The following is a 561917-nucleotide window of genomic DNA, read 5'->3' on the forward strand; positions in this document are numbered from 1 at the left end:
AGAACTGGTTGAGAATTTGAAAGTAGAAGGCAATTTATGTGAAAGTGATCATGAAATGGTAGAGTTTATGACTCTAAGGAATGGTTGATGGGAGAACAGAAAAATAAAGAAAATGGATGTCAAGAAGGCAGACTTCAGCAAACGGAGAGAGTTAATAAATAAGATACCATGGGAAGCAAGGCTAAAGGTACATCTTCACTCGACACTCTGGAGGTTGACATTCTGTGTTCAATTTAGCGGATCTAGTATAGACCCTTAAATCAAACACTGAGGACAGCTCCAGTCGGTGCCTGTACTCCTCACAATTGCAAGGAGTAAGGGAGTGTTTGCTTTTATTGGCCTCCCGCAGGGGAGATTACACCAAGCCTGGCTTAAGATAAGTAGCTGGAGGAGCGTACATTAAGCCCATCTTCCAGGTCTAGTGTAAACCTGGCTTAAGAGGAACAAAAAATTGAAGACTTTTGGCAGTTTTTCGAAGAGACGTTATTAAGGGCACAAGAGCAAACTATCTCACTGTGTATAAAAGATAAGAAGTATAGCAAAATGCCACCCTGGCTAAACCAGGAGATCTTCAATGATCTAAACATCACAAGAGTCCTACAAAAACGGGAAATTAGGTCAAATTACAAAGGATGAATATAAACTAAGTATGTAGGAACAAAATTTGAAGCGCGAAAGCACAAAAGCAGATCAAGCTAGCTAAAGACATGAAGGGTAATAAGAGAACATTTTACTAATGCATTAGAAACAAGAGGAACACCAAGAACAGGGTAGGATCATTAATCAATTGTGTGGGGAGGAGGGAGAAACAGAAAATATGGCACTGATGCTTAGTGCCTTTATTTCACTTTTCACAAAGACGGTTGGTGGCAATTGGTTGTTTAATGTAGTGAACACCCGTGAAAATGAGTTAGGATCAGAGGCTAAAATCAGAAAAGATCAAATTTAAGATTATTTGGACAAATTAGATGTCAAGTCACTGGGGCCTGATGAAATGCTCTACTCCACACTGATTAGGCCCCGGCTGCAGTACACAGTCCAGTTCTGGGCTCCACGTTTCAGGAAAGATATGGACAAATTGGAAAAAGTCCAGAGAAGAGCAGCAACAAAGATTGAAGGTCTTGGAAACATGACTTAGGAGAGAAGAGTGAAACAATGGATTTGTTTAGTCTGGAAAAGAGAAGAGTGATAGGAACAGCATAACCATATTAAAGTATCTAAAAGTTTGTTACAAGGAGGAGGGAGAAAAATGTTCTTCTTTAACCTCTAAGGATATGACAAGGTGCAATGGGCTTTAATTGCAGCATGGGAAGTTTAGGTTGGACATTAGGAAAAACTTCCTAAGGGCTTGTCTAAACTATGGAGAAGGTTGATCTTCCAGAGGTCGATCTTCTAGTGTTTGATCTAGTGGATCTAGTGAAGACTCACTAATTCAAATGGAGAGGGCACCCCCATTAACGCCCGTAGTCCTACTCCTCATGAGGAGTAAGAGAAGCCAATGGGAACGTTTGCTCCCATCAACCTCCCACTATGTGGACGGCATGAAAACACAATTTAAGATACATCAACTCCAGCCACATAATTAAGTCAACTTTCCCTTTTAGTGTAAACCTAGCCTTACTGTCAGGGTGGTTAAACTGGAATAAATTGCCTAGGGAGGTTTGTGGAATCGCCATCACTGGAGATTTTTAAGAGCAGGTTGGACAAACTCCGGTCACGAGTGGGCTATAATACTTAGTCCTGCGTGACTGCAGATAGCTGGACTAGATGTCCTCTTGAGTGCTCTTCCAACCCTGTGATCAGAACTGTGCTGCTGGACTGTTGCAGAATGAAGGTCTGACTCCTCAAAGTTGCTATCATCAGCATAAAGCTGATTTTACCAGATAAAACCCCTATTTTCATTGCTGAGTCTGCTTTTATGCAGATATCACAGAATTTGCTGGATTTTCAGCCAGACGTACATAAAGGAAAATGCACAGTTATATATATTTCTGCTCTACTCCTAGCCAACACCTCTCTGAACAGTTTGTCACCCATTTCATTCAAATTCTCCCCCATGTGTCAACATAAGACACAGTGTGTACGCACTTACATAAGTCACTGGGGATTGTAAATTGTTTGAAAACCCTCAATGCCACAGTTAATCTGAGCAGGAATCAATGGAATTTAGCAGATGTGTAATTAACATTTAGAAAGTTTTTGCATTTATCATCAGCATATTTTTTCCTGTGGTATTACTGCTTCAGTAAAGAATAGAAAACTTCAGGACAGCTACAGAACAGGCACACACAGAAGCTAGTCATAAAGACACTCTGTAAAAGCTTCTTCCGCATAAAAAGATACAATTTCAAAAATTGAACTAAAGGACATTACAAAGGCTTAAGCTTCAAATATAGAGCTTAACCTCAGAGCCACTAAATTATTCTATTTTCAAAATTAGACTTTCTGACAACTTTAAGCCTTGTTCGGGGAAGATTGAATACCTGACAGTGTTGGCAATGCAATATGGTGCCTTTCATTAAAGTCCCAGGTTCAGTATTGATGGTAAATTAAAAATGCATTACTAACATTTATGACCTATGAGCTGCAGTCTCAGCTCAGTTTCTGATGAACAGGTTTTTTGGGTTTTTTTAAGAGCAGTCCTGTAGCACCTTAGAGCATGTCTGCACAGCAGGGGTAAAGCCAAAATAGGCAGTGCAAATTCAGCTACATCAATTGCGTAGCTTAAGTCAAAATAGCTTATTTTGGCTTTTGGTACTGTCTACACAGCAGGAAGACTGCGGAAAAGCACTCTTCCTCCAACTTCCCTGACTTCTTGTAAAATGAGGGTTACAGGAGTCGGAGTAAGAAGTCCTCCAGCTTGATTTAATTTCAACATTATGTCAAATAACTGCTTGTAGTGTAGATGCAGACCATGTTATTTTGGAATAATGTTAATTATTCCAAAATAACACTGCTCTGTAGACATACCTTTAGGATGCATCTACACACCGGGGCTTAACTTGGAATAAGCTATGCAAATTGAGCTATGTCAATTAGCTTATTTCAAAATTGGGAGTGTTTGCACAGCACTCTTCCTCCAACTTCCCTTATTCCTTGTACAATGAGGGTTACAGGACTTGAAGTAAGAAGTCCTCTAGCTTGCTAGTATTTTGACATTATTTCAAAATAATGCTAGTTATTTCAAAATAATGTTGCTGTGTAGATGTACCCTTAGGGTAAGTCTACACTACAAGCCTCTTTCAAAAGAGGATTTTTCAAAAGAATCTTTCGAAAAAGCCTCTTTCGAAAGAACGAGTCTTGACAGCAACCAGTATTTTCAAAAAAGAGAGCCGCTTTTTCGAAAGAGAGCACCCAGGCAATCTGGATGCTCTCTTTCGAAAAAGCACTGTTTGCATTCAATAAAACCCTTTTTCGAAAAAGCACTTTTGAAAAAAGGCATTATTCCTCATAAAATGAGGATTTCCGTGGTCGAAAAAATTTCCTCATTCTTTCGATTTAATTTCTAAAGAAAGCGTCAGCAATGTAGACACAGGTGAATTTTTTTCAAAAAAAGGCCACTTTTTTTAAAAAAAACCTGTGGTCTACACACACCTTTGGAGACTAACATATATATCATGAGATTTTGTGGTGTTTACATTCAAAGTCACTGTGTTAGCATTCTGGAGAACTACAAAGCACTCTTATTTTAAAAAGATGAATATCATCGTTAGGTTTTGAATATGTAACCTGGTTAACAACATTTTTTAGGGGCACTACAGTCTATTGAAGTAAAATATGTTTCGGGAGCTGTGCTCCTTTGACTTCTGGGAGGGTAGTCTTCACATACTTACTTAGGTAGATCTAAGCACAGAATCTAGCCTAAAATGAAGAAGTGAGAGCATAGGTCTGCTCATTTTGTGTCCACTGAAACCAATGAGCCAGATTCTAAGCTGCTGCAAGTAAACATAGTTCCATGAATGCCAATTAACTGATTTACACAAGCTGAGTAATTTTGCCTATCAGCACAACACCTGTTAACTTCAGGGAACACAGGGCCAAGCCTAGACAGAACACACTGCAGTGAGAGGAGGTGAAGCTGTATAGCTTCAAAGAGAGCTGTACCAAGCCACTCCATTGTGTGTATTTTTTTAAAAAAAAGAAGTCTAGAGATGAGTTATTTGCTTCTGCATTCCCTTACACAGAGACTATGAAAAAAAACCCTCCAACTCCATTAAAATTTTAAATTGGAAGAAGCTTTTTATGATGGTGGTGCTAGCTGCACATCTAGAACTGGTAAGTGGGGGGGGGGGTCTGTTTTGTAGATGTTTTCCTGTGTCTTTCTAAGTGTGCTCTCTAACTACAATGCTTACTTCAGCTTTAAATCTCCCACAGTACTGGGATGCCACTGTAACAACCCTGCGCTTATTTGTATAGTGTCTTACAAAACGTAAAGGATCTTTTTGGAGACAACTTTCTTGGATGAAAACTGGTGGGTGGAAACTAATTTATAGCTAAATCTGTGTTTTCCTTTGACTCACACTTATTCATTCAAATAGTCCCATTAATGCCCAGGCTGCTGAAAGTTGCCCCAAATCTGGTATTGTTGGTAAAACATAAGAAGGTGGGGTAGGCCATAGTAATTGTATTATGATCTGGAGAAAATACATCGGCCTGCATTAGCCAGGTTCATACTCAGATGGAGCAAGTGTTGTCCAGTACTGAGAGAGAGAGGCTCAAAAATCCAGATAGCTGGAGACACTTCTCAGCTTCATTCCTGTTTCAGTGGCTTAAAGTGTAGTGAACTGCGTTAGAACTGGGAGAGAGCTCTCCCACCAGTGCATGGAAACCATCTTTGCTAGGGGAGTAACTAACAGAACTGCATGCACAGCTCCCAGCACTGTAGCCTGGTTTATGTGAGTGCTATACAGAGCTGCAGTTGGTGTGCTAGGGGTGTGTGTATGTGTGTTTTCACATCCCTGAGCCAGAAGGGACAGCATTGTAAAGTGCCAGTGTAGAATTGGCCTCTGTGTGCCCTTGTGTAAATCCACTGGGGGCAATTCACTAAAGTGGGGGAATGCTTTGAAATCCTGTCCTACACACTTTCAGTGCAAATCAAACTCCGATCCAAAATTGTGGTATTAACTTCTTAATATTTAATTACACATCTGTATTAAAATTGCAGGGGGGTTTGGAGGGGAAGGAGAATGAAAGCAATGGACTTGGAAAGCAATGTGTATGACTATAAAAATGGTGTTCAGAGATATTTGCAGTCTGCTATTTATGATGAATTTGAAGGCTTGTTTCCTAGAGACATGGTGTATTGCTATCAAATTATTTGATTATTTTAATCCACTCTTTCAACAGGCATTAATATTCTCTATTGTGAAGTGTATATATTGCAAACTGTCTAGATAGAGATTGTGTTGTAGTATCTGTTTTGTAGAACTCCAGGTAAATTGTGTTGGCACTTACTAAGGTTTATAATAATCGCAGAAATCTTTTTATTTGTTGCTATAAACAAAACATTGGTACCTTAATATATTTTCTAGCTGCCAGTGGATGTGATGCTAGTTTATCACAGTGCATTTTTCATTATGTAGTTGCATTTTGTTCTTCATTATTCAGAACTGAAATGGTAACTTCTTGGACACTTAGTAAAATTCTGGCTGAAATTTCAGGTGATTCTGAAATTAGCACTCCAGATTTTGTAGACATCAGCTAATAAAGCTCTCACGTATTATCATTTGGTGGATATCAAAACTTAGGATCAATTCTTCTTGTGCTCCTGAGCTGTATCTATTTTAGTCTAAAAAGGTAACTTATTTCATCAAGGTGTGAACTTGTAACATAGGTGTTTCAGAGAAACTTTTCTGGAAGCAACATGTAGCATCTGTTGTTCAGCAAAGACTTCAATTTAGCTTCAGATGTTTCCAAGAGTGAGGAAGTTGGGATGGTGGGGGGGAGGGAAGGTTATCAGAACTGATGGTGTGTTTTCAACGAAAATGTATTTCAAGGCATGGTCTGCTCTTGGAGTTCCCTGCCAATAACTCTTCCTAATAACACCATTAAAACTGAGTTTGAAACAGGCAGTTTGATTAGACAGCTATGTAAAGAGGCTGGTTTTGTGTCTACATCATTGCTTGCTATCAATTTTGGCCATTTAAAAAAAATCCACAACTGATTTTTATGGCTCTGTATTTGGATATGCAAGTCAATAGTCTGGATGTGCATCCTGCAGCTGTGATACTTATACTCATATTTCTTTGCATATATTAAGCACCCCTCTGTTAAATGGAAGTGAGAGACAAGTCTTACATGTCTGTCATAGTCCTCTACAGGCTAAAGCTATTACTGAAATGTCAAATTGGAATTGGTCCCCTAGGAGCTAGACAATGATCACTGAATGTTCTACTTTTATAACAAGCTTATAAAAATAGAGTAATCTATTTTTTTTATTAAGGTTGTTTTGGGTCAAAAACACATGGAAAACTTGTTTGAGTAAAATGATTTTTTTAACCATAAACCTTACAGTCAAACATCTTAATTTTGAAAGAAAAGAAATGAGTTTCCCTGGTCTCTTTTACTATCTCTCCCTTGCTTTTCCATTAGAAAAGTTTGGAGGTGGGGGCAAGGGTATAGGGTGGCAGAAATAATGATATTGAATTCAAAACATTTTGAAATGGTTTTTATTTTGAAATGTTCTTCTGGGGGAAAGAGGAATCCTGTAATGCTCTTTAATTTCAGTTTTAATCAATTCTAACTAGCTCTCAAACACACAGTTGTCTTAGCTCAAATGTAAGGGATCTTTCTTCTTGAAATGCCAAAATGTATTCTATTTCTCATTATGTATAAGGGTTCATTTGTGAATTACCACTGTTTCCATAAAGTCTGGTTTATCCATGTCTATTCTGTGCCACTGAAAGTGCTTATAGAATTACATTTTAGTTCTTTTCTGTCTTACAAAGGAACACTATGGCAAATTGAAATTTGCATAGCTTTTTCTGCTTTTTTTCGAAAGAGGCTCTTCCGACATTTGGCCTGTCTACACTGGGCCAAATGTCAGAAGAAAAAACCCTTTTTTTGAAACATACCTTCTTCCTCGTAAAATGAGATTTACAGGGATGCCGAAAAAATGCATCTGCTCTTTCAAAAAAAAAAAGTTGGAAGAGCAGACACATTCCCTGAATCCTGGAAAAACCATGTACTGTAGACATAGCCTGAGTCGCTGATGCCCTAAAGGCTCACCATGAACTCAAGTAGTAGGGAATGCCACAAAAAAATTTCATTCTAGACTCCGTGTAAACTATATCTACATTACTTAGAGTGTGTGTACACAGCACCCTAAACTAAAAAAAAGATGTGCAATTTGAGCTACACAAATTTCTTATCTTTTTTCAATTCTATTTTGAAATAGGTTATTTTTCATTTGGCACATCTACAGAGCACAAATTTCAAAATAACGCACTATTTTGAAACATCCCTTAACACTCGGGGAATGAAGGTTACAGGGAGGCCGAAACAGCGTGTACATTATTTCAAAAAATATTTCGAAATAAAGGACAGATTAAGATGCAGGGTAGCTATTTCGGGATACCTCTGATATCCCAAAATAGCCGTGCTATGTAGACGTTCCCTAAGTGACTACAGAATCACCGTGGAAATAGGTGATCTGCATACAAATCCCACTATTTCAACTCTTATTATATACATTTTTCTCAAATAGGTGAAGGCAACATTTTCTTTATGTACACTTTAGAAATGCATAGACAATGTAGTTATGGGATCATTACTGATTTATTCAATGGTGCAAACAAGAAGTTTCAGTTTCCAAGTGACCATGTTGTAATTGAGCATTATATTTTGTGAAGGAGAAAGCAAAGCAAGTGCCTGCCACTTCTTCCCTGGTCTGCTGCTCCAGAGAAATGCATCTATATCTTCAAGATCATTTATCGGATGTAGGAAAAAATCTGTCATGAAATGGAAGGTAAAGCTATTCCAAGTCCATGGACTCATAGATTTTAAAACCAGAGGGGAACATTGTGATCATGTAGTCTGAACTATCGTATAACACATGACATTGGACTTGAATGAATTGCTGTTTGAATTAGATCATATCTTAAACAATCCAGTCTTGAGTTAAAAACTGCTTCTGAGGTTGCTTAATACTCCCTATGTTAAGAACTTTCAGTAACACTGACACCTTTTATTAAATAGAACAATTAGTTGAATGGCAGCTTTCTTTTTCCCTCTTCTCCTACTAGGCTATTATCAATGCTGAGCATAGCTTTCTACAATTATTATGTGACTCCAAAGGGGAAGAAGCATGTTTATACCATTGTAGAACATTAGCAAGAAAACAGAATTAGCATCTATTAAACAAGAAAAAGCACCTTATTGTACATGGTACTGTGTCCCCAGTGTTCATGTTAGCTGTGTGTTGGCCAGGGCAGGAAAACGGTTTCAAGTTCTGGCGGAGTTTTGTTATGCTTTGAAAGAAAGCTGTCACTTTGCTATGCTTCTTCGAAACCTACTGGAGCGTGGGAAATTGGTGTGATGCAAAAGAAAAGGAAATGTGGTCTGAGACCAGATTAGGGCATTGTGTAGCCATCCCAGCTGGACAAAACGAAGGGTGTAAGTTAAAGCTTCTTATCTAGTTTGTGTGACTGTCTGCTATCTTGTGTGTGCAGCATGTTTATTTTGGTCTCTTGTTTGTTTCTACTCCCACATGTCAACTAGTCTGCTACTGGGACACTATTGGAAAGTCATTTCTCCCATTTCACCTTAGTATTTGTTACAGGAACCTATAAATATTTAAAGAACTTTGAGTGGAACAGCTGTTCACTGTTCAGTGGAGGTATTAAGCTTAAAGGAGCTTGCCTACCTAAAACTAACTAGCTAGGTATAGAAGCTTCAGGGGTAGCTGAGAGTCTGACACACACACACACACACACGGTGTGGTAGCACATGATACTATCCACATGTTTTCTTAGTCTTTAAAGTGCTACCAGACCATTTGTTGTTTTTTAGCTAGGTATAATAAAACTCCACCTCCAAAACATCAGGACACATAAGAAAAGCTTCTATAAAAAGAGAGAGCTCTCTCGTTTAGTCAAAAATGCTGCAAATGTCTCTAATAAAATAAGATGATTAAACTATTTTAGAGAAAAAAAAAACTATTTTCCTAGGAGGGTGGTGAAGCACTGGGATGGGTTACCTAGGGAGGTGGTGGAATCTCCAGCCCTAGAGGTTTTTAAGTTGCAGCTTGACAAAGTTCTGTCTGGGTTCATTTAGTTGGGGTTGGTCCTGCTTTGGGCAGGGGGTTGGACTCGATGGCCTCCTGAGGTCTCTTCCGCCCCTGGGATTCTATGAAATCTACTGATAAGGCCTGAGGAAGAAAATACGTCCTGCTGAATCTTCCAGTTAACCAGACAATCAGTAACTGTGTTTTGCAGTATGAAATGGAGGCTTTTCCTCCACTCTGAAAAAAGATGGGTACAGTTGCTGTTTTGCTAGTTGTTACTTACATTAAAGAACCTGAATTACCAATTTGGCAGCTGACTGAGAGAGACATTTTTTTCTTTTGTCAACAAACTGTCACTCTGTCTTGTTATTTCAATGGAATGGACCAATAGTTCTGAGACGATGATCTTGCAACACATGTTTAAATACCCTCTCGAAAAAGAGAAGTGCATTTCCATGCATCAAGACAAATGGATGTCTGCAACAAATGTAGACAGCTGTTAAATGTGAAGAATCCTTCACTGTCAGGTAACAAAATGAGGGCCATTCAATACGGAATGGAATTCAGTTAATTTAACTACCTTTGCAAGTGTTGCGTTTAAGAGTCCAAGTAGAGTACGAACAGATGGTAACCTGGGCATCAAGCATCATTATCTAATTGTGGCAAAGGTATTTGTGACCTTCTCTTATCAGGTACCATCTGGAGAATGTTACCGTTCCAATAAAATGCTGGGTGTGTTTTTTTTTTTTTTTTTTTTTTGCTTTTTGTTTTTTTTGTTTTGCATCCATCTGAAGTCTATAAAAAAGCAACCAAAGTTGTCAGGTCCTACTGAAGATTTATAAAGCACTGTAAGTGGGAGTGATGTTTTACCAATAGATAAGGTGGCTAAATCCCTAGCTGCTTTCAATAAAAGACTTCCAATTGATGCGGGGAGAGGCTGCAACATGGGACTTCTGCCATATGTTTATAGCTTTGGTATTAAGGACATACTCTGCTTCCTATTGAAGCCAACAGGAGTGTTGCTGTTGATGACAATCAAAGTTGGATCAAGCTCAAAGTTAGGCTAGTTTTCATGATATGTAAACTCCATTTTCTTTCTTTGCTTGTTGGATGTATTCTCCAAAACTTAGGGAGCCTGTAGAGTGATTTCTTTTCAAAGGATAAGTATGAGACTGTTACTTTTTGTTTGGTTGGTTTTTTTAAAGCTGTCACTACAGTTGAACAAAACATAGACATTGTTATCTACTAGAGTCATAGCTGGGCCTGAAATTAGACTGGTGTGAAAAGGGAGTATGGGTGGCATAAGGAGAGAAACCAATGACAGATCATTGCTATAGTCTCAGAAAGACGCCTCACTTTTGTTGACACTTATTTCTATTCCATGCCTATAAATGCTTGTCCTTCCTCTTGAATTAGTAAGTGACAAACTTCGCTGCTTGGTAGCCAACTAATCCAACATTTTTGACATTCAGAATTGCAATGAAGCTTTTCATTCCAATTTCTGGGGTGAAGTGACAATGTTCATGAAAACGTTAAGCCCCTTTTTTTTGAAAGCTGCTGTAGTTCAAATACTCTGTTTTGAATGAGCGGCGAGGAGTCCTGTGGCACCTTTATAGACTAACTGAAGTGTTGGCGCATAAGCTTTCGTGGGCAAAGACCCACTTCATCAGATGCAGAATATACCTCATTCCCCTACCGGTGCTGGACATAGAATAGACCAGGTCATGTATCTGAGTACCTCACACTGTATTTATCATCCCAGGGAAAGATGGCTTTGTGCCCTATTTTATAAATGGGGAAACTGAGGCACAGAGAAACCAGGACAAATGTTGAAAAGTATTAGATGGGAGGCAGATACCTGTAAGCCCTAAGTTTCTGTTACTCATTCATAAAATAGGGAGCCAAGCAATTCCCTCCTGTCATTTTGGTATTGTGGGAAGATAAATATATTAGTGAAAAGTGTTTAAGTACCACAGGGGTGGGAACTATATAAATGCTTAAAATAGTGTAATCTAAAGGTCAGGTTTTCACTTATATAAGCACCTAATTCACAATGAATACCTTAAAATCTGAGTGACTCCCCCAAGACCCAATAGGAAATTAACGGTACAGCAGGTCTCCCAATCTGGAGGCTAGTGCTGAACTTAGAAATACCTTTTACGTCGTCATAATTTCTTCAAGGCAGGACTTTCCTTCTATATCTGAGTACTAGTGCTGTATAGGCATTGGATAATAAAGCAACAATAGTATATTCTACACTATAACACAGTATATTGCTTCATTTTGTTTTCTTTTCAGTTTTGCCTCTGAGGTTACACAGAAGCTGCAAAAAACAAATGCATTTGTCCCTTTATTTTAGTTCAAAATCCATTTTTATGCATGTTCTTAAGTTTACTTGGCATCTCTTAAAGAGAAGTAGATTAGGTACTGATGGTGATGGATGAAAGAGAAATAATTTTGCAGGTGTTTGAAAAGTACATCACTGTTTGTACTGTTCTCACAGTTTGTACTGTTCTCATAGTCACCAGATTGTATTGCCGTGCCCGAATACAATTAACAAAAACCCCAAAAGCTGTACTCCTACTACAGGAAAGAGAAATTGAAAGAAAGAGATCCTGGGAACAAACCATACATCAAAGTAGAAACTAATGAAAATAAAGTTTTATAGTCCCAGAGTGTTAATAGGCATACAATCATTGTACTTATTAGATTGCACTGTAAGAAAATTCCAAAGTTTTAATTAGCAATTCAGTGATTGACCAACCCTAAATAGAGTGTTAGTATGCAAAAGTGTGTGTTTTCTCCCATTTTAATGATATGGAATATCTAAATGGGATTTTTTTGTGTTTTTAATAGCATTTTATATGCTATATTTTATAGTGGCTAAAATGACTATTTTCTGCTGGTTTTTGGTGGTTTTTTAAAAATATTGCTGCATATGTAATAGACTTTGAGGGCTTGTGATGTTTGTACAGCTGTTTCACAGTTGATGAGGCAATTTTTCTCCATGCTCGTAACCACTCAAGATGAATTCGTCAGATCACACAGAACTGAATGTACAATACTGTAGAGCCAGCTTGGTTCAGTAGGAACAAAACTGGATATTTTTCCTCACTAAAATGTTTTGTTGTTGTTTTGGTTTTTTTACTGTAATGTAGAATATTGTATCTATGTTATCTACTGCTCATCAACTTTCATTGAATCTTTAATTACTGCTCTTGGCATTACATTTCCATGTAAAAGGGTGAGCTGAATTCTAGGCTCCATGTAGCATGGGGGAGAGCCCTGGCCCCAAAGAGCTTGTTATAAATGGACAAGTCAGGCAAAAGGTGGGATATGTAGAGAAGCTACTTGGCTCAAGGTCCTGTAGCAGGTTAGTTGCAGAGTCAGGACCATAACCCTGTCACTTAAACTAAAAATTATATTTATAGACACACTTCATTTACTGAAAGATAATTTTGTGGATACACCTTTTAGGTGTAGAACATAACTCTTTTCCAAGTCATAATGCAAAATGCTGTAAGTTTGTAGAAAAATGTGTCTTCGTGAAATGACTCATCTAATATTCACCTCAGATTGAACCTCTCCAGTTTGGCACTTTCTGGTCCAGCATGATTTTACTTAGCCGGATGTCCACTTATCATGTGTAGCCAAGTTTTTGCCCAGTCCCATAACGTGTGTTTATAGCCACCAGTCCTGGGTCTCCACATTCTGTGTTGTTGTTATTTAGCTCTACTGTCTTCCTACATGTCTTCTAAGAGCAGAGTAAGCAGTGGAAGTGTGGGTATTGTGGCTAGACAATACTGCCCCCTTGTAGTTTGGCAAATTCTCTGGTTTGGCTCCAGTCAGGTCCAAAGGGTGTAGAACTAGAGAGGTGCAATCTGTACTGCACATTCCATTTAACGTGAGTTGTGAACTCACAGGGTCAATTGTCATCCTGGGTCTATGATGCATTGTTTCACTGACCTCAGCTGCTTTAAGATCAAACCTGAAGTTGTGGCCTTCAGCTATAAAATAAAGACCTTAATGAAAACTTGCATTCAGCACCTGTAACTCCTGAATTAAATGGTGGTAATAGCGAGCTCTTCATTGGCATTTTCTGGTGGTAGATCTCAAAACATGTTATCAAGAAGGCCAATATCATAATCCTCACTTCATGGAACAGGATTCTGTGGCCGGAGAGGTGAAGCTGTCTCCTGCATCCGTGTCCACCAAACAACATGGTCTTGCCTATACAGGAACTCCTGTGAGATCCACGCCTGGCCCTGTACTTGCATATGAATTATGCTTGTGAAAGGGACAGCTCTAGAAAAAAGACTTTACTGTATCCATCAGAGAAATAGTCAGTGGCATAGCAATACATCAACACAAGCATACTTCCGACAGACCTACGCCGACATCCAGTAGTAATCGCTACAATTGGACCAATGCTGGGGGCTCATTTTGATGAACTGTCTGCACATTTTACAGGGCATTTCAGTGCAGCCATTTTCACTCTACTTCTCTTTTTACTCTGAATGTTGATGAGTGTGAATATTTGTGGAAAATTAGTTTTGGGACTTGGAATGAAGTGTCTACCACACACAAAGCCTGAAGGGTTTAGCAACACTGGGTGACTTTTGAAATTAATTTCATTTTGATTTTAAGTGCTACAACACAAGTGTTGTTTTTGAAACAAAATCACTAAGGATGTGTCTAGACTACATGGCTCTGTCAACGGAGCCATGTAGATGAGTTTACTAGACATAGCAAAATGAAACGGCTATTTAAATAATTGTGCTTCATTTACATAAAAATGGCCGCTGCGCCGTGCTGACAATCAGCTGATCCGGTATAGCGGGGCAGTCTAGACGCACTGCAGTTGACAAGGGCAGCCTTTGTCGACCGCTCTGGTATGCCTCAAGCGGTCGACAAAGGCTTCCCTTGTCGACCGCGGCACATTTAGACTGCCTCTCTGTGCCGGATCAGCTGATCGTCGGCACAGCGCGGTGGCCATTTTGATCTAAATGAAGTGCGATTATTTAAATAGCCGCTTCATTTTGCTATGTCTAGTAAACTCATCTACATGGCTCCGTCGACGGAGCCATGTAGTGTAGACACACCCTCTATGTTCTTCAGAATGGAATGTTTTGACCTCATCAAAACACTTTCTAAATAAAAATGTTGTTGAAATCCACACATTTCTGCTTTTGACAAATTGGCATTTTCCCACAGAAAAGTGTTCTGCTAGAAAATTCCCAACCAACTCTACCAATTATCTTGTTAGCTTTGGCCATGGTATAATTCCTACCTCTGATTTTCATGAATCTAATGTTGTCACTCAGCAAGAATTGACGTGCATGGAGTCTCAGAAGGAGCTGAAGTTGTGCTGTAGTGCAGACACTAGGTTCAGAAGCAGCGAGGAGTCCTGTGGCACCTTATAGACTAACAGAAGTGTTGGAGCATAAGCTTTCGTGGGCAAAGACCCACTTTGTCAGATGCATGTAGTGGAAATTTCCAGAGGCAGGTATAAATATGCAGGCCAGAATCAGGCTGGAGATAACGAGGTGAATCCAATCAGGGAGGATGAGGCCCACTTCTAGTAGCTGATCTGGAGGTGGGAATACCAAGAGAGGAGAAGCTGCTTTCGTAGTTAGCAAGCCATTCACAGTCTTTGTTTAATCCTGAGTTGATGGTGTCAAACTTGAAGATGAACTGTAGCTCAGCGGTTTCTCTTTGAAGTCTGGTCCTGAAGTTTTTTTGCTGCAGGATGGCTACCTTTAGATCTGCAATTGTGTGCCCAGGGAGATTGAAGTGTTCTCCTGCAGGTTTTTGTATATTGCCATTCCTAATATCTGGTTTGTCCATTTATTCTTTTACATAGAGACTGCCCAGTTTGGCTGATGTATATAGCAGAGGGGCATTGTTGGCACATGATGGCATATATTACGTTAGTAGATGTGCAGGAGAATGAACCAGTGACGGTGTGGCTGATCTGGTTAGGCCCTGTGATGGTGTTGCTGATGTGTATATATGTGGGCAGAGTTGGCACCGAGGTTTGTTGCAAGGATTGGTTCCTGAGTTAGTTATTATGGTGTGGTGTCTAGTTGCTGGTGAGAATATGCTTCAGGTTGGTGGGTTGTCTGTGGGCGAGAATTGGCCTGCCTCCTAAACATACCTGCCCCTGGAAATTTCCACTACATGCATCTGACAAAGTGGGTCTTTGCCCACGAAAGCTTATGCTCCAACACTTCTGTTAGTCTATAAGGTGCCACAGGAATCCTCACCACTTTTGCAAATTCAGACTAACATGCTACCCCTCTGATAGGTTCAAAAAGAAACTGAGGAGCTGAATATAAATGAATTACTGAATAACATATGCACATAGCCGAAATGTTTCAAAGAAGATTGTGAATTTCAACAAAATTTTGAATTAAAATTATTTTGACAAGGTTGAAAGCTTCTATTTTGATGGTTTTTGGAACAAGTTTCATTTCAAAATAACTCTTTTTTTAAATGAATTTTGTTTTGGTTAAGTGCTACAAACAAACAAATCAGACCCCGTAAGCATGAGATGTCCCGTTTACTTCTGTGGGTACTTGCTTAAAGATAGGCTCATGTTCAGGTGCTTTGACAGATCAAGGCCACTTTATCTTTTCATTTCCATCAGTGGCAACCTTGGGTTTTTTTTTTTTTTTTTTTTAAGCAAAGCCTTTTATGTGGGACTAAATAGAAACTTTAAAAGAAGACCCCTCTCTCTTATACACAATCAAGATGGATTCTATATGCATGAATATATGTTAGACTTTACAGACACCTCTAACTTGATACATTAAGCTCATTTAAAATCTAATGGACAAAAGCCCTATCCATAGATGAGAAAAGCATAAGACTTTTGAGCTCAGTCTCTTGCAGCCCTCACCTCAAGCCCAATTTAACTCTAACGTATAAAGCTGTGGGGGAAGCAAAATTTCCATTTCATGGGAACTTCTGCAACTCCAATATTTGCTGCACTCCAAATCAAAATGAAAACATCATTTTTACAAATTTCTCACAACAATTTAATAACAATCCATGAGCTTGGGTACATCAAAACATTTTAATTTTCAAACTTAACTTATTAATGAAATATTTTGAAATGAAAACTCTTTCATTGTGACAAATTTTTTAAAAAAGACTGCTTTGTCCTTACTAAATGGCTTTTCATTTCTCCTTCTGCATTTTTCTCAAAATCAGCAAATTTCAACCAGGAGCTGTGATTTTGGCAAAAGAGCATTTTCTGTCAGAAAATGCTTATTTGGCTGGCCAAATTTAGAGCTGTTTTCTCAGCATCGGAGCAGTGACTGTTTTGCTTTTGTTGGATAGAGAAGCAAATCCTTTTCTATTTTTTTAATTACCAAGAGTATTTAGATGATAAACTATCCAAAAGGAGGGGTAAACTTAGGAGGAAAAAAATAGCATAGCTGTTCCAGATTTGGAGTGCTGTGTTTTCACAATAATAGATTTAATTCATTTACCTGTCAGGAAACAGCTGGAGCTCAGCTATGAAAGGCAAGTGTACACAGTCATCATTCTAGGGAGACTTGTTAAATGTTGAACCAAATACGAACTCTATGGGATTCACATGGAGAGATGAATCTGAAATATGTTTTAGTACAGATTTGCCAAGATGGGTGGGGGAATATTGTTGTTGCAGTGGTTTTAACCAGGATAGCCAGGCTCCCTGGATGCCCAAAGAACAGATTCAGGGGTGGTCCTAGCATGGTTGCATTGGACTCCTTGGGGCTCACATCAGAAAGCCAAAGCTCCACCACATGGGGCTGAAGTGTGGGGTCTTGAAACATGCCCCGTGGGGCAGAAACCAAAGACAGGCCATGGGGCCCTAGGAAATTGCTGTGTTTGCTTCCCCTTTATATTTAGCCCTGGCTTTTATATGCAGAGAACCAACTGTTGTAGCTCAAGTGAGCCATTGATTTCATAGCCTAGCAGGGAAGGGCTCCAAAGAATAAGATGAGAACCCCTGTTTTATTGACCACCTGTTGGTGAGTGAGACGAGCCTTCAGGCTCCACAGAACTCTTCTTCAGGACCAGCAGAAGTTAGTCCAATAAAAGGTAATACCTTGCTCCTCTTGTTTCTCCAGTATCCTCAGACCAACACTGCATGAAATGCTGTATAGATTTCGCCATAATAAGAAAGAGCCGGTTCTCTTTCTGACAAACTCAATTGAAGTGCTTGTAAGGAAACAGTCTCCATTTTGAGGCGTGGGTTTCCTTCCCTAAAACACATGTCTTCTATCAAAACCTAAACATGAATTCTAATAGCTCCTGTTACTTTTCTGAGGCTCACATCTTGCCTTTTTTCATACCACCATGGGCTTGGCTTTTTTGCGTGGATCTACTTTGACCACTGGCGCTGAGCTTGTAACGCCACAGAAAACGACACTTTGCTATCAGGCCGGCAAGGCAGCCACACGGAGCCAGTGCTTTCACAAGGGCCCATGTGGCCCCTGTGCGTAAACTTGAGGGGCCAAGTCAGTCACGCTCTCAACAGGCCTGTGCTTTGACGTAATGACATGCGAAAGCTGCTGTGCTACTGAGCCTTCATACTAGACCCGTATGCCACCACTGGTGAACCTGTTCATCCTTACAGCCTGTGTAGCTTGGCAGTCACTCCAGTTCAGGGACAAGAAAGGGCTTCAGTAATGCAAAGGGCCCGTTACCTTTCCCTCTCCCCCCAACCTTGTCCCACAGAATGGTCTCTGTACCTTTTAAAGGAAACTCATGGACTCTATTTTTGATCTAAATGATGCCTGGTATTCTTGGGTCTGAATGATTACCTAAAGGGGAACTGGGTCTGGGGCAACTCCCTCAGTCCTTAGACATGGGGCCCAAGATACCACCCCATAACAGGCCCTTGCCCCACCTTGCCTCTGCTCCACCCCACCGCTTCCTCCAATCCCTCCCCTGTTCTGCCCCCACCTCCTTTCTCCGCCCCCTTCTCCACTCCCCCGAGAATCGTGAGCTTGGGAATTACGGGGACCTGGTGCGAGGTGTCAACAGGGATCAGAGACCCTTCCTGCACTCACCAGGATGCCAGGATTTGGAGCAGCCCAGCAGCCTGGCTCCACCGCCCCACCCTCTCCTAGCCCACTGGACCCCACTTCTCCACGGCAGCAGGAAGTGCAGTGCTTCAAGGCTTGGCGCACTGCTTCCCGTTGCCATGGTTAAAATGGGTGCAGCAGTTCAGGAGAGGGAGGAGTGGTGAACCAAGCTGCTGGGCCGCTCTGGGTCCCACAGCCGCAGGGCTGGGGGGCAGTGGGACGGAGGCACCCGTAATCTTCCTGATTCCCTCCCATCCATAGGATGGTTGAGGTGGCTACTGTGGGGCCCCCAAAAAGCACAGGATCTAGGGCAGCTACCCCAAACCATCCTTTGAATGGGATGGTTCTGGTAAGGATCCATTACTTACTGCAAGGGGCTGTTTACAAAGCTAGTTGACTACAGTGTGCAAATGTTTTTGTGTATTTTGTAGGCACCATAGGCTTGTTTAAAAGCAGGTACGAGGATAGGGATCACCGGGAAAACTCAGAGCACCACTTAAAATGATATGTCCAGTATATTTCCCTGAGGAAGTTTAATGATACCCCAAGATGAAGAATTGCTCTGTTTGGAGGCTGCATATTGTTAGGATTCTTTCTGGGGGTAACAACAGTCAAACAAACTAATTCACTTACTCTGGCTCTGAGCCAAGCAGTTTCCAGATGAGGAAAAGTCAGTATTTAACAGGCAAAGATGTTGCTAAGAATGGTCGATGGTGAATTGATTTGGGGAGGGGAGAAAGCAGGGAAGGAGCCTTGATACTTAAAAATCCATTTGTCATGTTGAGTCTCTTTCTAAGATGACATTGCTTGGAAATAAATTTTGATTCCTCTGTTAAGCCTGCGTGTGTGTGTGTGTGTGTGTGTGTGTGTGCTTGGAAATAAATTTTGATTCCTCTGTTAAGCCTGTGTGTGTGTGTGTGTGTGTGTGTGTGTGTGTGTGTGTGTGTGTGTGTGTGTGTGTGCTTGGAAATAAATTTTGATTCCTCTGTTAAGCCTGTGTGTGTGTGTGTGTGTGTGTGTGTGTGTGTGTGCTTGGAAATAAATTTTGATTCCTCTGTTAAGCCTGTGTGTGTGTGTGTGTGTGTGTGTGTGTGTGTGTTGGGGGCGAGGGGAGGCAGGATAGTTCGGAATATTTGTTGGTTGCAATCTCTTGGGATATGTCTACGCTACAGCACTAATTTGAGCTAACTTAATTGGAATTAGTTAATTCAAACTAAGCTAATTCGAATTAGTTTTTAGGTCTAGATGCACTAATTCGAATTAGCGTTTTGTTCATTCGAAATAGCATGTCCACATTGAGTGGACCCTGAACCGAAGTTAAGGCTGGCCGGAACCAGTGCCAGCAGGGCATCAGGTTAGGACTCAATGTGGAGCTGCTGTCTCAGGCTAGCCGAGGACTGTGCTTAAAGGGACCCGACCCCCACCCCAGACAGACAGTTCTCAGGGTTCCTTGCTTGTCTACCACTCCAAAGCAGTCCTGACTTGGAGTGCCCTGAGTGCCCTCACTCGGTACATCACAGCACTCGGCCATCGTCCCGGCTGCACTTGCCGCAGACTGCCATCTGGGGGGGGTGTGTCAATCGGGGGGCTGTCAGAATCCAGGAGGCCCTGCAGGAGAGCTTCCACACCGAGGAGCCCACAGAGCCATCCCAGTCCTCCCCATCGGGGGCTCGTGCCCCATTCCTCCCTCATCTCCTTCCACTTACCCCTCCCAAGCCACCCCTTCATGATGTAAAAAATAAAGGACACGTGTTAAATAGTTTCTATTTTTGAACAAAACTGGGGGGGGGGGGGGATTAACCTCTGGGGAGACTGGGAAAAGGAGGTGAGAGAGGGTGGGAGAGAGGAGGGGGAAACCTGGGAGGAGGGAGCTGGAAGGGGGAAGCCAGGGGAAGGATGAGGAGGGGAAGTATAAAACTATGATACGCCATATCTTCAGTACAGTGTACAGATGTGGTAGTCTCACCTCAAAAAAGATGTTTTGGCCTTGGAAAAGGTTCAGAAAAGGGCAACTAAAATGATTAGGGGTTTGGAACAGGTCCCATATGAAGAGAGGCTAAAGAGACTGGGACTTTTCAGCTTAGAAAAGAGGAGACTGAGGGGGGATATGATAGAGGTCTCTAAAAGCATGAGTGGTGTGGAGAGGGTGCATAAAGAAAAGTTCTTCATTAGTTCCCATAATAGAAGGACTAGGGGACGCCAAATGAAATGAATGGGTAGTAGGCTTCAAACTAATAAAAGAAAGTTCTTCTTCACAAAGCAAATAGTCAAGCTATGGAACTCCTTGCCGCAGGAGGCTGTGAAGGCTAGAACTAGAACAGAGTTTAAAGAGAAGTTAAAGTCATGGAGGTTGGGTCCATGGAGTTCTATTAGCCAGGGGGTAAAAATGCTGTCCCTGGCCTCTGTTTGTGGAAGGCTGGAGATGGATGGCACGAGACAAATGGCTTGTTCATTGTCTTCGGTCCATCCCCTCTGGGGTAGCTGGTGTTGGCTGCTGTCGGCAGACAGGCTACTGGACTAGATGGACCTTTGGTCTGACCCAGTATGGCCATTCTTATGTTCTAAGCTCGGGGTCGGGGGTCTCACTGGAACAACTTGATTTTCATGCAAACCTGTTCCTGGGTTCGCATGTGGTCTTTGGTGGCCAAGCTGGCATCTATCCTGCCATAGACGGCCACTTTCCTGTGCCTAGTGCGGAGATTGTGGACATTGGAGGCCTCCCCCCCCCCCCCCCAAACCTCGATGAAGTCCACAATCTCCGCACTAGACCAGGTGGGCGCCCGCCTCTTGCAGCCCTGGGCAGACTCCTGGGAGCAGTCAGCCTGGTCCTGGGACGAGGTGGAGGGCTGGGGGGGCAGCAGGTGGCTGGCTCGTGCCGTGCCAGGTGCAGGGTCTGCTGGCTGGGTGCTGGCAGGCTTGCACCTGGCACGGGCACCGTAGCCAGACAGTCGCCCTTTAAGGGCTCCGGGGCCGGGAGGGGGGCAGAAGAGTTTCCCTGGCTTGGCCCAGAGTGGCCACCAGGGCAACCTGGGAAGGTCTAGCCTCCATCTAGTTCGAATTAAGTGGCTACACAGCCCTTAATTCGAACTAGGCGTTAGTCCTCGTAGAATGAGGTTTACCTAGTTCGAATTAAGCGCTCTGCTAGTTCGAATTAAGTTCGAACTAGCGGTTTGCATGTGTAGCGCCTATGAAAGTTAATTTGAACTAACAGCTGTTAGTTCAAATTAACTTTGTAGTGTAGACATACCCTTGGTTTCTATGCCTGCACAACAGAGTGGTTAGTTTTGCACCTCAAAATTCAAAAGTGTGTAATCTGAGTTTCTCGGTCACAGAAAGAGACTTGACCTTACACACACACAGGAATTTTACATCACTTAAGTCACTTCTGAAATGTCTGTTTTCAAGTACTCCCTGTTCCGAATGGAGTGATATCTGGTCTTACATAGCCCTTTTCTTCAATGGAGCACAAAGCACTTTTTCAGAGAAAGTTCATAAGAATGTCTTCCTACCTTGTCCCCAACAGTTAACATTTGGATCATGCCCTGAAATATTAGCTTAATATGTAAGTCACCCAAAAATACTCCCGTGCAAAACTCTTTCTTAATAACAATGTGTTACATTTATTTTTTTTAATAAGTTTGCTGGGCAAATTTCCTTTCACTTCCTGTGGGTCTTCTCATTCAATCGATCTATTCCTATGTTTCTAAAATTAAAATGTCAACACTTTTGCTTGTGTGTGGCGTAATTAACAATAAAGACCCTGCACATCATTGTTCTTTTGGCTCTCTTGGGGTGTTTGGTATTTCTAAGGGTATGCCTACACACTGCCAAGTTTTGTCAAGGAAACTAATGTTGACATGCAGAAATTGACAATTGCAGAGTTGCCAGTGCGTGTTCACCCTTGTCTTCTCTCATAGATCATGTTCGTATTGGGAGATCCCTAGTTGATAGCCGGAGCAAAGGACTGTGGGTATCTATGCCACAAAAAAGGAGGCAATTCCTCCCCTCCCTCACTAAAAGCAGGCCCAACCCCAATTTAATCATCACAGTCAAGGCTTTGTTAAGCTGGAACTTAAAAACCTCTAGAGATGCAGATTCCACTGCCTCCCTACACAGCCCATTCCAGTGCTTCACTACCCTCCTCGTAAAATAATGTTTCCTAATATCCAACCTAGTTCTCTCGCACTGCAACTTGAGACCATTGTCCCTCGTTCTGTCATCTGTCACCGCTGAGAACAGCCTCTCTCCATCCTCTTTGGAACCCCTATTCCGGTAGATAAGGCTGCTCTCAAATCCCCTCTCACTCTTCTCTTTTGTAGACTAAATAAGCCCAAATCCCTCAGTCTTTCCTCAGAGGTCTCGTGCTACAGCCCCCTAATCATTTTCTTGCCCTCTGCTTGTCTTTCTCCAATATGTCCACAGCCTTTCTGTAATGGGAGGGATAGAGGGGGCAGAATTGGATGCAGTACTCCAGAGGTGGCCAGTACCAAATAAAGTGGATTAATTCCTTCCCTAGATCTTCCCACAGTACTACCAATGCGCCCCAGTATGTTGTTCGCCTTGTTGGCTACAAGGGCACACTGTTGATTCATATCCAGCTTCTCATCCCCTGTCATCCCCTCGTCCTTTTCTACTGAATTGCTGCTTAGCCAGTTGGGCTCCAGCCTGTAACAGTGTTTGGGATTCTTCCATCCCAAATGCAGGACTCTGCCCTTGTCCTTGTTGAACCTTGTGCGATTTCTTTTGGTCCAAACCTTCAAGTTGGGTAGGTCACTCTGGACCCTATCGCTGCCCTCTAACATATCTACCTCTCCCCCTAGCTTAGTGTCATTCACAGACTGGCTAAGTGCGATCCGTCCCCTCATCCAGCTCATTAATAAAGATGTTGAATAAAACCGGCCCCAGAACCAATCTTTGAGCCCGACAATCTAGCCAGTTTTCTATCCACCTTACAGTCCATTTACCCAATCCATACTACTTATACTTGCTGGCCTAAGATCATCACAAAAGTCTTCACAGGATAGTTTTGTGCTGGTGGAGGAGCTGCAGAGAGACTCCTTTCTTGGACTCCCTTGAAAGGGAAGTGGAGAAAACTGTCAGCAAAGCCAGCTGGGTGGGAGAGAGCACTGAAGAACTCTGTGGTGAGCCTGGGGAAGCCCAGAGGTTATATGTTGGGAGCCGGGGAAGAGGCTGAGAGAGAGCCTGAGGCAGAGCAAGTGGATCAGGAAGGCAGCCGGGAGTCTGCAAAATCAGATTTCATTATAAAAGGGTCCATGAATTGGAACCCAATGCATAGGGTTTAGGTTCCCCTACCAGCCCATATAGTCCCCAATACCATGGGTATGAACTGGTGAGTCTGGACTTGGACTGAGCATCCAAGATGAAGCTGGAGAACTGTCAGGCATTGGAGGGGAATGGGAAGGGACGGGAATGTATGTAACTGGGCCGAAAGGTCGTGTTACAAGGAGCAGACCCACGCAAGTTTGGAGTTGCTGTTGGGGGGGGGGGGGATACTAAGATGGCGGTGCCTCCTATGCCTTGCCCAGCCCTTAAAGTGGTGTCATCTACGTAGAGAGCTCTTCTCCTATGGAGCTCTGGGTTATAAAACTGATGCTTTGAAGTGCCAGCAGTTCCATTTTGTCAGAGAAACTTCACTTCTCTCTTCCTTGCTGAATTCATTAGGTCTCTCAATAAATCTCAGATGCTTTAATGTAACGGTGATCCTTGCTGACCAGACTAGCTGCCTATTGACATTTTTACAAGAAAAACGTGTGATTACATAACCTGGCTAACCGTAAAGTGACTCCAAATTACTGTCTCTGAAAGCTGGCAGTCTCATAAGGGAAGCTGGGTTTCTTGTGCTGACATGTACGTGTGTGTTTAGGGAGAGAGAGTTGTTTGGTTTAACTAAGTTCTCAGTGTGCAGAAAAGTACATCTAATAAAAGCAGTTCTCTATGATGACTGAGTCAGTTCACATCTAAAAAGTCCAGTTTACAGGATAATATTGGTATTAAAAAAGGCAAGGTTCCTGCGCTATATGAAATAATTAAAACCAATTGTATAAAGTGGATAATTTTCTTTAAGGTCTAGAGCAGGCTTTAAAAGGAAAACCCAATCATCTTCAAAAGTAATATTTCAAGGTGTGCATGTCAACAAGATGGTGCTCGGTCCTGCTGTGAAGGCAGGGGACTGGATTTGATGAACTCATGAGATTATAAGAACGGCCATACTTTTCCTTATTCACTTTTTCCACACCAGTCATGATTTTATAGGCCTCTATCATATCATAAGTTATGTCTAGACTGTATTGCTATGTCGGGATACCAGAAGTCTGCTATTTCGGAAAAAAAATTCTAAATAGCGGACGCGCTTTCGCCATCCCTGTAAACCTCATTCTATGAGGAAAAGGGGATGGCTTGAAAGAACACTTTATTTTGAAATTTGACGCTATGTAGACATGAAATAGACTCTTTCAAAATTAAATCAAAAAAAGATATCCAATTTGCATACCACCAATTGCATATATATTTTTTTTAATTTTACAATGTAGTCTAGACATAGCCTTAGTCTTCTCTTTTGAAGATGAAAAGTCTTTTTCATCTCTCTTTATATGTGGCCCATTTCAAAACCCTAATAATTTTTGTTGCCTTTTCCTGAACTTTTTCCAGTGCCAATATCTTTTTTTAAAGATGAGACGACCACATCCCTATGTAGTGTCCAAGATGTGGGAGTATCATGGTTTTATGTAGAGGCAAGAAAGTATTTTCTGTCTTATTCTCTATCCATTTTTTAATTATTCCTTACATTCTATTTGTAGGATAGATGTTTTCAGAGAAGTATCCACAATGACTCCAAGATCTCTCTCTTCAGTGGTTGTAGCTAAATTAGTCCCCATCATATTGTATGTGTAGTTGGGATTATTTTTTCCAGTGTGCATTACTTTACATTTAACAACATTAAATTTCATTTGCCATTTTGTTTCCCAATCACTTAGTTTGGTGATAACTTTTTGAAGCTCTTCATAGTCCGCTTTGGTCCCTTCCAGTTGTAGTGTTCTATGAAAACGAGCCCAACTAACCCCCCACGAAGCTGATGAAAGGTTTCCTGTTATGGACTTAGAATCATAGAGCTGGAAGAGACCTCAGAAGGTCAAGTCCAGCCCCCTGCTCTAGGCAGGACCAATCCCAACTAAATCAACCCGGCCAGGGCTTTGTCAAGCCGAGACTTAAACACCTCTAGGGATGGAGAGTCCACTACTTCCCTAGGGAACCCATCCCAGTGCTTCACCACCCTCCTAGAGAAATAGTTTTTCCTAATATCCAACCTGGACCTCTCCCACCACAACTTGAGACCATTGCTCCTTGTTCTGCCATCTGTCACTACTGAGAACAGCCTCTGTCCATCCTCTTTGGAACCTCCCTTCAGGAAGTTGAAGGCTGCTATCAAATCCCCCCTCACTATTCGCTTCTGCAGACTAAACAGACCCAGTGGGCTTTGGATTCCTTCCTAGAAATATTTTATTTCTGCTACCTGTCAAAATGCAAGGGAAATTGAAAAACCGAAAACAGCAGGATTGTGTTCAAAGTTAATCTTATAGGCTTATCAGCTAAGTGCAGATACTGTAACGTGATCTACTGAGGCATGTTGGCAGTTGCCTACAATATTTCATGGCCTTAAAAATATTAAATTAACCCTTATACCTGAAGGCTCTTTGCTAATTCATAGTGCCCAATAGGCAGAATATTTTCTTTTGCAGTGGAGCATTCCAGCACGGTTCCCCTGTGGGCTTAAGGGACAGAGTACACGGTTTTAATATATTGAAGCTGTGTCTTGTATTATAAATGACACTTTTAAACTTTTTGGACTGTCCTATACTTTCCCAAATGTCATCTCTCTATTTGTGAATTTCTTAGTACACTTATACACGTGGTTCTCAAACTGTGATACTGGTGACTTTCACACAGCAAGCCTCTGTGTGCACCCATCCCCCCATTTATAAATTAAAACCACACTTTAGAAAATATTTAGCCCTCCTATAAATGCTGGAGGCAAAGTGGGGCTTGGGGTGGAGAATGAGGTATGGAGGTATGTCTCCTTCCTCATACAGAAGTTCTGGAGCCATTGCTGGTTATCCCACCGCTACATCATGAGCCAGTCCCACCAGTCGGAACTGATGTCCAGCTGGGGTCATGAACTAGCCTCATGTCTTTCTGAGGGGTCACGACCCCGAGCTGGAAAACTTCTGGTGTCCATTGTGGGCGCCTTTTGGCAATGCGCAAAAAAGTGTATACACCACCAGCAGGATTGTAAAAAGTGTAGATAGTGAGGAACTGCTGAGGCAAGTAAAGACCTACCTGAACCTCTATGGATTGTACTCTTATCTGGCCCTCTGTGTGCCCAAACAGTGCCTCTCCCATCTACTCTGCTGTTTCCAACTGTCAGTCCCATGCCAGAACTTTTCAGTGGTCTGCATAACCACACACCATAGTGTGGATGTAGTTTGTTTTTTTCATTGAGACACATACCTATACCTACCCTGAATGTCTCCACCTTGAGAGGTGTGCATTACAGGCATAGGCTTACAGTGGCATTATTTTCTCATTTTTCTTTTCCCCTTTGACATCAAGCTACATCATTGCAAATAATTTGAAGAGCGATTCCATCATCTGTGTGCGCATGGAGTAGCATAGACCCAAATTCAGGAAAGCACCTCCGCACATGTTTAACTTAATCACATGTGGGGGCCCTTTGACATCACTGGAACCAAAGCATGTGTTCAACATGTTGAAGCCATTGAGATTTGACTCCATATTTTAAAATATGAAGCGAAATGTTTGAGAGTTTGCTGAAGAAGAGGGAACTACTGCTACTATGCAGTGATCAAATTCAGCTCCACCTGAGTAGGGAAGGTAGAACTTCAGATGTCACGTTTGAATGAAAATAAATAGGTTTTAGGGGGAGGGAGTCAAGATTTCTCAGCGCATGTTGCAAAAATAGTCACTTTAAAATCTTTCAATTACTATCTCATGGTTCCTCTTAAACAGAAAACATACATACACTTTTGTCTGTGAAAGTTATACTAGCTGTGGGGATGGGAGGCAATGACACTAGGATCAAATGTATTTCTAAAGGTACAACAATCAAGTTGGCAACATCTCTGCTAATGTACAAGTAAGTCAGAAGGGCTATAGTCAACACATACGCTGTGATTTGTTATCTCTAGCGACCTGTTCAAGTGGTGGGAGAGTATTACAATTTTCTTGATGGCACCTATTATGTTTTATGTTGGTGTCTGGGGATAAAGGAAATCTTGCACTGGCAAGAAATAAAAGAACTCTTATGGGCTAGGTGGATGATCCTTCTGTTTGTGACAGTATTAGTTCTCTTATTGGCAATGTCTCTCTTCTGTTGCAGTGATGAGCTTTCTAGTCCCAGAGACTTGCACATTTTTACACTTCTTTAAAGTGTTTGATACACGATGTAAAGGAGATACATTGTACAGTGTTATTTGCTGTAAGAACTTTGCCCAGCCTATGTAAATCATAGACTCATAGAACAGTATTACTGGAAAAGACCTTGAGAGTTTGAGTCCAGTTCCCTGCCCTCACGGCAGGACCAAGCACTGTCTAGATCATCCCTGACAGGTGTCTGTCTAACCTGCTCTTAAATATCTCCAGAGATGGAGATTCCACAACCCCCCTAGGCAATTTATTCCAGTGTTTAACCACCCTGACAGTGAGGCAGTTTTTCCTAATGTCCAACCAAAACTTCCCATTGTTTCTTGTCCTGTCCTCAGAGACCAAGACGAACATTTTGTCTCCCTCCTTCTTATAACACTCCTTTAGATACTTGAAAACCACTATCATGTGCCCTCTCATTTGTCTGTTTTCTAAACTAAACAAGCTCAGTTCCCTTAGATAAAGGATTAAAATCACAACAGCTTGTGTAAAATGGTTAGTCATTCCACCTGCATATATATTACACTGCAAGATTGGGCCTCTAGGTCGGGATTGATTGGTATTCATTTAATTATCATTCTGCCAATTTTTTTTTTAATAACACAAAATGCAGTTTTCCTCTTCATACAGGCATAACCTTGGCAATGCTCAGTAATAGGAACAGCAAATTCTTTGGCTGACACTGTGTTTCCCTCCCCGTGATAGCTGCTGTAAATGACTGCAGGTTTTGACAAAATATATTTTACCACACTTTTTGTGGCAGGGAGCTTTTAAAGTCTCACAGCTCGGATGATGCTGTGGTAATTACTGTCAATTAGCAAGGCGAGGCACTTAAAAAGGCATTATCCTGAACTTGGGCTTAGAAATTTGGCTTTATGCCTTAGAATGCAACATGTGGGATAAAGTTATCCATCAAAGCTGCTCTGTTAGTTATCGGAGGTGGTATTTGCCAAGCCAATTTGCTGAAGCCTCATCTTAAGGTGCAGAACTCTAAGATCACCATCAAATCTGGTCAGAGCATGGTTGACAGTAAGGTGAAATGCCATCTTTTTGGCCAGGACCACTGTGGGATCCTCTGGTTGGCCCTTGCTGTGACGGTTGATTGCATAATGACCAGGCCTACACTAGGGGATAAATTCAATTTAAGACATGCAACTTCAGTTCCGTTGATTGCGTTGCTTAAATCAAAATACCTTAACTTGAATTTTGGTGCTGTTCACACTGTGGGAAGCTGAAGGGAGAACACTCTCTCCCTTTGAGTTCCCTTAGTCCTTATAGAAGCAGGACTACTGGCATTGATAAGAGCACCCTCTCCATTTGAATTAGCATATCGTCACTAGGCCTGCTAATTTGAACCCTGGAAGATCGACTGCAGATGCTTCAATTTTCTCAGTAGTATAGACAAGGCCTATGAGACTGGTTTTTGACATCAGCTGCAGACCATTCTTCAATGCCTCATTGACATTGCAGGTAAAATGGGCCTACAGTGAGTGCCTTGAAGAGAAGCACACATTTGGGAGGTCAAAAGAGTTTGAGTTCAGTGGAAGACTTGGGTTTACCCTGATCTTCCCAACCATTCTATCTGTGGCTTCTTCACGATGGATGTGTAGTGGAATTATGTTGCTTGATACTGGGAACCACATTATTGAGGTGGGCCAGATTGTACTAGTTATGATGTGGTTGGTTGAATATAGTTTGTGTATCAACTAATTTGTCATAAGATGAATGGCGCAAACTGGTACACAGCATTTCTCTATAGACGGAGACACACAAACCAGACGATCGGAGAATGGATCAACGGAATGTAATGGCCAGTTGGCTTAGAAGGTTGTTACACAATCTCACTTTAGATGCAGTTTTCCTCTGGTGGTTAAGATTGGCTATCTAGGGTTCTGCAACAGAGGCCGGCTGTGATTTACGTTTCAAGTGACATTAAATGAAAAATCAATTCAGTTATTGGCCTGCATCTCTCTCACCCCTGCCCTCTCCCACACTCTGAATACTCTCATTTCTGGCCCCACCCCAAAATCCACACCTCTAGTCTAGAACCCATATCCCCCATCCTATACTCCAAATGCCTTGGCTCTGCTACCTCAGTTTATTGGGCACACAGTCAGGGCAGGCTGTGTGGTGGCTGCCTGGCTGCTCCTGGAGCAGGCGGGTGGGGTGGGACTGCAGCCCCAGAGCAAGCCACCCCTCCGCCCCTGCCCTTCCCTTACCAGATCTATCCCTGTGGAAGCTGGTGACCCATCTCCAACCCTGGGGAAGCTGCACCCCTCCTGCTCCCAAACTCCCTAACCCCCTTCCCAGTCTGGTGAAAGTGAATGAGGGTGAGAGACAGCAAGTGACAGCAGGGGATGGAGTAAGTGGGGGTGTGGCTCCTCAAAGAAGGGGTAGAGGGCTTCAGCCTCTTTCGTAGAATCATAGAACCCTAGAGCTGGAAAAGACCTCGGAAGGTCATCAAGTCCAGCCCCCTGCTCTAGGCAGGACCAATCCCAATTAAATCAACCCGGCCAGGGCTTTGTCAAGCCGAGACTTAAACACCTCTAGGGATGGAGACTCCACTACCTCCCTAGGGAACCCATCCCAGTGCTTCCCCACCCTCCTAGGGAAATAGTTTTTCCTAATATCCAACCTGGACCTTTCCCACCACAACTTGAGAACAGCCTTTCTCTATCCTCTTTGGAACCTCCCTTCAGGAAGTTGAAGGCTGCTATCAAATCCCCCCTCACTCTTCTCGTCTGCAGACTAAACAGACCCAACTCCCTCTGCCTCTCCTTCCCCTTCCCTCGCTTTGCAATGGGGCTGTAGACTCTGGAGGAGAGGGGTGGAGGCAGGCAGAGGTGTCTCCCTGCAGCAGATGTAGACATATCTCTATTAATCATTCTCTCATTGAAGTTTTTAGCTTTGTAGTGAGTCCTTTTACATGGAAACTTTGTATAACGTCTTGGTAAAATAGTCCCTAGGACAAGTGAGGCAGAGACTGTCCCTGCAGGGTGAATGAGGTGGGAATGGATAAGGTGGTAGGTAAGCACCTCTGGGCGGTTGGAGAAGGGATGGAAGCCAGATCCAAGATCAATTAGCCCTGGGAAGTGGGCCTATTGAAAGGAGACTGGCCCTGTGGATGCCGTGGGGGTCAGCAGCAAGGGTCTGCTTTGGGAAGTCCCCTCTTTGGAGGTGAATGTGGCAGCATTCAGACACCCTCCCCCTCCCCCCCCCCCCCCCAAAGCAGGCACCACAGACACTAACTGCAGATTCATGGGACAGGTCTCATAGATCTTGCACATGCATAAGATGATAAATCTGTGGGGTCGGGGGGGGGCCAGTGGCATAGCAAGGGGGCTGAAGGGGTCAGTTGCCCCTGGGCACCATGGTAGGGAGGTGCCAATTTAATCCCATTCTGTTTCTTCCCCCCCCCCCCCCCCCCCGTTATCCCTTCATCTCACATGCTCCTACTCCGCCTGCCACCGGCAGCTGGAGCATCCTCCCTGGCTCTTTGCTCCAAGCCCGACCCTGCTCCAAGCCTGACCCTCCTCCATCGGGTTAGTGCATGTGGGAGCCCAGCCCCAAACTGTAGGAGGTGGGGGAAGATGTGGTACAAGTTCCCCTCAGCTGTGCACCAGGTTCAGGCTGTGCCACATGGCGGCGGCGGGATAGGGGTCAAATTTTTCCTTTGTCCCTGGGCTCATAACACCCTCGCTACGCCTCTGTAGAGCAAGCATGTTCAGTTTTGTACAATTAGAAAATTGGCATCCCTCATGTTAAGCGTGGCAATAACAGGGCTTGTTATTTACCAATGAGGATTGACATCTATCTTGGTAATTGTTTGGCACCCTTTGAGTGCCTCACCTCATCCTGTCAGGCTCGTCACTTCTTATCCCCACTTCACAGATGTGGAACGAAGACACAGAGTCTGAGTGATCTCAGCCAAGTCTGCAGCAGAGCAGGGACCTGAATCCAGGTTCTCGTAGACAAATGCGCTAACTACTGGGCTAGCTTTCATCACCAAGAACTCTACCAACTATGGGCCCCGTTGCTCAGTTACATTTACTGCTTGTGCCATGTACGTAAGGCTGTGTTAATGTGTGTAGGGGTGTATAGTGAAACACAACTGAACTGCTTCAACAGAAACCTTTGGCTAAAAACACCTGCAAAACCCTTTTTTATGAAAATTACTGTAAAATCTTTATAGTCCACTTTGGTGCAGAGACTGCTCCATCTTTTTACATGTGCTTATCAAAGGTGCCGTATTACATGTAAATGTGTTACTGCTTTGTTAGTCTGTTTCATATTTTCTAGACACAAACGAAGAAAGGGTGCTGAACTAGCTCTTTAAACACACTGAACAGATTTTAAATTAATTAATGCAGTATGATATTAATCAAGTCGTCTTGATATGTTTTAGTGTAACAAGAAATGCCTAATAGATTTTGTTGTGGTTTTTAAATTAAGGCCATTTATATTGGCTGTCTGAAATAGACCAGAATCCTGCACACAATAAAATTGGCTGTTGAATCATCTTTTCCTCTAGAGACTTGCTTCATGCCACCATATATGAATGTGAAACAAAGGGATGTGTATATCTTACTGGTACCCACTTCCCCTAACACTAGACATCATTCCAAATAGTTAGTAAGTAAGTAAATAAATAAATAACGGAGTATCGTGTGACAGATTTTAACATTGAAAACTGATATTTATTAGGGGTATGAATGTCAATTTGAGATTTAAAAAAATGGACTAAAATTCGCCTCCTAAATCCTTGTTCTGTAAAATTAGTGAACAGACTTCAAAAAACGCAGGGCAACTAGCAATTGCCAATCTTGGGGCTGATGGGTGCCCAAAAACATTGGAAAATCAGGTTATTTTGAGGAACATATGCATGGATATAGGGGACTATTTAAATTTTTAGAACATCCAGAAACAAACTAGAATGAAGAATGCTTTTTTTTTTTTTTTTTTTTTTTTTCTTTTAAAGCTTGCCATCAGGTTACAGTAATAAAATATTGGGCATTGCCTTGGGAATAATTTATCCTGTGTGGTTTGATTTTATATTTGGACTGTGCACTAGCTTTCTGGTTTTTGAGATGTATGGCTGTAAATTTGTGCTGTAGCTCCTAGGCGGCTGGTTAACTATAAAAGCAGGGGTGGGGCCATGGGAAATGCAGAATTTGGATCCTTTATTGCACGGTGTCAGAGACCTGTTGGTTCTGCTGCATTTGCAAGAACATGCTACATCAGATAGGAGGACCGTCTACAGGCTGAAATAATTACACCACTAATTATAGGCCTCTCAACTTGATATTTGCGGTGACGTTGTAATCACTATCTTCTGGAGCCATGCTTTTCTGTGTATGTCAAGGGAAGAAAACATGACACATGGCTTTGTGGGACTGTAAATTATCATCTTTCAAGAGCTGAAGAGAAGCAGGGAGGCAGCAGTCATGAATATTAAAAATGGTGTGCTGGAGTCTACCGTAAATAGCAGCATCGCCCGACAACATTCTGATCCGGAGTCTCTTACAGCTGGTGATTTGCTATGTGCTTGACTTTTATTGTTGTCGCTTCTCTTCTACCAGACACTTGAACTCATGCTGCAGACCTTCTGTTTTCCTTCTATCTTGCATGTACAATTTTAATTCTGAAGTCAGACACATAGAAAACAGAGGGTGTCACTGGATTAGATCATGCGGCCCATAAAGGTTCCATGTGTGGCCCACAAGACATTTTTGTATGCTGTTTTCCATGCACGGGATAGACAGATTCTGCTGGCTTCCATTCACGTAGTGTTTTTTTTCCTCTCCTGGTATTTCTGAAGTGACACACATGTAAAGCAAGTGCACATGAAATGAGGTACATGCTGATTTCACACGACGTTGCTTTTGAGAGCCATGCACTGCCTCTGCAGCCAATCAAAGAGCTGCTATGGTTCCATTGGCACAACCCACAAATTCGAGCTAGGCAAGCGCAGTTAGCAAATCTACCCCATCCTTAGGGTTGCCAGGTGTCCAGTGTTGAACCGGACAGTCCAGTATGTGAGCTTTGTGTTTGGGAAACAAATTGAGAAAATAGAAATGTCGGGTATTTTCTAAATAAGATGGAATGTCGATTGTGATGTAATGTCAAGTGGGTCCGGTATTTTTGTTGAAATCATCTGGTAACCCTATCCATCCTGAAAGACCACCTGGATTATGAAAGTCTTGTGGCCCACTGAGATGCAGGAGGCCACTCATGCAGCACACTCACTAGCCTAGGTTGCTCGTCACCGGACTAGATGTATTGCCTTATCCTTCTAGCCTGTTAGTGTAGTGGTTTCCTATAGATGGTAATCCTGAGAAACTGGACAGAAAAGCATTAGCAGCTTAAATCAAGACTAGGTATTAACATATGAGAACAGGATTCAGGTGAAGTTACACAAAAAAAAATGTTATCTTTTGTCATCATGATTGACATTGTAGGTCAAATTGAATGGAAACCAGTTTTATCTGTTCGGGTATCTTAGCTCTCATCTCTATCCAATCTACTTTTATTGATACCCACTTCCTCCAGCACACAGACGATATCATTCCACATAGTACAATTATTAGTGCTTTGTCCACTTCTACCTTTTTTAAAATACATGCACAGTAGCTGTTTCCCATGGTGCCTTCTGCAATGGCAATCCCCAAAGACTTTTTAGTGGTTTGTCAAGTTGGGAATATTTGCTGCAATTATTTTGTTCATAAACCACATGAAAGTTTGCTAAAAGCACTAAATCCATTTTGTAATGAAGCAGAATAAAGCAATTTTGGATCTAATGATTGTCTTTAAATGCTTTCAGCCCGAGGAAAATGTAATTTCAGTCTTCATTGCAAAATATAGAAATAAGTACTTTTAAAATAGTATTTAAAATTATCACAGGCAAGGGAGGCAAGTGATGTAATCAATCACGGTGAAGTATCCATAATAAAATCATGTTTGAAAATCGTAAGTATTCCTGCTGCTCTGTCATTAGAATAGGGTAAATGCTTGTTAACTGCCTTACGTTGTTATTGATAGCTGTAGTTAATGAAATGAATACCCACCAAAAATGTTAGCCTTTTCCTAGAATGCCTGTGAAAACCAAAGGATCAGAGCAGACCACAAACTGGTTTAACGCCAAACAATCTATGATCGTGAAACATCTGGTCCATAATGTTTAAAATAACTATAGATTCATTGATGAGAGAATTTCTTATTTAGTATGACATGAACTTGAGATTAAAGACCCTAGCTCGGGGGGAAAAAAAACCCAAAAAAGTTACACAAAAGCACTGTAGCACCCAAAGACTGGCAGAGTTTCCTTAGTTGAGAGAGGCTTTCTTTAATTTATAAGCTTTTCTAGAGATCTATATATTTAATAGAACAGTCACGGACTTGTGTGTGTGTGTGTGTGTGTGTGTGTGTGTGTGCGTGTGTGTGTGTGTGTCTCTCTCTCTCTCTCTCTCCCCCAAATCCTTTTGAGTAAGCCACTAAATTCAGCTCTCAGAGAAGTGTTAGATTCTAGAGATGCAAATTCTTACATGCTGAACTTCAGACTTGGCATTTTGAAAGTATGACTTTGTCTTGCAGAACACTGTACAAGTGCATCTACCATAGGTGACACATGCTGGTTTTTATTAGGTCTTTGTCTAAAACTTTATTCATATCCTTTTGGAAGAGGTACAAAAGTTTGTGAAGATTCCTCCTGATGGGCAAGATGCTCAATTTCAATCCATAATTAATATTTATGTAGAAAGAATTGAGGTGATCTGGTTGTAAATTATACTCGAAAAGTCTGAGGGGTAGTCATGTTAATCTGTAACTTTAAAAAACAATGAGTAGTCCTGTAGCACCTTAGAAACTAACAAATAAATAGCATCATGAGCTTTTGTGGGCAAAACCCATTTCTTCAGATAAGCAGAGTCCAACTAAACATTTCATTTTGATTGAGGGTGTTTATTTTTTATTTTATAATCAAATGTAGAATTTTCTGAAATGAGAAGTCAACTTCAAAGCATTTTGTTTTGAAAATATCAAAATTGAACATGTATACATTTTTTGTTGTAGTATGTCCGTTCCAGGACATTGGAGAGAGAAGGCAGTTTTTTTACTGGACCAGTTGTGGTTGGTGGAGAGAAGTTTTCGAGCTCACAGATAAATGCAGAAAAATGTGTCTGATCAAAGGTCCATGTAGCGCACTATTCTGTTGCCAGTCCCAGTGGTTTCAGAGGAAATGAACAAAACACAGAGCTTTTGTTTCTTTCTTTCCCAGGCCTGATGAAGAGCTCTGTGTAAGCTCGAAAGCTTGCCTCTTCGCCAACGGAAGATGGTCTAATAAAAGTTACTAACTTGCCCATCTTTTCTCTGAAAATGACCATTTAATTTTTTGTGGTTTAATTTTTAATTTGTCCAAATCTGAGAAAATTGAAGAGCAAACTGTTTTATCCAAACATTTTTATCCAGATTCACTAGTAAGATCTTTGGCAGTTGGAACAGAATTCTCCTTTCTGCCCTAAGGAAGACTGGGAATGGGTATAGTTGCTGTAATTCCAAGCTTTATAAGGAACTATATACCTCCATCAGAATCTGAGTTATTCTCTATATTGTTCTCTGGGCCTTCTCACATGTACCATAGGCACCTTGAAACCCCATGTTGCAAAGTTAGGAAGGGTTAGGTTTTAGCCCTAGTTATCTCAGCACAAGTGCAGAAAGAAGAGGTTCATGTCTCAGGGCTGTGTATAAATTGAAAATTTGAGTGAAAACACTCTAGCTGTTGAGCCTGACAGGAAAGGAGGATTATAGATATAATAAATGACACTAGAATACTATGACAACATGCTTTGAAAAATCATACGCCCTGAATCAATAAGTTACGACTGCCATGGAAGGTAAAGAAGTGCACATTTATCAGGGAAGAAATGTCACCCTTTTAAAGGCTACATGCAGTGTACAAGGCTCATCAGTTTAAAACCTTGGTATTTCACATGTCTTTGTAATGCCGACAAGCAGAACCAAACCTGAGACCTTGGGAACTTAGTGCATGAGCCTCTAGCACTTGAGCTAAAAATCAGCTGGCTCTCAGTTAAAGCTGTAGAGGCGACTCATTCTCTGTAAGCAGTCTAAGTGCTTCTATCTGGGACAGTGAACCACCCCCAGAAGGTGCGTGGGTTACATTTACACTTTGTTTTTCAATAAGATGTGTGTCATGTTAAAATAACGTGTTAAATACAAAATGCTTTTCAAGAAGTTTTGTGTGTTGTAGATCACGGAAGGATTGAGTTTTTAGACACAATGTTTAGGTCCCACTGTACCATAGGCATCAATACATTCCATCGTGAGCAATTGGAGTGGCACCTAACTAATGAGACTTAACATGTTTTCCTATTACAAAGAGTCACACAGGATTAAAACCTGCAAAATACAATCATGGAAAAACCTCATACACAACACTTGCCATGCCAGCGATCAACATTCTGGTGTTTGATTTAGCAGGTCTAGCATAGACCCATAAATCAAATGCTGAGAGCAGCTCTCGATGGCACCTGTACTCGCAGTCAAGGCACTTACTGTGTCTTGGACAAGTTTTTTACTCTTTCTGACTGTGCATGAGTTTCCCCACTGTAAATTGGGGTGGGGGACATAAGGAATATCATCTCCACCCTTTTCCTTGGGAGGCAGAGGTCTTATTATAGTCTGCCTATATTACAGTGGCATGCCTGCACCATTGCTACTGTGGAGCCATAGTGCAGACATTTCCTATATTGACAAAAACATTTTTTCCGTTGCTATATATAATCTGCCTCCCAAGAGGGGACAGGAAGGTCAGCAGAAGAATTCTTCTTCCATTGACCTGGTTATGTGCATATTGGAGGTATGTCTACATTTGTGAGAAGATCAACACTCTGGAGGTTGATCTTCCAGCATTCGTTTAGCAGGTCTAGTGTAGACCCGTAAATCGAACACTAAGGGCAGCTCTTGCCAGCGTCCTGTGTTCCTCCTCCTGCAAGGAGTAAAGGAATCTGAGGGAAGCATGTGCTTCCATTGGCCTTCCAACTGTGTGGATACCACCACAGCTCAACCTACAGTCAGCCAACTTAAATCTGGAGGTTAGATCAATTTGTCCATGGTGCTTGGCATGAAACTTTTCACAGCCCTACGCACTGTAGTTAAGTCAGTCTAACTTAAGACCTATGTGTATATACCTAGCAGAATGGGAGACTGCTTTCAGCTCTGGTCTTTAGAGGTTAGACTCCTAAAAATACTGAGAAATAGTATGTCATTTCATTGTTCAGAAGAAGAAGGCAGAATGTGGTAATATTAATTTCTTTATACAACCATATCTAGCAAAACTCAGATTGCTTTTCCTCTATAAACTCAAAAGTGACTTACGACAATGGGTTAATATCTAATGATAAATTCTGCATTTCCATTGGCTTTTGTTACATCGTGTTTTTCATAAACTCCCATGATAGAAGTTGACATCCTTGTTGTATCTCAAACATTGAATGAGCTTCTTTATTTTGCAAAAAAGGAGTAATTCAAACTATTTCCAATATAGCAGTCCATGCATTCAATTCATTGAATCCCTTATTTATAAAACTCATTCTAAAAGCCAGGAGAAGTCAAATTCACCAAAACAATTTCAGATGGAATCTTAATGATGGTCTGTTAGTGTCTGATTTTACTTGGTACCCCCTCCCTCTTTCTTGTGCATGCATTTAAATGCAGAGCAAAATCCTCAGCTAGGATAAAGAAGAATACGTGCACTGAAGCCTCCTACTTGTATGTCTTCACCATTTATCCTTTGATTGTGTTGTGATTGCCACCCGCCGTGCTAGCATATGAACAATGATGTTTTCACTCTAGAAAAGGTCACAGATCTCTGCATTAAGCAGTGTACGGCTACATTTTTTTCCAACCATCCAGCGTGATTCATCTTGCTTTACAGTTATCAATTGAATGCAAGCGTATGAGAGATGTTGGTATTAAATTGTATAGATGAAATGTTTGTATTGTTTAAGAAAAGTTTTATGTATCCTATTTTAAAAATAAAGCCCCTCTCTCTTCATCTGCTACTTCCCACACAGTTGACATTTTAGAAAGAGATTTTTGCAGTCACCTTAGGTGAAAAATACCTTCTGTATGCGATGGACACACACACTCTCTCTCTCTCTCTCTCTCTCTCTCTCTCTCTCTCTCTCTCTCTCTCTCTCTCTCTCTCTCTCTCTAGCTGGAGTTAGCCGGCGTTGCTCGGGAAACTGAAGGAACAAAATGTAGGAAAAAAGTAGTCCATTATCTTTTTTCGAATGGTAGAAAAGTTGCACTGATTTCTATAGGAATTAAAATATAGGTCCGCGTCATCCCCGAAGAAGGGGAGGGTGCGACCTTGAGTGGAGGGGAGGAGCATCCCAGCTCATGGTGCAGGTGCACCGGGGCAACAGGTGCCGCAGGGGGCAGAGCGGGTGCCCGAGCCATTGTGCGCGTAAGGGTCGGGGCACTGCATGCAGGTGCATGGGGACGGGGACGGGCAGGGTAGAGAGTCACTTATGTAACCTCACAGGCGGGAGGGGGTGAGTACCGGACAGCGGTGGGGGCACAGGCGGCGGAGCATGCACAGATCACCCGAACCCGGCTCTTCTGGGATGTAATCTACTCACCACAGGCGAGATTACATAGATTGTCGAGCCCTGTGTGTGTGTGTGTGTGTGTGTGTGTGTGTGTATGTATATAGATATAGATATATATATTAAAAAAAAAAAAACAAGATTACCAATTATCATGGGGTATGTGAAAGTCAGGTTGTCCAAATGTGCCAAATGTTTAGTAAAAAATCCAGGTACATATATGACATGTCTACTTTATAAAATCTGATTAATCTTATTGTTTAAAGTTAAGATCCAGGTTCAGGAAAGTGTTTTAGCACATCCTTAACATGAAGGAAGGAGATTATCTATGAGTCTGTATGTGCAGTTGTGGGGGTAAGGCAGAGTGAAAAGGGAATTTATTATATAAACTTTTGCAGACCCCAAAGTTTGGAATTCAGATGCAGATATTAGAGACAGAGCTAGTGTGTTCTCTCAGCTTTTTCCATACATGTACAGATTTTTCCTGCAGAATAATTTTTTGTGGTGCACATTCACACATGCCTCTGTGTCCATCAGTAGAAACAAATATCCCTAGCTGTGGGTGCTCTGTTAATTAGCTGGGCAATATTTGAATCTCTCCTGAGTGGTCCACACAAGTGTACAGCTTACAGGGAACACTGGACAGTACTGATATTTTAGTTTCAATCAAAGCACCTTTTCTATCCCCTATGAAAAAGGGCGGGGGAGCCAAAGTTAGCGATTTTCCCTTTATTTGTTGTTCAGCAGTTTCAAAAAAAATCTTTCACTTGAGTTTCATGATGTCTTATGAATTTCATATATTAAATACCATGAAGTTTGCACAGTAACATAGCTGATACTGGACTGATTCCAGTCCAGCAAGACAGATGCTGTAATGACCTACACATGTTGCAATATGGGAGTGAAGGTGCATTGCAGAAAAGAAACTGAAATAATACTTGCTTGATTTCACTCTTCATCAGATTGCTTTATTTTCCCGCCCTTAATTGGCTTGGATCACATTTCGCGCAGGCAACATGGCATTAACTTGGAGTTGGATGGTGAGTGAATAAAAGAGAAACTCCAATACCATTGGAAAATCAACTTAGAGAAAAATCACATTCTTTGCATGGGACGAAGCTGCTTATGCCGGATTTAAACAAAATCTGCACAAAAAAGCTATTAGCAGAGATGTATAGCAAGCTGTTAGCAAGGGTATAATTGGGTGTGCTTTTAAAGTGAGGGGCAGGCTTAGGAAAGGAATTTTTTTTATTTGCAAGCTGTTTTCAACTGCTATGCAAAAATAAAAATATGGCTATATAATACACTACATTTTCTTTTGTTCTTTTTGCATGTAATGACCAGGTGTCATTCTGGGGGAGGAGGGGTCCCCCGAACTAATCAAGGGTTCTGTCATTACCTGCCCAGTAGAGTCCTGACTCCAGCAACATCACCCTGAGCTTCCACTAATCTAGTTACTCCTTGACTTTGATATCCCTTCCAGGGTATCCTTTTTACCAGATGCTCATAGAAGTAACGCCAAGCTCCCTGTGTCCAAAGAGCTGAGAATAAGTTTAGGTGACTAAAAGCAAGAGTTAAAAATACCAAAGGCTTGCAAACAAAAACAGACTTTTTTGCACCTAGAACAAGTGCGAACAAGCAGCCATCTCTCCCACTAGTTTACCTTATATGTAAATGTATTCTTCATTGTCCTCTGATCAAGCTGGTGAGAGAATAAAATTCACGTTCCTTTGTCTATGAGAACTGTTGTCCCTCCCTTGCCTGCAGACTCCAAAACATAGTGTAGTCCCCTTACTAACGGGGCCTCTGACTGTTTCTGGGAGGATCCTTTGTGCTACAATCTAGCCCTAGAGACTATAACTCCCATGAGCCCTGGAGGAAAACAGGAAGGGGGCTTGTTTAGGTATGTTGAGAGAGGGGGCTTTTGATTTTTGGGGACAGAGAAGCCAGGCTGCTGTGGAGGTGCCTCATCCAGTCCAGGAACTGTTGTGTTGCAGCTACAGCCTAGGACTGAGAGCCTGCTGGGGCTTGGATCTGGCAGGCTGCTTCAGAGGCTGCTGATTGCCCTAGAAGGGAGAGACTCTGGCTGTGCCTGTGGCTGAGAAGAACTACAATAGTATCAGAGGGTATCTATAATTTTACACACAGTGTTTACATACATTTGATAGTGATATTGATGACCAGCCTGTTGATGCATGATTGTCTAAATATCACGGCCGCGGTGTAATAAACTAATCAGGCCAACTGTGAGATTCCGTTCCATACGGAGAAGCCTTTTGCTCTCAGAGCTCCAAGTCACTAATTTGTTTAATGCAGACTCCAAATTGGCTGATAATTCAGACATACAATGTGGTTGTACAATAAACCCTGTGGGAAAAATAATTATTTATAGGTAGGGCCCTACCAAATTCACAGCCATGCAAAATGCACCCTGAACTGAAAATTTGGGGTCCTCCAGAGAAATCAGTCCCTTTGTGTGCTTACAGCCTATGTAATACAGACTTCACAGGGGGAGACCAGTGTTTCTCGGATCGGGGGTCCTGACCCAAAGGAAGGTTGTCTGGGGACCACAAGGCTATTTTAGGAGGATCACAGTATCATCATTCTTACTTCTGTGCTACCTTCAGAACTGGACAACTGGAGAGCGGTGGTTGGAATGGTGGCCGGGTGCCCAGCTCTGAAAGCAGCACCCCGCCAGCAGCAGTGCAGAAGTAAGGGTGATAATACTGTACCAGGCCATCACTAGCACAGCTGCTAGTGATGGCTCTTCCTTCAGAGCTGGGCTCTTACCCAACAGCTGCTGCTCTCCAGCTCTGAAGGCAATGAGGATGCCAGCAGCAGCACAGAAATAAAGGTAGCAGTACTGTGACACCCCTGCGACACACACACCTTGCAACCTCCCTCCCCCAGACAACTCCTTTTGGGGGCAGGACCATTACAACACGGTGAAATTTCAGATTTAAATCTCTGAAATCATTGACTTTACTGTAAATCGACCAATACAGACCCTGAATTTGGTAGGGTGATATATATAGGTGTGTGTGCACAGTTGCACTGCCGTGCCAGCTGCACAGGGCAGGAGTTTTGTCTAAGGCATGGGCTTCCAGTAGCCTAGGCGGGGCAAGGAACTGCCTTCCCAAAATGCCAGGTGTGGCCCTGCCCACACTCCGTCCCCAGAACGCCTACTACAAAGCATGTTGCTGCCCCCAGCGCCTGCCATCTCTCCCCCCTATGTTCTGGGGGACTGGGGAGGCTGGAGCTGCCTGAGTGCCCCCTCCCATCTCTTCCTCTCCCCATGGAGGAGAGAGCGTACACTCCTGTGCCCTTCCATGCCTGTGGTAGCAAAGTGATAGAAATGTAGCCTTGTTAGTCTGGTCTAGCTGAAACAAAAAACAGGACTATGTAGCACTTTAAAGACTAACAGGATGGTTTATTAGGTGATGAGCTTTCGTGGGCCAGACACACTTCCTCAGATCAAATAGTGGAAGAAAATTGGCACAACCATATATACCAAAGGATACCATCAAAAAAATGAACGCATATGGAAAGGACAAATCAAATTTCAAAACAGAAGGGGGATGAGGGGGGGAGGTAAATGTCTGTGAGTTAATGATATTAGAGGTGATAATTGGGGAAGCTATCTTTGTAATGGGTGTCTTTGTTAAGACCTAGGTGTAAAGTGTCAAATTTAAGCATGGTAGCAAAGGCATTTGCTGTCAGGAATATGCATGGAAACAATTAGCCGGTAGTAAATACTGTTAGCAAATAGAGCTGGGAGAGCCATTTTGGAGCTCCTAAAACATGAAGAATGAGTCTATCCACCAAAGGAACAGAAACAACTTTTGACTGGTCTGTCCCATCAAAATCAACGAATACTTGTGAATTGTGTAAGGTGACGAATCCAATACTGGCTCACCCACAGACCTAGAATGATTTGTTGACTTTATTCAGGGAATCAAAATGACCAGCAAGTAAATGTAAGAACTGTTAATTGCTCATGAATAATTCATTGGGGAGAAGCCAACCTTCTCTCCCCCCCCCCCCCCAGTGTGTTGTTCTCTACAGATTATTTGTTCAGCTGTTGTGAGTGAGTGAGACACAAAGGACTCCATAATCCCTGTATGAATCCCTTGAGTCATGCAATCCTTAAAGCTTTTTTTTTTTTTAAGTTAGGAAAACTAACAAAAAAGCACAGAAATCAATAGAGCTGAGCAAGTGTCAAAGGAGAACATGAAAGCTATGTCTCTCCAAGGTTGATTTAAAACGGTCTTCAATTATACAGAATATTATCAGTGTCATCAGACCTCATCTCATGTGTCTCTCGCAGTTTCATGAAGTTTCAGGCATGTGTACAGCAAAGCTACCATACAGGAACATCTGGGCAGGAGACTCAAACTTGCCCAGAGGAATAGATTAGACCTCGTTAGTGATAACAAGTAGCATTATAAGGACTATTTATAATTAACTGAAGGCATCATGTGGCTTTGGAGCGTGGAAGGTGGTAAATGACTTTTGAAATCTGATTTTAGAAGGCAACACAATGCGGTCCAGTAATCACGCAGGGCCTGAGACGCCTGCAGGAGCTTTGTTGCAACTGGCTGTGCCTAACAAGACTCAGTTTCACAGCACTCAACTCTTCACCTTCCAAGCTGCTGGGGAGCTCCAACCCTAAATGTGCAGTCCTAATACCCCACACAGTGCTTGTTTAAATTGTATTGCAAAAGGTGACCGGAGTGTGAGACATCGGTACAAAAATCTCATGCTTGGGGGACAGAACATTGAACGAGAGCCCAGAGACCATGAGCTTGCGTGTTGCTGCTTGCGCACGAGGGCCTCAAAATCTTCACTAGAAGGCAGGAAAACTGTCCATGTCCGAAAAGAATTAGACTAGTGAATCAAGGCAGTGCTCCCTGTAAGCTTTGTGCTTGTGCAGCCACTCATGAGAGATTGCTCTGTCACTCAGCTGATTAGCAGAGTGCCCACAGCTCGGTTTTGTGTTTCTACAAGTGGTGCACATTCACAAATGCCTCGGTGCACATAAAATTATTCTGCACACAGATGGAAAAAATCCACACACGTCCGGAAAAGATTAGAGAAAATATTGTTGTTGACTGTGCAAATGCAGCAGATATAAACATCACACTTGCTTGGAAAAGAGGAGCCCTGACTCAAAACCACAGTTCAGTTTATTTTTTTTATTTTCTTAGCTATTTTGCCATAACCACATGTTTAGGGCATGCCTATACCAGAAGTACTTCACCAGTATAGGTGTAGCAATAATAAAGCTGTCAGGCCAGGTCAAATCGAAGCCATAGACCAATTTACTTGCATGTCAATATGCAAGGAAACATAGAATCATAGGATTGGAAGAGATCTCAGGAGGTCATAAAGTCCAACCCGCTGCCCAAAGCAGGACCAATCCCAACTAAATCATCCCAGGCAGAGCTTTGTCAAGCTGGGACCTAAAAACCTCTAGGGATGGAGATTCCACCACCTCTCTAGGTAACCCATTCTAGTTCTTCACCACCCTTCTAGTGGAATAGTTTTTCCAAATATCCAACCTAGACCTCCCACATTGTAACTTGAGACCATTGCTCCTCATTCTGTCATCACTGAGAACAGCCTCTCTCCAGCCTCTTTGGAACCTCCCTTCAGGAAGTTGAAGGCTGCTATCAAATCCCCCCTCACTCTTCGCTTCTGCAGACTAAATGAACCCAAATCCCTCAGCCTCTCCTCATAGGTCATATAATTCAGCCCCCAAATCATTTTGGTTGCCCTCCGCTGGACCCTTTCCAATGTGTCCACATCCTTTCTATAGTGCAGGGCCCAGAACTAGACACAATACTCCAGATGTGGCCTCACTAGTGCTGAATAAAGGGGAATAATCATTTCTCTAGGTCTGCTGGCAATGCTCCTCCTAATACAACCTAATATTCCATTTGCCTTCTTGGCTACAAGGGCACATTGTTGACTCATATCCAGCTTCTCATTCACTGTAATCCCCAGGTTCTTTTCTGCAGAACTATTGCTTTAGCCTGTAACAGTGCTTGGGATTCTTCCATCCTAAGTGCAGGACTCTGCACTTCTCTTTATTAAACCTCATCAGATTTCGTTTGGCCCAGTCTTGCAGTTTGACTAGGTAATATTAATGTTGTTGTCCTCTCTTGCCTATTACTTGCTTATTGACATTCTGATGCATATAGAATAGGAGTCACGTGCCTTTCCTTAGAGGCAAAATACTTCATTCTTTGCAAGAAATTTGAAATGTTCAGTTTCAGCTGGAAAAAAAATCTATTGGAAAATGTCCTTCCATCAGGTCCTATATTAAAAGGGTTTCTGCTGGACTTAAACCTCATATGCGTTAAGAGGTGAAGAAGCATGAATCAACGTAAGGGTATAGTTACACTCCACACTATAGTGGCACAACTGAGGCTATGCCACTGTAGAAGAGAGACTTGTTACGGGGCTGAACAGCTTCATTCCTTTGCTGTAGTAAATCCACCCCATAAGAAATAGGAACGTTGAGGAAGAATTTTTCTATCTTCAGTGGGGTCGACCTGACGCCCAGTGGAATGTTGTTAAAGTTCTTCAAAGCCCTTTGTGATGCTGCTAGTTTGACTTAAGGACACTGAGTTCTTTGTTCCAGACCTGAGGAAGAGCTCTCGTAGCATATAGACTAACATAATATGAAAGGGAGTGTATCGATGATAGAGATCTGCAAACATCCCTCTTAGGACATCCTTAGGACTACCAATCCTACAGCTGCAGGGTTTTTCCTTCACCTACATTTACAGTAGTAGCAAGATTAATGGAAGAATTCTTCTTTTGACCTAGCCATATCTGCACCAGGGTTAGGTGACAATAGCTTTAGCCTTCATGGGCGTGGCTTTTCTACATCCTGGTCTACACTCTATAGCGCCAGCATTCCACTGCTCAAGGGAATGGAAAACTCAGTCTTTTGAACATTTGCACAAAGTCAACATGAAGGGGGCATGTGACCGTAAGTCCAAGTTACTGCATATTTATGGCATTGTTTAGAGACTTACCCCAACTGCACCTTTTAAGGCTATGCTTAAAACCACCCCTATTCAGCAAAGCAGTTACTCAAAGTTAGGCAGGCAGGGGATGTCAACAAGATTGAAGCACTTGTTTAAAAGTAAGCCTGGCATGAGGTATTTTGCCGAATTTGGGATCGTCTTTAGCTCATGCTGAAAATTAAGCATGTGGTAAGTGTTCTAAGCCGGGGCCTCAAATAGTAAGGTGAATTCCATGAGCATAGCAGAGATGTTAAAATGAGGTTAGTTTATTAATCGAGTCGTTGATAGAATTTTTATCAACGACTCGATTAGTCAATAGGGGAAGGCAGCTTGGCTAGTGTCGGTCTGGGACCAGACCCTGCTGCGGCGCTGCAATTTAAAAGGCACTAGAAGCTGGGCTACCCAACGGAGCTGGGATGCCTGCTCAAATGGCTGTAGCCTCTGTCCGTGGGGGGGGAGGTAGTGGGGAGTAGGGACCCCTCACAGATAGGGGCTGCTTCGTGGCAGCGTCCCTGATTCCCCTTCTCCCTAATGCTGCTGCCTCTGATAGAAACAGCAGGGTGGGAGGAGGAGCAGGCAGCACCGCAGAGATGGTGCTGGGAGGAACCAGCTTTTAAACCAGTGGTCTCCTACCTTTTTACACTCAAGATCACTCTTTAAGTCTCAGAACAGGCGAAGATCTATAGCCCCGCCCTTCCTTGGAGCCCCGCCCCTTCCTTGAAGCCCCACCCTCTCTATTCTCCTGTCCTTCACTTGCTATCCCCAGACCTTATACACTCTGTTAAACAGTTTATTTTTAAATTATGCAATATATAAAATTAAAATCACGTTTATAGTTATGAAATAAATGGTCTGTTTTTAATTCGTGCTATTTAAATGTCAAATGAAGCATTTACAATTATACATTTTGTTCTCTATTTTGTAAATCTAAAATCAAGTATTGATAATTCTATATTTTTTCTTCCAATAACCAAGTCTGTGTGACACCTGTGACTGAACAGTATCTGCCAGTGTCTTGAAGTCTGGGCTGTAGTCTGAGATTGCTAGTCATATACCGTCCATCAGATGGGCATCTGTGATCCTGCGCTCAGCCTGGGAAGCTTGCTCCAGCACAGCTGGAGCTAGACGCAGCCTCCCTGGGCTAAGCGCAGGGCAGCCGTGCTGGAGGAAAGAGAAGCAGCTGCCCGGCCAGCTGGCCATGGCGCTCAGCCAGGGTGCACCAAGCTCCACGTGGGCAGGCGCAGAGGAGAAGCTGCTGATCAGCTGGAGCGTGGGGCAGCCTCTTTCAGCTGAAAGCCACAATCAGCTGGCTGGGGTGTTTCAGCCCTCCCGACCTTCCAGCTCCCACCATTCCTCGCAGCAACTCACCTGTGTTGTTGCTCAGTGAGTAGCTGCTCCTCAAATGAGGAAATCTAATGTAAATATACTGCGCAGGCACGCAGTTCAGAGAGGGCTCAAGAGCTACTCTTAGAGCCCCTGAGATCTACCGGTAGATCGCGATCTACTGGTTGGTGACCACGGTTTTAAACTGACTCCCCCAGCACCGGCTCCTACTCCCCCCTTGCTGTCTCTGTTATAGAGGCAGCAAGGGGGGAATATGAGAAGTTGACTTCTCGCTTACATCCCTAGAGCACAGTACATTAAAGGAGAAGAATGTAATTTGCATACTGTGAGGATGGGCAGGATTACAGCTGATAAAACAATCTGCAGAAAACGCAGTAAGTGAACTGTTTATATATGTACTTTCTCACACTCATTTGGCTGTCACTTGCCATCCTTTTTATTATCTCCACATTTAGCTAGCTGGCTCATAATTCCTGAAGTCTGAGGAAATTGTGGTCTTCGACAAGTGTCATTGGTTTGTCCATTGAGACTCTGGATAACCCCAGAATAAACCTCTCTATTGCAAAGTGTAGAGTCTCTCAGTAATAAAAATGGATCAATTTTTTCCTCGGTCTGTACAACTATGTGGCTGTGAATAGACAAAGCACCTACTGTCATTCTAAATAATGCAGGTAGTATAAAGTGTGTGGGGAGGGGTGGCGGCGGTAGCAGCAGCAGCAGAGGATAAGTATTCAGACTATTTTGCTAATACCTTAGGGTACGTTATCTTCCCAAATATTGACAATAGAATGTTCTTCGCTGCTGTCTGTGAAATTAGGAACATTTACACACGGAGCAGTGTTTTGTGCACTCCCTAAAGCGTTAGCGCAGAGGCAGGTTGATGATAAATGGTGTGAGCGTAACTAGTTTTTCTACTTCAGCAACTTCAGACATGATGGATTTCCCAACCTTTCTGTTATCAAAATATAGCACATATTACAAAGTTATTAATTTACTGTCACTTTACTTACTGTGCTTTGTGACAGCTTTTATCAGCAAAGTTCTTTTTGGTAGTGTTTTTTTATTTATTTATTTTTTTGTTACAGCTTATTATGACTTATGATATTCTAGGTCTCGCTTCAACTTATGTGATAGAAGCGCTGTCTCTCTCAAGGGGCAACCCAATGGCTGTAGTCATGCAAACATCCATTCATTCTGCACATGTTGTAGCCAGCAGATGTCTGAAGCTTTAAAGAGAGAGATTGAAAAAGCTTTGAGAGATTTAAAGGTTTCCCTTACCACGTAAAGGTACAAAACCAAGAGTGAAAACAATGTGATATAGGAAAGAGCAAACAGGCATGTTTGCTGATATCGAGGGGCAGATTCAAATACACATGGTTCTAGTTTTGTAGCCCTTTATAATGAGTGGTTCTTCTCAGAATGGGTTGTTCTACATAAGAACTGGGTCAGACCAAAGGTCCATCTAGCCCTGTAGCTTGTCTGCCAACAGTGGCCAGCACCAAGTGCCCCAGAGAGGGTGGACTGAAGACAATGATCAAGCAATTTGTCTCCTGCCATCCCTCTCCAGCCTCTGACAAACAGAGGCCAGGGACACCAATTCTATCCCCTGGCTAATAGCCTTTTATGGACCAAACCTCCATGAAATTATCTAGCTTCTCTTTAAACTCTGTTATAGTCCTAGCCTTCACAGCCTCCTCTGGCAAGGAGTTCCACAGGTTGACTACACACTGTGTGAAGAAGAACTGTCTTTTATTAGTTTTAAACCTGCTGCCCATTAATTTCATTTGGTGTCCTCTAGTTCTTCTATTATGGGAACTAATAAATAACTTTTCTTTATCCGCCCTCTCCACACCACTCATGATTTTATAGACCTCTATCATATCCCCTCTGTTTCCACTTCTCTAAACTGAAAAGTCCCAGTCGCTTTAACCTCTCTTCATATGGGACCCATTCCAAACCCCTAATCATTTTAGTTGCCCTTTTCTGAACCCTTTCCAAGGCCAAAATATCTTTTTTGAGGTGAGGAGACCACATCTGTACACAGTATTACATGAGTAACTGGTTCCCAGTGTGGCTTTTAGTGTTTAGAGGACTACCCAGGGCAATAAATGATTTTGAATATGGCTGGAGAGTATTGCAGAGTCAAAGTATGTAACTGTCACAGGCTGATTATTACCTAACTACTCCAACCCTGTAAACAGGACCGTCCCTACCCATATGTGGAATACACCGCGGTGTAGGGCAGATGAAATTTTGGGGCACCAGGAGCCTTTTCCTCTCCCTGTTCTGTGTCTTTCTTTCCTCCAGAGAGGATCTGTTTAACATATAAGTGAAAAAACCTGCCAGACCTATGAGCAGAACATTGAACCCATGAAAGAGCCATTCAAGTGGTAATGAAGGCATTTAACAAGCATTTACCTACCCTTGGTATATAGCTATGAGTTTCTGAATTTACTGTGTCAGTCAACCAGAGCTTAGTTTAAAATTCCTTCATGTGCTGCTGAAGATGATAAAATCATGTCGCTAAACAAAATACCTCCACCTCAGCTGTGGTAGGACATAAGGGCACCAGTTTAGTAGTAATCCTAAAGTTGGCCCTGGCCATAAGCATCACTTCTCTTATACAAGAGACAGTAAATTTAAAAGGGGAAAAATACAATTTTCCCACCTGATCTGCTGAGTTCTTTGGCTTTCCAGTATTATCCCAGTGTGTGGCTTTTGGGGTGAAACTCACCCCAATGGCAAGATTCACACAAGGCCTATGTATGACCGAAACCCTGGGGGAGGGGAAGGTTGAAATGACTGTTGTGATGGGTTGAATCACAGAAGTCCCCTTGGAGTTGTCCCTGGTGGTGTTCATGCATGCCACTGATGCTCACCTTCCTTCTTTCTAGGGCTCCCCCCCAGCCTGTCCTGTTGGGCCAGATCTTCTAGTCTCCCCCAGCCAAACCACAGAGTTGGGGTTACCACCACTCCACAGCAACACAGTTGCTGAGCCAAGCCAGCGCCAGTAGGGCTCAGCTATATAACTCAGCACCCAGAAGCCAAACCCCCAAAGGAACCAAACCCCCAAATAAGTCCCTCTTGGCCTGGGTAAAAGTTTTACCCTGAGAAAGCTCATAAGGTCGGTCCTCTTTGTCAGTGAAAGAGAGAGATACGCAGTGGTTGCTTCCATCACCACCCCTATCCCAACCCAAACAGTTATTTACACCAGACTTGATAAACAAGTGGTTTTTCTCATTACAAAAAGTAGAATTTCAGTGGTCACAAGTGAAAACAGTCAGATCAAATCAACTTACTAAGTGGAAATGAACAAAAAAGCCAGCAAGTTCTAATCCACTAAAACTTTTTACATGCAAATTCTTATCCCACACAAATGTTCTCATCTCAGATAAAAAGCTAGAAGTCAGACTTGATCTTTATTCTGGCTCAGGGCTATAGCTTCTTCCAAGTTCTTTGTATCCTCTTAAGGTGGGCCAGGCAGTTTCAGGGACCAGCTGAAGAAAAAAGACTGATTGCTTCCCATTGCTTAATTAGGCTTTACCCCAAGGCGGCTCTTTGTTCAGCACTCCCACTGCCCTGGAAAAATAGCAGGTTCAAGGTGGATTCCAGTACCAAGTAGAATGGTCCCATGTCTCTCTAGGATGAACCACAGTTTGGGTTTATAAGACAAACATGACTCTTCACAGGTCATTGGTGTGAGTACCGAGTGATTATGCTTCTGGAGCATTAGCATATTTGAAATTATAAACAGATTCACACTTCATATTTCTAGCTTCACATAAGAATGATACATGCACAAAAATAGGATATACAGATACAGCAGATTGTAACTGTAAAATTGATATTACATGACCTCTTTTGCATAAAGCATCTTCAAGTTCTACATATTCATATCCATAAGCCTATTTTCCTAAAGCATGAGGAGGGGGCATGACAACCGTATTCTGGCCCTTTTCTACGGAGGGGTGAATTTCAATCTTCACAACTGATAAGTGTTGAACTTTATGAGGTGTTTGGAGCAAAAAATGAATTGAAGGAGTGGCGTGAGAGGAAACGGTTTTATAAAAAGTGAATACGGCTTTGGAAAGGAGAGACCGTCAGTTTTCCTGCAAAGAAATGAAGTGCTTAAATTGCAAGCTCTTTGAGACAGGGACATCTGTGTTTGTTTGAGGAGAGCCTAGCAAAGAGGAGTCCTGGTCTTTGACGAAGGCTCTTACGTGCTATCACAGGTGTGGGGATCCTTTTTTGGGTTGAGGGCCGCTGACCCACAGAAAAGTCAGTCAGGGGCCGCGGCCTGGTGGAAGGTGGCGGGGGCACTGGAGTGCTGGCGTGGGCTCCTCAATGCTGCAGTAGGCCCTAAACCTTGGGAGCCACATCCAGGCAACCCAGGGGCCATATCCAGCCCCTGGGCCTTAGGTTCCCCACCCCGTTCTATAATGAAACAAATAAATGGAAACGTTTCTTTTATCATACCATGAGCCTTAATAAACTAAATACTGATACACAGCTCCCCACAGGTCAGCAGAGAATGCACTTGCTTTCCAGACTGATTTTGGCTCAGTGCATCCAGCTTTATCTAGTTTGTTCCCCCTTGACCTAGTCAAATAGGGTATGTCTACACAGCAAAGTTATTTCGAAATAACTTTACTAGCGTCTACACAGCTAAACCGCTGTTTTGAAATAAATTCAAAATAGCGGAGCACTTATTTTGAATTTGGTAAACCTCATTCTATGAGGAATAACACCAAATTCGAAATAGCTATTTCAAAATAAGTGCTGTGTAGACACTTATTTCGAAATAGAGGGCCTCCAGCCCTTCCCAAGCTGCCCTGGTGGCTACTCTAGCCTCAACCAAGAACACTCCTCTCCCTCCCTGGAACCATTAAAGGGGTAGACCCTGGCCACAGTGCCTGGGTCAGCTCCAAGCCTGCCAGCCCAGAGCCAGCAGCGGCCATCAGGGCCCCTGACCCAGTGGCCCCAAAACATGAGCCAGCAAGCCACTGGCAGCCCGCCCTCCACCGCTCCCCAGGAGCAGTCTGCCAGCTCCCAGGAGCCTGCCAGGGGCTGGAGAAGGAGGGCAACTTCCTGGTCCAGGGTGGAGATCATGGACCTTATTTAGGTTTGGGGGGGGGGGATGCCCCCAAGGTCCATGATCTCCACACTAGACAGAGGAACATGGCTGTCTATGGCAGGATAGCTGCCATCATGGCCACCAAAGGCCACGTGCGAACCCAGGCGCAGGTTCACATGACAATCAAGTTGGTCCAGCGAGACCCCCAACCCTGAGCCCTGAGTTTCCCTTCCCCCTTCTTCCCCTTGCTTCCCCCATCCAGCTCCCTCCTCCCAGGTTTACCCTTCCCCTCTTCCACCCTTTCTCCTCCCCTCTCCTGCCTCCTTTCCCCAGTCTCACCAGAGTTTCATCCTCCACCCCCAGTTTTGTTAAATAAAGACAGTTTGTGTTTATGAAAAAACGTGTATTATATTTTACATCAGAAAGAGGAGCTGGAGGTGGGGGTTAAGTGAAAAGATGTGAGGGAGGAATGAGGCACAAGCCCTCATTGGGGCACACCAGGGAGTCTGTTAGTGCTCCTCAGGGTGGAAGCTCTCCCGCAGGGCCTCCTGGATACTGACAGCCCCCCAATGGACCTCCCGGATGGCAGCCTGCAGGAAGTGCAGCCAGGCCTGCAGCAACATGTCCAAGAGAAGCACCAGAGTGCCCAGGGGCAGCTCCAGCTCCATCTCCATGTTGCAGAGTGCTATGATGTCCTCCTGAGTGAGGGCAACCAGAGTATGCAGAGACAAAATGCTTTGCTGTCTCTCATCGAGGTAGGCAAGCAAGCAGGAAAAGCTGAGAACCAGCTGCCCAGGGCGGGGGGGGGGTCCCTTTAAGCACAGGCCTCAGCCTCAGGCATCAGCCACACAGAGTAACTCCTGACCTGATGCCCTGCCAGACCTGGTTCTGGCCAGCCTTAAATGCGATTCAGCGTCCACTCAGTGTGGATGCGCTATTTCGAAATGCATTTTGTGTGTAGACGTGTTATTTCGAAATAAGCTATTTCGAATTAACTATTTCGAAATAACGCTGTAGTGTAGACATACCCATAAAAAACATATAGTCACTTTCACAGGAGAATCCTCACTCCTCTGTGGGCTTGTTTAGACTCCAAAAACATGATTGCTGACATCTTAAGTAATCATCCCTGTAATGCCTGCAGTGAAGATGAATCCTAGGGTTAAGCACCAGCTTAAAAAGTGTTTGTTTGTTTTTTGTTTATACTAGGTGGTAAGTAATGCTGCTCCATGTTTAAGTACCATATTTTCAATAGCTTCTCTTAGCAAAATATATGACAGCTCAGTATGAACTTTGAAATATCAGACTAAAATGTTCTAAGTACAAGCATTTTGAAAAATTGAATTTGTGTTATGAAATCTTGAAACTTCCTGAAATTGGTTTCATCCTGCATTGGGATGAAAAATCAAATCTCAAATTTTCTGCAAAACAAAATATTCAACAAATATTTTACTTTGACTTTGAAATGTTCTGTTTTAATAACAATAAAATGTTAACTTCAGCCTCCTACTCTAGAATTTTATAACATAGATCGTTTGAAATGAAGTTGTAATGCAACATTTAGACCTTACTGAAATTAAACAAATTGTTTTCCACAAAAATGTCAGCAAGTTCCTATGAAAATTTACATTTTGACAGATCTTGCAGAAAACTGTTCTACTGGAATTTTTTTTTTTTTGTACAACTTTGTTTATGGTCATATGTTATTAAAAAGAAATAGAATCTGTTTTCTCTTCAGAGCTGTTCTTAAACACAGTTTGCAGGTATGCTCCTGTCATGTCTTGTTGTGCAAATTCATGCTTTTCCTTTTTGTTAATAGGTAAGTTTTATTAACTGAGGGGTAAGGGATCTATCCATTATTATGAGAATTACAAGCACCAGACCAAAAAAGAGAGTAGTTTTAGCTTTTTAAATGGAATGTTTCTAATAAAGACATGACTGAGACAGCAAACTGAAATCTGGTTTGACATCTAGAAGCACAAAGTCATCTATGGATGGATGGTTGAATAGGCATCTTCTATCCAGCTACTGGAAAAAAAATGTAGCCCTTTCAGTCACTTCCAAATGGAGGAATCTAACTGACAAATACAGCTTGCCAGAATAGCTCCAAGATTGAGATTTTGAAGAGAAATATTGACTACTGCATTTCAAGGAAGTCTCATTTTTTTAAAGGCAAGGGGATTTTTACTATTTGTCTTTCTGATACTTTTAAAGAAAAAAAAAAAACAAGGACTTGCAAAAATCCATATAAAGTGTTGTGAAATTTAGTTCTGGTTTACACTAGAAAATTAGATCAATTTAACTACTGTGGTCACATTTCAGAGCGGTGTAGTTGAACTGACCATAGTTCCTGTGCAGACAGCACTATATTAAAAGAAGAATCCTTTAGTAACATAAAATGAAGCAATTTTTCCTTTGGCTTGAAGGCAATATTTTTTATTTGTTTATAGTGGGGGAACAGTGGGCAAAATTGTGACTAGGAATTTTTAAAATGAGTACTGCTGGACAATGGAGGAGGTGGAATATTTCTTAACTTTTATTTTGAAAACATTCCCCATTTTTGGAAAGTAAAATATTTTGAACACATTTTCGATTACTTGAAATATTTTTTCAGCTCTATGTAGCTGACCCAAAACATGCCAAAAATGATACAATATGGATAACATTTTAGTTCTTATTTTACTAAAGGAATTGATGGGAGTCACAGGTGTCTGTGCTGGGTGTAGTACTCGTTAATATTTTCATTAATGACTGGGATAATGGAGTGGAGGCTTAAACTTTGTGGATGACACTGTGACATTGTCCAGGGTACTTTCTAAAATGTTGAACAGCTGTTTCCACTCAGTTCTCTGAGCTGCCTTTTATAGTACTTTGCTGGTAGAGCTACAATTCCTGGTCTGCTCTAAGACAGGCTCTCACATGTAAATTACTCCTAGGGATATTGTATGAGTGCTGTGGCCAGCCACTCTTGAATTATACTGAAGAGTAACACCAGCTAATATTGAGTCCCAGACTTCCCTCCAGAAACCAAATCTTATACTGCCCAGCCTTCACCTGGACAATACAAGCTCTCCCAAAGTCTGTCATTTTGTTAATGGAAAGTCCTGTTGTCTCCAATGCAGTTTCCCAAGCAATTCAGGCCAAGCATGCTGGTTTTCATCTAAAAAGTTTATTAACTACAGAAAGATCAATTTAAAGTGACTACAGTTAATGAAGCATAAGTCAGAATTGGTTACAAGAAAATAAAAGGTAAAACACAACTAATATCTAACTTTACAAGCTCAATGAATTCACAGCAAAGGTCTTTCAAACCACATGCTTCAGCTGGATTCCTTTTGCCCTTTCTCCCAGTTCAGAGCTTCACGGGGTAGCCGAGTTAGTCTGTTACTGAAAAAAACAACAAATGGTCTGGTAGTACTTTACAGACTAACACAACATGTAGATGGTATCATGAGCTTTCGTGGGCACAGCCCACTTCTTCAGATGACCAGAATTATGAGTAGGGGATATGAACACTGGAAATAAATAGTAGAGGGAAAGAGAGAGGAAAAAGAAAGGGGAGGGGGGGGGAACACAAGACATCATTAAGTATCTGGAGAATGGGTACTTAAACCTAAGCAGATAAAGATCAAAGTCAATAGCTAGATTGCTGAGACAGGAAGGATACCACTCAGAAAGCTGTTAGCACCTTCAGTGGTAGAGTCCCCACCAATCCATATGAGTTACTTGTCCACTTGGAGGGTGTTGATGCTGCAGGTACAGAGAAAGGAATGAGTATTTGGAGGCATTTGTTCTCTTTCTTATAGTTCTTTTTCTTTAAGGCTGTGTCTACACTGGCATGAATTTCCGGAACTGCTTAGAACGGAATACTATTCCGTTTTCAGTTTTTCCAGAAAAGGAGCGTCTACATTGGCAGGCTGCTTTTCCGGAAAAGCCCTTTTTCCGGAAAAGTGTCTGTGGCCAATGTAGACGCACTTTTCCGGAAAAGAGCCCCGATCGCCATTTTCGCGATCGGGGCATTTTTCCAGAAAAGACTACTGGGCTGTCTACACTGGCCCTTTTCCAGAACAGTGTTCCAGAATAAGGACTTATGCCCGAGCGGGAGCAGAATAGTTTTTCTGGAATAGCGGCTGATTTTGTACAGTAGAGCATCGTTGCTTTTCCGGAAATTCAAGGGCCAGTGTAGACAGCTCGCAGCTTATTCCGGAAAAGCGGCTGATTTTCCGGAATAAGTGGCCCAGTGTAGACACAGCCTAAAAGTCCTCTCCAACTGAGGTTCAGGAGACAGGCTGTGGAGATGGGAACGGACACCTGCTTCTTTGCCAAGATGTACATTTTTCCTTCACACACCTTTTTTCCTACTGATGACCAGTGGATAGTCCATTTGTTCTTGCTCTCACACAGCCAAGGCATCAATCAGTTTGTCTTTTGTTTCTGAAGAACTCGTGTGGGATTGTTTTTGCAGACTTCCGACTAGATCTCAGTAATATCATACAGTAGAATCTTATAACATTACCTGCAGCATTGTCACACACGTTAACAGGTTAATAATGATCAGCAAACTGAGTGTTCAAATGGTAATCCACAAGGCATACTCTGTAACTTTTTTTTAAATCATAGTTTCCTGAAAGGGGTGAATCATAAGGGTACAAACTATGACAGACACCAAATTTGGAGGGGTTGCAAGCACTTTGGAGAACAGGTTTAGAATTTAAAATTATCTGGAAAAATTAGACAATTGGTCTGAAATTAACTAGATTAAATTAATTGAAGAGACACACAAAATATTACACTTTAGGAAGGGGAAAAAAACAAATGTGCTAACAGAAAATGGGAGATAACAGCTAAGCAATAGTATTGCAGAACAAGATCTGGCCTGTAGAGGAAAAGTTAAAGGAGGGAAACCCCTTAGTGTTGAGAAAAGGAGATTGAGAGGGACCCAGTAAGATTTTAAGTATGTTAAGAGCTGTTAGAAAGAGGAAGGTGATTTAATTGTTCATTAGGTCCAGTATTGTTCTGGATAAGAAGTAATCTGCAGTAAAGAGAAATTTAGGGTATGTCTAGATTACATAGCTCTGTCGATGGAGCCATGTAGATGAGTTTACTAGACATAGGAAAATGAAGCGGCGATTTAAATAATCGCCACTTCATTTACATCAAAATGGCTGCCGCGCTGTGCCGATCAGCTGTTTGGTGGCACAGCAAGGCAGTCTGGACGTGCCACAGTCGACAAGGAAAGCCTTTGTTGACTGCTCCGGTAAACCTCATTTCACGAGGCATACCGGAGCGGTTGACAAAGGCTTCCCTTGTCAATTATGGAGCATCCAGACTGCCGCCAAACAGCTGACCAGCACAGTGCGGCAGCCATTTTGATGTAAATGAAGCAGCGATTTTTTTTTTTAAATCACCGCGTCATTTTCCTATGTCTAGTAAACTCATCTACATGGCTCTGTCGACGGAGCGGTGTAGTCTAGACATGCCCTTAGTGTCAATATTAGGAAATATTAGGATAATTAAGAACTGAAATAGGCTCCAAGGAGCATTGTGGAATCTCTCTCATTGGAGGATTTTAAGAACAGATGAGAGAAACACCTATCCAGGATGATGTAGTCCTGCTTCAGTATGAAGGACTGAACTAGATGACTTCTTGGCATCTTTCCAACTCCGCAGTCTTAGAAATGTCTGATTCTGTATTAGCATAGTCACAGCTATAACTCTGCCTTGTTTACTAGATCTCTGCCCTGCTAACAAGTGGGTGATGCAAAACCTAATTTCTGTTGTGATGCTCCTGGTGCATCAAATTGAGTTCTATTTAAATGTCGTCTTATTACTCTGCCATTAACTTTAGTTTGCTTGTCTACGTGTCGTTAAACCGTGAGGTCCTGCTCCCAACAGGAAGTGTTAGGAAAACAGCTAGTGTCTAGTAAGTGATACCAGAAAAGACAATAAGTCATTACCGGATCAGTACTCCACCAGTTGATTTAGGGAATTGATCCAAACCCCTTTGAAATAAACAGAAATACTTATCTTGACTTCAGTGGATGTTAGATCAGGCCTCAAATACTGAAAGCAAGATTGGGCTACTAGTTCAAGAAAAAGCCACAAAGAATAGTAAATGGCTGACATAATTCACTTAGCAAAGATAAGTCCAGGAAATTGCATGCCACTAAGGGTTATCTTTCATCTCTGTTAAGGAAACTCAGACTGGTTATAAGCTGGGCTTGAAGACACTGATGTTTCAAATGGGCATGCTATGTTTCTGCTGCCTTGTTAAACATTACGGGGAGAAAGAACAAAATAGAACAGGGAAAGGAAGTCCACGATGAAAAGACCTGGAGCTGGAAAGAAAACCACATTTGGGTCCTATAACACAGAGAAAGGAGATGAAGGTCGATGGTAATGAGAAGAATTACAGGGTGGATTTTCAGAATAAGGTCATTCATTTAATTTTGTTCTATTTTTTCCCCCTTTTTTTGCAAAAGGAGTACAGGCAGTCCCCGGGTTACATACAAGATAGGGACTGTAGGTTTGTTCTTAAGTTGAATTTGTATGTAAGTCGGAACTGGTACATATTGTAGGGGAAACTCTAGCCAAACATTTCTCCAGAGCTCAGTTTTATTCTCCCACACCTCATTTCCCTCAGTTCTTTATTCTCAAGCTGAGGTGTCTGCTGAGAAAAGCCGCTCCGCGTCTCCCTGGTCTGCTGGGGGGAAGCAGTTAGTGCGGGGTTGCCTCACCTCGTTTGTAAGTAGGGATCCGATGTAAGTCGGATCCATGTAACCCGGGGACTGCCTGTAGTTTGTCTTTGCTATTATAGAATGTTAATTCAGAGTTCATTCTTAAGAACTAATTTACAGGAGTTTATGCACCATGGGTGAAATTCACCCGGGAGCTGAAATCTATTTAAAGTCCTATTTTGAGCTTAAGCGGTGCTGGTCCTCTGCACCAGGGTGAATTTCACTAAACTGAGGAGAAGTGACCTGAAGTAACTTCTGGAATGATTTATAAGGTCTTCACGTGGCCCCACCAGTGAGCTTCCCCCATAACCTGGGAGAAAACACTTTTTGTGGAATAACATGGTCCATTCTCCATGTCTGTGCAATCCTGGGCCTCTTGAGAATGCCTAATCAAAGGTGTAATTATGTGAGCCGTGGTTATTGGTTGGGAGACCTAAAAAGCCATTACATAGACTCTTTCGTGGCAAATTGCTATCCTGTGGAGGAAGCTGTCACAGTTACCTAGGTAACTGCACTTCTGAGTCCCCTACTCTTCCAAGGGCATCATCCAGGTCTTAGGCCACCACCCCTCACCATTCTCTCAGGACAGAATCGTGGCATTCTCTGACTCCCAGGCTAGACCTGGAGCTACATACATCTGGGCATTGGATCTGATTATCTCAGCAAGTCTGACTTACATCCAGCACCTGCAAATCTGTGGTAATCAGTGACAAAGAAAGCCCTCAGAGCAAAGAATTTCAGAGAAAAACAGACCGTATATGCTTACCACATATCTACCCATGTTCCACACAGGGTTCCTGGTAGGTCTAACCTGCTATAGAACACAGGCACTTCTTCCCGTTCCCCGAGATTCTGTTGACATAGTCCATTCCCTTAGCTCACCAACCATTTCTCTTGGTGCCTCAGTGGTAGAATCCATTTCCGAGACACTTGCTCCTCTTGATCATCCATGCGACCAGTCCCTCAGTAACTCTATATAGACCTGTGACCTTTTAGGTCCCAGCACTGCCTAAATGAAGCTTGCATTTTGTTAAACACAGGATGGAAGCACCACACACCTGACAGAACACTTTCGGAGTCTGTATGCTCAGGTGTCTTCCCTTTGTTTTTCCCACAATCCCCTCTTAAGCTACATCAGTGAATTTGCACAGGGAAGTCTTACAACTTAATATATAATAATGACTCCTCACTGACATGTTCACAAAATGGTCACATTTATGTCCTTAGATTGCTACAGTGCATCTTCACTTTCCTCACATTGGTACTTTGCACTTACCAAAAAAGTGTGTAGATGTTTGAGAAGCGGTGATAGTGATAGTTGTGTCTTTCGTGTGGGGAGGAATAAGAGGTGGGGAAGATGGCCAAATACTCAATTTGAGATACCAATAAACACCATATGGAGAACATTGGTTCCTTTTCCATGTTCTCTCTAGTGTATCAGTATGTTGAGTGGCTCTTGACGTTATTGCCAGGTGTGTATTTTTATTTAGTGTAGATTGTTGACAATTGGAAAATGCAGAAAGTCTTGATGAAAATGGAAAAAAAATGTTTGTTTGTTTTTTATCTACACGTTAACATGGAAAAACTGTGGCAAAAAATTATGGAAGGACAGATATAGTGGTAGGGCCCACCAGGAGCTAACCCTGGTAGATCAGATCTGGCCCATGGACAGGTATTTAGAACAGTGGTGAGCAAAAAGCTTTAATAAATTACAATTTTTAATTCTGATGGCTATATATCAGGATTGGGCGCTCTGCTTTTCTGCTTTAACTCTCCTCCAAAGTCTTGCTTTTCAGTAAGGTTTTTCTCATTGTATGAGTCTCCAACTTCATCTGCAATACCATGGCTCTGACTGTAACCTATCTGTAGATGAATTAATTAAACAGGAGGATGGCAGGTGGGTGGGTGAATCAAGACCCAAAAATATCCTGGGAAGGTTTTAGAGGCTGCATGTTTTAATCTCCATTTTCCTAGCTCAGCATTCTTTACAGAAATAAAATACATAATTAATTGGAACACACCTTCAAACACCGCAGGAAAGGCTTTTAAGTCACCCCTGGCGCCTTCAGTCTTTTTATGGAAGTTGCATTTATAGCAGAATTCCATTAAAAAAGAAAAACCCCAAAGCTTTTACTGTCCAGTGATTAAAAGGGAACATAAAGGCCCAGATCCTGCAAAGATTGACTGACGTGCCTAACTTCATTCAGGTTGAAGTACTACTGATTTCTCAGGGACTACTCTCATGAGTAAAGCTGGGGAACATGCTCAGAAGATGGCAACTTTTGGAATTGATTGTATAAGACTCCTAGGCTATGTCTACATTCGCGGCTTCTTGCGCAAGTATGGCCGTTCTTGCGCAAGAATCTGCAGAGCATCCACACTGTCCGCCCGCTCTTGCACAAGGAAATTTACAGTACGGTGTGGTAAGAGAGGGCTCCTTGCGCAAGAGCTACGCTCTTTTTTAACAGGTGTAAGCTCTCTTGAGCAGGAGTTCTTGCGCAAGAGGGCAGTGTGGACGCTTGGCAGGGATTTCTTGCGCAAGAAAGCCCTATGGCTGAAATGGCCATCAGAGCTTTCTTGCGCAAGAGAGCATCCACACTGCCATGCGCACTCTTGTGCAAAAGCACAGCTCGCACATGGCAGTGTGGATGTCTTCTTGCGCAAGACTTCTTGCGCAAGAAGCCGCCAGTGTAGACATAGCCCTAGTGATCTTTTAACAGAAGAATTACATTTCTAGTCCTATGGCTGCAGGGGGGAAAAAACCCTAAAAACATGAACCCTGAAGCTCAAAAGCTAGAAGACAAATGGGGAAAAAATATAACCCAAAGAGTGTTTTATAATTTTGGTGCCTTGGCTCCAAGTGTGGTTTTTTTTTTTTTTTATAATACGGAGATTGGCAATGCTACAACTCCATTGAATTTCAGTGGTATTTGTCTGTAACTTTTTTTTGGCTGTTTTAAGAAATCTTAGCCTGAGATAATAAAAATATTAATAAGCTTTATAAAAAGAGTTTTTTGCACCCACTTAATCTATGCCATCTCTTTTGGAATATGAGTGGGGAGAAAAAAATCTTGAGTAGTTCGGTTGACATTGTTCCAAGATTTGAAACATTTTGTTTGTTATTAAAATTTTCCATTTAGAAGTCAGACCAACACAAACAAAAACGTGTTTGTATTTGCCCCAGCCTTTGTCTGCAATTGAAATGAACCCAAGCTGCAATTATGGCCCAGATCTTCAGCTGGTTGGATTGGCATAGCTTCACAGGCTCGAGTGGAACTGTTGTTATGACAGTACTGTTATACACAATGAGTTTTGTCTTGTCTTTTTTTCTGATATCAGAGCCACTGGGTAGGACGTCTTAACAAGCAGTTACTGTACTGCTCATTGTTTTTAAAGTTACAGACTAACACGGCTACTCCTCTGTGACTGTAGGATGCTTTGTGTTTGCGGTAGCTTCTACACTGCTCCCATTGGGGCTTAAGATCTGATCCATTTACCTAGTTCCCCCTTCTAAAAATCTGGGGGTTAAGATAAATAGGAAGTGAACCCCCTGCTGATGAAATTTCACAGCAACAAAATGTAAAACATCTCCACTTTGCCCTCCTCTGATGAAGATACATAAATTAAAAACTTCTTACCTACCTATTTGTTTTTCCAGTTTAGTTAAAAATATTTCTTTTACAGAAATTCTGAAATTCTTTTTTATAAGTTGCTTTCAATCAATGCTGGTGATTTAATTATAAAAGTTACATTTTTACAATAATTAGATGCTAAGAATTGAACATGTGCTCTCATTTATTTTACATCAACACCTGAAAATGCTGACATGAGTGTTGATTTCAATGCTGTGATGCTTGGAATTAATATCACATTGGATCCAGCTGTACACACTTAAAGGGCTTTTTATATTCGCAAGAATAATCCATATTGTGAGATACACAAGGGATTTATTCTGCCTTGGTTTTTTTTTTTAAGCACAAAACTATTGTGAAATATGGTGGAAGGAAAAAAAGTACAAGAAACTTTGTGAAAACTTTTGTCATCCACTGTAAATAAAGCTGGGCAGAACATTAGAATTATTTGATCTTGGACAGTGCACTAATTGCTCCTGCTTTCTGCATGTTATAGCACCAAGTAGTTGTAACTCATATCAGCACCCTAGTGTACTAGGAGCTTTACAGACAACATAGTATATCCTCTCTCTAAATACCTTAGGATGGATCTAGACTACGCAGGACAGTTGAAAGAGGATATGCAAATTCCACAGCAATTTGCATATCCTCTTTCGACCGTTCCGCGTAGTCTAGATGAGCCCTCACAGTCTAAATAGGCAAGGTAGAGCAAGAGGGGAAATATAGAGATGAAGTGATTTCCACTACTGTTCATTGCCCAAGTTGGAAAAAGAGCCTGTGTTCCTGTCCAGTTTTCTAATCAATTTAACTTGCTGCCCCATAGTCACAGTGGTAGATAATAAATATGAGTCGAATGACAGGATGGCCCTATATCAACACATCAGTGCTTTTTTCCCCACACGAGGCCCTGCTTCTTCCCTACTGGCCTACAAATTAAACTGGTCAGATTTTAAAGATGAATCGTACTTTCCCCAAGAAAGACTAAAAGAGAGCTTGTTTGCATTTAACTATTTTTTATATAAATGTTTAGGTTGTTGACAGAATTAGGATATAGCAACTTGTGATGCAACTATTCTCTTTCGCCCATTATCCATGCTGCCGTGGCTTCGTTCGCTCCCACGCTAGTCCTGCAGGTTTAATACAGCTGGGAATGGTTTGGTATGATGTGGTCATACAGAGAGGAGGAATTTACTGGTGGGATCGTTAGATCAAGACTATGAGCATGCTGAACCTTTGTGTGTTGTAACGGTGTTTCTATAATAGTGAGTTTTGATTTTTTTTTCTGATGTCTTACCCAGTGGCTCTGATGTCTTAACTAGCAGTTACGGTATAAAATGTTGTGTGTTTGCAGGAACTTCTACACTGCTCCCACTGGGGTTTTCCCCAACATTGCATCTATGTATCTGATCACGCTATTCTGTACCAGAGCTTAACCCATTAACCTGCTACTGAAGTTAAGCTTACCTGGATTGCTTCTGGAACCTGTTTAAAAACTGGTGTCAGTTAGCTACTTTCCAGTTATGTGGTACAGAGGTTGATTTTAAGCAATGGATTCATACAATTGTTAGTTATTCTACAATTTCATATTTCAGAACTCCTGGATGAATCCCATCTGGTCCCAGAGATGCTTTAGTTTTACCAACGTGTTCCAAAGACAATGACTATTAACACCTTAATCTGGGACAGTTCCTCAGATTTGTCATCTAAACGAAATGTCTCAGGTGTGGGGATCTCCCTTGTTCTCTGCAGCGATGGTGAATGTGAAGAAGTCACTTACATTTTTTTCCACGGTGACCTTCTCTTTCTTGTATTGTCCTTCTAGCACCTCAGTCATCCAGTGGCCCCACAAGGCCGACCTACGGGGTAGGGAGAGGCGGAGGAGAGGAGAGGGAAGCAAAGGGTGCAGATGTCCCAGGGTGATTCAAAGTACATTAGCGGTGTCTGAAGCCTTGATCCTTATAGTGTCACTGGAGTGTGTATCATCTGCTCCGTGCAGCTCTGAGGGCCGGGGGAGGTGAGTCCTGCACTCTGAGTGGTGCAGAGGGTTGGCTTCTCCTGGCCCTGCCCCTACCAGCTGAGGCCATACCCCTTTTAGGAGCAACCCACTCCCCCCCCACTATGCAGACTGTCATATTTCCTGTTTCTGATTTAATTGTTTTTGTTCTCTTATGTATAGCTAGTGACTCTTCAGGTTCTTTTTTAGCCTAATTATAATTTGACTTGTCAGAGTTTTTTCTTTCAATTTTGGAAATGTCCCTTCTTGCCTCTGTTACTCTGCTGGTTAGCCATGGTGGCCTATTTTTGGTCATCTTCCTTTGTTTGTATTATATATTTAGACTGAGCTTCTATTACAGTGTTTTAAGCAGTTAAATGCTGCTGTTTTGCAGGCTTCATTGACATTTTTCCTCCAAGGGGGGAGTTAAATTTAATTACAATATGGTTAATATTACTGAGTGACTCTGCAATATTCATCTTGTGTACCAGATGTTAAGTTCTGAAGAACTTTTAAGATTAAGGAAAGAATTTCCTTTTCCCTTTTGGATTCCAGGACAAGCTAGCATCTAGAAATGTTACTTCTCAATCTCTTTCTCAGGTGGCATGGTTCCAGTCATATGAAGATAGTAGAAATCCCTCATTATTACTGCATTTTTTTTGCCTTTGTAGTTTTTTCTATTCTCACTGAACATTTCAGTTGCTATCCCCGTTAAGTGGTTGGTAGTGTGTGTATATATACACAGTTATATTCTTATTATTTTAGCATGGATTTTCTATCCATAGATATTCTATGGTACAGTTTGATTTACTGAAGAATTCCATTTTGACATTTTACTTTATATGGTGCCACTCCTCCACCAGCTCAACCTAATCTGTCATTACTATTTATTTTGTGCCTTGGTATTACTGCTTCCTGTTTATTCTCATTTCACCACATGTCTGTGGTATCTGTTCTATCCGTATCCTCACTTATGCCAGACACTTGAGTTTACTAATTTTAGTGTATATACCGCTGGTGTTTGTATGAGCATTTGTTAACTTTATCCATATTCATTGCTTGCCTTTATGAGTTATATTTTATTTAAATGGAACTCTTACTTGTTAGTTCCTACCACTTTAGCAACTTTCTTTCCTATCTGCTTTATTAGGATATAGACGTTCCCCTTTTAAGATATTCAGCCACAATAAGAACATAAGAACAGCCATAGTGGGTCAGATCAAAGGTCCATCTAGCCCACAATGCTGTCAGCCAATACTAGTTGCCCCAGAGGAAGGGAACACATCAGGTAATCCTCACATGATCCCTCTCCTGTCAGCCATTTCCAGACAGAGGCTAGGGATGCCATTTATGAACCTAACCTCCATTAATCCATCTAGCTCTTTTTTGAACCGTGTTAAAGTCCTAGCCTTTACCACATCCTCTGGCAAGGAGTTCCACAGGTTGACCATGTACCGAGTGAAGGAAAAAAAAGGTGTTTTCTCCTGGAATGTGTGCTCCTCTGTACCTGACTGCTTTCCCATAGCTCTTAATTTAAAAAAAAATCCTTTACAACTATTTTAAATTTTACATACCAGTAGTTGAATTCCATTTTGGATTGGGTGGAGCCCATCCTTCCTGTATAGACTCTTCATTCCTAAAAGGTTCTCCTGTTAAATCTAAAAATCTCACCCCAATATTATCATCTCGTTAGCACATTGAGACTCTGCAGTGCTACTTATCTTCCTGTCTTTGTGTGTGGAACGGGAAGCATTTCAGAGAATATGACCATGGAGGTTTAGAAGTTGGGCTAAATGTGGTCTCCAGGACATCTCTCCTACCTCTCCATATGTCATGAGCACCTACATGTACCACAGCTACTGGCTCTTCCTCAGAAATCCACATACATTTGTCTAGCTGTCCTATGATGCCCACAACTTTGGCATCAAGCTGTTAATTTACCACATTGTTCTCCTGATCTTTAAAACCCCCAGATGTTTGTATTTTTAATGTTTAATACACAGGCTGAGGTTGCAGCATCAAATGCATTGAGATCCATATTGCATATTCCTCAATCAAGAAACGTTATTTAAATTCATGGTTGTAATGATGGCACCTTCATGATCTTTGAGATTTTAGCCAATAAATATAATAGGCTGATCTTCCACATCCACAACAGCAAACTACTTTGCCTAAAACCCTACCAAGCTGAAGAGAGGACTGCCAGTGAGGCAGATGTGACTTTAATAGTTTTTAAATGATTGGTCTATAATTCCATTGGTGGATGAAACTAGTACAATTTATAGCCGTGTATGTCAGACTATTGGTTTTCTCCTGGTACCTTGAGTTCCACTTACTGTTCCAATATATGTTACAAAGATTAGGTCCGGAGTATGTAGTTAATTTTCCCAGCAATTTACTCATGTTTCCCTGGCTAAATCAACAAAATAGTCATCCTTTCAAAATATGAATCTTTTATTACAGCTTAAAACATGTAATGTAAAAGACCTTGTCAGATGAAAGCCCATATTTCAGCTCTTAAAATTGCTATAGAAGCTTACTTTTATCAGCCAGGAATGTGTTTTGATAAAAAGGGACAGCTGGGTATTAAAGAATGAGTGTTTTGTGCTTGTTGTTAAATATTGGCTATAAAGGCGCCAGTTACTCAAAACAATTAATCTCAATCTTATTCTAGGTCAAAGTGATCTATTCACACATGTTTAAAGGTGTTTGCAACGGGTTCGGTCACAGATTCACTTGGTGTACTGAAATACTACTGAGCCCAAATACCTGCTCCCTGGGACGTGTCACCACTGTCAACCGTCTCCTCTAGCACTGGCACAGGGTTGGGGTTACAGCCAAAAGCACATCAACAGAAACACTGAAATCAGCTCAGCTCTGGGAAGAATTGGTCTGAACATGTTTAACTCGGGGAAGGATTGACACCGTCCCCACCCTCTGTACCTCAGTGCACATCCCTAATGGGTCCAGTATCCCAGATAAATTTGTCCTATTCTGTATAAAGTTTATATGGGGTAAGTTCATAAAATGTTTGCCCCTTCTATCAATGAAAGAGAGAAATGCACTACTGATCCCCACCTCCCAGGTCATAATTATTTACACTGGGTTTATTAATAAACAAGAGGGATTTTATTAAGTATAAAAAGTAGGTTTTAAGTGGTCATGAGAGGTAGCAGACAGAACAATGTAGGTTAATAAACAAAATAAAATGAAATACACAAACTAAGCTTCGTACACTGAGGGCATGTCTACACTAGGAAATAATTTCAAAATAACTTATTTTAAAATACTAACTCCCCAAATTACTATTTTGAAATCGCATGCTCATACTATGGTGAAGCCTTGAAATTAGTCCAAGGCAGACTCCCTTAATGTGGACACTCTACCTCAATTTAGAGCCCCAGGAAGCACTGGTGAGTAATTACTTTGACTCTGGGGAGTAGTTATTTTGAAATAGCAGCAGTGCAGTGTCCATACTACCACTATTTCAAAATAAGCCTTATTCCTTATGGAAAGCAGGAATTATTTAGAAATAACCAGCCCCTTGTTTTGAAGTAACAGGCTTGGTAGTGTGGCCGCTCTGCTTATTATTTCCAAATAAGGGGAGTTATTTTGAAATAACTCCCTAGTGTAGACCAGGGCTAAGAGAAATGATTGCAAATCATACTTTTACACTCCAATTCTTATTTCAGTTTAAGTCCTTCTTGAGCCTTCTGAACCACACTGTAACATGCAGAGATAAGGTTGCCCAATCAGGGTGAAAGGCAGAGATCAGTCTACCGCCCGCTCTCTTCCCCCCCCCCCCCCCCCCCGCAATGAAATATTAATCTGAAGGAGAAAAGAGATTCAGCAGTACATCTTACCAGGGTGTGATCTACTGGCCTGAGCCCTCAAATGCTCCTAAATGCTCTAAGGGAATATGTCCTTTTGACCAGCTGTAGAACTTGGTCTGAACATGATTACCTTTTCTACTTTTGTGAAAAGTGGTTATTGGTCTTTAATCACCTCAGAGTTTTGTCGTGTCTGAAAGATAAATTCCCACCCCCAAAAAAGCTGTGGCATTGGTTTATCCTAAATGAGGGAAGATGTTTATAATGAATCTCTAGCATTATTCCCTACAGCAGCATTTCTCAAAGTGTTTTGCGGGCTTGCTTTCGGAAAGCTTCTAGTAGGCCGCTTTGTTTACCGAAAGGGTCCATAGCCACGGAGCCTCATGACTCTCGTTGGCTTCAGTTCAGTGGAGAGGGAATAGCAATGACTCGCTAGCATTTGCAGTGCCTTCAGCTAACTGGCAGTTGTCCACCCCCTGGAGTCTACAGCCACTCTCACATTAAACTGCCATTAGGCAATTTGCCGGTTCTTCCATTTTTCTGCTCTTTGCTTGCATAGTAAATGAGCCCAGAGAGAGAAGCCAGAGGAGCAGAGAGAAAGTAGCCGAAAGGAGAAGTAGAGGATACAAGGCTTTATGCAAGAAATGGATGCCTCTTCCTGTAGCTAGATGGCTGGGACTTATGGAAATAAATATACTTACTGCAGTGCTAGGCCTGTTCTACTCTAGGAAATTGGGTTGGTATAATGACATCGCTTTGGTGGGAACAGCTACAGCTACTGCCTCTGTGGGAGGTGGACTATGCTTATGGGAAGACTTCTTCACTGATGTGCCACAGCCATGCCACTGCAGTGTTTTACGTAAAGCCATGCCCCTGGAATGATAAATAGCAATTAAATAAATTTTTTTTGCAGTCCTAGCACTTTAAAAATATTAATCCTCCCAAAGCCTACATATGGTAGCAGGAGTTGAACATTCAAGACCTATTCGGTCAGGAGGTATTAACCAGTGACTGGAAGGGTATGGCCCCCACACTTGAGGGAACCGGACATCTGTATAAAGGAGAGCTGGATTATGGAATGCTGCCCCGAGTGTGCAAGGAAAGCAATGGTAGCTTAAGCACATTGCAAAAGCAAGCACAAATATCGTCAAGAGGGAATAATTTAAAGCCAGGTTCTGACAACGTTAGTCAAATTGCATAGTTCCTTATTCCTCAAGTAGTCCCACTGAATTAAGTGGGAGGACTCTCAAAGCAAGGTGTCTTGAGATTGAGTTTCATAAGGTGGCCCGTAGATGGGTAGAGCCCGTAGAGGGATGGGAATGACTCTAGCTGGGTTTTGTAGTAGGACATTATTTTTCTTGATTTACACAAAGCTGCTATTTCTCCGCCTCAAATTAGGCAGTCTATTTAGACCTACATGGTGGAACTGTTTGTTTGCATCTCAGTCTACAAAGGTGACTTGGGCCTCATCTTCACACTGCAGAAGATCGACCACTTCTGCCCTCTTGATCGGTCTTCTGGCATTTGATTTAGCGAGTCTAGTTAAGACTTGCTAAATTGAACTCAGAAGGCACCCCCACCGGTGTTCAATACTCCTCTTATGAGGAGTAAGGGAAGCCAACAGGAGCAAACTCTCCCATCAGCCTCTGCTGTGGGAATACCACCATGCTTGGCTTAAGGTAAGCCAACTCTAGCTATATATTCTACATAGCTGCAGTACCTTAACCCAAGCTGCTGGGTCTAGCGTAGATCTGGCTTCCGAGAATAAATTCAGGCTCTGCCTTGCTGTTCAGATTGTATCTCAAGCTTTATCGCTAGGCACCCTAACTAATGCTTAAACCCCATATCCATGGGGGTTGGGAGCATGAGGAGCCCACCTTCCCTTCCCCGCCTGCATTCACTCACCAGCTAGATTAGCTGACCAGGAACACAGAAGGAAGTGAGCTTCTCCATAAAAAGGGTGGAAATGCCTTATTCCTTGGCCAGAGCAAGAGGGCAGAAGAGAAGAAATAGTACAGGCAGCTCTGCTCTGTAGACCACGCATCTACAAGTCAGCCTGATGTGATGTGCTAGGAAGATGTGATGCTGGTTGTTGCTGTTACATTGTTGAACTGCCTCGAACTACACACACATGAAGTGCCTGGTTCTCCTGTCGCTTCTGCTGGGATAAATCAGGAACAACCCCTTTGAAGTCAGTGAGCAATGATGGTTTAAAATAGGTGTCTCGTGGAGGAGAACCAGGTCAAGGAAGAGTGACCTCAGCGTTGGGCTAAGGAAATGGCACCCCTGAGCTTCCATGTTCTTTCTGGTAATGATAATGGAGCTGTGAAGACCTGTAAGGGGACAAAAGACCTCAGCCCAGGCTTTACCTTTTCTTATCTTGTCCATGAGGGCAATTGTCCTTCCTATGCCTAGAAAGAAGGCTATTTTCTAAGAGGTATTGGGGGAAACCTTAGCGGGTGGGTATTCGTGAGACTTTGCTTCCATTTTAAAAGAACTTCATCCAAAGAGAGTTTAGGCACACTTTTTTCTTAAAAAATAGAGGGATAGAAAACAAGCCCTGGTGATGCAGACATGGGATGATACTGCTATTGCCAAAAAAACTGGAAATTGTTCAAGTATGGGGCTCAATTCTTGTTAGCACTAATCCCCATTACAGAGCTCTGGCAGCAGAAAGGGATGTTAAAATGGGTATAAACTATAACACTGACATAAAAGAGTTTTGATGTAAACTAAAAGGAAGCCCTTTATGGTCAAGCGACTTACCATCTGTTTAAAAAAAAAAAACACACACATTTGCTTATGATAGAAATGTAGCCGTGTTAGTCTGGGGTAGCTGAAGCAAAAGACAGGACTATGTAGCACTTTAAAGACTAACAAGAAGGTTTATTAGATGATGAGCTTTCGTAGTCCAGACCCAATTCCTCAGATCAAATAGTGGAAGAAAATAGTCACAACCATATACACCAAAGGATACAATTTAAAAAAACATGAACACATATGAAAAAGACAAATCAAATTTCAGAATCAAAGGGGCATGCGGGGGGGGGGGGTAGATGTCTGTGAGCTAATGATATTAGAGGTGATAATTGGGGAAGCTATCTTTGTAATGGGTAAGATAACTAGATTGTTTGTTGAGACCGAGGCGTAAAGTGTCCAATTTTAGCATGAATGACAGTTCAGAGGATTCCCTTTCAAGTGCAGATTTGAAAGGTCTTTGAAGCAGGATGCAGGTGAGTAAGTCCTTGAGACAATGTCCTTTCTGGTTGAAATGGCAAGAAACTGTTTTTTCTTTGTGATCCTGTCTAATATCTGTTGGGCCATATCTATTTATGGGCCATAAAACAGATATTAGTCCACAGAGTTCACTATTAATTTATTCATCTTTTGCTCATGTTCTAAGACCATTCTCTTTAGACTGAGAAGTATTTTTCTTGAGCACAGTGGATTTTGATTTCTTTTTAAATAACAGATTTGTTTAAATAGATTTTTTTTTAAAAAAAACTGCATGCACAGTGTGTATGCTTTGTACAAACAGGCAGGTGTCAGTACAGTTGCATGGGAATTAATCCACAAACACTGCACTACAGTTTAAAGCAGTAATTAAACAAAATTCCTGCTGCGGTATTCTGCTGGGAAATTTCATCTCAGAGAGGTGTCTTTTTTTTTTTTAAGCCCTTTGCTATCCTTATCTGTGCAGTCATCTGGATCATTTTAACTGCTCATTCAGTGAACTTAAAATAATCTCTGACTATACCCTCTTTCAGTTCGATAGTTGATTACACTGATATGGGCTTTCAGACCATAGTATGCTCCAAGAGTTAGGATCATTTCACACCAAAGTGATTTCACAGAAATTAGAAGGCTGAATCCCTGGTTAGTGTAAATCAATGTGGCCCCAGTTATAGATCCTACAAACATCCATAGTGCATGTTACATTATTGGGTAATTTGTCTACTTTTGATTGCATAGAATTTTAAGCTATCATTTGTTTTCAAACAACATATGATGAAACTGTGCTTCCTTCCTTTGGATTCATGATTTTTGTCCATTATTGTTGTTTGTTTATGCCCCAAACCCTTAGCTGTTGCAATTTCATTCTTTAGTTTCAGAATTATAACCTCACGATTACTAATCCTTTGTGCGATGCTATGCATCCGAAATGTACTCCCTGCAAAGAAATAGAACAATAGCTGTGCGTCTGCAAAGTCAATATAAATCCTCCATAAAAATTAGTTACAAGTGGGGACTTCTGCAGTTTACAGGCCTTCTGCAGAGGGTGAGTTCCACCTTTGCTGAATAAGTAGCCAGGATTATTCACCCGTTGCAATTGTTTACACATTGTGAGTGCACCCACCTATAGTAGGGGACTTTTTTAAAGCACAAACAAGCCTTGTTATAAAAAACATATCATTTGTATTTTTGTTCCCCCCCCCCACCACCACGCGCGCACACACACACACACACACCCGGCCAAAAGGCCTCCCTGTAGGAAACAATTCCTCTTGCAGGTGACTTATCATTTGCCATTCCTGCACAACAAAAAGAGAAACTCTGCCCACCCAAATGACCTTCTCCCAGAAGATTACTTAGGCCCACAAGCTATACATTGACAATGCCATCATCATAATTAAAAGGCTTGTTTGAGGCCCCCTTAGCTATTGCCTGCGATATTTAAAGTGGAGTCTGTTGTTCATCTTAATGACAATGACTCAGTGTCAAATATAAAGGACTTTATTCCTGCCTGCTAGTCTTGGGTTTGTGTGTATAAAGAGTCTGAAAATGCAACTATCTTCCTTTTGGCTGAATCCTTTCCCTGTCTAGGTGGCATGAGGAAACAATGGGAAGAGCAATCCAAGCATGCTGCTGAGTTCCTCCGTTCGGGGTCAGTTCACTCGGGCATGGTTAAACACCGGAACACTTGTTTTCTTTTTTGCTCAAGGGGAATATCCACAGCTGTTCTTTCCCTCTTTTCTTGGTTGGCAGATGACTCCTAGTGAGGTGCCAGGTGTTGGCAGAAACACTTATGCATCAAATCCTTGCCCTCGTCTTGACCTCAGAATTGCTTCTCTGTGTGTGTGTTTGTGTGTCTATCAAAATGACGGAAAGAGGAGCATTTTTTGCCTACCATACTATCTATGGATAATGAAAGACTGTGACCATTCCAGTAGAAAGACCTCTCCAAAAGTCTTGTGTGGGAAAAGTAAATTCTTGGCAAGAATCTCTGAACAAAATGGAAGCTACTCCTTGGGTGAAGCACATTGGTCCTCTTCACATGCTGAGCCTGCTCTGGGAACATATATGAAGGGTGTGTGATCTACCTTCCTCCTCATGATGTTTTCAAGTATCTGTAAGGGTGTTACAAGGAAGAGAGAAAAATTGTTCTCCTTGAGCTCTGAGGCTAGAACAAGAAGCAATGGGCTTAAATTGCAGCAAGGGAGGTTTAGGTTGGACATTAAGAAAAACTTCCTATTTATCAGGGTGGTTAAACACTGGAATAATTTGCCTGGGGAGGTTATGGCATCTCCATCACTAGAGATAGTTAAAAGCAGGTTGTATAGACACCTGTCAGGGATGATCTAGATGGTGCTTGGTCCTGCTTTGGGGGCAAGGGACTGGACTTGGTAACTTCTCAAGGTCCCCTCCAGTTTTAATATTCTATGATTTTTCACTGATACTGAAGTAGGGAGCAGGAGCAATACAGAAGAACTTCAGAGTCTCAAGGCATACCCATCACCATATCACCTGCGTGTGTTTGTGTTTGGATTTTTTTTCACTGTAGGATGCAGTTATGCAGCCACCCAACAGTGCCCCCAAAAAACTCTTCTTTGTGTGACTCACATTGTTCCCCACTCTATTGTCTTTTGCAATGACGGCAAATCACTGAACTCAACAGCTGTTCACACACATCCAATTACTATGCCAGAATATCACACCACACTCTGACCATTTGCATCATCAGCTATGATGATGTTAATGATCCCTAAATAAAACTCTGGCTTCATTGAACGCAGAGAGGCAGCAAAATACATTTCTATAGTGAATTATGTGACACCAAGAAATGTTAATTGCTAATTTGTATGATTATCCAATTAAAGTTGCCCATAGAAGAAAAGTCAAGTGAGGTCACATTTATTAGACAGAAACTAAAGATTGTAGTGTGAGGTGCAAAAGTGCATGACCGCTGATCGGTGCCATGTAAGTGGATTGAATATCCTTAGACCGAGGGTATTAATCCTGAGCTATGTGAGATAATGCATGTCCCTTTGCTCCTGCAGTTAACAAATGACAGCAGAGTGGTGTGTGTATAGTTAAAGAGACATGCATGAAGTGCTTTTTGGTGGCTTCTTGTCAGCTGCTACCGTGGTGGTAAATGTAGAACTCCACTAACCTAATACTATCAGGATGACCTGAATTGGACCGATGATCCCTTCTGCCCATAGCTGGTGGAAACCAGGAAGTTGCAGCACGTGGCTGTGAAGTGGAGCTTTGAATCCATCCTCCTTTAAGCAAAATTGATAGGACCTCAGCACATGGTTAAGTGTTTTGCTACATGGGGAAGGACTGCTGAATTGGAGCCTAGCAAAGTCTGGTGTCCAAGTGCATGGTGATTTCACCCATGCATTGTGTAACCTAGTGTATGTTGTATAATTGTTGGGTGTTCCTGTCTCATGGGTGTAAAATATCCAACCCCCGTTGTGTGTGTGTGTGTGTGTGTCTTGGTTTTGTTTTTTTTTGTTCAGCAGCCATTTTATGCTATAGGGCCAAATTCTCTGCTCATGTAACTCCGCTGACTGCCTCAGTGTCATTCTTGCAGGACGTAGAATCCTACATCAATAACAGTGCCCCTGCTACAGTTTTCAAAATAATAGAATAATGTGCATCGTATACTGTGTAATGACTTTGGAGAAGTCTTTACTTTTCCTTTTGTGTTATTGTACATCCTCTTTCATGTTCTGAAATACTTTTGTTATAATTTCAAAGATTTATGAAGTTATCCTTAAGTTCTAATGACTGCCGGAGAGGGAGGGGCAGAGTAAGGTCCAGCAAATACCTTAGCTTGGTCCTTCCATGCATCAAAACTGATTAAAAAAGAAAGCAGGTGTATGCAAAACAACATGTTTTAAAGAGTTCAAACTGTACTACAGAAATGCACTGCAGTCACAGGTGGAAACATGATTAACAATTTTCAGGTGCATAATGGACAAATCTAAACTGAGATGAATTAAATCCCCCAAAACTCTAAGACTAAAATTACACTGCTTCTACCATGTTTCACTGAGTGTCAAATAAATCTTTCCTAGGTTTTATGCGAAGTCTTGAAGGCAATATTTGGAAGACAAGGCGACTCTCTCATGATGCATTCACCACATGGATACCTGCTCCAATCCAGTCAAGGTCAGTAGTGATCAGAATTCACCTTTACAAATCTGAAAAGAGATTGAATCAGGCAGTCAAGTCTGGAAGCTGTGAGTGAATGCTGCTAAGTTGTTTTTCTGCCTGTCAAAATCCTCTTCTGAGCAGAAAAGATATCTGACAAACTTGGGTTCTAGATGTTAAAATCTGCATGTGGAAGGGGAGGGAAAGATGCAAGAAGAAGAAAAGTTGGAAATCCGTGTTTGCAGCCAGCCTTTCAGATTTTTCTCTTCATATAAAAATGGCCCGGCTTTGTTTACTTTCTTTGCAAGTCACTGCCAATGCAGATAAACTGACTTCGGAGGAAGAAATGGTATCTCTCATGTCTAGACTGTCTACACTAGTTATTGTAGAGGGGAGGAAAGGCCCATGTTAATTTGAGAATGGAAATAGGATATGATTTTATTTTCTTGCCAAGACTTTGTCTCCAATTCTTCATTACAGTTTCCAGTAGTACCAGTCTTTTTTCATTTTATGCATTTAGGATGAAATTTATTTCTGTAAAGAGAGACATCACAAGATCAACACACAGCTTTAATGCTACCTACACCCAAAAACCTTTTCTTATGGTTCACATTTTCCTACGTGAATATATTATTTTGAATTGTAGCAACAAAGTTGAATACTTTTGCATTTTGTCAGGTTGCTAAATGCACATCAAGCATTTTTTTTGTAAAGAAAAGATTTAATCAAAATTGACACATTGCCATAAAATGCTTTTGGCATTATCTGATGGGGAAAACATCCCAATCAGCTCTAGTAATTATTACTTTGCAATCGAAGTTTCTCATCTTTATGCCAAGTTTTTACTGGCAATCTTTCAGGTACTTTTGAAACTGAGGTGTATGCCAGTCTAGTTATTCTCTACAATAAGAATTTTTTTTAACTTGGGGCTTAGTGAGTCATTCATTGATGATTGATCAACGCATGATTAGCCAGGGGTAATGAGACTCACAGTGTTATGACAATCCCTGGTGGAAATAAGATGAGATAGTTTGCCACCAGTTGTAGGTAGAGCATGTTGTGTGTGAAGCTGTCACTATTTACATTTGATTGAAAAATAACATCAACTGAGAAATCAGTATTCTCGGTAAGGTGACGAATTTGTCCACAGCTATAAGGACAATGGGTAAAATTCTCACAAAGCACTTTGGTTCCATTAAATGTCAGTGATTTAGAAGCATGGGTGTGTGTTGAATATTTTCTTCTATTTTGACTTGGAAAAGACATTTTGAAAAGTCATGTTTACAAAAATTCAAAGTGGTATCCAATTTCTACAGTTAGACACTAGGGACTAAATACAGCTTGATTAAGACCACATTTAAACCAATATGCATCAGAAACGAAGGAAAGAGAGGCATCCATCCTGCAAAGCACGTGACCATGCGTATTGGCCAAACTGGACAGTCTCTGCGACAACAGATTAATGGACACAAGTCAGATATCAGAAATAGCAACACACAGAAACCTGTAGGGGAACATTTTAACCTCCCTGGGCACTCGTTAATGGATTTAAAAGTAGCCCTTTTTCTTCAAAGGAATTTCAAAAGCCAACTTCAGAGAGAGAGTGCAAAGTTTTCCTTCAAAATTGACACAATCTCTCGTGTCTTGAACAAAGACCTGAAGGGACGGCTCATTATAAAAACCTGCTTTCTTTACATCCAACACCCAGTTGTCCCGTACTTAGCTTTTGATGTCACTTCCAGCACATTCAGTTAGGCTCATTAGCAGCTATACTACAATTGAAAGGTATTTCCCTCCTTCTTTTTCTGTTATAAATTGTGATGGTTCCCCCTGTTTTCTGCACTCTGTTCATCTGAGAGAGCTCATGATACTATATATATATATATATGTTCGTTAATCTCATAGGATACGTCTACACTGCATGCTATTTCGGGATACCGGAGGTACCCGAAATAGCTATCCCACGTCTACACAAGCCGTCCGTTATTTTGAAATATTTTTTTAAATAACAGGCATGCTATCTTGTTGCACGAGGGATAAGGGATGGCTCAAAATAGCACGTTTTATTGAAATTTGGCACTGTGTAGTTGCGCTAAATTTCAAAATAAGCTCTTTAAAAATAGCTTATTGAGTAGCGCAAATTGCGCATCTTATTTCGAGTGTAGGGTGCTGTGTAGACACACCCTATGGTGCTACAGGATTACTCATTGTTTATAAGCATGTTTAACTTTAAAAGCATGTGTTTAATCACACTGAAGTCAGGGCATGTGCTTAAGTGCTTTGCTGGATCTGAACCAGATCTCAAAACACCTGTCAGGATTGAGCATATGTTTGTAAATACACTACAGGTTAAACCTCTCAGACCATGGATGTTGCTTGTCAAGAGAAGCCCTGGACCAGAGAGCCCTAGGCAACCAGCAGCCAGAATGGAATCAGGATATCCTGAGTTTGTAATAGTCCTGTATTTTGTTTCTATGTAGCACTTTAAAGACTAACAAGATGGTTTATTAGGTGATGAGCTTTCGTGGGCCAGACCCACTTCCTCAGATCAAATAGTGGAAGAAAATAGTCACAACCATATATACCAAAGGATACAATTTAAAAAAATGAACACATATGAAAAGGACAAATCAAATTTCAGAACAGAAGGGGGATGTGGGGGGGGGGGAGGTAAATGTCTATGAGGTAATGGTATTAGAGGTAATAATTGGGGAAGCTATCTTTGTAATGGGTAAGATAGCTAGAGTCTTTGTTGAGCCCCCTGCGTAGAGTGTCGAATTTTAGCATGAATGACAGTTCAGAGGATTCCCTTTCAAGTGCGGATTTAAAAGGCTTCTGAAGCAGGATGCAGGTAATTAAGTCGTTGAGACAGTGTCCTTTCTGGTTGAAATGGCAAGAAACTGTTTTTTCTTTGTGATCCTGTCTAATATCTGTTTTGTGGGCATTGATCCTTTGGCGAAGTGTCTGAGACGTTTGTCCAATGTACAAAGCAGACGGACACTTTCGGCACATGATAGCATAAATTATATTTCTGGATGCGCAGGAATCTGTGTTCTTGATCTTATAACTCACTTGGTTAGGTCCAATAATGGTATCAGCAGAGTGAATATGTGGACAAAGCTGGCAACGGGGTTTGTTGCAAGGGAAGGTACCAGGGTTGGTATTCATGTGGTATGTCCTGTGGTGGTTGTTAAGAATCATCTTGAGGTTAGGTGGTTGTCTATAGGAGACTATGGGTCTGTCTCCCAGAGCCTCTTGGAGTTTAGTATCCTGTTCCAGTATAGGCTGTAGTTTATTGATAATGTGTTGGACAGGTTTAAGTTGGGGGCTGTAGGTGATGACAAGTGGTGTTCTGTTGTTGGTTTTCTTGGGTCTGTCTTGAAGTAGATGGTTTCCAGGTATTCGTTTGGCTCTTTCTATTTGCTTTTTTATTTCTCCGGGTGGGTAGTTGAGGTTTATAAATGCTTGGTAGAGATCCTGAAGTTTCTGGTCTCTGTCAGTGGGATTAGAGCAGATGCGGTTGTATCGAAGGGCTTGGCTATAGATGATGGATCGTATGGTGTGTGCTGGATGGGATCTGGAAGCATGTAGGTAACTGTATGAGTCAGTGGGTTTTCTGTAGAGGGTGGTGTCTAATTTACCATTGTTGATTTGTACTGTGGTGTCCAGGAAATGGATCTCTCATGTAGAATGGTCCAGGCTGAGGTTGAGGTTGATGGTGGGGTGTAGGTTGTTGAAATCTCTGTGGAATGTCTCCAGTGTTTCTTGGCCATGCGTCCAGATCATAAAGATGTCATCATGTAGCGTAAGTAGAGAAGGGGTAAAAGGGGATGGGAGTTGAGGAAACATTGTTCTAGGTCAGCCATAAAGATATTAGCATACTGTGGGGCCATGCGTGTACCCATGGCTGTGCCGCTGATCTGGAGGTATAAGTTGTTCTCAAACTGGAAAGAATTGTGGATGAGAACAAAGTTACATAGGTCTGCTATCAGGTTGGCAGTGGTGTCCTCTGGGATAGTGTTTCTAATTGCTTGTAATCCGTCCTCATGTGGGATGTTGGTGTATAGAGCTTCTACATCCATGGTGGCAAGGATGGTATTATCGGGGAGGTTATCGATGTTTTGTAGTTTCCTTAGGAAGTCAGTAGGGTCTCAGAGATAGCTGCGGGTGTTGGTTGCGTAGGGTTTGAGGAGAGAGTCTACATAGCTGGATAGACCAAGTAGTGAACCGTGCCGATACCAGAGATGATGGGACGTCTGGGGTGTCCAGGTTTATGGATCTTGGGAAGCAGATAGAACAATCCTGGTCGGGGGTCAGAAGGTGTTTCTGTGTGGATTTGTTCCCGAGTAGCTGTAGGGAGTCTTTTAAGGAGACAGTGTAGTTTCTTTTGGTATTCCGAGGTGGGATCAGAGGAGAGAGGTTTGTAAAATGTGGTGGTGGAGAGTTGTCTGGTTTGTAATAGTTCTTCTGTTTTGTGTTCTGAAGCTCTTATAGATAAGAACCAGTTTCTCGCCACCCTGAGAAGAAAAAATCTGAACTAGCCTAAAATCTGATTGTATCAATTCATTTTAAAATGGAGTCAGATCTAATATTCATTTGGGTCCTATCCAACTCCTATTACCATTGATGGAAAGGGCCCCATTGGTTGCAGTGGTAGTTGGACTGATCTTTAATTTGGTTTTTGTACCACTAGCTGTTGCTTTCACTCCTGCAGACCCCCCAATCCTTTGACTATGGGAAAAAAAAAGGTCATGACTGTTTCTGGTATTTTCTGGACACCATTAGCTAATAGTCTATGTGTCTTCCTGCTGCTTAAGTGTGAGAGGTAATTCGGACATATTGCGTGACTTGGAATTGGGACTTGCCATTGCAGCTACATGTTGGACCGCCCTGGTCCAGCTCCCTTGGGACCTGTCTGGTGCCAGACAAGGGAGTTTGTTGGACCAGGAGGGTGACTGGAATGGGGAGGGGGCACCAGTCTCTCTATTTGGCTCCTGCCCTCAGCTACCTGGCTATGGCAGCCCTGCTGACTCTGTGGCCCCATGAGCTCCAGAGGTCCTGCTAGCCCTCAGGGCTCCAATGATAAGCCTGTCAGCTGTGGGCTCTGCAGCCCCTCATCCTTCCTAGCCCTGCCAGCTGTGGGTTCTGCTGCCCTCTCCTCATGGGCTCTCGCTCCGCTGGCTTCCACAGATGTTGCTGGACCAGACCACAGAGGTTTAACCTTTCGCAATGATACTTTTTTCAATCTGACTTTCTCACACAGCCACGAGACAGAAGAGACTTGATATTACAAAACAGAATGCTTATTGATCATCTGAAGGACTGCAATCTATGTTGCTTCAGGCCTTTCAGCTGAATAATAACAACTAATAAAAAGATCCCATCTCTCTCTCTCTGCTGTTAATTACTCTGTCCACATCCACAGCAAGAATCTATTGAATAGTTATTGACAGTGGTCGACAGCTTCATTACTGGGATGTGCCACGCTGGAGAAGCCATATTATCAAGTACATTTTAATAAAATATGAATGCATGAGCTACTCCTGCTTGCGTGTGCTCTTTGATCCTGTGAGATACTCAATGCACACAACTACCACTGTAGAAGTTCACAGGAGCCAGTGTGTGCTACCATGCTTAGAAGCAACCTGGCTGCATTCAGAGTAGCTAAATTAATCACTTTATCATTGTTCCCTTGTTGTCTTTATGTTTACAGCATGACTCTAGCCTAAAAGACTTGTGAGCTGAATTAATATGTTTCGCTAGGCACCCAAACCATCCTCTGGGTACCTGTCTCTTTAGAATGTCATTTTAGCTGGAGTGGTGATAGCTACAGCGACGGTTGACTATATCTTTGCACTCTATTTTCAGTGACCAACTGCACTGAAATTCTTCAAGCCTGGTGACCTGAGAATCATTTTGTGGGCTGTGCCCACAAAAGCTCATGGTACCATCTACGTGTTTTGTTAATCTATAAAGTGCTACCAGACTATTTTGTTGTTTTTTCAGTTTTTATTATTAGCGTTTCTTGCCTGCTTGATTCTGGATGGGTGGGGAGAAAAGGGGAAGAATGGTGGTAACATGAAAACATAAGTCCTGAATTTGTATACAACAACGTAGATATGGTAGAATATAAGTTATAGATTCACTGAACTGGTAGAAGAATATAGGGATAATTTACTATGGCTGTTTTATGCTGGTCCAGGGATGCAAAGCAACCATAAACCCAGCTTAACTGGGATTTCCTAGGCCTGTTCCCTTCTGTATAGGCTGACCATTGCAGACAGATGCTAGTGGCAGTGTAAATTGTCTCTCCCAATAGTAGGTGTAAGGGTCTTTCCTCCTCATGTTTCCAACAGTTGTTTGCTGTATCTGGCATTTTACTCCTTCTTACCCTTCTTGTCACAATATGGCTACAAAACTCCCCACAACATCCCCATATAGCATTAAGTGGAGCAGCAAAACAATGGATTTTATCAAATGAGTCTAAACATTATCTCAATCAATTTCTCCATGCTGTTGTGGCATGGTACGGTGAGATGGATAATGATGAGCCATGGAAAGAAGTGATATTGGTTAGACACTATCGAGCAATGGTCAGCAACTTAGGCTAATGATTGGGCCACACGAATGGCTCTCCTTCAGCTCAGTGGGCCACAAGATAGTCGTAACCAAGAATGTCTCCCGGGATAGGGTGGTTTTGTTAAACGGGCTTGCACACCTACAATTTGTGGGGTAGGACTGAGTGAGCCGTAGCAGCGCTTTGATGGGCGGCAGAAGGAGCGCACAGCTCTCACAGTCACTGTTGTGTGCAATCGGCATGCACCTCACTTTGTGTGCCCTTGCTTTGCATGCGTGTCACTTTAATAATAGTGGTAGTAAAAAAAAAAAAAAAAAAAAAAAAAACAGTGGATGGAAACCACTGGCAACCCTGCATGTGGGAAGCAGTAAACAAAATGTCTCGTTGGCCACATTTAGGACCCTAATGTGCCACAGTCAGTATGGGGGCTGCAGGCTGCTCAGCAATGCTATCGAGAATATGAAACAAACATTGGTCACCTATATGAATGGCTCTTTATTGCTCTGCGGAGGGTACGGTGAGCAACTACCAAGCTTCCCAGCTTGATTCTCATTTACACTGAGGCCCCTTTATACCACTCTGGCATGGTAAAGAGGGCTTATTTTAAAATAAAATCAGGCTTTTGCATTTTAAGAGTACTGGCTGAGAGAATCTCAATTGGTATGAACTTGGCATACCATCATTAACTTTGGTGGGAATACATCAGTATATCCCAGACGAGAAACTGGACCGAATGGTGGCTCATGGGGATTGCGTTTCGAATTGCCATCTGTAATCCTAACTCCATTTTCTGTCTCCCTGTTATCACTCACGGAGCACCACTGATTTCACCAGCAGATTGGTTATTGATTTATCTTAATTGTAATTATTGTGTCACTGTGGCATTTAGCTGGAGGACTTGGAAACCTGACCTTGGCAATTCCATTTCTGCGGTGGGTTAGGTATAAAATTTGGAGTTAGCCAGATGGAAATGCTATTCAATTCTGGCTCTCAAAACTATGCTGATCCCAAGAATTGTGAGATTGCTGCTCAGCCAAGCAGTGCAGAAGGTATTGATTAAATTCATCCAGTGAATACATGCATATTACAATTGTACTGCTGTCCCTGTCTTGAACACATAGTGCTGTTTGATCCGAGTGCCTCTTATCCTCTGTGAAGAGGAGCAGCACAAAGTTCTCTGCAGGACTTCATAGCCTTGTTGTACATATGCAAGGGAACTCTGGTGTCGCAATCCTGCAGAGGTACCTGTACAGCCTGGTGTGCCATAAATGTTTCCCCACGATATGTACATGCCGCCCTCACCATCATGGCTGCAAGGACAATGGGACCTATGTTTATGTAGGACAACCCCCATGTCTCTGGAGGTAGGTCTACATTGACTATACTAATGGGGGAGGAAGGATTACATAATGGCCCTGATCACTGGCCATGAACTGAAGGATGGACTTCACTTCTCTAGCCCCTTTGCATTCATACTGCATTTAAATGCATTTCTTGAGCTTTATGTGGATGGATTGAATTTTATTCTTACTGACATTTTTCTGCTCTGGCTTGCTTGCTGATCACAAATGGATGCTTGATTTCTCCAGATATGAGTGGCTTGCTCATCGTGTCGGATATTTTAGGGTTTTTTATTCCATTTCTGTTTAGGAATTGCCCTTTAAGCATTTACCTGGTTTGAATACACCAGATGTGTTCATTGACTAGTATAAGGTGTTGTCGTTCTCAGAAATAAGAACCTGTGTTGAAGTGTTTTCTCTGGAAAGAACATCAGAATACAGAACACAATTATCCCCAAGGGATATTTAGAGATGAATTACTGTCTCCTAAAACAAATTAGAGAAATCTCACCAAGATATTCAAAAGCTTCATTTTTAGGCCCCAATTCTTCATTCAGCTGACCTCCTCAAAAGAGATTGAGTACCCACTTCTTGCATGATTTCAGTGGGAACAGAGGGCACTCCATATCTCTCAGGGTATGTCTACACTTGCATCCTAGTTCGCACTAGGGATGCAAAAGCAGGCATTCGAAATAGTCAATGAAGCAGGGATTTAAATATCCCGTGTTTCATTAGCATGATCTCGCCGGCGCGTTACGCTGAATTTCAGCTCTGAATGTCCGCTGAATGTCGAACCCCTTGGTTTGAACTAACGTCACTCCTCATTTTTTGAGGATGAAAATGCAGGCTACTCATTTTTTGAGGAGTAATATTAGTTCAGTAACTGAGCCTCACGATCTAAAGTTTCTGCAAAGCATCGAAAAGATGTTTAATATTCCACAATTTCATATTATTAAGTACATTGCTGGATTTGGGCCTCTGGCTGGAGGACTTCTGTCCATCACGTTTCCCAAATGCTACAAAATAACTCCCCCTTCCTCCTTCTCTTCCCCCCCCCCTCCCCCGTTCCTATTTATATTCTATGAAGAGCAGCAATTTCATGTAGGGTTTCATGTTGGTTAAGGGTCTCCAAGACCCCTGATCTGTGGCATTCACAATGGTGGTCACTGTGGGCCATTGTGAGACAACTGCTGGAGAACAGGGTTGACGTAACTAGCACATTGTCTATTCATAGGTCAATGCAGTATGAGTGTATTAACCATTGCTCTACACCACTTCGGAAAGCCTTGTTACTGAGGGTACGTCTAGACTACCGCGTTTTGTCGACGGAAGTTTTGTCGACAGATACTGTCGACAAAACTTCCGTCGACAATTTGCGTCCAGACATATGGAGTTCTGTCGACAAAGCAAGCCGCTTTGTCGACAGAACTCCGTAGTCTGGACGCAGTGTTACAGGCAATAACACCTTCTGTCGACAGAGTTCTGTCGACAGAAAGTGTTATGCCTCGTAAAATGAGGTATACCATCGTCGACAAAACCGCGGAGTTCTGTCGACGTTATGTCGACAGAACTCCGCGGTAGTGTAGACGCTGGTATTGTTTTGTCGACAAAAGTCCACTTTTGTCGATAAAACTAGGTAGTCTAGACACACCCTAAGTTGTCATAATGAGGCACTTATGGCAGTGGGAGACACATGTAAATGTAGACACACACACAGCTAAGCCTCTTTGCATGGACTTAAGGCCTGATCTATGCTATAAAGTTAAATGCTTGCTAGAGATTTAATGGAAAATTAATTCTTGAAGTCTCTACTTGCCAGCGAACTCATGGAAAAATTTACTACTCTCGTTAAACAAAGCTTCATTTTTTGATATTCTATAAATATACCATTAAGTGGTGTATGGGGGGGGAGAGAGGGTTTATTGCTATATTGCAAACAAAATCTCCTTGTATTTGCGATCCTCTTACTTGTATAAAACATTGCTACAGAAATGTCAGGTGTATCATATAACCTACAGCAGCAGCAACTGTATAATAAAAATGTTTAATTTTCTTTGAAATGCTGTGAGTTCCATATTCAAGAGCTATCCACAAAATTAAAAAAATAGGCAGTGTAAAAGAGGATTCAGTAATTATCCAGGATTAAACCACAATAGGATATGCATTGGTAAGGTTATTGGTGCATCATGAGGAACAAAGCCAAATGCTTTCATTGCCTGAAAAATGGGCTAGTAACACTACTAAAATAAATTATGGTATGGTAGAATGCTATTAGAATACAGCTTTTTTTATTTAAATTATAATTTCTAAACAGGGCCTTTCATTCTCCAAGGACGGCTGCTATGCAACACAGGCAACGGAGCTGATAAATAAATTAAAAATCTGAACTGGAAGAGGTTTGAGTTTCCAGTTAAGCTTAGTAATAAAGAACAAAAATAGACCCATTTATCCCTAGTAGATGGTAACACCCTAAACTCTGGGCAAGTTGTAGTCTAGAACTGAACGTTGCAGCTTGACTCTAAGGCCAGGTCTACTCTAAAGGGGAAAGTCTAATCAAGATACACAGCTTCAGCTATGTTAATTACATAGCTGGAGTTCATGTAACTTGTTTTGAGTTCCCCAAATGCTCCCATTGGCTTTTCTTACTCCTTGCAGAAGCATGAATACCAGCTGCCAATGTGGGCACACTCTGAGTTCCATTTAGCGTGTCTTAACTAGACCCACTAAATTGAACTCCAGCAAATTGATCATGGAAGGTTAACCTAAGGATCTGAGGCCACGTCTACATTGTTCAGGAGCATTTCTTAAGTTTATGTAAGGATAATGTAAACCACTATGAGATAAGGCTATAAAAAATGTAGAAGAAATCATCAAAAACACAGGACTTGGTGGTGATGGGGAGGCTTCCCCTACACAGACATCTATTGGGAAAACAACACAACACAGCACAGATTACCTAACAAGTTTTTAGAATAGATTTGAGACGTTGTTATTTCAGAAGGTGGAGAAAGCTACTGGGGGAAAGCTATTCTAGATTTGATTTTTCACTGAATAGGGAGGAAGTGGCTGAGAATTTGAAAATGGAAGGCAGCTTGGGTGAAAGTGATCATAAAATGGTACAGCTCATGATTCTAAGGATTGGTAGGAGGGAGAACAGCAAAATAAAGACAGTGGATTTCAAGAAGGCAGACTTTATCAAATTCAGGGAGCCGACAGATCCAATAGGAAGCAAGTGTAAGTGGGAAAACAATTGAGGGCAGTTGGCAGTTTTTCAGAGACATTACAAAGGGCACAAGAACAAACTTTTTCACTGAATAGGAAAGAGGCAGTTTGGCAAGAGAGAACTTTGGCTTAACCAGGAGTTTGTGAATGATATAATTAAAAAAAAAAGTTCTAGAAATGTAGAAAGCAGGTCAATTACACAGGACAAATATAAACATAAGAATGTACAGGCAAAATTAGAAAGGCCAAGGCACAAAAAGAGCTCAGACTAGTTAGTGACATACAGGGTAACAAGAAAATATTCCACCAGTACATTACAAGCAAGACGAAGACTGAGGACAGGGTCACTCAATGAAGAGAGAGAAACAATAACTGGAAATGGCAGAGGTGCTAAATGACTTCTGTTTTGCTTTTCATCAAGAAGGTTAATACTGATTGGCTGCCTAACAAAATGAATACCAGTGAAAATAGGGTAGGTGCCAAAGGTAAAGAACAAGTTAAAAATTACTCTGACAAATTAGAGATCTTTGAGTCACCAGGGGCTGCTTAAATACAACCCAGAATACTTAGCTAAGGAGATAATCGCTAATAGCTCAGATATCTTTGAAAAGTCATGGAAAACAGGAGAGAGTCCAGAAGATTAGAAAAGGGAGAAAATAGTGCTTATCTATTAAAAAAGGGAAATAAGGACAAACCCAGAGAATTGCAGACCAATCAGCTTAATTTCTGTAACAGGAAAGGTAATGGAGCAAATAATGAAGGTATCCCTGGCAAACGTCTAGACAATAAGGTGATAAGTAGTAGTCAGCATGGATTTGTCAAGAACAGTTTATAATTCATCAGAAAGTTGCTTTGAATACAGAGCCATCCCTTCCCCAGGATGACTCGGGACAGCCACCCTAGACCCTGTGGTTTGGGGGCCCCGTGGCAGCCATATAACCATCCTATGGATAAAAGGGATCCAAGGGATTACAGGAGCCTCGTATGGGGTGGCACTAGGGATCCCCTCTCCTGCTCTCCCAGGCTCACTGCGGCATCAGGATTGGGAGTAGCCAGTCAGCTTGCTCTGCTCCACCTCTGCCGGCTGGTTGCTCCCCACTTCACCACAGCAGCAGGAAGCAGAGCGCCGTGGCCTCAAGGCATTCTGCTTCCCGCCACCGAGGAGAAGCGGGGCGCAGTGGCCCATGAAAGAGTGGCAGGACGGGGGCGGGGGGACTGTGGCAGAGTGAGGCTGCCCAGCTGCTTCGTCGTGTGTGTGTGTGTGTGTGTGTGTAAAAGTAAGGATAGCTCTGCTGGTCCCTGCGCCAGGCTCCATAATCTCCCTGCTTGGGGGAGAGGTCTTGGGGAAGGGGTTGGAGCAGATGCAGGATACAGCAGATACAGGGGGGACACCTGGCCACTAGTGGAGGGGGGATTTTCCACAGGCTCTGTGTCCTTCTCTCTTTATCTCACATACACAGGGAGCATTCCTCAGAGAGAGGGGGAGGGTATCAAATACGAGAAGGTGATCTACATGTTGTAGCGCCTTCCTTATGGCAGCAAGATTGTTTGAAAGATAAAGAACCACCATGAACTGGGGCAGTGGACCTAAATAGCCGGCTTTCCAGTTTGGGGTGAAAAATTCTTTTGTCTTGCTGAAGTTTTAGGGACCAAAGGAGTCTGACTCCTTCACCAATTACAATCACTTAAAATGTGTCTTTCTTTAGTTAGAGGACAGGGTTTAGTTCTTTTATGTAAAGGGGTTGGTTTGGATTGAAGTGTTTGGGGAATCTCTACTCCGCTGAGCAAAGGCTGGGGCATAGACTTAAGTTTTTTTTCAATGATATGAAGAAAACAAATATCTGAATGTTCTTGCCAAGAACTAATTCAGATTTTTAGCAATTCTCACTTTAGTCCTGCATGTCTCAAAGTGCCACAATGTACCTTTATTTTCTATCAGCCCCTTTTCCCATTCTCTATAGGCTCTCTGCTTACTCCTAATAATGCTTTTGAGATAATTATTAATCCATCCCGCCTGAAGCTTTTTCTTACAATTCCCCCCCCCCCCCCCCACTTGCAATGCAAATTGCAGATAGCTTTGGTACGGCTGATTTGATGAAATTGCAGATACTTCCCACGTTGAAGTAGCTGAGGTCTTCATTCCAGTTGATTTATTGAACTTTTCCATTCATTTCCTAAAGCCTACCCTTTTGAAATTAAAAAAAATAATCATAATTCACAACTTATTTTTTATTGTCTTTCCATTTTCATTTGTACTGAATCGGTTTGTGATGACTTGATCCAAGGTTATTTTCTATGGCCAGTGGTTCTCTGATGTAATTTTATACCTGGGCATGGTAAGGAGTGAAGACATCAGCTCTTGTTAGTGCAGTGACTATTGAATGAAGACTGTCACATGGGCCCTGCCTATATCAGTAGCATTTATTCTCTAATCTCTATCCTGGGAGAGGAGAAGGGGGCACACTCTTAAAAAGGGGGGGAAAGGAGGTTTGACACCTTCACAAATGTCCATAACATGCTAGATGGAGTCAGAATCAGAAGATAAGAAGCATCCCAGATCAGGTCAAATGAGTTCCTTGTGAGAAGACTCCAGCAGGAACCATTCCTCCGTTGAGGAGTCATTGGTTAAGGGTGTGACTAAGACTATGTTTGTAAGTTGTTGTCAAGGCTGTTCCACTCTCTGGTACGATTAATGCAGAATTGGAGGCCTACAAAAGCACCCCAAAACCTGATCTCTACAGGCTTTGGTACAAAAACTTCCCCCCAAAATCCTAATACCAGATTTTGGAGAATAAAAACCAAGGAAGAGATCACTTGTGAAACTTCCTCCCTAAAACCTATGGGGTACCTCAAGCTCTTTTCCCCAAAGAGCTTGAAAAAGAAAAGAGAAAATTCAAAGTGCAGTCTGTGGTAGCTGCTCCCTAGTCAGAGGCATTCAGATACCCACACAGATTTTCCAGGACACAGAAATGAACCAATACCAGGTTAATTAGAAAAAGAAAACAAACTTTTATTATCAAAACAAAACCATAGTTGCAAGCATAATAACGTGGCTAGATGAAAAGAGCCACCAATTAATCTAGATACTCTGGGGAATCCCCTGTGCTCAGGACTTCGTTACAAAAGATAGGAAAACACTTTTAACAGCACAGACCTCATTTCCACATTCCCAGACCAGGAAAACAATAAAGCCTGACAGATTAACTAACTTTACTCTACTTACACATTGTGAAAAGACTTGTCTTGGAGAGAGAGAGATGGCCTTTCATCTCCCTGTTACCTGGAAGAAAAACGCTCTGACTCAGACAAAGGAGGGAAAAATTAAAAATTCCTTTGTCCCAGTTTGAAATCCCTACCTGCACTACTGTTGGCTGTCCAGATACCTGGCTAGGTACAAGGGACATAGTTAACCCCTTAGTCCCTAGGTGCTGGCCAGCCCTCATGGTTATGACAGTTGTGCATAGTTTTTTTTAGGATTGCTGTATGCTTGGGTAATCATAATCTTAACTGTAACTTTAATAAAACTTGTAAAACAGACCTTGTGCTTTGTAAATATATGGGTGGCCACTATCCCTGGTTGCAGCGGCGGATTTAGGGCAGGGTGAGCGGGGCGGCTGCCCTGGGCCCCACGCTTCCCGAGGCCCCGCGCATGCGCCACGGCGCATGCGCCATGTCAAAGGAGGGGCCCCGCAAAATTTTGCTGCCCTGGACCCCATGGCACTCTCATCCGCCCCTGCCTGGTTGTCTTGTGTTGCTAGAGACCCTAAATCTGGAGCAAGTAGCAGAGGTGACTTTTATGCTGAGCTTGAAACTGTAGCAACCAGGGCCAAACCCAAACATCAAAAGTCAAAAGTATAGACTGCAATGCCCAGCTGAAGTTCATCTCCCAGGATGCACCATACCCAGTGAATGAAATGATACATCACCTCCCCTTTCTAAGGCTATGTCTAGACTGCAGGCTTCTTTCGAAATTAGCTCTTTCGAAAGATCGCGTCTAGACTGCAGGCGGATCTTTCGAAAGAGCAATCCGCTTTTTCGAAAGAGAGCACCCAGCGAGTCTGGATGCTCTCTTTCGAGGAAGCCCTATTTACATTGAAGAACGCCTTCTTTCGAAAGAGGAACTTTCGAAGGAAGGCGTTCTTCCTCGTGAAACGAGGTTTACCGCCATCGAAAGAAAAGCCGCGTTCTTTCGAAATTATTTCGAAAGAACGCGGCTTGAGTCTGGACGCAGGGGAAGTTTTTTCGGGAAAAGGCTACTTTTCCCGAAAAAACCCCTGAGTCTGGACACAGCCTAAGTGAGGGAACTAGTGAATTAAAGGCAGAGCTGGCCCAAGGTACAGGCCAGCTGGGCTACTGCCCAGGGCGCCCCATTGTAGGGGGCACCATGCCGGGCGGCTGGGCCAGGCAGGGGCGGTACCATGCATGCACTGGGCTCCCGGAGTAGGGCTGTGAATTCACCAGGTGCCCCGGGGGCAGGGCCGCGCAGGCGTTGCACTCCTGGTGGTGGCTCCGCGCTCCCGGGGCACGTGAATGGCTCAGGCCGGCCCTGATTAAAGGGGATGTAACTGCAGTCTGGGCTCTGGTGTACAGAGGATAAGAGCAGCTTGGGGCACCCAAATGAGAACTCCCATATGACACACTGATAGTATTTCCATATAAAAAATAGGTTTTCAGTTACAATATTTCAGGATTTGAAATTCTTCTAATAGAAGTATTCCATGGAAATGTTAGCTATAAACATCTGCCCATGCCCTTGGATTCATCAAAACTGTGTGTGAGGAAACAATTTTGAGAGGACAATTTTTCCCATTTCCTCTATAAGCATGCATTTACACTGCACCCTTAGCTCCAAATAAGCTATGCAATTTGAGCTACGCAAATCGTGTTGCTTATTTTGAGTGGATTTTGAATAGCTAATTTGGTGCTGTCTACGCAGTGCCAAATTTCAAAATAAACTGCTATTCCGAAATGTCCCTTAATCCTCATGGGATGAGGTTTACAGGGATGTCGGAATAGCATGCCTGTTGTTTCGAAAGACATTTCAAAATAATGGTTGCACTGTCAAGACATGCAATAGCTATTTTGGGAACCAGAAGTATCCCAAAATAGCGCTGCAGCATAGATATACCCTAAGTGACAACCATCTTCACGCTTCTGGACATTGGCCAGTTACTGGTGAGGAAGAAATTACTTCTGGAGCATGTCAGTACATAATTGCCCATTGTGAGGTTTCTATCAATTCCGCCTATAGCACTTGGCACTGGCCACTTCTGGAGATAGGTTACGGGACTACATAATTCATTGATTTGATTCTGTATGGCCATTCTTTTGTCCATCTGTCACTTCTGCATTTCTTGCGTCTCTGTTTTTTGTGGTCTAGGAGATGGGTAGTTAGTCAACACTGTTCAATTTACAAACTATATGTGCTGATTCATCCTGGAAATGAAATGAAAGCTCTGTAAGGCAGCTTCTCTTTGAGTCTGATTTTTCTCCTCAAATACAAGCTGGTGTGAAAGAAAAACAGTAATAGAAGTTGATAGAGGAGACTTATTACTACTCCCGCACTTATTAACAAGGTGATGGGGTAAAAAAAAAAAGTGCAGAGAAAAACAGCATGCCAGACATAAGAGTAACCATAAAGGGGCTAATTAGCACATTAAAATTAAACAGTACATGTTAATTTCTCAGCAACATGCTCTCCAAGATCAAAACCACTGCAACTCTTTTATTGGTATAATGTAAAAACTTAAAAAACAACAAATAGTCTAGTAGCGCCTTAAAGACTAATAAAACGTAGGCAGTATCATGAGCTTTTGTGGACAAAACCCACTTCTTCAGATGTCAATCTTAAGTTCAGGGCTGATCTTTTCATGGAGTACTGGTACTCAAGAGGAGCCAATAGCTACACACCTCACTTTCAACTTCCTAGCTACCAAAAAGAAGCCATTTTTTTCAGCTCAGAAAGGGCCGAGGAACATACTCTTGCAGCAGATGATGCACTGCTAGAGTCGATTTCATTGTAGGAACATCGAGTTCTTTTGTGTCCAACACACAGTACATTAACTAGGGAGTGTATAATTGGTGGTATTTGATCACTGTGGCTCAACTGGTTCTGGCCCCACTCCTTCATCATGTACAGTGCTCCCCAGATCCTCTTCTGGAGAGCTGTTCATAATGTATAGGGTAAGAACCCATGTGATGACCCAACATATCCTGTTTCTTCCTCTACATGATAAAACTGCATGGGTTCTGCTGCAGTCAGGGCCTCTCTGCCCATGGTGTAGGAGTAGGGAATGCAATAGGATTTGCCCCAGTGGGAACAAACTTAGCTGAAATAGGAAAGCTATTGCAACACAATAGGATCAGATTCCCTGTATCTGAGAAGTGCCTTACTCCACGTAAAGTCTCAGTGAAGAAAACAGGATTATTTTTGGAGTTAAGGAAACCCTGATACCTTATGTCGAATGCGTTGTTACATTTTAATTAATTACAGGAGCCCTCCGGGGCTATAAAATATTTATCCACGTCCACACAAATGATCTGTGGATATCCACAGATGTGGATATAAAACGGATATCTGTAAATTTTCAAGGATCTAGATACAAAATGTATCCACATATGCAAAAATGAACCACAGATCTCCACATTCATGTCTGAGGATACAGATGCCCATAGATTAAATCAGATATCTGTGGATTTGTAGGATTCTATTGATTACAATGATACTTCATAGCGAAAGTTAATGATTTGTCTTTGCTTTACGGAACAGCCCTGTTTCTTCCACATATGTTCCAGGATCATCTCAAAGTGAATGTTAACATTTGTTTAGTGTTTGATTGCAGTCTGAAAACTACATTACTGGCAGAATTCCTCCGCTTCAAGAAACCTGTCACTTTTGAATCTCTAGTGGGCACCAGAATATTTCGTTTGTTTATTTGGGGGGATGGGGAATTCTCATATCAGTATTCAAAAGTTGTCATTTGGGCTGAATGTTGCTGAAGGTGTTGATCAGTATAACTTGGGGCATATTAGTCTACACAATGATGCCTACTGCTGCTTGACATTCAAAATACAGGGTTTCCAGAAGCCTGACAGAAGAAAGACTTGTCACCTGAAAATATTAGATGTGGAAATAATTGAAAAGCAGAAAACCCTTTGCAATGCTATTTTCTGAGTGATGATTTGGAGCAGAGCAGCATTTATACAGATGATCAATGAGTCTCAGGTGATTGTAAAAGATTCTACTACTGATTTGGTGGCATTTTACATCCACCTTGCACAGAAGTACATGTACGCACAAGATACAAAGGTAATTGAGAATGAGGCCTTTTAAGTCTTAATATAAGGACTCAGTACACAATACTGCTGTTGAATCTTGCGAGAGGCATAAGGAGAAACTGCTGCTTCTGTGAACAAATTGTGGGTCACATGGACTAATAAAGTGAATATTGATAATATTATGCCATATTTCTTTTGCAACTATTTTGGGGGAAGGTTTATGAGCTATGAGCATTTGCAGTTCTATTGTGTTCCATGGCAGAAAACGAAGTTTAAGGCCCTGCAGGTGTTTGGGGAGCTCATGAAATAAATAGCATTCTGTACTCGTATTCAAAAGATAATGGATTGAGCTCTGCTCACATATATTGTAAGTCATCCTAATGTCCTCCCTGAGATTCCCCAAGGACAGAACGAAGTGATTACAGATCTACTGGAAGCCATCTGTTCATTTCATAAGCGTAACACTTTATAATTGTTCTAACCCGGCTCTCGGAGAGGACTGATTAATGTTTCTTTGATCAAAGAACATATGAGTGATGCACATTATGTGCGAGCAGATCTTGCCAATGGGAAGTGAGCAAAGTAACTGAACTACTCAGGCGGTCATCTGGTGCTCTCTGGCAAGTCTGGATGCATAAAAAAATACAAAGAGTGGGTAGCAGAACTAGACAGCCAGAGGAAATCTTTATAGTGAATCTTGACGGATAGCAGAACGAGGAGCAGTGGTCTCAAGGATGGATATTAGGAAAAATCTATTTCCCTAGGAGGGTGCTGAAGCACTGGGAGGTGGTGGAATCTCCATCCCTAGAGGTGTTTAAGTCTCAGCTTGACAAAGGCCTGGCTGGGATGAGTTAGTTGTGATTGGCCCTGCTTTGTCAGAGGGCGGGATTCAGTGACTTACTGAGGTCTCTTCCAGCCCTAGGATTCTATGATTGCTGATGCACATCTACAGGCAGGATTGTCTTTTACTTTTAGGGGATCAAAAATGTTATTGGGTGGTGTGAGCCATATCCCTCCCCTTCTGATGGTAAGGTGGTAATTGGACTAGGTGTTCACTAGGTGGTCCTGCAGCTAGGGAAGGTGTTTGTTGTGTGTTCTGCTTGCTTCTCAATCCTCTAGTTTCACCGTTGGCAGAGGGGGCACTATATACACACTCAATGGATTTTTCTGCTCCTTGAACAAGAGAGGAGGAAAAAAATGCCCCTCTGGAACCTTGCATTATACAGCAATCAACAAGGAGTCCTGTGGCACCTTAAAGACAGGATTTTTGCCCATGAAAGCTTATGCCCAAATAAATTGGTTAGTATTTTAGGTGCCATAAGACTCCTCAGTATTTTGTGGATACAGACTACCAGGGCTACTCCTCTTCGCATGTCTGCACTAGGAAATTATTTCAAAATAACTAAATTTGAAATAACTTCCGAAATCACAAAATCAAAAAGAGCATGTCACTACAACTGGGGAGCCTTAAAATTGGTCCGAGGCAGGCTCCTTTATCGTGGATGTGCCACCTTGACTTAGAGCCCCAGGAAGCACTGGGGAGTAAGTACTTCAAATTATTCTGGGGAGTCATTATTTTGAAACAGCAACAGCAGCGCGTCGACCCTACTGCTATTTTGAAATAACTATTTCTAAATAAATGTTATTCCCCGAGGAAAGCAGGAGTCCGGATTTCAAAATAACAAGCCCGTTATTTCAAAATAATGGGCATGGTAGTGTGGCCCTGCCACTTATTATTTCAAAAAAAGAGGGTTATTTTGTAATAACTCCCTAGTTTAGACCAAGGCTCTGAAACTAATTTATATTTAATACAAGGAGTAGGTGGAAGACATTCTTGTGATTAAGGCACACTGGGCTGGAATTTAGACTAATTCTTTGACCTTAGGCAAGTTACGTGATATCACAGTCCCCTGAATGTAAAACAGGGATAATACTACTCAGTTTCCACCACTTATCTCTTGTCTTTGTATCTCTTCAGGGCAAGGGTCATGAATTATTTGTATGTACAGTGGTTAGAACAACTAGTCCCCAGTCTCAGGGCACGTCTAGACTGCCCATGGCTTTCGAAAGAAGATATGCAAATTTGGTGCAAATCTGCAGATCATCTTCTGATCCTGTTTTCGAAAGAGTTTTTTTTTTTTTTTTTAAAAAGCAGTCTAGACGTGGTTCTTTCGAGAAAAAAATACCTTTTTTTGAAAGAAGCCTGTACACCTCATTTTTTAGGGTTTTTTTGAAAAAGGGTCTCGACTGCTTTTTTTTTTTTTTTTCGAAAAAAATTCTTCCGAAAATGGGATCGGAAGAAGATATGCAGATCCGTGCTGAATTTGCATATCTTCTTTCGAAAGCCACAGGCAGTCTAGACGTGGCTCAGTAATAGATATTAAGCGATGTAGGAAGTAGACAAAATATTTCAGGAAAATTCCATATGTTTATACGTATTAGTTGTTACAAGTTCTTGAACTGTGTGTGCGCTTGTGCAATTTTTCCCATTTATAATAAACTTAAGAAGTCATATGACAGACAGTGCTGGAAATCATGGTATTATATGATGGATAGTTTTAATTGAACATCTAGTCCCAGGAGGAAAGGAAAACAGAGTTATTCTCACATTTTAATAGCATTGATTCAATTTGATGGAATTTTGTAGATACCATCCATGAGTAATTAGCAGATGACCTGCTGTGGTGAAGATACAGAGAAGAAATAAACAATAATTCACAATGATGTTTTTTTAAATCCGTGTTTAAAAAAAACACACTATGGAAGACGGGAAAAGACATGTGGTAGAGACTGTCGGGTAAACCTAAAATGATGAAATAATGTTGAATATTTGTTTGACTTAGAGTTTATATTGATGTCAAATGTAACAATGGTTAGTAGCAATGCTGATGTTAGTAGGTCTGAAGTTTCCTGGATAAGTAATAGAGGTGCCAGCCCTCCAACATTATCCTGGAATCTCCAAGAATTAAGGCTTAATCTTTAATTAAAGATGATGAATACAACCAACCAAAATTGGCAACCCTTATTAGTGTAATGGATTTATTTTTCATTTTTTGTGGGAAAATCTAGGTTAAGCAGTTGGGGGGGGGGGGGAGGGGTCAACCTAAGACACTGTAAATGCTCAACATTTTCTGAAAATCATGTTTCTGAAGTTCTCAAAATGTGATCACTTTGGTTGGCTGCGATGGATGTTTCAAACAATCAAGTTTTACGTGGATTAAAATAAGTGCAGTTAAAATAAGACACTGAAGTTTCCAGTTTTGAACAAGCTTTTTGTTCTCTCCTTTTAAAATAATGCAAACTTCAGCACCTAGGTAAATTAACCGGCAAACAAACAAGTTTAAAAATAGCATTTCAGGAGGAATCAAGAGGACCTTGAAAATGCCCTGTGGCATGAAAAACAAAATAACAGGTTAGTGTATTTTCAGGGGGAAGGGAATCACAAAGAACTAAGTCCTGTTTTTGTGAGAGTCTACCACACTCAGGATTTCTGAATGTATGGGGTTGGGCATACTGAGTCAAACCCCACCTCCTCCCCCCCAAAATCAAGGGGTTAGGTTAATAGGAAATAAAAATGGATTTGGGATTTTTCTCATTTCTCTTTTTGAGTCTGAGCCTTTACGGTTCTCATTTTTTAGATTTTCTTCACAACCTTGGGACCAAGATACAAACTCTTTAAAAATGAAAGCCGATATTTTCACTTAACAGGGTCTTTGAGAAAAACACCACAAACCTTGAGAGTTGGCAACATAGGTCATCTTATCAAAATCAATGGCAGAGTCATCTGAAGTAGCAGCCTGTGCCCACGAAAGCTCATGATCCCATCTACATGTTTTGTTAGTCTATAAAGTGCTACCAGACCATTTGTTGTTTTTTCTTATACAGACTAACTCGGCTACCCCCTGAAGCTTCTAATCCTAGCCATTAAGAAGTGGCTTAATCTGGCCTGCAATCATCTCATGAAAATGTACTCCCTATGTGTAAGGCAGGTGTGTCCTCAGGAAGGACTCGGTGCAGAAATAAAATCAGAATTACTAATACCAATACTACCAAACCATATAAACAGTTCACAACAAGCTGAGGTGCAGATCTGCCCAGCATTAGCCCACTCTGTAGTGCGCTTTGCTCTGCCCTGTTTTGACACAGGCATAAATTAAAATACACAAAGGAACTTTCCATGCTCAGTTGTAAGACCCAGAGACACTTGTGCATCAGGCCCATGTGGGTAGAATTACACCCCAGCTGCCGGACTACAGAGGTTCAACCTGTAACTGGTGGCCTCAGATGAAATTAGGGCCCTCTTGCACTACACACACACACACACACACACACACACACACACACACACACACACACACACACACACACACACACACACACACACACACACACACACACACACACACGAAATAGACATGGCAGCATGTTATTCCCATTTCACTAAGAGACAGTGGTTACTCAAGGTTGTGGCAGCAATCTGTGGTGCAGATCTCTTGAGTCCTATTTCCAGTTCCTAACCATAACCCTGGTGTTCTTCCCCAGGCTTCCTATTGATTTCACAGAGCTCCCATAGATCAGCCAGCAAAGAGTTTTCAGGACCTCAGGGCCATGATTCTATTCTACAGGAAGTGATTGAGAATCTAACCGCCCGGGCCCGGGGGGTAACCCATCAGCGTGCGACTTGTTGATGTGATTGTGTGTGGCAGAGTGAGAGCAGAGCCCACATCCTGATGGATTGGCCTTCCTGTACTTGAGCAGATTTTGTTCCTTATGCATATGGAGGAGGCAGAGGGCTGGTGTTTGTCTTGCCGGGACAGTGATGGAGTAATAGCCCCAAAGCCTTTGTAGATACAAGACTTTTCTGCTGACTTGGACAGAATTTGATTTTAATATCTTGAGCCTACAACAGCAACACGGCCATGGCGCTCACACTGTAAATATTTATAGCATGCAATGTTTGTGTTATATTCTTTTGAGTTCACTTTAATGTAGCCTTCCAGGGGTGAAAATAACTTACATTTCTTACAGGTGCTATTGAATTGAGCAGGGGGTTTCGATATCACCGTGCCTTTAAGAAATGTAAGTATGGGGTGGAGGGCAGGAGGCTGAGGTAAGGGTGTGGGGGGTGCAGGACTCAGGGTTGTGGATATGAGGTGGGGCTCAGGGCATGGTGTTGGGGTGTAGGGAGGAGTATGGAAGGGGGGAGCAAAAATGCCCTTTAAGGAGGGCTGGGAGTTGAACCCTTCCCTCCCCAAATCTTACCAGCTGCTTGTTGCTTGCTGTTCCCCTTCTGGAACGGTCTGGGAGTGAACAAGACGACTCAGCATGGATCACTCATGCCTCTGAGCCCTGTTCACACCAACCAGAGGGAGAGGAATGCAGAGACGCAACAAGCAGCATCCATAATAATAGCTTTAGCCCCTCTCCCCCCTTAATAAAAGGTACCTGGTGTGGGGGAAGGCTGAGGGCTGGGGTAGTCCTGGACCAGTGTGAGGGATTTGCCCCCAGCCAGCCCCCACCTGCTTGCTGCTTAACATGGCTGCCTGCAGGAGAGTCCAGGGTGCAGCGGCTTACTTTTACCTCTGCAAATGCAAAATGTTAACAGGAAAATACAATGCACCTATTTTGAGACTTTTTTTATTTTTAGTGCGGGAAACACCCACACGAGCCCCAACCAAGGACTGGGTCACTTTTTACAACCTGTGGCTTTGCCTTTTATCTGGTTCCAGTCTGTAGGGCGAGAGGGGGGCAGTGCCAGAGGGCTGCAAGATGGCAGTATAAGGAAACAATATCCTTCTTGGCTCTGTTTTATTGATTCTATATAGGGAATGTTGTGCAGTGCTAACAGCTAGGCTGAATCCCCTGCTGGATTGAGTCAGCACAGATAGTCAAAATCAGCATGCCTTTAGAAAAAGAGCCAGGATGGGTGTTAATTTGTGTGAGGGAGGTAGATTCGCTTCCTCCACATGCTGGGTTTGCGCCACAGGTCGTATTAGCAGCCTGTTTGGTCTCTGGAACACTTTTGTTTCCAAAGGATTATCAGATTAAAGTTTCTCCTACTTTAGTCACACCAATTCCTCCTGGTTACAGCAAAAGAGAGACTTTGTAATCCTCATTGCTGTTATCCATGTAGGATGCCAGAATTTACTCAGATAACACTTTCTCTTTGCTGATTCAAAATGCCAGACCCAGCTTTCTTCGTATTTTAAGTATGTTACACCCACCAAAGGATGTTTCTGACACTATGTAATAAGTGTTTCTGTTCAAATTGGCTCAGTCCACTTTCAAAGGCCAGTTCTACACTAAAGGGGGAAATTGACTTAAGATACACAGCTCCAGCTATGTTAATTACGCAGCAAGACTTGAAGTGTCTTATAGCATGTTGGCGCCATCCACGCAGCGGAAGGTTGATGGGTGCACAGGCTGCCATACATGCTCTTAATGAGGAATAATTCCGCCTTAATGAGGAATAATTCCGCATGTAGGGTATGTCTACACTGCAGAGGTTTTTTTGAAAAAACAGTAGTTTTTCCAAAAAAACTTCACTTGTGCCCACACTGCCATTGCATTTTTTCGAAAAAAAATCAAAGAACAGAGGGATTTTTCCAACATTGGTAATCCTCTTTCTACGAGGAAGAAGCCATTTTCTCAAAGAGCTTTTTAGGAAAAAGACGTGCATGGACAGGGAAGAGAGAGTTCCTTTGAAAGAAGAGGAAAGAGGGAAAAGCACATGTGCCCTAGTGGCCACTCCATCCATAGTAATCACAGCTAAAATGCGAGAGAGCATCCATTCGGTGTGGATGCTATCTTTCAAAAAAAAAAAAACAGATCGCTTTTTCAATGTGCTTTGGCAGTGTGGATGCTCTCTTTTGGAAGAAGTTTTTTTTAGAAGATCTCTTCTGGAAAAGCTTCTTCCGAAAGAAGCCGGCAGTCTAGACATAGCCGTAGACATGCAATAAGGGAAGCAACCACTTGAAAAAGTAGGGAAGATTTGCTCTCTATGTAAGAAATCCTTTCCTCTTGTCCCTTTTATGGGTTTATTTGCCTACTGTTATTCAAAATGCAAAATCAAAATGTATAGTTCCCTACTTCTACTGAGAATATTTTCTCAGTTTATATCTCCCATTTTCCTTCTAATTTTACTTGACTGTTCCCATCTCAGCTTTCAGTCAAGATGCAAAGCAGAAGGAGACCTCGCTGAATTGTAAGCACTTTGAAATCTTCTTCACAAACATATGGTCTTTCTCAAAGAATTCCGTATTAATGCCAATTAAACATTTTAACAGCCTTCTTGTTCAGTAAAGGTTACAGAGAGATGACAAGTATTGCAAGGACTTTTTTATTTTTTAAGCTCATGCCCACAGGGAAAATAACAGAATACTTTTAGAGTGATTAAAATCTTCTTGAAGCAAATCCCGCTACGGACTCCCTGGTGATCTGTTCAGAGAGTTGAATCAGTATGAGAAATTGTAATAAGCAGGAGTGTCTATAGAATGCCTCTCTGGGGAGCTAAACAAAAGAAGTGGGGATAGAATCTTTTATTATAGGTTGAACCTCTGTAAACTGGGCCTCTCTGGACCGGCAACACCTGATGGACCACGGATGTTCCAGGACCAGAGAGTCCCAGTGGAGGGCAGTAGAGTATTGGTCTGCAGGGCCGGGAGCATGGCTCTCCTCAGCTGGGATACCTGGCGTGCCCCAGTGGGGCTTCTTGGTAGGGCCAGGAGCTCTGCATGCTGAGAGCTTGGCATGCTAGGATCTGGGCTGGAACCGGACTGCCCTGTGTGGCAGGCAAAGAAGGGGGAGAGGACCGGTAGGGCAGTGGGGTTGGGAGAAGGGTGGGGGGAGTCGGCCAGAGTCCAGGCCACAGAAGGGAGGCATATATGGCCCACCAAAATACCTCATCTGGAACCAGTCAGGTTCCAAGGTGCCAGACCAGGGAGGTCCAACCTGTATAATCTCAAATTTAGAGCAGGTCTATCTTCCTGAATACATGGCCCCAAAACTCTAGTATCTGAGCACCTGTCTATTTTAATGCTGTTCTCCTCATAGTGCTCCTGGGGAGCTGAGGCACTGAGCAAACAGCCCTCTTGCCCAAAGTGAATATAGCAAGTGTGGAGCAGAGCAAGGAATTAAGCCTCGGTCTTGAGAGAGAGCATTCTCACCACCGTCCCATTTTCCCTCTTGGGTCCTTGGCTGTGCCGAGCTGTTCTTGACACAGCTGAGTGTGTTGGGCTGCAAGGGAGGATTTAAACCAGTGCTTCTGAGGCCTTTTAGCCACTGCCTGGTCCCCAAAACAGAGTAGAGCTTCTCGAGGATGTACAGGGCACTATTGCAATGCCTCCTTTCTCCAGCTGGTGGCCTAGAATGATGCTGTGTAAGATCCATTACCATGCCAACGGAGGACTCCGAGCAGGAGGAATTTTTCGTTGCCTCTGTGAGCTGACGGATTTGTGTCAGCTTTCTGAGAATTGGGGCCAATTGAATCTGATCTTCATCAGGTATTATGTCCAGCACAGCTCTGTGAAAGCGAATGGCATTTTGTAATGTACCGCACCGGAGTTTAACTCTAATGATGTTTAGGCCTGATCCTGCCATCTTAAGTCCTGTTGGACAAGCCTGGCAGAATCGAGATGACTAGTGAAGTCCGTGCTCTGCAGGCAAAGGTGTGACAGCGTCAGGTCCTTCATTAGCAAATTAACCTCCAATGTCAGATGAAACTAGAAAAGGGGAGGAAAGTGCTTAGCTGGATACATAGTCTGTATGTTGAATTAAATAAAACTGACACCAGGGTAGACGGCGGTCAAAACAATGGTGGGACTCCCAAGAATGTATCCATTTCTACTAACATTAATTAGCTTGAAAGCAAAAGAGGGGTAAAAATACCAGTATTTGGCATGTAGCCCTTTTCAAGGCACTAACCTGTAGGCTAATTTATGTAAGTGTTATTGAGTAACTCATTTACAGGGAACAATACAAATATAGAGATGTTTTCTTATTGGTAAGTACAGTGTGTTTTCCCTTGGTGAGACATATGATAGACTGTCCCTTCATTAACTGGGTATTTAAGAACAATTAGTACCGTCTCTATCAGCTTCCTGTAGCATGGACACTCTAATTGAGTATTTCCTTTCCCTTTTTTTTTCTTTCTTTTTCCTTCTTTTTCCTTCTCCATCCCCTATTTATTTAGAAACTGGACCTTTAATAACTCCATTTATCTGAAGAAGTGGGATGTGCCCACAAGAGTTCATGATACCACACATATTTTGTTAGACTGTAACTGGAAAAACATAAACAACAAATAGTCTCAAAGGTGCTGCAAGACTAACTTGGCTACCCTTCTGAAGCTTTTGTCTTGTTCTACATCTTGTAGTCTTGTAGGTTTGAAAATAACCATGTTTCCTATGAGAACAGTGATTAGGGAAATATATGTGAGATACCAAAGTTCTTCATCAGGAACACAAACTTTGTAACACCAAAGGTTGCACTGGTGACTTGACCAAAGGTTGCGTTGTGTTTGCACAATTCTTTTATCAGAGGTAGCCACGTTATTGTCTGACTATACGTGAAGAAGGAAAGGAGACCTTTCCTATGAGTTTAGTCAGTCTGCAACTTTATCATCAGCTGGGTAGTCCCAGACATCTAACCATAATGTACAGTGCAGGTAACCTCATGTATATTCCATAATTACTGGGGGGAGCTCTTTTTCCCTCCAGGTTCCTCCAGCAAACCCATGGCTTTGACCTTACTATCCTCCCTGCCTCCATTGTAGGAGGCGTAAGTTAGGCTATAAGAATGGGGCATTGGCTCCATGCTGTGCCACTTATAGGAGTCCCCAACACTCTCCTCTCCCCAATTGATTCCTTTAATGAACACCTCCTTTTTAAGTCCTTTTTCAAGCCATTAATCTGGTCACTATATTCTTTTCCCATGGAGTATCTGAGCTGGACATCCACCCAAGGAGGTACCAGCAACTAGCTTGGGGCTGCCACCTTTCCATACTCAGTACGGTTCCCACCCATTTCCTACTGCTGTGTCTTTTAGTTAAATCTATCCCAGGAGTGAGATGGAGGGAGTACTTTCTCCCATTTCCTCTTCCGGCTCATCACTCTGCTTCCACATGGAGCAGAGTAGAACTGATTGCTGGAGTCCTCCTGCTTAAGCCTTGGACCATGTAAAAAGGAGGGCTCACGGCACAGAGCTGCCTCCTTTTAAACTCCAAATTCCCAGAGGATAAGTCAACAATGAAGCTGCCCCTTTTATTTCAGTAGTTTTGATTCCCTCAAGCCATAGACTGTTCATTGGGCCAGCCGCAAACCCTCACCGCCCACCACCACCACGCTTAAAGGTGTGGGGCATTCATTCTCCTGCACGTTTTATCTTTCTTAATAGAAATTGAAATTGGGTATGGAAAAGGGCACCTTATTTCAGCTGTTCCCAACTGTGTATCTCTAATGATAGATGGACTTTGGTAACCCTTGGTAACCGTGGACTGATGGAATATTTTCAGCTTTGACAAACACTGTTGCTCTCTGTTTTGATGGGAAGAGGTTATCTTTTAAAGGGTTCCCTTAACCGAACTGATTTTTGATCATTCAAAAATCTCTAGCTAACATCATCTCAGGGAACAGACAGCCTCCATAGGCCCCTGGGCAAGGTGGGTGGGGCCTTTGTGCTTCCAGAAGGGGGCGGGGCTTTGGGCAGAATGGGCGGAGACTCAAGCAGAAAGGGCAGGTCTGGGAGAACCAGCCCACCACACCACCTGGAGCTCTGGACTCTGGCTGCTGCAGTGTCCCAGTGCCACAGCAGTGGCAGTCAGGAGCTCCAGGCCTCTTTGAATTCCCAGACCCTGGGGAAACTGCCCCTTTGGCCCTCTCCGTTGGTGGGCCTGCCTTGTAACACGCAAGGAGGTGATGAAATCCAGGCTCCTTTGAAGCTAATGGCAAAGCTCACCTTGATGTGAATGTTTCGAACTTGTTCACATTTTGTTGCTCAGATATATTGTTAGAGCCAGTTAAAAATTTTCTGACAGAACATTTCTCTCGGAATCCCGTAGAAAACTTTTTGATGAATGACAATATGTTGATTTTTGATCAAATATTATTTAGGAAAAAAATTGAACCATTGGTGAGGTTTTTTAAATGTTACTTTTCCCCATTTGGGGAATGAATCACTTCATCTTTTTACCTCAAAATAGCTCGTTTAGAAATGTTTTATATTGTGAAAATGTTGTCGTCACAGTCACAAAAAACTTTTTGATTTTTACCTAATGAAACATTTGATGGATCCAAAAGAAAACTTTTTTGAAAATAAAAGGAAAGTTTTGTGGGAAACTTCCAAATTTCATTCAGATTGGGAATAAAAACAAATTTCAAAATTGCAGATTAACCGTTACAACGCTATGTGTTAGGGTGATGCTCAGCTTGGAAATTGCAAGTGGTGAGAAATGTGAAAATTATAAATAGAAAATTCAGCATGAGATTCCAACAATAAACTCTAGGGGAGCTAAGTTCTAGGTACAAATCTTGCTTCTCAGACTCACTGCTAAATACAATAGATCACAAGAAGATATGTACAACAAATATAGTACTATAGTAATACTGCATGGAGACACAGAGTGCTGTCTATGGGTAAGACAATGAAATTGGAAGTGAAGGGGACTCAATTCTATTCCGAGAGCTACCAGCTTAGGTTTGAGAGGGATACAATACTTTGGTTATCTGATTTGGTTTTTCTGTCTGCATAATCATTATGACAATACTTCTCTAGCTCACAAGTTTGTGGGGAGATGTAATACATTTCAAATAGATGTCAGTCTGCATTGACAGGGTCACCACTAAAAAACCTTTAGTAAAACCTTTACTAAACTACAGACTTTGCCTTTACCATCAATTTCTTATACTTAATTTATTATAATATGTATTGAGAATTATCATGATAGCATAAGGTGTGCAGCCAAAGTTAAATCTGTTTTCCTAGCAGCATGTATATTTGTCCAGTGCTGATGGCAATATTTTGGAATTCATTCCCAGCCCATATGCTCAAAAAACATTTTTAAAAAGTCACAGTTTGTTTCCACTAGATCAGCAATCCCTATCATTTTCCTTTCTATTCAATCTCCTGTAACTCAATAATAAATAATAATTTCAGAACAGAACGTTTTCTACAATGACCAGACATTACCTACAAGAGAGAACAGTAACGTTTTGTGCTTTCAAGGACATGGGAGAAGGAGAAAAAGATATACACAACATGAATTAAATTTGGAAGTTTCCCACAAAGCTTTCCTTTTATTTTCAAGGGAGGAGGAATTCTACAAAGAAGAATACTAAGGCCAGGCCTGCCGGAAGGGGAGGGGTGGAGGCCAAAGTGGTCAGTTGCCTCAGGGCCCAGCAATTCAAAGAAGCTTGGGACTCCTGGCCACCCCACTGCTACTGCATCACTACAGGTTGAACCTGTCTAGTCCAACACACTCTGGTCCAGCAATGTCTATGGACCAGCATGATTTTTAGTTCTCCAGGCGTCCACTTATCATGGGTGTGGCCAAGTTTCCTGGGGTTCTATAAAGTTTGTTTACAGCCACCAGTCCTGGCTCTCAGTGTTCTGTGCTGTTATTTAGCTCTAAGTTACCCCTATATGTCTACTAAGAGCCCAGTGAGCCATGGAAGTGCCGGTAATGCTGCTAGATACTATTGATCTCCCGTGGTCCAACAAATTCTGGACAGGTCTCAAAGGTGCCAGACTGGAGAAGTTCAGCCTGTACCCAAGCACCATGTCACATGCTCCATGCAGCTCTGAGGAATGGAGGAGGTGCACCATGCTCCAGTTAGCTTTGAGGGCTGGATCAGATAACGTGTCATGTTCTGGGTGGCCCATTGGGCTGTCTGCTCCAGTGCCAACCCTTCCACCCAAGGTCCCACTCCCTTGGGGAGAACACTGAGCCGGTTTCACCACATGCTCCTTGCCCAAGGGTCTGGGGAGGCTGTCAGCTCCCCCAACTAAGGCTAAAAATGCTTGAAGCCAGAGTGTGAAACTGTTGGCCGACATGTTGATTAGGGCAGTATATTTACTGTCAGATTTTCATGGCGGCACACTGATTTCATACTTGCTATGATCTCTCTCTGATGCTGGTAGTTTTAGAAGAGCTGACAGTACAGAAAAATCACACACCATAACTAAAACTGCTTCAGAGGGGGATTTTTCCCCCTGAGGCTCTCAGTTCATCTTTGAATTCTTCTTCCAGTCTGAGTCAAAATAATGAAATTCTGCCTCAATTGTATGATAAGCTGTTCAGAATAAGGATCGTATAGAAGACTGAATCATGTGAATATGAAACTTGTTTTAATACGAATTGGGCTTGGCTTGCGTCAAGAGGCAGCTAGCTTTTAAGATATCAAAGAACACTAATAAATGAAAATATTGTAACATCAGCATTTAGGGTATCAGAAAATGAGAAATTGTTAGTAGAGATGGGCTGAAGTGAGGCAGTAGCAAATGTGAACGGCTTGCTAGCACTTCCTAAATGCTTACTGCTCTAGATAATTACCTTGGGATTAGTTTCATTTACCTTGGCCAGATCAGTTTAGTAGAACGATAACTTGGAGCTACTGCTTGCTTATGTGGAAGTGAGTGAATAAACTTATCCTGGGGTGAATAAACCCTGAGAGTGAAAGCCTCTCTGTTTATTGGCTCAGAAGATAGTTATTAGCATATTAACGGAAAGCACCCTCCAGCCGTTGTACTGAAATGTTTAATTAACTATTCTTATTTTGAATTCAAGATGAGAAACTACCACCGAAAGGCCATGGAACTGTTGAAAAGTGAATTGTTTTCTACATTTTCTGTTTATTATCTTTCTGGCCCATCCCTCTGCCATCCCCAGGCCCCCATCTCCTATCAGTTTTTAGAGGGTATTAAAATCAATGGAAGTTATTAAATGCTCCATATTTGGGGAGAATGGAAGAGTGACACCCTTTCATCTGTGAAATAATATATTTTAGTTCACTGTTTCTCAATGGCCAGGCTCCACTCCCTGAGATCTCCCTGAAGTGGTTTAGGATGGCACCAGGCCAATTTCTGGGGTGTGTGTGTTTGTGTGTGTATGTGTGTGTGTGTGTGTGTATGTATGTGTATATATATATATATATATATATATATATATATATATATATATATTTAAAGATTGAGAAACACTGCTCTAGCTATTCTAAAGTCCATAATTTTAGCACTATTAATCTATCATTTATTTCCCCCCTTACACTCCTCTGGGGAAGAGGAACAAGAAGAGAGCTCGTTTTCTTGATCCTCTTAATGTGGAAAGGAGCTTGCTTCAACGGGATCAAGCCTGGAGGGAAATTAATAAACATATTCTGTGAGAGGGGGCATGATTTGATGAATATGGCTCTAGACCCAAAGCTAGGAGACCTGGCTTCTGTGGCTCAGACAGACTTGCTATGTGACCATGGGAATGTCACTTTGCTTCCCTTGTCCTCATTGTTTAGATCCGCGTTTCTCAAACTGCAGGTCCCGACCTTTCCGGGGGGTCACGAGCAACTTAGAGGGGGGTCACAGCTAGATTCGGTTTTTCTCTTGCAAAAATGTCTCTCTCTCTGGCATCTCAACTGGCAATCCATTGAGACTGATCATGTGATTACCAATAATCGGGCTCAGCTTCTCTCGCAAATGTTCACGTGTCTCCGATGTCTCCACTGACAATCTAAACGCCGATCCCGTTATCTCAGACGGGGGTTCGGCTTCTTTCATAAATATTCATGTGTCTTCAGTGTCTCTGCTGACGTGGCATGGTGTTTACTAGTACAATGTCTTTAGTAATCTTTGGAGTGTGTGTGAAGTCCCATTCTTTTATCAATTATTATAAATTTAAAAAACGTTTATCTGTTGTTTTACATTTTCAGCATTACAACATGGAAATGTTTTTGTTGGTTGGTAAGCGAAAAGCTGATGACAAATCTACCAATATTGCTGATAAAAATAGGCCTAAATCAAGAAACTATGATAAAAGTTACGTATCTTTTGGTTTCACGAGTGTTTTTGTTACTGGAAGAGAACAGCTTCAATGTGTAAATTTAGTTATCAAAAGTTATTGGCATATTTATTTCTTGTCCAATACTAATCCCAATACAATGATTAGCTTTACTTGTGGAGCAGCGAGGGTGGGGGTCACACGAATTCATTTAGCATGTTAGGTTGTCGTGGTTTCACAAAGTTTGAGAACCCCTGCTTTAGATTGTCAACTACCTGTGTTTGTATGTGGCCTAGCACAATGCATCACTAATCTTAGCTGGGACCTCTAAGTACTACACACACACAAAGCCATCTGAAACTTTTAAAAAGAACTCCCCTAAAGCAGTTTCATATTTTCCATTTTTTCTGCCTCTTTGTTACCCCTACCACCTCTTTTCACTGAATTAGTGCAGAGTTCTGTTTCACTACCTTGTATCCTTACTCCCTGCTGCTGGATTTGTTAAAAGGCTTCACAATAGAGTAAAAAGGCTTGCATAGTCTCAGCATGATCATTGAGAAATAACCATGCAGTTGTTATGCCAATTCCTGCACTATGATTAGCCTTCTAATTGGTAACTCGACTTTAAAACAGACCAGCAGGTATACTGAGCTATTGATGAGGGTTGCATGGGAAATACTTTTCCTCTCCGGAGAAATTTAAGACTGAAAATGTTTAATTCCAAATTCATACCAGCTGAAACTTTGTTTTGCGGTCAGTCCAAATAGCAAATTTAGGTTAAGCCAGATAAAACAAGAAAAAAGGGTGAAACCAAAATGATCTCACCTTTTTGTTTGTTTTTAACTGGCTTACCCTACATTTAGTAAACTTTTGAAATAAAAAGTTGTTTTGACTTGGAAAAACTTGAAACCCAATTTTCCAGAAATGTTGAGAGTAGAGAGATTTGTTGAAAATGAATCAGTTTCATGACTAATTAGGTTTTGACGAGTCCATTTATTTCAGTGATAAAACAGTTTATTGAAAAATTCATGACCAGCTCTGCTACTGATTACTGGGGGTGATGTGTCTTTCAGTGGGTATCTAGAAAGAACTTTTAACAAATTCTACTGGCATTTCCAATAGAAAATGGTATTTCTTATGATCAAAATTAGCAGTCAGGTCTCCCAAATATAACTTGTTTTCTTCTATAAGCAAGCAGCAGGTTGATTCTGCAGGGAGGAAATGGTTACATCTTTGAAGTATTTCTACAGCAAAGGCAGAAGAGGGGAATTGTCAGAAACCGCCCCACAAAATCTAATAGCCCTGAGAACACTTAATCAGGTGCTGCATTTGTGTGCATACATTTCATGAAGATGTCAGTTCACCTGTATTAAGAGATGCAATTGGAACGGGTAGAGTATATTAGCTAATTACTATATGTATGAGGGAGCAAAGTAACACTTACAACCTTGAAGACAAAACACCTTGGTGCATACCACAGATGCAACGCAGTTACCACCAGGCTAATTGCTACAAGTTTACCATCCCAGGGCGCAATAAAGATAGATGGAGCCCTGTCTCTTTTGCAGTTCTTGAAACATCTCTGCTAACCGATGTAACCACTATGAAAATCCAGTTTTCTCAAATTCTCATTTTGGCTTAGGAACCTGGTAGGAAGCCCTCCTATCTGTCCAAGCAATCACCTACCTCTGTTGCCAGGACCTATTGCAATAGCTATGTAGAGAGAGGCTATGTTACCTCTGATGGTGCTGTTCACTGGAACAAAGAGACAGTTAGCAAGAGATTAATAGATGTTCAGACCAGAAAGGTGATCACATTAGATTAACTCAACAGCTCTGAGTTTCACTGGCCATGGTTCTACTAAATGGTTCCTGTGTCGAGCCAATGAGCAATTGAGGAAGAGTTGAGAGGTGGGAGACAGAACCCTCACAGGGAGTGAAGCAAGACCAATGTGTGTCTACATTTCAGGGTTTACCTAAAAAATAAGCTACACAAATTGAGCTACATCAATTGTGTATCTTATTTCGAAATAGCTTATGTTGAAATAGGGAGCATCTGCACAGCACTTATTTCAAAACAGAGCACTCTTCCTCCGACTTCTCTGACTCCTCGTACAATGAGGGTTACAGGAGTTGGAGTAAGAAGTCTTCCAGCTTGATAGTATTTTGACACTATTTCAAAATAACTGCCTGCTGTGTGGACGTGAACTAAGTTATTTCGGAATAGTGCTAGTTGTTTTGAAATAGTGTTCCAGTGAAGACATACCCTATAAAATTCACTGACAGAAGCAAAAAAGGATGACTACTAGCCTTAAGTTCAGTGCAATATAGTCTCCTGCATATTCCAGTACTAATACTTTTATAAGGAGTAATAATAATAATAAACCTCAAATCTAGACCACATCTTACAGCCTGGAAGCTACTTATGCTTGGGAGATGTTCATGGTGGAGGAAAGCTGGTATAAACAAGCCAGGTAACCAAATCATATAACGAGGTCTGCTTTGGTATGTGAGGCCATCATCATTGTATTTATTTGTACAGCTTTAGCTAGGTCCTTATTGTTAGGAGCTATCCTAACAAAGAACAAAAGCATGGCCCCCATCCTGAAAAGCTTACAGTCTGAATTTAAGACAGGAGACAACAGAGGGATGACTAACAAGATAATAGTGAAACAAAATACAGGACTATGTAGCACTTTAAAGACTAACAAGATGGTTTATTAGATGATGAGCTTTCGTGGGCCAGACCCACTTCCTCAGATCAAATAGTGGAAGAAAATAGTCACAACCATATATACCAAAGGATACAATTTAAAAAAATGAACACATATGAAAAGGACAAATCACATTTCAGAACAGAAGGAGGATGCGGGGGGGGGGGGGGGGGGGGGAGGAAGGTAAATGTCTGTAAGTTAATGATATTAGAGGTGGGGAAGGGTAGATGTCTGTGAGTTAATGGTATTAGAGGTGATAATTGGGGAAGCTATCTTTGTAATGGGTAAGGTAGTTGGGGTCTTTGTTCAGCCCCCCGCGGAGAGTGTCGAATTTTAGTATGAATGCTAGTTCAGAGGATTCCCTTTCAAGTGCAGATTTGAAAGTCTTCTGAAGTAGGATGCATGTGATTAGGTCATTGAGACAGTGTTCTTTCTGGTTGAAATGGCAAGAAACTGTTTGTTTTTTCTTTGTGATCCTGTCTGTCTGTTTTGTGGGCATTGATTCTTTGGCGAAGTGTCTGAGACGTTTGTCCAATGTACATAGCAGATGGACACTTTCGGCACATGATAGCATAGATTATATTTCTGGATGCGCAGGAATATGTATTCTTGATTTTAAATAGTTTCTATACAGACTTTCATGGACTACTTCTGCCCTTCTTTTTGCCTCTTGAATCTCATTCTCTTTCTCTTTCTCAGATACACACACACACACACACACACACACTCATTCTCACACAACATCATGGCCAAGACCTTCATTTTAAAGAGTGTTGTAATCTGTAGTTGAGGGAAGCCTGTGTCAGATTTAGATTTAGATTAGACTGTTGTTAAAAAGAGTTTCTAAGTGAAACCATTCTGTGAAGTACATAGCACAACAATTTTTAAAGTTCTAGTCTAAATTCTCACCAGAGATATGCAGATCCTCACCAGCTAAGGACAGACCCCAAATGTCATCCTATTCAGCCCCCTTGGTGGCTTCTGAGATGCTGAATTTTAGTCCTTTTGATTTGAGATGATTTCTCCCAGTACTTGTAGGTGCCATAATGCCTGTCCAGGGGCATGCATTGATATTAAGTTATGAGACAGACTGTTGTTCTGACGTGGCACTGTAGGAAGGGGTGTTATGCTGATGAGACACAGGAAGAGAGGGTGTTGTGTTAATGTAACGCCTTCACTGAAATTGCATGGAGTTAAAAATAGAGCTATGTTTCAGAATATTGGTTAGAATAAGAGATTAGAAATGTATGCACATCTCGGGGGGGGGGGGAGATTGATAGTGTTGTGTTTATGTTTTAATATGAAAAGTACAAAGCACAGGGCATGGAGAATTTTTTGTGTGGGTAAGATGATATTATATTTTATGCATTTGCTACAGTGTGTGTGTCACCTCAGCAAGTATATATAGCGCACAATAGGCCAGATACTTATGTGCCTAAATTTAGGCTCCTAAATTCATATTTAGGCAGCTGGCTGGTTTTCAAAAGTGCTCCGCTCCCATTGGCCCCAAAAACCTTCAAAGGAACTCCTTAGTGAGTATGGATTTAGGAGCCTAATTTTAGACAGCTGGGTCTGAAAATCTTGGTTGATTTTTCTCTCCTCTCTCATCCATCTTTTTCACTGGTATTTTTTAGTCTACCTCCAAATTCACATTTGGCCTTTATCATAGTCCAGAGAAATGCTAATTCATAGTTCTCCATTATGGAGGGTTGACTCCCCTTCCTCCATGTTATTAGGCATGATAACATTTAAATCTCTGTCCTTTCACAACCCTGGCAAACCAAATGCAAGAAGGGACCAACGAAATGAAGGGTGCCAGAGGGGAGGGAGCCTAAAAGGAAGAAAAAGAGGCAAGTGAAGGACAAGATTAGAGAAAGGAGGAATTGGGAAAGCACTATTCTTGTCCTTTCTGTAACACATCAAAAGAAAAAAATAAATGGGTTGGGTAATGGGTAGTACCCCTCAATAAAAGCTCAATCTAGTAGAGACATTTGTCTGTGGCACATTTTAGTTCACTCATGAATGTGGACTTATCAAAAGGACAAAGCAGAGTTTTGCAAATGTGTTTGCTAGTGTGTCGGGGGCTGTGACGTAGAAGATGATAAAGGCATCAGAGGAACAGGGCAGCATACACTGGATGCTTTTGCTTGGATCGTAAAAAATTCTTATATCAGAGCCAGTTAAGAGAAGAGAGGTTCTGATCCAAAGTCCATTGAATTCAATTAGATACTTTCCATTGTCTTCAGTGGGCTTTGGGTCAGACCCAGAGAAAGGAAGGAATTTCACAAGACTGTGAATGGGCTACCCAGAGGAGTTTGATAAGTTTCAAAATATCTTTGGATGTTCAGAGATTTACATGCAAGGAGAAAAAGTTTTGACAAACAATGGAGTAACCGGACCTTTCAAGGAGAAATATCATCAGTGCACGTAAACATTCAAGAACTTTTGGGGGGGAAAAAGATCTCCCATTGTTCCGTTAATCTTAATGTCTAGTTGTATCAGCATTAGAAACAAAATTTTGTTACTGGATAATACTCCAGCTGACAGTTCAAGTGTTTTATTGTACAATAAAGTACATTTGTCTGAAGCATGCCCTTGGGTTTCTTAATTGTATTTTTCTTCCCAATCAGCAGCAGAATTTGATCATCTACTGTAAGTCTGTCTATCAGAATGTGGGTTAAAGAGTCTGTAGTATTCTTAACTGTCAGTTTACCTTAATGGTAGTGTTGCTGTGTATTAAGATTTTTTTTCACTTTCTTTTGAAGAGCCATAGGCAACTTTTTCCCACTACTTGAGCATTATTTAGTGAAGCTCTACTAATTGATTTTCATTTAAATTTTTCTATGAAACATTCATCCTGTCTAAACATTGGTGTTTTTTTTCACAAAACGTCCCAAAAATGTTTTCTTGTAACTTTTCCCACCTCTGTTTGTTTGCTATGAAATACTAGAGATGTCTCAAGTTTGCAAAGACAGGCTTTACAATGATCTTCAAATCTGAGTTTTCCCAATATTCAGGGTTACGTTCCAATTCAAAGGTTCATCTAGGCCCATTTCACAGGTTAATCTTGATGAATTAAATTGCAGCTGGCCAAGAATAACTGTCCTATGCAAGAGTAACTGTCCTTAGAGATGTCAGGGTAGTAATATTTACCCACAAGAGGGCAACATGCTTACATGCCCCCACATGGCAGCAAGATGGTTATTTTCATGCATAACTACTCTGTAAAAATGTTGCAGGCAGAGTTTATGCCTGCGTTGTTCCTGCCCACAACTAATTATGAGAACTTACTAAATGGCTAACTCACTTGTACACTTGCAAACCAGAGAGTTCGCTATCCCCATCATGATCACAATCAGTTTGGAGTCCAGACAAAGTTTTGCAGGACTTAATGTTACCTGCAAAAAGAGTAGCCGAAATCTTGGCTCTATTACCACAAGAAGACTTTAATGTAATATATTTTTTTTAAATCTTGCATTTTTCATGACTGTGGGTTGCATGCTACCTTACTATAAAGGTATATGCCACAGACCTAGTCCTGTCATAAACTTCTCCTCTACTAGCTATTTTATTCATTACAGTTGGATGAGTGCATAATAGACATTAAAGGAGTTGTAAATCCTAATGCAGGAGAACAGCCATCCTTCAGCCAAAAGAATATGTTAGTATTTTAGCCTCGATCTAGTAAATTTAAGAAATGCTTTCCATTAGGATGCTACAACAATCTGATCTTAAATAGAATTTGTGTTTGTGAATAAATATTTCAGGCTATCAGCTTGGAGTTGGTATGCAATAGCATGTACTTACTCACCTGAATATATTGCATTCTGTCATACAAGTTAAAGACTAATGTATTCACGGCTTCATAGTTCTTTACTATCAATAAATGTGTTGCCAGTTTATTAGATGGTGGAGACATAATAAGAGTTTATGCCCTCTTGGTTGGTATTCTTTTTTTTTTTTTTTTGTTCTTTATCTGCTCCTCCATGGACTGAATACTCTTTTTGATGTATATGAATGGATAAGTTTCAAGCTTTGTGAAGATCTGTATCTATTGAAAGAGGACTTACTAAGGGTGTGTGTTTGTCACCACTTTTGCTTCACTGCTGAATCAAGATATGAACTATTCCTTTTAGATCCTTCTCTTTCTATCTAGGACAATTCCTCTGTTGTCTCCCACTTCGCTTTCTTCAGCTCAAGATTAGTGAAACTTTCTCCCATTTGTTTCATGTTGACAAGCTGCTCCTGATACTTTTTAGATTTTCTGTATTCACCATCCATTACCGACTTAGCTGAGGTTTATTCCTTCTGTCAGTAACTGGCAAACAACCACAAACCTAAAAATGGGCTAAGGTAGCATCCTTGCCAAAAGATGGGAAGTAAAATAAAGCTAAATCATTCATAGAATCCTAGGGCGGGAAGAGACCTCAAGAGGTCATCGAGTCCAACCTCCTACCCAAAGCAGGATCAATCCCAACTCAATCAACCCGGCCAGGGATTCGTCAAGCCGAGACTTAAACACCTCTAGGGATGGAGATTCCACCACCTCCCTGTGTAACCTATTCCAGTGCTTCTCTACCCTCCTAATAAAATAGTTTTTCCTAATATCCAACCTACACCCCCACATACACTGCAACTTGAGACCATTGTTCCTCTTTCTGTCATCTGTCACCACTGAGAACAGCCTGGCTTCATCCCCTTTGAAGCCCCTCACTGTCTTCAGATAATTAAAGGCTACTATCAGATCTTCCCTCACTCCTCTGTTCTGTAGTCTAAATAAGCCAAAATCCCTCAGCCTCTCTTCATAAGTCATGTGCTCAAGTCCCCTAGTAATTTTTCTTGCCCTCCCCTGGACCCTCTCCAATGCATCCACATCCTTTCTATATTTCGTGGAGCGGGGGGGGGGGGGGGGGAGAGACAGAATTTGACACACTACTCCTGATGTGGCCTCACCAGTGCCAAATAAGAACATAACATAAGAATGGCTGTACTGGGTCAGACCAAAGGTCCATCTAGCCCAGTATCCTGTCTGCCAACAGTGGCCAGCACCAGGTGCCCCAGAGAGGGTGGACCGAAGACAGTGATCAAGCAATTTGTCTCCTGCCATCCCTCTCCAGCCTCTGACAAACAGAGGCCAAGGACACCATTTTATCCCCTCGCTAATAGCCTTTTATAGACCTAACCTCCATGAAATTATCTAGCTTCTCTTTAAACTCTATTCTAGTCCTAGCCTTCACAGCCTCCTCTGGCAAGGAGTTCCACAGGTTGACTACACGCTGTGTGAAGAAGAACTTTCTTTTATTAGTTTTAAACCTGCTACCCATTAATTTCATTTGTTGTCCTCTAGTTCTTCTATTATGGGAACTAATAACTTTTATCAGCCCTTTCCACATCACTCATGATTTTATAGACCTCTATCATATGCCCCCTTGGTCTCCTCTTTTCTAAACTGAAAAGTCCCAGTCGCTTTAACCTCTCCTCATATGGGACCCGTTCCAAACCCCTAATCATTTTAGTTGCCCTTTTCTGAATCTTTTCCAAGGCCAAAATATCTTTTTTGAGGTGAGGAGACCACATCTGCACACAGTATTCAAGATGTGGGCGTACCATAGTTTTATAGAGGGGCAGTAAGATATTCTGGGTCTTATTTTCTATCCCTTTCTTAATCATTCCTAGCACCCTGTTTGCCTTTTTGACCGCCGCTGCACAGTGTGTGGAAGTTTTCAGAGAACTGTCCATGATAACTCCAAGATCTCTCTCCTGATTTGTCGTAGCCAAATTAGCCCCCATCATACTGTACGTATAGTTGGGGTTATTTTTCCCGATGTGCATTACTTTACACTTATCCACATTAAATTTCATTTGCCATTTTGTTGCCCAGTCACTCAGTTTGGTGAGATCTTCTTGGAGTTCCTCACAGTCTGCTTCTGTCTTGACTATCCTAAACAGTTTGGTATCATCTGCAAACTTTACCACCTCACTGCTTACCCCTTTCTCCAGATCATTTATGAATAAGTTGAAAAGGATTGGTCCCAGGACTGACCCTTGGGGGACACCACTAGTTACCCCTCTCCATTCTGAAAATTTACCATTTATTCCTACCCTTTGTTTCCTGTCTTTTAACCAGTTCTCAATCCAAGAAAGGGCCTTCCCTCTTATCCCATGGCCATATAATTTACACAAGAGCCTTTGGTGAGGGACCTTGTCAAAGGCTTTCTGAAAATCTAAGTATACTATATCTACTGGCTCCCCCTTGTCCGCATGTTTGTTAACCCCTTCAAAGAACTCTAATAGATTAGTAATACAGGATTTCCCTTTACAGAAACCATGTTGACTTTTGTCCAACAATTTATGTTCTTCTACATGCTTCACAATTTTATTGTTTCGACTAATTTGCCCGGTACTGAAGTTAGACTTACCGGTCTGTAATTGCCAGGATTGCCTCTAGAGCCCTTTTAAAATATTGGTGTCATGTTGGCTACCTTCCAGTCATTAGGTATGGAAGCCGATTTAAGGGATAGGTTACAAACCACAGATAATAGCTCAGCAATTTCCCATTTGAGTTCTTTTAGAACCCTTGGATGAATGCCATCCGGTCCCGGAGATTTGTTAACATTAAGTTTTTCTATTTGTTCCAAAACCTTCTCTAATGACATTTCAATCCGGGACAGTTCCTCAGATTCATCACCCACAAAGGACGGTACAGATTTGGGAATCTCCCCAATGTCCTTAGCCATGAAGACTGAAGCAAAGAAATCATTTAATTTCTCCGCAATGGCTTTATCGTCCTTGATTGCTCCTTTTATAACTCGATCATCGAGGGAACCCACAGGTTTTTTAGCAGGCTTCCTGCTTCTAATGTACTTAAAAAACATTTTGTTATTTCTTTTTGAGTTTTTGGCTAGCTGTTCCTCAAAATCTTTTTTTGCTTTTCTTATTACATTTTTACACTTGATTTGACAGTGTTTATGATCCTTTCTATTTATCTCACTAGGATTGGACTTCCACTTCTTAAAAGATACCTTTTTGTCCCTCACTGCTTCTTTTACATGGTGGTTAAGCCACGGTGACTCTTTTTTAGGTCTCTTGCTATGTTTTTTAATTTGGGGTATATATTTAAGTTGGGCCTCTATTATGGTGTCTTTAAAAAGTTTCCATGCAGCTTTCAGGGATTTGGCTCTAGTCACTGTGCCTTTTAATTTCTGTTTAACTAACCTCCTCATTTTTGCGTAATTCCCCTTTTTGAAATTAAATGTCAGGGTGCTGGACTGGTGAGGTGTTCTTCCCACTACAGGAATGTTGAATGTTGTTGTATTATGGTGGTAAATAAAGGGGTAACAATCACTTCTCTGGGTCACCCTCCACTGGACCCTCTCCAATGCATCCACATTCTTTAGATGGTGGGGGGCCCAGAACTGGACACAATACTCCATCTATGGGATAGGATCTAAATGCATGCTTTTAAGTATCCTGGCTTGTTGGAAAGCTAGCCTACCACAGTAGCCAGATGTCTGGCTTATGTTCTGTTACCTCTCCCATTCTTCTAAACATTGTAAAAAAAAATTTAAAAAATCCAGATTAAGGAACAGATGTTGCTATTCAATGATTTTCATGTTCTTTCCTAAGACTTTTATCTTGGATGGTCATTTTCTTGAGTGGGGAAGGCCCAGATTTTGGAGTCCAAAGATTTGGGCCAAGATTTAAAACATGCATGTCCAACATGAGGCACCTAAATTCTTCCTGATGCACCAATTATCAAATGCCTAGCAACTTCCTTTGAAATAAGTGGGCATTGCTGGGTGCTCAACACTTCTGAAAATCAGGATGTGTATTTAAGCTTCTAATTGACTTTGTCTATTGGGGAGAGTGATACTCGTGTAAACTAAGCAATAGATTTAAATAGACATTGTTACACCAATATAACCCTCTATACTAGCTCTCTTTTTCTGGTATAAATGACTTTTTTTTTTGTTTAGCTTATGTCTCTTGGGAAAGGGTTAAAGCAGAACTGAAAAAGGTCAATTTCTGCCCTGTACTGCATCTGTGCAACCACGTTACCTTCAGACTAGGACCTTAGATACACATTGGATTTAATAGGATAGCACAGGTATAACCAAAAGCAGATATTATGCCTCTGCGAAAATATTGACAATGTACAGTAGACCCCAGCATAATTTGCCATAGCCAACCCTTGAAGAAGTAGGGAGGGAAGAATGTAAGCCAATAAAGCAAACAGAGAAGAGTGAAAACTGAACAGAGAATGGTTTTCCCGGCCTGTACACATTTTTGGGATGTTAATATTTTTTCCATCCTGGATTAGGTTAAAACTTTAAGATCTCGAACACTTTTGACTGAAAATCCAGAACCTTCCCCCCCCCCCCCCCCAAATGACTTGGTTCTGGTCAATTTGAAATGGGCTAATAGTTTTAAACATTTTAAAATGTTTACTAGAATAATTAGCTTAAATAGTGAAAGAAAAATAATTGCAAACTAGAAAACTAGCATTTTTCATGTTTATGATTTCAATATGAAATGCTGTAGTAATTTCAAAACTTTTTTTTTTTTTTTTTAAGAGCGTGATAAAGCTCATCCAAACTGACCTATTCCCATGTAAAGTTTTGGTTTCAACACATTAGCATTTTCCGAAGGGGGAGATTTTAAAATTCCTGACTAGCTGCACTGTGAATATAGAGAGAAGTGGTCTGATGAGTAAATAGATCTCACTTTTCAATATTCCTTCTAAAGGGCAGGATGGTGCTTTAAGTGAATTCAGCAGCCCTTCGAATGTATGAGCATTCTCTCCACAACTGGTCATACAAAGGCTAGACTGTTCACACTCAAACTTATGAGTAATTATTGACATGAGAAATTCTAGTGACTTCAGTGGGCCTACACTACAGTGTCAGAGAGCTTATATGCATGGCGAGGTATCACGTTGTGTATGATGAATTGGTTGGTGTAGACCTTTCCAGTGTGCACTGAAATTTCCCTAGTGCTTTCAAACCATGCTATATTAAAGCACACCAGCAGGATGTATCTAGATCAATGAATGCATTTGGGATAATGAACTTTAGAAATCATACCTTATAAGAGCACGTTACCCCACTGTGGGGGGCAAGCCCTAAGGCTTGGTCAAACTAAGGAAGGGATGCATGATCCCATCGTGAATGCATTGAGGAGAGTGCACCAGATTGGTTTCCCAATAACTTTTAAAAGTTGATGTGTGATTGATGCCTGATTTTCAATGACAGGAAGGCTTTTTTATGCTAGTAGAGTGGTGTAAAGAGGCCTTAATATGAGCGAGGCCACTCCCTTCATATCAGGCCTCCAAAGGTTAAAAAGAACTGGAAACTTTGTGACCCGGTTAGCTCTAGGTGCCTGGAATAATTTTCCAACTACGTTTCATTGCTAAGGAGGGATATGATAGAGGTATGTAAAATCATGAGTGGTGTGGAGAGGGCCGATAAAGAAAAGTTATTTATTAGTTCCCTAAATAGAAGAACTAGAGGACACCAAATTAAATTTAATGGGTAGCAGGTTTAAAACTAATAAAAGAAAGTTCTTCACACAGCGTGTAGTCAACCTGTGGAACTCCTTGCCAGAGGAGGCTGTGAAGGCTAGGACTAGAATAGAGTTTAAAGAGAAGCTAGATAATTTCATGGAGGTTAGGTCCATAAAAGGCTATTAGCCAGGGGATAAAATGGTGTCCTTGGCCTCTGTTTGTCAGAGGCTGGAGAGGGATGGCAGGAGACAAATTGCTTGATCATTGTCTTCGGTCCACCCTCTCTGGGGCACCTGGTGCTGGCCACTGTCGGCAGACAGGCTACTGGGCTAGATGGACCTTTGGTCTGACCCAGGACGGCCATTCTTATGTTCTTATGTTCTAAAGTGAAGGGTGTTTAATAAGTTTTAACTACAGGTATAACTGGCTTAAATATTTTTATTCCTTTCTTTCAACCTATACCTGTAGATGAGTACTAGCATATTATCAGCCCATGAGAGAATGCATCTCCTGAGGTTTTCATAGTGACTATTTTACTAAATTTACTAGAAGATTTACTTAGCATAGCTCGGACCCTTACCTCAGTTTTTGTTTTTCTGGGAAAACGAACTGAAAATGTATGTGCTTCATTTAAATCATTGCTCTAGGATGGGATTGGGGAGAACAGGTGCAATGTGCAGGCTTCTCTGAGGAGAGAGGACTACTCCAGCCCTCTCTCACTGCAGCAGCTTGGGGCCAGGTGAGAAGTGCCTCTCCATGGCTGCTGTAGCTCCAGTGGGCACAGCTGAGGGAGGAGTGTCTTCCCCCTGTGCTCTCAAGCCAGAGTGAGGAATGCAGCAACCTGTGCACTTTCCCCTTGCTCCCTGACAAAGGAGAACAACCAGCAACATCCCCATGAAAATTAGTGACGCTTCAGCCCCCTGCCCTCCCCAAAGGGCACTTGGGGGAGGGTGGATCAGCTTAAGGATGGGGCAGTCCCTAAGGTAGGGAGGTGCACCTCCCCAGCCAGCCCCTTTCACCGGCCTGGTGATTCTGTCTCTTTTTTCTGTATGGTTTTATGAGAAACAATCCTATTCCAAGTACATCCCATTCTCCTGGCACAGCCAAACCCTGCCCTTGCTGTAAGTTATGATAAGAGGAAGCTGTCTTCTAAATTTCGTGGTCCTAGCTCTTACTGTTTAGGAGGAGATCTTGAACACACCTGCTCAGGTCCTGAACTCAAATGGCTTTTCTTCATTTAAATCACTGCTCAGTGGTGAGGCTGGGGAGGAGGGGTTCAGTGTGCAGGCTGCCCCAGGGAGAGAGGACAACTCCAGCCCTACTGATCACAGCAGCTTGGGACCAGGTGAGAAGCGTCTCTCCATGGCTGCCGAGGCTGCAGCGGGGACTGCCTGGGAAAGGATGCACTACCCCCCCTGTTGGGGGACAGACAGACAAACTCTCAAATATACAGCAGACAGCTGTTGTGCAAAGCACCGTTATTACTAGGACTGACTAGGGAGACGATTCCTTTTTGTTGCCACTTAGACGTTTGTTTTGCTCACCATTGGAACAAAACCAAAATGTTTTCCATGGAAGTACATTTCTGTCGATGTCACGCACTATGACCATGTCTGTGATTTTCAGCTTACATTGATGTAGTCATGCTACTCCGTGCACTACAAATAGCAGCGTACCTGGCCTAGGACCATGGCAGCTTGGGCGGTTCTCTTGAGTAAATCCACGCAGATCCTATGCAGACATAGTGAGGTAACTCATCCAAGTTGCTCACCATGCTACTCCAGCCACACTGCTATTTGGAGTGGGCTAGCTCAAGTAGACAGCACAGGTGTGTCCATGGGAGCTGGGAATAGCATCTCCCAGTTCAAATGTAGACGTACCTATACTACAACCTTAACCCTTTGACTTAGCAACCCTGAGGTGAAAACAAGTGGAACTCCAGGGGGTAGAAATCTCAGCTAGCTAGTTCGAGAGGGAAACTTCCATATCTCGCCTCTGCTAGGATTTTACATTGTTAGCAGTCTGAAGTTAGCTATATTGATATTAACATATACTGCTTTTGTTGCTGCAATGATAACAGAGCCTAAAAGAGTATGTCTGCACAACATTTTGAAGCCCAGGGGAGCAACCCTCACAGCCCAGACTGACACATTATGGTCAGAAGGATATCTAAAAGTAGCTGTGTTGACAGAGCTTTGAAATTGCGGCTCATTAGCATGCTTCCCACTCAATTAAATCTGTCAAATCATGCTGGAACGCTTGCTCCTTCTCGTTCCAAAATATTGGGTAGAGAGAACCACGGAAGCAGGTATTTCTTATATCAGGGATGAGCTAGATGGTGGTTGGTCCTGCCATGAGGGCAGGGGTCTGGACTTGATGACCTCTCAAAGTCCCGTCCGGTTCTAGTGCTCTATGATTCTCTGAATCTATAGGGTTTGGGTGATTTGTTTTTTCTAAGAATTTTATGTAATTCCCTTGTTAGAAATGCAACTTGGATTAAGAGAATAATTCCAGAGCAGTCTGACAAGTCTTTTAGATCTTGTGCAACTTTCTTTGGCTTTGCTGGAGGGCATTTGGGCTATTCTGGACTGATTTCACAGGTCAAAATAGCCGAATTGGGAAGCAGGGAAGAAAGAACTCTGACACATAATAGGCAACATCTATAAAAATATGTCTACGGAGAAAAGTCAGCCATTTGAATGTGTCATTGTCATTCATTAATGCATGTGGCATTTTACAGCTGTTAAATTAGCCACAGGAGGTAGTTTGGATTCTTCTGTGCTTGTAGTAAAGAGCTGTAAAGCCAAAAGCCCTGACTTTGTTCAATCACCTCCCTTAAGGAAGAAGGAAAGATGAGCCTTATTACCAATGAGAAAAGCTGCTCTATATAAGCAAAGGGCATATTAATCAAGTGGGAAAGCAATGGATTTTTACTTTAAAGTGCATGACAGTTTAATAGGGTTTGGGTGAAATCTGATATTGCTTGAGACTTATCCACTGGAAATGTACTTTACTCACTGTCAGCATCCCTTGGAGACTATTAAGGGCATTAGAAATGCGCTGGGCCAAGCTCTGCTGTGTGTGAACCGTTCCTCGGAGAGGAGGTGGCAGACTCAGTGAGTATGAGGGGGAAAACCTCAGAACGCCAATCAGTGGAACTGCCAGAGTAGTAGAGTCTACATGTCTTCACGTCCTTGTTGAGCGTTCCTTTCTCGTTGCAGGGTGGGGTCTCTAGAGGCAACGTCTGTCGTAGAACTATTCCTCACAGTGATCTGACTCAGAGCAACAGTGCTGGGAATTTATCCTATTGCAATTCAACTTCTGTCCTGGGCAAGCAGACGGGCCATTAAATACCGGTTTGGGTGGGAGGAAAACATTTTAGGACCCAATCTGGAAGGTTGGTGGAGGGCCAATGTGCAAGCTAAAATCTCACATCGGGGGAAGCTCTAGTCCACACCCACCTTCAGCATATCTGTGTAATGGCTGGCTGTGTGCTCTCTGGCTGAAGCACCTGCTGGTGGGGGAGACTGGAGATTTACCCCTCTGGTGTTGGGGGCTTGGCTTCCATGAGGGCAGGGCCTCAGGCAGAGAGGGCAGGGCTGTTCACCCACCGCCCATGCCCATCTATCTTTGTGCCCTCCAGTGAACTCTGTCCAGGTATCTGCTACTGTTCAAACACATCCAAGAGAGTAGTAATGCAAGGTCGATGGGTAAAATGGATGTAGGAATGGCTTGTGTATTACCTCTGCCTGAGGCTCATTTTTCAACCCCTGCACTAACCACTCAAGTTTTGACAAAGTGAATCCAGCTCTGCTTTCTGCAAACCTCCACTACAGAACAGGCCCGTTCCCCACCCCTGCAGAGTCACACACATCTGGGCCAGAGGGCATCCTGACGATCATCAATGCACATCCAGCCACTCCTGTAATAGCCCCCTAATCTCTGCCTGAGTTACTGAAATCCTCAAATCCCACTTTATAGCCTTCAAGGTGCAGAATCAGCCATGAAAAACTCCTTGGTCCCTGCTCACCTGACCTGGGGGAAATTCTTTTTCAACCCCAAACAAGGCCATCAGTAGGTCCCTGAGCATGTCAACCAAACCCACCAGCCGGGCACCTGGGAAAGAATTTTCTGAAAGTCTCAGAGCCCTCCCCATGTTGTACCTCATCTCTGGCCATTGGGAATACTGGCTACTAGAAGTCACAGATGAGCCACCTGCCACTGTCTCCAATGTCATGAGACTGGCCATCATTCACACTCCTCAGCAACATCGTTAGTCCATCGTGAGTCTGGTTAGTAGATCTGCCCTAGATTTCAGCTCGTTTCTGTCACTCTAGTTTTCAAGGTCCTCCATATCTTCCTGCATGAAGTCCTCTTCCATATTGGCAATACCGTCCACCTTTGGGTCATATGCACATTTTATTAGCGCACTGCGACTTTAGGGGGGAAACGGTAACTATAACCGGTCCCAAAACTGATCCCTGAAGAACGCCACTAGTGACCTCCCTCCATTCTCACTGTTCATCTTGCCGTAGCGTCTCCTTTCCCCAGTTCCTTATCCGCTTTCCATTTTCCCAAGTTGTCTCCAATTTAACGATTCCCCATGTGGAACGGTGTCAAATACCTGACCGAACCATACATCGATTAGCTTTACAGAGCTTGATTGGTCCCTGTCTGGGTAGCTCTAATAGTCCTCGGGCTCAGAGCTGCCATATCTGAGCTATGTGTATCTCAGTGCAGAGACAGCATATTCTTCTTTGCGGCAGTGCTTGTCACTATCCCATGCTGAGCCCCCCAGCAGTAGAACACCTAACAGGACCACACATCTAAAAGTTGCAGTTAAAATGCGCAGCGCTGCCATGCTGCAGCTGTTATTCTGTATGTCTAGTTTATTTTAAACTAGATAATTTACCCAGCGATGTTCGGGTCCTTAACACAATCTTTTTTTGTTTTTTTATTTAAATCATTGTTCTGGGAGAGAGTGGGGGAGGAGGGGTTCAGTAGGCCAGTTGCCCAGGGGACAGAGGGTTACCCCAGCCCTCTTTCTCCACAGCAGCTTGGGGCCACGTGAAGAGCACCTCTAGCGGGCACAGCTGGGGGAGGGGTGCATGGCCCTCGGCTGGGGCAGGTCCAGGTTCACCTGTGCCCTGTGCTCCCCAGCCCAAATGAAACACACAGCAATCTGTCAGGGAGCGAGGGGAAAGTGTACAAAGGGGAAGAGCAATGTTCCCGTATGAATCCAGTGGGGTGGGGAGTTCAACCCCCCACATGCACACACCGTCTCCCTGAAGGGTGCCTGGGAGGTTGGAGGCTTGGGGCAGGGACAGTCCCAGATGGGACCTTAAGTTTTGTTCAGTGACTTTGCTTTAAGTTATGATAAGTGGAAGTTGTGCACTTAATTCCCACAGGCCAGATCTAGCCCGCCAAGCCATTTCTTCTGACCCGCAGCAGCCCTGCTGAGCACCCGCCCCCCAAGCCAATCGGGGTTTGGAGCGGGGGGAGCACCAAGTCTCCTCCCATGCCAGGGGTGTGCAGCATCAGAGGGAAGCGCCAGCTGTTCAAAATGGCTGGCGGTTCCCTCTAAGCACTGCTCACCCCTGCAGGTGTGAGAGGGGGTGGGGCAGGTGTGAGAGACCTCGTGTGCTCCCCCACCCCGCAGGGGAGGGCCAAAGACTCCTCCCCCCCAGCAGGGGCACATGGTGCCTAGAAGGAACCTCCTCTTCCTTCCAAGCCCCCGCCCCCTCTACTTAAGGCCCTGCCCCTTACAGGGTGGGCCCACCACCACTACCAAAATTGGTGAAGTGCCCCCCCCCCAAAAATTATTTATTGCCCACCCTTGTCCTACATCTTAATGTTTACGAGGAGTTCACAGACATTCAAGCGCTCTCAGATATAGTAGGTTGACAACGGCATAGATTCTGACATCCATACATGTTCTGGGGAATATTTTACTCCATGGGGCTGCGCATGGAGTAAGGGAACGTTCATTATATTTAAGTGTGTCAAAATCTATTCTTAAAAACATTTTAAAAAACAACAAATGGTCTTGCTGCACCTGAGAGACTAACAAAAAATGTAGCTTGTATCATGAGCTTTCCTGGGCACAACCCACTTCTTCAGATGAATGGAGCAACGGGTCCAGAGGTAAAATAAATATTAGAAAAAGAGACGGGGAAAAAAACCCCCATGTCAATTAGAGTGTACTTGCTAAATGAGGCTATTTTAATCAAGGTCTGAACAAAGATGTGAACTGAAGGGGCTTCTATATTCAATACCCTCATGACATCAAAAGCTAAGTACCATGAACTTTTAGCCCATTGCTGATAGATACCAAAGCTTGTATAGGAACCTATAAAGAACAGAATAGATTTTTAATAGTCTCAGAGGGGTAGTTGTGTTAGTCTGCGAAATGAGGTTAATAGAGTGGGCTGTGTAACATGATGAACATCTTTCGTGGGTGATTTGTCCTTTTTTCTCAACTGCACAGGGTGAATTGTGAAGACAACGTAATGATGTTTGGGTAGGTTTGTATTGGAGAAAGCAAGTTTTGTAAGCGGATATAGGACTTGATCTCATAAAGCTTGGATTTGTGGCATCTTGGGGGTTGGGGATGTATTCTGCACAGCATTTCTGTGTACATAGACGCATATGTCTACACTACAAGGCTGTGTCTAGACTGGCAAGTGTTTCCGCAAAAGCGGCTGCTTTTGTGGAAAAACTTGCCAGCTATCTACACTGGCAGCTTGATTTTATGCAAAAGCACTGACGTTCTACTGTTCGAAATCAGTGCTTCTTGCGCAAATGCTTTGACATTCCCGTTGGAGGAAAAGCCCTTTTCCAGAAGTGCTTTTGCACAAAAGGGCCGGTGTAGACAGCTGAAAACTGTTTTGTGCAAAAAAGCCCCGATGGTGAAAATGGTGATCGGGGATTTCTTGCGCAAAACCGCATCTAGATTGGCACGGACGCTTTTCCGCAAAAAGTGCATTTGCGGAAAAGCGCCCATGCCAATCTAGACATTCTTTTATGCAAATATTTTTAACAGAAAAACTTTTCCGTTAAAAGCATTTGCAGAAAATCATGCCAGTCTAGACGTAGTCCAAATATATCAGCATGGCTGTGTCTACTGAAGTCCCTCTAAGCCAATAGGAGGTAACTCTCTGATCAGCTTAGTTACCTCCTCTCCCAGAGATGGCATTATGTCAGCAGGAGAAGTGTTGTCCTTGGGTAGAGGGGAGGGACTAATTATGCTTTTCAAACAGCAAAAGCAGATAAAAACATAAGAAATAAAATGGACTAGAATGCTTTTCAAAGGCGCTAAGAATGGTTCAGCATTACATACTTTGGTATAAAAGAATTCTGTGCCATTGTTTTCTGTTTTGATATACTTTTTTTTGCTGTTGAGAGAGCACAATTAAAGAAGAACCCTTACTTCAAGGAAAACCTTGACAAATATTTTCTTTAGAAACAGTCATGCCTCATGTAGTTTTTTGCATTTAATCATACAAAGAACTTTTGATAATGTGAAGGTTGGGGGGGGAGGGGACAACTGATTCTCTGTTAATCATGCAATGTCAGATGAGTGAATGCTTAGTAAAAAGGCAACCAATCATTCTGTATTTTGCATCCACTTTCCATTTACTTTGTCCCTGTAAGGAAAGTATTTTGCATCCACTTTCCATTAACTTTGTCCCTGTAAGGAAAGACTGAGGGGGGAGGTCTGATTATAGAATTTGATTAAAGAATTTTCCAGTACATGAAATCTCCTGGTGTGTTTCTGGAATATGGAAGACATTCCCTGTGTGACATGCAAAAGTTCAGAAATTCAGTTTTATAATGTCTCGTTCAAAAAAACATGCCTCATTCTTCAATGCGTTATGGAACACCATACCATCCCACCCAAACAATTATTGGAGAAGACAATGGCAAAATTCCCATTGACACCAATAGAAGCACAACTAGCCTTACAGTACCGTAAGAGAAGCAAGTGTAACTGAGCTTGAAAGAAAACTTCAGATCTCAGTGACTGAAGAAAGTATGAGTTTAAAGAGGATTTGTAATGTTATTTCTTAGCTCAAAAGAGGCAGTGCAGTAGAAAACCTGTTTTGAACTCCTCTCTAAGCCACAGAAAAGATCTATAAATATTGAATGCAATCATCTTTGTAATCAGAACCTCATAAGAAAGCAATTTCATTTTTCACTCTGGAAAATATTCAGGATTTCTTTGTGTATCTAAGACAACTAAGATGGTCTAAAACACAATGCGACTGCATGATGCTGTGTTTTGCCAAGCCAGACAAGTACATGCAAAACCTAAATTATTCCTGAAAATGACAATCCTTAGATACAACACGGTAGTTGTTTCTGCATGGAGGAGACGTGTGTATCTCTAATTAAAAAAAAAGGTGTAAGAGAGGGCATAAATGCTTAAATGTCAAGGATATAAAAGGTTGTTTGAGCCAAATATGTATCCTTTTGATAAATGGAAATACAGCATTACTGAGGCCAATGAAAAGGAGCATAAACATTAGCAGGAGATGGAAGAATGGGACATTGGATATCTAAGAGGTGTTTTGAATAGCAGCTTGCCAAAGATTAGAGTTGACTGAAACTTTTCAATTGAAATATTTTCATGACTAAAAATAGCTGTTGAGTGAAATGGAAATGTTGGCGAAAATCCTACTTTCACTGAAAATCTTTTGGTTTTTCATCAAAAGCTCCTATTTGAAGTAAGTTTCCATTTTCATCTTTCTTTTTTTTAATTTTTGCTGGAATTTCCTTCAGGAAAAAAGGATCCTTTACTGATCAGTCATGCTAAAGGCCTAATCTTCCCTTGCTGATTGTTTTCACCTGTGTTTGAAAAAAAGCTTATTTAAGCTGTGAAGAAATGGATATTGCCAATTTATAACGGATGAGTGGGAGTCCTTTTGACTAACTCCCTGTCCTTCATTTCAAATCTTCTTTCATCACCTAATGCATTTCGGCCCTGCCACCAATGCTTCTGACATTCTTCAAAGTTCTATTAGCCTCAGTCCTCCCAAAAAGCATTTCTGGTACTTGCAAAATGTAGCTTACTGTCTTCAGCTATCAAAATCTTCATGGGTAGTGACAAATAATAGATTCAATAGGGGTTGCCGTGTGGATTTCAGTCATGAAAACTTTTGAATATGGCCTCAGTCAAATGGTGTATTGCTTCCTCCCTCCCCACCACCAAATAAATGGAGTAATTCTGAGTCAACAGCAGCCTTGCTTTCTTTTTCCAACATCTTTAAAGAGATTCTTTCTGCATACCAGCTATTTCCAGAGAAAGATTTACGGTGTTCTTTATTACAACAGCCTTCAGAAAAACCTAAAACACTCTGTGTGGGCAGGTTATGACTACAAATCCTTGTGCATTAAAACCAGTCATCTGCTGCTAAGTTCAGTTTTATTATGCAGCACCAGGTAGGATGCAGGCTCCTTTTTCGTCTATGTTGATGGCATTTTAATCACTTTTAAAATTTTGGGGATGGAGTTCTGTATCTACTCAGAGCCCCATTGAATTGCATGGAGCTGTGTAGATTCTGTTGCAGGATCAGAGTCAGGATTGCTTATGACCTATCTTTTAAGAGTCAATGATATTATTCATGAATGTGGTACCTCCCTCTCTCTCTGCCAATAGCTTCTCAGTAAAACATAGTAAAAGGAAGCACCTATTGCTAACTTGATATGTTGGGCTTGAGTCAAGTTTGCTCCTTTGCTGGCTGTTTTGTACGCTCTGCTGTTTAACTTGTGGCCTACCGTATCCTGAAGAAGCACATGAAATGGTGAGATCCCACAGAGCCGCTCAGACTTTAAGGAGATGTCGTGTCACAGTGTGGGGGTAACCAGAGAGTATTGAAAACAACCACCACCACTGGGCTATGTTTAGGCTTTGTGGGGCCCTACACAGTACTCGTTAACTGGTGTCCCTCTTGCCCACTAGTCATTCTTCTGACAGACCCTTCAGAAGGAATGAACCAGAACAGGGATTTATCAAGTCTCACGCCCCTTGCCATCCAGTCCCAGCTACTGGAAGCCAGCTTAGGGACCCCCAAAGCATGGGGGTGCATCCCTGACTAGCTTGGCTAATAGATAGCCATTGATGGAACTATCCGCTGTAGTCTGTCTTGTTTTGAACCCAGGTGCAGTTTCCATCTTTTACCACATCCCTTGATGTGATCCTGCCTTGGTACTATATGAGGAAATACTCCCCTTTATTTGTTTTAAACATGCTGCCCATTAATTTAATTGGGTGATCCATGGGTCTTGTGTTGTGTGAAGAGATAGTTAACTGGCAGTTTTTAAAGAATGCCTTTGTTGCCTCTAATTACTGCTTTTACTCTGTTGTTGAGTTGTTAGGTGTTGTTTGTTCGCTTACCGTTCATTTTTTATTTGGAGCACACATTTGAGTTACACTTCATTTATGGGTGTGGTTGGTTGGTTTCCATGCAGCTTGCATGCATTTCACTCTTGGCATCGTTTCTTTTCATTTTCCATTGCCTCACTTCCTCATTTTTTGTGGAATTCTCCTTTCTGAAATAGAAAAGTCCACCACAGTTGTATTTAAATATCCCACACTCAAGGATACAAAAAATAATGATATTATGGCTATTATTAGTGAGCAGTTCAACTATATACACCTCTTGGACCAGATGTTGTGCTCCACTTAAAAATAGTTCAAGATTTGCTTCTTCCCTCATGGGTTTCAGCCTACCTGCTCCAAGAAGCAGTCATTAATGGTGTCTGAAAACTTTATTTCTGCATCTGCAATCCATCTTTGCCGTAATTTAAAAGACTCCACCGATAAATCACTGCATCAGGGGAACAATTTCTCCCTGTGTCTGAAACATGAGAGAAACACAGAGCAGATGCTTGCGGAGGTGAGTTAAGACCTGGGTATACAGAAGCTAAGAACTGAATAATTTCTATCTTAGTTTGTATGACACATTTGAGAGTTACATGCTCATACATTTGTAATTAGAAGGCAGAACAGATGGGGAAGGCTTAGTTAAAAAAGAAAATATTTATTTTCAAAAGTAGTGCTGCCAAGAGATTATTTACTATATCAGATGATTATCCCCCCCTTCCAAATGTAGTAGAGGTTTTTCTTTGTTGAAATAACAAAAGTCAAGCTTCATTCTAAATCAATGATTGCAAAAAGTGTTTCCATTGGAACTCAGTACAACTGGAATGTAAGGATTTGCCTGCACTTAAATTGCTATGGTGCACTACACTGGTGCAGTTCCAGCGGTGTGGTTGCCCATCAGTGTAGACGCTTACTACAGAAAGGGTTCTCCTGTCTGAGATGAATTTAAAAGGCAACGGCATGGCAGTTGGACCAGCTCCCTGCTCTCCGCCCCTCCAGGACTGGCTCCTGCTCCCCACACCTTGCTGCCTCTGGTACAGAGGCAGCAAGGGGGGGAATGACTAATTGAGTAGTGACTCAACTAACCGATAAACCTATGCTTACCAGGTAGTCTACTAGTCACCTACATCCCTAATCTGGTACCTGATTTGTTGAGAGCAAGTCAATGGAGCTATATCCATTTACACCCCCTGGGGAGCTGTCCTCTTCTCTCTGTTTGTTGTATCTGCTTACCTGGGTATCACCATTGCTGTTGTGTATCAGTGCTGACAGAAAAATGTGAGGGTAGTCAGCCCTCTCTGCTGAGGTTCCGACAAGCCAACACGTCATGGCGATGGCTTGCCAACTACAAAGCGGACTGAAAAGAAGAAAGCAGCTGACGAAATGAATTGGTATAACTCTATTGACTTAAGGCAGGCCAAACGTCTCTGGGATGGAATTACGTGTAGCCCTATGCAGTAGTAATCCAAATTGACTTCATATTGCAGTGCATTGATATAGAATCTCTTGGCTCCATAGAGCTATGGATCTGATAAACTCCAGCCATACTTAGGGATGAGTGGAACTGACATAATTTTAATCTAATCCAGCTAAACCGCTACCCCTGTTTCAATCAGAGAGGCTCAAGTGAACATGGAAAATATCCCTTCCTCCTCAATAGCTAAGAATGGGGGGGGGGACCACTCATGGATAGAACTCCCATGTTTCTGGGTGTGGAGGAGAGAAGTGACAGAGAGAGGGAGAGAGCACACAGTGGTCCAGATCCCCAGTGGTTGTAAATGAGCATCTCTCTGCTTGGATCCACTCTGTTTATTGAAAAGCTTCACTTTGGAACTAGCGTATGGTTTGGAACAGTCTGTGTTTCCTTCTGTCACACATAGAAGTGCACGTCTGCTGAGACTCAAAAGTTGGGCAGACAAATAAAGCTACTCTAACATTTGTTCTCCTTCTATTTCAAAACAGAGCATTTTATAGACAGAGCCAGTTCCTCGCTAGATTAAGGTTGTTTAGCGCCCATTCAACATGACACAAAGCGCCCTTAAATTCCTTTGAAGAGATTGCCTAGAGACTCTGCTGGCCTCATGTAGGGTATACCTTAGAAGATGGTGTAGGTTGTAGACACATCACAGACATCTTGTCCCAGTTCACTGCACCCTGCTGGTGGCAGTAGCTGTCATGGTGTAGATTTGCTCCAGCAATCCTCAGCAGCTAGAATGGCTTCTCAAGGAGCCATTGTTTTTGGCATAACTTAAAGTCCAATGTTTGATTTGTTATTCCCCAGGTCCAGCCCAGTTCCCAGTGATATAAAGTCCAGGAAGCCACTAAGTCCAATGTTTGATTTGTTATTCCCCAGGTCCAGCCCAGTTCCCAGTGATATAAAGTCCAGGAAGCCACTAAGTCCAATGTTTGATTTGTTATTCCCCAGGTCCAGCCCAGTTCCCAGTGATATAAAGTCCAGGAAGCCACTAAGATGCTACCCGCCCCCTGCAGCATGCTGGGCCTCTCTGATCCTGGAATATCCATGGTCCTGCAAGACCACAGATATTGCCAGACCACAGAGTCCCAGTTTATAGAGGTGCAACCTTTGCTGGCTCTTGGCAGCAGTTGGAGAAATCCACCCTGTACACTCAGCATATTTGTTCAAGGAGACCCTAAGCAACAATAAACCTGAAAGTCCACACGGTATGTTTTGCAAGTCCTTTAACGCTACATGGTGGATTTTATTTTTCAAGTGGTTCCCTACTGGTATCCCCAGCATTAATTTTTGAAGACAGGCTATCTGAGTAAATATGGCATCTTGACCTCTGCCATGTTAAGAATCCGACTTAAGCATTCATCAGCTTTTTTTAATGTGGTTAGAGAGGCGATGCTTGTTATTCAGCAACAATGATCTTTTACCTTTTTATTACTGTGTGTTGCTTTGATGAAAATGGTTCCTTTTGGCTTTTCAATTTTTAGATTATTTCCCCATGAGTTTAAACTCTGTTACGAGAGAAAATAATCTTCCACATCATTTCTACAACAGATTTATTGTATCCAACTTCTGAATTTCACTCAGTTACTGTAAATTTTTTTATTGATTTAATCCATAACACTAAACCCACTTAAAGTTTGAAAGTTAGGGTGGTGGTAGCGCAAAAAAGCTGAGCATTATGCGCTTGAGCTTGCATTCCTTATGTACCTTGACTGTGCAAGAAATTAAGAATTGGCACATAAATATGTAGATTTTGAGTTCTAATTTAACGTCTGCTTATGCTGCCCCTTCGTTCTCACCCTCCCACTACAAAAAAAAATAAATCTGTGTTTTTAAACACCCTGACCGTCTTCATTGTTAGATCAAAAAAGCTGTATCCATAATATGATATATTTGGTGAATTATATACCTACTGCATGCTTGATAGAGTCTGTCAGTTCTAGCTCTTACTATTTAAGAGGAGTGCTTGAACAATCAATTTCAGTATGCAGGTTCCTTAAAGCAAACTGAGGGTTGAGTTGTGCCAGGAAAATGGGATGTGTCTGGAATGGGACTGTTTCTCAGAAAACCATACAGAAAAGAGACAGGCTCACTAGGCTGGTAAAATGGGCTGGCTGGGGCACACCTGCCCCCCACCTCAGGGACTGCCCCAACTCTAAACCTCTCACCCCCAAGGCACTGGGGGGGACGGGGAGGGGGACTGAAGCTAACCCTCTCCCCCGAATTCATATAGGGCCCATTGCTGGCTGTTCCACTTTGTCAGGGAGCTAGGGGAAAGTACATAGTTTGCTGCATTCCTCATTCTGGCTGGGGAGTGCAGGGTGCAGATGAACCTCTATCTGCCCCAGCTAGGGGACAAGCACCCCAGGCCAGGCTGTGCCCACTGGAGCTGCAGCAGCCATGGAAAGATGCTTCTCACCTGGCCCCAAGCTGCTACTGTGGGATTGAGGTTGTTCGCTATCCCTGGGGCAGCCTGCATCCTGAACCCCTCCTCTCCTGCCCCATCCCGGAGCAATGATTTAAATAAAATAGGGACAGTTTATTTTCAAAACCCCCAACATGAATCTATTTAATGATCCAAGCAATTCCGGGTAAATCTGTTTCTGTGCCTTCATGAAGAGGAAGGATGGTCTTGCATTGAAAGAACTGAAACCCAAGTTCTGTTCTTGCCTCTGCTGTAGACTCTTCTATGACCTTGGGCAAATGACTTTATCGTCCTTGCCTCAGTTTTCTGTCTGTAAAAGGGGAATAACAGTACTTCAGTCCTTTCATGTCTTGCCTATTATACAGAAATAAGTGCATTTCAGGTATTATCATACTACAAATAACATAATAGTTATTTCTCATGAATATTTCATGAGATGAGGAGCAGCAGGTTAATGGAAGAAAGCTATTTCCTGAATTGCTCATGGGACTGGTCGTATTTGGGAGACATGCACGAGAAAGATAAAAGGAAGTAAGCATTTCTCATTTGAAAATAAATGCATAAAAGCAGACCCGGTCCCCTAATGAAATGCTTTCCTGGCAGAAGTCCTCTGTCTGCCACTGATCAGTAGTTTAATTTTCAACTGAGCGTTTATTTTTTTATTTTCACGGCAGGGATTATTGGTTTTGGTCATTCCCTTGGTAACACATCTATATATAATCTATATCTTTTATCATGAGGACCACAATACAAGGGAGTAGAACTCTCTGTATTTTTCAGTAAAAATAAGTATGCTACAACTACATAGATTCCCTCTTGTGATTACTCTTCCAAGGCTCAAAGTTGTTATTTCAAATGAGTGAACCCATCAAAGATGAGCAACAAAAATACTAGCAACCCTCCAAAAGCCAAAGGTATCCAGAGTTCACAGAATTATATTGGTTCATTTCTATGACATTCTTGTTTTGCTCTATTTTTTTTTCAGGATTTATTTTTAATAAACCAAGACCCATTTTGAATGTGCAGAAAGATGCTTAGTTTAAGAATAATTCCCGTACACAATCTGGAAAAAAAGATTTAAACCACAGCCTTGAGAGCTACATTGTGACTAGCTCCCATACTGGCCCGCAAGAGAGTAAAGGCTGGATCCTGCAATATTCAGGTCAGTGGGAGTTTTTCCATTGATTTGACCAAACTTTGTGTTCCTCTTCCACAATCTGACCTTAAGGCCATGACTTCACTCAATGGAAGATTGATGGTGCTGCAATAGATCTTCCGGAGTTTGATTTAGTGGATCTTAGTGACTCACTATATCAAACTGAGGGCGCCCCTGCTGGTGGCCGATACGTTTGATTCCGTGAGGAGTAAGGGAAGCCAGCTGGCGCATCTCATCACATTGGCCTACCAATGTGGGGCTGGTGGAGAAACTTGAATCAAGGTTCATCAACACCAGCTATGTAATTAACGTAACTGTAGTTGCATATCTTGATTTGATACTCCCATTGAGTGTAGTAGTCCTGGGGGATTACCACATCTGCACTCCAGCTGTTTCTTCCAAGGAGTAAATTAGTGCAGATAGGTGCGAAGTGACTGGACTCATCTCTCTTCATCCTGTGCCTGGCAGCAGAGCTGGCTTAGTGAAATAGCGAAGTAGGAAGAAACCTTTAAAGAACTTTACTACGTTGCTTCCCACCCCTCCAGAAAAAAAGGTAGAGTAGTAATGGGGAAATGTCTGTTGCCATAGCCACAATTTGCCTGAGAATGCACAGCTGTTCTATTCATATTTAAACGGTGCTGATCAGCACAGTATGGGTACGTCAACACTGCATTGAAAAAGTCAAATTAAGATAAATAACTTCAGGTGCGCAATTGACGTAGCTTAAGTCAAAATCACTTAATTTGGATTTTGGTGCGGTGTATGTAGCAGGAAGTTGAAAGGAAGAACACTCTTCCTTTGACTCCTATAACCCTCCTTACTCTGACGTCCCCTCTTCCTCGTGAATAAGTCCTCCATCGTGAAATTATTTCAAAATAATGGCTTGCTGTGTAGACGCTCACTGTTATTTCAAAATAACGTCAGTTGTTCCAAAATAATGCTGCAAGTGTAGATGTGCCCTGTGGGAACACCTGTGTATCACAGCTTCCAAGGGTAAAGAAAAAAAAGCATAGTCTACCCCAAACAAAAATATCTCTGCAAACTGAACATGGGATTTTCCAGACTTCAGTGATCCTTTCCAATGTATCTGCCAATCTATTGATTATGGACCTTTCCCTAGGAAGCAGCGATATACTTACAATAAGTACAGAACAACAGTAGCAAACTAGTATAGGAATTTTGAATGATATAAGTAAATCCTGAAGCATGCCTGTTACTGTGCACCAAGCATCTGGGGTTTTATGTCCCAATATTTCAATGGTATTGTGAGATTTAATCAGAGTTCAGGATTGCCCCATGAATTCAGTGAGACATTCCAAAATTGCTATTTATATAGCCAGTAACCATTGTCCCTTGATTTAACAATAGCCACTCACCTTGGAGATGTATTAGTTACAACTCACCTGTCTAAGTAAATTTTCCATTTGCTCCTATAATAAGGGTATGTCTACAGAGCAAAATGTATTTTCCTCATCACTTATTCTCAATTAAATTGGGAGATTTGATTTTTTCCACATATGGAGAGAATGGGACAGATGGAAAATATTTTTTTTTTAATCGACAAAATGCAATTGCTGTAACTTCCTTAGGAAATTATTAGCATTTAATGGAATTTTGACAGCCTTGTAGGACTCAGAAAAAACCTGCAAGTTGTTGCTTTAGGCCACTGCATTATGTTCTGTGGCAGTGTGGGGAAGTCTGTATAGCTTATGAATTCTTTTGAAATAATGAATGCTCGCTAGGCCTCTTTATGAGCCTCCAGATTCCATTTTGGATGTTTTTGTTTTTTTTCCTGTTTCATGCTGGGCTGAAATTCCAAGTGAGTCGTGACACAGGGCTACCACAGATGATCTTTAAATCCTGATGGTGTTCTAGACAAATAGAAACATCCCAAGCAATAGGCTGGAGACCTGTTTTATTTGGGGAGAGGTCACCCACCGGTAAATTCACATGGTCGCAGGTATATTGATGCTGATCAAGAGGTCTCCTGCCAAAGGGGGCTACAGGTTATAAAAGAGGGTCTCTAGGCAGCGAGAAGTGAGTAATTCCAGTGATTCCATGTTCTGGCTGAGACATCCATGTGCAGGAAGGCAGGAGAAATATTATGATGTCATGTAAGATTCTGGCCTCAGAGCTTTCCAGTGTGGTAAGGAGACAGAGGCAGGATAAGTATGTGGTATTATGGTGTCTAGATGTGTTTCTCTCTCTCTCTCTCTCTTGTGAAGGAATAAGTTGTGTTTAGAGTTCTATGCAAAGTCTGTATGTCTGTTTACTCTCTGTGTACATCACTTAATCTGTCAGATGGTTCATCCCTTCAGTGGCGTGCTGGGACATGCACAAAAACAGCTGGGGAGGTTTGGGAAAACCAGCAGTAGATTGAGAGTCAAAGCATTCAGCTGGTAGGGTCCCCACTGCCAAGAAGAGTGTCAGACAGGGGACTGTATGGGGATTGTGTGCCAGAGAAAGTTCCTAAACTCTACACAGACTTTGCTTTGAGGCATTCAAAAGACTGAATCCCCCATACCCTTCACTTGGTGTCTGGTAACAATCCAGCAGAGGGAAGTGTACAACTCCGAGATTAAACTGTTGGACCAGATCTGTGGCACAGAGAAATCCAGAACCATGCTGATGGAAAAAAGAATGTCAAGAAATTGTTTGCCGTTTCTAAAGGCGTGCAAAGTGTTCTCAAAGAACTGCAAACCTACCTTCATTTCATATGTTGTGACCATCTCACAAAGGGTTTACTTTTGTGACAAAACTCTACCAAAACACTTCCATGTTCAAAACAAAAAGCCCATTTTTAAGGAACAAATTTCACCCACTGTTTTGAGCAAACATAACTTACGATGAAAAATATTCAGACTAGGGAAGAGTTGCATGATGTCCAGACAATACGGGGAGGGCTGAACACCCCAAGGCCTGAAAAACCAGGCCTGCTGATCTATTGAGTGCCCACCTTTAAAATAACTGAACCTCCCAAAATCCCAATCATTTCTGTAAATGTAGACCAATGTTTATAAAGAATCACTGATGGGAGCAGCTCACAGCTTTTCAGGAGATGGGAGACACCAAGGCAGAAGACAGGCTGTTCAGTAGCATTGTTAAAATGAAAGATTCCTTAACTAGAAACATGACCACTTAAACGAGACCACACTGAGGTGGGGGAGTTACAGCATAGCTTGGTAGTAGCATCTACAGTTCCCACCCTTGTAGTACTAATGACAGGACTGTGCTGTCTTACTCTTTGGCTGCGTCTAGACTGGCAAGTTTTTCCGCAAAAATGGACGCTTGCCAGCTGTCTACTCTGGCCGCTTGAATTTGCACAAGAACACTGACGATCTAATGTAAGATTGTCAGTGTTCTTGCGCAAATACTATGATGCTCCCGCTCAGGGATAAGCCCTCTTGAGCAAATGTATTTGCTCAAGAGCACCAGTGTAGACAGGAGAGGACTGTTTTGTGCAAAAAAGCCCGGATGGCAAAAATGGCGATCGGGGCTTTCTTGTGCAAAACCACGTCTAGATTGGTACGGATGCTTTTCCGCAAAAAGTGCTTTTGCACAAAAGCATCCGGGCCAATCTAGACGCTCTTTTCTGCAAATGCTTTTAACAGAAAAATGTTTTCGTTAAAAGCATTTGCAGAAAATCCTGCCGATCTAGACGCAATCTTTGTGTTTTGAGGCTATGTGGCTGTGAAGCTTACCATCAACTCATCTCTAGCATCTGCCTTCCGCAACAGCTAGTCCCTGTTACAGGAGTTGTTTCTGTTGCTTTTGTATTGATTTCTGAAATAACACACTCCCGTTTAATACTCTAGCACTGTACCTGGGAGTGAGACTCCGGAAACCCATCCTAACCCTCCTCCCCGACATCTGGTGCTTTTGATTATATTGTATTTACCTGCATAACTACAAATGTTGGATCAACATTTCAAAGCCTTACCCCCTCCCTTTTTTTTGCCTGAGCATGAATCAGTTAAAAACTCAGACACACCATTTTCAGTTCACAAGCGCACACACACACACCTTTTCTTATGCACAAGGGGAGGGTTTACATGACAGCAGCTGAAGTGCTAAGCCCTTGTCTACACCAGTTTCAAACTGAAGTCATTCCGCTACATTGAAATTCTCTTTGGCACTCTATGGAAAACTATCAAAACTCATTCTAAACTTTGTTCCTGCATTGTACGGATTAGCACTTAGGGACCCTGTAGCGACTGGGATCCTCTGTCCTGGAGTAGACCCCCTCACTGTGTAGTTTTTGTTCTGTGATTTGTGATTGTGCTAGGAATGACACAAACAATCCCTAATTGCTTATAGGTGCTTCGTGTTCCTAACTTTTCTCAGCTAAGAATTCAAAAGTGATCCGTGATTTTTGAGGGGCCATAGTTTTTCGGCGTAACCCTTGAGACACCTGCCAGCGGCCAGACTTTCGGAAGCTAGAAGAGAAGCAAAGCAAGGTAGAAAAGAAGAGATCAAACCCAGGTAGGTCCCATTTTTTAATCCCACCTTCACTCTTTTCTTCTATTAGGCTGTAGGGAAAAAAACAAAGTTTAAACACTGAACTACTTCAACTCCCAGGGATAAAGATGTAATTCTTTCTCCTTAATGCTTCTTATCTTTCGGTCCAAGAACCCTTGTTCGCCTTCCTGTTCTGCTGCTAAATGAGAAAGCTGTAGATGACCTGAGGGAACCAATCGAATTCTGCCTCATTCAGGGGAGTATTCTACTGCTAAGACAGCATGTCTTCACCACCGTTTTTAGTATTGGTAACACAATTGTTTCATGGATAGTAGCAACAGTGGGAAAGTCTAGCAAATTCAGAGAAGTCTTCTGAAATGCACCCTGAGGGTGAAATTCACAACTCTTTAAATGGTGTAAGGCTTGGGAAAAAAATAAATGTTGGAGGTAAGTGGACTGTGCTAACACAGGGTATAACTAGAACTGCCTAGTCCATATTAGCATTTTATCATGTACTAGGACTTTTTTTTATAGCCCAACTGAGGTACATGCAGCAGGAACAGAAAAAAAAATTAGATCTACACCATTGGTGTAAATCACAGTGTTGTGGGCTTCAGCAGAATAACTCTTTAACAAGTTACACCCCCATATAACTCTTCAGAGTCTTCTAGTTATTACTAGGACCTGCGGGGGGGGGGGGGGGAGAGGAAGAGTTTAAACAAAAGAAAAATATAAGCAATTTAGAAATAATTCTGCTCACACACTTCTGTTTCAGTTTTTTTCCATGAGGCATCTTGAATAAATATTCTAGCCTCTCTCAGCCATGGATTTCTCTATGCAAAGCCTCTGATCACTGTTTTATTGGCTAATTTCTTAACCCCCTAACGTGTGCACTCAATGAAATGCCGCAAAAGACAGATTTGTCAGCTTGCAGAAATCCATCACCAGCTTGTAAAACATGTCCATTTTGCTGGAGATTGATGGACTACGACTTGTTGTTTACAGAAAAGCAAAGCAGGCAGTCATGTCAGGGCAAAAGGGACCAAGTCACAAAGGTATAAATCAAAGTTAAAGCCTCATCGCTGCTGAAAGCTGTACTCCAGTTCTCCACTGCTGCTATTCCTTTATGGTTACTCATATATTATTTTATGACCTACTTTAATGCACATATATCCTTGTTCCATATTTTGGAATATGTAAATTGAAAAGGAAACAACAAAGGAATTTTAAAAGCCTTTCCTTTCTCCTCTCGCTCTGTAATTTGCTAATGCTCTTCTCATAAATCTCAGCTATTTTCCAGTTGTTACATTTCTGTTGCTGCTATTGAATAATATGATTAACCTTTCAAATTGAGATGTGCTACAGGTTGAACCTCTCTAGTCCAACACTCTTGGGACCTGCCCAGTGCCAAACCAGAGACTGCCGAATCGCGGGAGGTCAATATTGTCTAGCCACATTTCCAACACTCCCACTGCTTACTTGGCTCTTAGAGGACATGTAGGGGGTAAATCAGAGCTCAATAACAGCACAGAACACCGAGAGCCAGGACTTGTGGCTGTAAACAAATGTTATGGGACCATGGAAAACTTGCTCTGACATGATTTTAGTTATCCGTGATAAGTGACCATCTGGCTGTTGCTGGACCAGAGAGTGCCAGTCTAGAGAGGTCTAACCTATAGTATAGAAAAATTATTACAGATCCCTAAAAATGTAACAGGCCCTGTGTAAAATATCTTCCCACTGCAATTTCCTCCTTTCATATCTGTTCATTCTCGACGCTTCCCTTCCCAGCAAAATGGATGCTTCCACTCCTACCCCATCTACGTCCCTCTCAACCCACTGCAAATACTCCCACAATGTAAATGTTATGACACTTAATCTGCACAAGACTTCTTTAGCCTCTAAATAATAATTATAAACAATGTATTCAAATCATTTCACTATTTTCCTGGTTGCAGGGTGCTCTTTAGCTTCAGTAGGACCATGTGTGCAGTGAGGTAATCTTTAGCATGAGTAGCAGTAGCAGAGATGGGCCCTGTAAAGCTTCTGAAATAGCACTTGGAGGGTGCAGAGATAGTGGGCTACTATTTTAGTTAGCTGGCTAGATGATTTCTCTTACTAAAAAAGATCACGAATTTGGAATCGAATGGTTGAGTATTATGCTTGAAATGTGTCTCATCACTGGTTAGTTATACAATTTGACATTCATCTTGCACAAATCTGTATTCACTGTAGTAAATTTTGCATACATGACAAGGAAAAAGGTGTGAACACAGTCTCTAAAGTACTACAAGACTGTTCATTGTTGATTAAATGAACACATTTATTCAGTCATGGCTAAAACCCACTTCCCATGAAAGCTCATGATCTAATATATTTGTTAGTCTCTAAGGTACCCTAGGACTGTTCACAGTTTAATCAAATTCAGTTAAAACAAATCATCACTATGCTATGGCATAGTATGCTAGTATTCAGCTAACTAGAATCCGAGCCGAAACACTTGCCTATTAACTATGTGAGCAGTTCCATTGACTTCAGGCACCATCAAAGTGCTTAGCAACTCTACCGAATCAGCACCTTTGTTAGGACCAAGTAAACATAGGGGCCAAAGTGAATTTCATTTATTGCATAGGTGGCATATGCTTTAATAACAGATTCACATTTAATTTTGTTACCTAACACTGAGACTTAGAAGTGCTGGCAAGCTGAAAACCCACGGTTTTTCCTTTCCCTGTCAAGCTCTTGGGGCCGTCATGTTCTTTCTTTTTAATGCAATAAGTTCAATACAGCCAAGCAAGAGGAAATTGCTTCCCATGCACTTAATGTCTGATCAGGAAAGAGTGATCAACAGCAACTGCCTGCATTCTCAAGCAGTTAAAAATTTAATTTTAAATGTATTTTCCCTAGAGCAGTAGCTTCTTTTAAACGTAAGAAATGTTCTAAAATACTGTCCGGCATTTCCCCATTTTGTAGAAGCCCTTTCAAAGGACTTCTACAAAATACCTAGGGGCAAATGACTTGCTATAAATCAAAATTCAGTCTGGACCAGTGGCATTGGAATCATTGTTATAGTGTGTGTGTGCTGAAAGGCTTTGAACAAAATGGTAAATTATGTATATGTAGGGAAACCATGTCTAACACCCCACAGTTCCTAATTCCAGCCTTCCGGCCAGGATGGAAAGAGGTTTTTGAAGCAATGGAAACCAAATTGGTTTTATTTTTCCTCAGTCTGTGTTTAAGTAGATTTTGTTTATATTGAGCCATACAAATGATTTCTTTGGTCAGATACCACCAGGACTGGCTTAAGAGAAAATGGCACCCTGGGGAAACTTGCATTTTGGTGCCCTGGCCCCCTACAGTCTTAGTGCTCCCCACTCTCTCTTGGCTCCAAAAGTCTGTTCCCCCTCCCTAAGTGGTGGTCTTAGTATAGAAAAGGAAGACTGATTCATGGCACAGGAGCAGACTAAGTGGAGAAAAATCCCATACCTCAACAATCCAAACCACCCCCCCCCCCAAAACCCACAAACAAAGCAGTGATACTATAAGCAATTCACCAGTGTGTATATCAAGCAATCACCATTGAAACAGATTTTGACAAAGACTTAATTGTCACTGTGACTACATTGCTGGTGATGGTATAAGAGCGAGAACAATCCCCTCCCACTTTGATCTCTCTTTGGCTCAGATAGGCAGCGGTAAACAAGGGCTGGAGGCCTTATATCCTTCCACCTCCTTACATCTGTTGAGAGTAGGAATGGGTGGAGCCAAGGGGCTTCCAATATGGCAACCCATTCAGAAGAGCAAGCTATGAAGGTAGCAATTTGTTCATGGGATGGACCAGTGACATCAGCAAGGAATTAGACTTCACTGCAGTCTGATTCCTCCCCTGTCCCATTCATTATGTGGTGCACCTATGCACTGCCCCAACTGTGTAAGAAAGGAGGCACTGGAAAACTGTTATCAGTGACTTTATTTCACCTCTTTCATACAGGATGCTGTCAGTGCCTCTGTCTGCTGCCGGCAATGTTATTTTCATTGCCACAATCCAACTATGTCAAAGTTGATGGACCGAGCCCAGAGGTGGTTACTCTGTTAGTAAGGATTTAATAATGATGGTTATAATGATGGTTATAGAAGAGCTAAGTATCCTGTAATCGCTATGGCCTTGCATAAGGAGCATCTGAAAGCATTGTCTTTTGTTCCCTCATTCTTGCGTTCTCTTTCTTCTGTTCACTCGTCTTCTCATTTGGTCGTTCTATTGTCTCCTCTTTTGTTCTCATTCTCATGCTCTCTCTAGTACTCAGATGTTGTCTCATTCTTTCTCTCATCCACTTTTGTTCTCTCCTTGTCCTTTCATTCTCACACTCCCTCATTTCTTTGGTTCTCTTTCTTTTGCTGTCGTTTCCTCGTTCTCTAGTTCTCACTGTCAATTTCATTCTCTTTCCTCCTGTTCTTTCAAGATCACATTCTATCAGCTGTTTCATTCTCTTTTGTTTTCTTGTTCTCCCTCTTTGATTCTTTCTCTCAGGTGCTCATTCTCTTGTTCTTTTATTGTCATTATTTTTTTCTCTTTATTTGTTCTGCCATTGTCTTGTGTTTTTCTTGTTCTATCTTTCTACCTCTTTTATTCTTGTTCTCTAGTTCTTTTTTTCATTTCACATTGTCTCATTCTCATGTATTTTCATTCCTCCTTTATCACATTTTCTCATCTCTTCTTTGTTTCTCTTGTTCACCCCTTTCACGTGTTCTCATTCTTTTGTTCTATCTTTGTCTCGTTCTGTCCGTCTTTCATTTTCTTTTCTTGTTCTCTCTTTTGTTCACTTGTTCTATCTTTTCTCTCACTCTTGGAAAATAAATTCTGAAATAGTGTATGTCTACACTGCACGCTTAAATTTATTAGGTCATGAGCTTTCATGGGTAAAACTCACTTCATCAGATTAATTGGAGTGGAAATTACAGAATCTAGGAGAGTTTTTATGTATAGTTTCTTCCTTTCTTTTACCTTCTGTCGCTCTCTCATTGTCTTTCTCTAATTTTCACTTTTGATCTTTCAAGATACAAGGAAAAGAGAGCTAAAGAGACAATTACAAAAGAAAATGAGAGCAAGAAATAAATGGTGACAGAGGAAAAAAAGAAAGAACTAAAGAGACAATTAGAGAATGCAAGGGAAAGAGTGAGGAAGAAAACAAGAGAATGAACAACTACGAGAGAGAATGTTACAGAAAGAAAGAAATAAAACAAGACAATGAGCAAGAAAGTGAGCAAACACCACCAAGTGTCATGAGAGACAGAAAAGACAAGAAAAAGTGAAAGAGAATAGGAGAGAAAGAATCAGAGAATGAACAAGAAATAGTCAGAGAGAACTAAAAAGAAAATATATATACAAATTCTCCTAGATTCTGTAATTTCCACTCCAATTCATCTGATGAAGTGGATCTTGCCTATAAAAGCTCGTGACCTAATACATTTTTTAGTGTCTAAGGGCACATCTGCACTGCAAGTTTATTTCAAAATAGAGGGTCTACACATAAAAAGCGCATTGAAATAGGATGCTGAATTTTGAAATAGAGCATCCACACCGATAGCGCTTACCTATCACATTTAAAAAGCACCCAGAACCACTAAGGCAAAACTATGGAGCTTTGGCAAAAATTGAAAACGGTGTCATATTTAATGTAAGCTTTCTTGACCCTCCCAAGAATTTTGCATGGAGAAATCACCTGGTCATCAAATAGGGTTGAAACTATGAAGCAACCACATCTGTTTACTCCCACTCACCTCTTAATGCAATAGGCCTTCCCTCAGTAGTCCTCTGCTCTGTGGGGGGAATACTGGGCTATAAACAGATTCCTCTGAATAATTTACTGACCTACTGGGCAGCCAGCACCTCAGAGATGAAGGATGGTTGAGCTGCTTGGGAGCAAGCCTTGGATTTTGGTATCGATGGTTCAAGTCGCTGCACCATCATGTTTCCTGTGCAATTTTAAGCATACCACCTAGAGTACAAGTTTCCAAAAATTTCAATGGGAGGTTAAGCTGTGGACTATGCCTCAGACACTTCCACATCTTAAAATCAGATAATTAAAAGCCTAAGTCCCATTTTCAAGAGTGATAGGAGTCTGTCAGAATTTTTACCCATAGGCTGTATCTACATTGGCACAATCTTACGCAAAAGCGGCCACTTTTGCGCAAAAACTTGCTGCCCGTCTACACAGGCCCCGAGTTCTTACACAAGAACACTGATGTTCTAATGTATGAAATCAGTGCTTCTTGCGTGAGAACTATAATGCTCCCTGTCCGGAATAAGCCCTCTTGCGCAAGAGGCCAGTGTAGACAGGCAACATGAATTTCTTGCACAAGAAAGCTCTATGGTTAAAATGGCCATCAGAGCTTTCTTGCGCAAGAGAGCATCTACACTGGCACAGATGATCTTGCGCAAAAGCACATCTCTTGCACAAATACTTTAACGCAAGAACTCTTGCATTAAAGAGTTTTTGCGCAAGATCATGCCAATGTAGATGTAGCCATAGTATCTCTATGCCTATCTGTAGGTGGGAGACACCTCATAGGAGTAAGCCACATATTAAACAATTATCAGGCGCTCAACTACCATGATAACGGGATGTTGTATACATACCTGAGATCGGTAGCTGACACCATAGAGGTTTGATGTCTGGGTGACAATGCCACTAAGTCCATTTATGTGGGATGGAACTGCCAGACCCGCAAACACAGCATAAGAAAGCCAGCCCTCGTCCCGGTTATATCATTTTCTTGGTGCTCTGCTTGAAGTAAAACACCAACTCTTTCTTTAGTCAGCAAATGACTGTCAGTTTTTTATTACAACATTCCCACATCTCAATCCTTGTAGTAAGAATTATTGATTGTGTGGCATCATAATATTTCAACACCTTCAGGAACTATGGAGTATCTTTTACACAAAACACTGAATTCCAGCTACAATTAAAAAACCAGAGAGCTCCCTGCAAAGTATGTGGATACCTCTGTTGTCATTTCAAATCAACTGCTTTGGTTACTAAGATGCAATGTGTTACGCACAGCTCAACTTTTTCTAATTTATAAGCTTCTGCAGGGGAGTACATCATTCGTGTGAACGGCTCGTAGAAATATTACAGATCCTAGAAATATTACAGATCCCATTGATTAACTAGGTCCTAAAGCACAAGGAACACATTTAAAATGAAGAGCAAAGCCAAGCCCCACCATGGCTTCTTTTTCAGGTAGAACCTTACAGCATGTGCAGTGTTACTTGAATGTCAGCAAATAAAGGGTCTTGCCCATTGAGGGGTTGCTAACGGGAGAGATGGTGCAGTCTATTAAATGCTTGGACAGAAATCAGATGCTTGAGTGTGGCTGATGAATACCTTCTGTGCTGCTAACGACTCCCACCCTGGAAGTTTGTTTATAAACAGACAGGCCTGCTTACTGGGGTAGGGCTTTGGTAGGGAGGGGAAGGAAGAGAAAGGGGACAAATACTTTGGGACCTACTGATTCAAAAGGGCCAAGGGCTCCACCAGTTCTAGGAGCCTGGAGCTGCCCCACCCTCCTTGCCCAGGGGCCAGGCCATTCTATTGCCTCCTCTGTAAACAGAGCCAGGGTTATCTACCTAAAAGGTTGGTCAACAAAAAAGTGGGTTTTGCCCACAAAAGCTACATGTTTTGTTAGCATCATCTACTGGTCCTTAATCTGTTAAAACTTAAAAAACAACAAATAGTCTAGTAGCACCTTAAAGATTGAGAGACTCCCCGAGCACGCCAGCTCAAGTAGCACCTTAAAGATTGAGAGACTCCCCGAGCACGCCAGCTCAAAGATAAGGAAATAAAGGGCAGGAATAAATAGTGGTAGCCCCAGAGGTTTGTACTAGCCTGGGATGAGTGCTGTTCAATATATTCCTTCTTCAGCTAAAAAAAGAGAGGGGATGGTAAACAGTGAGATGGCCACGTTTGTTTTGGATTTAACTACCTGGAGTGATTTTGTATCCTCATCAGAGTTCAGAGAGTTACAAAGGGCTCTCTCAAAACTTGGTGGGCTAGGTAACAAAATGGCAAATGAAATTCAATGTTAAATGCACAGCAATGCATGTAGGGTGCATTTAGACTGGCAAGATTTTGCACAAAAGCAAGCGCTTTTGTGCAAAAACTTGCCAGCTGTCTACACTGGCCGCTTGAATTTGCGCAAGAGCACTGACTTTGTAATGTACAAAATCAGTGCTTCTTGTGCAAATACTTTCACGCTCCCGCTTGGGGGAAAGTCCTCTTGCGCAAGAATACTTGCGCAAGAGGGCCAGTGTAGACAGGGAAGAACTGTTTTGCACAAAAAAGCCCCGATGGCTAAAATGGCGATCGGGGCTTTCTTGTGCAAAATCGCGTCTAGACTAGCCATGGATGCTTTTGCCCAAACGCACTTTTTGCGCAAAAACATCCGTGCCAATCTAGACACGCTTTTGCGGAAATTCTTATAACAGAAAAGTATTTCCGCAAAATCATGTCAGTCTTAGACGCAGGCATGGAGAAATATAATCCCAACCATGAATACAAAATGATGGTGCCTAAATCATCTGTTAGCCACCAAGCAAACAATGCTGGAGCCAATTGCATAAGCATTCTTCTCACTGTGCCTGTATCCCCCTGCGCTTGCTTTCTCCAGTGTCAGAAGACTTACAAATTATTTCCAGTCATGAATGGAGGGCACATGGGTCAGGGGCCTCGTCTCTCTTTAGCTGGTGCCCTGCTTTGTGTTCCTTCCCATAGTTGCCCCTGAACCCCACTGACGACACTTACTAATGATTATACAGGAGTCATGAACAGCACATCCGGGAAATTTGCAGCTGATTAAAAAAATAAATAGCACACCACCAACCTCTCTACACAGCTCTAATGCATCATGAATGTTTTCTCTGTTGCCCCGTGTATAGTAGATCTGCAGTGATGCCAATTTACCTACCACTATTGGAAATACAGAAGCTAGACTCCCCTCCCCCAAAAAATGGTTGTGTTTGAATTATGTCTATGATGAGAATTCACGTCATTTTCAGTTGTAATATCCTAAATAAAATCATAGGGAACAAAAGACTTCTCGAATGAAGCATGTCACTACAGCTGGGCAAAATATTTTCGGTGACTAAAAAAAAAATCACCTCAAACTGCCTTTTGGGGGTATCAGAGCTTTGCAAATTTGAGTCAAATTCAACAAATATTTTCAGTTGGAAAACAAGTGGGAAAAAAATTCAGAATGCTCAAAAAGTTTCATCTAGGAAAATAAGAAGTGAGTGGTTCTGAACTGATATTGTAAAAAAATAAATTGAGTCCACGTTTGAAAGGTTTTTTTGGACCCGAACAATATCTTTCAATTTTTTTGGCAAGCAAATAATAATTCCCATTGGCACCCCCCGCCCCCCAAAATACATTGAAAAACAAAAACAAATTACTGTAGTTCCTCTTCATCAAGATGCAGCAGTGGTGTAAGGCTGTAACATACTGCTTGTTTGTTATTACACCTGTAATATCTATAGCTTTTTCCAAGAACTGTGTTCTTAAAGTACACACTTCGCACGACAAACAATAATGAAATCCCTGCATTTCTACAAGTCAACATCTAGATCCCATAATCAAACATGAGGGGGAACTGATAAATGGTTAGAACACGCTGGTGCCTTTTCAATGCCTAATATATAAGTGTCACAAAAGAGTTATAAACGTTCTTTGGGGGAGAGACTGCTAATTTATTCACATAATTTTTTATGACCTGCATGAGAATGTTGGATACCTTCAAAAATGGCAATGTTTAACGGTGCTTTAGACTGAATCAGATAAAGCACTCACAAAGTATGTTAATGGTACCTGTCATGGATTTCATCTGAACCATCTGGATTTGTCAGGTTTTGGGGGATTTGGTGTACTGATTTATGCACTGTGACCAATCAATCTGTATTATCTCTTTGGAACTGAGTGGAAGTTCTTGTTATTTCCTCCTATGCTTTTTATATTAACCTAGCATGACTGGATATGGACCAAATTCAGCTATGCCCCCTTTCTTTCAAGCACAGCATAATCCTCTTTGATTTATTTACACCAGTGTTTTCATCACCCGCCCTCCCCAGACAGAGAGTATAGAAGAACACAAGGATAAAGACAATAGAGGAAAACAATACAAAGTACATATTTTCTTCTTCTTTAAATAACTGAAATGGTACAAATTCATAATAATATAGGCAGGGCTCAACAAATAATACAATCTACTTGTAATAATAATCTACTTGTAATAATACAATCGTGGTGAGTAGATTTCAGCCGTGCGCCCCATGCACAATGCGGCTTTTGCGCAGTACGGGGCTGGCGAGTGATTTTCGCCGCCATTCGTCAAGGCCTGAATATAAGAATGGCCATACTGGATCAGACCAGTGGTCCATTTAGTCCACGTCTTCTGTCCAGCTCCAAATGGAATGAAGAGAACAGGGAATCATCAAGTGATCCATCACCTGTCGCCCATCCTGGTTAATAGCCAGGGGCAGATGACCATTTTGCAGGGCCCTCTTTTGCCACGGCACATGCGCGGTGGCACCATGGCGCATGTGCGGAGCTTCTTGAAGCGCAGGGCCCAGGGCGGCCACCCTGCTCACCGTGACCTATATCCGCCCCTGTTAATAGCCATTGGTGGACCTACCCTCCATGAATTTATGCAATTCTATTTTGAACCCTGCTGTAGTCTTGGATTCACAGCATCCATAGGTTGCCTATGCATTGTTTGAAGGAATACATCCTTTTGTTTGTTTTAAACCAGCTACCTATTAATTTCATTTGGTGACCCTAAGTCTTTGTGTTATGAGGAGTAACCTTTATCTACTTCCTCTACACTAGTCATGATTTTATAGACCTCTGTCCTATCCTCCCTTCATCATCCATTTTCAAAGCAGAAAAGTCCCAGTCTTGTTAATACTCCTCATCATACGAAAACCGTTGCATACTTCTAGCCATTTTTGTTGCCATTTACTGAACATTTTCCAAATCCAACATATCTTTTCTGAGATATGTTCACCCTCTCTGCACGCAGTATTCAAGACGTGGGTGTACCAAGGATTTATATAGAGGCAATATGATATCTTTGGTCTTATTCTCTATCCCTTTCTTAATGATTCCTAATATTTTGTTTGCTTTTTTGACTGCTGCAGTACATTGAGTGGCTGTTTTCAGAGAACTATCCACGACACCAAGATCTTTCTCTTGAGTGTTAATAGCTCATGTAGTCCCCCATCAGTCTGTACATATTCAAATTGGGATGATGTTTGACAATGTGCATTTCTTTTCATTTATCAGCATTCAAATTCACCTGCCATGTTGCTGCCCACTCACCCACTCCTGAGAGATCCTTTTGAAGCTCTTCACAGTCTGCTGTGGACTTAACTTTCTCGAGCAGTTTTGTACCATTTGCAAATGCTGCCTCCCCACTTTTCACCTTCTTTGCCAGATCGTTTATGAATATATTGAAAAGGATGGGTCCCAGCACGGCTCTCCAGGGGACATCGCTAATTACCCCTCTCCATTCTGAAAGCTGAGCATCTATTCCTACCCTTTGTTTCCTGCACGGGTGGTGGGTGAAGGTAGAGCTGGGGGGAGGCAAGCCCCCCAATGTCACCCTCATCCCCACCCCTTCTTCCCAGGCCCCGCTCGCCAAATTCACAGGGTGGTGAACAGCCTCCCAGGCCCCGGAGCACATGAAAGGTGCACGGTCCCTGCGTCCCCACCCCCAAACATCACACAGAGGGTGGAGGTCATGAAGCCCCAGCCTCCACAACCCCGAAGCACAAGGAAGGCAGGCATTCGGGGGCAGTAACACTCTGCCCTCAGTACACCTACAGCAGGCATCCAGGGGTGGAATATGGGTAGGGTCAGGCTGGTGGTTTGGGAAGGCAATGCCTTCCTCCACCTAGCATACCCGCCGCCCAGGGTTTTCTCTCTTTTAACCAGTTATCAATCCATGAGAGGACCTTCCCCCTTATCCCATGACAGTTTACTTTGCTTTGAAGCCTTTGCTGAAGTACCCTATCAAAAGCTTTCTGAGGGACCTTGTCAAAGGCTCTCTGAAAATGTACGCACACTATCACCACAAGATCCCCCGTCCACATGGTTGTTGGCCCCCTCAAATAATTCTAGTAGAATGGTGAAGTGTGATTTCCCTTTAGAGAAACTATGCATCCACACTGTGGATGAGGGACAGTGGGGAAAATGCCTCGCCACCAGAGTGGGAGAGGTCCTAATGTCCAACCTAAACTGTCCTCACTGCAATTTAAAACCATTGTTTCTTGTCCTATCAAGAGGTGAAGAAAAATATTTTTCCCCTCCTAACAACTTTTTAGGTGCTTGAAAGCTGTTATTTCCCCTCTCAATCCTTTTTTCCAGACTAAACAAACCCAGTTCTTTCAATCATCCCTCAGAGGTCCTGTTTTCTAGAACTTTAAGCATGTTTGTTCCTCTTCTCCGGACCTTCTCCAATTTTTCCACATATTTCCTGAAATGTGGTGCCCAGAACTGGACACAATACTCCAGCTGAGGCCTAATCAGTGCTGAGTAAAGCAGAAGAATTACTTCTCGTGTCTTGCTCACAACACTCCCGTTAATACATCCCAGAATAATTTTTTTTAAATGAAAGTGTCACAGTGTTGACTCATTTTGCTAGTGGTCCACCATGTGTACATTCTGCAGTATGCCTTCCTAAAAAGTCATTTCCCATTTTCCCAGGAAAACTGTTTGTTCCTTCTTACGTGTAGTATTTTGCATTTGTCCTTATTGATCTTATTCCTGTTTACCTCGGACCATTTCTCCAGTTTGTCCAGATCAGTTTGAATTATAACCTTACCCTCCAAAACCCTTGCAAACCCTACCAGCTTGGTATCATCCACAAATTCTGTAAGCATAATCTCTATGTCATTATCTAAATTGTCGATGAAGATATTGAAAAGACCCAGTCCCAAAACTGATCCCTGGGGAACCCGGCTTGTTATTCCCTTCCAGCAGGACTGTAAACCATTAATAACCACTCTCTGGGAATGGTTATACAACCAATTATGTATTCATCTTAGTAATCCTGACTAGGTTGTATTTTCTCTAGTTTCTTTATAAGAAGATCACGCAAGAATGTAACAAATGCTTTACTGAAATCTAGGTATTCCATATCTAGCACTTCCCCATTATCCACAAGGTTTGTTATCCTATCAAAGAAAGCTATCACATTGCTTTGACATGATTTGTTATTGACAAATCCATGCTGACTGTTACTTATCACCTTATTGTCTCCCAGGTGTTAAAATGGATTCCTTAATTATTTGCTCCATTACCTTTGTTGGCACAGAGGGTAAGGTGACTGATCTGACACTTCCTGAGCGGTCCTCATTTCCCTTTTTATAGGTAGGCACAAAAGTTGCCCTTTTCCAGTCTTCCGGAATCTCTCCCTACTTCAGTGACTTTTCAAAGAGTTTAGCTAATGGCTCTGATACCTCCTCTGTCAGCTCCTTGGAAGCTCCTACGCTGATGAAAAGCTGTAGAAAATAAGTAACTTGGGCAAATACCGAGCCATGCAGGGTATGTGTTCAGGCACATACCTGCACCCTGGACTTGCCTAAGCTATGTCTCTGCAGTCTACAACTGCCGTTTACATCCATGCTAGAGAGCTATACACTCTACACACAACTGAAAGAAGCGTGTAGCAGGGCCAACTAGTTGGAGGCTCAGAAAGGGGGCACCACCTGGGAGGAAGTAATCTCCCAACCCCCACACATGATCCTTCTCACTTGACTTGTTCTTGCCCCCATCCCAGGAGTACCTGTGCTCTCCCACCTCCTATGGCATGTTACCTGGCAAGATGCTCTATCCTCTGCCAGGCAGCCAGTCTAGGCTGCTTGACTGGGAACTGCTGGGGAGAGAGCAGCTAATGCTCCATACCGGGAAGTGTCCCAGGCAGGCAATGTGGCTGAAACCAGCAGAGGAAAGGCTCTGGCCCCACCTCCTCTCTTCTTGGTCCACCACTGGGTCCTTGTCGCCCTTGGTGTGTTAGGGAGGGGCATGCGACTGTCAATGCCCTGCCCACATGTTGCCCCTAAGGTTCAGTCTAGACCAGTGTTTCTTAAACTATGTTCTGTGGAACACTGGTGTTCCATGAACAACTTGCAGGTGTGCCACGACCTCCTCTTTGTTTTTGTTACTTCTTTGTTTTTGTCTTTTTTTGGTCTGATGACAATTTTTTTTAAGAACATTTTCATAGGTGTTCCACATAAAAAATTATTATTGTTTGGTGTTACTTAGTCTCAAAAAGTTTAAGTAACACTGGTCTAGACCTTCCCCTACTGCCTACTACAGATGCTCTTTTAAGTGATAAGACCCCTTTCTAGCCTGTACTTTGCAAGTGGATGAGCATGAATACTATGCAGGGTTGGATTAAATCTTGCATGCAGTGTCCTATGTCAATTACACAAAAGATTTCATTTTTAACTGTAAATACACAGCCCTTTCAATGCTTTGCGAGTCGGGAAGAGAGTCAGAGCCCTGAAAGCGGCTTATCTGTGACAAGATAAGGCTGGATGGGTGAATGTAATTTTAGTTCTTTCAAAGAGAAGAAATTCATACCTTTTAAAATTTTCCTTCCGCCAAGGTTCTTACGGCCAAAGGAGGTCTCAACAGCCTTGCAGGTCAACAGAGAGCTCAGAGATATGTCAAACGTGCAGCAAAGTCTCGGATTCACCAGAGGGAGTTGTCAGGAGAGGCTAAGTGGCTTAGCAAATATTAATATATGAAAATGAATCTTTTTGGGCCTTTGTTATTTTGGGTAGGCAGGTGGCAGAGACCTGCCTGCCAAACTCTATAATGACATGGAGATTGTCTCCCTTCACTTTTGCCAAGTTAAAACTAGACATGCTATGCATATTGAGTCTGTTAGTTTCATATGATATTTTCTGCTTTTCTGTAGTGATCTTAGGATAGAGAAGTTAGTGCAGAAGAATAGGTGGAAAATGTATTATATTATATGCAGCTTTGCTGGCCAAATACTGCACGATTGGATGAGTAGGTACTGACAAGGAATATTAAACTATTTTTATAATTTGTTCATGAGACCACTGTAAAAACGGTTGCAAGATTTATTGGTTTTTTCCCCCCAATCTAAAAGTAGTAGTTTTGCATTTTTTTTTTGCTGCAATCCTTCTTTCTTGCAAGGTTTCCCTGACAGCAGGGGATGCATTGCAAACTCAGACTTTTCCCATTTAACACATCTTGCCCTTGCATGTATGTCTGCCTTCACTACTGGGAAATGTTGATGAGCCTGGCATCAAGGTTTTGATTGAGGATGTGAGTTAGAAGACTTTTCTGCTTGTATTTGGTTTGGAAATCTGTTCATGCCTTTAGGCCATGTGTACTTTAGGAAGAAAAAAAATGTGTGTGTTTAACGTTTGTTAAAGTGCTAGGGAAGTCAAAACCCAAACTGGCCTTAACACCCATTGCCAAAGGTTGAATTAAACCATAGTACAGGTTTTGCCCTGTTGGTTAACATGTGTCACTGCTCTCCCCCATGCTTTATGAAAATCGGCTTATGAATATGCGTAACTGGAAAATGCTTCATGCAAAACAGTTCATGTAACATGTCATTTTTAAAGTTACAGTCTACTGAATCTGTATATCATATATTTGTGCATGTATCATTCTTGTATGTGAAGTTAGGGTTAGGAAGTATAAATCTGGATTGAATTCTAAATGTGTTAATGAGGGCCATTAATGATATTTAAGGAACTTAATGGCTCAGTAGTCAAATCAATGATAAATGAATGGTTTATTTTTTTCCTGTCAGCCCAAACTGTGGTTAATCTTACAAAGACAAGTGACTACACCACGCGATACTGGAATCCATCTTGACTCTGGTATTTTTCTATGGGGATTAAGAGACTGAACAAAGGGTTCTCACCCTGTGGGAAATTCTATTTTAAGAATGGAAAGCAATCAGCGCTTTGTCTTCAGCTGGCTTTTGAAATGGCCTCCCCATCCTAAGAGGATACATATGAAGAGACTTGGAAACAAAGAACTGTAGGGAAAGAGTGAAGGCAGAACTGCTGGCCCCAGGTCAGAAAAAGATCAACTCTGAACTGAGAGAAGAACAACTCTGTTTAGGGCAGGGGTTCCCAACCTGGGGTACGCGTACCCCCAGGGGGTACGAGAAGCTTGTCAAGGGGGTACGGGGGATATTTGGTAAATAACTAGATTATCCTAATTGAAATATTCCAAAAGTAGTAGTGTTAGTGAAAAAAGTTGTGGATTCTAAAATCTAGAATTTATTTCCTTTCATATTGAATACGGGTTACGGGAAGGTTTACTAATAGCTAAGGGGTTATGGGGACCAAAAAAGGTTGGGAAGCCCTGGTTTAGGGTAAAAATATGCAAGTAAGTTTTTTTTAAGTTATTAGAATTAGTTGGCATATGTGTTTATTTTTGCTTAGTTACTTACTTTGATCCATCTGTTTTCACTTGCAATCACTTACCTCTTACTTTTTATACTTAATAAAAACACTTCTGTTCATTATCAAGTCCAGAGCAAATAATTGTTACCTGGGGAGCAACCACTGTGCATCTCTCTCTTTCATTGATAAATGGAGGTAAACATTTTTATGAGCTTTCTCCGTGCAAAACTTTTACACAGAGTAAGACTGATTTACTTGGGATTTTGGTCCTCTGTGGGGTATGTGTTCTGGGGTGTTGCCAAAGGTCTTATAGCGGAGTCCTCCCAGTTCAGTGTCTGTGTTGCTCTGCTGGAGGGCGATTACCCCAACTCTGTGCCTAGTCTGGGGAAGACCAGAGCTTCTGGTCCAGCAGGACAGGTTGGTGGAGAAACCCAGAGAGCAGTGGCTTGATTAGTACACCAGAGGGGACAATCCTAATGGGATTTCTGTGATCCAACCCATCACAATATGTATTAAACTTACAATGTGCCATGTCTTCACTAAGGCCATGTGGCTGGAATATGGCCGTTACAGTGACACACACATGTAGTACATGCTGCTAAGATCTTATAAAATCTAGAAACAGATTCAAATCACACCCCGATATCCCAACATCCCCAAATGTGGAAGAGGGTGTGAGGATGGGGAAGAGTTCAGAATCTGAACTCAGATTGCATTTTTCTCTCTTTATAACGGGCAGTGTCAACACTCCAGTCTGAAATCATTAGCTTCCCATGAGAATTTTCTGTAAAAATGATGATATTGCAATGGAAAATGCAGGAAAATTTCAATTTTGCAGATTTAAAAAAAAATCTGTCTCAAAAATCAAGCTACTATGTTTTGGGTCAATTTGATCCAATTCTAAATATTTCTATTTGTTAAACTGGCTTGAAATATTTCATTCCAATAAGCTCAGTATTAAACTTCATCTGTGTAAATTGTGTGGGACCCTTGCTGGTACTAATCTTCTACTATATATTGGAAAGTGTCTGTCTGTCCGTCCATCCATCTGTCTATCCAAGAACTCCTCCTAAAATGCAAGTGCTAGGACCACCAGATTCAGAACACAGCTTCGTCTTATAACTTAAAGCAAGGTAAGGATTTGGTTAATGGGATTGCTTCTCAAAAACCATACAGAAAAGAGGCAGAATCACCAGGCAGTGGAAGTGGGGAGAGGGGCACCCCCAGGCAGCACATAAGGGACTGCCTGCCCTTCCCCCTGCCCTACAAACCCACCAAGAAACCTGATAACTACAGTGAGGCACTCAGATAAAACAGAATATGCTCTGAGGAGAAAGCCCAGAGCCTGCACCATAACACAGTTAAAACAATCTTTACCAGACAAGTGGATTGCAGCACTGAACAAGAAACCCAAATATCTGCAAAGAACTTATTTCATCTTGCCACCCTACATTGGAAACCATAGAAATGGTATCAACAAACAGCCCACAAGCCACAACCAATGCATAGCATGCAGGCATATCTCCACTGCTACCCCAATAATAGACCTTTCAATATACATGGGTCCTGCTAGGGTTTGCAACCTTCCAGGTTTTGCCAAAAGTCCCCCAGAGGCTGCTGAGGTGAAATCAAGAGAATTTAAGAGCCAAAAGTATTGGGATAAGAAAGAATTAATAGGAGTCCGGTATGGCTATACCTTAGCGGTAAGGGGTCCGGCCAGCACAGGCAGGGGCGGATATAGGGCAGGGCGAACGGGGCGGCTGCCCCGGGCCCCGCACTTCAGAAAGCCCCGCGCATGCGCCGTGGCAAAAGGGGGGGCCCCGCGGAATTATGCTGCCCGGAGCCCCACAAAATGGTCATCTGCCCCTGAGCACAGGCATTGTCCTTTGAGCATGTTTTCCCTTTTTGTTCTTGCAGTCTGGAAAGATAAAGGGCATCTATATCTGCCAAAGCAGGTAGTATCCTTCCAGATGTATAAACATGCACTGTCCCTTCATCCTTGCAGCTTAGAACGATAGTTGCACTGAACAGTGTCATCTTCATTTTGTCTTTCACTTGCTCTGTAAAAATACTGTCTGGGTCACACCCTTTGTAATCTCTGGAACCTGCGGACTCTGGAAGTTTGTAGTGTAGAAAAAAAGTGTTGTTTTAATTAGAAATTCTGTAAACAGTAATTAAGGGCAGGTATAACAATATGCATGCCCTACCTGTTAATATTCATTGTATAAGATTTGGCATTATTAAATAAGGATTATAAGGATGGACGTGTGAATTGTGTTGGGGGTCCGAGGTGGAATGCGTATCTGTAATAAAGAGGTCTGCTTACCCCATCTGCTCCTGGGTCACCTGTTTTATCTCTCACAGAAAGTCTAGTGGTGCAGAGGGCTAGGGCAGACTCCCTGACTGCCCTGCCACAGCACACCCAGAAGCAGCTGACACATCCCTGTAGATCCTGCGGGGTGGGGAGGGGAAGTGGCTCCATGCTCTGCCCCTACCCCCAGTGCTGACTCTGCAGCTCCCATTGGCTGCAACCACTTGCCCCCACCATATGCTTCTGCAGAGAAGTGACAACTGCTTCCAAGGGCAGTGTGGGGCCAGGGAGCCCCCCTCTATCACCCCAAACCAATACCCCAGCCTGCAACCTCCTCCTGCATCCAAATTCCCTCTCATATCCTTCATCCCACACCCCAACCGCTTTCCCTGGCCTCAAGCCCCCTCCTGCATCATTAAAAGAATCATGGAAGACAAAGCTTATTTTAAGGATGTAAGAATCTGCCAGCAGTTTAGGTATAACTAAGGATGCTGCAATCTCTGGAAAGCATGTTATAGGGTTTGAAAGCAAAGAAAATGCTGAGATTTTTTTTTTTAGAGCATTTGTTCCTAGTCTTACTTTGCCTCTATTAAAAATACAACTGATGAATTTGAAGTACAGGCAGTCCCCGGGTTACGTACAAGATAGGGACTGTAGGTTTATTCTTAAGTTGAATTTGTATGTAAGTCGGAACTGGTACATATTGTAGGGGAAACTCTAGCCAAGCATTTCTCCAGAGCTCAGTTTTATTCTCCCACACCTCACTTCCCTCAGTCCTTTATTCTCAAGCTGAGGTGTCTGCTGAGAAAAGCCGCTCCACGTCTCCCTGGTCTGCTGGGAGGAGTGCTAGCTTTGCGTCTCCCTAGTCTGCTGGGGGGAAGCAGCTAGTGCGGGGTTGCCTCACCCCGTTTGTAAGTAGGGATCTGATGTAAGTCGGATCCATGTAACCCGGGGACTGCCTGTAGTTCATACTGTTATGTATTGTAGCCGGGTCTCCCTGGCAGCAGGGTGGCCTAATGGTTAGGTCCCAGAATTAGCAGGCAGAAAAGGAGCGCAGAACCCTGCCACTGGTGCCCCGGCCTAGAAACTCCAGATCACTATATGAGGATAGTCCTTAAGTTGGGGGCATGGCCCCAGGAGTCCAGATTTTCCCCTTTGCTAGGTTTCTAGCAGGTTTCCCCCTTTTGTCCCAGAAGGTGGGGCTAGAGGCTTACATGATCCCATGGTTGGCCAAGTGAACGGACTTTGGTTCCTAGCCAGCAGAGATCAGAACCACACTCCTGTCTCCTCGCTGGTCAGCCCCTAACTGAGCTAGGCTCCTTCCTTTTACCTCTCTCCAGACCTGGCTACAGGTAAAGCGGGGTGGAGCTAGCTGGGCCAAAATGCTTTGTTTAACTCCTGTGATGCCTCTCTTCACTCCCTTATGCTGCATTATTTCTTATTTGTACTCCTTGTTCTTATTTGTACTGGGGTAGCAGGCAAGAGCTACCTAAATCAGGACTCCCTTGTGTTTGCTGTTATACAAACAAGAACAAAAAGATGGAGGCAGTGATCTCTTTTGTGCCTAACTCCGCGTTTCTCAAACTGTGGGTCCCGACCACCCGGGGGGTTGCAAGCAACTTAAAGGGGGGGTCGCGGTATCACAAAGTTTGAGAACCCCTGGCCTAACCTCATCTAGATTGTGTAAGCAGTAGCTGTTCTGATGGGGCTGTGATTAAAAGCAGCAGGCAATTCACCTGTGCGTGAACCTCAGCGCAAAGTCAGGACACACAATAATGTTCAAACCAGCCCACTTGTAATTCTATTGTTAAGTTTGGCTGTATCTTGATGTTTGTTTGCTAGTATACGTGCCCCATGGTAAATGGCCCTAGACCAGAAGGAAATACTAAGATTATTGTATTCGCTTGTGTGGGAACCTGTCCATGGTTAACGTTGTATCCACTTATGAGAACAGAACAACGGGGAATGTTACCACACTGCCTTCACGTGACACACGCCCGGATCATTTAAATGTATAGTAAGTTTTCCTCTGATTGCTGCTTTTGTACTTACTAACCCTAGAATACCAATGGCAGCAAAGTGAATTGATTTGATGTGTAAAACTATGAAGGCTAATGTTTTAGGCGATCTTAGCCTTGCCCTTTAGCTACACACGTTTGTCTAAGTTGCTCAGCAGAGGAGGGACATGGGTTTCAAAGCATGGGTCAGTGTGTGCTGAACAGTGGAAATCTACAGACACATGCTGGGCTAGGATACTTGCTGGACTGTGTTTGGGTACATGGTGGCATGCTGGGTATGCTCCTTTCATCTCCGATTCATCTAAATGCTGTCGGGGGAGTGTCGGCCACCAGAACAGAGGGCTTCAAAAGCCATTTTTTGGGAAACCCTGAGGAATTTATGAAGGGACTCTAAGGCAGAATGGTCATATACTGGCCAGCAGAGATCAGAACCACAGTGTTTTAGGTAAGATCCCAAGCATCTGGTGACCTGGAGTGTGTGACCAATCCTTTGGAGTTGGAAGAAGCTAATATATGTAATTTTTGGTTTTGATAATCTTCTGCAAGAATATTCAATTTGTCTGGATGCTACAGAGAAGCTAGAGTCTGTGACTTCATGGTAGAACTAATTTAATCTAGTGACCCAAGAGAACACTTTTGTTACTGGTTTGGGGAAATTTAATGAGAGAAACCAGGGCAAACACCCCAGACTGGTAATATAGTCTGTCAATCTGACCTGAGTTTGGCACTCTTCACTGTAAATAAGGTGGAACAATAGAACTTTACCTACTGGCTCTGATGTGAAAATGTATTTTTAATAGAACTAAAGAACAAATCTGTCACTGAGTTCCTAGCAACTCTGAACCGATACCTCTGAAAACGATATGGTATACACTGGCCTGTTATTACTTTCCTATCCCTACCTCTCTTGGCCTCCAGGCGTCCACAAATTACTGCATTCTGGCACCAATTTCTAGTAGTGTGTGCTCCAAGATTTTCACGGAGTGATCGGCAAAGGGTCCTTTCCTCCACAACCTGAGAGTCTGAGCTTTGCACTTAGTTTTCTCTCTTTAGAATGGCTCACCATTAGGCCATGAACCAAAATTATCTTAATTATTAGTACATAGAATAGTGGGCAGAGACTCAGGAGGCCTGGTATTATATCTGGCTCTGCCAGATATGATCTTGGGCAAGTCACTTTGACTCTCTTCTCTCCCCGTCCTGTTTATTTAATCTTAGCTGATGCCATCACAATACTATATTTGAACAGAATGAATCTCACTGAGACTAGGAGTGACAAAAAGTCTAGCTTGCTAGGATTATATCTAGGGCTTAGCAAACATATCCAGAAAAGTCAATTTGCACAGCTCTTTATGGAGCTCTCTAAAAGAGACCCATTCCAAAGTCCACTACCCAAAATTGCCCACCGTGTTCAAGTTCTTGCAGGGCTATGCATTATACTCCTGTTCACCATTGTTTGTACAGGGATGGCTGTCACAAAACAATTGCCTGCAATGCACAGGGAGTTTCTGCAATGCACTGAATTCCTCTGCTCAATCTTCCCATGCATTCCCAGAAAGGATCTGGTTCTACCGCCTTTCTGGGGCAGTTTGAGCACTGCAAGAGTTGGCCCATTCACGCCGCCCATTAGAAACACAAACCTTTGCACAGAAAAATGATTATAAAAATGATGGACCACCTAGCTCTGTCTCTCATGGTCTCATCTATCAAAAACCACACACTCTGTATGAATATAGGAGCAGAATAATTATAAGCCTCTCTGAGAACTGCATTTCAGATGCCTTGGGAATCTGTCTGGGTTCATTGATTTTAATTTAATATCTGTAACCTTTCAGGTCACTCTGGAGATAAAAGAGGTGCACGCTCCATTTCTAACAGTGAGGAACAAGGATCATTATCGATTTTGCCCAAATGGCTTAGCTCTGAATCAGTGTCCTACATAAAAATTATTTTTGAATATCTTATGTGGGGGGGGGGGGGGGGGGGAAGGGAAATCTTTGACTCTAGTTTTACTTCCTTTCTCCAGATTTTTAATAAAGGACAGGGTAATCATGGTGGAAATAACTGAGCCATTAACTAATGTTATAGGTTAATAATAGCCTCGAAGCCTAATAATAACAATTTTCAGTGTTTTTTCACCAGTACATCTCAAAGCACTTTACAAAGAGGTCATCATCATTCACAGGTAGGGAAACTGAGGGATGAAGAAACAAGGTGACAGGCCCAAGGCCACACAGCAGGAGACCCAGGATTTGAACCCAGTGTCTTTTAAGTCCCAAGCCAGTACGTCCTCCACTAGGAAACTGCCATCCTAATATAGCAGGCTCCTTTCAGATCATCTTTGAATGGAGGATCAATGCTAAGGCTAGACACATTAGTTCCCTTTAAAATAAGACCCAGTTTGCAGCATGGCGGTCTCCAGAAATTTTTAAAGCTATTAAACATACAAACAAGGTCCCTTCTTGGGGCCAAAGTCTGATTCCTTCCCCATTCAAACTTCCTCACAGCCGTCAGGTGGGACTAGCTGAAGTTAATCCGGGTCCCTATGCACAACCTCATAGGCAATAGCGGCCCGAGGCAGGCTGCGGCTGCTGGCGACCCAGGCGGAACACGCGATCAGCACCCCCGCCTCCACGGCCGTCAATGGTGTGACATCATCGGGCGCCCCGTGACATCATCATCAGGCGCCATTGAAGGCGGCACCCGAGTCGACCTATAGTCGCAGGCCGCCCCTGCTCACAGGAGGCCCCTTCATCCTCACTCTACAGAGCACTCGTCTCGTTGCATCCCTACCCCTGTTGCCTCCCCATATTTAGTGCGGTGGTGCCCAGCCTCTCTTTGCATAAGGGGGCCTCCCAGAGCCTTTTATGTAGGGGATGGTGGTGATGGCCTCCTGGAGATTGGGATGGGGCTGAACCCAAATCCCTCAGTCACAAAGATTTCTGTTTAGGTGAGGTCACTTCCTGCTTAGTCCTTTGCTCAGGTGGCAGATGATATGCTTGCTAGGGGTCTGGTTTTCAACTGGAAAGTCTGGTCGCAAAGGGGATCTGTCACTGTCCAGTCAGAGCAACTGAGCAGACATCCAACGTCTGGGTGCTGTGGGCAGGGGAGCCACCAGGTCATCACCTGTGCCAAACCTGCATAAGCCTAGACCACCTCCCGGCTGCATCAGGGGGCTACAACTCCCAGATCCACAGGTGAGTCTACAGGGAGTGGGAGCGGAGTGGACCAGGAGGGCAAGATGCAGGACAAATGCAGGGCCTCGGAAGAGGTTCCGGCACTCCTGCTGTAGTGTTTGGGTTTTTTAAATATTAAAGTTGGCAACAGGCCCAGCGTCCTTCTATCTACTGAGGTGCAGGTTGGAAGGGCCCATGTAGGTCTCCCTTGTTTCCCCTAGCACAGTGGTTCCCAACCTTTTTGATCTATTAAAATTGTACGGACCCCCCCCCCCCCCCAACGATATAGCTGTTTTCAAACAAGAGAGCGGCCCTGCCTTTCTCCGTTCTGGGTCAAGGGGAGCAGTGGGAAGCGGCTGACAGCATGTCCTTTGGCCTGTGCTGTTTCCTCAGCTCCCACCCTCTCTGTCCTCTGCCCATCCATGGAGGATAGAGTGAGGAGGCTCTCGCAGCCAAAGGCAGCTCCTGCCCCGGCACTTCACCCTTGGCCAGGCATGGAGCCCTGGGGAGGAAAAAAAAAAGCAAAGGAAAAGAAAAGTAAGGCTTGAGCCCACTACAGGACTGGGAGTGGGCTGGAGCATAAGCGACAATGCAGTTGGCAGCAGGAGGACAGATGGTCACAAACAGCGAGCCCTGGCCAAGAATTGCCTGGCAGAAAGTCCCAGTCCCACAGCGGGCCCAATCCTTACTTCTAAACTTTCTGCGGACCCCTATGGTACCATCACAGACTACCAGGGATCCGCGGACCACAGTTTGGGAATGAGGGTTTCCAGATACTTTCACAAAAAACACAGAACATTGTGGGAAAAACCATGGTTGAGCAAAAAGACCAAAGTTGTTGAGCAAAAAAATTAACCAAACTGCACTTTTAAATCTCCCGACTTCCCCCACCCCCTCCAGACCTGACAGGGAAACAATGTCCCAAGCAGCCTTCCATCCAAGAGGCCGGACTTGACCGGACAGAGGCCACAAATACCCAACTGTCCTAGCCAATACTGGACACCTGGCAACCCTGTTGGGAACCACTGCTCTAGTGTAACTCAAGGAGAAAGGCCAGAAGAAGCCTCTGAGTTAGTGGTGGAGTAGGAAAACTTTCACGCCAGTACTCTGTTTCTTACAGCATGAGGAGGCCACAAAGATGTCGTCATATTCACATATGAGTCCTCAAATCAGGCATGAGCCTGTTTACTGAAGACTTGCAGGGAAAAAGGGTTCACTGGCTAACAAGGACAGATTAGAGGACAACACACCACCACCTTCCAGTCCCTGCCCTTGCTTGCTGTCTTTCATCCTCCATCCTTATACTCCTACTTAAATGCATGCAGGCTTGCTATCTCTCTCACATCATCACAGAAGCCCAGGCAGAGGTGGAAGGGGAATTCTCCAGGCAGAAAAAGTCTCCTTTTACCTCAACATTGATTCATCACCGTTGGCGTAAGAGAGATGTTGGCAGAAGAGAGCTAACAATTTTCAGAACCCCGAGAAATCAATTTACTCAATAGATTCATAATTTTTGTGATCGAGAATATCAATAGGTGTAGGTGTGTCTGTAGCTCCAGCTATATATAACAAAACCAAATCCCTAGCAGGCTTGCTTGATTTTTTTGGCAGCACAGGGATTCCTGGTTATTTCCTTCATTGCAAAGAATAACTTGGAGAAATGTGAAAGTGAGGAGGCAGCCGGTGTGATTTTTATCTCTCTCTCGGTTTCATAAAGCTGACACTATAAAAATGTTAATCATAATGTTCTCCAGTCATGGATACTGTGATTGTTTTGCCCCATCAGCCCAGCATACCTATAAAAAATTAAGTAATCATTCCACACACACAGGAGCCAATACTCCTATACAAGAAAAAATAAGCCTACTAGTGGTTGGGTTTTGTGAGGAGGCTGGGTTTTGTGTTCTCTCAGGTAGTTAGAAATACTGATAGTTTATGGATAGCAAAATGGCTGTAGAATCATAGAGCTGGAAGAGACCACAGAAGGTCATCAAGTCCAGCCTCCCGCTCTAGGCAGGACCGATCCCAACTAAATCAACCCGGCCAGGGCTTTGTCAAGCTGAGACTTAAACACCGCTAGGGATGGAGACTCCACTACTTCCCTAGGTAACCCATTCCAGAGCTTCACCACCCTCCTAGTGAAATAGTTTTTCCTAATATCCAACCTGGACCTCTCCCACCACAACTTGAGACCATTGCTCCTTGTTCTGCCATCTATCACTACTGAGTGGCTGTGCTGAAAAACAAACCACCAAACGTTGTTCATCAAAACTATGTACTTTTGATAGGCATTTTTAGCAGCCAAAATAAAGGAGGTTAGAAAAGCCTAATACGTTTCAGGTATAAAAATACTCAGACGTTGATCTTCCAACTGTCATAGAAATAGGCTCACTTCAGAAAGCAGATTCTGTCTTCCCTCATCCATCCCATATCATCTGCCCATTACTGCTCAGCTCTCTTGATCTGAAAACTAAGATCCTCTAGACTAATGGTGGTCCAAAGCCACAGTTTAAGAGCCAGTGACCTACAGTACGCTGCATTTTTAGTAACTGCCCCATTATGCTAGGGGCTGTACAAAACAAATCATCCTTATTACTGGGTGCAAGGCATGGGTAGCTGGGTGACAGTCTCTCATCTGTGCTATGTAGGCTGTTAGATTAGATGAGCTAATGGTACTTTCTGGGTTTGTTGGGTTGTTTGTTTTGTTTTTTTAACAACTATGTATGTTGAGAGACAGCCCCTACCATAAGACTGCAGACTGAAGCAGACAATTGTACAACTATAGAACAAATGTTGATCCTACTCGTTACAAAATCAAAAGTCAGCCTTTTCCTCCAAAAAAACCTATGCATTTTTTTTAAAAAAGCTGATGGAGTCTTTGCAGTTGCCTTGTGGGTTTTGAGCCTTCCACATGCACTTATTGTCCACAGTTTTTCAAGCTTTTCTCTTCAACCATGAGTGCTAGAAACCTTTTTTCTAAATTAAATTTGAGATTGAGTATTATTTGTCTCCAGGAGTTAGGGGTTTATATAAAAGGCCAAATATTGCAAGGGTCAGTAAAAATACAAGAGATTTGCCAACCTTAGACAACACAATCCAAGAGACAGACACTACCTCAGATGTCCTGAGTCCTAGCTCAGTGCTTTAATCATATTCCCAGACCCTTTTGCCTCTTGTATACAACAAACATTATTGCTGCCTTCCAATGAAAATGGCAGTAGAGTAAAAGATTCATAGTTCTGGATATGGCTACTTCAGATCTCCCCCTATCCTGTCCTGCAGCACAGAAGTCATTCTAAAGAGGTGTTGGTCCTGACAGATTCAAGGCCCTTGGAGGACTGAAGAACAGAATTCTAAGCTGGACCCATGTTGCAAGTTATGTTTACTGAATGCAGCTGGAAGCAGCGGAAAGTTGTTTGGTCAGAAGTGGAGCGTCTGAATGAGGAAAGAATGTTCATGCTCATGCTCTTTTACCCCCCCACTCGGCTTCTTGCAAATTGCTAGGAACATTTGTCTACTTTCAATTGGGTAATAGTTCCAGACAGCCAGATTATGGGCCCAAGGAAAACTAGTGGAAGAAATACACAAAGGTAGTCCTGACTTCTACCAAGATCCTTATTTTCATGCAATACCAATCTTATTCTCTATAAGAAATAAAATTCAAGTCTCAGAAGAGTCAGCCAAATCCTTCACTCAAGCCACTTATTGTTCATTCCCCGTGACAGATGTATTTTTCATTTCTCTCCCTCACACACAGACAGTATTGTAATGTAAATCCATAAGCACAAATTCTTCACTGGATTAAACGCTGTCCAATTTCACTGTGGGCAATGGGATTGCATAAGGTGTAAACAACAGTACATCTTGGCAAAGCATGTTTTGAAAGCCCTCTCCTTGCAGTTGTTAGAACAGTAAGTGCCTGCTGGATGACACGATCCTGAATTCCTAATGAGAAGTTTTATGTGTCTGGAATAAAAGGATACGAAATAAAGCAAAATTAAAAAAATAAACATGGGGGGGGGGGGGGACTTGAGAGTCTCTATTAGTGATATAACTAAAAAGGACCCCCCAAAAATCCAATATGCTATTGGTAATTATATATCTAAATCTGTAAGAATTTGCCAAAAGATAAAATAAATCCTCTTTTGTGTACAGTGACATAGTCAAGAAAGAATCTTTGTTTCTCATATGTCAGCAAATTCCATAAAACTCAGCAGAAATTCATCCCCTCAGTGGCTGTAAACTGGCATGAACTAGAGTATACTAGCTGAGAAACTGGCCAAGGTAATTTAAAGAGATCTGCCTTTACTAGATATTTCATTCTGCCCTATGTTTCCTGGGACTAATCACCAAGCATATTCTTTGTTTAAAATACACAGTACTATATACATTTGAGTCTTCCATAATCTAAATTTCCTTAACAGTTGGGTGTGAGGCTGATCCAAAATCAATGGCAGGTCCTTTCATTCACTTCCGTAGGCCTTGGATGAGGCCTTATCTACCATATATTTGAGAGTGTTTGTGTGTCCGTCTGTCCATGTGTGCGTCTGTTTATTCAACTCCTTCTAAATGCTAAGAGCTAGGAACACCATATGCAGCTTCCTCATATGCCGGAACAATGGGATGAGCCTGGAATATGATTGTTTCTCATAACGAGAACAGGGAGGGGTCTGCTAGTAGGTGCAACTATACTGTAGAATGACCACAGGGAGGTGGGTGGTAAGAGACTGGTAAGCTGGAGTTGGTAAGAGACTGGTAAGCTGAGGACAGGGCTCTGGAGGGTGCCAGCCATCATACATGAGTAAGTCGCTGGCTGAGCAGCGGCATCCTCCTTGCCCTAGCCAGCCCCCAGGGTGCTGGCAGCTGGACAGCACGACGCCAGCTGCGCCAACTAGCTCCAGGGAGCCTGAGGCCAGACATTGCAGCCCTGGTCAGCTGGTGGCCAGGCAACATGGACCCCACCACTCCAACCAGCCCGGTGAGTCAGCCAACCTTTTGCAATCCCCATCCTGTGCCTTGAGCCCAAACACACCCTCCAACTATCTTCTCTGACTCCTACACTCCTCACCACCTGCCCTGACTCCTGCACCCCAAACTCTGCCCTGAGCTTCCAACCTCTGACGCCTGCACCTCCCACATCCCCAACCTGCTGTGTTGAGCCCTTCCTCATCCTCAGTCATGAGTCCTTCACTCCCAAACTCTCCAGGCACCTGCCCTGAGCCGCCCACATCTACAAGTTCCTGCCCTGACTCCTGCCCGCCTACCTGCCCTGAGCCCAGCACCCTCCACCCTCACTCCTGCATCTCCACCCCTGCCCTGAGCCTCCAATCTCTGACTCCTGCACCTCCCACCCCAGCCCCCTGCCCTGAGCCTCTCCTCAGCCCCTAACCCTGGCTCCTGAATCTCCCACATCCCCAGCTCCCTGTGCTAAGTCCCTCCTCATCCCCAATCCTGAGTCCTTCATCCTCCAATCGCCCCCATGTCCTGCCCTGAGCCCCTCACATTCCCAGGTCCCTGCCCTGACTCCTACATCCCCCAAACCCTCTGCCCTGAGCCCCTCCTTGATTACTTGAGCAATGCCAGGTAAATGTGCTAGTGAATTTATACTGATCTGAAAGCAGCTGAAAAGTTCATGAGGCCTTTGTGCTATGGCATGAGAACAGTCGTCACTTTAGCCAGGAGCACTCCCTACCTCCTCTTTTTATTGAAAACAAAGCAGTCACTAAGCAAGCAAATCAGCAGCACCACAGAGCCCTGATCCCATTGTCGCACATTGCTACTTTTAATGTTCCGAAGGAGCGATGCCGGCCTTGGTTCTCAGAACTTAATCCAATTTCTCTCTGGTACACATAACTCGATTTAAAACCCTTTTTACAGTGTGTTCTAGCTGCAGTAGCCCAAGACCATAAATAAAGCTGCAAGTAGAACATACATCCTTAGCAAGAATGGCAATAAAAAGGTATTGTAGCCAGACTATGGCCCCACACAGAATGTGTAACAGGAATAGCGGGGCTATTAATTTCATTCAGCTGAGAAAATGGAGAGACCTGTTTCATCGGTCATCCCAATTCCTTTGCCAGTGAAAACGTAATCTCCAGTCTGAGCAGAATTAAGCAAATAATTGGCAACAAATAATGTAGGGAACAAATTTAGCTTCATTTCTGGCCACAAAGTGTCCAATAGCAGAGGACAGGCATTCAAAGTTATAAAGACTTGGAATTATACTCTTGGTCTCATAGCTTTCTCTTTTTCCTTTGCTATGTGAGGCTTTCCTAACCTGGGAGCCTGACTCTTCATTGTGGTATATTTTGTGTAGCCATTTATTGCAGTGCCAAGTGAGTTGAGAAAATGCCTGAAAAAAACATGACCATTGTGTTGTGACAAGATTGCATTGTTGTAAATGGTGCATGATTAGGGTCTTGGTGTTTAGAGTAAAAAAGACCTGGAGGTACTGTCAACTGCCTCAGGAACATAAGAAGAGCCATACTGGGTCAGACCAAAGGTCCATCTAGCCCAGTATCCTGTCTGCCGACAGTGGCCAATGCCAGATGCCCCAGGGGAAGTGAACAAAACAGGAAATCATCAAATAATCCCTCTTCTATCACCCATTCCCAGCCTCTGACAAACAGAGGCTAGGGATACCATCCCTACCCATCCCATTGATGGGCCTATCCTCCATGAATTTATCTAGTTCTTTTTTTGACCCTGGTCAAATCCTGTTCTTCACCACCTCCTCTGGCAAGGAGTTCCACAGATTGACTGTGTGCGCTTCATGAAAAAAAACTTCCTTTTGTTTTATTATCTAGCCATAAAAGCGCACACTGGGACATTTCAGTGCAATTTGGAGTTATATGATGCAAACAATGCTTGGTCTTTCTTTTCATCCAAACAGATTTCTGCAACTATTCAATGTGTTCATTAGTTTGAAAAGTACATTTTAGGTCAGATTCCCCAGACAGTGTAATGGAGCACCACTCTATGGAAGTTGGTGGAATTATGCTGACTTAGACCAGCTAGGGTCTGCCCTGGGCAAGTCACCCATTATTGTTTCTTTGACCAAATCAGATGAATACACTGTAGAATCAGAATTCTGCTGGCAAGACCTATGCATAAAAGTTCAAAATTCATTTTCTGCAAATAGTCTCCCAGCCAATTAAAACACACACACACACACACACACACACACACACACACACACACACATGTTGTGAACATTTACTAGAACAGTCTTGAAAAAGGGAACACAAAAGGGTTTCAAAGATGTGTGAAGCGTTCATCCAGTTAAATATTTGCAGTTTGTTGTTATTGTGCATTAATTTTGGTATCATTATTTTCCCCATGTCTGATTCTCAATTAAAATGTGAGATTTTGATTTTTCCAAATATAGTATGAATGGCAATCTTCTGACAGATGAAAGACATGGAGAAAAAAATATCAGCAAAGATTCAGTTGCCATAATTTCTCACTCTCCAAAGTTAGTTAAAAAAACCCCTAATCAATTAAAAAAATTCCATTGGTGCTACAATGGTAATTTTTAACTGACACTTTTGCAATTAGTGACAGTATAAAAGACAATGCCTGTCATATTTTAAATGTGCCAGGATTAAGGAGCCCATGGGTATTCAGAAAAATATACAACCCTTAGTATTAATCCACTTTTACTAATTAGTACTTGAAACACTATGTTAATTGAACTCACCAGCAGAAAATCAGAGTCATTGCTTGGAGGGGAGGCTTAGTCAAGGAAGAGATAATTAGGGGTAGATTTTCAAAATGAAATAAATTATTTGGTAATTTCTTTTAAACTAGATTTTCCTGACATGGCTTTGAAATCCCTGCTAGTAATGAACCATTTTTGGATGGCGCATTTATTAATTAGTCAGATCTAGGCATAGACAATTAGTAATGATATTGTTAAAATTACCATTTCACTTGTGGTTCCTATTCTTCACTGTTCATGTTTTTGCAGGATCAGAGGAACTATTAATCCATCTATCCCAGTGATCAATGACATATGTTCCTCTGGGCACACAAAAGAGATGGCTTTCCATATTCTTCCCTCACAGGCACATATCAAGTTCACTGTTTTGATTCCCTTCTCCCCCCCTCCCCCCCCCAAAAAAATCACCTTTTAAAATTGTATCTATTTCAATGTCAATAAGAGTAATAAGCAACATCTCTTCAAAGCTAATACAATTAGTATTACAAGAGATCCCCAGTAGCGTTAAAAAGATAATTCTACTGGGATTTTAAATTGGAAGCTCTCTGAAGTTAGTTATCTTGATGTTCAAAAACCCGCACAAAAACAACTTTTCCTTGTTTGTTGCAGTGAAGACAAAGTGACCCACTCAACTTTTGGCCAAAAGTTTTCACTATTTTCCATTATTATAAACCTTTCTCCAAAAACATAAAAATCTCCCCACTCTGCTTTATATTTCATAATATAGCTCTGGAGTGGAATCATAGGTCATGCTCATTTACTTTTAAAGCAATACCAAACTTGGGTTGAAAATTAAACATCATTCTATACGTATACAAATTTAATCTGCTCATATATCAAACTCCAATCTTCCCCTTTGTAATCTGCATTTAATTCTGCTTTCCACCTTGCCACTGACCTCCTAAAACTTCCCTCATGACTACCAGCCAAACACAATGTAAATTAAAATGTCTTTTAGATACAACTGGAGTGGTAACCATTGCAGTTGTTTCCAAAACATGCTAATGGATGCTCATCTCCCATAATGACATTCAAATAACAAGACAACAAAATGACTCTCTCAGGCATTATACAATTTTATCATTCAACTATAGTAATAGTCACCTATCAAGGACATCCATCATCATAATTATGGCCATGAATCAGCAAAGAATACTTGACTATGTGCTTGACTATCAACATGCTATTATAGTCAATAGCATTACTTACGTGCTTAATGGTAGGCATATGCTTTGGTGCTTTGCCACTGGAGCGGGGTGGTCACCCTGTTCCAGGCATTAAAAAAAAAAGTTAAAACAGCCCCGGGAGAGGGCTGTAGCTAGGGACCAATCACAAGAGGCCTTGTGGCAGCCAATCAGAGCTCAGGAAGGCTGTATAAAAGATGATTGGCCAGGCTAAGTAAAGTTTCACTCCAGCCCTGGGGGGAGAAGAGCTTAGCTGCCTGCTAGCCAGGGTACCAAGGACAGAGCAGTGCTGGGGAAAGGCAGGGTGAGCCAGGGGCGCTCCAGCCTGAAGCCCCGTGACAGTAGGGATACCAGAGCTGCAGGGAGGCAGCCAGGGCAGGAGAAGGCAGCAGGTTCACACCCCCTTGCCTATGATAAGTGGCCATGTGATGTAAGGGGCTAGATGATGTAAGGGGTCACTGAGGCAAGGGGGGGCATAGGGAGTTGGGGGGAATCCCTGAGGGGGAGGATCCCAGAGTGTGGGGACACTGCGGCAGGGTAGTACCCAGAGGGGAGGGCACTACAGTTTGGGGGGATGTGGATCCTAACGCGTGGCGGCAGAGCCAATTCACAGGGAACAGCAGGTGTGACACTGGCTGGAAGGAGGCACTCCAGAGCTGAATTGAGCTAATTCCCAAGTGATCAGCATGAGGTGCCGTTCCAGTGAGTCACACCCTGCTACCGCCACCTTCCCTAACAATGTAAATATAATCCAAGGCTACGTCTAGACTGGCATGATTTTCCACGAATGCTTTTAACGGAAAAGTTTTCCGTTAAAAGCATTTGCGGAAAAGAGCGTCTAGATTGGCACGGACGCTTTTCCGCAAAAGCACTTTTTGCGGAAAAGTGTCCGTGCCAATCTAGACGTGCTTTTGCAAAACAAATCTGAGCTGTCTACACTGGCCCTTTTGCGCAAAAGCTTTGCGCAAAAGGACTTTTGCCCGAACGGGAGCAGCATAGTATTTCCGCAAGAAGCACTGATTTCAGACAGTAGGAAGTCAGTTTGTTCTTGCGGAAATTCAAGCAGCCAGTCTAGATGCAGCCCAAGTGTTTGATAGTGGCCCTGGGGAAATAGATTTTGTTTTAATGCTCCTGATCAAAATTCTGGGTAAACACTTTTCCCCAGCTCTAGCCCTTATGCTTGTCTCTCTTCAGGGTGAGACATGTGCTACAGATCCAGGGGTGAGAGAGCAAAGGATGCAGCTGAGCAGATAATTAGAATTGCTTTATCAGATGTTGCTTTCCATTTGCTGGAGACTTGGATGAAATCAATATTGCCAGAGCAGGAGCTAAGAGATTTTGTTTAACTAGAACTTCAGTACTTTGGCTCATTCACTGAGGTTTTGTTAGTGCTAGTGTTGACTTTGCAGGTTTCACTGGGGAGTGGGAGGATTGTGTGTCCCAATTAAAGGGCTGAGTGTGCTGTTGTGTAGTGTAGAGCCTTCATAAAGCATCAGTTTTCGACATTTACAGCTGTATGCCCCAGTTAGTTATAAACTTACTGCCACTATCCTTTTTCCCTGCAGACTCGTGGGACTCATGCCAATGTGATGGTTTGTCCCAGATGCCAACTATGAGAATGAAATAAACATTAAAAAGTAACCACTTCCCTGTTCAGACAGGTAGACCTGAACTTTATGGGTTTTCCAAGGCGACCACTGAAACACACCAGCTAGCTTCCTGGCAACATGGAGTTGACTGTTCCAGACAATTCATTTCATAACATGTATTTAGAAGATAGGATACACAAAGAACAAGTTAAAAATCACTTAGGAAAGTTAGATGTCAGCAAGTCACCAGGTCCTGATGAAATGCATCCCAGGATACTCAAGGAGCTGATAGAGGAGGTATCTGAGCCTTTAGCTATGATCTTTGAAAAATCATGGCAGACAGGGGAGATTCCAGAAGACTGGAAAAGGGCAAATATTGTGCCCATCTATAAAAAGGGGAATAAGAACAACCCAGGAAACTATAGACCGGTCAGTTTAACGTCTGTCCCAGGGAAGATAATGGAGCAGGTAATTAAGGAAATCATAGGCAAACACTTGGAAGGTAACAAAGTGATAGGGAATAGCCAGCATGGGTTTGTGAAGAACAAGTCATGCCAAACTAATCTGATAGCTTTCTTTGATAAGATAACGAGCCTTGTGGATAAGGGAGAAGCGGTGGATGTCATATACCTAGACTTTAGTAAGGCATTTGATACGGTCTCGCATGATATTCTTATTGATAAACTAGGCAAATATAACTTAGATAGGGCCACGATAAGGTGGGTGCATAATTGGCTGGATAACCGTAGTCAGAGAGTGGTTGTTAACGGTTCTAAATCCTGCTGGAAAGGGATAACAAGTGGAGTTCCTCAAGGGTCTGTTTTGGGACCCGTACTGTTCAATATCTTCATCAATGATGTAGATATTGGGATAGAGAGTACGCTTATTAAGTTTGCAGATGATACCAAACTGGGTGGGGTTGCGACTTCTTTGGAGGATAGGGACATAATTCAGAATGACCTTAGCAAGTTAGAGAAATGGTCGGAGGTAAACAGGATGAGGTTTAATAAAGAGAAATGCAAAGTGCTCCACTTAGGAAGGAACAATCAGTTCCATACATACAAGATGGGAAGCGACTGTCTAGGAAGGAGCATGGCGGAAAGGGATCTAGGGGTCATAGTGGACCACAAGTTGAATATGAGTCAACAGTGTGATGCTGTTGCAAAAAAAGCAAATATGATTCTAGGTTGTATCAACAGGTGTGTTGTAAGCAAAACTAGTGAAGTCATTCTACCGCTCTACTCTGCACTAGTTAGGCCTCAGCTGGAGTACTGTGTCCAGTTCTGGGCGCCACATTTCAAGAAAGATGTGGAGAAATTGGAAAGGGTACAGAGAAGAGCGACAAGAATGATTAAAGGTTTAGAGAACATGACCTATGAAGCCAGGCTTCATGAACTGGGCTTGTTTAGTTTGGAAAAAAGAAGATTAAGGGGGGACATGATAGCGGCTTTCAAATATCTAAAAGGGTGTCACAAGGAGGAAGGAGAAAATTTGTTCCTCTTGGTTTCTGAGGACAGGACAAGGAGTAATGGGCTTAAAGTGCAGCAGGGGAGGTTTAGATTGGACATTAGGAAAAAATTCCTAACTGTCAGGGTGGTCAAATATTGGAATAAATTGCCAAGGGAGGTGGTGGAATCTCCCTCTCTGGAGATATTTAAGAACAGGTTAGATAGACATCTGTCAGGGATGGTGTAGACGGAGCTTGATCCTGCCTTGAGGGCGGGGGGCTGGACTCGATGACCTCTCGAGGTCCCTTCCAGTCCTATGATTCTATGATTCTATGATTTGTCAACAGATCGGATCAGAATGATCAGCGGCACAGAAAAAGCATTTTTTGCCCTGCTGTCTGTATGCCCCGATTACAGGACTAAATGAAGAGACCTATGAATAGTCTCAATAACACATTGCCCTTCTGTTATGTATAAATTTCTATCCAGAATTGGTAGTTTATAAGTCTGGTTTTCTTCTTTGCTTAATCTGTTTCAAGACTCTTTCATTAGTTCTCTCAATTAACTCACAAATCTCCTTGAGGGGTTAATAGATATTTGAATTTATTACTATTCTTTCACCTACGTTTTGCTTTCTGCAAGAAACTGACATTTTATTAAGCCCTATATATTCAGTGATGAAAAGAAATCAATGCTTCTAGCATGTGGTTTGCAAAAGAATTTAAAACTCTTTAAGCCTGTTTGTCCATGTGTTTTTCTTCCTTTTATGAAAAATGGTACTCTTGGTTCCACCAAACTCATGATAATTTAACATGTTTTAAACTTCAAAAACATAAGAATATTTTAATGATCTAAAATGTGTTCAACAACTGTTAGTATGATTATATTCAAATTAATCCAAGTCGATATAATGTTATTTTCCAGAACCGTAAAGGAAGTTTCCTACATTATCTATCTGAAGTTTGGAAATCATGGACAGTGATAAACAACAAGGCGACTGGTATAGAGCTATGGGAATCATTTGATACGCTACCAATATATGATTCAATACTGCCGAATGTAAAGTCATACACCTCTAAGAACAAAGAAGGTAGGCCATGCTTAGAGGATGGGGATCTCTATCCTGGGAAGCAGTGACTCTGAAAAGGACTTAGAGGTCATGGTGGATAATCAGCAGATACCCTAGCCACAAACAGCAAATACAATCTTCAGATGTAAAAAGGGAAATGTAAGTTGGTAGGTTATTTTACCTCTGCCCTTGGCACTGGTGTAACTATTGCTGGAATACTGCACCCTGTCCCAGTGTCCACTATTAGAAAGGATATTAATAAATTGGAGGGGTTTCAGAGAAGAGCCACAAGAATCAAGGCTTGGGAGACAGGATTTCTAGTGGGAAAACTCAAGGAGCTAAGTCGGTTTCGCTTCACAAAGAGCAAGACAAGGAGTGACTTGATCATAGCCTAGTTACACCTACACGGGCAACAGAAATTCAGGAACAGAGGGCTGTTCAATCTAGCAGACCAGACAAAAGCCTATTAAGATCCAATGAGTGGAAGTTGAAGCTGAAACTCAGACTGGACTCATTTTTAAAAGAGAGGATAATTCATCATAGGGACAACTTATAAAAGGTGTGGTGGCGGATTTGCCACCACTGATCATTTTAAAATCAAGAGTGGAGGTTTTTTCCAAAAGATACTTTCAATTTCAAATACAAATTGAGACAAGGAAGCCCTATGGTCTGAGGGTGGGTTTTTTTTTTTGGGGGGGGGGGAGGGAGAGGAGGAATCAGAACGAATGATCATAATCCCATCTGGTCTTATCCCTGAATCTAGCTCAGAGAGCAGTGTCAGCCAGCCTGTGGGAGGTGGAATAGAGATGCTGTCCCAAACGCAGCGCTTTTGCAAGCTTCTTTACCTACAACCCAACCAAATCCAAGATACTAGAATTTTACTTCATGACAGGGGATGGATCACTAGGTTCTGACGCACCTGGCATTGGCCACTGTCAGACAGGCTACTGGGCTAGATGGACCACTGATCAGATCTAGTATGGATGAAAGCCTTTTGATTGGGGGGGGGGGAGGGAGAAGCAAAGGGGCATCTAAGTGCCCCAGGCCCGGTGATTCTAAAGGAGCTGAGGCTTCTGGCTAGAGTTACCAGATGATTTAAAAAGAAAAAAAAAAAAAAACCAGACACACTTGATCTCAGATGGGGGATGGTGGGAGCGGGGCTGCCCAGGGGAAGGAACCGGCCGGCGGGAAGCAGGGCTGGCCAGGAGAGGGTTGGGGAGGGGGGGGGAGAGCGGAGCTGGCTGGGAGGAGTCAGGGGAAGCAGGGCTGGCCCAGGCACATGCAGATCCCAGGGTGCTGCCCATCCCACACATGGTCCCAGCAGGGTGCACGGGCGAGTCGGGCCCCAGGGACTCCATCTCGCCCCGAACTCCCCCGCCCCCCACTGTGTAGTTGCATACTGCCTGGCTGGTAGACATGTTCATGCAGTGTAAGCATGTCTACCAGCCAGGCAGTACACAACTACGTACTGATATTCATGATAATAAAACACACTTAATTTTCTTAATTTGTTTCCTGGACAGAAAACTCAAATACCGGACTGGTCGAGTTCAAAACCAGACACCTGGCAACCCTACTTCTGGCTGCCACCACTACTGAGGCAACAGTGGTGTCCAGAGTCATAGAATCTTAGAATCACAGAGCTGGAAGAGACCTCAGAAGGTCATCAAGTCCAGCCCCCTGCTCTAGGCAGGACCAATCCCAACCTTTAAATTGCTGCCGCAGCACACTGGATAGCCCCAAGCACTGGGGGAGAGGGTCAGCATGGTGTGCTCCGGGAGGTGCTGAGGGATTGCAGCCCTAGCCTCACCCCTTCTGGGAGCATAGAGACCCCTTTCCAGCCTTGCCCAGAGGCCCAGCCTGGCTTTCAGCTCCCTGGTATGGATGTTCATGTCATGTCCTTGGGATACATTTAATGGCCATCTTTTGCTTTTAATAAATCTGACTTGGATTCAGCTACTCCATCCCTATTCAGCATAGCATTAAAACGCCAGCTTTGCTCAACTGGGGCCTAGGAGAGTCCTTCTACAACTGCATTTAATGAGTCACTATCATTTTCAAAGCTTCCCCTCTCTTCCCTGCTCCAATATAAAGTTCAGGATTAATTAATAACAAAAAAAGATTAGGTGCAAGGGACCTAAACAAGGACACTGTGTCAGAAAAAAGAGAGCATAATGAAGACTGAAAAATGCCCTAATGAAAGCAGCTGTTCATTAGAAAAGCAAAAGGAAGCTGTTGATAAGGAAGACAACTTGCTGCTCTAATCTTTCTAAAATGACACCCTTTAGCAAGAGAAAAAGAGAAGGCAAAAAAGGGTAATTTTTGTGTGTGAAGTCAAGGAAATTAAAAGCAGTTATCAAATAAAACAGAATTTTCCCCCATAGTACTGCTCCTACATCTGTGTATTAATTCCACTTACTTTGCTGGCTGCTTTACCTCATCCTGACAGGGTAAGATGGATTCAGAGCAGCTGACAAAAAAATGCCTTCCTCCCACCTCATGTCAACTTATCATAGAGTGTCAGCCTCCACTGACCGTAAGTGTCAGGACAAAGGGACACACACATTCTGGAAACTTTTGTTTAATATCATTGGAATGAGTAAACTCCAGTCGTACCATGTTAAAATCCAATATTAGTGAGCAGGTATTCCATGTAGATTTGCTCTGCACCCCTTGCAGATTGAGGCACAAGTCTTTCAACATCCTTGGCTTCCCCCCTCCCCTTTTGTTAAGTCATCTGTACATTCAGAAAGATTGCTGACTTCTCCTCTCTCCCCCTGCCCCCCATGGTTTTTTTTTTTGCAATTTTAAGAACTAGGTTGGAATCAGAGCATAGGTTATGTTTCTGAAAAACTATATAATTAAAGAAAGGCTATTTCTCAGAAAGCTGCATCATAGCTATATGGTTTGCAGTGTTAGAGATGTGTTGGTCCCAGAATATTGGAAGGAAAGCAGATAAGCTATACTTTTTATTGGACTAACATCCATTGCTGAAAGAGATAAGCTCTCAAACATACTTCATTTTCAGAATCCGAGCCACCTGCTATTCAATGAGAATAATAAATAGCCAATATGAACCAATCACTAATCATTAGTCACATGGTATTTTTCTTTTTTCATTGGGTGAAATAATGTAAGAATGTAGTTAAACTATATATGCAAGACAACATGTTCACCACCAGCCAATAATAAACCCAGTAATTGATTTTAAATTGATTGCTGCATCTATAACACACAGTCTTTTACCAACATGTATAGTGATGATTAGATTAATAAAGAATACCACCAGTTGCATTAATTGTATATCCTTTTAGAATATCAATTTTGCATTTTAATTCTTAAAAAGTTTTACTGATCTTACGGTTTTAATAAACATGATAGTGTAACCATATGGGTATAGTGTATTGTCCCATCTAGTAGCACTGAGACCACATACAGAGAGAATAATGAATCTGCTCTATGCCCTTAGCTACAAGCTTGCTGGCTTTTAGCTCATGCATAAAGGCTCATGCACTAAGCTTCAGAGGTTCCAGATTTTACCTTGGATTGACATTGCCCCCTAGTGTAGACCTGGCCTGGATTTCAAACAATTTCTGCTTTGAGTGTGCAAATCCCTCTGAAAACCAATGGGAGCTGTGCTCTTAATATTCTTGGGAGTTTGTGGATATCCCGCCCACATAATCACTGAAGAGTTAAAAAAAAAAGACCACTACATTTCTCTCATGTAAAATGCTTTGAGAGCTGTGAATGAAGAGCCCTATATAACAGCTAAGTAACTTCATTACAGTTGTTGTTTATTGTTATGCTTTCTGCTGTATCTGCTGAAATTTGGCTCCTGTAATGAGATGCCCATATGGTAAAACAGATGTGCTGAGTCTATGGACACCAAGCGCTCAGGAATAAAAAAGTCCCCCTGGAAAGATTATTCCCAGAGTAAGAACAAGGAGCACCATGCTTCTGCTTCCCATATGAGGTTATTAATCCATAGACGGATGACAGCAGAGTGTTAAAACTGAACCTGACATTTGATGGAGCCCTAACTAATGGTTGGAGATGTACATCTTTAAATAAATTCAGGGTAGTCCTATTTTTTAATCCGTAATCCTGTGTTCTCCCATTGACAAGGCGTAGGATATAAAGAATCTCACCTTGGTCCAACAACCAGGAATAGCCATAGCTAGAACATACCGGAGCTGTAAAACAGCCAATCACAGCTCACTATAGGAGAAAATTGTCTAGCCATGTTAGCAAACCTGCTCCAATGTATGTTAAACTGTTACAAAGCAAATACCCAGAAGTGTTGACTTAGTCTCCTCTGCTCTATCTTTTCTTCTTGAACCAGTGTAATGCCAACAGGTCCCATAGGTTTTCAGAGGGATTTGTGCTCCTCAACTAAGTAGAAACTCTTTGAAATTCAAGCCAAGACTAACACTGGGGGGCAGTGTTGAAATAAGGCATGCAACTCCAGCTACATGAATAGCGTAGTTGGAGTCAAGGTATCTTAATTCGACTTACTATGGTGCCCCCTACCGTGTGTGTGGGGGGGGGGGTTGATGGGAGAGTCTTTCATCAACTCTTACTCTTCTCACTACAGTGGAGAATGGGAGTCGATGGGAGTTTGGTCAGGAGTTGATTTAGAGGGCCTTTACTAGACCCACTAAATTGACCCTTGGGAAATCGATTCCTGCAGCAAGAAGCGTAAAGAAGGCTTTAGTTGATCCTGATTTGCACTGTCAATCGGTGAGACATCTGTAGGCCGTTTACAGTGGGAGAGGTTGTCTACAAATGAGACCAACACAAAAATCTCAAGTACATTTTTTAATTAAAAAAATTCTACCTCCATCTGATTGGTCCAAGGGTTTTATTTGGCTAATGATAAAGAGACAGACACACACTGTGGAATTCAAATCTAGACCCAGCATCAGATTAGTCACCCCCATAAACTATTGTGTGCTCTCCAACTGCAGCACTGAATAGGGTTTTATATTATGGTCCATTCTGTTGGAGAAATCCTGTCCCAGTGAAGCTGATGGACATTCTGAATTTGGCTTGAAGAATGGAGGTAATCTTGCATTTTAGATATTTGACACACGACCAGGAAATACAGAAAGTTATTGTTGGATTGGTATTAAAGTGTCATAGAATTTCCCTTCCTTTTCTGTAGAACGCAGAAAGGAGGCTGAGTGATCGAACTTTGCTTGACATCCCTAGTTAAAACATTAATGGCAAGCAATTTAAAAATTTAATCATGATTAATCGCGTAATTAATCACGTGTGCCTCCCCTTTGAAACGCTGTGGTGGCATTTCAATGGGGCAGCACTGCATGGAGCCCAGGATCAGCTGGAGTCCCTGACTGACCCCGAACTCCATGCATCATTGGCACTTGGAAGTGCTTGTCTGGCATTTCCAAGGGGCAGCACAAGTGGAGCCAGGGATCTGCTGTTGCAAAGCCCCTTTGAAGTGCCACTCAGGCGCTTCAAAGGGGCTTTGCAACAGCAGATCCGGGGATCAGCTGGAGTCCCCAGCTGATCCCAAGCTCTGCTTGTGCTGCCCCTTTGAAGCGCCAGAGCAGCACTTCAAAGGGGCAGCACAGCATTAAGGCCTGCGATTAACACATGAAAAAAAATTAATGCATTAATCCTGTCCTGCGTTAATTGCGGGCATTATCGCAGGTCAATTGAAAGATGTGGGTTAAAACTAGAGCTGCCAACCCTCAAAAATAAAAGTTTGGATAAAAATTTTAAATCAGATTCTTCAGGAAATATTTCTGAACACTGACCCACAGAGCTATGGCATTTTTGTGTTTTATAACAGAGATGAGTAAATCAGACAAGATCAGTACAGAGGTCAAACCATCTCATTTTCAAAGTAACCATGCCTGCGTTCCTCCCTCTTGTGTCTCTCAATGGTACCCTCTAGGTTTCAGGCTGCCAGCTGCCACCTCTCTTAGGAGGAGATCTGCATCTTTCCCTCCTGACTAGGAGTTTTAAAGTTGCATAAACTCCTTAAAGCTGATCTACCAAAAGGCCATCCCTCACATGGGCTTTGCTTTCTCCCTAAGGGCTATGAATCTAAATATGCAGACCATGAAAATGCTTCGACAAAATACCTCATGTAGCCTATCAATTTTAATGTTACAATCTGCTGGGTCTATTTTGGCACATGCATATAGTTAGAAATATGAAGTAGGAGACTGTTTAAAAGTTAAGTTGATTAACAAGTCATTAATGCTTCCAAGGGAAAGGGCGCCACTAATGGCTCTCATTAGCACACTTAAAATTATAAACATCCTTGTGTGTCCTGTAAGTCCAAACATGATTGGACTAGTAAGACATGTAACCATGCCACCTGGTACTGGGATTCCATTTTGACCCTGGTATATTTTTCAGGAAAAGGAGGAAATGTAATATAAAAGATTTTCATCCTGGGGGAGAGTGTATTTAAGCAATGGGGCTTTATCAGCCTTTTGGCTGCAGCTGGCCTGCGGAACAGCGTGGCACAGGAGAATGCAAAGAGATCTGGAGACACAAGTCAGAGTAAATGAGTTTCTCTGATGTGAAGATGAGGCTTGAACTAAGAAGAACTCTTTAGGGTAAGAATGTGTGTGCAAGAAATTTTTAGTGAATTAGAACTAGCTGTGCATTTTCTCCTCCTTGTAATTTGGTAATTTCCTTTTCATCTGTTTTCACTTGCAATCACTTAAATCCTACTGTGTGTGTACTTACTAAAAACACTCTTCTTTACTAACAGGCCCAGTGTAAATGTTACCTGAGTTTACACAGAAAAAGACAGATTTATTTGGGGCTTTGATCCCTTGAAGGGGCTGGTGTTTTGGGTGCTGTGCCCAGGAACTGCATCCTCCCAGAGCTAAAGTAGTTCAATGTCTGCATTGCTCTTCCACTCTGTGCCTTGTCTGGGGGAGGATCTGGCCCAACAGGACTGCATGATGGTGGAGCCCCCGAGAAGGTATGGACATCAGTGGAATGATCTGAACACCAGGGAACAATCCCAAAGGGACTTCTGTGACCACATTCCGACACACACAGAAACTGGACAGGGTTGCACTATTTTTGGCAGCTTATTTACAGACCAGAATCTTAACTGGTAAAAATTGCCATAGCCTTTGATTTCAATGGAAATACATTAGTTTATATGAGATAAGGAGCTGAGCCACAGGCTTCAATGCAAAACTAAACAAAGTCTGGTTTCAATCATGTTATATACACCTAATAGTCATACCGGGTCAGAACAATTATACACCTAGCCCTGTGTCCTGCCTTCTGCCACGGGCCAATGCCTGATGCTTTGGAGGGAATGAATGGAACAGAGACATTATCTAGTGATCTATACATTGTAGTTCAGTGCCAGCCTTTGGCAGTAAGAGGATTAGGGACACCCAGAGCATGGGGTTGCATCCCTGATCATCTTGTCTGATAGCTTTGATGGACCTACCCTTCCTGTGAGCTTGCCTAATTCTCTTTTTGAACCCACCTATACTTTTGTCCTTAATAGTATCCCCTGGCAATGAGTTCCACAAGTTAACTATGCAATGTGTAAAGATGGGCTAAATTCTCATGGCTCTTTGAGGGGTTAGTGTTCACAATACTCTGCCCCAAAACTAATACAAACACAGGAGAATCAGCAAGAATCTAGCCAAAGTTCAATCCGGAGAAGTAGATTTTCTGCTGGTGGATGCGTCCACAGACATTGAATAAGCTCAAGGAAAATTTGCCTCATAGGCAATCCAGGATAATGGCCACACTCAGCTATGTGCTTACTAGAGTTAGAAAACAGACGAGAGTACTAGAGATCCATACGGATCAAAGGGTCTCCAACTCTCACTGATCCCTTCTGCTTTCATGCAGTGTTTCAGGTATCCTGTTCCCTTTCTGTCTGCCCATCCATACACAGAGACAGATTTCACCCCATCGTGGCTTCTTTTTCATATTGATTTTCACCTCAAAATTATACACAAATAGACCAACACTGAAGTTTTGTGAAATCTCACGCACTCTCAACCAACCTCCCCGTATAATCCTGAGGCAAGTAAGGGTTATTCTCCACTGTCTTCCCCGTGATGGAGTCATTTTCATTTGTGCAAATGTGTCCCTCATTTGGATTGAGTAGCATTTCATGCCCACTTTTCACAGGCGAAAATGAGTAGAGGAGCACAGTAGTGGTGAAACAGATACTCTAGATGAAATCCTGGAATCAATGGCAAAACGTCCATTGACCTCCACAGAGTCAGGAGTTCACCCTATATGATTTAATCAGGACTGTCTGCTGCCTTCCTTGCTGCACAGCTCCTCCAAGGTCACGTTTGTTGAGCTATGTGAGCTAAAGGCAATGTTTCCTCATTCCAAATGCACCAGGGACAGCAAGTTTTCCCTCAGACAGCCTGTTGCTTTGCTAGAATACACTACTGGAGAAAAACTAACAAAATTCTACAGTTCAGTCACTTAAATGAAACCTCTCTGCAGAAACTACAGCCAAGGCAGAAACCTCCTAGAAGAGGATGAAGCATTCCTACCTCACTGGAAATAGCTTCTCCCGGGATCATCTAGGAAACATGTCAATTTGCCGATGTGCTTCCTATTTAATAATTCATTGTTTTCCCCAAAGGCACTATTTTTCACACCTCTGGAATCTTTTAAAACATTATTCTCCCTGATTTTAACGTCTGCTTGGGAGACTGAACAAAGCTCGTTATCTATAATGAGAAACACTGCCTTGCTTACGGCTAAGAGGCTCATTTTGCGGAAATGGAGAGATGACAAATGGCAAAACCTTTGCTAAATGGATAAATGCGCTGGCCCCTAAAGTCTTCTCTAAACATACATCATATAAAGTGTTGCCTATAAAAATGAGATCCAGCACTCTGCAATCTACCCTGATAAGATATACACTCTTTATCTGCGAGACTTGCCATAATGTCCCCTCAGAATTGTGCAGATGGTTTGCTTTCCAGATTTCTCTCTCTCAAAGGAATTTTCATTTGCTTTCCTACACTTTCTCTCCCCACCCCCCAACACACACACACTGGGATCCAATGAGAGTTTCATCTAGAGCATATGTATAATGATGAAATGTTGGAAATCAAAAGTATTCAAATACATAAGGCTGTTAAGCTATTTTCCCCTCGTGCTGCTGGTTTCATTTCCAGATATCTGCCTTTACTTCTCTAGCACTGCCTTTGGCAGATGCAGTGGAATGATAAGCAAAAGGGATCTTATCTTGGCAGTCCGGAGATGTAGTCCCAGCCTCTGTTTTACCTCACAGATGACCTTCTCCAGCCTGACACAGTGATTTGACTCTAAATGTCTCTTTCAGAAAAAGCAAAAATTCACACCAAACAAACATGGTTCAGTTTTCTGAATTTGAAGGTCGACCCCATTTTCCTCCTTTTGTACATAGGAAACGACACGCCCAGCTAGGGTTGCCAGGTCTCTGCTTTTGAACCAGACAGTCCGGTATTTGAGCTTTCTGTCCAGGAAACAAATTGAGAAAATACCGGACATATAAATGTCTGGTATTTTCTAATTAAGTAAGTTTTATTGTTATCATGAGTATCAGTATGTAGTTGCGTACTGCCTGGCTGGTAGACTCACTTACACTGTATGAGCATGTCTATCAGCCAGGCAGTACGCAACTATGCAGTAGAGGGGGCACGGGGCTGGGGAGGGATGGAATCCGGGAGGGATGGACTCACCCTTGCGCTCCACTGGGACCATGCGAGGGATGGGCAGCGCCCTGGGATCTGAGTGCTCCCGGGCCAGCCCCACTTCCTGCCGGCCAGTTCCCCCAAGGCCAGCCCTGCTCCTTCTGCCCCTCCCGCCCAGCCTTGCTTCCCACCGGCCAGTTCCCCGCCCCCAATCTCCCCTTGCCAGCCCCACTCCCCTCGACCTCCTCCCAGCCAGCCCTACTTCCTGCCAGCCGGTTCCTTCCCCCGCTCCTCCTAACCTCCTCCCGGCCATCCCTGCTCCCCTCAATCCCCTCCTGGTCAAGCCTGCTTCCCGCTGGCCGGTTCCTTCTCCGCCCCCCCGACCTCCTCCTGTCAAGCCCCACCCCCCTCCCAGCCAGTCCCCAACCCCATCTGAGATTTAGTATGTCCGGTACTTTTTTGAAGTCATCTGATAACCTTACGCCCAGCCTCCGTAAGGATATGTCTTCACTGCAAGTTAAAATCCCAGCAAGCCACATGTAAGTTACACTCCCTTTACCAATTCCTTGAATCATTCCTTGAATCATCCCTTTCCCTTCTACCAATTATACTGTCTGCAGAAATGGTTATAAATAAAGTGAGTGTGAGTGAGAGAGAGAGAGAGAGAGAGAGAGAGAGAGAGAGAGAGAGAGAGTCTTTCCCCTGCAGGTTATACACGTGTGTGAAAGAGAAAAACAAACATAAATGAGAACACAAAAGAATTTAAGGGGATTTCTAATCAGCTGACGTATTTTTTCTTCCTCTTTGTAAAACTGTTCAGAAAGGTTGCTTGCAGGATAGTTTGTTTTCTTTTTCCTCCCAGAAGAAGTTTTACCCCCCACCCCACACACACACAAACCCATGTTTTAAATGAGAACATTCCACAAAAGAGAATTAATTCAGCAGGAGATTCTGTCTTTAATGGTCTGAATGTCTTTAAAATAATACACTATTTTAGAATTGCATGAAGAATAGTGTTTATGTAAAACCATTTCATATTTATTTACAGGCTTAAAATGCAATTTTGCTTCTACCAAGTACTTAAACTTGATAGGACCACAACCATTTCAAAATAAGCAAGAAATGACAAAGATCCGAGTCAGATCAAAGGTGTGAAATTACTTATTTTTAATCTTATCCTGATTTGCTGACTCTCTTGCAAGCAGGCTAGAAAATTAATATTTATCATTTCTACTGTATTGCTAATTTGGAGATATATTTCAGAACTAAGTTGACCCTTAAAAGCTAACAACAAACATCAGCAAGGGGTACCGCTCTCAGAGGCTACAAGTTTCACAAGTGTTTAAATGACGTTGGCATGCAAGGCCCAAATTCATGATTTCAATGGGAGTTAGGTGACTAGATATCTTTTGACACCTAAGTGATTTAGGCCCAGAGCATCAACCTCCCACTCCATTATATCACTATTGAAAGAGTAGAATATATTAAAAGCCATCAGGCCTCCAAATATTTGTTTTAATATCATTTACGATCAGAACTGTCATCCTGGGCCTGATGTACTTAATGATTTTCTGACATCCTGTCCAGAGGATTGTAGGAAACAATGCCATTTCCACTGAGGAGTTGGCAAACACTTATGCACATGCTTAACTTTACTCAGGTGAGAAATTATATTGATGTCAAATTTGCCACGCTTTTCTGTTGGGAAGACAGAACCTTCCAAACAGCTACTGAAGATTTCATCACTTGTTCACCTAGCTGCTGTAATTATGTCTGCTCTTGTATTGATCTAAATGACTAAACCTTTTGTGAATATTCATAGAATCCTGGGCCTGGAAGAGACCTCAGGAGGTCAGAGTCCAACCTCTTGCCCAAAGCAGGACTAATCCCAACTAAATCATCCCAGCCAACTCTTTGACAAGCCGGGACTCAAAAACCTCTAGGGATGGAGATTCCAGCACCTCCCTAGGGAACCCATCCCAGTGCTTCCCCACCCTCCTAAGGAAACAGTTTTCCCTAATATCCAATCTAGACCTCCCCCTCTGCAACTTGAGACCGTTGCTCCTCGTTCTGCCATCCATCACTACTGAGAACAGCCTCTCTTTGGAACCTCCCTTCAGGTAGTTGAAGGCTGCTATCAAATCCCCCCTCGCTTCTCTTTTGTAGACTAAATAAGACCAAATCCATCAGCCTCTCCTCCTAAAGCACGTGTTCCAGCTCCAAAATATTCCACAGGTTGTTTATGTGCTATTTAAAAATGGCTACTTTGTCATTTCTATCCCTTTTAAATAGGACTACTAACACCTAGTAAGTATCAGTAAAAGGAAAACAGTCAGAAATTGTTACAGATACTTAGCAGAACTGCCTATGGTGAGCCAGGAAGCAACTTTAGGGATAAAGCCATTTAGCTATGCTAGTAACATTCTTTGTTCAAAACTTTAAAAACAGATAGTCCTGCAGCACCTTTGAGAACAACAAAAAACGTAGATGGGGTCTTGAGCTTTCGTGGGCACAACCTACTTCTTCAGATGAATGGACTTTAAGAGGTCCAGTTTTTAAATAAATAACAGAGAAAGAATAGAGGAAGGGGAGGGAGAATAGGAGGAAAAAAGAGAAAAAAGGGGAAAAATTATCAGAGTGTCCATACTAAATGAAGCGGATATGATTACATAGTAGCCTTTGTTTGTTTTTTCATGTCATTAGCGGGCCATCCAGCCAACGTCTGTGTTTAGACTTCTGTTGGACAAATCAAACTTGTAAATAAAATTAAGTTCTGTAGCTTCCCTGTTGAGCTGGCTTTTGAAATTCATTTGAAATAATGCAGTGACTTTGAGATTCACCCTCTCTGTGCTATTTATTTGAAAACTGGACCCATTAAACTCCATTCAGCCGAAGAAATAGGTTGTACCCATCATAGCATCATCTACGTTTTTTGTTAGTTTCTAAGATGCAGCAAGACTCTTTGCTGGATTTTTTAACGTTTTTCCAGTTATAGACTAACATGGCTACCCCTCTGAAACGTGTTAATTCTTTGTTCACTATGACACGCGAACTCCTCGTGCTGTGCTTCTGTACCCCCATCACGTGGTATTTTCCAATGACAAGCTTTATGTTTCTTAAATAATTGGTGCAATCTGGTGTATTTCGAAGATTAAAATAAAAACAAAACAAGTGAATTAAACAAAATAAAAATAGAATTAAAATTAAAAAATGGCTGTCCAGAAGTCACAAGTGCAAGTCATCTCTTTGATAGAAGTGATTTAACTGCATCTAAACAGCGGAGTAGTAACTTCATCAGAACCAAGGACATTACTCCAACCCTCCCTTTAGAATTCTAACAAGGGTCTTTTGAGAGGCGCTTTTATTTTATCACGTTGTTACATTTTTACTACATGGTAGCTGATAAGTACAATTGCTTATCACAATTTTCATATTCCTTTTTCTTGTCAGTTAAAAATGTTTTATTTTCTGTCTCTTCTAACACTGGGCACCTTCTTCTTATTAGAACACTGATGAAAAAGAAAAATCAGTCCACAAAAGTAGTTCTTTAATGAGCAATGGGAGGCTGGCTTCAAAGTGATAAACCTCAGGGATGGAAATAATTCCTTAATCTTTCAAAAAGACTTATAAATGTGGGTCATACCCTTGAATAAACTTTTTGGAACCAAACCTTTAGAGAAAATCAGAATTTAATCTCCAAGTTACAGGGCTTTACATAAGTGATTCACATTTCAAAGGAATCCACATACATACCAATTTAGGCAACTCACTTTTTTTTTTTTAAAAGCAAACTTACTCCACATTACTAACTTGACACATGCTTTGTTAATTGTTTACCAGTGTGCTGATTGCAAGGAGAGGCCATCTTAAGTTGAAAGTCGACAGTCATTTTAGGAAGTGAAAAAAAAAAAAGTTATGTTCTGGTTTTGGATATATTTGTAAAAAAAAAAAAAATCATCTCACATGGGAAATACAAATTGTCTATGCCATGGCAACTCCTGTAAGTTTATGTATGCTAATATCATAGCCCCAGACAGATATCACAAATTGCAGTATTTATTCAGTTTCAAATATCCATTACATAAAAGAGTATCCATCCCAAACTCTCGGAGCCTTGACAAACTTTAAAATGGCTAAGGCCGTCAGCCAGATTCCCAGGGCTTGTTTGCATTTTGCAGTGGATTGATGCTGCAGCAATCGCTCCACTGGTAGTCTATTTATCATGTCTGCTTAGACACGATAAATCTATCTCCAAGCACTGTCCCGTCAACTCTGGTACTCCACCAGGATGAGAAGAGAAGCCAGAGTTGATGGGAGAGCAGCTCCTGCTGACCTTTATAAGAATGGCTATACTGGGTCAGACCAAAGGTCCCTCTAGCCCAGTATCCTGTCTGCCAATAGTCGCCAATACCAGATGCCCCAAAGGGAAGGATAACAAGAGATAATCCTCACTCAATCCCTCTCCTGTCACCCACCTCCAGAGAAACAGAGGCTAGGGACACCATTCCTACCCATCCTGGCTAATAGACATTGATGGACTTTTTTTTTTTTAATCATCTCTGTGGGTATGTCTACACTACAGTGCTATTTTGAATTAAATTAATTCGAAATAGTTAATTCGAATTAAGCGAATTCGAAATAATGTATCTATACACAAAAACTATTTTGAAATAGCATTTTGCTGTTTCGAAATAGCGTGTCCACACTGAGTAGACCCTGAACCGAAGTTAAGGTTGGCCAGAAGCAGTGCCGGCAGGGCATCAGGTTAGGACTTAGTGTGTGGCGCTGCTGCCTGAGGCTAATTGAGCTCTGTGCTTAAAGGGACCCTTCCCCCACCCCGGACAGTTCTCAGGGTTCCCCACTTGCTTGTCTACCTCGATGAGGGACAGCAAAGCAGTCCTGTCTTGGAGTGCCCTGAGTGCACAGCACTCTGCCACATGGAGCCAGAGCTGCCCCTGGACACGCCAGTGTGTCTCGTGGGGTCGTTGCCATCAGGCCAGCTGTACTTGCTGCAGGCTGCCATCCGGGGGGAGGGGGATTCATCGGGGGGGGTTGTCAGGATCCAGGAGGCCCTGCAGGAGAGCATCCACCCCGAGGAGCCCTCAGAGCCTCCCCGGTCCTCCCCACCGGGTGCTCATGCCCCACTCCTCCCTCATGTCCTTCCACTTACCCCTCCCAAGCCCCCCTTCCTGATGTCACATAAAAGACATGTATGTTAAAAAATAGAAACTGGGTTTATTGAACAAAACGGGGGAGGATGAACCTTGGGGAGACTGGGAAGAGAGAAGGTGGAAGAGGGGAGGGAGAAACCTGGGAGGAGAGAGAGCTGGTAGCAGGTAGCAAGGGGAAGAAGGGGGAGGGGAAGCTCAGGGCTCAAGGTCTCGCCGGACCAAATTGATTTTCATGCTATCCTGCTCCTGGGTTCTCATGTGGCCTTTGGTGGCCAGGCTGGCAGCTATCCTGCCCTAGACGGCCGCATTCCTCCGTCTAGTGTGGAGATAATGGACGTTGGGGACATCCCCCAAACCTGAGTAAGATCCATGATCTCCACCCTGGACCAGGAAGGTGCCCGCCTTCTCCAGCCCCTGTCAGGCTCCTGGGAGCTGGCAGACTGCTCCTGGGGAGTGGTGGAGGGCTGGCTGCCAGTGGCTTGCTGACTCATGTGTTGGGGCCACTGGGTCATGGGCCCCGATGGCCACTGCTGGCTCTGGGTTGGCAGGCTTAGAGCTGACGCAGGCACTGTGTGAGAGTAAGTTTTCCTGGTTTCCAGAGTAGCCACCAGGGCTCCCTGGGAAGGGCTGGAGGCCTCCTATTTTGAATTACATGTCAATACAATACTTAATTCGAAATAGCTATTTCGAATTTGGTGTTACTCCTCATAGAATGAGGTTTACCAAATTCAAATTAAGGGCTCCGCTATTTCAAATTAAATTTGAAATAGCGGTTTGCATGTATAGACGCTATTAAAGCTAATTCAAAATAACAGCTGTTATTTCAAATTAACTGTGAAGTGTAGACATACCGTTACAGTTCTAGCCTTCACTGCATCCTCTGGCAAGAAGTTCCACAGGTTGACTGTGCACTGAGTGAAGAATAACTTCCTTTGTTTGTTTTAAACCTACTGCCTATTAATTTCATTTGGTGACCCCTAGTTCTTACATTGTGGGAATACATAAATAATTTTTCCTTATTCACTTTTTCCATACTAGTTATGATTTTATAGCTCTCTATCATATCCCCCCTTAGTCTCCTCTTTTCTAAGCTGAGAAGTCCAAGTCTTTTTAATCTCTCTTCATATGGGACCTGTTCCAAACCCCTAATATCATTTGTGTTACCATTTTCTGAACCTTTTCCAATGCCAATATATCTTTTTTGGGATGAGGCGACCACATCTGTAAGTAGTATTCAAGATGTGGGCATACCATGGTTTTAGAGAGAGGCAATAAGATATTTTCTGTCTTATTCTCTCTTTTTTAATGACTCCTAACATTCTATTTGCTTTTTTGACTGCTAATGCGCACTGAGTGGATGTTTCAGAGAACTATCCACAATGACTCCAAGATCTTTCTCGAGTAGTTGTAACCAAATTAGTCCCCAACATATTGTGCATATAGTTGGGATGATTCCCTCTCCCCCCCCCCCCACCCAATATGCATTACTTTATATTTATCAAGACTATATTTCATTTGTTGCCCAATTGCTTAGTTTGATGAGGTCTTTTTGAAACTCTTCAGTCTGCTTTAGTCTTAACTATCTTGAGCAGTTTGGTATCATCTGCAAATTTGGCCACCTCACTGTTTACCCCTTTCTCTAGATCATTTATAAATAAGTTGAATAGGATGGGTCCCAGGACAGAGGCTTGGGGGCCCCCAATAGTTAAATTTCTCCACTCAGAAAACTTTCCATTTATTCCTACCCTTTGTTTCCTGTCTTTTAAGCAGTTATCAGTCCATGAAAGGATCTTCCCTCTTATCCCATGACAACTTAGATTTCCAGAAAGCCTTTGACAAAGTCCCGCACTAAAGGCTCTCAAGTAAAGTAAGTATACTACATCCACTGGATTCTCCCTTGTCCACATGTTTGTTGACTCCCCCTCAAAGAACTCCTAGCAGAGTAGTAAGACATGATTTCCCTTTACAGAAACTAGGTTGACTTTCCCCCAACAAATTATATTCATCCATGTGTCTGACAATTTTATTCTTTACTATAGTTTAAACTAATTTGCCTGGTACTGACGTTAGACTTACCGATCTGTAATTGCCAGGATCACCTCTAAAGCCCCTTTTAAATATTGGTGTCATGTGAGCTTTCTTCCCATCATTAGGCATGGAAGCCGATTTAAAGGATAGGTTACAAACCACAGTTAATAGTTCTGCCATTTCCCATTTGAGTTCTTTCAGAATTCTTGGGTCAATGCCATCTGGCCCCGGTGACGTGTTACTGTTAAGTTTATCAATTTGTTCCAAAACCTCCTCTAATGACCCCTCACAATCTGGGACAATTCCTCAGGTTTGTCACCTAAAAGGAATGACTCAGGTTTGGGAATCTCCCCAATATCCTCAGCTGTGAAGACTGACGCAAAGAATTCATTTAGCTTCTCCGCTATGACTTTATCATCTTTGAGAGTTCCTTTAGCATCTCGATCGTCCAAGGGCCCCATTGGTTGTTTAACAGGCTTCCTGCTTCTGATGTACTTATGCAAGACAAACACCATATGCAAGAAGAACAAAAATGAAAGTATATTTGGTTGAATAGACTCTTTCACGTTTGTTTTTAAGTGAGTTCTGATCACCCCCAGCATCAGCAGTATCTTCCTCATACTCTTAAACAGATTACAGATCTTGAGTGAGTGAACTCATTGAGAGAAATGGGGGGAAAAAAATCTTCATTAATAGTCTTGCATGCATTTTAAAGAGCTGGTGGTTCATATTTTCTAATGAGACAGAAGAATGGGGAGGTAGCTTGATTCTGATGCCGCTGCAGTCCAAACATATTAATTATCTCAGACAGCAAAGAATGAGAACTACACCAAATGAGAAATTTGGAGCCACGTCCTGCAGTCCTTAAATAATACTATAGTGACGAAGCACTTGTGCACCAGGTAAGACATTGCACATTCAAAGGTCCCATTGACTTCAACAGGAATTGTTTGCCTCTCTGAATTTAGCTTCAGAAAGAACTGTGTGAAATTAAAGTCCAGCTGTAAATTCTCTCCATGTATCAATTCTTCACCCCACTGGATCTCATCTTCCTTTTTTTCTAGTGAGGATCTTATTCATCAAGGTACTTAAGCATACACCTCACAGCAAGCATGTGAGTTTGTCCCACTGAAGTCAAGCAGCTACTGTAAGTATTCTTGCTGAACTTCAGCACTAGGAGTTCATCCAAAGCCCACACACTCAATGAAAGATTCTCATTGATCGCAGTAGGCTTTGGATGAGGACCATAACATACCCAGTATTGTTTATTAAACTCTTGATTGTTGTATTTTTTTCTATACCATAGAATTTGAATTAGTTATAGCTTGTTTCCAATGAGTCCTCCAATTAGTCACTGGCTATATGGTAGAACCCTAAACTTGTACTATAATGTCACAGTCTATGGACTGTGCTAAGAACTTTGCCGTGATAATGTTATAAGGAGGCAAGTTGCTATCATTATTGCAAATCTGTTCTTTTGTTGATTCACAGAAAACATTAATGCTGCGCTCCCTACCTATTTTTTCCCCAAAAAACACATTTAAAAGGAGAAACAAAGCAAAGTCATGAACCTTGAATTCATGAGCAATTTTATGCCGGCCAATTAACAAGCAAAAACAAACAAAAATAAGAATAAAAATAAATTTTAACCTTCTGTAAGAGGATTATTGGGGTCTTTATTCAAGTTGAGTTATGGCCATGGTGCCAGACAGCATTACAAAGAACACTCCAGATTTTTAAAGTTAGCTACTCTCTGTTATGTGCAATAATTCTCCGTGTTCTGCCAAATTCTTGACACACAAACAATGTATTTGTGAGTGTAATACAGGCCATCCAAAGCCCACACACTCCCATCTGCGGGTGGAACCCAACCTGGGACCTCTAGAACTTAATGCCCGAGCCTTTACCACATGAACTGAAAACCAACTGATCATCAGGTAAGGTAGTAGAGCAGATGCCTTATACTCTCTTTAAGTGATCCCAGTGCCACTAGATGGGATAGTACACCACCACAATCAGAGAGGTGTGGGTTATACGAGCCTATTCCCCAACCTGCATGCATGAACACTTCATCTCTGTGTACAATGCAGGGGTAAGAGAGTCATAGAGCTGGGAGAGACCTCAGGAGGTCATCAAGCCCAGCCCCCTACCCAAGGCAGGATCAATCCCAACTAAATCAAACCAACCAGAGCTTTGCCAAGCCAAGACTTAAACACCTCTAGGGATGAAGATTCCACCACCTCCCTAGGTAAACCATTCCAGAGCTTCACCACCCTCCTAGTGAAATGGATATTAGGAAAAACTAACCTAGACCTCCCCCACTGTAACTTGAGACCACTGCTCCTTGTTCTGCCACCACTCACTACTGAGAACAGCCTCTCTCCATCCTCTTTGGAACCTCCTTTCAGAAAGTGAAAGGCTACTATCAAATCCTCCCCTCATTCTTCTCTTCTGCAGACTAAAAAAACCCAAATCCCTCAGTCCCTCCTCATAGGTCATGTGCTCCAGCCCCCTAATCATTTTCGTCACCCTCTGCTGGACCCTCTCCAACGCATCCACATCCTTTCTATGGTGGGAGGCACAGAACTGGACAATATTCCAGATATGGTCTCACCAGAACTGAATAAAGGGGGAATAATCACATCTCTGGATCTGCTGGCAATGCTCCTCCTAATGCACTCTAATATGCCATTAGCCTTCTTGGCTACAAGGGCACACTGTTGACTCATATCCAACTTCTCATCCACTGTAATCCCCAGGTCCTTTTCTGCAGAAATACTACTTAGCAATTTGGTCCCCAGCCTGTAACAATGCTTGGGATTCTTCCATCCCAAGTGCAGGACTCTACACTTGCCCTTGTTGAACCTCATCAGATTTCTTTTGGCCCAATCCTCTAATCTGTCCAGGTCACTCTGGACCTTATCCCTGTCCTCCAGCAGACCTACCTCTCCCTCTAGCTTAGTGTCATCTGCGAACTTGCTGAGGGCGCAATCCATCCCCTCATCCAGGTCATTAATAAAGATGTTGAACAAAACCGGTCCTAGAACTGATCCTTGGGGCACCCTGCTAGAAACCTAATGCCAACCTGACATCCAGCCATTGATCACTACCCACTGGGCCCAACAGTATAGCCAGCTTGCTATCCATTTTATAGTCCATTTATCCAATCTATACTCCCTTAACTTGCTGGCAAGAATATTGTGGGAGACTATCAAAAGCTTTGCTAAAGTCAAGGTATATCACATCCACTGACTTCCCCATATCCACAGAGCCAGTTACCTCATCATAGAAGCTAATCAGATTGGTCAGGCATGACTTGCCCTTCGTGAATCCATGTTGACTATTCCTGATCACTTTCCCCTCTTCCAAGTACTTCAAAATGGATTTCTTGAGGATCCCCTCCATGATGTTTTCAGGGACTGAGGTAAGACTGACTGGTCTGTAGTTCCCTGGATCATCTTTCTTCCCTTTTTTAAAGATGGGCACTACATTTGCCTTCTTCCAGTCAACCTGGATCTTTCCCGATCTCCATGACTTTTCAAAGATAATGGCCAAAGGCTCCGCAATGACATTTGCCAATTCCCTCAGTACTCTTGGAAGCATTAAATCCGGCCCCATGGATTTATGTATGTTTAGCTTTTCTAAATAGTTACTAACGTCTTCTTTCCCCACCAAGAGCTGTCCACCTTCTTCCCATACTGTGTTGCCCACTGCATGTGTCTGGGAGCTGACCTTGTCCGTGAAGACAGAGGCAAAGAAAGCATTGAGTACTTCAGCTTTTCCCACATCATCTGTCACTAAGTTACCTCACTAATCCAGTAAGGGCCCCACACCCACTCATTGCTAACATGCCTATAGAAACCTTTCTTGTTATCCTTCACATCCCTTGCTAGCGTCAATTACAATTGCACTTTCGCTTTCCTGATAACTCCCCTTCATTCTTGAGCAATATATTTATACTCCTCCCTGGTCATCAGCCCAAGTTTCCACTTCTTGTAAGCTTCCTTTTGTGTTTAAGCTCAACAACCACGTCCCCAGTAAGCCAATCTGGTCGCCTACCATATTTGTTTTTCTTGCTGCGCATCGGGATGGTTTCTTCCTGTGCCTTCAATAAGGCTTCTTTAGAATACTGCCAGCTCTCCTGGACTCCTTTCCCCTTCATGTAAGCATCCCAAGGAATCCTGCCCATCAGTTCTCTGAGGGAGTCAAAGTCTACTCTTCTGAAGTCAAGGGTGTATATTTTGCTACTTTCCTTTCTTCAGGATCCTGCAATCGACCATCATGATCACTACTTCCCAGGTTGTCACCCACCTCTACTTCCCCTACTAGTTCCTCCCTGTTTGAATGCAATCACATGTACTTAATTTTTCAATTTGGACTTCAATTTACTCTACAAAAGCCACTGAGTAAGTCCAGCCTGGATAAGCCATGAAAACTTGTCTATGTTGCTACATAAATTCTCTAACTGGTCTGTACCAGACAAGATGTAAACCAGCTGGGGTAAATCAGCACAATGCTAATGACTTCTACAGGCTTAAATGGATTTACATCAGCTGAGATTTTGCTTTTGTTAATTTCAAAAGCGACACACCAAGGACTGAATGGGCAATTAGAGGATAGTGAAGAGCCTTTTGAATTTTCTGATTATGGCAGAGGTGCAGTGAGGGTGTTATGCGCCAGTGGGAAAAGGCAAAATTGTGCCTCCCCCCACTGCTACCATGCGGTGGGGCCCTGAACCTGGTGCATGGCTGAGCCTGACCCTGGGAGGAGAGGGAGGAGCTTGTAACCACATCTTCCCCTGCTCCCCTCGGTTTAGGGCTGGGGCTGGCCCCCCCCCCCACACACACACTAACCCACCGGTGAAGGAGGAGGAGGGTCGGGGTGGGGACGGGGGGGAGGAGGCTCCAGTCAGCGGCAGTGGGCAGAGGAGCAGGTGAGCCGAGGGATGACAGGGGGAGCAAAGGGGATTAAATTGGTGCCTCCCAGTGTGGTGCCCAGGGGCACCACCTCATTACTCCACTATGGTGATGTGAACATGATCCATTACTACATTCACTAAGATCCGTCAACCATTTCATACAGGTTACTGGGCAATAACTGTGGCTGCACTCAACACCAACCTCAACCAGACTCCGAAAACAGCAGTCAAGGTTTCTGCCTTGCATCATCATTCCTTTGAGCGATCCCATTCCTTGCCTCCTCGAGGAGGAAAAAATGAACCAAACCTTTCCTCACTCCCCCTTTTAATATAGGCTGTAAGTAAAAGGAACAGATATTTCCATCCAGATGTGGCTTCATATTTACAGTTTTCAGCAGCAGGAGGTAGCAAAATAAATAAGTGCATACTAGATCCGTCAGCTACCAAACCTGTTAATCTATACTGTGCTTAGTTCAGTTCTTGCACAAGAACTGTTTTGCAGAAGAGTCTTCCACGTGAGCGTGTCTATGCTGCCATGTGCTTTTGCACAAGAGCATCCATGGGAGTGTGGACACTCTCTTGCGCAAGAAAGCTCTGATGGCCATTTTAACCATCTTCTTGTGGAAGAAATTCATGTTGCCTGTCTACACTGCCCTTTTGTGGAAGAGCTCTTGCGCAAGAGGGCTTATTCCTCGTGGGGAGAGGAATAACTCTTCCGGAAGAAGCTCTGTTTAAAATGCTAGACTGTAAATGTATTGCACAAGAACGTGCATGCAGTGTAGACAGCAGGCAAGTTTTTGCGCAAGAAGGGCTGTTCTTGCGCAAGCTGCCGCCAGTGTTGACATAGCCTAAGAGGAAATGGTCTGAAAGAAATCCCTACAAAGCAAGGCCTCTGAGCAACTGAATTTTCACATGTTTCACTCACATGCAAGTGAAGTCCAGTTGTCCCACAATAAAAAGCCTGACTACAGAACTAAGTTAGACTGCACGTATTTAGATAACATGGGTTCACATGGGCATTTGAAGATTATACTGCTTGAAATATTTCATTACATAGACTGGAGGAAATTAATTAGATTTTTTCCCATGCAGTTTCAGTCCTTAACATTTAGACTCTAATATATACATTTTTCATGCTGGCTTCTGGAATGAGCAGTCACTTGCCATCTTGCGAATCTTAACGGCATTCGAAGCATCTGCACTAGCAGTTCTTTTAAAAAGGTCATGAGCTCACACAGGAATTTGGACTCCATGAGGACCAATGGACTGAACTGGCATACAGCATGTGTCAAAGAAAAGCATAGTAATCATATTTTCAATTTCTCAATACAGAGTGATTAGAAAAATGTCCAAAGGTGCCGATGCCCCACTAGAGCCCCAATGGATCCGTGAGTCATAGGTTGAATTGTGAAAAACAGCTTGTATAATATTTTCCATTAACGTGTGGGAATCTGAATGCTACGTACAGTTTTTTGGTCATCCAACATATTGTTATGAGCTGGGTAAAACCTTGCAATGTTTGGAGTTCAATAAAGATGTCACCTCACTCTTCTAGTAACATTAAGTATAAGCTCCCCAGTCAAAAAATAGGTCTGCACCCCACCTATTGTTTTGAATAGATTTATGTCGGAAGAGAGGTCACACAGAAACAGAGATGGAAGGACAAAAAACCCCACATATATTTTGATATTCATACCAGTTTTTGGGAAAAGCTAGACAGAGAGCTTTTGGGTCCGGTTTGGCTAAAGAGGGTTGGGTGGGGATGGGGGATGGGCGGGGAAAGGAGGGGCTGAAAGCCTTTTATTTTTTGTACCTTCAGACACACAGGATTTGTACATTCCTGGCATTTATCTTTGTGGTCAGCTTGTTTATTTATAAGCCACCACCAGTTTCGACTTCCAACTGGAACATGCCCAGTGTCCTGAGCTCTGACTAGCTGGACAGGTCAAAGAAGGACAACAGCATTTTAGACACAAGCGCACACAATCTGGTTCTCTACGGTGGGGGTGGGAGATGTCAGACTACAGGGGCACTCAGAAGAGGGCACAAATGCTCTTCACACACTATTTCTCTGGGATAAGATGCTTTAACCTGCATTTAAGGCTTCCAAGTCTTCTACCCCTCCTTCCCCCCGCCATGCGATTCTTGGGACGTATACACCTAAAAGATTCATCTCCTACATGCCCCAACAACACCCACTGCTAAAGGCAGAGTGGAGGCCATTTTGCATCAACATTATGAACTTTTCTTCCTCTTCAAGCCATCTCTAGTATTTATACTGAAACTATCCACCAGGCAAACATTTTAAAATACAGTCACTGGAGTCGTCACAAACCAGCTCAACAACAAACATTTGCTTTTCTTTCTGCGCTTTCTTCTGGCTACAAATGACTTTTGCGACAGGGTGCGGTCTCAGAAGCACAGAAGCCACTCGCCTTTTTCCTCTCTGGGGCTTCTCGCTGCCCAGTCCTGCTAGGCCAGCTTCCTGGTCTCCCCTAGAGAAGGCCCCGAGCTAACATCACTGCTCCTCTCCACACCCCCACAAAAACACTGAACCGCTACAGGTCCAAGGAGAGTGCAGATTTGGTCCCAGCTTCCCAGGATACTATTCCCATATGGGATCAAACCCTCCAATGAATTACTTGGGTAACCACCCTTGTAGCTTATACAAGGAGGAATGTACCCACTGGCTGCCCCTCCTCGTAACAATTATTTACACTGGGCCTGATAATAAAACACCTTTTTTTATGTTCTGAGTACAAGCAGTAGGATTTAAGTGGGTATCTGTGAGAACAGGCAGAGCAAAGTAGATTACAAACCAAAAGTAACAAACACGCTCGCTAATTCTAACACTGAAATCCTCAGTACATACTCACTACCAACTCACCCTAAAATGGCTTTTTGTTCCAGCTGCACCTCCAAAACCAGGGACATTTCCATTTCCCCTGGGGTCTCTGGTTCACCCCACTCGGGTGTGTCCAGCCAGCCCAAAGACTCCAACCTTCCTATTCTTTTTAGAGACTTCCCTTATTGCATGGGGAGTCACCTGCCTGCTCCCTGCCAACCACTGCTAAGTTGTAAGGATAAAAGGCTATTTGCATAGGACTGCCCAGACTCTGAGGCCTCCCTTCATGACTTTCATTCACACACTTAAGCTCATGAAGTATTCCCTACCCCTATGTCTAATTTTACACACAAGAATGGCACATACACCAAAACAGGTTAAGACGTGAAGATAGGTGGTTACATGAAGCAATATGCTCAAAGCACCTTTAAGTTCTATATACTGTGACAAAGTCCCTTGGTAGCTCCCTAGGGGTTCTGCACTTTTTGCCAGTTACTTGAGTGCCTCAGAGACTCATGGAGCCCCCCTTTGTTGCCCTGGGATTTCCCCAGAGGCAAGGGTCCCTGCTTACCAAGTCTCTCTCATCACAGGCCAGCCCTTGGCATTCAGCCTCTGCTCTGCTTTGCTCCCAAAATGTTTGGCTTCTATAGGGCCAGGCTGGATTGGATGAAAGGATGAAAACCACTTTTTTAGCTCTGTGCATAAGGCAAATATAGTCATTGATTTGAATGGAGTTAGAGAGATTTACTCTGGCATAAATGTTTCAAATTACTTAAGGAAACTTAATTCTTCATCGCCCAGACAGAGAATATTGATCTGGCCTGGTGTTTTATTTTGCATCTTGCCCCTCCTCCCAGAAAGGGGGGTAAAAGTTACAGAGTACCCCCTTATCAGAAAACAGCGTCCTCCAACCAAAAGCAGACTTACATTTCAGATAGAACAAATATATTCCAAATCTTTAGCAGATTCCCCCTGGCCCACACTCCTCTCATGCACTGGAGTCTCGCACGTCCTATTCCTCCTCCCTCCCAGAAGTTTTGGAGCACCATACGAACATAAGAATGGTCGTACTGGGTCAAACCAAAGTACCATCTAGCCCAGTATCCTATCTTCTGACAGTGGCCAGCACCAGGTGCCCCAGAGAGGGTGGACTGAAGACAATGATCAAGCAATTTGTCTCCTGCCATCCCTCTCCAGCCTCTGACAAACAGAGGCCAGGGACACCAATTCTATCCCCTGGCTAATAGTCTTTTATGGACCGAACCTCCATGAAATTATCTAGCTTCTCTTTAAACTCTGTTATAGTTCTAGCCTTCACAGCCTCCTCTGGCAAGGAGTTCCACAGGTTGACTACACGCTGTGTGAAGAAGCACCATGAATCTGCTGATTTGTGCCCTGCCTCCATTCCTCCTCCGCCTCCCTCCCTGAGTTGGAACACTAGGAGTCAGCTGTTTGCAGCTGTTCAAGCTCTTGGAGTGATGGGCAGGAGTGCAAATCAGGCATTTTGTGATGCTCCAAAAGTGCTGGGTGGAGGAATCGCGGGGTCCTAGTGCATGAAAGGCTCAGGTGGAGGTAGGGTGTCTGTGGGCTGCAGGGGGGGCCCCACTGGGCCTCATGTTGCTGTGTCCCACTGAAATGAAGGAGTACCACTCATGCGGTCCACTCATCACTGGGCTATTCACACTATCACTGCCCATCCTGGCAAATAGCCCTTGGTGGACCGATCTTCCATGAATTTATCTAGCTCTTTTCTGAACCCTGTTATAGCAATACAAACACATGGGAACACACAACCTATTCTCCAATTAAATATGTTCTGGCATAATTTCCCATTTTAACAATACTTTTGGACATCTATAATTGTAACCCTGAGTCTTGTATTAAGCACTGAAATAATACAATAATGGACACACTAGAAATGCATGGATACAGAGAGATCTGAAACTTGCGAAATGGTCAGACACCATCCATTTCTAAGGGAGCCTAAAAAAACGTACATACCAACAAACTGGGAATAACTTGCATCTTCTTATAATCCTACCTGATCTGAACATCAATTTAAAATACCTAGGACAGCATTTGCTCTCAATTATACAGCATATATCTGCATTGTTTCCACCATGGTCAGTATAGTTACTCTGGATTCATAGCAGCGTAGACTAGACTAGCAAAGAGCAGAATTTGGCCTCTTTACATTAATTAAGCCTGAGGGCTGGTTTACACATGAAGCTCTGACCTTAAGCTGCATTTAAAATGGATTCCATTAAGCAGGCGAAAAAGGTGACACAGACCCTCTAAACACAATATCAATCTCATTTAGGCAGTGTTTGTTGTGAACATTTAGAGCCACTGTTTGTGATGAAGAGCAGAAAGTAAGGAGGTAAGAGTTTCTAGAAAGGGGCTATAAAGATCCTGTGACATTTATCCCGACCGCAGCATTCTGAGTTTCTAATCTCTAGTGTTTGTACCATTTTAGCTTAAATTGATTAGGACAGTGTTTGAATTGAACTAAGTCACTCTTGAGCTGACATACTATTACTAATAATTAATAAAAACAAAGGTACAGGGTTTATACCTTCTTAACTAAATCAATTCAAATAATTAACTAAAACCAGTGCAACTTGTGAGGGTGCAGCCTTACTTATGAAGGGCACAGTCTTCACTCAAGTAAATATAACCCAGTTGCTGCAGTACCCAAATGCAAAGCAATTCGAGTGCACCCAGTAGTTCAGGACACAAGCTTCTGAGAGGTCATTTGCTCAGCAGCTTTAGCATGTCAAGGCCCATGACTCTAGAACTTGTTGGGCTGATGTGATACCAAAAATCTCTGTCGGTTAAACTACACAGCCAGTGCAACCTTGAGTCTCAGGGTACGTCCACACAGCAACATTTTTTCAAAATAATGCTAGTTATTTTGAAATAACTTAGTCCACATCTACACAGCAGGTAGTTATTTCAAAATAATGTCGAAATACTGTCAAGCTGGAGGACTTCTTACTGAAACTCCTGTAACCCTCATTGTATGAGGAGTAAGGGAAGTCGGAGGAAGAGTGCTCTATTTCGAAATAAGTGCTGTGTAGATGCTCCAAATTTTGAAATAAGCTATTTTAAAATAAGCTACACAATTGATGTAGCTCAATTTGCATTGCTTATTTCGAGTTAAGCCCTGCTGTGTAGATGCATCCTCAGAGCCCCGGAGGCAGACTCGGGCTAGTGGTGGAATGCTAAAAATAGCTGTGTAGCCATTGAGGGTTTGAAGCCTAGAGATGGGATCAGCTTGCAAGCCTAACCCAGAATGTCTGAATTTAGTGCTGTAGTGTGAGCTGGAGTCTCAGGCTCCGAGGCCGAGTCTATACTACCATGGAGTGTCAATCTAAGTTATGCAACTTTAGTGATGTGACTAATGTAGCTGAAGTTGACGTCCCTAGATCTACTTACCGCAGTGTTTTCACTGTGGTGAGTGGTGGCGGACACTTTTCCATCGCCTATGTTTCTCATTCTGTTGGAGCACTGGAGTCGATGGGAAAGCGCTTGATGGTTGATTGATCACGTCTATACTAGATATGATAAATTGACCACCTGGATTGATTGCTGCCCATTGATCCGGTGGCTAATGTGGATATGCTCTCTGTCTCGCTGCTTGCTATGTAGATGAACCCTGTCTGGTTACTGGCTCCACCCTTTTCTCCATAAACAAACATAGCAGGGCAAGATCCACAGCTCTTATCAATGGACACAGCTCCATCAAAGTTACAGAGCTGATGAGTTACATCCAGTGAAGCCAGGTGATCAGGTCCTTATCATGGAACTTGAAACAAAATGTATTGTGGAAAAGTGTGCACAACCAAAAATCTCCTATCCCCTTAGCCCTACAAAATGAGAAATAAGTACAACACTTTGCTTGGAAAGGAAAACACCACTGGGCCCAAAGTGTGTGCACTGTATTTTGATTGTATTCAATGCATCCTTTCAGCTTGCTCTTGCTTTAATTATATTCTACAATTATCCACACTAACGCACACACACTCATTCCCCCCCAGCCTTTCCAAACTTTGATACAGAAGATGATAGTGCACATACACATTCTGACTGGAATTTTCCAATAGGCCTCAAAGAATTTGATGCCAAATTCCCAGTAAGCACAGTAACCTAACCCTTAGGCCTAATTGAACATCCCAATTTCTATTGTTTATAATGTCGGGAGTCATTTTAATCAACTAAGCACTGTTTGATTGTGTTCTATAGATGGGGTTCTCATCATTCTGAAACACTAGTTTATTATGTATTTATTTTAAGGAAAGCCTCTATCCTTTACACATTTTTTATGACTCTTAGGCTATAGCCAATGGACAACAGCTGTGCTGTCATTTCAAAAAACTATTTACAGATTTGACATAGAAGTTGGATAACAGTTAAACACCATTTTGCATTAACTGTATCTGCTGTGCTCATAAATCTACTATCAGCATCCTACTATGCTACTCATTTCAATGGAACCTTCTACAGGACTCTTCCCCTTCCAACGTCCATTGCTAGACCATAGGTGGGGAATCTTTTTTGGGGGGGGGGGTCAGGGGCTACTGACCCACAGAAAAAAAAATGAGATGGGGGCAGGGGCCACAAACAAGCGAGAAGCAAAAAAAAAAAAAAGAACAAAACCTCACTGATGTGACCCCTGATTGAGAAAGAGAAAGACACTCCTTACATTCCCCTCACACACCAGAGCTGGGGGGGGGGGGGGGGGGCAAGCAGTAGATTTTTTTGTGCTCCAACCCCATGGGAGGGGAGGGGCGCAGAGTAGTATTTGGAGCACCAGCGCTGGGCTACCCAATGCTTCAGGGGAGCTCTGAGCCAAAAGTGCCAGATCTGGGTAAGCTGGGGACCACAACCTGCCCCCAGGCCTTAGGCTCCCCACCCCTGGACTAGGCTGAGGACTTGTCTACCCTTAAACCACTGCAGCTGCGCCACTGTGGTATCTGTGAAGATGTTGCCTAAGCCAAACTAATTTCCTAATGTGCCTTTGGAGCTGTCCTGAGGACACACCTAGGAAGCAACTCAGAATCTCAGCTTCTTCCTTCTCCCTGACCCCCCGCTTAAGGGAAGTAAGTAGCTTATTTCTCCTCTCATGAACGGACAGTTATACCTGTTGGCATATGGGGCGAGTGCAGAGCCACATCACCTTCTCACTCCTGACTCCTCTGTCCATTTGCTCACACTAAAGAGAGCCAACAACCTGCACAGGCCCCTGGGCAAGGTGTGGGGGGCAACTCTGCACTCCTGGAAGGGGCGGGGCCTCAGAAAGAGGGCGGGGCTGCAGGCAGCCAATCCTCCGAGCCACCTAGAGTGCTGTGTGCTCTCCCCAACCCTCAGAGCTGTGCAGAGTAAACAGGGTGGTGCTCTGGTTGTGATTTCAAGGGCCTGGAGCTCTGGCCACCACTGCTGCCTCTACTGTGGCTGGGAGTCCCGGGCTCCTTTGAATCACTGGACCCCAGAGCAACTGGTCCCTTGGATGTCTTATTGGCGGGCCTGTTCACACTTCAGCAGTACCTGAATATCAGAGGTGCCACACCAGACCTAGATCCCAGATCTAGATAGGCTGAGTAAGGGATGTTGGTGGAGGGTCTCATACCCTATGCTCCCCTGCTCAGCCAAGACGGAAAAACAACACAGTCTAACTTATAAATGATGCCGCTGAAATACACCACAATGAGGAGAGTCATCCAGGGCTAGACAGGCTGGAATACCGCAGCTTGAGCACTTTTCATTGGCAATGAAGCCCTTACTAGGCCCGTGAGGGGGAAGCAATGGTGATGTACAGTTAAACACTCTTTTATAGTTATTTCACTTTTTTCTATTTAGAGTTAATTTGCTTAACCTTTCACAAGGGACACTACAGAAGGGTTGATGCAGCCAGATAACCAGCCACGTGACACCACAGTAGACAGTTCCTTTTTTCTTTTTCCCCTCCAAACTGGATTTTAATGGGGTGTACCGACACACAGCAAATTGAATAGTTTCTCCCCTGGAAGTTCCATGCTGAGGCAGGCACATGCCCTGTGGATTTTCGCCACTATTACAACCCCTGGTAGGAGAACAATCAAATGTCTTTCCTCTTACCTTGTGGGACGGATGGGATGGACAGTTCTGTAAACACTGAAATCCCCAGTCTGTGCAGGGCTGCAGATGGAAATCAGAAAGAAAAGGAAGCATTAAAACTCATTAACATTGAGTGTTCTACAGAAGAAGAGGCGAGAGAAATGCCCTATCTTGAGAGTCATACAACAGCAAGAAGAAAATTACAGAATAGGGTATATTGCACCAGATCTGCCTGCTGACTGGTAGCAGGCAATTAAAAAAAACTGAGTACAGCACAGCAGTGGCACATTGGTTTATAATTATCTTATGGTGATGGGTAAAGATCATGCTGATATTGCGATCTCAGAAGTTGGAGAAATATTGAGGGAGGCATAGTAGGGCAGAGGGCAGCCCCCAAACGGGGTGAGGAAAAAGTGACACCGAGCCACGTTCTGCTCCAGTCTCACCCCCAGTCCTAAAAGAATTATTTTGTCCACTTTTTTTACATTGCCAGTGAGTCAAACAATCCATTCTTTGCACAGATCTATTTCGGTCTTTGCTATTAGTCAGCACCTCTTCTGTCCTGCTCTGTGGGGAAACTCCCTCAGGAACCACAATACACTTTTTTCATCTGTTCACTTCACAGAGTAGCTTCAATAAGCTACTTAGGTGCCATGGAGCGAGGATTAGGAAGACTAGGACTTGAGCGGCAATTTGGCAACAACTATGCTGACAATTTTTCAGGCCACCTTCATTGGCTCTCCGGTGCAGTGAAAAACACAGCAAAAAGAGATGAAAATAAAAACACCCAAGTAGTCGGTAGGAAAGGGCCATGCTCAGGTCAGAATTCCACTTTACACAAGGCTTGTAAAAAGGAATTTTGGCTGCTAGACTAAAATCAGCTTTCTAATATGCTTCTAATAACAGGCCAAACAATACATCCTACCAGGCAGGGCTGGGTTAAAACTTGCCGAGGGACTAAACTATATTAAGTCTAAGAGGCCCCATAGCATTACCAAAAATGTGTATCATTCTTACAGACAGGACAATGAAAATAGAAATACTTAAGTTTCATATTTGCATACGTACCAGTATATGGGGGAAGATACAAAAAAATGCCAGTTTTTAAGTTGTATTTAGAGGTCCCTCATAACCAGAAGTCCTAAGATGTAGATTACTTAGCTTGTGCATAAATCCGGCACCATCAGCAAAACATTTAATGAACAATCTACTTCCATGTGAAAGAGAGGAAGATTAGGAGGAAATTCAGTGAACGGAAAGTTTTCTATGCCTGAAGTCTGGCTTTAAGGAAGGCTCTTTGGAATTGGGTACCTTTGAAAAACCCAGATGAAAAAGGAACATTGGGCAAAATGGATTCAAGGCTTTAGAAGGAGAGGCAGTACATAATATATTATACATTCTATCATTTTTTTCTGACAACATCATATCTAGGAGCCAGATCCTCAGCTAATATGAACTGACATAGCTATGGTCACGCCCCACCCCCTTCCCATGCTTTTTGAAAATTGGCTTACGAATATGCATAACTTGAAGACACTTCCTGCAAAATGCGTCATGTAGCATATCCGTTTTAAAGTTACTACCTGCCGACTCTGTATATTTTGTGTGCATGTTCCCTTCTTATATATAAAGTTAGAAACATGAAACGTGGATCTGAATTTAATTATAAATCTGTTAATGAGGACCACCACTGATACTTTACAAACGTAATGGCTCAACAGTCAGTCCAATGACCCATGAATGGATTTATTTTTGCTGAGAGCCCAAACTTTGGTTGGTCCTAGAACGACATGTCACCATGCCACCTAGTACTGGAGTCCATCTTGAATCTAGTACTTTTCTATAGGGATGGAGAGACGGAACAAATGGTTCGCACCCTGGGGGAAAGTCTATTTAAGGAATGGAATGCAATCAGGTTTTTGCCCTCAGCTAGACTTTGAAACTGCCTCATTCATCCTACGAGGACACACACTGGTGCCAGATATCAGGTTGGTAGTACCTGTCAAAACTAACACCATCTCTTTGATGGTAAAAATCCCATGGAGTCTGAGAAGCTGCAAATATGGTAACAGACCACCCAAGAAAGGGGTGGAGAATGCCTCAACACAAGAAGGCAATCCATTTCCACTGGAAACCCTTTAACTTCACCGGACAAAACACTAGGAAATATATCCGATGGGGCAATCCTTCCTAGAACTAGCCCACCTAATGTCAACGTTTTGTTAGCTCAACAAGACAATGCATGTCACTTAGGTTTCACTTTATTAATGAAAGAAGCCCATCAAATTGATGACCTAATAGAGATTATTTTTAACGGAAGGTCAAACAGCAGTTTACTACTAACCTCATCCATATTTTAAAGAGGTCACTTAAGGCTATTGGTAATGAACCTAAGTGCAGATTGAACTGTTTTTGAAAAGTGCTTTCATTTCCTGTATGAAAAAACCCCTATAATTTCCTGGAGAAAAAGCCCAATAGAAGTGCAAATGATTATATAGTTTCCTTAATATGCTTAACTCTATCATGACTCCTTACTCCTCTCCTCCTCCCTCTCCTTCTGAAATGATTCTCACTGTGGATCAGTATGATAAAAATGGGCCACTTGGATTTTTGGAAGATCAAATAACATATTTAAACACAACACACACATACAGCAAAAAGGCATTTTACAGCTGAATTTAAATGAGTTGATTGATGGACCGGTAACATTCAATGTGTCCTGTGACTTAGTTTGCTCCCCTTCACTGAAATTAAAAGTGGCAGGATCTATTTCAATTGCTTTGCGTACTCATAAATAATTTGTTTTCTTGATTCATTTTGCAAAAGGCTGCAGATACATTCTATAGTGAGAAACAAACAGCTGTTTTCAGGTACTTGTGATTTGTGAGCTGAGTTCACTGGTCACGTTGAATGCTACTCAGATTAATCTTATTTTGTAGACCTCTCAAAATATTTCCAATTGTTATGCTCCAGTGGAAGGGAAAATACAGGCAAAATTTCATATAAATTATGCTACAGAATTGTCGTTCAAAGTCTCTCCATGGGCTAGGACCATGGATGAAGATTTATATAAGGATTAAACCATTTACAAACCTCCTTGCAAAAAATCTGTAACATTGGCTCGGCCATCCAATTACTAGAGAGTGTATTCTCCCATTGTACATATTCCTAGTCATGAATATAAGCCCATGGATCAGAGTAAGAATTACTCCTGATATATCTAAAAGAGCTATATGATATTACAATAGAACAGGTCTAATCCTGTGTCTGGAATTGTTACTAATGACCAGTCTGAAAGAATTGCTATCGAAGGAGTTGACAGTGTTGTTTACAGGTAGCCCACTAGTTCACTTCAGGAAAGTCATTATTTTTCTAATAGAAGGGATAAAAACCCCAATATTCACCCCTGTTCTGTTAAGTTATCAACCCTGTTAGAACAGTCTATGAATTACACAGGTTAAATTCTCAAGTCCAGATGGGTAGAATATTAGATGGATTGAAATAGTAGAAAATGGGATGGTTTTCTCAACTGTTGATTTATTTCATTTTCTTTGGCTTCTGAATTTTTCACTAACTCACATTCTATCAGATCGGGAAGGGTGATCTTTCAATAGCAAGGCAATCTCATTTGTTTCTCCTGTTAACTTAGAAGTAGTTGATTACTGAAAGAACAAGCCTTGATGTGTTGATCACATTTATCTTTCTCCTTTCCCTTTTCACAGCTAGTTGCAATTGGGTTACTTGATCAGCTTTTTTCATGCTGGTCCCCATCCATTCCATCTGTTCCCTGGTCAAACAAATGTTTATGCCAAACTAGCCACTCTTTCAAACTGGTTACTACTCCTACCCTTTTAAGGGCAACCTGCAAAAAAAAAAAAATCATCCAGCTTGTCATCTAGCACTGCGATCTAAGTCTCCAGAAGGCAAGACCCAAGACCTGAAAACCACTTTCCCCTTTGTCCTTCTTCATCAATTTCATTCTCAGGAGCATGTACCAGGTTTCTGGTGTCTCTCCCGAGCTCAGCAAGAATACTTCTGTTGCCCGTTCCAGTTTAATTCAGAGCTTTCTTTCTCCTAGATGAGTTTCCTGCCCGGAGGGCACCGGGTTGGGGACACCAGTTTTCATTGGGAACACTTCCACCATAAGGCGTCAAACAGTAGGAGTTTGGTTTTCAGAGGCTGTGCGGATGCTTTACACTGGCCATTTTGAGTATTTTTATAGTGACTGACCACCTAAGCTCAGACCTATGCCAGACTAAGTAAACAGCCCTTTAGAACAGTGTTTCTTAAATTGTGTTCTATGGCACACCTGTGTGCCACAAGGCAGTCAGAGGTGTGCCGTGGAGAACAGAGTTCAAAATGGCCACCCTTAAAGGGGCAGGTGACCTTTTGTTTGTATGTTTCCCAGCGGCACATAATCAAATAACATAATCAAGCTTTAGTACCAGGCAAGCTGGTGTGATGTAGATGCAACTTTGCCTCACACTAAGTCTATGTGTAGAGGTACCCTAAGTTTGTCTGAGATTCTTCCATAAACAATAGCTGTAGTAAGATGAAGGCTTAAAACATAAGCCCATGTAGCAGAGGGCTGGTCTGAGGCTTAGCTAACAACAGACAAAACGAGGCTAATATAAAGCAAAGCCAAGCTGTGAGCAAGAGGCAGGCCCCTGCTAACAGAACTTGGCATGAACAGGGTTGAGAGAGCAACACACTAATTGGTAATAGGCCCAGGTGTAGAATAATTGATACTGGTCATAAATTGAAAGCACACAGTACCACCAGACCATTAAATAAGACCTTGGTACATATTCCCCACAGATACTGACCCAGGTTCAGGAAAGGGTCTAAAATGACAGCATTATGTATACATGACCTAATCAAATCATGCAAAAGCAGCGAGGAGTCCTGTGGCACCTTATAGACTAACCGAAGTGTTGGAGCATAAACTTTCGTGGGCAAAGACCCACTTCATCAGATGCATGTCTTTGCCCATGAAGTGAATCTTTGCCCACGAAAGCTTATGTTCCAACACTTCGGTTAGTCTATAAGGTGCCACAGGACTCCTCGCCACTTTTGCAGATTCAGACTAACACGGCTACCCCTCTGATACTAATCAAATCATGAGATACAGGGTGATGGGGATATCTAAACAATGTCAGAGGATGGTAACCTGACAATATCAGAGGGTGGCAACATGACACAGCAGCTGTGATGTGTAACTTGTTTGTATCTGTATATTAAGTGGTATCTGGGGGGGGGGGCAGTCTTTCTATGGCCTAGGGGGCAGTGGAAATTTCCCATTGATTGAGTCATTCCATGGTTATGAAGTACGTACGTGTAGTGTTGAGTAGAGTCTACTGACAATTATTACTGTACTTTGCTTAACAATAAACCTGGCCAGGCACCTTCGATCCTTATCTGATGTGTGGTCTTTGGGGGCTCTCTTGGGGTCTGTGGTGGAGACTAAGTGCTCAAGTCAACATAGGCCACATTCACTGAGCACACATACAAGCAGCATTCTGGTTATCATCAACCGAGCCAGAGACACCTATGAGGACACCTCAGTAGTAAATCCGGACCCCTCCTGACTAACTACAATAACCAAAGCCACATGAAGACTTTGAATTAAAGTTGCAGCCAAAAGACCTCGGGGGAGAGGCATGCATCAAAGACTATCTAAGCAAAATGTATTTTCATCCAAAACATATTTTCTGTGTGAAACATAACACGTTTCCTTAGCAACACGCATTTTCATGTCAAAGACGTGTTCTCTCAGCACTTATCCACTATGGATTATTTATCCCATTATCTCTAAGTGTCACAGGCTAACTGAAGGCATTTGTTATTACTTTGGTTCCTATATTTGCATACATTTTTTACTCTTGATTATGCTATCAATGAGGACTATAACAGAGAGGCATCCTGTGGCATCTTAAAGACTCACAGGTTTATTTAGGCATAAGATTTTGTGGGTAATGACCACACCAGCAAGTTGCATCTGACTAAGGTTATTCCTCAGTATTTTTTACGGATACATGCCAACACAGCTAGCCCTCCAAAACTATAAGAGTCTCATGTTTTTAGTTACTGGAGTTAAGCTAATACATCTACATATAAATGAAAATGGGTTAGAAAGCCCTGTAAAGTATGATGAATCTTTTTATAACTTTAGCAAAAGGTACAGATTCAGTTGGTGACCTCATATGAGCTGTGCATCCTATTATTATTTAAAAATGCTTGACAACCAGGTAAAGCAGTACATGTTATTTACAACATGAAATATTCATTTCACATTCAAGCAAATATTTATTTTACATTAGAGCAATATGTTTTGCAGTATATCTGTCCAAGTGATTGCAAATATGTGCACAGCTAGTGGAAAGGTGCTTAGATAAATTTTCGACTGGGTCACATTTCTAATATACCCCACATACTATATTAGCTTGTGATCTCTCCTACTAAAAAAGTGCTTAATCTGTAATGGTGCCAGGCTCAGAAAATTATTTTACATTCATAATTGATGCAACAGGCCTGGAAGTGCCAGGGCTGTGAATTACCAAGCCTAAAGGTTGTAAGGCTCAGTCCTGACATAGATTAAGTACTGCTCACCAACTTCCAATTCTTGCTGGGTGGGAAACGGTTTTCCTACTCTGCAGATGCTTTTGAGATTTTGAACAATTTAATTATCTCAAATTGAGACAAAACATTCAAACCTCAAAAATCTGGAAAAAAAAAATCAAACCACTCCTTCAGATGCCAACCATTTCTAGTGAAGATTTTTATGCTAATTAACTCTCATTTCAACATTTAAAAAGTCATTTTAACCAGAAAAAGAGAGAACGAATATCATTTAAAAGATATTAAAATGGAACATTAAAACTTTTTCAACACAATTTTAAGTTAAGAAATGTGTCAAAACCAGTTGTTCCCCCCTTATAATCAGATTCTTTTTACTGCCTGTGAAAAACACTCCAACCACCATTTCCACATTGGTCATTAAAGGAAATCAATTTAAACATTAGTCCTCTCTTCTGTCACCCCAGTGTGATTACACATACCAGAGATTATCATAACTGAGGACACAACAGGTCAGATTCAGCAGTATATTCCAACTGCTTTGGCAATACAAAGCACTGTAAACCCGGCAATAACATGCTCTTAAGATGGGCTTTCAGCTGCTTTGTGTTTCCAGAGTGGGGTAGAGCAGCTGGAGTGGTCTCCCTTGGGCAGCATTTTTTACAGTCAGTTTCTTTTCCCTATCCCAGTCCTTTAGCCCCAGTTCTGCAAAGTACTTTAGCACGGGCTTAATCGTACCTCTGTGCTATTGAGCAAAGCACATTCCTTTAACTGACGCACATACATAAATCTCATTGAAGTCAAGGGGATGTACTTTAAGTTAAGCATATGAATAACTAATGTGCTAAGTTGGGTTGTTAATCAGTTTTCACCACTGTCAGCATGTGGTATTTTTCCCCACATGTACACCCTAACAAATAGGTAAAATACAGAGCACATTTGCTCTAAAAGGCTCTCTCCATTAAGAATTCTTACACATTGGCCTCAACCTACTTCGCTAGAGCTTGCTAGAAAAATGCCCCCCCCCCCCCCCCCCGCCAGTAGAAAATTTCACATTTTCAGGGGAAAAAAAGTCAAAAAATGAAATTTGTGTCAAATAAAAATGTTTTAACTTGGAAATTCTTAGTATCTGTGGCATCAATGCCTCCTCCTTTTCTGTGAGCCAGACTCCTTAATCAGACTTCATCACCCAGGATACGCCATGGTATCCCTTACTGGGGAGAGGAAGCAATGCATCATGGAATTCACAGAGCTGTAGTGTGTCCTAAGAGGCTGAGTCCAGCTAGGGAATCTGGCTGTTAGAGAAAAATGATGGCATACCACATCAGCTCTTCAACTCCCATGAGGCATGAAGGCAATAGATCCAAAGAGAAAGATTTCAGCTCTGAGGCTTGTGTTATATATGAAAAATCAACTTTTCAGAAAAAGTATTTACTTTGTCAAAAATTGAACACAGTTCCAAGAGATTCTACCTGCACTAGGTTTCACCCTTCTCTTTTAGTTCCTTTAGTTGATTTTTCTGAATTCATATATGTGAATCTTTAGGCTCAGACTTTGCCAATTACCTTACACTAAAACACAACCGCTGCTACCCAAAGTGACACATCAACTGTGGGTGAATGAGTAAGCTCTGCTCCTTCCGTAGCAACTGACATGAAAATTAAATTGAGGACAAATTTGGATGTTTGTTTAATCTGCTTTTGAAGTCAATTTAACACTCAAATGCTGCCTTGAATGAGAGCACGGCAAAGCGAAAAGCTTTAGAATCCACTCAACAAGAGCAACAGAGGCAGTACAAGCTGCTTCACACTTCTCCATTCTCAAACTCAACGCCTTTATAGCATTCTATACTCTTGTCCTTGGCCTCTTACAGGTTGGAAAAAACCCTCCAAGGTCATACAATGAAATGTCTTTATTTTGCAAAGCTAGAGCCACCACGTCAGACAAGCACAGACTCCCCCCATTCTGCATTTAATCCTTTTGCCTGATACATATTGATGCAGCACCATCCTAGCTGCTTGTGTATAATTTAGCAATTGGGCTAGAGTACAGATCTCTTATATACATCTGCCACTGAGAAAGCATAGCATGTTCAAAATAGTATAGTATTTAGAGTATTTTACAGTATCTATCCTTAAAAACTTGTCAAGTCTTCCTTAATGAGCTGATATTGCCTTGATATCTGTTGCATTACCCTTGAACTTTCCTATATAAAAATACCATAAACACTATAAATACTGTCAAAGTTATGTAGTGACTGTGGTGTCCAACAAGTTCTGAAGCAGAAGCCACACACGACTGGCCAACTAGCCACATTGTTAAATCCAGTTCACCACATTCCATCAGCAAAATAGCCCTATGTGGCTAGGGTCCAGCATGTTGGACACTCTAAAGATAGTTGATAGGTTTTTATGGGTGGCTGCTGTACTATCCCTTGCTCCAATCCAGCATGCCTATGGGACAAATATGAAAGACTTGGCAGTGTTCTAGAAATGCACCACGTTACATTCTCTTTCCTGATGGCATACAATGAGCCACATCCTAAAGTGATGCAAATTGACCAAGTGTTATCCAAGTCAGGTGGAGGTACTCTAACTTACACTAGCTAAGGGTTTGACCTCAGTATCTCAACACTGCATTTTACAATCTGTGTCAGTCAGTCTCAGAGTCCAGGTTTACCAACTCATACTTGTGCTAAAATACCTGTGAGATCTCTGGGTTTGGGCTCTGAGGTCCAGAGAGAAGGTGGCATCAGGTTGGGCCACAAGGGTCCCCACCTCACCTACAGGCCCAGGTTACAGCTCTAGAGTTGGGCAAACTGGAGGTGGTGGCTGCCCCCTGAAGAGGGGAGGGGAGATTTGAACCCCCAAAAAAACAAGGCTCCAGAGGCTGATGCCTTTTCCATTAGGCCAGCACCCCCCAGTAGGCTCAAGCATGTGGCTTGGGGAAAGTGGTCCTGTGGCCCTCAGCCTCACCTCTTCTCCATATGTGGAGGAGATCTGTGAGGGATAAAAGAGGATAGTCCCTAACAAGCTTTATAATTACTTGTATTAGGGCTGTCTACTGACATGCGTTAACGCCTGCAACTAACGCAGTCCAAGATTAATGCGTTCAATTATTAACGTGTTAATCACAGACGTTAATGCTGCGCTGCCCCTTTGAAGTGCTGCTCCAGAGCTTCAAAGGGGTAGTATAACATGGAGCCTGAGTTCAGCTGAGGAGTCCCCCCAGCTGACCCCAGGCTCCACTGCCCCTTTGAAACGTCGCCTCTGCTGAGTAGTGGACCAGCGGTGTGGCGGTTGCCCCTTAGAAACACCACCTCCACATGTTTCAAAGGGGCAGTGGAGCCTGGAGTCAGCTGGGCACTCCCCAGCTGATCCTGGGCTCCAGGACTGCCCCTTTGAAACATGCATGGAGGCAGTGTTTTAAAGGGGCAGCGGTAGCTCTGATAGAGGCAGCAAAAAAGGGGGGGGGGGGAAATCAACTATTCCACTAGCATTTGCTTATCGGATAGTTGACTAGTCTTTAACTTCCCTACCAGGGATCAGCTGGAATGCCCAGCTGATCCCCGGCTCCGTGTTGCACTGCCCCTTTGACGTGCCGCTCCAACTGGACTCCAGCTGACCCTGTGCTTTGCCTTGCGCTACCCTTGGAAATGCTGCCCCAGAGCCTCAAAGGAACAACACTGCATGGAGCCTGGTGTCAGCTGGAGACTCTAGCTGATCCCAGGCTCAAGGCAGCGCTGCCCCGTTGAAACGCAGCAGCGACATTTCAAAGTGGAGGCACACGCGATTAAATTTAATTGCTTGTTGTCAGCTCTAATTTGTATATTCAATTATTTGATGTATTTCTTTTTGCTAGCTGCCATTTTGTGGTAATCCTTGGCATTAGGCCTTAATAAAGGTCCATCAGGCAGAGTGCATGTGTCTCTATCTGATGTAAAAGCAGAAAGATCAGAAGGATCCTTGTGATTCACCATGGTCACTGTGTTGCTCTTAGGAGTAATTAGAATACAGGTTTCATTAAAAAGAAAATATGAATGACTAACAGTTGATTTACAAAAGCTTTCAGTTGGAAGTAGATTGATAGCTTCCTAAGGCCATTGTATACCTTTCCGCAATGTAAACAGTTGTGTAGTTCCTGGGGAGAGGGAATGAATGTGTCTGGAATGTGAATGTGTGGAGAAAGAACAACTTGTAAGCTCAGCAGTTACAGAGTCCAGATGGCAAGAGAAGCTAGAATCCTCGGGTGTCAAGGTACCATCCATTGGGCCCAATGTAAGGCAGACCTAGGCCGGGCAGATAGACAGCTTTGGAGTTACGAGGTAGCACCCCTTTACAGATCAACTCTTGAAAGGAGGCACTAATATATCATGCCGGATGTCATGGAAAAACTTGCTGATCACCAGATGTTAATCAGATCTAATAATGGTGATTGATTAAGAGCTGAAAAAGCAAGATATATAGACCTGAATGGGAGAAAAGTCCTATAAAAAAAGTGGGGCATCTTGCATGACTCTCTGGGTCTCATCTTGTCAAGATTGGAGTGCCAGTCCCGACCGAGAGAAGCTCCCGCTCCTGCTCCTCGCATTTAACTGGCCTGGCCTGTGAGTTAATGTGAGCAACCAACTGGTAACTTGAAGCAACGAGAAGACGGCATGCCCGCGTGCATAAGCATAGAACAGAATACAGTTATATTATCAGTAAATGTGGCATTTTGCCTTATTCCCCTGAAAAAAGACTCTGTGAAATTCTTCCAAGTAGAACATCCTTCCCCAGAGGAGCTTGCAATCCAAGACCCTCATCTTGCAACGAACTGCATGTGGGCAAATCTCTGCAAGAAAGTCACTTGTTACATCAGGCTATGTCTAGACTACTAACAGATTTTTCGAAAAAGCAAGCCGCTTTTTCCAAAAAAAGAGTCTAGATGCTCTTTCAAAAAAGCATAGTTTGCATTCAATAATGACTTTCTGAAAGTACTTCTGAAAAAAGGAGTTATTCTTCATAAAATGAGGTTTACTGCAATCGAAAAAAACTGCCACGTTCGTTCGATTTACTTTGCAGTCTAGACGCAGGTGAAGTTTTTTCGAAAAAAGGCTCCTTTTTTCGAAAAAACCCTGTAGTCTAGACATACCCTCAGGGTCTAAGCAGAGGTAAGGAACTTAGGAAGTTAGAAGAGATCAAATGCATACACTTTTCAGCTAGACAGAAGTTAGAGCTGTACAGATGTCTATCGATAATGACAGCCAGCCAGTTGGTCAGGGTACCCACGGATATCCATGGAACAGAGCATCAATCTCCTAGGTGAACTGACAACCTCAGCCTAAAGATTCAATTGCTCATTGATGCAGGAGACATCAGCTTCTCCCTGGGTTGTGGGCTTGGGTCCCTCTAGAAGAGATGCAGGTGATGTTTCTCTGCTGGCTGTGAACTGCACTCTGCTAGTGCGCTGGGTTGCATTGCAGGCTCCAGCAGTCCTATCTATCCTGGCAGCATGAATCCGAGTATATGGTATCTGAAGCCAAGCTGCTGCATCTTGAATCGACCTGGCCTAAACACAAAGATCTCCAGGATATGCCTACCACATGTTCCAGTCTGCAGGGCTTGGCTCTGAGACTTGCTGTGGCAGACTGCTGCTTGCTGTGTGCATACATGTTAAAGAGGTGTTATTCATGGAAAAAAATACTTCTTCCCAGCCTCTCCCCTGCATCCAGCAGCTGACAAATGGCGTACTCTGGAAAAAGACCTGGACACTCATTTGTACTTCTTATACACAGTTCAGCAGGTTGGAAAGCAATATACTCAGAGGCAGGATTTTTTTTTTCCTGTGCTGGCGAGAGGGAAAACATGCTGATGTTTGTGTGGGAGGGTCTGAAGCAGGAGACATAGCTATAAGGCACTAGCTATAAGGCAACATTTCCCTTCACTTTAAGTCTTTCCTGCTAACAGATGGGGAGAGATATAATTAGTCTGGCAGGCTAGGTACAAGCACCTGCTGCTGGTTCCTTAGTGCACCTCAGCTCAAACTTGGCTGCTGCTCTCTGCCTTTTAAACAAGCCATTTGCTCAAGGAGAAGCACAGATTTGTGCATGGGGTATAGTCTTATGTAGTGGCTGCCTCTTCCAGGTGGGTAGCCAAAAGTCACATACTGCTGTTCCTCTGAAGGTAGTGTTTTGATGAACAGTGCTCTAAGGGCACTAGACCGAGAAGAAGGATGACTAGCTGGGAGCACATTCCTCTGACTCAGATTTGGTTGATGAAAGATAGCAATTTGAGGAATAGAAATCTGTATTTGTAGGAATAGAAATCCATATGAAGAGCTGTGGCCCACACAGACTTACATGCTTTTCACTTTTTCTCATTCTGTTGGCGGTTTCGGAGGATGCAAGCAGGTGGAACTTATCCAAGATAAGGACATAAACCAAAATGTGCAAAAGCTACAATCATTATATTAGCAGCTCTTTGTTCAGGTAGCTGTAGCACCTTCATATTTTTCAGCACCGTAGTTATTTTACTGGAGAGAGATGAAATGAAATTGGTTCCAATTTGCTAAGACACTCAAGATTACTTAACATACAAAACACACCCAAATACTACTCCTTTGCTCATCTAACGTGTGAGGAAACTCACCACCAGTGTATTAGAAATAAAAAGAGTTGATAAAACCACTCATAGCAGCTGGTGGTCAACCTGCCAACCAACAATATAATTTGAAGAACTGGGGAACCGCATTCTCAATCGTTCCCAGGGATAAGAATTAGACTAGAGTTTAGGAGATCTGGGCTCTGTTCTCTGCCCCTAGCATGCTGTTTGACCTTGGACAAACCACTTTGTCACAATCTTCTCCTGCTGCTAAGATCTAAGGTACAGAGGATTTTAGAACCCGGCTTAATAGGAGTCTCTCCGGGGACTCTGAACTCCAAAAAACTTGTCCAAGATCATGCAGGCTGTCTGATGCATGAGTGATAACACTGTTGCTTAGATAGAGGTCTACATATCAGAGTATTTAAACTAGGCTCATCACCATGGAATCCGAGCTCTGCAAAAATCAAGCACCACAGTATTTTCCTCCCCAAAGGTTTCAATTGTCTGTCCTTTTTGGACTACCTAGAGGATTTGTGAAGAATTCTAGCTCTAGAATTCTAGTTCCACTATTCTAGCTCTAGAATTCTAGTTCCACTATTCTAGCTCTAGAATTCTAGTTCCACTATTCTAGCTCTAGAATTCTAGTTCCAGCTGTGATCACCAGGCAATAAACCGGCCTTCTGTGACTTTTCTTCACTTTGTTTCCTATTCCCGTATCCTTTGAGTCTCTTGATATACAAACATTTGTGATAACTTTTGTATAAGGGCCCATCTTGGGGCTCCAGTTGCAAGTGAGAATTAGCAGGTGGCTAGATATACCAATCTGGGAGAACCCTTTGCATCAGCACAATGGTACAAGGTGGCCACATCAGGTCCACGCATATAAATGCTGCAGAAAAAGAAATGCCATTCATGCTTTGGCTTGTGGTCTCTTTGTCAGGTTTACAAGCATCAGTTATATCTGAGGTTCCCACTGTTCCCCCTGCACAAGGCTGAAGGATGAACATGCATATGTACAATCAGCTCCCCTAACTCAGACTTTGTTGCTGGACTGCAACACAAAAACTGTTGCATCCACTCAGATTAGCCTCTTTAAAGTTTAGCTTAGTGTTTATTATTGCGTTCCCTCATCTCATACCAAGACTCCCACCAGACATCACAAACTATCCATGCTCTGGCCATGCCAGTACCAGGGGTGGGTTCAGTTGGTGGCAAGACTATAAGTCACCTTTCCCTCTGAATTATGGCTCCAGCATGCATCCAGCTGTGTGGTGGACATGCTTAGCGTTAAACCAAGAGCTAGTCCTGACCATGCCTGTTCATTGTAAAATGATCACAAGCAAGAACAATACCAGATTGAAGCATTTTCTCCTCCTGTTTCAGGACATTTGGTTCGAATTCCTGATCTGTGAACTTTCTAGCTCACACATCTGTCATGATTTGAGCCACACGACTAAGTTCAAACACCCTCCAACTGTAGAGATACTTGGATTTCAGCTTCTGGACTTGACCTGAAGTTCAGATTCATCTTTAATTATAAAAAAGGGTGAAACCAGAGAGAGCCCTACTTTTCAAACAAGTCTTTTACCCTGATAAATGTAGGTCTATTCTGTAGAATCTTCACATTCAGGGAAGACACAAATTAGAATGAAACAGAATATTGGACATCCTATTTCAGCTGCAGAGTAGCCGCAAGAGTAGAGTTAATGAGCTAAGGTCAACTATTTACCTTACCAAAAAGCACAGTAAAAAAAAAATGTATTGTTCATCAACACACTTGTCTGTTTCAGTGCTTTATAACATATTTATAAGAATTTTTCTTGCAGTATTATAATTGCTATCTTTTGGCCAGATCTGTGTACCTATACTTCATGGTACAGCAGAACATCCCTAAATTGTGCTGTGTAGTACAAATAGATTTCCAGGTGAGTAGTTCAGTAAGGAACGGAGCTATGAAGGCTCACATGTTGTCATCCCAATTGAAGGGGTGGGCCAGCTAATGAGGGAGTCAGGAAGTCTGGGGTTCCGTCCTCCCATATTCGCTGGAATCACCTGGGTCAGACAGAGTGGGGCTGAGCTAAGGAAGAGTGCAGGGTTCCAGCTTTGCTGGGGAACAGAGTGGTGCCAGCCAGAGAAGCAACCCACAGAACACTGCAGCAACCAGAGAACTGGAACCAGCAACGGGGTCATTGCAGGCCAGACTTGGAGGGGAATCATAACCCCCCAGAGGCAGCTGATGCTGGGGAGAAGGATCCTCCATGAAGGTGTGCCTGTTACCTATTTGCATAAATGCAAAGTAAAAAGCAGCTGTACTTCAAGGACTGTGTTTAATGAGTACAGCTTTACTAGCAAAGAGTACTTAGAAAAAGGAAAAATAGAAAAAGGAAAAAAAAAAAAAAAAGCTTAGATCCCCGCAGGAAAAAAGTCTGCTGAGAAAAGGGCTTTACTGAAAAATAAAAAAGTTAGTCCCAGAATTTATTATCTAGTGAGGTCATAGTCCCAGAATGTACTAGCCAGTAAGATCTTGGGAAGTATCTTATTAAACAATAAAACAAAGAAAAACATAAGTAATTTAAGAGAAGATATGTGCACAAATAATACTGCTGAACTCGGAGGTGCCTAGAGTGTCAGAAGTAGTACAAGTAATACAGTGTTACAAAGTTGAAGAAAATGGTTTTTTAGAAAAAGATGACTTCTCTTAAGGATGTAACCCAGTTGCAGCAGTATAATGAAGGGCAATCGTGCTTGGTAAAATTCTTAGCGATCAAACAAATCATGCCAAGAGGAAGTCAGATGGTGACAACTCACCATAATTTTTTTCCCCCACTGAAAAAGCCTTCATTGCCATTTTGAACAAAAGGGGCCCTTCCTGTCTTGGAAGCCACCCCAAAACCATGAACAGGTTTCATAATATTTCATTAACACTTGTAACGAAATGACATGCTTATGTCCTGTATTCTGTTTCTTTTCCATAGGCTTGTGGTACACTTCTTTAGCTGTCTTCACTGCAAACCATTACGGGTGTAGTCTTTACATGCTTTCCCAAAAATGGATTTTAAAATTCAATGAGCTTGCATGCAAAGTACTTGTAATTAGATGCACTGGTTAGCTGCACCTCCAGCCGCTATTTCTACCTGAAATTCAATTACAGTTCCTGAGCCTGTGGCAATTTGTACAAACGTTCTCACAGTGCATTATTAATTGGGAGGCGACCCATGGCAGTCGTTTGTCATGACCAAAATGCTAATATATTTTACATCGAACACCGGGTACGTCTCTTTCTGAAACACAGCTGTGGGTTGCTAATAAGCACTCAACATGGGCAAACAATTCTGAGAGTGTTGGGTTTGTTCAAATAGATCAGCTATAGAGGATTTCACAGAGCAATATCTTATAGGTCAGTGTAGTTTGGTCTATGGCATTGTGAGACTACTTATGGGAAAACAACAGTGGGTTGGGTTTTTTTGCATCTAAATGAACTAAGCTAGTTGTTTGAACCTGTCTAAATTACTTTGCTTCACAGAAGCAAATATCATGATGAGAACTTTATCTGCAATGCAGCATTTCTTTGTAGAATACAAAGAAGGAGTTAGTAATTGGTTGATTTTCTCCAGGAATATGCATTGATGAGATATCAAAGCTACTGTATAATGATAATAGAGAGTCCCTGGAATGAGACGGATTTGCTTTATGAATCAGCTAGCTGAAGATTTAGATCACATGACCAGACATTGACCTTGCTCAATACAAATCCATATTACAGTTATTTCGCTCATTACCTTTTATGATTTTTCCCCCCCTTGGGAGTAAAAATATGGACATGCAGATATGGAGGCTGAATTTTCTCCAGCCTTGCATCTTATGTAGTCAATTACATCTGTGCTGTCTGAGCCAGCATCATTTTACACCCAGGCCTGCACAGGGGTAAGTTACTAAACAAAGTAACTAAACAAAGAATAGGGCAATCAGAACTAATTCTTTGTTGACACAGGACCTGCAAGGGACTGAGTCAATTCAACTTGCTTTGAAATCAATGGGAATTGAGGTTGCAAACCAAATCATAGGAGGAACCTGGCAGAAACAGGCCTTTTGATATCAACTTCTGTTCACAGTGATCTTGTGCCACTTTTACTACTGTAGTATCCTGTCAGTAATATGTTAATCACCATAATTTATACCCGTCCCATGAGGTGTGTCCTTTCTCTAATCCTTTCCAGAGGGGAGAGCTGGGTGTGCTGTGGTGTGTGGAGTTCTTTTGTCAGTGGTTTGCTTTCTATTATGTAAACACGGCACAGTGTTCACACTGGGGAAGGCAGGTCGAAGAAGTGTGCCTTGCACTTGGACTAGACTGTCCCAAGGTTTGTAATGGTCTTTGTTCCTGTGAAAATTGTGTCCAACACCTCAGAGAAAGCTCTGTCTCCCACACAGATGAGCTATATCCTTATTATGCAGCGTCTCATTGACAACTGCACACCGCAGGCACAATCAGGGTCTTCATCCTGGAGCTTTAAAGATACACATTTTAGATATGCTGGGACCAAACCATTGAAATCACTGAAGGAAAGGACCAAGACCTTGAACTTGTCTGTTCAAGGGAACCAGTGAAGTGAGGGAAGATAGATTGGATGTGCTTGCAATAGCTCATGTTTCTGAGGAGACATGCTGTGTGCTAACTGAAGTTTCCTAGGGACTGATGGCTTCACAGCCAGGTGTGCAGCAGTGCTGTAATCCAAACATGACCCAACGCATATATAGCTGAACCCAGGTCATCATCCACCAATGCAGGACAGTCTCTTTGCCAACTAGAGATGGCACAAAGTGCGATGCTTAGAGGCCATCACGTGAAAGCTTTGCTTACACAAAGAGTCCAGGAGCACCGAATTGACCATTTCTGGGTGTGTACTTTCCAAGAAAGCTCTATTTTGGCTGCAGACACTTCAAAGTGTTTTCCTGTTCCCACCCGTACAGCCTCGGTCTTGCTCAGGCTCATTTCTTCCCTTTCCAATGACAGCTACTTATCCTACAAATGCCTGTGGCACACTGTGCCTTGGGGGAGCATGCCGAAATCCCCATAATCCTCATTTGTATATAATTGTGATATAAATACCATGGGAGGTGGCAGGGGACAGGCCATGAACCACTGAAACCCACCATTCTATGTAGATACATGTAGCTTTAGCACACATGAAGTTATGAGATTATGTTGAATGGCAAAACATACTGTAAGGTGGGGAATCAGCCAGATATTGGCTCTCCAGAGACAACAGCAAGGAAAGTAACCAACGCCCAGGCAGGGGTCAACCATCAACAGCCACTGACCCCTATGCCAGGGACCAGAAGGAACTGAGAAGAATCACTGGCATTTCTGACCTCATGTAAACAGGACAAGGAGTAAAGAAATGACGTAACATAATCCATAGTTACACAGTTAAGCAACTCTTATCCCTTGCACTGTAGCATCAACCCTAATTTGAGTGCTACTCTGGGATTGCACTTTTGCTGAATAGGCCTGCCTAATGTCACAACGTACATTTAAAAAAAATGGCTCCTTTATGCATTATTGTCAGACTTCCATAGGCCCAAACATCAACAATAAACCTAATTATCCGCATGTTTTCAGGTATATTCCAGGTGTAAGTCAGGCAAGTGCTTCAAATCTCTGAACAGACACTTAGCAGATGTTGGTATCAGTGTTGTGCAGACATTTGTGTCTTAATCTGAACCAGATACAGTGCCAGAGATCCTCAGGAAACCCCACTGCCAGGAGAATACAAGACTGGAGAGATTTCAGCACCTCTTTGTAATTGGAGAGCGCATCTCCTTAACCTCTCATTGTGTTGACACATGCCTTTTCTTCCAGGGAAAGGAAATCCGACACACCGTGTTAGCTCACTTAGGGTATGTCTAGACTACATGGCTCCATTGACGGAGCCATGTAAACTAGTTTACCCGGCATAGGCAAAGAAGCAGGGATTTAAATAATCCCCACTTCATTAAAATAAACATGGCCTCCGTGCTGTGCTGATGATCAGCTGATCTGGCATAGTGCAGCAGTCTAGACGCGGATCTGTTGGCTGGGGAAGCCTAGACTACAGGGTTTTGTCGACAAAAGTGGACTTTTGTCAACAAAACTATACTTGCATCTACACTACCGCCGAGTTCTGTCACCATAATGTTGACAGAACTTGGCAGTTTTGTTAACAGCGGTTAACCTCATTCTACGAGGAATAACGCCTTTTGTTGACAGAGTTCTGTCGACAGAAGGCATTATTGCATCTACACTGTCCTTTGCATCTACACTCTCATGTCAAAGTGGCTTGCTTTGTCAACAGAACTGGATGTAGTCTAGATGCTCTTTGTTAACAGAAGCCTGTAGTCTAGACGTACCCTTAGGTGTCAACTAAGTAGTCATGGACTTATGTATCATAGAATCCTAGGGCTGGAAGACACCTCAGGAGGTAATTGAGTCCAACCCCCCACCAAACACAGGACCAATTCCAACTAAATCATCCCAGCCAGGGCTTTGTCAAGCTAAGACTTAAAAACCTCTAGGGATGGAGATTCCACCACCTCCCTAGGGAACCCTTGTGGGACAAGGATAATGTAGATGGGTCACTTATACCCATAAAAGAGAACAATGTCTTCCTTTTGAATAGTCCAGCGTTGTATATGGAAATACAAATTATAAAAATGCATAACAGTAGCCAGCTGTTGATCTGTCATTTGACTGTCATTCTTCTTAGATTTTCTGCCAAAATATCAGCAGGTATGGCTTCCCCAGTATTGCTTTTTACTCTAGAGAGACCATTTGTTTGATGCTTATAAATGGGTTAATGAACGATTTGAACTTAATGTAATTAAGTATTGATCTTTTCAATGAAATGTTGTCAATGGAATGAAAACAATAGGACAGTCTCAGAAAATAATTCAATGGGCTTCGAATACATTTTGGTAAGTAAGTCCTCAGTGAATACTTATGGTAAACACAGATATTGATGTAGATAATTCCCTCCTGGGGGTAGGAATTACAACCTAACTTGAGCTGGAAGTGTTCCACACAAGCGCAACATGGAAAGACCCTAAGAACTTATGAGTTCTGGGATATAGCTTGCGGAAACAAGGGAAGGGCACAGAAGTAGGCTTCCAACCGCAAGCATGTCCCAAGGTTTGCAGCGAGATCTTGTGGATGTTGAGATGTAGTGCAGAGTCCTTATCAGGATGAGAAACAGGTATATTATTTGCAGCATATACAAAGCGGAAAATAGTCACAGGAGAGAGTAAGAATGTGAGTGTGAGAGAAAGAGAATTGAGCCACACTAATCAACACATCAGGAATTTGGTCAACTCCCTTAATCCCAAAATCCCATCTTGGCACAGACCTCACCTACCTAAACCCCTCACCACAGGGAGAGTTATTCTCTGGGGGTAGTCAAGGGACATCCAGGAGTGGATCTCCTCTGTCACTGTGCTCCATCCCAGAATTGCTCCACCAGGGTCCCACTCCCATGTGCAACTTTCAGTGATTTCAACTCTGCTTCCAAAAACCAGCAGATTCAGGGCACTGTGAGTTCAGCTCTGAATTACCAGTAGTCAAGCAGCCCCCTCTGCAGAGTCAGCTCTACTGACAGTCGTCACCCACCCAGCCTCATTGTGCATTGAGCTTTGCCCTCGACTAGTCCACATTACACACTCTTCAGATAGGGAATCCAACGCAAAAGTGGCATCATGGATAGAACTCCTGCTCCTTGGAAAACCACTCAGTTCCAGGACATAACTCACTCTCTTTTGCTGAGCCCAGGATTCGTTACCCAATGTCCATTTCTCCGAATCTCAAGGAAACCTACAGAAAAGAAGTCTATATTCTGGGCTTTGATAACTTAAGTATATCAGATGGGCAAAATCCTCTCAAAAATCAGAATTTTGCCAGACCTTGGTGAACAGCAAAGCTGCTGACTTGTATGATGTGCTGTAGTATTATAAAGTCAGACTGTCTCAAAATTTTTCACAGGGAAAATGGGTGGGCGAAGGTGTGAGGATATGTGCCATGTCTTTTAAAAAAATACATCAAGAAACCAACTAGAAGGGTAACTAGGAAAGGTTTATCTAGAAGCTCTACAGCAAAGTAGAGACAGTGTAGCTTTAAAGATCATACTGTTTTCCTTACTGTAATAGTCTAATACTTGAATAGTCTTAAAGTCTTTGTTTGGTGTTGGAATAAAACACTTTTCCACATGACAATTACCGGTTGAAATTTATTATGCTATTACTCCTATATACAGACTTTAGTTAGTCATATTCTAACTAAATTATATTGCAGAATCATTTGAAAATGTGTTGCATAAACTTTTATGACAACAAACCAGTACAGCAAAAATTTTAAAAAGTTTGAAATTATTTACTTCAAGGTAGCTGTGCCAATTTATATGCATTAAGGATCTGGCCTATATCCTTTAAAGAAGTAAAGGAATATTTATTTTGTATTATTTTACAATAATCTCATTTTTATATAGCATTTAATCTAATGTTACAAAAAACTCCATGCTATCATGTAACTTCTCTTGCCCACTAAAAGTTTGATTTAATTAAAGATACCCCCAAACTTTAGGTGGACTAGAGCTATTGCTGTCATACCACTTACAAAATCTGGATTACTTTGTTGTCCTGGGTTTTATGAATTTATGCAAAGGACTTTCTCTTCTAAAAACATTTTAATTTTTGAGACAAATGCTTACACACTTTTTTTCTTGGGTGTCAGATTTTATAATTGACTAGAACATGTTTGCAGTTACAAAGTCTGCATATTTCAATTTAAAGCAGTTCTCTTGAGGATTGTGCAAAAAAAGTTAGGATCAGATTTGCCAAGCATCTCACAGCTGCTAAGAAGCTATTGCTATGCTATGAAGAAGGTACTAATACAACTACTGTAAAACCATGATGTGATGTTATAAATCTTAGAAGAAGCAAAGATTTCCTCTAAACAACATTCACACATTTTTCTTATGTGCACAAGCACTACTTTAACAAGTCCCCCATACATCCATAAACAGAAGCCAAGGAGGTAGTAAAAGAACACACAGTTTCCCAGACCCCGCACCACCTCCTTTAATATCATGGAAGAGTGCAGCCATTTACCAAATTCCTGGAGCAGCCCCATGTCAAAAATTGCCTGCCCATGGCTTAGGGCCTCGGCAGATATTAACCCGGCCCTGACCCCATTGTAACAGGCACTATACAGGCACAAAACTAAAACCTGGTTCTTGACCCAAAGGACTTAGAATCTGTCAAGAGATAACAGACGGGTACAGAGAAACTAGCTCCTGTCTATGACAACCCATTTGTCATTACCAGCATTAGTATCTAAGGGTACATCTAGATTGCAGCACTATTTTGGGGTATGTCCAGTATGCCAAAATAGTGTTTTCTGCATCTTTACAGCACGCCCGTTATTTCAAAATGCAGTCAAAATAACAGGCGTGCTCTTCTGATGTTCCGGTAAACCTTGTTTCACAAGGATTAAGGGACTTTTCGGAATAGCAGTCTATTTTGAAATTTGGCACTGCGTGGACAGCACCAAATTTCAAAATAGACCATCTTGAAATAAGCTTGAAATAAGCTACACAATTTGTACTGTTCAAATTGTATAGCTTATTTCAAGCTAGTGCTGCAGTGTAGAGTCACCCTTAGTGAGCAATTCAGCTTCCTCTGTGGTAAGTGGTCACAGTTAGGCACAGCTGGAAACCTGTTTACCTTGAAATGTTCTAACAGTTAATTCTAAAGCCCTTGCAACTGAAGTTCCTTCTCTTTACTGAGTTTTAAAATGCTCACAGCTCAGTGTCACTTGGTAAGTGACTTTATTTCTCTCAGGTGCTTCTAGAGTGTGTTGTAAGAAAAGTCCCATCCCCCCAGCCTTACTCCCAGGAAGCATAGCTTCTAATTTTTATTACTCTCTTTTGATGTCTACACGTCTCCGTCTAAAAATTAAATGCTGTTTTGTGTGCCACTTCCCTGGCCGCCTCCCACGGGGCTCCCAATCAATCACAAACTCTTTGTTTACTCTCTTCTACAAAGAGCAGAGGGAAAGTTCATCATAGCAATTTTCTCTGGGCAAACAAGCGTCATTTTCATTCCACTTCGATTTTTTTACTTGGTCATTGTTTGAGAGATTCCCCATGGGGTTGTGTTGCACATCACTGATTTCTCTCTCGTTCCCTGTTGAGATTCCAGAGTAAATGAGCAGACGTTGTTACTATGTCCCTCTGTGTCCCCTTCATTGTGTTTCTCCCCCTTTCACACTGGCTGCTACTTTTAAGTGTTCACCCTGCTGCCACAAGAACCATCTGAAGCCTGGGAAATACTCTTTTCACTTCCATTAGGAAGGAATGCCTAAAAAAACAAAAGTCACTGCTATTGCTACATAAGAATGGTCATTAAGGCAGTTTCAAGAAAATTGCTATTTTCTTGCCCATTTATACTTCACATTTAGGAGAGAAAGGTGCTTCAATAATTCATTTATTTATTTGCTTTTGCGCTCCCTAGCTTCAAAGGCCCAGCTTGGATTCTCTCTCCCACTCTCCAATAATAATTTCAAATGTTGCTGATGCTACACACTTCTGCAAGATTAACCCAAAGAGTTAGTATTATTATGTGAATACATCATGTTGGGCACATGAAATAGGAGTTAGCTTACAACTTTCCTCCTTCCCATGCAATAAGTTGAGATTCTCTGCTGTGACAAGAGAGGATGCTACAAAGGAGCTAGTTATGGCTTCCCAAGTCTCAGAGTTGATTTGCACCACTCCAAGTCCCAATCAAGGTGGCCAGCTAGCAAGTACGAATAATCTGGATGGAGGATGGGGGGGGGGGGGCGCAATAGGTGCTGTGACACTGCCCCATATTTTTTATGGAAATATGTTTTTTAATCTGAATGTGTATAGCTTGAATGTGCTTTATGTAGAACTGGGCAAGTAACCTATCATTCTAGAGCCTGTAACTGCCTAGATGTGTGTATTCTATTTGTGTGAAGTTAGAAATACCAAGTGTAAACCTGTTTATTAAACTAGGCCTCCCATTAATGGCCCCGTGCTCAATACGCGGATCTGTGAATGGTCTTTTTTCAAGCCTAAATGGTGGTTGGTCCTGCAAAGTCATGTGCTCTTGCCACCTGCTGCTGGAATCCATCTTGTAGTTTTTTTCCCCCCACAAAATGCAGGGACTGAGACAAAGACTTCCTGTCCTGGGGAAATTCTAGATTATAGATTAATTTATTTGGGGTTTTGTTGCCACTGGGGCTGTGCTCCTGGGTGCTGTCAGTCCCTGTAACTAAGACTTCCCAGAGCTGTGAGGTTACCAATGTCCGTGTTACCCTGCTGGGGGGCTGTTACCCCAAATCTGTGTCTTTGCTAGGGGAGACCAGAGTTTCCAGGACAGTGTGGTGGGGCACCCTAAAGGGTTAGTAGGCAGGATCATTGGCAAGAACAGTCCAACAGGTCAGTCTCACAGGGATATCTGTGACCCAACCAATCACAGGCCTTTCCCTATAGCATCAGGACATCTGGTCAGTCCAGCCCCTGCAGAAGCTATAGCAACTGGAAGGCTTGTAAAAAAGAATTAAGCCAAATAGCTGGAAGCAGTAGCAGGCAGAGAATATCTTAAAGTTGACAAGCCACTGGTGGGAGGCATTAAAGACACTCCTGTGGCTGGTTGGTTACACTTGTTCATATTATGCAGTGGTCCCTGAACACCTTCAGCTAGTCTTAATTATAATCCCCTTCCACCCATGGCCAGCATGAGCCCAGGTGCTGTGTCTCCACAACATGGTTATAAATGTGGTTTTAAGTTCCTTATAACTTATTAATCCCAGATTTTACCTTGGCAATCACTGTACACCCAAGGGGCTACTGCTTCCAACAACATAAAATGTGTCGTTATGTTGACATTTAAAAGTGCCTAAGTGATAATCTATAGAAATGATGTGCTAGCTAGACAGCTCCCGAGTCAGGGGAGAAGTTATACAAGGCAAACCTATTCTACCGCACGTTCTAAGGTTTGACATTAGCGTAAGTGGAGTTACTGCAGGTTTTCATCTTTGTCCGTGAAACCAGAACTTGAGGTTTAGACTCCAAGCAAAGCTTACTGAAAGGAATTTGTGAGCAGGCCACCTTGGGTTTTGAAAGGTCCTGAAATCTAACGTCCACAGTTTAGCAGAGACCATCGTAAGGGACTTGTTGTAGGAGGCCTCACTTCTGAAGCACTCCTTGGCAGCCTACTGCACTATTGCCATTGCATAGCTGTCTCAGTTTCCCCAAGTGGGCTCCAATAAGTCCTCTGGGGCTCGTGCATATTTAATACCTCTTCAAGGCTGTAGTTTATTTAACTCACAAGTACAATATTGTGCAAATAGGTCTCCCATGTAAGTTAAGGTGGATAGACTTAACCTATATCCATCAACACTGTTTATTTGCAGCTCCCTCACCAGCAGGACCCTCTGCACCCTGAACCCTCTTGGGAGCCAGGACCGCTTGTCCTTACCTGGGGAAAGGGTCTCCCATCATGTGTCAGGGTCCCCACAGCTACCCTTCCTCAGGACAGCATGTAATTCTTGTGCTGCTGCCTGGTAAAGACCTTCCTTGGGGCTAAGTCTTCCCTTTCAGAGCCTCTCCCCAAGAGTATTCTGCCTTGATTTCCTCTCCTGGCGAGACCCCTCACCAGGCTCCTCCTGGGCAGCTTTCCTTTTCTGCATCCTGGGAGGGACTGTTCCTCTCCCCCAGAGCCTCTTCTATAGCCACCCTCCCAACTGGTTTATAGCTTCCCTTTTATTTAGCACCTAGTTACTTCACTGTCTAACTAGCGGTCTCCTCCGAATGAACTAGACCCAAGTGAACCCAAGTTGCCTCATGCCCCCTCATGGAACCTCATGTCAGAGGTAGGCTGCGTCCTCGATCCCTTCAGCAGGACAGCAACCCTCTAACAAGACTTCTCATTCATTATCTGAGGCAGGGTGCCTTTTCCAATGCACCACTACCCAGAATAGGTTGATCCTCTCTAGTCCAGGACTCTCATGGTTAGGCATGATTTTAGTTAGCCAGGTGTCCACTTTTCATGGGTGTGGCCAAGTTTCCTGTAGTCCCATAACATTTTTACAGCCACTAGTCCTAGTTCTCTGTTTTGTACTGTTATTTAGCTCTGATTTACCCCTAAATGTCTTCTAAGAGCCCAGTAAACAGTAGAACTGTGGGTCATGCTGCTAGACAATATGAATCTCCCATGGTTCTGCAAATTCTCTGTTTCAACGCTAGTCAGGTCCCCAGGGTGCAGGATTAGAGAGATTCAACCTGTACAAAAATGTACAGCCAGTATTAATCTTGAGCCCAAATAAATCCTGGGATTTGAACCCATGAATTTCTGGCCCAGAAACAAGATTAGCATCTAATCCGGCAATAATAATTCCATAATATGAAATACAATTATTAATGGTAGCAAAAAATTCTGTCCTGTCTATATTTCTTAATACTCCCGTTTGCTTTTTGATATTTTTCTGTGTTGGTTCAAGAACAATTTAAAGCAAAGAGACATGTACAAATAGCAAAGTCACGTGTGTTTTTAAGAGAATGGTTCATCACTGTGTAGGAGTTAGATTTACTAGTATTCAGGTATTAGGAATACCTCTCTATGTATCTTTATTTATTTGATAGTATATTTATTGAAGAAAATCCGTTCCCTAGATTTCATTAAATTAAAATTCATCAATAAGCAAAAATATTTTTCCTAGATGCATTTAGTGTCAGATAAATCACTTCTTAGGAGACAAACTAATATTTATTACTGTTTCAGTCTCTTCTCTTGGAGATATATTTAGAGAACTAGTGTCAGTACATCTTAATAAACCTTATATAAGCACACCAACTGGAACTTTCAAATGTAAAATTACTCCGATGTGGAGAGTAGGATATCTTCCCCTTCCTACTCCCTTCTTTAAACAGTGAATTTGATGCTTGAAAGATATCCTAAAGCAATAGACTGGTGTTCCCAATATTTCTTCAATGGACGTATAGCATAGGCTGTCAAAAACAAGCTTCCCCCACATAACTTCACTGAAGTAACTTAACCGTGGCCTGGAGGGGCATGTCTCTGCATGCACCAATCGATCCAGCAGGGAGAAGGTCCATTTATCACATCTAGTATAGATGTGATAAATCAACCGCCAAATTCTCTCTCATCAACTCTGGTGCTCTACCATAACAAGATAGGTAAGCAGAGTCAACAGGAGAGTGTTGACTGAAGGCACTGCATTAAACAGATTTAAGTATGTCGACTTCAGCTATGTTATTCGTGTATCCAAAGTTGCATAACTTAGGTCAATGGTTGCCAGGTGTCCAGTATTCACCCGGACAGTCTGGTATTCATGTCCCCAGTCCAGTAAAAAAAATACAGAAAATACCGGACATGTAAAATGTCCGGTATTTCCTGTTTCCATCAGAAGGAATCCCAGTAGGGACAATTTTCCCCTGCCATGTCTGGTGTGGGCAAGGGAGTGAGGAGCTCAGGGCCATTTAAAGGCTCAGTGCATTTTTTTTTTTTTTTAAACAGGGAAGTGTTCGGTACTTTTGGTTATACCATCTGGCAACCCTAATTGACTCAGTGCCACTACTCCACTAAACCACAACCAGCATGGATCTGGTGCTCAGTCATTTGCATCTCTGCTGAGTCTGTCATCAAGAGTATCAAATGGGGTCAACGGTGGGGATGAAGCTATTTAATTTCTGACAGAAGGACAGACACGTCTCATTTCCACCCTGATCCACTGACATTCTGAGCCCTCTTAACCAAATTAGACCCACTTATAATAAACATTAAGATTACGTTCTCTGTTCTAATAAGGGAATCCTTCCAGTGTTAGTACAACAAAAGACGCTTTGTCATTACTTGAACCATGATTTTCTCATTGGTTCTCTGAGAAATGCACAGGGAGATAGGCCATTAAGCCTTGAACAATGGACCTGCAGTTGTCAAACATATAGGCTGTTTGCATTGTGCTGTTGGGCTCCACTCATAGCCTTCCTTACCCCTCTAACATTTCTACCTTTCTTTTAAGGCCTGTTCCAGAGCCCTCTGAAACTAATGGGAGTAATTATTATGAATGCAATTTAATTTTGAAGCCGTCTCTTAGGGCCTGAGTTTTAGAGGGATTTAGGCACCTAATGGGATTTTCAGAAGTGCCCAGGCACTTCACTTCCATGGGACCTAGAGACCTAGAAATCCCACAAGAAGTTACATTCGCAATAAGGATTTAGGAGCTTAACTACCACGTTGGCAGCTAAATCCCAGAATTAGGTCCCATTAGGATTCACAAAGGCCCCCGCTCACCTGCTGTCGAACACTGCAAGCAACTCCGCTTACTCAGCAGCCAAGCTTTAACAGTAAAAGTTTCCTAAGTGCCTACGTTTCTGCCTGTGTTCAAGGGGACTACAGCTCCACTCTAGATATCTGAACTCAGATCCCTAGTGGGATGCATGAACTAGGGAAAGTCAGTGGAAGGATCACCTGTCTCGCCTGCTGGCCATATGGAGGAAGCAGGCTCAGACCACACCTATTGGATCAGGTCCATAAAGGCAAAATGGTTGGGATCGGGCGTGGGAAGAAAAAGACTCTCCCATTACCCTAAATCTTGGACTAAACGTTCTCAGCTGGGAGACCCAGTCTCCTGGCTGCCATGACTTTTTTAAAGTTATTTATTCACATTGGAACAGCTTCAAAAATAGGAATGATTGAGTGATTCCCACATCAGACGATCCCACAGCTCAGTGGTTAGGGTACTCTCTTGAGAGGGGCAGATCCCTGTATAACCCCCCACTCCCAGCCCAGCACTGGGGTGGCATGAACCAGGCATTGCTCCCCACCCAGCCCAGGTGAACACCCTAACAACTTGTCTACAAGTTACAGGAGAGGTCAACTTCCCACCACACCCTTTCAGGTTTTTGGACAAACCACCACAGGCTTTGTAGTCCAAAGAGAGGGTGTGCAGCTGAAAATCCCCAGGAGATGGCAGTCTTCCTACAGCCTGAGTCAAGAGGGGACAGGGCTTGGCACATCCTCCTCACTTTGGCCTGGCAGCTGGCTTTGGTGAATCCCATTCTGAGACCTCTCTCCCCCTGCCCATTCATTGTCAAAGAAGCCTACACTGTGATTGCCTAGGCATCCCAAGGTTAACATAATGCTGCTCAGTAATTCTCAAAAATTCGTGCAGCAAGTGTCAGCAGTAGAGCTGCCACCTCGCCTTTTCTTGGGACTATGGGATCCAGCGTGGTCCCTTTGTCCTGATTCTGAGAGATGCCCTGGCCAGACATTACCACCTCCATTGGCTCCTGGTAACTCCTGAACACCACCTGGGATGAAAGACTATAACCCTCCCCTCCCTTTCATGTACCCTTTTTATTCCCATCTCATTTCTTCACTGTCTAACATGCGCTTTAGCCTTCTAAGAGTCTGGCTCAACCATCTAAGACTGTATATGTCACCGTAAGCCAGGGATCAAAAACAGAGTTAAAAATAATGTCCTGGACAATGAAACAATGATGCTACAAATTTGCCAGGTCCTGGTGAGGCTTATAAGACTTTGTGCTGTGCAGGCATTTTCCCAGGAATTAAGACTCAGCCCCAGAGACACAGACTGAATATTCTATTGTTGTGGACACCTGGAAACCATAGACTCAATGGCCTGTGTGTGTGTGTGTGTGTGTGCGTGCGTGCATCCCAAAAGAGGACAGTTATTACCATCAAAAACTGTCAAAAGGGCTTTAAAAACATTTTGGTTTAAAGAGAAAGGGCAGTGTGTGTGTATGTGTGTGTGTACAGAATCATGAGCTTTCATGGGCAAAACCCACTTCAGATGAGATGATCTTGAAGAAAAAAAGGGGACCCTCAGAATAAGAAAAGAGAGGGGGGGGGGAAGTTACCTGTCAACTGTAGCCCTGGTGCTAATTAGGCTAGTTGAGTGGGCTGAAAGTGTCCCATACTTGGCTTTTGATGTCTATGGGGTATTGAATGTAAGGAAAACTGGTGTTATATTTTTTTGTATTGGACAAGGGGCTCACTCATTTAACACTGTTGGCACTTAGGGCTCATATTCTATTATCATTACCACCAAAACAGAGCAGAAATGTGGCTTGGAACCTCATTTTCCTCTGCAGCACCAGTACATTGAGCCTTACATCCGAAATAACAGCCCAGTTTGGTTCTACAATGATCAGGATTTAATTCTTCTAATTTGCATTTAATCCCTGTACCTGTTGGGCACATCTGGGGTATTGAGGGGCACGTGCACATGCCCCTCAAACTGCATAGCTGCTCAAACTCACTTTTCAGTGTTCTCCGGCATCTCTTGATGTATAATCAACCAGAGTTTGTCTACTTTTCTTGTTGTATGAGTCATATCTAATTATGTGATGTCAGACTGTTGGAGTATTTTCTAGAGTCTGTAGATCTGCAGTTTTTTCCCTCCATTCTGATTGTTAAGTCTTGTATGTTTAATGAGGCCAAGGTCATTCATAAGAACAGCCATACTGGGTCAGACCAAAGTTCCATTGAGCCCACTATCCCGTCTGCTGACAATGGCCAATACCAGATGCCCCAGAGGGAGGGAACACAACAGGTTATCCTTATGTGATCCAACCTCTGTCACCCATTTACAGACAGAGGCTAGGGACACCATTCCTACCCATCCTGGCTAATAGATTCATTGATGGACCTAACCTCCATGACTATCTAGATCTTTTTTGAACCCTGCTGACGTCCTAGTCTCCACCACATCCTCTGGCACGGAGTTCCACAGGTTGACTTTCCACTGAGTGAAGAAAAATTTCCTTTTTGTTTATTTTAAACTGGCTTCCTATTAATTTCATAAGAACTAGTGGTCAGCAAATATTGTGGGAATAATTTAAAAACTTTTCCTTATTCACTTTTTCCGCACCAAGTCATAATTTTATAGTCTTCTATCATATCCCCCCTTAGTCTCCTCTTTTCTAAGCTGAAAGTATTCAAAAGTATTGTGTTATTCCACTCTCTAACACAAACATTATTTTTAGATGTCAAAAATGCATGGGAACTAATTGAAAGCTTCCAGACTAGGGAAAAATTGGCATTCCCTAATTAAAAATATTGATTGTGTGGTGTGAAAGACTCACATTTCCTAAGACTATAAGCTCAAATGCTGCTTATACCAGCTTGTGTCTTCCTCTAGAGGCTGGTCTATTCTCTTAATTAGAGGAGATCTCCCATGAGTTAGAAAGCCATCCTGTTGTTGCTGTGGATTGATGCTCGATTTGAGGCTGCTAACAAGTGGGGTATGGTGTATAGAAATACATACAATATGTTTATTATACAGTCATAGGACTTCTCTGAATATTTTGTTTTCCAAAATCCTAAAGGTGGAAACCTAACACAGTCAATTCACTATCTGATCATATGCCTTACATAATTTTACATCCATATAATACTAGTGTCCAAAGTTTCTAAACAGCCCTGTGGCCACATTGTTCTGAGCATTGTAAAAGATATTCCTGAAGACATGATCTCTGTCTTAAAAAGCTTCAACTACACACACACACACACACACACACACACACACACACCCCCTCTAAAGGGTCCAGATTCATCCCTGCAGCTTTGATGGTAATACTGAGCTCTTTTCATCCATTAATCTCAAAGACTTAACCTCCTATTTTACAAATGGGGACACTGAGGCATGGTGGCAAAGTGATTTGCCCAGGGTCATCCATCAAACTTCTGGTGGAGGTTGGACTGGGAGTCAACAGACCTGGTTCCAATCTATAGGTTTAAATGCCAGACCATCCTGCCTTGCTTTAAAACATGGCTAAAGTCTTATGGGAACTCTATTGACATAATTAGATGTCCAGCTGACTGAGTGATGCAAATTAATTCACTACTAGCTGGCCTATCCTGGGTCACCCATGTTGGAGCCTCACCATTTCCTGGCAAACTGGATTGGATCATCATCAGTCACAGCAATACAGGGAGTTAATCTACGCCCAAGCAATCTATGCTACCACTAACTAGGTTGTTTTCATAGAGGCATCCCTTATCGACTAAGCCGCCGCCATCTGCTCCAGCCTGCAAACAAACACACATAATTCACATAACCTACTTCTTTATAATGTAATTGCAATCAGTGATTTAAAAGCATCTATATGTTCTTTATTCAGCACATCTGCTGTGCTTCCATTTGCAAGTGCTTCCAACACAAATCAGAAGCAGCATTTCCTTCCTCAGCCAATCTATATTTATATTAAATCACTATAGCAAACAATAATATTGAAATATTGAGGGTTTTTTTAAAACCATAATAAAAGTTTTAAGGCTTTGTTCATGAAAGATCCTTACCCTCATGACCTGCCTAGCATGTGCTGCAGTTTGAGAAAAATAATTTAGTATATTTCTTTTTAGCTACAGACAAATTGTTCAGTGATGCAGTTTAGTGCCCCTCAAACTGGATGGTAAGCCATAGTAAAAATCAGTACAAGTTGAACCTCTCTAGTCCAGCGCCTTCTGGACCTGACCATTGCCCAAGCAGAGGAGATCAATTCTGTTTAGCAGCATCACCAACATTCCCACTGCTTACGGGAGTCTTAGAAGACATTCAGGGCTAAATAACAGCACAGAACACTAAGAGCCAGGACTGGTGGCTGTAAACAAACTTTATGGGACCACAGGTAACTTGGCCATGATGAGTGGGCATACCACTAATGAAAGTCATTCCAGACCATGGATGTTGCCAGACCAGGGAATGCCACATTAGAGAGGTTCAACCTGCATTAAAACACAAAACTCTTTTGCTGGGGGTGCCAACTAAAATGAACAATGCTTAAAGCAGCTGATGGGCTGAAACTGCTGCTTAACATCCTGACCTATATGGTCTCCTTGTCCTCCCCTGCGGTCCCTTTTTGTAAACAGACTTCAAAATGCTTTGGGGGCAAAAACTGCTTTTTTGGCACAATGGGGTCCTAGTTCCTCTGATTTGTGGGTGATCATGGAATACTAGTGGACTAACTGGGGGTACATCTAGACTGCAGGCTTCTTTCAAAAGAAGCTTTTTCAGAAGAGATCTTCTGAAAAAACTTCTTCCGGAAAAGAGCGTCCCCGTTGCCAAAGCACATCGAAAAAGCAATCTGTTTGTTCGAAAGATAGCGACCACACTGAAGGGATACTATATCGCATTTTAGCTGTGATTATTATGGATGGAATGGCCACCAGGGCACCTGTGCTTTTTCCTGGAAGCCTCTTCTTTTGAAAAAAATCTCCCTCTTCCACATCCACACACACCTTTTTCCAAAAGAGCTCTTTCAGAAATGGCGTTCTTCTCATAGAATGAGGTTTACCAATGTCGGAAAAAACCCTGTGTTTTTTCAATTTTCTTTCAAAAGGACACAATAATAGCAGTGTGGACGTGTAAGTGAAGTTTTTTTTTCAGAAAAACGGCCGTTTTTCTGAAAAAAACCTGCAGTGTAGACACACCCTGGTTGACAGACTCTCAGCGTCTCTCAGGTGGTAGAAAGGAGCAGCTATCCAGACACAGAAGCTCAGCAGAGAACTCCCCTTCTATAAGGGAACTCCCCACGGGAGCAACAGAACAGCAATAGGGCTCTAATTCTCTATTCCACATACATTCCAAAAGAGGAGGCAAGTCAAGGAACACAGAAATAGCAGGGGGACTAGCAGAGTAGATGAATCTGATTCCTTCAATACAGGGGTGAAAGTAGGTACTGGGACTCACCAGTATACAATGTGGGGCAGCCAAGGTCCTTGGCAATGTTGGGCTCTGGTCTCCAGCCCCACCCCTTGCAGGGGATCAGACTCCCCCCCAGCCATCCCTTCAAGGCCACCACTGACATGGCGGTCAGGAGCCTGGGGCTGTGTCAGTTGGGAGCCCCAGGGCACTGGACTGATTTAAAGGCGGTACCAACAGTCTAGGTTAGCTGCTTCTTTTGCTCCCCTGCTCAATTTTTGAGGAGTAACGTTAGTTCGAACCAAGGGGTTTGGTTCAAACTAACACCTCCTAGCGCGCACTTTCACTTTCGAAACAGCTGGCATTCAGAGTAACGCGCCGGCGAGATCATGCTCACGAAGTGCGGGATATTAAAATCCCCACTTCATTGACTATTTTGAATGCCTGCATTTGCATCCCTAGTTCAAACTTCAACATTTGGCTCAAATCCCAGTCCCAGCGAAGGTTTGCCACGAAGCACAGGAGTGACTCATGGAATGACTCATGCTTCAAAGGAACGCATGCTTGAGTGCTTAGCAGGATAGGAGCCCTAGGGGTTTAAAAGGGTAAGTGAAGTTGAAGACTATAGCAACCTTCCAAATACTAGTGGAAGGCAATTTGCAATCAGAGGTAAATTATTAATTCCTCTGGGGCTTAATACAGTGCCTCCGACTTTAACGTCCATCTCCTTAGCACATTAACATTTCATATAGCTCATGGATAGTGAACATTTTCAGATGCCCTTATGAGAGCAGATAAAAGGTAAGAATTAAGAAGTATGAATAATGGTGACCAGAAGCGCAGCATACCAAATTTATGGTAGGTGAAATGCTTACACTGCTTGTCCTGGCAAATGTACGTTTGCCATTTATATTAATAACAATGATTTAACAGAGCTCTCGGGATATCAGGATTCCAGTCCAATCCAAAGCTGCCGGATATAGTCAGAACACTAGACAAGAGCCTGCAAGGTAAAGGGAGCCATCCTGGGGAAGCAGAGTCACTTGTAACCAAGGGAACCGACACAGCTCTCTCAGAGCAGAATATAGCTATGAGTGAATAGTTGTGAAGATCTTGCAGAAAAAGACCAGGCCCCAAATAAATTGTGGACAAAAGTGGAGAGAAAAGTAGTATTATTTTACAGATAGAGAACAGAGGCGCAGAAAGAGAAGGGGCTAGATTCTCATACACCCCCAAATAGGCTTCTAACTGCCTCTTTACAAGCTTAAATCCCCAAATCAGGATGCACAAAACCTCAGCTTGGCTGCCCCCAAATTCTGGAGGGTGTCAAACTGCACTTTTGCAGTAAAAGCATGTGCACAGTAGCCCTGACATCTGCACATTGAGGCTACAGAATGATGTGCAAACTGGGCCAAGAAAGACATTCCTTCATCTAACTCACCTTCAGGGCCTGACCCAATAACTGTGCTCAGACCTTGCCTATTGGATCAGCCATCTGCAGGTGACAAGTTCTGCTACCGTGAAAGCGTACTTCCTTTCAGCATAAACATTGAAGACCGTGTAATTTCTTGAGGTAATTTCTTGGAAGATCGACCAAATGCTTATGGTATGCCCATGTTAAACTTCATATGAAGGTAGCAGTTTATCAGGCTACCAGAGTCACGAACCATACATCACCTCCACATTCAAAAACTTGAACAGGTCCACATACATTACCTCAGGAAGGTTGCCCATGTGAATTTGTGGAATATAATTCCAAATTGGGAGGTTCTTAGGCTCTGTGGTGTGAGGAGGAGGGAAGCAATGCTTATGGACAAAGAGTTACACTGGATTGGTCATGTTATGAGGCATGATGACGCTCAGATACCAGAAAAGATTGTCTTCTACAGATAGCTTGTTTGTGGAAAATGCTCTATTGGTGGTTAGTAAAAGTGTTGTAAAGATATCTTAAAGGCCAACATGAAGTCATGCGGCACAGCTCCCGGTGAGATTGTTCTGTTGGCGCTCTACTGATCAGGTTCTCAAACTCTTTAAGAGTCAACATGTCCAGATATTGGAAGAAAAGTGTAGGATTCAAAAAGAGTGCACAACCCCTGCAGATGGTGGAATTTTATGTGAAATCTGCAGTCAGATTTGCCAGTTGAGGATTGATTTATTTGCTCGCCAATAGCATCATAAAAGATGAGATCTGTCAATTGATGGTTCAGCACAGTCCACAAGGTAAGTCAGATCCTGTGTACCAAACTAAGGCAGTGGAAAACCAGGCCCAGAAGGAAATTATATTTACAGTAAAGTGATGAAGAATTTAGTGTTCCGTGAAGATTAGAGTATTATCTGCCCTGGAATTAGAGCGATATTGTGAGAGAACAGAATTTGGCACACTAAACCTAGGGGTAATCCCTCATTTTCAGTGTTAATGTAAACTACATTTAAAGTTATTGAACATGTTCATTTGAAGATCTACATGTCATAGCAAGTGATGGGTTCCAGCACACAGTACTTCTAGCTTGTCTAAATTCAGGTATGAACAAATTACTGTTCATCCACAGTTTGACATCTGAGAAACAAGAAAACTGTTCACTTAGATAACCAAGATACAGACTCAACTGCCAAGTAAAACAGAGTCATCTGTGTGGAAGTGGAAATGCATATTCTATCAATGAACTATGTAACTGAAGGAAAGCCAACACATGCTCAACAAAATAGGGTGTTGATTAAAATCTTGAGGGACACAGAGGCCATCTCAGCAAGGAAAGTAAAGGAGGTGCCTTTTTTAAAAATGAATGACACTACTTAGAATCCTAGGGTTGAAAGATCTCAGGAGGTCATCCTGTCCAGCTCCCTGCTAATAGCAGGATCAATCCCAACTAAATCACCCCAGCCAGGGCTTTGTCCAATGGACTTAAAAACCTCTACGAATGGAGATTCCACCACCTCCCAGTACTTCACCACCCTCCTAGCAAAATAGTTTCTTAATATCCAACCTAGACCTCCCCTACTGCAACTTGAGACCATTGCTCCCCATTCTGACACCTGTCAACAGCTTCTCTCCATCCTCTTTGGAACCCTTTTCAGTTAGTTGAAGGTTCCTGTCAAATCCCCCCTCTCTTCTCTTCTGTAGACTAAATAAGCCCAAATTCCTCAGCATCTCCTCAATCCTAAACCCCCTAATTATTTGTGTTGCCTTCTGTTGGACTTTCACCAGTACATCCACATCCTTTCTGTAACAGAGGGCCCAGAATTGGACACAGTATTCCAGATGTGACCTCACCAGTGGCCCTACTAATTCACCCCAGAATTCTGTTAGCTTTCTTGGCTACAAGGGCACATACTTCAGAATGGTACCAACAGATGATAGAACTGAATAACATTCATTCCCTCCAAAGCACCTGGCATTGGTCACCATTGAAAAACAAGATACTGGGCTAGCTGGTCAATTGGTCTGACCCAGTATGGCTATTCTCATAGGGTCTCTCTATATTTGCACCCTCGTTCAAATAGTCAATGAAGCGAGGATTTAAATATCCTGCGCTTCATTAGCATGATCTCACCAGCGCGTTACTCTGTTCAATAGCTGTTTCGAAAGTGAAAATGTGCGCCAGGATGCGTTAGTTTGAACCAAACCCCTTGGTTCGAACTAATGTTACTCCTCAAAAAAGTGAAGAGGTTTGGTTCGAACTAACGCGCCCCGGCGCGCACTTTCACTTTCGAAACAGCTGTTGATCAGAGTAACGTACCGGTGAGAGCATGCTAATGAAGCACGGGATATTTAATTCCCTGCTTCATTGACTATTTCGAATGCCTACATTTGCATCCCTAGTTCGAACTAGGGTGCAAGTGTAGACATACCTATATAATGTTCTATATTAGAAAGGCACAAACTGGTATAGAGGCTATGATGCAGGGTTTGAATAGTGTGCAGTAAATAAGGCCAGGAGCCACACACTAAACAACGAGGAGAAAAAAATATTGACTAGCTGCTCATTAGGTAAGCACTGTTTTTCTTGTATAGTGAATAAAACAAGGGTTCAGTTTAAAAAAAATGTGATAATGTAATTAAGAGCATCATAAGACACACACACACAAGGGAGCCAAATTAAGGTTCTATATTTTTGCCATTTCCCAGCTTAGCACTCCTTGACTTTGCAACCTTAGTAATTTATTTTGAATTAATCAATCACTCTCACTCTCTCTTTCTCTCCCCTCTCCCCCGCCAATCAAATTACATACAACAATAACTCGCTTCAATTACAAAATCAAATCTTGAGTAGAAGCTACAATAAGTTTTTTCCTCCAAGGTTTAAAAAAGGTTCTGTCAACTGTTTTCCCTGACAAGAGCTATAATTTGCAATACAGTTAAAAAGGAGATCTTGTGACCTATTTGAATAGAAGACTATCTAGCATTGTAATTCTGACCAACAATATCAGAAGCCCTATAGTTCTAGAGAACAAGGAACATTAATTAAAAAAGACACACACTAAAACTATCTTACCACACACATTTGTCATCTTGTAACAATGAGGACAATAATCCACAACACCACTTTCTGTATTTAGAGATAACAGAGGAGTAGGACACAGAACTTCTGTTTCCCAAATGGAAGGCAAGTTTCCATGTCAATAATTTTTCTTTAATAATTTAAATAGTGGAAAGAGCCAGAACATATTTTCTTCTATAGCTATTGTTGTATTGTCTGTTTGAATCACTTATTTCTTATTTGGCAAATAACTGGAAAGTTACCATTCCAGAGATGCTATTTTTGGGTTGGAACAGAAATGAAAATTGTGTTTCAGTCAACAGACCCATCAGCTTGTGCCACACTTAAAATAAACAATAAACACGCACATATGAATAACAAAGAAATTATATGGTAGTATGGGAAAACATATGCAAATAACTACTAATTTCAAGGGATATTTAAGAACTAATCCAGGATAACAATATCACAGATTCTGGCCAAATTTCTCTGCTAGGATAATTATATGAACTTTACCCAAAGTATTTGTCATAAATGAATTAAAAAAAGATGCAAAGGAAAAATGGCACAAAACTGGGGTATTTAATAAGTATAATTTGTAAGACAACTCATTGCTTTTACACAATTGCAAGAAAATTATCAAGAAAAAGCAGGTTTTCTTGTACTGTTGATGATCAATTTCTGGCAAAAAAAAAAAAAAAAAAAAAAAAAAAAAAAAAAAAAACACACACACACAAATATTTTTCTCCATGACAGCAAGTGGATATTGACAAAAACAAACCAGCAAATCTCTCAAAAGGAATAGCAGAATAAAATGCTCTTTACTATAAGGAGACATTAGGGGGTTTTGAGCAAAAAGGAAACGTCCACACTTCTTGTTTTTGTGCAAAAACCTCTTGCATAAAAATGGATCAGAAGAGAATATACAAATGACACGTGAAAATGCTAATTCGTGCTTCATCTGCATTGCCTCTTCCAGCAAAAGTCGTAGTGTATATGTAGCCAGAGAGATAGCCATGTTAGTTGGCAACTTTAAAAACAAGTAGCTCTGTGGCATCTTAGGGTACGTCTAAACTACATGCTTCCGTCGACGGAGGCATGTAGATTTGTTTATTGGGCAAAGGGAAATGAAGCCGCGATTAAAATAATCGCGGCCTCATTTAAATTTACATGGCTGCCGCGCTGAGCCGACAAACAGCTGATCAGCTGTTTGTTGGCTCAGCGCACTAGTCTGGACGCTCCCCTGCCGACATCAAAGCCCTTTGTCGGCAGTCCCGGTAAACCTCATCCCACGAGGAATAACGGGGCTGCCGACAAAGGGCTTTCATGTCGGCAGGGGAGCGTCCAGACTAGCGCGCTGAGCCAACAAACAGCTGATCAGCTGTTTGTCAGCTCAGCGCGGCAGCCATGTAAATTTAAATGAAGCGGCGATTATTTAAATCGCCGCTTCATTTCCCTTTGCCTATCTGTCTAATCTACATGCCTCCATCAACGGAGGCACGTAGTCTAGACACAGCCTTAGAGACTAACAAAAATACATATAGTATCATGAGCTTTCATGGGCAAAACCCACTTCTTCAGATGTATGAAGGCATAAGCTTTTGTGTCGAGGGAGAGGGGGAAGGGAAGCACTTCTCACATGAATTGTAGCGCTCCTTAAAAATAATTAAATTCATGAAAGGTTAGAATCCTTAATATATTTAGCAATTTGGCCATTTTTTCCCATCTTCTCTCCCCTATAAATCACAGCAATTTGGCTAATTTGGCTTCTGTTTGCATTAACTCCACCTTTCACCCATTAGAATTGCTCCTAACATCCATGTAAACAAGACCCTTCAGACTTGATTTTCAAATGTTGTTTGCAGGGTGGTTGTAGCCCTGTCGGTTCCAGGATGTGAGTGAGACAAGCTGTGTGAGGTCACATCTTTGAAGAGCTTAGTGAAGCTTGAAAGCGTGTCCCTTCTGCCAACAGAAGTCGGCCCAATTGAAGATATTCCCATCTCTATCTGGTTCCTCAGTTTCCAGGTCATGCACAGTTGTGTTCACAGGAAAGTAGGTGCCATTTGCATATTCAGGAGTACACACAGAGGGGATATTTCTATGGTGCTCACTTATCATCCGGTACTTAAAGCAGAACTCCTACAAACACCTTATTTTATGGCCAGTTCCAATTGGCTGTGCTTCACAATGGCTCACCAGCACTCTGTCCAGCTGTCTTCAAAGCTTAGCCCTGAAAGACAGTCCCCAATAGCCCAGTGCAAGTGGCTTCCAAGACCAATAGCCATCCTTTGGCACATTACTGCACCTGAACTGTGTTTTCAATCCCAGCAATTCATGTGCACATTAATCACGTCGGAGTTTGGGGGCTCGGTTTTCAAAAGTGTTCGGCACCCAGCAGCTCCGGCTGGGAACAGTCGCTACTGCTGAGTAGCCACTTTTGAAAACTTGGGCGCTTATGGTTTCAGACGGAATGGTTGTGCTGGCCCACCCCAGACAGCCCTGAGCGCCACCTGGGGCGTGGCGCTCTGGTGGCGATTTGAGTGGCCTAGAGTTCCAGCCTGTGCCCCATCTGCAGTAATGGCAACGGTGGACAGGAACCCGGGCCCTTCTGAATCGCTGGGCCTCATGGCAACTGCCCCTTTTGTCCCGTCAGCTGGCTTGGTTTCAGTAAAATCTTTGTTGTAAAATGTCCGTTAGTGGGGAAAAAACAGATCGAAGTCTCGCCAGTGGGGGAGGGGAGAAAAATCTGGGCGAGCTTCCTCCTGTGGGTTTCTCAAAGATGTGTCTTATCTAGGTTGGTGGTGTAACAGACTTGCTCACAGGAGTGGTCCCAGGAATGCCAAGTACAGATAATCTGGGTAGGCCAGGGACTTCGCTTCTAAGCTCTCTGGGCAAGGAGAGGGCTGTTGTGACGTTTGTATGGTCGAGGACTGAGTACATTGTCAGAACTTAATAGGCAAGATCTGTTAGGCATCCTTCTGCCCCTTTGCCACCCCTGTAGTAACTGAACGGTGGCAAGGAAGACAACATCCAATGGCTAACTGTGATGCCCCAAGCATGGAATTTGAACTCATCTTCTCAATGCCAGACCATTAATTTGGTCAACTTTGGGGCTGGGAAGAAAAAAAAAACCTACCGACTCTACCTACTCTGTGAAGTTCAACAGCTTGTCTGTGTCATAGATGGAAGTTGGTCCAATAGAAGTTGTTACCACCTCACCCACCTTGTCTCTCCCTCAGCCCTTTGCATTAATTCCAGAACATCATTAATCCTCCTGTCACAGTGATTGGTCTCCAAAGCCTCTAGGTGCTTCCTGCTTTGGGGAATGGTAGGAAATAGAAATACTGCCTGGGGAGGTTGCACCACACTCTCATCCTGAGAAATCTTGGGGCAACGGCTACAAATCTATCGTGGCAACTGTTGCTAGGCAGTGGCAGCAAATAGGATGCAACTTTCTGCTGTATCTGCTGCAGCTGACAGCATTTCCGTGAAACTGAGTTTTGGCCAATACGCACCTCAGTCTTCGTATTACATGTATGCTATTAGAAACGGTATTAGGTCCTAAGGCTAGGCCCCAGTGGATGGCATTTGTGTTTTCTGCTGCAAACCATTTTAGTAAATGCATAGAAGTCTTGAACCCTGAAGGGGAGATGCTGAAGTGACTCTACTACTTTTCTTGCCGTGGTTCCGTCTCTAGCTTCTCGGACAGCTATTTGCTTTTAAGCTAGAGGGGTAGCGTGCCATCTGAATCATTAGTTCTCTCCTGTTCCCAAAAGTCCTCTATCACCCTCCCCTCCTTGCACTCTTCTCTTTGCCCTTTTCTTCAGCTATTTATTCAATAACTAGGTAACTTTTTAAAGAGAACCAAATGAAAGTCATATCCACTGACCTCAATTCATCCCTCTGTTACAAACATTGAATAACCTTTACCATACTCCCTGTGAGGCGAATTGCAAACCTCTGGCTGATTTGCAGAAGCATTCAATATTGCCTTGTATCCCTTGTACATGAATTTACATGTATTTACATTCATTTACAAGTTTGACATGCTCAACTTGGGCTTCAATAAAGATATTAACTGGATAACATACTGCAAAGGCTATTTCCCATATCTTTAATATTTGCATTTACACATCAAAAGCTATGAATGGGACACATCCAGTCTGACTCAATTAGTGTCATAAATATTAGTCCTACACTTGATAAAATGCTTTTGCTCTTATAAATACTCTGGATTCTGTAATTTCTGCTCCAACTCATCTGATTAAGATGGTTTTACCCATAAAAGCTCATATCATATATTTTGGTCTGTAAGGTGCCACAAAACTACTTGTTTATAAAGTTACAGACAAACACGGCTACCCTTCTGGGAGTTAATAATCCAGTTATTAGGCATTCATATTGCAGTTATCACTAATATTTAGGCACAAGAACATTATTTAATGTGATGCATAGTAACCTGAGATAGCAGGGGTATGCAAGGACCCAGGAGTAGGTTTCAAATGTTGACAAGACCAATGGATAAAGGTATCAAAAGCTAGTGGAGCATCTGAAGTCAATTTGCCACTTCATTAGCTGTTAACGTAAAGAATGCATGGCAGGCATAAAACAGTCACATCAGCTCACACCACTGAGCAATCAAGCTAGAACAGCAGCACAGGTAAAAAGGCCAATGTGCACAAATGTGTATCACATGGTCTCTGAAAGATCCAGATATCTATTCATTCACTAGGGAATAAGTCATCCCTCCCATGGGCAAAGGACATAAAAACCCTACAGATTTCACAATGGCAAGCATGGAGCACCTAAATGCACTTATGGAGCACCATTATCTCCTTCCCACTGGTGTCTCTTAAGCTGTCCACCTATTGAGAAGGATGGCCTTTGGCAAGGACATGGGAAAGATACACAATTCCTTTGTAACAAGGGTCAGCACTTACCTCCCACAAGCACTGCTGTTTGGCCAAGTGTGAGTTCCTGCACTGCCTCAAGCTTAAAGCCTTGTGGCTACTTAGCCCTCCGAGTCACACTGGTTTATGTGCAGTCACAACCCCTTCTGGGGCATGCCTCTAACAGGGGCCCATTTTGGTGCCCTCTGCAGCATGTCCAGTCCAGTCTCTCAATCCATTTCCCCACTCAATAGGAGAGTGGTGCCTCTAGGGCTTCTCCAAGCTCCCCAGTTTGAACTGTCCTTGGTTCTTCCAGCCGTTACTGACCTTCTTCCTTCCAGGTCTGGGATCCAAGTGAGCTGCTGCTAGTCCTGCAGCCTCTTATATAGTCCCTCCTGGTATCTGATTGGCTGATTCATCTATGCCACTCTAGCTGTCTGGATGACTTCTCTATGGCCCTTCTCTGGCCTTAAGGCCTTGCTCTGTTATACCTCCACCCCCAAAACCTGCACAAACACATGCACAGTTCACCCCAAAATGGAATCCAGACAGAAGTTAATACTGACCAGGTTAGTCTGTTCAATTTTGCACTGAGTTCTCTCATTGCATCTCTTTCCCCAGGCCAAGCCCTTGGGCAGCCCAGCAGAGCTAAATGAAGATAATCAAGTGTGAAGGGTGTGGAAGGGCACAAGCACTCTGCCTGGATAGCCCTGGTCTCCCACACATGCCCATACTTTCATTTTGCACAAGCCAAGTTCCTTCAGGCAAAGCTCACTGGAGATAGATTTAGGACTGCGTCCGTTTAGCTTTGTGAGTTTACCATATCACGTGGCTCAGGTTTGTGATCCTGTTTCAAAATTAAATTGGATCACCTCATGCATACTAACCTGTTCAAAACATCTAGATATGTATGAAAAATCACTGTAAGGCCCAGATCGTCAAAACCCTTATGTGCCTAACTTTAATGACTTATCACTCCTATGGAGAAAATAAGATTACTCGTGTAAGTCAACTCATTCATGTACATAAATGTTTGTGGGTAGATTTACCAGGTGGCTTAAAAAAATACCGGACACACTTGATCTCAGATGGTGGTGGTGGGGGGGGGGGGGAGACGACACCGGCCATGAGGGGAACGGGGTTGGCTGGAAGGATGTGTGTGTGGGGAAACTAACTGGTGGGGGGGTGGAGGAGACGGAGGCAGCGGGGCTGGGGGAGATCGGGGATGGACCGGCCAGCAGGGAGCAGGTCTGGCTGGGAGGGAGTCAGGGGGAGTGGAGCTGGCCAGGGAAGATTGGGAGGGAGAACCATCTGGCGGGAAGCAAGGCTGGTTGGAGGGCCGGGGCAGATCGGGTGTTGGGGGGGGACCAGCTGATGGGAAGCGGGCTGGCTGGGAGGGGATCGGGGGGAGTAGAGCTGGCTGGGGAGGGAGGGGAAGAAAGAATCAGCCAGTGAGGAGTGGGACTGACCCAGGTGCATGCAGATCCCGGGGCACTGCCCATCCCACGCACAGTCCCAGCGAAGCACGAGCAAGTCTGGCCCTGGGGATTCCCTCCCGCCCCAGCCTGCCCCTCCCCCCCCACATAGTTGCGTACTGCCTGGCTGGTAGACACAATCATGCAGTGTGAGCATATCTACCAGCCAGGCAGTTTGTAACTATGTACTGATACTCCTAATAATAATAATAATAAAACTTAATTAGAAAATACCGGACATTTTATATGCCCAGTATTTTCTTAATTTTTTTTCCCCCCAGACAGAATCCTCAAATACCGGACTGTTCAGTTCAAAACTGGACACCTAGCAACCCTACTTGTAGGATTTAGGTATTATAAATTCACATTTTAAAAGTAGCAAATGGAAGGTTCAAGCGCTTAAAATTTTGCATGTGTAATTCTGAGATACTGAAAAATATAAGTACTTAAAAAAAAACCATGCAACAGTAATATATAGATAACAAAACCCCACATTTTGATATTGGTTAGGTAAAGCTGCTTTAACACACACACACACACACACACACACACACACACACACTTCTGGGCATTTTCACTCAAGATATTTTTCTGTTAAGTTTTAGTCTGCTGTAAGCTCCCTCTGTTATGCATTTTGAGCACTCTTTTGTGAGAAATTTCAAAATAAGTAAAGATGTTTCCTGATCTTTGGCATTCTCTTCTGAGACAGGAGTTTTGTTTTTGCTAAACTTAGAGCAGGTTTTGCTGACCAAACTGGTTTTAGTTGATAGTGAAAATGAGGGTAGCTGCTGGGGGAAAAAAAGCAGTTTTTCAACCTTTGTTTTGCCAAAGAAAGTAGAAATTTGTCTTTTCTTAGATACTGTGAAAAGTTGTATTGTTGATTTGCCACTTCTGTTGAGCAGAAACTGAATATACTTATGCTTTTTACAACCTAAAGAGGTAAAAATTACTGTACTTGTCTTTTTGTCAATATGACTTTATTAAAGCTAAATATTCATTAGATGTGTAATGTTTAAGAATAAATAGGAGAATACAGAAAAAAACGTTACCTAACACACACATTTTACATTAGCTATATGTATACACATGGCTGTCTTCCTAGTCATAAGCAAAATATGCTTGAGTCTTCTCATAAAAAAGAAAAGCAATAATATAAGGAACTAAGGGAGAAAGCAAGAATACGTAGCATCTGAAGTAATCAGTTAATGAAAAACACTGAATAAATGGGAAATTGATCACTAAGTCAATCTTCTATTATTACAACCTTTGCGATCTATAGCAATAACTTCCAGATAAGTATAGTGGGACTAATATATTTTTGAGTTGGCGATATATGATTCTTTCCCTGCTGAGGCCTCCAACGAGTAATAACATTTGTACTACATTTTCTACTGATTTCAGTTCTGGAGAGAAATGCAGCTGCATTATGAACAGGCTGAGCTAATATATAAATGACATTTCTTATGTTTATATTACAGGCACAATTAAATGAAAACCTTGTCAGTGTGTTTGGTGGCCACATTTCAAAATCTGAAGCCCTGGGTATAAATCTGCCCCTTCGAATTTGCAGTGAATTCAAAATGGGAAAGGCTATTTTTTTTCCTATTTTGGCTTAGTCATGAGCACAATCTCAGGAGAAAAGTCATCTTGACCCTACATGGTAGAATTTGTCATGGTAGCAGATCTTGTAATGGTTTCAAGACTTTCAGGCTGAAACTTAAAAGAGCTCCTAAATTTTAGGTACTATCAGATCCAAACATAATGCAACAAAATTGAATCTGAACTTTTTCCTAAAATATGTATGGATCCTTTGGCTTTACCTCTACTTTTTCTACCACTGAAATATTGAACAGTTTTAAAGCACGATTTTCCAAGTGAAATTCCCTAACTCTGTTACTATTGATGTAAATAAGAGAGGCAGGCCAGCAGTGAGCATTGCTGAAAATTGACCATTATGGTACATATACAAATACTATACATCTGATCTTCCCTCCAGTGGAGGGAAAGAGTATAGACTCCCTGTTGTCCATCACAAACATTGCCCAGTGTGTAAAGCATGACAAAGGAGTAGAATTATCACAAGAAAAGTAGAAGCAGCAGAGATCTTCCATCTCCTAAGGAAGAGGCACAAAATCGTAACACTACTTGGTCCATTTCCGGTGTGGCAAAGCTCTGGCTGTGCCCATGGTCCTGCACTTCTGGTGGATAGTGTTCAACCTCAGAGGCTCACTGTGTCCCACCTCACGGCCTCTTTCTCTTTACTACACTCAGGGTTCACAGCCTACTGAGCCATACTCATTCCGGAGTAGCCTGTGATATGGAGGTGAAATGCCTTGATAGTCCTGGTCTCCCTATGCAGGGACAGATGCTGTAGTGGGGTGAGGAGGGTTGGGGGGAACCTGGGCCCACCCACTACTCTGGGTTCCAGCCCAGAGACCGTAAGACAGCAGCAACAGATGGTATTTGTTCCACTCCCCATCTGGCAATTACTTCCCTGGGCCACTTCCCCAAATGATCCCTCTCAGAACCTTTCCCCGGTACCTGATCCTCCAATGCTCTCTTCCTTCCTTGCAGCTCCCAGCTCTCACCCAAACTCCTCTCACTCACAGCACTTTCGAGCCTTCCTTCCACCCTGCGTGCCTCTCAACTACCAGAAGAGGAGGCCTTTTAAACTAGTCTTAACTGGTTCTTGATTGGCCCCAGGTGTTCTGATTAGCTTGATTCCCTTTGCTCTGGAAGGCTCTGAATCAGCTCCAAATCTTCTAACTGGCCTGATTGTCCAGACTGCTTCTGGAAAATTCCTGCCAGTTCTAGGGCAGCCCCTGTCAGTTTACCCAGGGAACAGAGACCTACTTAATCTAGGACTTACACACTATCCTTCTAGGACTTTCTTATAGCCATGTGACCTCACCCGGTCACACTGAATGCATAAACTTGAATAGCCATGGCATCATATTAATTCATCGTGTTTCATTTCACAAAGTGAGGAGAGTTAGGCCAGGTCCACATTACAGGGGAAGGTCAGCTTAATTCCAGCTACGTAACAAACATAGCTGGAGTCGATGTACCTTAAGCTGAGCTCCAGTGCCATCCTCACAGTGGCAGCTGGACAGGATAAATGCTCCCATTGACTTATTTTACTCTTTGGGAGGAGTAGTAGTACTAGCACTGATGGGGGGGGGGGAGAGGGTCTTTAATATACCTGCTAACTCCAATGCCAGAAGATCGATCTCTTCAGCATCGATTCCTGCAAGTGGAGACATAGCCTTAGGCTGGACTAATACTTTGGTCTGGTATAGCCCTGTCACCGGATATCCGCCTATTACTCTTCTTAGGTCTCCAGTGTAAAAACCTTGCAGTCAACTCAGAGGAACCACACTTAACCAACTGTGTCTCTTTAGTAAGCTGCACTGCCTTAACAGTATGAAGAAACCACAGCCAGTGATGAATCAAGTTAGCCCATTGAATGGAGTCTTATGTATTAGCTTTACTGAATGTCACTGCATTCTTCAGTTCACTCACTCACTGCAGTTGCCACAAGATCCTAAAAGAGTGAAGTAATCATGTACATCCACCCAGTTGTTACAACTGTCCCTGTCACACATCTCAGATCCCATTTGGCAAATTCCATTTTCAGCATCCCATTTGGCAAATTCCGTTTAGAGAGATGAACCCATACATCTTTATGCTTCCCCAGCATGAGGGATATAAAGGATCGCAGGGGTTCATGTGTCTTTAAAAGATTGAAAGCCCTTTTTATGTTTCAATGCTAATAAGCTCAAGGGGACAAATTCATTCCTGTTTTGATGCCATTGAGTGTGGGTTGGCTGTCTGTGGTGGGGGACTTGAGCCTAGACCGCTGTCTCTGGGTACCTTGCCCACTGTGTCACTGGAGTGGCCCCCTGGTGTCCCTACATTCTGGGCCCCCCCTTATCTGTCCTATGTCCCAAGGGTGCCAGCTCTGTCAGTTGGAAATGTGAGCTGGCTATCCCCAGGGGGTGAGGGGCTTGAGCCCTTGACCTCTGACTCTGGAGGTGGGTACCTGACCCACTGGAGGAGCCCCCCCCCTACATTCTGGGCCCCCCTTAATCATCCTTGTTCCAACTGGTAATAACTGATTTTTCAGTTGGCCCCGCACTTCCCAGTAAATGCATAAATACAATTTTGGCTCGGGTCAAAATTGAGTGGGGAAAGAACAGAAATTGGGAAAAATTCATTTTGGATTGAACAAAAATGTTTTAGTTTCAGGCATTTTAAACTAAACTAAAAAAAAAAGAAAAGAAAGACTAGATACACAAAATCAAAGAGGATGTGGTGTCTCGGCTCCATATTTACTATTACTGTGGTCAGGACACTTAGTGGATGTGCCGGCACCCAGATTTGAATCCTGCCTCTGGAGCTAGACCCTGAATACCATAACAACCAGGCTACTAGTTATGTTGGCAAGGGATTCTTCCCAAACTCTCCTACTTTGTGTAAATAATTCGACTACCACTGAAACGGGCAGATAGGCACCTATTTGTCCCTGGTACATAATGCATTTATATATGCACACTTCTGTATAGATGATATAACTGCATCTCATTTCACTGATGGTTTTGCAAGTAACGAAATAGCCCCAAACAACAATACGCTGATTTCAGAACAGTGTTCCGCACTTGTTTGGCTGAAAGATTCTAAGCTCCTTCCTTTTGCAAAGACATTTTAATAGCTCTGTCTATTGGAAGATAATGGAAAAAAATCAAACTGTTTGTCTAACAAAAGCTCAATTAAAACCCGAATCCTATAGGGACATAATAACCTCACATTCTGGGAGCCATGAAATTAAAATTTGCTTTACCTGTAATTACATTTTCCATCATTTGTGGAGTTCTTCTGAAAAGAATTTTTACACAATCCCCCTCCTAATAGCTGCCACAGAATCAATTTAAGCATTCATACCGAGAAATTAGTTTAAATTCCTGCTATTTTTAAAGTTTTCATTCTGATTTCAACTCCAGAGATTCTTGAAGTAAAATTCTCTTTTCTTTGCTTCTTATCAGTAACCATTAGCAGTAGGATAACAGCAATTACAGGCCACAGCTAAGACCAGGAGCTCATCGTTTTAAGCCCTTTTCAGAACTCATTGAAGATACTCGGCTTGCTCCCATCCCCTTGGTACAGCTGAGCCTCTCACAATCTTGAATTTATTTAGTCTCACAACTCTCTTGGAGGTAGGGCAATGCTATTATCACCCTTTTCAGACTGGGAAACTAAAGCACCAAGACTCTTGTACGTTTAGCTCCAACCTAGATTCCACAGCACAACTAGCTTATAATGCAACCTCCCACAAGCCTACAACTGCCAGGTCAATTGTAAAGGATGGCTCATTTACTGCTATTGAATCTTTGTCACTGGAATACACCACACTGCAATCTAACTCTTGGTCACAAATAATACTGTGCATCTTTCTGCTGAGTGAAATCCTTTCCAGGAGCCTTTTTTCCCCCTGGTTTATTGTAGCATCTCAGTCTATGAGCACATCATAATGCATCAAAATAATCAAGATTAGTAGGACAAGCCTTGGAATTCCTGCAGAAATGTAACAATAAATTTAAAGAGGCCTAGCTAGAAGTCACTAAATAAAAAGAGAAAAGTTATTCTCACTCCTTTACTACATAGGGTACATTGTACTCCATCCTTCCACAAATATGAGTGAAAGAAATGGTCCCGCTTATTATAACAAGCAAATAAGTATGCCAGTTTCCCCAAAATTCAGAAGAATTCTCCAGCAGTAGCTTGTGTGTTGTGTGACCCTGCAAACATTCCCTCATGGCACACCCCTATGTAGCAGAAAAGACACGGTAACTGCACAAGAGTGTGGGCTAGATAGGGACCAGGTGTGTAACCCCACAGCACAGTTCCACTCTGAGCAAGGACGAATAGCAGAATGGGGCTGGAGATTTGCTGCTACATGCATCATCCCCTCCCTTCAACCGGCATGAGGGTGCCCCAGAAGTGCGCGGTGAATATTACTTTAGCCACTATGTGGGGCCAGCTCTGGCCTCTGGAGGCCAACCCCCAACTCCACTAACTGCAACCCTGATACCAGATGCTCCCTATTTATAATAGCACACATTCTGTGGTCAGTTACATCAAAACAATGTCACAGATTTTAGCCTAGCTGCATAGGTGTAACCGAAGGTCATTTTTTTTTTAACCTCTGAGCTGTTTTCTTACAAGATTCCACCAATTGAAAGAGTCTTAAGGAGGGTCAATATCTAACCTTGACATGAGGGAGCCCAAAACCATAAAGAATTGCAGAGGAAAAAAAAACAGATGGAGAAGCCTCAATAGCTGACTTTTTGGACAGCCGCTGGCTGCAAACTGCACTGGATTCTTAGACTGCAGTTTGAGAAGTTCTAATACTCCAATGTCCTCTGGCACTCAGAATCTCAAACTCACTGGTTCTAGGAGCATAATCAAAGCTTAAACCTCTTCTGCAATATCAAAAGCAAATTCTTACCACTATAATGTGCCACATGCACCTCTCTTCCCCCTCAAGGTTGTGCACACACACATAGTTCTCAAATGGAAACCCATTAATTCAGTGTATGAAGACGTCCTGTCCTGGAATCTCAGAGACTTCAAATTAGAAGCAGGAGTGGTCATAGCAACAGTGACTAGCTGGTTGTAGTAGTTGGCGTTTTTTTGAACAATAGGCTTATTTACTTAGTGGTATCCCAATTCTCCCAGCCTTTCCCAACAGACACATTGGACTGAAGCCAGAAACATGGAAGTAGTGGAAGAAAACTGAAACTCAATATGGAACAAATCAAATAAACATCTGCACTGGGCCACCCCATGAGAATTTGCCGTACAGGCATCATTAGCTTCATAGGCCTTTCCCATGGAGCCTTGTCCTGTCCTTGGTTTTCTTCTCTAGACTAGGGATGTTAAATATGGGTTAATTGAATAGTCAATTAACCTCGTGAATTCTTATCAGTTAGTCGATTACTCTATCTTTTTTTTTCCCCTCTGCAATTCTTTATGGTTATGTGGGCTCCCTCATAGTTCCCAGGAGTGGGGCTGGCAGCCAGTGCACTCTGGCTCCACTCTTGGGGTACGTCTACACTACATGCCTCTGTCGGCAGAAGCATGTAGATTTGTTTATTCAGCAAAGGTAAATGAAGCTGCGATTTAAATGATCGTGGCTTCATTTACATTTACATGGCTGCCGCGCTGAGCCGACAAACAGCTGATCAGCTGTTTGTCGGCTCGCCGCTAATCTGGACGTTCCCCCTGTCGACATCAAAGCCCTTTGTCGGCAGCCCCGTTATTCCTCAGCTGTTTGTCGGCTCAGCGCGGCAGCCATGTAAATGTAAATGAAGCCGCGATCATTTAAATCGCGGCTTCATTTACCTTTGCCTACAACCCTAATCTACATGCCTCTGCCGACAGAGGCATGTAGTGTAGACACAGCCCTGGGGAGTTTTCTGGCACCCTATGCTGCTGCCTCTTTGTCCCCCTTGCCTGCCATCCCATGCTGCTGCCACTGGTACAGAAGGTTTGAGTCTCCCCGGATCCAGTGCAAGCCAGAATTGAGCCAAGCCGCCTACCTGCTTGGCTCCTAATACACTTTAAATGCAGAGCCACAGTGGGAGTAGGTCCTAGACATGGAGTAAGCTAGGACTTGCTGGGCTGCTAGACAGTTTGCTAAAAAATTTACTAGTGGAAGTGGGGGAGAAATGCATGTAGTCTATAGCATTAACCTATAAGCTTTTGCTAATCTGTTAATTGACTACACTATTACATCCCTACTCTAGAAGCAGATACTCCCATTGTGAATGTGATATATACCCAGGAGCCTAGTTAGCTTTTCTGTGGTTTTTACAAATCTAAAAATGGGGCACAGAGTGATACATATGGCTTTTTTGAGAATAGTAATACCTCAATTAGGCAAAATAACTTTAATCAGCAAAGAAAACGTGTGTATTATAGACCATGTAAACAATACTTATAAAAGATTAAAATAGCAGCACTGTGTACAAAACTATTTTCTCACAAGTCAAAAAACTTCTGCCACTAGGTATCTGCCCACTGACATATTGACTACAAATACAAGTCACCTTTAAAATAGGTCTTAGATATAAGTCACAGAATTGATGCCTTTGGACCATTTATCAGATAAACAGAAGTGAGACTTGTTTCCTGTGTCTTTAGGAGGGAAGGCAGTGTTGAAAAAAAAAAAAAAGACAATTCACAAAAGGGCACCTGGGCTATATTTTTATAACCACTGAAGGCCTCAAAGACAGACTGCATGTTTAAAATAGTCCAGTCACTTTAATGAAATGCCCCATGGCATCATATTCATAGTTGCCAGACAGTCTTTTTATATCTATCTATATGCAGTAAGAGCTGATTTTAAAAAGAACTGTAGCATTCAGATAAGGGATGGATTTTGCTCTCAACTCTCATGATGATACTTATGGCTGAGCTCTTTTCCAAAAATCTCATTGGGTGTTTTCAGAATTCTGGCCAGTTTCCCAAAGAAAGTGCAGGGAAATGCGCACACAGAACTCTGCCAATTGTTCCTCCAATTGATCCTCGATATTCTCTAGTATCTCATCCCTTCCAGTGAGAAATCCCTTCTCTCTCATGTTCTCCTGGCAAGAATTTCTGTTCTAGCAGGATCAGGCAACACAAGATAGTGATAGAAATGTAGCCGTGTTAGTCTGGGGTAGTTGAAGCAAAATGCAGGACAATGTAGCACTTTAAAGACTAACAAGATGGTTTATTAGATGATGAGCTTTCGTGGGCCAGACCCACTTCCTCAGATCAAATAGTGGAAGAAAGTAGTCACAACCATATATACCAAAGGATACAATTTAAAAAAAATGAACAAATATGAAAAGGACAAATCACATTGCAGAACAGAAGGGGGATGCGGGGGGGGGGTGGGTGGGAAGGGGGAGGAAGGAAGGTAAGTGTCTGTGAATTGCTGATATTAAAGGTAGGGAGAGTGGGATGTTTGTGAGTTAATGGTATTACAGGTGATAATTGGGGAAACTGTCTTGGTAATGGGTGAGAAAGTTCAAAGACTTGTTAAGTCCTTGTTGGTAAGTGTCGAATTTTAATATGAATGACAGTTCAGAGGATTCCCTTTCAAGTGCAGATGCAACACAAGATAAATGACTTACTAAGATGTCAAGGCATTAAAAAAAAAAAAAAAAAAAAAAAAAAGCTTTCTAGCCCCCAATATGCAGTTAAGGTAGGAAACCTACAGAAATGAATCCAGCAGCATCTACATGAAAGCATAGCTGCTCAAGGATAGGCTCATGAAAGAATTTGATTCTCCACCAGACTAAACATACTAAAACGCAGACAGGCAAACCTGAGTTTTATCCATTTGAGCCCTCAAACTGGATCAGCTGGAAACTCATACTACCTGTAGGCTTCTGTCACACCTGACTCCCCTCGGGACTTGGGCCCAATGCTCATGCTAGCATGGTAGAGTTCAGAGCCTAAGACGCACTTCCCCATGGAATATCACTATTCCAGCCCATAAGCCCCGCTGCTTTGGATAATTGAGGCAACACCTTCATGACGTCCGAGAGGGAATGAACAAGGCTCAATGAATACACTGCAGCTCGGAATACTTATACAATCACTAAGGCCCATGCATGTTCCCATTAGCCTCCTCTGGGTGCAGACAGCCTGGCCCACAGCAGCCCATGCAGTTGCACACAGAGAAAAGCAGCGAACATGAGAGATATATCGGTCTATCTTCTGATGCACCTATTGCTCTCAGTCTTGTTCTTCTAAATGCCTCTGCCCTGTACCAATAGATATTGCTGCACATGTCTCAGCAACGGGGCATGAGCCATCTGAGTATCACCACATGATCATCTATTTTAACGCCCCCAAAGATCCCAAAAGCTACTTTGTATTCTGAAACCTTCACAGTGAATTTGACACATTGAAGTCCATGGGGACTAAGGGATGCTCAGATCTTTAAAAAAAAAAATCTGGACAATTTTCAGGTGCCTAGAGATGAATATAGGAACACAACTTTAGGCTTCAAGGTGTTTTGTTTTTTGGAGTTTTTTTTGTTTGTTTTTAAAGACTGACTTACATCACCCAAGCTCTTTGGAAATTGTGACTGTATTATGTCCAATGCCTTTTTATTGCAGATTAAAAAGGGTTGACTTTTAATCTTACGTCTCCATTACTAGTCATGTCATGTCTCAGATATTGCTATGAGGGTATGGTATGCAATGGGCTATATTCTCAGCTCGTATGGGACAGGGCCACCGATAGTGATATCAAAAGGGGCAGCTCTCCTAGGGTTCAGTGATTTATAAGGCCAGGGATACTGCTGCCACAGCTGCAGCCAACGCTCCAGGTCCTTCTAAAATAGTTGCATGAACCCCTAGCTGTGCCACCAGAAGAATTACAGGGGGAGGTTAGCTCCCAGCCTGCTCCTTCTGCCTGAGGTCCTGCCCCTTCCAGGAGGGTCCAGAGCCAGGCCCCCAAGACCCCCCAGATCTCTCCCAAGAAGCTGGTATTTCTGTCCTCGGTGCTGGATGTGCCAGTTTACACCAACTGAGTACATGGCTCTGCATGTTATTTGTGATATATCACCATGATATTATAGCTGGGTCGCATGCAGTAGTGAGGGCATTGTTCTGTGTTTTCTGTGAAGTCTTCAGTGTGACTATGGAAGTAATATAGTTTTGGTATATGTCATATACACTAGAAGTGTGGCGATGTATTTCTATTATATTGTATGTGACTTGTGAACTGTTCTGTGGTAGGAATAAAGTCTAACCAGTTACTATGGTAGCAAGGACATAATCTGGATGTTCAGATGCCATGATAATGGGAAGCACGTAAGAAACACGATACGCAAGCATTGCATACTGTGTTTTGGCTTCTGTGCTGCTATCAGTAAATCGTTTATTTGCCTTATGCCTCTTGTTTCTATTAATGTGCTTTTCCCTTCGGTCTTGTGTGAAGCAATTTGTGGGTGGTCTGGAGGATTCACGAATCAGGCAAGTGAACAGATGTTAAAATTCCATGTGGTACAGTTGCCGCATCATATTCTTATATTAGCCATCTCGATTTAATTGTGAAATTTGGAAAGGAGAACTCAGTGGAAAGATACTACAAGGGTAGAGACATATATTAAGAAATACAGAGATGCCAAATGTGGGCAACGAGAAATCCAATTCATCTTGTTTAGTGACACCTGAAAATTATTTTGATCGTGAGTATGAAGAAATTTGAACTCCTCCCCTGGCCTCTGTGCTCCAAGAAGCAATCTGAACTGTCCGAAGCAAGCAGCAGTAACTGTAACAAAGGTGAATTGCTACTAAAAGCTCACCTTTGTTATTTAGCCGGAGAGCCGTTTCAGCACCATCCTCGCTGCACAAGAAAGAAGAGATGCTGATCTATCAAGGAGGATATTTTTTGTATGAATTTTATTCTTCCTAAAAGCCCAAACTGTGGCTGGTCTTAGAAAGCCATGTGGCTTCCTAATGGTATGTCTACACAGCACAGCACAAATTGTGAAGCTTATTTTGAGGTCATTTCAAAATAGCTTATTTCAAAATTTAGCACTGTCTATACAGCACCAAATTTTGAAATAAAATGCTATTCCAACAAGTCCTTTAACCCTCGTGGAATGAGGGCAACAGGGGAACTGGAACACTGCCTGTTTTTTCAAAATATATTTTGAAATAACAGGTGTGTTTAAAGATGCGGAATTGCTATTTCAGGATACTTCCGGTATTCCGAAATAGCCCCACTGTCTAGACACAGCTTAAGATGCCTGCTGGAAACATGTAAAACTGAACAGAAGGAAAAATTGGGCCCAAGCTTGGAGGCTGATTAGATTGTGAAACAAATTTTTAGAACAACTGTTTAGGGTAAGAATTTGCATGTAACAAGTTTCTTAGTGGATTAGGATTAGCTGGCGCACGCTTTGTTTATTTGGTTTGATCTGACTGTTTTCACTCACAATCACTTAAATCCTACATTTCATACTTAATAAAACACTTCTGTTTATTATCAAGACCAGTATAAATAACTGTTGCCTGGGGTGGAAGCAACCTCTGTGCGTCTCTCTCGGTGAAAAAAGGAGTTGAGCTTATGAACTTTCTCTATGTAAATTAGAGATGAATTTATTTGGAGTTTTGGTCCCTTTTGGGGGCTGGTTTCCTGAGTGCTGAGCCCTTATAGCTGAGCCAGTTCAGTCTTTGCATTGTTCTACAGGGGGTAGTTACCACAACTTTGTGCTTCGGCTGCGGGAGACTGGAGTTTCTGGCCCAGCAGGGCAAGGGTGGTCAGGAGCCCCAGAGGGCAGGAAGGTGGACATCAGTGGCATGGTCAGCATCCCAGGGGGCAACCTAAAAGGGACTTCTGTGATCCAGCCCATCACAGCATTAACAGAGACATAGCGCAAAAGTCATGAGAGGAGACTGTACCGCTCCACTTGGTGCTAGTTAGCCTTCAGCTGGAGAATAGTGGCCAAAATTGGCCACCAATGTATAAAAAAAGATGTAGAGAAACTGGAAAGGATGCAGAGGTGAGTAACAAAGAGCAATGGGATGCAAGCATGTGAGCAAAGGCTGAAAGAATGGAATACATTTAGTCTGGAAAACAGGAGATTAAGGCGAGGGGATATCTGATAGTTTCAGGATACTGGAAAGGCTGCCTTAAACATAAAAATCAAGAGAAGTTGTCCCATTGTCACTGAGGTGAGGACAAAAGGCAATGAGTTTAAAGTCTCTCCTAGCGAACGTAGATTAAATCACAGGGAACAAAGCCTAAGGGTAAGAACAGTCGGCCAATGGAACACACACAGCCTCGGGGGACTGTGGAAGCTCCTTCACTGGAGATTAGCAAAAGGCAGCTGGACAGCCGTCTGTCTGGGAAGCCTTAGAATCCTGCGTCCTGGCGGGGGATTAGACTAGAGCAGGGGTTTTCAAACTAGGGGCCGTGACCCAGTGCTACAGGGTAACGGGGGTTCCTAAGGCAGCTCCATGCCTGTCCTGGCACTGCAGATTACACTGCGCCCCAGAAGCAGTCAGCAGCAGGTTCAGCAACTAGGTGAGGGCAGGATCGTACAAGGCTCCATGCATTGTTCCTGCCTGGAGCACTAGCTCCCACTCCCATTGGCTGGGAATTTGCTGCTGGCTGCTTCATGAGCACAGCATGGTCTGCAGTGCCAGGAGAGACAGGAAGCTAGCTTAGTGCCCAACACTGCACCACTGACCGGGAGCAGCTCGAGCTAAGTCCCTCCTGCCCCAGCCCTGACCACCACAAAGCCAGAGCCGCCTTCCCATGCCCCAAAGCTCTCCTCCTCAGCCCCATCCTGGAGCCTATACTCTAGTCAAATTCTGTTGGTTCACAGGCCTCAACAATTTTCTTCAGCTGGGTCATGAGAAAAAAAAAAGTTTGAAAATTGCTGAATTAGAGGACTCTGGCAGTATCTTCTAACTCTGTGCTTCTAAGGCTCAAAATTGAAGTGACTTGTGCTACAGACCTTGGACATCTAGGACCCAACCCAGTGTCTCCTGAGTTCCCGTCTATTGATATACAGACACAAGATTTTACCTTTGGCACCTCTGCTAAGGATTCCAGATATGGTGGTTGTGATGGTGGGTTTGTGGCTGTGAATACTTATGCATGCGGTAGTTGATGGAAAGCACAAATTATTTTACATTGGCCAGCCCACAGATTTTCAAAAGCGTTTATACAGCTTGAGGGACATAGGTCAAACAGTGACAAAACGAAGTGGAGTGTCATTAAATGTAATTGAGCAGAAGTCTATCAGAAGGCAAAATATGTATCGAGTTGCTACTTTTGCAAACAAGTGCAGACGGCAAAAAGGTTAAGTGGCCCGAGTGTAAGTTATTGACACCTGGAAAGTAGGAGCTTAATGTACAAAGGGCAACAAAGTGAAATGAATAATAGTTCCTCTTTCCAGATGTTGATATTAAATTTGGGACAATGTACTATATAACAGCTGAAACAAAGAAGTGGGGCGGTCACATAAGACCCCTTGCAGGGCTTTCCTTGGGCACTGACAAGGCCACTCACACTCACCTTCCTGCTCTCTGGGGCTTCTCACTGCTCTGTGCTGCTGGGCCAGTTCCCTTGTCTCCCCCAGTCAAGGCACCCAGCTGAGATCACTCTGCCCTCCCCCTTCAGATCCAAGGAAAATGCAGTTTGGGGCCCAGCTTCCTGGGATACCACTCTCCAAATGGGATCAGAACCCCAAGTAGATTATTAGGCAAGCCTCCTTTATCAATAAAGGGGGAAAATATACACACTGATCCCCCCCCCCCCACCACCACCAAGGTAACAATTATTTTCTATCAAGCCAAGTGTAAATAAAAGTGATTTTATTAAGTACAAGCAGTGGGATTTAAGTGGTTATAAGTGAGAACAGGCAGAGCTACATAGATTATAAACTTAAAGTAACAGAAAAGGCTTAGCTAATTCTAACACTGACACCTCAGTACAAACTTATTACAAACTCATTACAAAACTTGCCCTACAAACTGTTCCTTTCCCAGCTAAGCCTTCAAAACCAGGGAAATCACTTCTTCCCTGGGGTCTTCGGTTCATTCCCTTGGGTATGCCCCGCCAACCAGCCAAAGACCAAACCTGCTAGCTTCTTATTGTTTTAAAGATTCCCTTTGGGTGAGAATTCTGTTTCTACATTCCACCTTTCCTATCGGGGTGCACGTGTGACATCCTCAGCCCAACCACTGCTAAGACTTAAGAACAAAAGTCTATGGCCATGTCTACACTGGTGGCTCCTTACGCAAGAACTTCTTGTGCAAGGAGTCCTGCGCAAGAACACGTCCACACTGAGATGTGCTTTTGCACAAGAGCACCCATGGCAGTGTGGATGCGTGGCAGGGATTCTTGTGCAATAAAACTCTACAGCTAAAATAGCTTTCTTATGCAAGAGTGTCCACACTTGTGCTTCTTGCACAAGAGCTATGCTCTTTTCTTATAAGTGGAAGCTGTCTTGGCAGGAGTTCTTGTACAAGAGAGCTTACACTTGTAAGAAAAGAGCGTAGCTCTTGCGCAAGAAGCCGTCTTTTTTCATGCCGTACTGTAAATCTTCTTGTGCAGGAGCAGGTGGGCAGTGTGGATGCACTGCGGATTATTGTGCCAGAACAGCCATTCTTGCGCAAGAAGCTGCAAGTGTAGACATAGCCCAGACCTTGGAAACACCCTTGATGGCTTTCCATTTACACATTTAAAAACATAAAGCATTTCATACTCCACGTGTCTTATACACAAGAATGATACATGTACTAAAGTAAGATATACAGATCCAGCAGATTAGGACATGAAGATTGATAGGTTACATGAGATCATTTGTCCAAAGCATCTTTGAGTTATGCATATTAGTGTCCCCAAAACCATTTCATAAAGCATGGGGGGGAGGGGATCCGTCACAGTCATCTTTTTGTTTGCACCTCTCACTCCATAAAATGTCCATGCAATTATAGTAGGAGCATAAGTTTAGCCTGACCAAACCTAAGGACATGGCCAAACACCGTATGTAAAGAGGACAGTGAGAAACTAAATCCAGGCCAGGGAAGGTAAAAATGTTGCTTAAAAATCTATGGCTACTGCTCTATTACATATGTGAATGCATTACAAAGGGGTGAAGTAAGTGTCTGAATGAGGTACACACAGTCCTATGAAGGGAATAGATCAAGATAATAAATGATTGAAGGGTAAGAGGGTATAAGACCAAGCTAAAGTTAACAGATTCAGCTCACACTGGTGTTAACGTCAAGTAGCGTACACTGGGAACTGCACGTTTTAAACCGTGCAAAAAACAGCTACTGCTCCTCGTGTGAGAGAGGGGGGCCATTAAAGAGACACTGATGCTCAAAATGGGGCTGGGAAGACAGAACGGCTCGAGGAAGTTCAATTCTAGGGACAGTACATTCCATCCGATGACAGAGTTAATGCCTTTCCCCTGGTCAAATCTTTGGGGGAAGAGTTACTAGCCCTCTACTTCTCCACAGCATTAAATCTGATAACAGGAGTGCAGGGGAAGAGAGGTATAATGGACAACTCATTGCACTCGCTTTACTAGATTTAGCCCTTTACTAGTTTAAAAGAAGATGCAGCCTCTGTCTGAAGATTAGTTTCAGAGGGGTATCCACAGTAGTCTGTTTTAGAGGAAAAAAAAACAAACAAACGGGTTCCTGTATAACCTTAGACACTAACAAATTTACTTGGGCATAAGCTTCCATGGGCAGAAGCTCACTTCATCAAATGCCTAAAAAAACCTTGTTAATCTTAAAGGTGCGTCAGGGCTGTTAGTTATTTTTTTTGACTGAAGTTTGTTCCCTCTCTGGCACGGAGATGGATTATGCGATTCCATAGGTCATGTCCTATCTTTAACTTCCATAATTTACAATGGATTGAGCCCTCGAGATTTTTACCCAAAATTCATCAGAGCAGACCGCAATCAATGTACCCAACAAAAAGCAGTGGAAAGACTCAAACTGAAAGCATCAAGCACTCTCATAAAAAGCAATGACGGTATAATTGTGTTACAAATGCAGTAGACTCAGATGGCGCTCAGACAGAAAATGGACAGTTTAGGGTAATTTCAAATAGTCAAAAGGTTCAAATAAGTGTAAGATGATTATAATGAATCACGTCAGCGATGCTGTGAGTATACAAGGTTCTACCGGCCAATTGGAACCAACAAATTGACAATGACTCAGCCTCCTTAAAATAAAAAATGATTGCAGCTAGATTTTACTCCAAAACCCAGAATTTTTCTTGGGAGTCCATCATCAGAAATAAATGCTGCACACCCCACTGTACTGCCAGCCCCCACTACCACCAGGACTGCGCTCCACACCTCCAGCCAAGCCTCTGAACCTGGCCAGCCAGGGCTCTCCAGGCCAGAAATATCTGTAGTCCTGTCAGGCCAGAGAGTCCTGGATTTTAGAGGTTTAACCTATATTCATAAATGAGCGTATAAGTTAAATGCACCCCTTAAAACACACACACACACACACACACACACACACACGTGTATACACACTAGAACAAGGATCTGGTCCCTGTTTCTCCTGCTGTTTCAGGATTCTTCTCCATTGAACATTCTAGTGTGTTTGTCCAGGCCAAACTCTCAAACAACAGGGCTTTTACTACTTTCCTTCAGAAGACTAGTATAGATGAAAAAAATCAACAAAGTTTGCAGGATGAATAGATGGGGTAATGTGTGACTGAATTCGGCATTTTCCATTTCCATGCTTACTGCAATATGTACTGTAGAAGTCTGCCCTGCATGTACAAGTACACTCTGAAAGGTTGACAGAAGTACCATCTGGCCCTAATTAAACCAGAAGACCGAAAAATGCAAGGTTCATTCATAACATGAAAGTTTCTAGGCCCTCTGTTCCTCATGACAGAAACAGTCTCATTTCACAGCAGGAAGGGGGATTTCTCCCTCTCTCAGTGGAAAATGCTAGCACAGCTACTTTGCAACCAACCATGGGCATTCTAGAACTCCCCAAATGAAAACAAAAGAGTCCGTTTCCCGCCGTACAAGCCAGAGCAGTTATAATCCAAAAACAAAAACCTCTAGATGAATTCTGAGCACATATGCAATCAGTGCTACATTTAGCAACTGACAACACTTAGAATATCTCAACACAGATTCCCATTTAGGAAGGATAATTAAATGCCCAGCTCTCCTTTCCCGTTTTAAAAGCTGCCTATTGGATTTTTCAGAAAGAATACACAACTCAACAGTGGAACAAGCAAGGCTAAAGAGTTTTAATACAGGATTGCATTTCCAGCCGAAGTTGATTAACTGTATTTACAATATCCATAGGGGTTTTTCTGAATGTCAGACACTCAGTAATAGTAAGCTGAGATCTTTAGTACTTGTACATGTATTTATAACAATTCAGGTTCTGAACTGTAATGAAGTACAGCTCACTCACTCCCAAGGATGTGGGAACATTTTTTGGCCCAGTCCTCTGTTTGTAATGTAATGGGTAAGGAATGCAATGATGTATTCTTATTCATTTCTGCTTGTGTTACCCACATACCTTCTACGAGGGGTACACTGTTCCAGATGGTGGCACTAAAATCACTTAAGAACATAAGAACGGCCATAGTAGGTCAGACCAAAAGTCCAATTTAGTCCAGTATCCTGTCTGCCGACAGTGGCCAGTGCCAAGTGCCCCAGAGGGGGTGGACCAAAGACAATGATCAAGCGATTTGTCTCTTGCCATCCTACTCCAGCCTTCCACAAACAGAGGCAGGGGCACCATTCCTTACCCCCTGGCTAATAGCCTTTTATGGACCTAACCACCATGAATTTATCTAGCTCTTTTTTAAACTCTGTTATAGTCCTAGCCTTCATAGCCTCCTCTGGAAAGGAGTTCCACAGGTTGACTGTGAGCTGTGAGAAGAAGAACTTTCTTTTATTAGTTTTAAACTTGCTACTCATTAATTTCATTTGGTGTCCTCTAGTTCTTATATTATGGAAACAAGTAAATATTTTTTCTTTATTCACCCTCTCCAGAACACTCATGATTTTATATACCTCTATCATATCCCCCCTTAGTCTCCTCTTTTCTAAACTGAAAAGTCCCAGTCTCTTTAGCCTCTTCTCATATGGGACTCATTCCAAACCCCTAATCATTTTAGTTGCCCTTTTCTGAACCTTTTTAAATGCCAAAATATCTTTTTTGAGGTGAGGAAACCACATCTGTACGCAGCATTCAAGATTTGGGAGTACTATAGTTTTATATAGGGGCAGTAAGATATTCTCCGTCTTATTTTCTATCACTTTTTAAATAATTCCTAGCATCCTATTTGCTTTTTTGACTGCTGCTGCACACTGCGTGGACATTTTCAGAGAACTATCCACAATAACTCCAAGATCTTTCCCGATTAGTTGTAGCTAAATTTTCCCCCATCATATTGTACATATAGTTGGGGTTATTTTTTTCTAATGTGCATTACTTTACACTTATCCATATTCAACTTCATTTGCCATTTTGTTGCCCAATCACTCAGTTTGGTGAGATCTTTTTGGCGTCCCTCATAGTTTGCTTCTGTCTTGACTATCTTGAACAGTTTATTATCATCCACAATCTTTGCCACTTCACTGCTCATCCCTTTCTCTAGATCGTTTATGAATAAGTTGAATAGGATTGGTCCTAGGATAGGTCCTTGGGGAACACCACTAGTTACACCTCTCCATTCTGAAAATTTACCATTTATTCCTACCCTTTGTTTCCTGTCTTTTAACCAGTTCTTAGTCCATGAAAGGATCTTCCCTCTTGTCCCATAACAACCAAATTTACACAAGGGCCTTTGTTGAGGGACCTTGTCAGAGACTTTCTGGAAATCTAAGTATACTATAACTACTGGACTCCACGTAGTTAACCCCTTCAAAGAACTCTAATAGATTAGTAAGACATGGTTTCCCTTTACAGAAACCATGTTGACTTTTGGCCAACAAATTATGTTCTTCTACATGTCTGACAATTTTATTTTTTACTATTGTTTCAACTAATTTGCCCGGTACTGACATTAGACTTACTAGCCTGTAATTGCCAGGGTCACCTCTAGAGCCCTTTTTAAATATTGGCGTTGTTTTAGTTGTCTTCCAGTTCTCGGGTACAGAAGCTGATTTAAAGGATAGGTTACAAACCAGAGTTAATAGTTCCACAATTTCACATTTGAATTCTTTCAGAACCCTTGGGTGAATGCCATCCAGTCCCGGTGATTTATTACTGTTAAGTTCTTCTATTTGTTCCAAAACCTCCTCTAACGACACTTCAACCGGGACAATTCCTCAGATTCATCACCCACAAAGGACGCTGCAGGTTTGGGAATCTCCCTAACATCCTCAGCTGCGAAGACTGAAGCAAAGATATCATTTAGTTTCTTCGCAATGGCTTGATTGTCCTTGATAGCTCCTTTTGTATCTTGATCATACAGGGGCCCCGCCTTTTTTTTTTTAGCACGCTTCCTGCTTCTAGTGTACTTAAAAAAAAATTGCTATTATATTTTGAGTTTTTGGCTAGCTGTTCCTCAAAAATCTTTTTTGGCTATTCTTATTACACTAGCCAATTAGCCCGTCATAAGACGGGATTTTCAGGTCTCTCCTCCACATCGGTCTTCTCTCCTGAGCCTCCGGTCTCTCGCTCTGTGTCTCTCTCTCTCTCTCTCTCTCTCTCTCCCCTCCTCCTCCTCCTGCCTCCCCCTCGCTCTCTCTCAACTCTCCTCCCCCTCCTGCCTCTCATGTGGGGGACCGCGGAGCCCAAATGGCCATTTCGGCTCTGCACTCCCCATGCTGCATGGGGAGCGTGGAGCCCAAATAGTCACTTGCGCCACTTGCTCCCACGCGGCAGCCTGGCTGAGTGGCACAGAAGTCAGCCGAGCGCCACGGCGTGAGGTGAAGTGGAGGCGGGCTGGTGATGTTCATGGCCAGGGGGCAGGGCCTGGAGTTGCTGTCACACCACACGTCACCACCCCGTCCCCGTTCACCTCCCATCGTAGCGCTCGGCAGACTTCTGCACTGCTCAGCCAGGCTGCCGCGGGGAAACAAGCGGCCGTTTGGGCTCCCCCGTGGTGGCCCAGCGGGCGGCACAGAAGTCAGCCGAGCGCCATGGCAGGAGGCGAAGGGGAATGTGAAGGGGGGAAAGGCGGTGACATACACGGCCAGGCCCTGCCCCCTTTCCCTCCCACCATGGCTCTTGGCTGACTTCTGCCCCACTCAGCCGGGCCCGCGTGGAGGAGCAAGCAGCACAAGCGGCCATTTGGGCCCCGCACTCCCCATGCAACACCCTGTGCTGCGTGGGGACCGCTGAGCCCAAACAGCCACTTGCGCTGCTTGCTCCCCCGTGGCGGCCTGGCTAAGCGGCGCAGAAGTCAGCCCAGCGCCAAGGTGGGAGGCGAAAAACGTGACTCAGGCAACAGCGCCGCCCAGAGGGAACAGCCAGCATTTCAGGCAACAGCACCACCCAAAGGGAACAGCCAGCATTTCAGGCAACAGCACCACCCAAAGGGAACAGCCAGCATTTCAGGCAACAGCACCACCCAAAGGGAACAGCCAGCATTTCGGCGTTACAGACTCTCAGACACTGGGCTACTATATATATATATATATATGATTTTTACACTTAATTTGGAGGTGTTTATGTCCTTTTCTATTTACCTCACTAGGATTGGACTTCCGCTTCTTGAAAGATGCTTTTTCATCTCTCACTGCTTCTTTTACATGGTTGTTATGCCATGTCCAGTATCTAAGGGAACTTCCATTCGTATCTCGCTCTCCCAGCCCCTAGACCTTGTGTATTGTTAAGAGTGTGACTGTGTTGTCATGTTAATGTCTATGACTGGGGTCCTAGGCAAGCCAACTTAGGTTATTCAATTAGGGATGACATGCAAAGAATGGGGTAAACAACCTCTTAAGCTAGTGGTTATGCCAATAAGTAGATTTAGCGAGCAAGCACAAAATAGTTTCTATAATACCTTATGGCAGTGTTTCCAAAATGGTGTTCCACGGCATCCCAGAGTTCCACGAAGTGAAAATAAGGGTTCCATGACAAAATTCCACTACAATAACATTTTAGGATTTAAAAAAATAATAATTAATATTTAAGCATTTATGAATTTTATTGAAAACAATTTTCATTTGTGTTTGCCACGATAAGTGTCCCTGTGTAATGCCAGCTTAGCCAGAGAGTGGGGACGATGATATCACTACTTAGGGCTGCGCGCGCAAGCAGTCAGTGATGCCATCGCCTATTATATGCCACCATAAATCCCCGTACTCACTCTCAGGGAGTGTGGATCACGTGGTTGACTGAATATGAATAGACTAGCACCACGGCAAACGAAGTTGCAGCTTCAGCTGTCAAACCAGTTGTTTGTATGGGAGTGAGCAGGAAGTGCTCTCGTGAATAATTTACTTCAGTATACTCACGTGATTTCTTGTATTTAAAAATTTAACCATGACAAATATAAATTGACTAGGCTAGATTAATCTACATATCTACAATACATAAGATATGTGGTCTACTTTCTTAGCTCCATATATAAGACTTATTAGGGGTTCTGCAAAATAATTTCGAGTTTAAAAGTGTTCCATGGCCAAATAAAACTGGGAAACACTGCCTTACGGGATTGCCTGGACCACAATTCCCTTAAAGCAACCCAAACTGAGGCCTCTACCCAGACACCCAAGTCAAATCTAATGAGGATGACTGAAGGTCTTATTCATCCTATAAAAAGTTCTATTAATCCCAAAGGAAGGACACAATCTCCCAGGTTAATGAATATTTCCGATTTTACCCCAAATATATGCTTAGAGCTAATTCTTATTAACTAAAATGTGTTTTGAAAAAAGGAAAGAGTATTGTTTAAAAGACCAGTATACATACAAACATGAGTACAGTTCTGAGATCAGATTCATCAGAGTGATGGGGAGCTTTTGTAGTTGCAAGGAGTTTTTATAATTCAGGCCACAGACTATAATCCAACATCACTTTCAGGGTGATCCATCTTAGGAACCATCAATCCTTATGGTTTAGGCTTTCCCTGCATGAAACTTGAAGCATAATTGAGATTTAAAAAGGTTTTGAACCCAAGAATCTTTTATGCATTGTTTTAGCGTCCACTTGACCATGCATACCAAAAGGGATACAATCAAAAAAAGTGAACACATATAAAATTGACAAATCAGATTTTAGAACACAGGGGTGCTGAGGAGGAGAGGTTAGTGTCTGTGAGATAATGATATTAGAGGTGATAATTCGGGAAGCTATTTTTGTAATGGGAAAGATAATTAGCATCTTTGTTAAGGCCCATTTGTAAAGTGTCAAATTTAAGCATGAACGACAGTTCTGAGGAAGTGGGTCTGGCCCACGAAAGCTCATCACCTAATAAACCATCTTATTAGTCTTTAAAGTGCTGCATAGTCCTGTCTTTTGTTTCAGGAAGTCCAGACTAACACGGCTACATCTGTATTACTATTGACCATGCAGTCTTGGGTAAACAATAGGCTTTTGATGTAACCTTCTGTTTTCCAAACACCACTTGTAAATATAATGCGGGGCAATTTATCCAGGAGGCAGACTATCACAAACTTCAAAGATAAATAGACAATGACTTGATTTCACTCAAGGTTCATTTAAATGTTAACATTTCCTTTAGTTCTCTGGATGAATAGCTGCAGTGACAGGCAGGAACTGTCTGTTTACATTGTTAAAACAATAAGGAGCCACAATTAGCGTTTCCAAATAAACACACATAAATAGTATTAATTCTAACAACCAAGTTCTAGTCTATCATGTATGTTGTTTTCTAACATACCCCTTCAGGTTGATTCTGGGTCACTTAGCCTGCAAGATGCTTAACCCTTTCTGGCCATGTGCCATACTTGGTATAAGATTTGTTGCAATTATATAACCAACATTGTTTATGGTCTTATTTTAATCAAATATCACCACAATACTGTTGGCCCATTTGTTCCATTAATACAACACACCTTTCAAAAAAAACTAGGCTCCAATTCTTGGTGTTGTGCACTTGAAAATCCAGCCTTGAGGTTTTTTGAAAACATGCTTCTTATCCCTGGCTGTATAAGAACTTGAATTAATGAAGACTTCAACAGTTTCTAAAGAAGGCCTTGTGTGCGCGCCAGAAGTGAGAGCCTCATTTTCATATACACTACAGAGTTTTACATCATATCACAATAGTGGAAATAAAACTCAGACTATTTGCATCTCAAGAGACAACCTAGATTTATAAAATTTTCTTACAGAAAAAACATTAACATCATAGATACAGCCTTTCATTCCAAAAAGATTCCAAAGCACTTTACACACTGTTCAACAAACTGTACTTCTCTCTTCCCTGAAATGCTGCCTCTCTGCAGGCTGGGCTAGGTCAGGTAGTTAACTCTGCACAGCAACTTCCCAGAGCCGCTTTAGAAAATAAATGAAGGAAAACAGCATATCCATTTGGAGCTACAAGGGGAATTGAGGGATGCGGAACAGAGACAGCAAGACAATATCTAATATAAGGCCAGATTCTTAGCTGACGTACATCAGCATCAATAGAGCTGGTCAGGAAAAAAAACTCAAACTCATAGCAGGCAAGGGAAGGATTCTGAAGCACACACGTGCAAAATGAACATATAAAAATATTATCTTTGTAAGGACAGCCCTGGAAATACAAACCCATTGCGTTATCTAACAAGACACACCACACCGAATGTGGAGGAAGACCACACCAAACATATCCTCAATGACAATCCACATGGCTGTTGAAGCTCACTATAATTGTGGAATTGAAAGAGCCATCGCTGAACTAACACATCCAGGAATTACACATGAAAAATGCTGATCAACAACGGGGTACAAAGGTAGAAATAATTTAACAGTTCAATGCATAGCTACAAATTTACTCTCTCGGTGTTTTCCTGTCATGATTTATTGTGGTAGTCTCTGATGCAGTAGAACAAGTCCTGAAGCCCCCTCCTGGAGGCTTATGGCCCTGTCACACCTCACCCCAGAAAAGAACCATAAAGTCATCCTTGAGGTAGGCTAAAGTGTTTGTGGAGAAACCAGCCAATCAGGTGCCAGGAAGGCCTACAAAAGGAGCTGCAAAGTACAGCAGTAGGCAGTTGCAGGGCAGATCTCAAGGAGGGGAGACCAGGGCAACTGGCTAGCTGAGGGAGGCGGAGTAGGAGGGAGAGTTCTGAGTCGTTTATAGCTCTCCACAGTTTTGAGATTGGTGAACTGAGATAAAGCCTTAAGACATGAGCGATGTAACGGTCTCCAGGAGGGGAAGCCCTGGAGTCACCATTCTCATCCAGAGCGTGTAGACAGATTCAGAGGCCAAATCCAGAGGGCACCAAGATGGGCCCTATTGAAGGTGTATCCCAGAAGGGGGTTTGAGTGTATAGTGGGTTCAACTCACTTTCAGCACGGCTTCTTCCCTCGGGGTGGCTTTTGGGGAAGTAGCTGGCTGCTCCGACACGCCCCCCCCCTTGGGTGTGGTGTTGTCTTCGTGGCACTGTCCTCCGGCAGTGACCACTCCAATCTTGGTCTGTGCCCCATTCCGGGGGTGGGGGAAGGGAGGGAGTCATTGTTCTTCCTTCAGTCCAGGGTCCTCCCTACTCCCTAAGACTCCCAGTTCTTCATCCCAGGAATACCCAGCTCCCTCCAGGAACACCCAGTTCCCCAGCACCCTCCAGGCCTCAGTGGCCCACTGCCTGTCCCTCTCTAGCCCTGTCTCAGGGCAGACTGCAGTCTCTCCCAGCCATTCCTCCCTGGCCAAAGGCATGTCTCTGTATGCCCGGTTGCCTCCTGCAGCCCTGCCTTGTGGTCTTATGGCCTGGGGCTTCCCTGGCTCCAACTCCCCCAGCCTACCTCAGCTGCCTCCTTGCAGCCCTGGGCCTCAGGCTGGGTAGCCTGGGTTTGTTAGGCCGAAGCCTCTCTCAGTGCAGGCATGCAAGTCAAGTCCCTCTACTCCTCCCAGGACCTGCTCTTATAGTCTCCTGCTGGGCCCTCGTTTGCCTCAGCTGGGCTTCCCCCCCCCCCCGACTCCAGGTCTCAGCCCCTTAAAGGGCCAATGCAGGGCAATGGCCTGCCACAAGTGATTCAGACCTGCGTGACTCAGCCCAAGAGCTGAGTAACCGAAATGGCGGACAAACTCAGGAGAGTGCAGGCACATGCCCTCAGCCCAATGGGGGTGCCCGCAGGACTTGAGCCCTTTTGTGATAAAACCCCTATCTGGCAGTGAAGAGCAAAGGGATAAGAACTATAGGCCCTCGTTTAGCAAAATACTTACACATGCGCTCACATTTGATCAGAGGAGTACTCCTAGGCTATGTCTACACTTGCAGCCTCTTGCACAAGAACAGCTGTTCTTGTGCAATAATCCGCAGTGCATCCACACTGCCCACCCGCTCCTGCGCAAGAAGATGTACAGTACGGCGTGCTAAGAGACAGCTTCTTGCGCAAGAAGCACAAGTGTGGACGCTGTCTTGCGTAAGAAAGTTATTTTAGCTATAGAGTTTTATTGCGCAAGAATCCCTGCCACGCATCCACACTGCCGTGGGCACTCTTGCGCAAAAGCACATCTCACACATGGCAGTGTGGAAGTGTTCTTGCTCTTGTTCAAGAAGTTCTTGTGCAAGGAACCACCAGTGTACACATAGCCCTAGTGACTTTAATAGGAACTTTTCACCCATGTAAAGTCAAGTCCAAAAGCAGAAGTGGGTTTGCTGAATTAGGGCCACGTGCATTTGTTTTCTTATTTTTTTTAAAACCACCCTTCATAAGCATTTGGCAGGCAAACATCTGTTAGGTCTAACAAATGAATGCGAGGGTACTTTTTTCTATTGTGCACACTAAGTATAGTCTTCAGGAGCAAAGAACAATCTGAAGAAGGTAGAGAAGGTGAAAACATTATAGGGGGCACCTGAGATCTCTCCTTTCCCAAGAAAAATGTTCTGAAAATATTGACATCTAGTGCAATCTGAGCCAGTCTAGAGGAAAATCTGGTCTTTAGAATTATTTGTTAATTATTTATTATTATTACCAAGCTACAGAAAAATTATTTCTAGCAAGAATGGTTTAACCACCTTCTTATAAATTCAAGGCCCCTCTATTTAAAACAAGGGGTATATACACAAACAAATATTTTTGTCATGCACTGAAAAGGACTTAAGATGTTGGATGGTACAGCTATTTGTAAGCTCTCATATGTTTTAGAAGTGGAATTGATTCACAGACTATGATAGCATAAATATGCTCTTTGATTTTTCTCCTGTTCCTATCATTTGCTCATCAAGGAAAGAGTATAATTCAACTATTAAAGTTGGTATTGAGGTCAGACATGAGTGAGTACGGTGGTTTCTCAATAAGATTACTTTTCCATTGATTTTTATTCCCTTAAAAAAGATTAATTGTACAGAAATTTAAATCTAAGTTAGTTTTGGGTTTCCAAATATCACCAAAAATCGTATAAAAATAATATTCCAACAGCACGAAACTTTAGGAATTTAAGCTTAAGAAAGCACATTGTGTGATTTTAGGGATTTAGGGATTAATCTAAATCTGATAACTCCCCTCATATTGGCAAGGCATCATAAATATGTAGCCCAGTGTCTATGAGTCTATAACGCTGACGTACACGGCCCCGCCTCCTGGCCGTGTAAGTCAGTGCTCCGTCCCCCTTCCCCTCCCTCCATTTGGAGGCCGCTTGCTGCCGCTTGCTCCCCCGCCACGGCCCAGCTGAGTGGCGCAGCGCTCAGCCGAGCCGCCACGGAGGGAGGGAAAGTGGGGTGAGGCGCTGACATACATGGCCAGGGGGTGGGGCCGTTTACGTCACTGCCCTGCCCCCCCTCCCACCGTGGTGCTCAGCGTGGCCGTGTACATCAGCGCCCCTCCCCCTTCTCCTCCCTTGCGGCGGCTTCATTCGGGGGGGACCGGCCAGGAAAGGAGTGGTGCTGGCTGGGAAGGGCGGGGGGACTGGCAACAGTTAATGGGGGGGCAATGGGACTGGCTGGGGGAGATGGGTGGGCCAACAGGAAGCAGGGCTGGTCATGGGAGGGAGGGGGGTCGGGCAGAATGGGGCTGGCTGTGGGATATATGGGGAGACTGGCTGGCAGGGGTGGCCTGGAGTAAGGGGGGGCAGGAAGCACAGCTGGGGAGGAATCGGGGGCCACGAGGGTGGCCAGGAGGAAGGGGGGGCGGGAAGCAGAGCTGGCAGAGGGGGTGGGGTGCAGCGGCATTGGCCGGGGAGATAAGGAAGAGGAATGGGCCAGCGGGAAGCAGAGCTGTGGGAGGGGATTGGGGACCACGAGGGTGGCCGGGAGGAAGGGGGAGTGGGAAGCAGAGCTGCCGGGAGGAGCTCGGGGGGGCTGGCTGGGGAAGATCAGGAGGGGAAGTGGGGGAGAACCAGCCGGCCGGGAAGGGGGGGGTGAGCAAATTGGCCAGCAGGGATCAGGACTGACCTGGGTACTTGCTGCCTGTCCTGCGCAGAGTCCCGGCAACGCATGAGCGAGGAGGAGGCTTCCCCTCCTCCTCACGCTCAACCGACTGAGGGCTTCCAGCAGCAATCGTGGCCCCGCCTCCCAGCTGGGACTCCCAGCCACTCCCCCTGCCTACGCCAGGCTTCCGTCCGGTGCACAGCTGGAAAAAATCAGAAAATACCAGACATTGCACATGTCCGGTATTTTCTGATTTTTTTAACCAGACAGAGAGCACAAATACTGGACTGTTCCGTACAATACTGGACACCTGGCAACCCTACCTGCCTCTCCTCTCCTGCAGCAGCCCAGATGAGTGGGCAATACTCAGCCGAGCCGCCACGGAGGGAGGGGAAGGGGGCAGGGCGGTAACGTACATGGCCAGGGGGCAGGGCCATTTACGTCACCGCCTCCCCCTTCCCCTTCCTGCTGTGGTGCCCAGCTGAGTGCTGCGCCCCTCTCCCGGGCCAGCACGGGGGAGCCAGCAGCACAAGGGGCCATTTGGGCTCCCCCGCAGCAGGAGGGGAAGGGGAAGGGGAAGGAGGGCGGGACGGTGATGTACCTGGCCCCGCCCCCTGGATGTGTACGTCACCGCCCCACCCCCCTCCCTCTCAGCGGCCCAGCTGAGCAGGCAGCACTCAGCTGAGCACCACGGCGGGAGGGGAAGAGGAAGGGGAAGGGGGGCAGGGAGAGATGGAGGGGCGGGAGAGGTAGGAGGGGGAGAAGAGAAAGAAAGAGACAGGGAGAGAGGCAGAAGGCAGGAGAGGCAGGAGGCGGAGGAGAGCTGAGACAGAGAAGAGGAGGCAGTAGGAGGAGAGAGAGACGGCACGAGAGACCGGAGACTCAGGAGAGAGGTGGAGGAGAGATCTGAAAATCCCATCTTATGACGGGCTAATTGGCTAGTTCTGCTATAAACTGTCATCTGACATCAATTTAAAAACATCTCAGAAAGAGCCACTTTATTCCAAGTACTGAACAAGCAGCCTTACTAGAATGAAGGAATTTGTTATCTATAAAGCTGCTTTTTGAGTTTCTTCATGTTAGAAGCTTTCCCTCTTGCTCTCCAAGAAGAAACAGTGCAAACCATAACTGCATAAAGAGCAAGTACCGTGTGAACCTCTCTAGTCTGGCACTCTTGGGACCTGCCCAGTACCAAACCAGAGAATTCACTGAACCATGGGAGGTCAACATAGTCAAGCAGCATTACCAATACTTCTACTGCCTGCTGGGCTCTTCGAAGACATATAGGAATAAATTAGAGCTAAATAACAGCACAGAACATGAGAGCCAGGACTGGGGACTGTAAACAAACTTTATGGGACTGCAGGAAACTTGGCCACACCTTGATAAATGGACATCCGGTGAACTAAAAATCACACTAGATCACGGATGTTGCTGGACCAGAGAGATTCAACCTGCAGCAGGCAGAGTCATTGCTGACAGTACTGAACAGATCAAAACAGCAGACTCAACAGTCCAAAAGAGTCTTCATTTAAATCAACTTACGAAGCCCATTGGACTTCCATGATTTGTGACAATTTACACAAGCTGAGGTCTGCTCCCTTGGTGCAGTCTAGTTTCCAGGACTCAGATGCCCACATCACCCAGACTAAATAGAACTAATTTGCATCATTTTTGTCATCACAGCAGAAGCCAAGACTGAGTGGGGCTGACAGACTAAACTTTCTTCTCAACCACAAAGGTGATCTCCATCAGTCATGGTTGGGAAGCTGTGGGGAAAACATGAAATGTTGACACAGCTCTAAGAATGCACTTCAGTTCTCTGGACAGATAACATGGCAGCTTTCATGAGCCCTATATTCACTTAAAACCAAGAGGCTAAGCCAGGAGAAAGTCCCACATGGCTAGACCATGACAAGGACATCACTCCTCCTGAGCAGATGTTGGGAGAAACAGAGCATCTTACAAGACATGATTAATACCTGCTATGTAATGTGTGTCTGGATACTTCTCATAACATCACCAAGGGTGGTACAAGAAATCAGAATAGGAAAACAAGTAGTAATAGACATACTAGCATAAATGGGCTAGAACAATTTTCTTTTTGGTTTGCCATGTTTTCTTCATTCTTTCCTACACAATCCCCATAAACACACACAATCAATCCCTTTGCTTAAGGTAGGTATTTTGTAAATCAGAGTTATTTGTGAGAGGTAAACAGCACCTAGCTGGCAACTGGAGATATTAAAACTAGCAAACCAGCTAGGCTCACTTTCCTTATGAAGTGCGGGCTGTAAAGCAAGCAAGTATGAATCAAGGAATCAAGGAAGCAAGTATGAATCACTGTCAAGGACTAACGTTTGAGTGCCATGAAGCCTCAGGTCAATATTCCTATTTGATGGACAGCCGTGAACACGCTGAGTGATTTTTGTCTCCGGGATATCTTGACAAAAGTGAGTGAGAAACCAATTGAATCCTGATTGGGGGTGGAGGGGGGCGTGAACATGAGTTATGATGCATTTGCAGTTGTCACAGTAAACCATCAGAAAGCCTGTTGATATATAGGCCTGACACACAGCAGTTTGCATTCAGACAGCAAAAGTCATGACCAGGACTCAGTGAGGGATACATGTAGTTATCTTCATGACAGATCTTCTGTACCTACAGCCTGAAAACTGTCACTACTTCCAATCCATTTCTCTATGTAAAGGTTTGTGGTCTCTAAAGAAATCTTTCTTTTGGCTGCTCTTACAGTTGGAGTACCACTAATGCACGTATGTTCAAAAAAGGTCTCAAACCACTAAGTTTATAAAGAGAAAGAGGAGTCAGGGGTTTAAATATATTTAGGTGCTTGATGTTTCAGACAGACACAGAAAGGGATTTTTCAAAAGCACCTCCCTTGCATGGATTTCCCTGGCACCAACGGAATTTTGAATAGCTGAGCTTAGGTACCTATCTGCATCTTTAGGCATCTAAATATATTTAAGAATCTGGCCCAAAACCATTAAAAGAGTGTAGCTACAACAGTATCATGTGCTTTTCCTTGGCTTTTCTAATATCAGGGTGAAGTCATTACTTGGGGCATTGGTTTTCAGTGAAATAAGGAAAGCTGACCAGAATTCTAGATATATCAGCATAACAACACTTCAACAAGAGTTCATGAAGATATTAGAAGTCTTCCCTGATTAGTCTAAAGGTCAACACAAATGGTTCCAGAAAAAGCCTAGTTAGTAAATTATTATTACAGGGTATGTATGGCATCACCACAGGATAAAATATGAAGCCTAGTGACCACATGCATTCTCTCTCTGAAAGCATTTCATATATTTTTGCTGACGTGAGCACACATCTTTTTTTCATTACTTTTAGTTAAATTTTAGAAAGCCGATGTTTTATGTAAATCAGAAGTGAGATTATTTGAATGGTTTACAGCAGGGGTGGGGAATCTCTTTGGGGATAGGGGCCACTGACCCACAGAAAAAAAATCAGTAGGGGGCCACACACAAGTGAGGAGAAAAAAACCCCTCGCTGATGTGGCCCCTGACTGAGAAAAAGAAAGACACCCCTGACATTCCCCTCATACGCCAGAGCCTGCAGGGGAGGGGGGAGTAGTCTAGTAGATTTGTGTGCTCCAGCCCCAAGGAGGTGTGTGGGGTGAGCTGGAGCACCAGTGAGACTGGGGGGGGGTCCCTCAGCCTCGGGGGCCACATCCGGCCCCTGGGACTGAGGTTCCCCACCCTTGGTTTAAATGAACCCTCAGTCCCATATAAAAATTAAACATCAAGGTTTTGACATTAGTATTGCACATGAGAAAAAAAAAACCACAGAGCAGAAACCTTAGTCTCCCAGACTGAAATAAGTCAGTGTTTTAAATTAGTTTATTAAAAATAGTTTGAACTACATCACCTTCCCTCGTTAATTAACAGTAAAGGAATATAAGAGGTGAGGCTGTAACAGAGGTAAGTCACTTCAGTGAAATATGTTAGTGGTGCTGGGAGAATAAAATGTGTCACCGGGAAAGCAGAGAACTCTCACTCAATCATTCATTTCAGATAGACTCCTCTTTAGTGGGAAATGCAGTGATCTATTCAAAAGGGCTAGGAGGTTAATCAAAAGGGGCATTGCTAGTACAAACTACTACTAAGTCAAGCTTTTCTACCCTGAAAGTGATTTAAACAGAGTGACAAACTCTTGCAGAATAAGAATAATTGATGCGGGGCAGGTTTCTGTACAGCCTCTAAATGGATGGGCAGATGAGGGCATTTTCACCTGTTTTACTACCAAAATTCCCAAATCATGCTTCACTTTTCTATCATTTCAACAGAAAAAAAAACAACAGACTCTTCCTGGAGATACACCACTTTGGCAAATTTACACATTTTCCTCAGACTGTCAAAATGTCAAGAGGTAAGTGTCAGACATCACCAAGAATATGCTCAAAAACAACTCTGTGTGTATACTCGTGTGTACAGAAGATATGCCTAGTCTTATACAGAACTTTACATCACTCGAGCCAAATGCTTTATGAAGGAGGTCAGTACCATTTTATAGAAGGGACAATGAGGAATAGAGTGACATACCTGAGGCCAATCAGCTGGCCAGTGGTAAAACTAGAACCCAAAAAACGGGACTGGGACTCAAGAACCCTGCTGCTTGACCATACTAAATATAGTGTTTCCTTTTGCTCTGCATATTTCTGGCATCAGCAAAACAAGTACAAATGTCAATGTTCAGCCCTGACCCACAGCTCATTGAAGTCAATGGGTGCCTGAGTGTAAACGGTATGTAAGCATGTATTTTTTTTCCAAAATACAAGAGGAGAACATCACATTTTTAGGGAGGCCTGCTAGTGAAGTGAAAGGCATGTCACATCTGTTTCTTTGGATCTATCTGGCCTAGTCAGTGCCATGTTCACACTCTCTTCCATCCTGGCACATGAAAATCCAGGACATGAAATTAGTCCAGGTTATTCTATGAATGTAAAACAAGTATGTGTCACCTCCCCAAACCCTAGGAACTGTAAGCTGCTGTCATCCCCCTGTGTGTTCTCCTTCTGTTGAGGAGAGCTAGTCCTACGACCCTTAGGTCATGAGGAGATGGAGAAGGACTTGGACTAGCCATCTGTGTAGTCCTTTTAGAACACCCTCTACAGACTGCCTGGATTTTGGGAGATTGTACTTAGAACCAAACTGGACTGCACACTCATTTACTCCTCCTTTGGAGCAAGTGGACAAGGACTGGTCCAAGTCTTCACCCTGTCTTTCCTTTATTCTCTGGCTAGTACAGCTGAGCCAGCATGCGTGGGCAGTAATGTACTGCTGGAGAAAGGTAAGCATCATTCCTCCCAGCCTCCCAGGGAGGAAGAGAGAATCTGGGATGAAATTTTACCTTCCAGAATACAGTTCCTGCCTTGGGATGCTCATAGGGTGGTGCAGTTATGCTGTGCCAAACTCCTGACGGCCATTTGGTCCCAGGCCAAGGTTCTAATTCTTAATAGGGAGTTTGGGGACATACTGATGCAGGGTTAGATTCAAACCCTTGTCCCCGGAATCCCATTCTCTGAGCAAGTCTGCAGTCCTGTGCTCAATCCCCTTCTCTTTAACATGAAAAAAAGGGAAACCCAGCCACTTCCTAGCGCTCTTGCGGATGCACGGCTACCTTGAGCAGTTAGGGTTACTAATCATCGCAGCATTATCTGAAAGTCCCTAAGGAGCACTTACACAAGCACAAGACAGATTAAATAGCTCATAAATAATGGAAGCAGAAGGAGTGTCCTTTAGTAATCAGAACAGTGACATCTCTGAGTAGAAGTAACAGAGAGGTAGCCGTGTTAGTCTGATTGTGGCAAAACAAAAAAAAAGCAATCATGTAACACTCTAAAGACTAACAAGATGGTTTATTAGGTGATGAGCTTTTGTGAGGCAGACCCACTTCAGAATATGATCTGAAGAAGTGGGTCTGCCCCACAATAGCTCATCACCTAATAAACCATCTTGTTAGTCTTTAAAGTGTTACATGATTGCTTTTTTTGTTTTATCCCCGACTAGAGACACTTCTGAAGAACACACTACCCTTCTGGGTATTAAACCTGAAGTAAAGTAGCTATGTAACGCTTCTAAGGTAGACAAGAACATGTTTTTGCCTCTCGGCCAATATCCAAATATTTGCTGGGTTATTTCTCTTCAGGGGAGAAATCAATGATGGGGTCTGGTATTTCTTTGTTGTGACTATTTACAGAGAATGTGACAACAGTCTATTTCCAACAAGAAGGGCCAATAAGCACACTGCTCAAAAGTAGCTCTCACTCAGAGAGTCTTCAAAAGGCCAATCACTCTCCTCTTCTTGCTCTCTGCTTGCTCCTCCCCCCCCTCCCCCCCGATTCCTTCTGCATAAAGACACATATTGATTTCCCAGCTTCAGTATTTGCCATAAGCCTCCAGGAAAATGCCTCTGACCACGTGACTTAGCTTCTGGCTGGGAGTGGATATAGGAGAATCCACAAGAAGCAGCTGCACTCCTTGGCCAGGTCTACATTACAAAGAAAATCAAAGCTGCCACAGTCAATTTTCTGGGATTTGAATTAGCAGGTCTAGTGAAGACATACTAATTCGAACAGAGAGGGCACTCCCGTCGATGCTGGTAGTTCTGTTCCTATGAGGAATAAGGGAAGTCGAAGGGAGAGTGTGCTCCCTTCGACTTCCCACAGGTGTGGATGGCGCCAAAACTCGTGTTAAGATATGCAACTTTAGCTAGTTAATTCGAAGTATCTTAATTCAAACTTATCTCCCTAGTGTAGACCAGAGCCCAGTGGGGAGTCGAGAGCCCTGATGGAAGGGCTCTTGGTGAGGAGGCACACTACTGACAAAAGGAGAAGAAAAAAAAACAACAAATGGTCTAGTAGCACTTTATAGACTAATGTAGATGGTATCATGAGCTTTCGTGGGTACAGCCCACTTCAGATGACTGGAGTTATGAAAACTCGAAATTATGAGTTTGAGAAGTGTTTGATATATATCACAGCAGATGTAGGAAGACAGAGTTGATGTGCTGAAGAGCTTTGGTTCAAGGCCTGCTAAAGATCAGGGGCAGAGCTCCCATTCAGTTTAAAGAGTGAAATCAAGCCCATGGCAGAAACTTATTTCTATGGGGGCAGGAGGGGATGAGGCGTCAAAGCAAGGTAACTCTTAGCTAGTAATAAGATGCAACTCTCAATGGCTGTCCAGTTCTAGACAGCATGCAAGTCATGTAGAAATGGAAGTGGGCTCGGTGCCCAAGTGTGCCACAGCTACACTATACGCACAGGTGGCTGTGGGAGAAAGAGAGAATTCTGCCACTTTTAACCCCCCCCCCCCTTCACCACAGAGAACCACCAAATTTCAAAATAATGCACTACTTCGAGACATCCCTTAACCCTCGTGGATGTCGAAATAGTTTGCCTGTTATTCCGAAGAATATTTCAAAATAGCGGTCAGCCAGTAAGAAGTAGGGTAACTATTTTGGGATACCGCCAGTGCCCCGAGATAGCTGTGCTGTGTAGATATACCCAAATGGATTAATAAATCAAGTTGTTGTAGCATATGCACAGAGGGTTTCTTTTTAAATGAGCCCCTGCAATAAATAAATACAATCACAGTCTTGGGGCACCATGCCCATATAAGTGAAAAAGTGGGTGTAAGTGGCCCTCTTACCCAGGGGTAGGCAATAACTTCTAAAGGGGGACACTTCACAAATTTCTAAAGTGGCTCCAGGCCTTCTCGGAACGGGTGGGACCTTGGGAGGAAGAGGCGGGGCCGGAGACTTCTCTGCTTCCCCAACCACAGACCCTGATTGGCCTGGGGGTGGGGGAGCACATGAATTCTCCCCCCTCCCAGAGAGAATTACAAACTGTTTTAAAACAGCTGGTGGTTCTCTCTGGCCACCGCACACCCTAGATGGGGGAAGGAGACTTTGCATCCTCCCCTGCTCCTAGGTCTTGATTGGATTGGGGGTGGGGGAGTGGCAGAGCAGCCGCGGGTTGGCTCTACCAGTTTGGCAGGCCGGATCCAACCCACGGAGGCCCCTTTGCCCACTGCTGCTCTTACCGGTACTGATTAGGAGGAATGCAGCTACCATGGGATTGCTAATCACCAGAACACAGAGTTGGGTGGAGCCATGATTCCATTCCCACAACACGATGTGTCAAGCACTGCAAACAGGGAAGCCATCTGCACTAGGAAAAAGGGGAAGCAGAGATCAGCCAGAAACCTCAAGCCTTGTCTCCGTGAGGAATCAACTGCTCTACCTCTAACGAAACAGTTCCCCGTGCTTATTTCAGATCAGGACAGTTCCCACAGCGAACTAATCCAGAATGGCTCTAGCGCTGTACATTTATACCCTGACTTATTCTAGAATGACTTTCCCATACTGACAAGGATCAGAGGGGTAGCTGTGTCAGACACTCTCCTCAAAAGTGAGGAGACTAATAAATATATTTGGGCATCTGATGAAAGTTTGTGCTCACCCATGGAAGTTTGTGCTCAAATCTGGTAGTCTCTAAGGTACCATAGGACTCCTCATTGTTTTTCCGATATAAAAATAAGCCCTCTGTCACAATCTGATTCGTGCACTTCTTCTGAGGTACGCAGCAGCAGAGACAGCCCCTTACGAAGGCCAGATGGTACGGCTACAATTCAATTCACGGTCTGTCTCAGGGCCGAGTAGTTTGAATCAGACCGAAGGCACACAGCGTTTAAGGCGAAAATCAACTAGTGAGAAATTGGAAGTTGCAGGAGCTTTGGGACTAGACAAACGAGAAGAAGCTAGACTAAATGTGACAGATTGGATTTTTCATTGGAGAGAATTAGACAATACTATTCCAGAATGCCATGTAATCGATTTTAAAATTTCTTCAAGATGAAAGTCAAATAAATTAATGTATTAGTGTGTCATCAAGACTATTAGCAGGAATGTTCATGCCACCATTCTTACCAGGCAAAGTATTTCAAGGTGACAGTCAGAAAACAAAAGAAAAATGTCAGCTTTCTGGTGGATGATAAAGAAAAGCAAAAACTTGACAAATTAAACAAAGCACAATAGAAACAAATTAGATACAAAAGAAAATGTTTTGTGTATAGACATCCATGTCACTGATACTCCAGTGAGCTGTAGTTTATGTTATCTTTTACACCAATGCAAAGGCAGTGCAGAATAGTTGTAATTAATTGTGAATTTATAGCACTTTATACCCACTCCTCACAGCCGTCAAAGCATCAGGCTGAAGAGAATAAGGTCCATGCCTGTAAAATATGTTTAAATGAATGTATTGCTCATGAAGAGTTACCTGAAAAACTCTGCTATGGAAAGAACACTGTAAGTGGATCAAAATGTATCTCCTGTTAAGTAAATTCACTGACAGTAGTTGGTCCTGCCAGAACAATTTTGTCTCATTCTTACTGTACCATTAAGCACCAGCAGCTTAAAATGATATCCGTGTTGCCAAGTGTTTTCGAGGAACTCACAATATCTGGTGTTTTTCTTAAAGCCCAACTTCTGAAGTCATGTGACTACCCAAGAATCCCAGCCTTCATTTAAAAATGTCTCATTCTCATATTTGCTAAGAAAACCTGAAAGTAGTGACCTATGGGCACCCTAAAAGTGCAAACAGCAGCAAGCAAAGAAAAAGAACCCAAGCTTTGTTTTTATAGCTACACCATGCATCATTTTAAAGCCAAGAACCTCAAATAATAATTCTGCATCTGCAGGCTTACCCCCTCTAGATTTTTTTTCCTTCTACCTCCACTCCAATCAACTATGTGTTCTCTATTATCTATATAGGGAAGGTGGTATGTAGCAAGCCACCAGTGTCTGTCCAATGGTTATTTCTTCTGTTAAAACCTCCCTTGATTGATTTATGGGTAAACTGTTTCAAGAGAAAGAAGACTGCTGAAGTAAGACGCAGGCTGCACCTGCCTTCTTCCTGTTGCCCTCATCGTCAGAACATGGAGAGCTTGCAGTTGGCCATCTACCCCAGGACAGTGGGCTTGATGGGATGTTTAAATATCCTAGGGCAATAGCACTGCCTACAAACATTCAAAACGTCAATGAACGGTCACCAAATCTTTCTTGGTGAAATGGTGGGTAACTGTCCAAGTTGCCGCCACCTCTGCCATCTACAGCTCAGCCCTCCAGACAGATCACTTGGAACCTCACCCTTTCAAGGTAACAAGAGCAAAAACGGTCTGAAGAGCAATGATGTTGTGTCAGGCCTTCAGATTGTACAGCAATCCCTGATGCTTTGCACCAAAGATTCACATCTCTCCTCCCCTGGAAGTAGCGATAAGGGGACTTTCTTCTCTGGGTTTGCAGTCCAGGACCATTGCGATAGGCAACCAGGCTCTGCTCCTTACAATCTCTCACTGGGTTTTTTGGGGCTGCTTCCTACCTTTGCCTGGTTTGTAGGTAGGGTTGCCAGGTGTCCAGTATTGGCCGGACAGTCCAGTATTTGCGGCCTCTGTCTGGTAGAAAAACAGAAAATACCGGACATGTTTCTCGGACAGAAGGCCGCTTAGGACATTCTTTCCCTGCCACATTTGGCAGGGGTGAGATGGGGGTTGTGTGGGCGGATTTAAAGGCACAGTGACTTTTTCTTCAGTTCCTGTGGCTTTCCTCCCCCCCCCCCCCCGCCTCAACAAGTTTGGTCCGCCCCCACACACACACACTTTTTTTTTTTCTCCCCCTCAAACAATTTCCCACCACGTTCAGTATTTTTTGTGAAAGTTTCTGGCAACCCTATTTGTAGATCAGAGCAACTTTCTCCTGTCCTCTCCTTGGAATTCTCACCACCAGAGCTATCAGTTAGGTCTTTTTTTTTTTTTTAAAAATAGAGGATACGTCTACACTGAAGAAAAAAAAACCCACAGCAGCAAATCCCAGAGCACTAGTCAATCGACTCACGCTTGTGTTATGGGGCTTAAAAATTGCAGCACAGACACATTCAGGCTCAAGTTGGAGTCTGGGTTCTGGGACTTACCATCCCAAGTTTTAGAGGCCAGGCACATCTACATTGCTATGGTTAGCCCCATAGCGTGAGCCCCCCACAAGCTCAAAATGAGTTGACCGACATTCTGACATTTGCTGCTGCTTTAGGTCCTCCCTCCACCTCCATGGAGACATGCCCTTGTAAAGTCTCTCAGGGCTTTTCCTAGCCTCTCCTCTGTCTGAACTCTAGGCTCATTACATCTGTGATGAATCAGCCAGTGAATCACAGAGAGCAAACCCATTTATTAGCCCTGTTCTAGTTCCCTTGGGGTGGTGTGTATGCACCCCATTATAGTGCAAAAACAGCACATAAGCTATTCCCCTCTGTCATTTGCCAGACACCAACATCTAGGCACCAAATTTTATTTCTTTAAGCTCCTGCTCGAAGGTTTATATAAGTGCAATGTAGCGGAGTTAACAAAAATTAGCAATCTTTTTCAGAAAAAAAAATCAAGTGCTTTTCAGAGCAACATGTTAAATTTACTTGCACACCTAACTTTGAAAATTTTACCAAGTGTATTGATTTAATGTGATCAGAGCTGAAGACACTTTTCAGATGAACCTCCCCCCCTTAAAAAAAACACAGCCTCTGTTCCACAAATTGGTATTGCGTACACCAAATTATTTCCCTCGAACAAAACAATCTTAAAATAATCGGTTTCATTTTAATTTGTGGGTGTTTTGAAATGTCCCTCACCTTTAAAAGTTGTATGAAGTTCAATAAAAATGATCCAAATCAAAGCATTTCATTTAGTTTTAGGTTGAATTAAAAAAAAAAATCTTTTGACTCTCTCACCCTGACTTTACAATCCACCAACATTTGCAAAGATGTGTCAATTTTTTTCTTCTCAGAACTGTCAATAACAAAAAGATTTTTTTTAAAGCTGTACAAATAATTATAAGTGCTACAAGTAAGATAAGGACATCACAACTTTTACACTACACGCATAACATATCCCATTACAAAGCAATAGATATTTCATCATAACGTCCTTAAATCTAACCTATACGTGGCTTCTATTTTTGTTTTTTAAATTATGGATATCTTCATCTATAGTTTTGACCTAATCCTGCTTCTGTTAGTTTCAATTGGATATTTGTGCTCTGGATTGTTAATGGAGATTGAGCATATTACTCTGTTGGTTTGTGAAAACATGGAGTTTGTCTACATGGAGAAACTTGCCAGCACAGTTATTGTGAAAAAAATCCCCTGTGGAAACACTGAATCTGCATTCGCTATTCCAATCGATTTTTTCCACGTATGCAAAGCCAAGTCTTTCCATAGCCAATAGAACTTTCCTTTTAATTCCACTGTTAGGTGTGGAAGAGGGAGTAATCTGCAGTAGATAAAAGGGCTAGTGTAGTTTTTATTTTGCCCTCTGCAACAAGGAGGAAAACAGGGATCAGATATGCTGCTGGACAGCACAAATATGCACTGCTCCTTCCTTGGGGGATTGTGACAAAGCCACCATAGTTGCCTGAAGGGTTTGACCATGATGTTATAAAAGTGATTTCATCCCTCATCAGAAGTAAAATGCAAATGTGTTTGGAAGAAAAATCCTTATGCTTATGTTCTGCCTCTGAGCTGAACAGTACAAACCTCACTTCTTCTGGTGTCAACTTATTGCAGCTAAGCAGAGCTGGGCAAATATCATTATTTAGGTACATTATTTGGAAATTGCTGTCCAACTCGCTGAACAAACATAAGACTATTGACTGGGACTAAGTTTCAGCGAGATATCACTGGCTAGATTTTCCTCTAATGCTAAAGGTAAATTATAGAAAACGGATTACTTCTAATGCCAGCAAAGATCATCAATGTAATATGAACTGTGAAAATAACACGTTCACTGATGTCGTCATTAAGAACTCCGTGAGTGCCCGGCCAATAATTAACTATTGCCAACTACAGAGAATAGTGCAGTCATGTTAGTACATTTGCTTTTGCAAGTAGGTTACAGTGGCTACTGTACTCAGAGATCAAGATAAAAACAGCACTGAGAAGGTCAATGATAAATGCAGTAGCACAAAAAAAGGGCCCAGAGATGAACACAGGGAGAAGACTTGGGCTATGTCTAGACTACTTCAAATTTTCGAAAGAGGATATGCAAATGCCATGGGCATTTGCATATCTTCTTCCAATCTCACTTTTGAAAGAGGATCTTTCGAAAGTGAAAGTAGTCTGGATGCAGTTTTTTTCAGGGGAAAAAAACCCCTTTTCAAAAAAAAACCCCACTCTTCCTTAAAAAAGGAAGTTTATGCATTTTTTTTCGAAAAAGGGTTTTTTCCCTGAAAAAAATGCGCCCAGACTACTTTCACTTTTGAAAGAGCCTCTTTCAAAAGTGAGATCGGAAGATCCTCTTTCAAAAAAACAAACAAACAAACAAAAAACCTGTAGTTTAGACATGACCTTGGAGTCAGTGCAGTAATTATATCCAAAGACAGCACCACTTGATGGGATTAATTGAGATATTCTGACAGCTCTCTCTCTTTCTAATATGCCCACCCAGAAAATGAATGGTCTGTAGTCTTCTTTTCCTATTTCTCCAGGAGAAAAACCACCACCAGCCAGTAGGTCTGTATTTATCTTTGAGCTGGGTGCATGCATTGCTGTGAGCGCCACTTGGAAACACAGGAACAAAATCCAGTATTACATAAATAGAAAGGAAGACATTTTGCCCATCTCTCAATAAGATTTTCCACCACAGTAAAGCCAAAATGGAAGTACTTAGCAGAAGCTCTTTAAGTGAGGAAAAGTAATAGAAATATAGTCTGGCCCACAAAAGCTCATCATCTAATAAACCATCTTGTTAGTCTTTAAAGTGCTACATTGTCCTGCATTTTGCTTAAGTGAGGAAAGACGTTCAAGCAACCTTATGCTTGGTCTACAATTAAAATGTCCACCAGCAGAACTATCAGTTGGGGGTGTGAAATACCACATCCCCGGGCAACACAGCTCCACTGAACTTCCCCCCCCCCCACACCCCATAGACACAGTGATGCTGACAGAAAGTGTGTGTCGTTCAGGTGTTTCCTGCACATCAGCGGAACTCTTCCTCTGGGACATTGCAACTCTACTGAGTGGGTTATGCTCCGTGGTGCAGGAACATTTTTAGATGTGAGGATGCTGAGCCACCTTGCCCTCACCCATCCCCACCACCAACTGAAGCCAAGAGCAAACCCCTGGCACGCAGGGCTGGCAGTAAAGCCTCCTGGCGCATAGAGCCCAAAGCGGGACCATGCAGGGCTGGCAGCAGAGCCCCTGATGCACAGGGAGGCAGCCAGGAACCTGGCACCTGGGGCAGCAGCAGAGGCCTCGGTGCACGAGGTAAGCAGGTAGGATCCAGGGTGGTAGGCCAAGAGTCCAGGGGTACTGCAGCAACCCCTGCACCTATGGCTCTGCCAGCACTGGTTCTCTAGTCTAGATGGAGCCATGTCTACTGTACGAATGTAAATAACCCTACCCTGGCACATAGTCGCTGCAGTAATTGTATTGTTTGCACATGTTTACACTTATCTCATTGTCTCAGCGGTGTGCAACCTCACCAGGAGTGCCTGCATTAATTGTACTGGCAACGGGGGGCAGAGTGGAAAGGCTCCGGAGAGTCACTAACAGTTGACATAAGCAATGAAGTGCCTGTGCCAAAAGGTGCCAACTTCCCCCCTAGCCAGGGCCAGGAATAGGGTTCCAAATTCCCCTCTGCCCCAGCCTTGCCTCATCCCCACTCTGTCCCTTCCCCCAAATCCCACCCTGCCCCTACTCCACCGTGCCCTCCTGAACACTGAGGAAGAGCTATTTTGCCATGGACAGAAATGGCTGGGAGAGTGGAGGAGGAGATGGTCAGCAGGGCCCCCGGGGGCAAGCAGGGCTGGAGGAAGGGGGAGCGCTTTCTCCCCCTGGGTGCTCCAGCACCAAAGCACAATACCCATGGAGTCAGCCATGGTCTATGCTGACGCCGTTGTGACCGAGCTACATCAATCATGCCATCTGTGGAGGGGGGTGGAGTGAAGTCAGCATAGAAGGGCAATTAAGTCAGTGGGTGCCAAATTGATGTGCATGCCCATCGATAGATTAGGCCTCAGTTGCAGTATTGTTTCCAGTTCTGGGCACCACACTGCAAGAAAGATGTGGAGAAGTTGGAGAAGGTCCAGAGAAGAGCAAAAAAATGATGAAAGGTCTAGAAAACATGAGCTATGAGGGAAAACTGAAAGAATTGGGTTTGTTTAGTTTGGAAGAGAGAAGACAGGGTGGGAGGAGAGACATGGTAGCAGCTTTCAAGTACTTACAAGGGTGTTACAAGGAATAGGGAGGAAAATGTGTTCTCCTTGAACTCTGAGGATAGGACAAGCAGCAATGGGTTTCAATTGCAGCAAGGGAAGTTCAGGTTGGACATTAAGAAAAACATCCTGTCAGGGTGGTTAAACACTGGAATAAGTTGCCTAGGCAGGTTGTGGAATCTCCAACACTGGAGATATTTAAGAGCAGCTTACACAAACATCTATCAGGGATGATCTAGACCAGTGGTTCTCAATGTGAGCCATATAGCTCTCCAGGGGGCCACGCCTTACTTCTAGGGGGGCACATGGAAAAAACGGAACATTGGGGGCGACAGTAAGTTTCTGAGGGGGCCACCCAAACTTAACTGCCAGACGTATGGTGAATGAGGCTCAGAAGGGGGCCAGGAGCAAAAAAAGGTTGAGACACTCTGATCTAGATGGTATTGGGTCCTGCCGTGAGGGCAGGGGACTGGACTCGATGACCTCACGAGGGCCCTTCCAGTTCTAGTGTTCTATGAATCTATGATAATTAGCTTGACATAAGCTACCTTGCATAGGTGTCAACACTGTGGGTGCTGAGCAACAGCAGCCCCCCCACCTTTCAGGTCCCCCCAGACAGTGGGCCCCACAAATCAACACCTCCTCCTCCTTCCCATGCCTCCTGCACACCATAACCAGCTATTTCATGGCATTTGGAGATGGGGTGGGAGGAGGGGAAACAAAGAGGATGGGGGAGGTAGAGCAAGGATGGAGCAGATCCAGTTGCTGGTTCAGAATTGTGGGATTGAGCAACATCCATGGTCCAGAATCATGTTAGTTGGCCAGATGTCCACTTATCAGGGGTGTGGCCAAGTTTCCCACAGTCCCATAAAGTTTGTTTACAGCCACCAGTCCTGGTTCTCAGCTCTAGTTTTCTCCTAAATGTGTTCTAAGAGTCCTGTAAGCAGTTGGAAATATTGGTAATACTGCTAGACAATGTTGACCTCCCACAGTTCAGCAAATTCTCTGGTTTGGCATTGGTCAGGTCCCAAGGTGCCGGACTAGAGAGGTTCAACCTGTACTGGGACAATAAAAAAACACAACAATCCCCTTAGTCTGGATTGGAGTTAAAGCACAACTCCTCTGGATATAAATAAAGGTGCCTATACTAACATAGTCCTTCTGATGCGGATTACTAGAGTGTGGGAAGAGGCCTACCACTTCTGTTTCAGTTCGCATGCAGCCTACCCACTGAGTTCACTTTTATTTGAGTGCCTGCTTTTTCTCCACGTGCAAGAGCCCATTGTAAATAAAACCCTACGCTGGTAACTTGTGCATGGAAAAGCAGTGTGGGAAGGAAAGACTGTGCATTAGTCAGGAATTCAATTGAGAAAGATTGGTCCAGGAAAGAGAAACAGAAGGGATTTGTCCCCCGCACTCCACAAAGTACAAACTACTAGAGCCTTAATGGGAAGAGCTCAATTAGTTGCAAATTAGTATTCTAGCACTCCTTTAGCTGCCTGCAAACCGGCCTTGGTTCCTCTCCGTTTTTATGAGGCCGCCTGTAAACATATCCATCCTGGATGCAAAGGGTTTTATTTCCAATCTCATTCCCTCTGCCCCCCTCCCCTCCCCCGCACCCTCCAGTAATTTTTGTAACAGCTTTCTGCCATCACCCTCTGCTGGGGACTTGGGCTTCGAGCTAAGTAATTTCCCTCCACAAGGCATGGCTGCTGCTTCTGCGCTGGCTGTCCGGCCTCATCTGTATTCCTGTGCTCCCATCACCCTTCAGGGTTCATTCTTCTGCCACCCGCTATCTCATGTAGATGGTCCCCAGCTTGCGGCCTAATGATAGCTTTTGTGCTTCAGCTCCTGCTGTTTGCAGCTCTGATTCCCTTTCAATGTAATTTACCTTCCCTGCTCTTTCATTTGCCACAGATACACATTAAACTCATGTGCTCTGATAGCTGCTGTCAGCTCTCCTACATGTCGCGCTCAGCAGGTACGTTTCTCTGATCAGTCAGGCCTGCTCTGATTTATATCCCCTTCTTCCTCTTCTAATCAATCCAATCATCTTGCTCCCCATTAATGGAACCGTAGATGCCGCATTCGGGTTTGACTGAAGTTTCCGATCTGGAGTTTAGACCTGGTGAAAATATGAGGAAAATCTTTTCATGAAATCCTCCTTTTTCTTCATCATTTCAATGAACTATCCAATTGTGTTTTAATTTTTTGAACTAAATCTATATCTAGTCTAATAATGAGATTTTCAGGGGGATTTTGATTTCCCCTCAAATGTAATGAAAAATTAAATATTTTGTATAAAATCAAATCTTGATATGCTAATCTGTGGGAAAAGATTTTTAAAAAAATGCCTTGAGGGGTTTCATTGAATCCTCAAGGCACATTTTCTGCCTGCTTAAAATGTCACTACCGCCAAAGCACCACCCTTGCTATTGCTCATATTTTTGCTGGCTAACAAATATAAATCTCCTTATCGCTCAATATAGATAGCCTGTCTAGATAAAGAAAATTAAACAAAAGCTTCAGTTTACCAAAAAACTGCAAACTTTCTCTCATTGAAAAATAGATTCTCTAGGAAATATTATTCACAAACATTCAACTTTTCAAGAGAGAGAACTCGAAATGAAAATATTAAATATTTAGTATTTTATCTTGGCATTGGAAAAAATTCAGAAAAGGGCAACACATAATCTGAGGTTTGGAACAGCTGCCATATGAGGAGAGATTAATACAACTGGGACTTTTTCCACTTAGGCTATGCCTAGACTACATCCCTTTTTCGGAAAAAGGATGTAAATTAGACGTATCGCAATTGCTAATGAAGCGGGGATTTAAATCTTGGCTACCGCTTTTTTTCGGCACAGAGCTTTGTCGGAGAAAAGCGCCAGTCTAGGCGCTGATCTTTCGAAAAATAAAGCCTTTTCCAAAAGATCCCTTATCCCTCTTGAAATATGATATGCTAATCTGTGGGAAAAGATTTTTTTTTAAAATGCCTTGAGGGGTTTCACTGAATCACTTGAAATAAGGGACAAGGGATCTTTCGGATCCCTGTTTGTCAGAAGCTGGGATGGGTAACAGGCAACGGATTACTTGATTATCTATTCTGTTCATTCCCTCTCGGGCACCTGGCATTGGCCACTGTCAGAAGAGGATACTGGTTAGATGGACCTTTGGCCATTCTTGAGTTCTTAACCTGTTTGTGATTTTTCCCTCCTATCCCTGCTTTCCAAAACTAGCGTAAACTCTACAAATGGGATTTCAAATCAGAAAGTCATCTATTCTGATCTGTATACCGGGACCACCACCACAATACACACACTCATAAAACCAACCAAGAATTAAAACCAAAGTAAGACAGGGCACAGGAGATTAGGCTGTTCTATTTCTGTACTTAATAAAGCACATTTTGGGGAGGTTTACTGAAAAATATTGTGAACTTAAACAACAACCACAAAAGACCCCACACATTTAACCATTTCAAAACCACTGCAACTTTGAAGCACTTTTGTAGGTTCAAATGAAACTAGCATTTTCTATTTCCAAGCACTTCCTATGAAAACTAAGGAAATGGAAGTATAAATTCTCTGTACATGCACATTTTCATCTGAGTTTTAGCTTTTAATAACTGTTACTTAGATGTTAGCCAGTAAATAATTTTCTATAACATTCAGACTCAGGTTGAGAAAAAGAGTGTAGGTTATAGACTTTTTTTTTTCCTCCAGTTATCTAACGCTTTTTCCTCCACACACATCATGAAGTAACTTTTGCCCATATGCAATAAGGCACAGGCTCCTTTAAGAACTGTCAGAATGCAATTCTGCTTCTACGGAGCATTAATCAAATGTTGCATCTCAGTATAATAACCTTATTACAATTTCTTGGCTCAGTGTGACATCCTTCTCAAGAATAACCCAATGGCCTACATCATCAGGAGCCAGATGTCTCATTACAGCAGTGGCTCCCAACCCCGGGGACTGCAAACTCCGGGTGGTCTGTGACAGTACTGTAGGGGGTCAGTGGAAAGTTTAAAAATAAGGATCAGGCCCACTATGGTGGGCCCGAACTTTACTTTTCTTTCTTGCTACTTAGGCCAAGTCTGGCCATAAAATCCCAAACCAACTGGATGCAGACAATTCATGAAAATAGGTTCTTATGGGATTTCAGGTAATTGACGTTCAGGCTCCATCTGTCAGTCTTGGGAGGAACAACAATGAAAAGGAGGGTTTTAATAGTTGCTTCGAAGTTAGACAGGTTTTTTTGCCCCATTTTATCCCCAAGAAGAGCCCGTTCCTCATCTTGACCCACATCCTTTTATTTTACCTCAAATTCTTCCCCATTTTCTTTTCCCTACACTCTCTTCAGCTATCCCGGGAGTTGGAAGAACAGCGTGTACTATGAGCACCATTCACAGACACTTTTCTGAAAGACTAGTCCAAGATTTAGTCAGTTTAAAAGAGGGGTGGGCAATAATTTTTTGAAGTGGCCCCGGGCCGCCTCAGAAGGGGTGGGGCCTAAAATGGAAGAGGTGGGGCCAGGATGCTTCCAGGATTCCCCACCCACAGACCATGATTGGTCTGGTGGTGGGGGAACCTCTTTGTCCCCTCCTTCCCACTAAGCACCCATGCACCTGGAAGGGCAGGAAGAGGCTTCACACGTTCCCCCACCCACAGTCCAATCAGAGCTTGGGGGCAGGGCAGCATACAAAGTTTCCTCCGCCCTGCTAGGAGCAAGGGGCACTTTTCCAAGTGCCATGAGGTCCTCTCAGGGTGGGGGCAGGTTGGACGAAGCTTCTCACACGCCCCCCAATCCCAGGTCAATCACGGCCTGGGGGTGGGGTAGCACGTGAAGCTTCCTCCCGCCATGCGAGGAGCGTGTGGCACTTCAAAGTGCTACGTGCTCCTGGCAGGGTGGAAGAAACTTTGTGTGCTTCCCCCATTCCCAGGTCCTAATTGTCCTGCGGGCGGGGAAGCAGCAGGGCCTCCAAAGGCTGGATCAACAACTCGCTTGGCGGGCCGGATCCAGCCCCCGGAAGCCCTTTTGCCCACCTCTGGTCTAAAAAGTGTGTGGTTCCATCTATCACTTCCTGGGGGAACAATGAGAGGAAAAAAGGTTAATGTGTAGCACAAGAAGTACTTTTCTCAGAAGTGCATCACAGAGCACGATTCTAAACAACTTACTTTAAAACGGAAACCGTCTGGAATGCATGGACGAGAATGCTCTCTATTCTGACATCGCATCTGGCACATTTTCCTCTCTTTATAGTAAGTAAAATTAGAGTATTCTCACCACAAAAGATTTTGTAGGAGCTTCCCGACAGCTGTTTATGGACCTGCTGCTTTAGAATGTGCTCAGATGCAGACATTAATTGTAAATGGCATGACTCTGGATTATAACGCTTCACGTAATCCCCAAAGCTTTGAGTTAGAGAGTTGGCTGAAAAGGCTCTGACAGAACATTTTGCCATTGTAACATGCCTGGGTACAATCCACAGAAAAGGAGGTTGTGCTACCCCGTCTTACAATGCCTTGCTATAATAGCGCCCACCTATGATAGTCACAAACAGCCTTCCAGCAACCAAGTTCCATACCAGATAAATACTTCTTCAGTGGGGTACATGTAATCCCTTTAAATCAGTACTTACAGCAAACGCTAATGTTTAGAAACTGCTTCTTTGTTTCCCCAGTGTTTGGAGAAACAGGACTCAGTACATGCATTGTGAAATTAAGATTGATGGAATCTGCATCCAAGAAAATACCATTCTACTCCCAACTGAAATATCCTCAGTGGCCCAAACTAGACAGACAATCAGAATGAAAAAGGACCAATATTAAATGTATTGTGTAGTTATACAAAGTTAACCTCTCTAGTCCAGCACTATCCATGCTTCAGTGTGATTTTAGTTTGTGAGCTGTCCACTCACAGGTGTGGCCAAGTTTCCCACAGTCCCATAAAGTTTTAGAGCCACCAGCCCTGGCTCTCAGTGTTCTGTGCTGTTATTTAGCTCTAATTTACCCCTACATGTCTTCTAAGAGCCCAATGAGCAGTGGAAGTGTCAGCAAGGCTGCTAGAAAATATTGACTTCCCATGGTTCGGCACCAGTCAGGTGCCAACGGTGCTATACTAGAGAGGTTCAATCTGTAGTACAGCTCAAGAAAAGCCATCTTAATCCTCTGTTTAGGTTTCCCTTTCTTTCTTCTTGTCCTTCACGCATCTATCCCAGTGCTATTCCCTCCAAGCTTGATTTTGTTTGATCTACTAATCAAGACACCAATGCCATATGCCGCTGTGATGGTTAAGCCAACTCTTGACAAACTAATTCCTTTAGACACAGGATTTGATTTCCTTCCTCCTGGCATAGGAAGAAAGATTCCTCACCTGAGAACGCAACAGAAGTTGCAGCAATGTCTATCGCCTGGGATGCAGAGGGCGTACCAAGTAACTTGCCTTTTATGGACCAAATTTGTGTCAGTGTGCTAATTGTGGGTCAGGCTCTTTCTACCCATCAGGAATAGGGTGGATAGATTTCTAAGACCAGCAAAACTACAAAAAAATAAAGTTAAACTTTTATATTTGCCCCCACCAGTGTGATGTTCTTACCTTGTTGAGTGGATGGTATTTTGCAGGTGAAGAGAACAAACATGCGCATCCTCGTGCGCAGCATTGAATGTCAACTGGGAACAAAAGACTTATGCCCAGAAGGGTGAAGAGAGGGACCAGAATCTTTCACTTCCTTTGTTGCATTTTATATTATGCCTTGCTGGAAAAAGCCACATTCCAGATGGCAGACCTCTTCCAACAACAGCTCTTCAGACTGCTAGGAAAAAGGGAGCGTTGTTTATCCACAGGATGAAAGCATGGTCAAGTCACGTTATATTCACACTGGATGTCTCATATAAAGTGTGTACCTATGTCAGAGCCACAGAAATAAGAGTAGACGAAAAGGAGAATGAGTTCCAGGAACGATGCCCATTCCTCTTAAGGATAATTAAATGAGTTAAGCTGAAATAACTCACTGCAAGAAACTGCAGCTATTCAGTTGGTCCCTCTCCCCAGGTGCCTATCGGTAATCAGAAGGAGATCAGGCTAATTGGGAACATATCCCTTTAAGGAGTTTGAGCGCCCTCTAGTGGGGTTTCTCTTCTGTTGCACAAGTGATCAGAATGCCACCTGATAGAGTTGATAAACACGGCTACTTGCACTTCAGACATTGTGAGTGTCAGCTCCCCATATGCCAAATCTTATGCAGGACCCAAGAAACACTAACTAGAATTTGAGAGGTCCAGTTGCCCCCCCTTCTTCTCCCCAGCCTCAGGTAGACTAGAGAATCTCAACACTCCAACATCCAAAGCAGATTCCTAAGGTATAGCATTTCACAGGGACCAGGATCTTAAAAGGTCCAGACTTGCAAAAAACCCAGACAGCTGTTGATACCAGCTTTTCCATCATTATGGCTCAGTGCACCAATAAAGTCAGCCTCACTCCCACAATAGCCAGGGCTCCTCCCTCTATGTAAACTGTAAAAATTAAAGCTTTCAAGTCACAAAGGGCTTGAACAGGGCTTAGATTGGATAGATGTGCAGGAGCATGAAAAAAAAGTAAGCCTGCCCCTTTCTGAGGGCTTGTCTCCACTTACCAGGAGATTGCCCCTGAGATCCATCTCCCAGAGTTTGATTCAGCAGGTCTAGTAAAGACCTACTAAATCAACTGCTGATCACATCCCCATCAACTCCAATATTCCACTGGGTCACACAAAGAGTAAGGGAAATCTGATGGGAGAAACTCTCCCATTAATCTTCCACAGTAGGGATGCTGCAGTGAAGTTGAGCTAAGGTACAGCTACTCCAGCTATGCTTTTCACATACCTGGAGTTGTGTATCTTAGTTCAGCTTTGCCCCCTAGCATAGGGCTGGTCTGGGGCTCTGCCTATACTATGAACTAGGGGTGTAATTTCCTTAAACATGCACTAGTTCTCAGAACCATCCTTAGGATTTATGGGCTCCTACTCAATACTCATAAACTGGTTCCCCAACGGCCGCCACGGTGGGGGACGATGATTTTTTTAGAAAGGTGTTTTTATAACCCCCAGGAACACACTACTGACATATTTTTAAAGCAAATTTTAAAGCTAATATCCTGACAATGAACATGGTAAATTCATAAACTGACAGGATATACCTGGGGTTGGAAAAGGCCTGTTAAATAGCTCTTGATTGGATCTTTCACAGTTTCGTTGTTCTGCTAATAAAGCTGTCAGGGTTTCTCCCCCCCCCCCTTAAGTTAACTAAATCCTCTCCCAAAGAAGCAGAACCACAGGAAGAAGATGGGTGGGCAGTAAGACCCAGTGGTCCCTGAAGTGTTTGTGTTCCCTATGCAACTCTATATGGATAAGGACAGCTCTGCTAGTTCTTATCAAGGTAGCAGGAGTCTAAATAGCACTGCAGAGCTGTGCCAAGTACAACCCCCAGTCTGCGGTGTAAACAGCTTTGCAGTGGGCAGGGCAAAACTATATCCTTGGCTCAGCTTTCCCATCCGCATGTGCTGCCAGACCAGCTGGCAGGGGTTGAAAGTAAATTATTATCCCCTTGGAGCAAGGAGAAACTCACCCCTCCCCGAGGCACATTCCCTTCCCCCTTGGCTGCTGCTGTGCAATCAAGTGCAATGGCCGTCTTACTCCACATTTAAGCAGTTATCCACTCTTAGGATACACATACGCCTATGTAAATTAGTGCTGGGCAAATCGCCAGGTAGCTCCCTTCAGGCTGCTTATCCAAACGTACCAGTCATGACCATGCGGGTTAGCCAGCAGCCTGGGCACTAAGGGGTTAACTATGTCCCTTACCTAGCCAGGTGGAGTGGCCAATAGGAATGTAGGGAGGAATTTCAAACTGGGACAAAGGAAATTTGTTTTTTTCCCTCCTTTGTTCTGGGCAGTTCTCTCCAGCTATTGAGGGGGACAGACACTGTCTCCCTCCAAGAAAAGATTCTTTCTTCACTTTCTGTAAGTAGGGTAAAGTTTAGATAAATCCATTAAGTTTTATTGTTTTATGGTTTGGGTATGGATCTGCTGTCTGTGCACTTTAAAAAAAAATGTTTTGGCTTTCCTTTGTAGCTAAGTTCTAGGCCAATGGTCTCCAACCCACCGCCCGCGGGTGCCATGGCGCCCACCGGGGCATGTATGTGTGCCCGACTAGTGACCAGGGCTGGCCTGAGACATTCTTGTGCCCTCTGACCCCAGGTGCCTGGTGCATGCATGTCCACAGCCACCGAGCACCCGGCAGCCCCAAAAGGTTGGGGAACCACTGTTCAAGTCCCATGGAGTTTCTCCATGAGTATATTATTTTGTTACTTTTCCATCTAATTGTTATGCTTGCAACAAGAATACTGTGGTGATAATAAAAGTTCTCTCTCTTCCTTTTATTAACCCGGTATTGGTTAATGGTGGTGTCCTGCTTTTACTTTAGGGGTCAGATTTTCCCAAATGGTCTCTCCCCTGGTTTATTAATTTGGGTGGTGGCAGCGGAGATTCTATCCCCAAAATCTAGGATTTTAAGATTTTGGGGGGAAGTTTTATACCAAAGTCTGGTAGATAAGGTTTTGGGGTGCACTTGCTGGTGCCCACTTCTGCATTTATCATGCCAGAGTGGGGAAGGAGCCATGACAGTACCCATCGCACTCTGAGCTGGAAAGCACACAAGCTCGCACAATGCTGATCTGGGGCACTGTTGCCCCACCACCAAGGGACACCACACTGCTCCCCTCAGATCAGTAGGAGGGCCACTCCCCCTTATTCTAACTCCTGGCTCTACACCTGCAGCAATAGGGCTTTCTGGATAGACCCAGAGATTTGGATTCTCTTCCTGCCTCTGCTGCTGGGTGTCTCAGGGCAAGTCATGACCCTGCTCCATGCCTCAGGTTCCCCTTTGGTAAAATGGGAATCATCATGTTGACGGTCTTTGCGGAAAAGCCTTTTGTGATACAGCCTTTTCCATCTGCAGATCTCTCCAACTTCAACAATTAAGCCGGTAGCTAGGAGCGCACATCCAAGTTTTTAATGCATCTCTGTCTATCAGAACCCAAAGATAAGCATCACTGGTCAGCAGATAATTGTCCTGTCATTTCTCCAATAAACTTCAATAGATGGGCACGTTGTCAGGCTGAGCTTTGATGCTCTGCTGTTGAGGGGTGATTTAAAAACTTAGTCTCCAGAGCATTAACCTGGGGAAAGTTAAGGAAAATGACAGGCCAGCCTAGGATTGGGACACTGTAGTTCTGGGGGCTATTCCCAATTCTGCCACTGACTTGCTGGGTGACCTTGATCATTTCACCTCTTTTTGCTGCAGCTGCTCTCTTTATACAACAGGCCTGGATCACCGTTGTCAAATGCTTTCTGATGTTTGGATGAAAAGTGCTAGGCAAGACCTCGCTATTATTACAGTACTGCATCTCCATGCCTTATCGTTAAAATAAAATACAAAAAAAAAATCAGCCTCACAAACGACTTCGTTTTTCTGCTCACCTTCCCCCCCCCCCTTTTCAAGGTGGTTGTTCAACCCACTTCTGTTTCAAGCTCGCGTTTATTATTCACTGCATTCAGCACAGATTTTAAATAACCACTTTTCTGTTATTGGTAGCCCAGAAACAGAGAGCTGTGCCAAGGGAGAGCTGGGCCTGTTGTGACAGAGCACAAACAGACAAGCTTTGCCTGCCGGAGCTTAACACCCAAATGGAGAAGACAGACACAGGAAGTACTTTGATCTCCATATCATTGAGGGGGAAGGAAGGCAAGGAGATGAGGTGCGTAGCTGCCCTGGTGCTGCAGATGCGATTGCCAGACCAGGCGTGCCTTACCCATGCTAGCTCTGATTGAGGTGCACTAAAAATAGCAATGTAGCTGCTGCTCCAAGTATATATCTGGAGTCCTGGACAGGATATTAATCTGTGGCCAGCTGTGCTGCCACAGCCATGCTTGCTTGAAGTGCTAGCTGGATCAGCTAGCAAAGGTAGGACTTCTTGAGCCAGGAATTTCACCTCTTGTTCCAGCGTAGGACCTAAACCTACCTACCCAATTAGCTGGGTAGGATTATACAGGGCCTCTGCCTTTGCCACGATGGCCACACTTCTAGTGTTAGCGTGCTATAGATTGAACCTGTCTAGTCTGCACCCCCAGGGACCCGGCTGGTGCCGCACCAGAGAATTTGCTGAGCCATGGGAGGTCAATATTATCTAGCAGTATTACCAGCACTCCTAATGCTCACTGGGCTCTTAGCTCTAATTTACCCCTAAAATGTAGTCTAAATCCCAGCACAGAACACTGAGAGCCAGGACTGGTGGCTGTAAATCAACTTTACAGGATGGCGGGAAACTTGGCCACGCCCGTGATAACTAACATCACACCGGACCATGGATTTTGCAGGGCTGGGAAGCACCGGAGTAGAGAAGTTCAACCTGCAGTTTGAGTGGAGCTAGTGCATGTGTGTCTACCTGAATGGGGAATTACCCTGCCCTCCCAGATGCAGTGAAAGATAGAGATGGGCTTCAGAGCAACATCAACAAGCTGCCTACAGAGCTATTTTTAGAGCTCTAGTATGAACCTCACTAGCCTCTGTCTGTCAGCCCAGCTTGCAAGGCTGACTAGAGTGAGCTTCAAAACACTGGGTAGACGGAGTGTAAGTGACTTGACCAAGGTCACCCAGGTAGTCTGTAGCAAAGGCACAATCCCCTCCACCTAAGTCTAGTACTTTAGCCTTAGGGTCTTCCTTCCTCTTAGTACTACCCATCTAGTAGTTCTGTACATGAGAAATTTATATTGATAAAGGAAATAGATCCCCAAACTCTGGCTATACCGTAGTGAAAATCCAGTGCAGCTGTACCATCTTAACAGAGCAGACTTCCTTTAAACTCAAGAGATCATGAGGAAGTGATTTTCAATTGCCTTGAAAATAATTTGAGGATTAAATTGTATTGTTTTTCATAAAGAAAACAGACAATGAAAAGGTAAAAGCTTGTGTATGTAATCCAGCACTGCATGCTTCATGGGATCTCTAACAGAATTATCCAATTTTACAACTTGTGAAAGCAGCAAGACAGCACTACATAGGTATAACATGTTACAGTCAGGCAGAATGGAGAACTGACATTCTTTGAGCCATCTCAACATTTTCCTACACATGTATCTAGAAACAGTCCAAATTCGTATCATTGTTGTCTTTGGCTGCTCACTCAGAGATCCAAATGCCACGGCTTAAATCTGAGCATAAAGCTTAAATCTCCCATTTTTGTAATCCCATATGCTTGGCTACCATTACAACCCTCAGGTACCAAATGTACCACAGAGGCTGAGCGACATCATGGCTTTAGCCCCTGATGTTTGTTGGTCCTGTAACAAAAGTCATTCTTTTTAAATATTTAGCTTTGCACACTTACTGATGCGAGGCTCTCGAACACCACGTGAAGGTTGCTTACAAAACCTTTGCAATTCACCCTCAAGACTTCTAGCATCCATAGCTTAACAAAAATGGACTTTAAGCCAATGGCTATCAGTGTTCTAAAATGATTAATACAAAACCATTAAGATATTAAGAGCCCATTGTCCTACTCATAGCAGAAGACACGGGGAATAGCTTTGGGGTTTTCACATTACAAGTATCTATATATTTTGCCGAAGTTGCTGTAAGGCACTGTCTAAAAGTGTCTCACTGTTCTTAGCAGTTATTCTAGCCTGAGGATGGAAAGCAACTTAAAAAACAAAACAAAAACAAAACAAAAAAAAGCAAGAGTGCCTAAAAGCTATGCCAGCCAGAATAGTCTTGCCGAGCTCCATGTAGGATTGTCAAATTCATTTTCCTTGTCTCCTAGCCACATGGGACCCAGAGAAATGAATGGTGGATCCTCTCTGGGGAAAGCAAACTGAACTTATTAAAACAAAACACTTTGCCCAAACCATTTACTTGATTGGAAGTTTTCACTCAGTTTCATATGCTGGAGCTATATTTCCAGACATACCCCATGAAAGTTTGGTAAAGAAAAAACCCTATTTGCTTGCCCTTGGCATTATGCTTATTGTATCATTGCAGGATTGCTGTCCTTTTCTCTTGGGTAGGTATAATTTTATTGGGTGAATAAGCAGATATTACAAAGACTGGGACTTTTCACCTTGGAAAAGAGATGAGTAAGACAGGATAGGATACAGGTTTATAAAATTGGGTCCCCAAAAGGCAGTAGGTTTAAAACAAAAAGAAAGCACTTGAAACGCTGCATAGTCAACCTGTGGAACTCATTGCCAGGAGATGTTGTGAAGGCCAAAACTATAACAAGGTTTGAGAAAGAACAAGATAACTTACATAAAAGATCAGCCATACTGGGTCAGGCCAAAGATCCATCTAACCCAGTAACCCATCTTCTGACTCTGGTCAATGCCAGGTGCCCCAGAGGGAGTGAACAGAACAGGGAATCATGAAGTCATCCATTCCCAACCAATGACAAACAGAGGCTACGGACACCATTCCTACCCATCTGGGTTAATAGCCATTGATGGACCTAACCATATGAATTTATCTAGTTCTTTTCTGGAGAAGTTCATGGAGGATAGATCCATCAACAGCTATTAGTCACAATAGCATAGGCTTTCATCCCTGTCCTCAAGAATCCATAGCCTCGGAGAGCCAAAAGCAGGGATGGGATGCGAGGGGATAGATCATTCATTGATTGCCTGTCCCGTTCTTTCCCTCTGGAGCACCTGGTTAAGGCCTCTCTCAGAAGGCTAGGCTAGATGAGCGATTCTAGCCATACTGGACTAGATGGAGAATTGATTTGACCCATTATGGCTGTTCTTATGACCCCTGGTTCTTGAGTTACATATGTGTTACACATTCTATTAAACAACACTTCTTATTCACTGTCTCCGCACCTTTCATGATTTATAGACCTCAAAACACATACCCCTTAGTCATCTCTTTTCTAAGATGAAAGCACCAGTCTTTTTACATTTAAACATGACACACCACTAGAGAGTGGTTGATAGCAGAAAGGCGGCACAAGATCAGCTTTGTGTAGAGTTATATAAAGGCAACATAACACAAAAAACAATGGAATGTATTAGTTTACTGCAGATAACATGAAAGATGCAGATCACATCGACTCCAGCTTTTAACTGGGCTAATAAAATGTTCCTCTTTATCGTGGATGAATCAAGCAAATTATGATTCAGTTTCCAGATACCAGTAAATGTTGATGAATACTGACTTTTTAATGGTGACAAATATAAATCAATTACTTTTTGTGCCTCATGTTTCAAATGTCAAAATTTCCAAGCAAACTATTAAATTCCAAGAACATGCTGGAAGTCTCCCCTCAGCAACCAGTACTAATTGGAGTGGCAATAAAACTCTCTTAACTATAATATACATTTCCTTATCTCTCCTCTTGTTGAGCAATAGCCCAGCTTACTCTAAAGTCATTTGTTTTCACTGGGATTGCACAACCTTAAAATTACAGTTCTGCAATGCTCCAAAACTCAACAGAAGTGAGGATAAATTCCAGTCTTTGATCTTGGGAAAATCTTTAGGGGCTCAACTTCAGCTTTGAAGAGGCCTTTCATTAGCTATAATTATAAAAATGAAAGCACCAGTTCCATGTCTGATATAAAATGATGTTGTTCCATTAACTGCAGTGGAGCAATGTCAACTTAAAATAGCTGAGGATCGGGCCCACAGTTCCTAAATACAAATAGGAAACCCAACTCATTAGATTCATCTTTAATATGTGCATGATTAATATGGAGACTTAAATAAGCCTGAAATGATTAATACTTGAACTTGAACAATGCACAAGTCAGTCAAAGTCATGCATATGAATGACTTCTTACATGTATACATTTTCATCTAAGCACCATTCTGGCAAGACCAGAGATATTTGGCCCTACCTGTAAGCCTTTGTCTGCATGAGTCTAGTCTTTTGTTTTCCTCCTTTTCTGCCTGGGTTTCCAGGATCGGAGTCCTCTTTGGAGCAAGAAGCAATAACCTTCATTATCAGCAGTGACTTACAATACCCTTTCAGCATCAGCACATCATAACATCTAATTACCAGCTGATCTGATTTTTTTTTTTTGGACGTCACATCTGTCATGGTAGGTAGGTCCCATGTTCTCACAGATCACACAGAAATGAAGTTGTATGGGGGTTGAAGGACTTGCCTTCCCAGCAGCATTAGCTCAAGGTGTATCTGGACCATTGCGGACTCACATCTGCACCTGGAAATCTATCACTCACTCGAGTGGCACTTGAAGCTTGCATTAACTGGCCCACCAGGAGGTGCAGACGGAAGCTCATCTGTTGCTGACGCTGAAGCTAGTAATGCAGAAGGGATGCGGCAGCTTGAGTTACAATTCACCAGGCTAATCTGTCTGGGCTGCTAATTACCATATGCAAAGTCATGCTCAAAGCGAAGGCTACTCGAGAGCATGGGTTCCCAAACTGGGGGGTCATGAAGAAATTCCAGGGGTGGTGTGAGGCAAACCAGTCCTCTCCCCCATCAAACTCCCTCCCTAAACAAGTTTTGCTGCTGGGGGGGGGGGGGGGGGGGGGAGGCGTGAGGGTTCTCAAAAATCAAAAAGGGGGCGTGATGCTGAAAAGTTTGGGAACCACTGCTCTAGAGCACGTAAACTGGCACATGTACCACTGCAGTTGTACTGCTATAACATCTGCCAGGTAGCAGCTTTATGCTAATGGGAAAAAAAGCTCTTCCATTGGCATAATTAAACCCTGCCCCTATGTTGGGAGAAGAGCATCTCTTACCAACACAGGCACTTCTGTTGGCCAAGGGGGTGCTTTTTCACAGTCGTAAATTGTACTAACAAAAGTGCTAGTGTAGACACAACCTGTATGTACTAGGTCACAGTAATTGCTATGGAAAAAAACAAAAACACGCACCCCCCTACTCTTCAAAGTTTTAACCCCTGATAAAAACCTCCTTAAAACTCTTTATCCCTGCAGCTGTCTAGAATCAATCTTTGCTTAGAAAACAAACTAACCTGTCTGTTTGGTCTTCAGAGCTTTATGCTGTATTAAAATCACATGTCTGAGTTTTGGAAGCCCGGGTAGCCCTCTAGCACCCTCACACCAGCTCTCACAGCAAACACTGTATGTCAGTACTGGGATGCATTACCAAATTAGTACTGGTAATTAGGGTTTAGGAAATGTTACAGATGGAGATGGGCAAAAGCCGGGGGGGGGGGGGGAAATCCTGAGAAAACCTTTTCCCAAATTAAATTGGTGCAGTAAGATGAAGGTCTAAAACATAAGCCAATGCAACACAGGCCAGGTCCGAGGCCTCACTAACAATGGAGAAAACATGGCTAACAGAAAGCAAAGCTAAGCTGTGAGCAAGAGGCAGGCCCCAGCCCACAGAACTTGGCACGAAGAGGGCTGAGAGTGCAAAACACTAATTGGTAATAGACCCAGGTGCAGAACCATAATTGGTACTAGTCATAAGCGGAAAGCACATGATGATATCACTAGCTCATTAAAAAAGGCCTTGGTACCCACTGCTCACAGATACAGACCCAGGTTCAGGAAAGGGTCTAAAATGACAGCATGATGGATAGAGATGATCTAATCAAACCACGAGGTAGAGGGTGGTATCTAAGTAGCATCAGAGGGTGGTAACCTGGCTACGTCAGGAGTGAGGTGTGATTTGTTGTACATGTATATAAAGTGGTGTCTTGGGGGGGGACAGTCTTTGCATGACCTAGGGGGCAGTGAAAATTTCCCACTGACTGAGTCATTCAATTTGGCAAGTACATATGCCTAGTGGTTCAGTGGAGTCTTGGGGTCTTCAAAGTATTTGAGGGATTCAATATCTGAGATATAGGTGAGAGGATTATTCTGGGTGGGGTGGGTGAGATTCTGTGGCCTGCACTGTGCAGGGGTCAGACTAGATGATCATAATGGTCCCTTCTGACCTTAAAGTCTATGAGACTACTGACAACTATTACCGTACTTTGCTGAACAATAAACCTGGCCTGGCATCTTTAATCCTTATCCGATTTGTAGTCTTTGGGGGCTCTTATGGGGTCTATTGTGGAGGATGGGTACACAAGTCGACAGACCACATCATTGAGCACACACACACAAGCAGCCTTTTGGTTATCATCATCAACAGCGCCAGAAACCCATGAGGACACCTCAGCAGTAAATCCTGACCGCCTCCTAAATAACTGCAATTGGCAATTATGGCCACTGACATTCCCCAAGTGGCATTTAGTCATCTTTGTATTCCAACGCCACAGTACAACTTCCTCTACAAAGAGCATATCTTCAAGCGTAACGTGTATGCCACGAACCGGACCGTGGCTGGGAGATTACATTCCTAGTACTATGTTCCAATGGCTTCATTAGTTTCCTGGGCATCCTTGCAGAGAAGATCAAAAGCATCAACAACTAACCTGAGCGGCTTGACTAATAGCCATAAAAGACGTGGTCTTGCTTGCTCTAGTTATCACTAGGATATGTCCACGGATTGTCCACTAGGATATGTCCACGGAAGGAATATAAATTTCAGGAGCCAAATGAGCTGTAGCACCTCACCTTAGCTTGGGGTAGACAGTACTATGGCTCTCTCTCCCTGGCAGTTTAGTGACATTTGCTTTCTGGAGGAAAGAGGTGAGCAAGGGCTATGAATAGAATGGGGGAGCTAAAGAAATGGAAAGATGCTTTGGGGCCTCCAGGAGAGAGGAAACAGGATGGGAGACCCTGTTAAGAATGGAGGAAATGCTACTCTTGGCAAAGCCAGTGGTACTTCTAGCTACTTTCCTGTGCCTAAGAGCAAGCAGGCAGTGCTAGCTAATTTGGGGGGGGGGGAGGGGGGAGTATCAGAAAGTCTATCAAGGAATTTTCTTCATGAACATCAACAAATAATTGGGAAGGAGGAGTTTGTCCTGAAGCCCGAGAGATTTTTGTTGCCATGCATGCCTATTGTAGCTGCCACAAATGGACCAGAATCACGTATGAACGTGTTAATAATTGTGATCTGGAATTCAGCTCATGGAAAACGGAAAAAAAATAAATATGCCCCTGCTGTATTGTCATCAGAAGTTATGTATCTCTTTCAATCTTTTCAGTTCTAAAGAAAAAAATTCCACCCAAGCAATCATTTTTCTTAAAAATATAGAATTCAAAGACTCAGCACTTCTGTTTCTGTAAAAAGCCATTGGAAAGCAAATATTCATTAACTTTAAGTCAATAGTACTTAGCATTTTGATCAATATTTCAAACAGTTTTGTGGTTATAATGGCTTTTTTCTGCTGTATCCATTAGTCTCAGCTGTTCAGTTGGAGATTTGTTCAGTTGGGTGCTTCTGACTGAGTCATATGACCTATTAAAGAAGGTTATTAACAGAACTTAAGTCTTTCTGCAACTGAATGTGAAGTTAATTGTCATTTAGTTAATCAACCACTCCCTTTTGCTATTTACAAGTGTGTTTTTCCATTTCTTTATCAGCTTCAATCCAGTTGCTTGAGAGGGACAAGAATGGAGCAGAGAAAAAGAGAGCAGCTATATCGATCTACCAACATAAATTCGGAGCAGAATTTTTTTTAAAAAAAAAAATCTTCAGTAAGATATAAAATGTCAGACAAACAGGTAAGTTTAAGGATGCAATTAAATAAATGCATGTCAGTAATGGTCACATAACATGATCTACATGACTGTTTACTGTATATATTTACTTACATGCACTCCCCACCCCAAAGAAATATCAAGATTACTGAAAGCTGAACGAGGCCCAGAACAAATCCATACTATGCACCGACATCTTTAGTCCTGGCATTTTCTAATTTGAGCACTAGACTTGTATTTGAGTGCAATAAAAAAGGTTCTTTTAAAAGCTGTTGTTGTCTCTGTTTTGTGCGTGTATCTAGTTTCCTAGGTTTACACAAAAGCTATTGTGGAAAAAACGTTTGCTATCACATGGCACCATATTGAGAGCTGGGCCAGTCTTTCCCTGACCGAGTCCGGTATCTTCCTCACTTTCTGCTCCTCCCCCATTCTTTGCCATAGCCTCAACTACTTAAGCTTCTCATCCCAGTTCTAGGTTCCTTGTGTCCATATCAGGGCTCGTCTCCACTACACCAGGAATTGACACTGCAGTCATCGATCCACTGGCCATTGATTTATTCTGTCTTGAGACACAAGTAGTCAATCTCTGAGCACTCTCTCGACACAGCTACTCCACTGGGATGAAAAGAATAGTCGGCAATGACAGGGAGAGTAGCCCCCACCGACCTTATTGCACGCAAGGTGGTACAATAAGTACACACACTTCAGTGACATTATTTGCATAGCTCAAGTCACATAGAGTAGATCAACGGTGGGGGTTAGTGTAGGCCTGTCCTCAGTCTCTCACCATATTCTGTGTCCCAATTGCTTTGCCCACCAATTCCCAGTCCTCTCCCATGTCCTTGTTCCTTGACTTGAGCAGCCTGTCCCAGTGTCCCCTTGCCCCCAATAATTTGAACAGTACTTAGAGTCTACCTAAGATCTGGGCCTCCTCCTGGAATGGTACACACACATTGCAACAGACAGGCCCTGCCCTTTCCCAAATTACAGTTTAATAGACCAATGCAGGGGGAGTGGCCATTTACAGGCTGAGAGACTTTTGGCAAGTCATGTTACCTCTTTGGGTCTCAAACTGGCACCAAGACATCAGTGTCCAGTGAAGGAAGCTGCCCTCCCTTGGGCAAAGTACAGACTTTGCTTTTTTTAAGACTGCAAACAAACCATCTCTAAACCATAAAATGCAAGTCAATACAGGGAAAAATAAGTGCTTGTAACTAATTGCAGAGTGATTTATTAGCATCATGCCTCCTACTGCATCTTGCCTACCATTACGTTTAGTTTTCTATACTCGGTGCCTAGAAATCCAGTGTATGTTATATGGACACTCCTATTAAGAATAATATGTACAGCACCTGCTGGTCCATCTTATGTTTCAAGGGTTATTGGTGTTTGCACCAACTATAAATAGGGTGCCACTAAAAACTTTTTTGCTGGAGTTCGGCTCCTTTATACTAAGAAATTGAAATCATCATTCAATTTCTGTGTCCAGCAGCCAGATACGACAGCCACCGGTACAACTGGAAATGCCTTAGAAAGATGGATAAGATACTTAATAAGATTTGTCAGAAATGGGGATTGTCTGAGGTTGCTTTGTGACCAGCTGGATTAATTTTGGTTGAGGAGGATACTTTTACATTATCAGAGAAGTGAAGGTCACTAGAAAATTTCTTGCATCAGAAAGGGATGAGTTAAGCTCATGACCTGAACGGAAAAGGAGATTTGTCTGACAGTCAGGAGGGATTTATCATTTTCTTTTCATCTACAATGGCTAAAGCAGTACATTTCCCATTGAATTTCCCCTTCTGATTCTAGGGGCGATTGTCAGGAATTCTCTCTGCACCTGGTTAGATTCCTGCAATTATGAGCTGTTTTTTTTAGCATGAGTTTCTGTGTTTGCTCTTTCAAAGAATACGGGCTTGACCCTAATGCACCTTAATGCACCACAGAGAAAGCAATGCGGCAGAAAGTCACACGCACACACACACAGCAGGTATACTGGCAACACCTGAAGGGCAAGGAGAACTTCACAGCCTGCTCTGCATGAGGAGCTAGGAACACTGTTAGCATCTTGTTTCATACGCAATGGGAGGGAACAAGATTGCCGGGATTGCTTTTAACATGCTTATAACTCTTGCAGCTCTGCATTAGGACAACTATTATACTCAATTGCCATGCTTCAGGGCTTCAGCTGATCTTCTGCAGGGGTCAGGAAGGAATATTCCCCCCCAACCTCCACTACGTACAACTGGCTAAATATATTCTGGGGGTTCTCACCTTCCTCTGAGGCAAAAATTGGCCGTCGCTGGAGACTGAGCACTGGATGAGGCAGACCAGAGTTCTGAGTGGACCGAGAATCCTGTCATTGGGTACATGACATTTCAAGCGAGATATACAATTTCCATCTTGAGGAGTCATCGCCATGTCTTATTAGGCTACCCCACAGAACATAGATTGTAGCCACAGTGGGATGGCAATCCAGCCCTTTTATGGTCCCAGGTAAAAAGTGTCCTGATTTGGGAATTACACCCTAGCTCCAAGTATATAAACCCTGCTAGATGTTATGTCTTGCTCACCTGCTCAGATTTGGGGTCGGAGTACATTTTTCTGGTAGGCAAGTTTGAAAAGGTGGAATGTTACCTTCCTTTGCAGAGTGGGGTATGGATCACCTAAGCATGTCTCCTCATTGCAGAGGCCTCAGGCACTGGTGACACCTCAGCCTCTCCTACTCTCTGCATGTGGCAGAGGAATGAAATACTTGAGTCTAACTAAAGTCAGTGGGCTTAATATAAGCTATTACATTTCATCCATGAGCCACAGGAAGTCAGATTAGATGGTCTAGTGATCCTTTCTGATCTTAGACTATGAAACTAGTGCACATTGATCCTAAGGCCCAGAAAAGAACTGACCAGTCAGCGGTACAGAACATGTATCCCCAAACCCTCCCCAATTTCTCAACATCCTTCAGCAACTGTGGGCATCAGAATTGGAGACAAGTCCAATAGTGGTCACACCTGTACCATAGTTAGAGCTAAAACCAACCTCTCCAAAGAACAGAAAACCTCTTTTCTTCCTGAATCCAGCTTACTTAACACCTCAGGAGAAGCACTCAGCCCTTAGGCTATGTCTACACTGCAGGCTTTTTGCGCAAGAACACCTGTTCTTGCAGAGCATCTACACTGCATGTGTGTTCTTGTGCAAGTAAATTTACAGTACAGCGTCGGAAAACAGGGCTTCTTCGGGAAGAATTATTCCTCTCCCCCCGAGGAATAAGCCCTCTTGCACAAGAGCTCTTCCACAAGAAGGCAGTGTAGACAGGCAACAGGTGTTTCTTGCGCAAGAAAGCCCCATGGCTAAAGTGGCTATCAGAGCTGTCTTGCGTGAGAGAGCTTCCACACTGAGATGGATGCTCTTGCACAAAAGCACATGGCATTGTGGAAGACCTTTTGCACAAGAACTCTTACGCAAAACAGTTCTTGAGCAAGAAGCCTGCAGTGTAGACGTAGCCAAAATGTACAGAAACCATAATACTTGGAATTTCCAGGCCTTCTTGTTACCAAGTGTCCCAAAAAACTTTACAAATACAACAAAACCTAACACTGCAGTGAATTGGATAGCAATAAAAAAAAAATGACTCACAAAGACACAGAATAGGTCAGTGAGGGAACCCCTGAATTATGTACTCTAAGCAAGGTGTGGTATTGATTTTACTGAGCTTTGGGACAGGCCCCAAATTCTTTCTTGTGCCAAAGAGTCCCAATGTTTGCTCAGGTGTTTACAGGAGCACTGAAACACAGAGGGCAGGGATAATCCTCATGGTAGGTTCTCCCGGCTACACTCGCCTTTAAGACCTCATCCCAATTTAAGCCATCAATGGAAATGCAGCCGTTCTTCTGAATGGCTCTCTGGAAACCTGGGTTAGTTTGTTCTAAATCCACAAGTTTGAATGTAGATATTCAGGGCATTTAGGAGCTAAGGCTGTGAAATAGAAAGGGGAAAGTTCATCTCACATTTCTATGGACCAAACCCACATAGGAGTCCAAAAATTGGTTTCCTTGTGAAACCAGGTGTAAAGAAAATGGCATAGTTGTGTGAATGCATCATTCACCCCCTTACATTTGTCAAGAATCCAGGACTACATAACAATATGATAAATGTTCCCATCTTCCTTCGCTTCCAGGCAGGATGTTGCTACTAAGCACACTGCTGCTATTGTGTAAAATGGGATGTTTTATTGCATGCCTGTGCCTAGATTAAACAGAAAACTAAAATAAAAATCATCATGACAAATATGATAGGAAACTAGAGTGCAAACAAATTACTCTCATCTTCATCCCTCCCCTCCTTACGGGAAAAGTATTTTAGCAAAATAGCAAAGTAGCTCTTCTTTGTTTCTGAGAGGAGACAGAGAGAGAGCACTTAATGTGTGTGTGAAAAGACAGTTCTACACTATTCTCCATAAGAGCTTTGAAGAGTTGGGCAGCTACAGCAAACATTACTCCCCAGTAGGGAAACAAAAAACCAAACAAAAAAAAACAAACAAAAAAAGAGGTGTAATGAAGCAATGTGTCAGTTAGGAACAAAATATCCATAAAATCTCTTTTATGGACTTGCTGAGGATGAAGTATGAACCCAGAAGGATGTCCTAATTATAAACAATCCCTTTACATTTCCAACAGGAGGATATATTAGGTAAGAGGGAAAGAAACAAAACTGCAGACTGCCTACTGTGGATGTGCAAGGGATCTTCCTTCTGCTCTGTGAATCTGAGATCATAGCTAGGATAGATGGAAAATTGCTGGTTGAAAGTTTTTTTAAGCAGAAGAATTTTCAGAGAAACTTTCCTTGAAAATCTATAAACATTTTCCATCAGAAAACCAGAGACTCCTGAAAAATTGGAACCCTCTCATGCATGGGCAATTGCTAGCTAGCCAGATCACTTTTTCAATTGCAAGTCTTTTGGTTTTGTTTATCGTGAACAGGAATGAAACAGCCCCGCAGCATTTCCGAAGGGGGAAAAAGTTGCTGCCAGCAGTAATCACCATAGCCAGCATGTCACATCAGCCCTGCAGGAGCACTGCTTGCTCCAGGGGTTCAAAAGGTCCGTAAAGCTTCTTTAACAGGCCTAACAGGAAGGGAGGGCAGAGCCCTGCAGAATCTAATGAGTCCCAATAGCCAGACTGCCCCTTGGAATAACTCTGAGACAGAACTTAATCATCCGCCAGGGTGTATTCGCTGCCTTTGCCCCTCCCACCATCCTGGGACCCTACACTAAAAAAAAAGCTTGCCCAGAATTAAGAAAGGGTCTACCCTCTTTAAAAGAAGGGGTCTCCTGTACCCAGTCTGCTGTGGCATGTAGTTATAACCAAGATGGAAAAAGAAGGATAATTTAGCTAAATAGAGCTAAATTAAGCAGTGCAGTAAAGAAATAAATGTTTAGTCATGATGTACCTCAGGGCAGCATATTGTTAAGGCATAATCCCATTTATTTAGTGCTCTGAGTCCTGAAGGGCCCACAGCATTTTGCCTTCAGGTGTGATTATTGCAACTCATCTCTAGGAATGAAGCATACCAGCCCGGAAAACCCCAGCTGTGACAGAGTGCGGCAGCCTTTCTGCTTAGCAACCCAAGTCTCCATGGCTACATCACCCCAGCGCTCTGCTCCCCACGCTGGCTCCAGATGAAAATGAATCCACATCAAGGTCTGTTTTTCAGCATTCAAAGCCCTCCAACAATTTTGGCCCTAGCAATCAGAGGTCACCTTTCCTGCCGCAGCTGTGATCTTCCCAAGTAGCTGCATTTTACTCAAGACTACAAAACTCTCAAGAAAGAGCAGAACCACCATGAGTGCAAAAGGCAAAACCTTCACAAGGGGCAGAGGAGCTAGATGAGGGAAATTTGCTCCTGCAAATCAGACAGGGTCCTAACCTATAACATTCAGAGTGGAATGCAAAACCCCCATATCCTTAGCTTTTCCACAGGAGGGAGGTGGGGAGAGAGGGTTCTTTTTCGTCGCTTTTTCTCCCACACCAGTGAAATTGCGGCACTCTCTGTAGTAGAACGTGGCCACTTTACACAACATTACACAAAAGCTTTTAAAGCAGAAACGAAAGGCAAGCACTATGTCTAAGTTGAAATTGGAGGGGAAAAATTGCTTAGGCAGAATGTGATGGGACCAACATGGAACGTTAGCATCCTTGCTCTTAAAGGCACAATTATGAGATCTTTGATAATCACATTCAGGTTCTGATCCAAAAGAGATCATGGCAAGGACACCTTTTTGTTCTGGGTTTGCATCATGCTTAGCACAACATGATCCTGGCCAATGCATTATAAAAGCGTACATCATAATTACGCACATCACTTTAAGTATGTGAATCATCCCAATGCCTGAACATGACTAAAATGTGAGCAAGTGCAGGTACAATCCGGTTTGGAGGGCAGTGCCAGGGTAACAACATAGTGCATTCTTTGTTTGGTTTTGCAAAGGCAGATAACTCTTCAATGGCAGCTCAGATATAGTTGAAAATACCTACCATAAATGAATTTAGAAGCTGCAGATTTTAGCACATTGGTTTCTAGCTGCACGATTCAACCATGAGCTAGAATTGTTTTCCAGTATAATCTGGGAAATACATTGATATGATCTCATAGCAACTTCTGACATTACTCTCATGGACCACAGCCCTGTAATCCTGGTGGGGAAACTTAACTGAGGTGCAGAATGTGTCATTTTGATTAGCTAGAACACAGATATATTGACCAAGAAAAATATTACTGTGGGAAGAAGATAGAAATCAGCAGTGCTCCTGTTTGCTGCTAGCCTGGTAAACTTATATGGAGAAAACCCGCCCCCTTAACATGTCAACAAAGTTCCAACCCCCAGGAATTTTTGCATAATAATTATGGTCGCTGTGCACAGCCCCCTGCTCATCACCTCACTACTGCAAGATGGGTGTGATCTCTGCCATAATTAGGACCCTGCTACATTCATGGTCCATTTTGGTCAGTTTCATGGTCATAGTGTTTTCAATATGGTAAATTTCATGAGTGCAGCTATTTAAACCTGAAATGTCAAGGTGCTGTCATGGGAGGGGGCCCGGCCCCAAAAAAGCAGCATGGGGGTTGTGGTATTGCTACCTTTCCTTCTGGAGTGGCAGCTGCTGGCCAGGAATCCATATCTGAAGGCAGAGTTACTGCCAGCAGCTGTGAAGTAGTAAGGGTCCCCTGGTATGGTGTTGCCAGCCTTATGCCTGCCTTGTTGCCTGCAGAGCTGGGCCCTTACTTGGCAGCTGCCACTCTCCGGGGGCCCAGCTCTGAAAGCAGCAGTACAGAAGTGAGGGTGGCATGTTACCGTCCAGCCCTGTGATCTTGGGGAGCCAGGGAGTGACATTCCTGGAAAACCATCCTCCCCTTCCCCCTAGGCCTCTGCTAGAATCAGACAAAGCAAGGAAAAGGCCAGAGAAGACACACCAAAACTAATTAAGGAAACACCCCAGCCTCATCTGCATTGAAGATAGAATGGAGGGACATCTCATTAGCAAACAGAATGGAGACCAGTTCTTCCAAAGCAGGAACCGCCCTGAACTATGGGAAAGCAGAGAGCACTGCCTGATGGGAAATCTCTGCTTCAGATGCTAATGAACCCAGGCCTGCTCACACCCAAATTAGTCATTATCAAACCAATTCTAGTAACGATCCGATTGACAGCCAAAATACTGAAGCTGCCTAGTTGCATTGTGAGCTAAGGAACATCACCCATAACCAGGGGTGATCAGTTTCTCTTGTCTCGCCTGTTTACCCATAAACAAATCCAGTATCTCTGAACTATTGTCCTATCCCTATAAAAACTCCTACCTTTGCCCAAGAAAAGCTGTTCCGATACCTGGATTTAAACTGCATCAGTTCCATTGAGACTTCTTCATCTCCTGTCTGATCAGGCTGGGGGCTCCGCTCTGGTTGTCTCCTGCCCTCTGGACCCCCGGCTACCATCACTATCTGGGAACCCAGATCAGGGCAAGCTCCACGGAGCGGTGAGGTCTATCTATCTTCCTTCCCTTCCCACCTCTCTCTGAGCATAGCCTCCTGATTCGTCCCTATGTAAACTGTTATATGGTTAGCTAGCCCTAACATCTGTAATCAGTTTCAATTTAGATTTCATATTGTAACTGTTGTGTGTGTCTGGCTCCCTATATATCTTTTCACTACCCAGAAATAAATAACTTAATAAATAAATAGCTGGTTGCTTCTCTCTCTTTCACTCATTCTTCCTCAAGGGGTGTTGTTTTGGCTTCCCCATTTGCTCTGCAACAACACTTGTACCCAAGCTAAAGATCCCTCTAGTGCCCAAAATCCTGTGGGGTTTGCTCATCGTGTGGTTTACCAGGGAATGATTGTGGTGTGAAAGTGGGGATAGGGAAGTGCTGATCCTGGGGGCATATGAGGATGGCAGCTTAAAGTGCTGTTTAATCCAGCCCACGGAGTCCAAAGGCTCATGAGGGTGCAGCGTGGCATTGCTGTCAAACCCAGCCTCCTGAGTCCAGGGACCTATGAGGGGGCAGCTTGTGAGTGCTGATTCCCCAGTTCTCAGGCGTGCTCTGTTAGTGGGTGTGAGTGTCTGTGTGTGTTGCTAAGGTGGGAAGAACCCCATCCTGAAGAACCTAGTTCCTGCAGGAGAGCTCCAGTGGGAGGGGGAATTGGCAGCAGGGAGAATTCAGCTCCATATGAGAGCACAAGTAAGCACAAGCAGCACACGGATAGAATTGTTAACCTTCCCCAGTCCCATAAGAGTAACCCTAATAAATGAGCATACCCCAGAGTATTGGGCAAATCTGGTAACAGGCGTGGGTACGCTATTGCCACCCTTACTTCTGCATGGCTGCTGGCAAAATGCTGCTTTCAGAGCTGGGCACCCAGCCACCATTCCAATGACCGCTCTCCCATTGCCCAGCCCTGAAGGCAGCATAGAAATAAGGCTACCTATAGCATGACGGTCCTAAAATAGCCTTGTGATCCCCTGCAACTCCCTTTTGGCTCGGGACCCCCATTCAATCTATACTACATAAGGTAAGAGCACACCATAGGCCAGATTTCACAATCCATAGCACATTTCCCTATTAGAGAAGGAGAAGGACACATACTCCCATTCCCCTTGCACACCAGAACCTACGGGGCCCCAGCTCAGTAGGCTGTGTGTGCTCCAGCCGGGCAGGGGGGCAGCCCAGGGCAGGACGGCAGGAGCGCCCACAGGGCTTCCCCAATGCTCAGGGGGGTCCTAAGCCTCAGGGGCCAGATCAAGGCAAGCCAGGGGCCGCGTCTGGCTGTCAGTTCCCCACCCCTGCTGTCGGTTCCCCACCCCTGCTTATAGTCTAAGCAGAAGTGACACTAACGACTCCTCCAGCGGGGTGATCACTATAAATGTCCTTGGAAAGAAAAAAAAAGAAAAAAAAATGAAAACACTACACCTTTCTGGGACCTGGGACCCAGTCTCTGAACAGGGAGACCACAGGAGAGCTGCCGTGTAAGGAGGGGGACCATAGCAGAGTATGGAGCTGCCATGTAAGATTTTTCAGAAAAATGTCAGATGACCAGCCTGAGAACTGTCTGGTAAGGCCCTGCTTAAGGCACCTGAAGCTCTTGAGAAGCTGCTGTATTATGAATTCATGTCATTTCAGCCCAGGCACCCAATTTACTCCCCTTGGCCTTTGTGATGATAAAGGAAGAGCTGCTGCTACTCTGTCAAAAAGAAGTGGAATGAGGAAGGAGCAGACTATTGTTGTTTTAGGGCATCACAGGTTCCGCTCACCGTTAGGTGTGCCTCCTCCTGGGAATTAGCTCTTTCCAGGTGCAGTGCCTGCCTCTGTTGCTTTCTCCAGCCATCTCTGCAACTCCATGTGCTCCTGCTTGGGGACTTGGACGCCAGCTAGGTCACTCTGCATGGTTTCCCCTTCCAAAGTATCAAAACCTTTCCAGGCAAACTATCACAGCAGTTCACAATCTGCTGCCTGGTCAGTGGTAGCAGCTCATTGGGGAGCTCCCCTATCTTCTATTGCAGGATGCAGTCCAGGAGCCCTCTTACTAGCTGTCAAAATCTGCCTGGCCCGTACCTTGCTGCTTTTCCTCTGAGCCTTTTCTACCTTTTGGGCTCTTCCTCCTCTCCGGATTTGCAAGCACAAAATACCCTGTATAATCCCAAATGTGCTTCTCTTCTCCCAGAGTGGTTGTAGACTCCTTCCCTGCAGCCCCTCAGTCACTCTGAGCCACTTTTTTTTTTAAATACACAGGCCTCTCTCATTACCACCCAGTTGAGCCTCATTTAATTAATCCCTGCTTCACAGAGGAAGAGCCAGGTGCTGCCTGGGGAGTTAATTGGCCCAAGACCATTTGATTCTCACTTCAAATTCTGACTGGAAAGGGGGGGGGGGGGAAGAGAAGGAGGAGTGAATGTTATTTGCAAGCCTGTGAAGTCATAATATCCTGTGGGGTTTCATCCCAATTCACCAATAATGTCATGAATTTATGAACTATGATACACTTTTCCCAACTACGATACACTTTTCCCAACATTTCAGCTACAGCCAAAAGTGCCCTGTTTGCACTATGCACAGAGACATAATGCAACTTAGGGTCATTCCTTAGGCAAATGATCTCAGCAAATCCCCCTGCCATGGACAAAACTATGGTAGAAATGAGTTCATTACAAGGAGAAATAGGGTGTTTGTTGATTGCAGTCAGTCTGCCCCGTGGTTTCATAAATGTGCTGTTCGAGATGGGATTCGGTTGTATCACAAAACAAAATAAGATTTATTTTTCTCGTTTTCCATTCAATCAGTTTTGGTCCTGATGCAGTGATATGTGATTTTATTGCTTCTTCCCTCACTTGCTCAGAACCCGAAGAATGCAGCATACCACTGTTAGCTGAAAGGGAAGAAGTTGCCCTATAGCAAGCATTGATGTCTGGTTTTATCTATGTATATGCCAACAAGGGGTACAGACATACATTTAGTATTGCAATTATTAGATCTTACTCCCTTTCTAGGCATGCTTATTTTTGATCCCTAGGCATGACTAGCATTCTGAAAGCCCAAGACTCATTTAATAACTTACAACATGATACTGCTAATCAGAAAACTGTTTCCAGGTGAAGACAGCCCCCCAGAAAACATGCCCCACTTCCAAACTGTTTGCAGTCAACTTCTATCATGTTGTGCTGCATACTGAGGCAAAATTAATATTACCAAAGACTTTAGTTTGCAGTATGTGGCAAATGTGTTGACTTTCAGTTTTTTGTACAGGATTTCCGGTTTTACAGGAAACACCTTTCATCAAGTCATCTAGGAAGAAAATGAATTCTGTCAACTTTCCAATTACTTTTGTGGCCAGAATGATTTTAAAAAACACTGCAAAAAGGAGAGTTTATAGAGCCCTTTCTTTGAATAAAGTAAAAAAAAAATCAAACATTAATTTTGCCTGCAAAATGGAAATAGAGATTTAACCTGATCAGAGGAGGAAGCTCACTTAAGCAGAAAATGCCAATTTGCTTGTTACTCTAGATGTAAGGTTTCAAAATGGCATCCTGCCATTATTAAGCCTACTTCACTGATGAGCTACATGGGTTTACATGCCCTTTGCTGACAGAGCTTACAGGGAATCTCAGTTTTCAGTTGCGACCGGTTGGTCAATATCCTATACCTTGGCAAAAGCAGCCTTGAAAATGTAAAGTGACCACTACAAGCCGGTCACTTTGGCTGGAAGGGAAGATGTATCTGCAGCTCTATTTCTGTATCAGCAAGCTGGGGTGAGTGGAAAGAACCCCCATCCTTCCACACAATTTTTCTGGGGGGGGGAGAAAGAGGAGGAGAGAGAGCCAGTATTTCCATAGAATCATGTTGCTATGGCTCCCCTTAAAACTGGGCATAGAGGCGCAGTTGTGGTGGTCAAATATTCAGTATGTGTCAGGGAGGAAGTGCTGGAAGAGGTAGCCAAAATGTCCATGTGTGCAGCCATCAGTGCTAACAAGCAGAATGGAGCATTAACACTTTCGGCCTTCACCGGACTAGAGTTGAGTCTGGCCGAGCACGACTCAGGCAGTTTCACCTCCCCCGCCCCCATGCTGCCTTTTCGCCTGGTAGCGTCCCGAAGGGGAATGTCATTTCTTCAGGAAGGGACCAAACCACTGCACTTAGTGAGAATCTGCTGCCGCAGCTACTTCAATCTGTGCTTCTCTGAGCAGCCTCAGGGAAGATGGTGTTTTAGGCAGACCACAGACTAATTCTTGCAGAGATCTTAGTGCTCTTGTAGTTGCAAACGAGTCTGTAAAGTAGGTCCAAGACAAAGCTCGTTAGTAATGCCACTTTCTAATATTTTATTGAGCTTGCCTTTTACTACTTTCCTTTGTACCCATGTAAATACAGAAGAGTTCCAATCCCCTCAGTCACTCCAGATTTGCACTGGCGTTCTGGAGACGAGATTTTTGAACCAAGAGGTTTTAAAACTTTACCAGGAGCGATCCCTGCTAAAGGGTAGAGAGTAGATCAGGTCTCCATTGCCCTTGATCCTCTGCCTTTGTAGTTCGTGCTAACTGTGGAGAGGGCACTTGTTCGTTTGTATGGAACTAAACATTAATACATTTAATCCGTTCTAAAGCCACTGGACATCAGACCTGATTTACGGTTATTTCTTTGCCATACGGTAACAGATGGCAGACCTCACAAAGTCAAGTATCCTATTGCCAGAGAAATTAGTGATGCAGAGTTTGGATATGGATTTAGTACAACTTGGTTTATTTATACTATGTATGCCAGTCTTGGAACAGAAAGGGTCACAAACAGCATTCTGGCAATCATCTCTTTCAAGACTTGTAGTCCAAACACCAATCTGCCTCAAGAACTAATTAATAGATTAAGGCAGAGTGTGAACTCCATTGCTGCTTTCCAAAGCTTGCTTTGTAGTATAAGGGCCCTACCATCAATCAAACGTTAACTCTGCCCCCTGACCCCAGAATCCCTCCCCCTCCCCCCCCGGGTCACCGGAAGTCCTGCCCTTGGGGGTAGTACATCCGGGGTCAAGAGGGACAGGTGACTGGAAGTAAAGGGTGTCATGTGACCCCCATAGGCCTGTCCCCTGTCACCGGAAGTCCCACCCTTGGGGGTAATACATCCGGGGTCAAGAGGGACAGATGACCAGAAGTAAAGGGCATCATGTAACCCCTCTAAGGACTTTCCCCGCCTCCCTCTACCAATCAGGAAGGGGTTTTCTCCTGTAGGACTGCCCCGTGAACTGCTTTGACCAATCAGGGGTCAGTTCTGGGACCGGTTAACCAGACCGGAAGCGGGTCGTGTGACCCCTCTAAGAGCTTCCCATGATACCCTCTGCCAATCAGAGCATAGCACTTCCCCATAAGTTCTAGCACCACACAAAAGAGGCCATCTTGTTCCAAGAGCACGTGTTTCAGAGATCGTGCAAATGCTGAGCGGAAACATGGCTTCTTTCACCAACTTTGTTTTGGTGCCAAGGAGAAAGCGCTACATCAGCTACAGTTCCAAGGAGGAAGGAGAAGTTGAAGGGAGCTCTTTTGCCCAGCCACTGATGGATATACCAGTATCGGATGCCGAAACCCAACCGCTCACGAGGCAGCCTGAAGAGCTAGACGACCTGGAGGAGGAAGGTGCCCATGGCTCCCAGGAGTTGGACAAGGTGAATGGAAAAGAAGTCAAACAGGTAAATGAAAGATCAAAGTTAGGGCATCATGGGGTTAGGAAACCGGGATTTTGTCAACCTAACAAAAAAAATGACCAGAGGGTCTTACAATATTACTTTCTGGCAATCTCTTGACAGCTCGACGATGCCTTTCTAGCTGACCCTAAGATCCAGGATAGCATTGCATTGGATAAGGAAGACGAACCGGGCCCACATTATTTTTGCTCAATACCGATACAAAGCATTGAAGAGAACGCCAAGGATGACAGCCATGAAGAATTCAGGAGGTGGCTTGGCATTGATCTAGTTGAGCCAGTGCCACATCATAAGTGTAAAAAAGTTATGCGCTCTATTGTACGCATTGGTGTTTATACCATCCTTAGTCACTCTCTTAGGGAAAAGCTTTTTGAGGACTGTGAGGGTTGTGTCATAGATGCGCCAGCCCAGCGATACCATGACTGTTGACTTGGACTTCAGAGGATATATATACACTGCAAGCTCCGGGGCCTATGTGCTGAACTGTGTTTGGAAAGCTTATTAAATACTGTTATTGCCGTAGGTTATGCTATGCAATGTCTGTGCTTAACTCAAGAACACTTAGCGCAAGGGGTGACTTTGGTAAATGCAGTGCAATTCAGTCAAGATCCTCACAGTGTTTTAAAGACCATGACCAAGCCAAAAGACGCTTACTTAGAGCATTATATTGAACGTCTGGTGCGTACAAAAAGTTACAGAACCCTGCTTAAGAAAAAGACTATTTGTAAGATGTCTAAAAGGATGAAGTTAGAGAATGGTGAGGGGACACACATGAGATATAAAACTTGGTAGCTGTAAATATCTATTAAAAAGGGCTTTTGGTAGCTGTAAATATCTATTGAAAAGGGCTTTTGTGACTATCTTCTGTCAGAAGGTTTGTGTGATTCTCTCATGAGTAAAAGTTTTAGTGGAACACATGACCTGTATGTCTTCTAAATAAAATCATTTAAAAAAATAAAAGTTTGTGAGAATCCATTTTGTATAAAGGGGCCCATTTACTGAAAAACCCTGAAAGATGTATGGTAGAAACTTGGGGAAGGAAAAACCCCTCCAAAATATTTTGTTTTTTAAATAAAAGGAAAAAAAATCACCCCCTCCTCCCCGCCAGTTAGGATTTATTAGACATGTGTTTGGCTACCTCTATACTGGCATGATTTTCCAGAAATGCTTTTAACGGAAAAGTTTTCCGTTAAAAGCATTTTTGGAAAAGAGCGTCTAGATTGGCAGGATGCTTTTCCAGAAAAGCACTTTTTGCGGAAAAGCATCCGTGGCCAATCTAGACGCGCTTTTCCGCAAAAATGCCCCGATCGCCATATTCGCAATCAGGGCTTTTTTGCGGAAAACAGTACTGTGCTGTCTACACTGGCCCTTTTGCACAAAAGTATTTCGGAAAAAAGACTTTTGCCCGAACGGGAGCAGTATAGTATTTCCGGAAAAGCACTGACGATCTTACATGAGATCGTCAGTGCTTTTTCGGAAATTCAAGCGGCCAGTGTAGACAGCTGGCAAGTTTTTCCGGAAAAGCGGCTGATTTTCCGGAAAAACTTGCCAGTCTAGACACAGCCAACGAGTACAACGGAGCTGACTCACCCTGTTGAACTCAATGGTTTAACCACACCTGACTGAATAGCCAGGGGGCTCTAGTCAATGGTTAGTTTAGGTATGACCACTAACCCAGGAGTTGGTAGAAACGCTATTAGACAGTTTAAATATGACCCAGGAGTTGGTTGAATGCTATGGGCAACTCTTTCTAGCCATTAAAAGTAAAAAAAGAAAAAAAAATTAAGGGTCTAACCCAAAACTGAAATGTTTCAAACCTTTACCATACTTTAGAACAAGCATTTGCTCTAAAGACAATCAAACATTTAAAAGCATTTTATTTAAACCCAAAGCCTTAAGCATGAAAGAAACATGTTTAAAAAAACAAACCCCAAGACATTTATTGATATCTGCAAAGGGTCTCCACATGGAAATGGGTACAGCTACATTAAGGATTGGTGCTTTTACTGTTTAATACTGTAAGAAGGCCCTACAAAAAAAATGTATTTTAACGAAAAGAAAAAAAAAATTAACCAAAAGCAACCCAGTTGTGGAGACAGCTTAATTCCCCCACCCCAGATCACAAAAGGCAATGCTAGGGAGCGGTGCCTAAATTCTTTAAGGATCTATTATTTTAGAATCGCAGTGATCAAATTAACCAGCTAGCTACTATGTTGAAGTTGTTTGAAACAATGGGTTAGGATGGTATAAAAACCTAGGTATTTTGGAGACTGTCCTTTTCAACAGAAACTTTCTTGAATGGCTGCTGGACTGCGAGAGGAGAAGGTATGTTCGCTGTTTTTAACTTTGAAAATATATATTATATAATGCCACTCTTTGGCCATGCTCTCTTAGTAAAATAATGGTGGCTATCTTTATTGCAGTGTGATCTGTTTAGCATGGAACCAGTAACTTTAAGCCGCAGTTCACAACCAGGCCAAGGTAAAAACCATTTTTAACTGTAGCTGTGCTTAACACTGTTTAAAAAACCCCACAAAAACTGGGTAATACTAACTAACATTTGTGCTTGTTCTTTAACCTGAAGGCTCAAACACACATGGGGGGGAAACAGAACAAGCATGTGCCGGCAACACTTTATCCCATAGTGAAAAGTAACTTTTTTGCAACTGGCTTTTAAATGCACATGGTGCTGCTGGGTTTGTGTGTGTGTGTGAGAGAGAGAGAGAGAGATGGGGTCTGCGCAAGACATAGGTGTGGTTTTTTAAAAAGTATTTGGTTGCAAACTGTTGGCTTGTTTCAAACTAACAGGGTTTTTTATTTTGCAAAATGTGATGTGTTTTTAAAATGGGGTTTGAGGCATTTGGGGGTAATCCTAACTAACATTTTTTTCTTGTTCTTTTTTCCATAGTCCCAAATATACACGGAAAAACAGAATATCTCTGTGCCAGCATGCCTTTACCCTGTGGTAGAAGGTAACTATCCATAATTATTTTTTAAAGCGTGTGGGTTATTTTTTTCTTTTAACTAATTGTAATGTTTAAATTGAGAGATTTTTTTTCCAAAACTTAATTGTGGGGGAGCTTATTGGTGTTTTTAAACTATATGTTGGCAAACTGCTGGTATAGAGTGTTTGGTGGGTTGCTTTTTCTGTGCAAAATGTGTTTTCAAAATATATGTTCAGTTCTGAGTTGGGGAGCGGGTGGTGCGGTTAGGCTAAAAGTATCTTTGTTTTAAAGCAGGTTGATTACAAAAATGTGGTGTGTTTTTACCTGGGGTTTTTATTTTAAAAAAGCTGGCTGTAGGGGTTAAGTTGTAGGTGATTCAGGAGCTTATGCTAGAGATAAGTGGTTTTTTGTTGTTTGTTTCACATTTTCTTGCATACCGCTGCTTTTAAAAAATATTGTTGCAAATGGTTTTAAAACTGCTGTGGGGAGTTTTTGAAGGTGTTTGTGACAGACACAGGTGTGTTAAAATATATGTTGGCAAACTGCTGGTAGAGAGTGCTTTGGTGGGTTGCTTTTTCTGTGAAAAATATGTTTTCAAACTAAACGTTCAGTTCTGAATTGGGGGAGGAGATGGTGGGGGCTAGGCTAAAAGGAGCTTTGTTTCAAAGCAGTGTGGTTATAAAAATGTGGTGTGTTTTTACACGGGGTGTTTATCTTAAAAGAGCTGGCTTTTTAGTGTTTAAATTGTGGGTGATTCAGGGGATCATGTTAAAGATAAGTGTGGGTTTTTAAAAAAGTGGCAAAAATAAAAAACCTTTTGTTTAAAGCTATCACTTTTTAAATTAAAATAAAACTCATTAGGGTGTTTTTTTTAAGTTTACAAGACTGTTTTATAATATATATGTTGTTTGCTTCACAGTAGGGTCACAAAATGAGAGACCCTTAGAAAAGAAGGTAAACAAGCTCAAAAGAAAAAGGAAAGCGAGAGCTGAAAAAAAAAATTCACCGGCATCAGTGACTGATGGATGGATGAAGCCCAGTAAATATATTTTGCTTATTGGTTTAGTTGTTCTATGAGGTTTTAAGTAAATACATAGGTGTGGGTGAGACAGATGGTAAAGTTCAGGGTTTGTTTGTTTTTTTTAAATGTTTTTCCCCCACCTCATAGTCATGGGCAACTTTTCTGACAATGCTGTAGTCAGAGCTACAAGGACACCTCCTCCAGAACCTCCAAAGAACCAGGAATCTGCTTTGAGACCTTTAACAACACAAAACAGCACAAGAGTGCTGATGAAGCATCCGGGAGGTCCAAACCTCATATGTCAAACCCAAGGACAAAACAAAAGACTCTGGTAAAAAAACAACCATGAAACCACAGCTCCAGTTCCTCAGCAGCCACCACCACACCTGCCCTGAGGAAACTGAGAGCAAAACCACCTACATTCGCAAACCCAGAGCATGCCCTCTAGGGTTCTAAATGTGTGCAAACCCAGAGCACATGCTCTAGCAGCTGCGTATAAAAAAAACAAGGACTGAAAACTCCTGCGATGCCGACGTATTGCAGCCACGCAAACACAACTCCAGTTCCTCAGCAGTTACTGCCACACCAAGCCCTGAGAAAACTGTGAGCGAAACGCCCACATTCACAAACCCAGAGCATGCACTCTAGGGGTTCTGAACATGCGCACAGCTTTAAGCTTTCCTAAAACTAGATTTTCCTTGTGTGTTGCTTTACGTAATTGTCAAGAGTCTCATCTGCATTTATTTCTTCATTGAAGGAGATGGAAGCAATCCCAAATGTGCTGCCAGAACCGAACTGAAAAGCTGAAGGCTGGAGAAATTGTCAGGGTGAGCCGGCTGTTAATTTTAGTAATAAGAGAGGTGCGGTGCAGAACCTGAATTTAACACGACAATACGTATGGGAATACACTCACTAAAGGAGCTGGCAAGTGCTTTCTGGGAAAAGGATCCTGGACAAAGCTAGAGCAAGACTATTATTGGAAGAAACCAATCAGAAATCCCCATTCACATGGGTACCTTGCTTGTTTAATACAGAATAGTGTGTGGGGGGGGGGGCGGGGAATCACACTTTGTGCTTTCATATATAATGTAAAAACAAAGCAACAAGTCTCACTCATTGCAACAGAAGACAGAACTATGCAGCACTTTAAAAACTAACAAGATGGTTTATTAGGTGATGAGCTTTCATGGGCCAGACCCACTTCCTCAGATCAATATGTGGAAGAAAATCGGCACAACCATTTATACCAAAGTGATACAATCAAAAAACTGAACGCATGTGAAATTGACAAATCAAATTTTAGAACAGAGTGGGCGTGAGGGCTCTCTACTCATTCTGCAGCAGGGGTGTAAGCATGGGAGGGCCATGGCCCACTCACTTTGCATCCAGGTCTATCCCCCGGTGCTTACCTGGTGTTGTGACCCAGGAGTAGGACGAGGCTCTCACCCTGCTTGGGCTATCAGAGTTTCATGAGGCTGTCTAGGTATCATTCCTAGCAGTCCTCTAATTTAAAGCAAAACTGCTCCCCCAGTGGCTGTTGTGGGAATCCTGGTTCTCCCTTTTTCCCCAGCACTTCAGGTTCTAGTTCAGGGACCTCAAAATAGCAGCCAAGGTCTGCACCACCACCATTTCCTTATCCGGCCTCTGTTAAACTTCTTCAAGCTAGCCCTTGTGCACACCAGCACTTCTGCCAGCTCTATTTATACATACATGCCACTCACCATGTTATTTGAACACCTGCCACATAAAATCCAATAGCAAACATCCTGAGCAGAATCCATGGAGTTTCCAGCATGCCTCCCTTTTCAAGTCAAAATTCTCCCAGTGCTGGGTCAGAGTTGGGGAAGAGAAAGGGGCTTTTCAAAATGTGAGCCTCATTTCAGATGGCAAAGCTCTCTTAAAAAAGGTTTTGTGCCATTTCCTAAAGATGGAAAGACTCTGGATTTGCCTGATCTGCTCTGGCAGATTGTTCCATACCCAGATCCCCTCAACAGCGAATGCTTTGTGGGGAGACACTACTTGATCCCCAGATCCTCACCACAAAAAGGTGGGTTACCAGCCTGAGAAAAAGTAAAACGGAGGCTATAACCCATATCCCCAGCTAGCTTTGCCAGCTTGAGTTGAAAACATCTCCAAACTGGGGGCAGATGATTTAGGGTTAGACTGGAGGCAGGTAATAGTCATAGTTAATTATGAAACCAAGCTACATCCCTAGGTGGGTGGGGATGGGTAGAGAGAGAAGCGACAGAACAGAGAGCAAACAAAACTAAAACCAAAGGCTACATTTATCTCCATGGGCTGGCAGCGGTGACGACAACCCCTGTGAACTTTGCTGGCAGAGATCTGCACTGAATTCGGCAGTAACTTTCAGAGGTTTACAGACAGGGGATGGTGGCAGAGCACTTACATATCTATGGTATTTTTCACAAGCCTCTGCATGTGGTCTACTCTGATTGTAGGCCAGCCCTATAGCTCTTGCTCTGATGCTACTAGGTGGCTCCACACAGAATACCCAGCACAACAGATCTCACACAGGAACGCTATGTGGGCAACCTTGTTTATTGACTTTCCTGTTATTTGTACAATTATAGAGGAAAATGTTGCTTTTTCCTTATCTGCAACTAACATCCCTTTTGCCCATTGATGAAAAAAGCCATGAAAATTCTCTTAAGCAGTATTTTTTCCAGGTTCAGATGAAATAGTGTACATCCTAACACTTCTGCTTTTTCCCAGTGTGCTTTGTTCTTTATCAACAGAATTGCCTACAAATCCCTTATTTGCAGAATGGCCCAGATGTAATTTCTTAATACAAAGGAAGGCTGGGCACTTCAAACTGATTGGAAGGAGAGATTTGGCTCTGTGAAACAGCATTTTATGTGGCCCATCCATTCACAAAATACCCTGGAGGAACCATTGCTACTGAGGAGGAGAGGAGAGATAAATTCTAGTAAGTAGGATCATGAAAGAGCTGATTGTATTGTCAAAAATGGCTATATGGGTATTGATCATCCCACTCATGCTACCCCTACATCAATTTGAGAGAGTTAATCTGTATTGGCATTAGGAACTGCCATTCAAAAGGCTTATTCTGTGTATTGGACTGTGAAATATGAAAGGGGAAAATTAGGTTTCTCTCAACTATACTTCCTCCCTGCCCACCCCCCAGAAAGTCATGACCATTTAATACAGATATGGGCAAATATCAGCTTGCTAGCTAGATCCAGTCTGTCAAGGTTAGCTTCTGGTGGGCCCCACATCACTATATTGACCTGTGCCTTTGCAGGTATGGGAGAATCACAGCTCCTATTGGCCACGATCACCATTTCCAGCCAATGGGAGCTCCCCATCACCCATACTGGCAGAGATGCAGGTAAATAGAACAGCAGCGGTCCTCCAGGGGCTATTCCTGGTGAACCATGGCCATTTTATTGCCCACACTTGACTTAACTGCCTACATGGCTGCTTTCAAATCTCCACTTCTGGGGCCTAGTCTGTCAGTACACTGTCGCCTATGTAGTGTTTTAAATCAGCGCAAAGTAAGCAGTGTAAGATACTATGGGCCTCATTCCCACTTAGGACAAGGCCATTCTGGTGGTAAGTTGTGTGTAAACCCTCTTTAAAAGACCTTTTATACTGCCAAAGTGGTATGAACTATTTTGAGGGGAAACGAGGAATTCCTACTGTGCCGATCTAGTAACATTTTACACTCAACTGATGTAAACGACTAAAAATAAGGCCCATTCAGTTTAGCTATTGCTGTTATTCCTTGGCTATAGGCCAAACAACTCCAGCCAAATGTGATAGTTGGGTCTCATTAATTCGCTTTCAGTTGGAACACTGGAGAAAAAGTTAATTTAAAAAGTTCACACAAAATGAAACTATGAATTACAACTAATTTTATGTGATACCTCATTAGAGCTAGGGCAAATTCCAGCGTGCTGACACCAGCAAGACTTAACAATATTGTCCTTGTGAGTACAAACACTCCCAAAAATGATGGAAGTGCTGCTCCTGCCAGGTAGGTCAAAGCCACAGATGGAAACACTCCTTGGTCTTTAAACTGATGTGCACTAACCATACGCCGCATGATTCTTCATCCTCAGGAAGGATTTTCCCTTGCAGGGACATTAAGATCAATAGCCCTTGTTTTTAATGGTTGTTAAAATGGCAGTTAGACAAGTCTGTCATATGTTCACCTCAGGTTCACCCCTTTCTTTGTTGCATTCCTAATGGAAGGGTGATGCTCTAGTGAAACAGAGGTGGTCTCTTGATAGATGTAGGCTTCCTATTTTCCTTTGCTACTTGTACGAGGAATGTAGCAGCACCAGTGATTCACACGGACTTCAATACGACAGTTGAGGTACATCAGCACCTCCAAGTATCAGTTCATAGGCCCGCATCTAACACTAGAAAAGCTCATTGTCATGGATACCTTTGCATTTTCACATAGCCGGTGTTATCTAACAAGGTTTTGTTGAAGGGATTTATTCATCCACAGTACAGAAGGGCAGAAACAGGTGTCTCCACCTTGCACAATTTTAAGTTATTAATTTTTCCCCATCCTAAAGTGGCGCAAAAAGTCAAAAACTCAAATTGTTGTGAGAAAAAAAAATCTGTTTGGGTCAATCAAAACACTGATTATATTTGTGGGTTTTAAGCTATAAAATGAGGTTCCATTTCAAGCAGAAAGTTGTTTCAAACCAGAAAAAACAGATTCCCTCTCCACCCTCCCATTTAGAGAATGTCAAAATGAAGCTAATAATTTTGAAATTTCCAAAAAAAATTTCAAGGGAAGAAATTTGTCAAAACTTATTTTCCTAGGGACTTTTTTTAATTCAGCATTTTCCAACCAAAACCAAAAAAACACTTAAGCACAAAATTCTCCAAACAGCTCCGGCCTGCAGTTGGAAGAGTTCATAAATTGGCTTGCCTAGCAGCAGAATACACAGAATGAAGCAAGACACTTCAGAATGAGAGTGCAGGTCCCTGGAAGATGAGGATTAAGATCAGAAGAGACCATTGTGAATATCTAGTGCAACCTTCTGCGTAATGCAGGCCACAGAGCTTCCAGAAATGATTCCTTCTAATCTAGAGAATAACCATAAAACAAACCCTAGCAACCTACAAGTCTTAAATGTCTATGCTGCCTTCAGCAGGTGCAGAGACTCTGATGTTCTATTTGATTCATCATTTAGATACCACGTGACTACATTTTCTATTACCCTATGAATGAGTCTCCATACGTTCTTCCATGAAGCCTCACAGAAATACAGAACATTGCTAAAGGTTCCCGCTAGATGAGACTGTAACAGCCAGATTCACATGAATGAGTCAGCCTCACAGACCTTTCACTTGTTCAATACAGGTGAGAAATAGATGTACAGATACTAGAGCAGTGTTTCTTGAACTGTGTTCCAGGGTGTGCCACAAGGCAGTTGGAGGTGTGCCGCGGAGAACAACAAAATTCAAAATGGCCGCCCTTAAAGGGGAAACTTTTTCCCCCCTCAATAACTTTCCCCAACCCTTCCCTCTCCCCCCCCCCCCCTCCCAACACAAAATCCTTGGTTTTCCTCATTAAAAAAATGTTTGGTGTTCCTTGGTCTTAAAAATTTTAAGAAACACTGTACTCGAGAGAAGTACTCTACCATGAACGGGTCCATAGACCACATGAGAAGGACTTTCTCTAAACAGGGATTTTCAAGGTAGTGACCGTTTTTTGAGAATGGACTCATTTCCCATTTCATTTTAAGAGAGATGCACTGTGGGCTGGGTCTGGTGGTGAGAATTTGGGAGTAGTACTGGAGAGGTGAGAAGCAGTAAGGAGTTTTCCCTCTCTGTGGTGAGCAATACTACAAATCTTTGCTTTGGATTTGGTTGAGGATTTCCTTCATCCAATTGTGTTTGTTTCTTAACAGACAAAGGATGCTCTTTCTGTTCATGTCTCAGCTTTACAGTAGCAAAGGTTAACACTCCACTCAATATGCAGGGCCAGACCTTTAACTACATTTAAGGCAGTAAATTCAGTGAGCAGAGTTACACTGACTTCTACATGAGGATCTGAATCACAGCATCTTGCTGAGACTGGCCTGTCACATCTACCCAAGAGAGGTGAGACTATTTTTCTGAACGGTGAAGCCCTTCAACAACTCGTAAGTGTCAAACCTAATTCAAGTCAGGTTTAAAAAAAATGGTACCCTCCAGGTTTCTAAAAACCTCATATTCTCCTGCATTTGCTGAGTGTGTGAATGGTTTTCTCTCTAAAGAAAAGGTCAGCTGTACATCTAATATTAGAAGAACTATGTAAGGAACAAAACAACAAGTAAAAATACATTTAGGGATATTTGGTTCTGTAGCGCTAATAATGTACCACCAATGCAACAAATTGCTAAGTATGTTTATATTTAACTAACACTGCACAATATGAATGACGTAGGGAATGCTGATTTATTTAATATTTTGACCTTTCACGTGTACACCTTACCTTCAGAAATCTCCTTTACAACTGTATTGATCTTTCTTTGGGCATTTGATTGTGAAGGGAGGCTTAAAGTCTTCTATTTGTTTAGGAACACAGTGCCATTTCTTATAATGGTAGGCATACAATATAACATTTGGGGAAAAAGCACCTTAAAATAACAGCTTGCTCTTCACTAGCATCCTGTGTCTGAGGATCACAAAGAGCTCTTGAACATGATTTATGAAGCCTCATCGAACCCTTGTGGGGTAGATAACATCTTTCCACTTTTAAATATGGAAGAAAAGAGGCACAGAAAGACCCATGATACTATAAGTATTAGAGGGATAGTCATGTGAGTCTGTAGCTGAAAAACAACAAGGAGTCCTGTGGCACCTGAAAGTCTGAAAGATTTATAGGACTATAAGCTTCCATGGGCACAAACCAACTCAGTCAGATGCATGGAGTGGAACTTGCAGAGGCAGGAATAAATATACTAGCTCATGAAAAGCAGCAAGTTACCTTATCAAGTGGAGGACCAGCACAAACAAGGCCAATTCATCCTGCTTCTAATTTCTAGTCAGTTTCCCCATCTGTAAAATGGGGATGCTGATTCTGACATACTTTTGGAAAGCACTTTGAGCTCTATAGAGAGATTTTCATCAGTAGAAGTGTTAGGTACCATTATTATTATACCCCTCTTACACATGGAGAATTGAAGCACAGAAAGACCGGGTGTTTGCCCAAGGCAGGAGTGGGCAAAAAAGAGTCCGTGGGCCAAATCTGGCCAGCCAAGCAGGTGGATCTGGCCCACAGAGGTCCTGCCACTTCCCCACCCCCAGGCCAATTAGGGCCCCAGGGGCAGGGGTTAGTGCACAAAGTTTCCTCTACCCTGTTCCTGCCCTGCAAGCAGCACATGGCGCTTAAAGCACCAGGAGGAGACTTAGCGCGCTCCCCCGTCCCCAGGCCCTGATTGGCTGGAGCGTGGGGAAGTCTCTTCCCACACCACAGGCACGGGCACCTAGGGAAAACCTGGAGTGGGCAAAGGTGCTTCCCCACCCTGACACCAATCATGGTTTGGGGTGGGGAACCCAGAAGTATACTGGCCCCAACCCTTCCGCTTGAGGCCCCACCTCTTCCGGTGCAGTCCGGCAAAAAATGATTGCATACCCCTTACCTAAGGACCCAAAAGGAAAGATGAGGATACAGCAGAGAATTAAATGTAAGCACACAAGCTACTGGATCATGCCTGGCTGCGAATCAGAGCACCACAATACTATATATATAATAAGAGTCAGTATCTGCTCCACAGGGCTTACAGATTGAGACTGCAGTAAGATGAGAGCCTAAAACATAAGTCCAGGTATCAGAGGCCTGGTGTGGGGCCTGAGACCTTGATGGCAATGGTTCAGACTTTGCTAATATAAAACAAAGTGAAGTTATGAGCAAGAGGCTCACTAGGGATGTTAGCAACTAGTTGACTAGTGAACTAACCGATAAGCAACTATCGACTAGTTGCAGCATCCCAGCTGCTGCTCTGCATTTTACAGCATAGGGAAGCTGGCGCAGAGACGCTGGGTCAGTCTTTTAATATGAGACTTCCCTGTGCTGTAAAATGCCAAGCGGCAGCCAGGAGGGGAGAGGGTTGTATGCTGAGTCGGAAGAGATCTGAGGAGCAGCATTTCTGTGCGCTGGCTTCCCTGTGCTGTAAAATGCAGAGCAGCCACTGGGGAGGTTATGCTGTGAACCGGCGCAAGCCAGACTGCGCGCTGGAACTGCCTGTCCTTATCGACTAATCGAGTAGTCGATTAAAAAAAATCTATTGACTACATGATTAGTAAATGAATAGCATTTTAACATCCCTATTGCTCACAGCAATTGGCAAGAACAGGGCTGATATTACAGAAACACTTATACGTATGAGGCACTAAGCACAGACGGGTCACACATTTCAGAAGGGTTGTAACACAACACCTCAGTAAGAAACATCTTGGTACCATCATGCGCCCCACAGAGAACAGGAACGTACCAACTCTGGTGTTGGACAGGGTCTACACTAACAGCAGGATAAATCGTTGTTAAACCCCCACGGACAGGGGGTAACGGGTGGGAACTAGGTAACGTTAAAGGGTGGCAATTTAATAAGTCAGAAGTGATGTGCAGCTTGTTTGTATTTATGTATGAAAATGTACCTCAAGGAAGTGGTCTTTGTCCAACCGGGGGGGCAGTGGCAAATCCCATGCTGCTGACTGAATCAAGTCCATTGTCACAGGCACACAGTTTAGCCTACCTGTAAACCTCTGATCCAGGGAAACTATTACTGTGCTTCATTTACAATAAACCTGGTCTGGTGCCTTCAATCCTCATCTAATTTTGTGGCTTTTGGGGTCTCTCGAATTCCACTGCATTAGCTATCTGCATAAAGCTCGTGTAATATACAGAGGGAGCATATGCACGCAACTGAATATTTAACATCATTGATCAAAGCAAAAGATGGTCAGGACGCCACACCGGTAACTTCTAACCACCACATAGGCAAATAAGCTATTACCAAAAGTTGCTATTTGGCACCTTTCCCCACTCACCATAAATTTGCCTTTAAGGGGTTTAAAAGCAAGATTAAAAAAAAACCACCACAAAACTTATTTTGCTGGGCATTAAAGGATTATAAATCTCACTTGAGAAAATATGGTTGCACTCAACACAAGTTGAAAAGAGAATTACTTTCCCAAGCCTGCTCTGTCCTTTTGCTTTAGTGCTAACAAAGTCCCAGTAGTTGGCAGGGTAGAACTCCAGATTATTTTCATAAATAACTCACAGAAGCTACAAGCAGCCTCCAGGGAAAAACAAGTGTACTTTCTGATGGAGACACATAACTTGATTTCATTGTTTTGAATGGACAACCAAAGCCCTTTAGCCTTTAATAATTATGAGAGGGGGGATGAGGTACATGTCGTTAAAGAGCTGAAGATTTACTTGCTTGCGCAGCATTGTCATATAAAACAATTGGTTGACTACGATACTACCAGTGTGTGCTGATACAGAGAGAAGAAGCTAAAGCACAAGCCATTTATCTTTATATGGTCATTTATTATTTTTCATTTATAGTGCTCAGAACTTTGCCAGCTGCTTCGCAGAAAACACCAAAGTACAAAATCCTGACAGCAGGAAAAAGGTGGAGTAAAAATTTGACTCTATCATCATGTCAGTCTATTCTGGGAACATGGATGGTAAAATACCTTAATGACATTTATCCTCCAGGGAACAGTCAAGGCTGTTTGGGTACCTTGATTGTGTGCATTCCCATACCTTCATGTATCTGGAATTCTTTTAAAACTATTATTTTAATGTTGAATGTCCTGAGTTCATAAAGCTTGTCTGGGGACAATTATTTACAAGATCCCTGGATTTTTTTTATACCCATGGGGTATGTCTACACTACAGCACTAATTCGAACTAACTTAATTCGAATTAGTTAATTTGAACTAAGCTAATTCGAATGAGTGCATCTAGACCTAAAAACTAATTTGAATTAGCGTTTTGCTAATTCAAAATAGCATGTCCACACCGAGTGGACCCTGAACCGAAGTTAAGGCTGGCCGGAAGCAGTGCCGGCAGGGCATCAGGTTAGGACTGAGTGTGGAGCTTCTGCCTCAGGCTAGCCAAGGGTTGTGCTTAAAGGGACCCGACCCCCACCCCGGACAGACAGTTCTCAGGGTTCTCCGCTTGACTCAATGAGGGACAGCAAAGCAGTCCTGGCTTGGAGTGCCCTGAGTGCCCACACTCGGCATATCACAGCACTCGGCCATCAGTCCAGCTGCACTTGCCACAGGCTGCCATCTGGAGGGGGTCAATCAGGTGGCTGTCAGGATCCAGGAGTCCCTGCAGGAGAGCTTCTACCCCAAGAAGCCCACAGAGCTCATGCCCCATTCCTCCCTCACCTCCTTGCACTTACCCCTCCCTAGCCCCCCCTTCCTGATGTAAAAAAATAAAGGACACGTGTGTTAAATAAAGAGAGTTTCTATTTTTGAACAAAACTGGGCAGGAGGGGGGGGGATTAACCTCTGGGGAGACTGTGAAAAGGAGGGGGGAGAAGGGAAGAAGGAGGGTGGGAGAGGGGAGGGGGAAACCTGGGAGGAGGGAGCTGGACAGGGGAAGCCAGGGGAAGAAGGAGAAGGGGAAGTATAAAACTATGGTACGCCATATCTTCAGTACTGTGTACAGATGTGGTCTCCTCACCTCAGAAAAGATATTTTGGCCTTAGAAAGGGTTCAGAAAAGGGCAACTACAATGATTAGGGGTTTGGAACAGATCCCATATGAAGAGAGGCTAAAGAGACTGGGACTTTTCAGCTTAGAAAAGAGGAGACTGAGGGGGGATATGATAGAGGTCTAAAAAAACATGAGTGGTGTGGAAAGGGTGAATAAAGAAAAGTTCTTCATTAGTTCCCATAATATAAGGACTAGAGGACACCAAATGAAATTAATGGGCAGCAGGTTTAAAACTAATAAGTGAAAGTTCTTCTTCACACAGCACATAGTCAACCTGTGGAACTCCTTGCCACAGAAGGCTGTGAAGGCTAGAACTATAACAGAATTTAAAGAGAAGTTAGATACATTCATGGAGGTTGGGTCCATGGAGTGTTATTAGCTAAGGGGTAAGAATGGTGTCGCTGGCCTCTGTTTGTGGAAGGCTGGAGATGGATGGCACGAGACAAATCGCTTGGTCATTTTCTTCGGTCCATCCCCTCTGGGGTACCTGGTGGTGGCCACTGCCGGCAGACAGGCTACTGGGCTAGATGGACCTTTGGTCTGACCCAGTACGGCCATTCTTATGTTCTTATGTTCTAAGCTCAGGGCTCAGGGTCGGGCGTCTCAGTGGACCAACTTGATTTTCATGCAAACCTGCTTCTGGGTTCACATGTGGCCTTTGGCGGCCAGGTTGGAAGCTATCCTGCCCTTGACGGCCACATTCCTGTGCCTAGTGCAGAGATCGTGGACTTTGGAGGTGTCCCCCCAAACCTGGATGAGGTCCACGATCTCCGCACTAGACCAGGCGGGCGCCCGCATCTTGCAGCCCTGGGTAGGCTCCTGGGAACCGGTAGCCTGGTCCTGGGAAGAGGAGAGCTAGGTGGCAGCGGGTGGCTGGCTCATGCCGTGCCAGGTGCAGGGTCTTCTGGCTGGGTGCTGGCAGGCTTGCAACTGGCACGGGCACCGTAGCCAGACCGTGCCCCTTTAAGGGCTCCGGGGCTGGGAGGGAGGAAGAAAAGTTTCCCTGGTTTGGCCCAGAGTGGCCACCAGGGCAACCTGGGAAGGACTAGCCTCCCACTAGTTTGAATTAAGTGGCTACACAACCCTTAATTCGAACTACTTAATTCGAACTAGGCGTTAGTCCTCGTAGAATGAGGTTTACCTAGTTCAAATTAAGTGCTCCGCTAGTTCGATTTAAATTCGAACTAGCGGTTTGTATGTGTAGCCCCTATGAAAGTTAATTCAAACTAACGGCTGTTAGTTCGAATTAACTTTCTAGTGTAGACATACCCTCAGTGAGTGTAGACATACCCACTCCAAAAATGCTGACTATACACAAATGTTATCTTCTGAAGGGCATTGCAGAAAGCTTTCAATAAACATTTAAATGATAGTTTCTGACCTGGCAAACCAGAGGAGGGAATTCCATGTAAAAGGGGTGTCTGAAAACAGCAAGAGCGGTTTATGAAAAACATGGATGCAGAAAGCATAGAGAAGGGAATTAGTGGACCAAAAGAACTAGGAGAAGATTGTTCCTAGTCCTTTATCTCCCCAAAGGTCTTCAAAAGTGCCTAAGTCTCATTTTCAAAAGTGATTTGGGCACTAAGGCATCTATGCCCTATTCACTTCCAATGGGTTTAAGGGCTAAATTTTTAAAGGTATTTGGGCACCTAACTTTCAGGAAATCAGTAGGAGTTAGGCACTTCCAAAAATCCTACTAGACACCTGTGTGTATTTTTAGACACCAAAATACCTTTGAAAATCCTGGCCCTAAATGCCTAAGTCTCTTTTTAAAATGGATGTAGTCTCTTGGAAAGTTTTAGCATAGGCCAGATAAACAAGAAACTACATGGAGTTAGTGGAGTTTCATGAACCAGAATATACAAAAGGTTAGGCACTTCAATTCCTATTTTAGGCATCTATGTCCTGGTTTTGGCACTACTGCGGTGCACAACCCCCAACAACCACCACCTTTGAAAGCACATTAACTCATTTGGCACCTGTTTTGCATTAAAAAGTTTCCTATGCATCTATCATGAGTGCGTATAGTGTGAATACATACATACATGTGCATGCACACACACTATTATACCATAAAAATTATTTGTCATAATTACTTTATCTTACTTGACTATGCCTTATAGTTGCCATTCATTTTAGATGGAGGCTGTTTGCACTTCAGACACTTATGCAGTGCTCCCATAGAAAGCAAAGCCTGCCCAGGGCTGCAAGATGCAGGCGCCCGCCTGGTCTAGTGCGGAGATCGTGGACCTCATCCAGTACCTGCACTAAAGTTACTTTGTCAAGAAGTTCATCACGGTTTTTTTTTCAGCTGCTCTATTGCTGCCCTGACCCTAAGATTTGGGAAGGGAAGAAGAGAGCTTAATTAGAAAGCATGCTTCTCTTTTTCTCTTTCTGTGTGTCTTTTATCTATTCTAAACCCGAGGCTTTTAGGGAGATTCTAGTAATGGAGAAAGCGTCTGCAACAGTTTGCTAGACTAAGAGGGTCTCTGCAAGTCTTAGGAGGATATGTAGAAGATGTATTTTCATATCGTCTCTCTCCCAAGTATTGTCAATAGCCACAGTAAAGTTTAGGCAAGATAAACTACTGCGGGACTAGTAGAAGGGGGAAAACCTGTTTTGAGAAGAAAGTTGGAGGAAGACTCAGAAAGTTTTTCTATCCCTATCACCTGGGATTTAATGAAATATATAGAAAAGGATGCTGACTGACTGAGATGTAAACATATTTGGTATTAATGACAGTTTGGAAAATTGTGGGCCAAATTCTCACCTGGTAAAAATGGTCAACGATGTTCTCAGGTTAATGAGGCAGCTGCACCAGTTTTCACCAAGTCAGATTCTGATCTTGCAGATCTAGTGAGGAAAAAAAGTTGGGTGTATTTTTATATATTAAGTGTATTTCAAGAGATCAAACCAAAGTCCTGTTCATACAAAGGCTTACTCACATGCTCACCTTTATACAAGATGTGTAGTCCCCTTGACTTCAGTGGGATTACACATGGTACATAAAGTTAGGTGCATATGCAAAACGCTGCAGAACTAGGGCTTAATAAAGCACTGATTTCTATCATTCTTGCTACATAAAAGCAACATGAGTGCACTATTAAATCTTATCTTAATGCTTCAGCTCTCATAATTTGTCTGGTGAAGAATAGAAAATAAAGAATCCTGAATGGTGGATTATAAAATTTATAAATTAGGGTGACTAACATCACTATGCTCACGATGTAACACTATAATTGCACACTAATATCAAGCTCTCTCCCTTGCTACACACAGCCCTTTGCAATCACTCTCCTCGTTTAATTGATCTTAATTAGGTTAAGTGGTTTAAGAATGTTGTTCTAGTTAGTTTAGTCAAGAAAGATTTTTTGTAGATTGGGTTATTTATACAAAGGTATTATGTGCCAGACTATTACTCAGCAACTATAGAGTTGCATGTATCGTAAACTAAAGCCATTGATTATATGTCAAGTATTACATATAAATTTGTTGAACAGAAAATCAATTTCCCTACTCCACCTCTTTTTAATGGTATCATTACTTTGAGTCAGAAAAGCATTGGTATTTGAACACCATCAGTTGCATATCCAATTTGAAAAAGTAATTTTCTTTGCAAGCTAAGAATAGGCAAACAGGCTGATAAACATTGGGTGATATTAGCATTAAAGAGTATTAGTAAACAGGAAAGATCTGCTTCCCAATATGATTATCAACCTACTTAATCTATGCCTGTTGCCTGCTTGAGAAACACATCCTCAAGACTGGACTGCCCTGCCCATTACATGTAGGGGAGACCTAGTGAAAAAAAAAATTAAACTAACAGATACACTTCCTTTGCTAGCTTGAATGTAAAAAACATTGCCACATTTTACATTCTGGATCTGTATTAGTGCCATTCAGTTTCACCATGGTGTGTGTGCACCTGGGCATACATGTCTTGCAATTATATACAATTCTACCCATGGTCTATTTCACCTGTTTGGATTTATTGAAGCAATGAGGAAGGGGGAGGAACCCATGAAGGCTTTGATCAATACAGAGCATGGATGGTGTCACTTTTGTTTGTCAGAAGCTGGGAACAGGCAAGAGAGGAGGGATCACGTGATGATTCCTTGTTCTATTCACTCCCTCTGGGGCATGTGGCCACTGTTGGCAGACAGGACACTGGGCTAGATGGACCTTGGATCTGACCTAGTCTTGCCGTGCTTATCAAGTAATGATGTAATGAACACTTGGCATTATGGTCCTTATCAGTTGTTTCTTAAAGTGGGCCATGGCCCCACTTTAGGAAGGCCACTAGCAAGCCTACACCACTTTGTTTACCTAAAGGCTCCATAGCCACAGAGCTTCATGGCTTCTGTTGGCTCTGGTTCACCCTTTCCAGCTAAGGGACCTGCAGGGAGCGGTGGCTTGGTCCATGCCACTTCCAACAGTTCCCCTTGGATGGAACCAGTGAACTGAGCCAATGGGAGCTGCACGGTTCCATGGCTATGGAGCCTTTAGGTAAACGAAGCGGCACGGGCCTGCTAGCGGCGTTCGCAAAGCAAGCCCACAGCCCACATTGAGAAACACTGTCCTCATCCAAAGCGCATTGAAATCAATGATTAGACTCTCATTATGTTCAGTGGGCATTGCATTGAGCCCTGCCTATTCAGAATGAAAAGGAGTTATTTCCAAAAACTCGTTAAACTTGATCCTGTGGAAAAAGTCTCTCTCTTGTAAGGCAAAACGGCCTGCACTTTGACACCAAGGTATATACTCCTGAGGCACATAATAAAATGAACTACTTGCATTGAAGAGGATAGTCGTTCTAAATGCTAAGTGTAATAGGGGTCAGCTTCATTTATCATTCTCTGACTGCATTCCCAAAGACCTCATCTGCGTGTTATTTGCTACACTGTTACAGGTTCTCAGGGGCTTACGCCTGCACAAAGGATGGTAAAGCGTGTTTATGTCAATGACATTAGCTAATGACTACATTTAACCCCAAATTTATATTTTCATGCCCCCTCCATTGAGGAACAAGATAACTCAACTCCCATTGATCCAAGGGATATTACGGCCAACATAAAATTTTCTTATTAAAAAGCACTCTCATCATTTGTTCCTGAGATTATAAACGTTAGAAAAATATGTGCTGTGGGAATAGAAGACACACATACTATGCAATGGAGCAAACCTTTTCTCTGTATAATCCAACCAATCAGACTGAGTGTGGTGAAATCTGTAAGGATCTGAGGAAGAGAAAGCCTCCACTGGTTCCCCATGATCTTTGCTTGACCAAACCTACAGAGGTGGAACAGAGGGCTGGATTTGCCCTTATTCATTATCAAGTTGAATTTGCTCATTTTCTTAGTGCCGAAGAATCAGTGTAAAGGAGTGAACTGAATCACTGATTAGACTGAACCTGAACTATGCATAGGCCAACATTAGGAATATTCAGCAGAGACTTTCTACAGTATAATGGATTCCTGCATGTTCCTAGTCTCTTCCGATCAGAAAGGAAAATTTGTCTCGGTTTCCCCCCTCCTGTGACATGATACACTGCGGCTCAGATGGAGATGGCAAAGACCGATCGGGGTATCTAGTCCATTTCAGGTTGTATAATATGCCATATGGACCTCATTAAATGCCCATTAAGTCACCAAAATATATTCAGACTACTTCAATGCCTAACTACTCAAAGGGATTAACACTCTGTTCTGTCCTGTTGAAAGTGTCCCAAATGTCCCCGTAATTCTCTTGGACATCTCTCGCACAGTGTAAAGGAGCTCACCGTCGGGGAAGCTTTTCCACGATGTGCCTTCAAAATAGCCGTTTCTTCATTTTGCTCCTTTTATATCACACTCAGTACATCCTCAGCACTAATGCTTATCACCCTGAGGATATTTAGCAAATCATAAGAACGTTAGTACTAGAAGGCTATGTCTAAACTGCACAGTTATTTCGGAATAAGCTATTCCGGAATAGTTATTCTGAAATAGCACATCTACACTTCAGGGAAGCCTCAAAATTAGTTCAAGGCAGGCTTCCCTCATGTAGATGTGCTATCTCGATTTAAAGGAGGAATCACTTAGAATGGCCGTGGCAAGGGGCTATTTCAAAATAGCAGCAGTGGAGCATCTGGACATGCCTTATTTCGAAACAGCTATTTTGGAATAGGCATTATTCTTTGTAGAATGAGATTTACTGAAGTCAGAATAAGCCATCCATTATTTCAAAATTATTTCGAAATAACAGAATTGCTGCGTAGACACGCCCAAAAGGACCTCCAGCAGTCATCACGTCCAGCCACTGAGACAGAACCCAAGCAAACCTGAGTTCTCCTCCCACCCTCCTCATCACTTCTTAGTCATTTCTAAAAGAGAAGACACCCCCCCCTTAGGACAGCCCTTTTCGTTTATATTTCCAATCTCCTAATGCTAGTCACTAAATCCTCTCCAAGGTGCCTACATTTTTCTGATAATTTAGGTGTTAAGAATTGAACATAACATCATAGGTGAGTTCTCACCTCCATGGTCTGTGTGTTGTTTGTGCACATACAAGTTGGAATTTCTGAGCAAGGACCAGCCTTTAACTCAAGAAAACTTGCCATCCACTTGGTCAATTTAGATCCATAGAGTAACCCACAAGAACTACCAGGTTCAGCCTTCTGTTTTGCTTTCCAGGTAAGTAGGCACTCTGGATCAAAGTTAATGAAGGCTCAAAGATTTGGAAAAAAAATTCCTTTTGTTTCACGAACTGGATTGTAACGTATAGGTCAACCTCTCTCATTCCACTTTCAGGACCTACATGAAGCTCACACATGCAAATAAGGAAGAAAATAAAATCGTACAATCAAATGCTTTCCAAGCAACCTCAAGAAAATCTGGCTTCTGCTCACTGCACGTCTGAAGAGTGAATACATGACTTGGTTCTTTGCCCCAGCAATAAAATATATCCTAACTTAGAAGGCTAAACCTTTACAGAGCTGGGTGTAATTTTGGTACATTTCATAGTGTCTCTATCTTTCCAATAAATAATATGATTACTGCGATGCCTTCCTTGTTCTACAAAAACTAAATAAAGATTGAAAGCAGCATGAATCCATTTTTGCCCACTGACATACTGTCTTCCAGAAGGTATGAACTTTAACATGTGTTAGAGTATTTATTTCTCTGACAGCAAACACACACCATTAAGCACTATCCTATAAAACTAAACCTTAAACATTTTCTTAAAGAGGACCCAACATAATGCAATTACCATAAGTACATCATCAAGCAATTTAAAATGTATTAATATGAAAGCAGGTTCTCGCAACATTTTATGGGTACTATAGTTCTCAGGGATACTGATATTTACCATAAATGCCTTCCACAGATGTCTAGATTTTGCAAACAAGGTAAATAGAGCTACAGCCCCAGAATGTTTAAGCCCCAGAAGCATTTTTAATCATGCCATTTACACAGTATAAACTAATTTTAAAATCTGCTTAGCATTCTGAAAGCTCTGAAGACAAACTAGCAGCTGAAGGAAAATGGTCTGTTATGAATCAAAAACAGTCTGAATTTTTTTGTACAGCATGTTGAGCACAGACAAACATTAATCTTTCCGGTTGTCATAATGAGTGTTCTGGGTCACTGAAAGTCAACTGTCTACCTACTGCACACAGCTAATCTATTCACTCACAACGTGACTGATACAGAGGTGGTGTGAAACTCACTTGTCTCTTGGGTGAGAGGTGTGGAAAAAAAGCCGGACAAGAGCGTAAATGAGTGGTCTTCTGAACACATACCAAATCCTAATACAGCTCTGCTGTGGGCATCACTAAGCTTGCCGATTGATCGGCATTGCTATGGCGACAAATCAGTTTCAAAACCCACTATTCATGGTTCAGAACCTGAGCCAATAATGCTAACATAGTATCAGCTCAAAGCAGAGTCACTTCGGAAATTTTGAAGCAATGTCTACCGGGGGGAAGTGGGGAAGAAATCACTTTATGGTCTGCTACAGGTGGTTACTAGAGTTTGTCCTGAATGCTTGGGCAATGCATCTGTATCTAAACCCATTCATAGATTAGGATGTCAGAAGGAACCATTGCTGACATCTATCCTGACCTCCTGCCTAATAGAGGCCATTCAATTTCTGTAAATTCTTTCCTGTTTGAACTTTAAAAAAAAAAAAAAGAGCCAGAACTTGTCTTAAGATCACAGCATATATTCTTGGCTGAAGAGGCCCAACATGTGCACCATCAGTATACCTCAAGGTCTAAATCAAAAAGCTGTTTGCCACAGTGGGTCTTTAATGTGGTGGGCTGGGAACACCGGTGTTTGTCAGTTTGTTGCTTGAAGTTTCCATTGGGTAGTCTCTCCATATTTTGGCTTCCGTCTCCAAAGCATGATTCTGATCTCATTTACACTGGTGAGAGATCTTGGCCGAGTCCCTTGTGGTGCATCCTTGTGAAAACAGGATCAGAACCATTTTAGTTGTCCTGGAGATGGTACTGTGTGGGTTTTTTCCCCCCACAAAAGCTCCTAGGATATGTCTACACTGCACACTTATTTCAAAATAAGCTATTCCAGAAGAAATACTCCGAAACGTGCTATTTTGAAATAGCACATCCACACTACAGGGAAGCCTCAAAATTAGTCTGAGGCAGGCTTCCCCAATCTGAATGTGCTACCTTGATTTAGAGCCCCAAGAGGCACTGGGGAGTAATTAGTTTGAATGGCCCTGTGAAGGAGCTATTTCAAAATAGCAGCAGTGGAGCATCCACACTACAGCTATTCAGAAATAGCTATTTTGGAATAGGCAGTATTTCTCATGGAATGAGGTTTATAGATGCCAGAATAAGCCATCCATTATTTCAAAACAACGGAATCGCTATGTAGACACTTGCATCATTCCGAAATGATGCTGCTGTGTAGACACACCACTAGTGAGTTAAAAGCACGAGTCCCAATATGCTCCTGACTCATGTAGGCACTTTTGAAAATCCTGCGCTGCACTTTGAGAACAGTGTTTAATCAAAACGGGTGCCTCTGGAAAAACAAACGGTGATAACTCATTTTCCGTACTTATCTGAAGGAATACACTGATACATTCACACTCAGCCAGCCACATTTTTGCAGAATTCAGGACAGGTTTGCATTTGTTCATTTTTTCTTCTTTTCATTCTAAAAGGAGAAGTTAGTCAAAGGGATTGGGTACTTGTGTCCCCTCTCAACAAAAGGGCAGTGTCCCACTCTCTGGGGATTTGGGGAGATAGAGAAGTTATCCTCACACAGCTTTGGAAATTGCCAGCAGCCATTGTGGTGGGATCATAAAGCCACAAGTATGGTTCTTTTACAACTTATCTATGGAGAACTTTTACAGTGATCCTATTAATCAGGTTTTGACGTTCAACCTCATTTAGAGGTTCTGAAAAGGTTAGTTTAAAATGCATCTATTTCTGTGCTCCCTTATTTGAAATAACTCCCATTGCCATTGGAATAGCAGTCGTGCCAAAGAAAATAGCTCTCTTTTTGACACTGCATGTATTCTTTTGCTGTAGGAGGAAGTGGAGATCTTTCCTCTCTGAGCAATAACACATTTGTACATTTCTGTCCATTGATTTTTTTGGAAAGAGAAGCCAGACGTGCACACCCACGCAGGCTGAAGGCCTGAGCAGAACATTGGAAAGCAAGAATCTGAGTTCAAATAATAGTTCTGCCACTCACTCATGGGTCTCAGACAAGAGGGAAATGGGGCGCTTAGTATCTTTTGGACTCAGCGCTTTACAGTTCGCTCCTGCAAACACTCTTATGCACAACTTGATATCACACCTTGATTGCACGTGTGCGAATGTAGCTAAGTAACATTTGTATAATATGCATGTAGGCAAGTGCCATGCAAATTTTAAAATCCCAAAGAGGGAATTTCAAAATATAATTCCATCCTCTGTTCCATCAAAATTAACCCCTGTCCTCCATTTCAATTGCATTAGTTTTGCTCTCCTCCAGTCCCATCATTTACTCCCTCCTTGACCATTCACCTGCCTTCTCCTTTCAAATCTTCACTGTGCCACCCTTCTCCCCCACCCCACAAGTCTCTTTTTCTCTCATACTCTACACCCATGCAGGCCTAATTCTTGTGATGGGTAGAGGAGAAGCAGCTGTATGATTTTACCTTCTATAGAAATTATCAGGCCTCACTTAAGGCAGGATCCAAATGTCACCCACTCTTGCATGGAGAGGAACGAATGAAGATTAATTTGTCTGGGTGGCAAGCCATGAAAGAGCAAAATGTGTTCACATATAAACACTACCTGGCCAAAGAACACCCTAGAAGTAAAACTGCTGCCAAGCCCTAGCTCTGAAGCTGATCTTACATGTGACAATTCTTATTGCTGCTATGGGAAGAGCAGGCGGCTGTTTTCTGCCACAGAAAGAGAGCATGACCCAACCTTTTTACACTGACAGAAAGTTCTCAGCTTCAGCTCTCACATTCCAAGCATCAGATCAGATTCCTCTTTGCTGTTGGTTTCAGAGTCCCATGCCAGATTTTGAAATGGTCTATTAACGTTCTAAACAGGGAGCTGGGGCTAATACAGTACTATTCAAAGTTAGTGAGAAAGTCAGCATGGAAACTGTGCATTTCTCTCTCACACACACCCAAAGAGCCCACACATTTGGACTGCACGTTTCTTTTGTCCGAGAGGAAAAATGAAATGCAAGATTAGAGACAAATTAAGATAGTATACTATGAAAGTGTCCCCATAGTTCCATTGTGTAGGCATTATTAATTTGATCACAAATGCAGGTGGAGCCTCATAAATCACGTGTACACAATCAGCCAGACAGTTCTGAGGTACTTTGGAACCCAGATAAACATCTTCTGGAAACTTTTCTCTAGATCTTGATTTCAGTGGAGGTAGGATTTATGTCAGCTGATATGCAGACTATATCCTTTATATTAGAGTCCTGCGTGCTGTAATTGTTTTAAAATTGTAAAAATATAGGTCTGGAAGAGACCTTAATATGGGATCAAATCCACTCCCCTTGTAGTGAGAATGGTCCAAGTAGACCTTTTGTGATATTCACGTACTAAAGCTGTGAATCCAAACAAGCCAACCAAACCTAAAAAACCCAGAAAACAAACAAAAAAATCCCACATACGCAAAAGTGTGATTTTTTTTTCATGAGAGGTGGTATCATTTTCTGTTTATAAATCATCCTAAGTATTAAAGAAACTACCTTTTGTTGAAGGCATAAACAATAATTATAAAAGAGTAGTTAATCAATTCAGTATGTGGATATTTCCTCAGGGAAAAACATGTGTTGATGAATGATTGATGACATAAGTAAACAGAGTAATTTCATGACGACATTCAAAATGTCTGAACACAGCTTCTTTAGAATAAGGCATTGGTCTGTCATCTCTCAAAAGGGAGATAAAAACACTAAAAAAAAAAAAGAAATCCTGATTTTCCATGCTATATTGACACTAGATAGTCTAGCGTGGATAACTGTGCTGGGGAACAATGTTTTCTGTATGCTGCGTGTGCTTGTGTGGCCGCTCAGGAGATATTCACATGTGAGGTTGTGTGTGTCTGTGTGGTGCACATTAAATTTTATTTCACGCAAGGATGGAAAAGATTAGAGGGAACATTATTGGGGAAATTCCACACACGTGGGAAAAGCACCCAGGATTTTCTGGCTAGTGAAAGCTAGTACTGGAGGAAGTTGACGTTCCCCTTTCAGGGCTGGGGTGGGGCGCAAGCACCTGCCTCCGTTAGATTTGGCCAATGTTCCAAAAAATATCTTCTCCAGCCACTGAAAGGTTCCCTAATCACCTAGTTTCTAATCTCCCTTACTAGGGAAAAAAAATGTTGTGGAGAAAGGGATGTCAAAACAGGTCTGGCAATATCTGAAGTCATCAGGTTTTCTTCACCTATGGAAAATCCAGGCTTAGGTCTGGAGGAAACACATCTCCAATGCCGCTCTCTCAGGCATCCTAGTGGTAGGACTCTCCCTGCCCATCTGCCACCTCAGGGTTCCAGTTGAAACTGCAGGTTTATAGCATGAAGGGTTGTCTTCAGAAAAATCAAAGTGCCAACAAGCATTACATTTTCCTGTAGATTTGTGACCCCCATTTCATATCAACTGAAACTGCATTTTATGCTGAAATAACTAGTTAAAAAAACCCTAGTTTTTACCCAAGTCTAGAGAGGATTCTCTTTCTTTGCACATTTGCCAGGTCTGTCCTCAGCAGCTCCATCAAGGCTAATAGAATCTGGATTTTGGCAGTCTCGTAGAGATCTATTTCTAATGTCAGCTAACCCTGTAGGTGTCCATCTGCTTGCAATACACCCTGGGATGGTTAGAATGCAGAGCAGTACCCGCTGTTCCCCCTCCTCTCACATGTTGGGGATAATCTGATGTTGCAGATCCGTCAAATCCACGGCTTGCACTGCCCAGCTGTGTTTGCTGCACCTCGGACAGCACAACAAACCCTAGGAGAGAATGTCTGTTGTTGTGTGGATTTCTTTTCAACAACCTGAATTTGTCTACTAGCCTCAATATTCCTCTGATGGAATATTATTAATACTTAGTCACAAATACTGCATTTAGCAGTGCTCCTGGGAATACATCACAGCTGACTCCAGAATCCAGCTGGTCATTGATCTGATAGCATAGCTGCAAATATGGATGTTGAATGGCATGTCGTCTGTCTTGTCAGTGGATCTGACCTGCATTTGGATCTCTTTAGCTTGACTCTGTGCACTTATTTTGCATTAGCGGTGGCCCTGGTTTTGATCTATTTCCTGGAACATTTCAGCTGCTTTTGCTCTTTGGAGGCATTTCTCCAGTGATAGATCTGTTTAGTTCAACGACCTCTCCTGAAAGTTGGAATCACATGTCAGGCCAATGAACGTTCAGCCATTATGGAATCTTTAGTTTCCAAAGTTACAGATAGATCCCAGAATTCTCTGCACTATAACATCAGATATTGGTTTCCTCTTCTGTGTTTTGTTTTCAAATTAAAAACAAAAACAAAACAAAAACCCAGTCTCTCTCCACAGTCTAATTCTGTCTGGGGTGGCAGGACTCAAACACATCATCAGCAGTTCCAAGCACTGATTCTGGAAACAGCATCTAATTCACTTCTTATCCCTCCACCCCCAACACAGAGATAATACCCCACCCCTCCCCCACTATCTTTATTCCCCACAGTCAGCTCTAAATACAAACTCAAATCTTGCTTTGGACATTTCCATGGTTGTGCAAGATTTTGTCTTGAACTCCACTTTTCCCAGCGGGCAGAGCTACTCTACATGGACTGTTTGCTCACTCAGCTTCTAGGTGCTGCTTTCTTTGACTCTCTGTCCCAGTTTCTGTTGTGGGTCCCACTCAACTGGCTGCTAGGTTTCATGTATCACAGGCAGGGAATATGATAAGATTCCCCATGACTAAAATCAACTGTCTCTTTATTAAGAGAACCATTTTCAGAGGTGCTGCAACAGCAGCTAGCATTCCTTTAATGTGCACACAGACTGGAAGGTCGGGTTAAGGTACACAACTCCAACTACTTAAAATACATAGCTGGAGTCGGCTTACCTTAAGACGAGCTTGGCACCATCTTCAGGGAGGTGGCAAATGCTCCTGTTGGCTACCCTTTTTCCTCCGTGAGCAGCATCAGTGCCAACCTCAGCCGCTCTCAGTATTTGATTTAGCACGTCCTTACTAGACCCATTAAATCAAATGCCAGAAGATTGATCTCTAGTGCAGGAAGTGAAGATGTGGCCTGAAGTAACCCTGCATTCTCCAACTCTCTCCTCCTGCAACCAGTGCTCTGCGCTCCACGTTCCATGCTACCACAACATTAGAGATCAGTCATAGGCAGTTGGTGCAGCTAGGGCAAGGGAAAGGCAGGCTCCCAATCCCACCCCCTCTACTGAGCCCCTTCTCCACTCCCCACTGGGAGGAGAAGAAAAGGGAGCTGGTGAGCACACACGCTCCAGCATTCCTGGCCACTGGAGAACCAGGGAGGGAGGAAGCTGTGCAGCTCCAACCTCCCCATCCCAGAGCATGGGGAGGGCAGGTGCTGGGGGCAGAAATCCTACATCCCCAGAACCTCTATATTAGGTGTTTCATGGGGTGGAGTGTGGGTGAGACCATGCCTAGCAGTTCGGAAAGGAAGTGTCTTCCCCCTCTTCTGTTACTGGATGCTCATGAGACTAGCAGTTCTGTGGCACCTTAGAGATTCATATAGTCTCATGAGCAGTCATGGGCAAAACCCACTTCATCTGATGAGCTTGAGTGCCATCTGAAGGAGGTTTTGCTCACGAAAGCTCATGATACTATATATACACATATAATTTGTTAGCCTCTAAGGTGCGACAGGACTACTTGTTGCTTTTAAAGTTACAGACTAACACAGCAATCCCTCAGACTTTAAATATTAGAGACTAACTTTGCATACACTAACTCGTTTAAAGCTGTTGGTGTAGTGTAAGCCATATGTAGGCCTACAGGGGTAAATTTCTATTCCTCTAGGCTAGCCATGAACCCTGCCAGCAAAAACACCACATGTTCTTTATCGGATGGCCTTCATCAGCCACAGCCCTATACTTCCTAGCTGAGAACTGAGTATGGGATCAATAACATGATCTCGGTTCTCAGCTCCATGGGAATGTTGAGAGTGGCATTGAACCAGTGTACGCATAAGATCACTGGGAGTTTCGCCTGGGACCCCAACCTCGAGGATGCCTGGATTTCCCCCAGCTGGAACCACGTCCACTGCGGCCCTGGGGCGAGGTGACAGGGACAGGACTCCCTGCAGACTGAAGAGATATAATCATTTCTGAGTGCCTGTTACTCTTTTATGCATTGCTCTGCCTGCGCTTATTGATGTGTCACTTTGCAGTAGCTGTGTAACCATTTGGCAGTATTAACCCTGTAATAGTAGTGACGTAGAGAAATTAATAAAAGCAACTATCCCTAATCGACTCTGTGTTGAAGTGAATCCATAATCCTGTTTGTTCATGGCCCTGTGAGCTGAAACTTGGGATCAACTCTTCTCTTGTTTACAATGGTGTACATCCAGGATAACTGCAGAGCAGAACTACAGGAGTGATTCCGCAATTAAACTGATTTCAGATGTGCATCGAGGACAAGCTAGAAAAGCTCACACTTGTGAGCTGGGATTTATTTGAAATACAGCGTAGGGCATATTAAAATGCAACAAATAATGTCAAGCCATTTTTCAGCTCCGCGCATATAGAGTGAAAGAGTTAGAATAAAGCATTCAATACCTTAGAGGCTAGAATGGAGTGAGGAGAAAGACTAAAGAATTTGCACACGCACAAACCCCACAATCCCTTGAAATTTAAGGCATTAGAATGGCCATACTGGGTCAGACAAAAGGCCCATGTAGCCTGTCTTCCGGCAGTGGCCAATGCCAGGTGGGAATGAACAGAACAGGGAATCACCAAGTGATCTCTCTCCTGTCACCCATTCCCAGCTTCTGACTAAGGCTAGGGACACCATTCCTATCTATCCCGGCTAATAGCCATTGATGGGCCTAGCCTCCATGATCAGACCAATCTAACGCAGGTTTATTCTCAACAGTATAGCTCTAAGGGTGAGATTGTCAACAATGCTCATGATTGGCCTAACGCCACCATTTCCTTAGACGTGAATAGTTTCCCCCATTCACTTCAGCAGGGACACATGCCAACCCTTCCTTTTGTAAGACAGCATGTTTTCCTTGCAACGGAAGCCAACTGCAAAATAAAGGCACCTGTTCCCTCTATAGAGCCAGGATGGCTGGGGGAGTTAACAGAGCCTAGGATCTTAGGTTGTGTCTGTAGACCTGCTGTGGTTGTTGACAAGCTGCTAGATCAGCTATGGCAAGTCAACACACAGGGCCTTAATTTGCACGGAAAACCTGCAACGTTTCTGCTGTTCACTTGAAAGTGCCACTATAACCTGTAAGCTACGGAGGATGCGTGTTTAGCGGTAACACCTGGGAAGAATAAATGAAGGGATACTTGCTGGTCAGTGAGCCCATCATTCTGTCTGGGGGTCACTCAGCCAGGCAGGATGTGGCCGGTTGCTCATATAGGCCGCATCTGCAAGGAACCACAGGGATTTATTCACTGGAGTAGCCCCAGGGGACCAGAGTATTGTGCCACTCACCCATCCCAGAGCGGCAGAGAGACTCCCCTACTCTGGCCAAGAAACCATGAATCACTTCCCTCCCCAAGCTGGGCAGGTGCTAGGAGAGGAGCCGGACAGCAACTGCTCCTTCCTGGCACCGGGGCTCTCTTTTGCCCCTTGCAGTCCAGGGAGCGGATGGTGCCCAGCCCTGCACTACACAGGGCACCTGATTTTAATGTCTCTTCCTCCCCACTGATATTGCTGTGGCTAAGTCAGGTATTGTTGCTGCTGGGAAGAGTTTCCGGGAGGCATTCTGCTGCTGCCAGCACTGCTACCGGGGTGGCAGCCATGCCAGCACTTAAAAAGAAAAAAAAAAAGATTTGACCGTTGTACATGTCGGGTGCCCACACTCTGCATTTGCTTTGGACTAGGCAGACCTCTCTGCTTTCCTGGCAGATTTTCCTCCTGACTGCTTTGGCCTATGGGTTGCTCTGAACTCCACCCAATCAGAGCTGGCCAGAAGTGTGTCGGATGGAGTATTTCCATACACAACTAAATGCCGTTTGTTAAAACGGACACTTTTTTGGGAATGGGTCTGGTTTGAAGAATTTCCTGTTGTTTTTTTTTAATGGGAAAAATTAAGAAAATTGAGATCTCCTTTTCATTGACTCTCAGAAATGTAGGGCTGGAAGGGATCTTGAGGTCCTCTGGTCCAGCCCCCATTGCTGAGGTAGGCTAAAGTATGCCTAGACCATCCCTGACCTGTCTAAGCTGCCCTTAAAAACCTCAAAGGATGGGGATTCTACAACATCCCTTGGAAACCTGATCCGGTGCTTAACTACCTGGACAGAGCTTTTACTAATATCTAGCCTAGGTCTCCGTTGCTTCAGGTTAAGGCCATTACTTCTCCAACCTGGGTGCACAACATAGTTGATCATGCTCTTTATAACAGCCCTTAACAACTTTGAAGACTTAAGTTCCTCCTCTGTCTTCTTTTCTGAAGTCTAAGTGTGTAGGGTTTTTTTTAAGTTTCCTTGATTTTTTTAATCATTATTGGTGCTTTCCTCTGCACTCTCTCTAATTTGTTCAAATCTGGATGCAATGTTTCAAATGAGGTATCACTAGTGCTGAGTAAAACAGAACAATTGCCTCCCATGTCTTACATACGGTACATCTGTTAACACACCCCAGGATGATGGTCTTTTTCACAACCACATTACATTTATTCAACAGTTTGCAATCTTCAATCCTCAGTTCTTATCAGAAAGTTATTCTCCTCTTTGTAGTATGTTTTTGGAGTTTTCCTTCCTAACGTGAAGTATTTTGCACTTATCTTTACTGGATTTCATCTTACTGATTTCGGACAAATTTTCCAACTTGTCAAAGTCATTTTGAATTCTAATTCCTGTCCTCTAGAGCGTTTGGAACCCTTCCCAGTTTTGCATAATCTACAAGATTTATAATCACACCTCTCCACACTTCATTATCCATCTCATTAATGGAAATGTTGATTAATACTGGGATCCAGGACAGAAGCCGGCCTCCCCTCGAGATCCCACTAGAATATAATTCCAGTCTGACAGCTAAGCTTTTGATAACCAATCTGAAGATGGTGTTTTAACTAGCCATGCACCCACCTTACAGTAATTTCATCAAGACCACATTTCCTTAGTTTGCTTATGAGAATATAAATATGAGACCCTACTAAAAATCAATGTTTATCAAATCTACTGCTATCCCCATCCACTGGTACAGGAACCTTGTTCAAGGAAGGAAGTTGGTCATGCCAAACCAATCTAATTCTTGACAAATCCATACTGGTTATTACTTATCCTTTAGGTGCTTGCCAATAAATCATTTAGTAATTTTTTCTAGTATCTTTCCAGGTATTGGAGTTTGGCAGGCTGGTGTATAATTCTCCAGATACTCTTTGTTCCCCTTTAAAAAAAAAATACAGGTACTGAATTTGCCCATCTCTAGGCTATTCTTTAAGTTTGTTAAATTCTGCTTTTTTTAATCCTTGCTCTGTTGCTTTAATTCTTTCCTTAGAATACCGAGGCTAACATTTCATTACCCAAACCTACTCTACTTTTACCCAAGTCATCTTCCACTGTCAGTCATGTTGATATTTTGAAATGAAAAAATTAGTTTTGCTTCACAATGTATGGTTTTTACATTTTTTTAAAATAAATTAGTTCAACATCAAAATGCTACATTGTAGAGTTATTGAAACATTTCAGCTGAAGCAGTTTTGTAGACTACCAAAAATCATCTGCAAAGATTTCAGATTTTTGTTTTGACCCACTTTGGCATAGGACATTTTAAAAAAAAACAATTTTTTTCCCCTGAGTGGGAAATCCAGAAATGGTAACTGGATCCTACCATGTGACAGAAATACCCCAAAAATTTCCTCCTCACCCTATCCTCAGTTTAAATAAGAAATGGCAAGGTAACGTCAGAGAGGCTACATTGCTAACGTCTGTACATTTACTGGTGATCCCTCATGTCACCATAATCCTAAGAATGGGGAGTACAGTACAGGCAGTCCCCGAGTTATGCGGATCCGACTTATGTCAGATCCGCAGTTACGAACAGGGCCGTCTCCTTGGTCTCCAGCAAACCAGGGAGAGGAAGCAAAGCGGCGGAGCACGCGGGCAGCGGACAGCCCAGACGCGTCTGGGCTGTCCGCTGCCCGCGTGTTCCGCCGCTTTGCTCCCCGTCCCCCTGGTCTACAGATCAGGGGGACGGGGAGCAAAGCAGAGCAAAGCCGCGGAGCCCGAGGGCAGCAGGACAGCCACGGCGTGTCTGGGCTGTCCCGCTGCCCTCGTGCTCCGCGGCTTTGCTCCGGACGCCTGTGGTACAGCAGCTGGGGCGCTGCCGGTTGGTCCCGTAACGCCTTACTGGGTGCTACTGGACCAACCCGGCAGCACCCCAGCTGCTCTGCCCCAGGCGTCCTGATTCAGCCACTGCTGGTCAGTTTCAGCAGCGGCTGAATCAGGACACCTGGGACAGAGCAGCCTGGGTGCTGCTGGGTTGGTCCAGTAGCGCCGAGGAGCAGCGGCGCTACTGGACCAACCCAGCAGCACCCCAGCTGCTCTGCCCCAGGCGTCCCCAAGTCAGCCGCTGCTGAAACTGACCAGTGGCTGACTATAGGAAGCCCCTGCCCCGGCTTCCTGGAATCAGCCGCTGATCAGTTTCAGCAGCAGCTGACTTGGGGATGCCTGGGGTTCTTAAGTTGAATCTGTAGGTAAGTCAGAACTGGCATCCAGATTCAGCTGCTGTTGAAACTGATCAGTTTCAGCAGTGGCTGAATCTGGATGCCAGTTCCGACTTACATACAGATTCAACTTAAGAACAAACCTACAGTCCCTATCTTGTACGTAACCCGGGGACTGCCTGTATATTCTGTTTGTGCATTCTCAACGCAAAATGGATCAAAGGAGAAAAAAAATATCAGCCGCAAGACACCTTATTACCTGTAGCATGAAAACTAAGTTTATGCTTCTTGCAACAGGTTACAACTTAGATCCAAAAGTGTTTAAGGAAAGACAAGTGTGTTGTCAGACACTGGCAATGTGAAAAATAGAAAATCTAGGCACACTACAGAGTCAAAATCCTGACCTCTGAGGTCAGAGCGATAATCACAGTGCAGATGAGCTGACTTTTGTAAAGTACAATAAATTCTGACATTGGTATGTCATGGATTGCTCTTCAACACAGCCACTTGAAGCAGGAGGTCACATTTTACCACAGGTGCTACATTGCACTTTCCCCTCATTATTATTAACAGCTCCAAAGGCTCAAAACAGTTTGGATGTATTTAAGTGAAAAGGAAAAAAGAAATACATTTCCCAAGCAGAAAGCACAGACATAGCCCTTTGCATTTAATATATTAAAGTAATTCCCAAGGTCCAGAGAAGAGAAACAAAAATGATTAAAGGTCTGGAAAACAAGCTCTAAAGAGGAAGGACTGAAAGAGTTTGGTTTGTTTCATTTGGAAAAGAGAAGATAGAGAGGACATAACAGCTTTCAAGTACCTACAAGGCTGTTATAAGGAGGTTGGAGAAAAATTGTTCTCCTTGATCTCTGATGATCGGACAAGAAGCAATGTATTTAAATTGCAGCAAGGAAGATTTAGGTTGGATAGTAGGAAAAAAAACTTCCTAACCTGTCAGGGTGATTAAGCACTGAAATAAATTGCCCAGGGAGCTGTGGAATCTCCATCATTGGAAAATAAGGGCAGGTTAGAGAAACACCTGTCAGGGATGGTCTAAGAAGTGCTTGGTCCTGTCGTGAGGGCAGGGACCTGGATTTAATGACCTCTCAATCATAGAATCATAGGACTGGAAGGGACCTCGAGAGGTCATCGAGTCCAGCCCCCTGCCCTCAAGGCAGGATCAAGCTCCGTCTACACCATCCCTGACAGATGTCTATCTAACCTGTTCTTAAATATCTCCAGAGAGGGAGATTCCACCACCTCCCTTGGCAATTTATTCCAATATTTGACCACCCTGACAGTTAGGAATTTTTTCCTAATGTCCAATCTAAACCTCCCCTGCTGCACTTTAAGCCCATTACTCCTTGTCCTGTCCTCAGAAACCAAGAGGAACAAATTTTCGCCTTCCTCCTTGTGACACCCTTTTAGATATTTGAAAACCGCTATCATGTCCCCCCTTAATCTTCTTTTTTCCAAACTAAAGAAGCCCAGTTCATGAAGCCTGGCTTCATAGGTCATGTTCTCTAAACCTTTAATCATTCTTGTCGCTCTTCTCTGTACCCTTTCCAATTTCTCCACATCTTTCTTGAAATGTGGCGCCCAGAACTGGACACAGTACTCCAGCTGAGGCCTAACTAGTGCAGAGTAGAGCGGCAGAATGACTTCACGAGTTTTGCTTACAACACACGATTCCTTCCAGTTCTAATATTCTTTGTTTCTCAATGTATTCAGAAACTATAAAAATGGGATGGAAGAATTCAGACTGGCATGGTGCTGGGAGAAAAAGAAAGGATGTTATTGCCTAATACATGGGAAGTTTTGTTCAAGGACAGCTCATTTTTGTGGAGCTAGGAGCTGGCAACAAGAAAAATAAAATGATTTTTTTTGCCAGGGCTGAAGAATGGAGAGAAAAAGCCAGCCAACCCACAGAAAATTCACATTGAAGGAAGAAATTTCTAAACTGGAGACCCTTCTTATAGCTAAGAATGACACAAATGTGTGGACTGCTTAAGAGACTGGGTCAACTCATAAGGGAGGCTATAAAAATGGTCCCTTCATAGCCATCAAGTGTGTGTGTGTGTGTGTGTGTGTGTGTGTGTGTGTGTGTGTGTGTGTGTGTGTGTGTGTGTGTGTGTGTGGAGTCATAGTCACCGATTTAAGTGACAGAAATAAGTTTTGTGAATACTGTTAAGAGTTGGAAATGGGGAATTCTGTTCCTTCTGCACTGTCAGAGTTCTGTATTAAATGCCAGCCATTTACATACCACTATGGGCACCATAATCCATACTTGCATGTGCTCAAATCTGAATCTGAACATCTGTTTGCTTCTGGTCAGGCAGGCAGGTGTGAGCTTTCATTCACTTTGACAATCGCCACATAAACAGCTTCTCTCTTGGCCTCAGTAAATAGTTTAAATATCCACCACTTGCTTGTGGGAATCACCATTCCTCTATCATCTGCAGAGCTGTGAAGTCATGGAGGCAAAGGGAAGCTCCATCTTGGGCCTATGCATTTCCCTCCTCAGAGAGCAGAGAGAACTCTGTTTTATTAATGTAATAGGACATCCCTCTGTACTAGGCCTAATAACCAGAGCTCACTGAGAGCTCCCTCTGGACATCCCTAACAACAACAGAATCCAGAGAAGAGGAGTCTATGCATTCTCCCCCTTCCCTAAGGGTACATATACACTGCACAGCTATTTCGGGATACCGAAAGTGTCCTGAAATAGCAACCCCATGTCTTAACAAGCCTCCCATTAATTCAAAATATTTTTCAAAATAATGGGTGCGCTATTTTGGCGAAGCTCAAATTATAATTATAGACTCGTATGGCTGGAGGAGACCTCAGGAGTCATCAAGTCCAGCCCCCTGCCCAAAGCAGGACCAATCCCAACTAAATCATCCCAGCCAGAGTTTGTCAAGCCTAGACTTAAAAACCTTTAGGGATGGAGATTGTGTATCTTATTTCGAGTTAAGGGTGCAGTGTAGACGTACCCTAACTGTTGTTTTTATTTCAGAGTTCTAAAAATCAGAAACTTTTTTTTGGCCCTGATCCCACTTTGGCATTTGCACCTCCCACCATCCCCCTCTGTACTGTCCATCTCTTGGCCAGATCCTAGGAAGCATTACATGATTTCAACTGCCACTGGAGTCAATGAGATGAGAGGGCACTCTGCTCCCAATACAAGATGAGAGCTTGGTATTTGTTCAGCTACTCAGAAATCAAAAGCACCCCTAAGAAAGGAAGCTATGTAATTATATAAGCAACCTGGAACTGCTAGAGGGCCAGAGAGTTTCTCAAGGACCCTGCTAGAGGGTCAGAGAGTTTGTCATTTTTCATCTAAACGAATCAAGCTACTTTACAAACCGAAGGGCACATGATGAGCTTGGTGATATAACCCTGTTGTCCTAATTGCTCAAGATCCTGTCTTAGCACTGCCCTATGTTCCCTGTGGACAGGGCTGCATGGCATCACTGAATGTTACAAGGCAAATGGTCACCTACAGGCAATGATCTAGTGTTCAGCATGATCGTCGCTTTCTCCTCAAGCTCTGCTTTCCTTCAGACTTACAGTTGTACAATCCTCAGAACTAATGTAATTCACTAACATTATTTCATGTGTTTTGTGGATGTTGACATCTTAGTTCTTGCATAGGGTAATGGGTATAGAAAATGAGGACCCCGGGTGTCAGATTTCAAAGTCTTTTAGATATTTAAATAGAGGGAAGGAGGAGGAGGACAAGCTATGAACAAGCATCTACTAGATTGGAATCCCCACATGCATTTTACCTACGGTCTCCTCCAAACTTGCATACACTGAAGCAGACCAACCATCCATCTAGTCCTCTCCTGCCTCCTTTATTGAATGTGACCTAGAACACCATGTTTTGTAGCATGGACCATTCAGAGGCCCAGCCTTCCTCTGACTGCTTCTCAAGCCCCTACACTGCAGTTCATGGAAACTCCACTAGGGCTGGCCTCTGACAAGGGCAATAAAGGGGAGAGGAAGGGTAATCTCTAAGACTACGTCTACCCTGAAATAGCTACCCTGCATCTTAACAGCAAGCCTGTTATTTTGAAATATAACAGGCTTGCTATTCCAATATCCTTGTAAACCTCATTCCATGAGGACTAAGGGACATGTCAGACTAGTGGGTTATTTCAAAATTTGGCGCTGTGTAGATGGTGTCAATTTACAAAATAAGCTATTTTGAAATAAGATCGAAATAAGCTACGCAATTCATATAGTTCAAATTGTGTCTCTTATTTTGACCTACAGTGCAGGGTAGATGCACCCTTAGGTCACGTCTACACAGCAGTGTTATTTTGGACATTATTCCGAAATAACATAGTCCACATCTACACTACAAGCAATTACATAATGTTAAAATAATGGTGAGCTGGAGGACTTTTTACTCTGACTCCTGCAATCTTCATTTTATAAGGAGTAAGGAAAGTCAGAGGAAGAATGCTCTACCTTGGACTTTCTGCTGCATAGACAGCACCAAAAGCCAAGTTAAGCTATTTCGACTTAGGCAATTCATGTAGCTGAAGTTGCGTATACTTTAGTATTTAAACTATTTCCATAAACAGCATTCAGAATAAAAAGCAAACATCCCAAAAAATCCCACACCTCTACACAGGATCAGAAATTCATTATCATTTTGCTAAGGCAAGCACTATCTAATATTGGATAGCATAAGAGGAAATGGAGCTATAATTAGAAAAAACACAAAAGGAAGTTTTACACTGATATAAAAGTGAAAGCGCTGGGTTTTCAACATCTTTTTTATTACAGTGTCTTACATGGTATAAATGAGCACCTATGTAGAACTGTTTGGGAAATTACTTCCCTCCTTTCCCCTTGCAAGATTTCAATGAAGATGGCAAATGAAAATATGACTGTCAGTTCCGGATTACTGTTTACTTTATACATTAGCTACTGTATTTCAAGTTCTTTGAAACGCAATTTTTTATTTTTATTTTTATTTTTTAGATTTCAAAGTACTTCTAGAGAAGGACATGAACTCCAGACATGATCTATGCATCATGGTTTTACAATAGGACAAACCCAATCCCTGAATCCAAACATCAAACCCTGCAAGAATTTGCATCTGAGTCCAGACTTTCCTATTTTGTTCATCTCTAATTTTGATGTGTCTGCAGCATTCCTCTCTCAGTAAAGCTTGTTCACACTCTCTGGTGGCGCATGTAAACATCTGGCACTATGCCGGATTCCACAGCTGTTTTTGCTGCTGATGTATGGTCCAGCAAGCCACTATTTCTAAAAAAAGCATAATGTCAGAGCTGGTTGCCAATCTAACTGAGTTAAGCTATTTCTCTATTTCGCTTTATGGCAGTATAACTGAGCCACATGCAGCCCTCTATCCTTCTATCTCATGACTCCAAAGACAGAAATGAATCCCAGATAGAGGAGCATTGAATGGTCTGGACCATTTTCATGTTCCTCATGGCTTGGGATAGACATGCAGCATCATACCTCAGTTTCCCCTTTTAAGCTAGCATTTTACCACACATTGTTCTGGGACCCAATTGCCATGCCCACATTCTCCACCAAACTTTGGGAGACAACATGAGCCCTGGGGAGTATCAGCCACACAAATATCAGTCTCTAGCCTTTGGTTCAAAGCTCCATTTATTGTCCAAGTGACCACAGACTCACAAGAGAAAAAACAAGACTTACTGCTGAATTTTTCTACCCAGCTACGACTAGCCACATGTAGTCTTCTGTCCTCAGGGACTACTGCAGGACACTATATGCTCCTGAAATTTTTCCCTCTTTCCCTGCCTGTTACTCTTTACAGAGAAATAGCTCATCTCTATTCAGGTATTTGCTTTCTTAGAAACTAGGGGTGACTGGGCCCAGGTCATTAAAGGGGCAGGACACCCTTTTACAGACAATAAGATACCGATGCAGCTACACCAGGGATGACTTTGAATAATAGATTAGAAATTGTTTTTTGGAGTATCAAGAACGGCAGCATTTATAGGTACAGCATGAGGCTTGGGGTTTTATGCCACCTGTGCCTTCCAGATACTAGGCAACATAGTCTACCACTGAGTCTCTAGAGTCTGATGAAGTCGCTATGCCAAGAACAAGGAAATAAAACTGAGAACAAAGACTGATATGCTGCACCTCCCAAGAGGAAATACTTTGCATGAGGTGAGCATGAAAACAGCTCTAATAGGTCTCTGGTATGATGACCTACAAAAGATAATATGGGGAAAGGGCAGTTCATTTTCCTCACCCAAATGCACAATGCTTACAGATTATTTTGGACAATACATTTACTGAGCTGGGGAAGATAAATTAGACCATGTTTCAAGACTGGCAACTTTAATACTAAATGTGTGTTGAGCTGTTGTATGATCTATCAGGGAAACCCCAATCCAGGGGAGAGATGTTAAGAAAGCAAGCTCAAGTGAAGAAGTCCATGAAAATGTCTGGGAGGCTTCCTGTTCTCTATTGTCCTTCATCCCAGGTCATGACACTTCACTTGCGTAGATCTCTACATAAATAAGCAGAAAGCATAGCTTCCTGTTGGTGTTCATGCGTAAGCACTGGAGTCTTCCTTAGATCTTTGATTCTTCACTGCACCTCCAGTACATCATGCACACCCATTGAACTATTGGCAGATAATGACTTTGCACACAATTTGAAGTACGCCATCAAGGTCTCACATGAAATAAGAAAAGAGAAAACACATTAAGAGTATCAAAGTCTCTGCTGCTCTCAAACTGAGACCAATTAAAATGTGCTTTCGGAAAGAAGAGGTCTTGCCCGAACCTAAAAATCAATCACAAAATTCAGAATCATTTTAAATCCAACTATTGTATCCTTAAAAGGCTTCAGGATAACCAAAGTTGGTTGTGCATGACTCATGTGCCAGAAGGACCATTATAGCAATATAGTTTGACCTTCTGCACATTGATTTAAAGTTCCAGAAAATCAACCCTTTACTGTAACCGAAATCAGAGTACGACCTTGTTTCTCCCCTCCCCTCCCCACTACAAAGATGGAAAACAAAATTAAAAAAAAAAAAAATATGGCTCTGCCAGTCTGACCTAGGGAAATTCCTGCCAACCCCAAATATGACAATGCTGGTTATCACAAGATATGAAGGGCAATTTTCCTTACCTACCTTTGTTAGAATGCTTTTGCCAGTTTGGTTTCCATGTGGAGTGAGTACAATAGTATATCAGCACATATTAGCCCAGTGATACCACTTATGCCTTGGCACCTTGTCTCAACTTAAAGCAAGCCAATGGACTTTGAAACGAGACATTTCTCAATTAAGATGGGCAGAAGTCTGAGCATTCAACCTTTCTACAGGCCCACAGAAGCAGTAAAATCTTTGGCAAGGATAATGTTCATTCTAGTGCCCAAGCCATGCTTTCATGGTAGATTCAAACCATTGTATTTCCAAGATCAAGATATGCATCACTGGAAGAATTATGGTTTCCATGAAGTTCTAAAGACCATCCTGGTTTCCTTCTCATCTCTCTGAAGCCATATCCTTTATTTCTAATGAAACAGGAGATACCAGATTTCTGAGAATATTCCAGGTTTGGAAAAAGCTACCAGCGAAAGCTATGTCAACAAGGGTTTGAAGAAAAAAATAAAGGCAGGTTATGAATGCTGTGATGTTAAGCATGTTGATAGCTTAGCAACCAAGAAACAGCAGCACCATCCAGACAAACTCAGTCTGCATTCACACCACGAGTATACATTTCTCTGTTTTCAGAAAAATCCCCAGATGATGTGTTACTGGACACAATCTTGTACTGATGAAGGAGAGAGACGGACTATGTGACCTTATAGGTATTTTCTGTCTAGTTTCCATTCATTTCATATTGATTGTCAACCAAGGAATCCTAAGAGCCTCATCTTGCTGAGACCTAAGTTTGTGAGTAACTTATCTTGTGTTATAATAAAGGTTAAGTAGAAGCACTTCTCCCATAAAAAAATTTACATATTTATGACATTCATTACTCTGTATATTTATCTCATTCACTCATCATTTCTCTGAACTCAGTCTCAATCTCTTCAGTCTCCTTTCAAGTACAAGTCTCTCTTGCCTCTGGGCTTTTTTTGGGGGGGGGGGGTACTTTGTTCTCTCTCCTCTTGAGATGGGTGACCACAAACAAACATTGGCTATATCAGACACTAACAAAGGAATCATAATATTTTCCATTCTTATTGTCCATTCTTTCCTCCTAGCTTTTTCCTTGCTCTTTCAACAAGCCACTGTGCTTGTAACAGAAGCGTTCATTGCCCATTCATTGTGATGGCCATGTCTTTTTTGTAAATGGTTACGGTTCACTTGTGCTTTTGCCATTTAATTTGTTTTGGTTCAGGGGAAAACCTCATTGGCTGTGTCTAGACTGGCCAATTTTTCTGGAAAACCAGCTGCTTTTCTGGAAAAACTTGCCAGCTGTTTACAGTGGCCTCTTGAATTTCCGCAAAAGCACTGACTTCCTACTGTAAGTGATCAGTGCTTTTTGCGGAAATACTATGCTGCTCCCATTAGGGGGAAAAGTCCCTTTTGCGCAAAAGGGCCAGTGTAGACAGCTGAGATTTGTTTTCATAAAAAAGCCCCAATCGCCAAAATGGCAATTGGGGCTTTTTTGTGGAAAATCATGTCTAGAAAAGCATCCGTGCCAATCAAGATGCTCTGTTCGGAAAATGCTTTTAACAGAAAATCTTTAAAAGCATTTAAAAAAAATATAATGGAGATTGCCTATCTCCTGGAATGGACCTTGAAAAATCATTGAGTCTAGTCCCCTGCCTTCTCAGCAGGACCAAGTACCATCCATGATGAATTTTTGCCCCAAATCCCTAAATGGCCTCTGCAAGGATTGAACTCACAACTCCGGGTTTAGCAGGCCAATGCTCAAACCACTGAGCTATCCCTCTCCCCCCGATTTCTGGAAAATCATGCCAGTCTAGACATAGCCATGGTGTTTAGCAATACCAAATTTCACCTGTCATTTGTATGCCCCATTGACCACACCCTGCTAGGGTCCATCTGAAGTTGCTTACTTTCGTCTCTAGTCTTGCAGCTTTACTATTCAGTTTGGTCACTTCCAGATGTTGACACCCTTCTTTTGTTCACCTTTTCCAGATTATCCATAAATACACTAAATAGGATCCATAAAGATCCTTGTGGCACCTGCTGTTAACTTTTAACCATTGTTAATACGATCACTTATTTTTTAATCTTTATTCTCTGTCTCTTAGCTCATTTGGAATCAGTGACAATACTTTCTCTGCCACCCATCGCTCCTTGCTTTCCTGAACAGCCTCTTGTCGGGGACAGTATCAAAAGCTTTTTTTGAAACCCCAAATAAAGCATGCCAGCTGCTTCTCCTTTAGTTGACCCTGCTGCTGACAAAGTATTTGACTAGATGAGACTACTTCTTGTTAATCAGTACACATCTCTACTAGAGGGAGCTTAAATAGAGTCTGTGTGAGTGTCACTGCCTCTCCCTCGCCTACTCCAATATCTAGTTTCTTGCTAGATGCTACTACTTCTTCCTCTTTAATTGCACCACAGCCTGCTCATTCCTCATTATCCCCTTTGTTAAAATCCTTGCTAGTTTCCTGTCAGCCGTTGTGTAACTTTGACCTTCTTGTTCTCTGCTTTCCCATTATATTGTATGCTGATCGTCACTCCCTCCTCTGCTGGTTCAGTACACGGCCTCTTCCCTTCAATACCAATGCTGGCTCGGCTCTCCTGCACTGCATTCGAGATCCGTATTCTCACACATAGGCCCTGCTTAATATTTATCTCAACCCATATCTCTGGTTTCTTTCCCACCTGTTCCCGACACACTCCCAGCCCTATCACTATTGCCCCTTTTGGTCTCCAGCAGGCATAATGCTATGGAGCAGAGAGGAAGGCAAAAGTTTCCCAGCTCTCAATCAACAAGCCCCTCATTTTTCCTGCGTTATCACTTCACAACCAGCAGCCCTTCCTACGTCCCTTCCCTCGCCAATCATCCCTGCACCCGATACTGCCTCTTAATGGTGCAGGTCCCAACAAACTTAAATGGTCAGCTTTGGAGGCAGAAAATGCAGCAATCGGCCTCATTCTCTTTGTCTTGCCAACTTATGTCATCATTGAAACCTCTTCATAGTGGGCATCATTCTCAACAGGTCACATTTCCCATCTGCATAAGCGTCAATGAGTGCATAAAGAGCAAGGAAATGGAGAATCAGGGAAGTAGTAACAACGTTTTTATTCACAGTTAACAATAACAACCCCAACATTTTTTCTTCTCCCATTGGCTTCATGGAGAGGCATTGGTCAGAATCCAGGAGCATGATTGGGTGGAAAATAAAAAGATGACAGAAAAAGGTGGCTGAAGTCACTACGGCAGATTTCAACCCCATCAGATTTGGCTCTCAGAGTAGAATAGGTGCGTCTCAACAAGCTCCATTTCCTGTCTCACCCACTTACACTGACATTCCTGAATCCCCGATTCCTGAGCAGGTTGGCCCGTTTTGCAATTCACTGCTGCCTGCATAATTCCTCAGTGCAATGCGCACACAGACGCCTTAGATTATTTAACTTGGTTTGGGAAGGAGACTGCGCTGACACAGTTAAACATTCAGACCAATGAAGACGCATCCATTCCAAATGCAGGCATGTTTGCTACCCACTTTCCTAGTGAAGATTTTTGCTCAGTGTCTTTCTTGAAGTGAATAATGTAAGGACTACAAATGAAAGAGCATTTTATGTAGGGAGCTAACAGCAGAGAGTTCAGAGGGCATATTTTGGTCTTTGAACATGAGTGCAGGGGAAACAATAGCCTAGCAACTATTCTGGAGTATTTTTCTCACACTGATTTTTGCTGTGAGAACTTAGAAAGCATGCCCTGCATTTCTAGTTGATGTACAATCTACTGCTATTGAGTATAGTGGTTATGAAAAAAGTGCTTGTAGGAACTATTTTTCTTCTTTATAAATATAAAAATACACAGGGCCTGATTCTTTACTGACATATAACACTGACTTCCACGGCATTACTTACTTTTTATTTTTGCAAGTCTAATTAGCAGGTACTTGCCCCATTGCCATATATACCTGAGCACTGTGTAATGTCTCCTTAATACCCTGGGAGTTTACCATTTCAAATATGAGATGCAAAGTACAGAGGTCCGGGATTCACCAAGCCCAGAGCAATTAGATGATTCACATAAGGTCTTACAGGAAGTCAGTTAAGCCTGGTCTACACTACATCGGAAGGTCAAACCATGATTCACAGCTCAGCTACATAAATTACATAGCTAGAGTCAACGTATTTTATATCACATTCCCACGCCATCCACATCATGGGAGATCAACAGGAGCAAACGCTCCCATTGGCATCTCTTTCTCCTTGTGAGGAGCAGAAGTACCTGTGCCCCACAGGGACATGCTTTGAGTTCAATCTCTCAGGTCTTTACTACACTCAACTTACTGAACTGAGCCCCAGAAAAAAACAACTGCGTCAGTATTGATCTTCTGTGTAGCGTAGATGTGTCCTTACAGAGCCGGGAACTGAAACTAGGCCTGTCAAGGCAAAGGAGAATCAGAGTGCGTTATTTTGCCTTGACCTTTAAAGCGGACATGTGCAGGGAAAAAAATTGAACCATATTTTAATTTAGTAGTTAGCAGCATACAACATTATGTTGAATGATATTGAAAGGCGTGAAAGATGGTAGCATAATAAGCAGCTGTCAGCTAAGGTTGTTTAAAGGAGCATGAGTGGGATGGATGTTGAGGCTCCTTTCAGGTCATGAAAAGGGACAAATGACTTTGTTGAACAGATACTGCTAGGTATTCCCCACCAGGGCAGAGACCCTCTCCCCACCAAATGCAGGACAATATAAAATAAAGGGATGTAATGCGGTACGCTCACCATCCTTAGATGCAGTGTTGCCAGGGGCTCTTTTCTCCGATACAACTTGCGGGTTTTTGGCCTCTCAACAGGTCTTCCAAGCCTTGACTCTCCAGACACATCATTAAAGTCAGTCCCTTTCCTTATTTACATTTCTCCAGCTAATTTTCACATAATTTACTGATTCAAATGTAAATAAAGTTACAGTTCGGTAATGACAGTATACGTACACTGGATTTGGTATTTAGGAAGCTTTCTAATGGGACCGTGTAAGTGTTCTCCATGGAGTGGGTGACAGTGGGAGTCTCTTATGACAAATGGATCCCAATTCTCTGGTATTGCTGAACCCTGGGTGAGAATGGTTACTGTCCAGTAATTTAGGAACTCTTTAATAAGTATAAGCAACTGCTTGTAGCAGATGCTTCTTATTCCTGTAACCTTACGTTTCCAAATCTCTCACCCAAACTTGGCTGAACTTATGTTTGGTTTTGAGACAGACTGGTCTCAGAGAGCTGCGCAGAGGAGAGGGAAGTAAAGATGGTAAACTGAGGTGTGCTACTTCCATGAAGGCCCAGACTCAGTGTATAAAGCAGGTGTTCAGAAGACAAGGGGCTGGGCATGCATGTGCAACAACATGGGCCCTGCAAATTGTTTGCCTGCAAAAAGAACAATCTGGGCTTGCAGAGCACTGGTGTAGCTAGTCAAGTTGGGAGACACAGACAAGGCTCTCACACCGTAAGCAGGTGGTAGAGATTCATCCCCTCAAGTAGGCAACTCAAGTAGTTGCCCCAAAATAGCAACAATAGTCTACACCCACCTCCTACACAGAAGAGTAGAACCAAGCCGTCACCCTCCCCTTGCTTACTCCTGACCTACCTGTTCCAGGGAAGAAATAAGTGGGCATGCAATGAATATCTGGGTTTGGTTTAGCCCACTGATTTTCAGAAGTGGGGGTCTTCATTCCCTTGCAGTCCCCACAATGTTCTTCTAGCCTTAACCCTTCTAAGTTGAGGCATTGCATTGTAGAGAACTGTCTGACATGCTATCCACTCTCCTTTCAATTAGAAGGGAATCTGAAGGTGTGATCTTAGACTCAGATGGGGAGCCCGATTTTTCTCACTTTACAGCTACAGGAGACAAAACAGACTAAGCTCGAGTGATACTAGGAACGAGCAGGTTGAAATGTCACATCACTTTTCTTCTCCAAGACTGGCTGAGCCTGACACTACTTGATAAGTTGCCGTTCTATTCCAACCTCTTAGCTAGGAGCCTGCCCTTGGGAAATACTACTGGTATAACCCACGGTAGGCTGACTTTGCATGTATTGCTGGCAGTCATTTCTGATCATTATCTCCTGCTCTCTTCGCTTCATTGTGGGATAAATGTCTTTGCTTATCAAATTAATATTTCCTCATGCGTGAAGTATTCTCTGCGAGGAATTGGCCTGTACGTCTCCTGATGTGTTTTCATATACAAGAACACAGTTCTATTGATATTAAAAGATCATCCAGGGAAAAAAAATCTCATGTATTTATCTGGGGAGGAGTTCAGCAGCTTCTTTCGAGATACTGTCTACCTATCATCAAAAATAAGTCACTATTACTGGAATGCTGAAATCTAACTCCATTAAGGGAGTCATGTTAAATTAATCCAACCCTTAGAGGCAATTAAACTTAAAAAACAACAAATGGTCTGACAGCACTTTATAGCCTAAGAAAACATATTGATGGTATCATGAGCTTTCGTGAGCACAGCCCACTTCTTCAGATGACCAGAGTTTTGAGTTTAAGATGTGCAGACCCAAAATAAACAGGGGAGAAGGAAGAGAGGGGAAGAAAAAAAAGAGGGGGGTGGGAAACAAGGAGCCGAGGGTATGAAAATATCAAAGGGAAAAACAGGAAGGCAGAACTGGCAAACAGTAAGCACCTGAAGACTGAATAGTTAAAACAAAGCAAATAAGGCTCAAAGGCAATAGATAGGAAGGATACTAACGCAAGAATCTACACAGAGATTTTTGCCCCTTCATTGACTGTTAGATTGATAATGTCCCAGCTATCCCTCATCACGATTGAGGCCATTCTTATGCCACCAGAGATGCAATTTACAGGAACTGCTCTATGTTGGAACAGGCCTGGAGTTGGCCCTGAGAATCAGAGAACTATAATCATCTTTCTGATGCCTGACCCACCTCCTGCGCAGAAGAAAAAAGATCCAGCCCCACCATCTGATTAGGACGATAAAGCAACAAGGGAAAGGGTGGAAGCGAGCAGGAGATAAATTTGAGATGTCACGTACAAAGCACCAAGACAACTGTATTTTGCTTAGGTCTGTGGTTGCATCCTGTGCTAGGTTGGTACAGTTTAGGGTTTATAGGCCTCACAAAAGCAGTGGGATTTTGAGAGACTAAAGGAATGGAGAGATTTAGAAATTGCCCTCCTACATCAGACCCAAGGTCATCTAACCCTGTAGTCCAGTTCCCACAGGTCCAGCATATCAGAAGGGTTAGAAACCATATAGGAGATCATTATGGAATAGCCTGCTCATAGTGTATTTGTCTGTAACACTTATTGATTAAAAGGGGAGTTATGCCCTTGGAAGCCTCGGGCCACAAAGAATGGCAGGCTTTGGAAAACACACCACTAACTAAGACAGGCCGTAGCTTTACTTAAAAGCAACTTTTCCTAGAGACAGACATATACAATATTTCAGGTAAACAATGCTAGTACAGGTTGTACCTCCCTTAACCTGGGACTTCTGAGTCTGGCAACATCTGTGGCCTGGCACTGACCATGGATAATCCTGGACCATAGAACCCAGGAACAGAGAGGTCTGGCAGGATGGCAGAAGTACCAGAGGAGGCATGGGTGACTCAGCAGGGATCCTTAGTGTGTATGTGTGTGTGTGAGGGGGATGGGCAGCACAGCTGGGTGTTCTGGCCCCAGTGGTGGTCAGGGAGCTCCAGCCCCAGATGCATAGCCAGCGGTGGCTGTAAAGCTCTGCCTTTGCTGTGAAGCTCCGGCCATGGTGCTCCAGGTGCAGTAGCAGTGGGGTGGGTGGCATATAGTGAGCCCCAAGGGGCTGGGGCAGCAGTGGAGGCAGGATGGAGCCCTACTCTGGTGGCAGCCTGAATCAGGAGAGAAGGGACCACCCCAGTCTGGCAAATCCCTTCATTTGGAACCTGTCAGGTCCTGAGGGTGCCGGACCAGTGAGGTCCAACCTGTAGCAAATTTTTCTGATGGATACGAACAAACTAAGAAATGAAAGTTTCCCATTCAAATCCTCATTCCAAGAGCTTCCCCCATGGTTTGTAGTCTTCTTCCATTCCTAGTGCTCCTTGGCTAACTTAAATCTTACTGACTTTCAATCATCAGAGCTAATAAGGCTACTGTGGAGATTCTGAGGAACTATTCAAATTGACTTCTGTGCATGTTTTCTTTTCTCGCCCCTCCCCCTCCCAGCCGCACAGAACCATAAAAGAAATCAGCAAAGGAAGTTACCCCCAGAGAGATCATTTCAGAACACCACAAAAACAATCTCTGCATTGCAAAAGAATCCTCGATTGATTGTCTCATCCTGTTAAGCAGACATTACACAGTAAAAATAAGGCACATGAAAGGAGTTGCAGTCAAATTACTTAAAAGGGCACTGCCAAGAGTATTAGACCAAAATGAATTGACCTACCATCGCTGGGAGCCCATCAGGAGGGGCTAAACTGTAACTATGTACCTGTTTTTGCAACCAAGTCACACTCTGCCTGACAATGTAATAAGGAAGCTATTTGCAACTGTCTGCAAGACTAACTTCAACAAAACATTGTGCTTTCTGTCATACCTTATAAAGCGTCCAGCCTTTAGACCCACCCTTTTATGGGCATACCTAACAAAATATAATGCAGAATGAGTATGGTTGCACAGCACAGAGGGCAGGTGTGAGCGGGCTCTGGCAGTCCAGAGAAATGGAGGTTGTAGGCACCTGAAATACTGATACCGTATGGACCGATGAGCATCATCCTTCCAATTCTGGAACAGGGGCACCTAACATCCCCTCCTATTCATATAGCTCAGGCTGTTAATAGTGACCACAGAATGTTAGTATTGACCCTATCCCCTAAGGGTCTCGTTCATCACCTACGGACTTGCACAGGAATTGGATCACTCTCTAAGGGCTTGTCTATGCTTAAAACATTACAGCAGCATAGCTGTACCACTGTCATGCTTCAGTGTAGACCCCACCTATGCCAGTCCACCTCCACAAGATGCAGTAGCTAGGTCAATGGAAGAGTTCTTCTAATGATCTAACACTGCACAGGAACATAGGTGACTCAACTATGCTACTCACGGGTGTGGACTTTTCACTCTTAAGTGATGTAATTATGCCAACCTAAGTATTCTAGTGTAAACAGGGCTGGAGCCACCAGGCAGAGAAAACAATTCTGTATCAGTCATTCACAATTGGGTCCATTCCTGTATAACTATGAAGGTTTGATGGCCTGAGAGCCCAACATCAGAACAGACTTCATCAACCCATTTAATGGGGATCTGCCTGTGGGCCATCTCCTCTCCTTGGTTGGTGGAAATTTATCCTGAAGAGACAAGGATTCCCTTTCACAAATTAGTTTTAGAAGCCAATCTGTTACACTAGAGAGGTCAGCATTTGGACTAGTCTATTCAGTAATATGGGTCTTAGTTTTATCTTGAGGTCTTTGAAGAGACTCTGCACTAGTTTCACTTAGTTCTAACTGGAACAGAAGTTTGCAACAAGATCTCTTGCTTTATATGTTCAGTTTATATCTCTGTGTTAGAAATTATTTATAAGCTACTACAAACAGACTCTGCACATTGTATGCCTAGCTATAAAGTTATATAAATGAAAGTCCGTGTAGAGTTCAGCTCTAAATATAAATTTGGAGTAGAATGAATGGGTAACAGTTTCCTTGACCTGAAAATATTCAGGGTTTTAAAGTTTGTTCATGTCTCAAATCAGGACCACAGTTAGAATTTTTGTGAACCAAATTTTTTTTCCCAAAAACGTCCCATATCCATTACTGATAGCTTGTATAGTCAATTGCTTACCCACAATTTGGTTCATTATAAAATACACCCAGGAGGCCCAATAACCTGTGCTCGACAAACCACTACATCTACTCGCTCATGGCGAGTAGATTTCAGCTGGTCGCTCCGTGCGCCCCATTCACCGGCGCTGCACACATGCACAGTGCCGGTCTGGCACATGCACAGCGAGGAGCTCTCGCCATGGTTTGTCAAGCCCTGACAATAACCATTGTCAGCCATAAATATGCTGATAGTAACAGTACAGAACAAGGTTCCATATAGCTTCCCAGAAACTGGTACTGGCTTATGCAGCAATGTTACATTCAACTTAAGCAGGTGTGCTCCCCCAGAAAAAGAGTCACACCTCCCTCCCTCCCCCCCCATCATCTTTTATCCCCAATCTTGTGTATCTGAAATTAGACTGAGCCAATGACAATGTCCATCTTGTTTTTAGGGTCCCACGGTGTACCCCTTATCTCTTTCTTCTGAAGCCATGCACTTTAAGGCCCCAGAGGATATTAGGAACTTGCAGGGCCAGCCCACAACATTTTGGCACCTGAGGCAGGGAACTCAAATGATACCTTCGTTCCCCCTCGCTTAGGCCAAAACTTTGAAAGGTTTCAATTTTGCCTGCTTCCTGTTCTATTCCTCTCATGGTACTGCTCGGCTACCTACATATGCACGAGCAGCAGACACAATTTTCTACACTCTTGGTCCTAGTGGCACCCGCCCACAGTCTGGCACCTGAGGCGGCTGCCTCAGTTTGCCTCATGGTAAGGCCAGCTCTGGGAACTTGCTAGGCTTGCACTAGAGTAAAACAATCATATGTCAGGTCCTCTTCTTTTGTCACACTCCAGTACAGGTCTGTGAGCATAAATCCCTTTCTGTTGTTATGATAAACATTCAGCCATCCTGATATTGACAGCTTCCCTATTCATTCAAACCAAACCTTTCTTCAAGTGAATGCAAGAGATTGTGGGATACTTAAAGTAAATAAGGTTTGCCTCGGTCTTCATGAACACGGTCAGCTCCCAGACAAATGCACTAGGCAACACGGTATGGGAAGGAGGTGGACAGTGCTTGGTGGGGAAAGAACAGGTTAGGAACTATTTAGAAAAGCTGAACATACACAAATCCACGGGTCCGGATTTAATGCATTTGAGGGTACTGAGGGAGTTAGCAAGTATCATTGCAGAGCCTTTCGCCATTATCTTTGAAAACTCGTGGAGATTGGGAGCGATCCCGGATGATTGGAAAAAGGCAAATGTAGTGCCCATCTTTGGAAAAAGGGAAGAAGCACAATACAAGGAACTACAGACCAGTCAGCCTTACCTCCGTCCCTGGAAAAATCATGGAGGGGATCCTCAGGAAATCCATTTTGAAGCAGTTGAAAGAGGGGAAAGTGATCAAGAATAGTCAACACGGATTTACGAAGGGCAAGTCGTGTCTGACCAATCTGATTAGTTTCGGTGATGAGGCAACTGGCTCTGTGGCTATGTGGAAGTCAGTGGATGTGATATACCTTGACTTTAGCAAAGCTTTGGATATGGTCTCCCACAATATTCTTGCCAGCAAGTTAAGGGCGTATGGATTGGATAAACGGACTGTAAGATGGATAGAAAGCGGGTAAGAATGTTGGGCCCAACGGATAGTGATCAACAGCTTGATGTCAGGTTGGCAGTCGTTTTCTAGCAGAGAGCCCCAAAGATCTGTTCTAGGACTGGTTTTGTTCAACATTTTAATTAATGACCTGGATGAGGAGATGGATTGCACCCTCAGCAAGTTTGCAGATGACACTAAGCAAGGGGGAGAGGTAGATACGCTGGGGGGCAGGGATAAGGTCCAGAGTGACCTAGACAGATTAGAGGATTGGGCCAAAAGAAATCTGATGAGGTTCAACAAGGACAAGTGTAGAGTCCTGCACTTGGGACAGAAGAATCCAAAGCATTGTTACAGACTGGGGACTGACTGGCTAAGTAGCAGTTCTGCAGAAAAGGACCTGGGGATTACAGTGGATGAAAACCTGGATATGAGTCAACAGTGTGCCCTTGTAGACAAGAGGCTAAACGGCATATTGGAGTGCATTGGGAGGAGCATTGCCGGCAAATCTAGAGAAACTATTATTCCCCTTTATTCGGCTCTGGTGAGGCCACATCTAGAATAGTGTGTCCAGTTCTGGGCTCCCCACTATGGAAAGGGTGTGGATGCATTGGAGAGGGTCCAGGGGAGGGTGACTAAAATGATTAGGGGGCTGGAGCACATGACCTATGAGGAGAGACTGAGGGATTTGGGTTTATTTAGTCTGCAGAAGTGAAGAGTGAGGGGGGGATCTGATAGCAGCCTTCAACTTCCTGAAGGGAGGTTCCAAAGGGGATGGAGAAGTAGAGATGGATGGCAGAGAAAGGAGCAATGGTCTTGAGTTACAGTGGGAGAGGTCTAGGTTGGATGTTAGGAAAAACTATTTCAGTAGGCGGGTGGTGAAGCACTGGAATGGGTGACCTAGGGAGGTGATGGACTCTCTGTCGCTAGATGTTTTTAAGTCTCGGCTTGACAAAGCCCTGGGTGGGTTGATTTAGTTGGGATTGGTCCTGCCTTGGGCAGGGGGCTGGACTTGATGACCTCCTGAGGTCTCTTTCAGCTCTATGATTCTATAAGGTTTATATATACTCTAAATTACATATAGTCTAAATTGGCCTATGATTTTTATATGTGCTGTAATATTTTTGTGCTTAATATATGTAAATTGTAGATAATACCTATCATTCAAATATAATGGCCAGCATATTGATACTCGCTTTATTTTTTTAAAGTGATAAATTAAGTCATAAAACAAACTCACTGTGAATCCAAATAGGAAATTCATCTGATATCTTCAAAGATTTTGAAAAGTGTGACTGTCCCATTTTTGACAGGTTAAAAAAATTTTTTTTTTTATCGGCCCTTTCCTGTAAACAGTATTCATTTCAGTGAATCAGTGTTTTCCAACAAATACTGTTTTAACCACACTTTCAGCCAGCTCTACAGACTTGACGGTCAAAGCTAGTATTCCTTCTGAACGGGCAAGCCAAATGCAGCGCACGCTCGCCCCAGAACACTCAGGTTTGGTCTACACTACATGGGTAGGTTGAAGATATGCAACTCCAGATATGTAAATTATGTAGCTGAAGATGACATATCTTAAATACCAGTCCACACAGGAGATCGACAGGAGCAAATGCTCCTGTTCGCTTCCCTTGCTCCTCTCAAGGAGGAGAAGTATTGGCAATGATGGGGCGTCTTTTGGAGTTCAATCTAGCAGGACTAAATTGCGCCCCGGAAGATCGACTGTGACGGCGTCGATCTTCCATGTAGCAAAAACGTGCCCGTAGAGGGCACAGGAGGAAGGTTCCTTGGCCCCTCCCTCAATAGAAGATTAATAATGTTGGAATAGGCCCAGGTTATGGCTAGAGTCACTGAAAACGGGTTGTGTGTTTGACCATAAAAAAAGTTCAATATTGAAGTTTAGTGGTTTTTAATATTTTCTCTCTAGCACATTTGTGTGTCATGATCCAACCCTAGACTGTTCCTTAATTTATGGAGTGAGTCCATTCATATAGTTTTGAATTCAGATTACAGTCCCTAAAAGTTGCTCATTATTTTCTTTTAATAACTTATTGCATCTTCTAAATCTCTATTGTGCAACTAAATTATATGAAAAATATTCCTATGCCGGGGACTATCTTCATTTGTGTGCTATTGTACACTATGCTAAAGGTCAGGTTTGGGAAATTTTAAGTCATTCTGTTTTGATGTATATGGATACAGGTCTGAATTATCCCATGTCATTACACTCTAAAACTGCATTGTTCTCTCTGACTCACCCTTTCTGCTCTTCCATCTGGCTCGTTTCTATTTCCCTGCCATTTCGTCAAAACCTGAGAAAGCAGACAACAGTGGGGGGAGAGGGGAGGGTGAGTTATAATAAGTAAAGCTCCAGATGTTTATTCTCATTATGAGACTATGTAATATTCTCTTGTCCTCAGCCCTGGTTATGGCCTTGATGTAGCAAAACACTGAAGTTCCGTGCTTAAACTTTTTCCCTACTCAGCAGAACATTTAATTCCATGCTTAGTGTTAATCACCGGCTTACGTCCCATTGATATCAATGAGATGTAAGCAGGTGCTTAATGCTAAGCATGTACTCCAGTGTTCTTATTGTACTGGGACCTATATGATGCTTGAGTGTCTGATGATGTGTTCCCTGAAGTCAATAGCAGCACTTTCGTTAGCTTTAATGAATTATAGTTGTGCCTCTAGCCCCTGATTTGTAAAGGTATTTAGGTGTTGCTGTCTTCAGTGCTGTAATGCCTAAATGAGTTAGGAGCCTTGGTCTCATTTTCAAAAGTGATTTTAGGCAATTAGGATTTTGGTTCCAGAGGGCCCAACTCCTCTTTGAAACATATTAAGGCTCCTAACTCACTTAGGCAATGCAATGCAGAGTGCAGCAACATCTACATATCTTCACCAAATGTGAGTTTTAATGTTCTGAACACTGTAAGTCTGAATCAGTACGATGTACATAAAATAAGCCTCTCTGAATACTTACTATTTTTGCTTTTTTCTCTCTGCACATTTGCACACTGGTATCTTATAGCTTGATGAACTATTCAAAGTGAGTGATTTACAAGATATAAGAGTTCTTGCTCCTTTGATTCACTTGTGAATTATTTCTGAACATAATTTGTGTTAGTCTCTAGGTTGGGTCCAATGGTTAGCTGCTGTAAATAAAGGTAATTCTCCTGAAGTTTTAAAAAAAAGCTATCTTGAGCCACACCGGCTAAGGTTGTTTTCCTAGTATTCATAACTGTTTGAATATTATATACTTCTCAGTGTTTGCCATTCATTACTCATGACTTGTGATGGTTACTCTGAGTGCCATATGACATTGTTTCTGGTCCCTGACTGGATAGTTGAAACTTTATAAACCAAGAAGGAAGACCACTCCTATGATGAATAGGTAGCAAATGTGGTCCAGGATGAAAATTTGCACATGGGCGCCAGTACAGATGTTGGTGTTAAGCATATTCCCCCACATATGTTAAAACAAAACAATAAAAAACTGTGCATATAAATATTTCTGGAAAAGTAAATAGAAAAGCATGTGAACAGGAACTAATTAAAATACAATCTAGAAGCTGATACTAAGTTCACCGATAATTTCTGTCACCACACCGTGGTCTCCAATAAATTGTAGCTATTGCCTGTTGTAAACATAGAGAAATGTGGCAACCATGTTGTGACTGGATAAATGTTGACATTTTCATGGAGACTCCTGTAATTATTACATTAGATTCCTCATGGTATAGAATTCTACAGAAAGACCAGGCACGACTGGAAAAGGTTAATATAGGAATATGATTCCACTGAAAATATAAAAGAAGTCTTAACATTCTTTAAGTGCACCTGCTTAGCAACACAACCCTAAGATGCACCATTCCATAAAAACATAGCCATTGTCACTCTGGGTATGTCTAAACTACATCCGTCTTTCAAAAGAGGGATGTAAATGTCAATTAGATTGAAATTGCAAATGAAGCCAGGATTTGAATTTCCTGTGCTTCATTTGCATAACGGCAGAGTATGGGATCTTTCGAAAAAGGGTTTTCAGACCCCATCTAGATTTCAAAATAAGAAATTGTGTTGTACTGGAAACAGATGTTTTTTTATTCTGTAAGTGTCAATGCAGGTTTAGAAAATTATAATTTTTTTATTTAAAAAAGTGGTTGAAAAAAAATCGATACAAAAAATCTCTCTTGCTCTAATTGCTGTTCTTCTCCTTGCACTTGAAACATTCTTGAGTAGATCTAGCAACAAAATGACAATGGAGACACACAGTCTAGGAGCTATTTTATGCAGTCTCCTATATGGCTGTTTCAGAAATTTCATAAGCACTCAAGTTTTTACTCCACCTGGCTTTTTGTTCAAGAATTCCCAGGTCTTTCTGGCTCTGGTTCCCAGAAACAGAGTAGGATGTATTTAATTCTGTATATAGCAGAGAAATTAAACCTCTAATTAGTCCAGGTGTAACAAAGATTAATTCCATGGGAGACCTAGATAAATCTGTTTTAGTTTCACAAATTTGGAAATTAATTAGAGCTTTAGCATTTCATTAAGCAAGAAATATGTGCATAGGGAGATTAAAGGTACTTTAGTAGTACATCAATGAAGGCCTCCTATATGAGCATCAGCAATGGCTTTAAACCCTGCAAGTGTCCATAATTAAAGATAAGACTGTGGAGAAACATACTAATAGAGCACAATAGGGAAAGAGCCATAAGCTCACTTATCAAATTATGACACTCAACCTTCTCTGAGACTATACCTGGTCTGAATAAAGGAATCAAATTCATTTGTTTGGGAAGTGTATGCATCTGGAAAGGAAGCTGATAAGATAAGGAGAGCTGGACAATAAATGTTTAACTGTTAGTTGATACTGGGGACTGTTGTAGATCATGCAGTAGCAGGGAAAAACAGACTTGGAAGGGTCAGGTCAGACAAATATCCAGAAGTTGAGATACCTTCATGAATTTTTCCCACTTGGGTCAGAAGTCTCATGAGAACAGCTAGTCCCATACTATTATCAATGCAGATAGCCCTAAGCTTTGTGAAAGATGAGACATTAAATATTCATACAAAACAGGGAATCAAAATGAATTTTGATTTGTCAGAATAGCCAGATGCAACATTCCAGATAGCATGGAGATTGGGGGGGCCTGAGTGGGGAAGGAATACAATGAAACTAGACTTCTCCATGTGTTCAGTATTTCTGCTCACATTCTGAAGAAAGCTTTATCGGACAGAATCCACTTGAAGTCAACGGGTTAGGCCCAATGGCAGGAAGTGCAGAAGCACACAGACATTAAAGAAACTATACGCCAACATTTGAGATTCAGAACATATGTTTGAGCTTTGCTTAAGTGCTCACAGAAGTTTTCCATTTTATAGAAAGAGGTTCAACCAACCCAGCACTGAAATTTATGAGTAGCTATTGAGAAAGGATAGAAGGAAACACTGCCCCTGCCAATGTTTTCTTGGCAATGGCTATTTGCCAGCTTTACTGTGAAAGGTCATCTTTAGGAGAGCCACAAAAGACACATGAACAATTAACAACTCTAAAAAGATGAGACTGTCCCTTGTCAATAAAGAGGATTCGGCTTGTCTCTCACCAGGGCAGGAAGAAGAATTTAATTCTCGTTTGAGTGTGATATCCGCTGCAAAAGTATCTTTCAATATAATGGTGTTTAGAGATGTATTCTTAATGCTCACTTTCATGACCATTCATATGGGCCATGACATCCTTAAAGGCAACACATCTGGGTCAAGTGTTTAAAAGCTCTCAGCATTGGTCTAAGTCAGCAATGGCCAATGGGAGTGGCGTGAACACTTCTCCACACTCCCATTGGCCACGAACCGCAATCTGTAGCCAACTAAAGTTGCGATTGCCTGATACCTGCACAGGTAAATATAGAGGTGGGGGCCCACCAGGGATTAATCGTGGCCAGGGCTTGACAAACAGTGGCAAAATCTATTTGCAAGTCCCGCACTACACATGCGCCAGACCCGCATTGCGCATGCACATGCCACCGGTGAACGGGGCAACCAGCTGAAATCTACTCACCACGGGCGAGTAGATTCACTGATTTATCAAGCCCTGATCATGGCAGACCAGATCCAGCCCACTAGGTCTACGTGGCTCTAATTACACCTCATCAAGAATTTTTCAGTGAATTTTTTTTTTTAACCAGGGAAAACATTTGATTTATTGAAACCTACATTTTTTGCAGGAACATCTTTTTAGACAAACTTTTGTCCAACATGTTTCTGAGTTCCAGGATGGAACTTTCGGTCAAAATGAATGAGACAGAGCAAGCATGATGCACCTCACAATAGACAACAAATGTAACAGCTAGAACTCCCACATGGAATGTAAGAGACCCAGCATCAAATCACTTCTGAGCCTGATTGAGAGGTTCAAATCCCTCTGCCCAATTACAAGCTTGACCCAAATCCTTAGCATCCCATATGAAGGTCTTAGTCACCAGTCTGTTGATATTCTTGTTCTTCATGAAGAGGCCTTATTTTCCTCATCAGGCAGAATTGGGAGAGGAGGGGAATAAAATCTCAAAAATCTTTTATAACATGGGATTTCCCACCCAGCTCCACTTCAGATGTAGTTAATTTTTTAAGTGAAAGCAGAGTTAGGCCAATACTCCTTTTGAAATTCACCACCCATAACCAATTATTTCAAAAGCTATGATCTCTGGGACCAATCCAAAGGTGACCAAAATCATTGAGCTGAGGGAGGTTGAATAAAACTCTAAATATAAAGAAATTCAATATAGTAAGACAGACATACACTTCCCCCACCCCCAATAGTATCCAAACTATGGAGATGTGATGGCCACTAGTTTGGTTGACACCAAGATTTGGATTATGGACCTCCAGAGCCAAACAGATTCTAGAGTCTTTCTAGTTTGAGCCAACGAGCACAGGGACAAGTTCTGTAACTGGGGACTATAACGGATCAGGCACCAAAGGGGACACAAACTAGCACACATTGTGGATTTTGAAAAAATATATACAAATTCTGTGCTTGCTGGTCTTCTGACCTTTGGATGTGTTGTCTAAATCAATAAGCCATGACTGCAGGATTAGGCTAAAATCATCTGGCTTCACACAAGTGGACTGATGTAAAGCAGTGCCTAGCTACGGTCTCCTTTTGCAATACCACATGGATGACACCCAAGTTCTAGAAACAACATTCAACTCCTTCTCTTCCTTTCCAGCAAGTTTTCTGGAACTGATTGGGCATTACTAAATGCTGGCAGTAATGGACAGATTTGCTGCAGCCATGTTACTTTTATAAAAGGGAGCTAGCAAATTCCTCCACTAAAAATCAAGCGTAATAAGTTAGTAGACAAAAAAAAATCTTTAAATATGAAGAATTTATAAAGTGCTTTACTTCTTCACAGCACTACGTAAGTATAAGATCCCTCCCTCCACTAAGCAAAACACACAAGGGATGGCAGCCCCTTTACCACCAGCCTTCCCCAATCAGCTACTCTGCTCTGAGGAAGGTTGTATGATGTTCTCCAGCCAACTAGCTCATATGCCACAGCAAAAAGTGCGCACAAACTACATATGCATTCTGCTTCGTCACAAAGCAGTAGTAAATGAAACCCACAACCCTTCCTGGATGAAATCCTATTCTGGCAAGATTACTGGAGCAGAGTATTTATCCACCAGTGAACTTGCTTCTTTCCTCCTCCCTCCCCCCCCCCCCCCCCATGCCCCTTGTTAGACACCAGGCAAGGCACGGTCTGCCCTTCCTAATTTATTTCTTATAAATGTATTGCCATCTGCATGGGACTCATGGCAAACGAGGAGAGAACTCTCCACTATAAAATTAGTAATTTTCAGTCAGACTTACTGATTTGGGGTAATGTTTCACACTACAAATAGCACAATATGGCACTATGATTCAGAAGGGGTTTTTTTTCTTCCAGATGTTGTCAGGTGAATTTTATAAAAGAGAAATTGATCCTGTGCAGATAGACACATCATATTTCAATACAACAATGAGAATGAAATTGTTCACAATTAGGGTTGCCAGATGGTTAAAACAAAGATACTGAACATCCGCCCCCCGCCCCCAAAAAAAACTGTTGAAGGGAAAAAAGGGGGGAGACCAAAATTGTTGAGAAGGGAAAAAAAGGACTCCAAGGACTTAAAGCCAAAAAAAAAATTAAAATAAAACAGCATTAAAACAGCATGTCCCCTTTAAGAGTGAGTGCAGGGATAGGAACAGGGGAGCGGTTGAGCACTAAGATCCAGGGGAGTCATTGCTTCCCCTAGGTTTTTTGGCTGGCAGCCATTTTGTGCCATCAGTCTTGCGGAACCAGGTAAGCATCAGGTGTTGGACGCTGGGGGAGGGCTCAGGGGGTGGGAGATCGGGCACTGAATTTTTGTAGGGTTGCCAGGTGCCCGACATTTTTGCCTCCTGGCCGGGGAAGAAAACCCAGAAAATACCAGTCATTTTAGGTGTCCGGTATTTTCTGAATTTTTTTTTTAACCAGACAGGAGGTGAAAATACCAGGCTGTGAATATCGGGCACCTGGCAACCCTATACAATTGTGATAGCAAGCGATACCATGATACAATAATCCAGAACCCTGCATTTTTAATTCATCTCAGTTAGTCAAGCTCTCTTACATAAAAGCCGTCTTCACCTGTTTTAGGAGCTTGCCATTAAATGAAATTTTCCTCTGGTATCAATGACAATGAATTGCGTAAAATGCTTTCTCCTAGTCAGAAAGCAGAGTATAGCAACAATAGAGTTTTATATCTAGCAGCTGCCTTCTCACTAAGGCTGACACGGCTTAGTTGATTAATCTTTTCCATTTTGCAAGGAACCTGGCTCCACTGAAGTCCATGAGATTTTTGCAACAATAGAAGTAAAACAGGTACAAAGCCTGAGGCAGCTGGGGTCCTGAGAAAGGTAGAGCTGCTCTGGGCCCCCTGAAGGGGTGAAGCCTCAGACAAAGAGCAGGACTGCCACCAGGCCTACCCTGGTGCACCTGTGGCCATTGGAGAGGCCCAGGGCTCCTCCAATGAGACTCTAGAGTCCGGGGCCTTTAAAAAAAATAAAAAGGTCACCGGGCCCTGTGGCAGCTGCTCCTTTTGCTTACCCCATGTAGCCAGACAGGAACCCCCCTGTAACATCCATCTTTGCTTGCCTGGAGCATGCAGGGCACACAGAGCAGTAAGCCTTGAACAGAAAGCCTGGATATGCAGGCTGCTGCTGTGACCCTGAATGGCTGTAAACAGAGATATGCCAATTGCTGACCAAGAGTCTGCCAAGGAGTGCCCTTGACTGAAACCCATATTGATATGAACACATAGCCGTCCGCGGGGGGAGGAATCTCTCGCCCAGTAAAAAAAATGTTCAGTACTCACAATTTAGTTCTCTCTCTTGCAAGTGTAAATTAACTTGAAACTTGCTTGTAAAAACTGGCGTCACAAAGACAGACCAGTACAATTTGGCATCTTAGATAAGAAAGAGGATACGGGCCCCCAGGGGTATAAAGATAGGTCCAGCAGCACACTTACTCTGAGTGTCAATCTACCATCTATCTGCTGGTTGGGTTAGGTGTTTGACCTCCCAAGGTTCCATGGGGACGCCCACCTCGTATTCGTCTTTCCTAGGAATTGAGGGACCGGCCCTGGCTTGACCCGCTGGAGTTGAGAGGCACAGAAGGGGATAAAAATTGTACCTGGATGTGGTCCTTTGTCTTAAGTGTACACATAGACTTAGAGCTCTTTAAAGATTAAGCTGTCACTTGGTACCATTATTTCTATTTTCTATCTTTATTTTCTTTGTAACCATTTTAAGATCTATATTTGCTAGCAGTTAAGAAAAAGAGCAATAGCCATTGTAACCATATGATTTATAAGCTTCTTTAATAAACCTGTAACTGTTTAAGCTTTAACCTGACTCCTTCAGTTGCTGTAACAGAACCAAGCACAATTTAAAAGAACTTCAGCCGGTCATAAGGGACAGGTATAGGAAGAGCTTGTGCGTTTTGGATCGTGTCACTCCCAGGTGACAGATCCATTGGGGCATCTCTCAGTCTTCCCTAGACTGCCCACTGCGAAGGGATCCTGTATCCTAGCAGCTGAAATCTGAGATGTAATAAGCTCTTCCTATAAACTCTGGGGAGTCTGTCAGCCTGTTGGCTGCCCTCCGCGACGGGACCCTGGTCCTAGCGGTAAAGGCACGGACGTTAAACCTTTTCTCGGTAATACACACACACACACACACACACACACACACACACACACACACACACTGCCCTGACCGTCGGCTGACACCCCACTGTCGACAGCACCGGTGGACAGTGCCACCAGGGCAGCCACCAAGGTGGAGGGGGAACAGAAGGGGCAGCACTTTAATACTTGCCCAGTATGGGCCGGTCCTGGTGGCTGCTTCTTGCCAGTATTCCATGCCAGCTCGCGTTCACCTCTAGAATTTTGCTTTTGGCTTCAAGAGGAGCCAGATTAGGACCAATTGATTTTCCTGCTTATTTAATTATGAAGCTATACAGTTCATTTTCTTGGTTATGGCAGAAACATGGGTGCATAACTCATCAAACCATCATAATTTGCCTGGAATTCCTTCCCTGGAAAAGTAGAATTCTATGTACAATTTCCCATTCCTTAGGAATTTTATTTGAACAAAAAGGAGGCAATTCAAATTATACCTCAACCCTAGATCTACACAGAGGGGAGTCTTCACACACGGATCTCTCTGATGAAGAGGGAAAGTACTGCCCTTCCCACTCCCCATTTCCTCAGACACTATGGAGGGCATACACAGGATCTGTGTATCCCATGGGCAATCGCCTTCCTCAATCCCACAAGGCATCAGCAGAACACATCCATCTATGAAAACTACATGGTCCCTGGCACCATAGTATCCGAGTACTTTGCAGTTGTAAGGTATGTGCCTTCACCATGTAACTATGAGGTAGGAAAATGCTTCCCTATGCCTCAGTTTCCCCATCTGTAAAATACCCAGGCCTCCTTTTATAGCACTTCTCCTCATCGCTTTCATGAGCCACATCGCAGATTTACAGGCAGAACGGAGGTGCCACATGAGTTTCCAAGCTTGCACAGAAGTTTGTGGCAGAGTCGGGAGTGGATCTCCATTGTTACGGCTAGTGCCCTAACCACTCCATCTCCCCTCTCCCACCTCATTTCCTTGCTTTGAATCCCCTCCACACTGGGGCACCAACCTGGGGGACACTAGGGGTAGCAAAGAGGGAGGCAAACCCTGAAATCACAACCCCATTGGAGTTGGTGTGGGACCTGAGAAGGCACACCAGTTCTAGGGTTGGAGTCCCCTGTTCATCCTTCCAGGACAGGGTGGAGGGAAGGCAATGCAGAAAAAAAATGTAGGAAGTCTTCACAAGCAGATGCTCATGTAACAACTACATCTTTCCTCCTCCCAGTGTCCTTCCGCAGTATTTGTTAATGAATGGGGAAGAGATATCGCTGCATGTATCATAAATATTATCACTGTCACTTGTTTACATTCCCAGTTAGAGGCAAAGGGAATGCTCAGGCCTTTGTGGAATCCAGGACTAGGACCTTTGTGCTGATAAACCACAGAGTGAGTTTAGACTCCGGTCTGAACGTATGTATCGTTTACCTCACACAAGCTGCCCAATGGAAACCAATGGAATGCTGCTTGCCCCGGCGCACGACTGAAGTTAGGTGTCTTTCCATAATGGAGACATCACTGATGCACCCTCTGCTAGTCGCGCTGGCCATCCTTGAATTTAGTTCTGCCACACTTATGCTCACCCCACCCGTAGTATCTTCCCCCACCCCCATTCCTGCCTGCCCTGCAGCCTCTCACTCCAGACTCTTCTTTGTGGCTGGGCCCTCTGGCCAGGTCACCAAGATCCTCCCCTTCCAGGGAATTTGGCTGATGTTTCCAACAGTCTTGCTGCTTCCCAGTGGCTGGCAGGAGAACCAGCCAAGTGACCCTAGAACAAGCATTCAGGGTCTCTGTGCAATCCAGGAGCGGTGACAGCTCTTGTGGACCCCCATGCAAGGTGTGTGTGGGGGTCTAATTCTGTGCCCCCAAAAGGGGCAGAGCCAGGGGCAGCCAGCCCTCAGCACTGCCCAGACCATGTGAAATGGGTTCCTCGAGCTCACAGTGCTTCAGGGAGCAGAGCTCTGGCAGAAATCTAAAGGGCTTGGGGCTCCCACCGCCATCATTGCCGCTACAGCATTGCTGGGCTCCAGGGCAACTGCCCCCATTGTCTTCCCCCTCCCAGCCCAGGTCCACAGGCCTGGGACCATCCCACCCCTTGCCGTGGTTTCCTTTGATTTCCTCCCCCCCCCCCCCATCTGGCTTCCACCACTTTCTGGGTTTGCAACCTACCAACGCCCTCCATGCAGAGCGTGGCTGCAGCCTACTTCCCTGCAGCCTCTAAACTCAGATTCCCCCTTCCCAGGGACTGGCCACTCTTTCCCAGCTGCTGCCTGCTAGCCGGCTTTCTGCAAGCCCACCCCGCTTGCTCAAGTGCAATTGATCCTGGCCTAATCAATCAGTTCTCAACTGCCTGACTCCTCCTCCAGGTGCAGTTTACTGGATTAGGTGGCCAGACTGGTCACCCTCACCCCTTCCAGCCCCCTGTGGGGTGGACGTCCCAGGGGCATTTTCTGGTTCTTCACTTTGGCTATGTCTATACTACTGGGGGGAGGGGGAGAAAGAGTTCAGCAAAACATATGCAAATCGTACTCTCATTTGCATAACTTCTGCCAATCCTTTTTGTGGAAGAAGTTTTGCCATTAAAAAACCCCGTGTAGACGGGACCATTTGTCAGGGAAAAAACCCCTTTCACAAGATCCTTTATTCCTCAAAAAATGAGGTTTACAGGGAAAAGGGTTTTTTTCCAACAAATAGCCTCATCTACATGAGTTTTTCAGCCCCAAAGCCTCTTCCACGAAAAGGATCGACAGAAGATATGCAAATGAGTGCAATTTGCATATCTTGTGCCGGAAAAAAACCGGCAGTGTGGACATAGCCTTTGTGTCCCCGTTTATAACTGTAATTAAAAATTATTTTGGAGCCTGGCCTGACTCCTTTGGAAACAAATAGAAAGACTCCTATGGACTTCAGTGGAGGATGGATCAGATTCTTAATTGAAGACAACTTAAAGAAAATATAATGTTTACTGTCAGAAGAAAACCATGAGACCTAGGAAACACAGCAAAATTATATGCATCAAAAGAATATTTTTCCTCTTTCATTCCAAGGAAAAGTACTTGAAATGGTGCATGTGATAAGTTTACTTTATATCCCATTTTGATCCCAAAACACTTTACTCAGCTAAATACAATTACTGAGCTAAATAAGTAATGGTAGAAGGAGAAATTGAGGAGAATAGGCTAGGGAGTAGAGAAACAAATGTCAAATTGAATGCAATTTTTCTGTACATTTTACTCTAATTTTATACTGCGAGTAATTTTTTTTTCTTGCAGTAAGACTGAAATGTACGTTCTGAAATAAAATAGAGTGGTTAAATTCAGGACATAAAGGCCAAGGTATGTGTTTTACCTTGTAATACTGGACTGTGTGATTTTTATGCATGCAAAGTAGCATTAACGGCTATGAGGCTGCAACTATTCATGCATATGCTCTATTCACCTGAGTAAATTCAGCAGAACTACTCAAGTACATAAAGTAACTCACATACACATGCATTTATAGCACTCAGGCCTACCTGACTAGTGCCTGTTGATCTGAAGGATACTATGTGTGATTGTGTAAGGACATCATATGGAGCACAGCATTAGAGAACAGCAGGTCACAAAGCCAGTAATGACAGAGGAATAAGATGATAATGTCAGAGTTCAGTAGATAGGTAGCAATCACATAAGCTACAGACACGTTTAGTAAGGCTGCTTCATTAACTGTAACAGAAGGGACCCCAAAAAGGAACCCCCCATGGCAAAGCTTTTGCTGTGGAATCACTGTTTAAAAGATCTTCAAGTAGCTGTCTTGTCACAAACCAGTTCTATTAGCCAGATCCACAGAGAAGCATTGGGATTAGAGTTCACCTGCAAATTCAATTCACATGTTAATGGACTCAATCATGATGAAAGTTGGTTGGGGCACTACCAACTTAACAGCTGTTAAAGGTGCAAACAGCTCTTTGTGTAGACTCCATGTCAGGAAGGATACTATCTATTGACTTTGATACTTATCTGCTTCATTTTAACTACCCAATCTTCAGATACTTACTGATTCCCTCTATCTCCCCTTCCCCTCTCCTATTTATTTTGGGTCTGCACATCCTAAACTCATAACTCCAGTCATCTGAAGAAGTGGGCTGTGCCCATGAAAGCTCACGATACCATCTACATGCCTTGTTAGTCTATAAAGTGCTACCAGACCATTTTTTGTTTTTTCCCCCCCATAAAGGAGTTACTTCAGATTTATACCCAATCCTGCCCTCGGTAATTCTGACTCGACATCAGTGAAATTCCATGCACGTGCTAGTCTCTGGTATTATTATTACTTTTTCATGGGTAGCTTGATGCTAGTGTATTTGTCCAACTGTAGTAGAAACAGGATTTAGGTAAACAAGACACAATTGCAATTTAAATATTGATAAACTATTTGTGCAGTACTGTAGGAGCCAATCTGAATGGCAAGATTGTGGAATTAGAGTATATTCTTTTAGGTAAATACCAGTGGAGATAAACTAGCTGAATAACTGAGTTGCTACATGAATTATGACAATCTCTACCAAGCATTTATAAATCTCAACTACCCACCCAGAGAAACAAAAAAGCAAATTGAAAGAGCCAGACGAATACCTAGAAACCATCTACTTCAAGACAGACCCAAGAAAACCAACAATAGAACACCACTTGTCATCACCTACAACCCCCAACTAAAACCTGTCCAACACATTATCAATAAACTACAGCCAATATTGGAACAGGATACCATACTCAAAGAGGCTCTGGGAGACAGACCCATAGTCTCCTATAGACAACCACCTAACCTCAAGATGATTCTTAGCAACCACCACAGGACATACCACACTAATACCAACCCTGGTACCTTCCCTTGCAACAAACCCCGTTGCCAGCTTTGTCCACATATTCATTCTGCTGATACCATTATTGGACCTAACCAAGTGAGTTATAAGATCAAGAACACATATTCCTGCGCATCCAGAAATATAATCTACGCTATCATGTGCCGAAAGTGTCCGTCTGCTATGTACATTGGACAAACATCTCAGACACTTCGCCAAAGGATTAATGCCCACAAAACAGATATCAGACAAGATCACAAAGAGAAAACGGTTTCTTGCCACTTTAACCAGAAAGGACACTCTCTAAATGACTTAGCCACCTGCATTCTGCTACAAAGACCTTTTACATCTGCACTTGAAAGGGAATCCTCTGAACTATCATTCATGTTAAAATTCGACACTTACCACCAGGGACTTAACAAGACTTTGAACTTTCTCACCCATTACCAAGACAGTTTCCCCAATTATCACCTGTAATACCATTAACTCACAAACATCCCACTCTCCCTACCTTTAATATCAGCAATTCACAGACACTTACCTTCCTTCCTCCCCCTTCCCACCCCCCCCGCATCCCCCTTCTGTTCTGCAATGTGATTTGTCCTTTTCATATTTGTTCATTTTTTTTAATTGTATCCTTTGGTATATATGGTTGTGACTATTTTCTTCCACTATTTGATCTGAGGAAGTGGGTCTGGCCCACGAAAGCTCATCATCTAATAAACCATCTTGTTAGTCTTTAAAGTGCTACATTGTCCTGCATTTTGCTTCAACTACCCCAGACTAACACGGCTACATCTCTATCACTATTCGACAAAATACCTGTGAGCCAATGGTAAGATCTTAGTTATGAATTAAATCCTCAAAGCAGAACAGGTTGGGCTGGAAAGTTGGCCTTGAATTTGGAAATATACAAATGGGAATGGCCACACAGTGATCTTTAAGCAAGCCTGCAATAATTGCCAGAAAGCTCAAGCAATTCTACTGCCATAGGCTTCAACAAAAGCCTATTATCCTAGCATGTGGATGGGAGTGGCAAATGTTAATGGACTGCAGTATAGTCCTGTGACATGTCTGTGGATTGGAGAGTTGTCAGTTTCATCCTCCTAACTCCTGCTATGTAATCAGGCTCGGTACCAGTACGACCGATAATGCCAGGTGACACATACAGAGCTCGATTTGTGCATTGGACGCAACATCAATAATCTTTAATGATAATGCACAACTCACACTTGCACTAAGTAATCCAAATACTGTAACTGGGCCCCATTTGCTGCTGCCAGTCTGAAGCACTAAAACATTAACGTTGTGAATTCACAGTAACCACTGGTGGAATTCTGCAACAATACCATAGTTTCAAATGCAACAGTTGCAGAATTCCAACAGGAAAACTATATCAACTCAGGAAAGTGGTGTCCCATAAGGAATGGGACAGACAGTACATTGAAAATCACGTCATTCTATTAATCAATGATGCAGTTTCATCTAGGAGACTGTGCTGTATTAGCCACTTTATGTCCAAAACAATTAGAGGGAGGCCAAATAAGAGTAACAACTAGTTAGGGGATTGGGAAGCTCTCATACAGGTATTGTTTTAGCATAGAAGAGTAATAAGAGGGGACATGATAATGGTAGTTAGAGCAATAAGTGGTCGAGAGAAAGTCGATTGGAGCTTCCATTTTCCATGGAATTTATTGCTATGCCATGCCACTGAGGCTAGAAACTTAGTAAGATTCAAGAAGGGATTGGGCACTGATGTGGAGAAGTAGAATATTCCGTTATAATAGCTAACGCTAACAATCTAAAAGTGATATTAAACCTCGTATTTCAGCATTTAAGCCAATCTCTAACCACCAGGAATTAGGAGGGGTTTTTTTACATCTTCCTTACACGCATCTGGTGCTGATCACTGTCCAAAGCGGGGATACTGGGCCATAGGGATCATGGGTCTGATCCAAAATAGACTCAGACTCATAGACTTCAAGGTCAGAAGGGACCATTATGATCATCTAGTCTGACCCCCCGCACAGTGCAGGCCACAGAATCTCACCCACCCCTCCTAGAATAATCCTCTCACGTATATCTCAGATATTCAAGCCTTCAAATACTTTGAAGACCCCGAGATGCAGAGAATCCTCTAGCTGTGATCTGTACCCCATGCTACAGAGGAAGGCGAAAAACCTCCAGGGCCTCTGCCAATCTACCCTGGAGGAAAATTCCTTCCCGACCCCAAATATGGCAATCAGCTAAACCCTGAGCATGTGGGCAAGACTCATCAGCCAGACACCCAGAAAGTTCTCTATAGTAACTCCTATCATCCCTTCATTGACGTATTTCCCACTGATAATGAATGGTCAATTAGTTACCAAGATCATGTTATCTCATCAAACCATCCCCTTCATAAACCCATCTAGTTTAATCTTGAAACCAGATAGATCTTTTGCCCCCACTACTTCCCTTGGAAGGCCGTTCCAGAACTTCACTCCTCTAATGGTTAGAAACCTTCGTCTAATCTCAAGTCTAAACTTCCTACTAGCCAGCTTATATCCATTTGTTCTTGTGTCCACATTGGTATTAAACTTAAATAATTCCTCTCCCTCCCTGGTATTTATCCCTCTAATATATTTAAAAAGTGCAATCATGTCCCCCTCAGCCTTCTTTTGGTTAAAGTAAACAAGCCAAGCTCCTTGAGTCTCCTTTCATAAGACAGGTTTTCCATTCCTCGGATCATCCTAGTGGCCCTTCTTTGTACCTGTTCCAGTTTGAATTCATCCTTCTTAAACATGGGAGACCAGAATTGCACACAGTATTCCAAATGAGGTCTCACCAATGCCTTGTACAATGGCACTAACACCTCCTTATCCCTACTGGAAATACCTCGCCTAATACATTCCAAGATCGTATTAGCCTTTTTCACAGCCATGTCACAATGGCGGCTCATAGTCATTCTATAATCAACCAGGACTCCGAGGTCCTTCTCCTCCTCCGTTACTTCCAACTGGTGTGTCCCCAGCTTATAACTAAAATTCTTGTTATTAATCCCTAAATGCATAACCTTACACTTCTCACTATTAAATTTCATCCTATTGCTACCACTCCAATTTACAAGATCATCCAGATCTTCCTGTATGATATCCTGATCCTTTTCTGAATTGGCAATAGCTCCCAACTTTGTGTCATCTGCAAATTTTATTAGAATACTTCCACTTTTGGTGCCAAGATCAGCAATAAAAAGATTAAATAAAATTGGCCCCAAAACTGATCCCTGAGGAACTCCGCTATTAACCTTCCTCCAACCTGACAGTTCACCTTTCAGCATGACCTGCTGTAGTCTCCCCTTTAACCAGTTGCTTATCCATCTCTCAACTTTCATATTAATCCCTATCTTTTCCAATTTAACCAATAATTCCCCATGTGGTACTGTATCAAATGCCTTACTAAAGTTGAAGTAGATTAGATCCACTGCATTTCCTTTATCTAAAAAATCTGTTACTTTCTCAAAAAAGGAGATCAGGTTGGTTTGGCACGATCTACCTTTTGTAAAACCATGCTGTAATTTGTCCCAATTGCCATTAGCCTCAATGTCTCTAACTACTTTCTCCTTCAAAATTTTTTCCAGGATGTTACATACTACAGATGTCAAACTAACAGGCCTATAGTTACCCGGGTCGCTTTTTTTCCCTTTCTTAAAAATCGGAACTATATTAGCAATTCTCCAGTCAAATGGTACAACCCCTGAATTTAGAGATTTATTAAAAACTTTTGCTAATGGACTTGCAAGTTCATGTGCCAGTTCCTTTAATATTCTTGGATGAAGACCATCTGGGCCCCCCGATTTACTCCCATTAAGCTGTTCAAGTTTGGCTTTCACCTCGGATATGGTAATATCTACCTCCTTATCCTCAGTCCCATTTGTTAACTTACCATTATCCCTAAGATCTTCATTAGCCTCATTAAAGACTGAAGCAAAGTATTTGTTCAAATATTGGGCCATTCCTAGATTATCCTTAACCTCCACTCCATCCTTAGTAATTAGTGGTCCTACTTCTTCTTTTTTTGTTTTTTTCCTATTTATATGGCTATAAAACCTTTTACTATTGGTTTTAATTCCCTTTGCAAGGTCCAACTCTACCTGACTTTTAGCCTTTCTCACTTTATCCCTACATGCTCTAACCTCAATAAGGTAGCTTTCTTTACTGATCCCTCCCATTTTCCACTCCTTATATGCTTTCTGCTTTTTCTTAATCACCTCTCTGAGATGCTTGCTCATCCAGTTTGGTCTAACACACCTGCCTATAAATTTTTTCCCTTTTCTAGGGATACAGGCTTCTGACAGCTTCTGCAACTTTAACTTAAAATAATCCCAGGCCTCCTCCACTTTAAGATCCATAATTTCTTTAGTCCAATCAACTTCCCTAACGAATTTCCTTAATTTACTAAAGTTAGCCCTTTTGAAATCAAAAACCCTAGTCTCAGATTTATTTTTGTTTATCCTTCCATTTAATTTAAACTGAATTAGCTCGTGATCACTCGAGCCAAGGTTGTCTCCTACAACCATTTCATCTATAAGGTCCTCGCTACTCACCAAAACCAAATCTAAAATAGCATCCCCCCTTGTTGGTTCAGCAACTACTTGATGAAGGAATTCATCAGCTATCACATCTAGAAAAATCTGAGCCCTATTACTATTACTAGCACGTGTTCTCCAATCTAGATCTGGAAAGTTGAAATCTCCGATGATTACACAGTTTCCATGAGTATTTACTTCTTTAAAAACATTAAAGAGGTCTCTATCCATATCCAAATTGGATTCTGGTGGTCTATAACACACCCCAAGCACTATCCCAGGGGAGGATCTGATAGTTTTCTTCCCCAATGTGATTTTTGCCCAAACGGACTCTGTCTTCTCCATTCCATCACTTTTTATTTCTTTACAATCTACCTCATCTTTGATATACAATGCGACTCCACCACCTTTACCCTTATTTCTGTCTTTCCTAAACAGCACATACCCTTCAATACCTGTACTCCAGTCATGCCTAGTATTCCACCATGTTTCTGTTATTCCTATAATATCTGGTTTCACTTCCTGGACCAATAGCTCTAGTTCCTCCTTTTTGTTACCTAGGCTCCTCGCATTGGTGTACAAACATCTTAATTTTTGCTGTTTGGCCTCATTCACATTCTTTACCCAATTTGGCACAGATGTTATACCTCCAATATGACCTATTAGACTAGTATCCACCCCACCCTTCCTCATGTTCATTCTCCTACCCCCAGCTATATCCTTTCTTACTTCGTTTTCCTCCCTCTCGGTGTTAAAATCTGGCGTAGAGATTACCTTGGCATCTCCCAACCATCTCCCCCAAATTCCTAGTTTAAAGCTCTCTTAATAAGTTGAGCCAGCCTCCATCCTAGAAGTCTATTTCCCTCCCTACTTAGGTGAAGTCCATCTCTAGAGAACAGTCCTTTGTCCATAAATGCCTCCCAGTGACCATACATCCCAAAGCCCTCCTTATAGCACCACTGCCTAAGCCATCTATTGATCATCATAATCCTGTCACATCTTTGTTGCCCTTCTCTAGGAACAGGCAGAATTCCACTAAAGATCACCTGAGCCTCAATTTCCTTGAGCATCCTCCCCAGCCTAGCATAGTCTCCCTTAATTCGTTCCAGCGAGAATCTAGCCGTATCATTTGTTCCTACATGAAGGATGATCAATGGATTCCTTCCTGCTCCCTTAATAATTCTCTTCAACCTCAGTTCCACATCTCGTATCTTAGCACCCGGCAGACAGCACACCCTTCTATTCTCTGGATCAGCTCTGGTTACAGGCCTATCTATTCTTCTCAATAAGGAGTCCCCAATCACATAGACCTGCCTTTTCCTAGTGACAGTGAAATTCTCTGGTCTATCTCTAGCTTCCTCTGGCTGCAAGTCCTTACCATTCCTATTTTCCCTTGTAATCCTAATGCTCTATGTTTTTATTTTTTATATACATTTATATAAACATTTAGAAGTGAATCATATATGGATATTTTAAAAAAACCAATTTGGATTTCTTATTTGAAGAACATGACTGATCTGATGATTCAAATATCAAAAATAGCCTCAGCCAGAAACGCTTTGGGCTAAAATTTTCAATTTTCAAATGTTCACTATGATCTAATCAAAGCCCTTAGGACCCGGCCCTTTTTTTTAAAAAAAAAATCCCATGTCATAAAGGCCTGAATCTACATATTTGCAGGCAGAGTGAGAGCGTGTTAAGGACTCATTTTAACAGCATTCATCCCCTTGAAGCAAAAAAAGAAAAGGAAAGAAAAAATCCACAAACCAGCCAGCTTGTCTGAATAATACACATTCTATGGTGTCTCTCCAGGAATCTCAAGTCATTTTGCAAGCATTTAGCCAGCTTCAGAATCTCTCTGCAAGGTGGGCAAGTTTTATCTTCTCACCAGTAAAACGGAGCTTACTGAAGCAAGACATAATAGTTTAGCAACTCATCCAAACTCTCACCGGTAGCATGTGGCAAATCTGGGAGAACCCAGATCTCCTCATTCCATGTTCCATGAATTAACCGACGACCATTCTCTCCCCCTTGTTCCCTGATCTTTACATTGTTTTCATCACTCTCCCTTCTCCCACAAATATGTACTTTGGTACTTGAAGATGCATTTCAGCCTGTTCCTGGGCATAAATGCTTCCTTGAATACACTGTCCCCAGAAACTACATTGCTTTTCTCAAATTCAGAATCTGTGAGCTAGCTGCTCAGTCAGGCTTGCCAGATGGTTTCAACAAAAATACCGGACACACTTGACATTACATCACAATCTACATTACATTTTATTTAGAAAATACCCGACATTTCTATTTTCTCAATTTTTTTCCCCGAACAGAAAGCTCAAATACCGGACTGTCCGGTTCAAAACCAGACACCTGACAACCCAATGCTCATTTCACTCCCACAGAGAGAAAAACATTGTGACACTATCATGGATCCAAGGGGTTGAGATGCTGGTTTCAAGATTGTTCTCTCTAGGTAGCACAACACTCCAAGTGATGGAGTGTGAGTATCCACTGAAATCAAAGAGAACATGGAACAGCAATACACAGAGGCATCTCATAGATTATATATATATATCAGACATTTTGCACTTTATGTTGTCTAAAAGATGGAGGCGATATTAACCCATTTTACAACAGGGGAAGTGAGGAGCAGACAGATTATCTGAAAAAAAATCTAGACTATGACTTGGATGACCTGTCTGTAGAGGGCACAAGGAGAAGGAAGAATTCTGGTCAAACACCTGTGTGGAAGAGGAGGGAAGAAGGAGTGTCTTCTCAAATATGCTTGCCACAAAAGGGAGCAATTTACTGGCAATATAGGCTAGCAGCTAACAATGGCCTGACAGAGATGAAGAATGAAGGTCTAATGCCTCAAAGGAATGTGTCTCAGTCACCAGGCTTCCTGGGGCTACATCAGCTCTCTTAAATAGAGCTGTGCCTCAAGATATAATCTGGCCCACACAATTTTTTTCACTGTTTTCCACTCTAATGGAATAAACCCTACCAGGCATTATTCACTCTTGGCAGTAAATATTATTACCAAGACTATTTATGCATTTCAAGTAGGGAGTCTTTGGGAAAACGGGTTTTTTATTTTTTTGCACCAAGACATGAAAATAGAAACCTTTTGTACAAAAATAATGAGAACAAGCGGCTGTATTCTTGCTTGTCCATGGGAATTTGGTCAAAATGATCTTGTCGGTTTTACAAAGCCAACTGCTTGTCTGGAATACAGATGTTCTGTAAATTGATAGAATGTGCTGTACGTATCATGAAACATCAGCACTGTTTGGATTTCAGTGTCTAGTTAGGAGTTACACTGCTTTTTCTGTGGGTGAGGATACTGACTGAGCCATTAAGGGCCAGATTCTCATCGCTGCAACTTTAACATTAAAATTACTCCAGATTTACACTAGTATAACTGAGTGCACAGTCTGGTCTCATTTTCCTTGAATTTTCCATGATAAACAAGCCTGTGAACAGAAGAATCCAGGGGTTAGGTTCAAGATTATATTGCTAGTAATCGACTCCGTTACAGGAAGTCCCCGGGTTACGTACAAGATAGGGACTGTAGGTTTGTTCTTAAGTTGAATTTGTATGTAAGTCGGAACTGGTACATATTGTAGCGGAAACTCTAGCCAAACATTTCTCCAGAGCTCAGTTTTATTCTCCCACACCTCACTTCCCTCAGTCCTTTATTCTCAAGCTGAGGTGTCTGCTGAGAAAAGCCGCTCCGCGTCTCCCTGGTCTGCTGTGGGGAGGGGGGAGGGGGCGCTAGCTTCGCATCTCCCTGGTCTGCCTGTATATTACTATTACCGACTCCATCTTTGCTGTCCTGCGAGTAAGCCTGTAGAACTCTTTCAAGGTTACGTCAGGGATCAAATGTTGGGCACCAGAGTTTTTAGAATCACTTGAATTTTTAAAGGAACTAGATTCCTACTGTTGTTTAATTCTGAGGGCATGTCTACAACTACAGAGTTGTCGGGAAAACATCTGTTTTCCCCGAAAAACGTCAATTATTTCCATACTGCAATCATGTTCTTCCGCAAGAAAATCGAAAGAACAGAGAGGTTTTTCCAGCACTGGTAATCCTTAGTCTATGAAGAAGCAGCCTTTTTGTGAAAGCTCTTTCGGGGAAGAGGGAGTTCCTTTGGAAGAAGAGGAAAAAGCCCAGGTGTCCTGGTGGCCATTCCACCCATAGCAATCACAGCTTACATGAGAGAGCATCCAGTTAGTCTGGACACTCTTTCAAAAAAGCAGATTGCTTTTTCAATGCGCTTTGGCAGTGTGGACACGCTTTCAGAAGAAGTTTTTTTTTGGGGGGAGATCTCTTCCGAAAAAAAGCTTCTTTTGAAAGAAGCCTGTAGTGTAGCTATAACCAAAATAAAATGAAAGTGCTATCAATTATACTGTGCTCAACCTTCACTGACACAGGCCTCCAATGGAGTTTGGTGGCACCAGGTTAATGACATTGTTATTTCTGAGCTTGCCATCTTGGTCTTGGTGAAATTTCAGCTTTCATTTTTAAAATGAAGTCAGTCAGTGGAAGAAAAGCATCCCCCTGTAAAGCAAGCAAAGCCGATGGAGCACCCTGCCTGAGTTTGCAGGTCTCTGAAATAGCTCTGAGAGGCACACGTCTTGTCACCCTTCTGGAGTGCTAACTCCAATACTCTACAGAGAAGATCAAGACTGCGGCTAACTATTTCACTATTGATCAAAGCAGATTCAAAAGGAGAGGGAGAGTCCATAACAGTTGCCATCTCATTTGGTGGAGCCAGTAGATGGAGCTTCAAAAGGTACCACTGCTTTCCCTCTCCCCACCCCCAGGTGACCCACCAAGAATAGAGCAATAGTTTCTAGGGGGAGCCAACTGTATGTACCACAGCATGCCAGGCACAAGGAGTTCAATCTTGCCTGCGTGGGTGTATGCGAACCGCACTGTGGAAAGGCCAGGCATGATAAACCCTCTAGGGCTCATGACCATAGTGTGTTTGGGGGGTGGGGCGTGGGGGAGAGCCAAGCCTGAGTATCCCACAAAGAATGCACCCTCATATTTTGAACATCTGCGTAAATGTGGGTCATCTTGGTAACTCAAGCTTGTGGCGCTTGCTTATGAGTGGAGGTACTATGAGTGTAATACTACTTCCCCCAGTCCTGCCATTCCACTCCTTGGACCGGCAAAGGCAGATTGCTGGCCTCTCTCTAGGAGCGTAAGAGTGAGTCAGCAGCGCATTTTCCCAAATGTGAATGAGGCTTTTAAGAATATAGCTCCAGACCTGTTTACAGATTCTCACAAGTCGACCTGCAGGGAGGGGTGAGGAGTCCTAAAGGAAGAACATATTTCAAGCTTAGACAATGGAAAAGCCCAGTCCTAGGTTACCAGTTCAATTCAGGTCCTTGGCAAATTAAGACCTGCAGGATACAAGTGTTTTGGAATAACTAAAACCTACTGTATCTTCCAAGAAGGATCAACTTGCTTTAGAACTGTACCCATCACTGTAATGTAGCCGCCTATGCATGAAACAAGTCATCCATTAACTAGCAACACTTTGAAACAATTAAAGGTAAGCAGAAGCGTTTGCATAGTTCCTACTGTTTACGTGAAAAGCCTCCTTCTAGAAACTAGTGTATTCTTTTGTGAGTGGCGACTCCTAAAACACAAAGCTCCACTAAGTTCTGTAGAGTGATGTCCAACGCAAGCATGTTGTAGAGAAAGTTCTCACCTGAAATTATGGTTCTTGAATTCAAATAGCTTAATTTGGATATCACTGTCACTCGGGAATCTTTCATTGAGACCAACTTGCAATGGTGTTAAAAAAAAAATCAAAACCAAACCCCAAGTTTTTCTCTCCTGAAATCAAAAGGTCTGGGGATTCATTGGAGTACCGAGAGTATGGTATTCCAGCTTAAGAAACCTGAGAAAGTACAATCCTATAACTTTCAGTTGTGTGTGGTTAATTTCTTTGTAAAAATCTGGACAGATCTAATGTCTACTGCTGAGGTGCATGCATGAGATATATTGAGGGGAAAAGTGTAATGTAACTAGATAGTTAGTTATCAGGTGCAACAGAAGGTTTATATTAACTACTTAATGCTGCTGATTTTAATGTACTGGGCTATTCTTGTATTGACCAAAAACTCAAAAAAAGACAAAGATGACAAAGCTGTGATGAGCTTTGTTTCTTCACTGAAGCCCTCAGTCAAGTCATCTCTCAGGCAAGTTAGGCTTTTTGTTTACTGCAGAAAATTTTAAGTACAGGTTAGTCCTGTAGCATGTACCTACATACATCTGACAAAGTGGGTCTTTGCCCACGAAACCTTATGCTCCAATACATCCATTAGTCTATAAGGTGCTACAGGACTCCTTGTCGCTTTTGCAGATCCAGACTAACATGGCTACACCTCTGATACTTAAGTACAGGTCAGATCTCCCTGGTCCAGCACCCCACGGACCTAACCGGTCTTGGATGAGGGAAGTCCTTTCTGGCCCCCCTGCCACTGATCCAACAGCCCTGGGCCACCGGGCCTCCCAGCCAACTTTGCCGCCCTGCCAACCCCGCCGCCCTGCCAACCCCATCGGGCAGCCATCTGCCAGGTGTCCCAGCCCCACAGGCCAGCCCAGTTTCCATGTGCTGGGTGGGCCTGCAGTCAGCTTGCTGCTGACAATCCTGCTAACCTAGCACAGCTCTCTGTTGCTGGCCCTCCACTGGAACTCTCTAGTCCTGCAACATCTATGCAGGACCACAGATGTTGCCAGACCAGAGTCTCCCAGTTTAGTGAATTTCAACCTGTAACACATCTAGTTGTGTCTACGAGGATGCTGCACAATACCTTGTTTAGATTTAAAATTGTGACAGTGGCACTCTTAGACTCATAGAATCATAGAGCTCAAAGAGACCTCAGGAGTCATCAAGTCCAGCCTCCTGCCCAAGGCAGGACCAATCCCAACTAAATCAACCCGGCCAGGGCTTTGTCAAACAGAGACTTAAACACCTCTAGGGATGGAGATTTCACCATCTCCCTAGGTAAACCATCCCAGTGCTTCACCACCTGCCTACTGAAATAGTTTTTCCTAATATCCAACCTGGACCTCCACCACTACAGCTTGAGACCATTGCTCCTTGTTCTGCCATCTGTCACTACTGTGAACAGCCTCTCTCAATCCTTTTTGGAACCTCCTTTCAGGAAGTTGAAGGCTGCTATCAAATCCCCCCTCACTCTTCTCTTCTGCAGACTAAACAGACCCAAATCCCTCAGTCCCTCCCCATAGGCCATGTGCTCCAGCCCCCTAATCATTTTGGTTGCCCTCCGCTAGTCCCTCTCCAATGTGTCCACATCCTTTCTATAGTGGGGGTCCCAGAACTGGACACAACACTCCAGATGTGGCCTCACCAGAGCTAAATAAAGGGAAATAATCACTTCTCTGGATCTGCTGGCAATGCTCCTCCTAATGCACCCTAATATGCCATTAACCTTCTTGGCTACAAGGGCACACTGTTGACTCAAATCCAGCTTCTCATCCATTGTAATCCCCAGGTCCTTTTCTGCAGAACTGCTACTTAGCCAGTAGGTCCCCAGCCTGTAACTATGCTTGGGATTCTTCTGTCACAAGTGCAGGACTCTACACTTGTCCTTGTTGAACCTCATCAGATTTCTTGTGGCCCAATCCTCTAATCTGTCCAGGTCACTCTGGACCTTATCCCTGCCCCCCAGCATATCTACTTTCCCCCCCATCTTAGTGTCATCTGCAAAGTTGCTGAGGGTGCAATCCATCCCCTCATCCAGGTCATTAAAGATATTGAACAAAACCAGTCCTAGAACAGATCGTTGGGGCACTCCACTAGAAACTGACCGCCAATCTGACATCGAGCCGTTGATCACTACCCATTGGGCCTGACAGTCTAGCCAGCTTTCTGTCCATCTTACAGTCCTTTTATCTAATCCATATTCCCTTAACTTGCTGGCAAGAATATTGTGGGAGACTGTATCAAAAGCTTTGCTAAAGTTAAGGTATGTCACATCCACTGCCTTTCCCATATCCACAGAGCCAGTTACCTCATCATAGAAGCTAATCAGAGTGGTCAGGCACAACTTGCCCTGGTGAATCCATGTTGACCATTCCTGATCACCTTCCCCTCTTCCAACTGCTTCAAAATGGATTCCTTGAGGATCCTCTCCATGACTTTTCCAAGGACTGAGGCAAGGCTGACTGGCCTGTAGTTCCTTGGGTTGTCCTCCTTCCCTTTTTTAAAGATGGGCACTACATTTGCCTTTTTCCAATCATCCGGGATCTCTCCCAATCTCCACGAGTTTTCAAAGATAATGGCCAAAGGCTCCACAATGACATTTCCCAACTCCCTCAGATGCATTAAGTCCGGGCCCATGGATTTGTGTATGTTTAGCTTTTCTAAATAATTCTGCATTGCCTATTGCTTTAGTCTGAGAGTTGACCTTGTCTGTAAAGACAGAGGCAAAAGCCACCAAGCACATCATCACCCATGTTGCTTCCACCTCTAAACTTAACCCATAGACTCTCAACAGTCTTTTCTCCCTCTAAATACTGGAGCTCTGAACAATCATACTGCTCTCTTACATACAGTGCAACTCCTCCTCCTTTTCTCCCCCGCCTGTTCTTCCTGAATGGTTTGTAGTACCCTTCCATAACAGTGCTCCAGTCATGTGAGTCATTCCACCAAGTCTCTGTTGTTCCAGTCAAATCATATTTCTTTAACCGGGCCAGGGCTTCTAATTCTTCCTGTTTGTTTCCCAGACTTCTTGCATTCGTGTACCTTAGATAATCAGTTGATCGCCCGTCCTTCTCTATTCGAATCAGCAGTCCTCTTTTGCTGTTCATTTCTCCTCGTGTTTCTTCCCGGTATCTGACTTCCTCACTTACCTCAGAGCTTTTGTTACCGTCCCCCAATGAACCTAGTTTAAAGTCCTCCTCACTAGGGCTGTGTCCAGACTCAGGGTTTTTTTTGAAAAAAGTAGCCTTTTTTCGAAAAAAACTTCCCCTGCGTCCAGACTCAAGCCGCGTTCTTTCGAAATTAATTCGAAAGAACGCGGCTTTTCTTTCGATGGCGGTAAACCTCATTTCACGAGGAAGAACGCCTTCTTTTGAAAGTTCCTCTTTCGAAAGAAGGCGTTCTTCAATGTAAATAGGGCTTCTTCAAAAGAGAGCATCCAGACTCACTGGATGCTTTCTTTCGAAAAAGCAAGCCGCTTTTTCGAAATTTCTCCGTGCAGTCTAGACGCTCTCTTTCGAAAGAGGCTCTTTCAAAAGATGCTTTCGAAAGAGCCTCTTTCGAAAGAAGCCTGCAGTCTAGACATAGCCAAGGTTTGCAAGCCTGTCTGCAAAGATGCTCTTTCCTCTCTTGGTTAGGTGGATCCCATCTCTTTCTAACAATCCTTGTTTTCTGAACAGAGTCCCATCATCAAAGAAACCAAACCCCTCTCTCCAACACCACCTGCGCAACCACTCATTTAGTTTCTCAATTCAATTATCCCTACCTGCACCTTTTCCTTCAACTGGAAGGATGGATGAGAACACCACTTGCACTTCAAATTCCTTGATCCGTCTTCCCAGCTCTACATAATCTGCTGTGACCCACTCAAGGTCATCCTTGGACATATTGTTAGTTCCTACATGGAGAAGCAGGAAGGGGTAGCGATCCAAAGGCTTGATCAGTTTTGGAAGACTCTTGGTCACATCTTAAATGCGAGCTCCCGGTAAGCAGCACACTTTGAGATTGCAGGTCTGGACAGCAGATGGATGAGATAATCCCTCTTAGGGAGTCCCTAACCACCATCCCCACCCATCTTCTTCTTTTTTGGGGGGGAAGAAGGTGGTCATGGAACCCTCATCCTTAGGGCTATGTATCCCATGCCTTCCAGTTGATGGTTTTCCCTTCCGACTTCTTCCCCGAGAGGTCCCTGCCAAAGCATTCTCTAGTGCAGTGCCTGTGGAGAGAGCCTGAAAGTGGTTACTTACCTCTACAGGAATGGGGAATGCCTGAGTTGGCCGCCTTCTTCTAGAGGTTACATGCCACCATTTCTTTTCTTTGTTCCTTACTGCCCTCGCTGGCTATTCAGCCTGCAGGATTAAATGCTGCCATCTATTGATGAAGTCTTCATCCTCTCTGAACATAGGGTTGATACTTGGACCTCAAGTCCTCTAATTTTTTCTTCCAAAATGGCAACCAGTTTGCACTTAGTGCAGATGAAATCCCTTCTATCTTCTGGGAGGAAGACAAACATGGCTCATGCTGTGCAGGTAACAGCAGACCTATCACCGTCCATACCTGCCTTCCTTCTGAGAGATTCCTCATTGTTACTAAATGCCTCCTTGAAAGGCAGGAGAGAGATTTTTTTTTAAAGGAAAAGAGCACCAACACTATGTGGGTCTCCCAAGGTGAACTCCCCTCAAATTCCTGTGTTGGCTGCTGTCCTGTTCGCTGTTCTCTGCATTCTCTCTGGCTGCCTTTTTTATAAGACTGAGGTGAGGTCTGGCCCAAAGCCTTGCCTCTGATGCCATTAACCCCTGAAAGCCCACCAGAGCTCAGGAAGTTTTGATAATAAGCTAGTGAAAAGATTTTAAAGAATTTCAAGTGTCTCTCGCCCCCTTCTCACTCCCCTTCTCAACTCCCTCTCAAAACTCCCTGTTAGCAGCCCCTGTTTGCAAGCTCCCTAGTCACTGACTCACTGCTTTAGAAAGCAGTCTAATTGGATCGGATGCATTTGTAACCACACCCCTTTTATGTACATTTTGAAGTTCACATTTAAAAAAAATACATTCGGTACATTAGCCTGACAAGATCTTTTAGTAAAGAATCTACTTGCTTTCTAATGTATTATTTAAAACACAATTCTTCATTACTTTTCACATTGTGAAGGCTATTTCACCTGAACACTCTTTTAGAATGTTAATCAGATCATGAATCCTAGGAACCACACTGCCAAAAAGGGCATTTATGCCCAGAAGGACAACCGCAGTAGGGACACCACTTTCCTTTCAAAATGCAACCTAATCTTGGTGCTTGTAAAATCTCCTCAGGCTTCCCTAGACCAAACAAAAGGAAGCCCCTCCCATGTTGGGCAGAGACATGGCTCACTGAGAGCCCCCTTCTGGAGTGGTATTATGAGCAGATTACACCACGACATTGTTTGGCTTAGGCAATCAGCAACATGACTTCTCAACTCAGGGAGACCCCGAACACTATATTTTTTAAGTTTAATCCCGAAGCAGAATGGATAGTGAAACTTGTGCAATCATACTTAGGACTGATCACTAGAAGCATCCCATGTAATATCTGCTGCAAATAGCAGAGTGAGTGAAGCTAAAGTGTTGTTTCAGTCTCCTGAATAACTAACTAATGAAGCACTAGAGAGAAGATGGGTGAGTGCCTATCTTTTACTGAACCAACATCAGTTGGTGAGACTGACAAGCTTGAGAGCCACCCAGAGCTCGTACCAGTAGTTTGTATGATTATTGCAAGGACCCATGACACATTGGTCTGGACCACAAAAGTCATTTAGGGTTCAATCCTTCAAGGTGCACATTGCACGAATAGCTATCAAATTCCTGGTACTTCAGTGTGAATTTCTGGTGCTCAGCACCACCAGAGGTTATTCAGCAGCTTCCTGGACTGATTCTTTTAAGAATTAAGTGCCTGAATTAAAACATTCCTTGCTTTCCAGGTTGAGCTCTCTATTGCACTTTAATCACAGTTACTGAAACACAATCTGGTATCTAGATCAGCATGTTGGGCATTCGCCTAGGGAATTCTTACAAAAACACTGATGGTCTAGCCACTCTAAAATGTCCTGGGGCTGTTCTCAAAACATTTAGTCCTACACCTCCCTGTAACACATGTGAGATTGGAGTGGCTAATTCTTCCATGAACTTTCTTTTTGGGGGGGGGGGGCACGCTGACTGAGAATTTTTCTTGCCACCACTAGCGGTGAAAAGTTGGCCCATGAACCCTAAAACACATTCTAAACTAGACTATAAACCAGTATAGAGCCACTGGCTCCCAATTTACACCACCTGAGGATCTGGCTCTGCACACACATTCCAACATGTTTAGATTTTAATATTTATTCAAAATGCCGATTGTTTTATGCCTGTACTCTACCAGGGTACCCACAGAGAACCAGCTATTTTTGTTCGACAATAGGCGGAGATTAGAACCATTAACCCAACATATCTGTTCAACAAAGGCTTTGAAAAGCAAACAGATTGATGTGCAAATGATTGGTGCGTTGCACATAACTAAATTAGCACATAAGGAGAGAAAATGTGGCAGCATTGACAGTAATATACTGTTCATCATAATTTCCCTTGAAAGTCTTCTCCCCAACCTCCTTCAAAGTAATTTTAAAAGAAGTCAGCCAACCGAACAATTTAAGCATCAGCCTATGAACATTCATCAAGGTGTCAGCAGAGAGTAACTCTTCAGTAGTCAATATTTAATCTACAGTAAAATTAAATCACATGCTAGCAGGCCTAATTCATCCAGGTAAGAATTCAATACAGATGCTGAGTTATATGTAAGGATGCATCTAAAAAGGCACGTACAATTTTCTATTTCTTCTGAAAAAAGAATATGCCACAATCTAAATACCTGCTAGATTGTTACTAGCACCCATCATGGGTTTTCTTATAAATCCCGTTTTTTCATCATGACCCCTAATCCTGAGCCCCACTGAGTTAGATGCTTGGCTCATGTAATTAACATGGCTGTGGAGTTACAAGGATTTGCAGCTGCTAAGGATGCACATCATTGACTTGATGGTCTCCATTAAGAAACCCCAGTGAAGCATCAAGGCTATACATGTGCTTTCAGTTGCCAAAACAAAACAAAAACGTTTCCAAATATTCTATTTTCACAGACTTTGTTAGATGCACTAGAAAACACATGCCTGCTATCCTGGGCATCGTGCTGCTTGTGTGTTATATGTGGAGATGGGGCTGAGCCATAAAAACGAGATCTCAAGGTTGTTTAGATCTAGGGGTTTGGTTTAAGCCAGGACAAAGGAAGTTTCTGTGAAATTCAGTTCCACATACTGACTGATTCCAAACAGTTCACAGGTGTGTTGAACTGGGATTTTAGTGCGAGTACATTTCTATTAACTAGGTGATGTTTCCATCCTGTTTCATGGCCTTTATCTATGAACAACAATATATTCATTAGTCTCCAAGGAACCACAGGAGTGCTCATTGGTTTTCAATTTAGAAACTATCATGGCTACCACTCAGACTTAACTACAAGAAAGGGGCCGTATGAGCCAGCAGCCTGCATTTTTATAGCTTCATCCTTTCAAGGCTCTGAGAACTTGGCAAACATTGATGAATTAGGCTTCTCTGAAAATCCCAGCCCTAAACTTTACAATGTTTCAGTGGGATACAAGTGATCACCCGCCAAAAAATGAATGTATGGGCACAGTTGATGGATTTTCACTCCATACAGACACAGTTACCCAAAAGTAACATTTTTGAAAGCACAATTTGGCAAGCATGGTTAGCTTGATAGTAACTAACTGTTAAGCTTTTAATGACGTCCACTGTTAGTAGGCCTCATTATCCATCTTTTACAGAAGGATAGTCTGCACAAGGTCATGTGAAATTTGTGGCAGAAATTAAATTATAATCCAGATTACCTGTCCCTTAACATTCTGCTCAGAAATAGCGTATAGATAATCAGTTTTCCCTATCACTTAAAAAAAATCCCAACAGCAACAACCACCCTTTCTTTCACCACTTCCCTCAAAGAGGTGGGCAACAAATATTTCCCTTTGTCTTTACAGCTTGAATGAGACTGAGTAACCAGAAACAATTGGCTTTCCTCTTACACAAACATTTCTGTCATAAAGCTCTCCACTAAGTATCTCTGTATTCTACTGATTATTCTTCATATGGGCTTTACAATGAACAGCGAGGAGTAAAATAGCATCCACCACTGACTTCAGTCAACTTCTGGGCAATTTTGAAACACTTGACCAAAACAGCAAGAGGATCTTTTCTGTTCACCTCTACTTCTCAGTACTGGCTATGTCTACACTTCTTCCTTCTGTCAGCAGAGGGATGTAAATGAAGCACTTTGAAAGTGCAAATGAAGACAGGATTTTTCATTTGCATAATTACATAATGGCGCTTTTTCAAAAAAGCACCATTTCAAAATTGAAACTGCAATCTAGATGCGGTTCTTTTGAAAATGGGGCGTTTTTTCGAAAGATCCCGTAAACCTCATTTTTGAGGTCTAGACCGCGGTTTCAATTTTGAAATAGCACTTTTTTGAAAAAGCACCATTGCACGATTATGAAAATGAAGCATGGGATATTTAAATCCTGGTTTCATTTGCACTTTCGAAGTGCTTCATTTACATCCCTCTGCCGACTGAGGGACAGAGTCTAGATATAGCCAGTCTGTCTTTTGAAGGGAGACAGGTAGAGACACACTCTCTCCCTGACACTGAACAAGTGTCATACCAAAATTTAAAAAACAAAAACAAAATATTAAGGACATAAATATCAATGGCTAAATCTTTATTCCAGTGCATTTCTCTACGTGCCAGGGTAGAGCTTCCATTTGCTATTGGACACAATGTGTCCTTGCAACTTGGTTATTGTTCCAATATGGCTAAAATATAGAAATCCAAGTGTGATGGGGTGTATCAGCCCCACACTCCAAAGGCTGAGCCTAATCAGGCCCACCTGGCTGAGGAAGCTCCGCCCCCATGACTCTGCTGAGCATGCTCAGACTGCAGCCCAGGTATAAAAGCCTGAAGGGGGGCTCAGTGCTAGAGAGGAAGGACCTCAGAGGGGAGCTCCAGACCCGCACCAGCCAGCTGATTGGAGGGAAGACGACAGAGACCCAAGGGCCCATTGGGACGTCTCCCCAGCCATTGACGAGGGAGAAGCAGCTTCCAGGGAAGTAGTGGACCCGTTGAGCACCTGGGATTCCATCTCACTGGACCAGGTAGGAAGTGGCACAGGGAGAGGACAGGAGCCGCTTCTCCTACCCCAGAATCCTCCACGCATTTCGGATGAATTCCCCACCGGGCAAGTGGTGAATTCTCCTGCCACTTGTAGGGCCCTGGACTGGGACCTGATGGCGTAGGGTAGGCCCGGGTCCCCCAACCAGGGGTGTAGCCCCTTCCCGTAACTGTGTATTGACTCTAGCCAGTGGGCCAGCGAGCCCTGCCTTAAAGGGCCAGCTACTGACTTTGGGTATTGACTCCAGCTGGTGGGCCAGCAAGCCTGTCTATTTGACCAGTTCTAGTTGTGCAGCCTGTCAGGCCCTAGGGTTGGGGCTAGGCTACAGCCTGGGGTAGAGTGCATGGGGCAGACAGTGGACCCAAAAGGGGAAAGTAGGAGCCACCCCACGACACCAACGCTGCTTTCACTGGCTTCTCTTGCTAATCTACCCTGCCCTACTTAAGCCCATCCATATCATTTACCCTAGATGGACACAAAAACCTTTCAAGGTCATTTATTTTTCGCTTTTCTATGGCTGGTGATCGATTTTCTGTGCAACCATGTCCCCCTTCTAAGCTAAACCTGGTTTTGGGGGTGTCTGTCTATTGAGGAAACTTACTAATTCCATTTCTCCTTTTCTTCTCTGAGCTTCCATTTGTCATAATTTGCTGCCTCTGCTAGGTTTGACATCTCAATGTTTGGACTGCATACATAAATACCAATTTGGAAAACTGGTGCAACTGAGCCCCGTTTATTCCAAGCAGACTCCTTGAAATAGTGTCACATTTATCAGAGAAGGAACCTATTACACAGAGAAGGAACCACAATTGTGGCTGAGAGAGGATGTAGCTCATTGTCCTTTTTCTAAAGGAACACTGTACTTCAATACAAGATGCTAAAGCCAAGAAATCTTTAGGGAACCTGGGTGGAGATCTTAAAGGTGAAAATCAACATGATCCCTCCATCCTAAAGTAATCCTGTCTAGAAATCAGTGCACAGCTCCTGATACCAAATCATTTCATTAAGCAGATATTAGAATAATAGAATACTAGGACTCGAAGGGACCTCGAGAGGTCATAGAGTCCAGTCCCCTGCCCTCATGTCAGGACCGAATACTGTCTCGACCATCCCTGATAGACATTTATCTAACCTACTCTTAAATATCTTCAGAGATGGGGATTCTACAACCTCCCTGGGTAATTAAAGTATTCCTTTGGGATCCTTCTCCATTAGGGGGCTGACAATTTGGAAGCTGTTGTTACTGAACTTTGTGTACATGAAAATCTATAAATGAAGTTCTGCATAAACCCTTCTGTATTTAAGCAAATGGAACCTTTGCTCAAAGATATGTTCAGAAGTGAAGTCATCTCTGAAGTTCCACCTTGAGCCTAGATTTTCTTAAAGTTATGTACTGAATTTTAAAGAGACTATGGAACAGGTATGACTACAATAGTTAGATAATATTTTCTATTTAATTGCATAAATGACATGCTGTAATACATTCTTAGAGAAACAGACTGCACTCTTTCCTATGTTCTTTTTAGGAATCCTACCTTGGAGTCTTATCCAGAGGCCCAAAGGCAATATCTGTTGACTGATCGAAGTAAAAGTTTTGAACACATCATAGCTATACAAGTGAGAGAACCACCACTCTTGTCAGACAGAGATCAAACAAGATATCCCTAATGCTGTTTCAAGTTCCTGAATGAAAATATTGTCACAGAGGCCAAGAAAATACATTAATTTTACAGTCCTTTCCTCTGTCATTGACTACAGGCAGCTGTTGGAACCAACATCAAGTTTGCAAAATGGCCATGCAGATGAGAGGAAAGGAGTCCACCAACGATACTTGCTTTCTTGAATCTGCGCAAACTTTTAGCATGTCAGTTGCAACCAGGAAGAAAAGTTAGTGTTGCAGGCATGGCAACTGACTGGTAATCTAGTTTTCTTGAATCCTGCCTCGCTCCATCACTGACTTGCTTTCTGACCTTGGGCAAGTTACTTAAGGTCTCTTCCCCTTTGATAATCCCCATTTTACAGATACAGAAAGTAGTGAAACAATGTTTAAGATGCTCAGATACAGCAATGACGGGTGTCACAACATAATAGATGGCACTGATGAGAATAACTTGATGACAGCGATTCGTGAGGCTGCCTTTGAAGAGTCTTCGGAAGTTTCAACTGGTCCAGAACGCGGCTGCTCCAGTTTTAACTAATACTCATTATACAGAGCACATTACGCCAGTGCTCCAGCAGCTGCACTAGCTTCCAGTGTGTTTCTGGGCACAATTCAAGATCTTGGTTATGACTTACAAAGCCCCAAATGGGTTGGGACCAGGGTATTTGACAGACCATCTCCTCCCATATGAATCCATCCGAGGATTGAGACTGGCTGGGGAGGCTCTATTCTGTGTTTCTCCACTTATGGAGATAAAGTTGACATTCGCACAGGGCAGAGCCTTCTCAGCTTTTGCTGTGGAATTCTCTCCTATGGGACAGCCACCTGTTGCCGACATGGGCACTGTTTCAGCACCATGCCAAAGCCACCCTTTTTACCCATGCTTTTATTAGTGTTTAGTTGGGTGTGTGCATAGCAGGATCCCCACCTTTGGGATCCTGTATTTTATACTTTTGTATGTATTTGTGTTAAAATTTGTAAGTCACCTTGAATATTTTAGAAGGGCTGGGTAAAAATATTTTAAATGAATAAACAAACTGCTTGTGCTGAACTTTACATGGCTGCCCACAGCAGTAAGTGAGGATGCTGAAGGCATGCACACCAGTGAGAACTGATTGGTACACACCAGTAAGAAAGCAAGCATTACTTTATAATACTGCAGCGAAGGGTATCAGATCTCTAGAGCAGTGTTCCACAAGTTTCCTGGAGAGATGGGCTCGCACCGATGGCACTGAAGAGTTGATTACTGGGATTTTCAAAGAAGCCCAAAGGCGTTGGGCACCCAACTCATTCAATGCAGTCCGAAACTTTAAATCCTCTAGGCTTCTGGACAATCCCAACTGACACAGAAAGCTGGTCTATGGAAAGTTGTTAATCCCTAACTAGTCACAGTTATAACCATGTGCTGGAGAGGACATGCCTGTGAGGTAGCTTTGCAACAGGGGCTTGCTGGAGAAGGAACTCTGCTGGACAGATGGGAAGTCCAGCCAACTAGAGACCAACCTGATGTGAACATCATGTCCTAGTACAATGGGGCTTAGATCTTAGCTAGGGCCTCCAGGTACAACAGTTATAATATACAGTTTCTTATTATTGTCATATATATTCCTGTTAGTTTAGGAAGACAGGCACCTCTTTTTCCCAATCCTTTGGGACATGGGTGACTGACTTAGTGGTCCTCAGAGAAAAATACATTGTGCAAATGTAATGTTTATATTGGTACATGGACTGCAATCCTTACTCCCACTCACTGGCACTTAGCTATGCAAATGTGTTACACACTATAATTGGATCCAGTGAATAAAGGGTGGCATATTATAATCCTAACAGAACCTACCAAGAGTCTACATTAGCAGGGCTACAAAAGCTTACAAGAAACAATTATTTCTGAGCATTGCTCAAGATTTTAAAGATAAACAAAGCTAGACTATTTCCCAACTATACAAAACAGTCAACTTTCCATGAAAACCTCTTTAAAGCTCCCTCCCAAATAAGTGTTGATCAAAGCAATATATATCAATAAAAAGACAAGTAAAAAAAAATCAGTTCTGATCTAATAAACTGTGAAAACATTGAGTGCATCTGACAAAATGTGATCAATAAAAAGAGAGAAAAAGTCCAAAGAGTTTAGCAAAACAATTCTTAAATAAGACTGATGAAACTATACTGTTATAACTTTGCTTCTAAACATATCTAGTAAGTATTCCTATAAGCACTCGCTCTCACAATATATATATATATATAAATAAAATATAAATAAATAAAATTAAATGCAAATCTCCAATAAGTATTCCCAGTAGCGTGCTCTCGCTCGGTCTCTCGCGCTCTCTCTCTCTCTATATATATAAATAATTAAATGCAAATTTCCAGAATCTTGTTTTAGTCGAAGGGCTAGAAATGAAAGAGTAAAAATCTGCATTATGCCTTGATTGGGGCTAGCCAGACAGTGGTAAGGAATTAGCCATCCTTCCCAGAGGAAGCAGGTGTGATCTAGCAAGGAAAGGGCTATCTTGGCTCTAATTCAAGTTAATCACAGCCAGTGCGCTAAGCTCCACACTGAGGCAAACACGCATGGAATTTGACAAATGTCGTCATGGAAATCAGGGCCAGTTTGAAAACAATTCACCAGTAAGAAAAAGCTATATCCATGACAATCCTTAATTGCAACAAAGGATATGACCACTTCTGCTCCATGATCTGATAGTGGAGCTCAGACTCAGTAGTAGTAAAATGGAAATGAGCCTTGATTGGGGGGAGGGGGGGAGAGGGAAGAGAGAGAGAAGCTGTTTAATTCTCTTGAATTAAAAATAAGAATGTGCATTGTCTTGCTAATAAGTCAAAGCAAAGAGAAATGCAATGTTAAACTATGAGGAAGTTTCAGGCAAGAGAGTGTTTAGTAAGCAGGTGTTAAAAATGCATGGTAAAATGAGTGAGAAGTGGAAATGGATTTGAAAGAAAGGATTGGAGTCCTCCAGTTCTGCAAATCCCAGAGAAGCTGTCAACTCTGACCAGGACCTGAGGTCTCCTGTTTAGGAGTAAATACCATTCAGTCAAAGCTTTGCTCCCCACTTGGGGAGAATCTGTTTGAGTGGCATTTTAACTCCTGTTTCACACACCCTTTGCACTCTTTGGCTATGTCTACACTGGCACCCTTTTCTGGAAATGCTTAAAACGGAACAGTTTTCCATTATAAGTATTTCCAGAAAAAGCGCGTCTACATTGGCAGGATACTTTTCCGGAAAAGCGTCCGTGGCCAATGTAGACGCGCTTTTCCGCAAAAAAGCCCTGATCATCATTTTCACGATCGGGGTTTTTTTTGCGGAAAAGACTACTGTGCTGTCTACACTGGCCCTTTTCCAGAACAGTTTTTCCAGAAAAGGACTTTTGCCCAAATGGGAGCAGCATAGTTTTTCCGGAAAAACTCTGACAATTTTACAGTAGATCGTCAGTGCTTTTCCGGAAATTCAAGGGGCCAGTGTAGACAGCTGGCAAGTTATTCCGGAAAAGCGGCTGCTTTTCTGGAATAAGTGGCCCAGTGTAGACACAGCCTTTCAGTTTCTGGTCCTGAATAGTACAAAATGTAATACTGGAAAAATCTTGGTCATATGAAATGACAGCCCTATTTCCAACCCAAGACACTTAACCATAGCTTATATTTGCCTCTTGCAGGCTCTAAGAGCACAGTATTTGTGAAGAGGAAATGAACTGCAGGGAAATGTTATTTTTAAAACGTTACATACATAGGTGGATAAAACCAGACGTGCCTGACTCCAAAACAGAATAGGGTGAATACTTGCTTTTTGTGTGTGTTGATGATAAATGACTAAACTAAACCTTAGAAACAAGCATAAAACAATAGTAGGTATTTTTGTAAGTCAGAATACCAGAGACACAGGGTAGATGAGGTACTCTTTCACTGGACCAACATCTGTTGGCGAGAGAAACAAGCTTCCAAACTTCCAGGCTTTGTCTACACTGCGCATTGTTGCGCAAGAAGATATGCAAATGAGGCACAGCAATAAATATCGCCATGCCTCATTTACATAGCTAATGACCTGCCATTTTTGTGGAAGGGGCTTTTGCGCAAGGAGCAGTCTACACTGCTCCTTCTTGTGCAAAAAAACCCTCTTGCTCAGGAGCTGTTCTTCCTGAAAATAAGCGGCAGAACGGCTCCTGTGCAAGAGGGTTTTTTTGCACAAGAAGGAGCAGTGTAGACAGCTCCTTCTTGCACAAAAGCCCCTTCTGCAAAAATGGCAGCTCATTAGGTATGCAAATGAGGTGCAGTGATATTTATCACCACTCCTCATTTGCATAACTTCTTGCGCAACGATGCTCAGTGTAGACGTAGCCTCAGAGAAGAGTTTAGGAAGGAAGTTTGGGCATAGAAGTGCAGATGGGATCTCCGGCCCCTGGAAGGAGTGGTAGGTCAGGTCTCCAGATGGATAGCTTGGAGAAGAAAGCAAGCAATGCAAGAAGATGAGACGGAGCAGGAGTGGGAGCATCACATAACTGCTGCTGTTGTGATGTAACTAGAACAAACATTAAGAAGTGTAGCTTTTATACATGCCAAGTAAAGGAACAGGAGTGATATAATCTGGAGCTGAACTGAGGTTTTTTTGAGTCCCAGGGAAATGGGGGGAAACCATCTCCCAGTGCTGGAGAAAGCCTTTGGGAGAAGGTGAGCAGAACAAGTCTTAGAGGGCATTCCAGTATGAGTGAGCTGAGACCCCTGTCTTGTCCTTGAGCGCTCACAGATGCTGGATGAAGATTACAAACCTGCCCCTTCCTGCAGTTTAGCCTGTCAGGTAACTCCAAACCAAGACCAGGGACTAGAGTGGTACAAATAATGAAATAGTCCTTTAGGTGCTCCCTTTTATAGTGTAGTTGGCAGTAACTGGAGCCCCTCTTATGAGACATGTATTGGTCCATATTAAGCAGAGATTACTGCTGGCTTCTGAAGGGTTTCCCATTAAAGACAGCCAGAGAGAACATCATTGTCCAAACTGGGAGAGGTGAGAAACAGGGTAATATCTTGTTCCTGTCTTCTTCTCAGAGAGTGTGTAGACAGTGCAGGTCTATACTTAAAAGGATGCAGCAGTGCTAATGGGGCAACTTTGCTCCTTAGTTCCCCCTCTACAATCTATTATAGCCCTCCCCTGTGCGCTAATTAGGCACCATGTGATCTACCCTGAGAAATTCATTGTATTTGAAATGACCAGAGTGCCGGCTCAGCTTTTCATGCCAGCACTTTGTTGCAAGGGGATTGTGTAGTTACATGTATGCTTTGGACCCTTGTGGTATAGTTAGTCTCTATGGGGGCATCTATACTGCACAACTATTTCAGGATACCAGAGGTATCCCAAAATAGCTACCTCTCATATTTTTCAAAATAACAGGCGTGCTAGTTCAGCATCCCGGTAACCCTTGTTCCATGAGAGTTAAGGGACGTACCGAAATAGTGCATTATTTTGAAATTTGGCACTGTGTAGACGGGCTGAATTTCAAAATAAGAGACGCAACAAAATCCAGAATTCATAGAGAGAAAGGAAGATCTTGTGGTCCAGGCACTGAACTAGGATTCAGGAGATCTACATTCTGTTCCTGTCTGTCACAAACCTCCTTACGAACCCATACCCAAGTTACTTAATCTCTTTACCAATGGTCCCTATAGTTAAAACAGGGACATTTCATTTTTCACTTCTCTGTTAATATATTAAGCTCTTCCAGGCAGGAACCATCTCTTACTAGGTGCGTGTATGGCACCTAGTGCAATAGACAGTCACCTTGGGTGAGGCCCCCAGGTGCTACTGTAATAAGGCCAACCCTACCAATACACAGAACCACATGGTGCCCCACATTTTGTGCTGTCCTAAGTTCACCTAAATTCTATGGTTCCCGAGGCAGCAGTGTGTGGCATAAGGGGAAAAGCTGCTGTGGCTGCCAGCCCCATTCCCTGGACTGCCTGTTGCAGGGCTGTCCTGTGTGGGGGAGGCCCAGGACATCACCCCATCTCCACATCTGCTCCACCCCCTGTTCTTCCTGGCCCTGTTCCATACCTACCCCCATTTCCTCCCCCTCAGCTTCCTCTTACGGAGTGGTACAGCCCAGGAGGCTAATGGGGGTGTTTGGTGCTGGCAGCAGGATTGGTCACCCCCACACTCACCAGAGATGGGGGGTAGGATCAGAGCAATCCCACTGCATCACTCCATGTTCTGCCAATGCAAGGGGGGCATTCTAACCCCTCCCTTCAAACCGGAGTGGAGCAGTCCAGAGCCGTGTTGCTTTGCTTCCTCTTCCCCCCCTTCCCCATGCTGGTGAATTCAGGGGCGGGCTCCAACCCTTGTTGCCTCCCTGTCCTGTTTCTACCCCCCCCCCCCCCACACACACACAGCTCCTGCAGTCGTGAACGCCCCACCCCCACAGGGACCTGTGTAGTGCCACAAAACTTTTAGGCAGGGCCCTAGTATCAAAAATAAATTCCTAAGCAAATACAGTTGGTTAATCCCTACTAATAATAGCTAGAAAATAAATACCAGTGAGAAGCAGATTTTGATGTGGCCAACAAGCAGACAGATAACTGTGGTGGATCGCCTTCAGAATAATGAGGGAATCATTTAATGACAATATTTAGTAGGAGAATTACGCTACAACGTTAATTCGAACTAACTTAGTTCGAATTAGTTAATTCGAACTAAGCTAATTCGAACTAACTGATCTAGACTAAAAAACTAGTTCGAATTAGCGTTTTGCTAATTCAAACTAGCATGTCCACATTAAGTGGACCCTGAACCAGGCTTAAGGATGGCCGGAAGCAGTGCCGGCAGGGCATCAGAGGAGGACTTAGAGCGTGGAGCTGCTGCCTCAGGCTAGCCGAGGGCTGTGCTTAAAGGGTCCCGACCCCCACCCCAGACAGACAGTTCTCAGGGGTGCCCCGCTTGCAAAGCAGTCCTGGCTTGGAGTGCCCGGAGTACCCACACTGGGCACATCACAGCACTCGGCCATCAGACTGGCTGCACTTGCCGCAGGCTGCCATCTGGGGAGAGGGGGTAATCGGGGGGCTGCAGGAGAGTTTCCACCCCAAAAGCCCGCAAAGCCAGCCCACTCCTCCTCCCTCGTGCCCCATTCCTCCCTCACCTCCTTCCACTTACCCTTCCCTAGCCCCTTTTCTTGATGTACAAAATAAAGGACAATTGTGTTCAAAAATGGAATCTGTCTTTATTGAACAAAACTGGGGGAGACTGGGAAAAGGAGGTGGGAGAGGGGAAGAGAGGCTGGGAGAGGGGAGGGCAACTAAAATGATCAGGGGTTGGGAACAGGTCCCATATGAAGAGAGGCTAAAGAGACTGGGACTTTTCAGCTTAGAAAAGAGGAGACAGAGGGGGGACAGGATAGAGGTCTCTAAACGCAAGAATTGGGTGGAGACGGTGCATACTGAAAAGTTCTTCATTAGTTCCCATAAAGAAGGACTAGAGGACACCAAAGGAAAGGAATGGGTAGCAGGCTTCAAACTAGTAACAGAAAGTTGTTCTTCACAAAGCAAAGAGTCAACCTGTGGAACTCCTTGCTGCAGGAGGCTGTGAAGGCTACAACTAGAACAGAGTTTAAAGGGAAGTGAGATCAAGTCATGGAGGTTGGGTCCATGGAGTGGTATTAGCCAGGAGGTAGGAATGGTGTCCCTGCCCAAGGTTTGTGGAAGGCTGGAGAGGGATGGCACAAGACAAATGGCTTGGTCACTGTCTTCGATCCATCCCCTCCAGGGTCCCTAGGGTTGGCCGCTGTTGGCAGACAGGCTACTGGGCTAGATGGACCTTTGGTCTGACCCAGGATGGCCATTGTAAGCTCAGGGCTCAGGGTCGGGGGTCTCAGTGGACCCCCTTGATTTTCATGCACACCTGCTCCTGGGTGGCCAGGCTGGCAGCTCTCCTGCCCTAGACGGCCACTTTCCTGTGCCTAGTGCGGAGATCGTGGACGAGGTCCACGATGTCCGCACTAGCCCAGGCGGGTGCCCGCCTCTTGCGGTCCCGGGCAAGCTCCCGGGAGCCGCCAGACTAGTCCCAGGAAGAGGGGGAGGGCTGGGGGGCATCGGGTGGGTGGCTCGATCTGTGCCAGGTGCAGGGTCTGCTGGCTGGGTGCTGGCAGGCTTGCACCTGGCACGGGCACCGTAGCCAGCCCATGCCCCTTTAAGGGGTCCGGGGCCGGGAAGGGGGCAGACGAGTTTCCCTGGTGTTGGCCAGAGTGGCCACCAGGGAAACCTGGGGAGGGCTAGCCTCCCACTAGTTCGAATTAAGGGTCTACACAGCTCTTAATTCGAACTAGTAAATTCGAACTAGGCTTAATCCTCGTGGAATGAGGATTACCTAGTTCGAACTAAGCGCTCCGTTAGTTCAAATTACGTTCGAACTAACGGAGCGCTAGTGTAGCGCCTATGAAAGTTAGTTCGAACTAACGTCCGTTAGTTCGAACTAACTTTGCAGTGTAGACATACCCTTAGGAAATAAAATCTTGCACAAGAAGATTAGCTATAGAACACTACAGGAGAGAATCTGAGCAGTCTTCAGCCACAATAAATTGACTATTAAAGGATGGGAAGGCTGAGTAGGAGAACATAAGAACGGCCGTACTGGGTCAGACCAAAGGTCCTTCTAGCCCAGTATCCTGTCTGCTGACCATGGCCAGCACCAGGTGCCCCAGAGAGGGTGGACCGAAGACAATGGTCAAGTGATTTGTCTCCTGCCATCTCTCTCCAGCCTCTGACAAACAGAGGCCAGGGACACCATTTTATCCCCTGGCTAATAGCCTTTTATGGACCTAACCTCCAGGAAATTATCTAGCTTCTCTTTAAACTCTATTCTAGTCCTAGCCTTCACAGCCTCCTCTGGCAAGGAGTTCCACAGGTTGACTACACGTTGTGTGAAGAAGAACTTTCTTTTATTAGTTTTAAACCTGCTACCGATTAATTTCATTTGGTGTCCTCTAGTTCTTCTATTTAGGGAACTAATAAATAACTTTTCTTTATCAGACCTCTCCACACCACTCATGGTTTTATATACCTCTATCATATCCTCCGCCCCCCCCCCCCCCCGTCTCCTCTTTTCTAAACAGAAAAGTCCCAGTCCCTTTAACCTCTCCTCATATGGGACCCGTTCCAAACCCCTAATCATTTTTGTTGCCCTTTTCTGAGCCCTTTCCAAGGCCAAAATATCTTTTTTGAGATGAGGAGACCACATCTATACACAGTATTCAAGATGTGGGTGTACCATAGTTTTATACAGGGGCAGTAAGATATTCTGGGTCTTATTTTCTATCCCTTTCTTAATCATTCCTAGCATCCTACTTGCCTTTTTGACTGCCGCTGCACACTGCGTGCACACTGCGTGGAAGTTTTCAGAGAACTGTCCATGATAACTCCAAGTTCTCTTTCCTGATTTGTCGTAGCCAAATTAGCCCCCATCATACTGTACATATAGTTGGGGTTATTTTTCCTGATGTGCATTACTTTACACTTATCCACATTAAATTTCATGTGTCATTTTGTTGCCCAGTCACTCAGTTTGGTGAGATCTTCTTGGAGTCCCTCACAGTCTGCTTCTGTCTTGACTATCCTAAACAGTTTGGTATCATCTGCAAATTTTACCACCTCACGGCTTACCCCTTTCTCCAGATCATTTATGAATAAGTTGAAAAGGATTGGTCCCAGGACTGACCCTTGGGGGACACCACTAGTTACCCCTCTCCATTCTGAAAATTTACCATTTATTCCTACCCTTTGTTTCCTGTCTTTTAACCAGTTCTCAATCCAAGAAAGGACCTTCCCTCTTATCCCATGGCCATGTAATTTACACAAGAGCCTTTGGTGAGGGACCTTGTCAAAGGCTTTCTGAAAATCTAAATATACTATATCTACTGGATCCCCCTTGTCCGCATGTTTGTTAACCCTTCCACCACTCCCCCCTCCCAAATTAAACTTCTATTTAACCAAGTGTGGCAATAAAAGTCTCCTACATTAATCAAAGGTATGAATCTTTTAGGTCTGATCCATAGTTAAGTTGAAGTTTCAGGCTTTGAAAGTAAATGTATTTTTTTTTAAAAAAAGCAAATTCTTGTTCTCCCACAAGCACTGCAGAGTTAACTGCCTCACAGATCTGACTTCACTACTTACATTAAAGAAAATTCAAAGAAAGAACAAAAGACTCCAATTCTCAGCCTACAATGCTCTCCTAAAGTTGGCAGACTGTAGTAGTAATTTTAAAGCTAATATAAATATAATTAGCTACACTTTTTTCTGTATTTTTCCATCTACTGGGATTAACTTGCAGTGTCCATGGAAATAATTGCTTCAATAAACATCTTGATTTGAAACTTAATAAGTTGGATTCATTTCCATTTCTTTTGTCTTTAAGAAAGACACAGTGCTCCAGATACAAATAAAAAGAGATACAACAAAAACAGATCACTTCTGCATCTGGTGATTGAGATTTATTCCCTTGTAGTTTGCACAGCCAATGTCCATCTTCTTGCCAGCCAATTCAATAAAAAGGTTTTCCTACTGCTGTGCTGAGGATGCCTGGACAAGGCCACATGAGTCTAGGGGGAAATTAATTTTCAGGCTGTGAAGGGCCATAGCTAAGCCAATAGGAAAGAGCTTTCCCATCAGTTTAATTAGTCCACCTCACAAAGACTGTAGCTATATCAGTGGGAGACCTTTTCCTGCCAACGTAGCACTGTCTAGTGTGTGTGGGGGAAGAGAGGGTGTTATTCAGTATAACTTCTGTCACTGAGAAGTAGAAAAAAAATCCATATTCCTGAGCAATGTACTTCTAGTGCAGCACTGGGCAAATACCAGCCCATGGACTGGTTCCGGTTCACCAGGATTAGCCCTTGCCAGGCCACTGTCATTGTATTTGCCTGTGCAGGTACAGGTATTTGCAGCTCCCATTGGCCAGGAACAGGGATCCGTGGCCAATGGGAGCTGCAGGCACCCATACCTGCAGAGGCACAGGTAAATATAATGGTGGCCCGCTAGGGGCAACTGCTGCCATCTTATCACTAAGTGGGGGTGGCCAATAAAAGTGTGTAGTGATATACTAGAATTCAGTGGTTCCCAAACTTTGGCATCATGCCCCCCTTTTGATTTTTGAGAAACCCTCACGCCCCCCCTCCCAAAAGATAGCAGCAAAACTTGGGGTAGGATTGATGCATGCATATGTGGCTGGGTTGCCTCATGCCCCCACTGGAATTTCTTCATGCCCCCCAGTTTGGGAATCCATGTACTAGATCTTAGGCTCCCAGACATGAAGAGCAGCTCTGTGCAAGCTGATAGACTTGTACTAGAAAAATATTCCTTAGCTTTGCAAACCACTCATAGCCTGGTGGGGGGGGGGGGGAGAAGAGAGAGGAACAAAAACCATAGTGGAGGAGGGGACAAAACCAAAAAACTATAATCATTCCTCTCAGAACTAACTCGCTCACCCAAATTCTCTCTGTGTATTTGGACAAAGAGGTTGGCTAGCAATACCAAGTTTTACTCAATGTCTTGCCAGGAGCAGATACTCCAAATTTTGGATGGATAAGAGAAAGGCCTTTCATATTGTCATTGTCAGTCAAGCAAGCTGATTTTTAGAATTGGTTGAGGAATGAAGGGCTATCCCATTCAACATGAGAGGTAAAAGCAGGGCTGGATTCACCAGTAGGCTATAGCTAGGGTCCTTCCAACTTCATGGCCCACTTGGGACAATTTTGTGGTTATAGGATTTTTTTTTTTAAATGAAAATGTGCCTGATTTCAGCTATTTACATTTGAAATGTCATGATGTTGCAATTTTACGTGTCCGGATCCAAAAATGAGTTGAAGGTTTGCAAGTTTATTGTAGGGGAGGGTTGTAGCACTGCTACCCTTCTCTTTGTGCTACTGCTGCTGGCAGTGCTGCCTTCAGAGCTGGGCTGCTGCAGAGCAGTGGCTGCTGATTGGGAGCCCAGCGCTGAAGGCAAAATTTTCGTCAATAATGGCGTGGAATTAAGGGTGGCACTACCATACCATGCCATCCTTACTCCTACACTGCTGCTGAAGGCAGGGCAGAAGTAAGGTTGACACTACTGTGCTCCTCCTGAAAATAGTTGTGTGACACCCCTCCCACCCTGCAATTTGAGAAACACTGGTCTTCCCCATGAAATCTGTATAGTATAGGGTAAACATATACACAGAAAGTACATTTAATGGTGGGAGACCAATCTTATGGTCTGTGACATTTGTCATTGCCCTGAATTCGATAGAGCCCTAGCCGTAGGCTAAGGCCATCCTATTGCTTAGGTCAGAGGTAGATAAATACCAGCCCAAGGGCTAGATCTGGTCTGCATGCACAATTTGGGGTATGGAGCATGATCATTTTCTTGCATTACTTCATGTCAGCTTATCATTTAAGTGGTTGGTGAATTTCACGCTGAATTTCAAATTTAAAAGAAGAATCAGCTGAAACCCATTACAAGAATTATTTGTATCATAGTAATAGTTCCATTCATGGGCCATGACGCCATTGGTTTTGGTGGTGGGCAAACAAAAACCACCACTCCAGTCTCCAAGAGCGGACCTCAAATATACAATTTTCAATTCATGGTGAAACAAGTAATTAACATGGTAAGTAATTTACATTACAGAGGGCACATCACCTGTACAAGTTATGTGCAATCCAGTACGACCTAAAGGTGCAAGCTAAAATGAGGGCCCCATTTTACTAGTCACAGATACACAGAAGATCTTTTTCTGCCCAGAACAGCTCCCACCCAAGACAAAGCAGACAAACAAAAAAGGAACGTAGCAGAAGTGCAGCCCATGTTCTGCAAACAAATGTCTTGTTTAAAAAACAAACAACATTTGTTTTTTTTTATTCTGGTTTAATTAAATTCCCCTATCGTTTTAGTTATGTAGAATGTAATACAGCTGCACTAGCCACCATCCCTTTCTACACAAGTGTTGCTACGTGTAGTTAGACAGCTGTTGCTTTTAACTCTAGAGGTTGATGCATTTTGTTGTCTACTGTATACAGAATACAGTATGCTTTGGTATCCTCTGGAATGTAACAGCTATAAACAAATTTTCTTGTACCATATACTTCTCTATTCAGTGACAAATACTGCAACGTGAATATGTGGGGGGGGGGGGGGGAAATCAATGGTTTTCAAAATATTTAGAAGTGAAGGGACATGTTCTGATGTTTTCTGTTTGTGGTATAGGTTATATTATGTCAATTTAATTGTTAAGAAGTCAACATACTACAAACACACTTTAATAGCTTTGCTAATTGAAACTTTGGCTGATGTATGAATTATAATATCTTGTCATGTCCACAAAGTAATAACATTACTAACCTAGCTATTTCACAAAACATATCTGCACCTAGAGTAAGTTCTGTTGTGCTGTATGTAGCTATGAACCTAGGACTTACAAAGAAAAGTACAAACAAAAATTTCCTAATGTACACAACTGAGAGAAACTGATATACTTTGAATTTAAACTATAGATTAATAGAACATGTTAGAATTACATTCTATTAAAAATCATGAGACTAAGTTGTTTTACATTTTAGAATTAACAACCAGAAGAGCCTTTTACTAGAATTAAATAAGTGACCAGTGCTGTATTCTAACACTGGATTCTCCTAACCCAAATGTGGGAAGAGTCCTACTTTTCTGTGTCACTCAGTTATCTCTCTCATTGAGCCAAAATAGAAATGTGCACTCTATAAAGACAGAAGTTTCTATGTGCATACAGTCCTCAAAGCAGTCAAGTGCTATCTATCAATATTTAGGATGAACAGAGGCAAAACCCAAGACAAAAATAGAAAAACCTACAGGCATTCTCTCAGTCCTCAGCTAGGGTACCACTACACTGAGAAGAGGGAAGGGTGGAAAAAGGTATGCAAATTGCTCTCATTTGCATACCCCCTTCCATGGTTTTTTTTTCCCCGGAAGAGGATTTTCTGATTTGGCCCATCTACATGGAGCCAAATGTCTGGAAAAAAAAACCCTCTTTTGAAAGCCCCTGTAAACCTCATTTTACGAGGCAAAAGGGGGTTTTTGAAAGAGGGTTCCCCCCCCCCCCAACACTTGGCTCTGTGTAGGCAGGTCAAATATCAGAAAGTCCTCTTCCGGAAAAAAATGGAAGAGGGTATGCAAATGCAAGCACAATCTGCATACCTTCTTCAAAAAAAAACCCCAGCATAGCTATACCCCAACAGTGAAATCCTGGCCCCAATGAAGTCAGTGGCAACACTCATATTGATGTCAGCCAAGCCAGGACTTCAATTATTGCACAATTTTTATGTCCTATGTGGCAAGGGCCCCTCTTCCCCAAGCCACCACTGGGTAGGCCTCCTCCCCTTAGCCCCCCAAGTTAGAGGTTTTGGCAGCAGGTCTCAATGGTAGGTAGCCTGGGCCAGGTGCCCACAGGCTCCCTCTTTAGCTGCCTTTACCTAATGCTGGTCAAAATTGGTCTCTCCGGTTTCTTCCTCTCCACCACCTTCCTTTTGTCCTCTCCAGCCATCAACTGCTGAGGCGTTTAAAGGCCTTTAGACAGACAGCAGAGAAGTCAGCTGGTCCCAATTAGTCTGAGCCAGCTCCCTCCCAGCTGCATCTAAGTGGGCTGCAGCTCATCTCTCACAGGGTTTTTCCCTTTTAGGCTACCTTTTCCCCTGTCTGCAGCAGCTCCCTGGCCTGACCCGGTCACACCTACTACAGCACTTCCTCAATATTTTTTTTTTCCACAAGGTGGGGGAAAAAAGGCAAAGTTGGTTGCCTGAATACCTTTCTTCCCATTAACAGCCACATACAGACTCTCTCATCTCTGCAATCATGTATCCTGCCTGTGGCAACTCCTAGTAATAGCTTTCAAGGAAAGATTATTTTAGAACGGTATTCAAATGCATTTAATTTATCTTTTACCACAGTTTGGCATTTCAAAGTGAAGAGACCTTATCGCTATATGACCAGCCAGCTCTCTACTATTAGCAAATGCTTCTCAGACCACTATTTGCCAACCTCTGTCCTATGTAGAACAGCCTTTGCCCACTCACCATAGTACAGACAAATTTCACCTTTTAATTGCATGAAGAGGCCAAAGCTAGCACTGTAAATTATCCCACCCATGAGGACTATAGATTTGTCTTTGTGAATAGCCTACTTGTAGCTATGCAGGGAAATGCAGCTTTAAGAGAAGACACAAACAATCCAGGCTCCATGGCATTCTCACTACTGAGTTGAAGTAGGACGTCATGATCATCTCCCTTTGAAGGGGATACAGTGAACTCCTTTAATTAGAAGATACTTAATAATAAAATCCACTTGATCTGCCTGTAGTAGATATTCCTAGGTGTCTCCTAGGGAACTGATTTAAGCCTAATGTTTTCTTATTGCTCATTGATGGGGATGATTGTTCTGTTATACCAGGAATCTCTTGGATGGTCTGAGGTCTCCATATGACTCAGTTATTTCTAAATAATAGCTCCTTTAAGAGCAGCCATGGGGAAAATACCCACCCCTCAACATAGCTAACGGGACTTGTCACTGAGTAAGGATTGTATGTGCAGTCATCATTTTTCATTGGCAGCCATTAATCAGTGTATACATATAAATGCAGACATCATAGCTTTATTGTATGGAAGAAATATGAATTAAGTCTCATTGACTGCTCCTGCCTGATGGCTTGCCTTTTTCGAACCTGTTACGTGTGCTGAGCCATCCTATCGGGTTTCTCACAGTGGCACTGCACAATACCGATCTACATTCCTTAACCCCAAATAAACAGCACGGTGCCAAATCCACTATTCTGTCTAGTAAGGAATTCACTGCAGCTCTTTGGACAGATAGCAGTAATGCTCCAGAAAGCCAAGCACAAGTTAAGTCAAATACACATTTAATCAGGACAAAAAGGCATCTCTCAGGGAACCTTCTTTCACAGGTTTCTATAAATGGTGCTACCAATTACCAATAAGGATCCACAATTACTGCTCGGGAAATCTGCTGTCTTTTCAGCAGCAAGTTTTGTTCACCACTCAGCTGTTTCCTTCACACATATACACACACTTCCCATTCCAGATTAACCAGACACCTCAAGCACCTCTAAACTTAAGGGCTATAGTCACACAGCCCCACAAAGAGACACAAGCAAGACATCTCTCACCTGTTCTGTTTAGAGGACAAAAAGGCCAAACACACAACCTTCACAAAGGAACGCAAGCAAGAAAGGAATAACTCAAACACACAACTCACCAAGTCCCTTTATTTCCAAGCACAGGGTTGCAACTGATCTTCAGAAACTGCCCTGATCCCGTCTTTTTCCTTACGGCTACAGCTACGTCTACACTGGCATGATTTTCCTGAAATGCTTTTAATGGAAAAGTTTTCCGTTAAAAGCATTTTCGGAAAAGCACGTCTAGATTGGCAGAATGCTTTTCCGCAAAAGCACTTTTTGTGGAAAAGTGTCCGTGGCCAATCTAGACGTGGTTTTCCGCAAAAAAGCCCCGATCGCCATTTTCGCGATCGGGGCTTTTTTGCGGAAAACAGTACTGTGCTGTCTACACTGGCCCTTTTGCGCAAATGTCTTTCGGAAAAAGACTTTTGCCTGAACGGGAGCAGCATAGTATTTCCGGAAAAGCACTGACGATCTTACATGAGATCGTCAGTGCTTTTCCGGAAATTCAAGCGGCCAGTGTAGACAGCTGGCAAGTTTTTCCACAAAAGCAGATGATTTTGCGGAAAAACTTGCCAGTCTAGACACAGCCTAGTATGAGCAGCAACGGGCAATAACCAAATTTCCTTCCTGTCTAGAACCCTCTGTATTTCCTTTTAACTCAGACATGGAAGAAGTGATTTGAGAAGAGGAAGAGGGGGATAGCTACCCAGCTAGTATAAATCAATTGGAGCTGCATTGATCAAAGGATCTAGGCCAATTTACATCAGCTGAGCACCTGGCCCCAGGGGAATTTAAAGAAGGTAAAACATAGAAACACACTTAAAATGCCAAATTTATCCCGGATCTTCCACCTGCTGGGCTTCTACCTGGCACGGATTTGATACAAGGGATTTGTTTCAACTGGCGCACTCTCTGAGCCAAATGGTGGAGTTCCACACTAATCTACTATATATTTTAAAGAGTTTATCTGTCTGCCCATCTGTCCGAGTCCATTTGTTCAAAAACGCCTATTAAACAGTAAATGCTGGGACCACCAGATTTGGTACACAGCTTCCTCTTATCATGACTCTAAGCACGGTAAGGGTTTTGGTTGTTCCAAGAAAATGGGATGTACCTGGAATGGGATTGCTTCACGTAAACCCATACAGAAAAGGGGCAGAATCACCAGGCAAGGGAAAGGGGCTGGCTGGGGTGTGTCCGCACTCCCCCATCCAGAACTATCTCTGCCCTGAGCCTCATATCCCCAGACACTCTGTAGGAAGGGCTGCGGGGATTGAAAATCACACACATATCCCAGATTCATATGGGCACCTTGCTGGCTGTTCCCCTTCCTAAGGGAGGAGGGGAAAGTGCGTGGTTTGCTGCAGTCTACACTCTGGCTGAGGAGCACTGGAGGCAGACAGGCAGTGCACTTTGCTCTCACTCCCTGACAGGGACAAGAGCTAGAAGAGCAAGCAGCCCTGGTACGAATCTAGCAGGGCAGGGCTTTGGCCCCCTCACTCTTCCCACCCACCCCCATACACATATATACACACAAAAAGTCCCATGCCCAGAGCCCCTCCAATCCTGATTCCTGCACACACCCCCACTCCCAGAACCTGCCCTGAGCCCCTCCTTAAGGACCTGAGCAACACTAGGTAAATGTGCGAGTGTTGTATATATTTTACTTTTATTACAAGCCCCAACAGATATTAGGGTTCCATTTTGACAGGCAGTGGACCAACATTATGTGGCAGACAATCCCTACCTCAAAGAGCTTACAATCTTGATAGGAAAAACAAAGAAAGGGTGTGAGGAAGAATAGACACAAAGTGGGGCATTGACTAGCCAAAGCCACCCACTGAGACAGAGCCAGGGCCTCATCTACTCTATCATACTATTCCTCACACTTTCATAGTCCATCTATTGCCGTCTTCTTTCCAAAACGCCTATGGAATACTACCTCTATCACAGTAATGCTTAGAGGTGATTGAAATGGGAAAAACCAATTTCTAAATTGTTTTCATTTCACAGACCGTGAAGTGAGCTAACTTTTGATTAATTTAAAGTAATCCATTCTCCTCTGAACCTTATAGCATCCATGAATTTGTAAAGCTGCAAAACTGATCTGCATAAGTCAGTCAAATACACGCCATTAATGCCAGCAACATGTAACCAACCAGCAACTTCCGGCCAGATGCATGAAATTAAAGATTTCCAAGGACTTCAATGAGGTTTTGAGTCAGGCCTTCGGTGACCAATTTGGAAGTCTGGGTACCCATCACTAGATTTGCAAATAATCCATACCAAACAGACACACAACTGTGATGGTTTTCCCCATGCTTTATGAAAATTTGCATAGGAATATAAATACGCATAAATTGGAAATGCTTTGGATAAATCACCTCATGCAACCTATCAACTGTAATGTTACAATCTGCTGGATATGTATATCCTGCTTTGGTGCATGTATCATTCTCGTATGCAGTTAGAAATATGAAGTATGAGACTTTTTTATAGTTTTAAAAGTGCTAATGTGAGCCACTAGTGGTGCCCTCAACGACATAGCAACTTGGTGATCAACAATTTCTAAACAGCCTTCTTTGTCCTGTAAATCTAAGCAGTGGATGGTCCTTGGAAAATATGTAACTATACCAGCTGGTATCGAAGTCCATTTTGACCCTGGTATTCTTCCAAGGAGGTGGGGGAAGGGATGTAAAACAGAGGGTTCCCACTCTGAGGAAAAGACTATTTAAGAAATAGGAAGCAGTCTTTTGTCTTCAGCTGGCTTGGGAAATGGCTTGGCACACTATGATGCAGAGAGGACCAGAGACCCAAGTCACAGTAAGAGAGTTTGTCTCCAACTTGAAGACTTTGTCTGAAATAAGAATAGCTCTTTAGGATAAAAATCTGCTTACAATAAGTTTTTTTAGTGAATTAGAACTAGCTATGGGTTTTATTTTCATTTTAATTTAGTAACTTACTTTGGGTATGTCTACACTACAGCGCTAATTCGAACTAACTTAGTTCGAATTAGTTAATTCGAACTAAGCTAATTCGAACTAGCACATCTAGAACTAAAAACTAGTTCGAATTAGCGTTTTGCTAATTCGAACTAGCGCATCCACACTGATTGGGCAAGGGCGCATTTAAGGGTGGCTGAAACCGGTTCTGGCAGGGCATCAGGTCAGTAGTTGCTTTGTGTGTCTGCTGTCTGAGGCTATCTGAGGCTCGTGCTTAAAGGGACCCCCCTGGACAGTCGGTTCTCAGTTTTTCCGCTTGCTTGCCTACCTCGCCGAGGGACAGCAAAGCGTTTTTCTCTGTGCCCGTCTGTCGGTGCTTCCCTTTGGGGACGCCGCAGAAGGTGGCAACATGGAGCCAGAGCTCGCCCTGCACTTTCTGGTGCAGTTTATGGACTTGCTGCTGCAAACCTTCCAGCAATGGCTGGAGGCTGCCTGGTTCCACCTGGTGCACGTCAGCCCCCTGCCTCTCCACCTGGCCACCCTGGGGGCCATGGAGCAGCTGCGACAGCGCCCGGGCGCCGGCATGCCCTGCCACATCTGGACACCAGCAGCGACTGGTGGGACCGCATCGTCCTGGAGCGCTGGAGAGACCAACAGTGGATCCAGAACTTCAGGATGAAGAGGGACACCTTCCTGGAGCTCTGCGAGTAGCTCGCCCCTGCTCTGCGCAGAAGGGACACTCGCATGAGGCCCGCCATCCCCCTCCAGAAGCGTGTGGCCATCGCCCTCTGGAAGCTCTCCATGCCGGACAGCTACCGATCCGTCGGGAACCAGTTCAGCGTGGCGGTGCTCATGCAGGTACGGCACTCGCCGGCCACAGGGCTGGGGGCGAGGAGGGCTGCAAGGAGGGGATGGGCCACCCCAGGGAAAACGGGGGGTCAGGGGAGGGAGGAGGCAAAAGTGCCCTGCACCGGAGGGGCCAGTCTCTCCCGGCCATACTACATGCCACCCGGGGGGGTTGCTCCCGGGAGTGGGGCGGGGGGCACTGCCAGGGCACGAGCACTCCCAGCCACCCGGGCACCCCACTGATTCGTGCTTTGCTGTGTCTCTCCGCAGGTGATCAAGGCCATCAACCAGGTGCTGCGCCGCAGGGTGGTCCGCCTTGCCGACCCAGACGCCGTCATCCGGGGGTTCGGCGCCCTCGGCTTCCCCAACTGCGGGGGGGCCATCGACGGGATGCACATCCCCATCTGTGCCCCGGAACACCAGGCCTCCCAGTACGTGAACCGCAAGGGGTACTTCTCCGTCCTCCTGTGGCTAGTGTGGAGATCATGGACATTGGAGGCTTCCCCCCAAACCTCGATGAGGTCCACGATCTCCGCACTAGACCAAGTGGGCGCCCGCCTTTTGCGGCCCCGGGCAGGCTCCTGGGAGCCGCCAGGCTCGTCCTGGGAAGAGGGGGAGGGCTGGGTGGCATCAGGTGGCTGGCTCATCTTGTGGCAGGTGCAGGGTCTGCTGGCTGGGTGCTGGCAGCCTTGCAACTGGCACAAACTGTGTAGCCAGCCTGTGGCCCTTTAAGGGCTCCGGGGCCAGGAGGGGGGCAGACAAGTTTCCCTGGTGTTGGCCAGAGCGGCCACCAGGGCAAGCTGGGGAGGGCTAGCCTCCCACTAGTTCGAATGAAGTGGCTACACAGCCCTTAATTCGAACTAGCTAATTCGAACTAGGCATTAGTCCTCGTGGAATGAGGTTTACCTAGTTCGAATTAAGCGCTCCGCTAGTTCGAATTAAGTTTGAACTAGCAGAGCGCTAGTGTAGCGCCTATCAAAGTTAATTTGAACTAACATTTGTTAGTTCGAATTAACTTTGTAGTGTAGACATACCCTTTGATCTGTTTTCATTTGCAACCACTTCAATTCTTCTGTTTATACTTACTAAAAACATTTTTGTTTACTATCAGACCCAGTGTAAATAATGGTTATTTGGGGGAACAAGCATTGTAAATATCCCTCTTTCATTGCTAAAGGGGGGTTACCTGATGAGCTTTAATTGTGTAGAACCTTTACCCAGAGAAAGACAGATTGGGGGTGGGGGGCGAGTTGGTACCCTGGGTGCTATGCCCTACAACTGCATCCTCCCAGACACGAAGTGGTTCAGTGTCTGCCCTGCTGGGGGGTAGGGCAGTTACCCCAACTCTGTGCCTTCTCTGGGGGAGACCAGACGATCTGGCTTAGTATAATTGGGTGGTGAGGAAGCCCAGAGCACAAGGTGGCAGGTATCAGTGGTGTGATCAGTTCACAGGGAACAATCCCAAAGGGACTTCTGAGACCCCCACGACAAAAAACAAAAGAGTTTATTACTTAGCAAACATTATTCAGCCAGCTCTAACTTTGACCTACAGCTGCCATTGCAAAAGGGCATGCACATATTGAACTAGTTTTCATTTTATTTGCAATTGTGTGACTTTGTGACTTTTTAAACCTACTTTTACCTTATTCCTTTCTCTCTGTCCAAATTAATCTTTATACGCCACTCTCTGCTACTCATGCAGTACAGGATATATAGTGTACTTGCTGTAAGGGTGAAGTCTAGCCTGCAGGTGACAGTGGCTGGTTATGATCTCTCATTGTTTTACAAAGTGACGTCCTTTTCTTAATAGCTCCTTTGACGGTGCCAGTTACAAGCCATGGCCCAAGGTAAGCCTCATGAGTTGGGGACATCTTAAATAAATATTTAATAAAGCCTCTCCAATGGCAAAAAGCCACCACTTGAACCCTGTCACCTTGTCACTCGCTGCATGATTTTGAGACTGATGTTGAGGCGGTAATACCATACCACTAGCATATCATGGCTCATAGCAGACCGCGGAGATGAAGGATGATTGGAACCAGGAGATATATTGGGAGCAACTTTCTGTTCTTTTTTTTTTAACACCTGGATCTTGCCTTGTGCAATCATGTTTGCAAGCCCCTATCCTGCCACACAGGCCCTGAGAGCGCGAGCTAGGAAAGGCTTTTCTGTCTCATGTCTATTCCCAGATGCATTGGGGGTGGGTGGGGGGGGTGTCACTGAAAATCCTTTGGTAACACAACTGTATTTAATTTTTAAACATCTCTCTCAAATACCTCTTAATGAGCAAATAGTTTCTATGTAAACAGTATAGCTCGTATCTCATACTCTCCATCCATAGGCCTTAATATATTTGACAGAGGAGGTTGGTGGAATTTGATACACGGAGAAACTGAGGCACGGGGAAGAGAGGGGATTTGCCCAAGATCACCCATGGGCCAAAACCAAGACTAGAAACCAGGTTTCCTCAGTCCCAGTCAGTGGAGCCAACAGCCACGCCAGATGCCTGGGCAAAGAGTAGGAGGAGTAGCTTTGTTTTCTTGGAAGGGGTGGGGCCTCTAGAAGAAGGTATGAAGGCAGGCACCCCTCAATGCCACCTGGAGCACACCACACTGTCCCCTTCCCCACACCCCCCTCCGTTATAGCCACCAGTAATTTAAAGGGCCCAGGGCTCTAGGTGCCATCCTAGTAGTAGCAGTGATGGCCAGGAAGACCCTGGCCCTTTAGACTCGCCAGGCCCTGAGGTAACTGTCTCCTTTACGCCCCCACCAGTGAGCTGTCTCCTGGGACTGCCCTCAAAAACACTTTGAATTAACAAGTCGCTACCACTCCATCACTTTTACATCTTAGATGGTGATAAGCCTTTAGGTAGCTGATTAGAGGATTGGCCACAGCAGGCATTGGCTGTCGACAAAAATCTAGCTTTCCAATTGATCCACAGGGAGAGACTGATCCCTTGGAACTAGAATCCACCTGAATTTGGGGGAGAGTTTTGGCGCAAGTTACCGTTAATCACTAAGTCCAGCTTGTTTGGAGAAGCAAGATAGACAGGCAAGTCAAGGGGGACTATCTGACTCCATGGTAAGATCAGTCTAGTGAGCCCCAAGTTCACATTTGCTCCCGGCTTGGTGAGATCAAATTATAGAACTCACCACCAGTGTGTGGTGTCTGCCCTGTTTTTGACAGACTGCCCTGAGGTAGACACTCATGGTCGCGTGCCAGTCTGGTATGTGGTATTTTACAGAGTCAAATTAGGCTGCTGGCATATATGTGAGCTAGTCTATATGGTATTTTCAGCAACTGGTAAGACAAACTGCATTGACCAGCATTGCTTAGTTACCTAATGAATGCTTCATTCTTATCATTCAACTCAGGCCTGGTCAAAGTGTTTGTGAGCCCCAAGATGGCATGCTATGGTTGGCTGCACCACACGGCCAAGCGACTCCCAGCCAGGGCAGCGAGTGAGTGGCCAGGCAGCATGGGGCCCAAGACAACTGCCTTGCTTACCAACTAGGTCTGAAGAAACCCAATGGTCTATACAAACAACTGAAGAAACCATTCCTTTGTTGGCATCTGACTTACGCAGAGGTAAAAGGCCGCTTACACTCTGCTTCTCTGAATCCCTCTTCTATCATGTGAGGCACAGTGGCTATACAAAGAGGAAATTATGCATATTACATGCAAGACCCTGGATAAGTCAGTCCCTAATGGGACTCAGAGGTGAGCTCTTTGGCTGAACTAAGTTAAAAGGAAATAGTGCTGACTACTAGCTATTCTCAAGATTAAATGGGATAAAATAGTAAGAGCTGGCAGGAGGCAGTGGGTCCGTGATTTTTTTTTTTTTTAATGTTTTAGTTTTCAGCATAGAGATTAACTTTCTTTGCTGAGTGTTCTTGTTCTACTATTCTTTAAATGGCAACTAAACACTCTAGCAAATTGATGGATATTTTATATAGTTTCACCATTACCTTTAGAAAATACCATAGTATGCTCCATGGCTTCAAATGCCATTTTGTAATTTATTGGATAATATTTCACAGTGAATCATAGGACCCTTGTATCTCTTACAAGCATGTTGTACTAAAGATTCTGATACTCCTCTTTTCCAAGCAGCTGAAGCATCCCACCTAAAGATATTGCTGTGCTACTGGAAAAAATTGCCCTCTTGCTCCAAGAAATAAATAAATCTTATGTAGTAAGGCTGAGGTTTTTGCAGCTGCTCAAAAGATTTCGCCACACGTCTTCCAGTCCCTTTAACCTTTCATTTTGAAAATCCCAACCTGAAAGCAAACCTCAGCCAACAACTGTTTGATAAAGCAGCATTGAGTGAAAATCTCAGACATAGAACAGGTTGGGAATTTTCTGATAAATTTCCTATTCGTATCTTTATATATCTATACCTATATAATCTATATCTCTACCTAAATCTATTTATAAACTTTTGATGAAATTTCAACAGAAGCCAGGCAGGCTTCTGACCAAACCCTATGGCTACATCTACATTGCGCATTCTTGCACAAGAACATATGCAAATACAGTGCAGCGATTAATATTGCTGTGCCTCATTTGCATACTTAATGAGCTGCCATTTTGCACAAGGGGCTTTTGCACAAGGAGCAGTCTACACCGCTCCTTCTTGCGCAAAATCCCCCTTTTGCGCAAGAGCCGTTCTGTCTGAAAATAAGCGGCTCATTAAGTGCGCTCATTAAGTATTCAAACGATATTAATCGCCATGCCTCATTTGCATATGTTCTTGCGCAAGAGAGTGCAATGTAGACATAACCTATATGATTTCCCACCGCCTGTATGACAGCTGGGATGCTCCCATCTCTGTCACTTCTCTAGGTGGATGGCCGCAGAGTTGGGATCCAAATGTTCCAGGCTCCAGTGCAACTCACCAGGCAGACTGCTTCAGAACAAGGTTATCAGAGTCCATGGCTTCTGACCTTGTGGACAGAGCTAGGGCTTCCAGTGCTCTTGGTTCATTGGCAGGCCCAAAACCTTGTCTACGAGGCACTAATCAGCCTTGGAAACACTTAGTAAAGGTTGAAACAAAGTATAATTTTTGACCTTTTGCTAATCAGTCAAGAAAATTGAATTTCCATTCTGCAGGAAGTATCAAAGCTTTCAGTTTTGTGCTGACTTAGAGATTTCTTTTTAACCTCTGTTTCCTCTACAGAATACAAATTCTAGATTCTGACCAGCTCTCCACCTGTGTACAAGATGCTTCTGAAAATGTGGCCCAAAAGAGCAGCTGTGAGAGTAGATACACAGATACAGTTTTCCCTAAGCAGTGTAAAAAGCCAAGTTATGTGAATATCTAAACTATTTTCCTCTATAGACTATTCTTCTTGAATATTGATGAAGCTCACCTGATCTTTGCTTCATGGGGAAGACATCACATAGGGACCCATTTTCCCCTCCTCATCTGCATGAAGTCCCAACTAATATGCTCCTGACTTCCACATAAAACCCTACACACTGGAGTTCTCAGGTGTTTTGTCGCCACAAACTTGGAGATGGAAGTTGAGAGAAATTAGATTGTTTCCTCTAGATTTTCCCACTAAGACATGGATGAGAAGAAAGCAGGACAAATTAAGAGAGTCTGAGGTAGAGAATGATTGAGGTCAATAAAATCACGACTGACACGGAAAAATAAGGGTTTGTTTACTCCTTCACATAATACAAGAATCAGAGGAAGCCCGATTAAACTACTAGGCAAAAGATTTAAAACAGATAAACGGGAGTACTTCTTCATATAATGCTCAGTCAGCTTGTGAAACTTGTTGCCAGAGCTAAAATTATAGTGCAGTTGAACAAAGTAGGTAAATTCATGGAAGACGTGTCAGTCAGTGGCTATAAGACAGAATGGACAGGGATGAAAACCCATGTGCTGGGTTTACCTAGCCTCTGACTGTCAGAAAATGAAGGTGGATGAAGGGGATGGATCACTCAATGATTTCCTGTTCTGTTCATTCCCTCTGCAGCACCTAGCATTGGCCATGGTCGAAGGGTAGGATAATATTGGGCTACAGGACTGTTTTTATGTATTAAATTTCCCCTCCCTGCTGAAAGCTCTGTGTTGGAGCCCTTGGCAATATGCATCTGCAGGAGTTGTACTCTGCAGTGGCCTGGTAGCAAGAGAGAAGGAAGAGGCACCGATATGGATGCCATTAGCCTCCTACAGATCCAGATATCACAGATTTTCCTCTCCCGCATGGGTTATGCCTAAATAGGGGCAAGCAGGGCCCTGAAAGTTTATGAGAAATAATATTAAAATCGCCAGCTGTGTGGCCCTTACTTAATCTCTACTTCATCAGAAGATTTACGCACATGATGAAGTCTCATTTCCTTCAGTGGGAATTTAAGCATATTGTTTCATCAGTATGACCCCAACCTACAGCACCCTTTTTCTAGTATTCATCCTTCGTTAATGCAGGGTTCACATATTACTGTGAAACAAAGTGAAAAGGCAGCAAGATAAGAAGGCTGATTAGCTATCTACAATCGCAAAAGAAAATCTCTATGCTTATTGGTCTGGAACAAAACATCATTGCAACTAGTTTATTAAAGAGCTGATAGCACATACCACAGTCAGAGAGGAGAAAATCCAGTTTCTTCTTTAATTAGCTACCCAGGGTTTTTCTTTCCCTAATGCCCAGGTGAATACAAATATAGACTGTTTCTTTTCAAACTTGCCCATGTCATGTACATGAATTCTTATATTTGGTCTTAATCAGAAAAGGCTTTATGACAAGAAACTCAATTTCCCACTGTTTGCTTATTTGTTTTAGGTATTTGTAATTCAAGCACAGCTAGAGGCACTTTGTCTTTCTAAAATGTGCTATCACGCGTTTCTCTGTTGGATTTGTTTTTTTTATAGGCTAGAATTCAATGAGCACTTTGGCTGATCCCTGTGATGGAAATCAAATTGGTTTAGCAGCAAGGAGTTTCTTTTATAAAGAAAGCTTTGCATTTAAAATCACGGGTTTTTTTTCCAACTCCGGATGGAAAATCTGAATCTAAAACCAAACCCATAGTCAAGACCACTTGTGAACTAATGAACATCTCTCTTTCAATGCTTGAGGAAAAGATTTCCCAAGAGCGGTACAGTATGAATCAGAAACACTTTGGCAAATATTTTTTTAAATACACAAGTGCTGCTATCGGAAGCTCTTTATTACTTTGTATCATTTAAACATAAATTCTACTTGTGCACATCGGAAAAATATTAAGCACTGGGAAATGCTCCATCACATTTCCATGAAGAGCAGATTAGAGACCAAATCTTGGTCTTTTGACTAAATGTGAGAAGTCCCAGTCAGCCCTAATTTAATCTGAAGTGTATAGAGGCATTGCTTAAGCATCAGAGATAGAGTTTTATTTATTAATGGATTGTAGTGGAATTGACAGCAACTGCTATAGTTAAGGTCACATGGGCATTTCCACTCCAGCCCCCTCTCTGAGCTGTTCATAACTTTCTGAAGCAGTCACCTGTCAGAATGACATTTTCCAGCCCTGATTAATGCTCTAAGGAGGTGCTTTTGGAGGGATGGAGGAGAAAGAGTCAGTTAAAACGTGATTTAAATATTTAAGCTAGAGCTGAGCACAGAGGGGAAATGATGCTTTCACAGTTACAAAGACCCTTTGACAGTCAGGAAAAGCTGACAGTAAGAAGTCTGAGTTCTGCTGAAGTTCAGTTCTTGTACTGTCATGCTGCCTGGAGTCACTCATGACTGTGAGTGCCAGCCACAGGGAAGAGGGTCAAAAAACAGGCCAGAAATCCCAAACTGATGGTTATGTTCTATAATTAGAGTTCACCAAGTCACAAATGTGAACTCCTAAAGCACCCTAACAGTCTTACTATTGAGTCACAGACAATCCCCTTGGGCATGCCACCCAGGCAAGCTGGGCAAAAATCACAATACAGGCTGAACCTCCCTAATCTGGCACCCTCGGGACCTGACCGGTGCCGAACCAGAGAATTTGCCATACCACAGGTGACCAATATTCTCTAGCAGTATTATCAACACTTCCACTGCTTACTGGGCTCTTAGAAGACATTTAGGGGTAAATTAAAATACAGCCCAGAATATTGAGAGCTAGGACCAGTGGCTCTAAAGGAACTTTATGGGACCATGGGAAACTTAGCCACCCTCATGTTAAGTCGACATCTGGTTAACTAAAATCATGCCAGACCATGGATATTTCCAGGCCAGAGATTGCCAAACTAAAGATGTTCAACCTGTAACATTCATGTTACTTTCAGTCCCAAAGGACCAGTCTCTTACCCCATGTCAAATGTACTCAAGGCTCACAACAAAAGACAACACCTGTTGCTAATCCTGTCACGCACTAACTACAGAGGGAAGTAAGAAATCGTTATTTATGAGTAAAAGCTGAAAATACAAACAAATGAGATAAGCAACTCTATCTCTAATGCAGACCCCCACGAAACAGCATGGGAATGTCTGGCATATGTTCAGCGATCTTTGCCCCTGGCCATTCAGACAGCATAAAGAATCCAGTTTTGCCCTTCAGGGATTTTTATCCCCCACTCCACCCCAGAATCTAAGTTGATGGGATGAGTTAATGAACAGGTCTCCCCTTCCTGGAAAAGAGGAAGGGAGATCAACATGCTCTCTGTCCTTTCTTCCTACACAATGCCTCGTTTGTCTTATGTGGGCCATCTTGTGTGCAGGACGAGCACCTTACATCTTAATTAATGCTTCTTTTCATGCAAACACTTTACACCATGGGCCACAGAGTTATAACTGAAATCAATACATGAAGTATCTTACACTCACATTCTTACAACTCTAACATTCATCTTAACAATGGCAACGCACAGGTAAGCAGACTGGTTTCAATTTTGTATTTGTCAATGTTCAGCGAGGCATGGGGCTTAGCGCGAGCTGGCCCCTCATCTGCCAGCTACATGGGTACTTTTATAATGTTTCCCCCACATGTTGTCAGCAGGTTTGAACTGCCCTCAGTAGGCCAGTTTCTCAATAGAGATATTCATTTACACCAGCTAAGCATCTGGACTCATCATGCTAGTTTCTCATAGATATGGCCCTCATTACAGTAGCATCTGAACTTATGATCTTGAGCACCAAATCACAGGCTTCTATCACTTAAGCCAAAGAACTGTCTCCATTAGCTAGTAGCAGTAGAAGGCTATTATGCCATTGTAGTTGACAGGCCTTTAGAGGAAAATGGAAAACACTGCCATTGATATTATATAAGCAAATCAGGTTACTAGGCTGCATGATCATTTTGCCCATAAATCCATATTTAGGTATGCAGTTACACAATTTCCATGTGCAAATAGAATTGTGTACAGATGTGCATTCATATGTTGCGAGTAAAACTGAAGAGTTTGAGAGGCTAGCCTGTTAACTTACTACTAGATTTCAGGAGTAAAATTTTTATTAATACAGTTTTTATCTGATTTCATAATAACTGGGCAAAGATTAAAGGGTTTCTTGAAATTCAGAATGCAGTTCCTTTTATACAGTGTGATTTTTATAAGCTCTTTTGTAATGAGTCTTTGGAGTTGTATCAATAATCATCCATTCTATATTCACTGTATTATTTCAGCCTGTGAATAGTCCGTGCTTAGCCATTGTGACTGCCTATTTATTTTTTTCCTGGGCTGGTACAACAGTATTTGTGTTCAAAAATAGGATGTTTGGGAAAGCAGATTTGTCACAATGTAGACTATAAATAATGCATATGACCAGTTACATTGTACTAGGCTAACGAAAGCTGTTTAATACCAGCATATTAAGTATGTTTCTAAGGCCTGATTTCACAAAACATCTGACAGACACAAAGAGCAGGATTAAAAACCCTGAAACAATGGTTAAAATTAAAATACAAACATATGTTGCAACATAACATTCCTATTATTCCATAATATAATTTTATCTTTTTTTTCTGTTATTAATGGAAGTTATATTTTTAGTATCTTGTTCTTTATTCAAAAGCTTTTCAATACTGAACACAATCCACAGCCTCACCATCAAGTACAGGTTGAATGGTTGAATTCCTGGCCAGAACTTTTATTATATAGACAAAAAAAGAAGAAAATAACCTATGATAAAAAAAATCCAAACTTTTAAAAAATAAATTATTAAAATATAAAACCAAAAAACATGGATATAATTATTTCAGAACTCCTGTGTGTAGCTTTATGAACCCCAAGAAAAAATGATCAAGTTTGCTGTAAATAAGTTGGTCCAGTTAAAGAGAAACCTTTACATGAGGTTAACAGGATCTTTTGAAAAAGCCTTCCCTTTTCAAAAGAACCGCATCTAGACCTCAGCTTTACTTTCGAAATGGCGTTTTTTTGAAAGAGCGCCATTACGTGATTACGCAAATGAAGCATGGGAAATTCGAATATCGGCTTCATTTGCAATTTCAAAGTGCCTAATTTACATTCCTCTGTCGAAAGAGGGATGTAATCTAGACACAGACTTAGATGCTCAACTATGCTCAATCATCTGTCTTTTAATATTGTCCTATAAATGGCTAACTGTGTGTTGGACACTGGGACTGGATGACTGGGCATGGATCGCTCAATAATTGTCCTGTTCTGTTCATTCCATCTGAAGCATGAGCCACTGTCAGAAAACAGCTGTGCTAGGACTACAGGTATGACCCAGTGTGTCCATACATGTACTTACATTAACTTTTATCCATGCAATATTTTGGATCAGATATTCCTTATCTATGTACTACATCAATGGGAATTGCAATAATGTACAGGCAGTCTCCGGGTTACGTACAAGATAGGGACTGTAGGTTTGTTCTTAAGTTGAATCTGTATGTAAGTCGGAACTGGCGTCCAGATTCAGCCGCTGCTGAAATTGACCGCCAGTTCCGACTTACATACAGATTCAACTTAAGAACCCCAAGCGTCCCCAAGTCAGCTGCTGCTGAAACTGATCAGCGGCTGATTCCAGGAAGCCTGGGGCAGAGCAACTCTGCCTCGGGCTTCCTGTAGTCAGCGCTGGTCAGTTTCAGCAGCGGCTGACTTGGGGACGCCTGGAGCAGAGCAGCTGGGGTGCTGCTGGGTTGCTCCAGTAGCACCGCTCCTCGCTCCTTGGCGCTACTGGACCAAACCAGCAGCACCCCAGTTGCTCTGCCCCAGGCGTCCTGATTCAGCCACTGCTGAAACTGACCAGCAGCGGCTGAATCAGGACCTGGGGCAGAGCAGCTGGGGTGCTGCCGGGTTGGTCCAGTAGTGCCCAGAGCGGCGCTGCAGGACCAATCGGCAGCGCCCCAGCTGCTCTGCCCCAGGGTCCACAACAAAAGCCTGGTCTGCTGGGGGGGGGCACACTAGCTGCGCCCCCCCCCCCCCAGCAGACCAGGGACACGGGGAGCAGAGCCGCAGCGGCAGCGGGGTGCCGCGCCTCTGAGGCTTTGCTCTGGCAAAGTCTCAGAGGCGTGGGACCCCGCCACGGCTGCGGCTTCAGTCCCGGTGCCCCGGTCTGCTGGAGATGGTCCCCAGCAGACCACAGGCACCGGAAGCGAAGCCGCAGCAGCGGCGGGTTCGCTCCCGGTGCCCCTGGTCTGCCGGAGACAGTTTCCAGCAGACCAGGGGCACCGGGAGCAGCTTACGAACGGGGCTCTCTCACCCCGGAGCTCGCAGACAGCAATCCGCCACCTCGACCTCCGGGGCGAGAAAGCCCCGTTCGTAAGTGCGGATCCGACATAAGTCGGATCCGCGTAAGTCGGGGACTGCCTGTATCTACTTTTCTACAAGTGCAACCATAATATGACTTGATTTCAGCTAAAAAGATACCATGGGCCTGATCCAAATCCCAGTGAAGACAACGAATAGATTCTCATCAACTTCAGTCAGAACTGGATTGGGCCTCTATTACACTAAAGAACAATCAGGATGTTGGTTAGAGTTGGTGTGATGGGGTGGATCATGGCCTGAGCTCCTCTGGCTGGAGGCAATGTGGTCCATCCACACTCAAGCCCAGAGAAGCACTCCTCCCCATACCTGTCAAGGAAATATTAACTGGAATGTTTTGAAATAATGTCTAGTTTTATTGCCTATTCTGACCTTGTGCAGTAGTGCCTGTTTTTGTTGTTTATTTGTCAATGTTGCTTCCTGAACATGGAATCAAACTCTCCAAAAACAAAAGAGTTGGGACATCATGAGCAATTAATTATGTTCTCCTTGGCTCTGGGGCTCAATACTTAAGGAGGATGAAACAGTAAGGTAGTAAATTCAGAAGATGTAAAAAGGAAACACTTTCACACAGTGCACAGACAGTGAAACTTATTGCCATCAGATATGGCATCTTTGAATCTTTCTATGAGGAATTCAACATTTACATGGCTAATAGAAGAGTTAATGCTAACAGCTGTAGCAGGGGTAAACAGTTTATGTTTTAAAGCAATCTGTGATGGGGATTAAGATGAGACATTCATGAGGAGCTGATTATGCCACATCTGCATACATGTGGGTTTCACACACTTTCCTCTGAACTATGTGGTAGTGGCCACTGTCAGAGACAGGATACGGAATCAGGCCACGTCTCCAATTGCTGCACCAGAGATGGATTTTTTGACGTTCAATTTAACAGGTCTGGTTAAGACCCACTAAATCAAATACCGAGGGCACCCCCGGTTGGCTCTGGTACTTCTCACAGTTGTGAGGAGGAAGGGAAGCTGATGGAAGTGTTTGCTCCTGTTGACCAGCCACTATGAAGATGGTGCCAAGCTCGACTTAAGGTATATTGACACTAGCTATGTTATTTACATTGAGCTGAGTACCTTAAGCCAACCTTTCCAGTCTAGTATAAACCTGGCCTTAGATGGACCTCAGGTCAGATCCAGCCTGGCAATTCCTACATCCCTAAATCAATTTATAACATACCAAATTGTGTAACTTCACCTGTCAGCCTCTGTTTCTGCATTCAACGGCTAAAATATACTCCATATTCTTTGGGCATGGAAAAAAAATTACTGCAACCAGGGGAAACTCAAAATAATCATTTTCTTCATTTCTCAATTTTAAAAACATGGAGCATGAATCAGTTTCATGCACAGAGAGATAGACCAAGAGAGATGAATTGTCTCTATTCTTTTTCTTATTTCATTCTGCTCCCTCATGCAATCTGTCACACGCTGTTACCCTGGTCTTACTCCTTTTCAGGGAGCTGTCAGTTCTGTGGCTTTACCGCAAGGACCCTCTTGCAAAGTCACGGAAAATCTATACAGGAGAGTTCATGAGTGATTTATATATAGTTATGGAAGATGAGAGAGACTCCAGAAAACAGAAAAAAGGGCAAATATAGTGCCCATCATTAAAAAGGGAAATAAAGACAACCCAGAGAATTATAGTTGTGTCAGTTTATTTTCTGTACCAGGAAAGAAAATGGAGCATATAATTAAGGAATCCATTGGCAAACATCTAGAAGATAATAAGGTGATAAGTAATAGATAGCATGGATTTGTCAAGAACAACCCAAAAACCTTCTCTGGCAGAGTAACAAGCCTTGTGGATGGGGCAGAGGGGAAGTGATAGATGTGGTATACCTCGAGTTTAGTTAGGATTTTGATATAAACTCACATAACCTTCCCATTAACAAACTTGGGAAATATAACCTACATGGAGCTACTACAAGGTGGGTGCATAACTGATTGGATGACTATCCAATGGCTTCCAGTCATGCTGAAAGGGCCAATAAGTGGGGTCCCACAGGGATCAGTTCTGGATCTGGGTGTGTAATATTTTCATCAATGATTTAGATAATGACACAGAGAGTATGTTTGCAAAGTTTGTGGATGATAACAAGCTGGGAGGGGTTGCAAGTGTTTTGGAGGATAGGGTTATCATTCAAAGTGATCTGGACAAACTAGAGAAATGGTCTACATAGGATGAAATTCAAAAATGACCAATACAAAATATTCTACTTAGGAAGGAATAATCTGTTGCACACACACAAAATGGGGAAACGATAGCCTGTAGTGGCCAGAAGGGGAGCAAGCAAGCTGGGGGGAGCCTGCACAGAGCCCTAGCAAATCAGGGAAGGGCTTAGAAGGAGCCTTTGAGAAAGTAGTTTGCTGGGGCAGCTCCAGTTATAAGGAGCTGCTCAGCAGAGTAGTGGGCAGTTGGCTCCTGACCATGGAGGGCGCAGGACTGGTTCCCAAGGAAACATTTTAGAGAAAGTAGAGCTGCGCAGGCTCAGGGGAGCTAGAGAGAGGGGGGCTGCAGCCTGACAACTGCCAGGCTGCAGGCCTTGACACACAGGCCAGGGAGGTGCAGGAGTCACAGGGGAAGTGGCCTAGGGTACAGGAGGCAATGGGTGAGAGGAGGAGGGCAGGACAAAACTGCTGCCAGAGGGGCCAGGACCCAGAATAGTGGATGAGTCTGGCTCTCCACCTTCCCCCTTGCACTGCACTTAGCCCACGAAGGAATGGCCTTTGTGGACTGTGTCTTGCCCCTGAGGAGAGGAGCTACTGAGGCAACAGTTGGCCATAGCAGCACGTACGAAACAGGACTGCTGATACTCTTGGAAGGGGGGTTAGAAGAGGACACCAAGATCCAGAGAGCAATTTGGGTACAGAACAGAGCACGAAGAAAGCGCAGAGCAACAATGGGCGAGACACTGTCCGGAAAGGGGCACCCTGCTGAGGACAGAGCTAATTCTCAGGGTGATCAGGAGGATGCGCCATGCAAGTGAGTCACAACCCAGTTACACAGTCCAAGAAGGGATACTGAAGAAAGGGATCTGGGGTTCTTAATAGTCTTAGAGCCAGTGTGACTAGGGATGGAGATTCCACCACCTCCCTAGGGAACCCATTCCAGTGCTTCACCATCCATCTAGTGAAATAGTTTTTCCCTGATATCCAACCTAGACCTCCCCGACTGTAACTTGAGACCATTGCTCCTTGTTCTGCCATCCGTCACTACTGAGAACAGCCTCTCTCCATCCTCTTCAGGTAACTGAAGGCTGCTATCAAATCCCCCCTCACTCTTCTGCATACTAAACCAGCTCAAATCCCTCCATCTCCCCTCTTTAGTCATGTGCTCCAGCCCCCAATCATTTGTGTTGCCCTCTGCTGGACCCTCTCCAAAGCATCTACATCCTTTTTTCAGAGGGGTAGCCGAGTTAGTCTGTAACAGGACAAACTTAAACAACAAATAGTCTAGTAGCACCAAGACTAACAAAACATGTAGATTGTATCATGAGCTTTCATGGGCACAGCCCACTTCTTCAGATGACTGGAGTGTCGGAAGTCCAGGAAGTCTTTAAGGTGCTACTAAACTATTTGTTGTTTTTTAAGCACATCCTTTCTGTAATGGGAGGCCCAAAACTGGACACAATATTCCAGATCTGGCCACACCAGTGCTGAATAGAGGGGAATTATCACTTCTCTAGGTCTGCTGGCAATGCTCCTAATAATGCACCCTAATATGCCATTGGCCTTCTTGGCTACAAGGATGCAGTGTTGACTCATATCCAGCTTCTCATCCACTGTAATCCCCAGGACCTTTCCTGTAGAATTGCTGTTCAGCCAGTCAGTTCCCAGCCTATAACAGTGCCTGGGATTTTTCCATCCCAAATGCAGGACTCTGCACTTGTCCTTATGGAACCTCATCAGATTTATTTTGGCTTAATCCTTCAATATGTCTAGGTCACTCTGGACCCTATCCCGGCCCTCCAATGTATCTACCTCTCCCCCTAGATCAGTGCCATCTGCAAACTTGCTAAGGGTACAACCCATCCCCCTCATCTTCCTGTCAGGGTGGTTGAGCACTAGAATAAATTGCCTAGAGAAATTGTGGAATTTCCATCACTGGAGATTTTTAAGAGCAAGTGAGATGCTCCAACTTAGACTTCTTGGCATCCAATTTTACAAATTCGAATGTCTGTGCCCTCACTACAGGGAAAAATCAAATGCTCCGGACAGGCTCCATTCATGTGGATGCACTACCTAAGACTCAGAGCCCCAGGAAGCATCTGGGAGCTGCAGGAGGCCTCCCGGAGGCCAATTAATTCGAATTAGCAGCACCGGAGCACCCATGCTAACGTTATTTTGGTCTTACAAGTTCGGGAATAGTGTTGTTCCTCATGAAAAGCAGAGTTTGAATTCCGCAACCCCTTATTCTGGAATAACAGGCTGGTAGTGTAGACGCATTGCTTACAAATTCAATCTTGGGGGAGTTATTTCTGACTAAGGTCTTAGTGTAGACCAGGCCTTCCAGTCCTATGATTTTCAAGTGGGAAAACCTTGATAGGTTAACTGGTTCTGAGGACTTGGGGGGCCCACTTAAAAGTGGCACTTTAAACTGAGTTTGAGATGGTTTGGCTAGATTTTTTTCCCCATGTGTCCTACAAGGACAGAGGATAAATAGAGTAGGTTCAAGAGTAACTGCTTCAGAATCCCCATTCTCCTGATCATAAGGAACCAGCCGCTTTCTGTGGTGCCAATAGAACTGGTTCAGTTTTAAGTTCCCAAAGCCAGGCACACGGGAGCGTTTGGGGCAGTAGGACTAGTAAGTGGGGCTTCTGACTAAGAAGGAAGCTTAAGGACCACAGCAAACCCAGAGGTATCTCCCACAGGGCAACAGATGTGGGGAGGAATACTCACTACAGGTAGTTGGTGCCTGGAAAGGCTGATGTTGGTAAGAAATCGGAAGAAACAAAACACTTATTTGTCCCTCTTCATTCTCTTAAGAGATGGAGAAACCCCATTTGTCTTTTCTTTCCCCTTTGCCACCTTCTCTCCCACAGCAGCATCATTCTGCTTCCACTTCCCCTGCTGGCAACCTACCAGTCTCTCCTGAAAAAAAAAAATCTGTTCATTGTCAAAAGGGTAGTGCTTGAACAATGGCAGGGAGCAAGGAGAAATCTCCTCCCCGGTATATTGTCACAGAGCACGGCAAAGCTAAACACACCCTTTTCACTCACCCATGCAGGTTACTAAGAGGATGCTAGATGCACTCTGATTCTGCTGAATGGTGTACTACAGCTGTGTAGAGTCATAGAATCATAGAACACTAGAACTGGAAGGGACCTTGAGAGGTCATCAAGTCCAGTCCCTGGCCATCATGGCAGGACTCAGTACCATCTAGACCATCCCTGACAGATGTCTATATAACCTGCTCTTAAATATCTCCAGAGATGGAGATTCCACAACCTCCCTAGGCAATTTACTCCAGTGTTTAACCACCCTGACAGTTCAGAAGTTTTTCCTAATGTTCTGCCAAAACCTCTGTTGCTACAGTTTAAGCCCATTGCTTACACCCAGACAGCAGTCACTATGGCCTGCACAACATTTTATACGGTAAGTAAATGACCTCCAGGAATGACCATGTTTTATATGAGCTAGATTCAAGTCTACTAAAGTTACGAGGACTAGTGCTCAAGAGCTTTGGATCAAGCTCTACCTCCGTCCAGGTCCATTACTGACTCAGACGGAACATATGGATACAGAATGATTAAATACTGATTACAATATCATGTATCTTCTTTTCCTCCTGCTGACTCAGGTTTGGGAAGCCCTCTATCTTCCCCCAGCACTGAAGAAAGGTCTCTGCATGAAGACCAGAGAGCTAAAACTTTTCTTTGGTCATTAGAATTTGATTTTCACAGTTACCCTCCTGCTATATTAAGAGAATTATTTAATACTATTATAAAGCTAAGACATAACGTTTAGTAGACCTTAAATGCCTGGGCCCTTTTCTAAATGAAACTGTCATTACTGATTGAGTGCATTAGGTAAGTTTATAACCAGCGGCCTGATGTTTATCCTGTCTGCTTTTATCAGGCCAAGTTTATGCTAATCTTTTCCTCTTATTAATAGCAATGAGTCAGTGGTTTGAATAGAAAGCAAATATATCTTTGTGCTAAAATCCCACCCCGCGGCAATATCGGCAAAAGTATTAAGTAATATTTCTCTTTGGAACATTAAAAAGCCCAAACTAGAAACATTTTTAAAATAATGGATTGCAACTATTGAGTTCAGAGCTTGTAAATCTTTGCAACTGAAATGAAAAAAAATCTAAATGGCGAAAGAAATATTGTAACCAAAGGAAAAACAGCTTGCTCGCTCCCCCAAGTTTAAATCTCTTGCCTTTCTTTAGAGAAAAAAGTTAAGGTTGCATCAACAATAAATTCAATCTAAGCATTTTAAGCAAATATAATGTTAGAACAGAGCTACAGTGAGGGCCCTGGAAGGCTGGTTTGGAATGCACTCCCTTTGAAAATCACTAGATGGAGCCACACCGTTTTGCTTTGGCTTTGTAGTAAAAATATAAGCTTTAGTAACACTTTAAGGACAGGGTGTTTGTTTTATTAAAATTGTGTATTGATATGTTAATGTAAAATTGCTTGGATTTATTTCTATATATTTGAACATGTGCATAACCTAAGATTATGTGAAATAGTAAGAGCAAGTTTGGCTTTTTCCAGCATTTCCATCCCAATCTTGATCATTAGCCAAATAGCTCTACTTTTTGCCTTCCAATTTCAGAGCATCTAGGGTTGGGGGCAGAGGAGGGAATCAGAGGATACTAGGTACAGATTAATACTATAAAAGCTATACCTTGAGCTTTGGAAAATGTCAAGGATATGGACACAGAATGCAAGGATGGTTTAAGACACAGTACAGGAGCTGAAGAGATCAGTCTCCAAATACTATCACAGAGTGGAGATCGATTTGTGCAAGAAAGGAAAAAGCCTGGCTATAAATAAAGAGGACCTACAAGGGTTTGGTGTACACACAAACTAGCACTACTTTACCTAAATTGGAGTAAATGTCTCTTCCCATTAAACTACTGCAATTTTTTTTATCGACAAGGTCTACCTATGTTTTCACAACAATGGGCACGCTTCCAATTAATTGATTAGAAATATCCCCTTCAAACACCTTAATACTCTGACTACTGAAATTCTTTAGCAGCAAATAGTTGTTTTTACTTGGGGAAGTTATTAGCATTCAGCTTGAGAATTAATGCATTCCTTGAATGCAGGTTCCCAGATTAGAAATAAAGAGGTGTGCTATGAAAGTCCTGAATCCAAGAGAAATTAAATTGTAACAAGCAGTATGTGCAAATTAACAGAAATGTTAATGTATGTTATTTAAGACATTCCAAATGGCTGTATGTCTCAGTGTAAGAACTACCATATTCTCCACGCTCGTATTTATGGTTGAACTGGTTCAAGTAAAATTGAAATCGCCTTAGCCAAAAACTCAACTGATTTTGAGATTTAAAAGAAGGTAGCTTTTATAAGTCCTTTTCCTATTGATTCAAAATCTACCCAAGGCAAAACAGCAAAATAAAACAAAGTTACGGTCTTTGTGGTATTTCTAGTAACCGAAAAGAGAAATACCAAAGTTCTTACCAGAAATCCTAGGCTACCTATATAAAATGCTTAATTCCTCAGTTCTACAATTCGCTCCATGTTTCACCGAGGCTTTTCAGGAATGTGGGAATCTACCTGTATGGATCAAATTGTAGAACCTTAGCCCTGTTTCAGATTCAGTAGGTGTGAATAATCTGGAGCAGTGGATCTCAACCCATTGGCTGCTTGCAGCCCAATCAGCACACAGCTGCGGTTCATGTGCTATCTTCAGGGCCACAAAGGCACCATACATACTGGGTGGATGTGGTCCACTTACCTTGCAGACAGTTGCATAGGTGACCCTCAATAGTCAATAGTTTGAGAGCCACTGATCCAGAGAAAGCATCCACACTGGGGCATTTCTCACGAACACTAAATATCACCACTGCAGCTACATCTAGACTGCAGAATTTTTTTCGGAAAAAGGTAAGCAAATTTGCATATCTTTTTCCGCTTTTTTCTTTTTTTCCCCGGAAGAGGCTTTTCATCTACATGAGGCCAAATTTCAGAAAAAAACCCTCTTTCAGAACATCCCTTGTTCCACTCAGCGAAAGCTCATCACCTAATAAACCATCTTGTTAGTCTTTAAAGTGCTGCATAGTTCTGCCTTTTGTTTCAGCTAGACCAGACTACCACTGTTGCATCTCTACCACTGATTTCAAGATCAGAGTACTTTTGTGAATCCCACCAAAAAAAGAATATTAGCAGATTGTTGCTATGAATTACAAATATTTGCATCATCAAAATGATTAATAATAGTATTTACAATTCATGTCTTACAAGTACAGTAGAGCAATCTCCTTATTGTGAAAATATAAACTTACAAATGTTGATTTTTTTATTACATAACTGCATTCAAGCAAAACAGCATAAAGCTTTAGAGCCTACAAGCCTACTTCTTGTTCAATCAATCACTAAGGCTATGTCTACACTGCAATGCTATTTAGGGATAATGAAGTATCCCAAAATAGCTAACCTGTGTCTTCACAGGAAGCCTGTTGTTTCAAAATATAACGAGCTCACTATTCCGATGTCCCTGTAAACTTCACACCTCAAGGAGTAAGGGACATTTCAGAATAGTGGGTTATTTTGAAATCTGACTTTGTGTGGACAGCACCAAAGTACAAAATAAGCTATTTCAAAATAAGATTGAAATCAAATTTAGTACCTTATTTTGAGCTATGGTGCACTGTAGACGCACCCTAAGACAAGCAACTCTGTTTACATTTATGAGAGGTACTACTATCTACTTATTTATAACGTCACCTCAAAGTGAGAACAGGTATTTGCATCACATTTTTGTAGCTGGCGTTGTAAGATATCTGTGTGCTAGATATGAATTTTTAGCATATGCCCCTTCATGCTTCAACCACCATTCCAGAGGACATGCTTACATGCTTATGATGCTCGTTAAAAATATAATGCGTCAATTAAATTTGTGACTGCACTCCTTGGAGGATGATTATATATGCTTATGTTTTTCCCACATTCTGCCATGTATTTCTTGTTGCAACAGTCTCGGATGATGACCCAGCACATGTTTGTTTTAAGAATGCTTTCACAGCAGATTTGGCAAAACGCAAAGAAGGTACCAATGTGAAATACAAAATTCAGCTATTTAAGTCTGAAATGTCATAGTACTGCAATTGTAGAGGTCCTGACCCAAAGAGGAAGGGGGGGGGGAGTAAGGTGATTATAGGGAGGGGTGGTATTGCTACCCTTACTTCTGCATTATACAGAGGTGCCAGCCGCAGCTTCCTTTTGGGTCAGGACTCTCAGTTTGAGAAATGCTAGTGTCCCCCATAGAATCTGTTTAGGACAGAGTAAAAGCACACAGACACAAAACCAGATTTCACTGTGGGGATGGGGCGGAAGGAGGGAGAACACCAGATTTTGCAGTCCATGATGCATTTTTCATGGCTGTTACATTTGGTGCAAATATTTGTAATGAAAAATAAATATAAAATGAGCACCATACCCTTTGAATTCTGTAATTGAAATCAATATACATGAAAATGCAGAAAACAACCAAAATATATTTAAATAAATGGCATTCTATTATTGCTTAGCAGTGTGGTTAATTATGCAATTAATTTTTAATGGCATGATTTATCGCAATTTGTTTTTAAGCACTTGGCAGCCCTACTTTTATGTAATGCTACTGAGTGTATGGGAGAAACTCTGAAAAAGGAACAGAGCACCAACGGACAGGGCAGGTCAAGGAAGAGAAGGAAACCTAACTCAGCACAAGAATTTAGCATCCTGGGCTTGCACAAGGAAAAAAAACACTTGAGAATGTAGAATAAAGTTGGAGTAGTAGCTTCTACTCCCAGCAAGACTAGTTCATTCATTATTGATATTATAATCCACTGGACAACTCAAACAAGCTGGCGAGCCGGGGGCCTGTGTCATTCAAGGAAGGTATGCTAAAAATTTCCAGAATCCCTACCAAGAGGGTTCAGAGATATGAACAAGGAGCTCTTTAGTACTTGGCTAACCATTAAGGAGAGAGTGTCAGCCATTCTCATGGGGCTCTCTGCAAAGTCTAACTCGTCTAGTCCGAGGCTCATTCATTTTGACTGTAAAGCACAACATCTCAGTAGCTTTTTGCTCTTAGCCATTTCAACCAGCATGGTTAGAGAGCCCTGCTAAGCATCTTATAGGTGAGGCCAAATGCAGGATTCTACTAACAGATGTAAAATGGTACCCAAAGACTAACCTGAGGAAAAGGCAAATGTAGACCTGGTTTGAAGTCAGTCCTTTGCCTCTTTTCTTAGTGGGCATGACTGGGAAGGTGAATGGAAGATAAGATTGTAACAAGGTGCTTAGCAATGCTGTAATAGAATGATAGCACTAGCTAAGATAAGCAGAAACACCCTGATGCTAGAGCTAGACAGGATAAACATGAAACCTAAAGATCGTGTTCTACATGACCAGCATGACAGACCATGCTGCACGGGGATTGATCCTTGCAAAGTAACCAAGCCAACCTGAAAACATGAGGCAATGTAATGTATAAATGTAGACAAATGAGGATGTTTTCTGCATGACTTTGGTTGTGTGGTACACCCCATGTACCTCACCCCCCTCGGCTTGATTCTGATCAACTCAGAGTGGCATTACTGTATGCCAGATAAAGGAACCTGTGGGATGAAATCTGGAGTCAAACTCAGGGGGGTTTTGGATCTGAGAGAGCTGCATGAAGTATTCTCTCAGAGCTGGACAGGGTATTCTGAATAAGCAGAGTAAAAGCCCAGCAGCAAATACATCTCAGGCAGAACTCAGAAATGGGGTGTGGACATAGCAAGAATGGGGTGTGAGCAGGTTAATGGCACACCCATGTTTAGTGCTGATTCAATTGAAAATGAACATTTTATTTTTCCTGTAACATTTTTCCAATAATTTTGGGTCCCTCCCCCCCATTACAAATAAATTGCTCATTTAGTTCTAATGAATTTTCTGTGAAAAACAGAAAGTCTAGTTTTCTGTCCCAGACAGAGATCCTGAAAACTCTCACCCGCCTCTTCCAGTTGCCATCTGCTTCCTCATGGTTGTCTCAGTCATCAGAACCGAGGGAAGGAGAATGAGAAAATGGAAGTGAGTCATGGGGTTGCAGAAAACAAACAAGCCACACACAAAAACAGACATAACTGCAAAAATCTGACAGGTCTCTGCCGCTGGTCTTGCACGCACTGTAGCCAGAATGAAGTGTGTTATACTATTTAGGGTTTTTGTGCTGATCATTATTTCAGTATGTGAATCACAGATAAATGATAAAGCACAAACATTTCTAGCCCATAAAGGGTTTTCTTTCATACTTCTCCCTTTAACTGTAAATTAATCTCTGAACACAACGAGGGAACTATATTCACTGTACATAGGGTAAACAAGAATCATATCCAAATAGAATAGACCTAAAAATATAAACTGATAAAGTACAATTCATTTCTACTGCACAGTTACACAGTCTCTCCAACCCTATGGACGCCAGATAAATCTTTGTACCTGAAATTGCCTTATAAAAATAGATTCTCTTCTCACACTTTGAATGCTATTCCTACACTGAATATTGACCTGTCAATAAATCAAATACCAGCAACACATGGGGAACATATGCCAGGCATGTGACTGGTCATTAATTTTACCATTTCTGAAATCCTCCGGATAACGAAGGAGTTTGGATTTTGTTTTGCCCATTCAAAGCTTGGCTTTTGAAAAAAAAAAATGCTGAAACCATGTGGTTGGTAACTGTCTCAAAAAAGACCTGAGAAGTGAATAATGAAGCCATAGAATCAATTGGAAAGGGATAGAAATTAAAGGACACAGACAATGTTTTTGAAGTGGTGAAAATAAAAAGATAATAGATCCAGGAGGTTCTTTTAGAAGGTTGGAGCTACAAAGGAAAGAGGCTTTAGCACCTAACTGTGCTTAAAATGGCATGAAAGGAAAGTGGCAGAAAGGTGGTGCTTAAATTAGTGGAAGGAGCTGGCAGATGAGTAGAGGGAGAACTGGTGCATGAGTTGGTTTGGCTCAAGTCCACGGTGCATTTTAAAAGCTGACATGGAGCAGACAGCCATTTGTTCTAAAGAATTACCTAGGAAGCTTTTGGACAGTGTTTTCTGATATCAGGATTCAAGACGGCATGCATACGTCCGTGCAGATTCTCGGCTCTTTCTAAAGGAGTGGAATATAGATGACAAGCGTTAAGTTTGGATGCACAGACCCAGTGTATCAATTTGTTATGCTTCCTTTAAACTCTAGCTCCAAAAGAAATGAAATGAGCTAATTTTCTGCATTTGACTCTCAAGGACTTTAGATCCAGCCCCTCATTTCTCCCCTCTCGCTGAAAGCGTCAGGTAAGATACAGTCTGTCAAGTAGAACTCTTATTTGGGAAGGACCTTGCAAACTGGCATTGCTATCCATAGAGACCATTACATAACCCTCTATAAGCACTAAGGGTACATCTACATAGCAGCATTATTTTGAAATAACTTTATCCATGTATACACAACAGGCGGTTATTTCAAAATAATGTTGAAATACTGTCAAGCGGAAGGACTTCTTACTTTGGCTCCTGTAACCCTCACTGTACAGGAGTAAGGGAAGTTGGAGGAAGAGTGCTCTATTTCGAAATAGTGCCTTGTAGATGCTCCCCATTTCAACATAAGCTATTTCAAAATAAGCTATGTGATTGACATAGCTCAGTTTTCATAGCTTATTTCAAGTTAAGCTGTGTAGACGCACCCTAAGTCTTTCATTTCACTGGCCAATTCACAATACCACCTCGCAAAAGGAGGATGGTGATAAGCGACTACATTATGGGTGCTGAATCACTGCAGTCTTTTTAATTCTTGTAGCTTCTTACCTTCTTATTGCACTTCATATAATTTGTTTGAGATGCTTTATCGATAGATAAATCCCTCTTAAAGAGCTACTTCAGTGAACAACCTGATTAGAGTGGCATTGTATATTTTATCACTCCCTTTTCCGTGACACCTTGGAAAAGGCATGAAGGGGGCTAGAGAGCTTTTCAGTTTTCCTTGCTAGAGATTTAGGTGATGAAATTCTTCTGTATACATCCATTCGATTACTATTTTTTTCAGCCTGGAGCTTGTATAAAAGTGATACAGGAAGCCCCAGAGATGCGACCGCCCGAGTTCTGACCCCCCGCACTTACAACCATTTTTATAAGTATGGAAAGTGCCGGAAACTCATGACTTACATCCCCGGCCCGCATTTACGATGGTGCACAGCGCCTACCATAAATGCAGGTTCAAGTGAAATGCCTCTGACTTGCGACACTTCCTCCAGAACCAATCAAGTCACAAGCTGGGGGCGTCCTGTACTTCAAATGCCATTTCTCAGGCAAATCATTTCAGATCTGTGGTGGCTTAGTATTTTCTTTAGCTTTTCATAAATTAGCTGAGACGTGCTTCAAAAGGGGATAACTGAGTGTGAATGGATAGACAGATAAAAGTTTGGCCTTGTCAGAAGAGGCTGAAATACATTTGTTTGTGCTATAGAAAGCCAGACCTCAACAATCAAAGTTATTATTCCCCTTTATTCGGCTCTGGTGAGGCCACATCTGGAATATAGTGTACAGTTCTTGGCCCCACACTATAGAAAGAATGTGGACACATTGGAGAGGGTCCAGCAGAGGGCAACCAAAATGATTAGGGAGCTGGAGTGCATGACCTATGAGGAGAGACTGAAGGATTTGGGTTTGTTTAGTCTGCAGAAGAGAAGAGTGAGGGGGGATTTGATAGCAGCCTTCAATTTCCTGAAGGGAGGTTCCAAAGAGGATGGAGAAAGGCTGTTTACAGTAGTGAGGGGTGGCAGAACAAGGAGCAATGGTCTCAATTAACAGTGGGAGAGGTCTAGATTGGACATTAGGAAAAACTATTTCCCTAGGAGGGTGGTGAAGCACTAAAATGGGTTACCTAGGGAAGTGGTGGACTCCATCCCTAGAGTTGTGTAAGTCTCGGCTTGACAAAGCCCTGGCTGGGTTGACTTAGTTGGGTTTAGTCCTGCCTTGGGCAAGGGGCAGGACTTGACGACCTCCTGAGGTCTCTTCCAGCTCTATGATTTCCATGTAAATGCAGAGGGGAAGAAGAGCAAAGTTTAATTTTCCTCGCATTCTGCCTGTCTCTCCTTCCATTCCCCAACTCCACTGGAGAGCAAAATTTTCATTTCTTCATGGGTCACTAAAAGATACTGTATGGGTGCATCTATATAAATACATTTGTGGCAACTTTTAGCCAAGTATGTTATTCTCTAAAGAGAAATGGAAAACTCTACTTGTCTGCAAATGTTACTTTCTGCTTATTAGTATGTCAGTAGCCTTTAGATATGTAGTGAGAGATGATCCCAGCTGCAAAGAGCAGTATTATTGTGGTGGCACCTAGGAGTCCTGGTCATGAACCAGGAAGAAACTGTGCTAGGAGCTGTACAAACACAGAACAAAAGATGAGCCCTGTTCCAAGGAACTTGTAAGCTAAGAAATGCTAGTTTCTTTCCATTGAATGTGGTGGTCTTCCCATTGGTAGCTTAGATTTTCTTTCCAAATAGGAAATATTGGAAAGTTATAGACTAAGGGTCTGATTTTCAGAGGCGTTAAGAACTCAACCGTCCAGTTGAAGCCAATGGGAGCTGTGGGTGTTTTGCTGCTCTGGAGTCAGGCACCTACTGCGCATTCCAAAACCACATGCTGCATTCGCACTGCTCTTTATCATGTACTTTATAATTAACTGTATTACAGTAGCATCCAAGGGATCCATTCCCAATCAGAGCTCCCTCCTCCAAGGCACTGCATGCACTACGTGAAGCACTCATCCTGCCCCAGTGAATTTGGAGCCTAGACAAATAACTGAGAGTATGGCAAAACAGAGGTGTTAGGATTGAAAGTTTTATTCTTTTTATATTTCTTATTTTAGGTATAATAATATAGCAATATAAGGCATATATATATTAACAAACATTTAATATTTTAAGTCCTTTAGGTTGAAGGTCTATTTTCTTTGTTTTGAAGTTTAGTAAATGTTCTAAAGTAGAAAAAACAGTTCTGGGTATTGTGGCTGTGTTAATAAGATTAGAGGAAATCTGCTAATGTTGAAGGCCAAGCCTTAATTGTTTAATTTACAATGCTTTTGCTTTGCCATGCAGATCTGTAACCTCAGAAAGTTTTTGTGTATGAAAGGGAGTGTGAATGTGTCAAGATAAGATGCAAAGTTATATGGCTTTAGAACCAGATGGCGGAAGAAGGGGGGTGAGTGAGCATGGGTAAAGTCAGAGGACAAGAGAACCTGGCTGCAGAGGAGCCATCTATAACCATCGGTGTATACCCCCTACTCACAAGAAGATTGAATAATTGGAAGATTGACGACCTTAAAGGGGAGTAAGCACCCCAAAAGGACTATTGATTACAGGATGAACCTTCGAGAGATGTTTTGGGAACGATTGATATCAACAAGATAACATTCCAGTCACAAGCTGACAGAGCGGAATTCATGGATTTCAACAAGGGAAACAGATTATAAAAAGCAGTGTGTTTTGCTATGGAACTTGGGTTCGTGTGCCACTGTCTGGAGAGGAATATCGGATCGATCGACCGACAAGACCCTGCTCCCCCCTGTGCTCGATGTAGCTGGCCACTAGATTGACATAGACTCTGGATTGGCAACTATATAATCTGGCAGAACTGCGTATGCATGATGCTTTGTGTGTGTGTGTGTGTGTGTGTGTGTGTGTGTGTGTGTGTGTGATTGAAAAGCATATGCACTGCTGTATTCTCAATAAATGCAGCGTCCTGCCTTTTCCTCCATAAAAGATCTCATGTGCTTCGTTTAAGCATAACAGAGGTACCACGGTGAAGTGACTTGAACCAGGTTGCCTGGCACATCAGTAACAAAGCCAAGAACTACGTCCTGCCTCATGGTCTGATCCCATGGCCTTCCTGGATTGGGAATGTCACTCGCGCAGCAGGCCTTATCACAAGAGGACTCCAATACTTTACGCTTAATTATCCCTTTCATCCAAAGTGTCTTGCAAGAACTAATGAAGTCTGGGAACTCCCCACAGCGCTTGGAACAAACAAAAGTGTGACAGAAGTCAGGGTCCTTTACCCCAGTTTCAAACCCAGAACATCAAGTCGTTTCTGATGAAAAAAATCAAACCAATGGTACTTAGAGTGGGTATTGATGCTCTGATCAGCTTCTTTTAGCATGGACACTCTGACAATTTCTTTCCCTTTTTTTTTCCTTCTCCCCTCCCATCTCCTCTCTGTGCTATTTATTTGAAAACCAGACCCCTTAATTTCCATCCCACAAAAGCTCATGATACCATCTACATTTGTTAGTCTCTAAGGTGCTGCAAGACTATTTGTTGTTTTTTAAGTCTTACCAGTCGTGACATTAGTCACGTTAGAAAGCCAGTTGAGGTTTGCCTGTGTAGTGATGCACTAGCATCAACTTCGTGTGGAATTAGCTGACTAAGAAAGAGTTGAGTCCCATTTCCCACAGTAGACCAGCAAACTTTTTTTGGGGGGGGGGGAGAGAAGGGTGTGTGTGCAGGGGAGGATTATAAAACCACATAAGCCCGATCTGGAGAAAGGGAATAGCCAGAAATACTGCTGAAGGAAAGGGGAGGAGGGATTCACCACGTCACAGCATATAGTCATCAGTTTGTGCAATGTTCCATGCCTGGTGCTAAACAATGAAATGCTGCTTGCTGATGAAGATTTAAAATGGTACATACCTATCCTTCGGGGAGGGGGGAGTAGAAGGCCCTACTTCACTTGTTGTGAGCAGCAGAGTGAATTAGTTTGCAGACTGCTTTTGCTGTGTTACCTCAGCAGTTTCCTCCCCTTACAAAAAAGTGTCCATCTTCTCAAGACTGCATAGAACTCCAAGAGGCACAAGCTGTTTCAGAACTCACTGGGTAATGTATACACTTACCCAGGGCACTAATTTTATTTATTTTCTTTAAAAAATATCCCTGGAAGCCTAGCATGCATAAATGAATTTCAGTCTCAGTAACTGGGAGTTGATTTTATGCTGGTATTTACTGTGCTATTCAATAAAGCATGAGTGAATGCAGCAGCGCTCAGCACAAGCACTTCATTAAAGAAATGCATTTGGTAACATTCAGTAGACATTTGGTGCTAACGCAGTTCCAGGCCATTTAGCGCCGATTCACTTACTAACCCACCGTCTCGACAGGTGCAGTATTACAAATGCTTCTCTGTTCAGATTCTCAGTGGGTGGCTGGGGAATTTCATCATCAGCTTTAGGAAGCACAATTTTTGCCTCTCCTCCACTGCCTGACTTTTGCCAATCAGCTCTCACAGGCAGCATAGCTGGAAGAAGAGCACAATCAAGGGCAGCAAAAATAGGCAAGGTGCAAGCCTGCCGACAGGGTGGCGGGGCAAAGAAAGCAGTTGCTCTGGGCCTGGTGATTCAATGGGGCCCAGGGCTCCTAGCCGTCACAGCTGCTACTGTGGCCATGGCCAGAGCCCTGAGTGCTCTGGATGGCTCTGAGGGCTTAGGGTGTGTGTTATTCTCCAGGTAGTAAGGAGAACTGCCCAAGGCCCCACCTCTCCTCTTCTGCCTTCCCCTTCTGCTCTCTCTCCCCCGTGCCTCTCCCCACCCTGTTGGGGAAGCGGCAGAGTCTGGTCTGGCAGGGAAAGGGTTTCGACACCCCCACCCCCACCCTGCCAGTGGGAAGCCTGACCCGGTGCTGCAACTGTGCTGAGATTCCTGCTGCATGGGGCCGGGAGGGGGTGCTGCTTGGAGGCTTTTCCTGCTGCAGCAGGGTGCCAAGCCAGGTAAGCATCCCACCTTGAGCCCAGGCCCCACACCCAAATTCCCCTCACTCATTCCCCTCCCCCCGCCAAGACCCCACATTCCCAGCTTGCTCCGACACCCTGCTCCATATATTAGGGATTCCATGAAATTCTTTTGAGTTTAAAAAAGTTCCGTGGCCAAATAAAATTGGGAAACCCTGGTCTAGAGGACCAAATATCAGAGCTGAGGGAATGATGATGGCAAAATATTGCAGACACTGCCCTTATCTACCACTGCTGCCCTCCCACCTCCCAATATGGGAGTGGAGGCTTATTGCAATGGGCACTTTCCTCTGTACAGAACTACAAGCGACGGAGAATGTTCTCGAAGGCATGCAGGACAGGGAACGTTCACAGGAGATGGCCTTTCACTTCCCTTGGCACGGTACTCTCTCAGATTTCTTACTATACATGCACAAGTGTGAGATTCAAATGAGGCATTATACGAAATGGACGGTGGGGATGGGAACTCTCTGATCCTCTGCCTTCCTTTTGAATAATCTTAGCTTCCAGATATCACCACCACGCAAAGACATTGTTTTTTGTAAATAACAAGGCAGAACAACCAGTGTATGCTACTCCTCCCACTGCATTCCGACTCTGTGCATCCTGCCGTCATTACCGATTTACTCTAGTGTCTAACTACAGTGTAGCAAGAACTATGCATCACTGTGCCATGCCATTAATTAGAAGGAACTGTGAAAGTGAACAAGCCAGCCAGTAATCCCACAGTATTGCTGAGGGCAGACCAGAAACTTACCGCCTACAAAACTACAGGTTTTGAAGTTATGTGGCAGCAAAGAACAACCGGTTATATTACAACATATAAGGACATTATTATTTAAAGACGGCTTATACTAATCTTTCTGCAATAAACTAACTAGAGTGCTTTTCCTTCCCACTGAATGGTTATTTAACCACAGGGAGAGAATGAGAATATGCATCCTGGCAATTGGTTCGGAAGTAACGAGGGCTGTAATTTTGAGAAATTGAGGTTTCAGGAAGTGAATCCCAGAGTTTTCATTCACATTAACAAGTCAATGCACTGTAAACCTCATTATCAAAACACAGGTTGAAAAGTGACTCTGAATTGAACACAACCATGATTCATGCTGCACTAAGTGTGATCAACAGCTTTTGCTGAAGATGTTTTAATATACTCCAGGCCAGATTGCTTCATTGAAGCCTGTTGGGTTTGTGTGGTATATATTACAATAGGAATAGCACCCTCTCTTGCAGAAATATTGTGGCTGTGTTTCTTTCTCATCCTTTTCCCGTTCCCTCAGTTCTCTGCAACAATAATGACCAGAATCTCACCCGGTACAGGTGATTGGATAGAGTTATGCTTATTGATATTCACAAAGTATTGGACTTCAGAAAGGAGGAGATGCGTAGTAAGGAGAATTGTCACAATGGAAAGAATCAATTTTATTTCTATTGTCCCTTCTTGGTAAATAAGGGTGCGTCTACAAGGCAGCATTATTTCGGAATAACGTCCATTATTCCGAAGTAACAGTGTGAGCACCTACACAGCAATTCTGTTATTTCAAAATAAATTCAAAATAACGGATGGCTCATTCCAACTTCTGTAAACCTCATTCCATGAGGAATAACGCCTATTCCGAAATAACTATGTTGAAATAACAGTAGTATGGATGCTCCACTGCTGCTATTTCAAAATAGCTCCTTCCCCAGGGCTATTCAAAGTAATTACTCCCCAGTACCTCCTGGGGCTCTAAATCGAGGTATCATGTCCACATTAGGGAAGCCTGCCTCAGACTAATTTTGAGGCTTCCCTGTAGAGTAAATGTGTTATTTCGAAATAAGCTATTTTGGAGTATTTCTTCCGGAATAGCTTATTTTGAAATAAGCATGCAGTGTAGACATACCCTAAAGCAGTAATCTTGGGTCCTCTCATTTCAGTTGTTCCAGGCAGGATGGAGTTTTGCTCCATTGCATCCTAAATGAGCAAGAATTCCTGCAATTAACATTCATCGAAGTTCTGAGCCCAGAAAGGGGGAAAAGAGTCCAGGGTGAGGCTGGACTATTTCTATTTGTCATGAAGAAACCACTTGGGATCTCGCTTTTTGTGATATTCCATGCCTTATGAGCCTGACCCTACATTTGGCTCGTTAATGGCAAGCAAAATCTAGGACACAAGCAAACCTAATGCAGTACAGTCTATGACTACAGCTTTGCACTCCAGTTATCAGGAAGCCAAATCATTTAATCTTTGGGATGATCAAAAGAGCACTGCAATGTCTGGGCATAATCTACCTAAGGAAGAGAAACAGGTCAGAAAGGTGAAACAGAAGATAACTAAAATGATATATAATGTTTTCAAAAGTACTTAAGTCACATAGGCACCCAAGTCCCTTTTTCAAAAGTGATTTAGGCACTCACTAAAAGTTATGTTTTCACATGCATTCAGGTGTCTAAGGATGCCGATAGGAACCCAATGGGATTCTTAAAGTTGCTTAAACATGTTAGGCACCTAAATCCCATTGAAATCATTTTCAAAGGTATTATGTGGCCCTTACGGCCTAAGTTAGCTTTTGAAAATTCAAGGCTAGAAAGCCGGAAGAGATGGCTGTGAACAGTGAGGCTGACAGCCAAGGTGGGCTCTGGGGCAAGGTTTGGGGAGGGGCATTCCACGCCTGGAAAAGGTGTGGCGCCAAGGTTGGGAGGAGTGGAGCTGAGGACAGTCAGTTCTTAGTGCGGTCCAGATCATGGTGCACAACCCCTCCACCCTGCCCTCTGGCACTTCCATGGCAATTCAAAGAGTCCGAGGCTCTGGCTGCAGTAATAGCAGCTGGGCTTCTTTGAATCTCTGAGCCCCAAAGCAATTGCCCTCTTTGCCCCTCCCCACCCAGCATCAGCAGGCCTGGCTCTGAATATCCATTATAGTCTGTTAATATAGGCCGTCAGAGTTCCCTGCATTGATTCTTGTGTGGCAGGGTTCTGGCTGCACCCGTGGATCCTGCACATCCGGCAGTTAGTGTTCATACTCATCACAGGCTAGTCCACAGTTTGAGTTGATACCTGTTATAGCCCTGGCCTCCCTTTCCAGGGGTAGACTCTGCAGTGGTGTGGGAAGAGTTGGGGGGAACCTGGGCCTGCCCACTACTCCAGGTTCCAGCACAGGGGCCCTAAGGCAATGGCACCAGTCAGGGTTTGTTCTACTCCCTGTCTGGCAGCTATTTCCCTGGGCCACTTCTCTCCCAATGCCTTTCCTCTGGTTACCTGCACAGCCTATCCTACTCCTCCACAGCACTCTGCCTGACTCGCAGTTCCCAGCTCTCACGCAGACACCTCTCGCTTTCAGAACTTTGGCTCCTTCCCTCCTCCTCATGCGCCTCTGAACTAACAGAAGGGGAGCCCTTTCAAACCAGTCTCAACTGGTTCTTGACTGGCCCCAGGTGTTCAGATTAGCCTGACTCCCTTGGCCGTGGAAGGCTCCTAATTGGCACCAGGTGTTCTAACTGGCCTGATTGTCCAGATTGATTCTGGAAAGTTCCTGATGCTTCTAGACCAGCCCCTGCCAGTTTACCCAGGGAATGGAGACCTACCTAATCGAGCGCTAACATACCTCCCTTTGAGTGTTCTTCTGTAGCCATCTGGCCTGACCCTGCCACCCTTGTTTGAACAATGCTGTGTCTTACGAAAGCATCCAACTTGGATTGAGAGATTTCTACTTGCAGAAATTCCACCACAGCCTTGGGTAAATTGCATTCAGGTGTCCAGTGGTTGATTACCTTCACTGTTAAACATCTGAGCCTCCTTTTTTGACATGGCCCAAATTCTAGGTCAATATATAATCAAGGCCGACACTTCTGAGATGATATTAAAAAAACCACACACACAATAATGATTAGGGTCCATTCAAAAGCCTCTAGCGATCCAGATTTGGCCCACGGTCCACGTATTGCCTGCCCCTGTTCTAGCGCTAAGAGATTCAGGGACACAGCTAGAAACCTTCCGTCCTAACACGATGCTTTAGCTTATTGAGAGACCACTGTGATGGATTCAAGTCCCCCGGCACAGTATTTTCTACATCACAGATGAGAACTTTCCTGTCACCAGTTACAGAACAAGCACCCCAGAACTAAAATCCACTAACTATAATTTGCTGGGGGCAAAGCTCACAGAAGAACAAACACTGTACGGTTTGCAGACATCTGAGTGCAAGAGAAATCGCGAACAATTCCATGAAATATCTATTAAAGGAAGGCAAGTTTTTAAGGTGAGATTAAAAATAATAACCTTTCGCATGGTTGTGGTGGAATTAATTTGTATCCAGAGTACCTGCCATGAAGGAGCAGCCAGGATAGTGCTCCCAGCTTGTTTACACAGAGACATACTAGGCCGGGCACTAAAAATAGCAGTGTATCTGGGGGTAGCATGGGCAAACCCTTAGGCTAGCTGCCTGAGCACAAACCAGTCCAAACCCCTCAGGTGCATCCTTACATGGCTAGCTTCAGCTGCAGCCTGTGCTATCCCTGGCTAAAGGCTAATCTTAGCACTCTAAAGAGCTAGTGCACATCTGTCTAGCCCAGCTGGGAAGTTTAGATCCGGCTGCAGTGTAAACATACCCTAAGGCACCCGAACGGAAGAGCCACCCCTAAAGGAGGTATAGGTTGAACCTCTAAAATCTGGGACTCTTTGTGCAGGACCATAGATGTGGCTGGACCATAGATATAGCTGGACCCGAGAGCCCCAGCTGGCTAGGTTCAGAAATTCAGCCCAAGCCAGGGCTGGTGCGGTGGGGGTCGCAGCCCCAGCCAGGCCTGGAGGGGGCCAGCAGCCAGGAGTGCAGCCCCAGCTGGGCTAGCGGCAGCAGCGCTGGCCCCTGGTTGGAGCAGTGAGGGACAAGAGGCAGCGGGGCCAATGGCAGGGAGGCAGCCTTGGCCAGGCTGGGAGCAGAGCACAGTGGCTGGAGCTGGCACCTGGGACCAGGGACCACAGCCAGGCAGAAAGCTTTGACCTCCCCATGTCTGGCAAATTCCGTGGTTCAGAACCACTCAGGTCCCGAGGGTGCCCGACCAGGGAGTTTCCACCTGTAGTGCCATATACAGATTTTGTATGACTACGTCAGGACTTAATCTGTGTCCAAACAATGTCCAAAGAATAAAACAAGAAGAAGGGAGAAGTCTGGCTAAGAAGCTTAGTTATGAATTGATCTGCAGCTCATCAGTGCTCTAAAAAAATTGTCGAGCAGCGGCTTGAAATCAGCTTTAGATTCAACACCGAAAATGAACTGTTCCATTTCTCCTACAGCTCACTCAACTGCCTGTCGATGGCAGGAACTGTTACTCTAACAAGACAAGTGAACAATTAGGCACCAATAGCAGACACATAATGCTAATGCTTGATTATCATATTGGCTGCGACTCAAAAAGTCTGACATACATGTAAGTTTTGGCTTTGCTTGTTTGGACTTCAGGCTTGTGTATGAAGGATATTTTCCTTTGAGATATGAAAGAGTTACGGGGAAGAATATAGCATGCAAACATCCTTCCTTCCAGCCTTAATCAGTTTATCACCTCTCTGTAATATGTTAATACAAATTAGGGCTTATAAAAACAGATTTAGCGGTGATAATTGGAGCTCATCAAAATAGCAAGAGGCTCACATGAAAATTTTGGATTAAAAAGATATTTTATCAAAAGTGTGAATGACTGCCAAAAGAGCCCCAGTATGTTTTCCATTTTTTGGATTATCCTTCTCCTTTCCAGTGGTAAAAAAGGGGAGGAGAGAAAGGAGTAACTGGGAAAAACAACAGTAACATTCTCTCTGCTTCCCCCCTTCTCCCCCCCCCCCCCCAAAATCTAGCCCAACGAAAAGAACAATTCACCATAAATAAGGATGAAAGGATCAGGCCCAGAGCAATTTTGCTCACACCCAGCATCAGACACTGCGTCAGCTTCCCAATCTTCACTTTAGTGAAGAGATTAATTCTCCAGTCAGTGCATCAATGAAGCTCGCACAAGTGTCAGTATTTTACATCCCTTTTCCAAAAGATTCATTTATCACTTACACGCAGACTTCTATATCCATCAAGACAAGTAAAGCAAACCAAGTCTGATCGTCAGTTGCCTGTCTCAGGAAGGAGCTTTTACTCTAAGGGTATGTCTATACAGCAACTTTATTTCAAAATAACTAGCGTTATTTTGAAGTAACTTAGTCCGCCTCTACACTGCAGGCGGTTATTACGAAATAATGTTGAAATACTGTCAAGCGGGAGGACTTCTTACTCTGACTCCTGTAACTCTCAGGCTACGTCTACACGGGCATGATTTTACGGAAATGCTTTTAATGGAAAAGTTTTCCGTTAAAAGCATTTTCGGAAAAGCATGTCTAGATTGGCAGGACGCTTTTCCGGAAAAGCACTTTTTGCAGAAAAGGGTCTGTGGCCAATCTAGACGCGCTTTTCCGCAAAAAAGCCCCGATCGCCATTTTCGCGATCGGGGCTTTTTTCAGAAAACAGTACTGTGCTGTCTACACTGGCCCTTTTGCGCAAAAGTCTTTCGGAAAAAAACTTTTGCCTGAACGGGAGCAGCATAGTTTTTCCGGAAAAGCACTGATGATTTTACAGTAGATCATCAGTGCTTTTCCGGAAATTCAAGCGGCCAGTGTAGACAGCTGGCAAATTTTTCCAGAAAAGCGGCTGATTTTCCGGAAAAACTTGCCAGTCTAGAGACAGCCTCATTGTACGAGGAGTACAGGAAAGTCAGAGGAAGAGTGCTCTATTTTGAAATAAATGCTGTGTAGAAGCTTCCCGTTTCGAACTGAGCTACGCAGTTGACATAAGAAACAGGTAAACAATTAGGCACCAATGGCAGACAGATAAAACTAATGCTTGATCATCATATTTTCTACGACTCAAAACTTATCTGATATCCATGTAAGTTTGGGCTTTACTTGTTTGGACTTCACTTCTCTTGGGGCTTTTGCTGCTGCCTATGCAGTAGCTATTCCAGCCAGGGCTTTCATCTACCTGCTGTGGTAAGCCCCACTCCCAGAACCTTCCCAGACTCAAGGACTGCTGGACATGTCAACCACTGCCAGTATCCCTCTCCTCCCCAAGCTATTTGTTGGTTCTGTGAGAGGACGTGGGTGGCAGCCTAGTTAGTCATGAGCAGGGCTTTGACTAATTACCTCAAAGGCACTATTCCATTCTTCGTTCTTCTGGGAAACATACCACCACACACTGGGTCATGTAGTTACTCAGGGTTGCTTTTTCTGATTTGAGAAGTTAAGCTTTATGCCAGGTGGGTCTTTAATCCAAACTGTGGAATCTTACCGAAATTGATCGCAAACCAGGACATTGCTCCAGTGATGTCTTTGTCTTTTCTAATAATAAGTTTTCCATTACAGGAACTATAACTATTCAAATGCTGTGGCACCTTATAGACTAACTGAAGTGTAGGAGCATAAGCTTTCGTGGGCAAAGACCCACTTCGTCAGATGCATGTAGTGGAAATTTCCAGAGGCAGGAATAAATTCACACCTCCAGATCAGCTGCTAGAAGTGGGCCTCATCCTCCTTGATTGGATCACCTCATCATCTCCAGCCTGATCCTGGCCTGCATATTTATTCCTGCCTCTGGAAAATTTCCACTACATGCATCTGACGAAGTGGGTCTTTGCCCACGAAAGCTTATGCTCCTACACTTCAGTTAGTCTATAAGGTGCCACAGGACTCCTCGTCGCTTTTGCAGATTCAGACTAACACGGCTACCCCTCTGATACTATTCAAATGCTGATTGTCTTAATTCTGAAGCATTACTGGATGAATTATGTTTAATAACTTTATTGAATCTAATTCAGTTCAACAGTTTTATTTAAAATGGGACTGACTAGTTACAGGTTGAACCTCTCTTGTCTGGCACCCTTAGGACTTGATTGGTGCCACACCAGAGCCTTTGCCAAACCATCGGAGGTCAATATTGTCTAGCAACATTACCAACACTTCCACTGCTTACTGGGCTCTTAGAAGACATTTAGGAGTAAGTTAGTGCTAAATAACAGCACAGAACAAGGAGTGCCAGAGCTAGTGGCTATAAACAAACTTTATAGAACCACAGGAAACTTGGCCACACCAAGTGATAAGTGGATGTTTGGCTAACTAAAATCATGCTGGACCATGGATGTTGCTGGACCAGAAAGAGCACCAGACTAGAGACGTTCAATCCGTATTTTCTCCTACTATTTGAAAGCTGACATATACTAAAACTAATCTCCATATTTTTACACATGTATCTGACCTATGAATTACAAGAAACCTTCTACCAGAAATGAATTTCTGTCATATTGTTTTACATTTTCATGGTGTAATCTGAATAGAATTTACATTGTATTTTCCTCAAATGAAAAGTAATTTATATAGAAAACCTCCAATAGGACAATGGCATTTTATCATTGCACTATGAAATATAACTTTTAACAAGATTAAAATATTGAGTTTGAAAATGACCTTTAAAGCCATACTTATATTTTGTACAACCATACTCCTCATATTTACTATATAGAATTCTCCCCAGTTAAAATGAAAACTGTTGTCCTTGGATAACCCACAAACAATATCAAGTGTACATCACATGCATTAATACAGAGATTTCTAGTGAGAATACATCTCTTCCAAATTCTCATAATGTTCAATCTCACAAGTTTAGATTGTTCGTGTCAAAGCTACCAAGATATGAAGGACAAAGAAAACCTACCTGCATACACAATAATAAACACGTCAGACTCTAGTTCAATTAAATGTGAGGCTTGTTTGAACACGAGAGTTCTAAATATTGCATGACAATTTAATGTCCTTCATAATGGAGTTAAAGACTGCAGAACAACAAACATCCTAAACTGAAAGATGAACCCTCTAAGGCTATTGTTGCTAGAAGTTGATGTAGGAATCATACAGGTGGTACCATGACAAAAATATTCAGAACAATAATGCTTTTGGCAGGGCCTTCATTCCGGAAAATGGTCTGGAAGGTTGTTGTTTTTTTCAGAATTTAGTGGATTCAGACAGAATATGCTTCAGCCTCCACTGAAGAAGATTCATCTCTAGGGATAAATGGAAATATACAGGTTGAACCTCTCTAATCTAGCACCCTTGGGACTTGACCGGTGCCAAAACAGAGAATTTGCTGAATCACAGGAGGTCAATATTTTCTATCAGCATTACTCACACTTCCACTGTTTACAGGGCTCTTAGAAGACATTTAGGGGTAAATTAGAGATAAATAACAGCACAGAACACAGAGTCAGGACAAGTGACTATACACAAACCTTATGGGGCCATGGGAAACTTGGCCACACCCACACTAAGTGGACATCTGGCTAAATAAAAATCATACTGGACCATGCACATTGCTGGACCAGAGAGTGCCGGATTAGAGAGGTTCAACCTATAGTTTCAAATTGCTCTATTCAACAGTTTAGGAGGAACAACAGAAAATCACATCAAATCAAATTTCTAAGGAGAGTCTTAGCTAGGCAAATATTATCCATGAATAGAATTTGGGCAGGACCTTGGTATTCAAATCCCTTTGTGAAATATACTATGGAATCTTCAAATACCACAAGTGGCCAGAAGCTTAATTGTACATCTCAAGCAAACACTTGAATATCCAAAACGTCTGCTCCTCTAGCACCTTCTAAGATATTTATTTAGTGCTTAATCAAAGGGGAAAGTGGCATCCCACAAGAATCACCAGTACCATGGAGAGAAATTGTATATCACTTGTACACTACATGGTCTCTTCTGAACACTCAAAGGACTGAGGGTACATCTACACTAGCCACCAAGTTCGAACTAGGGAGGCTAATGAGGGCAACCGAAATTGCAAATGAAGCATAGGATTTAAATATACCACGCTTCATTAGTATGTTCCCGGGCGGTCGCCATTTTGGAAACTGACTAGCCCGGAAAAACTGCCCATGTCTACACGCAGCAGTGAAACAGGAGTTTGAAGTAAACCCCTTTACTCGAATTAGCTGTTAAACCTCATTCGACGAGGAGTAACAGCTAATTTGAGTTAGAGTTATTCCAGGCTAGTCAGTTTCCAAAATGGCGACCGCCTGGGAACATGCTAATGAAGCACAGGATATTTAAATCCTCTGCTTCATTTGAAATTTCGGTCACCCTCATTAGCCTCCCTACTTCAAACTAGGGGGCTAGTGTAGACGTACCCTGAGAGAAGTATCAGAAGGGTAGCCATGTTAGTCTCTTTCCATAAAAACCACAAGGAGTCTTGTGGCATCTTAAAGATGCATGTGACGAAGTGGATCTTTCTTTGCCCACAAAGCGTATGCCCAAATACAGCTGGGTCATCTCTCTCTCTGCAACTGAGGGAGCTCTCTCTTTGTCACTTTGCCCACCAGCCAGGTGACAACCATCCTCCCCTTTTGTGGTACCCAAGTCCCACACGACAAACCATCCAGGGCTGTCTCCAAATCCACTTTCCTGACTAAGCCACATCCGCTGTGGTGGGTAGTCCGTTCCGTGTGTAGCCGTGGGCAGGGAGTTCGAACTACAGGACATTTAAAAATGGTGGTGCCCAGGAACATGCAAATAAAGCCCAGGATATTTAAATCCCGGGCTTCATTTGCAAGTTCGAATGCCTACATCAGCCAACCTAGTTCGAACTAGGGTGGCAGTGTAGACATACCCTCAGGGACATGTCCCTAAAGCCCATAGGCAGTAGGGCAGCCAAAGAGGCTCCATGTACTGCTTGTACCCTCACGTGCTGTTCCTGCAGCTCCCATTGGTGGCACTCCCCAGCCAATGGGGGCTGCAGAGACAGCGTTTGGGGTGGGGACAGCATGCAGAGTTTCTCTGGCCACCCCTACACTTAAAAGATGCAGGGATACATCCCCACTTCTCTCCCAGAGTCAGGGCAGGCAAGGAGCCTGCCTTAACCCTGATGCACTGCCGAGTGATCTTTTAAACATCCCAGTCAGCAGTGCTGGCCTGAACTGCCAAACCCCAAATACCTGGTGACCCTAACTGTAGCCGCTTTCTGCAGCCAGCTTCTTGGTCATAGTGCAAGTCCTGTTAATTCTCGTCTGGCCTCTATTCCCAGTCGGAGGTTGCTTACCCAGCTTAATTCCCCTCAGGTATTGCTGTCAAGTTACTTGGCCCCCTTCATACTATCAAGGCTGGTGTAGGAGCCCGCAATGTTTGTAGCTAAGCATTCCATGTTCATTATAGTAGAAATTGTTCTCTGTTAGGTGGGAGACCATATTGGTATTTGTGAAAGCATCATAATAAACTACTAATAATCCACAGCCATTACACATATAAACAAAGATTAATCACATGGGTCAGAATCATTATATTGGACCCTTGATTAAGATTTTATTTTTGTCAGCAAAACCATGGAGAAAATGGATTGTAAATTCAGTATATGACAATGCACAAGAACAGGTACAAAAATGAAAATGGAGTATGCTAAATGACCCATGGATTACACATGCTTCTATAAGGGCTGGTTGCGAATAAGAAGTAGGGAATTATGAAATTATGTTAAATTGCCTTTTTTTATTTTGAATTTCAACACTACAGAAAATTTGTTTAAAAAAAAAGATTACTCCTACAGTGTTTTAAATACGCAGGAATGGAATATTGTCAGGGTAGAGACTTGCATTTAAAAACATTGCTGGAAATTTCTGAATTTCAAAATGTCACTGACTCTTATTTTAAGGACTTGAAATATAGAGAGAATTAGGCAATGCTTCCAATTTCATTGGATGTATAGACATAGCTTGAAAGATGCTGAACCAGATTCATCATGAGTTTAAGCCACTGCAATTCACACTAAAGGAAAATGAAATGTTTGTGTCTCACTCATAGGCTTTACTTCAGTTTGTTGTGTTTTGTAGTAGAGTCTTTCAAGTGTAGTAATTTCACCCATGGAAATATTTAAGCTACAGATATGGTAGGCAGTCAGATAAGGCCATACGATGGTTTACCTACAATTAGTAGTCATCTTCCAATTCATTACAATGGGCTTTGGATCAGGCCAATACCAAGTAGGAGGTTCCTTACAATATTTCAGTGTCCTTTATCGATGATCTGGGGATGAGACCTTCAAGGAGTCAATGGGAAATGGGGCATCCAACTCTCATCGATTGTCAAGGGAAAAGGAGCATCCCAGTTCTGTTTTGTTGAAAAAGTCTCTCTCAAGTTTTTCATGGGGTTATAATAGACCACAGAGTTTCAAGTACTGAATTATTTATACAGCTCAGAGGCTGCATCCTCATCGGCGTCTGTGTAATGCTAGAGCTGCAAAATAAATGTGCCATGATAGGCAGGAGCCATCACCTTTTCAAATAAAAATTACACTAAAATAAATAATAAATGATGGCCTATGTGCAGTAGCACGTGGTATGGATGGAACTGAAATGGCTTTTTCATTTTCTGTTTTCACTTGTAATCTTAGAAACCCTGAATCTTAAGGGAGAAATTTCTACTATAGCACTATGAGCCAGAGTGCTCTCACTTGGATCAAAAACCACTCTTTATATTAGGCATATTTGTTGTGCTTCTTTTTCACCTATACCCCTAAATACATTGACAAGTTAAGGCTGTGCAATCTTTCAAAAGTGCATAAACACTGTCTTGTTCGGTAATTTTTTTCCCTAGAGGTGGCAAGCAGAAGAATGATGAATATTCTATGCTAATAAAAATAATTGCATGTGCAGTCAGGGAGAACTGAGAGTCCATTTCACCACGACATTGGAGTGTTTGGGTAAGTTGCTTCTTTTTCATTGAGTAATTTTCCTTTCTAATATATACATGGAGTCTGGCAAGACAGACTCTTGCAATACCATTAGTGCTTGGTAAGCCAACAACAAGATCTCTTCCGTGTGTTCAGAACTCTATAGCACAGAGCAATAATTAAGCAAAATCCAGCTGTAGAAAAGAGGATGATGCTGTACTATTGGGTAACCCATTAAGGCTCTGGAAAAATGGGGAAGAAAAGGTCTAGAGAACGTGACCTATGAAGGAAGACTGAAAGAAATGGGCTTGTTTAGTTTGGAAAGGAGAAGATTGAGAGGGGACATGATAGCAGTTTTCAGGTATCTAAAAGGGTGTCACAAGGAGGAGGGAGAAAAATTGTTCTCCTTGGCCTCTGAGGACAGGCCAAGAAGCAATGGGCTTAAACTGCAGCAAGGGAGGTTTAGGTTGGACATTAGAAAAAATTTCCTAACTGTCAGGGTGGTTAAACACTGGAGTAAATTGCCTAGGGAGGTTGTGGAATCTCCCTCACTGGAGATATTTAAGAGCAGGTTGGATAGACATCTATCAGGGATGGTCTAGATTGGAACTGGGTCCTGCCATGAGGGCAGGGGACTGGACTCGATGACCTCTCAAGGTCCCTTCCAGTTCTAGTGTTCTATGATTCTATGAAAAAGACACATCTGCTCCATAAATATATTTTCCTAAGATACAGGAGAAATATTCATAATGATTTTTGAAAGTGAAAAATATTAGTGTTTGTGGTCAGAATGGTTTGAAAAAATGAAAGTCTTAAACTGCTGATTATTAATGTGTTTGCAAATTAGGGATGATTAAGGAAAATGTTGTAGGTTCACTAGAAACTTGAGAGAGTCAGGCAACCTTTGGTGAAAGTTTTAAAATTATTTCCAAAGCTTTCAAGTGATCCTGGAACCAGCCTGAGGAGAACCTAGTCTACAATTGTGAAGCAAAATGAAATGAAAACTTCATGGGGATAGTCCAGTTTCCCCTTGAGAATGGGGTTTAAATAAACACCAAAAAAACCTCATGGGATGTGAACTATGATAAAGAATACCTCAAAGACCCACAAACCCCAGGATACAAGCCAGAATTCACAAGTTTCACTTGACTAACAAAAGAAATGGAAGACAGCAATTGCCTCTCTCTCAGAATGTAGAATGGAAGGCATCAGTCTCCTCTGCATTTATTGAGCTGAACAGTCAATATTGCTGATGGAGCCTTGATATAGTTGCATTCAGAGGTGAATATGGCTCAAGACAGAAGTACTATATTATCAGCAGATGGTCACTCTAGGGATGTGTCTAGACTACAGGGATTTTTCAAGAAAAAGTGGCCTTCTTTCAAAAAACCTTTACCTGCATCTAGACTGCTGCTACGTTCTTTTGAAAGTAAATCAAAAGAACACGGCAGTTTTTTCAACCGTGGAAAACCTCGTTTTATGAGGAAGAGCACCTTTTTTCAAAAGTGCTCTTTCAAAAAAAGGCACTACGTAATGCCAACTGTACTTTTTCGAAAGAGAGCATCCAGACTGCCAGGGTGCTCTCTTTCAAAAAAGCGGCTTGCTTTTTCGAAAGTACTGATACTCTTTTTCGAAAGAGGCTTGCAGGCTAGACATAGCCTAGGAAATGCAGAAATTCTGCTAGTAATTAGTGTGTGACATATCATAGAATTTGCTGATATTTCCACGGCATCTTAGACCCGATTCTGTTCTCTTCTTGGAATCTTTTACCCTTCTGCACTTTCTTTTTGCCACATCTATTTATCTACCTGGGGGGCACTGCTTTGACCAGATACTGTTTGTTATTCATGCCTCATCCCAATTAAAGTGGATCTTTTGTTAGTGCATTAATAGTCCATCTTCAAAACCATCCTGGATTCGTCAAAACATATCACGTCCTCAGATAGTTCCTGGCCAGCATTGTTCTCTGTATACTTGAAGTCAATGAGCTAGCAGGAAGTTCTGTGTGTTGTTTTCTTGTTTCGGAGCATTACTGGAGAGGCTATAGATGATGTGAGTTTTCAGCCACTCATCTGTGGTAACTTCCAATAGACTGGCTCTTCTTTTTTAAAAATAAAGGAAAACAAACAAACAAAAAGCCTTTAGAACCAACAAAATGTTTGCCAGATATTTTGTTCTTCTGTGCTCTGTCCTTGGATGAATAAACCCCATAACAACAAGGGTGTTTTGTCGGTTTAGAACCAGATCTTGGAGATAAAAATACCCGTGTAGTCATGTGCTTTATGGCTGAGTCTCTAGAGAATAACCTTTGAAAGGAAAACATCTTGGTCCAGATGCTCAGAGTAGAACTGTTGACCAGGTCTACATAGTTCAACTTCATACATCTGTGTATATTGCCAAATAAATGTTCATGCTATATAAAGCCCTGAATTTTTAGCCACTGGAAAACAATAGCAATATTTAATGGGTGATCAATCAAACCCTAAACTAATACAGTACTCATTATTAAGATGTTCTGTGTGATGCATGCAGGCTTTTGTCCTGTGTGGAGTTTGCCATTAAAAGAACTGCTGCCGACTTTTATCTCGAAAGGGAAAGTTTTTTTCCCTCACAAAATACATAGACCCCATGCAGTACATTTTAAATAGATTGCACATATGACTAGATTACTTATGTAATTAATTCAGTTTCAAAATAGACTTAATACACATACATATTCAATCACTGCGCAAGAATAATGTGGCTAACATTAAAAAAAAGTGTACTATTGATCTAAAAATCCAGCAGCAATTAATCCTCTGGTGATATCAGATTCCTGCGTGAACAGCAGATGCTGATATTAAAAGTGACGGGCCATTCCACAACTGGTGGAAAGTGGCGGAAATTGTAGGTCCATTGACTTTGATGTAGCTACATGGATTGATTCCAGCTGACAATTCAGCCTGTGACAAATGTTGCAAGAGCAATATTGAAGTTGGGAGATGCTTTGCATAGGACACAGGAGGGCATGACAAAAAGATCAAGTGAGATACATTGTTGTACTGTAGTGAGTGTATAGGATCTTCCATTTATTTCATTGACCTAGTTATCACTGGTTGGAGAGTTGGATTCATTACAGTGATTTCCATCACTGTAAGAAATGTCTATGCAACAGCAGTACAGCTGTAGATTGGATGGTCAGATGTCCAGTTTTCAACCAGAAAGTCTGGTTAAACAGCAGACCTGACAGTGTCTGGTGAAATCTACTGATTGGACATCTAAAGTCTGGTTACTGAAGGTGGAAGAGGAGCTGGGTCATCACCCATACTAACCTTTGCTAAGTCAGGGCTCCTGGCTGCATTAAGCATCTGCAGGTCTCCTCCCTGGCTCCACAGACAAATCCTTCCTGACCCAACTGGAGGTGGAAGTGAGAGGGGAAAAAAGGAAATTCTGACATTCCTATTGAAGTGTCCAGTTTTTAAACATTACAAAGTTGGCAGCTCTAGCTGCAGAGCTGTTGTTGGGCTGTTGCAGTGTCCATAGTGTAGACATGGAGTAGAAGAATGCCATAAGTCCAGTTTGAGGCTGGAGGCCAAAGACCTGAGATGGGTACAGTCAGAGACAAGAAAGGGGACAGAGCTCTATAACTAGGATATGTTTAATTTTTAAAACAGAAATGCTATCTTAAAAAGCATGTTCCTTTTTGAAACACTATGGATTGCTGTGTAGTTTCCTATATTTAAACCAGACTAGAACCAGCAATAACTATTCATACCAAAAAAAAAAAAGGCTACTGTTTGTGATTAAACTTTTTGAGAGTCTGCCAGTATAGGTTTGAAGTTTCTCCAGCTGAAAACACCTTTTTTTTTTTTTTTTTTTTTTGAGTCAGGCTGTGAGCAAAGCTGGAAGCCATGTGAAATAGCGGAGGTACTAGCAGTATAAAAACACGACCATCTGCAAAGTTTTGTGAACAATTTCAATTCTGAAATATTTGAAGCGAGATTTCACCCTTATGGATGTTTTCAAGTGGTGGGAGCAGAACACACCAGATTAAAATATGTCATTTCCTCCTCACACTACTTATTTGTATTTATTTAGATGTATGCATGTGCTAAGAAGGGCACCTGCCCACCCATCTGCTTTAGACACACTTGACATAATAAATATAGATCATAAAAATACCCTAAGTGCTGCAGTACAGTTTCATATAAGCATCTACTAGTACCACAAGCAACTAAAAAACCTCAAGACCCTCTTTCTCCCATCTTTTAAAATGTCAAGGACTAAACAAACATGAAGGAATTAGTTACATATTAATTGATTTAATCTTTACACGTAGTTCTAGGAAGAATATTCTGGGCACATTGGAACTGCCTGGCTCTCACACTGAACAAGCATTTTCTGACATCAGTTATCTGTCCTAATTGCCTGAAAAGTTGTGGATTCATTCAAAAAAGAAAAACTTTGAAAGAAGTTTTCAGCTTTCCTGCTGCACAGTAGCCACCTTAAGTAACTGAATCTATTGAGCTCAAAGTTCTCAGCAGCTCTATTCCGGCACACAAAATCCCAGCACATTTGTTACCCTGAGCTCCTCTTTATACATGGCAACGAACCTATCTATTGACATTATGATCTGTTACAAAGCCCTCTATTAGTACATCAATTTCTTATTAACTTCTTTGTCTTCTGTTGCCAGTCAGTTCAATAGTCCAAATTGACTTAAACAATAAAAGGTGCATTTTACCACCAGTGAAAATCTACTGTGTTTTGTTAAGCCAGAGCAAAGATAACATCCCTCTGTCAATTATGGCCCATTCTTCTTGGTTTTGCTTTGACATTTCATAATTATCCTGGCACTAATAGCCTCATCATGTTCAGGATGTGTCATCATTTCCATTCTAAGCCCATTGTCAAGTAGGTTATAAATTCGCCATTAGCAGTTTCTGTGGGCTTAAATTCAGCATCAGCGATTCCATGGTACAAAGAGGGGGTGTATTGGTTTTTTCTTGTATTTAATTTAAATTGTGGAGCTGCAACAATCGAAAATATACATTTTCTTTACCCTACATAAAGACTTGCCTATGGCTATCTAAAATGGGGATCTCTAGAGACTATAGAATGTAGAAACTGGAAACTAAGAAATACAGGACTGGATCCTCAATTAGTGTTGACTGGCATATTTCCATGTGATATATAGTGCCTGATCCTCTTTTAAGTGAAGGCCCCTGTATATTACCAGAATGTTGTGTCGCAGTCTTTCTGCAAATGAAAAATCAGGTCCACAGAGTGTATGAAATGTATAATAGTAATTGGAGTATCTTCATCTCCGCTGAAGTAATTGACTATACATGGTATCGTATATGCTATACTAAGTCTACTCAACAGCTAGGAAGTATAATACCCAGTGTGGACAGACAGACAAAATTGCTAATTCTAGGTTCTATCTTGAGCAGAGCTGAGACACCACACTGTCCGTGCCGCCACATTGAAATAGCATGCTGAAAATAGGAACAAGCACATGCATGTCAACCCACCCTGGGAACCACATCTCCCAGTTACTGCAAAGCCACATCCTAAGTTAAAAGAAAGATGTGTAGGTTGAAAAGTTAAGCGATCAAAAGCTAGCAAGTGCCATATTGACAGTTGGCCATGTAACCTGCATTTGGTCCCCTTGTCCGTCCATCCTTCCTGAATATTGACAAAGCAAAGGAGTCTTTGGGGGAAAAAATATTACATTACTTTCAGCAGCTATTGAAAGCGTGTTAGAACCTCCTGGAGAGGCATAGGGATCTTGAGCAAAATGGAGAGTTTGTGCAAAACAGAATCAGCTACACTGATTCTTTTTGTGCAAAAATGGCAGAAAATATGCTAATGATATTGCAACTTACGCTAATTTTCTGCGACATACTAATTTTCTGCTGCAAAAATTGGCAGTGTAGATAAAGCCTTTGTGTTTCAGGCATTATTCAGCTACACATGACAGTGATTTTCTGGAAGAAAAGGCACTTCTCTAGCCAAAGGGCTTTCTCCCTGCTTCTTAAAAATAAGTAAGGCATAAGAAACTTTTAGAGTGTTAGTCAACTTAGCTCTTAGAAAAAAGGCCTACATTTCATTGTGTGTTCAAATTTTTCATTGAATCTAATATATATGGAGTAAATTCAGTTCTCACCTAAAATACGCATCATTTGGGAATAGCAACTGAATTTAAAATAATTGCTCTGGATTTATCCACGTTTAGATTACATTAGACTCTAGACAATAATAAATAACATTGGGAAGTGGGAAACAGTGCATACCTGAAGAATGAGAGGTTAAACTAATCTGTGGCATAAATCCATCAATTAACTCTATCCACATCTCACATGTACAAATGATGGAGGCTCTTGAACCTTAAACCTATCCTTATTGGCTGCATAGTATTTATAAGAGAGAGTTTACTATTAGAGAAGCTCTCAAAGGCATACGACCACTAATGGGTGAATGGTTACTAGTTTTTATCCAAAACACTGATCAGAATTTTGATTGGAACCTCAGAATGTAAGAACCCCTTTTTTATGTTCAAAATTGCCCACAGGTTTGTGCTGCTTTGGCATTACTTTCAGCAGCTATTAAAAGTGTGTTAGAACCTTCAGGAATTGAACCATGAAGGGCTAGACTGCTATAGGCTGAGATCTCCTGGCAGGATATTAGGGCTACGTCTACACTGCATGGTTATTTTGGAATAGCCTATTCCAAAACAGAAGGCCTGACTGCCATTATCCCAGTCATGGGAATTGAGGAGTGACGGAACGAAAGGTTGAAACGTGGGCATGAGGGAAACCTGTAATACTAATGAACAATGAAGACAGTGCCTAGGTTTAATTTACACAATCCACTCGGCTGAGATAAATCACTGGTAAATCTGATATGTCTGATACACATCCAAAGGATTTGTCCTAGTAGAGAACTGGAAGTCTGCCTGATAAATATTGAATTTGACTTTAACAGGGTTAAAGAAAGACAATAGATACATTCATGGAGATTAGGTCCATCAATGGCTTTTTGCCAGGATGGGCAGGGATGGTGTCTCTAGCCTCTGTCGGAAATGAGTGACAGGAGAGGGATTGCTTGATGATTCCCTGTTCTGTTCACTCCCTCTGGGGCATCTGGCATTAGCCACTGTCAGCAGACAGGACATTGGGCTAGATGGACCTTTGGTCTGACGCAGTCTGGCCGTTCTTATGTTCAGCTGGAAAAACATTCCACCCAAGTTTTCTCCAGGTAGCTTTGCAAAGGTATTTGATACATTAACGTGGCATCCACTTTGAAGCTTCTGTAACCCCCGTCTGGCTCTTTTAAACTCCTTTTCTAATTAGAGCAAGCTCTGCTCGTGTGGAGGGGTGATGCCACCCTGGCCCAGAACTATTCCTTACTGTCTTTTATCCCGTTAGGGGATTTATATGCCCCATCACACCATACCATTCCCCTCTCCCACCCGCCACAGCATTGGCAAGGACTCTTTGTGAACTCCTTTCCTCCATCACCCACACTGAGCCTTGGGCTCTAGGACCCTACAAAGGGGAAAGGTCCAAATGTTTACACCACAATTAAACAGCCCCATAGCTCTAGCCCTGAGAGCCTAAGTCACCTGGCACAGGCCAGTCAAACCTCGTTCCACGAGGCGTACAGCTAGTTCGGATAGGAAGCCTAATCCAAACTAGCTAGTCCGTGCCGCGTGTAGCCGCGCGGCACGGGGTCCGACCTAGCCGGCATTTAAAAATGGCACCGACCGGCTTTATGCAAATGAAGCCCGGGAAATTCAAATCCCGGGCTTCATTTGCAACTCCCTATGACTACATTACCCCTCCCTAGTTCGAACTAGGGGGGTAGTATAGACATACCCTCAATGACTTTAATGCAAAACTGAAAGCCCATTTCTCTTGTGTGTTTTCATACAGAGATACTTATGGATGGATTCTGTGATTTTGACAGCATATTAGGTACTGAGGTAAAAGCACAAGGAAAACACGGTTATTTTATTCATTTATATTTTTTCTAAGTATGTGCTCTCTCGTACAGGAATTACTTGAAAAAGTGGATAAACCAGCTTTCTGCTAAAAAGCAATTTTACTGGAGGAGGTTTCAGATTTGTTAGCCAACCTTTTGATTATTTTATTTTAATTGTATTTATTTATTTAGTAAGGTTAAACAACAGGGGATCTCAAACATTTTGTTCCTATTCAGAACAAAGCTCCACAATTTCAAAACTCTCCATAAAAAGCATTGAACCATGCCTCTGGGACATTCTGCATGGTGGGTTGCCCCCGAACCTTTAAGTAGTCCACCTGACAAGCTGCTGGGGACTCGCCACGGAGGACGCGGGCGGCAGGGCCGCCGAGACGCGCCGCGGTGGTCCTGCTGCCCGCGTCCTCCACAGCGAGAAAAGCCACTCCGCGTCTCCCTGGTCTGCTGGAGTCCCCCCAGCATACCAGGGAGACACAGAGTGGCTTTTCTCACCGCGGAGGACACAGGCAGCGGGACCGCAGCGCGTCTCGGCGGTCTGCTGGGGGGGGGGGGGCGCGCAGCTAGTGCGGGGTTGCCTCACCCCGTTTGTAAGTAGGGATCTGATGTAAGTCAGATCCATGTAACCCGGGGACTGCCTGTATACAATCGGCCAGATCTTCAGCTAATGTAAACAAGTCTAATTCGAGTGAAGATTAAGTGGTGACTTGGTTGTGATCTATAAGTGCCTACATTCAGAAAATATTTTTGTTCTTTAGCCTGCTTCACAAAGCCATAACAACAGCCACTGGCTAGAAGTTGAAGTCCAGAAAGTTCAAACTGCAAATATGAAAAAAAATAACAATGAGATAAATTAACCACTGGAACAATTTACAAAGAGGCAAAGATTCTCCCTCCCTTATGGTTTTCAAATCAAATCAGAACGGGCTATAAAATATGCTCTAGTTCCACTGTAAGTTATTGAGATTAACATAAATATTGCTTGGGGGAAATTCTATGGCCTGTGTGATGCAAGAAGCCAGCCTGCTTGATCATAATGGTACTTTCTGGCTATAAAATCAAGTACATTGATGGAGCGTTGCCAGTTTACACAAGCTGAGGATCTAGCTCATAATGTGAATTTAAATAAGACAATAATAAAGTAGCACTTCTCATTAAGCAGAACCTTACTATAGTACATTTATAGCACACAGGACTATCAACAGAATTGCAGGGCCTCTGGGCTAGTTGGGGGCAGTGGCTCTGGGACCATGGAAGGGGTGGGGCCTCCGGCAGAAGAGGTGGAGCCTCAGATGGAAGAGGCAGGCTTGGAGCCTCCCTTCCTCCATCCAGCCCTTCAGTGCTGTCCAGATTGGGCTGCCCGGGGCTCTGTTGGCAATTTAAATTGGGGCTTTTGCTGCTGAGACAACTACAGTAACAGCAGCAGCAGAGTCTCAGGCCCTTTCAAATTGCCAGGCCCTAGGGTAGCTGCCCCTTTTGCTCTGTCCCCCTCCGTTCCCCCGTCAGTGGCCCTGATAACACACACCGTTGTACTTGTGAACTGAGATGCTCATTTCACTGCTCAAACCATTCAATTAACATGAAGGAGTTAAAGCAAAAGGAAATACATATGCTCATCAGTCAGAGTGGCAACCTTAGACTCAAGAGGAAGTGACCTGATGCCGGAAGCAGGATGATTTCAACAAAAACACACCTTTCAAAAAAGAACAATTCTCAAGAGTGTTTTAAACGTGGGAGGAATCCGATGAGGCGGCCATGCAGGAGTGAGCACCAGACATTCAGATCCATCCCTGCAGTGTCTGAGTCACCCGACAGCATGTGCGTGGGGAAACAGAGTCCTTAATTTTGCACGAGCTAAGAGGCCAGGCCAACCGACAGCAATTCTGAGCCCCAGGACAAAACAGAGGGCCCCTCACTCCCCTCGCTTGTCTGGTCCTAGCCCAGCCCTGTCCCTCACCTCTGTGGCCAAGTCCCTGGCAGCTGCACTGAGGAAAAGCCAAGGCCGTGTCTCTTAAATCAAAGACATGCTTGATATACTAAATACAGGTTCCAGGGCCCCGTAATCCTGCCCTGGAGCCTGCATGGGGCATATCAAAAGTGTCTTTAAATCAAGAGATGCTCCAGAGCAGACAGAGCTAACTGCCCCATTTGACCCCACTGTAGGGAGGCCTGTGTGAGGCTGCTGGACTGGAGAACAAGTGAGCAGAGGATATGCATGGACATCAGCTAGGTTCTTCTTCAGCTGTCCCTTGATAGGAGGAGGATCTATGCCAAGGGGGGGGGGGTCATTGGTGAGTTATTTAGTGGCTGAGGAACCCAATTCTTTCCCTATAGATTTGCCCATGGAAGCCACGTAATCTTGGAGGAAACATAGCTGTTGACTGGAGTGTTGTGCCGTTTCTTTCCTTTATTATCGCTTCTCAGTCTCACGAGCACGTCTGTTCTCCAAGTGAGACGTGGGCTGGCATATGGTGTGGTGCCAGTCAGTTCTGTTTGGCGCTGAATCCTCCTATTTTGTTGGGTCGATGCCTCCTGTTTTAAGAGGTACTTTCAGTATGTCTTTGAAATTCTTCCTCCGCTCTCTGTGAGCCCTTCTTCCCTGACTTAGCTGAAAGAAGAGTACTTGTCTAGAGAGGCAGGTGACAGACATGTATACACAGAGGCCAGCCCAGTCGAGACGATGTTTCATGACGTGCGCATCTATACCGCATGGCTGCAGAGAATATGCTGATTTTCATGTGTTGGTCTTCCCTGATCACCCTGAGAATCCTCCTCAGTGACCAACATAGCCACTTGAGATGCCGTTTGCAGGTTGCCCTCATCTCATACCCACAGAGAAGGGTGGGCTGACAATTGCCTTGTAAACCAAGATCTTTGTACCTGATTGTAGATCCCTTTCATTGACAGTTCTTTTGTGAAGTCCTCCAAAAGATGTGTTGGGGCAGTGAATCCTGTATTCAATTTCTGGGTCAATGCTGGCTGTTTAGGAGAAATGTCTGCCAAGGTAGGGAAAATGGCTCACATTTTCTAGAGTTTCCCCAGTAATGGGGATTTGTGGTGTACAGAGAATTGTTTCTGCAGGTGAGGGCTGGTAGAGTACCTTGGTTTTCCCCCGTTGATAAAGTCCCAGGCTGTGATAAGGGGTGGAACCTTATCATCTGTGACCTCACTCCATCACAATAGGCATCTGCAAAAAAAGAGTTCGGGTGCTTTTCAGGATTGCTTCTGTGTGTGCAGGAATGACAGTCCTCTGAATATTGACAGTGATGTCAAGACCCGTGATCTTACTTTATATTTGAAAACAGAGACAGAAGAGTTGACCATCCATTCAATACTCAATCCCAATTCTGTCAGGAAGGCAATTGTGAATGAGAATCAGAATCAGCGTAAGGTAAATGGAGAGTTGTGCTGGAGCAGTGACACGGCCTTGCTTGACACCAATCGAAATGCTGAATGCTTGGTCTCTAAGCCATTGCACAAAATGGCAGGGGTCATCCCATCACGGACCAGTCTGATGATGGAAATGTATTTCTGTGCACAGCCAAATTTACACAGCACTTTCCAGAAGGCATCACAATGTATAGAGTCAAAGGCCTTGATAAGGTCAATTAATGCCATGATCCGTTCCGTGTGTTCCTTTCTGCACTTCTCCTGAAACTGTCATGCCATGAAGATCATGGTGGTTGTGCCTGGAGATGTCCTGAAGCCACACTGTGATTCAGGGAGGAGTTTCTTGGCAAGAGGGAAGGAGGCATGTTAGTAGGAACCAGTCAAGAATTTTCCCTGCAATGCACAGGACTACATCTGTAGTCCCAGCACAAAGATTTCGCCCCTTTCTTAAGTATTGTGACAATGTAAGCATTCTTAAAGTCAGGTGGCAATTTCTTTGCAGACCTAGAGTTTGTTGAGGAGTTGAAAAAGTTGTGCTGGAGCATTGTTCCACCAACTTAATTTGGGATGCTGTCTGGTGCCTGGTGATTTTTTTATCTGGGTGATGGCTCAACAGACTTCCTCAGAAGAATCAGCAGGCTGACCCATTGCTCAGCATTGTGGAATAAACTCAATGGTGGATGTGTGGTTTAGTAAGTGCTCAGAGTGCTCCTTCCAGCATTGTTTAATAGCTGCATAGTCCTGGAAGAGGGTGGAGCTATCCTTGAAATGTAAGAGGATTGGGCCTTTGAAGCTTGACCCATGTGTAGATTTTGTTGCTTGAAGGAAGTTTCTCATGTCATCCTGGTTTATGAAACACTGGATCTCAGAGACCTTCTCCTGCCACCAATATTTCTGGTGTAATGTAGCCTCCATTGGACCAGCAGGTGATAGGCCTCATGTTTTCATTGGTTAGAGGAATCAGTTTGCCAGTTACAAATGGCATTTCTTTTCTGTCGAATTAACGCTCGGGTTTCCTCAGAGTTTCCATCAGGCTAGTCTTGGTTCTGATGAGTGGACTATGCTATTGCTTCAGCACATGCATTGTGAATAGTATTTTTAAGTTGCTCCCAGTGCTCCTGAATATCAACGTCATCAGGCAAATGAGAGATATTCCTGGAACATCACTTAGCTGCTTTGGTCTTGAAGCGCATTGGCATTGTACTGCTTTTGCTTAGTCTTCGGGTACTCATGGTGAGGTGGAGCAAGCTGCAGATACAAGACTGAGCTCTCTACTCAATTGGCCACCAGTGATCAGTACTTCTCAGAGCCTGTGTGTTAGAGAGACTCAGGCTCTGATTGCAACATAGTCAAGGAGGTGCAAGTGTTTGGACCCAGGGAGTTTCCAAATAGTCTTAAATTTGTTTCTCTGCCTCAAGATGGAATTTGGTATGAGAAGGTGTGTTCCATCCATTTGCTGAGGAAGAGTATGCCATTGGGGTCTTGTGGATAAGGGAGAAGTTGTAGACATGGTATACCTAGACTTTAGTAAGGCATTTGATATGGTCTTGCATGATATTCTTATCAATACACTAGGCAAATACAACTTAGATGGGGCTACTATAAGATGGGTACATAACTGGTTGGATAACCATTCTCAGAGAGTAGTTATTAACAGTTCACAATCCTACTGGAAGGGTATAACAAGTGGGGTTCCTTGGGGGTCTGTTTTGGGACCGATTCTGTTCAATATCTTCATCAGTGATTTAGATATTGGCATAGAGAGTACACTTTTTAAGTTTGCAGATGATACCAAGCTGGGAGGGGTTGCAACTGCTTTCAAGGATAGGTTCATAATTCAAAATGATCTGGACAAATTGGAGAAATGGTCTGAGGTGAACAGGATGAAGTTTAATAAAGACAAATGTAAAGTGCTCCACTTAGGAAGGAACAATCAGTTTCACACATACAGAATGGGAAGTGACTGTCTGGTAAGGAGTACGACAGAAAGGGATCTAGGGGTTATAGTGGACCACAAGCTGAATATGAGTCAGCAGTGTGATGCTGTTGCAAAAAAAGCAAGCATGATTCTGGGATGCATTAACAGGTGTGTTGTGAGCAAGACACAAGAAGTCATTCTTCCGCTCTATTCTGTGCTGGTTAGGCCTCAGCTGGAGTACTGTGTCCAGTTCTGGGCACCACATTTCAAGAAAGATGTGGAAAAATTGGAGAAGGTCCAGAGAAGAGCAACAAAAATGATTAAAGGTCTAGAGAACATGACCTATGAAGGAAGACTGAAAGAACTGGGCTTGTTTAGTTTAGAAAAGAGAAGATTGAGAGGGACATGATAGTGGTTTTCAGGTATCTAAAAGGGTGTCACAAGGAGGAAGGAGAAAAATTGTTCATCTTGGCCTCTGAGGCTAGAACAAGAAGCAATAGGCTTAAACTGCAGCAAGGGAGGTTTAGGCTGGACATTAGGAAAAACTTCCTAACAGTCAGGGTGGTTAAACACTGGAATAAATTGCCTAGGGAGGTTGTGGAATCTCCATCTGTGGAGATATTTTAGAGCAGGTTAGATAAATGTCTATCAGAAATGGTCCACTCTAGACAGTACTGAGTCCTGCCATGAGGGCAGGGGATTTGGACTCGATGACCTCTCGAGGTCCCTTCCAGTCCTAGTGTTCTATGATTCTGATTTGCCACCCTTTCTTTGCCTGTTGGATCTCTCCAGAATTGGTATCCTCCCTGACTCTTGGCATTGAAACCTCCCAGGAGGAGGAGACACTATGCCTTTATATGTGGTTGTGAGGACTGCATCAAAAGCAACTGCTCTTCGTGACCTCCTCGTCATCAAGTGTTGGGGTGTATGCCCTGATGTCCATGCCATATTGGTTGTTGCTAAGCCTGAGTGGAAGGCTCACAAGATGCTCATTGATTCCCATGGGAAGCTCCAAAACCTGACTGGCAATCTTATTTTTTATGGCAAAGCCAATCCCACGAATGTCTCTCTCTTCAGGTTTCTGTTCCAAACGACGTACCCACCTCCATCCTCAACAGCCCAGCAAGTCCTCACTAAGGGCTGCAGTGTCACAATGTGGAGTCTTTCCAGTTCTCTGGCAATTATGACAGTTCTCTCTGGGCATCCCCAGTGCCTGACCATAAAGGTGCAGGTGCGGTCATTTGAGGTGAAGAAAATCATTGTCTTATAGCTCTAGTTCTGGCCACAAAGTTGAGTGATCCTACTGGATACAGCCATCCATTTGGATGAGTGTGAAACAGCCTATGTTTGGGACACCTTTTCTAGTCTCCTCCCCATCTGGAGTGAGAAAGGGGATCTTGAAAAGGCCTGCTCCGTCACAGCTGCTGCTTCCAAAACGCATGCCTGTCTTGTTTGAACAAGCACAAAACCACCAACACACAGCTGCCACCTGCATGCAGATTTGTGACTAAATTCTCCCACAGGTCACTGCTCCTGTCTTCCCTGCCTCTGTCACCACTCACGGGACTTTATGTAGGTGTGAACCCTTTGGCAGAAGCCTGTGTATGAAATCTGTTCACGTGGGGAAACCGGTGGCCCAAGCAGTAACCACACAAAACTTGACAGAGGAAAGTCTAGATCCAGTGGCAAGGACAGCCAAGACATCCAAAGGCCTTCCTCCTGCTGCAGCCTCATCCTCATCTAGGGTTTAGCTGATCACCATATTTGGGGTCGGGAAGGAATTTTCCTCCAGGGTAGATTGGCAGAGGCCCTGGAGGTTTTTCGCCTTCCTCTGTAGCATGGGGTACAGATCACAGCTAGAGGATTCTCTGCATCTTGGGGTCTTCAAAGTATTTGAAGGCTTCAATATCTGAGATATAGGTTAGAGGATTATTCTGAGTGGGGTGGGTGAGATTCTGTGGCCTACACTGTGCAGGGGGTCAGACTAGATGATCATAATGGTCCCTTCTGACCTTAAAGTCTATGAGTCTATGAGTCTATCTTTACAGCCACAGAGTACTACTGGGTTCTCTATATGCACCCAATCCACCATTGGGAGTCTTCTGAAGTTTGGATCATAGTTAGTCAGGAGTCTCAGACTTGCTCGCCAAGGGGCCCCTACCAGAAGTGTGTAACTCTGGACAATAAAGCTCTGAGGGACTTTATCCTATGCAAGGTTGTGGTCTATTAGAGGATAAATGAGGTTAAGCACCAGGCAGTTCTCTATGTTGAGTATTTTAGACCCTTCCTTGCTCACCTACTTGTTTTAAAGGGTACGAGTTAAAACAGCAAAGTGGTGTGAATGAATAGGTATGCCTAGATACAGTCTTAAATAACACTGGCATGTTGGAGGTGAATGGTACTACTTGAGAAGTCAAATGCAACAGAAATATGGCCCATAGGTACTGTGGGCAATATTTATCTAGAGACAATTTTATAAATCATTATCCCACATCATGACTTAGTATGGTTTTTTTCCCTAGTATTCTGGGTTTGATTTCAATTCCACGTGCCTCATTTTGGCTGTTGTGAGATGGCTCTTACCTTTAGGGCTTGGTCCTGCACAGAGAAAGTTGTGGAGCCTTGTCTGTATCAGTCTGAGGTAAAATGTGATGAGCAACAAGGGGATTACATGAGAACTCAATCCTCTACCAAGGAAATGGGGATTTGCAATCACCCTTTATGTCTGCCCAGTAACAGGAGTAATGCCACAGTAATCACTTGGTCATACTCTTCAAAAAGTCCCACTGAAATTAAGGCACTACTCAATAAAAGTGGCCAAAGCTGGCACTATGTAGTTTACAAGCCTACAGACAGCCACTATACATGGGCATTTTCCCCTATGCAGTAGCTGCAGTATCTTGCCCAGGGACAGCATGGGTTCCCCCCACACACACATACTCTCTTATGATTTCGTGAAGAAGAAAAATAAAAATCCTGCACAGGTTTCAGCCATTAACATATTTAGCCTCCTTGAATATTTTAAATAAAAAGGCGGGGTACACATATTTAAATAAATAAATAAAATACATTAAATTAACTGGGTGTGTCTACATTGGCACCCTTTTCCGGAAAAGGAATGCTAATGAGACACTTCGGATTTGCAAATGCCGCGGGGGATTTAAATATCCTCCGCGGCATTTGCATGAACATGGCTGCCGCTTTTTTCCGGCTTTCAAGTAGGAATAAGGGATCTTCCAGAAAAGGATTTATTTTCCACAAGATCCCATCTAGACTGGCGCTTTTCTCCGGCAAAACCCGAGCCGGAAAAAAGCGGCAGCCATGTTCATGCAAATGCCGTGGGGGATATTTAAATCCCCCACAGCATTTGCAATTCTGAAGTGTCTCATTAGCATCCCTTTTCCGGAAAAGGATGCCAATGTAGACACAGCCACTGTGATGGAGTGTTATAACAACCAATCATTTGTGGCTACATATTACACGGGATCTAATCCTGTGCTCTCACAACAGAAGATTAGGTCTCTGTGCTTTGGGAGATGCCTTCAGCTCTATGTATAGCAACTGAACTACATTTGAACTGCATATTATAATGTATTCAGTGCAGCACAGAAACTTCCCCATTTTCTTTATCACCGAAGCTGACCAGGCACAAATCTGCCAGTCTGAGAAAGGTACAATGAAATGTTCTGTGCGCTGGCGCGCATGATATATGAATAAACATCTTCCTGTTTCCCCAGTTTCTGCAATATGATAAAGCAACACAAATCCAGGAGCTCTTCCAATACAATAATGTGCAACTGCAGTGCAATTTCTAACCTGATATTTGCTGAACACAACGCTCTACAAATAAAAATAGCATTCCAAGGTGCGCTGATCGAAGAGGTACTTAATTTTTGTGACACATAATAATGCCTTTGACATTACTCAGCTCCAGGCACCATACATAAAATGAACCTGTTAAGAGGCAGATTCTCAATAGTCTGACTTCAACTGGTCTTAAATGATAAATTGGTGCCTAGTTAAATGCAAATGCCTCTCTGTACAAGACACTTATGATGAGTCAAAATTGCAATCCTCCCCACAGCATGCAGTAATTATATCACAGCATCTCTTGGTTAAAGTCATTAATGGTCATAAGTAAGAGCACTTGAGGTACTTACAACTACTTGGTGCTCAATATGCTTGCTTCTTTCTTTTAGGGGGGAAAAAAGAGCCTTCTTCTCACTCACACCTTTCTTTTCATGGAGGAGGTATGCACCAATGCTTTTGTGCTATTCTTTAGGATTGAGAATTTTCACGTTTCATTTTTTTGTTATTAGACTGAGTGACGCAAGCCCTCAGACATCTAAATTGAAAAAAAAGTGTTCAATTCTACATGTAGGCTCTGACGCAGCTAAGTAAAATTCACACTCTGGTTTTCATTTCTCTCATTGTACTGGACTGCAAAAGAAAATAAAAAAGCCCTGTCACACATATTGTCATCAACCATGGATTAAAAACATAAAAGTTGATGCTGACTGAAATTATATGAGCTTTTAGTCACCAACCTTGTCTATCTCTGGCTCATTCAAGCCAACCATTTTCCATACTAAATTAATTCATAAACAGTTGAATAAGATTATCTTCCGTCCCTGCATAGTACATGAATGGTGACAATACTGCCAGCTATAGGTTTAATGGCATCAAACAGGTGTCTTATTAATGACAAATCTAGCATCACTTCCTGGAATCACAGATTTGATTCATAGTCTGATATAGAATCCAAATGCCTAATGATGTTTCGCTAAGAATTTACTCTACCACTAGGACTTGGCAACGATATTGCAAGCCTCATTTGTTCAGATTTACAGTCTGCCAGTTTCCCTCTTATCAGATTGAAACTAAATAGACAAATTACCTCCATGCATCTCAATATAGCCAGTAGTTTTGAAGGGCTGTCAAGGCAAAATGTGGCACAGAGGTGAAGCCAAGAGAATATATATCGTTGGCATTTCCAAAGAAGTTTAAAGGAAAGTCAGGCACCTAACCCATGACATTCGGATGATTAAATCCTTTAGGTTGTTTTGAAATATAGCCACATCTGTCATCTCGCCTCCAATTCTGTCCTAAATGTTATATATCATATTTGTTTCTTTATATTGGAGGTCTACATACATGTACATCTCCAACACTGATTTACAAATGGATTCAGACGTGTAATAGCTTGAATTTACTTGTGTGCATGCTGTTGGGAGGGTTGTTTGTGTGCATATACATGTATTAGAGAAGTGGCTCTCAATGTTTCCAGATTGCTGTGCCCCTTTCTGGAGTCTGATTTGTCAGGCATACCCCAAGTTTCGCCTCACTAAAAAACAGCTTGCTTACAACATCGGACAAATACCACCGGTTGTCACCCACAGAGACCATCACAGTAGGCCTTCGTGACCATGCCAATGGAAGTCTTTGGCAATAATGCTCATGTCATCAGAAAGCCAAACACCATCCTCCAGTACCAGCTGCTAGTTTTCGTTTGATACTGTTCATATTTTAGGATTTACAAGGCATTTGCTCTTATGGTTTTCAGATGAGTTAAAAACCAGAAGTCACCATCTTGCCACTTGGAATGGATGTGGTTTACATATTTAGCTACCATTGTGTTTGTTGTTTAATACCTGCCAAACTGAACTAATCTACATCTATGTGTAAACAAATATTTCCCCCCTCCAATGAATTGTGTGAAATTCACATTAACTAGCAATCTGCATACACATAGCAATAGGACCCATCCATGCACTGACATGTGTCTTCAAGAATGAAATTCACCCCTGTGCTGAGGGCATGCACAAAAGTCTCCACATGACTCATGCCCTCCCCATAGGACAATTGAAACTTACATTCCCCGTTAGTGATATCCGTCTAGTCCAGGGGTGGGCAATAATTTTTGAAGAGGGTTACTTCACAAATTCATGAAGTGGTTGTGGGCCACCCTACAAGGGGCGGGGCCTCAGGCAGAAGGGGCAGGACCAGGAGGTTTCGCATGCTCCTAGAACCTTATTGGCCTGAGGGTGGAGGGAGCATGTTAAGTCTTTGCCCCTCCTCCTCAGAGCCTAGAGAGAATCACCAGCTCCCCTGTCCCCAGGTTTTGATTGGCCTGGGAGCAGGGGCATGGCAGAGCAGCTGCAGGCTGGATCAACTGGCTTGGTGGGCGGGATCCAGCCCACAAAGAGGCTGTCTTGCCCACCCCTGATCTAGCCCTAATACAAGCCCCTGAATGTCACTCACAAAGAACTAAAGCTGTGATTGCCAAAGTTACCGAAGTGACCTAGATATCCAAATCCCTGTGCTCACCTAACTTGTTTAGGCTGTGATGGGAATGCATTACACAAATTTCCACAGCAACACCCTTGCAACTCCAATGAATATACTATTCTCCCCTCAGCACAGGTAACCTGCATCCCTAAGAGATGGTAGCTGGGTCAACGGGAGAATTCACCCATCGCCCTAGATCTGGCTATACCATGGTTTAGATCAGTTTATCTGCATTGCACAGGAGTATGGATTTTCTCCACCCTCTGAGCAACATAGTTATACTGATCTAATACCTTAGACGAGACAAGACCTCAGATTTGAATAGACTTGGTTAAAGAACTTTTATATATAATTACACACAAGACTTGGATATTTTCTATTTTTGCCAAGCTTAGTGTGCTTTAAATAAGGAGAACAAGTCATTTGTATTCACAAAGATACAGACAGTTGCTGGATATATTCATGAAAATATATTCGCAAATCTGGTACATTCACATTTTTCCATCACAACTGATTATTCATTCAAAGCTCCACTTGGGAGTTGCATTGTTCACTTACCATGAATGCCTTGCTTGAAACTTTCCAGTCATCTGATCGGGATTCCGAAACAATGCCATGATATAAACCACCAAACTGCAAAAAGGGCAAATATGGAGGTCGGGGGGGGAATTATGAGCAGCATATAGTTTGAACACTATCTACCCAAACCATTCAAATAATAAATATATTTGTGAGTGGGGGGAAGAAAAATTGAATTGCAAACAATTTGCTTACCAACACAGGAGTTAAATTCTATGTGAATATTAATAATTAAGCTTAATTTTCTTTCTCCTGCTGCATCGCTATGAGTACAAAAATCATTGCAAGTTTCCATGTCATCAACTTTTTCCCATCTCTGACAAGCCTATAAAACTCAAGGGAGGGAGAAACCTCTTTCTCCCCTCCCTTGAAGTCAACTCTCATTTTCCTTCCTTAGGAAGACCACTTTCTAAATCTTGCTGCTGTAAGGCACATATCATCTGTTGCCATAGTGATTGGAGGCTCTCAGTGAGTGATATAGCTCCCTGTTCCACTGTACCAGTGACAAGAACTTAGGCAGCTGGGGGTTGTGAAATTGGAGGGGTGGGAAAAAAGAAAGAGGGTAGCAACAGAAGATAGAGGGAGAAAGGGGAAAAAAATCAGGGAGGAAAATATAACACGAGATGGCATTTACTCGGAAATAGTATCACCACTCAGATACAATTCAATTGATGGGCACTGTAACGGGGTCAGCACTCACCTCATGCAAGCACCCCCTTCTGGCCAAGTGTGGGTTCTTGCACTGCCTCAGAATGGTGCTAAAAGCTTCTTCAGCAACTCAGCCCTCTGGCCTACCCACATCCTATCACAAAACCCTTCCAGGATACACTTCTAACAGGGGCCCATCCTGGTGCCCTCTGTCTCTCAGTCTGTTGCCCCACTCCATACAAGAGTGGTGCCTCCAGGGCTTCCCCCACCCTGGAGCAACTCCTTTGCCCTTACTTCAGGGCTTCATCTCAGTGCCAACACATAGTCCATCTTAGTTTGTACTAGCTGCTCACATAGAGCTTCCCGTGGAGCTGCTGCTCCAGTGACCAGCCACCCACCCTGGTTTTCACTGTTCATGGCTCCAGAGACACTGAGCTCCTGCTGAGTTTTACAGCTCCTTTTGTAAGCTTCCATGACCCCTGATTGGCCAGTTTCTTCTGTCACCACTCTAGCCTGCTGGAGGACTTCTCCATGGCCCTTTCTGGGCTCAGGGCTTGGTCCACCCCATTACAGGTATCGAGAAAAAAACAAAGGCAAAACCTGGGTCCAGCAGGAAAATAGCGTGGGAGAAAATAAAAAGGGAGAAAGAATGGAAACAAACTAAAAATAGAATGGAGAAGGAGATGCTATATTCTGGGGTGTGAAGATGCTTCCAAATTGAATTTCTTAGGGTATGTCTACACTAGCCCCCTAGTTCGAACTAGGGAGGCTAATGTAGGCATTTGAAGTTGCAAATCAATCCTGGGATTTAAATATCCTGCGCTTGATTTGCATCTTCCTGGCCGGTTGCCATTTTTGAAATGTACAAGTCCAGACTAACTGCCCGTGTCTACACGCGGCAGGCACCCGGTAGTTCGAATTAAAGCCCTAAATTGAGCTACCTGTTCGAACTAGGGGGCTAGTATAGACAAACCCTTAGTAACTATGGACATCCCAATAAATATGAAATTCAAAACACTGCAACAATTTAACTCCTGGACTTAGAAACTCAATTTCACTAGCTGAGTTTTATGCCACATACACACAAATATCAATTTATTGTGGCTGACACTGAAGAAACTGAACTATTCAGGGAGAATTGTTTATTCACAGGCAAAGGAAAAATATCCCCAAATGTTGTACACAGCAGCCATTGGCAACCATGAGAAGGACATTTCTTATTGGACGAGAAATAAAACTGTTTCCCACCTATACAAACAGTGACTTTAACCTTCAGGTGTTTCTAGCTATGAAAGGCCAAGTGAAAGATATTTGGTAGAAACAGGCTAAAGAGACTTCGAAACTTAGAAGCAATAAGAAAATAATTTCATTCTGTTTCACCATATTGGGAAGATGAATGATTTCTTGCTTCCAAGTTAATCCATACTCAGTCAGAGGGTTTGAATCTTTTCCACGATCCCATATCCAGTCACAGAATCTTCCTGGACTCCAGAATCTATATGTATCAGAACTGTTTCCAGGTCTCTTACAGCTCTATCATCTTTACATTTTTCTCCCAGCACTGTCCAATCTGTAGGAGGACAGCAGATGCACATACTGGCCACCTTTCCTCTCCAATCGTGCTTTTGTTTAATTTTTTAACATGACTATTCAAGATAAAAACTTACCGTGAATATGCCTTGTACCAGAAGTGATCCCAGAATTCAAAATGGAGGAGGCTACTATTGATACTGCAGAGCACCTACCACAGGTGGGATTATGAGGGATGGGCCAATTAGCTGTAGCTCTGATTCTCAATCCAATCTCTTCTGATCCACCTATTCTGTTTAGTCCTTTAGCTAGTGAAACTCATGCAGTGTTGTGTATTACTGTTATTTTGCCTCCGTGTACTTTGAAATCATCTTTCATGGACTACATATGATTATTGTAGATATTTAGACTGTCACCTAGGGAAAGACTACTATAGTTTTGAAGCACTGCAGCATTCAGTCTGTTGTGCAGAGAAAATCTTATTGAGTTTCTATTAAAAATAACATTTTCTGTAGGGCAGGAAAACTTTTCAGACTATGGGACTGTAGTAACTACCCAGATTCTATATTGCTGCTGAGATGCACTGGTGAGAGAAAGGGTGCTAGAGAGAGACGATTACAGCCCCATACTTTGCTGTTTACCTCCACCATAGCCAGATCCCTGATGTAGGTTAGATAGATTGGAAGCTTCTCTAGCCTACGTAAACTGGCAACAGCTCTTCATGGGCTGTCTGGCAGCTGGACTGTAGATCTCATTTTCATTGCACTGCTCAGATGGAATAAAAGGGACCCCATCTGTCTTGTAATCTCTGTTCCCCAGTACTTAACATAACACCCCATGTCCATATAAAGTTGGATTTAGATTCTGTGGCTGTGCGTTTGGAGTGTACCAATTTTAAATCGGTCCATTTGGTATAAGTAATGCATGTGTGTTTGATCTGAGTGCTCTTCAGTGGTAGTGCATGAAACTAGTACATGAAATTGCCCTGTGAACTGCACTACCAAGAAGGAATAATAAGGTGTGTGTGTGTGTATGTAACCGCCACAGGGCGGATTCAAATCTGGGACCTCAGTGTAGGAGCCTCTACAGCTTGATCTGTAAAGCCAGCTGGCTCTCAGCTTAGGCTGTAGAGCTCCCTTGTTCTTCTCTCTCGCTGTAAGTGGTCTAATGAGAGAGTGAACCACACCGGGGGCATGTTTAGACTACAGGCCTCTGCCGACAGAGGCATGGGAATTAGACATACCGACATAGTCAATGAAGCGGGGATTTAAATATCTCCCGCTTCATTAGAATAAAAATGGCCGCTACATTATCCCGAATCAGCTGTTTGTCAGCTCATGAAACAAGGTTTACAGGATCGGATGACAACGGCTTTCCTTGTCAACTGATCCCCGTCTTGACTGCCGCTTTGAGCCGACAAACAGCTGAGCCGGCACAATGTGGTGGCCATTTTTATTCTAATGAAGCGGGGGATATTTAAATCCCCGCTTCATTGACTATGTCGGTATGTCTAATTTCCATGCCTCTGTTGGCAGAGGCATGTAGTCTAGATATACCTTAGGTGTGTGGGTTACATGTACACAGGTGTGATATGAAAGTATAAAGAGAGCCTGTTGCTTTTTGCCTCTTGGTGAAACTTCAGAGCCACCTTGAGTGTGATGGAAGAGACACAGTTTTGTGAGAGTGTCATGTTCAGCACAAAATTCTGCGATCGGTTATTTAAAGCTGAGGGTTGCCTTTCCAAAGAATAGCTTTGCAAAAGAGTCTGCTAACATTAATAAACCCAGAAAATCTCTGCTGTCACTCATTGGCTTAGATGGAAACACAACAGCATAAGTTGGCTTCCCGCTCCCAACCCCCGTTTTGGTTATTCAAGCAGGAACAGTGTGGGAAGTTCAGGAAAATACCAGGCATAACGAATGCGATATTTCATGCATTGGTTCACAAAGACATTTTTGCATAAAACTAATTGTGTTTCATAGTTCAATGTGGGTCAGGCATTTTAAGTGCATGGACACATGCCGGAAACTATTATATGAACTGTACTACTTTGACATTCAGACTCCTGCTAGTATGACTTATCATAACAAAATGTAGACATAATCACTAACTGTAGGAGTACCAGGAGTCAACGAAGATAACAATTACCACACTGTAGCTGATCTTGACTCATCTAAACTGGTATCCTGGTTGCTGCCAGGGACCAAACCTGATGCTTGAGAGGAAGGCAACTCAGCACATACAAACCTCTATCATCCACTTAGCCCATTTGAGCCACATGGAGAGGTGCATTCATGACCCTCTTCGACAAATGGCCTGAGATTCATTTTCCTTCAATCCAGTCTTCAGCTGACATGGCTGAAAATATCCCTGTTCATAAAGTGATCCAGAGACCTACAGTGTCACATTTCAAAACCCCCTGAGCTCCGGGTATGAGCATGGTGTCTGAGAACAGAGAAGATGAAGGTTGTTCCCCTAACACCCCAGGGGTCATTCGCTGGAAAAAGCAAATAAATAAGAACTGGCAAATTCACTCACCTATTGACCAACCCACACAGGTGTCCACTGCATGGAAGGGAAACTGAGGGCTAGATTGACACAGCTCATCATGAGGGCAGGACAGTCCCATAAGCCTCCCAAGAAAGCACTGTTCTCTCTTTACTCCAGTGGACAAATAAATGGCTACTGATCCATACCCAACAAAAATGCTGCCATCTTTGTGTGCCTAAGTTCCAGGTAGTGGCAGACGGATTTGTGCCACCGTTCACACCACACCCAGCTGTTCCAGGGCCAATCTGCAGCACATCTGCCATTAGATGCAAGGTCCAAACAGCTCACAAAGGGGCATTCTCCCCTCATCTGCCCTTGTGCAATCACACGATCTTGCCCTATTTCCATTTCCTATTCTGCTTGAAAACATAATCTCTTCCCCTCACTACCCAGCCATTCCCTAAACATGACTCATTTTCTATTTTAAAATACACAGAGAACCAGCGCATACAATAAAAATAACCCACCAAAACAATCAGGACAAAAAAGTAGAAACGATTGGCCCACTCTTTTCCCTAACAAGATGAAGAGAAGGAAAATTGACACCGGGGGGGGGGGGGAGGGAAGGAGGAATCAGTCTACTGCTTTATAGAAAGCTAAATAGATATAAAAAGCTGTCAAATTATATAATGTCAGTGATTCAAATACAGCTGCATTTCACTCTGTAAAAACTTGATGGAATTGCTGTTGAGAGATAACATCTTGCAATGCTCCCTAAATATTCAAAGTAAGACCTGAAGCCAGGCAAAATGTGCCTGGTTTTGTGACAAAACAGAATCTCAGACTATGCTCCTCAAGAGTGTCACAAAACTGTTCTGTTACTCATTCTGCTTTTTCGCTAAAAACCTTTGTGCTGCAATTAGTTTGTGCAGCCTGAAAGAACAATAAATAAGATTCAATTGCCTTGCAACGTTCTATTTGCCTGGGGCAAATCATTTTTTAAACAGCTAGTAAAATATGACTTGGTTTTTCATTACCATTATTTTGTTTAGAATGCATTTTAGAGTATACTTTATGCCTGACCAACTACATTCTCATGACAATTCCCCAATCTCAGCTTGTCTCATTGTCCTTGAGAGACCTCAAAGCAATAACACCAGAATAAGACATAGAATGATTAAGATTTAATTGTATTTGAATGTTTTAAAAAATTATAGCAACAGTGAGTTTTGAAATAAGGTTGCATAATGGATTCCATTCTAACCTCCCCCTTTGCCTGTCTTCAATCACGGATATATATCCTTGTGAAATTCTTACCACTTGGACTAAAGTGTTTGCTGATATTTTTCATCTGCTTGGGAGAAAGTATGTCAACCATTAATCACCTTAACTGATTGGTCCTTCAGCCCTCATATACTATGCATCTACACTGCACTGTTATTTCAAGATAACTAGCGTTATTTCAAAATAACAATGCGAGCGTCTAAACAGCATTTCCGTTATTCTGAAATAATTTCAAAATAATGGACAGCTTATTCCAAAATCTGTAAACCTCATTCTATGAGGAATAACGAAATAAGGCGTGTGTAGATGCTCTACTGCTGCTATTTCGAAATAGTCCCTCACCAGGGCCATCCTAAGTTGTTCCTCCCCAGTGCCTCCTAAATCGAGATAGCATGTCTACATTAGGGAAGCCTGCCTTGGGCTAATTTTGAGGCTTCCCTGCAGTGTAGACGTGCTATTTCGAAATAAGCTATTTCAGAATAACAATTCCAGAATAGTTTATTTTGAAATAAGGTGCAGTGTAGATGTACCCATAGAGAGCATCAATCACATTCCATCTTTCATTCTTCTCTTATCCGGCCCTTACTTCTCCATGTGTGGCTATGTCTTTTCAAGATGAAAATCTTCCCATCTCTTTGGAGGTGAGCTGGGGGGTCATTTCAGTTTCTGTGAGTACCACTCCCTGTAGTCCATTGATTGTCAGTGAACCGAGCTATACATCCTACTCAGCTTGTTTCATTGTACCTGTATTCTGTGACATCTAACGCTCCCCTCTGCTGTTTGATCACTTCATTGCACACTTGGTTGCAGAGTTCGACCATTTTACAAATAAGAAAATAGCAAAAAGAAATACAACCTGCCCCTGATGATGATGGATTGATTTTGTCAACAGCTCTATAGCCAAATTAGCAGGGGAGTGAAAGATTAATTTTGGCAGGGAATTGATTTCATTGGGGGAAGTGCCTTTTGTTTATATCAGGAAAAAATTGGTTTTGAATTGACTCTGTTATGCACCTTTTAAAATAACATACTTAGATTGCACTGCAGATATTTTTCTTCTAAAGTATGCAACTATAATTTTCTGGGCATGTACATGTAGCTACCCTGCTAGGAAGCTAAAATTCTAAAGAAAGAGTAAGAGTGGACAGTATCATAGGAAAGGAAAATAATCCATTGTATATGTAACTTAGTCATATAGCAAAAATGTGTAATCCTTCAAGTCGGCAGGCACAATGAGACTCTTACACATTTTGGAAGGTGAGTAGGAGAGGATTCTCTGAGCTCCATAGCTCCGATGTTTGGGAAGGGAAGAGCCCACCCCTCATTCCAGTGATGTCTAAATAGATAGTTCCACCCATCATTACCATTTTTGAAAGTCAGAAAAGCTTTCAGGTCCTGAAAAATGAAGCACCTTTTTTTTATTTGTTCTTCATGCCATTTAACTCAATTAAAACCCAACAATACAAAAAACTGAACTGAGAGAACATTACAGGGGCAGAGCAAAGACTGTGCATGTAATAGATAAATTTAGGGGACAAAATTAAATCTGCTTAACTTTGGTGTTTCTTAACTTTGTGTGGGGCACAGACAAATATCTTGCTGTATGTGTTTACCTCATCAAGAGTTTATTCTTTCAATACGTCAAGGTTTTTTCTCAACATTTACATCTGAAACATTCTTTAACTACCTGATTTATAGAATATTGACCCTAAACATTATAAAAATATCAGTGTACAAATTACTTTTTCCAATACTTACAAGCTTCTTGCTTTTGAAACAGCTTAAAGTTTTCTTTCTATTCATTTTTTAATCTTGGGATGGTGGTTCTTCTGTTGTCTTTCTGAAGACTAAGCGTCTCTGCTACTCTAAGTCTAGACAATACACTTCTGTCAGAATAAGCTACACAATTTGCACTATGCAAATTGGGTTAGGGTACAACCCAAATTGTACCCTAGAGCAAACTGCATAGCTTATTTCGAGTCTAAATTGAAAGAGCTTATTTTGAAATTTGGCACTACTCTGACAAATCCCTTAACCCTCATGGAATGAGGGTTACGGGGACACCAGAATAGCACACCTGCTATTTTAGGAAACAGCAGGCGCTTTTAAAGACGCAGCATTGCTATTTCGGGATACTGGAAGTATCCCGAAAGGGCAATGCAATCTAGACATACCGTAAGGTTATGACAGGGAAGGAACTGTTACATTGTTTTTCTCATTTGGAAAGACAGAAAATTATTTTGTCATGAGTAACTTTTGATTGGCATTATGAATTATTTATGGACTGATGAATTCTAGCTCAAGAGGAGTTTACAGCAATGGAAACAGAAATGTGACCCTAGCAAACTCTCAGATTCATCCTGTTTAACACATTTGCGACGTTAAATCTATTAGCTGGCTTTTCCTCCAATTTATGAGTGCCTGATTTTAAAGTGCAAGTTTAAGTCAAGCACAATTATCAACATCTCATTGGCAAGCAATTAATCAAATCATGAACTTTAAATAGTCACACACAGATGTACCCACCAAGCACATCTACTTAGAAAGGGAAGACATAAAGGAATGGTTCATATTGAAGCCAAGACATCACCATTTTGTCCTGAAAAATATAGTCATGTTCTGCAAAACCTTGAAAGCTGAAAGAGCAGATTGTCAGCAGAGCAACATGTTCTTGTTTCAGCTGTTCTCATTTATCAGGAACATGATTTATGCTACTCATATACTTGGTTCCTTTTCCTTTGGAACTAGAATCGGCTTTAGCATTATGGAGCTTTGCAACAAAAATCGAAGAATACTTTTGTGAATGGTATGGTAGCATTAGAGCCGCATTATTGTACTCTGGTAGGATCCTGTACAAGAGGCTGATAGTGGAGTTGTTATATTCTTTGTGAGTATAATGAAAGAGAAAATTCTTTTTTTCCGAAAAAAAAGACAGGAAAGTTTTTTAGCATGTTTGCAGCTTGAGGTTTTTTTTTGGGGGGGGGGGGGATTCCTGTCTCCATTTTTTTAGCACTGTTTCAAGGAGTTGGAGTAACAACTCAGCATACCATTTATTCAACGAATGGGTAAAGCACAGATACCTGAGTACACCTTAAACACAGGCTCATTTTTCAGAAGCAAAAAGGCAGCTGATCTATCCTGCTCATTTAAAGTCTTTGACTAATCTCCTGAAACTGACCCCAAAGATGCCTGAAGTCAATGTGATGTGGACACAAAGGGACAGATTCAGATCATTTATTTTTCATGCTTTTATTTTTCTGTATTCCTAATACACCAATTGCAATGCAATAATAGGCGAAGGTACTGAACATAGTAATACTGCTGGCCTGCATTAGGTCTGCTTATCTGATCTACAAATTAAATCTTCTACATCCCCAACATCACTGTCAACACATCAAATCTGAATCTTCTCTCTATAGCAATCCGGCCTTTTATACAGCATAAGCATACACACCTAACTCTGGCAAAATATATTATAACCTGTGAAATAAGAAGTACAGATTTTTTTGCTGTGTACAAAAATAGTGTACTGCGCAGAATGTTCTTCAATAAAATATTTCCCATATAAGTCAGTCTTGTTAGAAGACCCTTACATGTTCTGAATAATATAATATTTTGTGGGAAAGGCAAAAAGAGAAGAACTTGTTTCCATAAAAAGAGAGAGAAGCACTTCTAGAAAGAGACCGAGAAGGAAGTGTGTGAGGTTGAAAGGAACAAGTCAAGACAGTATGTAGCTACAAAATGAATATCTGGGACAAAAAGTCTATGCTGGCAGTTAAAGGCTTTTGGAACTAGATCAGCAGAAACTGATGACTGACAACTCAAAACTTCAGTGAGAGGTAGAATTAATCATTGGTCAGTCAAAAGCTTCTCCCTTCAAAGGAGTGTATAGGACATCTGTTGGTGTCCACTAGTTCCTGCAGAGTCCAAGATCAAATTCAGAAAGGAAGTCCACAAACCTGGTACCTGAGATCAGTTTGAGGGAGAAGACAGATTTAAGGAGTGGAAAGTCCTTCCTGTATCTCCAGCCAGATGTTTTACCCCAACCCTGGAAATACACCAGGGCAGAGATTAAATATTAAAATCATAACTGGAGTAACGGCTAAAGTTTTCTAACTTAGTGTATAGCTAAGAGTCCTTTATGAAACACACTTTATAAAGCCATGAGCTGAAAGCTTGAAGGAGAAAAGAAAACGATTCTGTAAATTCATCATTTTAACAAATTATGACAATAATGTAATGAGAAAGTATTACCTGTATTTATCTGTAACTGACCATAGATGCTACTGCCTGAATGAATGCTACATCATCTTCTGGATAGGTAGTGCAATATAAGCTCCAAAACTGTACTGTGTTGTAATATTACTATGTAAAAAAAAAAGGTTATATAGCACAAGTTTACATCACTACAGGGGTACTGCCCTGTGTCCCTTGTCTTGGGTTATAACAAAATGCTACTGAAATTGAGCTTTTCCCTGAAGAACTTTGTGATGAGTATTTGAACAAATGCTCAAGATTTTGACTAGCTTGGGCTCCTAGTGAGAAACTAACTAACTAAATTAAAGAACTGAACAGACATTTTCTTCAAAATGTCCCATTACCTATCCTGAGAAATATTAGGGAATAAAAATGTAAATATGATTTTTTTTCCACGCAGAATTTTCTCTGCTTTTTATACAGCATGTAAAAAGAGTATGAAGATTGCAAAAGCTTTCTATATATAAAAGAAAAATATCTATATCTGTAACTGTTTTATAAGGGCTTGCCTCATTTGAAAGATCCATTTAAGTGATCTCATAAAAGTGTTTATAGTTTACATTTCATATCCAGAGAGTCTGCAGATGCTGCGGCTGAGGTTGTAACACCATTTCCACCTTAAAGAGAAATGTCATTCCTTTCAAATCCTCTGAAAAAGTTCCTTTCGGAGTAAAAATTGACATGTGAGGTGGTGTCAAGTTTGGCAAAGCTGATTTAAAGATATAAAAATATAATAAAATAAAATATAATAGTTTCAGTGTTTTTCCAGCATAGGAAATTCTTTTCATGCCCATCATTGTCACATCAACTCTCTGCAAGGCGAAATGTAGAAAATTGAGATTGGGTTTGTTCATTACATTTTGGCAGCCACTAGTATTTTTTGCCACGTCACCATATTTTAAAACATTCATTGTCAAAGTAATACGACACAGTTGGCATGTTATGGACATCCTAGGCCTGTCTCTAATTCTAGCACTTCAAGGAAGATATATTTGTAAAAGATGTCAGACTTGTCAGAGTCAGGGGAAATAATCATTCTTCGGTTTCAGAATTTCTTCAGAGATTAAGGAATGCATGGACTTTAAAAGTCAGGGTCTTTGTTTCCAGTTTTCAGATTACAAATCCAATTTTCATCATTCTACATTCACATTAGATACTCAAAATTACACCAAACTAAATTCAATTTTTCATGCATTAGCCTCTGCCACATAAAAATATTTTGATGAAATATGAGGTCCAGTGAAGATGGCATTTAACAAAAGGGTATCCAAAACTTGAGATTCTTTTTATTCTTGAAAAACAACAGTCTAGTAGCAGTTTAAAGACTAACAAAACATGTAGATGGTATCATGAGCTTTTGTGGGCACAGCCCACTTCTTCAGATGACTGGAGTGTTGAGTCTAGGGTTGCCAGATGGTTTAACAAAAAATACTGAATGCCTCCTCCCCTCCCCAAAAAAAAACACTGGGAAAAAATTCTGTTGAGGAAAAAAACAGGGAGACCAAAGTTGTTGAGCAAAAAAAAAAAAAAAGCCCCCCAGAACAGAATTGTCGACCAAAAATTTTTTAATTATTTTTAAAGGAGGCTGCCCCTTTAAGATGGCCCACCATCTTGGATACCATTTTTTAAAACCCCGCAGCTCCCAAACCAGTAAGCACAGGGAAGCCAGGGGCAGGAGGAGAGCCAGCGGGTGCTGTTGGGGGGGGGGGGCTGCAGGAGCAGCTTCGCAAGCCACACTTTTGGGGGGCAAGAGCCATGGGTTGGTCATGGCTGGTTTTGAGGGAATATCACGTGGCCAGCTCCCGGGTCTCTGCTGGTCACATGGGCCAGAGCAGTGTGCACTCCACTCCCACCCCAGCCCAGCACCCCCTTTGTGTGGCTCCTGGCAAGTGCTCCCTTCTGCCCCCCTTTGCTAAGACTCTGCCGCGCTCCTCACTCTCCCATCCCCACCAGATGCAGCAGGAGAAAATTGTCCCCCCCGGGCTTCCGTCTGAGGGAAACAGGAAATACGGGACATTTCACATGTGGATTTTTACCGGACAGAGCCTACAAATACCGGACTGTCTGTGTGAATACCAGACACCTGGCAACCCTAGCTGGGTCATCTGAAGAAGTGGGTTTTGCCCACGAAAGCTCTTGATACCATCTACATGTTTTGTTGGTCTTTAAAGTGCTACTAGACCATTTGTATACTTAGTAAAGTTATTTCGGAATAACAGCCGACATTCTGAAATAACTATGTGAGCATCTACACAGCCATTCTGTTATTTTCAAATCATTTGAAATAACGGACAGCTTTTTCTAATTTCTGTATACCTCATTGTACGAAGAATAATGCCTCTTCTGAAATAGCTATTTCAAAATAAAGCGTGTGTAGATGCTCCACTTCTGCTATTTTGAAATAGCTCCGCACTAGAGCCATTCTAAGTTATTCCACCTGGGGCTCTAAATCAAGATAGCACATCTACATTAGGGAATCCTGCCTCTGACTAATTTTAAGGCTTCCCTGCAGTGTAGACGTGCTATTTCAAAATAAGCTATTTTGGAATAACTATTCCAGAATAGCTTATTTTAAAATAACTGTTCAGTGTAGACATAGCCAAAAGGTGCCGAAAAGGCCCGCTTCTCTCATCACAATGCAGAACTCTGAAAGACAAGGAGGATAGTCCTCTTTAGCTCTGCCAGAAGAAGGCGTGGGGAGCCCTGGAGAGTAATTAGCATTTCCTGACCATCTGGAGCACTCAGCAGCAAGGGGGAAGCCACCTGCTGAGTTGCTGAGCAACACAACCAGGAAAGAGAATGCCATCCGCAGGCAGTAGGAACATGTCTTCTTCCTCCAAAGGAGCAGCTATGCTCCATAGCATGTAAGAAACAAAATCACTTCTAATTTTTAACAACCCTGGTGAAAATTCCAGTAGACTTTCATTGAAGTGCCACTGGTCTCTTGAATTGAGAGCCTTCCAACGTGGAAACTCAGGACACTCCAAAATAACAGTGACACGAACTCTCCTTTTGGTTGAAACCAGAGTAATCAACTGGAAACAGTAAGAGCCATTAGAAAACAAAAATACTGCAAGATTCCGTGGGGAAAATGCATCCTCTGACCTCTTCTAGCCACCTCCTTCCTCACCAGTTGATGAAGAAAGTGCCTGTTCATTAATATTGTAATGCTTTCTTGGAGAAATCAAAGGATTTAATTGTAACACTACAAGTAACACCTCCAGCAGCATCAGCTGGTCTAAAACTTCCTGTACCCCATTCAGGTACAGCCATAGAATTTTGACACAATATAAAACACTGCAGCACTACCTATTAGTGGAAGTTCTGGCTAAGCTCATTATTACAGTATCCCTAGTGGAAATGTCCCTAACCTGTATTCTAATCTTTCCACTGATTTCTGTTGCTTTCCTTTTTTCAAACAGGAATGTCACAAAATTCAGTACAGTCAGTATTTCAGTGTGACTGGAGTTTTGGAAGAGAGCCAGACGAATCTGTCACTGATAGGATTGGATAGAAAATATTTTTAAAATTAAACTGTTGCCACTTTTTTTCCCCAAAAGTTAAAAATTTCGGCGTGGTGGCACCTGAGCTATCATAGCTACTGAGGGGTGAGCCACATTCTTCCAATAGCAAAGACCCAACTGTCCAAAGAGACAGTCACTTAAGGATGGAGCAGTGCAAACAGACTTCTTTTTGCCTGCGATCTAGCTTTCTCCCTGAAGCGTTCATGGACCATAGCCACCGCAGCATCTGAGAAAAGGATAAATTAATGGAGATTGCCTATCTCCTAGAACTGGAAGGGACCTTGCAAGGGCTTGCATGCATGGTGGGGTAATGCGCCTTATGGGATATGATTTAAAAACATAACATAAGAACGGCCAAAGGTCCATCCAGCCCAGTATCCTGTCCGCTGACAGTGGTCAATGCCAGGTGTCCCAGAAGGAGCGAATCAAACAGCTAATGATCAAGCCATCTCTCTCCTGCCATCTATCTCCACCCTCTGACAAACAGAGGCTGGAGACACCATTCCTTACCCATACTGCCTAAGAGCCATTTATGGACTTAACTTCCATGAATTTATCTAGTTCTCTTTTAAACCCTGTTATAGTCCTAGCCTTCCCCACCTCCTCAGGCAAGGAGTTCCACAGGTTGACTGTGCGCTGTGTGAAGAAGAACTTCCTTTTATTTGTTTTAAATCGGCTGCCCTTTAGTTTCATTTGGTGGCCCCCCAGTTCTTATATTATGGAAACAAGTAAATAAATTTTCTTTATTCACTTTCTCCACACCACTCATGATTTTATAGACCTCTATCATATTCCCCCCTTAGTCTCCTCTTTTCAAAGCTGAAAAGTCCCATGTCTGTGCATTCACTTGCCTGTGGAGGCATTGCTCATGCACTCTGGCATAAGGCAGGTTGAAGCGGCAGTACGGTACAGCATACTAAGGTACCTCTAGTGCTCAACAACAGGGTCTACAGACCAATCATGCTCAGTGCTCTGTAGAAATAATCCCTTCCCCCCAGACCTCATTACCTCACTGTGTAGGCAAGCCCTTAGACGTGAACTTCCATTTGGCACTCTAGCATTCTGATGTCGCCCTCCGTGTGGAGAAAGAAAAATGGTGAATCTGGCTACCTCCCTGCCTTCTCAGTCCTCCCTCTGTTTCTGGCCTGGGGAGTATACCACAGTAATCCTTCCCTATTCCAGGCTACTGAGGGGTGAGCCACATTCTTCCAATAGCAAAGACCCAACTGTCCAAAGAGACAGGATGGAGCAGCACAAACAGACTTCTTTTTGCCTGCGATCTAGCTTTCTCCCTGAAGCGTTCATGGACCATAGCCACCCCAGCATCTGAGAAAAGGATAAATTAATGGAGATTGCCTATCTCCTAGAACTAGAAGGGACCTTGCAAGGTCATTGAGTCCAGTCCCCTGCCTTCACAGCAGGACCAAGTACCATCCCTAATAAATTTTTGCCCCAAATGGCCTCCACAAGGATTGAAGTCACAACCCTGGGTTTAGCAGGCCAATGCTCAAACCACTGAGCTATCCCTGCCCCCAAACATGGATGCGGAACGGTGCTAAAAACTCCAAGGGAACCAACACTCCTTGTCCCCGAAAACAAAACACGGCCCTGAGAAATGGCTAGGAATTGAAGGGCCAAATGATTAAACGAGTTAAAATAATACCTCAGGATTTTCCTCAAAGAGGAGGACAGTCTGATTGAGCCTGATTGCCATTGTGTTGGCAGAATGGAACTGGCAGGTGCTTCAGGGAAATAGTGTCTCCTCCTGCTGCTGGTGTCTAACAGGTCTGGTCTGCCACCTAGCTGGGACCAGCATGAAGTACCCTTTGCTGTGGATCTCTGCACAGTAAAAAGGTGCCTCTGTGTTGGTTAGTTAATGGCAGGAATCCCCAGCTACCCTCAGAATTAAGGAGCTGCACGAGACAAGAGGGCAGAACAAAGAAGCCCTCAGTTCTATAAGCAGGGCAGCTTCCCAGCAAGTTCCTCATCCTCTGAGGTGGGAGTTGTAGGTGTCGGCTTCCTCCTGACGAGCTGCTGATGTGTAGAGAGGAAAGCCCACCTTCATTGGCCCATCTTAGAGCGAAAGACTTAATATTTGCATGCGCGACACTCATTTCTGCCTCCCTCATGTCTGTATTTGGAAGCTAACGTTTCGATACACAATTGTTTAAGGAAGGGACTCTTCTGAATTAGTTAATGGTCCCCACAAGCCAACACACTTGCACCACTCAAGCTGCTTCCGCCCCACCCTTCCCATGCCTGTAATGCATGTACCTCAAGCCGCAATCAGTTTGCTCTCTGTCTCAAAGAAAAATCACCCTTTGTGCCTTCCCAAGTTCAACTCCCCTCTCACAATAGTCAAATACCTGCCTAGAGAATCACCCTTCTCTCTACCCCAAAAAATCCTCCCTAAATACAATTTTCTCCCTCTTCTTTGGAGGTCATGCACCACGTCCCCAGCACAGAGAAACAATTTCCCCCTCCAGTACTTTGGAGACTGCTCCTCCCCACAGCAGGATTCACTTTCCTTTGCCGCTGCCAGCCAGAATCGCAGAAAATTAAAAATAAGATTCTGTCAGAAAGCTGGTGGTGCAGAGACAGGAGGGACAATCAAAAGACTGGAGGACTAGGCAGGGGGAAGCCTGGTTCATTAACAGAATGAGGTTGCACCCACCCATCTTCCGTTGTAGCCTACTCATCCCACACCAGCTGCGGAAAAGGGCCCCCACAGCTTGGAAAGACGAGAAGAGAGCAGCCCATCTAGGGAGTTCCCACGGAGCTGCCCAGCTCTGCAGCAGACGGAGGCAGCCGCCAAAGGAAAGACAGCCTCTAGCTGCTCTTCATTTGCCAAGTGCGTCTCTATGCCCAGCTACTGGACTGCAGGAACCCCCCTCTTCTCCTGCTCCCACAAAACACCATATGTCAGCTCGTGCCAGTGTCTCCTCAGGGGAGAGAGAAGCACCATCACACAGTCACCGAAATTTCCTTTTGCTGGGAACTACTCATTCTCCCTGCCACTTGGCTTCCCTCCCAGGGCCTGTCCCTGTCTTAACCTCCTGCTCGTGGATCAACTGACAAAGAACTTCCTGGCACCTTCACCTCCTCCTTGCCAGCTCCTGGCTGAAACCTCTCTCCTCCTCCCCGCCCCCCCCCCCCCCCCCCCCGGCTCCTTCCTCCACTCTTAACAGGGCTGGAAACTACTATTTCCCTCTATATTAATAACCGATCTTTGGCACTTTTCAGATGAGCTGGCTGGTGTCTTACACACCGAGGGCTGCATTTGCCTTCCCCTTGCACTAGGATAGAAGTGAGGAAGCAAGTATAAGGACCCTGTGTGGTAGGGAGAGAGACCTCAGTATGAGGCAGGAGTAAGCAGCAAAAACAGGGGTTTTCTTGTGAATCAGGAGTAGGCAATAATTTTTGCAGAGGGAACCACTTCACAAATTTTGATAGGCCATTGTGGGCTGGCTCTGCCTCAGAGGGGGCGGGGCCTCGGGTGGAAAGGGGCGGTTCCCTCTAGGACCTGCACGCCCCTGGCAGCGGGAGGAGACTTTGCACCCTCTGCCCATTCTTACACCAGTCGGGATCAGGGGGTGAGGGAGTTCGCTTTTCAAAACAGATGGTGACTCCCTCTAGGCGCCGCACAGCCCTGGCGGGAGAGGGAGCCGCCAGTTACTTTGAAAAGCGAACGACTTCGTGCACTCTGCCGCCCCCAGGTGGCCTGAGGGTGGGGGCATGGCAGGGCAGGCCACAAGCCGGATCAAACAGCTTGATGGGCCGTATCTTGCCCTCCCCTGTTGTAAATTCTGGATCTTATCTGGAGCCTGATTAATAGTAAAACCATGTACTGAGAGGAATATGCAGCCTATGGCTGGGAGAGTCACAATTTCTCTTGTAAAGAGTGCACAAAGCAGGAGTACGTGTGTGGACAGGGCCAAATCCTCAGCTGGTATGAACTGGTTCAGCTCCTTTGAAGTCAGCTGGAGTAACTTGCCTTCGCTCTACTGAGAATTCAATCCACAAGCCCAGGTAAGAGAATCCCACACCAGCGAGAAGTACTTTTCAGTGGGTATAAACTACCCCTTTTATTTAAGTACCACCTTGAAATTAATATTTCAGACACTATTTCCTTTTTGCAAAAGTCCTAGCTTATTTGAGACAGTACATAGGCCCACTGCTGTCAAACAGCCTGTTTTCTAGGGTTGGGTTGCCAACTGTCTCATTGTGGAAATCCAAAGACTCTGGTCCCACCCCTCATCTCACTCCTTTCCTGAGACCACACCCCTATCCCACACCTTTTTTGAGGCCCCACCCCCTGCTCACTCCATCCTTCCTGCCTCTGTCACTCGCTTTCCCACACCTTCACTCGCTTTCACCAGGAGGGGGCAGGGAGTTTGGTGCAGGAGGCGGTGTGGGCTGTTGAAGGGAGTTTGGTTGAGGGTTGCAGGATCTAGGCTGGGGCAGGGGATTGGGATGCAGGAGAGGGTAGGGATTTGACACTTACCCCAGGAGGTGTGGCTCCCAAAGGTATAGCCCTCTGTCAGTGGTTTCTCTTAAGTGGGAGTCAGGGGTCTCCAATGCCGCTGCTTCCAGGCACCACCCTTGCAGCTCCCATTGGCCACAGTTCCTGGCAAATGGGAGGAGCAGAGTTGGCACTCTGGGCAGGGGAAGCATGCAGAGAGCCCTCATCCCCCTCCAGGAGCTGCATGGATGGTGCTGGCCACTGCTAGTGGTGCCACAGAGTCAAAGCAGGTCAGAGGGCCCCTACTTCCACTCCCCTATTATGCCAGACTGTTAGCGCCCCAAATCTCCCAGTTTCACTGAGGAAGCTGATGGGAGATTGAGTCAGTGAAAGCGAGAGAGAGTTGGCAACTCTATTTTTCTGCTTTTGTGGTGACCTAAAAACAGACACACAAACACTGGATGACCATTTACAACATCACAATAGCATGGGAGGTGTAGCCATTTAACCCCACAGATTGACTACTCCGCTAGAAAGCACAATTCTGAAGTCCAGTTCTTCTATTGCTGACATTGATAAAAGTCATGAGTTGCTCCAATTAATGCAAGAAAGAGACTCAGGCCAAAGAAACCTAACCTCTTCTCTGCTGCTGCTGTGCACTAGAATAAGACCACTACAGTCGGTTTAGTGGGCTGATGTCTATACATTGATAGAAAAATTATTCCTAGACACTATTTCCAGCTAGTTAATACAAGGGCTCTGAATGTGATGAGTTGAGGATCTGAGATGGAAAAATACCTTCAACCCAAAGATACAGCCATTAGTAGTTCCTCTGAGATCAGATAGTGAAATACGTGTTTAATTACTAACGGCATCATTACTCAAATGAATGTGTCAAAATGCACTATTTCTAACAGCACTTATTCAAAAGTTATGGGGAAGCCCTTCTAAAATCATGTGTTAAGTAACATTTTTTTAAGTTTGTCTTCAGATTTCTGAGATTTGAAACTTCACATTCTTCAAACTTTTCTCCATAACTGGGAGGGCTGAATGGTTTATTTTGTTTTGAGAAAGCCAGCCAAGAACAATTCTCAGATGATCCCTTCAGTGCAAGAGCAGCGGCAGGGAGAAAGCAATATACATAGAACACAGGACACAATGAGATTTAAAGCAAACAAAAGTCACAGGAGCACGTGATAAACTTGTACTTTGCCTTGTATTTGTAATGGCAAAGCCAAAATTGAAAATGCTTCCCCTCGTTACAGAGCAAAAGCCAATCCACCAACACAGTCTCCTCCTGACCTAAGGCTGCCATCCCTCAAGTATCATTCCCCCGCTATCAATATAATGTAAAAGACAGGCCATCCTTCTTGGCTGATGAGCTTTGATTGGCTGAACTCCTCCACCTTTTAACTCTTTCCTGGCTGGAGTTAGATGGCTGCAGAGCAACTCACTGAAATAAGTTTGGTAACTTATCTCTTGTTGAGGGACCCTATTCTCCATCTTTACAGTCTTCTTCATATCAGATGGATAGGATACCCCAAAGACTGGAAACCCCTCACCCTAGAAGCTTGGTACATTTGTGGATAGGTTATATTCCTGAAGTTCGCACTGATAAAATTCCAATTCTCAACTGATTTCTCATACTCATTGGCTAGCAATATCCCCTGACTCTGAATATGTGAGGATGCAGAAGTACAATGCTCTCCATGCAACTGGCAGTATATCCTTTATCCTTAATACATGATGCATTTGAGTTCCCTTTTAACCAGATACCATTAACTGCCCTTAGGAATGTCAGACACACCAGGGAAAGCACACAGAGGACCTTTCCCACCACCATCTAAGGACTGACTTGGCTTGGTGAGGAACAGAATCCTTTCTTCTCTCTAAAACACTCTTGCGGGAGCCATTTTGAGAGGAACTATGAAACTGCCCTAACCATAAATATGTGCTCGTTCTGTTCTTTTGCAGTATCTCCATAAAATGTTCAGGCCATTTTGCTTTCCTTCACTTTAGCCACCTTACTGCAGTAATGTCACCTTACCTTGGGTTCTGGATAGACGCCGTCCATAAAGGGTCAGATGGGTGGGAAATGTAATTATGTACCTAGGCAATACTAAGCCTATATTCCCTCAAGTGGAAGGCTGAGGGGGAAACAGTGGTTATGTATAAAAGTATTATTACACTATATATTAACATTGTGCAGATGTATCTGGTGCAGCCTTAGACAGTTTCATCTAATAGCAATGTGACTTGGGAAACCCCTGAGAACTTATTCTATAACTTTTGCTCTAGCTTCTTCCAATGCATCCTCTGAATAAATCCATTAAAGTCTCAACCTACAATACCTTAGTAGGACAAAGTAGCATCCAACACAGGCTTTAAAGTAATGTGCAAAGAAAGTGGTTGAATTGATAACAGATTTGAAATCTAATTTTGAAATGTGCTCTCAAATCATCCCAGGAATTCAGACCAGTAGAAATGTACTAGGGAAACTAAAGCAAAGTTTAAAATCTAAATAAGCCACAGACAAACAAGAGTGGCTTTTGTCCTGGAAAATTACCCTTTCATCCTATTAATTCTTTGAGGCCTTAGTGAAGAAAGCAGAAGTGGGAGATATAATTTATTTAGGTCTTCAGAAGACTCTGGATGGTACTTCACAAGAAGCTATTAAGAAAAATAAACTAATACAGTGAGAAGCAAAGGTCTGTCATGAATTATAAACTGGTTTAGAGGAATTAGATAAACTTTTCTTCATGCCAAAATTGACCAGAAGTGAATCATAAGATACAGGGTTGGAAAGACATCAGAAGGTCACCTAGTCCAACATCCTGCACAAAGCAGGACCAACCCCAATTATATCCACTCTTTCATACAGAGCTAATATTTTCTGTATTAGATTGATGCAGGGGGCGAACAGGTCTTTAGGGAATGGGGGCAGGGAGGGAAAAACTAATCCATAACTATCTTAAGACTAAGGGCATGAAGCATGCCAGAGAAGCTGAAAAGGGTAAAATCCATGTAATCAGATGTTAGACTCAACATCAACATATCAGATGTTCTATATACACTTTAGTGTATGGAATATGCAGCCATCATCAACATTGATGTAGAACTTGAAACTAGTTAATGTAATTGAAACGAATGGAAAAGTCTGAAGTTGACTTGCTATATAAACTGGTGATGCAAGTTAACCTCAAATATGGTGACCATTTCTAGTTATAGAAAATGAAGCAGTATTCAAAATCATGCAGCTGTCACTCCATTTGAGCCCTGTCAACTTCTGTATGAACAGATTATAGGACCATTAAGTTTTAAAGTGGCACGATGGAAGTGTCTGGGGGGAGAATTCTACAGGAACTCATTTAAAACTGATAAAACCATGTACCTCTTACCCAATGCATTACCAATCTATGGAACTTACTGTAATGACATTGGGAAAACAGCTGAATAATGCTAAACAGCTAGACTTACATAATAACTAAGGGTGGCCAGATTCAGGCTTCAAAACCTACCTTCTAGCAATCAGAGATTGGGTTAAGAACATCATCTTCCCATAAGCATGTTGATTCAGAGACTCTACCCACTGCTGAGAGAGTATATTGGATTAAATGCTTATAGAATCTTCACAGGAGGTACTATCTGTATTGGAGGAGACTCAACATCGCTAAGTTGATGTCTTGACTTATTTTAGATTTTGACAGAGGAAATGCCCATCTGAACATGGGGATGTAATGGGTGTCCTCAGACAGGTGTAGAAATTCCATGTGAATTTCATTTCTGGAAAACTCTTACCCAGAGACATCTGTCTCGACTGGAAGTGATACAGCTGAATTTGATCAGTCAGATAATTATGGTAATTCTTGTGATTTCTTTTGTAGTTTGAAGTAGTTGTCTGCACTTGAAGAAATGAGATGGAGTAATCTCTCAACTCCTTTGGCTAAATGAACTGTTTGGGGGTTTGCCCACTACATATAACCCAAGAAACCTGATCTAGCTCTAACTGCCTATGAGAAGGCCCTCCCCTTTGTCAGTATTTTATTAATCACTTGATCAAGCCAGCTCTGGGAGTACAGGCAGTCCCCGGGTTACATGGATCCGACTTACATCGGATCCCTACTTACAAACAGGGTGAGGCAACCCCACACTAGCTGCTTCCCCCCAGCAGACCAGGAAGACACGAAGCTAGCGCCCCCTTCCACCTCCCCCCCCCCCCCCCCCCCAGCAAACCAGGGAGACGCGGAGCGGCTTTTCTCAGCAGACACCTCAGCTTGAGAATAAAGGACTGAGGGAAGTGAGGTGTGGGAGAATAAAACTGAGCTCTGGAGAAATGTTTGGCTAGAGTTTCCCCTACAATATGTACCAGTTCCGACTTACATACAAATTCAATTTAAGAACAAACCTACAGTCCCTATCTTGTACGTAACCCGGGGACTGCCTGTAATGAGATCCTGGTTCCACTTAGAGATTTTTAGACTAATCTTTCAGTTAGGGAAGTGGGGCTGACTTTGTGAACATAACTGAAGAAAGAAGCACCTTTGAGGCGACAGTTACATTTCTAGATAACAGAAGACTTGTTGGGCATGTCACCTTATAAAAGACTGTATCATGTCAGGAACTCTATGCAATGCTTTCTCCACTAGAATTCTCCCAATGACTTCATCCCCGGTAGAGGAGAACTCTCTCTTTCAAACTTTTTTGTATGTGAACAGGAGTAGATGACCATCTTTAGCCTATTGGATTTAGGGCTTGATATGACTCAGGATTAACTGCCTCTCCTTTTCACTATTTTCAGTAGAATCTAGTTTCATCATGTCCTCGGATGACAAAGTAAATGCTTCTCCAGAGATTTCTGATCAGGATCATTGGTTGCTCGGTACGTAGAGTTAAATTACCCTCTTCCCACAATCAGATGGGATGTCTGTCTAAAAGACATAGCTCTCCCTCAGCTAGAAGTTATAGGAACAAACTATTGGCTGGAAATCTACCGCCTGTCTGCTGAAGGAGACAAAACTAGGTCACAATGGTCCCTTCATAGCTTTAAATCAGTGAAGAGTTAAATTAGAAGTAACAACACAACCACTGCCGTAATGAAATGACATTAGTACCTTTAACATGAAGTGCTCTGTTCTGGACCGTGCTCCCTTTTGGTCTATCAGAGCCTGGATTCATCACAAGTTGAGCCCCACTGGTAAGCTGATAGGAGTACCACAGCTTCACCTCATGTCACAATCTTGTCTAGCTGAAGCTTTCTTGGGATGGATGAAGTCCTACTTTAGCATTGATAGGATAACGAGTCTTGTGGATAAGGGAGAAGCAGTGGATGTGGTATACCTAGACTTTAGTAAGGCGTTTGATACATTTTCGCATGATATTCTTATCAATAAACTAGGCAAATACACCTTAGATGGGGCTACTATAAGGTGGGTGCATAATTGGCTGATATTCTTATCAATAAACTAGGCAAATACACCTTAGATGGGGCTACTATAAGGTGGGTGCATAATTGGCTGGATAACCGTACTCAGAGAGTAGTTATTAATGGTTCACAATCCTGCTGGAAAGGTATAACAAGTAGGAATCCACAGGGGTCTGTTTTGGGACCGGTTCTGTTCAATATTCAACGATTTAGATATTGGCATAGAGAGTACACTTCTTAAGATTGCAGATGATACCAAGCTGGGAGGGGTTGCAACTGCTTTGGAGGATAGGGTCATGATTCAAAATGATCTCGACAAATTGGAGAAATAGTCTGAGGTTAACAGGATGAAGTTGAATAAAGACAAATGCAAAGTGCTCCACTAACGAAGGAATAATCAGTTTCCCACATACAGAATGGGAAGCAACTGTTTAGGAAGGAGTACGGCAGAAAGGGATCTAGGGGTTATAGTGGACCACAAGCTAAAAATGAGTCAATAGTGTGACGCTGTTGCAAAAAAAGCAAACATGATTCTAGTGTGCAATAACAGGTGTGTTGTGAGCAAGACACAAGAAGTCATTTTTCCGCTCCACTCTGTGCAGATTAGGCTTCAGCTGGAGTACTGTGTCCAGTTCTGGGCACCACATTTCAAGAAAGATGTGGAGAAATTGGAGAAGGTCCAGAGAAGAGCAACAAGAATGATTAAAGGTCTAGAGAACATGACCTAAGAAGGAAGACTGAAAGAATTGGGCTTGTTTAGTTTGGAAAAGAGAAGACTGAGAGGGGACATTATAGCAGTTTTCAGGTATCTAAAAGGGTGTCACAAGAAGGAGGGAGAAAACTTGTTCTTCCTGGCCTCTGAGGATAGAACAAGAAGCAATGGACTTAAAATGCAGGAAGGGAGGCTTAGGTTGGATATTAGGAAAAAGTTCCTAACTATCAGGGTGGTTAAACACTGGAATAAATTGCCCAGAGAGGTTGTGGAATCTCCATCTCCGGAGATATTTAAGAATAGGTTAGATAAATGTCTATCAGGGATGGTCTAGGCAGTACTGGGTCCTGCCATGAGAGCAGGGGACTGGACTCGATGACCTCTCGAGGTCCCTTCCAGTCCTAGTATTCTATGATTCTATGCAACTGGCGCTCGCTGCATGTACTGATCAGACTTGTACTTTCCACTATTAGCAAGTTCCAACACTGGCTACAGGTATTAGGTGGTCGCATCTTGAATGAATCTGAATAAGACTGAAGTCCAGGAAAGCAGAGGCTAGTAGAGCTTGGGTGGGTAGGACATCCTGACAGTCATAAGTATCTTCCACATGGCTGTTCTCTTCCATCTGCAAGCATTCTAGTTCAGTCTCAAGCACAGACTTGCAAAGCTAATACCAAATGGTGGGTTAGTTCTTGCTAAATTGCTTGACCTCATCAAAATACTGCTGGCCACCATAAAAAGGTATCTGGAGGAAAAACTAACCTCTGATTCAGAGACTTCCAGCAGAGGTTAGGGCTGTTAAATCAGGAACTCCTAAGATTCCCGGGTGTGAAAGGGATTCTCGGGTGTGAAAGTGTGGCTGAGAATCCATTTAACTACCTGAATTCTTTCTTCCCTTTCTTAGGCTAGGTTTAGACAACACTCTTTTATCAGAAAAAGCTACGCAAATTGTGCTCCGCAATTTGTGTGCTTTTTCCGATTGCTTTTCTGGAAGATGCTTTTCCACCATTTGGCCCCGTTTAGATGGGGCCAAATGGTGGAAAAGCCTCCTCTTTCGGTGGAGACCTTATTCCACATAGAATGAGGTAGACAGGACTACCCAAAAGAGTGTGTTTGCTCTTCCACAAAAAAAGCCGAAGAGCAAACACATTCCCTGGATGCAGCAGAATTTTTCCAGGATAGCAGAAAAACCCATCAGTCTAGACGTATCCTTAGAGTGCAATAAGAAAAGTGGCCAGTCTGCCATTGGTCAGCTCTGCCTATTACAAGATTTCTACTACTACTTACACTGCCACTAAAGAAGAGCCTCCCTCTATCAAGTCAGACAGGGACATAGCAGAGACAGAAGCAAAGATGATGACCCCTGCAGCTACTGGGGATGTGCAACCAATTCTGAGTAGGCTGGAACCTCAGAGTGAGCAATGGAGGTTAGGTCTGGAAGTGGGAGTCAGGGGATGGATTACGTGAGGAATTACGTGTTGTGATCCTTTCCTCTGGTGCATCTGGTATTGGCTACTGTCGGCAGACAGGATACTGGGCTAGATGGACCTTTGGTCTGACCCAATATGGCCGTTCTTACGTTCTTAATGTCGTACGTGAATTGCAGGGGCACTTTCCACCCCAAAAGAATAGCAAATGGGGACAGAATTCAGGAAGCTCCCATTGCATGTGAAAGAATACAGTTTCATTCTATATGCTGACATTTCCGAAGAGAAATTCTTACAGAGCACCCCCAAATGAAAGACCACATGGACATCAAGAACAGGTCTTGTTCTGAAAAGCCCCACAATATAAATTCTCATTCAGACAGAGGAAACATGGCAGAAAACTACTGAAACAAGCCCATCCTCCTTTATTCTTAGCAATTAGGTTGTAACACTACCTTTGGCGCTACCTTTCCTTATCAAAACTGACCTCCGTTTTTTTTGTCTCACCCCCAAATATTGGTCAACTTTAAAATCAAGTCTGTAAAACCTATAGTAAGCTTATCAAATACAGATTGAACCTCTCTAGACCAGCACCCTCGGGACCTGACTAGTTCCGAACAAGATAATTTTCTGGACCATGACAGGTCAATATTGTCCAGAAGGTTTACCAATACTTCCACTGCTTACTGAGCTCTTCAAAGACATTTAGTGGTAAATAACAGCACAGAACACTGAGAGCCGGGACTGGTGGCTGTAAACAAACTTTACGGGACAATGGGAAACTTGATCACACCATGATAAGTGGACATAAGGTGAACTGAAATCATTCTGGATAATGGATGTTTCTGGACGAGAGAGTTCTGGATTAGAGAGGTTCAACCTGAAAGTTGTTAACAAGCACTTTATTGGCTGCATAAGCTTAAATCCTGCAGTGTTAGCTTACAAAAAATGTCATTATTCTGCTGAAATGTAGCCAGCAGTATGACAAATACACCTCAAGTTAATTTAAACTGAGTTGTGGCTTTGCCTTAGGTTAGATATGTCTGAGAAATGTCACTAAGCCCTGTTCAGATATCTTAAATTGAGGATACTCAGGCCTTAATGTGAGGCTATCTTCATGAGACTTAATGGAGGGCAAGAAGAAAGTGTAAAGATTCTACGGCCAATGAAATCCATATAAACTCAAGTTTTGTTGCTGTAGACAAATACACTAGTTTGTGACACCCTACCTGAATTGCAGGATTGTCAAAACTGTGGCTGAGTTGTGAACAAGCAATGGAAAATTACAGAAAGATGGACCTTATTGTCAATAATAATAAAGTTCATTATTATCCTAACTTCCTGCTGTCAGCAGGAACACGGGGCTCCCACTGGCAAAATGGCAATAGAAGCCTAATATTGCAGAATCCACAGTATTGCAAGTGAAGTAGGACCATATTCATTCACAATAACACTATTTCCAAACTACCTGCATAACTAAACTGTGTTTTCTCTCCAGAAAAAGCCTGTCAGTATGGCAAGCCACGGACTTCCCACCAAGAATATTGTTATACAATGGGAGAACCTCCGTGCCCTACCTAAAAGATAGACAAATGGGATCTTGAGCCTAGGCAGTATAAACATTCTAACCGCCCCCCCGGGGCATTTCAAAAGACGGAGTTGTCCCAATTCCAAAATTTCTGTGACACTGCAGCAAACTCTGATAAAACTGAAAAGGCTTCTGAGGGACTAACGTTGGCTCTTCACAGCTGCAGCAGTAAATTAATATGCCTGTGGAGGACTGGACAATCTAGAGGATAAACTGCTAGCTCTCCACCAGCCAGCTGATAAAGTAACATTTTGTCAACAGAACTGTTGGAGAGAAGGATGCAGCAGTCTCGCTTGGATTAGAATAATCCAAGCCAAGTGTGCACTGATGTCATAGTCATTAAAGCAGTCCCTGGTCTTCAGACCTTGACCAAGCCACATGGCTGCCTTGAAATAAAGGATGTTGACTAGCAGAGAGAACAGTCTTTATTTGGAACAGCTAGCCTAGCAGCCCATACTCAACAACTTTTGCAGATGCAGAATGACAGAGATTGTTAGACCACCCTATAGGCGTGGAATCAGGTACAATGATGAAAAACAGTGAGTATGAATTCCATTCCCAAAATACCATCCAAAGCCCTAATCTTTAGGCTTTCTTAAGGAAGGAAGCATTTAATCCATCACGCTGTTCTAAAGTGAGCCTGGCCAAGTTTAACATTCTGCATGGTCCGTCAGTAGGAAAGCAGAAATGTACCTGTGTAAAATTACAGCATGGCTGAAATCAGCAGACTTTTGAAAAGCTGTTATTCCAGACACTCTAAAAACTACATGCTTTTGATGCGGGTGGACCAATTAGCCCTGTAGGAAATGGAACTAAGTGGTAAAATGCCAGGTAATATATTGTATTGATCTGAGACAGTGGGTCTGGCCCACAAAAGCTCATCACCTAATAAACCATCTTGTTAGTTCTGTCTTTTGTTTCAGGTAATATACAGGAACCTTTGACTTTGTCTGCATTGCATTTTGATGCCTTCCAAAATGATTACACCACTACACACAGCTTGCTCTCCATTTTGCTCCTCTCAGTGGTAGTGGTAAAGCAGTGACCACTGTGTGATAAGGCAGCAAGCTGTGCAAAATATGGATTTCCTCCTACCCTTCTGATCAAACAATCAGACGGCCTAGACAGCAGTCTTTCTTCACAGGTGTCAGTCCAAATTAAGAGATTATTTCTGTCCTCTGCACTACAGTAGAATTAGTTTATAGCCTCTGCTTTGCTTAATTGGCAGCGTCAGACAAACAACATAAGTTAAGAACCAAACCAGTCATAGATCTTACTTTTTCTCAAAACTAAAATCACCTTTTTTCTTTGTGGCTTTTTAGCACTGGGGACATCTCTGTTCCTCTTGTTTATGTCCAGCTCCAGAAGCAAAACTATCAAAATGTCAGTAAATGAAGTTGTCTTATTGAGACACCTTTGTTCCCAAGAAATATCCAGTCTGATTCCAAAAGCAAAGATTTGGATAAGTTTGCTCAAGACTTATCTGAGGTGAAATAGTGAACCTGCCATTTTCTAAAGCTGAGGAGAATAAAATAAAACAGCACAGATTTCAAGCTGATCTAGTCTGCATTTTTAAATAAATGAAGGGGATTGATAAAACCAATATTCATCTATCACCTGGTTCCCTATTGACCTATTACTAATGCAGTTGGATTTCAGACATGTCCGCCTACATATTTACTCTGTCAACTAGCACAATGGGGCCCTGCTCCTCTGCAAATTGAGGGTGCAAGAGTCATGTTTTTACACGCAGGTTGCATGCACATAAATGACTGCAGTAAAGGATCAGGCCCATCACTTTTTACTCTGGTGAGGTTTTTAAAAAATTAGAGGGCACTCATAAAAGTAAACAGTGAATTCTGGCAGAATTTCTTTGTGAGAAGGGTGATCTATGTATATCACCAGACTTTCAAAAAGGCTCCACATCCCCACAATTAGCTCCTAAATTTCCTTTTTTTAAAAAAGCCACCTCATTTAGGCACCTGACATTTTGAAAATCTTCTCTATAAAACAGGCAACAGCTGTTGGTCTATTCTGCAGAATGCAGGTCTTGCAAGCTATGTCTATACTGCCCCTGTTTTGTGCAAAAAATATGCGAATGAGGCAAAGTGTGGAATATCACCATGCCTCATTTGCATAATTAATGAGGCTCCAATTTTGTGCAAGAGGCTTTTGCACAAAAAGGAGCTATCTACACGGCTCCTTTTTGTGCACAAAAACCCTCTTGCTCAAGAATCGTTCTTCCGCATTTATTTCAGGAAGAACAGCTCTTGCGCAAAAGCCTCTTGCGCAAAAACTGAGCCTCATTAATTATGCAAATAAGGCACAGCGATAGTACACTCTACCTCATTTGCATATGTTTTGCGCAAAACGGGGGCAGTGTAGACATAGCCGCGGCGTATTAGGAGAGGGTTAGGATGTTTGGAAATTCCACAGGCCTGTATCCCTGATCATAACATTTTTTTTTCCTTTCCTTGTGTTATGCTCACAGGATGCAAACAGAGAAGTTAGAGGAAAAACATGAAATATTCTTTCTGGAAGTTTGCAACAGAATGGTACTTTATTGATTTACTAACAGATTTACCTGGCATTGCTTAGGTCCTTAACTCAATTACAGATTTTTAAAAAATAAAGGGAAAATGTATGTGCTTTATTTAAAATGATTGTTTTTCAAAAATACAGTGTTATTTTTATGGAGTTAATTTTTATTTTGGATTTTTTTTAAAAGAGATTGTTAAAATACTTGTTTAATTATTTTTTAGTATTTTTAAATGGGAATTCCATCAAGTGAATTTTTCTCTTCATCCTTATAAATTCTTATGATTTATGTTTTAATAAAAAAGAGCTAAAGTCATTTAGCTTCCTTCTAGTTTTCCTTCTAGTTTTCAAACCTTAAGCTTTGATGTAGCTGTGCCAAAACAAAGAACTCTTCCTAATTTCTCTGTTTTATCTCTTTTCTGTAAGGTTTATTGAGAAACAATCCTATTTCAGGTGCATCCCAATGAACCAAGATGAGCCAGAAACAGTCTCTTTCTATATTCGCTCCATTATGTCAACTGAGAGGACAGTACTTGATTTGGTGACTCTGTCCCTTTTGTTTGGTTTTATGAGAAGTAATCCCATTCCGGGCACATCCCATTTTCCTGGCACAACCAAATGCTTACCCTGCTGTAAGTTATGATAAGAGGAAGCTGTGTACTGGATTTGGTGGTCTTAGTACTTACCATTTAGGAGAAATTATTGGAACAGACAAATCCTAAAAGATATGGTAGATGTCTTAAAGTCCAGAACTTTAAACAGACAAGAGCCCAAACGCAGAGAGACGAAGAGAAAGAAAGAAAGAAAGAAAGAAAGAAAGAAAGAAAGAAAGAAAGAAAGAAAGAAAGAAAGAAAGAAAGAAAGAAAGAAAGAAAGAAAGAAAGAAAGAAAGAAAGAAAGAAAGAAAGAAAGAAAGAAAGAAAGAAAGAGCTGTCTGCTCCTTAAGGCAGAGACATAACAAACCCTGCTTTGCTCTATGCTGTCTCTTTACAGACCAACTGCAGAGACCCAGATCACATGCTTCTTTACAGAGCGAGGCCTAGGACCCTAAACATGTAAATTGATAGCTTATAATTTTAACATCATTTCAGTCCACCACATTTTTTCTAGTAGAAGACTTTATCCACTAATTCTATTTTATCCACTGATCTAAATCTGAGTTTAGAAGGATTTGCAGCAGGTGTTCTATCAATCAAGACAACAGACCTTTCTCCTTTCACTACAAAGCTGCCCATTGGTCAGGCGTGAAACCGAAGTAACAACAAAACAGCAAGGTAGAATGTAGGTGAATTACAAAGGATCTGAGAACTCACACTTGAAAAGTGTAACAGTGAATCAGGAAGGAGTCAAAACACAAAGCTTATGAATGATTTGGGGATTTAGGTGCATTTGGATTAGAAATAAAGTTAAGTACACACGTGATGCAATAACTGTGGAACTGTTTCATAGTGTACATCAAATTGGGAACCATAGAAAACTCATTTCTTTACATTTCTTTAGTGTCAAAAGCGAAAGCACCAACTCTTTCTGAAAGCAAATAAAAACCTTGAATATATATATTCTCTAAGGTTCAAAAGCTTTTTCAAAATAAATTTGACTTCACCCAAACTCCTAGGTCAAGAATCTCCTTGATATAGCTAAACTTGGAGCATATATAAAGTAAGGACTAAAAAAAAAAATCTAGCATAGAAAAAAAGCTATATGGCTACAGATTTGTCATTGCAGACATTGGAATCCTTTCCAGTTGTCACAGCTACCCCGCTGGTGCTAATCTCACACTTTCCATTGTCAGTTCTTCTAGATACAGCACATCTATCATGCCATGTACTGACAGGACATGTTGCTGCCCCTGGTGCTAATTAAGCACCACATAGAACAGGTGAGGTCATGTTGGTTCCAAAAGAGTCAGCAGAGTAAGGCACTATAGAAAGCAACTCTGCCCAGCATGTTGTTCCGAAAGACAAAGCAATATGGTTCCACCTAAAATCACTTCATGCTCCTACGGACAAGACAATTTAATGCAGCAAGGAGGAGCAGCCAAACCACCAGATAATAATTACAGAGTGAATTTAGGGCTCATAAGAACTAGCCAGGTGAGGAGAAGAGAAGTGCAGAGAGGATTTCTCTATCCTGCCGTCCTAGTGGGTAACCACCCAACGACGACAGTGGGCATGGAAAGAGCACCCTGGCAGCTCCACCAAGTGTCACTGCGAGGCAACTCAGCCGCAGATGGGAGTGTGTGTGTGTGTGTGGGGAGCAGTCAGCCAACCCACCGCGAGAAGACAAATGTGGTGGGTCTCATGAGCTGACGCAATGACGGTGGCTACAGAAGTGGGAGGGCGGGAGGATTCTCCTAGGGAACCTAGGGTCATGTATGGGCCATGCTGAGCAAACCCTACAGAAGTTCATTCCTCTTGCTTTTCGGGTCTAAACCCAGGTCTCCAAAGACCAGCCAGCAGAGCTCTAACCCACTGTGCCACCTCGGGGACCAATCGTTCTTCAGGAGCTGCTGCTAGTGCCTTCACTTTGCGGCTTTGCAGGGCACTTTCAGAGCTCTACAAATACACTGCAGATATAATTTCAGTGAGCGTCCCAATACCCCAGTGGGTGTTGTTAACCCCACGTTACAGAGATGCAAACAGTAGGGATTGGTTATCAGAGGTCACAAAGCAACACACACACACATGCAGAAGTGGATGCACCTCCCAGCATCTGTGATTCTAGCTCATGGTCTGTCCCCTGGGGACATGGTCCTCAATTACTTCCCAATACAACTTTATTAAAGCCAATGCAGTTACATCAGGGATGAATTTGGCCCTCAGCCAAGACCTGAAGAGACAAATGAGGCAGCAGTTTGCTACATTTGGCAAATTACAATGGCACCTTTTATACTTGAAAACGGTGAAAAAATCTCTGTAGACTCATAATGGAATTTCTCTTGTAACTATCTGAACTCCTAGACTAATAATATATGATGGCACATGAGAGTGTATTTATTTAGAAACCTGGCCTTTCAAAATATCTCCCCTGATTCCAAAGGGGAAAAATTCTCTGATCCTGCAAGACCTGTTTCATTACTAGGTGGCTTAGAAAATAGCTATGAAAGAGCTCTGACATACTATGGGTAATCATGTGGGTCAAGTTTATCACAGTTTCTGATTATTTTTTTCCAATACTCAATCCCTCAAACAAGATTCCTGTGAAAAATATCACAGGAGACCCTCCAATGCCAGAAACCTCTGGCATTTTCCCCTCTATAATACCAATCTTCTTCCTTAAGTTAATTGCTCCCTTCACTCTTTATAAAAGATGTAAATGGACAATGCAGAGAAAATCCACTTTTGCGACCCTCCACTCCTTTCTGAGTGAATTTAGTGTGGGTGAAAGATGTCAGGCCTGAGAGCCCTGGAGATTAGGTTCCTCTCGTTATACATACCCAGCAGGTACAGTCTTGGCAGTATTTTTTCCTCAACACTCACTCTTTTCAAGATACAGGAAAAACGTGCTACATCTTTGAACTGAAGGCATATCAAACAGCTGGTGAAATTCTGCATCTTTCTTTGTCGTGATTTTTTTCCCTCCTTGAAATTGTTGATAAGTGATAGTCAATTGCTTGACCACACTGTGGTTTGGTATGAAATACACTGATGAGTCCAAAATAGCCAACATCAGTCAGGTTAACTGCTAAAAGCCAATAATAGCAGAAGAAAGGTTCAATATTAGTTTGTGGGAAACCATCTCATGAAATATTGTTAAATTCACTTTACTCAGAAGGTTTACTCTCGAAGTTACACAATGCAACTACAAATACTTATAGGATGACTGTACAAGTTAAAAAAAATGTATGCACCACTAACATCCAACCCATCTGTTCATCCCAGTGACTTCATTTGTAGGTCTCTATCTCTCTTTCTCTTTCTCTACCAGCATTCCAAGCCCTGCTCTGTGAACATCTCTCCAAAGCTTGTACTGTGACATGGAACAAACGTGTCTTGATTTTGACCTGTGTCCTATCTGCTCATGAGTTGGACTATTGCAGGGCATTGTAGGATGTAGCTTAGCATGAGAGCTCTGAGAAAAACCCCAAGGCCAATGCAGCTTGTGTAACTGCCAAGCATTCAGATAACATGCCGTGTACTAACTGTGTGTGTGTGTGTGTGTGTGTGTATGTGTGTGTGTGTGTGTGTGTGTGTGTGTGCGCGCTAACAAAAGGGATAGAACATAAAAGAAAACAATCCACATTTCTGAGTGAAGGAGATGCTGTAATGGTTATTTCTATTAAGTTCATTAAATAGTTGAGCCACTTATACACAAGCCTGTCAACAGGGGCAGCAAAGGGGGCAATTGACCCAGGGCCTGGCAATTCAAAAGGGTCCGGGGCTCCCAGCACCACCACTGCTATTGCAGCAATGTCAGCAGCCTGAGCCCCATGCCTTTACATTGCCACCACAATACCACATTGTGAATTCCACACAGCCCTGACAGCTGTGGGGAGTGGTGCTGGGGGCAGGCTGTCCTGGCCAGGCCCCTCCCTCCTGAGGTCCCGCCCCTTCCGGGATACAGAGCTAGCCCTCCGCACCCCCAACACCTATGTTTATCAAGTTGTACCAGGGAAAAATGACTTTATCGTTACCAGTGATATCAATCGATGAGCATTTTGAATGTGCAAGGAATGCGAGATCAAACTGTTTCTGATTGCTAATATCAACATTATTCAATAGCTGCACATAAGATGTATGAAACATATATTTCCTTTAATACACCAATGAACAAAAGCAAAAAAGTTTGGTCAATTAAGGCCCAATCTTGCAGGATGGTTGTATGTAGAAAGTCACAAGAAGTCTGTCCTTGAAGGACTTCCAGAATCAGATCCTGAGTACATTACACTGTGCTTCAAGAAGCAGATTCCTTTGGCTAAATGTGTAAAGCAAAAACAAACTAGCAGCAATAATAACCGGCTATGTCTCACAAGTAAAAATGTAATCAAACAAACTAATACAGGCTGACAAATATAATTAAGTGTGTCTAGAACAAAAGATCCAATTAACCTTTTTCTAAACACTCTCCTTCTAATCCACTGATGAAGATAAAATTATAACGGAACTAATTCTTCCTTGGTTTAATTGTGCTGAGCTCAATGGATCTCAGAAATGAGATTGGATCATCGTGTTTAATATCACTTACTAGAACACAAGTGATTGCTTATCTTTATTATGTTCTTGTCCAAAACCTCAGTACCTTATTTATAGATACTAGATGCTGTGCCAACACATATTAAGACACAGTCCCTGACGGAAAGGGGTTATAGTCCTGCTCTGGGTACTCTAAGAAGCATCTAAAACTCAGGTACCCACACAAAAGTGGCCTTAATTTTAAGCACCCACAATTAAAGGTGTTGGTAACCAGTGACTAGGGCAAAATGGAATTTTCTGGCTCCAAGTCCTGCACTCAAATTACATTCTCACTTAAAAATTGAAATTACTTGGAATTTTTAAAAAATCTTTGTTGCCATAAAGCTACAGTGCCATGTGGTAATGAGGCAGAGAAAAGAGGAGACCAAAGACAAAATTGTTCCAGTAGGGTTAAAACTGATTTATATGGATGTGCCAAGCTAGATGTATTACACTTAAACCTTTTTAAATCTGGAAACCATGGGAGAGGGACTATTTTGTAATAGGTTTATGTACAGTGCCCAACAAACTGAAGCTCCAGTTTCATGAAGTGTTGGATGTACTACTGCAATACAAATAAAAATATAATAAAACATCTAGATTAGTCTGTCATAAAAAAGTACAGACTCAGGAGTTCTATCGGGGATGGACGGGGAATTGAAAGGAATATTGGCTAACGGAAGGTGTTACTGTTACTTTTACTGACTCTGTTCTCCCTCCTGCCCATGAGAGATTACGGGGTACTATTAGAAACAAAAACAAACAATAAATGTTTCTATTGCAATTTTTATTCCTGTCTGGAAATTTTGCATTATTATTTTAAAGGGTACTTCTGACTGAAAAGAAAAATGTATTCTCCCCTCCCCCAAATTATATAAATAAATATATATTAATTATATAAATAACTTATCAAAGAATGGCCCTATGTATATTTAAATAAACACAACAGAAGATTTGCATCAGAAACCATTCTTTGGAATGCTGCCACTTGAGCCAGGAGGTGATAACCCTGGAATGAGTCCACATACTAATGGTGACCTATGAATCGCTACCTTGTAAACTACTGTAAACAGGTGAAAAAAGCAAAGTTTTATCTCTACCGGGAACTCCAGCTATGGATACAAATTATCACTAAGGCACCAAAAGGGCCATTCCCTTGACTGTCCTTTACTGAAAAAAAAAAGCAGAAAAAACATTCGAAATTTTTCTTTCAGTGACTCACTTTCATAGCACGCACACTTTTTAATAGCCTGCCTTTACTACCCTCTCTGTAAACACTGATAAACTTAAAAAACAACAGGAGATCATTATTGTCTAGCAGCATTACCCACATTTCCAAGTCTTACTCGGCTCTTAGAAGATATTTGGGGTAAGTTCAAGCTAAATAACACAGAACACTGAACCAGGACTGGTGGCTGTAAACAAAGTTTAGGGGACCACAGGCAACTTGTCCACACCCATGATAACTTGGACATCCAGCTAATTAAAATCATGCAGGACTACGGATGTTGCCAGACCAGAGTGCTGGACTAGGAAGGTACAATCTGTACCATTCTGGACTCCACAGGAAAACTGCAACTTAGAAGAAAATTCTCCATACTTTGTTCTGCTTGATTTCAGCCATTTTAATGCAGCAGCATGCCAGCAAACAGCTGACCCATAGAAGTATTTTCATCTGATTCTCCAAGGCTCATATTGTTTTTATTTGATCCAATTCCAGTGCCTATTTAAGAAATAAGAACTCCCTGATTCTCTCATCTGGCTCCAAAAAAAAAAAAAAAGATTTCTTTACAGTCTTCAGGGAACTACATCATCTTGCTCAAACATGCTTTGTTAGGATTGTGTTTATGAGGATTTATGCTAGGACAAAACAACTAATCTGGCAGCAGCTATATCTAAGATAAGTTTCCCAATGGCCATGAAATTGCTTTAAATGCATCCAGTGTGCTGAAAATGTCAGATAAATGGCAGATAGTCTACACTGCAGGTATGTTAACAAGCTTGGTGCTTTCTGTCTTCTTTTCATCTGTGGCAACATTAAACATTTTACCAGCCATTGAGGTCATATTGTGAGAGTAAAACATGCAGATAGATAGTCTTAGAGAATTTTAAATTATGTAATGATTGTGCAAACCATTCTAACGTTGTCAGCTCAGTTCCTTATTAGAAAATATATACTGACAGTCAGTCTTTCTAAAAGCTTTTCAAAACATCTGCTGAATTGACAGGCTGGTTCATATTATAGTGACTATTCAGCTCCAAATATAGCCCAAAGATTAAATCAGAGGTCAGAATGGGAAAAATATAAGAGGTGAGATTTTCTTCAACTCCCCTCACAGCCAAAGCTCCATTCCTGTTTGGAGCAGATCGTGCACAGGTTGAACGTCTGACTGCTTACCCAAGCCAAACCTGATGTGTGACTGCTTGATAATTCTGTCAATCAAGGAGTCATGTCAGAAACTGGCATTAAACAAGAGTTGCCAAAACCAGCATTTCTGATTTAAAAGCCTCCAAAGCAGTCTAGTCTAGTTCAGTGTTTTTCAACCAGTGGTACAAGTACCCTTAGGGAGAGAAGTCCGGAGGAGGGGAGGGGGCACGTCAACACAATTGAAATTTGAAGAAAACTGAATTTTTGTTTTAAGTTTTACAGTGTTTCATTATGTTTGTACTTTTTACACCCACAAATTTCATTCCCCGCCCAGCGATGATTAAGTTGTTTAAAACAAATGAGTTGCAATAGTAAAAAAAATTGTGGGTAACTGAAAACTGTAGGTACAGGGGTTACTTACAATTTTATTTTAAAGGGGTACTTTATAAAAAAAGATTGAGAAACACTGGTCTAGTGCTTAGAGCAGTAGGCCCAGAAGTCAGAATGCTTGTTTGCTTGTAGTAGTTATGAGAGCCTGGGTTTTAATGATTATTATATCATTGTGGTGTTTTCCATCCAAAGATAAAGTATTTTACAAAAAAGAAGCATGACAGCATCTCAGTAGTGTGGTACAAAATTAATGTTAGAGTCAATTTGCAGATCTACAAACTGCCGCACAAAGAAGTGACGGGACATGCCTTTCTGATTTCAGCAGAAATTCAGTGTTTCAGTGTTTACAGGGTTGCAATAAGAAATAAGAATAATTGTCTCAAGGCAAACTTTTTTGCTCCGAGATGAAGGGCCCATACACAGTATAGCCTCAGAGTTGCGAAAATGGCGATCGGGGCTTTTTTGCAGAAAACCACATCTAGATTGGCCACGGACACTTTTCTGCAAAAAGTGCATTTGCGGAAAAGCGTCCTGCCAATCCAGACATGCTTTTCCGAAAATGCTTTTAATGGAAAACTTTTCCGTTAAAAGCATTTTCGGAAAATCATGCCAGTGTAGACGTAGCCCAGGTGTTTGTTTCACATTGCTTTTTTTTAAACCAGTTATTTTCCATGTATATTCCTTAATAAAAAAAAATCAGCTGGCATTATGAAATGTCAGTGCACATCCATGCATTCACTGCTCCTTTCTTCAGGCCACTGATCTCTAGCCAGCTCTGCTCTTCATACATCAGCCATGTGGAAGTATTTGTTCCCTTTCCTAGCATATCTTTAGAAATACAGTATTTACTGTCTCCTCTTGTGAACCCTGTTATTATTCAGGCAATAGGCCAAATCAATTCTCATGTAGCTTCATGAAGATCAGGGGAGTGACAACAAAGAGGAATGTGTCTCAATGGGCTAGATTTTCATCTGTCTGGTAAATTCTAAGTAAAGCCAGGTCTACACTAAAAGGGGGTGTCAAAGCAAGATTTGCAATTCCAGCTACATTAATTACATAGCTGGAGTTGATGTACCTTGTTTCGCATTTCCCTGCTGTCCTGTCAGCTCCCCTTACTTCTTACACAAGCAGGAGTATTAACAGCCAGCAGGGATGCCTTCTGAGTTTGATTTAATGAGTCTCAAGTAGACTCACTAAATCAAACTCAGGAAGATCAATCGCAGCAGCGGCATTGTTCCGTTTAGTGTAGACATGGCCTAAGTCTATTGAAGAAAACAGACTTGCTCTAGATTTACGTCACTAAGGGTACAACTACATAGCAGGACAAAAGTCGAATTAAGATACACAACTTCAGCTAGCTATGTCAATGGCATACCTGAAGTTGAAATAGCTTAATTCAGCTTTTGGCCCTGTCTACATAGCAGGAAGTCAAAGGAAGAACACTCTTCCTTCAACTTTCAGGAAGTCGGCGTCAGAAGCCCCCTATCTCAAAATAATGGCTAATTATTTTGAAATAATGCTGCTGTGTAGATGTACCCTACATGAGAAAAGAGCATGGCCCAATTTACCTCTACCACTATCAGGATAAGGAAAAACATTCAGGATAAAGTGACTGCTGACCCAACATTGCATCCAACACACAACCCAACCCAAAATTAAGAAAACTCTGTTACATGGATTTGATTCTTGCCTCTACTCTGCCCTGCCTGGTTTTGAACAGAACCAGACAAGGAAGGGTTGAACTATTGCTTGAAAGTATGTTTTTAAACTGGCATGGCGTATGGCCATCTTTAATGGGAGCCTATGATTCTCAACCCAGCTTTGCAAATTCAAGAGCTTTCCGTAGCTAGGCAAATCTTTCTGAGGTTCTTTTATCATTTGCCACAGCAAATTCCTAATGCACACTTGCACTGATCCTAAAAAGTTACTGCATTTAACCCAACCATTTGCCCTTAATCATCTCACAGGCTTTCCTAAAAAGAATAAAACCCACTTTTTTGCCATGGTAGTTGTTGACTTGACTTGCTCATCCTATAACTGTTCTTATTTTTGTCTCTACACATCAGTATCAGATTCTCCCCTAGGTGTTACCAGGGCAACCCTTTGACTTCACCCTACACACAATGCCTTTGCCCTACACCCTGCAGATAGCCACAGCTCCTTCATTTTTCAGAAATGAAACAAAGGCTTTAGGCAAACTCCAAGCCATTGGACATGGTCAAGAGGAAGGATAGTGTTGTGGGGTGAAGGCTTAGTGGCACTGGGACTATGACACAGACTCATGGTACACACTTAGGCAAATCACTTATTTCCATGCCCAATTCCTCCACTGTTAACAGGGATAATTAAAAAATGCAGCAATGCTAGGTCAAGCTGTTTGTCCTCAGAAACTGCTGATTTGTCAAAACCAGAATGACTCATGGGAACATACAGGTTCAATGAGACTCTGAGCAAAGATTTCTCAGGGTCAGCCTGGAATTTCTGGTCAAAAGCAGAGACAGAAAAGGGGAGATCTTTCTACCACAGAATAGTCAACAGTGTGGTGGTAAGGATGTGTAAAACTTAAGCTAAGTCCCTGCTTTAGAGTATACACTGGCACTCTTTTTTCACATCCCAGGTGATTTCTCTAACCACCATGCTATTGGCCACTTTAACAGGCTCCTCCCTTCGTGGCGGGGGTGTGTGTGTCTCACAGTATTTACTCACCTATCTGTGAACAAGGCAATGTCCAGTCAGTGGCCGGAGATCAGGCCTCTTCATTTACCCCACGGGTGTGATGTGCAGTGTGGTTGGGGGGGACCCAGGCCTGCCCACTCCTCTGGGTCCCAGCCCAGGGACCTTGTAAGTAGCAGTTACCTGCTGAATTTCAATGTACTTAGTTGCTGTCACATCCCTGGACCACTTCCCCAGGATGCTGTTCCATCTGCCCTTCTCTAGGGCCTTGTGGCTGAGTTCTCCTTGTCCAGGGTTCTGCAGGATTGTCTTGGGCTTTTTTTTTTTTTTTTTTTTTTTTGGCTAGACTTTAGCTGCAGGATCTGGCTCTGATCAGGTAGGATGCCCAGCTCTCACTCGGAGCTGTCCAGAGTGCTGGTGTTCCCCAGTCAGCCCTGAGGTCTGCCTGGGTCGAGCTCCAGGAAAGAACTGATGGGCATTATCTAGCAGCTCCTTTTATAGCAGCCTGCTGCACCCTGATTGGCTGCCACGAAGGCTGCCACTCTATTCTGCCCAGAGGACCTCTTTACTGCTCCGGTTGCTGTCCAGGATGCTGAAAGGACTCCAGCAGGAATGTCAGGCTTTGTCTAACCTATCACAGCCACCCTGAAATGTTCATTATATATGCCAACCAAGGCTTTGAAAGAACTCATTTTGTCTCAAGGAATAACAGAGGGCATTTTCTAACTCTCAAAAATATTCACAGGCTGGGAAAAACATTTCCCTTCCAGCTCTAATTGTGAGATTAAATCCATTAACATATGAGAGACACTCACTCCTGGAGCAACAATAAATACATGCAAAAAAAGTGCTTTATGCCTCAGCTTGGGCTTTACAAAATGTTATTCCCCTAAGATCAGCAGAGCTACCCCTAAGGTTAAAATTGGCTCAGTATGAAAAGAAATACTCATGGTTTTCAAAAATAATTTAAGAGTTTCTCTCAATACTCCCCGCCAATGCTGAAGCCCATACACAATAGTGTTGTACTGTTATATAAAGATCTGGAGCTATGGAGAAAGTAAAACTGACCAGTTTAGTTTTACTATCCGAGCTGAAGGACAACCTACAAACGCTAACCAAATAGCACCAATGCCAAAAAAATAGATGAGACGTCCAACATGCTTTTAATTTTGATTCTGGGAGCTCTTATTAGTAACTGAAGTAGTGCTCCTTATTTGCGGTGACTCGTATTCACTGTCTGTTTATTAACAATTGCTTGCAAATCACTTTTTCTGAAGTTTGGCTGCCTCTTAATAACCCTAGATGAAAAGAATGTTTAATATTCGATCAGTGTTCCCAGGGATCCTTTTAACAATATTGCTACCTCAGGCCCCCAAAATAGGCATCACATGGATGGCAGAGACCCTAGCGCTCAATGCTACACCATTATCAAACTTCTACAATTTCACAGATGAATTTTCCCCAGCTCTGTTCCCTCTGGCCTACATCTCTACCCCGCAGGCTGGGAGGCCAGGATGCTGACCAAGTCTAGCATTTGCACCTGGCCAGATCTTTTCACCTCTAAATCCCTCTCTTTCACTCTGTAGCTCAGGGTGCCGCAAGGGGAAAAGAGTATCCATACGCTGGACCCTTTCACCCACTTTTTCCTTTGTAGCAAACTAAACACTTGATATAAGGGGACCGGCCAGATACAAATTCTCTCCTAAGAACTCAACCACCTGAGGGCAGTGGAGAGGTTTGTTTCTTAGCCACTATGCTCACCTTTCTCCACTGCCGCAGTAACCATCCTCTTGTAGAGTCCTGCACAGGATTTAGAAGTTCTATTTCAGCTTTCTCCAAGACCGGACTCTCGTTCCTCCAGGCTGCTGACTTAGGGTATATTTGCACTGCAAATGGCCACCAGCAACTGCCAGGTTCAGAGCCCAGTCTCCAGACTCTGGAGCTCTGAAGGTTGGGGAGGACAGGCGGGCTTCAGTCTGTAAGCGATGCAGGTTCAGAGAAATAAAATGTAGTGGGCCACATTCACTGGCACATGTCAGCTGCTCTATCCCACTCCAGAGGCACAAATGTGCCATAAATTCACTATTACCTGCCACCGGAGATCATTCTAGGGCTGATTTGTGTTGTTAGAGTGAGGCGAGGCTGCTGGAAGATACCAGTGTGCCAGGCCCCCTCGTTATGAAGGTAAACCACATTCTGAATCCCCAAGAAAGGAGCCAATGATTCCTTTCTAGGAACAGGATTTATTAGACTAACTTGCCACATTTCTGTGTGCCTAAACATAAATAGCTTTTTCCTGCCTGCTACACAAGAGGCCCGTCTACCAAAGAGGCAAGGGTGAACAACATGGTTGAACAATATGAGAGGTAGGGCTCTGTGCTCATCACAGAGGTCACTGAAGTCACGGATTCCATGATTTTCCACAACCTCCATGACTTCTGTAGTGGCCAGTGTGACTAACCCCAGGGATGGCCAAACAGCAGGCTCCAGGGCCATGAGGACAGCCACACTGGATGCTGCTGGAGTGGCTCTGGGAATAGCTCCCTGAGGCAGCTCCCCCACCCGACTGCACCAGCTGCTGTTAGGCATACCAGAACACAAAGTATCTCAGATATTTCATATCTGTATCATGCACATATTTTCATAAGAAGCCAGGAGTGTAACGTCACACATACCATAAATGTTATGAATGTAGGCTGGTCCCTTACAAAAGTATCCCCATAGCATTTTATACTGGAGCATTTCCATCCTGGGGCAGTGCTGCAATCCTTACTCACGTGAAGACCAAAAGCATTTTGCTTGAGTCAGATCTTGAAGGGCGAGCCTCGGGACAGATGGAACGCTCTGAATTTTTAATTGCCTACATTCCCTCCGGGATTGGACAGCAGGGACAGAAGAAAGATTTATCCCAAGAAAGATAAATTTGCTATTTAAGAGCAGATAGGCCAAAATTACATGACACGTATCCATTTCTTCAGAAGAACCTGTAGCTCATAAATAGCATCAATATTAGTTTTATCTCCTTATAGAGGATTTAATAATAATTTTATTGTAAAGGGACCCTTCCATAAAGATGCTTGAAGTGCAGTCGAATTAAAATACTGCAGGTGTAAAAATACTTGCTGTGTACATAGGACCAAATAAGAAGGACATGAGGGGTGGGGGACTCTTGAAATCAGGTACTTGAAATTCAAGTAATCACGGAGAACCATGCTGCATTGCTCTCTTGATTAATTATTCACTTTTAAAAGACGTTCAATTACCCCATAAGAACTAGCTGGCTCAGCAGACCAAAGAGAAGCTTTCATGCACCAAAAAGACTTGAGTATATAAAGGCTTACCTCTAGCTCTTTATTTCCTGAAGAAAATTCTGTTCAAAATAATTTATGCTGTGATGTCTCAAAGAAATCTTGGTTTTCATATGCTGAAACCCTTACTAGCCTCAGAGAAACAACCTAGCAACCTCCACTGTCTTCCATGTTCTGTGTCAAAATGAAATGACATAAAAAAAGATACTCTCCTCTGCTGAAGAAGGTATAATGAGAGTCCAAGTCTCACTTATCTGAAACTCTTAAGGAGAGTACAAGCTTGTAAGTGAAGTCTGACTAATCAAAGTCCTACTATAATTAAAATGCAGTGCAACCCCCATCTTCATTACTGGCATTTGTTAAAAAAGAAAATTAGAGAGGCCCTAACATGAAAGCACCAGGGAAGTAAAACGTGAGGCCAAGAGTGGACATTCAGAACAGCATTCTGGGGAAAGAAAAGCCTTACTCGTATAACACAAATGAGCAGATGGAGAATGGGTTCAACATTTTGTGTCCCCAGCACAGCAGAGTCAACTAAGACACGGTGGTGGGAACCCTAAAAGGCAGAAGGCATGGACATTCTCACCTGGACTGTAGGCAGCTGTAGATTCCACCACTGACTAGAACATATGTATTTTCAGAAGTGCTCCACCTCACTCTGCTCCCATTTAAGCCAATGGAAGTTTTGTCTCCTCCCACAAGAGGGGGCATAACAGGTCTGAATAAGCAGGCTGTGCACCACGAAAGCTCATGATCCCATCTTCATGTTTTGTTAGTCTTTAAGGTGCTACCAGACTATTTGTTGTTTTTTAAGTTTTTCCTGTTACAGGCTAACTTGGCTACCCCTCTGAAGCTTTAGGTTCACTATTGTTTACATGAGTTTGTGTGCAAGCTGAACGGGCTACAAGAGACGGAGAAGTGCTTCTGGATGCTCCCTTGAAAAGGAATTGTGGCCAGGCTAACATCAGGAATAAGGCATAAACCATCAATAAGACAGAACAAAGAGACAAACTTCTGTTCTCCATTCCAGTGGGGAGGGGGAGGAGGAGAAGTTCACCATCCAATGAAATCAACAGTTATCTAACTTTGCCTCTGTGTAAGCCATTGTTCCCCCCAGGCATTTTCATACTGTATGTCAAACATTCTGCTAGGCACCATAGGCATCTCTTAAGTTCTGGTCCTGCATGAATGATCAGAAAGACACTTTGTTTTGTTCCTGAAATCCAAGCACCACCCATTTGAATCAAGACGGAAGCTCTATCCCAGGCCAGTGTGCAGGACCAGCCAGTGTGCAGGACCAGGGGTTGCCACCTTGCATTAGGGATGCTGATGGGAAGAGGAAAGGTGCGTAGCTGAGGAAGTATATCTGCTGTGGCCTATTTCAAGCGGAACATCCTGGGGCAGTGACCTCATTTATCGTGCCTATTGCATGTGAGCAATTGTATTGAAGTCAGTGGAACTACCCATGTGCTTAAAGTCATGTGCATGGTTAAGGAGCTGGCTTAATCAGGACTTCAGGGGATATCCAGATAAATTGTTTCTCGTGGGACTTTTGCTGTTCTTCCAGTGATATCTAGCAGCCAGGGCCCCATTGTGTTAGACACTATCCAAATGTTTAAGCAAAAAGCCTACCATAGTTGAACAGGTAAATTGCTACCATACAAAGCATGTAACTTGCCATTCTGGAAACATAGCTTACATATTCCTAGTTCAAATATAATGCAAACCTGGCTGATGTTGGAGCTGTCGAAGAAGCGCCTCTCCAGTAACAGTAATCTTTTGACAGGCCCTTAATAAAAGCATTTTCACTGATTAATAATAGTATCTGCCACTTTCACTTGAGAAAATCTTCATCCATAGTTCGACAGTTGCATCAATAAAAGTGAGAGTATACTGCTCACGCCATTTTTTGCACTTAGAAACAGGCCTGAGTCACACCATTCTAGCTTCAGAGCCAACGTTTCTCAGTTGGGCTCTTCAGTACCAGGTCGAGTTGTGGTTAGAAATAAGGCAAGCACTCAAACTATTTGCATGCATAGAGTTAGGGAGAAAAATCTGCCCCACACACATCTCAGAAAGACAGTCTCCAGGAGGAAAAATTAAAGCGATTGTCCCTACTTTTGGATGTACTGCAGCTCTGCTCAGCTAAATTAACTCAATTTTAAAGCAGATCTCAAATGGGGAGAGGAAGGAGGGGAAAGAAGCAGGATTCTGCACTGCCTCAAACCTTACGATATGCACCAGCTTTTTCCTCGTTCTTGTCCCCTTCCTTTCTCTCTCAATGATAAGTTATGACATGATCAGCTATATCTGTCACCACCTCAGCTTGAGCATTGCAATAAAATACCCTATGGAATATCACTGGTAACTTAACTGCTAGGTGCAATCAACCAACATTGCTCCAGCCGAGAGACTTCAATAAAAAGACATGAAGGATCACTTTGAAAAGGCAAAAGTGGAAGGCATGCAACATACAGAGTTTCATACATTTTTTAAAAAAAGCTTGGAACCACTAAGGGCATCTCTACACTAGGAAATTATTTCAAAAACTTACTTTGAAATAATAACTCCTGAACTATTTCAAAATAGCGTGTCCACACTACAGAGAAGCCTCGAAATTAGTCCGAGGCGGACTCCCTTAAAGTGGATGTACTACCTCGATTTAGAGCCCCAGGAAGCACTCAGGAGTCATTACTTTGAATGACTCTGGGGAGTAGTTATTTCAACATAGCAGCAGTAGAGCATCCACAGTACTATTTCGAAATAAGTGTTATTCCTCATGGAAAGCGGCTTGATAGTGTGGATGTTTCACTTCTTATTTTTAAATAAAGGGAGTTCTTTTGAAATAAAAATCAGGGATCCTAACAATCCTTCCACTAATGGATGCTCCTCCTATAAAGTGGAGGAAGTAAAACTGGAGAGCTGGAAAATACTGCAACATTCTTACCGGCACATCTTAGAAGCATGTGATGTTTGAGATTTTGAAACCACGACAAAGCCCAGACTTGCTGGTGAAAGTGTTCAAATCCTTTAAAGTTAGGTTCCTATGCCTGTTTAGACTCCTAAATACAAAAGGAGGAATTCTGAAAGACATTCCATCAATTTCAGTGGGGGTTGTGGGGGCTCATCGGATGTAAGAATCGGTACTTTCATAGAGGTGCCTGAAGGTGGATTTAAGCACCTTATCTTCAGTCATCCAGGATTAGAAATGTTGATTGCAATCTCTAAATTGGAACTTCATAGCTTTTATGACAAACCCTGAGGGGGTAGAACAAGTGCTGTATGTAGATCAATGCACTTTTTAGTGATTTTATTGTCACAAAACTTTATCCATATAAACCAAACTTCCTAGAAGAGGGACTCCTGGCCAGATTGCAGTGACACATGTGCTAAATGAAACTAAAAAACCGCATGTATCTCTCCCCTTTGGTATATGGTATACTTGCAACTGACATATTATCGTGTTTGTAAAACCAGACAGCTAGCAAACAACCGTTCTGGAGATGGCATTGGCACTGTTATCGTCATCATCATCAAACATGGGCTCAACGCCTGTTGGAGTCTGATGCCTCCCTCGCTATTTCCTTCCATCTTTCCCTGTCCGGTGAGGAGTGGCTTAGTTTCTGTAGACTAGCTCCACACCAATCTACTATATCACCTACCCATTCTCTCCTATTCGGACCATCCATTATGCTGAATACCAGGGCCTTAACTTTTCGCTCATTGTTCATTCTGCAGATTATGCAGAGATGCAATTGAGTCCCTTATATGTGATCTGATAGGGGCTGAAATTCACTATGGAAACCCTCAGCCCCTTTACAAAAGGCACAGCTCATTGTATTCTAGTAACCCCTTTGGTGAATCCAGAGAGTAGCAGTTATATCCTCTGGGGGATGCAAGTTAACCGTCTCCTGTTGCAGGAAAGCTTGTAATGATTTGTGGGCTATTAAGCCAGAGAAGGGCAGCAGAGAGTTAGGCAGGGGACAAGGAAGAATGGGAAGATTTTTATAAACCCTAAGGAAGCCTTGGACATCTTCCAAAGGGGGAAAGGCTTAGGCAAGCATATAACTGCTTTTGAATATATTAAGACTCATAAATAAGTGATCAACCAGTCCCTGTGCAAATTGGAGAGTTGACAGGGTTAGGAATGATCTCATTCAGGTGTCTTGCATTTTTAAACATCATACATTTACACATAAACAAACTGCATTGTGTATGGTCTCCTTCACTTAAAAAAATCACCCAGAAATGTTAGTTAGATCATATACTGTAATTCCAAAGGTAGGCTCTGCTGCTGCTAATGCATACACATTTCCTTAACTTTACTCAGACAAATCATTCCATTGTCAACCCTAAGTAGAGTCACCCTACACACTTAAAGGTAAGTATGTACATAAATGTTTTCAGGAACTGAGACCATACAAGCTAAATATGAGCCAATAGTGTGACACTGTTGCAAAAAAAAAGAGCAAATATGATTCTGGGATGCATTAATAGGAATGTTGTGAGCAAGACACGGGAAGTCATTCTTCCGCTCTACTCTGCACGGATTAGGATTTCATTGGAGTATTGTGTCCAGTTCTGGGCACCACATTTCAAGAAAGATGTGGAAAAATTGGAAAGGGTCCAGAGAAGAGCAACGAGAATGAATAAAAGTCTAGAGAACATGACCTATGAGAGAAGGCTAAAGGAATTGGACTTGTTTAGTTTGGAAAAGAGAAGATTGAGAGGGGACATGAGAGCGGTTTTCAGGAATCTAAAAGCGTGTCACAGGGAAGAAGGGGGAAAATTGTTCTCCTTGGCCTGTGAGGATAGGACAAGAAGCAATGGGCTTAAACTGCAGTAAGGGAGGTTTGGGTTGGCTTTTAGGAAAAACTTCCTAACTGTCAGGGTGGCTACACACTGGAATAAATTGCCTAGGGAGGTTGTGAAATCTCCATCACTGGAGATATTTAAGAGCAGGTTAGACAGACATCTATCAGGGATGATGGAGATGGTGCTGGGTCCTGCCATGAGGGCAGGGGACTGGATTCAATGACCTCTCAAGGTCCCTTCTAGTTCTAGTGTTCTATGATTCTACGCTAAGTCACAGAAAGGGGAGATAAAAATCAAGGGTTGCAGGCAAGAGAAAAAAACTCTATTTCCGGCTGTGTTGTAACTACCAATGGGGATTCGACAAAACAGAGATACAGGAAGGCTGTTCTAAATAGCAGAAGCTGCAGGGGAACTTCACACAAGCAGCAAAGATATATGCATACTTAAGAAGCCAGCACAAGAAAAGCAAGGAATAGAGTCAGTGGAGACAAGGGGCTCATTCTCAGTTGAAACCAATTCATGAAGTGTTTGGAAAACAATGTAAAAACTAACGTTTATCTATGATAGAGATCTGAGCGCCAAGCATACAGATCCTTATCTAACATGATGTTACTGAGCTTGTCAAAAATCTCAAATGGACCTCAACTGATACGTTCCCTAACCCTATAAACTTTCTGCACTTTTCAAACTCTCCTTTAATACTGACCTTTCTTTCAACATTGAAGTGCAAAGCCTATACATCCATATCAAAGAAGAAATTGTGTGAATATAAAAGGAAACCTCAGTGGAACAGGTTAAAACAACCTGCTGATTTTCTGTCTGAAGCACATGGAGTGTACGTGTCAGTGTTTTCTCATTGATGTCTTCCCCAAGGAAAAGTCACATGGAATTTCATACAGATAAAGCCAAAAGGGTTAGAAATGTCACAAAGTTCTACACAAATGATTCCAGAAACCTATAGAATTGTGACATTCTTCTTTCTGTTGTACGAGTCACAGGAATTGCCAAGCTGTGTTAGTCCAATGACCTAGCTAGTCCAGTAACCTGTCCCAAACAGTGGCTAGCATCAGCTGCTTCAGAGGAAAGGGAAAAGTAAGACTGACTGAGCCAAAAAAGTACCCAGACATGAACTACTTCAAGACAAACCCAAAAGAGAAAATAACAGAATTCCACTCATTACCTATAGCCCACAGCTCAAACCCCTCCAACGCATTATTCTGCAACCCATCTTGGAAAATGATCCTTCACTCTCAGAAGCCTTCGGGGAAAAGCTCATTCTCACTTACGGACAACCCCCCCAACCTGAAACAAATTCTTTCCAGTCACCATGCTACACAACCTCATCATAAGCATCCAGGAACCCAGCCGTGATACCAACTCTGCCCACATATCTATACATGTGAATTCATTACTGGAGCCAACAACATAAGCTACCAAATCAGGGGATCATTCAACTGCACATCCAGTAATTTGATCTATGCTATCAAATGCCAGCAATGCCCCCCTGCAATATATATTGGACAAATTGGACAGTCCCTACGGGAAAGAATCAATGGACACAAATCACATATTCGTAAAGGGAACATACAGAAACCTATTGGGGAACACTTCAAGCTACCTAATCACTCTTTAGAAGATCTCTAGGTGGCTGTCTTGTCACTAACCAGTTCTACTAGTCAAATACACAGAGAGGCGTTGGAATTACAATTCATCCACAAATTCAGTTCTCACTCTGATCATCAGCTCCTCAATCGGGATAATGGATGGCTGGGACATGACCAACCTAACATTCAATGAAGGTGCCAACAGCTCTGTGTGGATTCTTGTGCTAGTTCCCTTTGATCCTTATCTGCTTCCTTTTAACTATCCAATCTTCAGGTTCTGTCTGCTTGTTTTTCCCTTTGATACTTTCATTCCCTCTGCTCCTTGTTTCCCGCCCCCTTCTCTTTTTCCTTCCCCTCTCTTCCTTCTCCCCTATTTATTTTGGGTCTGCACATCCTAAACTCATAACTCCAGTCATCGGAAGAAGTAGGCTGTGCCCATGAAAGCTCATGATACCCTCTACATGTTTTGTTAGTCTATAAAGTGCTACCAGACCATTTGTTGTTTTTAAAGTTTATCCTGTACAGACTAACTAGACTACCCCCTGAAGCTTCTAAAAGGAAGAAGTTAGGGAAAAACCTGCTGGCAAGCAAAGTTTCCCTTTATCACCCATAATTAAAAGTTGTCTTAACTCTGTGGTAGGAGGGTCTATGCCCCTTCCACAGCTCTTTATGATTTTTTAAAATATTTACTATTCTAAAACGTAACCTATTCATGATGGCCCTGAATAAAGTCAATTGAAGTCAATGGCAAAACTTCCATCAGGCTATGTATCCATGTAAATATCTAATTCCTTTTAACAATCTTGTTAAAATCATGTGGCATCTTGTGGCAATGAGTTCCACAGGTCAGTAAAACATATTTGCTGTCTTGTAATTCCCAGAACATTCCCCTGTTTATATCTCATGAAAAGGTGACTAGAAATGCCCTATCTTTTTCAACTACACCAGTCATTATATTCTATAATTTTACGAGGCCCTCTCTTATGAAAGCCTATAGTAAGGACACAATTAACTACCGCTCTCAAACCTTGCTAGAAAGGGTCTCATTTTGTGTGTAATTCTGTAGGGACTCCTGCGACTGACTGCGAGAAGACACGAACATCCAATTCACGTACAAGCAATGATTAATTACTCCGCTACCCTTCACCACCCACAAAAAATTGGTATTTAAAGCACCGCTAACTCATTCAGACTCCGGTTGGCTCACTAATTGTATGCATTTTTCACCTGGATGTTTTACTCTTCACGGTGGCTCTGTTTCTGCATGAATGTATTTGTCAACTTTTTGTTACAAATGGTCGTTCATTTCCTAGCATTACTCTCTGGGAGGCTTAGCCGTGCTTTGCTGCCGCGTCACTAGTACCGACAGAGCTCTCTGGCTACATGTCTAATTATGTCCCTCGCGGCACAATACTCAATTTAGCGCCGGATTCTAATTACATGGGGCAGATCCTCAGCGCCCATCAATTGTCGTGGCACCTTTGAAGTCAATGGCACTATGACAGCTGCCGAAGAGCTGCCTGACAGCTCCCCTGTGTTTACCATCACTGTGTGAGCCTATTGAAAGCTTCTATTTCCCCTGGGCTTCGAAGGATTCCAGCCCTGCCAGAACTGGGGCTTGTTCCTCCCACCAAGAGAGGAGAGAGGGCAGAGGCTATGCATAACTCTTGATGGGGGGGGTGTCACGTTACTGAATTTGAGGGAAGCAGCCAGATCACTGCTGCACCTATAGGTGGGAGTGTTGGCTCCAAAAATGGTATAAAAGGGGACCATGTGGGGTGTTGAATAGAAGTTTACTGTCTGCTAATCCTATGTACACTAGTCATGTGATTGTATAATGTCTGTGTGTGAAGTTAGGAATCTGTAATCTGTGTGGATACTGAATATTTCTCTGCAAGTGGTTGAGCATTGGGCAGAGCCCGGCCTATGGACATGCTAATTAGTGAGGCCCTGTGGGACAATGGCACTCAATGGGCCAAGGACACACCTAAAAAATGAGGGCGGACATCTGAGGGCTGCCAGCAAGGAACACAAGGATAGGCCGCTGGCCAGGTGACCTGCTGCAGCTAAGAAGGGACAAGGAAGGATGTATAAAGAGGCCATGTGATGGACTCCATCTTGGTACTCGGCTCAGCACTTCATCCCAGAGGCAGCAGTGGAGGGATCGAAGAGCTGGAAAGAACTGTGGACCCATCCTGATCTCTTGAAGGGGGGGGGCACAATTTAAAGGTGGGGGGGACGTGACTGTCCCATGCATCGTCTCTGGGCTGAAGAGCAGCAGGACAGCATCAAGCAACCACCTGGGAGGTCTCTCCTGGCAGCCAGGCTTCATGGCCAGGGGCAGACTCTATGCGGGCATGAGGAGAGGCAAGAGTGTGTCATGGTGCAGTTCCCCTGCCCACACGGCCAGACTCAAGCTAGCTTGCTAAGCACAGCCACCGGGACATGGCTGCTGCAGATGGTAGAACCCAGGCCTAGGGGGAACAGGTGGATTTGAGAGCCCAAGTCTCTTCCTAAGCCACAGCATCCACACTGCTATTTGTAGCACGCTAGTATAAGCCCCTCTAGCACAAGTTGGGAGGGTTGCTCTCACTGCACTATAGCATGTCCCCCGAGGGCTCATCTGTCAGAGGTTATGCTCAGGTTCCAATAGCCTGAGTCATGTTGAGGACAAGCTCCCATTGAAGCCAATGGGATATTTCACAAATCAAAGTACTATTCAGTGTAAACAAGGGGTGGGGGAGGAATCTGCCGCATAATTACTTCAGACCCAACATGGGCCTGTTGGCTACACTCCTGTTACCGATAGGGAACAGAGAGAGCAAAAGCACAGAGGGAGGCTGTGGCAGAAATGGGAATTGAAACCAGAACTCCCACGCCCCAATCGAGCACCTTATCCACCCTTCCTCTGCCTGCTTTGAATGTCGGCTTGCCATGGGAAATGTAATGAGAGCGTTATTGGCTGGCGAATCCTTAAAGAAGTTGTTTTAGATGGCTGGCCTTTATGCAATTGGAGTGATTTTCTCTAAAGAGATGATTAAATCATACAGCGTACTCCAGAACCAACCTAAAAAGTGAAGTTCATTTATCACACACCTGTCAAGTTCAAGCATTGTTTCCTAGAGTCCACCCTCCCACCAGTGCCTCCAGCACCATGTTATTTAAAGGTTCCCTTGAATAAATGTCACATTCTGCTCAGCCGTTGCCTACAAAAAAAACACGATCTTGCGTTAGCACCATTTTCAGTCATACTGCCTGCCATGTGCCTCCACTTTAGTCTGTTGTTCCTTAGGGACAGCACCGTGAGCCCCTATGGAACAACAAGGAGAGCTTCTTCTGGGATAAGCCAACAGAGAAACTTGCCATATCAAAACCAAAACCATTTTAAAAGGGGTTAACCCTGAACTCACAGCCATGAGAGAGAGTGAGGTTACACTGAGAGCAAACCAGGTACAAAAGCAGGATTGGGTCCAGTTGTTTCACTGGCTGAATTTTAACACACACACACACACACACACACACTCACACACCCCGCTGGGCTTTTCAGAGACTCGTTAGTTTTTATTGGAGACTTATTGGGAGCTCAGGAGTGCAAAGCTGGGAACGTAACCTCTTGCGCCCCATCTCGTTTGCCACAGATGCAGCAAGGAGGCGGAGTTGTAGGAAAGATTTGTATTATGCTGGCCCAGAGGGCTCTGTTAGGTAGGTATGTGGCCAAGATTTCACGCCTGAGCTCCCTGGTGTCACACCTGTCTAAGTCCCTCCTGAAACCTGGTCTCAGCTCCATGTGGGCTCCTCATAGTCCAGCCGCTTTGGAAATCCCAGGCCTGCACGATTTACTGGCAGTCCCCGGGTTACATGGATCCGACTTACATCGGATCCCTACTTACAAACGGGGTGAGGCAACCCCGCACTAGCTGCTTCCCCCCAGCAGACCAGGGAGGCGCGAAGCTAGTGCCCCCCCCCCCCCAGCAGACCAGGGAGACGCGGAGCGGATTTTCTCAGCAGACACCTCATCTTGAGAATAAAGGACTGAGGGAAGTGAGGTGTGGGAGAATAAAACTGAGCTCTGGAGAAATGTTTGGCTAGAGTTTCCCCTACAATATGTACCAGTTCCGACTTACATACAAATTCAACTTAAGAACAAACCTACAGTCCCTATCTTGTACGTAACCCGGGGACTCCCTGTACTGCCATTTCCTAGGCATTGGCACTCTGGCTTTCATGGACCAGTGCTTAGGCTTCCTGTACTGCAACTAAAAAACACATTCCCCACAAGTTAAACTGTTGGAAAATCATTATGTTCTCCCCCACAGCTAGGTTAGGGGTTTTCCATCCCGTCTCTTTGTAGGGGAGCAGATTGTCATGAGGGCTAAGCAGACAGACAAAGGCTAAGTCTAAACCCCACTGACTTTCAATAGACTTAAGTTCCTACTTCACTGGGGGTGTTTTTGAAATTTTCTCTCAATATCTTCTAAATTGGGGTGGGTTCTTATTCCCCTACATGCAGGGGAGTAAGAACCTCCATGACACCCCTCCTCCAGCAACCTGGTCTTGGATCCAGATGTTTAGGAGTACACTGGTACATCCTCCCTGGGGGGGGGGGGGCAGCATATAGAGGGAGGGTCTACTCACCAGTTGATGCACTCCCTCCTGGCCAAGCAGTGTGCAGCAGACTCTAGCACCCCCTGTTAGCTGCCCTGAGCCTGCACTGCTTTGACCCTTCGCATGGCTCAGCCTCTCTGACAGAGCATCTAATCCCAGCCCTTCCAGCTCAGAGAGCAACGAAACAGAAGCCAAACAACCTTATCCATGGCCTGGGCTCAATAGTCATTGCTCTACCTGGCATCAGGGGGTTACCAGGACCCTATGTTAACCTGCTCCCTCTGACTCACTGCTGATGTCTTCGGCTACTTCCCAATTTCACCAGCCTCGAAGCAGCTTTCGGAAGCAACTCCTTCTGTTCTTCCTCCCTGCATCACCGCCTACCAGTTTGTGGCTGACTCGCAGTCTCCACCAGCTCACACCACCTCACACACTGGGCAGCCTTCAGCCATTTGGAAGGTCCTTCTCTAAAATCCTCTCTCTAGGAGCCACTTCTCACCAGGAGCAGCAGGGCTAGTAAAGGAAGGTCAAACCCTTTGGCAAACCCAGACATTAATTAGCCAATTAGCTGCCAGCCACCCAGCTAGGCAGTGAATTACTTTCCGATGATCTGGGATGGATTTGTTCTCCTTAAATCCCATTGTTGGTAGACTAGGCCCTGACCAATGTTCCCTCTAAGGCTATGTCTACACTCGCAGCTTCCTCAGCAAGAAATATGCAAATGAGGCTAAGCGTGGAATATCTCCGAGCCTCATTTGCATACCTAATGAGCTGCCATTTTTACAGAAGAGACTTTTGTGCCAGACGATGCTGTCTACACTGCCCCTTCTTGCACAAGAAAAACCCTCCTGAGCAATGCCGTTCTTCCTGAAAATAATTGGCATAATGGCATTGCACAAGAGGGTTTTTCTTGCACAACAAGGGGCAGTGTAGACAGCTCCCCCAACGCAAGAGCCTCTTCTGCAAAAATGGTGGCTCATTAGATATGAAAATGCGTCTCAGCGATATTCCACGCTTAGCCACATTTGCATATTTCTTGTGCAAGAAGCTGCGAGTGTAGACATAGCCTCTGAGTTTCCATTTATGTGCGGAATAAATATTGGTATTGGACTAAGGCATGGACAGATGTGCACCACCAATAGAAACACATGCTGCTGCCTATGGTCAGCTGTGGGCGCTCTGCCAATCAGCTGGGCGACAAATGAATCTCTCCTGGGTGGCCGCTCAAGCACTCAGCTTACAGGGAACACTGGTCCTGACTCTCCTTCAAGGGGCCAGCCACCAGGAATGGTGCTGTCTTCTTCCCCTCTTCACTCTCTGGGTGGGGCATTTGAGTCTGCATAGGAGGTACCTAGAACTGCCAGCATCCGGTGCCTATTTCTACCCTGGAGCAGGGAGGAAGCAGGGACAGAATTACGACTTCAAAGTGCGTCTGAGGCACGGTGCTCGCTGGGTCGGGTCTAAAGGACACTCTAGCGTATTGATTTTTCCAGCAATGCCAGAAGAGCAGGTTGCTAAAACATACGTGCCAGGAAAGATGCTGAGGAGCTAACACTGGCCTAGAAAGCAGATGGAGGAAACCTGAGACATTTCATTAAATGCTAATAGTCATTGGGGGCTGTGACCACAACTAGGGCTAGAAGACTGTTTTGAAGCTCAGTTTTGCAAACCTTGAGCTCCCTAAACTTTTCCCTCTGAAGAAAGCAAGAGAGAAGAATTGTGCTTCAGAGAGAGAGAGTCTCTGAGGCTAAGTTGGGGGTGGTGCAGCTTATGCTGTGCAGCACTGGAGCCCAATGGATACATTTCTTCATGCATGTAGTTATGGTGACCCAAGCTGGCTAGGGGACTGTTCCAAGGCCTCCTTCTGCCATTCCTTGCTTGCATCAGCAATCCATACTGAAGCCTGTAACCCTACCGGAGGTCAGTCAGACTGTTTAGCAGACTTAGGGTTTACTGAATCGGCCCTTTACACTGAACACAGAGGGCTAATTCCCTGCTGACCGCATGCCTCTCTCACTGTCATGGATATTTGCCATTTTCTGTTCTCGTTAAAAGGTTGGCGAGATCGTTAAGCCTGGCATCCCGAGCAAATTATTCTTTTGCAGTGTACTGCTGTGACCTTCTATATTTTGCATATCTCTGTCCTTTAGACTTGTCACGTACTCCCTCCCCTGGTGATTATAATTTGGAGTCTGACTAACTGCCCCCAGCAACTGAGCTTCCCTTTTCCCCTCACAATATCTCTTCTCCTGTCCCCTCTCCTCCCTCATACCTGAGCAAATGTAGCATCTGATTATCTCTGCTTTAAAAACCTGTTCCATCGCATTGAGATCCTTGCAGGTGCATGCAATTTCTACCCTAGGACCACTCTTGCACACTTTGGTGAGCACTTGACTCCAGAGACCACACTCGTGTAAGTGCTCACCCACATGTGCAAGGGTTATATAGTCTGGGGGGGTCCATCCTGACTCTCCACCTTTGACTTCAAGATGCATGTTTGGCAGTGGAGACATCGACTCTGAAAGAAAGTTATGTCCCCGCACCTTCACGTCAACCATAATATTCACCAGAGAAACTGGATGTTTCATTCCTAGGAAGTGTTTCAGTTAGGCCCAAAGCTACAACAGGTAGAGTGAAATCCTGGTTCAGCTGAAGGAAATGGGAGTTTTCCCTCTGACTTCAACAGGGCTAAGGTTTCAAGCTAGAGCCTTTCCCCCGAACCTAGATATCCAGCATGGAAATGAAGCATGCTGAGCGGCAAATGTATATGGCCAAATTCTGCTGTAAAACCAGAGTGACTCCACGAAAGTCAAAGGAAGCACTTCAAAAAACTGGCCACTAAAACTGGTCCACAATGCTATAATGCCGGGGTTATTTAAATCCAGAAAAATGTTATAGCATTGGTAGAGATGGACTACTAGACTATGTATAACAAAATAAATCTTTTCCTTCTGTGGACTCAATGCTGTTCTCTTTACGTAAAGACCATTTTTCCCCCTAGTGAAATCCATGGGAATTTTGTCAAAACAAGGACCAAGGGCTAGCTGCGACCCTATGCAGAGTTTTGCATGTGGAGTGGAGAAACTGAGCAAGATGCTACTGTGTGGGCCAGATTTAGATCTTGCTTGTGCAAGACAGGACCTAGAGAACCTCTACTGCGAGCCAAAGCAAGGTCAGCATTAATTCACAGCCAATGTCCCCTTAGAGCTGATGGGAGAAGATACAATGAAAAGAGCATCCCACCAGCTCAGCACCTCCAAACTCAATCTCCAAAGAGCACCCACAGAGGGACTTTCACAGGCTCATGGGGAACAGCGAGACAGAGCCAGCCTTCTCCTTCCCTCCCTCGTCTGGATGTGTTAACACTTGGTACCTTCCTCGCTGAAACAGAGTAGTATAAGGATGGCAGGCTATGACTATGTGTGTCCACGTATAGACATAATAGGGGTCTGATTCTCATTTAAGGCTCCTTTACAATGTTCAGGCAACATAAAGAGTCCTTAGAGTGGGCATAAATTGACACCCTCTTTGCTTCGTTCTGGAAGTGTAAAGTGCATTAAAGGAACCTTGATGTACATCAAAACTAGCTGATATGTGCTAGGGTGGGGTGTACTATAAAGCTGTTGTGGTCATCTTTGGGTTGGCTGTGTTATGTCTCTCTTTCCAAACAACTAGCAATAAAACATTCATAGCACCCCACAAAATAACGTATGTTGTTTAGGCCACAAATCATGTATTACATTTTTTCATTTTTTGTTCTTTTAGAACCCATCCTCTGTCCCCACCCTTTTAACTTACTAGGGGCTTCATTGTTCCATATTAACTAATCTAAAGATACACTTTACTAGCGTCCATAAGTGCAATGGAAAGTTCATCTAATATAACCGTTAAAAATTGCTCCCGGGATTGTTAATAAAAGGTCTCTATAGTTCCCTTACTAGAGTTCCCTTTCTTTTCTAATTTATATATAATTAACATGAAACAGTCCACTTTTCACAGGCTGGACTGGTTCAAAACATCTCTCCCTACCAAAGAAGCCAGGAACCTTCAAAGATACGCGATCAAATGAGATGCCTTCCTCAAAGGAAAAAAATGGAGAAAGAAAAAAAACAAGGGCTACATAAGCTGGGGAAGAGGAAGAGCGGGAAATAAATGGAAATGATTTTGAAAAGTATGTGAAGCATGGATGAAAAAGAAGAAAAGAAAGAGTGAAATGAGCACATTGAACATAACATAAGAATATAAGAATGGCCATACTGGGTCAGATCAAGGGTCTATCTAGCCCAGTATCCTGTCTTTCTACAGTAGCCAATGCCAGATGCCCCAGAAGGAGTGAACAAAACAGGTAATCATCACATGATCCATCTCCTGTCATCCATTTCTAACCTCTGACAAACAGAGGCGAGGGACACCATTCCAACCCATCCTGGCTAATCGCCATTGATGGACCTTTCCTCCATGAATGTATCTAGTTCTTTTTTGAACCCTGGTCTTCAAAACATCCTCTGGCAAGGAGTTCCACAGGTTGACTGTGCTGTGAGAAGAAAAAGTTCCTTTTGTTTGTTTTAAATCTGCTACCCATTAATTTCATTTGGTGACCCCTAGTTCTTCTGTTATGAGAACAAGTAAATAACTTTCCTTTATTCACGTTTTCCATACCAATCATGATTTTATAGACCTCTATCATATCCCTCCTTAGTCTCCTCTTTTCTAAGATGAAAAGTCCAAGTCTTTTTAATCTCTCTTCATATGGGACCTGTTCCAAACCCCTAATCATTTTTGTTGCCCTTTTCTGAACCTTTTCCAATGCCAATATATCTTTTTGAGATGAGGCGACTGCATCTGTACGCAGTCTTCAAGATGTGGGTGTACCATGGATTTCTATAGAGGCAATAAGATATTCTCTATCTTATTCACTATCCCTTTTTCAATGACTCCTAACATTCTGTTTGCTTTTTTGACTGCAGCTGCACATTGAGTGGATGTTTTCAGAGAACTATCCACAATGACTCCAAGATCTCTCGCTTGAGTAGTTGTAGCTAAATTACTCCCCATCATTTGGTATGTATAGTTGGGATTACTTTTTCCAATGTACATTACTTTACATTTATCAACATTAAATTTCATCTGCCATTGTGTTGCCCAATCACTTAGTTTTCTGAGATCCTTTTGAAACTCTTCACAATCTGCTTTGGTCTTAACTATCTTGAGCAGTTTAGTATAATCTGCAAATTTTGCCACCTCGCTGTTTACCCCTTATTCCAGATCATTTATAAATAGGTTGAACAGGATTGGTCCCAGTCAGGACCCTTAGGGACCACTAGTTATCTCTCTTCATTCTGCTAACTGACTGTTTTTTCCTACCCTTTGTTTCCTGTCTTTTAACCAATTATCAATCCATGAAAGGACTTTCCCTCTTATCCCATGACAACTTACTTTACTTAAGAGCCTTTGGTGAGGGACCTTGTCATTGGTAGGAGTTAGATCTCATTCAACTAGGTGCTGGAACATTTTTCCTTATATCTTTGCTAATGCACGTAAGTCCTGACCTACAACACCCCTCCCCACCCCCAAAGGCTGGGGTACTCTTACTACATGTGAATTAATGAGAGGCAGTTGTACATTATGAATGGTGACAGCCACACACTCGTCACACA

The 561917-nt window shown here is 43.0% G+C and overlaps 2 long non-coding RNA genes across 3 annotated transcripts; one reads left to right on the forward strand and one right to left on the reverse strand.

Annotated features, from left to right (window-relative positions):
* Positions 1-4099: 4099 nt before the first annotated feature.
* Positions 4100-182187, forward strand: LOC142829795 (uncharacterized). 2 transcript variants are annotated; one of them, XR_012904586.1, is made up of 5 exons: positions 4100-4275; positions 76338-76431; positions 141785-141949; positions 178749-178914; positions 180417-182187. It is a non-coding gene; the product is annotated as an uncharacterized LOC142829795 (long non-coding RNA). The 2 variants fall into 2 exon arrangements; XR_012904585.1 differs by lacking the exon at positions 4100-4275 and adding an exon at positions 46035-46386.
* On the reverse strand, positions 136271-433393 carry LOC142829796 (uncharacterized). The gene is made up of 4 exons (XR_012904587.1): positions 433338-433393; positions 347462-347544; positions 209635-209694; positions 136271-136621 (listed from the first exon to the last, which is right to left on the reverse strand). It is a non-coding gene; the product is annotated as an uncharacterized LOC142829796 (long non-coding RNA).
* Positions 433394-561917: the final 128524 nt, after the last annotated feature.

The sequence above is a fragment of the Pelodiscus sinensis genome, chromosome 6 (assembly GCF_049634645.1).
Source record: "Pelodiscus sinensis isolate JC-2024 chromosome 6, ASM4963464v1, whole genome shotgun sequence".
In the NCBI taxonomy this organism is placed as follows: domain Eukaryota; kingdom Metazoa; phylum Chordata; order Testudines; family Trionychidae; genus Pelodiscus; species Pelodiscus sinensis.